This window comes from Zalophus californianus, chromosome 7 (genome assembly GCF_009762305.2).
Source record: "Zalophus californianus isolate mZalCal1 chromosome 7, mZalCal1.pri.v2, whole genome shotgun sequence".
NCBI classification, from domain to species: domain Eukaryota; kingdom Metazoa; phylum Chordata; class Mammalia; order Carnivora; family Otariidae; genus Zalophus; species Zalophus californianus.
In genome coordinates this window covers 119,807,575-120,384,290 of record NC_045601.1, presented here as the reverse complement: position 1 = coordinate 120,384,290, position 576,716 = coordinate 119,807,575, and the positions used below count along the sequence as shown (strand labels likewise).

Sequence of the window (576,716 nt, the reverse complement as noted above, 5' to 3'; positions counted from 1 at the left end):
ACATCAGAATACCATCAGAACTATCCACAGAGACCTGGCAAGCCAGAAAGGGCTGGCAAGACATATTCAGGGTACTAAATGAGAAGAACATGCAGCCAAGAATACATTATCTGGCAAGGCTGTCATTTAGAATGGATGGAGAGATGCAGAGCTTCCAGACTGGCAGAAACTGAAAGAATATGTAACCACTAAGCCGGCCCCACAAGAAATATTAAGGGGGATTCTATAAAAGGAGAAACACCCCAAGAGTGATATAGAACAGAAATTTATGGAGACAATCTATAGAAACATGGACTTCACAAGCAACATGATGACAACAAAATCACATCTTTCAATAATCACTCTCAACATGAACAGCCTAAATGCTCCCATAAAATGGCACAGGGTTGCAGATTGGATAAAAAGACAGGACCCATCCATATGCTGTCTACAAGAGACTCATTCTGAACCCAAAGATACATCAGACTGAAAGTGAAGCAATTGAGAACCATCTTTCATACCAACGGACCTCAAAAGAAGGCTAGGGTAGCAATTATTACATCAGACAATTTAGATTTTAGGTTAAAGACTGTAGTAAGAGATACAGAAGGACGCTATATGATTCTTAAAGGGTCTATCCAACAAGATCTATTAATTGTAAATATCTATGCCCCCAACATGGGAGCAGCCAACTACATAAGCTAACTGTTAATCAAAATAAAGAGACATATTGATAATAATACATTAATAGTAGGAGACCTCAACACTCCACTCTCAGCAATAGACAGATCATCTAAGCAGAAAATCAACAAAGAAACAAGAACTTTGAAAGACACACTGGGCCAGATGGACCTCATAGATACATACAGAACATTCCACCCTAAAACAACAGAATACTCATTCTTCGAGAACTCACATGGAACTTTCTCCAGGATAGATCACATACTGGGTCACAAATCAGGTCTCAACAGCTACCAAAAGATTGAGATTATTCCCTGCATATTCTCAGACTATAATGCTTTGAAACTTGAATTCAATCACAAGAAAAAATTTGGAAGAAATTCAAACACTTGGAAGCTAAAGACCACTCTGCTTAAGAATGTTTGGGTCAGATACCTAGCAAGATGGCAGAGCAGTAGGAGACCTAAATTTCATCTGGTACCAGCAATTCAGCTAGATAGGGATTGAATCATTCTGAACACCCACGAACTCAACAGGAGATCGAAGGAAAGAATAGCAGCAACTCTCTGAACAGAAAAGCCACCACTTTCTGGAAGGTAGGATGAGAGGAGAAGTGAATCCGAGGCGATATTTGGGGAGACAGACCGCAGTGGGGAGGGAGCCTCTGTCAGCTGCTACTGGCAAGTGATAGAGCTATGGAGCACAAAATCAGAAATTTTAGAAGTCTGCTCCTCTGAGGGATGTCACTCCAGTGGCTAAGCAGGGGGTAGAACCCTCGCAGGGACAGGGTGGTCTCAGGACCCTCGGGGTCACAGAAAGACTGGGGGTGCCTGAATGTGGCAGAGCTCTCAGAACAGGGAAGCTGGCTGCAAAGACAGAGCCTAGGAGCAGACTCTCAGCTTGGGGTTGCCATAAATTGTGATCCACAGCACAGTCGGGCCACTGCTCTTCGAGCAGAGACTCAAAAAGTGGCAAATCCAGGGAGATTCCCCTTCCTCCCCCGGGAGGAGTGGTGTGGGAGTGCACTGCAGGAATCTGCTGGGTATGGAGACTCAAAACGGGGTCAGGTGCCAGAGATAGAAATACTCAGTCACAGGCCAGGTGAGCACGGAGTGGGGCCGGAGACCAGGGAGACAGGAGTGATTGACTGTTTTTCTCTGGGGACTCACTGAGGAGTGGGGCCCCAAGTTCTTGGCTCCTCCAGGGCCAGAGACTGTGAGGCCGCCACTTTCACTCTTGTCCTCCAAAGCTGTACGGAAAGCTTGCAGGGAACAAAAGTTACTGAGAGCAAACCCAAGCAGATTACTTAGCATGGCCCCTGGCAAGAATGGGGCAATTCCACCTCCAGCAAAGACATTTGAGAACCACTGTAACAGGCCCCTCCCCCAGAAGATCAGCAAAAACAGCCAACCAAGAACAAGTTTACTGATCAATGAGAATGGCAGAACTCCAGGACTAGGGGAATTCAGCACATAGAATTCATGGCTTTTTTCCCCCTGATTCTCTAGTGTTTCATAGTTAAATTTTTATTTTTGTTTTATTTTTTTTTAATTTTTCTTTTTCCCTTTTTTAACATCTTATCAATCTTTTTTTAAAAATCTTTTTTATTTTTAATTTTTAGAGTCATATTCTGTCCCTTCATACTACTTAAAACTTATTTTTGGTATATATATATATTGTTCTCTAAAATTTTGGGATAGAGTTTCTTCTAACAGACCAAAATATACCCTGAATCTCTAGTGTATGGCTTTGTTTTACTCTCCTGCCTGATCACATTCTCTCCTTTTTTTTTTAATTTCTCTTCTGTCTTTTTATAACCAACTTATCTTATCAATTTCTGTTATAAAATCTTTTATAATATTCATCTTTAAACTCATATTCATTACCTTCATATTTGCCCTTATTTTTGTACAAATATTTTTCTTTCTTTAAAATTTGGGGAGGCAGTGTCTTCTAACAGACCAAAATACGCCCAAAATCTAGTGTGTGGCTCTGATCTATTCACCAGCCTGATAATATTTGATCATATCCTTTTTTTTCACTTTCTCTTTCTTTTTCTTTTTGTTTTTTTTCTTTCTATCCCTTTCTTCTCCCCTGGTTTGAGGTCTCTTCTGATTTGTTTAGCATATATTTTTCTGGGGTCGTTGTTACTCTGTTAGCACTTTGTTCTCTCATTCATCTATTCTCCTCTGGACAAAATGACAAGATGGAAAAAAATCACCTCAAAAAAAGAACAAGACATAGTACTGACTGCCAGGGACCTAATCAATACAGACATTAGTAAGATGTCAGAACTAGAGTTCAGAATGACGATTTTAAAGATACTAGGTGGGCTTGAATAAAGCATGGAAGATACTAGAGAAACCCTTTCTGGAGAAATAAAAGAACTAAAATCTAACCAAGTTGAAGTCGAAAAGGCTATTAATGAGGTGCAATAAAAAATGGAGGCTCTAACAGCTACGATAAATGAGGCAGAAGAGAGAATTAGTGATATAGAAGACCAGGTGATGGAAAATAAAGAAGCTGAGAAAAAGAGAGATAAACAACTACTGGATCACGTAGGCAGAATTCGAGAGATAAATGATACCATAAAATGAAACAATATTAGAATAATTGAGTCCCAGAAGAAGAAGAAAGAGAGAAGGGCAGAAGGTATATTGGAGCAAACTATAGCAAGGAACTTACCTAATTTGGGGAAAGAAACAGGCATCAAAACCCAGGAGGCACAGAGAACCCCCCTCAAAATCAATAAAAATAGGTCAACACCCCGACATCTAATAGTAAAACTTATGAGTCTCAGAGACAAAGAGAAAATCCTGAAAGCAGCTCAGGAGAAGAAATCTGTAACCTAAAAGCAACATACACCAGAAAGGAACACAGACAATATAGAGTAACAGTCACCTTACTGTAAATACAATGGCACTAAATTCATATCCTTCAATAGTTACTCTGCCTGTAAATGGGCTAAATGCCTCAATTAAAAGACACAGTGTATCAGACTGGATAAAAAAAAAAAAAGACCCATCAATACGCTGCCTCCAAGAGACTCATTTTAGACCCAAAGACACCCCCAGATTGAAAGGGAGGAGGTGGAAAACAATTTACCATGCTAATGAACACCAAAAGAAAGCTGGGGTGGCAATCCTTATATCAGACAAATTAGATTTTAAACCAAAGACTATAATAAGAGATGAGGAAGGACACTATATCATACTTAAAGGGTCTATCCAACAAGAAGATCTAAAAATTGTAAATATCTATGCCCCTAACATGGGAGCAGCCACATATGTAAACCAATTACTAACAAAAGCAAAGACACACATTGAAAACAATACAATAATAGTAGGGGACTTTAACAGCCCCTCACTGAAATGGACAGATCATCTAAGCAAAAGATCAACAAGGAAATAAAGACTTTAAAGGACACACTGGACCAAATGGACTTCACAGATATATTCAGAACATTCCATCCCAAAGCAAAAGAATGCACATTCTTCTCTAGTGCCCAGGGAACAGTCTCCAGAATAAATCACATTCTAGGTCACAAATCAGGTCTCAACTGGTACCAAAAGATTGGGATCATTCCCTGCATATTTTTGGGTCACTATGCTTTGAAACTAGAACTCAATCACAATAGGAAAATTGGAAAGAACTCAAATACATAGAGGCTAAAGAGCATCCTACTAAAGAATGAAGGGGTCAACCGGGAAATTAAAGAAGAATTTTAAAAAATTCATGGAAACAAAAGAAAATGAAACCACAACTGTTCAAAATCTTTGGGATACAACAAAGGCAGTCCTAAGAGGAAAGTATATAGAAATACAAACCTTTCTCAAGAAACAAGAAAGGTCTCAAATACACAACCTAAACCTATACCTAAACAGCTAGAGAAAGAAGAGCAAATAAAGCCTAATTCCAGCAGGAGAAGAGAAAAAGTAAAGATCAGAGCAGAAATGAAAGAAATAGAAACCAAAAGAACAGTAGAACACATCAACAAAACTAGGAACTGGTTTGTTGAAAGAATCAATAAGATTGATAACCCCTGGCCAGACTTATCAAAAAGAAAAGAGAAATGACCCAAATAAAAAAAAATCATGAATGAAAAAGGAAAGATCACAAACAACACCAAAGAAACACAAACAATTGTAAGAACATATTATAAGCAACTATATGCCAGAAAATTAAATAATCTGGAAGAAATGGATGCATTACTAGAATTGTATCAATTAAAAAATACTAAACCAGGAAGAAATAGAAAACATGAACAGACTTATAACCACTAAGGAAATTGAAGCAGTCATCAAAAATCTCCCAACAAACAAAAGCCCAGGGCCAGATGACATCCCAGGTGAATTCTACCAAATATTTAAAGAAGAATTAATACCTATTCTTCTGAAACTGTTCCAAGGAATAAAAATGGAAGGAAAACCTCCAAACTCATTTACTGAGGCCAGCATTACCTTGATCCCCCAATCAGACAAAGACCCCATCAAAAAGGAGAATTACAGACCAATATCCCTGATGACTATGGATGCAAAAATTCCCACCAAAATACTAGCCAATGGGATACAACAGTATATTAAAAAGATTATTCACCACGACCAAGTGGGATTGATCCCTGGGCTGCAAGGTTGGTTCAACATCTGTAAATCAATCAATGTGATAAAATACATTAATTAAAAAAAAAGAACAAGAACCATATGATCCTCTCAATAGATGCAGAAAAAGCATTTGACAAAGTACAGCATCCTTTCTTGAGCAAAACTCCTCAGAGTATAGGGAAGAGGGTACATACCTCAATATCATAAAAGCCATCTATGAAAAATGCACAGCGAATATCATTCTCAAAGGGGAAAAACTATGAGCTTTCCCCCTAAGGTCAGGAACATGGCAGGGATGTCCAGTATCACCACTGCTATTCAACAAGTACTAGAAGTCCTAGCCACAGCAATCAGACAACAAAAAGAAATAAAAGGCATCCGAATCAGCAAAGAAGAAGTCAAACTCTCACTCTTTGCAGATGATATGATACTTTAGGTGGAAAACCCAAAAGACTCCCCCGCAAAACTGCTAGAACTCATACAGGAGTTCAGTAAAGTGGCAGGATATAAAATCAATGCACAGAAATCAGTGGCATTCCTATACACCAACAACAAGACAGAAGAAAGAGGAATTAAGGAGTCAATCCCATTTACAATTGCACCCAAAACCATAAGATACCTAGGAATAAATCTAACCAAAGAGGCAAAGAATCTGTACTCAGAAAATTATAAAATACTCATGAAAGAAATTGAGGAAGGCACAAAAAAATGGAAAAACGTTCCATGCTCATGGATGGAAGAACAAATATTATGAAGATGTCAATGCTACTTAGAGCAATCTACACATTTAATGCAATCCCTATCAAAATACCATCCACTTTTTTCAAAGAAATGGAACAAATAATCCTAAAATTTTATGGAACCAGAAAAGACCCCAAATAGCAAGAGGAATGTTGAAAAAGAAAAGCAAAGCTGGTGGCATCACAATTCCAGACTTCAAGCTCTATTACAAAGCTGTCATCATCAAGACAGTATGGTACTGGCACAAAAACAGACACATCGATCAATGGAACAGAATAGAGAGCCCAGAAATGGACCCTAAACTCTGTGGTCAACTAATCTTCGACAAAGCAGGAAAGAATGACTAATGGAAAAAAAACAGTCTCTTCAACAAATGGTGTTGAGAAAACTGGACAGTCACATGCAGAAGAATGAAACTGGATCATTTCCTTACACCACACAAAAAAATAGACTCAAAATGGATGAAAGACCTAAATGTGAGACAGGAGTCCATCAAAATCCTAAAGGAGAACAAAGGCAGTAACCTCTTTGACCTCAGCTGCAGCAACTTCTTCCTAGAAACATTGCCAAAGGAAATGGAAGCAAGGGCAAAAATGAACTATTGGGACTTCATCAAGATAAAAACATTTCACAGCAAAGGAAACAGTCAACGAAACCAAAAGACAACCAACAGAATGGAGAAGATATTTGCAAATGACATATCAGATAAAGGGCTAGTATCCAAAATCTATAAAGTACTTATCAAACTCAACACCCTAAGAACAAATAATCCAATCAAGAAATGGGCAGAAGGCATGAACAGATATTTTTCCAAAGAAGACATCCAAATGGCCAACAGAAATAAGAAAAAGTGCTCAACATTGCTCGACATCAGGGAAATCCAAATCAAAACCTCAATGAGATACCACCTCACTCCAGTCAGAATGACTAAAATTAACAAGTCAAGAAATGACAGATGTTGGCAAGGATGCAGAAAAAGGGGAACCCTCCTACACTGTTGGTGGGAATACAAGCTGGTGCAGCCACTCTGGAAAACGGTATGGAGGCTCCTCAAAAAGTTGAAAGTAGACCTACCCTATGACCCAGCAATTGCACTACTAGGTATTTACCCCAGAGATACAAATTTTAGGATCCGAAGGATACGTGTACCCCAATGTTTATAGCAGCAATGTCCACAATAGCCAAACTATGGAACGAGCCAAAATGTCCATCAACAGATGAATGGATAAAGAAGATGTGGTATATATATACAATGGAATATTATGCAGCCATCACAAAAACACGAAATCTTGCCATTTTCAATGATGTGGTTGGAACTAGAGAGTATTATGCTAAGCGAAATAAGTCAATCAGAGAAAAACATGTGTCATATGATCTCACTGATATGAGGAATTCTTAATAATTATCTGTTAATATAACATTTAATAATTGTACGTTAAAATAAAAGAAGAAGATAGTAGGAAAAATGAAGGGGGGGAAAATCAGAGAAGGAAATGAACCATGAAAGGCTATGGACTCTGAGAAACAGAGAGTTCTAGAGGGGAGGGGTGTGGGGGATAGGTTAGACTGGTGATGGGTATTAAAGCAGGCATGTATTGAATGGAGCACTAGGTGTTTTAAGCAAGCAACAAATCATGGAACACTACGTCAAAAACTAAAGATGTGATGTTTGGTGATTAATATAACATAATAAAATAAAATTAAAAAAAAAGAATGGGTCAGCCAGGAAATCAAAGAAGAACTTAAACAATTCATGGAAACCAGTGAGAATGAAAACACATTGTTTTAAAACCTATGGGATACTGCAAATGTTGTCCTAAGGGGGAAATACATAGCCATTCAAGCCTCACTCAAAAAAAAATAGAAAAATCCTGAATTCACCAATTAAATTTACACCTTAAAGAACTGGAGAATGTTCTCCATGTCTAATGCATGACTTGGGCATCTCCAAACGATGCCCAAGTCATGCATTAGAAGAGAAATAATTAAGATTAGAGCCAAGATCAATGAATTAGAAACCAGAAATACAGTAGATCAGCTCAACGAAACTAGAAGTTCGTTCTTTGAGAGAATTAATAAGATCGATAAACCACTGGCCAGACCTATCCAAAGGAAAAGAGAAAAGAACAAAATTAATAAAATTATGAATGAAAGGGGAGAGATCACGACTAACACCAAGGAAATAGATACAATTATTAGAAATTATTTCAACAACTATATACCAATAAATTAAGGAAACTGGAAGAAATGGATGCCTTCCTGGAAACCTATAAACTACCCAAGATTGAAACAGGAAGAAATTGACAACCTGAAGGCCAATAACCAGTAACGAAATTGAAGCAGTGATCAAAAACCTCCGAAAAAACAAGAGTCCAGGGCCTGATGGATTCCCTGAAGAATTCTACCAGCCATTCAAAGAAGAAATAATGCCTATTCTCCTGAAGCTCTTTGAAAAAGTAGAAACAGAAGGAAAACTGCCAGACTCATTCTATGAGGCCAGCATTACCTTAATCCCCAAACCAGGCAAAGACCCCATCAAAAAGGAGAATTTCAGACTGATATCCCTGATGAATATGGATTCCAAATTCTCAGCAAGATCCTAGCTAATAGGATCCAACAGTACTTTAAAAGGATCATCCACCATAACCAAGTGGGATTTATCCCTGGAATGCAAGGTGGTTCAACATTTGCAAATCAAGCAGTGTGATAGAACACATTAATAAGAGGAGGGAGAGGAACCATAGGGTCTTCTCAATTGATACAGAAAAAGCATTTGACAAAATACCGCACCCTTTCCTAATTGAAACTCTTCAGAGTATATGGATAGAGGGAACATTCCTCAATTTCATAAAATTCATCTATGAAAAACCCACAGCAAATATCATTATCAACGGGGAAACCCTGAGAGCCTTTCCCTTAAGATCAGGAACACAGCAAGGATTCCCAGTCTCCCCATTATTTTTCAACATAGTACTAGAATTCCTAGCAACAGCAATCAGACAACAAAAGGAAATAAAAGGTATTCAAACTGGCAAAGAAAACATCAAACTCTATTCGCAGATGACATGATACTTTATGTGGAAAACCCAAAAGACCCCACCCCCAAATTACTAAAACTCACACAGCAATTCAGTAATGTGGTAGGATACAAAATCAATGCACAGGAATCAGTTGTTTTCTTATACACTAACAATGTAACTGTAGAATGAGAAATTAGATAATCAATTCCATTTACAATAGCCCCCAAAACCATGATACCTCAGAATAAATCTAACCAAAGAAGTAAAGGATCTATACTCTAGGAACTACAGAACACTCATGAAAGAAATGGAAGAAGACAAAAAGATGGAAAAATATTCCATGCTCATGGATTGGAAGAATAAACATTGTTAAAATGTTTATGCTACCCAGAGCAATCTACACATTCAATGCCATCCTGATCAAAATTCCAATGACATTTTCCAAAGTGCTGGAACAAATAATCCTAAAATTTGTATGGAATCAGAAAAGATCCCGAATCACCAAGGAAAATTTGAAAAAGAAAACCAAAGTGGGGACATTATGTTGCCTGATTTCAAGCTATATTACAAAGCTGTGATTACCTAGACAGCATGGTATTGGCACAAAACAGACACATAAACCAATGGAACAGAATAGAGAGCCCAGATATGGACCCTCAACTTTGTGGTCAAATAATCTTCGACAAAGCAGGAAAAAATATGCAATGGAAAAAAGTCTCTTCAATAAATGGTGCTGGGAAAATTGAACAGCTATATACAGAAGAATGAAACTCAACCATTCTCTTACCGTACACAAAGATAAACAAGGTGGATGAAAGACCTCAATGTGAGACAGGAATCCATCAAAATCCTAGAGAAGAACATAGGCAGTAACCTCTTCAACATCGGCCACAGCAACTTCTTTCAAGATACATCTCCAAAGGCTAGTGAAACAAAAGCAAAAATGAACTTTTGGGACTTTATCAAGATAAAAAGCTTTTGCATAGCAAAGGAAATAGTCAACAAAACAAAGAGGCAACCCACAGAATGGGAGAAGATATTTGCAAATGACACTACAGATAAAGGGCTGGTATCCAAGTTCTACTTCTCAAACTCAACACCCAAAAAACAAATAATCAAGTCAAAAAATGGGCAGAATACATGAACAGACACTTCTCCAAAGAGATATACAAATGGCTAACAGACACATGAAAAAATGTTCAACATCTTTAACCATCAGGGAAATTCAAATCAAAACCACATTGAGATACCACCTTACACCAGTTAAAATGGCAAAAATTGACAAGAAAAGAAACAACAAATGTTGGAGAGGTTGTGGAGAAAGGGGAACCCTCTTAACACTGTTGGTGGGAATGCAAGTTGGTACAGCCACTCTGGAAAACAGTGTGGAGGTTCCTCAAAAAATTAAAAATAGAGCTTCTCTATGACCCAGGAATTGCACTCCTGGATTTACCCCAAAGGTACAGATGTAGTGAAAAGAATGGCCATATGCACCCCAATGTTCATAGCAGCAAAGTTTGCAATAGCCGAACTGCAGAAAGAGCCAAGATGTCCTCCATCAGACGAATGGATAAAGAAGATATGGTCCATATATACAATGGAATATTAGCCATCAGAAAGGATGAATACCCAACTTTTACATCAACATGGATGGGACTGGAGGAGATTGTGCTAAGTGAAATAAGTCAAGCAGAGAAAGTCAATTATCATATGTTTCACTTATTTGTGGAACATAAAGGTTAGCATGGAAGTCATTAGGAGAAGGAAGGGAAAAATGAAGGGGGGGGAATCAGAGGGGGAGATGAACCATGAGAGACTATGGACTCTGAGAAAAAAACTGAGGGTTTTAGAGGGGAGGGGGATGGGTTAGCCCCCATGATGGGCATTAAGGAGGGCACGTATTGCATGGAGCACTGGGTGTTATAAGCAAACAATGAATCATGGAACACTACATCAAAAACTAATGATGTACTGTATGGTGACTAACATAACATAATAAAAAAATAAAAAGAAAAAAAGGATGTGGAGGAAGGGGAACCCTAGTGCACTGTTGGTGGGAATGTAAACTGGTGCAGTCAGTATGTAAAATAGTATGTAGATTTCTCAGGAAACTAAAAGTAGAACTGCCATATGATCCAGCAATTCCACTTCTTTGTATATATCCAATGGAAACAAAATCACTCTCTCAAAGAAGTATCTATATCTCCATATTCATTGCAGCTTTATTTTCAACAGCCAAGACATGGAAACAACCTAATTGTCCATCAACAGGTGAATAGATAAAGAAGATGTGGTATATATACACAATAGAATATTACTCATCCATCAAAAAATATGAAATCTTACCATTTGCAACAATGTGGATGGAACCAGAGGGTATTATGCTAAGTGAAATGAGTCAATCAGAGAAAGACAATTATCATATGATTTCACTCATATGTGGAAATTAAGAAACAAAACAGAGGATCATAGGGGAAGGGAGGGAAAATAAAATAAGACAAAATCAGAGAGGGAGACAAACCATGAGAGACTCTTAACTACAGGAAACAAAGTGAGGGGAGGTGGGCAGGGTCATGGGGTAACTGGGTGATGGGCATTAAGGAGGGCATGTGATGTGATGGACCCTGGGTGTTATATGCAATGGATGAATAGCTGAACTCTACATCTTAAACTCTTGATACACTATATGTTAATTAATTGAATTTAAATATAATAAAATTTTTAAAAAGCAAAAGAAGGTATGGTATATAAATACAATGGAATATTATTCAGCCATAAAAAAGGGAGGAATTCTGCCATTTGTGGCAATGTGGATAGACCTTGAGGGCACCATGCTAAGTGATATAAGTCAGGCAGAAGAAGACAAATACTGTATGATCTCACTTATATGTGGAATCTAAAAAACCCAAACTCACAGAAACAGAACAGATTTCTAACTGCCAGAGACAGGGATTAGAGAGAATTGGGTAAAGGTGGTCAAAAGTTACAAACTCCCAGTTATAAGGTAAATACATTCTGGGGATGTAATGTCCAGCATAATGGCTATAATTAGTACTACTGTGTTGTATATTTGAATGTTGTTAAGAGAGTAAATCTTAGAAGTTCTAATCACAAGAAAAAAATACGTAACTATGTGAGTTGATGAATGTTAACTAAACTCATTGTGGTAGCTGATATATACATATATCAAATCATTATATTCTACACCTTAAATTTATGCAATGTTTTATGTCAATTTATCTTAATAAACTGGAAAACAATAAAAAAATAAAATGGAGGAAAAGTAAAAATAAAAAATAAAACAGCAATGATTTGTTACACAGCAATAGATTTTTAATACAATTAATGTCAGTCTTCTAATTGTTTCAGGCAATTTATCACCATATCATATTATCACTTAACGTTACCATTAATAAGTCATTTCCTATCTTATCTGTCCAAACAGATCAGCACAATTCTTAACCACAAATCAGATGGATATACCACACAACATGAATGCTGATAAATATTTGTGCATTGGTTGCTTTGCAAAATCACATATAAAACCATGGTGTGAATTCAGAATGCTTAATAAACCAGTATGCTAATAAGCCAGTAGTGGATATCTGGTGGTATCTCCTCACTTCCTTCCCTTTCCTCCTACCAAAGCTGTTCTTTTCCCATTTCAGCCATGTCTCCTGGTAGGCCCTAATGAGCTTAACCAGCCCCTTGCTACAATGGCACATGCGCTTGATTCACTTACTGAAGTTAAATTTAAGCTAGTGAGAGAGAGAACTTGTTTGGGAGGTTTTATGAAAATCCTTTCCCTTCTTCTGGACCCAGAAAGCAAGACATTGAGGCTGGAGGCTGCTGAAAACTGGAAGTGTGAAGAGGAAGACAGAACAAAGACAGAGCAACCAAGATGACAGTTTTTGAGGTCCTAGATTAAACCTCACTTAGAGCCAAAACTCTGCCCATTTTAGTTCCTCTGCCTGTGAAGTTTCTCTCTCTCTCTCTCCCTCTTTCCCTCTTTCCCCCTCTATTTTGCTATCTTCCTTTCCCTCTGTCTCCTGTCTTTCTCCAAAATCTGTTTTTGATCAAGCTTTTCTATAACTTGATACTGAAATAAACCTGATACATCACCTAAAATGTTAATGCTATATATACTGCTGTCTTACATGAAATAGACTATTCTACATCTTTCTAAACATTTTAACCTAGAGCAATTTTATGAATTCAACATGACAGTGTCCTTTTCATAATTGATGACTAAGAAATATAGCAGTATTAAAACTATTTATGTTTTATTCATCACACCGGTGTCTTTACCCAAGTAGAAAATACTAATGCATCCAAATGGAAAATTATATTTGTTTAGCCTAGAAACAATTCTTAGAACTCATGAGATTTTTAGTATTTGCAATTGTTTTCTGGCTTTATCCCTCCAGAAATGTAAGACAAAAGGAAACAACGTGGGTCCAGACTAGGATAGGCAAAAGTGAGGTTGAAATAGAGAGTCTGAGGAAAGAAAGACCTGAAAAGACATCCTGGGTTGCTAAAGTATGGCCACAAGTGCTTCTCAAAGGAACTGCAGACCTGAGGTATTCATGGAGTGATCCAGCAGGATTTCACAATTCTCCATGGATATAACTCTCAGTGCAGACAAGATTGTGCATAGACTCAGGCGCCTGGGTGGCTCAGTTGGTTAAGCGACTGCCTATGGCTCAGGTCATGATTCTGGAGTCCCGGGATCGAGTCCCGTATCGGGCTCCCTGCTCGGCGAGGAGCCTGCTTCTCCCTCTGGCCCTCTCCCCTCTCATTCTCACTCTCTCAAATAAATAAATCTTTAAAAAAAAAAAAAAAGATTGTGCATAGACTTGAAGATTGAGGGAATGGAGCCTGGCTGAAGATAAAAGTCATCTGAACTTTGAATTCTGTCTCATATTATATTTATATGTATATGTATATGCATATGCACCAGGAACTTAAATCTTGTTTTATTTCTTAATCAGCAGAATGCTAATGAAGAGAGATGTCACATATCAGATTGCTTAATTAGATATTTAAGAACAAAAATAATCAAACCATTGTGTTCTTCAGAAAATAACCATCTTTACTGTGCATTTGTCCATCTTGGTTGCTTTCAGGTTTGGACAATTATGAATAATGCTGCTACAAACCTCTTTTTATCTTATTTGGATAAATACAAAAGAACATATAGTGCTATGGACTGAATTGTGTTCCTAAAATTCACATCTTGAAACTGTAATACCCAATATAACCGTACTTAACTATAGGTCCTTTAGGGAGGTAAGTAAGATTTAATGAGATCATAAGGGTGTGGCCCTAATCCAATAGTCCTGGTGTCCTTATAAGAAGAGAAAGAGACTACCAGAGCTCTCCCTCAGTCTACAAGTAGTGCAGAGAAATAAAGACCATAGGAGGACACAGTGAGAAGTCTGTAAACTAAAGAGAGAAATCTCACAAGAAAAACCTGCTGGCACCTTAATCACAGACTTGGTGGCTCCAGAACTGAGAAAATAAATTTCTGTTTAATCCACCTAGGCTGTGCTATTTTGTTATGAATCCTGCAAGTAATACATATGGAACTATCATTTACTTACTTTACTGAACTATTTTGCATTCCTGCCAGCAGTGAATGAAAGTTTTTGCTGTTCTACATCTTCACCAGCATTTGGTATTCTCAGTGTTTGGATTTTTGCCATTTTAATACAGATATAGTGGTATCTTATTGCTGTTTTAATTTGCAACTCCCTAATGACATATGATGTTAAACATCTTTTCACTTGTTTATTTGCCATCTGTATATCTTCTTGGGTGAAGTGTCTATTCCAATCCCTTGCTCATTTTAAAAATCTAGCTGTTATCATTAGGCATCAGGGAAATACAAATCAAAACCTCACACCAGTCAGATGGCTAAAATTAACAAGTCAGGAAATGACAGATGTTGGGGAGGATGCTGAGAAAGGGGAGCCCTCCTACACTGTTGGTGGGAATGCAAGCTGGTGCAGCCACTCTGGAAAACAGTAAGGAGTTTCCTCAAAAAGTTAAAATAGAGCTACCCTATGACCCAGCAACTGCTCTACTGGGTATTTACCCCAAAGATACAAATGTAGTGATCCGAAGGGGTACGTGCACCCCAGTGTTTATAGCAGCAATGTCCACAATAGCCAAACTATGGAAAGAGCCAAGATGTCCATCAACAGATGAATGAATAAAGAAGATGTGGTATATATATACAATGGAATATTATGCAGCCATCAAAAAAACACAAACTCTTGCCATTTGCAGCGATGTGGATGGAACTAGAGGTTATTATGCTAAGTGAAATAAATTAATCAGAGAAAGGCAAATATCATATGATCCCACTGATATGAAGAATTTGAGAAACAAGACAGAGGATCAAAGGGGAAGGGAGGGAAAAATGAAACAAGATGAAACCAGAGAGGGAAACAAACTATAAGAGACTCTTAATCTCAGGAAACAAACTGAGGGTTGCTGGAGTGGTGGGGGGGTGGGACGGGTGGGGGTGGCTGGGTGATAGACACTGGGGAGGGTATCTGCTATGGTGAGCTCTGTGAATTGTGTTCAGACAGTTGAATCACAGAACTGTACCTCTGAAACAAATAATACATTATATGTTTAAAAAAAAAGAAGAAGATAGTAGGAAGGGAAAAATGAAGGGGGGTGGAATTGGAGGGGGAGATAAACCATGAGCAACTATGGACTCTGAGAAACAAACTGAGGGTTTTTGAGGGGACAGGGATGAGGGGAGAGATTAGCCCAGTGATGGGTATTAAGGAGGGCATGTACTGCATGGAGCACTGTGTGTTATATGCAAACAATGAATCATGGAACACTACATCAAAAACTAATGATGCAATGTATGGTGACTAACATAACATAGTAAAATAAAATTTAAAAAAGAAAAAGAAAAAATCTAGTTGTTTGGTTTTTTGTTGTTGTTGAGTTTTGTAAAAAAAAAAAACAACAAATCGGAACAAAACAAAAATCTTTCATCAGATGTCTTTTGCAACTATTTTCTCTGAATCTGTGGCTTAAGGGGGTACTTTTACAATTTTTTACTCCCTTCATATAGGTTTTTTTTTAATTGAAATATAATTCACATAGCATAAAAGTCACCCTTATAAAATACACAATTTCAATTGTTTTTAGAATATTCACAAACTTATGCAACATCACTATTAATTCCAGAATATTTTCATCACTCCAAAACAAACCCCATATGCATTAGCAGTCACTCCTCATTTCCCTCTCCCCTAATCCTCTGACAATTACTCACCTACTTTCTAACTTTATAGATTTGTTCTCTGGACAGTTCTTATAGGTGGAATCACACAGTGTGTGACCTTTTGTGACTGACCTCTTTCACTTAGCATATATATTCAAGGTACATCCATGTTGTAGCATATATTAGTACTTTATCCCTTTCTTATAGCTGAATAATATTTTATTGTATGGATATATCACATTTTATTTATCTATTCATCAGATGATGGACATTTAGGTTGTTTCCACTTTTTAGCTATTATGAATAATGTTCCTATGATCATTTATGTACAAGTGTTTGCGTGGGCCTATGTTTTCAAATCTCATGTATCTATCTACCTAAGTAAGAGTGGAATTGCTATTATTGTTCACCTTTGTAATTATGACCATCCCAGTGGGTGGGAAGTAATATCTTACTGTGGTTTTGATTTGTATTCCCTAATGGTTAATATATGGAACATCATTATCTTTTCATGTGCTTATTGGTGTTTTTTATATCACTCTTGAAGAACTGTATATACTTTTCCTGATTTAACTGGGTTACCTTGTGAACATTGACCTGCAGAATGTCTTTATATATTTTAGATACATGTCTCTTATCACATACATGATTTGAAAATATTTGGTCCCATTTTGTGGGTTGTCTGTTCACTTTCTTTATGGTGTCCTTTGCAAGCACAAACTTTTAATTTGATGAAGTTTATCTTTTTTTTTTCTTTTGTCACTTGTGCTCTTTTTTTAAGTGATATTACTTTTTTTCTTAATTTTCCTAATCTTCAGATCTTTTTCTTTTTTTCTTCTTTTCTTCTTTTACATCACAGGTGTTATGAGTTGCTTAATGTTTCTGCCCATCTTACTCACCAAGTCCATGTACCATTGGAACTGTAGTTTTTAATCAAACAATTAGTTTCAACTTCAGTGAAAATAAATACTTTAAGGCATTTCTTTCTTTGACAGTAGTCGAAATTTCCAAGCTGTGGAGTTACTTAGGTCCTTACAGTGTGGAAGCTACATCTGTGAGAAACTATGTCCTCCTGTCACTGGCATTTGTAGAAGGGGTATGTTTCCTGTCTAGTGAAGCTCTCGTCAAGTTTCAGTCCAAATAAAGCTGCGAGTTTGCAGATTGGGAGGATGAAGGGCAGGGAACTTTCAGTGAGAGTTGCTCCATACATTTGTTTTTACTAGTACTAGGCTTGCCAATCAAAGGAATAAGTAAGCCCATGCTTAACCCGATATAGACTAAACAGCCAGGGGACTGCGAATGGGAATTTGCTTACAAAGGGATTTCCTGCATGGTTTGGAGGTCAGGGGCAGTGAAAAAAAGTTAGTTGAGGGGCTTAATCTATGACTCAGCATATGTTCATGAATGTAAAGCCCACCTTTGCATCTAAAGATTGCAAGCAGGATGACAAGAGAGGGGAGATTTCACTCAACTCCCCCTTGTAAAAGGCAGATCCCCAACAAACTACCTCTCTACATGGAATAACTTGCTCCAGTCTTCCTGCAAATCAATGAAACTAGGTCATATTTTTCAAAATTGAACTGTTTTGCAGCAGAACTATTTAACTAGAATCATGATTACTTTGTCAGGGAATATTATCAGTGGTCCAAAAATCATTTCTCATAGTGTGAAAATAAACTGCTACAGAAAATAGTCCAAAATTACCAAAGGTATTCTAATTTAAAGCATATAAAACATTGGGAGAACAAACACTGAAAATTGGAGTTCTAGCTTTGAGAGATGTCCGATAAATGGAAAGTTCCAGTTAGTAGTGGTAACTCCCAAGAGTAATTAATTAGAACATATCATTGTACTTTATCAATATTAGAATCAAAGAGAGTGATGTTTAAATAACCCTAGGAATTTTCAAGTATTATGAAACCAATATGCTACAATAAGGTAAACAGAAGTTTCCACAAAGAAAAATGAAAGTTTAGGTTATGCAGCTATAATAATGAATATCAAAAGAAAGTAGAGTAAAACACATCAACTGGTAGGGGGATAGGCTGCCATACCAACTCTTGGACTTCTGTTTTTCCCACTATCCCAGCCCTTCACCTTCCCTAGGTTCAAATTTTCCACTTGAGTCATATTGCATGTCTTTAAAACATCTTTCTCTGGAAAGCCTTTCCCAGCCCTTCCAAGCTAAGGTAGTTATTTCCCTCTCTAAACTGGGAGCATCCTGGGCATATTCATAATGGAGGTTTGACACACTATATGACTGTTGGGCATCTGCCTCCCCTATAATAGGCTGAGCTCCTAAAAGGCAAGATCAGTGATTTTTTCATCTCTGTATCCCAATGACTTAGCAAGGAACCTAGTTTAAATACATAAATATAGCTCCACAATTAATATTATAACTACATTTTTCCTTAATTAATCCAGAAAATCCCATGCTGTCTCGTATATGACTAAAATATTTAAAGCAATTTCTTTTATCATAGTTTAGTAAAATTTTTCTATGTTGAACTAATCAGAGAGAAATAGTGAATTAAAGTGAATATATCATAGAACGTAATGTGAGATGTTAAAAATTTCTTTTTTACTCTAAACATTTTAATAAATGGTACAGTTTTTACTATAAACATTTTGATAAATAGTACAGTTACTATGTACAGGTTCTACATGGTCTGTGCTGAGTGATTTGTAATTAATTCTATTTGTATAGAAGATCTTGGGGGGGAATGCATTTTTTCACCAAAGCTCTTTGTTACTGATCTGCTAAGCAAATAGTTTGCTAGTAAGTAATTCAGAGGCAAATTTCAATCTTGTTCTAATAAAATTATCACAAATTAAGGTGGGCTAAATTAAGCATTTAGTATTACTTAGCAAATACTAGAAAGAGCTGGTTTGTAAGAAATCATTCATGGCAGGAACTAATTTGATTGACATAAATAATTCTCTAGTATACCTTTGTGTATTGATTTATTTCACTGATTTATGTTTGGTTTGCTTTACTTTGAAAAAAGACAAACACATTCATGTAACATATCTTTTATCTTTTTAAACAACATATAGCCTTCTTTGGAAAAAACACTTTTAACTGAGTCAGCTGTCTCTGAATTCATAAAGTCAAATTCCAACAGATTCAGTTTAGCTTGATTTGCTCTCAACACTTTTCAGTGACTACCTTAAAACTAGGGACATCTGAAGTAGTGCAACCTACAAAAAATGAAGTCCAATAAAGAAAAGTTAATTCCAAAAAAAAAGTTAATTCCCAAGTCCTAACATAAATCATAATCAGATCTTACCATTTTAATGTCTGTCATTCAGTCTATAATGTAATGGAACACAGAAACTTTGGATTCAAGGCCAGGTCATTCCATTGCTAATGATGTGCTCTTATGTAAGTGATTCTCTGTGAGATTTAACTTAATCTGTAAAATGTACGTAATCATCACCATCTTCTTCTTCATCATCATTATGCTTATCTTGCATAGTATAGATGGAAGTATTTGTTTACTGCCTACTATCCAGTAATATTCTAAGTGCTCTGTGTTTCCCAAATTAGCCTGACCATAAGAAATGCCTGGAACACTTATTTTTTAAGAAGTAGCCATGGCCTTTCTTCAGACAGACTAAATGAATTAGAATTTCCAGGGAAGAGCCCTTATAATCTGTTTAATAAACAATCACCCTGATTGATTCTTATGGTGGTAGTTTGGGAAACTATGCTAAAGGATCCCAAAGTAGCTTCTACATATATAAATATAATTATAATTATAATCTTATAATATATATTATATGGTTATATTAATATATATATATATATCATGAGCCTATCAAGGAGTGAATACTGACCAAAAAGGGCACATAAAAATGTATAGAATCTCACAGATCAGATTCTAAGTCTGTATAAGGAAAAGGTCAATGTCATTCCAATTTGTTATTACAAATCACATTGTTTTAATTTCCCAACCTCCATATTGACTTAACTACTGCAATAAAACCAGCAGATCTAATCCCAATGCAATAGCCAAGGAGCCTGGGTAAAAAATCCCTACAACAGGAAGATACTGTTATTTCTGCCACAGAAATTCTTATGGACATAGGGCAGTGAGGGTATAAGGCAGAACAAGGATTCTGGAAATACTTTCTGTTATCTAAGTGGCATGTGTCACCACATAACAATTGAACCCCAAATCCCAAGTAACAGTAGGTGAATGCCCATTCAGTCAAGTTGCCACATAGCCCAGGCAGCTCTTGATTACTTGTAATCTCTTGTCATCTTCAGCCTCCTGTTTCATACTCCAGGCTCTTCTCTTGGCCAGAGATGCTGTTTCTTACCCTCATTTTGCAGAACCACTGTGACGTTTAAAATGCAATTCACATGTCACCTCCTCCATTAAATTTTCCTGAACTTTTTAAAATTTTTATTCAAATTCCATTTCATTAACATACAGTGTAATATTAGTTTCATGTGTACAATATAGTGAGTCAACACTTCCATCACAAGTGCCCTCCTTAATCCCCATCAACCATTTAACCCTCCCCTCTGGTAACTATCAGTTTGTTCTCTATAGTTAAGAGTCTGTGTCTTGGTTTGCCTTTCTCTTTTTTTTCTTTTGCTCATTTGTTTTGTTTCTTTAATTTCACATATGTGTGAAATCATATGGTATTTGTCTTTCTCTGACTGACTTATTTCACTTAACATTATATTCTCTAGCTCTGTCCATGTCGTTGCAAATGGTAAGATTTCATTCTTTTTATGGCTAAATAATAGTCCATTGTATATGTATATGCCACATCTTCTTTATCCATTCATCAATCAATAACCATGGGCTCTTTCTATAGTCTGGCTATTGTAGATAATACTGCTGTAAACATCAGGGTGCATGTGTCCCTTTGAATTAGTGTTTTTGTATTCTTTGGGTAAATACTGAGTAGTGCAATTGCTGGACTGTAGGGTAGTTCTATTTTTAACTTTTTGAAGAACTATCCATGCTGTTATTCAGAGTGGCTGCACAAGTTTGCATTCTCACCAACAGTGCAAAGGGTTCCCCTTTCTCCACATCCTCACCAACACCTGTTGTTTCTTGTGTTGTTGACCCTGAGATAAGGGAAACAAAAGTGAAAATTAATTATTGGGATTTCATCAAAATAAAAAGCTTCTGCACAGTGAAGGAAATAATCAATGAAAGTAAAAGGCAATCTATGGAATGGGAGAAGATATTTGCAAATGACATATCTGATAAAGGGTTAGTATCCAAAATACATAAAGAACTTATATAACCCAACACCTAAAAAATGAATAATCAATTAAAAATGGTCAGAGATGTGAATAGACATTTTCACAAAAGATACATACAGATGGCCAACAGACACGTGAAATTTTCTTGAAATTTTGCAATCCACTGTAGTTGCTCCTCCTCCCCTGTCTTGCTCCAAAAGCATTGTATGCAGGCTCCACCATAGCCTGTGTTGTGTTATGATGCATATTTCTCTATATCCACTGCTCTTGCTCTTTAAGTCAGGAACAGTTTTTCCTCTTGGGGTTTCTTCCAAAAGCTTATCAGAGAGCACCTGGCAGAAATAAACAGCCAATATGTGAAGGCAGGGAGGGAAGAAGGGACAGAAAAAGGGGAGGAGAAGAAAGCAAATGTTGGATGAATTAATATGAATTAGCAATATTATTAACAACCTTGGAAGTCCAGGAAAAGTTCACAAAACTTCCTCATGAATATGTTAAAATGGGATGTGTCACCACATAAAAACCTAGCCCTTCCCCACCAAGCCCAACCAACCCATTTTTGGTCAACTCACATTGCCAGAATAAAAATACTTCCCCCTTCATGAAATTTTCATAATGACCATGGGCTTCTCTTGGTATCTCCTACATGTGTGTCTCTCCTCTTTTCTAAAATTGTTTTACCTTCCAAATGGGTACTGTCTACCATTTCACCCATATGAAGAGGTATAACTAGAAACATAAATCAAAGTTGTAGACTTCTTCCATGTCATAAAAAGTATCAAGTATTGAGGTCATATATTTTAACAACCAACTTATGAAGGTATATACAAAGAGCTGGTAATGACATTAGGCATAGATGGGATTCACAAACTAATTTAACGTTTGAAAAGCAAAAACAAATGGGTCATTGGTCAGCATGGTTCAGGTCAGCCTGTGCTAGGATACAAGGCAGAATCTCTCAAATCTGTCTGTCTTCATTACCACACTATGAAAATTAAAGCGAAACCGATATCTGAGTATGAAAGATTGTTCATTAAATCAGCTAAAAAAATCTATGCTTTTGTTTTGTTTTGCTTTGTATCATACAACTGCAAGGGATCTTTAAAATGAAGCTACAGTAGTCAAGTAGCCAGACGTTTAAAGGAAAATAAAAATACTGCTATTTTCAGATCTATAAACTGCTCAAATAATAACTGAGCTCAGATTTCTAAATGTAGTCAACAGAAGCTCAGAGATTAGAGCTCTTGAGTTGCTTCTGCTTATGTCTAGCAATTTCTGAGTGATGAACATGGCTCCCCTTGGTATCTCCTTCATGTGTGTCTCTCCTCTCTTCTATAATAATTTGTTTTACCTTCACATTATTTCTCCAGAATCTTCCCATGAAAATTGGACTTGCTTTTTCTGTCTATCTAGTAAATTTTCTAAATACTACTATGAGTCTTAAATTGATGCGAATATTGGGCAGTTATCTACTTTGCTCTATTTTTATCTTTTTACCGGCACTACACATCTTTTTGTGGCTTTTTTTATACTTTAATGTTATTTAATGCAAATTCTTTGCCCTTGCAATTTTCTTTAATGGTGCGAATTTCCTTAAATTTGGAATAAATACAGCTTTAGGGGACGGGGCAGTCCTCAAACATCCAGGCTGTGTGCACACAGAACCAACCGACAAGCTACACATAGATTTTCTCAGTTGGATCTAGACCAAAAAACAAAACAAAACAAAAAAAGCCTAATACAACAAATTTTCTTTTGAAGTCTTGATTTAGCAGTAGTCACATTCAAATGTTTACTGGTCTAAAGATTTCCTCTGAGTGAAAATCATCCTGGGATTTTGCAACAGATAAAAGATTTTGTAAATATAGTAACATGCATAACCAAAAGCAGCTATAAAACCCTAGAATTAGGCAAGAAGAGCCACTGGAACATTCATCATGTGTATAATATCACTGTAAAATCCTTCAAATGAAACCTTATACTTAAAGATCTTAAAGCAATTAATAAATGAAGATTATTTCTGCTTTATGTGGTGATAAAGAATAAAATTTAGTCCTTTTGATAAGAGTCTTTTTCAGACACCCAGAATCCAAACGTCTTCCAATAATAGAGTCTTCTGAGGGATGGGGGATGTGTAATTATAGAACGAATTCCATGTAAATCCCAATTGAAACATAGTTTTGAAGACAAATACGTGAACATTAAGCTAATTCATTTTAAATTAATGGGAAGTATGGAGACCAGTCTTCCTGGAATTCCATGAGAACCAAAGGCCCTTAAATCTGTCCAGTGTCACTGCTTCTTGTACTGAGAAAAATCAGAACCGGGGCATCATAGTCATTGTTACTTTGCTTAAGGCCTCACTTGCAATCTTCCCTGTGAAGAAAGAAAGAAAAAGAAAGGAAGAAAGGAAGAAAGGAAGAAAGGAAGAAAGGAAGAAAGAAAGAAAGAAAGAAAGAAAGGAAGAAAGAAAGAAAGAAAGAAAGAAAGAAAGAAAGAAAGAAAGAAAGAAAGAAAGAAAGAAAGAAAAAAAAAAAAGAAAAAAAAGAAAAGAAAAAAAGAAAGAAAGAAAAGAAAAAGAAAGAAAAGAAAGAAAAAAGAAAGAAAGAAAGAAAGAAAGAAAGAAAGAAAAAGAAAGAAAGAAAGAAAGAATTTATTAGGAAACCAATTTGAATTTAAAATTTCCTGAATATAGATGGTCTTCTCAGGCTGTTAAAATCCTATCCTATTTTGAGGGACTCTGAACATTTAGAAAAATTGTTTCTAGGTCTAGGGGAGAAGTATTGGCAAATCTCATTTTATTGTGTTTCACTTTATTATACTTTGCCAATATTGCATTTTTTTTTACAAATTGAAAGTTTGTGGCAACCTGGGTCCAATAAATCTATCTGCAAGATTTTTCCAAGAGCACTTTCTCTGTTTGTGTCTCTGTGTCACATTTTGGTAATTTTCACAATATTTCAAATTTTTTCATTATTGTTATATTTGTAATGGTAATCTGTGCATGGTGATCTTGGATGTTACTATTGTAATTATTTGGGGACACCACAAATCATACCTGTATGACAACAAGCTTAATAGATAAATGTTGTATGTGTTCTAACTGCTCCACTGAATAGTAGTTGCTCTGTCTCTCTCCTTCTCCTTATTCCTCCCTATTACCTGTGACACAACAGTATTCAAATCAGGTCAATACAATAGCTTGTAAGTATTCAAGTAAAAGGAAGAGTCACATGTCTTTCACTTTAAATCAAAAGCTAGAAATGATTAAGTTTAATGAGGAAGACATGTCAGAAGCTGAAATCAACTGAAAGCTGGGCCTCTTCCACCAAACAGCCAAGTTGTGAATGCAAATAAAATGTTCTTGAAGGAAATTAAAAGTGCTACCCCAGTAATCACATGAATTACAAGAATGTGAAACAGCCTTATTGCTAATGTAGAGAAAGTTTTACTGGCTTTGATAGAAGATCAAACCAGTCACATTCCCTTAAGCCAAAGCCTACACCAGAGAAAAGCCTTAAACTTCTTCAATTCTGTGAAGGCTGAAAGAGGTGAAGAAGCTATAGAAGACAAGGTGGAACTTACCAGAGTTTGTTCATGAGATTTGTTCTCACCATAACATCAAAGTGCAAGGAAGCAGCAAGTACTGACATAGAAGCTTCAGCAAACTATCCAGAAGATCTGGCTAAAATAATTCATGAAAGTGACTATGCTGAACAACAGGTTTCCACTGTAGATGAAACAGCCTTCTATTGGAAAAACATGCCATCTAGGACTTCCATAGCTAGAGAGGAGAAGTCAATGCCTGGCTTCAAAGCTTCAAAGGACAGGCTGACTCTCTCCTTAGGGGCTAATGCAGCTGGTGACTTGAGGTTGAAGTCAATGCTCATTTGCATTCCTAAAATCCTAGGGCCCTTAAGGATTATGCTAAATCTACTAAGCCTGTGCTCTATAAAAGGAACAACAAAGCCTGGATGACGGGATGTCTATTTATAACATGGTTTACTGAATATTTTAAGCTCACTGTTGAGACCTACTACTCAGAAAAAAAAAAAAGACTTCTTTCAAAATGTTACTGCTCTTTGACAAGGCACCTAGTCACCCAAGAGGTCTGATGGAGATGTACAATGAGATTAACATTATTTTCATGCCTGCTAATACAACATCCATTCTGCAGCCCATGGATCAAGGAGTCTTTTCAACTTTCAAGTCTTATTATTTAAGAAATACGTTCTGTCGGGCACCTGGGTGGCTCAGTCGTTAAGTGTCTGCTTTTGGCCCAGGTCATGATCCCACAGTCCTGGGATCAAGCCCCACATCGGGCTCCCTGCTCTGCAGGAAGCCTGCTTCTCCCTCTCCCACTCCCCCTGTGCGTGTCTCTCTCTGTCAAGTAAATAAATAAAATCTTAAAAAAAAAAAAAAAGAAATACATTCTGTGAGGCTGTAGCTGCCAAAGATAGTGATTGCTCTGATGGATCTGGGCAGAGTAAACTGAAAACCTTCTGGAAAGGATTCACCATCAGATGCCAGTAAGAACATTCATGACTCATGTGAAGAGGTCAAAATGCCAACATTAGCAAGAGTTTGGAACAAGTTGATTCCAGCTCTCATGGATGACTCTGAGAGGGTCAAGACTTTGGTGGGGAAAGTAACTGCAGATGTGGTGGAAATAGCAAGATAACTAGAATTAAAAGTGAAGTCTGAAGATGGGATGGAATTGCTGCAATCTCATGATTAAAAAATGGGTGAGGGTTTGCTGCTTATGGATGAGCAAAGATATTTTTTTGAGATGGCACCTATTCCTGGTGAAGATGCTATGAAGATGGATGAAATGACAGCAAAGGATTTGGAATACTATCTAAACTTAGTTGATAAAGCAGTGGCAAGATTTGAGAGGACTGACTCCAATTTTGGAAGAAGTTCCACCCTGGGTAAAATCTTATCAAAAGACATTGCATGTTACAGATAAATCGTTAATGAAAAGAAGAGTCATTTGATGTGACAAACTTCATTGTTGTCTTATTTTAAGAAATTGCCACAGGCACCCTAGCCTTCAGCAACCACCTCCCTGATCATTCAGCAGCCATCAACATGGAGACAAGACCCTCCACCAGCAAAAATATTATGACTCTTTGAAAGCTCAGATGATGGTTAGCACTTTTTTAGCAATGAATTGTCTTTTCATAAGGCATGTACATTGTTTTTTAGACATAATGCTATTTCACAATAGACTACAGTACAGTGTAAATATAACTTTTACATGCACTGGGAAACAAACAAAAAAAATTGACTGGCTTTATTGTGATATTCACCCTTTATTACAATGGTTTGGAATCAAACCAACAGTATGGTTGAAGTATGCCTGTAATTGTGGTGAATGCATCAAACTAAAACACAGGCATAAATCCCCCATATTTAAATATATTGGAATGATACCACTTACATTTTTCAGTAATATGTATATAGAGAAGACAGCCCATATTCAAATGACAATAAATTTTCAAATTCCATTCCAACTCTCCATTTATCTTCCAATATGTGTCCATTCAGAAAAATCAGTTCAAAAAATAATATGAACAGGGCACCTGGGTAGCTCAGTCAGTTGGGCATCTGCTTTAGGGTCCTAGGATCAGCCCGGGTCAAGCTCCCTGCTTAGCAGGGGAGTCTGCTTCTCCCTCTCCCTTTGCCCCTCCCCTCTTCGTGCTCTCTCTCTCTCAAATAAACTGTTTTAAAAAACAATAATATGAATTATTGAAAATTTACTAAGTGGTTGGTGTTATGTTAATTACTCTGAATATGTTCATTGACATAATCCTCACAACAATTTTATGAAGCAAGTTCTATTATTATCCCAATTTTATGAATGCAATAACTGAAACTGAAAGATGTTAAGTAACTTAGCCAAGGCACCAAACTAGCAAGTAAGAAATGAGTTAAACTCATAGAATATGATTCTAGAATCCATATTCTTAAATACTTCACAATTGTTTTTGAGAAATTATCATCACAGTACTGAAGTAAAAAGCTGTATGTGAGTATGTGGAAGATCCTTATTGGATTCACCTATATTCCGTTCCCCTGAATTATAAGTTCCCGTTCACAGGCAAGTACATGTCACTAGTACACGTCAAAGAGTTGTGAGTGGAAGTGATATGTGCATTGAATTGTTAGTGTGAAATCCCCCATGAATCTCTTCTTCTACTTCAGTAGTTGAGAGGGAAGTCTTACACTACAATGATGAAGTCACAAGATAAAAGCAGTTTCAGACACTACTATCTGAGAAGAGTGTCCAGTGCCTCTTCCCCGGACCTACTTGTCCTAATCTTACCACTTTGTTCTTTCCACATCTCTCACCAACCCGCCAACCTATTATCCACTACACAAAAATTTGATCCTTGAGTAAATAGAAAATCAGATGTATCACTCAAAATCTGACCCAGTTAAATTCACAACATATTTTCAGGACCACTTGAGTCGGATTGTGATACAGTTGCTCTTACTACTTCTTGCTGGTGCTGTGCTCATCCTGAAGGCTTCTGTTATCCATTCTTTATCTCTCAGATCTGCTGTCTGCTTTACTCCATGTTCAAGGGGCCAGACCTCCATAAAACGCATTGAATAGACCCCCTAGCTCTCTGGCTTCCAATTAAATTTGGCCATCTTGGGGCTGTTACCTAAATAGTCAAAAATGGCCTCTGTCTATTTGCTCCTAGGTTGTTTATTTCTTCACTGCAGGCTGAGATCCATAAGCTCAAAAACCCACAGGTGCCAAATTATAATTTTTGCAAATCCAGTTATTTAAAAAATAACCTAAGCACATTTTTGTCTATTTAGAGTCTGCCTGTTTTGAATCAGTGAGGAAACCTCACCCCACATCTGCTTACCATTGATAAGATAAGACCACCATGCTGCTAGGGCCTGTCAGAGCTCTCGAAACAGACAAACAGACTCCTCATCCTACTGCTGAGCAATATCTCCTAGAAATGTGAGCTCCTTCTCCCCAGGAGTTCCCTTGCCCTCCTCTCCTTCTGGATGGTGACCCCATCTCAATGGGCTTCTGGACAGACCCCTGCTGAGAGGGACTTTCCCTCTCATACAACCCAATAAAGCCTGTTGAGTGTTACAGACTCTCGTGGTCATATCTTTTCCCTAGATAAGCCTTAAATCCCTTGAACTCCTTATAGAGGCATCAGAAGGGAATTTGAGTTTGGAAGATGAGAGAGGTCAAGGCATTTATTCTCTGAATCTTCTCTCTCCAGGATTACAGTATAGTGGTGATAGTAACTTCACCCAAATCCACAGATTTTTTGGGAGGCAGCCTTCTCTGTCAACATCGGATCTCTTCAGATTCACATAGCCATCCCTTCTCTTCTCCTTTCAGGCCTAGAATATTATCAGCTTCCCCTCATTGTTAGTCCTGGGGTACTAACTTATTTCCCTTAACTCTGCCTATCCACCTGTAAACACATACTACTTACAGAGAGCGTCTATTTCGTGCCAAAACCTTGTTTCATGCTGAAGTCTATACTATTTTTTACAAGCAGCATCCATTAACCAGGTATCTGCTTTTTCCTACTTTATTAATTTCAAATGGGGAACTTCCAATGAAGCCATAGGTTCAGCTTACACGAGAGATAGTGAGGCAGTAAGAAAAAGTATCATAGGTATCTGTACACCGATCCACGTATACCTTTTACAATGCCTTTTAGACTTGCTCAAATCCAGGCTCATATATACCAATTCATTTAATAATTGAATTAAATACTGTGCAACTTAACTTTATGATTCAATTAATAATGTAATACCCACTTCACAATGGGCACCTTGGGTCTATCACATTATCACTTGGTTTCTCATGGTTAGGTGTTTGGTGTCCACAAAAACCTACTTGTCCTACTTGTCAGTAGCAAGTCAGTTGATGCTTTTCAAAGTGAAAATAACTTTAGCTAGAAGAGGTCAAAGCCTAAGACCTTAAGCATCTACTCCATATTCTTCTATTGTTGTTTTCCAGGCCTTCAGTTAGCATTCCTATCTGTCACAGAGTAACTTGTATTTACTGGTTTATAAGACTTAAGAACCAAGACAGCTTGTATAGAAGCCAAAGTCATACACAATTTTTTTCTTTTTTTGGAGATCCAGTGGCACAATTGGATAGCTCACGGTACTTATAAAATTTTTTTCTTCTTTTAAAATTTTTGATTGTTATGTTAATCACCGTACATTACATCATTAGTTTTTGATGTAGTGTTCCATGATTCATTCTTTATGTATAACACCCAGTGCTCCATGCAGAATATGCCCTCTTTATTACCCATCACCAGGCTAACGCATCCTCCCACCGCCCTCCCCTCCAGAACCCTCAGTTTGTTTTTCAGAGACCATCGTCTCTCATGGTTCATCTCCCCCTCAGATTCCGCCCCTTCATTCTTCCCCTCCTGCTATCTTGTTCTACTTTTCTTTTTTACCTATATTGTATTATTTGATTCAGAGGTACAGATCTGTGATTCAACAGTCTTGCACAATTCACAGTGCTCACCATAGCACCGACCCTGCCCAATGTCTATCACCCAGCCACCCCATCCCTCCCACCGCCCCAACTCCAGCAACCCTCAGTTTGTTTCCTGAGATTAAGAATTCCTCATATCAGTGAGGTCATATGATACATGTCTTTCTCTATTTGACTTATTTCGCTCATCATACCACCCTCCAGTTCCATCCACGTTGATGCAAATGGCAAGATCCCATTCCTTTAGATGGCTGCATAATATTCCATTGTGTATATATACCACCTCTTCTTTATCCATTCATCTGTCGGTGGACATCTTGGTTCCTTCTACAATTTGGCTAAAGTGGACATTGGTGCAATAAACATCGGGGTGAGCATACCCCTTTGGATCCCTACATTTGTATCTTGGGGTAAATACCCAGTAGTGCAATTGCTAGGTCATAGGGTAGGTCTATTTTCTACTTTGTGAGGAGCCTCCATACTTTTTCCAGAGTGGCTACATCAGCTTGCATTCCCACCAACAGTGTAGGAGGCTTCCCCTTTCTCCAGATCCCCACCAACATCTGTTGTTTCCCAACTTGTTAATTTTAGCCATTCTGACAGGTGTGAGGTGATATCTCATTGAGGTTTTGATTTGGATTTCCCTGATGCCAAGTGAAATTGAGCACTTTTTCATGTGTCTGTTGGCCATTTGGAAGTTTTCTTTGGAAAAATGTCTGTGCATGTATTCTGCCCATTTCTTGATTGGATCATTTGTTCTTTGGGTGTTGAATTTGTTAAGTTCTTTATAGATTTTGGATACTAGCCCTTTATCTGATATGTCATTTGCAAATATCTTCTCCCATTCTGTCGGTTGTCTTTTGGTTTTGTTGACTGTTTCTTTCGCTGTGCAAAAGTTTTTTATCTTGATGAAGTCCTAATAGTTCATTTTTGCCCTTGCTTCCCTTGCCTTTGGCAATGTTTCTAGGAAGAAGTTGCTGCAGCTGAGGTCGAAGAAGTTGCTGCCTGTGTTCTCCTTTAAGATTTTGATGGACTCCTGTCTCACATTTAGGTCTTTCAAACATTTGGAGTCTATTTTTTTGTGTGGTGTAAGGAAATGGTCCAGTTTCATTCTTCTGCATGTGGCTGTCCCATTTTCCCAACACCATTTGTTGAAGAGACTGTCTTTTTTCCATTGGACATTCTTTCCTGCTTTGTCGAAGATCAGTTGACCATAGAGTTGAGGGTCCATTTCTGGGCTCTCTATTCTGCTCCATTGACCTATGTGTCTGTTTTTGTGCCAGTACCATACTGTCTTGATGATGACAGCTTTGTAATAGAGCTTGAAGTCCGGAATTGTGATGCCGCCAGCTTTGCTTTTCTTTTTCAACATTCCTCTGGCTATTGGGGGTTTTCTGGTTCCATGCAAATTTTAGGATTATTTTTTCCATTTCTTTGAAAAAACTGGATGGTCTTTTGATGGGGATCGCACTGAATGTGTAGATTGCTCTAGGTACCATCGACATCTTCATAGTATTTATTCTTCCATTCCATGAGCATGGAACGTTTTTCCATTTCTTTGTGCCTTCCTCAATTTCTTTCATGAGTATTTTATACTTTTCTGAGTACAGATACTTAGCCTCTATGATTAGATTTATTCCTAGGTATCTTATGGTTTTGGGTGCAATTGTAAATGGGATCAACTCTTTGAAATCTCTTTCTTCCATCTTGTTGTTGGTGTATAGGAATGACACTGATTTCTGTACCTTGATTTTATATGCCGCCACTTTACTGAATGCCTGTATGAGTTCTAGAAGTTTTGGGGTGGGGTTTTTTGAGTTTTCCACATAAAGTATCTTATCATCTGCAAAGAGTGAGAGTTTGAACTTGGTCACAGGCCAGGTGATCACGGAGTGCCACCGGAGACAGGGGAGACGGGAGTGACTGCTTTACACTGGGGGTGCACTGAGGAGAGGGGCCCCAAGTTGTCCGCTCCTCTGGGCAGAGATTGGGAGGCCACCATTTTCACTCTCATCCTCCAAAGCTGTACCAAGGACTTGCAGGGAACAAAAGCTCCCAAGAGCAAACCCGAGCAGATTGCTTAACCTGGACCGACAAGGGCACGGCAATTCCGCCTCCAGCAAAGACATTTGGGAACCACGGCAACAGGCCCCTCCCCCAGAAGATCAGCACAAACATCCAGCCAAGACCAAGATTACTGATCAAGGAAAATGGGAGAACTACAGTGCTGGGGAACACTGCACATAGAATTCATGGCTTTTTGACCATGATTCATTAGTTTTTCAAAGTTAATTTTTTTAACTGTTTTTTTTTAATTTTTCCTTTTCCCTTTTTTAACCAAAATGTTATCAATCCCTCTTTAAAAAAAATTTATTTTTCATTTTTAAAGTCATATTCTATCCCTTCATAGTAGTTAGCCTTATTTTTGGCATATATATATATATATAAGTTGTCCTCTTTAAAATTTTGAGATACAGTTTCTTCTAACAGATCAAAATATACCCTAAATCACAAGTGTATGGCTTTGTTCTACTCTCCTGCCTGATCACATTCTCTAACTTTTTTTTCTTTTTTTCTTAAATCTTCTTCTTCCATTTTTCAAACACTTCTTATCTTATCAATTCCTCTTATAAAATCTTTTATAATTTTCATCTTTACAGTCATCTTCCATCCCTTCATTGTATCAACCCTAATTTTGTACATTATATCTCTTTCCTTCTTTACAAATTTAAGAGGTACTTTCTTCTAACAGACCAAAATCCTCCCAAAAGCTAGTGTGTGGCATTGATCTATGCAGTAGCCTGATCACAATGATCATATTCTGTTTTATCTTCTTTTGTTCTGTTTTTGTTTCTTTTTATCTTTCTTTTTCTTTTTTTTCTCTTTCTTTTTTCTTTCTTTCCCTTTCTTTTCCCATGGGTTCAGGTCTTTCTGATTTGTTCAGAGTATATTTGCTGGGGATGTTGTTAACCTGTTAGCATTTTGTTCTCTCATTCATCTTTTCACCGCTGGACAAAAAGACAACACAAAAAAAATCACATCAGCAAAAAGAACAAGAGGTAGTACTGTCTGCCAGAGACCTACTCAATACAGATATTAGTGTAACTCTGACCTAGAGTTCAGAATCATGATTTTAAAGATACTAGCTGGGCTTGAAAAAAGCATGGAAGGTATTAGAGACACCCTTCCTGGAGAAATAAAAGAACTAAAATCTAACCAAAACAAAATCAAAAAGGCTATTAATGAGGTGCAATTAAAAATGGAGGCTCTAACTGCTAGGATAAATGAGGCAGAAGAGAGAATTAGTGATATAGACGACCAAATGATGGAAAATAAGGAAGCTGAGAAAAAGAGAGATAAACAGCTACTGGATCCCGAGGGCAGAATTCGAGAGATAAGCGATACAATAAGATGAAACAACATTAGAATAATTGGGATCCCAGAAGAAGAAGAAAGAGAGAGAGGGGCAGAAGGTATATTGGAGCAAACTATAGCAGAGAACTTCCCTAATGTGGGGAAAGAAACAGGCATCAAAATCCAGGAGACACAGAGAACCACTCTCAAAATCAATAAAAATAGGTCAACACCCCGACATTTAATAATAAAACTTACGAGTCTCAGAGACAAAGAGAAAATCTTGAAAGCAGCTCGGGAGAAGAGATATGTAACCTATAAAGGTAGAAACATTAGATTGGCAACAGACCTATCCACAGAGACCTGGCAGGCCAGACAGGACTGGCTTGATATCTTCAGAGCACTAAACGAGAAAAATATGCAGCCAAGAAGACTATATGCAGCTAGGCTCTCATTGAAAATTGAAGGAGACATAAAAAGCTTCCAGAACAAACAAAAACTAAAGGAATTTGCAAACACGAAACCAGCCCTCAAAGAAATATTGAAAGGGGTCCTATAAGCCAAGAGAGAGCCTAAAAGCAGCATAGAACAGAAAGGAACACAGACAATATACAGTAACAGTTACCTTACAGGCAATACAATGGAACTAAATTCATACCTTTCAATAGTTACCCTGAATGTAAATGGGCTAAATGTCCCAATCAAAGGACACAGGCTATCAGATTGGATTAAAAAACAAGACCCATCAATATGCTGTCTGCAAAGGACTCATTTTAGACCCAAAGACACCCCCACATTGAAAGTGAGGAGGTGGAAAACCATTTACCAGGCTAATGGAGACTAAAAGAAAGCTGGGGTGGCAATCCTTGTATCAGACAAATTAGATTTTAAACCAAAGACTGTAATAAGAGATGTGGAAGGACAGTATATCCTACTGAAAGGTTCTATCCAACAAGAAGATCTAACAATTGTAAATATCTATGCCCCTAACAAGGGAGCAGCGGATTACATAAGGCAATTAATAACAAAAGCAAAGAAACACATTGACAACAATACAATAATAGTGGGGGGATTTAACACCCCCTTGACTGAAATGGACAGATCATCTAAGCAAAAGATCAACAAGGAAATAAAGACTTTAAATGACACACTGGACCAAATGGACTTTACAGACATATTCAGAACATTCCATCCCAAAGCAACGGAATACACACTCTTCTCTAGTGCCCATGGAACATTCTCCAGAATAGATCACATCCTAGGTCACAAATCAGGTCTCAACCGGTACCAAAAGATTGGGATTATTCCCTGAATATTTTCACACCACAGTGCTTTGAAATTAGAACTCAACCACAAGAGGAAAGTCGGAAAGAACTCAAATATATGGAAGCTAAATAACATCCTACTAAAGAATGAATGGGTAAACCAGGAAATTAAAGAAGAAGTAAAAAATTTCATGGAAACAAATGAAAATGAAAACACAACTGTTCAAAATCTTTGGGATACAGCAAAGGCAGACCTAAGAGGAAAGTATATAGCAATACAAGCCTTTCTCAAGAAACAAGAGGTCTCAAATACACCACCTAACCCTACACCTAAAGGAGCTAGAGGAAAAAACAGCAAATAAAGCCTAAACCCAGCAGGAGAAGAGAAATAATAAAGATCAGAGCAGAAATCAATGAAAGAGAAACCAAAAGAACAGTAGAACAGATCAACGAAACTAGGAGCTCGTTCTTTCAAAGAATTAACAAGAGTGATAAACCCCTGGCCAGACTTATCAAAAAGAAAAGAGAAATGACCCAAATCAACAAAATCATGAAAGAAAGAGGAGAGATCACAACCAACACCAAAGAAATACAAACAATTCTGAGAACATATTATGAGCAACTCTATGCCAGGAAATTAGATAACCTGAAAGAAATTGATGCATTTCTAGAGATGTATCAACTACCAAAATTGAACCAGGAAGAAATAGAAAACCTGAACAAACCTATAACCACTCAGGAAATTGAAGCAGTCATCAAAAATCTCCCAACAAACAAAAGCTTCCCAGGGGAATTCTACCAAACATTTAAAGAAGAATTAATACCTATTCTCCTGAAACTGTTCCAAAAAATAGAAATGTAAGGAAAACCTCCAAACTCCTTTTATGAGGTCACCATTACCTTGATGCCAAAACAGGCAAAGACCCCATCAAAAAGGAGAATTACAGACCAATATCCTTGATGAACATGGATGCAAAAATTCTCACCAAAATATTACCCAATAGGATCCAACAGTACATTAAGAGGATTATTCACCATGACCAGTGGGATTTATACCTGGGCTGCAAGGTTGGTTCAACATCCGCAAATCAATCAACGTGATACAATACATTAACAAAAGAAAGAACAAGAATCATTGATCCTCTCAATAAATGCAGAAAAAGCTTTTGACGAAATACAGCATCCTTTCTTGAGCAAAACTCTTCAGAGTATAGGGATAGAGGGTACATACCTCAATATCATAAAAGCCATCTATGAAAAACCTTCAGCGAATAACATTCTCACTGGGGGAAAGCTGAGAACTTTCCCCCTAAGGTCAGGAACGCAGCAGGAATGACCACTCTCACCACTGCTATTCAACATAGTATTAGAAGTCCTAGCCACAGCAATCAGACAACAAAAAGAAATCAAAGGTATCCAAATAAGCAAGGAGGAAGTCAAACTCTCACTCTTTGCAGATGATATGATACTTTATGTGGAAAACCCAAAAGACTCCACGCCAAAACTGCTAGAACACATACAGGAATTCAGTAAAGTGGCAGCATATAAAATCAATGCACAGATCAGTGGCACTCCTATACTAACAACAAGAGAGAAGAGAGACAAATTAAGGAGTTGATCCCATTTACAATTGAACCCAAAACCATAAGATAGCTAGGAATAAATTTAAACAAAGAGGCAAAGGATCTGTACTCAGAAAACTATAAAATACTCATGAAAGAAATTGAGGAAGACACAAAGAAATGGAAAAATGTTCCATGCTGATGGATTGGAAGAACAAATATTGTGAAGATGTCAGTGCTACCTGGAACAATTGACACATTCAATACAATCCCCATCAAAATACCATCCACTTTTTTCAAAGAAATGGAACAAATAATCCTAAAATTTGTATGGAATGAGAAGAGACCCCAAATAGCTAGAGGAATGTTGAAAAAGAAAAGCAAAGCTTGTGGCATCACAATTCCGGACTTCCAGCTCTATTACAAAGCTGTCATCATCAAGACAATATGATACTGGCACAAAAACAGACACATAGGTCAATGGAACAGAATAGAGAGCCCAGAAATGGACCTCAACTCTATGGTCAACTAATCTTCGACAAAGCAGGAAAGAATGTCCAATGGAAAAAAGACAGTCTCTTCAACAAATGGTGTTGGGAAAATGGGACAGCCACATGCAGAAGAATGAAACTGGACCATTTCCTTACACCACACACGAAAATAGACTCCAAATTGTTGAAAGACCTTAATGTGAGACAGGAGTCCATCAAAATCCTAAAGGAGAACACAGGCAGCAACTTCTTCGACCTCAGCTGCAGCAACTTCTTCCTAGAAACATTGCCAAAGGCAAGGGAAGCAAGGGCAAAAATGAACTATTGGGATTTCTTCAAGATAAAAAACTTTTGCCCAGCAAAAGAAACAGTCAACAAAACCAAAAGACAACCGACAGAATGGGAGAAGATATTTGCAAATGACATATCAGATAAAGGGCTAGTATCCAAAATCTATAAAGAACTTATCAAACTCAACACCCAAAGAACAAATGATCCAATCAAGAAATGGGCAGAAGACATGAACAGACATTTTCCAAAGAAGATATCCAAATGGCCAACAGACACATGAAAAAGTGTTCAACATCGTTTGGCATCAGGGAAATCCAAATCAAAACCTCAATGAGATACCACCTCACACCAGTCAGAATGGCTAAAATTAACAGGTCAGGAAACGACACATGTTGGCGGGGATGTGGAAAAAGGGGAAGCCTCCTACACTGTTGGTGGGAATGCAATGGTGTAGCCACTCTGGAAAAAGTATGGAGGTTCCTCAAACAGTTGAAAATAGAGCTGCCATATGATCCAGCAATTGCACTACTGGGTATTTACCACAAAGATGCAAATGTAGGGATCCGAAGGGGTATGTGCACCCCAATGTTTATAGCAGCAATGTCTGCAATAGCCAAACTGTGGAAAGAACCAAGATGTCCATCGACAGATGAATGGGTAAAGAAGAATTGGTATATATACACAATGGAATATTATGCAGCCGTCAAAATGAATGAGATCTTGCCATTTGCATCAACGTGGATGGAACTGGAGGGTGTTATGCTGAGTGAAGTAAGTCAATCAGAGAAAGACATGTATCATATGACCTCACTTATATGAGGAATTCTTAATCTCAGGAAACAAACTGAGGTTTGCTGGAGTGGTGGGGGGGTGGGACGGATGGGGTCGCTGGGTGACAAACACTGGGGAGAGTATGTGCTATGGTGAATGCTGTGAATGTGCAAGACTGTTGAATCACAGATCTGTACCTCTGAAACAAATAATGCACTATATGTTAAAGAAAAAAAAAGAAGCAGAAGATAGCAGGAGGGGAGGAATGAAGGGGAGTAAATCGGAGGGGGAGAGGAACCATGAGAGACGATGGACTCTGAAAAACAAACTGAGGGTTCTAGAGGGGAGGGGGGTGTAGGATGCGTTAGCCTGGTGATGGGTATTACGGAGGGCACGTTCTTCATCGAGCATGGGGTGTTATGCACAAACAATGAATCATGGAACACTACATCAAAAACTAATGATGTAATGTATGGTGATTAACATAACAATAAAAAATTTTAAAAAATAGAGTGAGAGTTTGACTTCTTTGCCGATTTGGATGCCTTTTATTTCTTTTTGTTGTCTGATTACTGTGGCTAGGACTTCTAATACTATGTTGAATAGCAGTGGTGACAGTGGACATCCCTGCCATGTTCCTCACCTTAGGAGGAAAGATCTCAGTTTTTCCCCATTGAGAATGATATTCGCTGTGGATTTTTCATAGATGGCTTTTAGGATATTAAGGTATGTACCTTCTATCCCTATACTGTCAAGAGTTTTGATCAAGAATGGATGTTGTACTTTGTCAAATGCTTTTTCTGCATCTATTGAGAGCATCGTATGATTCTTGTTCTTTCTTTTTTTAATGTATTGTATCACGTTGATTGATCTGGGGATGTTGAGCCAAACTTGCAGCCCAGGCATAAATCCAACTTGGTCGTGGTGAATAATACTTTTAATGTACTGTTGGATCCTATTGGGTAGTATTTTGGTGAGAATTTTTGCATCCATATTCATCAAGGATATTGATCTGTCATTCTCCTTTTTGATGGGGTCTTTGGTTTGGGGATCAAGGTAATGCTGGCCTCATAAAACGAGTTTGGAAATTTTCCTTCCATTTCTATTTTTTGGAATAGTTTCAGAAGAATAGGTATTAATTCTTCCTTAAATGTTTGGTAAAATTCCCCTGGGAAGCCATCTGGCCCTGGGCTTTTGTTTCTTGGGAGATTTTTGATGACTGCTTCAATTTCCTTAGTGGCTATATGTCTGTTCAGGTTTTCTATTTCTTCCTGGTTCAATTTTGGTGGTTGATACATCTCTAGGAATGCATCCATTTCTTTCAGGTTATGTAATTTGCGGGCATAGAGTTGCTCATAATATGTTCTTAGAATTGTTTGTATTTCTTTGGTGTTGGTTGTGATCTCTCCTCTTTCTTTCATGATTTTGTTGATTTGGGTCATTTCTCTTTTCTATTTGATAAGTCTGGCCAGGGGTTTATCACTCTTGTTAATTCTTTGAAAGAATGAGCTCCTACTTTCGTTGACCTGATCTACTGTTCTTTTGGTTTCTCTTTCATTGATTTCTGCTCTGATCTTTCTGAGTTCTCTTTTCCTGCTGGGTTTAGGCTTTATTTCCTGTTCTTTTTCCAGCTCCTTTAGGTGTAGGGTTAGGTTGTGTATTGGAGACCTTTCTTCTTTCTTGAGAAAGGCTTGTATTGTTATATACTTTCCTCATAGGACCGCCTTTGCTGCATCCCAAATATTTTGAACGATTGTGATTTCATTTTCATTTGTTTCCATGAAATTTTTTAATTCTTGTTTAATTTCCTGGTTGAACCATTCATCCTTTAGAAGGATGTTCTTTAACTTCCATGTATTTGAGTTCTTTCCAACTTTCCTACTGTGATTGAGTTTGTTTTCCAAAGCATTGTGGTCTGAAAATATGCGGGGATGATCCCAATCTTTTGAGACCTGATTTGTGACTTAGGATGTGATCTATTCTGGAGAATGTTCCATGGGCACTAGAGAAGAATGTGTTTTCTGTTGCTTTGGGATGGAATGTTCTGAATATATCTGTGAAGTCCATTTGGTCCAGTGTGTCCTTTAAAGTCTTTATTTCCTTGTTGATCTTTTGCTTAAATGATCTGTCCATTTCAGTCAGGGGGGTGTTAACCACTCCTACTATTATGGTATTGTTGTTGATGTGTTTCTTTGCTTTTGATATTAATGGCTTATATAATCGTCTGGTCCCTTGTTAGGGGCATAGATATTTACAATTGTTAGATATTCTTGTTGGATAGAACCTTTAAGTAAGATATAGTGTCCTTCCACATCTCTTATTACAGTCTTTGGTTTAAACTCTAATTTGTCTGATATAAGGATTGCCCTCCCAGCTTTCTTTTGGTGTCCATTAGCTTGGTAAATGGTTTTCCACCCCTTCACTTTCAATGTGGGGATGTTTTGGGGTCTAAAATGAGTCTCTTGCAGACAGCATATGGATGGGTCTTGTTTTTTAATCCAGTATAAAAGCCTGTGTCTTTTGATTGGGGCATTTAGTCCATTTACATTCAGGGTAACTATTGAAAGATATGAATTTAGTGCCATTGTATTGCCTGTAGGCAACTGTTACTGTATATTGTCTGTGTTCTGTTCTGGTCTATTCTGCTTTTAGGCTCTCTCTTGGCTTAGAGGACCCCTTTCAATATTTCTTGGAGGGATGATTTTGTGTTTGCAATTCCTTTAGCTTTTGTTTGTCCTGGAAGCTTTTTATCTCTCCTTCTATTTTCAATGACAGCCTAGCTGGATATAGCATTCTTGGCTGCATATTTTTCTCGTTTAGTGCTCTGAATATATCATGCCAGTCCTTTCTGGCCTGCAAGGTCTCTGTGGATAGGGCTGTTGCCAATCTAATATTTCTACCATTGTAGGTTATATCTCTTCTCCTGAGCTGCTTTCAGGATTTTCTCTTTGTCACTGAGACTAATAAGTTTTACTATTAGATGTTGGGGTGTTGACCTATTTTTATTGATTTTGAGAGGGGTTCTCTGTGCCTCCTGGATTTTGTTGACTGTTTCCTCCCCCACATTGGGGAAGTTCTCTGCTATAATTTGCTCCTATATACCTTCTGCCCCCTCTCTCTTTCTTCTTTTTCTGGGATCCCAATTGTTGTAATGTTGTTTCATCTTATGGTATCGCTTATCCCTCGAATTCTGCCCTCAGGATCCAGTAGTTGTTTATCTCTCTTTTTCTCAGCTTCTTTATTTTCCATCATTTGGTCGTCTATATCACTAATTCTCTCTTCTGCCTCATTTATCCTAGCAGGTAGCGCTCCCATTTTTTATTGCACCTCATTAATAACCTTTTTGATTTCAACTTGGTTAGACTTAGTTCTTTTATTTCTCCAGAAAGGGTGTCTCTAATAACTTCCATGCTTTTTTCAAGCCCAGCTAGTATCTTTAAAATCATGATTCTGAACTCTAGGTCCGACATCGTACTAATGTCCATAAAGAATAGGACCCTGGCAGTCGGTACTGTCTCTTGTTCTTTTTGTTTCGGTGATGTTTTCCTTCTTGTCATTTTGTTCAGAGGAGAATAGATGAATGAGAGAACAAAATGTTAACAGTGTAACAACATCCCTAGAAATATACTCTAAACAAATCCGAAAAGACCTGAAACTGAGGGAAAAGAAAGGGAAAGAAAGAAAGAAGAAAAAGATAAAGATAAAAACAAACAAGAACAGAACAAAACAACGACAACAAAAACCAGAATATGATCAAATATGTTCAGGCTGGTGCATAGATCAGTGCCACACACTAGATTTGGGGCATATTTTGGTCTGTTAGAAGAAAGTGCCTCCCAAATTTTTAAAGAATGAAAAACTTATATATGTACAAAAATAAGGGTTAATAAGATGAAGGGATGGAATATGACTGTAAAGGTGAAAATTATAAAAAATTTTAATAAAGGAATTGATAAGAACTTGTGTGAAAAGAGAAAGAAGAGGATTTAAAAAGAAAAAAAGGGGGGGGAAGGGAGATATTGTGATCAGGCAGGAGACTAGAACAAAGCCATACACTAGAGATTTAGGGTCTATTTTGATCTGTTAGAAGAATCTGTGTCTCAAAATTTTAAAGAGAGAACAACTTATTAATATATATATATATATATATATATATATATATATATATGCCAAAAATAAGGGTAACTTCTATGAAGGGATAGAATATGACTCTAAAATTTACAAATATAAATGTTTTTTAATCCCTAATAAAAAGGGATTCATAAGATGTTGGTTGAAAAAGGGAAAAAGAAAAATTCAAAAAAAAAGACAATTAAAAAAATTAACTTTGAAAGACTAAGGAATCATGGGGAAAAAACCCATGAATTCTATGTGCAATATTCCCCTAGTGCTGGAGTTCTGCCGTTCTCATTGATTGGTAAACTTGGTCTTGGCTGGATGTTCTTGCTGATCTTCTGGGGGAGGGGCCTGTTGCCATGGTTCCCAAATGTCTTTGCCAGAGGTGGCATTGCCCCACCCTTGCCCAACCGGGCTAAGTAATCTGCTCGGGTTTGCTCTTAGGAGCTTTTGTTCCCTGCAAGCTTTCGTTACAGATTTGGAGGATGAGAGTGAAAATGGCGGCCTCCCAATCTATGCCCCAGAGGAGCTGAGAACTGAGGGCCCCACTCCTCAGTGAGACCCAGAGAAAAGCAGTCAATCACTCCTGTCTCCCTGGTCTCCGCCGCACTCCATGCTCACCCGGCCCGTGACCGTGCATTTCAGTCTCTGACACAGGACCCCGTGTGGAGTCTCCAAGGCCAGCAGATCCCTGTGGTGCGCTCCCTTGCCGCTCCTCCTGGGGGAGGAAGGGGAGTCTCCCCGGATCTGCCTCTTGTTGGGTCCCTGCTGAAGAAGCAGTGGCCTGACTGTGTCACCGATCACAGTTTATGGCCACCCCGAGCTAAGAGCCCACTCCTTGGCTCCATCTCTGCAGCCAGCTTCCCTGCTCTGATATCCAGAAGCTCTGCTGCACTTGGGCACCCCTGGTCTTTCTGTGACCCCGAGGGTCCTGAGACCACACTGTCCCAGCGAGGTTCCACCCCCCACTTAGCCACTGTTGCGATGTCCCTCAGCAGAACTGACTTCTAAAAGTTCCAATTTTGTGCTCCGTTGCTCTATCACTTGCCAGAAGCAGTGGATGGAAGTCCTCTCCCCCGCGGTCTATCCTCCCAAATATTGCCTCAGATTCACTTGCCCACATATCCTACCTTCCAGAAAGTGGTCACTTTTCTGTTCAGAGAGTTGTTGCTATTCTTTTCTTCAATCTTCTGTTGAGTTCATAGGTGTTCAGAATGGTTGATCCCTATCCAGGTGAATTCCTGAGACCAGAAGAAATCCAGGTCTCCTACTCCTCCATCTTGCTCCACCCCCCCATACACAATTTTTTCTTAAGATGAGCTCCACTCCAGATTTACAGACAAGCATGCTCAAATATAATATATGTTGCCTATAAGATTCAGAGGCCTATTCTTCGTTGTGTGTCTTACTTCATGATAAACAGAACAAGATTTAGTGATCTGTCATGTCTACCATTTTACTATTTGTGTTCTATTATGTCATGTTTTTTTTTTGTTCTTCAGTTACTCCATTACTGCTTTTTTTATGTTTAATTAATTTTTGTAGTGCGTTATTTTGATTCTTTTCTTATTTCCTTTTTTAATACATTTTTTGATGAGTATTTTTCAATTTTACTAAAACTCTTTTGTTCAGAAATAGATTTCTTCCAACAATACTTTAACGAACACTTTATAATGCTTTACAACTAGGAAAAATGCTTTCACATTGTAAGCATATGCAATTTCATTTAAATAATCTCTAACCTGCATTCCAAATTAGGAGCCACCAGAGTAGAATGAGTATGGCTCTCCCCACTTAAAAAAGGACAGCTTCATTTTTGTCCATAGTGTTTTAATTTTGTATTACTCATAATATTTTATTTGCAAAAAGTACATTTTTTATCATTTTCTTTTGTTAAGTTCAATTAGCCAACATATAGTACATATATGGTTTTTGATGTAGTGTTCAATGATTCATTAGTTCCATATAACACCCAGTGCTCATCACAACATGTGCCCTCCTTAATGTCCACAATCCAGTTACCCCATCGCCCCATCCCCCTCCCTTCTGCAACCCTAAATTTGTTTCCTGGAGTCCAAAATCTCTCATGGTTTGTCTCCCTCTCTGATTTCTTCCCATTCAGTTTTCCCCCCCTTCCCCTATGGTCCTCTGCACTACTCCTTACATTCCACATGAGTGAAACCATATGACAACTGCCTTTCTCTGCTTGACTTATTTCACTTAGCATAATCCCCTCCAGTTCCATCCATGCCAAAGCAAATTGTATGGACTCATCCTTTCTGATAGCTGAGTAATTGTCCATCGGATATATGAACCACATCTTCCTTCTTAGTGGTTACCTTGGGGATTACAATTAACATCTTAAAACTTATAACAACCTAGTTTGAATTAATATCAACCTTGTCTCAAAAGTATACAAAATTCTACTTCTATACAGCTGTCCCTCTTCTTTTACATTGCTATTGTCACAGATTACATCTTTATACATTATATGCCCATTAAAATAGATAAATAATTATCATTTTATGCATTTTTCCTTTAAATCCTATATAAAAAAAGTTAAAAACCAGAAATGCAATAATACTGGCTTGTATATTTACCTATGTAATTATTTTTACCAATGTTTTTTGTTTCTTCCTATGGCTTCAAGCTACTGCCTAGTGTCCTTTCATTTCCACCTAAAGGAGTTTCTTTAGCATTTTTTGTAGAGCAAGTATACTAGAAATGATCTCCCTCAGCTTTTGATTACCTTGAGAGGGATTGAGTTCTTAAAGTCTAGTTTTACTGAATATAGAATTCTTTTTTTTTTTTTTTGATTTTATTTATTTGTCAAAGAGAGAGAGAACGAGAGAGCAAAAGCAGGGGGAGTGGCAGGCAGAGGGAGAAGCAGGCTCCCTGCTGAGCAAGAAGTCTGATGAGGGACCCCATCCCAGGATCCTGGGATCATGACCTGAGCCGAGGGCAGATGCTTAACTGACTGAGCCACCCAGATATCCCTGAATATAGAATTCTTGACTGAACTCTTTTTTTTTTTTTTTTGCCTTTTAGCACATTAAATATATCATCTCACTACATTCTGATCTTGATGGTTTCTGTTGGGTTGTTAATCTAATTGAGGATCTCTTGTACATAAGGAGTCAATACTCTTTTTGCTTTCAAAATTCTCCTTTTATCCTTGGCTTTTGACTGATTATAGTGGTACTCAGTGCAGATGTCTTTAATCAATTTGATACTCTCAAGCTTCTTGGAAGTTTCATGTATTTTATGAAATTGTTAAGTTTTCAACCGTCAGTTCTTCTAATATTTTCTCTGCTTCTGTATCTCTCTATCAATTTCTGGAACTCCCATTATGCATATGTTGGTATTTGTTATGTGTCCTATGGACTTCTTAGGCTCTGTTTATTTTTCTTCATTATTTTTCTTTTTTGTTCCTCAGGCTAATTTCATTTGACCTGTCTTCAAATTCACCAATTCTTTTGTCTGCTCAAATCTGCTTTTGAACCCCTCTAGTCAATTTTTCATTTCAAAAGGACTGTATTTTTCAGTCCTATGATTTCAATTTAATTCCTTTCATAATTTCTATTTTTTTAATATTCTCTACTTGTTGAGACATTGTTCTCCTGGTTTCCTTTGTTCCTTGCCCATGGTTTTCTTTAGCTCCTTGAGCATATTCAGGACAGTAAATTTAAAGGTGTCTTAAATCTTTGGCTAAAGTTGCTCACATTTTTAATCATTAGAGAAATGTCAATTAAAATCACAATGAGATATCACTTCACATTTGTTATAGTGACTATCATTAAAAAGATAAGAGATAACAAATGTTGGAGGGGATGTGGACAAAAGGGAACACTGGTGCCCTGTTGGGAATATAAATGGTGCAGCCATTATGGAAAACAGAAAGGAAATTGCCCCAAAAAATAAAAATAAAGCTATCATATGATCCACCAATTCCACTTCTGTTTATCTGAAAGAAACAAAAACACTAACTCAAAAACATATCTACTTTTCCATGTTTATCACAGCATTATTTATAATAATCAAGACATGAAAGCAACCTAAGTGTCCATTGATAAATGAATAAAGAAAATGTGCTATTTATATGTATATAATGGAATATTATCCAGCCATAGAAAGAAGGAAATCTTGCCATTGCAGCAACATGGATAGACCTTGAGGGTGTTACACTAAAAAAATCAGACAAAGAAAGAAATATACCATATGATCTCACTCATATGTGGAAACTAATTTTAAAAACTGAACTCAGAAGATGGCGGAGGAATAGGGGACCCTAGTTTCATCTGGTGCCTTCAATTCAGCTACATAAGTGATCAAATCATTCTGAACACCTGCGAACTCAACCAGAGATCTAAGAAAAGAATTGATGCAATTCTACAAACAGAAAAGGAACCACTTTTTGCAAGAATGGCAAGACTGAGGAACTCACCCACCAAAAAAGAGCAAGAGACCGTATTGACTCCCAGGAACCTAAGCAGTATGGATATAAGTAAGATGTCAGAACCAGAATTCAAAATAATGACTAATGAAAAAAGCATAGAAGAGCCTAGAGAATCTCTTTCTTAAGAAATAAAAGAACTAAAATCTAATCAGATTGAAATAAAAAAGGTTATTAGTGAGATGCAATAAAAATGGAGGTTGCAACTTTTGGATAAATGAAGCAGAAGAGAGAATTAGTGATATAGAAGACAAAATGATGGAGAATAAAGAAACTGAAAAAAAACAGAGGTAAACAATTACTGGATCATGAAGGGAGAATTCGAGAGATTAAGTGATAGCATTTGGTGAAACAATTTTAGAATCATTGGGGTCCCAGAGGAAGAGGAAAGAAGGGTGGGGGCAGAAGGTGTATTTGAGCAAATTATGTCAGAACTTCCCTAATATGGGGAAGTAAACAGGCATTCGTGTCGAGGAGGCACAGAGAAACCCCCTCAAAATCAATAAAAATAGGTCAACACCTCAACCTATAAGAGTGAAGCTTGCAAACTTCAGAGACAAAGAGAAACTCCTGAAGCAGCTCAGGAGAAGAGGTCCTTAACCTACAAAGGTATAAACACAAGGCTGGCAGCAGACCTATCCACAGAGACCTGGCAGGCCAGAAAGGACTGAAATGATATATTCAGGGTGCTAAATGAGAAAAATATGCACCCTAGAAGACTTTATACAACAAGACTGTCATTCAGAGTAGTAGGAGAAATAAAGAGCTTCCAGGATAAACAGAAACTAAAGGAATTTGTGATCACTAAACCGGTCTTGCAAGAAATATTAAACGGGATCCTTTAAGTGAAGATAGAGCCCAAAAGTAACATAGACCAGAGAGTAACCGAGAAAATATACAGAAACAATGACTTTACAGGCAATACAGTGGCACTAAATTTATATCTTTCAGTAGTTACTCTGAATGTAAATGGGCTAAATGCTCCAATCAAAAGACACAGGGTATCAGATTGGATAAAAAAAGAACACTCATTGATATTCTGTCAACAAGAGACTCATTTTAGACCCAAAGACACCTCCAGATTGAAAGTGAGGGAGTGGAGAAGCATTCATCATGCTAATGGACATCAAAGAAAGCTGGGGTAGCAATCCTTATATCACACAAATTAGATTTTAAACCAAAGACTGTAATAAGAGATGAGGAAGGACACTATATCATAATTAAAGGGTATATCCAACAAGAAGATCTAACAATTATAAATATATATGGTCCCCAAATGGGAGCAGCCAATTATATAAACAAATTAATGACAAAATTACAGAAACATATTGATAATAACACAATAATACCAGGGGACTTTAACATCACACGCACAGTAATAGGCAGATCCTCTAAGCAGAAGATCACCAAGAAAACAAGGGCTTTGAATGACACACTGGATCAAATGGACTTCACAGTTATGTGCAGAGCATTCCATCCTAAAGCGACAGAATACACATTCTTCTCAAGTGCACGTGGAACTTTTTCCAGAATAGATCACATACTGGATCACAAATCAGGTCTCAGCTGGTACCAAAAGACTGGGATCATTCCCTGCATATTTTCAGACGACAATGCTTTGAAACTTGAACTCAATCAAAATTTGGAAGGACCACAAATATATGGAGGTTAAAGAACATCCTACTAAAAAATGAATGAGTCAAACAGGAAATTAAAGAAGAATTTAAAAAATTCATGGAAACAAATGAAAATGAAAACACAACTGTTCAAAACCTTTGGAATGCAGCAACAGCAGTCTTAAGAGGGAAGTATATAGCAACACAAGCCTTTCTCAAGAAACAGAAAAAGTCTCAAATACACACGCTAACCTTATCCCTAAAGGAGGTGGAGAAAGAACAGAAAATAAAGCCTAAACCCAGCAGGAGGAGAGAATTAATAAAGATTAGAGCAGAAATCAGTGAAATAGAAACCAAAAGAACAGTAGAACAGATCAAAGAAACTAGGAACTTGTTCTTCAAAAGAATTAATAAGATTGATAAACCCCTAACCAGATTTATCAAAAAGAAAAGATACAAATAAATAAAATCATGAATGAAAGAGGAGAGATCACAGCCAACAGTGAAGAAATCCAAACAATTATAAGAACATATTTTGATCAACTATTTGCCAACAGATTAGGCAATCTGGAAGAAATGGATGCATTCCTAGGAATATATAAACTAACAAAACTGAACCAGGAAGAAATAGAAAACCTGAACAGACCCATAACCAGAAAGAAAATTGAAGCAGTAATCAAAAGTCTCCCAAAAAACAAGAGTCCAGGGCTGGATGGATTACCAGGGGAATTTTACCAAACATTTATAGAAGAATTAATACCTATTCTTCTGAAGCTGTTTCAAAAAATCAAAATGGAAGAAAAACTTCCAAACTCTTTCTATGAGGCCAGCATTACCTTGATACCAAAAGTCGACAAAGACCCCACCAAAAAGGAGAATTACAGACCAATATCCCTGACGAACATGGATGCAAAATTTCTCACCAAAATACTAGCCAATAGAATCCAACAGTACATGAAAAGGATTATTCACCACGACCAAGTGGGATTTATTCCTGGGCTGCAAGCATCATTCAACATCCACAAATCAATCAATGTGATACACTACGTTAATAGAAGAAAGGGCAAGAACCAGATGATCCTCTCAATTAATGTGGAAAACACATTTGACAAAATACAGCATCCTTTCTTAATAAAAACTCTCCACAGTGTAGGCATAGAGGGAACATACCTCAATATAAAAGCCATGTAAAAAAAGCCCACAGCAAATTTCATTCCCAATTGGGAAAAACAGAGCTTTTCGCCTAAGATCAAGAACATGACAGGGATATCCATTTTCACCACTGTTGTTCAACATAGTACTAGAAGTCTTAGCCTCAGCAATCAGACAACAAAAAGAAATAAAAGGCATCCAAATCAGCAAAGAAGTCAAACTCTCACTCTTTGAAGACGACATGAATATTTATGTGGAAAACCTAAAAGACTCCACCCCAAAATTGCTAAAACTCATACAGGAATTCAGCTAAGTGGCAGGATATGAAATCAATGCACAGAAAACAGTTGCATTTCTATACACTAACAGTAAGACAGAAGAAAAAGAAATTAAGGAGTTGATCCCATTTACAATTGTACCCAAAACCAGGGCGCCTGGATGGCTCAGTTGTTAAGCATCTGCCTTTGGCTCAGGTCATGATCCCAGGGTCCTGGGATCAAGCCCCACATTGGGCTCCCTGCTCAGTGGGAAGCCTGCTTCTCCGTCTTTCTCTGTTTCTCCCCCTGCTTGTGTTCCCTCTCTTACTGTGTCTCTCTCTGTCAAATAAATAAATAAAATCTTAAGAAAAAAAAAAGTCATTCATTTAAAAGAAAATTGTACCCAAAACCATAAGATACCTAGTAATAAATCTAACCAAAGGGACAAAGGATCTGTACTTTGAAAACTATAGAACACTTATGTAAGAAATTGAGGAACACATAAAGAAATGGAAAAATACTCCATGCTCATGGATTAGAAGAACAAATAACGTTAAAATGTCTGTGCTACCTAGAGCAATCTATACATTCAGCGCAATCCCTATCAAAATACAATCAACATTTTTCACAGACCTGGAACAAATAATCGTAAATTTGTATGGAACCAGAAAAGATGCCAAATAGCCAAAGGAATGTTGAAAAAGAAAACCAAAGCTGGTAGCATCACAATTCCCAACTTCAAGCTGTATTTCAAAGCTGTAATAATCAAAACTCAACACCCAAAAAACAAATAATCCAGTCAGGAAATGGGTGGAAGGCATGAACAGACATTTCTCCAAAGAAGACATCCAAATTGCCAATAGACACGTGAAAAAATGCTCAACATCACTTAGCATCAGGGAAATACAAATCAAAACCACAATGAGATACCACTTCACACCAGACAGAATGGCTAAAATTAACAAGTCAGGAAACAAGAAATGTTGGCGAGGATGCGGAGAAAGGGGAACCCTCTTACATTGCTGGTGGGAATGCAAGCTGATACAGCCACTCTGAGAAACAGTATGGAGGTTCCTCAAAAAGTTAAAAATAGAGGTACCCTACAACCCAGCAATTACACTATTAGGTATTTACCCCAAAGACACAAATGTAGTGATCTGAAGGGGCACCTGCACCCCAAAGTTTATAGCAGCAATGTCCACAATAGCCAAACTATGGAAAGAGCCCAGATGTCCATCAACAGATGAATGGATAAAGATGTGGTATTTATATATACAACGGAGTATTACTCAGCCATTAAAAAAAAAAAATGAAATCTTACCATGTGTAACAACGTGGATGGAACTAGAGTGTATTATTTTAAGTGAAATAAGTCATTCAGAGAATGACAATTATATGGTTTTACTCACTCATATGTGGAATTTAAGAAACAAAACATAGGATCCTAGGGGAAGGGAAGGAAAAATAAAACAAGATGAAATCAGAGAGGGAGACAAACCATATGAGACTCTTAATCATAGGAAACAATCTAAAGATTACTGGAGGAGAGGAGGGTGAGGGGTTGGGTAACTCGGTGACAGGCATTAAAGAGGACACATGATGTAATGAGCAGTGGGTGTTATATACAACTGATGAATCACTGAACTATACCTCTGAAACTAATATTACATTATGTTAATTAATTTAATTTAAAATTTTAAATAAGAAAAACTAAGGCTGTCTTAGAAACCCCCCAAAAAAGAAAAAAAAAAAAACTGGTGCTCATCAGGACAAGTGTACTCCTTAATCCCAACACCTATTTATCCCATCCCCCCACCCACTTCCCCTCTGGTAACCATCAGTTTATTCTCTGTAGTTAAGAGGCTCTTTCTTGTTTGCCTCTCTCTCTTTTTCCCCCCTTTGCTCATTTGTTCTGTTTCTTAAATTCTACACAAGAGTGAAATCATGTGGTATTTGTCTTTCTCTGACTTATTTCACTTATTACACTTATTTCACTTAGCTCCATCCATGTGACTGTTTCCATAGTTTGGCTATTGTAAATAATGTTGCTATAAATATCAGGGTGTATGTAATCCTTTGAATTAGTGTTTTTGCACTCTTTGGTAAATACCTAGTAATGCAATTACTGGTTCATAGAGTAGTTCTATTTTTAACTTTTTGAGGAATCACCATACTGTTTTCCACAGTGGTTGTACCAGTATGCATTCCTACCAACAGTGCAAGATGGTTCCCCTTTCCCCACATTCTCATCAACACCTGTTGTTTCTTGTGTTGTTGATTTTTACCCATTCTGACAGGTGTGAGGTGATGTCTTATTATGTTTTTGATTTGTAGTTCCCTGATGATCAGTGATATTGAGCATCTTTTCATGTGTCTGTTAGCCATCTGTATGTCTTCTTTGAAAAAAAAAAAGTCTATTCATCTCTTCTGTCCATTTTTAATTGGATTATTTGTTTTTTGGGTGTTGAGTTTTATAAGTTCTTTATGTATTTTGGATACAAATCCATTATCAGATACGTCATTTGCAAATATCTTCTCCCATTCTGTAGGCTGTCTTTTAGTTTTGTTGATTGTTTCTTTCATTGTGCAGAAGCTTTTTATTTTGATAAGTTCCAATAATTTATTTTTGCTTTTGTTTCCCTTGCCTCAAGAGGCATATCTAGAAATAAGTTGCTACTGCTGATGTTAAAGAGGTTACTGCCTGTGTTCTCCACTAGCATTTTTATGGTTTCATGTCTCATATTTAGGTCTTTTATCCATTTTGGATTTATTTTTGTGTTTGGTGTAGGAAGGTGCTCCAGTTTCATTCTTTTGCATGTTGTTATCCAGTTTTCCCAACACTGTTTCTTAAAGAGCCTGTCTTTTTCCCATTGGATATTCTTTTCTGCTTTGTTGAAGATTATTTGATCATATAGTTGTGTGTTTATTTCTGGGTTTTCTACTCTGTTCCATTGATCAGTGTGTCTGTTTTTGTGCCAGTACCATACTGATTTGATCACTACAGCTTTGTAATATAACTTGAAGTCTGGAATTGTGATGCCTCCAGCTTTGTTTTTTTCTTTTTCAAGGTTGCTTTGGCTATTTGGAGTCTTGCTATTCTATATAAATTTTAGGATTGCTTATTCTAGCTCTGTGAAAAATCCTGGTGGTATTTTGATAGGGATTGCATTAAATGTGTAGATTGCTTTGGGTAAGATAAACATTTTAACAATATTTGTTTTTCTAATCAATGAGCCATGGAATGTCTTCCATTTCTTTGCATCATCTTCAATTTCTTTCATAAATATTTTATAGTTTTCAGAGTACTGGTCTTTCACCTCCTTGGTTAGGTTTATTCCTACATATCTTATTGTTTGGATACAATTGTAAATGGGATTGATTCCTTAATTTCTCTTTCTGCTGCTTGAAGTGTATAGAAATGCGATAAGGTGCCTGGGTGGCTCAGTCAGTTAAGCATCTGATTATGATGCCAGGGTCATGATCCCAGGGTCCTGGGATGGAGTTCCACTTTGGGTTCCCTGCTCAGTGGGGAGTCTGCTTCTCCCTCTCCCTCTACCCCTCCTTCTGGCTTGTCCTCTCTCTCTCTCCACTGCTCTCTCTCTCTCTCAAATAATAAACAAAATCTTTTCAAAAAAAGAAAAATGCAATAGATTTCTGTACATTGATTTTTACTGAATTCATTTATCAGTTTAGCAGTTTTTTTTGGTGGTGTCTTTTGGGTTTTCTATATAGAGTATCAAGTCATCTGCAAATAGTGAAAGTTTTACTTTCTCTTCATTGCCAATTTGGATGCCTTTTATTTCTTTTTGTTGTCTGATTGCTGTGGCTAGGATTTCCAGTACTGTATCAAATAACAGTAATCAAAGTGTACATCCTTGTCTTGTTCATGGCCAGAAAAAGCTCTGTTTTTCCCAATTGAGGAAAATACTACCTGTGGGTTTTCCATATATGGGTATTATGTTGAGGTATATTCCCTCTAATCCTACTTTGTTGAGTGTTTTTTATCACAAGTGGATGTTGTACTTTCAAATATTTTTTTGCATCTATTGAAATGATCATATGGTTCTTATCCTTTCTTTTATTAACATGGTGTATCATGTTGATTGATTTATGAATATTGAACCACCCCTGCAACCCTGGGATAAATCACACTTGATCATGGAAAATGAATCTTTTAATGTATTGTTGGATTCAGTTTGTTAGTATTGTATTGAGAATTTTTGCATCCCTGTTCATCAGGAATATTGGCCTGTAGTTCTCTTTTTTAGTGGAGTCTTTATCTGGTTTTTGTATCAGTAATACTGGCCTCATAAGATGAATTGGGAAGTTTTTCTTCCTTTTCTATTTTTTGGAATAGTTTGAGAATAGTTATTAACTCTTCTTTAAATGTTTGGTAGAATTTTCCTGTGAAATCATTTGGCCATAGACTTTTGTTTGTTTGGAGTTTTTTGATTCCTGATTCAATTTCTTTGATGGTTATCAGTCTGTTCAAATTTTCTACTTCTTCCTGTTTTAGTTTTGGTAGTTTATATGTTTTTAAGAATTTATCCACTTCTTCCAGGTTATCCAATTTGTTGGCATATATTTTTTCATAATATTCTCTTATAATTTTATGTCTGTGGTGTTGGTTGTTATTTCTCCTCTCTCATTTGTGATTTTATTTATTTGGGTCCTTCTTCTTTCTGGCTGGAGGTTTATCAAAGTGGAAAAAATAATCAAAATCCCTCTCAGGGAGAATTTTATTCTTTCATTTGTTTTGTTTTTGTGTGTGTGTTTTATAAGGACTGTTTTGAGAAGCTACATCTTGTGGTTGGCTGCCCAAAGAGTTTCCACAGGAAGGATGGAGTGCTGAGAATGTCAGAGAAAGAAATAAGGATCTGGAGTTTAGAGGGAGGTGGAAGATTGGTTAGCAATTTGGGTTAGAGTGTATTGAAGGGAGACACAGGAGGAAAAGGAGAGAGAGGGCTCCTAGGAGACAGAGTAGATGGTTCTTCTCCTATGTAGACCTTTATCAGTCATACCAGAACTCATTCATGCTTGGTGTGAGCAGATTTCCCGAAGAAACCTGTACAAGGGAAAAGCTATATTCATAGGACATGTCATTGTTGCTAAAATCTTACAAGCCTCAGAAGATATGAGTTACAAAATTAAAGATAAAATACCTCCAGCATTCCAGGGACTCTTAGAGGGAACACAGAAGTACTTCCACAGCTAGTTGATTAGAGCTACTTATCAGCAGTACAAGAAAGCAGAGCATGCATTCTTCCTGGCTTCTGGAAAGAAGACTATCACATATTTGTAAGCAATAATTCTGTAAATGTGTACAGTTTTCCTAACATAGATAGAGATAGAGCAACAGAAAGAGAGAGAGATTAAAAAAAAAACTGTCAACTGGCATTGGGAAGAACATGACTTGTTGGGAGGAACAGCTATTAATGTCCCATAGGACATAAATCTACTGCATCATCCTAAGGGTCCAGCTTCCCACCAGGAAATATTCTAGGAATGGAGGAAAAGAGTTCTGGTAAAAGAATTAAAAGAATGATGTAAATTGAGAAAAACAAAACATTGTATTTCCTGCATGCTGTAGAACTTTACTTCAAAGACAACTATGATACTGTATCACAGTTCACACATATCACAGCTATGGAATTTGAAAAATAAAGCCCAAAACAGTGAGTCAAGAATGATTAGAAAATATTGGTTCTTTAACTGATGAAACATACATGAGCTTGCCCTTGTCCAGAGAATATGGTCAGATACTTGGAACCATTAAGTACTTCTTTCTGCCATTATATGTGTAATGTAATCTATATTCTTACTAGGTAATTCTATTCTCTCTAAAACAAGATAAATACAAAACAGCACCAGTTTATTGTTGGCAGCCAACCCTATTAATTTACATATTTACTCAGAAATATATATTGAGCATCTAAGAAGTTCAAAACTGGAAATGCAAGTGATACTCACACAAGGTTTGACTGCATTACAAAATAAGCCACCCATTGTGACTTCATACTGATGGAAAGGTGATTTTCAGAAGTTGCAGAAAATGCAAAGACTTGCACCTAAGTAAAGAAACTTCAAAAGCATATCAAATTAGCAGATTGATAATGATTTAAAACAATTTTACTTTTAAATTTATTTGTCCTGAATTTTGAGAAACAAACCAAGGTGTATGGTATATATGCCAAATAATAAATTGATTTTGAAAATACAAAGTCTTACCAATTATCATTACTTCCATTTCAATGTTCATAAAACTTTTCCTTTTTTATAATATTTTGCCTGTTTTTAATTTTCTAGAAATCAGAGCTCTACGAATGTCATTCAAATCTGTAATAATGTTCTATGGCAATTATTGTAAAAGTTTATCCCGATTTTCAACAAAGTGTCTCCCTTACACTAAGGTACCCAAAAGGCAAACAAGCTAGTTACTCAGAATTTTTGTTTTATTTAATGCATAATACTACTCTAAGCTTCAGTACATTCTTTCATATTCGATGCTCTGAGGTATGTACCAACCTAGTATAGAACATAATATTAGCTCTTCAAAAAACAAGTTTGCAAGATTTTCTGTTCCTTAGTTAAATATACCCTCCCTGCTATGTGCATATTTACACTATCTTTATAGAGAGCACTGGAGAACTGTTGCCACACTTTCTCTGATGAGAGTCATATGGTTATAGTTGAGGATTATAAAGACAGAGAGGTGACAACTCTCTCTTTTCTTAATCAGTATATGACTTACTACTTTTTCAAAAATGTCCTGTGCCTCAGAGTTTCAGAGCATAGCCTCAGTGAGAATTTGAGAAAGGATATACATCCCCTCTGACAGTGTTACCAGTGCTTAAGGAGCAGAAACCTTATGATCTTAGTCGGTGTGCTAGATGACATTATAGAGGCTGTTTTTTCTTTTCATGAACCCTACCAGCAGGCCAGTATGTAGTATTGCAGCGTTTTGGAAACAAACTCATTCATTGATCTATTTATCTATAGTGAAGCCCCTTCCAACAGCATAGAAATAACAGAAAGGATTCTATCTAAGCAAACTTTGTATGCCTTTCCCTGGACTTCAGTCCTAGGTAAAGCCAGGTTAGGATCTTTGAAAGACAGGCTTAGAAAGGGATCACAGTACTGCAGACTTCTCAGGGAAGGAGGACTCCACTCCTATCTATTCATTAATTCAGCCATACCTTCCTTCACTCACATTTATGAACCATCTGTCATGTATTCAATTATTCTCACATCAGCCTGTGCTTCCCTCTACTCAGTCCCCCAGGGTCCCAGAGTCAGACTGTGTACTTACTTTGGGTCCTATTGATTTGTACAAGGAAGCTTTTTCCCAAACAGACTATAGATCTAGAAGTAACCTAAGAGAGCATCCATCCTTACCTCCCCCAGAGAGGCTGATGGAGGCTAAGCAGTTGCCAAGTTCGTGCTTGTTCTGCCTCAGAGCCAGGTGATCTGGGTCCATCAACAGTGTCACCATGCTTCCATCTGAGACATCCATCTTCAGAAATTTCAAGATGTCCAGTTTCACCATCAGGCTCCTCTGGTCTCTATGTTGTTTCCTGACCCTGTATGTTTCAAGGTGGAAACAGACGTAGAAGAGGCTTTCCCTAAGAGGCAATGTCACCTAGTACAGGTTCTCCAAACCTGTCTGATCATCAAAATCACTGGGGAAAATTTATAAATCAGATTCCTTGTACAATGCGCACCCCCAGAGTGATCATGCTGCACAACAGAGACTGCAAACCCAGAAGAAGGCCTTCAATTTCCCTCTAACCTATGGCTAATAGAACCAGGGTGTTCAGATGGTGATATTTCAGCCTAGGGCATTCTGTCCTCATTCAGAGGTAGGCCTGGTTGGAATTCCAATAAATCTGAATTTCCAAAATTTCTAGGATGATGGCTCTAAATGCATAAGCATTCTTTTTTTGGTACTTGGCTGAATATAAATAAGACATATTAAGCACTGGTCTACAATAAAGGCAAACTTTTAGCCTGAAGAGAGGATGTGTGTGGCTTCTGCCTCAACTTCATCAAGTCTAATTAATATCTTAATTGAGTTGTAAGTCCAATCCTATGCAGGTCCAGCTAATTCTTTCTTGAGTAGTTGATAATGAATAATCTAGTATGTCTGCCAGCTATAAGTGGCTTGTACCAGAACAGTCTCAGCACCCGGCCCCTGGAAAGACAGGATTCTGGGAATTAAATATTACCAGGAAAAGGGCCTGGCCCAGAAAAAATGGCAGGCAGCTGAGGGAGCTATATTTGATTCTCTATAACTTCAACTCTAGTTGGGGGGCAGAGCTGACTCACACCTATATGTCTAAATAATTTATATAACTTTTTATCAGGCTGTGTAAACAGAAGTGATCACATTAATCTTTTCAACACTAGAGATAAATTTAATAGCTTCATATAGGGAAGGGGAAATGAAGCAAAGAGAAAATGAGTAATTATCCCAAGGAATGAAGCACAAAGAAAATCATTATTTTGAGGTTAAAGAAGAATTTGTACTCTGATTTTAGAAAAGGTTTCTTCCTTTAAAGTGACCAAAGACACTTGTAGGAACAGAGGGATGTCACAGCAGACATGGAAGAATAAGAATAAAACTGTTAATAGTGACAAGTTTGAGGAAATAATTGTGGAGTCTTGGTGACTAATATAGATGACAAATGTATGTTTAAAAAAAAAGCTGGAAACAACCCAGATGTCCTTCAATGGTTATATGATTAACCAAACTTTTTTACATCCACACCATTAAATACTACTAAGCAATAAAAAGGAACAAAATACTTATATACACAACAGTTTGGATGGATCTCAAGGGAAATATGTTGAATAAAAAAAACTCAAAAGGTCAAATACTGTATTATTCCATTTATACAATATCTTGAAATAACAAAATTATAGAGATGGAGAATGGGTTAGTAGTTGCCAAGAGTTGATGTACGAAAGATGATGTTAGGGTTTGAAGCTGACGGCCAAGAAAGAATTCTTGAGACTTCTTTGGTGCAAAATGGTGGTTTATTAAAGCACGGGACAGAACCCATGGGCAGAAAGAGCTGCTGCACCAGGGTTGTGAGGGTTGGCTGATTATATACTATGGAGTCGGGGGAGGTAAGGAAAAAGGGAGGTTTCAAAATAACTTTCATATGCTAAAGAGGACCTACAAGATACCTGAGGCCTTGCCATTGTCAAGTTAAGGTTGTTTTTCCCCTCTAGCAAGGCATTAACATGAAGATAGTTGGGAGATTCCTAGAAGAATGTCAAACATGTCCCACCCAGGAGTGGGGGTGAAGGGAGGTTGCAGGATGTCAGCTTATGCTTTGTCTTCAGCCAGCCTTCTGCTCCCTCATCAGAGTTAGGGAAGGGAGTGGGGTGTAAGTAGGTTGGGGCTCCAAAATAGTAACACAAAGGACCCTTATGATAGAACTGTTCTCTGCTCTGTACCCTGATTTTGGTGCTGGTCACAGAAATCCACATGCATGATGGAACTAAAATGTACACAGACAAAAGAGTACAGGTAAAACAGTGAAATCTGAGTAAGATCTGTAGATTATACCAGTGTTAATTTCCTGGTTGTGATATTATGCCATAATTTTTTGAAATGTTATCACTGGGGGAATTTGGGTGATGAGTGCATGGACTCCATCTGCATTATTTCTTACAACTCCATGTGAATTTACAATTGTCTCAAAATAAAAAAGTAACTGAAAAAAATTGGGTATATTTAAGATGTTAAACAGGAAAGTCTATAAAAGAAAGAAAGGTAGGTGATGTATAAATATCAAGTCTATCTAAAATACTTTAGAATACCCTAACCTTCACTTTCAATACAACAGAAATCTTGCTAGTAAAAAAAATACACTTAAACACTAACCCTGATGCATACAAACTGTGTTCTAAGGCAGAGGGAGAAGGATGTGTTTTTAAATGTAGGTTTTATTATCATTCAGGTATAGTGAGGCCAAAGTTCAAGAGATGATGGCCACTATTACTCACAGTTCCTAAGAGTAGGGGGCATGCCCTGCCATGCAGGGCCACACAGGTCAGCAGCAAGATAGGTCAGCAGACAGAAGGCGCAAAGGGGAAACATGGGCAAGAGACTCTAGTGGGTTTCCACAGGGAACGAATGTATGAGGCAGGGTACATAGGCTTTGTATTCTCTAGGGTGAATAATTTCAGTGAGCTGTGAGACACAGCTGGCAGAGGTTAGGCTCTGGATTGGTTGTTTCTCATTTGAAAGGCACACTCCCCAGAAAAATTGTTTACTATCTCTAAGCATTAGCTAACCCTAGGAAAGGCAGTCCCTTTTTATTCAGATGTCAAATCATCTGAAAAAAAGACAGATAATACAGAACATTGTTGACCATCACTTATGAAAGAACAGACCTCTTTCACAGCTCTCTTTCAAACTTAATCAGGCAGGAAAAAATGTTTGAGTGAAAAGACCTCCTGAGGTATCTGGTGATCATTTCTTCTACACTACAGAACTTACCTCTTGTTAATTCCTAATTTTTTTCAAAAGTAAGATCAGACCCAGACATTTAAATTTTCGTGTGTGTGTGTGTGTGTGTGTGTGTGTGTGTGTGTGTGTGTGTGTGTTATCTGTCTGAACAGCTCCTGTTTCAGGGGTCAGAAAGTTTCTGTTAACTTTGCTATTTGTATTATTTATGTCTGTACTAACCCCACAATCATGACTCACTAACTAATTGCAGGATTATTGATGACCTACTATCATTAGCATAGATTCTTTGAAATACTTTTCCTTTTCCCAGAAGTAGCACCTGATCAACATAGATGTTCTCTGCCCCAGCCCTCACTCACTCCTGCCCTTGAGACAGAAGCTGAATTACCAGATTAGTGAGTTTGGGAGAAAAAATTGAGCCAGCTCAGCTCAGCTGTCCCTTATGTCTTTCAGATCTCTCTGCCTGCACATGAAGGGAGCTGTGGCCATGTGGTAAGTTGAAGGGAACTGCAGCTCTCTAGCTGTGCCTGGAAGTGAGTAGGTACATTTACAGTCAAGCCCATTTGGCCATAGACCTAAAGCCCTGTCTCCAGTTGGCTCCTTCAGCAACATATCTGGCATTCTAATTTCCACCCGGATGTTTCCTGTGCCTTATCTCTGTCTTGATTCCAAACACAGAAGGAGGGGAAAAGGTGCTATTTCTGGCCCTCCCCAAAATGCTAATCGTTATAACTAAGTCAAGAAAAACAGTCACCACCTGACTCCCAGCATTTGCCTTTGTAAGACTGAACGGCTACAGTAATAACTACATTATCTTATGATACTTTGAAATAAAAATCCTAGACTGGTCCAATATAAATAAATGCTTTTTTTTCTAAAAAGTTAATTTTAGAACTTGCCAATTCTTCACCATTTGAAGTAAAGACACCTGGAGTAACAAAGTTAACATTAAACCCCCTATTTAAGTTTTTAAATTCCTATAACTATTGCTATTACACAAAATAGGTCAAGATTTTTATGCAAGGTTAGGGCACAACATTGCAGTTTCCAACTTGCCCTCTCTTGGATCCCTCACTCTGGAGGAAGCCTGCCCCAATGTCATGAAGACACTCAAATAGCCCTGTGGAGAGAGGTCCATGTGGGGAAGGACTAATGCCACCTCCCAACAACTAGCACTAACTTGCAAGGCATGTGGATGAACCACCTTGGGAGTGAATCCTGCAGTCCCACTGAAGCATTCAGAGAACTGCTGCATCAGTCACCATCTTGACTGCAGCCTTATGATAAATTCCAAGACAGAATCATCCAACTAAGCCACTCCTAAATTCTTGACCCTCAGAAACTGTGTGAGATAATACACATACATTGCTTTAAACCACAAAGTTTTGGGACAATTTGTTATGTTGTAGTAGATATTAAATTGTAAACAACTACATAAAAAAAATTTTAAGCTAAGTGAAAAATTAAGTCATTATGCCTAGAAGTCTCCTGGTAAAACCTATCCTATAATCCTTAAGCACTGAGGGCCACCAGCTTCGAGCTAGATGAATGGCCACAGTACCCTGCAGTTGGTCCAAGAGCAGTCATAGTACCCTGGACTCTACCCTTGAGGAAGAGGAAAATATTCATCTGTGAACTCATACACAAAGTCAGTGGTGGATATCAAAATACACCTCTTTTTCAGAGTCCCTTTTCAGCTCCCTTATGTGACCCTAGAAAAGTTACTTCACTGTTTCAGCTTTTAGTGTTCTTCTCAATTCATTGGAAATCAGTCTTCATCACCAATGAGTCAAACACATTTATAGAGTTCTTGAAAAAACTATAGTTGCTTTGTGAAATAAAAGGTATTTAGCCTGGTGTGTCAAGTTTAGTGCAAGCAACAGAAACCTACTTAAATGAGTTCAGGTAAATGACAGTTTATTTCATGGATACAAATCCCAAGATATAAGGGGAATAAAAGTGAGGTAACAGATCAAGAAACTTCCAGAAATCTCAGTTTCAAACAATTCATGGAGTTTAGGTGTTGAGGGGCCCAACAAGTACATCTCATCGGCTCTATAAATTTTTACTCAATCAAAAATTTTAACACATCTGCAGGTTCAGAACCAACTGAGAGAGAGATGAAAGCATAAAATGACTATGTTCATACTGATAAAAACTGGACCAAAGAATATTGCTTGCAGGGGAAACTGGGTGGCTCGGTTCATTAAGCATCTGCCTTCAGCTCAGGTCAGGATCCTGGAGTCCTGGGATTTAGCCCCACATCAGGCTTCCTGCTCGGCAGGGAGCCTGCTTCCCCCCCTCCCCTCACCCCACTCATGCTCTTAATCTGTCTCACTCTCTCTCTTTCTCAAATAAATAAATAAATTTTTTAAAAAAGAATATTGCTTGCATCAGAGGCCAATGGCCTCTGTACAATAATCATTAATTATTAAAGAATTTTACTTGTGCAATTATAAATATGCATTTATACTTTAGCTGACCATTATAATTTCAATCTATAAAGCACATAAGGATATTGTTTTACTCTAACTTACAACTTTGAATATCACTTTATCTAAACGGAAACATTCAGATATTAACAATAAACACGAATGCCTCATTTGTGACATAGACATTATAAAGCCTATTAAGTATGATGAGCAATAATAATATCATTGATCATACAAGTCAGGAATGTCAGAAATGACACTAAATAGGCATTTTCTATTTAGTCTTCTAAAAGCTGAGACTCAAGCTAAAACCGAAGACAAATTGTGTTGGAATTTTGATGTCTACTCTGAAGTTCAGTGCCTCCCTAAATAGAGATAAAAAGGTAGAGACTAGATTGATATATAGACCAATAGATAGAAACTTTAATAATGTAGAGCCTCTGAATTATCAAGGAGCCTCCTCCTTCAGACCACTGAAATTTGGTCATTTCATCATGGGTTATAAATAGAAGGTATGAAAGGTCAAAGAAAAAAATATAAAATCCATCAAATTCTGGTTCATTGATATTCAATAGTTCTTGCAAAATATTGGAAAGTAAGATAATTATATAAAAACTAAAATTAGGGATTTTATGGACAACTATGAATTTCAGTGGTTCTTATTTCCCTTCATTGTAATAAAAAAAATTGGTTGTATAAATGTACACCTGGGTTTAGTCATAAGATTTTAAAACTTTCCCATTTGGAAGCACTTCACAACAATCTTTTTAAAAATATTACTAATATGTTTTGCTTGAAACTCTTGGCATTAGTTCCTGGAGAAAAAAAAAGAAACTATTCTGGCTCATATACTAAGAAGTAGCAGAGCACTCTTAATGTGTAGCCTAAAGAACTGAAGAAGTATGAACTGAAATATCTTAATTCTCTACTTTCAGTGCTAGGTTTTTTCTAAGTTCCTACACACTCAGAGAAGGGAAAGATTTCAATACAAATGGTTGTTTTGATGTAATTTATTTCAAATCACATTAATAGGTGTTTTGAAATTCTCCCCTAAAATCAAATGTTTTGTGCATTTTTTATGCATCTATTCATGTAGATATCTCAAACCCTTCTCTATTAGTAGACTTGACTCTTGACCCTAGCCCCATATATCCTTTATCAACATCTGATCAAACATAGGCTCTCATGCCAACCATAGAGTAAAACAAGTGCTTCTTTTCCCAAAGGTCAACATGACTAAAGGGTACTTTGCAAGCAGTGTCCAATAGACCAGTATACATATTATACACCTTCACATCTTTTCAGATTCAAAATCCATGACAGGCTCCAAGATGGTTTTATATTTAATATTCATATTAACGATTCTAAGCTATTCTGCATGTGTTGTTATCAAAATCACATGATGACGGTTTCCAAAATAACAATGAGATCCCTCCAAACAAAACAAATTCTGTGTGGAATAGTGTGAAGTCTTCATGAAATTTCTCTAATGGACACTTCCTCTATTTTAATTTGGGCTTATTTACAGCATCAAGAAGTTAATAGTATAATTTGACTGAAGAAGTTGCAGAATAGTTGGGGGGCATAACACAATACAATCTGATATCTTCAGATTGTATAGGAAAAGATTTACAAATTAGGCCTATCCTTACTCTAAAACTTTAATGCCACAGAGGTATTGATGAATTTCTTGGCTACCAAAAGAGAGACTTTATCAATTTACACGAAACCTGTTCAGTAGATTTTACTATTACAGATTAATGTTTAAGAATTATATTCAATGGAGATGAATGTTAGATGTTTATATTCTCTAACATGTACTGACATGACAAATTTGGAAGCCAGTCAATGTCCAAGATTTTAAAGAGAGCCATTTAATGCCTGAATTCATTACAGTGAATTGTATTTTTCCAGAAAACTCAAAATGACTGACTGTAGGGAGAAAAGTTACACTAGAAATTGAGCAGATCCTGAAAGAATGCAATTATTACTATGCTTTGGGAATTGGCATAAATAAACTTTAAAGGAATTTAGGCAATAAATAATAACTATTTCTTTGTTTTTTGTGTTTTCTTAGAAATTTGTTGTATTGAAATCATATTGTATTCCCTGACACCTTTTTTGAGAAACATTTGGTTTGTGTTTGTTTTTTATTGAAGTATACATACAACGTTATATTAGTTTCAGCTGTACAGCATATTGGTTCCACAATTCTATACATTACTGAATGTTCACCATAAGTATAGTCACCATCTGTCACCATACAAAATTATTACAATATTATTGAGTATATTCCTTATGCTGTACTTTTTATCTCCTTGACTTATTTTATAACTGGAAGTTTGTACCTCTTAACTCTCTTTATCTATTACACCCATCTCCCCTCCCAGCTCCCCTCTGGCAACTATCAGTTTGTCTCTGTATTTAAGAATCTGATATACTAATGAGAATAGCATCAAACTATGACACTATTCATCCATGCATTGCAAACACATATTGCTCCTTGACATGAAGAAGTAGAGAGAGAAATTTTGCCCCTTATTCCAATTCCCATCCCTCTCGGGAAAGGTAATATTGTGCAGAAATTCTGCAATCCTAAAAGGTGTGGTAGGTTATAATAATGTACCCAATTATTTGTGTTTTCCTATTAGAGGATAACATATTCCTGCTGATTGCCATGGAACGTTTAGTGTCCCCTATGGGAGGACACATATCCACTCTTAAATGCTCAGATGTGGACACATGACTTGTTTTGGATAATGGAACATGTCACGTGCCATATCCAATGTGAGATTTAAGATCCGGTTCTGGGGCACCTGGGTGGCTCAGTCGGGTTAAGCAACCGCCTTCAGCTCAGGTCATGATCCAAGCAAGGGTCCTGGGATCAGGTCCTGGATCCAGCTCCTTGCTCAGTGGGGAGTCTGCTTCTCCCTCTGCCCCTCCTCCCACTTGTGCTCTCTCTCTCTCTCTCTCTCAAAAATAAATAAATAAAATTTAAAAAAAGAGAGAGGCAGTTTTATGATTCAATTCTGACTCTTTTTTCTTCTTTCATAAGAATAGTATGTTCTACATGAAGGCTGTTCCTCAAATTTATATCCTGGAATGAAAACACGAAGACAATATAATATGAGTAAGAAATAAAACTTTGTTGTCTTAAGCCACTAAAATTAGGACATTGTTGGTAACTGCAGACAAACTTAAGAAGATGAATACACAAAACAATGAGGCTAAAGATGAGAAGCCCACACAATAAGGATGGCAGTTTAGAAAAAAAGGAGTGTTAAATTCCTTTTTCCAACCTCTGAATGACCTACCCTTAGAACTTTCAATATATGAGACAATTAAATGTCATTAGTGCTTAAATCTTGTTAGTTAAGCTTATCTTAATTGAGCTGAGAGCTTTCCTGATATGATGTTTATCCTTTCCTCCTGCCTCCTACAGTGTAAGTCTTTCTCCTGCTCTATGTGCTGGGCCCTTTCTTCCTCCATTCTCAGGGCTGTTTCTCCATCATTTGTAATTTCTCTCTATAATGGTTCCTTCCATTTACATTTGTGTATGATCAGGTACCTTCTCTTTCTGGAAGTCTATATTTACCTATCACCATTTGCCTCATTACCAATCTGCATTTGGCTCCCTATGTATAATCATCTCCAATGTGCTATGCTTAACCCTGTCCTAATACCTAACTTTTAGGTATCCTAACACCTATACTTTATCCTAATCATCTGTTTTCTTTCCTGTTTTCAGTATTATGTGTAGGTTTTTAACTATTTTCTCATGATTATTAAAGTGACACATGTTCAGAGAAAATTTGGACTATTTAGGAAAGTATACATTTTTTACTCATAACACTTACCAAATTATTAGAAACAAAACAGGAACTCAATAAATGTTTATTGCACAAATTAATGAAGGAAGAAGGGAAGGAAATATTTAGTACTAGTAAAGAGTGGTTGTAGAATGTGTGAGTACTAGAAATTAGGTTGGAATTATAGGTTGTGGTTTGATCATAGAGAGCTTTGAAATTCACATTAAAGTTAGTTCTTGGGGTGCCTGGGTGGCTCAGTTGGTTAAGTGTCCGACTCTTGATTTCAGCTCAGGTCATGATATCAGGGTCCTGAGATGGAGCCCTGCATCAGGCTCTGCACTGGGTATTGAGCCTGCTTAAGATTCTCTTTCTCCTCGCTCCCTCTGTCTCTCCTCCCACTCACTCGTGCATGTGCATGCATGTGCACTCTCTCTCTCTCTAAAATAAATGAATGAGGGAGCTGGCAAGATGGCAGGGGAATAGGGGACCCTGTTTCACCTGGTCCCCTGAATTTAGCTGGATATCTGCCAAACCATTTTGAACACCCATGAAATCAGCCTGAGATGTAAAAATATATATCTGGATCTCTACAAGCTAAAAAGCGACTGCTTTTTGCAAGGTAAGATAAGCAGAGTCATGAATCCATGGGGAGATATCAAAAGATAAACAGAAGGGGGAGGGAGCCTCTATAAGCTGACTTCTGGAAAGTGATAGAATTCAAGAGCACAAAATCAGAACCCTTTGAAATCTGCTCTAGGGAGAGACATCCCTCTTTGAAAGGGGGTCTGCAAATGAAAAGGCCGAATTCTAGGTAGGGCATTGTAGTCTCAGGAGAGAGGAACAACAGGGCAAAAGGGGGTTCCTGAACCAGTACAGTGTCCAAGCAGTGGAGCCAGGAAGCAGGTTATGGTCAGGGATCCTAGGAAAGGAGTCTCAGCTCAGATCACCATAAACCAAGAGCTGGGTAAGTCGATAATAACTCTTCTCTTGGGCAGCCAGAAAAAATCTGGAATCCATGTCTGTGACTAGGCAAAATCTCGCAGAGAGGTAGCAGCCTGGAAGGGGGTTCAGAGCGGCACCCAGACATGATCCAGGAGCTTTGGGTGTGCAAAAAAGCCCGTGGCTGCTCAGGGTTTTAGAATCACAAAGGGCAGTGGCACTCCCAGGCCCCTGGAACTACCTGACAGAGTTGTTGTGGGCACACACAGCAAGAGGCTGTGGTTTTCTGTGGCAACTCTTTGTCCTGGAGAGTTTATTAAAGGGCAAACTGTGCATTTTCTGCTCTGGGCCAGAGGTTTGGATACAGGTATTTTTGCTCTGATCCTCTGAAAAGGTGAGGAAAGTACCCCAGGGAAAAAAACCCCGACAGAAGACCAGTTTCCACTGAGCTCATCCCCCTGACATGGGGCAGGACAATTCTGCTCAGGCAGGATTACTTGAGAAACAGCACTGCAGGCCCTTCCTCCAGAAGACAGACTGGAAGAACAGGTGAATGACAATCCTATGGATCCCATAAGACTGTGAAATACCAACACCAGGGGAAAATTATATATTGAGCTCCAGGTGTGGCCTCATGACTGTGGCTGCACAGCTTTTTTATTTTTCAAATAAAATTCTCCTTTTCTTTTTTTTCTTTTTCTTATGCTTTTCCCCTGCTTTTTTCCTTTTTACCTTCTCATTTAAACTAAATGTTTATTATATCAACTTATATTTCATAGTAACTTTTTAAATTGTATTTTTTCACACCTATATTTTTATACATATATGCTTTATTACAATAAATATTTCTCTCTATTCAGTTTTACCTTTATAAATATACAAGTTTTACTTGCCTTGTAATTTTAGGAAGTAGTATCCTCTAACACACAGACCAAAATACACCCAGGAAAAACTGAAACACCCTGCTGTGTCCACAATGAGAGATCATAACCCCCTCCTCCTCCCCGCCATTTTTAAAATTTTTTTAATTTTATTCTTGTGTTTCATTTTGGCTTTGTTTTTTTGGGTGGTGGTTTCTGACCACTCTGGGTTTTGCTAGGGGGCATCCTGCTTGGGTTGTGGTTGATATTTTGGACTCTGCTCATTCACTCACCACCCCCTGACAAGAAGACTAGGAGGAGGAACTCTCAACAAAGAAAAGAAACTGTCGCAATGTCCTCTGCCACAGAACTAATGGATATGGATATAAGCAAGATGTCAGAGATAGAATTCAGGATAGCAATCATAAAGTCAATAGCTAGGCTTGAAAAAAGCATTAGTGACAATATAGAATCTCTAAGAGCAGAAATGAGATCTAATCAGGCTGAACTAAAAAATGCTATGAATGAGATCCAGCCTAAACTGCATACTCTAACAGCCAGGATAAATGAGGCAGGTGAGAGAATTAGTGATCTAGAAGATAAATTGTTGGAAAGGAAGGAAGTTGAGGAAAGCAGAAATAGGATGCTAGTAGCACGTGAGAAAAGGATTGGAGAGATTAATGATACCATGAAATGTTCCAATATCAGAATTAGCTCTCTAAGAGGTTGGGGGGGTGCTCGAAGGTATATTTCAGCAAATCATAGCTGAGAACTTCCTTAATCTGGGGAAGAAAAACAAGCATGAGTCCAAGAGGAAAAGAGGACCCCTCCCAAAATCAATAAAAAGAGATCAACACACTGACATATAATGTGAAGCTTGCAAATTTTACAGCCAAAAAACTATCCTGAGAATAACCAGGGAGAAGAGGTTCCTTACACATGGAAGGAAGAACATTGGAATAACATCAGACCTATCCACAGAGACCTGGCAAACCAGAAAGGGCTGGCAAGACATATTCAGGGTACTAAACGAGAAGAACATGCAGCCAAGAATACTTTATCCAGAAAGGCTGTCATTCAGAATGGATGGAGAGATAAAGAGCTTTCAGGACAGGCAGAAACTGAAAGAATATGTAACCATCAAGCCAGCCCTGCAAGAAATATTAAGGGGGAATCTGTAAGTAAAGAGAGACCCCAACAGTCACATAGGCCAGAAAGAAACAGAGAAAATCCAGAGAAACAAGAACTTTACAGGCAATACAAGAGCACCTAATTCATAACTTTCAATAGTTACTCTGAATGTAAATGTGCTGAATGCTCCCATGTGGGCACCTGGGAGGGTCAGTTGGTTAAGCATCCGAATGCTCCCATGAAAAGACACAGGGTTTTAGATTGGATAAAAAAATAAGACCCATCCATACACTGTCTACAAGAGACTCATTTTGAACCTAAAGACAACTCCAGATTGAGAGTGAGGGGATAGAGAACCATTTACCATGCTAATGGACCTCAAAAGAAAGCTGAGGTAGCAATCTTCATATCAGAGAAATTAGATTTTAAACCAAAGACCATAGTAAGAGATGTAGCTCTTATTCATGATATCAGACTTAAGGGGTCTATCCAACGAGAAAATCTAACAATTGTAAATATCTATGCCCCCAACATGGAGTAGCCAACTATATAAACCAATTAATAACCAAAATAAAGAAACATATTGATAGTAACACATTAATAGTAGGAGACCTCAACACTCTACTTTCAACAATGGACAGATCATCTAAGCAGAAAATCAACAAAGAAACAAGAACTTTGAATGACACACTGGACCGGATGGACCTTGTAGATATGTGCAGAACATTCCATCCTAAAACAACAGAATACTCATCCTTCTCAAGCACACATGGAACTTTCTCTAGAAGAGACAACAAATGGTTGATTTGGGTCACAAATCAGTTCTCAACCATTTGATTAGGTTTATTCCGAGGTATCTTATGGTTTTTGGTGCTGTTGTAAATGGAATTGATTCCTTGATTTCTCTTTCTTCAGTTACATTGTTAGTGTATAGAAATGCAACTGATTTCTGTGCATTGATTTTGTATCCTGCCAGGATGCTGAATAAAAGATTATTCCTTGCATGTTCTCAGACCATAATGCTTTAAAACTGGAACTCAATCACAAGAAAAAATTTGGCAGAAATTCAAACACTTCGAAGCTAAAGACCACTCTGCTCAAGAATGTTTGGGTCAATCAGAAAATCAAAGAACTTAAACAACTCATGGAAACCAATGAGAATGAAAACACATCAGTCCTAAACCTATGGGATATTGCAAAGGCGGTCCTAAGGGGGAAATACATAGCCATCCAGGCCTCACTCAAAAAAATAGAAAAATCCCGAATTCACCAACTAACTCTACACCTTAAAGAACTAGAGAAAAAGCAACAAACGATGCCTAAGCCATGCATTAGAAAAGAAATAATTAAGATTAGAGCAGAGATCAATGAATTAGAAACCAGAAACACAGTAGATCAGATCAATGAAACCAGAAGCTGGTTCTTTGAAAGAATTAATAATATCGATAAACCACTGGCCAGACTTATCCAAAAGAAAAGAGAAAGGACCCAAATTATCAATGAATGGGGAGAGATCATGACTAACACTAAGGAAATAGGAACAATTATTAGAAATTATTATCAACAATTATATGCCAATAAATTAAGCAACCTGGAAGAAATGGATGCCAATATCTCCGATGAACATGGATGCCAAAATACTCAACAAGACCCTAGCCAATAGGATCCAACAGTACATTAAAAGGATTATCCACCACGACCAGGTGGGATTTATTCCTGGGATACAAGGGTGGTTCAACATTTGGAAATCAATCAACATGATAGAACCACATTAATAAAAGAAAAAACAAGAACCATATGATCCTCTCAATTGATGTGGAAAAAGGATTGACAAAATACAGTTCCTTTCCTGATTAAAACTCTTCAAAGTATGGGGATAGAGGGAACATACCTCAATATCATAAAAGCCATCTATGAAAAGACATGGCAAATATTCTCAATGGGGAAAAACTGAGAGCTTTCCCCTTAAGGTCAGGAACATGACAGGGATGCCCACTCTCACCATTATTGTTCAACATAGTACTAGATGTCTTAGCCTCAGCGATCAGACAACAAAAGGAAATAAATGGCATTCAAATTGGCAAAGAAGAAATTAAACTCTCTCTCTTAACAAATGACAGAATACTTTATGTGGAAAACCCAAAAGACTCCACCCCCAAATTACTAGAACACATACAACAATTCAGCATCCTGGCAGGATACAAAATCAATGCACAGAAATCAGTTGCATTTCTATACACTAACAATGTAACTGAAGAAAGAGAAATCAAGGAATCAATTCCATTTACAATAGCACCAAAAACCATAAGATACCTCGGAATAAACCTAACCAAAGAGGTAAAGGATCTATACTCTAGAAATTACAGAACACTTATGAAAGAAATTGAGGAAAACACGAAGAGATGGAAAAAATTGCATGCTCATAGATTAGAAGAATAAACATTGTTAAAAAAAAAGAATAAACATTGTTAAAATGTCTATGTTGCCCAGAGCAATCTACACTTTCAATCCCATCCCTATCAAAATACCATTGACATTTTTCACAGAGCTGGAACAAACAATCCTAAAATTTGGATGGAACCAGAAAAGACCCCAAATCACCAATGGAATGTTGAAAAAGAAAAACAAAGCTGGAGGCATCACAATGTCTGACTTCAAGCTATATTACAAACCTGTGATCACCAAGACATTATAGTATTGGCACAAAAAACAAAGACCAGTGGAACAGAATAGAGACCCCAGAAATGGACCCTCAACTCTATGGTCAACTAATCTTTGACAAATCAGGAAAAAATATCCAATGGAAAAAAGACAGTCTCTTTAATAAGTGGTGCTGGGAAAATTAGACAGCCACATGCAGAAAAATGAAACTGGGCCATTCTCTTACACCATACAAAATGATAAACTCAAAATGGATGAAAGACCTCAATGTAAGACAGGAATCCATCAAAATCTTAGAGGAGAAATTAGACAGCCACAGCAAATTCTCTCAAGACACGTCTCTAAAGGCAAGAGAAACAAAAGCAAAAATGAACTTTGGGGACTTTATCAAAATAAAAAGCTTCTGTACAGCAAAAGAAATAGTCAACAAAACTAAGAGGTAACCCTAGTACTGGGAGAAGATATTTGCAAACGTTTTATCAGATGAAGGACTAGTACCCAAAATCTATAAAGAACTTCTCAAACTCAACACCCAAAAAACAAATAATCAAGTCAAAAAATGGACAGAAGACATGAACAGACACTTCTCCAAAGAAGACATACAAATGGCTAACAGGCACATGAAAAAATGTTCGACATCACTCGACATCAGGGAAATACAAATCAAACCACAATGAGATACCACCTTACACCAGTTAGAATGGCAAAAATTAACAAAGCAGGAAACAACAAATGTTGGCGAGGATGTGGAGAAAGGGGAACCCTCTTCCACTGTTGGTGGGAGTGCAAACTGGTACAGCCACTCTGGAAAACAGTATGGAGATTCCTCAAGACATTAAAAATAGAACTACCTTATGACCCAGCAATTGCACTACTAGGTTTTTACCCCAAAGATATTGATGTAGTGAAAAGAAGAGGCACATGCACCCCAATGTTCATAGCAACAATGTCCACAATAGCGAAACTGTGGAAGGAGTCAAGACGTCCTTCAACAAATGAATGGATAAAGATGTGGTCCATATATACAATGGAATATTACTCAGCCATCAGAAAGGATGAATACCCACCATTTGCAGAGACATGGATGGAACTGGAGGGGATTATGCTAAGTGAAGTAAGTCAAACAGAGAATGTCAATTATCATATGGTTTCACTCATATGTGGAACATAAGGAATAGCATGGAGGACCACAGGGGAAGGGAGGGAAAACTGAATAGAAAGAAATCAGAGCGGGAGACAAACCTTGAGAGACTGGACTCCAGGAAACAAACTGAGAGTTACAGAAGCGAGGGCAGTGTGGGGTGGGGTAGCAAGGTCATGGGAATTTAGGAGGGCACATGTGGTGATGAGCACTGGGTGTTATACGCAACTAATGAATCGTTGAACATTACATCAAAAACTATTGAAATAGCATATATTGGCTAACAGCATAATAAAAAAAGAATTCCTATAAAAAACAAAATAAATAAATAAAAAATAATAAATAAATGTAAGTTCTTCCCTTTGTTAGGCAATGGAGTAAAATTGGCCTTTGAACTATGTAGGGGTTGAGACGTTGAACCCCTTTGCAGTCCAAAATCTATGTCTAAGTTTTGACTCCCCAAAAACTTAATTATTAATAGCTGCAACTATAAAGTTGACTAGAAGCATTCCTGATAACATAAACAGTAAATATATATTTTGTATGTTATGCTTATTATGTATTGTTTTCTTATAATAAGGTAAGTTAGAAAAAAGAAAATGTTATTAAGAAAACCATAATTTTTGTACTGTATGTATCCAAAAAACACCCATGTATAAGTGCACCCACATAGTTCAAACCTATCATTCAAGGGTCAACTGTACTATTAAAATATTTAAAAGCATAATTCAACCTGAATTTTAGAAAGAATGTTGGTGACTTAAAGAATATGAACTGGGAAAGGATAGACTAAATACTGTGATTATAGCAAACCTAATTAAGATCAGGCTGAGACGTTAATTACCCAAACTAATGAAGCAATACTATAGGTTAAAAAGATATGATATAAGGTGTGTTTAGGAAGTAGAGTTGATATAAGTCAAGCAGTGACTAGTATTACAAGAGAAGAGGGACAAATTGAAGATGATGCAAAGGTTTCGAGATTGAAGTGTTGGCAAGTTTCAATACAGCAGTATTTAAGCTTAGCAAATATTGGGGCTAGACATGAAGATCTGTCAGTTAATGCAGAGAATTAATTAGGAGAAGTTCGGTTACAAAAGAGAATCCAGTTAAAAACACAAGCCTACAAAAGTCTCTATTTCAGAACATCTTTAAAAGAGGCACCAATTGAAACACTTATTAGAAGTGTTCAGAAATGAAGAAGGATCAAGAAAACATGCCTCACAGAATTTAAAGCAGAAAGAGCTCAGAAAGGAAGGACGGTGCCTTCAAAAGTTGCAAAGAAAGAATCATTGGCCCAGAACCAAAGAACTCTCTGGCATACATCATTTTTAAAAAGTAATGTCCACTATTCCCAGAGTCAGAAAAACTGATGATGAGATAAAGGATAAAATGGGAAAAATAAATTAAGGGTCAGATATAAAGGTTATTTATGAACAGAAGATATAAAGGTTGCTTGTGATAAAGATATAAGGTTGTTTGTGAACAGAAGAACCTGGTTTCTAGTTATGATGTTTTTATTGAATACATAACCTTATAGAAATCATATAGTCCCTCCAGGGTCTCTGTTTATCCACTGTAAAGTGAACTAATTACATTGAATAATCATTTGACAATCATGTCTACCTCTCTGAGTCTGTGTACATCATGTTAAATTAAAGTTGTAAATAAATCTGCTTTCATGAATTTAAAATACAATATTCAATGTATATAACTCTCTCCATTGTCTCCTTCATAACTTTATTCTGTAGAAATGAGGAGGATTATTGGTATTAGTCATTAATTTTCTTAAGACATTTCCAGCTCTCAAGCAATAGACAAATCAAAGCTTTAAAAGCTCAAAAGTTTCAATTCAATAAATAAAAGCTCAAAAAGTTTAAAAACTATAATAAGATGAGTATGTCTTTTAAAAATTGTGAAATGCTTATGAACGTCCTTTCAAAGCCTCACCCTAACTCACAAAAGTATTTTTGCAAAGAAGGGTGTGGTGTGATATTTATTCACCACATTTAAGTATCATTTCTTCCAACACTTAGCAGTAATGTATCCCAAATCCTCAATTATAGTAGGTAAAATATTTCCATAAAGAACATCTGTCTTTTTACAAAAACTTAGGTGGTTTCACTGAGAGTTATTCCATTTCTCTGAGATGCTTCATGCTCTGATGGTGCAAATACACTATTCTTGGAATGCTGAATGTTTTTCCCTTTAACCTAGAAAGCACTTCTTTTTTATTTGTTTTCTCATTATTATTCTGATTCTTTTCCAAGCTTAATGGCAGTGCCAGACTTGAGATGTAGCTTTTCACTTTTTCACTCACATGTTTTCATCTATACATTTTCTTTATTCCCTGAGCTTTATCTTATGCATGCATAGTCTAAAAGTACAATATATCAATTAACATCTATTATTTCTAGGCCCTGGTTCTGTTCAACCATTGTCTTGTGTCTCCAGATAGTTTACGGTTTGTTCTTGGGGTCAAGATGGCAGGTAGAGCACATATGGAAATCCTTCTACTACTCTCTAGGCAAATAAAAATACCGAGTAGAATATAAAATATTTAGACCTAATCTCTAAAGCATTAAATGAAGCCTTAATGGAAGCAGGAACACCTAGCAGTAAGTAGGATGTGAAGATGTAGTGCTCAGATCATAGGAGTTAAGGATTTAACACTTGCTCAAATGAACAAGAGTCAAAATAGCATGTCCCAAATCTAAACAAATTCAAAATCTGGCTGTCTGCAAGAAGTTAAAATCCCATAATGTTCTGCCTCTCTGTTAACACAAATCTGAATATTTCTGTCTACCAACAGGGGCTACTAAATCGCCACCATGGCACTGATGGACAGCTTGTTTTTGGCTTCTAATTTAGTGAATGGAAAATACATTGCAAAATCTCCCAAATTTTGTACCTACATAAAAATTCCTCTGCAATCTAATATCCATGTACAAATAAATGGATAAAGAAAATGTGGTACTCAAGGAACTGGCTGGCACCATTTCCCTCCCCTGTCCCTCAGCATAAACTCAGAGCCACCTGTGGGAAGCAGGGCAGCACCAAACTGGCTGCCTAACTTCCTTACACCAAGCCCCACCCTCTTGTGCTCTGTCAGGACGGCCTTTCTCAGTCAAATGTGCTTCAGTCCCAGTCCCGCTGCAGAGATGGAGCCGAGGAGTGGGCTCTCAGCTCAAGGTCATCATAAACCATGATCTGCCGCACAGTCGGGCCACTTCTCTTCCAGCAGGGACCCAACAAGCAGCAGATCTGGGGAGACTCCCCTTCCTCCCTCCGGGAGGAGCGGTGCGGGAGTGCACCACAGGGATCTGCTGGGTTTGGAGACTCCAAAGGGAGTCATGTGCCAGAGATAAAAACGCTGGGTCACAGGCCAGGTGAGCACAGAGTGCGGCCGGAGACCAGGGAGAGAGGAGTGATTGTCTGCTTTTCTCTGGGGACTCACTGAGGAGTGGGGCCCCAAGTTCTTGGCTGCTCCAGGGCCAGAGACTGGGAGGCCACCATTATCACTCTTGTCCTCCAAAGCTGTACAGAAAGCTTACAGGGAACAAAAGCTACCAAGACCAAACCCAAGCAGATTACTTAGCCCAGCCGCTGGCAAGGGTGGGGCAATTCCACCTCTGGCAAAGACAGTTGAGAACCACAGCAACAGCCTCTTCCCCCAGAAGATCGGCAAGAACAACCAGCCAAGACCAAGTTTACTGATTAATGAGAAGGGCAGAACGCCAGCACTAGGGGAATATAGCACATAGAATTCATGGCTTTTTTCCCCTTGATTCTTTAGTCTTTCAAAGTTAATTATTTAATTTTCTTTTTTTTCTTTTTCTATTTTTTTAATTTTTCTTTTTCCCTTTTTCAATCAAAATCTTATCAATCCCTTTTTTAAAAATCTTTTTTATTTTTCATTTTTAGAGTCATATTCTCTCCCTTCATAAAAATTAACCTTATTTTTGGTATATATATCGAAGTTGTTCTCTCTTTAAAATTTTGGGGCACAATTTCTTCTAACAGACCAAAATACACCCTAAATCTCTAGTGTATGGCTTTGTTCTAGTCTCCTGCCTGAACATATTCTCTCCCATTTTTTTTTAAATTTCTCTTCTTTCTTTTTTCAACCACTTCTTATGTTATCAATTCCTTTTATAAAATTTTTTATAATTTTCATCTTTACAGTCATATTCCATCCATTCATTGTATTTACCCTTTTTTTGTGTACATATATAAGTTTTTCTTTCTTTAAAATTTTGGGGGCAGTTTCTTCTAACAGACCAAATATGCCAAAATCTAGTGTGTGGCACTGATCTATTCACCAGCCTGATCACATTTGACCATATTCTTTTTTTTAAATCTTTTTTTCTTTTTTTCTTTTCTCTTTTTTCTTTCTTTCTCTTTCTTTTCACCCGGTTTCAGGTCTCTTCTGATTTGTTTAGTGTATAATTTTCTGGGGTCATTGTTACCCTGTTAGCATTTCATTCTCTCATTCATCTAGTCTCCGCTGGACAAAATGACAAGATGGAAAAACTCACCTCAAAAAAAAGAACAAGACTCAGTACCGACTGAAAGGGACCTAATCAATACAGACATTAGTAAGATGTCGGAACAAGAGTTCAGAATGATGATTTTAAAGATACTAGCTGGGCTTGAAAAAAGCATGGAACATACTAGAGAAACCATTTCTGGAGAAATAAAAGAACTAAAATCTAACCAAGTCAAAATCAAAAAGCTATTAATGAGGTGCAATCAAAAATGGAGGCTCTTACTGCTAGCATAAATGAGGCAGAAGAGAGAATTAGTGATATAGAGACCAAATGATGAAAAATAAAGAAGCTGAGAAAAAGAGAGACAAACAACTACTGGATCACAAGGGCAGAATTCAAGAGATAAGTGATACCATAAGATGAAACAATATTAGAATAATTGAAATCCCAGAAGAAGAAGAACAAGAGAAAGAAACAGAACGTATATTGGAACAAATCATAATGGGGAACTTCCCTAATTTGGGGAATGAAAAGGGCATCAAAATCCAGGAGGCACAGACAACCTCCCTCAAAATCAATAAAAATAAGTCAACACCCCAACATCTAATAGTAAAACTTACAAGTCTCAGAGACAAACAGAAAATCCTGAAAGCAGATTGGGACAAGAGGTCTGTAACCTACAATGGTAGAAACATTAGATTGGCAACAGACCTAACCACAGAGACCTGGGAGACCAGAAAGGACTGGCATGATATATTCAGAACACTAAACAAGAAAAATATGCAGCAAACAATACTATATCCAGCTAGGCTGTCAGTGAAAATAGAAGGAGAGATAAAAAGCTTCCAGGACAAACAAAAACTAAAGGAATTGGCAAATTTCCCAAACAGGAAACCAGCCCTACAAGAAATATTGAAAGGGGTCCTCTAAGCCAAGAGAGAGCCTAAAATTAACATAGACCAGAAAGGAACACAGACAATATACAGTAACAGTCACCTTACAAGCAATACAATGGCACTAAATTCATATCTTTATGAATTTTCAATAGTTACCCTGAATGTAAATGGGCTAAATGCCCCAATCAAAAGACACAGGCTATCAGATTGGATAAAAAACCAAGACCCATCGATATGCTGTCTGCAAGAGACTCATTTTAGGCCCAAAGACACCCCCAGATTGAAAGTGAGGGGGTGGAAAACCATTTACCATGCTAATGGACGCCAAAGGAAAGCTGGGTGGCAATCCTTATATCAGACAAGTTAGATTTTAAAACAAAGACTCTAATAAGAGATGAGGAAGGACACTATATCCTACTTAAAGGGTCTATCCAACAAGAAGATCTAACAATTGTAAATATCTATGCCCCTAACATGGAAACAGCCAATTATATAAGGTAATTAATAACAAAAGCAAAGAAACACATTGACAACAACACAATAATAGTAGGGGACTTTAACACCCCCCTGACTGAAATGGACAGATCATCTAAGCAAAAGATCAACAAGGAAATAAAGACTTTAAAGGACACACTGGGCCAAATGGACTTCACAGATATATTCAGAACATTCTATCCCAAAGCAACAGAATACACATTCTTCTCTAGTGCCCATGGAACAGTCTCCAGAAAAGATCATATCCTGGGTCACAAATCAGGTCTCAACCAGTACCAAAAGATTGGGATCATTCCATGCATATTTTTGGACCACAGTGCTTTGAAACAAGAACCCAATCACAAGAGGCAAGTCGGAAAGAACTCAAATACATGGAGGCTAAAGAGCATCCTACTAAAGAATGAATAGGTCAACCAGGAAATTAAAGAAGAATTAAAAAATTTCATGGAAACAAATGAAAATGAAAACACAACTGTTCAAAATCTTTGGGATGCAGCAAAGGCGGTAGTAGGAGGAAAGTATATAGCAATACAAGCCTTTCTCAAGAAACAAGAAAGGTCTCAAATACACAACCTAACCCTACACCTAAAGGAGCTAGAGAAAGAACAGCAAATAAAGCCTAAACCCAGCAGGAGAAGAGAAATAATAAAGATCAGAGCAGAAATCAATGAAATAGGAACCTAAAGAACAGTAGAACAGATCAACGAAACTGGGAGGTGGTTCTTTGAAAGAATTAACAAGATTGATAAGCCCCAGCCAGACTTAACAAAAAGAAAAGAGAAATGACCCAAATAAATAAAGTCATGAATGAAAGAGGAGAGATCACAACCAACACCAAAGAAATAAAAAACAATTATAAGAACATATTATGAGCAACTCTATGCCAGCAAATTAGATAACCTGGAAGAAATGGGTGCATTCCTAGAGATGTATCAACCACCAAAATTGAACCAGGAAGAAATAGAAAACCTGAACAGAGCTATAACCACTAAGGAAATTGAAGCAGTCATCAAAAATCTCCCAACAAACAAAAGCTCAGGGCCAGATGGCTTCCCAGGGGAATTCTATCAAACATTTAAAGAATTAATATCTATTCTCCTGAAACTGTTCCAAAAAATAGAAATGGAAGGAAAACTTCCAAACTCATTTAATGAGGCCACCATTACCTTGATCCCAAAACCAAAGACCCCATCAAAAAGGAGAATTACCGACCAATATCCCAGAAGAACATGGATACCAAAATTCTCACCATAACACTAGCAATAGGATCCAACAGTACATTAAAAGGATTATTCACCACGACCACGTGGGATTTACTCCTGGGCTGCAAGATTGATTCAACATCTGCAAATCAATCATTGTGATACAATACATTAATAAAAGAAAGACCAAAAACCATATGATCCTCTCAATAGATGCAGAAAAAGCATTTGACAAAGTAGAGCATACTTTTTTTAAAGATTTTATTTATTTATTTGAGAGAAAGAATGAGAGAGAGAGAGCACATGAGAGGGGCGAGGGTCAGAGGGAGAAGCAGAGTCCCTGCCGAGCACGGAGCCTGATGCAGGACTCAATCCCAGGACTCCAGGATCATGACCTGAGCCAAAGGCAGTCACTTAAACAACTGAGCCACCAAGGCATCCACAGCATCCTTTTTTTATTAAAACTCTTCAGAGTATAGGGATAGAGGGTACATACCTCAATATCATAAAAGCCATCTGTGAAAAACCCACAGCGAATATCATTCTCAATGGGGAAAAACTGAGAGCTTTCCCCTAAGGTCAGGAACATTGCAGGGATGTCCACTATCACCACTGCTATTCAACATAGTACTAGAAGTCCTAGCCACAGCAATCAGACAACAAAAAGAGATAAAAAGCATCTGAATCAGCAAAGAAGAAGTCAAACTCTCACTCTTTGCAGATGATATGATACTTTATATGGAAAACCCAAAGATGCCACCCCAAAACTGCTAGAACTCATACAGGAATTCAGTAAAGTAGCAGGATATAAAATCAATGCACAGAAATCAGTGGCATTCCTGTACACCAACAAGACAAAAGAAAGAGAAATTAAGGAGTCGATCCCATTTACAATTGCGCCCAAAACCATAAGATACCTAGGAGTAAATCTAACCAAAGAGGCAAAGAATCTGTACTCAGAAAACTATAAAATACTCATGAAAGAAATTGAGGAAGGCACAAAGAAATGGAAAAACGTTCCATTGCTCATGGATTGGAAGAACAAATATTGTGAAGATGTCAATGCTACCTGGAGCAATCTACACATTCAATGCAATCCGCATCAAAATACCATCCACTTTTTTCAAAGAAATGGAACAAATAATCCTAAAATTTGTATGGAACCAGAAAAGACCCCGAATAGCCAGAGGAATGTTGAAAAAGAAAAGCAAAGCTGGCGGCATCACAATTCCGGACTTCAAGCTCTATTACAAAGCTGTCATCATCAAGACAATATGGTACTGGCACAAAAACAGACACATAGATTAATGGAACAGAATTGAGAGCCCAGAAATGGACCCTCAACTCTATGGTCAACTCATCTTTGACAAAGCAGGAAAGAATGTCCAATGGAAAAAAGACAGTCTCTTCAACAAATGGTGTTGGGAAAATGGGACAGCCACATGCAGAAGAATGAAACTGGACCATTTCCTTACACCACACATGAAAATAGACTCCAAATGGTTGAAAGACCTAAATGTGAGACAGGAGTCCATCAAAATCCTAAAGGAGAACACAGGCAGCAACCTTTTTGACCTCAGCTGCAGCAACTTCTTCCTAGAAACATCTCCAAAGGAAAGGGAAACAAGGGCAAAAATGAACTATTGGGACTTTGTCAACATAAAAAGCTTTTGCCCAGCAAAAGGAACAGTCAACAAAACCAAAAGACAACCAACCGAATGGGAGAAGATATTTGCAAATGACATATCAGATAAAGGGCTAGTATCCAAAATCTATAAAGAAATTCTTAAACTCAACACCCAAAGAACAAATGATCCAATCAAGAAATGGGCAGAAGACATGAACAGACATTTTTCCAAAGAAGACATCCAAATGGCCAACAGACACATGAAAAAGTGCTCAACATTGCTCGGCATCAGGTAAATCCAAATCAAAACCTCAGTGAGATACCACCTCACACCAGTCAGAATGGCTAAAATCAACAAGTCAGGAAATGACAGGTGTTGGCGGGGATGCAGAGAAAGGAACCCTCCTACACTGTTGGTGGGAATGCAAGCTGGTGCAACCACTCTGGAAAACAGTATGGAGGTTCCTCAAAAAGTTGAAAGTAGGGCGCCTGGGTGGCTCAGTCATTAAGCATTTGCCTTTGGCTCAGGTCATGATCTCAGGGTCCTGGGATCGAACCCCACATTGGACTCCCTGCTAGGCAGGACACCTGCTTCTCCTCCCACTCCCCCTGCTTGTGCTCCTTCTCTCACTGTGTCTCTCTCTGTCAAATAAATAAATTAAATCTTCAAAAAAAAAAGTTGAAAATAGAGCTACCCTATGACCCAGCAATTGCACTACTGGATATTTATCCCAAAGTTACAAATGCAGGATCCAAAGGGTTATGTGCACCCCAATGTTTATAACAGTAATGTCCATAATAGCAAAACCATGGAAAGAGCCAAGATGTCCATCGACAGATGAATGGATGAAGAAGATAAGATTCCATATATATATATATATGGAATATTATGCAGCCATCAAAAAAACCCACGAAATCTTGCCATTTGCAACGACGTGGATGGAACTAGAGAGTATTATGGTAAGCGAAATAAGTCAGAGAAAGATGTTTCATATGATCTCACTGATATGAGGAATTCTTAATCTTGGGAAACAAACTGAGGGTTGCTTGAGTGGAGGGCGCTGGGAGGGATGGGGTTGCTGGGTGATAGACATTGGGGAGGGTATGTCCTATGGTTAGCACTGTGAATTGTGCAAGACTGTTGAATCACAGACCTGTACCTCTGAAACAAATAATACATTATATGTTAAAAAAAAGAAGAAGAAGAAGAAGATAGTAGGAAGGGAAAAATGAAAGGGGGAATCGGAGGGGGAGATGAACCATGAGAGACTATGGAATCTGAGAAACAAACTGAGGGTTCTAGAAGGAAGGGGTGGTGGGGGATGGGTCAGCCTGGTGATGGGTATTAAGGAGGGCACGTATTGAATGGAGCACTGGGTGTATACGCAAACAATGAATCATGGAACACTACATCAAAAACTAATGATGTAATGTATGGTGATTAACATAATAAAATAAAATTTTTTTTAAAAAGTGCAGGAAAAAAAAGACAACTTAAAGTGTGCATTGAATATCAGCCAAGCTATAGGACTAAGGCTGAGTAACTGTATTAATTATAGTTGTGGAAATGAAGCTAAGTGTTAACAAAACATTGACATTGTAAAAATAATAATGCTACTAACAAAAATTGGACACTGAAGATCACAAATGTGAGAAGTGCAGTTGGGCCAGTTTTCTTATATTACAAAGTGGTTCCCTATTAACCAAATTTCGAAAAAAGTAGAGAAGGAAGGAAGGAGCAGGATGCAAGGAGAGGAGGGGGAGGAAAGCAATCTATATCTGTAGGCACAAAAGAATAACAATTATATATAGTATAATTTTGTGTTTGAGAGTTAGTGTTAGGGTTAGAATAGTGTGTGTGAGAGAGAGAAAAAACAAAGTGTAAAACAGTGGGCATAGCATGACCCTATTTTTGTAAAAACAAAATTAGATTTTGTTTATGCACAGAAATGAGGCTGAAACAAACTGTTTCAAACTGCTAACAATTGCTACCTCTAGAAGTTGGAACTGGGCCAGGGTAAACAAAGCATTTTCATATTTAGCTTTATGTACTTAAATCTTTATGAATTGTTGTATTTTTTAAACCTAAGGTTCAGAGCATTAAGCATCCTCCATTTATAGCATATTTTCATTAGTCTCTTCAAGGCTTGTCTCTCATTTTATGGATGTGCATATTTATGAGTTTCTCTCTTCTACCCCTATTCATCCCCCCCATTTGCCTTTCCCTATGGGCAGCCATATTCATGACTTTAATATGCATCATTCTTTGTATGTGTTTTGTATTAATATACTTTAATTTATATAAATGATATTGTTTTACATGTTCTGACCCTCATGTTTTAAAGTAGCACTATAATTTTACTATTGTCCATATTGCAGCTTGTGTGCAACTTGTCCATTGCTTTTAATTGCTCCGTGGCATGCCTTCCCTGTGCTTAATCAATCCTTCCTCCCAAGAATGAACATTTAGGCTGCCCTAACTCCCTGCCTCCTCAAATAATGCCTCATGAAGCTAGGTGTGATTTCTTTGGTGTATAAGTCCAGGAGCAGAATTGCTGTGTAAATGAGTATATGTATATTTAATTTAATTAAGCACTGCCAGACATTTTACTTTTACGAGAAAATACTGAAAGGAACACTAATATTTTTTTAAATTAAAGAAAACACTTTAAACTCTGACAAAAAAGAAAGAAAGATTTGTTGTATGGTAATCAGCATGTTTTTTAAACAAAGCTATCAGGCATTCTTTACCCACAAAACAATATTGCTACATACAAGAAAAACAAAAACTTTCTCTAATGAATCACAATTTTAGAATGAGAACACACTTCTTTTTCATGAGGTTGCCTGTTTCCTGGCAGGGAAAGCAGTGTAAATTTAAATCCAGGTTACACCAGTGTGGCCCAGGTGCTAGGAGGATTTGACTCTGTGTCCTGGGGCCAGTCGCCAAGAACTTCAAGAGAGTGAGCAGATCTAGTTATGTCATGTAATGATGAAGGTGATTTAATTAGAATATATTTTCCATAACTACATGTACAGTTTTCTTAATTTGTTTGTAGTATAAAAACTCAAATACCAGACAGCCTGATTTAAAACTGGACATCTGGCAACTCTAAAAAAATTCAGTTGTCTTTTACCAGAGGGAAAATTGTGCATATCTCTTGGTGTGAAAAATATAATTTCTGAAATCGGGTTAAATTATAGCAAATTGTGGGATATAGAATTGATAAATAAAATATAACAGATTATACTGCATTGGCTGAATGTGGCTGTTGGGTGGGAACATTATGAATGATTAGATATTGTTAAAAGTTATAATTATTTTATAATGTATTACATAAATTACCTTAGAGCATACTGAAGAAAATTTACTTCTGTCATTTTATTTCATGGATTTATTTTAGTGTTAACTTTAAAAGCTACTACAAATATTTATGTAAAATTTGTTTACATAGATAGTGACATCAAAACGGTGGCATAGGTCATTCCTGACTTTGCTCCCTCATAGGAAGAACAACTAACATCTATTCAAGAACCAGAAACCACGGAGAGAATCCTAGAACACAGGGGTGAGGCTGAAGCACCTTCCTGCCACTCAGAGACCAAGACAGACTGCATTAGAAGCACAAGAGAAATGGCTACACATTGACCACATTGCTCCTTCCCTGTGACAGTGTAGCAACACACAGAGGCTCCACTAAGCTTCCACATTCTCTAGTGAGAAAAAACTTGGAGTGGAGGACAGCCAGTGCCATCTCCTACTCCAGCATTGTGGGTAACTTTATGGGAGGTCCTACTCTGATCTTGCACCATGGGGATTGCAGGGGAATCTGGGTGGCCCAACCACTGGGAATCTGACTGTTACAGAGAAGTAGGGAGGGTTTTGCAACAATCAGCACATGAATCTTGGCAGACCAAGTTAATACCTGCAGCACATAAGTAGTAATTCCAACCATAGGTTTTGCTCATCTGCAGAAACAAGTCAAGGATGTATTCTGACCATGGAATTCAGTAAAGTGTAGATCTGCCTGGTTGGATCCTCAAGTGAGGAGTTTTACCAGCCCTAGAGCCCAGTTTGCCCACACCCAGGCAAGGTGCTGAGTCACAGCCCAGCCCACTGTAGAGAATGACTTCCAACCTCATCTGACCAGAAGACCTGGTGACAACTGCTAGTAGTTGTGCAGCCCAGCAGCAATTGAGCTGAAAGTTGGGCAGGCAGAGCTGATCGCCCCAGAGCAAAGCCAGTACCAAGTATGGAGTCTTCCCATGCTATACGGGGGGGGGGGGGGGGGGGGGGGGAGGGGATTAATTCACAGAGAAGCATGAGAGTAGCTCCTGGCCCCTCCAGCTGGATATCCCGTTTTGGAAATTGAGAGTTGCCAGGAATGGCCTGTCTGTTTCCCACCTAGGCTGGGACATAGCCCCATCCATGGTAGAGAATGTCTTCTGGCCACATCTGACCAGATGGGCTGGTAAAAACATCAAAAAGCTGTACAGCCCAGTGGAGCTGGAGTCAAGAAAGGGGCAGATAGAGCCAACAGTTTGCAGAACAAAACCAGTGGCCCTATTCAGCCAAGGAAATTGGAGTGCAGATCAGCTTGAGTTAAGACAACAAAGAGTTTTACCAGCCCTAGAGCTGCTTTTCCCACTACACTGGAGCAGGGAATCTAATTCATAGCCCCACACATCTCTGAATGTAGTCTTCAGCCTGTCCAACCAGGGAATCTAACCAGAGCACATGGAAAGCTGCATAGACATTCAACACCCCTATGTACAGTGAAACTTGAAAAGAAAGCGCAGGTTTTTGGCTTCCCCATCTGCAGAGAAACACTGGTGATACCATATATTTAAAAGTATATTTAAAGGACTAATGGTTGAAGACTTTTTTAACTGACCAGGGAATTCCATGCATACTCAGGCCTGATTTGGACCCCCAAACAATGAGTTGTATAGGCTTTAGGTCCTGGCATGATGTACTGCCTGTCAAAAAAGCTAATTCATAGCCCTCAACTATGACTGAATATGGTTCCCAGTCTCAACCCTCCAATAAGCCTGACCAGAGAATTCAGGCAACTGTGGAGCCCATCCTACCAAGCCAGTGGTCCTATGCAACTGCTCTTAGCCAGTGGCACAACACCTTCCACCTCTGTCCTTGGAGTTTGAACAGTTACCTCATCAGAGCAGGCCTCACCTGCCAAACACATTACTAGCAAACACATCCAGAAACCCAAACTGAGCTGACTGGTGACAGACTATCTCTGTCAAAGCAAATCTGTAAACTCTAGAAGAACCTTGTTACTCAAATGTACAGATACTAACATCAGAAATCAAGTATTACAAAACATCAGGTAAATATGACACCACCAAAGGAGAGTAATAAAGCTCCAATAACTGACCCTAAAGAAATGGAGATCCATGAACTATCAAACAAAAATATGAAAGCAATGTATGAACAAAAGGAGAAATTTCACATGGAAATAGCAATCACCAAAAAAAGAAAGAAATCTTAGAGTTTAAAAATATAATAATTGAACTGAAGAATTCAATAAAGAGTTTCAAAAGTGGACTTGACCATGCAAGAGAAAGAATCAGTGACCTGGAGGATAGGAAATTGGAAATTACCTAGTCAAAGGAGCAAAAAGAGAAAAAAATGAAGAAAACCCATAGGGATTATAGAACACAATGAAAGGAAAGTATATTTGTTTTATGGGAATCCCAGAAGGAAAAGAAAAAGAGAAGACAGAAAGTATATTTAAAGAACTATGACTGATCAGGGAAATACAAATCAAAACCACAATGAGATACCACCTTACAACAGTTACAATGGCTAAAATTACCAAGACAGGAAACAACAAGTGTTGGTGAAGATGTGGAGAAAAGGTACACTTTTACACTGTTGGTGGGAATACAAGCTGGTACAACCACTCTGGAGAACAGTATGGAGGTTCCTCAAGAAGTTAAAAATAGAGTTAGCCTATGACCCAGCAATTGCACTCCTGGGTATTTACCCCAAAGATACAGATGTAGTGAAAAGAAGGGGCACATACACCCCAGTGTTCACAGCAGCAATGTCCACAATAGCAAAACTCTGGAAGGAGCTGAGATGCCCTTCAACAGATGAATGGGTAAAGAAGATGTGGTTCATATATACAATGGAATATTACTCAACCATCAGAAAGGAAAAATACCTACCATTTACATTGACATGGATGGAACTGGAGGGGATTATACTAAGTGAAATGAGTCAATCTGAGAAAAACAATTATCATATGGTTTCACTCATATGTGGAATATAAGGAATAGCACAGAGGAACATAGGGGAAGAGACGGAAAACTGAATGGGAAGAAATCAAAGAGGGAGGCAAGCCATATGAGACTCTTGACTCCAGGAAACAGATTGAGGGTTGCAGAAAGGGGCGTGGGTGGGGGGATGGTGTAACTGAGTGATGGGCAATAAGGAGGGCACATGATATGATGAGCACTGGGTGTTATACATAACTAATGAACATTACATTAAAAAAACTAATGATTTACTATATGTTGGCTAATTGAATTTAAATTTTAAAAAATGAAAATAAATAAATAAAGCAAGCAAGCAAGCAAGCAAGCAAGCAACCAATATGGCTGAAAACCTTCCAAACCTGGAAAGAGAAATGGACATCTAAATCCATGAGTCCCAAAGAACCCCAAATAGGTGGAACCTGAATAGGGCTACACTATGAAACATTACAATTCAATTTCAAAAGTCAAAGACAGAGAAAGAATTTTAAGAGCAGCAAGAGAAAAGAGAGAAGTTACATACAAGGAAATACCCATTACTGATAGATTTCTCAGCAGAAATTTTCCAGGCCAGGAGAGAATGGGATTATATACTCCAAAGATTGAAAGAAAATAAGTCAACCAAGAATTCTATACCTGATAAAACTTTTCTTCAGAAATGAAGGAGGGATAAAGACTTTCCTGAACAAACAAAACTGAGAGTTCATTACCATTAGACCTGCCTTACAATAAATACGAAAGAGAGATCTAGGAGTAGAAGTAAAGCAACACCTAATTAACATCATAAAAACACAAAAAGGTAGCATAAATATCATTGGTAATGGTGAATATATAGCAATAGATTACAATAATTTAAAAGTTTAATAAACAAGTGTAGCAAAAATAAAAGTACAATAATCTGCCATTAGTTATACAATTTAAAAAAATGTGAACTGTAATAGTAATGACCTAAAATGTGAAGGAGAGATGTAAAAGTATAAAGCAAACAAATTCTATTGAAGTTAAGTTGTTATTAGTTTAAAATAGGGTGTTATAAATTTAAGATATTTTATGTAAGCCTCATGGTAACCATATGGTAAAATCTTGTAGTAATTACACAAAAGAACACAATAAAGAAGGCAAACCATGCTGATATCAGAACACACCAAAAAAGACAGCAGGTTAAGAAACAAGGAGCAATGGATCTACAAGATAACCAGAAAATAATTAACAAAATGGCCACAGTAAGTCCTTATCTATCAATAATTACTGTAAACATACCCAAACTAATGGGCCAATCAAAAGACATAAGATGGATGGCTGAATGGATAAAAATTAATTAATTAAATTATGAAAAAAAAGATCCAACAATACGCTACCTACAAAAGACTCACTTCTGCCTTAAAGACATACATAGACTGAGAGTGAAAAAATGGAAAAACACATTTTGAGGAAATGTTAACCAAAAAAAAGGCAAGAGTACCTATATTTATATCAAGCAAAATAGACTTTAAAAATGATAAAAAGAGGCAAAGTTATTATATAATGATAAAGGGGTCAATTCATCAAGAAGATATAAGAATTGTAGATATTTATGTGCCCAATATAAGAGTACCTAAATATATGAAGTAAAAATTAATAGAACTAAGAGGAAGTTAAACAGTAATACAAAAATTGTTGGGGACTTTAACCCCACTTTCAACAAGTGATAGGTCATCCAGATAGAGAATCAATAAGGAAACAGCATATTTGAACAATACTATAGACCAAAGGGAACTAATAGACATATACAAAACATTCTATCCAACCACAGCAGAATACACATCTTCTCAAGTGCACATGGAACATTTTCTAGAATAAACCATATATTAAACCATAAAACAAGTCTTAGCAAATTCAAAAAGACTGAAATCATACCAAGCATCTTCTCTGGCCACAGTGGTATAAAACTAGAAATCAATAACAAGAGGAAAACTAGAAAATTCACAAACACATGAAAATTAAACAACACTTTCCTGAACAACCAGTGGATCAAAGAGGAAATTAAAGGGAAAATTTAAAAGTTTCTTGAGAGAAACAAAAACACACCAGAACTTATGGGATGTAGCAAAAGCAGTTCTAAGAGGGAAGTTCCTAACACTAAAATGCCTACAGTAAGAAACAAGAAAGATTCCAAATAAACAACCTAACTCAGTGCCTTAAGGAACTAGAGAAAGAAGAACAAACTGAACACAAACTAACAGAAGAAAGGAAATAATTAAGATTAGAGCAAAAATAAATGAAATAAAGAGCTGAAAAACAATAGAAAGGATTAAATAAATTGAGTCGGTTCTTTGAAAAGATAAATAAAATTGACAAACCCTTACCTAAACTAGCCAAGGATAAAAGAGAAAGGACCCAAATCAAAAAAATTATAAATGTAAAAGGAGACATTGTAACTGATATCACAGAAATTCAAAGGATCATAAGAGGCTATATATGCCATCAAACTAGAAAACCTAGAAAAAAATGGAAAAAATTCTTAAAAACATACAACTCACCAAGACTGAATCAGGAAAAGATTTTTAAAAAATCTGAATAGACAAATTACTAGTAAGGCAATTGAATCAGTAATCAAAAATCTCCCAACACAGAAAAGCCCAGGACCAGATGGCTTCACTGATGAATTTTATCAAACATTTAAAGAATTAACACCAATCCTTCTCAAACTTTCCCAAAAATTTGAAAAGTAGGGAACAGTCCCATACTCATTTTTTGAGGTATCTGGATACCAAAACCAGACAAGGACATTACTAGAAAAGAAAACTACAAGCCAATATCTCTTATGAGTATAGATGCAAAAATTCTCAATAAAACACTAGCAAACTGATTTCAGCATCACATTAAAAGGACTCTTCACAATGGTCAATCAAGTGGGATTTATCTCTAGGATGCTAAATTGGTTCAACATATGCAAATCAATCAATATGATACATCACATTCATAGAATGAAAAAAAAGAATCATATGATCATCTCAGTAGATACAGAAAAAGCATTTGACAAAATTCAACATCCATTCATTATAAAAACACAACAAATTAGGCATGGAAAACATATATCAACATAATAAAGACAATGTATGACAAGCTCACAGTGAACATCATACTCAATGGTGAAAGGTTGGAAGATTTTCCTCTAAGATCAAGAACAAAATAAGGGTGCCCACTCTCACCATTCTTATTCAACATAGAACTGGAAGTCCTAGCTGGAGCAAGTAGGCAAGAAAAATAAATAAAAGGTATCAGAATTGGAAACAAAGGAGCACAACTGTCTCTTTTTGCAGATGACATGATTTTATATGTAGAAAATCCTTAAGAGTCAACCAAAAAATTATTAATCAGTGGATTCAGTAAAGTCACAGGATACAAAATTAACATACAAAAATCAGTAGTGTTTCTATATACTAATAATGAAATTTCTGAAAAGAAATAAAGAAACAAATTCTATTTACAATAGCATCAAAAACAATAAAATACTTTAAAATAAGGAAAGAGCTCTATGCTGAAAAGTATAAGACACTGATGAGAGAAATTGAAGAAGACACAAATAAATGGAAAGGTATCCTGTGTTCATGTATTGGAAGAATTAATATTGTTAAAATACTAAAAACCATCTATAGATTCAATGTGGTCCTTATCAAGATTCCACTGCATTTTCTTAAGAAATAGAAAAAACACTCTTAAAATTTATATAGAACCACAAAAGACCCCAAATAGTCGAGGAAATCCTGAGAAAGGAAAAATAAGCAGGAATTGTCACACTTTCTGATTTCAAGCTATACTATAAAGTGAGAGTCATCAAAACAGTATGCTATTAACATGAAAACAGACAACTAGACCAATGGAACAGAATCAAGAGCCCAGAAACAAACCTAAGCATACACAGTCAACTAATATTTGACAAGGGAGCCAAGAATACTCAATAGAGAAAAGACAGTCTCTTCAATAAATGGTGCTGAAATAATTGGATATTCAAATGTGTGAATGAAACTGGACCCATATTTTATACCTCTCACAAAAATTGACAGGAAATGAATTAAAATCTTAAATTTAATACTTGAACCATGAAACTCCCAGAAATAAAAATAGGAAGAAAGCTCCTTGACATGGGTCTAGGTAATGAGTTTTTGGATATGACACCTACACAAGCAACAACAAAAAATAAACAAGTGGGACTACATCAAACTACAAAGCTTCTGCACACCAAAAGAATCCATCAATAACCATGAAAAGACTACCAATGGAATGAAAAAAAATATTTGCAAACCGTATTTCTGATAGAGGGTTAATACCCGAAACATATAAAGAACTCCTACAACTCAATAGCAAAAAGACAAATAACCTAATTAAAAAATGGGCAAAGGACCTGAATAGACATTTCTCCAAAAATATACAAAAGGCCAACAGGTATGTGAAAAGATGATCAACATCACTAATCATTAGGGAAATACAAAATTAAAATCACAATGAAATATCACCTCATGCCTGTAGAATGGCCATCATCAGAAAGACAAGATACAACAAATGCTGGCCTGGATGTGGAAAAAAGGAAGCCCTTGTGCACCATTGGTGGTATTGTAAAACTGGTACATCCACTATGGAAAACAGAATGGAGAATCCTCAAAAAATTAAAATAGAACCACCATATGATTCAGCAATTTCACTTCTGGGAATATATCTAAAGGTAACAAAATTACGAATTCGAGAAGAAATCTGTATCCCCATGTTCACAGCAGCATGAGTAAATCATGCTTTATTGTAAAAATAAAGACATGAAAACAACCTAAGTGTTCATTTATGGATGGTAAGAAGTTATGGTGTGTGTGTGGGGGGGGGGAATATAATTGAATATTTTTCAGCCATTTTTGACAACATGAGTGGATTTTAAAGGCATTATGCTAAGTGAAATAAGTCAGATAAATACTATATGATCTCATATGTGGAAACAGAGAAATAAAAAGAAAGAAAACGTGAATTTTCTGTGAATATAGAAAAATTAGACTTGTGGTTCCCAGAGGCAGGGTGTGGGGATGGGGAATTGGAGAAAGATGGTCAAAAGGTGTAAACTTCCAGTTACAAGGTAAGTAATTACTAGTGATGTAACGTTCAACATGAGGACTATAGCTAACACTGCTATGTGATATACAGGAAAGTTAAGAGAATATATCCTAAAAGTTCTCTTCACAGTAAGAAATGTTTTCCTCTTTACTCCTTTCTTCTTTGTTTTCTTTTTATATCTATATGAGATGGATGTTAGCTGAACCTATTGTAGTAATCATTTTACAATATATGTAAATCAAACCATCATGCTGTACACCTTAATCTTACACAGTGATGAATGCCAATTATTTTTCAATAAAACTGGGAGGGGGAGTATGTTTTAAAGCAATATGAAGTAAGATCTAATGTTCTTAAAATAGTAAAACAAAATTGTTTACATAATTATACTATCTCTACTTCTCAAAATTTCTCCTAATCCTGATTTTAAAATGTCAGGTGCTCATTACTTTTGCTCTCTCTGAGCATAGGTTCTATCTATGTCCTCTAGGACATGTAAATGAATAGTAGTAAAGAAAATGAAGCTCTAACATCCGGATGCTCACATTGAAATCTGAATATATATACACTTAAATGTTGAAATACTTAGACTAATGCCTTAATCACTTTGTTTTTCCTGTCACTCTTCAACATTAGGTTCCATGTGTTGAGCTTCTTGGTCTACTTCAGGGTCAAGGAAATGTGCCCCTGTAGCTCATATTGCATGGGTATCAGGAAGGCAGGGTGTTTATGTCTGTCTGCCCATATATATGTATGTATACAGTGTGACTTTTCATTCATTTATTCTGTCACTAATTCATTCATTCTATGATTTACCCTCCATACACTTCAAAAAACCTGGAAGGCAGAATAGAAAGAGAAAAGAATGCAATCATCATCTTTGACTGCTTTAGACTGGTAAGATGATTTTTACATAAATACCCAACATGATTTTCACACAAACATTTAACTAATCATACACAACTGTGATGAGCTCTGGGTGTTATACACAACTAATGAATCATTGAACACTACATCAAAAACGAATGATGTACTATATGTTGGCTAACTGAACATAATAAAAAAAAGAAAAAAAGAAAATGTTATTTTGCCATCTCTGAATCATTACAATATAATTCCAAATCTCCTTACTGTATAAATTATAAGCAACCAGAGGATAGAACTTAAATCTAAGCAATATTCTTTGTATTTTAACCATAGAGTATCATAGATCCTTTAACTGCAAATGAGTGCTTTTTGATTGTGACAAAGAAACTTCTTAAATCAACTTTTCCTGATAAAAGTATACTGGAATTGCATGCAGCAAGTGCCTAATGCATTTGTGCTCATAATCCTAAAGTAAGAAGATATATTTAACATGCTAGTAGGGTTGGCCTTATTAATAAGCATTATATATTATACTATAAGTACTATATGTAAATAGAAGACCACTGCTCAGATGAGAAGTTTTGTACCTGGACAGGCAACAAGGATCTTCAGTGGTGACCTTCTCCTCCAGTCTAAGACACCATAGTCTGGCTCTGAAATAGTGGGACACTCCAGTGGGAGAGTTAAACGCCCTGAGCACTGGATGAGCAGACTGGACAATTAGAGAGTCACACCTGTGTTATGAGAGAGGTCTAGCTATAATTACACAAAAGCAGTTCATCGCTCTAAAGCAGTGTAGTGGCCACTTATTCCTAGAAAAAAAAAGCCATATCCTTAAGGCAGAACGAGTTTAATAAAAGCACTTGTCTTATTGGATGGAAGGTTGACCAGGTAGCTTCAAATTACTTTGCCAGTTCTAAGATTCTAGATTCTCCCTATAAATGAGAGGTGCTCTACACATTCAAAGAGTTGAAATGTTTAACATCAAAGAAATAAGCCTCAAGAGAGATGGGACAGACATGGCCACTACCACCAGACTGTATGAACTAAAGAAAAGCAAACTAACACGTATGTAATAAACACATGAGCGAGGAAGGCTGTTTCCTCAAGGCTTTGTACCTTTTCTACTTTGACGCTTTTGGTGGTTTTCAACCTTCTTTTGGCATTCTGGATGCTGTTGGTAAGCAATAAAACAAAGAAAGGAAATAATTTGAGGAGCTGGGTTAAAACTGGCAAAGTAAAAATTGTCAGGGCATACTTCACCTACTTTATCATCTTATCTCCAGTTTGCTAGGAGAGCTAGACATTACTGTGACATTGTACATATTTGGGAGAGCCAGACAGATAACTTTTTGTTCTAATGTCTTTAAAGAATTATCCTTAAGAGAGAGAGAGAGAAAAAGCTAGTATGTTACAATTACTGGCTGTGTAAAGATCCAGTGAAATGAGAGAATTCAAGAGTGAGCCACAAGAGATCTTTCTTCAAAAAGAAATACAGAATAAAAAGTTAATCAATGGGCGCCTGGGTGGCTCAGTTGGTTGGGCAACTGCCTTCGGCTCAGGTCATGATCCTGGAGTCCCTGGATCGAGTCCCGCATCGGGCTCTGCTCTCTCTCTCTCTCATTCTCTCTGTCTCAAATAAATAAATAAAATCTTTAAAAAAAAAAAAAAAAAAAAGAATAAAAAGTTAATCAATTTGGAATTTTTTTCTATGATTCAAAACACATTTCTCTGAAAATGTTCCTATATCTGAAAAATACATATCACCACTTCTCTAAATTTAAAAATGCTGAGTTAAAAAGTCAAGGGGCATAATTAGACTATAATTTATTAAATACATATATGAATATGACTGCCTGCTATATCATTTATTACACATAAAATTCCAGTTTTGGAAATTCTTATAATTTTAATTAAGTATTTTTAATAAAAAGCTAATTTTATTAAAACCTTAAAACATAAGTAATGTTTTATTCAGACGTCCAAATCCAAGTAATTTAGCAAGGTTCAAACATCTGCTTCCAAAGCAGGCTTAGCAAATGTTAGACAATAAAATTGTTTCTCCATCCTCACTCAAATAATGTATAAATGTTATACAGAGTTTGCTGGAAATTAACAGACAAGCTTCTAAGTTTCCACTAAGTCACAAATAAGCAAATGGACTAAGATTCTATGTCATCTGTAGAGCTTAAAATGACACCTGAAGGATAAAACTCAACCAGTCATTTTACAAATAAGAAAAATAAATCCAGAAAGGTGAAGCAAATTACCCAAAGCCACCCAGTGAGCTCATGCAAAAGTCAGGCTCAAAACCTGAAGCTCTGCTCTCCTCTCTCCAGGGAGTTTCTCCCGCCTGACGTTCTCTCCCAGGGCTCCTGATAAACTATTTTGGGTTCACGTGAAATAACATAAATTAATCTACATTTGTTTGAAATGGAATCACTGACAGAAATTTAAATCATTAATTCATATTATAATTGATTATCCAAAAATCCATTAATACTCATTAGAAAATAAATTTGGAGTTTTCCACATTAAGATTTTGAAAGTACCATATGTTTAAAGCCAACAGCTTTATTGATCATAGTTTTTATACCATATAATTCATTCATTTGAAGTGTACAATACAATGGCTTTTTAATAAATTCACAGAGTAGTAAATCCATCACCACAATTTTAGAATGTTCTTTTACCCCAAAGAACCCCTACTCCCCTGAGCCATCACCCTCAAACCTCCATTCCACCACACACCTCAGCAGTAAGCAACCATCTACTTCCTCCTGTCTCTACAGATTGCCTACTTGAGATATTTCATATAAATGTAATCAAACAATATATGGTCCTTTATAACTAAAGTCATTTTCTAAAGACCTAAAAAAAAAAAAAAAAAAAAAAATATCCAGAAGCATTTCTTCAAATTTCTATTGTTTCTCTTTTTCAATAATCTAGGGGACTTTGTGAATATAGTTCAAACTTCACTTTTCCCAGTTCTGAAAATGTAGTTTTATTTTTATCATCAAGAGCATGAACAATGTTTGCCATACCGGAGCTCTTAAGAAAAAGAAACTATTCCAGTCATTGCGTATTCTTTTGTGACCCCTGCTGGCCAAATGTAATAATGTATTTTCAAAATCAGTCTCTTGGAACTCTTCCTCTCCTTAAATCTTAAAATACTGAACAGAGAACATAATTATTATTTATTATAAAATGCAATTTGAATCTCTTTGCTGGGTTCAAGTATCCTAATCTTTTCCTAGAAATTATAAATCTTTGAATTAGTCCTAATCAAAAGGTTGTCCAAAATCGTTGCCTTCCTAATACTTTTTATTTTTCCCAAGGAAAATGCTTAATCCTAAAGAATTTCATTTCAATCCCAATAAAAACATAAAATCTGAAAGACAGTTTAAAATAATAAAATATACAAGTGATAAAGACTTTATTAAAGCAATGTGTGAGGAGTAATAAAAATGAAAAAATAAATATAAAAATTCAAAACATGTATAAATAACAATAAAGTCCCTCTAAGTTTAGAAACATGTGAAAATTATTTTTAGTAGAGTTATTTAACATATATATTGCTCTTTGATTATTACTCAATTTTTATGTGGCTTTCAAATTGAAATTTTAAGATTTACTGAATATTTCCCCTAACCTGTTTCCTTTTTTTTTAATTTAAAATAGAGAGATGGTGAAAGTAAAATTCATAAAAATTTTTCTATGGTCTTCATAATATAATAGTTTAGTGCTCCAACTTCACAAATATTAAAATTATTTTTAAATTGTCAATAAAATGCCATAAACCTGAGACCAGTGCTTCAAAATCTGTTTAAAATTCTTCTTAGTAGGCATTTAGTCATTTTTTAAACCATCATCTCTAACCATACAGAAAGTTTTAGAAATTTTCAGAAGTGAATATTTGATTTAATATACATTACTGCAAATTTCTCTCCTGGTTTAAAAAAAGGAGAAATAACATAAAAATTTCATTTGGGACAGATGAATGAGTATATTGTATTAGACTTTCAGTTATTTTGCTATTATTTATATGTCCTGGGTAAGTTTACAGGAAGTACTTTATTCTCTTTTCTGGAGATTTCAAAACATATTCATGTATCACATAGGGCAAAACATTTTTGTAATCAGTTTGTGCATAAATAAATAAACATTTTGAGTTAAAGAATGCAAATAGGATTACTGCATTTAACTTTTTAATAAAATATTTTAAAAGGAAATGTATAAAGAAGATATGGAAAATAAATTATGTCTTTTGGGACATTTTATACATACGCAAAGTACAATGAAAAAAGGAATGTTGCATTAAATCTGCATTTAGATAAAAAGCTTTGGTTTCTGAAGGTTAACAAAGTATGATCAGGCTCAGAAAACCCATCACAGGGCTTTGAACATAGGAATCTCATCATCTATTAGGAGTGAGAAGGAAGGGAGAGGACAGTTGGTCTTCATCCATCATTACAAAGGAGAATATATCATTTTCAGGATTATCAGCAGGACTTATATGTAAAAGAAAAACTGGATGAGGGGAACATGTTTACGTCGATTATTATTGCCATATTTAAAGTATGTTTTGGGGCGCCTGGGTGGCTCAGTCGTTAAGCGTCTGCCTTACGCTCAGGTCATGATCCCAGGGTCCTGGAATCGATCCCCGCATCGGGCTCCCTGCTCCGCGGGAAGCCTGCCCTCCCTCTCCCTCTCCCTCTCCTTGTGTCCCTTCTCTCACTGTCTCTCTGTCAAATAAATTTAAAAAAAATTTTTTTTAAGTATGTTCTTATATTCACTACTGCAGGTGCCTCTTTAGAATGGTAAAGTTTACACATTTTAATAACAAAAGCAATGCTGGGTAGACTTTCCTCTCCTTCTTTATTATATATCATTGCCTGCAAGATTGATCCAAGCTATTGATTTTTAAATAAAAGTCTTAATTTCTCATATATTTCAAACCCATACAAAGAATATTAACGTTCCTCATTTCTTGTCGGGTTTCTTTTAACATTTATTTAATTGTAGGTGACCTTTATTTTTGCACTATAGGATCTTTTACCTTTACTTTGTCAAAAAATCAAAGAGAAACTTAAAATGGCAGCAAAGTGTTTTTTAAGTTTGTTTTACATTTTATAAGAGGCTAGTTCAACCCATCTTTCTTATCCAAAGAAAAGAAAAAAATTAGAGAATGATTTATTCTCTTGGCCTTGTTGATGCTAGAAGGTGATCTCTAGTCTTCCTTGAGAATGGAAGGCTTTGTCTTAAAGGAGTTTTACCTTTTCTCAGAAAATAGCCAGTTACTGTTTACAGCTCCAGCACTCTTTGATACTGATCACTGAATTCATCTCCTGGCCCTCAGAGATACTGGTGTTTACTCTATTAAGCAGTGCACATTTCAGTACAGTGAAACACATGTTCAACTGAAATCTGATCCCTCTGCTCTTCAGCTCCCATCATGCAGAGGTTAGAGAAAAAAGACAAAAAAGACTGTTAGTGACAAAAGCAGACAAATTAAGAGCAGTCTCCAAGTGCCTTTTCTTAAAGCAATGGAGATGTTAGAAATCAGTAGGGTAGAGGCTTTGGGTAAGACAAGTTGACAGGAGACAGACTTCTTGGGCAGGGACACCTGACTAAAACATGAATGCCTAAGCCCTGCCTTGTCTCTGTGGTGGCTGTGTTCTCCAGTGATAGCCCCATATAATTTCATTACAGCAGGAAACCTGGAGCCGCATCCTGACTCTGACAAGGTAATGAGGACTGCCAGACACAGCGAGAGGCTTTTGTTTCTGTGCTGGGGTTTTATAGTTAGGGCTTCCATTTCTTACCAGTCTGGATTTGTTACCTGCTTCTATGTCTTGGACAGGAATTCATCACCAGAAGCATCCAAATGGGGACATTGAAACAGATGGCAGTAACAGGCACATCTCCAGTCTGGGAGGCAGTGTTCCCAGGGGCAACTGGGGAGATTTCTAACATGGTTATTACGATTAAATATTTTATTTTATACAACAGACATTTTTGCATTTTGTTGTGAACTGAAGAAATGTGTGAATGTGATATTTTGTAAAAACCTCCATGAACATTTTAAATTCATCTTATATAGATAAAAACCCTCTATGCCATTATGCCTATTAAGAAATCTATTTTTCTAATATCCTGACAAAATTATTATTACCCTCAAAGGTTTTTTCACATTTAATTGTAGGTGACCTTTATTTCTGCAGTGTTGGATTCTTTACATTTACTTTGTCAAAAAATCAAAGAGAAACTTAAAATGTCAGCTATGAGATATATATATATACATATTCTCCAAAGTTTTATTCTGTTACTCTTTACTATCTCTAATACCAGAGGATTGGGGATTGGGGCCAGACAATATCTAAGGTTCATTGGGAAATGCTCAGCTAGAGGAAGAATAGGAAACTTTTCTTCCCTGCCTCCCCCTTAACAGATAAATAATGTGGGAAGGAAGGTAGAAAGGATCTCTAAGGAAGAAAACTCCTCAGAGCGGGTGTGTGTGAGTGTGACGCAGTTGTTCCCATTAAGATGTCCTTCTCCAACAGATTTAACCACTGTCTCCTAAAATAAGACATGCAGTCATCTAAACTCACTAGACTATCAGAGTCATCTCAGCCTCCCTCCTCACAGCCCGCCACAGTGCTCTCTCTCCCCCTATTCAACAGAGCTGGCCAAGTCAAGGAATAGAAGTGAAGTCACTATCACAAAAATCATGCCGCCACTTTCAGCATTAAGTGGGCATCTAACCAAATTCACTACGTATTTGTGAAAAAGTCTGGTTATTGGATTTAAACTAGAAACTTACCATAACTTTTCCTACAAATTCCAGATCACAGGTGCACTTACAAACTTATGCTGATTTTGAACACTAAATGCTTTCTACATATATGACAAAGAATTATATGTATGTATGTATTTATATACATTTATGAAAAATAATACAATTAACTCATTTAAACTTTGTTAAAAGTATCAACATAGTTTATAAATATCATTTTAAAAGAAAATAATTTTTTTCCAAGCAACATATAGCCAGATGACAGGATCTTAAGATATTCTAAAATAAATTCTGATGAAATATGTTGAATAAATTATTTCTATTAAAAAGTTTATGAATGAAAAACAGAATATGAATAATAAGGAAAATATTTTAGTAAATGTTACCCACAAAAATCTTTCAAACTGCTTTTTAATTCCTAGATTCTATGATCTAAGAAAACCTCATTTTCAGTGGTAAAACTTACAAATAAAATACAAAAAACTGAGTTGGAAAATAAATTGCATTTGTTACATTTAATGCCATTTTAAAAGCTGAGTCGAAATTGAATGTCAGAGCTAACGTTTATTATACACGTGTTGGAGCTCGTTAAAGCTTTCGTGGAGTACTAAAATGCCCCATAGGGATCCTCAAATAGTGATGGAGTGGTCAGAAAATGAAATGTAAGTTTCCAATAGCCAATAGTCCTGTGACATATCTACTACATCTATCACAAAATACCTGGAGCGAATCTTGCTTTTCAGTTTTTAGTCACAGCATCATTCCTGTTTACATTAGCCCTTTGTTTGCATCTCAGTCTGTTTATTCTTCCTCCTTCCCTCTGAAGCGGAGGTGGGATGTTTGAGAGAGAAGAGAGGGAGAACAGGCAGTTCTGCTTGGCTAGCTTCAGTCTGAAAGAAGATGTTGTCTATTTCAAAGTTGGCTGAGAGGCCAGGGAGCATCTGGACCGAGGCTGACAGAGAAGTTGAACAGCTTCTAAGCCTGTCCTGTTCTTCTCCAGCTTTACGGGGGAGAAGAGGGACTTCTTTATTTCATAAAAAGTGAAATTTCAGACAGAACTTCAGGCACATATAAAATATAAGACCAAAAAACAAATCCCAAAGCAAATATAAATACTTTTTGGATTGCCATTATGTTGAATTATTACTGTGATTTTTTTTCCCTTAGTTAAGAAACGAAGAGATAAATTTATTGCAGTGAAGGAAAATGAATAGATTTTCTTATAATTTATTTTCCTATCCAAGAAAATAAGTGGGTCCATTGCTCATTAACATAGCAACCCATTTCCTTCTCAAGATGAAAACAAGCCCTGTCAAGAATTTTAAGGATTTGTCTTATTTCCAAAGAAAGCCTGTTGCTTAAATCAATGTTTCAAATACTGCCATATATCTGGTTGCCTCAAGCAAGGTTGTGATTGATTTCTTCATAACCTCAGTCTTTCTGGTTGTGGCTAACTTGCTGAGAGAAGCTGCAATGATCTGAAACTTCCACGCTAGCCCTCAGTTAACAAAAGTCAGCTCATCCATTGTGAGCCACACAGAATGACAAAACGTTACAAGGTAAGTTAAGAACAGCATGACAATATTTTGGCAATAGTGTAATTCTCAAGGAAACAGTGCAAAACCTGAAGGAAAAATAGATCTCCTCAATAGGTCCAATTTGTAGGAAACAAGCAAACATGGAAAGTGAAGAACAGTACAACTTTGTAGACTTAGGCAAAGACTTAATGGATCTGGGGATTTATAGTCCCCCCATGGGTTTCCACCACACAGCTGTACATCTTTCCATGCCTACTTTGTATTACTATATGCATAATAGCAGTAATAGCTCCCATTCTAATTTTCACCATAATAAGCATGTCATTGTGCCCATTTTACAGATAAACAATTATACAACAAACTCAAGGTCACCCTTGAGTTGTATGTAACTGTGCCAGTTCTTATTCTGAGCTTATGTATTGTAACTATAACACATTATCAAATGGTAAACTTGGAGGAAGTACCCAAATGGATTACTAGCATAAACTATGTTCAAATCTACAGCACAGAAACCAAAATTCCAGATGGTAGAGAATATGCCCTACTGTACAACCTATTAAGTTGAGTAGGAGTCATTTTGAATGTTGAAGGAAGTCTCTCTTTGGGCTGTTGTCTCTAAAATTCTTATGAATCTGCTAAATAATATGCACTTTCAGGCTATTGTGAAGAGTAAATGAGCTAAGTCATGTGACCCTCCTGACAGTGCCGCTCTTCTCTTCTGCCCATGAGGACCAGTCTTTAAGGCTATATTAATGATAAGAAAAGTTGATGAAAAATGCATGAAGACACACATAGTATTCTCTTACAAGACCTACATAAAAGACATCTCCATGGGCATAGGGACATTCTAGAATTAGCAAGCAGCACAAACTGTTTTTCTATCATTGGGTATTCAGCCAATGCTATTTTCATCCCCAAGAGTATTTTGAAGGCTGTCCATGACATCCGGGAAGTTTGGCTCTGTTAACCATTTAATCACCAATATTCACTTGGAAAAAGATATTTTATATCCAAGGATTTCTTCCTGCTGTTTTACACAACTTCTTTTAGAACTTAAGTCCTATTAGGAGTTCCCGGGTGGCTCAGCGATTAATCGACTGACTCTTAATTTTGGCTCAGGTAGTGATCTTTCCTGGGATCCAGCCCCACGTCACACTTCACACAGCATGGAACCTGCTTGTCCCTCTCCCTCTGCTCCTCCCCTCATGCTGTCTCTAAAATAAATAAATAAAATATTTTTTTAAAAAAGAACTTAAGTCCTATTAGACAGTAGACAAATTAAGGCAGTTCTTCAGTTTCCCCTCCACTCTAAATCTGGTATAAGAAATATGATCTTGAAACTTCCTGAATTTTAAAATTGCTGGCTCTGGTTCAAATTGATTAGAAAACAGCTGAATTAATTGGGAGAAGGAAAAGGGGTCATATGGACTCAGGCTTTACTTATTCACCAATTAGCCATGTGTCCTGAAGACGTTTCTTCTACTCTCTGGGCCTTCGTTTCCTCAACTGTAAAATGAAGATGATTTGCCATCTAATCCCATGACTTGAATTTGCAAATCCTATGATTCTGATAAATAGCATTTCAAGCCCAGTGCTCTCTGAAATCCACTTGGGACTATGGGAGGCTCTTGAATAAATCTAAAAGGAGAGAGTGAGAGGCAAAATGGTCTGGATCCAAATTATGTAGACTCCAAAGTTGAAGCATCTTGGGTTTTAGATCGCCCCAACCCTCACTTATTTCTTTTTGGCTGTTGTGTTTTTTCTTCCCCCCCTCACAAAAGTCTGCAAAATCAACGTGGAGATGACAGGAGTGCAGTTTCTAACACAACCAAATTCTACAGTGCCTTCAATGCTTCCACTTGGGAGCAGGAGAAGCAAACAGCAGGTAGGTTCTCCATCCATCATTTTTCTTCTCCAATTATAAAGTTAGTCAAGAAGGGATACAAAAGAGACTTTGACCTTACCTATACACTTATTTATTTGAGAGAGAGAGAGAGCATGATCAGGGTGAGGAGCAGAGGGAGAAGCAGACTCCCTGACAAGCAGGAAGCCTGATGTGGGGCTCAATCCTAGGACTCTGGGATCATGACCTGAGCCCAAGATATATGCTTCACCGACTGAGCCACCCACGTGCCCCTATGCTTTATTTATTTCATATAAAGAATGAACTGAAACAAATAATTTAACATTAGCATTCTTGAAAGGTGAACATCTGAGTTTTTGTTACATTATTTTCAGTATTTGTATTTTTAAAATTTAAAAACATTAAACACAAAATAGCAAGACAAAAAATTTAAGATTTCCTGAGAAATTTTAACAAACTTACTTAGAAAATTTGAAATCAGACATGCATTTTATTTTTCTAATCCCTAAATTTGTTAATAAATTGAATATTTCTTTCCTGGAAAAAAGAAAGAAGAATTCAGAAATGACAAAGTAATGCTTGCTACTGAATTAATACTTTGGTTCTCTACAATATCTATAATAGATGCAAAATGTCCATAAGTTTTCAAATTCTCTATTACCAGTCTTTTATTGTCAAACCAACTATATCAAGATTAAAATTACATTACGATAAATATAATTCAATGTGCATATGCTTGTGTTGATTGGACAATTTTAGGTTGCAGGAAAATTGATACTTAGGTTACCTAGCTATTAATTGCTTGCTATAAACATCATATTTACTTTAATATAAAATGTACAGATATATAAGATGCATCTCAATTTTTTAAGAAAATTTTTTGAAAAAGCTTAAAGTGATTTTAAAGTTCTGGATATATAATATAACCTATTAATTCTGAAAGGAAAATATTAAATCACAATGCTAAAGAAAATGTATAGTGATTAAAATGGACATATGCTAGGTGACAATACAGAGCGTATTTGCTGGAAAAATAATTTTCATACTATACAGGGGTACTGCAAGAGCAAATTAGTGTATTCTAGTGAATATTGGGGACTAAAAAGCAGGCCACATTATAAAATAACTTTGACTTCTAAATAGAAATAAAAGGCAAATATAGCAGTAAAAATTTATATAAACATGCAGCAAAATAAAACTCTGAATGATAATGTTTTAGTATATATAGACAAATCATTAAAGTTACAAAAATATAGAAAAATAATTTCGAAGACTACTGTGCCAAGATTTTGCCTTTGTTTGAAAATACCCATGTTTGTGAACAGTTATTTTGTTATGAAACTGAATAAAAACTAAATTTTATTCTTAAAAAAAAGAAAAGTAATTTTGAAGAAAATATGACCGTATGACTGAAAATAAATCTAGCCTTAACATTAATGCAAATAGGAAAATAGAATAATAAATAATGTATTATAATAGAAACTTGTATTTAAATAACTATCTTTTGTATATATGTAATAAGCAGATTAAGTGTGAAAAAAAAGTACCAAAAGTTTCAATCTTCATCCTCAAAGACTAGAAAACCCTCATCTTCAAAAGCAGGGAAACCACCCTCCTGGAAATCCATTCTTGCTGCTAGAATCTAGATAATTCTCTTTCATCATCGTTGGTTTCTCTCTCCTGGATACTGAACCATCACTATCTTCAAACAATAATCATTGTCCATAGAGGTGGAGACATTGCTAATTCCATACGTTTAAGGGATTTTACCACTACCTCTTGATATTCAGCATTCCACAATGTCGTAATTCATTCACACACTTGTCAAAGAGGGCCACTTCCTTCCTCCTGTCAGGGTTACTTCAGAAGCCCTGGCTTGTACCCACCTGTTCCACTCCTTCTTCCTGAATCCTTTAAATCACACAAGGACACTCACATCTGAAGCTTATGACTGGCCTTAGTCTGTTCAGAATTAACAGCTAAGTAAGTGTATCCTCCAAACACTTAGCACAGACTAATAAAGCTGAGATTTTAAAAAGCCCAACAGGTTGCCTGGACCTGTCTCTGTCTATTAACAATTTTATTCCATCCTTGTTCATCCACCATTTGCATGGGCACACATATAAATTTCATTTGAGAGTCTTTCTTTTGATACAATATTTACTATTATAAATGGCCTTTCATGAAATTGGCACATGCTAACACAACTCTGTGGTGTTCCTTCTCATGTCCAAAAGTTTTAACAAGCACATATTGTACATTTTAAAAGAGTCCACATCTTTCTTTTTTTCTTTTGGTTTGCACAATAAATATCAAAAGAACTTTGGCCGTATATCTGATCTATGAAAGACAAAACTTAGCTCTTCTCCTAGCATTGTAATGTATTTAAGTTGATGATTTTAACTTACTATGGACTGGGTATATTTTGTGCTCAATATAACTCAATTCTCCTCATTAGTCTGTAGCAACAAAAGAGCTAATCCCTCTGTATATTGTTACTAATAGTTGGTACATTTTCAATAGTTACTAAATTCTGTGAGTTTCTTTTATCTAATATTCAAGTTTATAAGATGTTGTGGATGTGGCCACTGTGGAGATTGTTTTGTTTGTTCTTGTTATATTGTTACATCTACCAGCTTCTCCCCTCTTTTCTTGATTTCTAGAATCTTCATGATTTATTCAGGTTTCAGTAAACAAATGCCAGTAACCAAATTTTTCCTAATTTATTTTACTAAATCATTAATAGGGAGCATCTACCTAATATTGTAGCAATGTCTCCATTGATTTTGAGCCATGGGTTATGGTACCAATAAATATAAAACTAAAATGTGAAAGGAATAACCAAAAATCTACCAATGACAAAGTGCTTTGCTACTTTTCTTTAAAAAAAAAAAAAAGGATGTGAAATCCCAGTCTTGACTGAGTTACTTTGTGATATCATCCCACCACTAGGAGGTCACAGCATGGCCACTGGTCCTTCGTGCACTCTACCAATAGTAGACTTATGGATTAGACTTTCTATCAACATTTCCCTAACATTTGTAGGTACACTTTTCATTCATAATGTGCATAAGTGTTTATCAGAGTTAACAGGGTAATTAAGTAATTTAAGAAATTATTTTGATGTGAGCTATGTATACTGTTAAGTAGAGACAGTGGGGTGATATGAACTTCCTTCTGCCTTTGGGCCAATCCATTATTTTATATCTTCAATTTTTAACATTCCATTCATAACATAGGCACTGTTATAATTCTTTGGGGGGTAAATAATGCATCTTTTGTATTATCAAATACAGCATATGTAAGAAAATAAGAGACAAAAAGAAACCTCAGAAGTCACAGAGACTAAAATATCATTCAAAATACACAATTGCTCTGTGGTTTAACATTAGCTTCCCTGACTCCCCAGTGTGTCCAGAAGTGTCCCTCCCCAGAGTGCAAATGCTTGTTCCTCCTGTAGTGGGTGGACTATTCAGATGGCACAGCTATTCCCTGTCTGTATTCCTTCTCCTCCTTCTGCCACAACCAACTCTTCTTTCTCTATCCTTTCTGCTCCCAGTCATGGAATCTGCAGCTTCAACTAACACAAAGCTTTTTTTGCTTACCCTCTCATTTCTGCTGATCTCTTCCCTTTAGCACAAATCTATCATTTACACAATTATTCAAAAATTATTTTTTGAGTACCTAAAATGTAGCAGGCACTCCTCTAGGCATTGGACATATAGTATTAAACAAAACTATAGCCCATATGCCCTCCTCTAGGTATTGGACATATAGTATTAAACAAAACTACAGCCCACATTCTAGTGAGGGCAATAAACAAAATAAGTACAAAAATAGTGTGTAAGTGATGAAAATTACTACAGGAAAAAGGAAAGTAAGGAGTTCTAGTGCAGGAAGTTTGCAGTTTTAGAAAGGGTGATCAGGCAAGTGACATTTGAGCAAAGATTTGATGGAGAGGAGGGAATGAGATATGAGGTTGTCTGGAAGAAGAGAGTTCCAGACAGAGGACACACAAGTGCAAAGGTCCCAAGGCAGTGGTGTGCCTGGAATGTTTGAAGAACAAGGAAGCCAAGGTGGAGCAAAATGAGTGAGTGGTGGAATGGTAGGAGAAGGTCAGAGAGGCAATAAGATGCCAATTTGTATAGGGCACTGTCAGACACTTAAACTTTCCTTTTGAGAGATAGGAAGCCTTGGAAGGTTTTGAGCCAACAAGAAACATAATTTGATTTACATGTTTAAAGAGTGAGTCTAGCTATTCTATTGAGAAAGCACCGTGGTGAGCAGTGGAGGATATAGGAGCAGGGGTTGGAAGAACATAAGCAAGAAAGTAAGTTAGGAAGCTACTTCAAGCCCTCAAATGAAAGAGCATGGTGAGAAGGTGAGAGCTATGATTTAAGGTATGTTTTAAAGGTAGAGCCAACATGATTTATTCATGGATTCGGTGTGAAGTATAAGATAAAGAGAAAAGTTAAAAAAAAAAAAAAGACTCTAAGGATGCTGGTATGAAAAACTAGGACAAATTTGCAACTTGCTGACATGATCAGAAATTTGCTTTGCTTTTAAAGTTGGTATATTTTAAGTGCTTATTATATATCCAAGTGGAGATGTCAAAGAGATGGCAGGGTATCTGAATCTGGATTCTAAGAGAAGGATCTGAGCTAGAGACATAAATTTGGAAAGCTTTTAGGATATCAAATGATATTAAAAGCTACAATACTGAGTGAGAAATTCAAGATGTAAGCATATTTACACAAGAAAAAAGATCCAAACATTTAGCTCAGGAGAAACTTGAATTAGAGATCAGAAAGATGATAAAGCCCAGCACAGGAGACTGAGAAGGAGAAGCATGTGAAATTAGAGGAAACCAAGGAAATGTCATCTTCTGGAAGCTTAGCAAAGCAAATGTTTCAATGAAGAAGGAATGACTGACTTTGTCAAGTGTCACTCACCATAGAAGTATGATAAAGTCTTAGATCTGACTGCTGGATTAGCAACATTTGTCTCTGGTGACCTTAGTAAGTACAGTGTAAAATGCTTGACTAGAGTGGATTTGAAAGATCATAAGAGGAGAAGAATCACAGCAAATATGGACAATTTGGGGGGAGATTTTCTGTAGCGGCGAACTTAAAAATGACAGCCTGGAAGACACAAATCAAAAAGTTTGTACACTGCCAGGAATGATCCAGTAAAGAGAGGAGATCAAAGGTACAGAGACAGAAGAGAGATTACTGGAGAGTTATCTACTAGTAAATTAAAGAGGATGGATTTCTGTGCATTCAGTCAGTGAAGGGAAAATGTAACCCATGGTCACCAAAAGAAGGTATCCAAGAAAGGAGTAGACACAGGCAAATAAATACATTGCTGGAGGGAGCATATAGAAAATATTTTCTTTGTGAAATGCAAAGTAGCTGAGAGTGAGGATGGAGGAAGAGGTGTTGGATGCTTGAGGAAAGTAGAGAAGCTATGAAAGAGTTGAATAAAGCAAGTGAGTGAAGGAACAGTTCAGCAGCATAAGGGCCCACAGGACATGAGCAGTCATAAAGTTGAATGAGACTTGCCAACATGGTTGAATGTTCTCCAGCTACTTTGAGCTACATGATGCATGTTAAGCCTTGAGCTGACTTTAGCCAAATGATTCTGAATTTAAAAAAAGAGAAGGCGAGGGCAGTTTGAGGGTCTATGTGAGGGATGGATTATAATGGTGGAGCACAGACTCCACAGTAGATAAAGAGGAACATGGGTAGGTGAGGTGGTGTGACGTAGTGAAAGTGGTGGGGTTAGTGGGGTCTGGGTAAGGTCCAAGCTTTGTAGGAGCTTGGACAGAAAGCAAATGCATCACAAAGATCAGTCAAGTTGGGGATGTGCTTGAACTGAGACGATGGAGTTGTTCCCCTTATCAATAATGACAAGGTCTGAAGGGGCCATCTAGGGAATGAGTGACCGAGGTTGAGTGAAGGAAACTGTCTTTGAAGAAGAGACTAGCAAGGAAGTGAGAAGCCAGGAAATTAGAGAAATTACATCCATAGGTATTAAAATCAAGTTTAAGATCGGAATAGCGTTGACGTGAATAAGAAGACAGTAGCTGAAAACTTCAAGGAATACTCTGGAATAAATACAGGTTTTGTCAGGACAAAGCTATACAATTTGGAGAACCTCTTTTATAAAATGAGTACAAAATTACAAGTAAACATCATAAAACCCAGAACAAAAAAAAAATTACTGTTAGTAGCATTAACTGCCTGACACACTTTTATCAATTGCCTGAATCGTCTTTAGTTATCTTTTCATATGACAGTGATTTGTAATATTTTCTATAGAGGGAATAGCAAAATAATTTTGTCTTTTTTCAAGCATGGTTGATGGAAATTTGGGTTCCATCAGCCACATAACATGCATTTTATTCTTGTAGAGTGTGGATATTCAAGATGTCTGCAGGAGCAGATTGTCTCCATGTATAGGTGGTGAGAGCCCTCTCCAGGGCATAGATGGAGACCCCCAGGTGGGTAGCACTCCAGGCCTTCAACACCAGACTGTCACTGTGGCTTTCTTTCCCTTGCCCTGGTAGAGAAAAAGCCTAGCCTAGGAAGGGACATGTAATGTGAGGGGCCCTGAAACCTAAACTTCATTGGCATCATGGTAAATCCATTTCTAGTTTTAGGAGCTGAAGAGGGAAGGAAAGAGTCAGAAAAAAGGATGTATAAAGCCATGTGGGGATGGTGGTGGTGACCTCAGAGACCTGGGCTTCCAGTGGAGATTATGTGGATGGGATGAAGAGCCTGGTGGTCTAGGCACATGTCAGTGATAACATGTGGCTATCACCATTTGGATGGGAGTGACAGAGGCAGCGAGTGGTAACAACCCAGAGTCCTGGCCACCTCTTCATCCCACAGTGGTGATATAGGGACCAGAAGAAGAGCAGTCTTAGCCATAGGTTCTTAGGGCTCTGTTCTAAATTCTGAAATGCTGATTCCTATGGCTCTACCTTGACTCCTGCCAAGTGAGATGTAGAGGCCAAGGAGGAGGATGGTCTCACCCTGCAGTACACAGAACTTTTGATCTTTCTGCAGAAGCTGAGGAGCAACCTGGAATGCAACATGGAAATGGGGCTGGCTTAGCAGATCTAGTTTCATACAGCCCAGAAATTTATGGCATCAGTGCCTTTAGCAACCACGAGAGCATTCTCCAGGAGAGCCTTGGCTTTTTCCTCTAGTGTTCAGTGTTCAGGCTAAAAACCAAGTGCAGAAAGTAACAGAGAATCCAGAACTTCCAGCTGGCTAGAGCTGAAGCGGATTGGGCAACATCTCATATTCCTCCTGGTGCTGAGTCTCTACTTTGCTCCACATTTTGCATTCAAACTCCACCCAAGAATATCTGATGGTATTAGCCAGGTATCATTTACTAGAGCTAACTGAAACCAAGAGGTGAAGGTTAGAGCAAACCCCTTTTTAGCTGAGTGTAAGGAAGAACACTGGCACAAAGCTGACATAGAATGAGCTCCACTGTAAGGTAGTGGGTTTTCACGACTGAAAATATTTTAGCAAAGACTTCAGGATCACTAGCAAGAAATAATGTAGAGAGGATTCATTCATAAAATAGGGAGGTTGGAGAGGATAAGTTCTAAGTTTCCTTGTAACTAATAATTTTAGAATCCTTTCAGGCTTCTATGAATTTCTACTACTTTCAGTCTCTTCCTATTTAACACGGGCTTCATGTAAGTTAGTATGTCTCTCCACCTACACTATAAGCTTCTTGGGAAGAAGTACCATATTTCATTTTCTTTTTGTATCCTCAGAATCTTGACACAAAGTTGAAACTAAGTATTAATTGGCTGATTGGTGGTTTGGTAGACTCATATTGTTAGTGTGGTTGCCTAGTAAGGAAAATTACTATGACCTCTTCTTTCAATAATGCCACATTGATAACAATAAAACAAATAGGGCAAAATATTAAGAAATGATGCAACTAGTTTTAGGGTTATGGAAGAAGACTGCACTATTTCTGCTTTTTTTTTCCAAAATAAAATAGTTTTAAAGACAAAACTTTTTAAAAAAAGACAATGAGAATGTCTGACAGTAGGGGTTTGATTAAATCAATGTAGTGTAGTCATACTATGGTTGTGATTAAACATGGGGAAATGTCCAAGAAATTTTGCTTTAAAAAGAAAAAACATTTTATCACTTTCACTGAACCAAAATCACTGCACTCTCTCTACAGGAAAATGCTCATGTGGCTTCTTTCTGCTCCTTTTCCCCCTCATTGTTAAATTGAAACAACATAAAGAAATTTTATGTTCACATGCTCATTCTTTCTTCATCTTGATCTCCTGAGGTCCCAGAATTATTTTCTCCCAATAAGAAAAGGCTAGCAACAACATTTCTTCTCATTCTCTCCAGCCAACTTACTTCCTAATTGCTCCTCATTGGAAACTTATAATTAAAACCACCCAAACACTACATAGCATGGCAAGAGGCAAAGGGTGGAAACTGAAATCTGGGTTGACTCTGACCAGTGTTCAGCACCAGTGATCCTTCCAGAGCTGATGTTGTCTCGATTACATTATTTCACTTGCCAAGTCAACTCCATGAAAATGATTGCTGCAGACAAATAGAGCTAAGTAATAGAGACAATTCTACTTCCTTGGGAATCTGTTTGACCTTTGTTTACTGTTATCTTAAACAATAGACCTCTATTCTGATCTTTTCCCTGCCACTCAAAAATCCCCACTGGTATCTCGCTATAGACTGAGGATACCAGCCCTGACATACATCTGAAATATATGGCACTGAACAGCAGGCAAGGAAACTAATATAGAAGGCAGGAAAGGAATCCAATCAAGAAATGGGCAGAAGACATGAACAGATATTTTTCCAAAGAAGACATCCAAATGGCCAACAGACACATGAAAAAGTGCTCAACATCGCTCAGCATCAGGGAAATCCAAATCAAAACCTCAACGAGATACCACCTCACATCAGTCAGAATGGCTAAAATTAACAAGTCAGGAAACAAGAGATGTTGGCAGGGATGTGGAGAAAGAGGAAACCTCCTACACTGTTGGTGGGAATGCAAGCTGGTGCAACCACTCTGGAAAACAGTATGGAGGTTCCTCAAAAAGTTGAAAATAGAGCTACCATACGATCCAGCAATTGCACTACTGGGTATTTACCCCAAAGATACAAATGTAGGGATCCAAAGGGGTACGTGCACCCCAATGTTTATAGCAGCAATGTCCACAATAGCCAAACTGTGGAAAGAGCCAAGATGTCCATCGACAGATGAATGGATAAAGAAGAGGTGATATACACACACACACACACACACACACACACACACACACACACACACACACAATGGAATATTATGCAGCCATTAAAAGGAATGAGATCTTGCCATTTGCAACGACGTGGATGGAACTGGAGGGTGTTATGCTGAGTAAAATAAGTCAATCAGAGAAAGACATGTATCATATGACCTCACTGATATGAGGAATTCTTTTTTTTTTTATTTTTTATTGTTATGTTAATCACCATATATTACATCATTAGTTTTTGGTGCAGTGTTCCATGATTCATTGTTTGTTCATAACACCCAGTGCTCCATGCAGAACGTGCCCTCCTCAATACCCATCACCAGGCTAACCCATCCCCCTACCCCCCTCCCCTCTAGAACCCTCAGTTTGTTTTTCAGAGTCCATCATCTCTCATGGTTCGTCTCCCCCTCTGACATACTCCCCTTTTCTTCCTCTCCTGTTATCTTCTTCTTTTTCTTTTTTCTTAAAATATGTTGCGTTATTTGTTTCAGAAGTACAGAACTGTGATTCAACAGTCTTGCACAATTCACAGCGCTCACCGTAGCACATACCCTCCCCAATGTCTATCACCCAGCCACCCCATCCCTCCCACCCCCAACCACTCCAGTAACACTCAGTTTCTTTCCTGAGATTAAGAAACTGATATGAGGAATTCTTAATCTCAGGAAACAAACTGAGGGTTGCTGGAGTGGTGGGGGGGTGGGAGGGATGGGGTGGCTGGGTGATAGACATTGGGGAGAGTATGTGCTACGGTGAGTGCTGTGAATTGTGCAAGACTGTTGAATCACAGATCTGTACCTCTGAAACAAATAATGCAATATATATTAAGAAAAAAAAAAAAGAAGAAGAATATAGCAGGAGGGGAAGAATGAAGGGGGGGAAATCGGAGGGGGAGACGAACCATGAGAGACGATGGACTCTGAAAAACAAACTGAGGGTTCTAGAAGGGAGGGCGGTGGGGGGATGGGTTAGCCTGGTGTTGGGTATTAAGGAGGGCACGTTCTGCATGGAGAACTGGGTATTATGCACAAACGATGAATCATGGAACACTACATCAAAAACTAATGATGTAATGTATGGTGATTAACATAACAATAAAAAATTTAAAGAAGGAAAAAAAAAAAGAAGGCAGGAAAGGTAGAGCTTCATGTTACCCAGCAGCAAGGTGTTTGGGAGAGCTATTGTCTGTAATGACACAGGGGGCAGGCCAATGCCTACATCTTGTAGCTGGAGGGAAAGATGTGGGAAAAATGAAGATGGGTGCTATGTGTGGTTGTATTGGCTCCAGTCATCAAGGTGTGTCAAGAAATAAATGGTCTCAGGAATGATTCATCCAGTGTGCAACAAGCAGATATAAAAGTGAACAGAGGAAGTCCAGAAATTCAGAGCCTTAAAGGACTGGAAAAACCAAATACTTCTGAATCTCAAGCATTAACAGGTGGTACTAAAAGAGACTTTGAGAGCAAAGGTCCATAAAACCTTTCAATTTGGTAAAATGACTAGGGGCAAAGAACACATGGAAGGGATGGCCTCCACAGTTATTGCAGCAAGCCCCAGGGATGAAAGAGGGAGAGAGAGCACAAGAGCCACAGTGAGATTGAGAGGGGGTGGGAGGAGCTAGAGAGGCAAGAAAGTAAAGAAATTAAGTAAATTTGAGAATTATTCTTAAAATATCTTTTGAGTGTGGTTAATGGCATATGGAACTGACTGGAAGCATATAGGACAGAAACCTACTAAGGTTTTTTTTTTTACTCTTTTTTTATTAACATATAATGTATTATTTGTTTCAGGGGTACAGGTCTGTGATTCATCGGTCTTACACAATTCACAGTGCTCGAGCTTTTTAAAGATAAAATTTACATAATATAGAAATTTCCCATTTCAATAGCTTTTAGTACATTCATAGAAGTGCACAATCATCACCACAATCAATTTTGAACACTTGACTCACCACAGAAAGAAACCCCATACCCATCCCCCCACCCCAACCCTCTTCCAGGCAACCACGATCTATTTAATGTCTATAGATTTGCTTATTCTGGAAATTTCATATGCATGAAATCATATAATATGTCCTTTGTGTCTGATTTCATTCATGAAGGCTAATATTTTCAAGATTCATCCATGTTGCAACATTCTTTCTTATGGAGCATTCTTTTTTATCGATGAATAACATTTCAGTCTATGGCTATACCACATCATGTGTATCCAGTCATCAGTTGATAGATATTTGTGTTTTTCCTACTTTTTTCCAATTGTGTATAATGCTGATTCATGTACAAGTTTTGGTGTGTACATATGTTTTCAATTTTGTTAAGTATATACCTAGGAGTGGAATTGCTGGATCATATGGCAACTCTATATTTAATTTTGAGTAACTGCCAGACTGTTTTCAAAAGTGGCTGCACCATTTTGCAATACCACCAGTAATGCTAGGGATTCCAATATCTCTGCATCTTCTGCAACACTTGCTATTTGTCTTTTTAAATTATAGTGTCTGTGAAATAGTATCTCACTGTGGCTTGGATTTTCATTTGCCTAGTGACTATGTTGAGTACCTTTTCATATACGCCTTCTTTGAAAAAAAAGTCTCATCAAATCCTTAAAAGTGTGTTGTCTTTTTATTGTTGAATTTTAAGAGTTCTTTATATATTCTGGATACTAGACCCTTATCATATATATCATTTACAAATCTCTCTTCCATTCTATGAGTTGTCTTTCACTTTCATGAAGGTGTCCTTTGAAGCGCAGGAGTTTTTAACTTTGGTCAAGTTTATCTGTTTTTTCTTTTACTGCTAGTGCTTTTGGTATCATAACTAAGAAACCAATTCCAGCCTATCATAATATTCCACTCTGAATACCTCTAGCAACTCTTCACAGTTATAGAGGACTAGGACTAGCCCACAAAATTCAGTTGTGTTTTAAAAAATCAGAGATACAATACAATACAAAAATTATTCTGAAATGAGTGAAGTACTGAATTTGCAGGTGAAAACAGCACACCTTCATTCAGAAAAGAGATTAGTCATCAAGACACATCCTGGTTATTGAATTTCAGTTAAGTTGTAATATTATGAACATTTTCTCCTGATATCCAAGCAGAGAAAAGAAAGTCACCTACAAAGGGGAAAATTCCTTTTAGGCTCCGAGTTTTCCAACAACTAATGCTAGAAGAAAATGGAAGAAAGTCTATGAAACTCTGTAGGAAAGAAAGTGTGACTATGAATATTTATGCAGTCAACTTGTGATTGAAGTTTAAGAACCATATTAAAGTTTTTAAAACAGTCTCTGTAATATCACCCATGTTACCAGAAAACCACTCATAAATGTGTAAACTTAAATGTGTAATTATTTATACATAATTCTATATGGCTTACTGATCTCTAATTTTTCTGTATGTTCCCAGTTAGGACTATAAATTCCTTGAAGGCAGGAATATTTCTCTCTTGCTTTTCATAGAACTGGGCCATAGAACATTCTCCACACTGTACTACTGATTGGTTGTTTAATATTTATGTCCTAAAAAAAAAAATTATGTCTCCAGATACTTCTGTACCCAGCCTCTCTTCTGGTAGACTTTTGGAAAGTTAATTTCTCTAATATAGCTGTTCTCAAACTTTAGTCCACATCAGGATGACCCGGAGGTTTTGTTAACACAGAATGTTGGGCACCACTCCCAGAATTCCTGATTCCACAGGCCTAGGATAAGACTGGCAAGTTCGCATCTCCAACAATTCCTAGGTGATGCTGATGCTGCTGGCCCAGGGAGCACATGTGGAGAACCACTGTTCCAATGCATCGGTCCCCAACTTTGGGAGTACATTGAAATCTGAACTCACCTGGCATGATTGTTACTGATACCTGGGTCTCACACCCAGACATAATGATTCAGTCTATCAGAGAGGGGCCTAAGCACTCAAATGATTATAATGTGCATCCAAGGTTGAAAACTACTACTACAGTGCCTTAAGCAGGCCTTCCCTTCTCCTTTAGCATCCTGTGTCTTCATTTGCATCAAGATATGGATATACAAGGATATCTTTACTTGAATATGATGACTAATTAAGGCAGGGACTTTGGCAGTTTTATGTACTACTTCACTTCCCACCATCTCTAAAGTTGATCACTAATGGGTGGTCCAAAATGGTTTGTTGTTGTTGTTTTTTTGTTTTTTTGTTTTTTTGTTTTTTTTGAAAGGAAAAAAGGAATGACAAAAGGAATTGGGACAGATCAGAAAAGGAATTATAGTATATTGCCTTAGTGGGAATTCCCTCCCACATCCTCCCATAAACCCCAGCCTTGTGTGTAAGACAGAATCTCACTCCCCTGAAAGTACATTCCTGCTCCAAATTATCTTAATCTATATCACCTCGTCTCCTAAACATCTCAGAGTTTTGATCCAGGATTTGGTGATGCTCCTTGATAGCTAAGTCCCACAAGGGCAGGTAGTTGGAAAGGGGAGCCAGAGATCCTGTCCCACGGTATGGAAGGAACTTGGAGGCCACATCAGATTTTTTCCCCTAAATTTCTCATCATCGCAAACAATGACTATGCCTATTTTTAGAATAATTCAACTTTTTTATGTTAATTCTGTCACATGGAGTTTTCACTCCACTATTCACGGAAATTACTCTTGTCAAGTTCAGCAATGGCCTCCCTCTTCTCGAACATAGTGGTTACTTTTCTGACTTCATCTTACTCAACTTCTCGACAGTTTTGACAGCAATTACCACCGAAGATGTTTTCATCTCTTACTTTATGCTGTATCCCACTCTCCACTTTCCTTCTATCTTATGGCTGCTGCTAAAAGCTCCTTTGCTAGTTCTTCCTCTTGCCTCAGCTTCCAAATTTTGGAAGCTCCTTACATTCTTTCCTAAAGTTGCCCTTCATTGTAATAATCCTCACGAGGGATAGTCTTCAGAACTCTTGAGAGGGAACTGGAGAGAAGAAGGAGGGGAGGGGAAAATGGTAGTAAATTCTTCCCATTATGCTATATGTATATATATGTAACATATAGTATATAATTCATAGGTAATATTCTTGTTCTGTTTTAGAGACACCTTCTAAATTACCAACAATTTTACTTATTCAAAATACATGGGGACAAGGAAGATTCCTCATTCAGAATCTCCCAGGCCTTCATGATGGATTCAGTCGGAAATAGGACAACTCAATCATTTCTTGGAACTTCCATTTCACTTGGCCCGCTCTATGGGAGGTCCTTCTCTTTGGTCTTACATGTACTGCTAATTAAAATTCTGACTGGGTTTAGGATCAAAGAACCCTGTCCCATTGCATTTCCACATTCTTCCTTCTTCTTTCAATGTCTTCCAAGATCTATTTTAAACTGGAAGTGTTGCATACTTTTCAAAGGCCCTTTGACCTGTTCCCATTAAATCAAAAGGGGGAAATAGGTCTCAGCCATTCACCTAACAGCCAATCAGGATAAGTCTGAGGTTTGAACAAGTTTCTCTTACTCCGATGCTTCCACCAGGAAAGTGGTTATTTCCAAATGCTTCCCAGCCAATTGGTCTATTGTTAATCTGAATCCATGTTAGTGGGTAATTTTGGAATTCAGTTCTTTGGGGGTAGGAGGGCAAGTGTGCAAAGGATGAAAGTACTAGAGAACTTTTACAAACCTTAGGAGACTGACACAAGAGGTTTGCAATGAGCTGGAAAGGAGTGGAGAGAACTAATATGGCCCTGGATCTTTTCCAAATCCCACCCCAGTGTGCTTGGCAGCTCACATGATACCTTGACTTTTCCAAATATTGGGAAGAAAAAGCAGCCAAGGTTTTATGCAAGAATGAAAAGGCCTGAAGCACTTCAATTTCCGGGTGGTTAAACAAAAGAGGACACACACCAAGAAAAGCCACTTTAAGAGCGTGCAGAAGAGCTGGACAAAAGAGAATAGGCATTTAATTGGAGAAAAAATTAAAATGATCTCATTATTTGGGTATAGAAGAATTGCCATATAGGTGTGTTTTCATAAATTCCTTCAGCTTCTCCCAGTGATGGAGAATGTAATGTTAACAGTTACTCAAAATTTAACTAGAACGTAGACTGTAAACGAGAGTATACAAAGGATGAAAGTCCCAGAGAAATTTTACAAACCTTAAGTATGGATACAAGAAGTTGGCAATAAGCTGGAAAGGAGTGCAAAGAAGGAGTGTGGCCCTGGATTGAGTTGAAGTGATATTAATCATGAAACACAATTACCACATAGGTAGAGCTATTCTTATCACAAACTCGGCACACCTACTTCCTGGATGGTACGGTTGCTAATGCCAGGGGGATCCCAATTTCACAGTTAGTACACCTGATACCCAGAGACATTACTTAAGTGATTTCTCCACAGGCACACACTCTCCAGGGAGCAGTGACCTGGAGCAGAGCTTGCCTGACCAGGACAAATCTTCTGTTAGTAGTTACCATAAAACTATCCATCAAAAAAGTAAGCAGAGTGGGAAGGCATGAAAAGGAGTTACAAATTGATTCCAGACTCCTCTTCTTTTAGACCATTATGAAAATAGTTACTGAATGTATTGAAAAATTCCTACCAGGGTGTGACTCCTCCAATAATAATTCCTTTCCCCTGGTCCCCTCAGTAACAAGCTGAAGGAATGCCCAGGCATAGAGCTCTGTGCCTTACCTGTGCCATGAAGGTCTTCTATAGGGAAGGTAAGCATGGAGAGGTGTAACTTCAAGAACCCTGCTGTGGTCATTGTCCTCTTTCATGTTCTTAGATACCTGAAAATCCTTTACTTAGGGACATTTTATTGAGCTATCAGATATAATCCCCCTCTGGAAATTTTAAACTGACCACTTTGAGTAATACCTGAAGAATCGTGCGGAACAAAGAGAGGTATGGAGATAGACAAATGGGCTAATTTTCTGTAAGAAAGAACAAGAAGATTAATTTTAGGGTTCTAACCTGGTATATTTGATTCAGATACCTGAAAAACTATTATGGAATAGTCAATTTATTGACAGCTTCATTATACTTAAAAAGGAATAAAGAATGCATCCAGCCAAATGACTTGATTTAAATTTTTGATGGTGTCAGTAGGCATGTAAATCAGAAGAGCTTAAGCAGTGTGATTCCTTCGAAGTGTTTGACTTGTTGGAGAAGTGAAGGCTGAATAAAGTGTTATTAGACATGTTTGTATTTGATGTAATAACAGTGGTGTTGACACCAAAGAGTGTTGACACATCAATTAATGTTAGCCTGGAAGAAAGTCTCATAAAATCAAGCTGGTAGGAATAGCTGATAATGCTAAGTAACAGAATCTATATCCAAGATGATTTCCAGGCCTAGAATGAAGAGTCCAAAAACAAATAGATAAAATGTATTATAAATAAAAGTAAGAAAAATGTGAAATTCTGATTTCAGATATTCACAAATAATTATACAATTCCAATGTAGAGAACATCTAGCTCAGGAGTGATTTTTGAGGGAAAGGCCTGAGGATGAATTATAATTGCTTTAAAAAGGGGGAGGGGTGATCTGGGTGGCTCAGTCAATTAAGGGTCTGCCTTCGGCTCAGGTCACACTCTCAGGGTCCTGGGATCAAGCCCCACACCGGACTCCCTGTTCAGTGAGGAGCCTGCTTCTCCCTCTCCCTCTGCAACTCCCCCTGCCTGTGCTCTCTCTCTCTGTCAAATAAATAAATAAAATCTTAAAAAAAAAAAAAAAAAGGCCAGGCTTAAGCTTCACTTATAGAAGCATGGAGTCCACACCAACGCTGGTAATAGGACACACAGATATTCCCCCAGGACCCTCCCAGCTCTCTTCATACATGTGTCAGAACAGACCATTGGCCACCTGTCCTGCAGTTTCTCCTTCCCACACTCTTTTTCTTTGCTTGCCATGCTTTCCCAGGAGTTTCATTTTTTCTTCCTGTCAATCTGCCCAGATGCTAGTCAATCATTGCTTACCTTTAACATAGTGTTTCTCACATTTCATCTATTGAAAATAAAACGACCCTACTCATTTTGAAAACCTAGCTCAAATCCTGCCTACTCTGCATGAGTCTCCTTTCATCAACAGAAATAATCTTGCTAACCTCTGTGTGTTTATGGACTTAGTGGTACTTGGTCCTTATGGCTCTCATAGGTCTTATCAGATAGTGTCTGGTATAAGCCTTGTTTGTTACATATCATGTTTACATCCTAAACAATCTTGTAGGCCACTGAGGATATAGACTACATTTTAAAATATAGTTTGCATTTGTAATATAAGCATATTTGTGTCGTGCACAAGAAAGGAAGAGAAGGAGGGAAAAACAGAAGGAGAGATTAAAGATACTAATGGCCAGAATGGGTATGGGATCCTAACTACCTAACTACTAGGGAGGAAGAGTTACAATCAGTCATGTCAAATGTTACACTGAATATGATACTGGTTAGCCAATTATAAAGCTCCACATCAATGTGAAGAGTTAATCTACACACACCTTGGAATAATCAGGCTTTGTATTTGTAGACTTACATTTCTCAGGCTATATGAATCAGTCCCTTAAAACACACCATTGCTGTCATGGCCCTACCACTCCTACATGTTGGCAGGTGTCTCAGATAACATACACAAAGAGAATTTATTCACAACCCAACATCTCAATACATAAGACAGGACGACTGGGTGCAGAGAAAAATGTGTTTCTAAGGCCCGCAATAATTTATAAAAAGGTCAGGAGGATATATAAGCATTTTCCCCCTGAGGCTTATGTAGACAAAACTAGAGGAAAATGCAAGTATAAGATATATTACATTTCAAGCCAGTAAAGCCTGGTCCAAAAACTTTTAAAAAGGTTCTGGCTGCACAACTAAAACTTGTAAGCAAGTCTGCCTCAAGAGAAAGAAAAATGCTCCCCAAAAATGGAAAGAAAGTGGTTCAGGAGGAGGATTAACTGTGCCAGCAGGTTTTTACATTAACCAACCTATTTTGTTTTGGAAGCAAATTTCTTCTAGAATTTTCTAATGGGTTATTACTTTTTCTATTGATTTTCTCTAATCTCCACTTTTTTCTGAAATCTGAAATTCACCAATCCTGGTAATTTTCAAGAATATGGCTAATGATCATGAACTCTATCAGCATATCCCCACTAAGACTGATACATCTATGATAGGTTTACATATTCAAAGGCAAATTTTTATCTTAAAGGGGCTCCCAGACAAAGATTCTAACCCTGAACCATCATCACTATATAGATAGCATAGTAGCTAGAGGCAGAGGCTCTGCCTCATGCCCATTCATAATGGAATGAAGAAGTAAATGTGCAAAGTTTCTCATATAATCCTTGAACTTGGACATAAATACATCAAAGGTTTGGAAGAGATTTTGGTAAGCCATGAGAACAAAACTCAGATTTGTTTATGACACCAACCCAAACTGAAGATCTGAAGGGTGCTTTCATTTCAAATTCAGGGTCATTTGACACAGGCTGATGGTGAAATGTGCCAAAGTATTCAAAACCAAGATGGTTTCACTCAAACAGTGAAGGGCGTCAGCCTGTGAAAACTGCATCAGTTAAAAAAAAAAAATCTCATTTAACTTGCTGCAAATCCAACCCATTAAGTTCCCCTGTAAAGTGGGTTTATTGAGCATATGGAACTTGCTGGCTTCTTGGGATATTGCAAAGACAGATTTGTTGATGGAGAATATTATGCATTTTTCCCTATTTCCTACTTCAAATTTATTATTCTCTCCTTTTAAAATATTTTTTGCAGAGAGTAAAGTTTGGATCAAGCCAAAACCTCAATCTTTATATTTTATTTTTGAATATATTGTAGGTAGACACTTGAAAATAAATGTTTTGAAACACTTGTTCTCTTTTAACTAATCTATAACAAAGAACTTAAACTTTCCAAGATGCTTATCAATTATATGTACAAAAATTCTGCAAAATCATGAAAATCTTACTTTTAAACAGCATATATTTGCATTATCAGAAGAAGATATATTCAGTGTTTTTCTTCAACCTTCAGATACCTTTTCAGATGAAGTACCTCTAAATTTAAAGCAATGATTCTATGGTTAATCTGAAACAAAATTACAATAAGTACACTCCAGAGTGCACAAATATTCTGGAAACATGGGGGAAATAGTATATTTATTGTACTTTTTTCAGAGTAAGGATCAGACCTATTGCTTTAAATTTAGTTACTTTACCTAAAAAGGTGTCTGGAGGTTGAGGGAAAGTATATTAAGTATGCTATTTGAAAATGTAACTAATAAACTATTTGAAATAAGTTTATCCTCTGTTACCAGACTTTTCAGACAGCCTATATATTATTTTGGCTCAAATAGCCTAGAATTTTACATACTAATGAATTACATATGAGTTGCAAAATTGCTGCCCAATGAAAGCTAAAAATATGAATGTACATATTGATCTACAGAAAAAGGCTGATTAGGGCAAGGAACAGGGCATAGAATCTCACAGAGAAAAAACTTGAACAAAAGTAAGGGATTGACATTCCCCCTGGGGAACCAAGTTTCTAATAAGCACATGATTACTAAGTTGTGGGATGCTCAACAATTTATCACACAGGTATTGATGGTTGGCGCGAAGTCTATGGTCAATTATTTTGTTCATTTATTCCACACACATTTACTTAAGTACCTACCCTGTACCAGGGATCATAATCCCTGGGAAGATTTTTGTTATTATGCACAAAATTCCTAAAAGACACAAGACTCAAAATGTAGCTCAATTCACAGCATTGACACCCCTTCTCTGAACACTCCAAGAAAGCTTGCCTAAGGAGTACAATTCATAAGGTGTATGGAGGAGGTTTGGTTCCTCTGTGAAACATAATTTCTAAGTTTTTGGACAGTGCCTTCTGTAGCAACCCCCTGCTGTTCCTTGGCCTGGGACCATCCTTAGGATAAAGGTAGATGATCTATTTTGTTGCCTCTGGACAAGAATTGAGCCCTAAACACAGCATCACAAAGCTACCAAACATAAATACACATCCAATTTTAATCTTTGATTGGCAATATTACACAAATTTGGACTACTTTATTTGATTAGATTGTAAATGAGCAGTATACAATTTATTAATGGTCAGATATCAGCTTAATCATGATTGCTACTGTAACTCTAAACAAGACATCCCAACTCAATTCATTTCCTCAACCAGATACCTCTACTCTACATTCAAACTGACATTCAAATATAAGCGTTCACATATCGAGAAATACGCTTAGAGTCACACTCATTGAAATTTCTCCTTTAATATTTTCCCAAGATGTTATTTCAAGTGTCTTTCCCTTATTCAAGTCACACCTACCCAAGACCTTCCATTAACATTCTCTCCACTTTGTCAGGCTATCAGTCCTTATGTTCCCTCCAATATTATAGGAACTCTTGTCACCATAATATTAGTTTGTAAATATGAAAACTGATGTCTAAAAGAAGTAACAATCTAAGAGTAAGCATCAGACCATGAAAAAGCTCAGCACAACAGAGAACAACAACCACAGAATCATGATAAATGTGCAACACACATAGTCCATGTCCCTCCGAATTATACTCTTAATATTACTGCCAGATTAATTTCCCTAATCTACTAATTAGAATATAGGTTTAGCCTTGCTGACAAAGACTCAAAATAATGTTATGTGCTTCTACTCCATAAAGTTTCTATGGGCTCAGGCTCCATCTGCCTTGATATTCTGCTCTCCCAAAAGTGCTGTCTTTATCCATATGACCTTCTCCACCAAGCTCACTTTCAAGCCACTACGAAGGAAAGAAGTGAAAGGGGAGACCATGTCCAGTTTTTACTGCCTTTGCAAAGCATGGGCATGACATATGTTATTTCTGCTCACATCCCCCCAGTCAGACTTAGTCATATGGCCACACCTGCCTCCAAGAGAGTCCAGGAATTAAATCTGTATTTTGTTCAGCTTTTAAAAACTAAAACTTCTATTGCTATGAGAGATGAAAGAACAGACATTGAGGGACAAGTAGGAGACTGCCATACCAAAATACTTCACATGTCTCTGCTCAAAATTTCACATTGAGTATCTACAGTCCTATAACTATAGTAGATTATGGACTATTCAGCTTGCATTGCAGGGTATTCCTGAACAGATTCTTCTCACTCTTTCATTAGCAGCTCAGGCTTTCAAAAGCCCCTAAAATTACTCACTTTACCACCCTGGTTCACTGTGCTCCCTCCCACCTTACAGAACCTGGATCAATTCCCTAATCCCTTTCATAAATTTCTCCCTTCTTGCTATACCCCACAATACCCTCTTTCTCCTCTGAACTCCTTGTGTATTTATTGCCAGACCACTCTTTACCCACTTGATTATTATAGCAGATGCTCTAGATGCCTCATGCCGGTATCCTCCAGTACCCGCTGAGGCCATCTTACTGCAAGAAACTGCAACTCTCCAACTGAAGGCTTTCTCCTGATTGTACAGGAAAAACCAGAAGTGCTAGGGAGTATATGCTCTTAGGAGCAGCCCTTAGCTGATGATCACTGGGAATTAAAGGATAACTACCCATCTCCCTTACTTTTGGGTAGACTAATATCAGGTTGTGTTCTATACCATTTCCCAGCAGAATTACCAGTTTCTTACAGTGGTGGCTATCTTTAGTTGTCTTCCTTGCCTTCCCTGTCTCACTTTTTTCACTTTCCCACCCAGGTTTCCTGGAATCACTTCTGAATAAACTAGTAGTCCTCAAATCCTGGTCTGTGTCTGCTTCTGGGGAAACTCAAATGAGATAATCATGGACTATCTTTCCCACATTCTGTGGAGTTCTAGGTAATTCAAGTGCCTCCTTTTCATTATCATTATTTCATACCCTCAAGTACCTGGAACACAGTAGGTGCTTAATAGATGTTGGGGGTTTGTCAGAATTCATTGTGTACTTTTTTCTTTGTCTGTTCCAAAGCCAGTGTAGTAATTGTTAGTTCAACACCCAAGTTGCTAAGGAGTAGTTGCTACAAATTTAGAAACCTTTGGTCCAAGCAGTTACCAGCCTGTCACTGACCACACAGTGATTAAACACAGAAGTATTTTACCTTGTGCTTATAAAGCATAAAGCTGTTTGTCTTGGCTTTATCACCATCACTTCATTAAGCAGTGGAAAAGTGAGGTTATACACTGAATCCATTTTGCACTAAGATTTGTTTACTTTCTGTTAAATGAACATGCTAATTCACTGTTATAAAATTTATAGTTTACACGAAGATCCATTGTCCACTATTCTCCCAAACGTTAGCAATTCAAAATGTATAGCAATGGTTATATTTATAGAGCAATGCCAGTGACTATTTAGAGAAGCCATGATAACCCCTATAGTATGGTTCTCTTCCTCCTTCATTTTCTCCCTGCCTTACATGCCCATCATTCTCGATTTCCCTTTCACAGAGAAAAGCTTATAGAAGAAATAACTATTGCCATCGGACACAACCATGCATAAGCTGTATACTGTTTGGATTGGCATCTATCATCTTTGTTATCTCCCCAGGTCATTTATAAATTTTTTGCAGTTGAAATTGAACAATGGGCATGTATGTAGAAATTTTTCAAACATTTTGAATTCTGTAAAATTGAGAAGAAACTTTGCCAAACCTATTCCCTTCTTGCTTTTTAAACCTATATACATTTAAAGGGATATTCAATACTTTTGTTTTTGAACTAGTTATCCATAGGCAATTGAAGTGTTGTCTTTTAAAAGCTATTTGCTATTCAAGGAGCCTTAGGATCCCATTTAAAAAGCCTTTTTAAATCCTTTTCTCTGAAACAGGAAGTTGCATTTTGCCAGGAACAAACACACTGACCAGAGTGAGAAATGACCAGGTTCTATGGGTGGCCAAGTGTGCTACCCCACAGCTCATATATATAAATCCACAAGATTAAAAATGTGATAAAAGCAATTGGAGTTAGAAAATAATAAAATGAAAATTAGAAACCTAAATACCAGCAAAGAACTTGTTTTTCTTCTGGTCTGAAAGTACAGATGGTTGGAGAAGACATGCGTTCCTCAAAATCTAGAGAGTTCTCAGGTTTGCAGTGTGCTACCATACCATTCCAAGCTACTTTGTCTGGACAAACTAGCAAATGAGTCACATATCATGTAGCTACCAATTACCCTATAAATGTTCTCAATATCTCATTTCATTTTTTAGAAATTACTTCCTTCTTAATTAAAAAATTTTTAATTGAAATATAGTTGACATACAATATTATATTAGTTTTGGTATACAACATAGTGATTCAAAAATTATATACATTACAAAATGCTCACCGTGATAAGTGTACTCATTTCACTTTTAATTGACACTGCAGTGACTGAAGAAGCTATCCAACATGTAGTGGTTATATATGTGAGAAAATATGCCTTCCAGGCTAGGAAAAGCAACCTGAGCTTCCCCTCTCTCTCTCACTGCTCCCTATCCATTTGCCAAGATATGAACCTAAAATGCATAACCATTCTGGATTAGATTCCTAGGGATACTGTAACAAACTACCACAAACTGGGTAATTTAAAATAATGGCAATTTATCCCCTCACAATTCTGGAAGCTAGAAGTCTGAAATCATGGTGTCAGTGGGGCTCTGATCCTTCTAAAGACTTGAGGGAAGAATCCTTCCTTGCCTCTTCTAGCTTCTGGTATTTGCCAACAATCCTTGCTATTTCTTGGCTTGCAGATCAATCACTCCAGTCTCTGCCTCTGTGGTCATATGGCTATCTTCTTTTTGTGTGTCTCTGACACCAGTCATTTTGGATATACGGTCCACTCTACTCAGGTATGAACACAACTAAGGACATCTGCAAAGATCCTATTTCCAAATAAGATCACATTCTGAGATTCCAGGTGGACATGAATTTTGGAGGTGCACTATTTAACTCTCAAGAGTCTACCTACTAGGCTCCAAAATGTATGTTCATCCCATGTGCAAAGTACAGTCACTCCATTTCAACTTCCCCAGAAGTCTCAACTCATTTCAACTCTAAGTCCAAAAATCTCAAATAAATATCATCAACACAAAAAGTCCCAAATCTCATCATTTAAATCATATATGGATGAGAACCTGGATATAAGCCATCCTGGGACAATATAACTATCTGTGGATCTATGAACTAGAAAACAAATTAACTGCCTCTAAAATGCAATGGGGGTCCTGCCAACAGTGTAAAAAGTTCTCGTTCCTCCACATCCTCGCCAACACTTGCTATTTCTTGTCTTTTAGATTCTAGTCATTCTGACAAGTGTGAGGTGATATCTCATTGTGGTTTTGATTTGTAGTGCCCTGAGAATAGTGATGTTGAGCATCTTTTCATGTCCTTTGGCCATTTGAATGTCTTCTTTGGAAAAATGTCTATTCAGGTCCTCCTGCCCGTTTTTAATCAGATTGTAGTTTTGGTGTTGAGTTGTTTAAGTTCTTTATATATTTTGGATATTAACTCCTTATCAAATATATCATTTGCAAATATCTTCTCCCATTCAGTAGTTTCCCTTTTTGTGTTGTTGATGATCTCCTTTGTTGTGCAAATGGTTTTCATTTTTATATAGCCCCAATAATTTATTTTGCTTTTGTTTCCCTTGCCTTAGGAGACATATCTAGAAAACTGTTGGTATGACCGATCTCAAAGAAATTACCGCCTGTGCTCTCTTCTAGCACTTTTATGGTTTCAGGTCTCACATTTAGGTCTTTCATCTATTTTGAGTTTATTTTCATGTATGATGTTAGAAAGTGGACCTAGAGGCTATTGTGCTTGGTGAAATAAGTCAGACTAAAAAAAGATAAATACGAAATGATTTCACTCAGGTGGAATCTAAAAAAAAAACAAATGAGGACACTTGCCTATGGCTCAGTTGGTAGAAGATGTGACTTTTGATCTCAGGGTTGTAAGTTCAAGTCCCACATTGGGTGTAGAGATTACTTAAAAAAAAAACACAAAAAACAAATGAGGGGCACCTGGGTGGCTCAGTCATTAAGCATCTGCCTTTGGCTCAGGCCATGATCCTACAGTCTCAGGATCGAGTCCCGCATCAGGCTCCCTGTTCAGTGGGGAGACTTTCTCCCTAACCCTGCTGCTCCCCACACTTGTGCTCTCTCTCTCTCTCTCTGTCAAATAAATAAATAAAGTCTTTAAAAAATGAATAAACAAACAAAAAGCATAACTGGACCTATAAATACAGAGAACAAATTGATGTTTGTGGTGGAGGCGGGGAGTGCGGGCAAAATGGGGGAAAGGAAGTGGGAGATAACAGGCTTCTAGTTAAGGAATAAATAAGTAACATGAATAAAAAGCACAGCATAAGGAATATAGTCAGTGATACTGTAATAATGTTGTATGGTGACAGATGGTAGCTCCACTTGTGGTGAACATAACATATTAACTTGTAAAATAGCTATATTGGACATCTGAAATTAACAACATTGTGTGTTAACTATACTCAAATTTAAAAATTTATAAAAAATCAATCAATAAATTTTAAAATGGTGTGACAGGCATAGATAAGCATTCCCTTTCCAAAATGAGGAAAATGGAAGGAATAAAAGGGTCACTTGTCTCAAGCAAGTTCAAAACTCAACAGGGCAAATTCCAATAGGTTTCAAGGCCTATGGACACCTTTCAAGGGAATAAGGCTCTGTGTCCATGCTTTGTCCTTCAGGCCTGTGGAGGCCCCACGCAAAGTCCAGTCCGCTTTGCCATCAGGGCAGTTTGTCTTCTGTTTGCGGTGTCCCACAAGCCTACCAACTTGCCTTCATTTCATCCTATCTCAGTCCCCTCCAATCCAAACCGGCAGAGTGTCTGCTGGCATAGCTTTCTCAAAAACCTGGTTAGTACCCACAGATATAGTGGGTACTCATGCCACTAGACACAGGGTCCTTCATAAACTTTTCCTGGATAACTCCATCCCTATTTCTAGCTTCTTTTGAAGTGGTTAAGTGGATCCATAAGTCATATACCTAATCTATTGAAAAAGATTGTTCAGCTTCACCTGGGCCTTTTCTCCAGAGCACACCTTGGCATCTGTGGCAATACGCACAGGCTGAGAATTTTTCAGATCCTCAAATCCTTGTCCTTTTTTGTTTACCAGTTCCATCCTCAATCTTTCTTTTTCTCCCTACATTTTACTATAGACAGCAAGGAGAAACCAGGCCATACCTTCCACACTTTGCTTGGAAATCCCCTCAACTAAATATCCAAGTTCATCACTTTATATGTTCTATTTTCCATCCAACAGTAGAACATAATCTGGCTAAATTTTCTGCCATTTTATAAGTCACAATAACATTTTCCCACTTTTTTCTAAGGTCTTACCAGAAGCACTTTTAATGTTCACATCTCTGGCAACACTTAGGTCATGATAATACATGTATTTTCTTAGACAATGGAAACTTTCTCTACCATCATACTCTAGAGAAACAGAATCAATCAATAAAAGAGACAGATAGATGATGGATAGATAAATAGAGATTTAGAGGAGTTAGTTCACATAATTATGGGGTTTGGCAAGTCCAAAATGTATAAGGTTGGCAGGCATAAGTTGATGCTATAGTCTTTTTTTTTTAAGATTATTTATTTATTTATTTGAGAGAGAGAGAGAGAGTACAAGCGGGGTGGGGAAGTCAGAGGGAGAGGGAGAAGCAGACTCCCCTCTGAGCAGGAAGCTGGACATGGGGCTCAATCCCAGGACCCTGGGATCATGACCTGAGCCAAAGGCAGACACTTAACCAACCGAGCCACCCAGGCACCCTGATGCTATAGTCTTGATGCATAAATTCTCTGGAAAACATGAGTTTTGCTCTTAAGACCTTCAACTGATTGGATGAGGCCCACCTACATTATCCAGGGTCATGTCCTTTACTTTTTCAAGTCAACTGATTATAGATGTTAACCAAAATATCTTCATGGAAATATATAGATTAGTGTTTAATTAAATAACTGGGTACTATAGCCTAGCTAAACTGACACAGAAAACTAACAATCACACAGTCCTAATCTTACAAAACAAGAATTAAAACAATTTGTCTATATTTTATTGGTCACTATTTTACTTATTTTTAAGACTCAACTGGCCTAAAATGAAATTATCATGTGACTTTCAGGGGCAACATTATCATACTTTCCTATCAAAGTTCAGAGATAAATACAGTGAAAACAAAGAGAATAGTAATGGATAACTAACTGACTTATCCTGATTTATACAGCTTTAATAGATAAATGGGTTCAAGAAATGTAAGACAAAGGCACTTCTGTCCAATATGCAAATGTAGAATGTTTGTCTTGAGTACAAAAAAAGAACATGCACCATATAGCATAGGAAAACATACTTGATTTGTTTTATTTAATTTTTTAAAAGAATCTTTATTTCTCCTGGTTACAAAAATAATACATATTTACTTTAGATAATGTGTAAAATGCAAAGAAGAAAAGAAGAAAAATCATTTATAATTCCACTTCAAAGAGAGCTTCTCTTAACATTTTAGTATATTTCTTTCAAGTATGCCTTGCTCTACATAACTACATATATTTACACATATACATATATAATACAGAAATATATGTGTGTATACATAGATACACACATGCACATAGACACTCACATGCATACAGACCTATATAGAAAGAGATATCATTATGACATGTCACATTTCTTGTTCATAAAAACATTTTTCCTCTCCCACAATTATCTCTATTAATTAGATCCTTCAAAAAAATTCAGTGTGTATCAAAACACATATTCTAGAACAGATGTCAGGAGACTACTAAATAAAAACCTATTTTCAAAAGAAAAAACAACTATTTTCCCTCCAAAGCAGCAAGATGTTAGTACAATCAGCAGATTTAGACACAAAAAGCCTTCCTAGCCATGTAACCTGAATATGTCTTCGTAAGACTCTAGTCTCTTACTTGTGATGTGGGCACATTTCCTGCGCTTCTGACATTGCAACTTTGATATGAGAATGAAAATATGTACAGAAATATATCTCATGCAACTTAGGTTTTGGTGAGAAACTCCTTAGTTTTTACCAGTGAGGTAATTTCCTCCTTTAAATATTTCATATTTCTATTCCAGCCATCAAGTTTTGAGATAGTCTTGTTTTGCTTAGTGATTATATAAAGCATTAATATGACTAAACTAAAATGATAGATTACAAAATAATCTGATAAAAACTTACTAGTGATTATGAAATAATATGTAAAATAAGATTTCATATTTAATTTTAAGAGATTGCAGCTATGGCAGACCCACCACAAATTTATCTGGGTTTTGCCAGACAGGTATTTACATTTGCATATATCTTCTGGTTTCTTCCCTCATACCCTGCTCTGCCAGAGCCAGAACCTATACTGGCACGAACACCTGGCAAATGAAGCTGCACAAGTGCAAGACTAGTCCTCTAGCCCAGACTAGTCCCCTGTAGCTATCCCACAACAATAAGCACATGAATGGGGCTAGCCCTTCCAGCTGTGCACCTGCAGAGAGCCTAAAATCGTCATAGGTTTTCACTGCCATCGGGAGTTCTATGGGGAGACAGTGTAGCCATAGGAGTGCATACTTAGAGCCAAAGATCCTGCAGTTGCTTGGGGACCTGAATCAGGCCCTGTCTGATGTCACTGGTTGGCACCATAGCATTCACCTGCAGGTAGCCCCTTCAGTTGTGCAACTGCATGTACCTGGCCTGAGTCCCAACACTGACCTACACTATATGCCTATGGTGAGACCCAGCAGCCACAGCAGAATATACCAACAGTCAAGACGCCCTAGGCTGCATTTGTTGTGCCCAGAGTTGGACCTGGCCCTTGCTGCTTACTCTGGCTTCCACCATTACATGTGTGTCAGCAACTGGCCCCTACCACCACACAGAACCCACAGTTCCCACAGCCAAGTATGCATACCACTGGCTCTAGTCACCACCACTGCCTGTACTGGTCCCTAGTTATTATGCACCTCTGAGGACACCATTAACCCTACCAGATATTAAGAACTCCCATAGTGTTAGCAAAGAACTAAGAGTTGTAAATGCTGTGGACCCCAGTGCCTTGAGCCAAAGACACATCATGCTCTCCTGAAGCTGGAGCCACCACACACCCGCACACTTAACACTCTGCACAACTAAACCAGGGGTTACAGCATGCTCCAGTGTGCCCCCATCCATAGATGCAGTTCTTTCCATTCCAAAGTTAGTCTATCTATAAATTCTGGAAGAGGCAACTGCTTCTTCAAATATGACACCTACACAAGGTTATAAGGATTATGAAGAATCAAGGAAACACCACCAAGGAAACACATTAAACTTCCAGTAAATGACCTCCAAAGAAAAGGATATCCAGGAATTGCTTGACATAGAATTCAAAATAATTGCCATAAAGATTCTCAGAGGGTGACAGTCTCTTCAACAAATGGTGTTGGGGGGCGCCTGGGTGGCTCAGTTGGTTAAGTGACTGCCTTCAGCTCAGGTCATGATCCTGGAGTCCCAGGATCGAGTCCTGCATCGGGCTCCCTGCTCGGTGAGGAGCCTGCTTCTCCCTCTAACCCTCCCCCCTCTCATGTACTCTCTCTCTCTATCTCATTCTCTCTCTCAAATAAATAAATAAATAAATAAATCTTAAAAAAAAAAAAAAACAAATGGTGTTGGGAAAATTGGGCAGCCACATGCAGAAGAATGAAACTAGACCACCATACACAAGAATAAACTCACAATGGATGAGATACCTAAATGTGAGACAGGAATCCATCAAAATCCTAGAGGAGAACACAGGCAGCAACCTCTTTGACCTTGGCCACAGCAACTTCTTGCTACACATGTCTCTGCTACACATTCTCTACACAAGGCAAGGGAAACAAAAGCAAAAATGAACTATTGGGAGTTCATCAGGATAAAAAGCTTTTGCATAGGAAAGGAAACAATCAACAAAACTAAAAGGCAACCTACAGAATGGGATAAGATATTTGCAAATGACATTTTAGATAAAGGGCTAGTATCCAAAACCTATAAAAAAATGTATCAAACTCCACACCCAGAAAACAAAAAATCCCGTCAAGAAATGGGAAGAAGACATGACAGACATTTCTCCAAAGAAGACATACAAATGGCTAACAGACACATGAAAAAAATGCTCAACATCACTCAGCATTAGGGAAACACAAATCAAAACCACAATGAGATATCAGCTCACACCAGTCACAATGGCTAAAATTAACAACTTAGGAAACAACAGATGATGGCAAGGATGTGGAGAAAAGGGAACCCTCTTAAACTGTTGGGAATGCAAACTGGTGCAGCCACTCCAGGAAACAGTATGGAGGTTCCTCAAAAAGTTAAAATAGAAATATCCTACAACCCAGCAATTGCACTACTAGGTATTTATCCAAAGGATTACACACAGTGATTAAATGGGCACATGCACCCCAAAGTTTATAGCAGCAATGTCCACAATAGCCAAACTATGAAAAGAGCCCAGATGTCCACTGACAGATGAATGGATAAGGAAGATGTGGTGTATATATACAATGGAATATTACTCAGCCATCAAAAAGAATGAAATCTTACCATTTGCAACAACATGGATGGAACTAGAGGGCATTATGCTAACCAAAATAAGTCAGTCAGAGAAAGACAAATACCATAATATTTAACTCATGTGTGGAATTTAAGAAACAAAACAAATGAACATAGGGAAAGGGAAGGAAAAATAAAATAAGATGAAAACAGAGAGGGAGCAAACCATAAGAGACTCTTAACTACAGGGAACAAACTGAAGGTTGCTGGAGGGGAAGTGGGTGGAAGGATAAGGTAATGGGTAATGAACATTAAGGAGGGCATTTGATGTAATGAGCTCTGGGTGCTATATGCAACTGATGAATCACTAAATTCTACCCCTGAAACTAATAATACAGTACATGTTACCTAAATTGAATTTAAATAAAAAATTAAAAAATAAATGAATCTCAGAGAGCTACAAGAAAACACAGGCAAACAATGTAATGAAATCAGAAAATCAATACAAGAACAAAATGAGAAGTTCAATAAAGAAATGGAAAAGAGAAAAAGAACCAAAAGGAAAGTTTGGAGTTTAATACAGTAGTTGAATTGAAGAATTCAATAGAGAGTTTCAACTGCAGACTTGACCAAGTAGAAAAGAATCAGTGAGCTCAATGAAAGAGCAATTGAAATTATCCAGAGGAACAAAAAGAAAAAAAAAAGAATGAAAAAAACAAAGAAAGCCTTTGAGACTTATGGAACACTATTAACAGAAACAATGTATGCATCACTGAAGTTCAAGAAGGTGGAAAGATGGAAACAGTGGTAGAAAGCTTATTTAAAGAAATAAAGGCTGAGAGCTTCCCAAACCTTAGGAGATATTTGGACTTTCAAGGCCATGAAGCCAATAGGTCACCCCAAAATTAAATCCAAAATAATCTTCTTTAAAGCACATTATAATAAAACTGTCTAAAATCAAAGGCAAAAAGGTAATGGGAATAGGCAGAGAAAAATAGCAAGAGAAAAAAATTCTCTCATACAAGAGAAACTTCATAGGGCTGTCAGCAGATTTCTCAGCAGGAATCTTGCAGGTTCAAAGACAATGGGATGACACATTCAAAGTAATGAAAGAAAAAACTGCCAACAAAAATACTGTAACCAACAAAGTTGTCCTTCAGAAAGGAAGGTGAGATAAAGACTTTCCCCCCAAAAAAAACAAAAATGAGGAAATGTATTACCACTAAACCTGCCTTATAACAAATGCTGAAATGATTTCTTAAAGCTGAAACAAGAGAATGATAATTAGTAACATGAAAACATATGACAATATACAACAAACCAGTAAAGGTAAGGATACAGTCAGCTTCAAAACACTCTAATATTGTATTATGTGGTATGTTAACCACTAAACTCTAGTACAAAGGTTAAAAGACAAAAATATTAAAAACAATTATAACAGGATGCCTGGGTGGCTCAATTGGTTAAATGGCTGCCTTCAGCTCAGGTCATGATCCCAGGGTCCTGGGATCAAGTCCTGCATCAGGCTCCCTGCTCCGCGGGGAGCTTGCTTCTCCCTCTGCCTGCTGCTCCCCCTGCTAGTGCTCTCTCTCTCTGTGTCAAATAAATAAAATATTTAAAAAAAAATAAAAACTATAGCTACAATGTTAATAAATAATATAAAAAGTTGACAACTAGATGGTGCTGAGAAGCTTTTGAATAAAACACTTTGCTAAATGAAAAATAAATAAATAAATAAATAATATAAAAAGTTATAAATTGTTACATGAAAAACAAAATGTAGCAGAGGAGGTAAAAGGGTAAAGTTTTCATAGCAATCAAAGATAAGTTGTTTCAGCCTAAAATAGACTCAGTTGTCTATAAGGTGTTTCAAGGAAACCTCCAGATAACCATAAAAACTAATAGTACATTCAAACAAGATAAAGATAAGACAATCAAAATATACCACTACAGAAAATCATCAATTCAAAAAAGAAGACAATAAGAGAGGAAAAAAGGAACAAAAGAAACACAAAACAGCCAGAAAATAATTAACAAGATGGCAGTACCGTCTTCACCTCAATAAATACTTTAAATATAGGATCGAATTCTTAAGTCAAAGGGTGTAGAATGGCTGGAGTGAGTTTTATGTATGTATGTATGTATATATGTATGTACGTATGTATGTATGTATGTATTATTTATTTATTTATTTACTTTTGGCTGAACTGATTTAAAAAAAAATGAGACCCAAATATATGTTACCTATAAAGTCACACATAGGATCCAGGTGGAGATGGAGAAAGATATTCCATTCAAACAGAAACCAAAAGAGAACAGGGTTAGCCATACTTATATCAGACAAAATATGCTTTAAGTAAAAAACTGTGACCAGAGACAAAGGCCATTATATAATGATAAAGGAGTCAAGAGGATATAAAATCATAATATTTACACACACCATCAGAGCATCTAAATAGAAACACAAACACAAAGAGAGCTGAAGGAGTAACAGTAGGGGACTTAAATACCTCACTTTCAACAACAAATAGACAATTGAGACAGAAAATCAATAAAGAAACATTTGACCTGAAATATATTTTAGACCAAATGAAACTAAGAGACATATACAGAACATTCCATCTGACAGCAGTAGAATACAAATTCATCTCAAGTGCATATGGAATATTTTCCAGAATCCATCATATGTTAGGTCACAAAACAAGTCTCAGGAAATTTTTAAAAATTGAATTATACCAAGTATATTTTCCAACCACAATGGTATGAAAGTAGAATTCAATAACAGGAAGAAGTCTAGAAAATTTATAAATATGTGGGAACCACACAACACATTCATGAACAACAAATAAGCCAATGATGAAATCAAATATCTTTCAAATAAAATCAAATATCTTGAAACAAATAAAAATGGAAGCACAACATACCAAAATTTATTGTATCTAGCAAAAGCAGTGTTAAGATGGAAGTTTATAGCAAAAAAATGCTTATGTTAAGTAAATAGAAAGAGCTCAAATAAACAACCTAACTTTATGCCTCTATTAACAAGAAAACCAAGAACAAACAAGCTCCCAAATTAGCAGAGGAAAGGGAAAAAAATAATGATCAGAACAGAAATAATTGAAATAGAGAACAGAAAAAAATAGAAAAGATAGAACTAAGAGCTGGGTTTTTCAAAAAGATAAGAAAGGTAAACTTTTATTTTTAAATAAATTTATAAAAACAGTGAGAGAAAGAGAGAGGGAGGGGACTCAAAATAAATTAGAAATAAAAAAGCAGATATTACAATTGCTACCACAGACATTCAAAGGATCATGAGACTGATATGAACCATTATAGCCCCAAAAATGGACAACCTAGAATAAGTGGATAAATTTCTAGAAACATACAATCTGAATCTGAAGTCTGAATCATGAAGAAATAAAAAATCTGAACCCACCAATAAAAAGGACATTAATCAATGGTTAAAAACTCCCAACAAAGAAAACCCAGGACCAGATGGCGTCACAGGTGAATTCTACCAAACAAAGAAAAATTAACATCTGAACACAGTGACAGTTTTCCTTCTTCAAAATAAAAACTTCTGCACAGCAAAGGAAATAGTCAACAAAACTAAAAGACAACCTACTGAATAGGAGAAGATATTTGCAAATGACATCTCTAATAAAAGGTTAGTATCCAAAATATATAAAGAACTTATATAACTCAATACCCAAAAGACAAATAGTCCAATTTAAAAGAAAGCAGAAGACACAAGCAAACATTTCTCCAAAGAAGACATTCAGATGGTCAACGGACACATGCAAAGATGCTCAACATCACTCACCATCAGGGAAATGCAAATCAAAACTATAATGAGATATCACTTCACACATGTTGGAATGGCTAAAATCAAGAACACAAGTAACAAAAAGTGTTGACAGGGATAAACAAATTCAGTAGAGTTGCAGAATACAAAATCAACATACAAAAATCAGTCGTATTTCTACACAACAATAATGAATTATTGGAAAAAGAAGTAAAAAAAACAATCCCACTTACAATTGCATGAAAAACAATAAAATACTTAGGAATAAATTTAACCAAGGAAGTAAAAGTCCTATATACCAAAAACTATAAGACATTGATGAAAAAATTGAAGGCACAAATAAATGGAAAGATAACCTATGTTTATGGATTATAAGATTAAACATTATTAAAATATCCATGCTGGGCGCCTGGGTGGCTCAGATGGTTAAGCATCTGCCTTCGGCTCGGGTCATGATCCCAGGGTCCTGGGATCGAGTCCCGCATCGGGCCTCCTGCTCCTTGGGAGCCTGCTTCTCTCTCTCTCTCTCTCCCTCTCTCTCTCATGAATAAATAAAGAAAATCTTTAAAAAAAAAAATAAAATAAAAAAAAAATAAAAAATAAAATATCCATGCTACCCAAAGCTGTTTATAAATACAAAGCAATTCTTATCAAAATTCCAATCCAATAGCATTTTTCATAGCAATAGGGAAAAAATTCTAAAATTCATATGGAGCCACAAAAGACCCCAACAGCCGAGGCAAACAAGAAAGAACAAACTGGACAAGCTGGAGCTATCATGGTTCCTGATTTAAAACTACGTAACAGAGATATAATAATCAAAAAAGTATAGTATTGGCATAATAACAGACACATAGACTAATGGAATAGAACTGAGAGCTCAGAAATAAATCCACACATATATGGTGAGCTAATACTTGACAAGGGAATCAAGAATATTCAGTGGGGAAAGGATAGTATCTTCAACAAACGATTCTGGGAAAACTGGATAGACATATGCAAAAGAATAAAATTGTACCCCTATCTTACACCACTCACAAAAATTAACTCAAAATAGATTAAGAACTTAAACATAAAACGTGAAACTCTAAAACTCCTAGAAGGAGATATAGCGAATAAACTCCTTGACATTGGTCCTGGCAATGATTTTTTTGATATGACACTAAAAGCACATAGCCACAAAAGCAAAAATCAACAAATGGGACTACATCAAACTAAAAAGCATCTGCATAGCAAAAGAAATGATCAACAAAATGAAAACGCAGCCTAACCAAGGGAGAAAACATTTGCAGACCATGTATCTGATAAGAAGTTAATATCCAAAAACATAAAACACTTATACAGCTTAGTTGCAAAAAAAAAAAAAAAAAGGAATCAGATTAAAACGTGAGCAGAGGATTGAATAACTTTTCAAAGAGTACATGAGAAGTATTCTTATGTACTACAAGTACATGATAAGATGCACATCACTAATCATCACAGAAATGTAAATCAAAACCACAAAGAGATCCCCTGACACCTGTTAGAATGGCTATTACCAAAACAATAAGAAATAGCAAATGTTGTTGGGCATGTGGAAAAATGGGAACAATGATGCTTTGCTTGTAGGAATGTATATATTAAAGCCACTATCAACAACATTATGAAGATTCCTCAAAAAAATGTTTTTAAAATAACCACATGAGGTGCCTGGGTGGCACAGTCTGTTAGGTGTACAACTCTTGATTTTGGCACAGGTCATGATCTCAGAGTCATGAGATCAAGCCCCAGGTCAGCCTCTGCACTCAGTGCAAAGTCTGCTTAAAGTTTCTCTCTCCCTCTCCCTCTGTTCCTCCCCCCACTGTCTCTCTCTCAAATAAATAAATAAATCTTTTTTAAAAAATAAAATAAAAACACCATATGATCAGAAATCTCACATCTGGGAATATATTTGAAGGAAATAAAATCACTATCTTAAAGAGATATCTGCACTCCCATCATTATTGCACCATTTTTCAAATAGCTAAAACATGGAAACCACCTAAGTGTCTATAAATGGACAGATGGATAAAGAAAAGGTTGTGTGCATATATACAATGTAATGTTATTAGCCATATAAAAGAAGAAAATCATGCCATTGTGACATTGATGGACCTTGAGGGCATTATGTTAAGTGAAAAAAGTTAGAGTAAGACATATACTGCATGGTATCATTTATATGTGAAATCTAAAAATTTCAAATATTTTCTCAGACAAACAAAAATTGAAGGACTTTGTTGCCAGTAGACCTGCCTTGCAGGAAATTTTTAAAAATGTTCTTTAGAGAGAAGGAAAATAATATAGAACAGAAATCCAGGTCTACATAAAGAAAAGAAAATCATCATTGAAGGAATAAGTAAAGGTAAAATTAAAACTTTTATTTTTCATATTCTTAATTTATCTAACAGATAAGTTTGTTCAAAATAATAGCAATAATGTATTTATTAAATATCCTTATGTAAATATATATGTTTATGTATGCTTATGTAGAAGTGAAATAAATAACAGCAATAATACAAAGGACAGGAGGGAAGAAATGAGATTATTTTGTTATTTTTACTTTTGTAATTATACTTGTACTACTGATGAATTGGTATATTATTTAAAAGTGGATTTGGCTTAGCTTTAAATATATACTGTAAATTCTAGGGCAACCACTAAAAAAAAGTTTTGGTTTTTTTTAATTTATTTTTTAAAAGATTTTATTTGTTTATTTGAGAGAAAGACAGAGATAGCAACAGAGAGCACAAGCAGAGTGGAGAGGGAGACACAGGCTCCCCACCGAGGATGGAGCCCAATGTGGGGCTTGATCCCAGGACCCTGGGATCACGACCTGAGCCGAAGGCAGACACTTAACTGACTGAGCCACCCAGGCTCCCCAAAAAAATTTTTTTAGAAGTGTAACTGATGTGCTAAGAAAGGAAAGAAAATTTGTATTAGTCTGTTTGGGTTGCTATAGCAAATTATCATAGACTGGGTGGCTTAAACAACAAACATTTATTTCTCACAGTTCTGGAGGCTAAGAAGTCCAAAATCAATGTGCCAGCAGATCCAGCACCTGGTAAAGAGCCTTTTTCCTTGTATGCAGACAGCTGTCTTCTTGTATCCTCACATGGTGGGGAGAGATAAATATCTCATCTCTCTTCCTCTTTTATAAGGGCATTAATCCCAGAATGAGGGCTCTACCCTCACCTAATTAAAACTCCATTTTCTAATACCATTATTTGGTGGTTAGGATGTCAACACATGAATTTTGAGGTGAAACAAACTCTAGGTATATAACAAAAGAGAATCATAAAATGCTCATTTAAAACCACACAAAGCATAAAAAAAGACTGGAAGGCAAAAATAGGAACAAAGAAGATCAGTGATTAGAGAACAATAACAATTGTACCTCATATATATCTAACTATATATATAATACCAATTATATCCAACTATGTTAAAAGACAGATTGTCAGGGTGGATTAAAAAACAAAACCTAGGGGTACCTGGGGGACTCATACAGTTACACGTCCAACTCTTGGTTTGGGGTCAGGTCTAGATCTCAGTGTCATGAGTTCAAGCACTGCATTGTGCTCCATGCTGGGCGTGAAATCTTTAAAAAAAAATACTAACTGTAGGTTGTCTACAAGAAATTCACTTCAAATACCAAGATACACACAGATTAAGAGTAAATGGATGGGGCACCTGGGTGGCTCAGTTGTTTGGGCGACTGCCTTCGGCTCAGGTAATGATCCTGGAGTCCTGGGATCGAGTCCCACATGGGGCTCACAGCTCAGCAGGGAGCCTGCTTCTTCCTCTGACCCTCTCCCCTCTCCGGCTGTTTCTCTCTCTCTCTAATAAATAAATAAAAACCTTTAAAAAAAAGAGTAAATGGATGAAGAAAGATAAACCATACTAACATTAATCAAAAGAAAGTAGCTACATTAATTTCAAATGGAGGAGATTATAGAGGAAGTTATAAGGGATAAAGAGGGGCATTACATAATAATAAAGGGGTAAATTTTCCATAAAGACAAAACAAGACTTTATGTGTATGTGCCTAACAACAAAGAATCAACCTAAGTAAGGCAAAAAACGGATACAACTGCAAGAAATAAATAAATCCAGGTTTTGTATTTTGGCTGCTGCAGGCACAATTTTAGGTCTCTTCCAATTTGTTTAGTGTGTATTTTTCTGGAGACGTTGTTACCCTATTAGCATTTTGTTCTCTCATTCATCTATTCTCCTCTGGACAAAATGACAAGACGAAAAAAATACCCTCAAAAAAAAAAAAAGAGGCAGTACCAACTGCCAGGGACCTAATCAATACGGACATTAGTAAGATGTCAGAACTAGAGTTCAGAATGATGATTTTAAAGATACTAACTGGGCTTGAAAAAAGCATGGAAGATATTAGAGAAATCTTTTCTGGAGAAATAAAAGAACTAAAATCTAACCAAGTCGAAATCAAAAAGGCTATTAATGAGGTGCAATCAGAAATGGAGGCACTAACCACTAGGATAAATGAGGCAGAAGAGAGAATCAGCGATATAGAAGAACAATTGATGGAAAATAAAGAAGCTGAGAAAAAGAGAGATGAACAACTACTGGATCACGAGGGCAGAATTCGAGAGATAAGCGATACCATAAGATGAAACAATATTAGAATAATTGGGATCCCAGAAGGAGAAGAAAGAGAGAGGGGGGTAGAAGGTATATTGGAGCAAATTATAGCAGAGAACTTGCCTAATTTGGGGAAGGAAACAGGCATCAAAATCCAGGAGGCACAGAGAACCCCCCCATCAACACCCCGGGATCTAACAGTAAAACTTACAGGTTTCAGAGACAAAGAGAAAATCCTGAGAGTGGCTCGGGATAAGAGATTTGTAAACTACAATGGTAGAAATATTAGATTGGCAACAGACCTATCCACAGAGACTGGCAGGCCAGAAAGGACTGGCATGATATATTCAGAGCACTAAATGAGAAAAATATGTAGCCAAGAATACTATATCCAGCTAGGCTGTCATTGAAATAGAAGGAGAGATAAAAAGCTTCCAGGACAAGCAAAAACTAAAGGAATTTGTGAACATGAAGCCAGCCCTACAAGAAATATTGAAAGGGGTCCTCTAAGCCAAGAGAGAGCCTAAAAGCAACATAGACCAGAAAGGAACACAGACAATATACAGTAACAGTCACCTTACAGGCAATACAATGGCATTAAATTCATATCGTTCAATAGTTACCATGACTGTAAATGGGCTAAATGCCCCAATCAAAAGACACAGGCTATCGGATTGGATTAAAAAACAAGACACATCGATATGCTGTCTGCAAGAGACTCATTTTTGACCCAAAGACACCCCAGATTGAAAGTGAGGGGGTGGAAAACAATTTACCATGCTAATGGACACCAAAAGAAAGCTGGGGTGCCAATCCTTATATCAGACAAATTAGATTTCAAACCAAAGACTGTAGAGATGAGGAAGAATACTATATCCTACTTAAAGGGTCGACCCAACAAGAAGATCTAACAATTGTAAATATCTATGCCCCTAACTTGAGAGCAGCCAACTAATAACAAAAGCAAAGAAGCACATCAACAGCAACAAAATAATAGTGGCGGACTTTAACACCCCCCTCACTGAAATGGACAGATCATCTAAGCAAAAGATCAACAAGGAAATAAAGACTTTAAAGGACACACTGGACCAAATGGACTTCACAGATATATTCAGGACATTCTATCCCAAAGCAACAGATTACACATTCTTCTCTAGTGCCCATGGAACATTCTCTAGAAGAGATCACATATGAGGTCACAAATCAGGTCTCAACTGGTACCAAAAGATTGGGATCATTCCCTGCATATTTTGAGACCACAATGCTTTGAAACTAGAACTCAATCACAAGAGGAAAGCCACAAAGAACTCAAATATGTGGAGGCTAAAGAGCATCCTACTAAAGAGTGAATGGGTCAACCAGGAAATTAAAGAAGAATTTTAAAAATTCATAGAAACCAATGAAAATGAAAACACAACTGTTCAAAATCTTTGGGATAAAGCAAAGCAGTCCTAAGAGGAAAGTAAATAGCAATACAAGCCTTTCTCAAGAAACAAGAAAGGTCTCAAATATACAACAACCTAACCCTACACCTAAAGGAGCTGGAGAAAGAAGAGCAAATAAAGCCTAAACCCAGCAGGAGAAGAGAAATAATAAAGATCAGAGCAGAAATCAATGAAATAGAAATCAAAAGAACAGTAGAACAGGTCAACGAAACTAGCAGCTGGTTCTTTGAGAGAATTAACAAAATTGATAAACCCCTGGCCAGACTTATCAAAAAGAAAAGAGAAATGACCCAAATGAATGAAATCATGAATGAAAGAGGAGAGATCACAACCAACACCAAAGAAATACAAACAAATCTAAGAACATATTATGAGTAACTATATGCCAGCAAATTAAATAATCTGGAAGAAATGGATCCATTTCTAGAGATGTATCAACCACCAAAACTGAACCAGGAAGAAATAGAAAACCTGAACAGACCTATAACCACTAAGGATATTGCAGCAGTCATCAAAAATCTCCCAAAAAAAAAAAAGCCCAGGACCAGATGGCTTCCCAGGGGAATTCTACCAAACATTTAAAGAGGAATTAATACCTATTCTTCTGAAACTGTTCCAAAAAATAGAAATGAAAGCAAAACTTCCACACCCATTTTATGAGGCCACCATTAGCTTGATCCCCAAACCAGACAAAGACCCCATCAAAAAGGAGAATTACAGACCAGTATCCTTGATGAACATGGATGCAAAAATTCTCACCAAAATACTAGCCAATAGGATCCAACAATACATTAAAAGGATTATTCACCACGACCAAGTGGGATTTATTCCTGGGCTGCAAGGTTGGTTGAATATCCACAAATCAATCAACGTGATACAATACATTAACAAAAGAAAGAACAAGAATCATATGATCCTCTCCATAGATGCAGAAAAAGCATTTGACAAAGTACAGCATCCTTTCTTGATCAAAACTCTTCAGAGTATAGGGATAGAGGGTACATACCTCAATATCATAAAAACCATCTATGAAAAACCCACAGCGAATATCATTCTCAATGGGGAAAAACTGAGAGCTTTCCCCCTAAGGTCAGGAACACGGCAAGGATGTCCATTACCACCACCGCTATTCATCATGGTATTAGAAGTCCTAGCCACAGCAATCAGACAACAAAAGAAATCAAAGGCATTCAAATTGGCAAAGAAGAAGTCAAACTCTCACTCTTTACAGATGATATGATACTTTATGTGGAAAACCCAAAAGACTACCCCCCAAAACTGCTAGAACTCATACAGGAATTCAGTAAAGTGGCAGGATATAAAATCAATGGACAGAAATCAGTGGCCTCCCATACACCAACCAAAAGACAGAAGAAAGAGAAACTAAGGAGTCAATCCCATTTACAATTGTACCCAAAACCATAAGATACCTAAGAATAAATCTAACCAAAGAGGCAAAGGATCTGTACTCAGAAAATTATAAAATACTCATGAAAGAAATTGAGGAAGACACAAAGAAATGGAAAAATGTTCCATGCCCATGGATTGGAAGAAAAAATAATGTGAAGGTGTCAGTGCTACCTAGAGCAATCTACACATTCAATGCAATCCCCATCAAAATACCAACCACTTTTTTCAAAGAAATGGAACAAATAATCCTAAAATTTGTATGGAACCAAAAGAGACCCCGAATAGTCAGAGGAATGTTGAAAAAGAAAAGCAAAGCTGGTGGCATCACAATTCCGGACTTCAAACCCTATTACAAAGCTGTCATCATCAAGACAGTATGGTACTGGCACAAAACAGACAAATCGATCAATGGAACAGACTAGAGAGCCCAGAAATGGACCATCAACTCTATGGTCAACTAATCTTTGACAAAGCAGGAAAGAATGTCCAGTGGAAAAAGACAGTCTCTTCAACAAATGGTGTTGGGAAAATTGAACACATGCAGGAGAATGAAACTGGACCATTTCCTTACACCACACACATAATAGACTCAAAATGGTTGAAAGACCTAAATGTGAGACAGGAGTCCATCAAAATCCTAAAGGAGAACACAGGCAGCAACCTCTGCGACCTCAGCCACAGCAACTTCTTCCTAGAAACATCACCAAAAGGCAAGGGAAGCAAGTGCAAAAATGAACTATTGGGAGTTCGTCAACATAAAAAGCTTCTGCACAGCAAATAAACAGTCAACAATACCAAAAGACAAGTGACACAATGGAAGAAAATATTTGCAAATGACATATCAGATAAAGGGCTAGTATCCAAAATGTATAAAGAACTTCTTAAACTCAACACCCAAAGAACAAATGATCCAATCAAGAAATGGGCAGAATACATGAACAGACATTTTTCCAAAGAAGACATCCAAATGGCCAACAGACACATGAAAAAGTGCTCAACATCGCTTGGCGTCAGGGAAATCCAAATCAAAACCTCAATGAGATACCACCTCACACCAGTCAGAATGGCTGAAATTAATAAGTCAGGGAATGACAGATGTTGGCAGGAATGTGGAGAAAGGGAAAACCTCCTACACTGTTGGTGGGAATGCAAACTGGTGCAGCCACTCTGGAAACAGTATGGAGGTTCCTCAAAACGTTGAAAATAGAGCTATCCTTTGACCCAGGAATTGCACTACTGGGTATTTACCCCAAAGATACAAATGTAGGGATCCAAAGGGGTATGTGCACCCCGATGTTTATAGTAGCAATGTCCACAATAGCTAAACTGTGGAAAGAGCAAAGATGTCCATCGACAGATGAATGGATAAAGAAGATGTGGTATATATCCACAATGGAATATTATGCAGCCATCAAAAGGAATGAAATCTTGCCATTTGCAACGACATGAATGGAACTGGAGGGTATTACACTGAGCGAAATAAGTCAATCAGAGAAAGACATGTATCATATGATCTCACTGATATGAGGAATTCTTAATCTCAGGAAACAAACTGAAGGTTGCTGGAGTGGGGGTGGGATGGGAGGTATGGGGTGGCTGGGTGATAGACACTGGGGAGGGTATGTGCAATGGTGAGTGCTGTGAATTGTGCAAGACTGTTGAATCACAGACTTGTACCTCTGAAACAAATAATACATTATATGTTTAAAAAAAAGAAGAAGAAGATAGCAGGAAGGGAAGAATGAAGGGTGGGTAATTGGAAGGGGAGATGAACCATGAGAGACTATGGACTCTGAGAAACAATTGAGGGTTCTAGAGCCCCGGGGGGGATGGGGGATGGGTTAGCCTGGTGATGGGTATTAAAGAGGGCATGTACTGCATGGAGCCCTGGGTGTTATACGCAAACAATGAATCATGGAACACTACATCAAGAACTAATGATATGGTGATTAACATAATAAAAAAAGAAAGAAAGAAAAATATCCACTGTTACATTTGGAGACTTCACCCCCTCCATCAGAAATGGACAACTCTAGTACGGAGAAAACCAGTAATGATATAGTTGAAATCAGCACACCATAAATTAAGTGAATATAATTGATAATTGATATCTATTGACACTGTCATTGAACAACTGCAGAATGCACATTCTTCTCATGCTCACATAGAATATTCAACAAAATAGATCACATCTGACCATAAAACACACCTTAACAAATTTTAAAAAATAGAAATCATGCAATGTCTGCTCTCAGACCATAGTGAAATTAAACTAGAAACCAGCAAAGAAAGAGTAAATTAACTCCAAAGTAAGCAGGGGGAAAAAAAAAGAAAGAAAAATTAGAGCAAAAATCAATGAAATTGAAAACAGGAACTCGATAGAGAATGTTAACAAACCTCAAATCTTGTTCTTTGAAAAAATCAGTGAATAGATAAACCTCTACCCCGGCTAAAAAAAAAAAAAAATAGAAGACACAAATCCTAATATCAGAAATGAAAGAGAAGGCATCACTACAGATCCTATGTACATTAAAAAACTAATAAAGAAATTTTATGAATAACTCCATGCCCACAAATTTGATCACCTAGGTAAAATAGAGCAATTCCTTGATAGATACAATCTACCAAAACTCACCCAAGAATAGACAATTTAAATAGGCCTACGTACCTTAAAGAAATTGAAACGATAATTAATAATCTCCCAAAAAAGAAAGTTCCAGGCTCAGATGGGTACCTTCCACTCAATATTGCTGTGAATCCAAAAATATTCTATTTATAAATTAATTAGCTAATTAATTAACTAAAAACTATCTGTATTAGCAGACAGGAAACAGCAAGAAACCAAATACTCACTGGGTAGGGAGGATTTAATGAAGAGGCAATTATAAATGTGTGGGCAGTGTTTAGGAATGTCAACAAGGGGTGATGCACTATCTCAGTGTTAATGACAGCAGGAAGTTCTCACTACTCTTTGACCTGAAGAGAAAGGAGGTGGGAGGAATTACTGGAATTTAGAGAATGATATAACACAGAAGGTGCAGACAGAGAGAGGGACTTCATTCTCCTCATTGTCTCCAATTTCCTGGTTATGCTTCCCATTGGTTCAAAAGAAATAGAAGAAACAAAAAATATGGGTAAATTATAAGTCAGTGAAAGAAAACAAACACAAAAGAGAAATTTAGTGAAAACAAAAGTTGATTTGAGAGGATCAACAAAATTGATAAACCTCTAGCCAGACTGATTAGAAAAAAAGAGAAGACACAAATTACTGACAACATAAATGAGAGAGTACTTTTCTATAAATCCTACAGATATTGAAAGGATGATATAGGAATATTTTGAATAACTTTATGCTAATAAATTTTAAAATTTTAGAAGAATGTGCAAGGAAATGCCTTTCCTTGAAAGACAAACTAATAAAACACACTTGAGAGAATATACAGGCCCAGATATCACCATTAATAAATTCAACCAAACATTTAGGGAATGAGTAACACCAATTCTACATAATCTCTTCCAGAAAATAGAAGAGGGAACACTTCCCACCTTATTTTATAAGGCCAATATTACCTAATGCTAAAATCAAAGACATTATGAGAAAAGAAAAATATAGACCTATATATTTTACAAACATAGATGAAAAATCTTTAACAAAATATCAATAAATTTGAATCAAGCAACACTTTTTTAAAAATTATACAACATGACTAATTGGTGGTTGTCTCAAGAATGCAAGTTTCAACATTCACAAATCAATCAATGTAACTTAACCCTTGGCAGATTAAAGAGGAAAATCAGAATTATCTGAATGGATGAAGAAAAGCTATTTAATAAGATTCAACTTTCATTCACAATAAAAACTTAACAAATAAGGAATAGAAGGAAACATCCTGAATGTGATAAAGAGAATCAATGTTAAACCTACACCTAACATAATACTTAATGGACAAAGACTGAATGTTTTCCTTCTAAGAACAGGAACAACATAAAAATGGCTTCTTTCATTGGTCTCATTCAACATTGTACTGGAAGTCCTAGCCAATGTGTGGGCAAGGAAAAGAAACAAAAGACAATCAGATTGGAAAGGAAGAAATAAACTCTCCCTATTTGCAGCCAACATGATTGTCTACATAGAAAATTCCATGAAATGTTCTAAAATGCTTCTAGACTTATTAAATGAATTAAGCAAAGTCACAGAATATAAGGTCAATATACAAAACTCAATTGTGTTTCTATATACTAATTATAAGCAATTGGATATTGAAAATTTAAAATATTTTGTAATAGCATCAAAATTTATAAAATACTTAAGAATAACTTTAACAAAAATGTGCAAGGTCTATATATTAAAACTATAAAACCAAACATTACTGACATAATTTGAAGATCACCTGAATGGGGGCACCTGGGCTGCTTAGTCCATTAAGCATCTTCCTTTGGCTCAGGTCATTATCTCATGGTCCTAGGATTGAGTCCCACATCAGGCTCCCTGCTCAGCGAAGAGTTTGCTTCTCCCTCTCCTTCTGCTCCTTCCCGCAGCCTGTGCTCTCTCTCTCACTTTCAAATAAATAAACAAAATCTTTTAAAAAATCACCTGAATGAATAGAAAGCTATACCATGCTCATGGATCCAAAGACTCAAAATGGCTATAATATCATTTCTTCCCAAAATGGTATATATATTTGGGGGCATCTGGCTGCCTCAGCCAGTAGAGCATGTGACTCTTGATCTCAAGGTTATGAGTTCAAGCCCCACATTGGGCATGGAGCCTACTTAAAAATAAGTAAATAAATAATATACATATTCAATATAACACTAATCTAAATCACAGCAGGATCTTTTGTAGGTATAGACAAGCTAATCTTAAAGTTTACAGGGAAAGGCAAAGGAAGAACGATGACCAAAACAATTTTGAAAAGTAATAACAAATTTCAAGAACTCACACCACCTCATTTCAAGGCTTATTGTAAAGCTACAAGAATCATGCCAGTGTGAAATTAGTGAAAGGGTAAACAAATATGTCAGTGGATCCAAATAGCATCTAAAAATAGTACACAAGTATGGTCAATAGGTAATTGATAAAAGTGCAAAAGCCATTCAGTGGAGAATGAATCTTGAACAAATTGTGCTGCAACAAATGGAGCATCTATATACAAAAAAACAAAAATGAAACTTGACCTATACTTCACACCTGTATATATAAAAAATTAACTCAAAATATATTATAGACCTAAATGTAAAACCTTTAAAAGAAAACAGAGGAACAATATCATCATGAAAGGGGGTTAGGAAAAGACTTTTTAAACATGACACCAAAAGCACAATCTATAGAAGAAAAAATTCATAAATTAGGCTTCATCAAAATTTTAAATTTCACTATGCAAAAGACTGTCAAGAGAATGAAAAGACAAGCCATAGACTGGGAGAAAATATTTGCAAAACATGTATTTAACAAAGGATGTTTAGTCAGAATATTTAACAAACTCTCAAAATTCAACAATAAGAAAACTAGCAGATACAAAAATTGAACAGACATTTCACCAAAGAAGGTATAAAGATGGTAAAGATATTCAACATCTTTAGTTATTATGGAAATGTAAATAAATACCAAAATGTGATACTACTGCACATCTTTGAGAATAACTGAAATTTTAAAAAATAATAATAATAAACTAACAATACCATAGTCTAGTGGGAAAGTAGAGCACCTAGAACTGCTGCTATACATTGTTAGTGAGAATTCATTGTACTACAATCATGTTGAAAATCACCTTGTCAGTTTCTTATAAACTGTACTTATAAACAGTTTCTTAGAAGCATACACTTACCATATGACTCAGCAATTACATTTTTTAAATTTTTATTTAAATTCTAGTTAGTTATGACAGCAATTTCAAAAACCAATGTTCACACAAAAGTCTATAATTATTTTTAGCATCTTTATTCATAATCATCCAAAACTGTAAATAATACAAATATTTATCCACTGAGGACTAGACAAAAACCTCTGGCATATCCATACAATGGAATACTAAGCAATAAAAAAGGAATATGCTACAATATTTATGAATCTCAAATTCATTATGCCAAGAAAAATAAGTCATATTTAAAAGACTAACATTCTGTATGATTTCATTATTTGGAATTTTAGGAAAAGCAAAACCATAGTGATAGAAAACAAGTGAGGGATTAGTAGGTGGGGTAGAGGGATTGACTGCAATCCCACGGGAACAGTTTAGGATGATGGGAAAAGTTCTATACTATGATTTTGGTTGTCTGGTGGTTGTTAACATAATTGAAAGCATTTATCAAAATTTATCAACTTAATTAATTTTACTTTGTTCAAATTATACATCAACCAAGCTGAAAACACAAAAGGTTTATTTATGGACTACCCACTAACTGGGTCACACCCACACCCCTAAATATGATATACACAGTTTCCAGAGTCCCACTAGCACCATAATTCTTTTTTCATGGTGGGCAGTAAAAGATATAGCAATTTATCTCTTATTCTAGTGGTTGTATTCCAACATATCCCAGACCACAACTCCTCTAGACACATCACTTCTTTATTAGGTTCCCAAAAGATATTTTGCGGAGTTTATCTCCTACTCTCTGCCATGCATATGTGCCATCAAGGTATCAAGAATGCTTGATATTTCCTGCCCTCTAGGTCTATTAGCATAGTATCATCAATATAGTGGGCCACCCTGATGGTCTATAGGGTACCAGAATAATGAGTTTCCCTCCAGTTTACATTATGACAGTGAACAGAAGCATGAGAGAAAGCATATACTGCCTCATGAAGCATATATTGCCCTTTTGTTTTCAAGAATGGAGAAAAATATTTTTATCTAGTTCAATGCTGTATATCAGATGGCGGGAAATATAGGTTAATTTTTTCCAGAAAATATACTATATCCAGAAGAGCAGCTGAAATTAGCATCTCCATCTTACTAAATTTAGATATCTTTGACAAAAGTTCTCAAGGAGTGGTTTCAGGACCAGCAAGATTACTATCACCTGAAACCTATAAGAAAGGCAAATTCTCAGGTTTTACCCAAGACCTGCTAAATCAGAAATTCTAGGAATGGGACCCAGCAATCTGTGTTTTAATGACCCTGCAGGTGATCCTGATGCTCACTAAAGTTCAAGAACAACTCATCTACAGGTATCCATGAATCATCTGGATTTTGCAGTAGCAGAGTTAAGATTAAGAACTAATTAAATTGGGATGTAATCGAAAATCACTATCCTACATCTTTCATGTCTTTGAAATCTCTGAAAATCACCCAGGGCTCCATTATTGCTTTTGGTTTTTATATTTATTCTGGGAATTAACACGAAAAGAACAAAAATGAGGATTCTGCAAAATAATAATCATATCTATAATTAAGTGTATTTTTCTCTACGTACATTCTTGGCCTGGGGGAATAATTGTGGTCCTACTGGCCCCCTGGGATAGACTTGGGCCAAGATTTTTCAATCACCTGATTTCCTTAAGCTTCTATTCTAACTGGTGGACCATGGTGGAGTTTCAGATCAGTTTGAAGCCAGTATCAAATAATTCACAAGAGATCTCAGTATCTCCCTTTCCTCAGTATGCAGTCACCCTGATGAATACACAGGTCTCTTTAGGGAAGTCTAAGGGTAGAATGACAATATATGTCTAGGGCCACTTTGCAGGGTCCTTTCTTTAAGAAAATTTCCTTGCCTTCAGTCTAGGAGCTCTGGGTCTGCAAACTGCCTTAGGTACAGGCACTGGTATTAGGACATGAATCCCCACCACAATGATTTAGGTTAGATTTCTGCCCACCAAAATTAGAATTTTTCCTGACCTACATCAAGCATCTCCTTGGTATGCTTCCCATCGATTTCATTTGTAGCAATGATATCAATTAACCATCATTGTAAATCCATGATTACTATTCTCCCTGTGGCTTATTATGGTAATTCTGCCCACCTTGCCACCACCACTTAAACACCATCAACTGACATCTGCCACTTCTAGGTGCAACATCTTCCATCATCATCTCTGGCCTATAGATGTCAGACACATAGAGCTTTTCAAAGATGCTGTTGGTCCTTTGCTGGCAGAATACTTCCTTAAGGGAATGTCCTCTAGGCCCTGCCAGGGAAGGAGGGGGGAGAAGGAGTAGGAAAGGGAACTGATTAGAAGCTAGCTAGTAAAGTGGTACTTAATAGGTGCATTCAACTTTTCTATTTTCCTGAGCCATTAGGGAAGTATTTGAACCTCCCAGACTCTAGGTCACCATTGAGTCCAGGCTTCAATTAGTCAACCTAGTAGACTCAAGCCAACACATTAAATTCCAAATCATGAATGTATACCTCTATTACAATAAATACAGCCCAGTCAACCATTATATTTCATTTTGATTGGTCTAACACTCTTAGAATACATTACCACATATGCTCCCCAAGCTCCAGCAGATAAAAACTGGCAAGATCATGTCACTCTTTTGGTGGATCTCCTACAAAAATAGGTTTTGTGTTCCTCCGTCTGGGTTCTATTGGATCTAACTCTCATATGGGCCCAGGTTGATAGGAATGTACAGCTGAGGAGAATCAGTATCCTTTTATTGGCAAATCCCCTGGGTACATTCATGGAAGATATGAATGCATGGGAAGGGATTACCTAATGGCAAGGGCTCAGGGGGATTTGGAAGTTTAAACTTCTTAGTCTTTTCTTTGTCTGCTCAGATGGCCCCATTCCTTATCTTGGGGTCTCACTCCTGCCCCACCAGTACCATTACCTTAGAGTAAGAGCCATAGGTCTATACATAAACTGGTGCTGCAACTCGGCAACCCTTACATCATCAGCCTCCCAGGGTTGGTACCTCAGCCATATCTACTATGTGACTGCAGGATGTGAACTTCTATAAAGCCTCCAAGCTTTCTGTCCGAGTGTGTTCTGAGTAAACAGTAATAATAATCACAATCTTCAATTTCTCCTTGTCTCTTTTTACATTTTCTAGTCCCAACAGAAACAGCGAGCTGACCTTAGTATCACTATTGCCATAGTGACCAGAGCCAGTTGATCTTCCCATTGCTAGTCCTCCACCTGTACTTCATCTCATGCCACTACTGGGAATTTGAATAACTGTGATGTCACAACATGCTACAACTTACCAGTGTCTTATTTCCTCCCAGCAAAGTTACTGTATACCTCTCTAATGTATGAGCAAATCAATGCCAGAATTCCATTTTGAGGGTTTTTTTTCCCCCAGGGTCATTTCTGGTACCAATTACTATGTCAGTTAGATGTTATAGATTTTACACTCAAATGGAGTAATTGAGGATGGTTTAATAAAGGAACTGTTTCAAAATCTCTGAATAAAAACAGGGATAAATAGATGATTAGATAGATGATTGATAGATAATTGATAAATAGATAAATAGACAGATGAATGGCATGGGAAGGGTTCAGAGAAACCCATTAGGGAAAATGAAGTATCTCATTTCAACATTACAACAGCAGGGAGCCATTACCACTCTTAGACTTGAAGGAGCAAGTTCTATGACAGGAAGGCAGAGAGACTAGCTTTATGGAGAGAATCACATGGAGTTGTGGCCTTGAGAGAGTGATGCAGCCGAGTCATGTGGTCCTGAAAGGAGGCAGAGGATTAACAGCCCAACCTCACTCTTCTGGTATTTTCATGGCAATCCCCTTTACACAGAGCAGATGGGTTGCCCTCTTAAGAGCAGGGCAGCAGGGAGATGTGTAGATAGAGGACCTGGAGGCCCAAAAAAAGATACCCAGAACACTGGGAAAAAGAAAACTTTCCTTCACAGATCACTAGAAAATCACCACCCAGAGCCAGACAAGGTGAAGCAGGTCAAGGGGGTGGGGGGCTGCAGCCCCTGCTGCTTCACTTTCACTCCTCTTCACTTCTCTCCATCAAGACCCCCAGAGTGCTCAAATGCTCTGACAAAAACAACCAAAGGGTGATTCAATATTCTCATACTTTTCATTGCAAACATGTCCTATTAGTGAAGCATGTTGACCACTTCTATGTGTTTCCCTAGAAGAATTATTGCTGTCAGTGACTGGCTAATCTGATCAATTCATGTGTGTTTATGAGCTAACTCATGCTATTGACACCATGCATTTTTTTTATGTTGTACAAGTGCATAAAGGAGATAGTATTCACTGGGTGGTGCTAACCACCATAGAGGGATTTTTTTTCAGTGCCATCTCCTTGGGAATAGAACAATTTTCTGGCCTTGAAATGGCCATAGAGTGGTTTTAAAGTTAAAGAGATAAAATAATTCAAAGCATTTTATTTAGAAAAGAAGAACCAAAAATTTCAGTGAAATGAAAACAGTACCCTTATCTTTTCAGTAGGAAGCTCATCTAAAAAATTTCAGTATTACATTCCTTTTAAAAATCTTCTAAATGGGGGGGCGGAGCAAGATGGCGGAGGAGTAGGAGACCTAGATTTTGTCTGGTCTCAGGAATTCAGCTGAATAGGGATCAAACCATTCTGAACACCTACGAACTCAACAGGAGATCGAACAGGAGAGTAGCAACAACTCTCTGAACAGAGAAGCGACCACTTACTGGAAGGTAGGACGTGCGGAGAAGTGAATCCGAGGCGATATTCGGGAGGATAGACGGCGGGGGAGGGGTCTCCGCCGGCCGCTTCTGGCAAGTGCTAGAGCCGCGGAGCACAAAATCGGACCTTTTAAAAGTTGGCTCGGCGGAGGGACGTCGCTGCAGTGGCTAAGCGGGGGGTGGAATCCTCCCGGGACAGTGTGGTCTCAGGACCCTTGGGGTCACAGAGAGACTGGGGGTGCCTGAGTGCGGCAGAGCTCCCAGGTGTCGGGGCGGGGAAGCCGGCTGCAGATACGGAGCAGAGTCGCGGGCTCTCAGCTCGGGGTTGCCATAAACTGTGATCTGCGGCCCAGTCGGGGCACGGCTCCCCCAGCAAGGACCCAACAAGCAGCAGATCCGGGGAGACTCCCCTTCCTTCCCGGGGAGGAGCGGTGCGGGAACGCACTGCAGGGATCTGCTGGGTTTGGAGACTCCGAGCGGGGTCGGGTGCCAGAGATACAAACGCTCGATCACAGGCCGGGTGAGCACGGAGTGCGGCCAGAGACCGGGGACACGGGAGTGACTGCTTTTCTCTGGGGGCGCACTGAGGAGTGGGGCCCCGAGTTCTCGGCTCCTCCGGGCGGAGACTGGGAGGCCGCCATTTTCGCCCTGGTCCTCCAAAGCTGTACCGAGAGCTTGCAGGGAACAAAAGCTCCTGAGAGCAAACTGGAGCAGCTTCCTTAGCCCGGACCGACAAGGGCGGGGCAATTCCGCCTCCGGCAAAGACATTTGGAAACCACAGCAACAGGCCCCTCCCCCAGAAGATCAACACAAACAGCCAGCAAGCCAAGACCAAGTTGATCGATCAAGGAGAATAGGAGAACTCCAGCGCTAGGGGAATACTGCACATAGATTCATGGCTTCTTTTTTTTTTTTTTTTTTTTTTACCATGATTCATTATTTCATCAAAGTTAATTTTTGTTGACTTTTTTTTATTTTTCTTTTTCCCTTTTTCAACCAACATCTTATAAATCCCTTTTCTAAAAAAAAAAAAAACATTTTTTTTTTCATTTTTAGAGTCATATTTTATCCCTTTATAGTAGTTATCCTTGTTTTTGGCATATATATATAAGTTGTTCTCTCTTTAAAATTTTGAGGTACAGTTTCTTCTAACAGATCAAAATATACCCTAAACCACTAGTGTATGGCTTTGTTCTAGTCTCCTGCCTGATCACATTCTCTCCCTTTTTCCTTTTTTTTTTTTTCCTTAAATCGTCTTTCTTTTTTCAAACAACTTATCTTACCAAGTCCTTTTATAAAATCTTTTATAATTTTCATCTTTACAGTCATCTTCCATCCCTTCATTGTATCAACCCTTATTTTGTACATATATGTCTTTCTTCCTTTAAAATTTTAGGAGGCACTTTTTTCTAACAGACCAAAATACGCCCAAAATCTAGTGTGTGGCACTGATCTATGCACTAGCCTGATCATATTTGATCATATTCTGCCTTTTTTGAATTGTTTTGTTTTTGTTTTTATCTTTTTTTTCTTTTTTTTTCTTTTTCTCTTTCTTTTTTCTTTCTTTCCCTTTCTTTTCCCCTGGTTTCAGGTCTTTTCTGATTTGTATACAGTATATTTGCTGGGGACGTTGTAAACCTGTTAGCCTTTTGTTCTCTCATTCATCTATTCTCCTCTGGACAAAATGACAAGATGAAAGAAATCACCTCAGCAAAAAGAACAAGAGGTAGTACCGTCAGCCAGGGACCTACTCAATACGGACATTAGTACGATGTCGGACCTAGAGTTCAGAATCATGACTTTAAAGATACTAGCTGGGCTTGAAAAAAGCGTGGAAGTTATTAGAGAAACCGTTTCTGGAGAAATAAAAGAACTAAAATCTAACCAAATCGAAATAAAAAAGGCTATTGATGAGGTGCAATCAAAAATGGGGGCACTAAATGCTAGGATAAATGAGGCAGAAGAGAGAATCAGCGATATAGAAGACCAAATGATGGAAAATAAAGAGGCTGAGAAAAAGAGAGAGAAACAACTACAGGATCACGAGGGCAGAATTCGAGAGATAAGTGATACGATAAGACGAAACAACATTAGAATAATTGGGATCCCAGAAGAAGAAGAGAGAGAGAGAGGGGCAGAAGGTATATTGGAGCAAATTATAGCAGAGAACTTCCCTAATGTGAGGAAGGAAACAGGCATTAAAATCCAGGAGGCACAGAGAACCCCTCTCAAAATCAATAAAAATAGGTCAACACCCCGACATCTAATAGTAAAACTTACGAGTCTCAGAGACAAAGAGAAAATCCTGAAAGCAGCTCGGGAGAAGAGATATGTAACCTACAATGGTAGAAACATTAGATTGGCAACAGACCTATCCACAGAGACCTGGCAGGCCAGAAAGGACTGGCAAGATATCTTCAGAGCACTAAACGAGAAAAATATGCAGCCAAGAATACTATATCCAGCTAGGCTATCATTGAAAATAGAAGGAGAGATCAAAAGCTTCCAGAACAAACAAAAACTAAAGGAATTTGCAAACACGAAACCAGCCCTCCAAGAAATATTGAGAGGGGTCCTCTAAGCAAAGAGAGAACCTAAAAGCAGCAAAGAGCAGAAACGAACACAGACAACAGACAGTTAACAGTCACCTTACAGGTAATACAATGGCACTAAATTCATACCTTTCAATAGTTACCCTGAATGTAAATGGGCTAAATGCCCCAATCAAAAGACACAGGCTATCAGATTGGATTAAAAAACAAGACCCATCAATATGCTGTCTGCAAGAGACTCATTTTACACCCAAAGACACCCCCAGATTGAAAGTGAGGGGGTGGAAAAACATTTACCATGCTAATGGACACCAAAAGAAAGCTGGGGTGGCAATCCTTATATCAGACAAACTAGATTTTAAAACAAAGACTGTAATAAGAGATGAGGAAGGACACTATATCCTACTTAAAGGGTCTATCCAACAAGAAGATCTAACAATTGTAAATATCTATGCCCCGAACATGGGAGCAGCCAATTATATAAGGCAATTAATAACAAAAGCAAAGAAACACATTGACAACAATACAATAATAGTGGGGGACTTTAACACCCCCCTGACTGAAATGGACAGATCATCTAAGCAAAAGATCAACAAGGAAATAAAGACTTTAAAGGACACACTGGACCAAATGGACTTCACAGACATATTCAGAACATTCCATCCCAAAGCAATGGAATACACATTCTTCTCCAGTGCCCATGGAACATTCTCCAGAACAGATCACATCCTAGGTCACAAATCAGGTCTCAATCGGTACCAAAAGATTGGGATCATTCCCTGCATATTTTCAGACCACAATGCTTTGAAACTAGAACTCAACCACAAGAGGAAAGTCGGAAAGAACTCAAATACATGGAGGCTAAAGAGCATCCTACTAAAGAATGAATGGGTCAACCAAGAAATTAAAGAAGAATTAAAAAAATTCATGGAAACCAATGAAAATGAAAACACAACTGTTCAAAATCTTTGGGATACAGCAAAGGCAGTCCTGAGAGGAAAGTATATAGCAATACAAGCCTTTCTCAAGAAACAAGAAAGGTCTCAAATACACAACCTAACCCTACACCTAAAGGAGCTGGAGAAAGAACAGCAAAGAAAGCCTAAACCCAGCAGGAGAAGAGAAATCATAAAGATCAGAGCAGAAATCAATGAACTAGAAACCAAAAGAACAGTAGAACAGATCAACGAAACTAGGAGCTGGTTCTTTGAAAGAATTAACAAGATTGATAAACCCCTGGCCAGACTGATCAAAAAGAAAAGAGAAATGACCCAAATCAACAAAATCATGAATGAAAGAGGAGAGATCACAAGCAACACCAAAGAAATACAAACAATTATAAGAACATATTATGAGCAACTCTATGCCAGCAAATTAGATAACCTGGAAGAAATGGGTGCATTCCTAGAGATGTATCAACTACCAAAATGGAACCAGGAAGAAATAGAAAACCTGAACAGACCTATAACCACTAAGGAAATTGAAACAGTCATCAAAAATCTCCCAAGAAACAAAAGCCCAGGGCCAGATGGCTTCCCAGGGGAATTCTATCAGACATTTCAAGAAGAATTAATACCTATTCTCCTGAAACTGTTCCAAAAAATAGAAATGGAAGGGAAACTTCCAAACTCATTTTATGAGGCCAGCATTACCTTGATCCCAAAACCAGACAAAGACCCCATCAAAAAAGAGAACTACAGACCAATATCCTTGATGAACATGGATGCAAAAATTCTCACTAAAATACTAGCCAATAGGATCCAACAGTACATTAAAAGGATTATTCACCACGACCAAGTGGGATTTATTCCTGGGCTGCAAGGCTGGTTCAACATCCACAAATCAATCAACGTGATACAATACATTAACAAAAGAAAGAACAAGAATCATATGATCCTCTCAATAGATGCAGAAAAAGCATTTGACAAAGTACAACATCCTTTCTTGATCAAAACTCTTCAGAGTATAGGGATAGAGGGTACATACCTCAATATCATAAAAGCCATCTACGAAAAACCTACAGCGAATATCATTCTAAATGGGGAAAGGCTGAGAGCTTTTCCCCTAAGGTCAGGAACGCGGCAGGGATGTCCACTCTCACCACTGCTATTCAACATAGTATTAGAAGTCCTAGCCACAGCAATCAGACAACAAAAAGAAATCAAAGGCATCCAAATCGGCAAAGAGGAAGTCAAACTCTCACTCTTTGCAGATGATATGATACTGTATGTGGAAAACCCAAAAGACTCCACCCCAAAACTGCTAGAACTCATACAGGAATTCAGTAAAGTGGCAGGATATAAAATCAATGCACAGAAATCAGTGGCATTCCTATACACCAACAACAAGACAGAAGAGAGACAAATCAAGGAGTCTATCCCATTTACAATTGCACCCAAAACCATTAGATACCTAGGAATAAATCTAACCAAAGAGGCAAAGGATCTGTACTCAGAAAACTATAAAATACTCAGGAAGGAAATTGAAGAAGACACAAAGAAATGGAAAAACGTTCCATGCTCATGGATTGGGAGAATCAACATTGTGAAGATGTCAATGCTACCTAGAGCAATCTACACATTCAATGCAATCCCCATCAAAATACCATCCACTTTTTTCAAAGAAATGGAACAAATAATCCTAAAATTTGTATGGAACCAGAAGAGACCCAGAATAGCCAGAGGAATACTGAAAAAGAAAAGCAAAGCTGGCGGCATCACAATTCCGGACTTCCAGCTCTATTACAAAGCTGTCATCATCAAGACAGTATGGTACTGGCACAAAAACAGACACATAGATCAATGGAACAGAATTGAGAGCCCAGAAATGGACCCTCAACTCTATGGTCAACTTATTTTTGACAAAGCAGGAAAGAATGTCCAATGGCAAAAAGACAGTCTCTTCAACAAATGGTGTTGGGAAAATTGGACAGCCACATGCAGAAGAATGAAACTGGACCATTTCCTTACACCACACACAAAAATAGACTCCAAATGGTTGAAAGACCTAAACGTGAGACAGGAGTCCATCCAAATCCTAAAGGAGAACACAGGGAGCAACCTTTTCGACCTTAGCCGCAGCAACTTCTTCCTAGAAACATCGCCAAAGGCACGGGAAGCCAGGGCAAAAATGAACTATTGGGATTTCATCAAGATAAAAAGCTTCTGCACAGCAAAAGAAACAGTCCACAAAACCAAAAGACAACCGACAGAATGGGAGAAAATATTTGCAAATGACATATCAGATAAAGGGCTAGTATCCAAAATCTATAAAGAACTTATCAAACTCAACACCCAAAGAACAAATAATCCAATCAAGAAATGGGCAGAAGACATGAACAGACATTTCTCCAAAGAAGACATCCAAATGGCCAACAGGCACATGAAAAAGTGCTCAACATCGCTCGGCATCAGGGAAATCCAAATCAAAACCTCAATGAGATACCACCTCACACCCGTCAGAATGGCTAAAATTAACAAGTCAGGGAACGACAGATGTTGGCGGGGATGTGGAGAAAGGGGAACCCTCCTACACTGTTGGTGGGAATGCAAGCTGGTGCAACCCCTCTGGAAAACAGTATGGAGGTTCCTCAAACAGTTGAAATTAGAGCTACCGTTCGATCCAGCAATTGCACTACTGGGTATTTACCACAAAGATACAAATGTAGGGACCCGAAGGGGTACGTGTACCCCAATGTTTATAGCAGCAATGTCCACCATAGCCAAACTGTGGAAAGAGCCAAGATGCCCATCGACAGATGAATGGATAAAGAAGATGTGGTATATATACACAATGGAATATTATGCAGCCATCCAAAGGAATGAGATCTTGCCATTTGCAACGACGTGGTTGGAACTGGAGGGTGTTATGCTGAGTGAAATAAGTCAATCAGAGAAAGACATGTATCACATGACCTCACTGATATGAGGAATTCTTAATCTCAGGAAAGAAACTGAGTGTTACTGGAGTGGTTGGGGGTGGGAGGGATGGGGTGGCTGGGTGATAGATATTGGGGAGGGTATGTGCTACGGTGAGCGCTGTGAATTGTGCAAGACTGTTGAATCACAGATCTGTACTTCTGAAACAAATAATGCAACATATTTTAAGAAAAAAGAAAAAGAAGAAGATAACAGGAGAGGAAGAAAAGGGGAGTATGTCAGAGGGGGAGATGAACCATGAGAGATGATGGACTCTGAAAAACAAACTGAGGGTTCTAGAGGGGAGGGGGGTAGGGGGATGGGTTAGCCTGGTGATGGGTATTGAGGAGGGCACGTTCTGCATGGAGCACTGGGTGTTATGAACAAACAATGAATCATGGAACACTGCACCAAAAACTAATGATGTAATATATGGTGATTAACATAACAATAAAAAAATTAAAAAAAGAAAATCTTCTAAATGAAGGTAAAATTTCATTGTGAATTATAATAATTTGGCTTTAAAAAGTCATGTTCTGAGGGGCACCTGGGTGGTTCAGTTGGTTAAGCGTCTGCCTTCAGGTCAGGTCATATCCCAGAGTCTTGGGATCAAGCCCTGCGTCAGGCTCCCTGTTTAGCAGGGAGTCTGCTTCTCCCTCTCCCTCTGCCCTTCCCCCAAGCTCATGTGCACTCTCTCTCACTCTGCATTCTCTCTCAAATAAATAAAATCTTAAAAAAAAAAAGTCATGTTCTGGTAAGTTAAGTAGTCTGCCTAAAATGGAGAAGGAAGGGGAAAATGCTTAGTCAAGAAGTAATGTGGTTTTGGAATATAGGTGAGGGTCGGTGGGGTGAGGTCCAGAGGTGACAACTAAGAAAGAATTCTTAAGACATCTTTGGTGCAAAATGGTGGTTTATTAAAGCATGGGGACAGGACCAATGGGCAGAAAATGCTGCTGCCCTGGGGTTGTGAGGGGTAGCTGATTATATACTATGGGTTTGGAGGAGGTAAGGGAAAAGGGAGGTTTCAAAAGAACTTTCATATGCTAAAGAGGACCTACAAGATACTGGAGACCTTGCCATTGTCAGGTTAAGGTGGTTTTTCCTTCTAGTAAGGCATTAATAATAGTAAGATAGTTGGGAGCTTCCTGGAGGAACATTACACTTTGCCTACTTCAGGTATCTGTCAGTGGGCTGCAGATTATAAAGACATTTAAATCCTATCTACATTCCCTTCTGGAAGCTAGGCCATTGACAGAAATGCTTTGTTCTTATAAATTGCTAAGACTTTTGTAAACTGAGGGAGACTCATATCTTGCAGGATTGTAATCTCTATAAATTAACTATTTGTTTTTCCTTTAGAGCAGCCAGGAGTGCCTGCCTGTCACATATATCCCATGTGGGGGGAAGGGTTGTGGGGTGTCAGCTTCTGCCTGTCCTCAGCTTGCCTTCTGTTCCCTCATCAGAAGCACAGAATGAAGGAGATTTTTCTATAGTAACAGAGGCAGGAAGTTTAGAAAAACCAAATGGCTGAAATGGAATATGCCAGGAAAAATATTTGCCTTACCTAATGGAGAAATCCAGTGCCATGTAGCATTAGGATCAACTCTGGGTAAAACTGTGAAATAAACAAAGTTGGTATTTTATTTCATTTCTGTGTTCTTTCTCCACTTGTTAGTGAACCTTCCTTGACCCCATACACCCTGTGTTTCCTTCTCTTCCTTTTTCCCTCCTCCTCCTTCTTTCTCCCCTACATCTCTTTCCCACCCCCATTTCTTTTAAAATGGCTGCTATTATAACCTATCCCTTTCACACTCCATTTGAATTCTAACTTCAAAAATTAGGAACGTATCTAAGCAATTCATTCACAATGAGAGTAAAAATGACTAACAAGGCTTATTATGTTATAACTTTATGAACTGTTATCATTTCACAGCGGACAATGGTTTTTTTAAAAATTTAGATCAAAGTGATATAATTGTTGAATTTTAGGCAATAATAAGTGTCAGGAAGGATGTTCCTGTGCCTGAAGGTGGGTCACTAACATTCTAATCAAACAAACATGGTATGTATCTAGTACCTACTATGAGATGGTTAACCCATTAAGAGTTAGAAATGCATATATGGGTAAGATGCAAACTCAATTGAGAAAGCTCTCAAAAAGCAATCTCCTCATAAATGAAGCAGGTCCAAACCATTTTACCACTAAATCATTTCAAATCTTATTCAAAGTGCATATACTTCTAATTCTATTTAAACTCTCACAGAACTAGAAAGAAAAGTTTTACATTACTTTTATCATTCTAATGAATGCTGATATCAAAATCTGACAAAAATAGCACAAATAAGGAAAAACTGTAGGAATTTCCTGTAAAATCACTGTCCACAGAAATCACATAAAAGCAGTTAAGAAGAAACATAAGTGCAAGTTCCATCTTTGACAAAACAAGGATACATCTCTAACACCTAATCACAATATTTGAGAATGGGCTGCCATATTTCCACCTTGAAAGATATTCATTAATTTCATTGATGAATACAGATGAAAAAAATCCTAAATAAATCAAATTGAACAGTATTTATCAAAAACAACCAAGTAGAGTTTATCCCAGGAATAAAAAGAAAACAAATATAAATGTATTTATATTATTTATTTTATATTAATACATTATATTAGCTGTTTAAAGAAAAACTATCTTATCTTAATGATGGAGAGAAAAGAAAACACTCACTAAAACTGAACTTCCACATATGATTAGAAATAAAAAGTACTATTTGCAACTAGTAATAGAAGAGATATCTTTTAATTTAATAAAAAATAGTTATCAAAGTAGAGCTAACATCATATATCATGATGAAAATGTAGAAGCATTTCTATTAAAATCAGAAATAAGGCAAAGATTCCCTTTATCACTACTTCTGTTGGACATTAAATTGAATGCCCTAACTATACATTATAGCAAAAAAAAAAAAAAGAATAGGTGTAAGAGTTACAAAAGAAGGAGTAAAACATTTTCTTTTGCATGTGATACATTGTCTCATAGAAAACCTAAAAGAAGCCACAGAAATATTATTAAAACTAATAGGAAACTTCAGCAAATTGTGGAATAAACAAGCAATTTCATAAAATATTTTAATATGCCATACAAAATTCAAAAGTGGAAAGAAAAACGATATCCCATTTCTAATAGCAATGACAACCATAACTGACATATTTACTGTTACTGACATATTACGAAGTTGTAAAAGTTGTTTTTGTCAAACATTAAAAAGCAAGAAGGGGGTGCCTGGGTGGCTCAGTCAGTTAAGTGTCTGCTTTCGGCTCAGGTCATGATCCCAGGGCCCTGGGATGGAGCCCCACATTGTGGGGGTGGGGGTCCCTGCTCGGCGGGAAGCCTGTTTCTCCCTCTCCCTCTGCGTGCTGCTCCCCCTGCTTGTGCTCTCTCTCTCTCTCTGCCAAATAAATAAATTAAATTAAAAAAAAAAGAAAGCAAGAAGAATTGCATAAATAAACATTTGAACTATATTCATGGTGGGAAACTATAAAATCATAAAGTTATCAATTCTCCTTTATTTGAAATATAAATTTAAAACAATAAAAATAACAATTTTAACAATTTTATGGAATTGGCAAGCTGATTCTGAAATGAATATGGAAAAAATTAAGGACTGAGAAGAGCTAAGGAGTTTTGAAAAACAAGGAAGAGGAAATTTCATGAACAGATAGCAAAACTTATGAAGCCGTTGCAATTAGCATAGTGTTTTATTGACATCTGGATTGTGTATTATACAAATGAAGCAGAATCCAGAAATAGAAATGAAAATTTATGAAGTTGATATATAACAGCATTTTTATTAAGTATATGGTGGCTAGGATTTTCTTCAAAAATAATATGAGATCAGAGGAAATGAATAAACACTTGAATAAGATAGAATTGGCCAAAGGTAATGGTTATTGGGTGGGGAGATAGGTACATGGATGTTCATTATTATTTTGCCTACTTTAAACAAAATTTCCACTATAAAAAGTATTCAAATACCTCATAAATATAGTAATAAACTCTTATATAAGATTAAATATATATATACTAAGCAAAAAAAAGTGAAATAAGGGATTATTTAATGAATAGTTCTGGAACAATGGGTTATCACATGGAAAAATAAAACAAAATTATATTCCTACTTTATCACACACATACACACACACACATACTCAAGATGAATTAAAGACTTCTCTGTGAAAAGCAAATTTTTTGAAGAAAATAAAGGGGAATATTTTCTTAATCCTGGGGTAGTATGATTTTTTTCAACATAACACAAAAATATACATGAGTCATAAAGGAGAAGAAGGATTAAGTTTAAGTATATCCAAATTTAAAACTTTTCTATAACTACACTTTTTTTAAAATTTTTTTTAAAGCCACAAACTGGAAAGAGATGTTTGCAATAAATAAAACAAAGGGTTATTATCCATAATACAAAGAGAACTCCTAGGAATTGCTTAGAAAATGACAAACAATTAAAAAAAAACTGGAAATGTTTATGAACATGCAATTCACAAAAGAGAAAACCCAAATGAACATTAGCAATGAAAAAAGTCTCACCTTTGCTAGAAATCTGGGCAATGCAAATTACAACACGAGATACAATTAATTTCACACTCAACAGCTGGGGAAAAAATTTGAAATTTGGCAATCATAAGCATTGGCAAATATATGAAATACTAAAATACACATATAATGCTGGTGGAAATATAAAATATTAAATTGCTTTGAGAGAAACTTGACACTATTAAATAAAGAGGATGTGTATATCCTAAACCCCAACAATTCCATTTCTAGCTAAAGCCAAGAAAAAAAGTTCACATGTTTATAAGGACACTGCAAGAATGTTCATTATAGCATTTTTTTATTCTAGTATTTTTTAAAGATTTTTATTTATTTATTTGAGAGAGAGAATGAGAGATAGAGAGCACGAGAGGGAAGAGGGTCAGAGGGAGAAGCAGACTCACTGCTGAGCAAGGAGCCCGATGTGGGACTCGATTCGGGGGCTCCAGGATCATGACCTGAGCCAAAGGCAGTCGTTGAACCAACTGAGCCACCCAGGTGCCCTCATTCTAGTATTTTTAATGGAAAAAATGATAAAATAAATTGTGGCATATACAGTACATGTATTGATGTGAACAAATCTAAAACAAAGTAATGTTGAAAGAAAACAAGATATAGAATAATATGTGTCCTATGATAATACTAAATAAACTTTGAGGGGCACCTGGGTGGCTCAGTCCTTAAGCATCTGCCTTCGGCTCAGGTCATGGTCCCAGGGCCCTGGGATCGAGCCCCGCATCCAGCTCCCAGCTCAGCGGGAAGCCTGCTTCTCCCTCTCCCACTGCTTGTGTTCCCTCTCTCACTGTCTGTCTCTCTCTCTCTCTGTCAAAATAAATAAATAAAATATTTTTTAAAAAAATAAAAAAATAAAGTTTGATAACATGCAAAATACTACATATGTATTATTGACACACATGTTGATTAAAATGTTCAAGGGAATGAAAAATACAAAATTGTGAATAATAACTACTCCTGAGGCGGTAAGAGGGAATGGAATTAGGAGTTTTGGGGGCTTCAACTGTATTTCCAAAAACATAAAATGAAATTTAAAATAAAATAATAAAATAAAATAAAACTAAGGCAAATACGGTAAAACTATATGATTTGGTAAAGTTGGGTGATAGATATGGAGAAGTTTGTTTTATTATTCTCTATATTTTTATGTTTGTTTAGATTATTTTATAATTAAAAACATATAATTCAAAAAAGCTTACAAGAAATAAAATTAGATTTTAATTTACCAACTGAAAAGTCCCAGGAAAAGCTCACAAAGAATGATAAACATTAAGGAATATCCTGGTAAAGTAAATGGACTTTAGGGAGACTCTTTTGAACAGCCAGAAAAAACACTAGATGAAGCCTTCTAAAAAGAAACTATCAGGCAGTCCTCAGGTTTTCCCATACATTTTATACTAGGAGACAGGGAATGATACCTACAACATCTTCAAAGACATGAAAGGTAGTCTAAGAATTTTACAGTCAACTGAATTCTCATTTACATAAAAAGGACAATGGCAAATTTTCATGAACACGTACAAACTCAGTTTCCATGACCTCTGACTAAGAAAATTATTAATGGATGGATTTTGGCCAAAATCTAGCAGGGAACACTAAATCTATCAAACTGCAGAAACAGAATTAAAACAAATATGGGTTGAATACAGTAAACTTGATAAATCTTATCTATATAGAAGTAATACCACAAAAGATGTGAGAAGAGAAAAAAGAGAAGATGCAAAAAAAGTAAAAATATGCTAATTTCATCCTTAACTTTTTACCCTTGGATATACAATTATGCCACTTGGAGCTGATGAATCAAATAACAAAGGTATAAATATATTTAAAGATATGATAATAAGATCAGGAAGAATCAAATAATTAAAATTGAATAGTGGAGGGAAACAAGGTGAAGGTAAGATGGGAAAACATTAATTATAATATTGCTCATAGAAGGAAATCAAAGGATATTGTCTAAAGAAATATAAAATTTATAAGATTAACCATTAGAACAAAAATGTAAACCACACAAGTTATCAGAAGAAATGAGATAAAGAAAATATAAGCCATATTATAAAAAAATTAAAATCAAAGATATAGTGTTAAATATAGTGGCACATAGGAATTGGCAAAGGGTTGTGTCAACAAATAGAAATAAGCAAAACATTCTTAATACAACAGAAACAGACTTACAAAGTATACAACAAAGAAAAATCCAACATTATGCCATACATAATCTAAGGATTAAAAATAAAATGTTGGCAAAAGGATATTAGGCAAATACAAACAGAAAAGAAGTTGTTAATTTAATATTATTTAAGATTGATTTCAGAACAAAAGTATTCAATTAGACAAAGATAAATTTATTAAATTCTATACATCAAATAATATAGCATCTACTTTCATAAATCAAATTATGTAATTACTTTAAAAAGAAATATACAGAAATGCATTTGTTACAGAAAACTTTATTTTACATGCCTCAATTCAGTACAGATGAAGTGATAAAAAACATAGAAAGATCTAATTAATATAATGAGATGTATATATATGGATATTTGGTGCATTTTATGCCCTGAAAGAAACAATGTGTCTTATTTTCACAGATACATGGAACATTCATAAAATTGACTATATACTAGGTCATAAAAATACATCAAAAAAATTTTAAAATATAAATAATAGAGACACCATTCTCTTACTAAAATGAAATAAAACTATACATTAATAACAATACATGAAATAAAAAAATCCCTGTCACCAAAAAGTGTAGAACTCTAAAAAGTTCTTTGTTCACAGAGAAATAAAAATTGAAATTGAAGAATAGCTATTAACTTTTCATGAAATTATAGAAAATATTAGAAATTATCATAGAAACACTCTGAACTTATGGAATACAAATGAAGCAGTGCTCAGAGAAAAAGTCATAGCCCTAAATATATATGTGAGAATAAGAAAGATGAAAATCTTTAAATTAAGAATCTAATTTAAAATTTTATTTATTTTTTTTAAAGATTTTATTGATTTATTTGAGAGAGAGAGATAGCAAGAGAGCAAGAGTGGGAAGGAGAGGGAAAAGCAGGCTCCCTGCTGAGCAAGGAACTCAATGCCAGACACTGGGATCACAACCCAAGCAGAAGGCAGAGCTTAATGACTAAGCCACTTAGGTGCCCCTCTAATTTAAAATTTTAGAAGAAGATGGAGTTCCTGCCTGGCTTAGTCAGTAGAGCATGTGACTCTTGATCTCAGTCATGAGTTCAAGCCCCATGTTGGGCATAGAGATTACTTTTTTAAAAAACTTAGAACATTATAATAAACCTAAGAAAAGCAAAGAAAATTAAAAATAAGGGCATTAATTAATAATTACTAAAATTTTCAAATGTGCTTTTCCTTTTAAATAAATAAGTAAACTGATAGTGGCAAATACTTGGTTTGACTCTCTCAACCTCCTTTTAAGCCCCTTCTTATTTGGACAAGATATAAAATAAAGAACAATTTTTCCCATACTCCCTTGAAGTTGGGGTACTGGTATATGTATTAGAGTCTACCAGTTAGATGCACTTGCAGAATACTTAGTTTCAACAACTTGAAGGGAATTGTAGGTGGATCAGGTAGAGGGAAAATATGAGGGATTCAATTCTAGACATGCTGAGTTTTACTTGTCTATTAAAAATCAACCCGATACATGTAGTAGACAACTGAATATATAAATGTGAATTTCAAAACGAGCTTATAGCCAGAAGTATAAATTCGGGGGTTATCAGCATATAGATGGTATTCAGTCAGGAAATTAGATGAGATACTCAAGAGAGTAAGTGTAGATAGAAAAAAGAAAAAAAACAAATTGTGAGCCCTGGGGTACTCCAACATTCATTCAGTGATAATAGGGAGAACCAGCAAAGACTGCAAAAGAGTGACCAGTGAAATAGAAAAGCTGGAAAAGAGTGATTCTTTTGAAACCAAGGAGTTATCAACTGCTCATAGATTAAATAAGATGAGAACTGAGAATTAGAGTTAGCAAATGGAGAAATCATTGTTGACCTTGGAAAGACCAGTATTGGTTGAATAAAAACAAGTTATTTAACGTTTCTCTGTCTGTTTTTTGCTTATAAAATAAGAATAATAATAGCATTGACTTCAAAAGTAGTATTGTGAGGGTTGAAACCACAAATATATGTAGATTATATGCTTAGCACATAATGACCAGTGAACAGATTTTATTTTTGCATAGCATATTTCATTCATAAAATAAGGAAAACCAAATAATCCCCAAGCTGCTATATGTATGTGTGTATGTAGAAAATTATGTGGAATAATATGCATTATATCATTTTTGAGATGATAACTGTGATTTGGAGCAGGGATCAAGGATGTAGAAAAAGTAAAAGAAACATTTTATCATATATAGTTCTTTATTGAGAGGTTTGAACTTAGCATGTGCTCATGTATATTATCTGTATGATTTTTTTCTAATTAAAAATTTATATAGGGGAACATTCTCAACTTGATAAAGATCATCTATAAAAAATCCACAGCTAACATCATACTTAGTGGTGAGAAACTAGATGCTTTCCTCTTAAGAATGGGAACACTCAAGGACATATCCTCTCACCACACTTATTGAACATTCTATTGGAAGTCCTCACTAATGCAATAAGATAAGAAAGGAAATGAAAGCTTTACAAGTTGGGAAGGAAGAAACAAACTATTTTTGTTTGCAGATAATATCATTGTCTATGTAGAAAATCCCAAGAATTGACCAAAAACAAAAAACAAAACAAACAAAAAAACCTCTTGGAACTACTATGCATTTATATTAAGGTTGCAGAATACAATGTTAATACACAAAATTCAATTGCTTTCCTTTCTACCAGCAATGAATATTTGAATTTAATATTAAAAACATCATTTACATTAGCACCTAAAAAATTAAAATCTAGGTATAAACGTAATAAAATATATACAAGATCTATACATGAGAAACCACAAAACTGATGAAAGAAATCAAAGAAAATCTAAATAAACTGAGAGATATTTCATCTTCATTGATAAGAAGACTTGCATAATTAAAGTGTCAGTTCTTCCCAAATTGACCTATGGATATTGACAATTGTATTATAAAATTCTATGCAGAAAGACAAAAATAGCCAACAGAATACTGAAGAACAAATTTGGAGGACTGACACCACTTAAAAGCTTACTATAAAGCTACAGTAATCAAGAGAGTGTGGTATTGGTGGAGGAATAGATAACTAGATCAATGGAACAGAATAGAGAGCCCATAAATAGACCTATGCAGTCAATTGATAGTTGACAAAGGTGCAAAGACATTTCAATAAAGGAAGGATAATCTTTTCAAAAATGGTGCAAGACCTGGTGATGGGTATTAAAGAGGGCACGTTCTGCATGGAGCACTGGGTGTTACACACAAACAATGAATCATCAAACACTACATCAAAAACTAATGATGTAATGTATGGTGATTAATATAACAATAAAAAATTTTTTTAAAATGGTGCTAGAAAATACAGACATCTGCATGCAAAAAAAATGAATCTAGATCCAGGCTTTATACCTCTCACAACAATTAACTCAAAATAGATCATAGACCTAAATGCAAAATGCAAAACTATAAAATTCATAGAAGACAACATGGGAGAAAATCTAGGTAGCCTTGAGCTCGGCAATGACTTTTTAGATACAACACCAAAAGCACTATCATGAAAGAATAAGTTGACAAACGGGACTTTGTTAAAATTAAAAAATTCTGCTTAGCAAAAGACACTCTTAAGAGAATGAAGAGACAAACCAGAAACTCGGAGAAAATGTTTGTAAAACACATTATCTGATATATGACTGGTATCAGTTATCTTAAAACTCAATTATAAGAAAACAAACATCAGAGGGGGCGGAGCAAGATGGCGGAGGAGTAGGAGACCTAGATTTTGTCTGGTCTCAGGAATTCAGCTGAATAGGGATCAAACCATTCTGAACACCTACGAACTCAACAGGAGATCGAACAGGAGAGTAGCAACAACTCTCTGAACAGAGAAGCGACCACTTACTGGAAGGTAGGGCGTGCGGAGAAGTGAATCCGAGGCGATATTCGGGAGGATAGACGGCGGGGGAGGGGCCTCCGCCGGCCGCTTCTGGCAGGTGCTAGAGCCGCGGAGCACAAAATCGGACCTTTTAAAAGTTGGCTCGGCGGAGGGACGTCGCTGCAGTGGCTAAGCGGGGGGTGGAATCCTCCCGGGACAGTGTGGTCTCAGGACCCTTGGGATCACAGAGAGACCGGGGGTGCCTGAGTGCGCCAGAGCTCCCAGGTATCGGAGAGGGGAAGCCGGCTGCAGAGACGGAGCAGAGTCGCGGGCTCTCAGCTCGGGGTTGCCACAAACTGTGATCTGCGGCCCAGTCGGGGCACGGCTCCCCCAGCAGGGACCCAACAAGGAGCAGATCCGGGGAGACTCCCCTTCCTTCCCGGGGAGGAGCGGTGCGGGAACGCACTGCAGGGATCTGCTGGGTTTGGAGACTCCGAGCGGGGTCGGGTGCCAGAGATAGCAACGCTTGATCACAGGCCGGGTGAGCACGGAGTGCGGCCAGAGACCGGGGACACGGGAGTGACTGCTTTTCTCTGGGGGCGCACTGAGGAGTGGGGCCCCGAGTTCTCGGCTCCTCCCGGCGGAGACTGGGAGGCCGCCATTTTCGCCCTGGTCCTCCAAAGCTGTACTGAGAGCTTGCAGGGAACAGAAGCTCCTGAGAGCAAACTGGAGCAGCTTCCTTAGCCCGGACCGACAAGGGCGGGGCAATTCCGCCTCCGGCAAAGACATTTGGAAACCACAGCAACAGGCCCCTCCCCCAGAAGATCAGCACAAACAGCCAGCAAGCCAAGACCAAGTTGATCGATCAAGGAGAATAGGAGAACTCCAGCGCTAGGGGAATACTGCACATAGATTCATGGCTTCTTTTTTTTTTTTTTTTTTTACCATGATTCATTATTTCATCAAAGTTAATTTTTGTTGACTTTTTTTATTTTTCTTTTTCCCTTTTTCAACCAACATCTTATAACTCCCTTTTTTTAAAAAAAAACATTTTTTATTTTTTTTTCATTTTTAGAGTCATATTTTATCCCTTCATAGTAGTTATCCTTGTTTTTGGCATATATATATAAGTTGTTCTCTCTTTAAAATTTTGAGGTACAGTTTCTTCTAACAGATCAAAATATACCCTAAACCACTAGTGTATGGCTTTGTTCTAGTCTCCTGCCTGATCACATTCTCTCCCTTTTTCCTTTTTTTTTTTTCCTTAAATCTTCTTTCTTTTTTCAAACAACTTATCTTACCAAGTCCTTTTATAAAATCTTTTATAATTTTCATCTTTACAGTCATCTTCCATCCCTTCATTGTATCAACCCTTATTTTGTACATATATGTCTTTCTTCCTTTAAAATTTTAGGAGGCACTTTTTTCTAACAGACCAAAATACGCCCAAAATCTAGTGTGTGGCACTGATCTATGCACTAGCCTGATCATATTTGATCATATTCTGCCGTTTTTGAATTGTTTTGTTTTTGTTTTTATCTTTTTTTCTTTTTTTTTTCTTTTTCTCTTTCTTTTTTCTTTCTTTCCCTTTCTTTTCCCCTGGTTTCAGGTCTTTTCTGATTTGTATACAGTATATTTGCTGGGGACGTTGTAAACCTGTTAGCCTTTTGTTCTCTCATTCATCTATTCTCCTCTGGACAAAATGACAAGACGAAAGAAATCACCTCAGCAAAAAGAACAAGAGGTAGTACCGTCAGCCAGGGACCTACTCAATACGGACATTAGTACGATGTCGGACCTAGAGTTCAGAATCATGACTTTAAAGATACTAGCTGGGCTTGAAAAAAGCGTGGAAGTTATTAGAGAAACCGTTTCTGGAGAAATAAAAGAACTAAAATCTAACCAAATCGAAATAAAAAAGGCTATTGATGAGGTGCAATCAAAAATGGGGGCACTAAATGCTAGGATAAATGAGGCAGAAGAGAGAATCAGCGATATAGAAGACCAAATGATGGAAAATAAAGAGGCTGAGAAAAAGAGAGAGAAACAACTACAGGATCACGAGGGCAGAATTCGAGAGATAAGTGATACGATAAGACGAAACAACATTAGAATAATTGGGATCCCAGAAGAAGAAGAGAGAGAGAGAGGGGCAGAAGGTATATTGGAGCAAATTATAGCAGAGAACTTCCCTAATGTGAGGAAGGAAACAGGCATTAAAATCCAGGAGGCACAGAGAACCCCTCTCAAAATCAATAAAAATAGGTCAACACCCCGACATCTAATAGTAAAACTTACGAGTCTCAGAGACAAAGAGAAAATCCTGAAAGCAGCTCAGGAGAAGAGATATGTAACCTACAATGGTAGAAACATTAGATTGGCAACAGACCTATCCACAGAGACCTGGCAGGCCAGAAAGGACTGGCAAGATATCTTCAGAGCACTAAACGAGAAAAATATGCAGCCAAGAATACTATATCCAGCTAGGCTATCATTGAAAATAGAAGGAGAGATCAAAAGCTTCCAGAACAAACAAAAACTAAAGGAATTTGCAAACACGAAACCAGCCCTCCAAGAAATATTGAGAGGGGTCCTCTAAGCAAAGAGAGAACCTAAAAGCAGCAAAGAGCAGAAACGAACACAGACAACAGACAGTTAACAGTCACCTTACAGGTAATACAATGGCACTAAATTCATACCTTTCAATAGTTACCCTGAATGTAAATGGGCTAAATGCCCCAATCAAAAGACACAGGCTATCAGATTGGATTAAAAAACAAGACCCATCAATATGCTGTCTGCAAGAGACTCATTTTACACCCAAAGACACCCCCAGATTGAAAGTGAGGGGGTGGAAAAACATTTACCATGCTAATGGACACCAAAAGAAAGCTGGGGTGGCAATCCTTATATCAGACAAACTAGATTTTAAAACAAAGACTGTAATAAGAGATGAGGAAGGACACTATATCTTACTTAAAGGGTCTATCCAACAAGAAGATCTAACAATTGTAAATATCTATGCCCCGAACATGGGAGCAGCCAATTATATAAAGCAATTAATAACAAAAGCAAAGAAACACATTGACAACAATACAATAATAGTGGGGGACTTTAACACCCCCCTGACTGAAATGGACAGATCATCTAAGCAAAAGATCAACAAGGAAATAAAGACTTTAAAGGACACACTGGACCAAATGGACTTCACAGACATATTCAGAACATTCCATCCCAAAGCAACGGAATACACATTCTTCTCTAGTGCCCATGGAACATTCTCCAGAATTGATCACATCCTAGGTCACAAATCAGGTCTCAATCGGTACCAAAAGATTGGGATCATTCCCTGCATATTTTCAGACCACAGTGCTTTGAAACTAGAACTCAACCACAAGAGGAAAGTCGGAAAGAACTCAAATACATGGAGGCTAAAGAGCATCCTACTAAAGAATGAATGGGTCAACCAAGAAATTAAAGAAGAATTAAAAAAATTCATGGAAACCAATGAAAATGAAAACACAACTGTTCAAAATCTTTGGGATACAGCAAAGGCAGTCCTGAGAGGAAAGTATATAGCAATACAAGCCTTTCTCAAGAAACAAGAAAGGTCTCAAATACACAACCTAACCCTACACCTAAAGGATCTGGAGACAGAACAGCAAAGAAAGCCTAAACCCAACAGGAGAAGAGAAATCATAAAGATCAGAGCAGAAATCAATGAACTAGAAACCAAAAGAACAGTAGAACAGATCAACGAAACTAGGAGCTGGTTCTTTGAAAGAATTAACAAGATTGATAAACCCCTGGCCAGACTGATCAAAAAGAAAAGAGAAATGACCCAAATCAACAAAATCATGAATGAAAGAGGAGAGATCACAAGCAACACCAAAGAAATACAAACAATTATAAGAACATATTATGAGCAACTCTATGCCAGCAAATTAGATAACCTGGAAGAAATGGGTGCATTCCTAGAGATGTATCAACTACCAAAATGGAACCAGGAAGAAATAGAAAACCTGAACAGACCTATAACCACTAAGGAAATTGAAACAGTCATCAAAAATCTCCCAAGAAACAAAAGCCCAGGGCCAGATGGCTTCCCAGGGGAATTCTATCAGACATTTCAAGAAGAATTAATACCTATTCTCCTGAAACTGTTCCAAAAAATAGAAATGGAAGGGAAACTTCCAAACTCATTTTATGAGGCCAGCATTACCTTGATCCCAAAACCAGACAAAGACCCCATCAAAAAAGAGAACTACAGACCAATATCCTTGATGAACATGGATGCAAAAATTCTCACTAAAATACTAGCCAATAGGATCCAACAGTACATTAAAAGGATTATTCACCACGACCAAGTGGGATTTATTCCTGGGCTGCAAGGCTGGTTCAACATCCACAAATCAATCAACGTGATACAATACATTAACAAAAGAAAGAACAAGAATCATATGATCCTCTCAATAGATGCAGAAAAAGCATTTGACAAAGTACAACATCCTTTCTTGATCAAAACTCTTCAGAGTATAGGGATAGAGGGTACATACCTCAATATCATAAAAGCCATCTACGAAAAACCTACAGCGAATATCATTCTAAATGGGGAAAGGCTGAGAGCTTTTCCCCTAAGGTCAGGAACGCGGCAGGGATGTCCACTCTCACCACTGCTATTCAACATAGTATTAGAAGTCCTAGCCACAGCAATCAGACAACAAAAAGAAATCAAAGGCATCCAAATTGGCAAAGAGGAAGTCAAACTCTCACTCTTTGCAGATGATAGGATACTGTATGTGGAAAACCCAAAAGACTCCACCCCAAAACTGCTAGAACTCATACAGGAATTCAGTAAAGTAGCAGGATATAAAATCAATGCACAGAAATCAGTGGCATTCCTATACACCAACAACAAGACAGAAGAGAGACAAATCAAGGAGTCGATCCCATTTACAATTGTACCCAAAACCATTAGATACCTAGGAATAAATCTAACCAAAGAGGCAAAGGATCTGTACTCAGAAAACTATAAAATACTCAGGAAAGAAATTGAAGAAGACACAAAGAAATGGAAAAACGTTCCATGCTCATGGATTGGGAGAATCAACATTGTGAAGATGTCAATGCTACCTAGAGCAATCTACACATTCAGTGCAATCCCCATCAAAATACCATCCACTTTTTTCAAAGAAATGGAACAAATAATCCTAAAATTTGTATGGAACCAGAAGAGACCCAGAATAGCCAGAGGAATACTGAAAAAGAAAAGCAAAGCTGGCGGCATCACAATTCCGGACTTCCAGCTCTATTACAAAGCTGTCATCATCAAGACAGTATGGTACTGGCACAAAAACAGACACATAGATCAATGGAACAGAATTGAGAGCCCAGAAATGGACCCTCAACTCTATGGTCAACTTATTTTTGACAAAGCAGGAAAGAATGTCCAATGGCAAAAAGACAGTCTCTTCAACAAATGGTGTTGGGAAAATTGGACAGCCACATGCAGAAGAATGAAACTGGACCATTTCCTTACACCACACACAAAAATAGACTCCAAATGGTTGAAAGACCTAAACGTGAGACAGGAGTCCATCCAAATCCTAAAGGAGAACACAGGGAGCAACCTTTTCGACCTTAGCCGCAGCAACTTCTTCCTAGAAACATCGCCAAAGGCACGGGAAGCCAGGGCAAAAATGAACTATTGGGATTTCATCAAGATAAAAAGCTTCTGCACAGCAAAAGAAACAGTCCACAAAACCAAAAGACAACCGACAGAATGGGAGAAAATATTTGCAAATGACATATCAGATAAAGGGCTAGTATCCAAAATCTATAAAGAACTTATCAAACTCAACACCCAAAGAACAAATAATCCAATCAAGAAATGGGCAGAAGACATGAACAGACATTTCTCCAAAGAAGACATCCAAATGGCCAACAGGCACATGAAAAAGTGCTCAACATCGCTCGGCATCAGGGAAATCCAAATCAAAACCTCAATGAGATACCACCTCACACCCGTCAGAATGGCTAAAATTAACAAGTCAGGGAACGACAGATGTTGGCGGGGATGTGGAGAAAGGGGAACCCTCCTACACTGTTGGTGGGAATGCAAGCTGGTGCAACCCCTCTGGAAAACAGTATGGAGGTTCCTCAAACAGTTGAAATTAGAGCTACCGTTCGATCCAGCAATTGCACTACTGGGTATTTACCACAAAGATACAAATGTAGGGACCCGAAGGGGTACGTGTACCCCAATGTTTATAGCAGCAATGTCCACCATAGCCAAACTGTGGAAAGAGCCAAGATGCCCATCGACAGATGAATGGATAAAGAAGATGTGGTATATATACACAATGGAATATTATGCAGCCATCCAAAGGAATGAGATCTTGCCATTTGCAACGACGTGGATGGAACTGGAGGGTGTTATGCTGAGTGAAATAAGTCAATCAGAGAAAGACATGTATCACATGACCTCACTGATATGAGGAATTCTTAATCTCAGGAAAGAAACTGAGTGTTACTGGAGTGGTTGGGGGTGGGAGGGATGGGGTGGCTGGGTGATAGATATTGGGGAGGGTATGTGCTACGGTGAGCGCTGTGAATTGTGCAAGACTGTTGAATCACAGATCTGTACTTCTGAAACAAATAACGCAACATATTTTAAGAAAAAAGAAAAAGAAGAAGATAACAGGAGAGGAAGAAAAGGGGAGTATGTCGGAGGGGGAGACGAACCATGAGAGATGATGGACTCTGAAAAACAAACTGAGGGTTCTAGAGGGGAGGGGGGTAGGGGGATGGGTGAGCCTGGTGATGGGTATTGAGGAGGGCACGTTCTGCATGGAGCACTGGGTGTTATGAACAAACAATGAATCATGGAACACTGCACCAAAAACTAATGATGTAATATATGGTGATTAACATAACAATAAAAAAATTAAAAAAAAAAAAGAAAGAAAGAAAACAAACATCAAACTCATAGAAATAGATAGTAGAATGGTGGTTACCAGAGATGAGGAGGTGGGGGAAATGGGGAGATATTGGTCAAAGGGCACAGAGTTGCAGTTATACAGGATGAATAAGTCTAGACATGTATGGTACAGCATGATGACTATACTTAATAATACTATATAGAACACCGAAAATAAACAGATGACTCAATTACAAAATGGGCAATCTGAACAGGCACCTCATCAAAGGAGATGGTAAATAAACAAAAGATTCTCAACATCATATGGGATTAGGGAATTGCTAATTAAAATAACAATGACATACCAACACACACCTATGAGGATGTAACAGAATCGTAGCACAGAAAAATTCTATCTTTTACCCATGGAATAAACATGGATTTGCCCTTTGATAAGATGATTCAAAAAAAGCATGATTTTTTTGCCAACAGCCAGGGGGAGTGATTTCTGATGTCTACAGAAATACAATCTGAACTAACTAGAAAATGGGCTAACCAATCAGACCATTGGCAAGATAAAGAAAAAGCAGTGAGCCTTAAATGAGCACTAAACAGAGAAAATAAAATATTATCCAAACCTAACACTGTCATATTAAATATAATCAGTGGCCCATCCTCCAACCATCACTATCATAATGAAAATATTTCAGAAGTAGAACTCTTATCAGTTTCTTATATATTTTTTTCTTTCTCTTCTTGCTTCTTAATAAAAAATCCAATTGTAGATCTACTGAAGGCAGTGGTTCTCCACTTCCACTGCACATTAAAACACTTGGAAGCTCTAAAATGTCCAGGCCAATGAAATCAGAATTCTTAGGTGATTTTGTTTATTTTACGTAAGAGATAAATTCTTTATAATTGGAAGATGCCTTTCTCTTATTTCATATTTTTGACAAGATAGTCCTTGATATAATTATAATAGCTAACACTTATATAGTGCTTACTATGTAAGGGAAGCTATAATAAAACCTCAGGTTCTATATAAATCATATATAACTATGTTCTCAGCTTCTACATGCATTACTATCTTCTCTTGCTCTTTAAAGTAAAGTCCATTTACTAAGTTATATTTAAACTAGAGGACAAAAGTAAAGACTGCATTTGTCCACACACTAAAAGAGGATGCATCTGAAAGAAAGGCTGTCTATTTCATTTGCTACCCATGCATAAAACTTAAATTATGAAGAACTTAAATACATGATGGAAATATTTTAAAAGTCATCTTTCATTTCACTGCAACAATAGGACACTCCTTGTAGCTAATCTTGCTATCTTTAGGTTGTGTAATAAAAAATGTCCTCCCTCTGACTTATTTAAAACATTTAAACAAGCCTCCAGTGGGCAACATAGCCAAAACTCCACGCCATCTTAAGACCACACTTCATAGCAGTCCAACTGGACAATATGTAGATAAGAACTGGATTGTTCACTCAGAACCTGTGGAAATATGTATAAAAAGCTAAGTTGTACACTGTCCAAAGGAAGGAATTCAAAAATCCCCATCATCAGTGTTGTTCCTTTCCTCAAAGTTTGTCTTCCCTGCCAACTAACTCAACTCTCCTCTTCTTTCTTTATAGGACCTATAAAAATTCTTTCTGCCAAATCTACATATTAAACTCTTGTCCTTATTTTCAGAACCCAGTCAGCAGAACAAAACCCTAGCCTTAAAGTGACAATCTATGTTTCCTCAAGCAGTCCCTTTAGGGACCTCATCTCCCAGGATAAGCAGCCTATCAGAGTGTACCTTCAACAAAAACAAGGCCGAATTCTGTTTTCTTAGAAGACTTTTCCCCATTAAGTGTGTATGCAATTATACTTTTCAAAGAATTTTATACAAAATACATAACTACATACTCACCCCAACTCTGAATCTACATGCAGTTCTGAAAACACAAAAATGAATTTCACTTCCACTTACAGATAGAGAAGAGGTATTGAAAGAATTGGTAGAGGAAGGAAAAAGATGGCAGGTGAATAGGAGACCCTATTCCAATGGGTCACCTGAATTACCTGGATATCTACCAGACCACTCTGAACATCCAGGAAATCAGCCTGAGATATAAAAAGATATATCTGGATCTCTACAAACAGAATATCGCAAGTGGTTGGTTTCAAGGTATGAAGTGGGGAGCTGTGATTCTGTGAGCAGAAATTGGAAGAGAAATGGAAGGTGGAGGGAGCTGCCATAAGCGCTTTAGCTGGGAAGGTGAAATAACACAGGAGTCCAAAAGCCTCCCATGCAGGGAATGGGGCACAGACTCACAGACTGCAGAGCAGTAGCAGTGGGGAAAGATATTAGTGCAGCCCCCTGGACTGAAACCTGGAATAGAAGGGCTGCACATATGAACTGGGGGCAGCTGGTGGTATCAGAAGCACAAAGGGCAGAGACATGCTTGGACCCGGAAGTGAGGGCTGGGAATGCTGCTGAGAGGTGCACAACCCAGGATATTGTGGTTTTTAGGAGCACAGACAGAAATGAAGATAGTGTTGCCTAGAGAGCTCACTGAAGAACAGACTGCAATCTCTCTGTTCTGAGGCAGAGGTTCAGAAACAGTCACTTCTGCTCTGACACTCAGAAGATATGCAGAAAGCCACCAGGGAAAGCCACCAGAGAAGAAAAGCCCCCCAAAAATGGTTTTTACTGAGCCCAGCACCCCCACACACAAGTGGCAGGGCAACTCTGCCCACACAGGGTTTCCTGAGTACCAGCGCAGCAGGTCCCTGCACCCAGAAGACAGGATGGGAGAATGAGAGGCCAAGAACCATAAGATCCCTATAAAACAAGTGCATCTTGCTCGTGTTGTGGTCAAAATTTGGACTCTGTACACTCCCTCAACCACCCCTCAATAGAATGACTAGGAGGAAGAACACCCATAAAAGGAAAGACTCAGAGACTCTGACATCTGCCACAGATTTACAAATGGATACAGATATAAGCAAGATGTCAAAAATAGATTTCAGGGTAACAGATATGAAGATGATAACTAGAATGGAGAAATCAATTAATGGCAACATAGAGTCTCTAAAGACAGAAATGAGAGCTGAACTGGCAGAACTTAAAAATGCTATCAATGACATCCTTGCCATGTTCCTGACCTTGCAGGGAAAGCTCTCAGCTTTTCCCCACTGAGAATGATATTAACTGGGTTTTTCATAGATGACTTTTATGATATTGAGGTAAGTACCCTCTATCCCTATACTCTGAAGAGTTTTGATCAAGAAAGGATGCTGTACTTTGTCAAATGCTTTTTCTGCATCTATTGAGAGGATCATGTGGTTCTTGTTCTTTCTTTTATTAATATATTGTATCACATTGATCAATTTGCAGATGTTGAATCAACCTTGCAGCCCAGGGATAAATCCCACTTGGTCATGATGAATAATCCTTTTAATGTACTGTTGGATCCGATTGGCTAGTATTTTGGTGAGAATTTTTGCATCCAGTTCATCAAGGATATTGGTCTGTCGTTCTCCTTTTTGATGGGGTCTTTGTCTGATTTGGGGATCAAGGTAACGGTGGCCTCATAAAATGAGTTTGAAAGTTTTCCTACCATTTCCATTTTTTGGAACAGTTTCATGAGAATAGGTATTAATTCTTCTTGAAATGTTTGATAGAATTCCCCTGGGAAGCCGTCTGGCCCTGGGCTCTTGTTTGTTGGGAGACTTTTGATGACTGCTTCAATTTCTTTCGTGGTTATAGGTCTGTTCAGGTTTTCTATTTCTTCCTGACTCAGTTTTGTTGGTGATACATCCCTAGGAATGCATCCATTTCTTCCAGGCTATCTAATTTGCTGGCATACGAGCATTGCTCATAATATGTTCTTATAATTGTTTCTATTTCTTCGGTGTTGGTTGTGATCTCTGCTCTTTCATTCATGATTTTATTTATTTGGGTCATTTCTCTTTTCTTTTTGATAAGTCTGGCCAGGGGTTTATCAATCTTGTTAATTCCTTCAAAGAATCAGCTCCTAGTCTCATTGATCTGTTCTACTGTTATTTGGTTTCTACTTCATTGATTTCTGCTCTGATCTTTATTATTTCTCTTCTCCTGCTGGGTTTAGGCTTTATTTGCTGTTCTTTCTACACCTCCTTTAGGTGTAGGATTAGGTTGTGTATTGGAGACCTTTCTTGTTTCTTGAGAAAGGCTTCTATTACTATATACCTCTTAGGATTGCCTTTACTGCATCCCAAAGATTTTGAACAGTTGTGTTTTCATTTTCATTGGTTTCCATGAATTTTTTTAATTCTTCTTTAATTTCTTGGTTGACCCATTCACTCTTTAGTAGGATGCTCCTTAGCCTCCATGTATTTGAGTTCTTTCCGACCTTCCTCTTGTGATTGAGTTCTAGTTTCAAAGCACTGTGGTCTGAAAATATGCAGGGAATGATCTCAATCTTTTGGTACCAGTTGAGACCTGATTTGTGACCTAGAGGCAAAGAATCTGTACTCAGAAACTTTAAAATACTCATGAAAGAAATTGAGGAAGACATAAAGAAATGGGAAATCGTTCCATGCTCATGGACTGGAAGAACAAATATTGTGAAAATGTCTATGCTACCTAGAGCAATCTACACATTCAAAGCAATCCCTATCAAAAGACCATCCACTTTTTTCAAAGAAATGGAACAAATAATCCTAAAATTTGTATGGAAACAGAAAAGACCCTGAATAGCCAGAGGAATATTGAAAAAGAAAAGCAAAGCTGGTGGCATCACAACTCTGGACTTTAAGCTCTATTACAAAGCTGTCATCATCAAGACAGTATGGTACTGGCACAAAAACAGACACATAGATCAATGGAACAGAATAGAGAGTCCAGAAATGGACCTTCAACTCTATCGTCAACTAATCTTAGACAAAGCAGGAAAGAATGTCCAATGGAAAAAAGACAGTCTCTTCAACGAATGGTGCTGGGAAAATTGGACAGTCACATGCAGAAGAATGAAACTGGACCATTTCCTTACACCACACACAAAAATAGACTCCAAATGGTTGAAAGACCTAAATGTGAGACAGGAGTCCATCAAAATCCTAAAGGAGAACACAGGCAGCAACCTCTTCGACCTCATCCGCAGCCACTTCTTCCTAGAAACATCGCCAAAGGCAAGGGAAGCAAGGGCAAAAATGAACTATTAGGTGTTCTTCAAGATAAGAAGCTTTTGCACAGCAAAAGAAACAGTCAACAAAACCAAAAGACAATCAACAGAATGGGAGAAGATATTTGCAACTGACATATCAGATAAAGAGCTAGTATCAAAAATCTATAAAGAACTTCTTAAACTCAACTCTCAAAGAAGAAATGATCCAGTCAAGAAATGGGCAGAAGACATGAACAGACATTTTTCCAAAGAAGACATCCAAATGGCCAACAGACATATGAAAAACATTGCTCAACATCAGGGAAATCCAAATCAAAACGTCAATGAGATACCATCTCACACTAGTCAGAATGGCTAAAATTAACAAGTCAGGAAATGACAGATGTTGGCGGGGATACAGAGAAAGAGGAAGCCTCCTACACCGTTGGTGGGAATGCAAGCTGGTACAGCCACTCTGGAAAACAGTATGGAGGTTCCTCAAAAAGTTGAAAACACAGCTACAATACGACCCAGAAATTGGACTACTGGGTATTTACCCAAAGATACAAAAGTAGGGATCCGAAGGGGTATGTGCACCCCGATCTTTATAGCAGCAATGTCCACAGTAGCCAAACTATGGAAAGAGCCAAGATATCCATCAACAGATGAATGGATAAAGAAGATGTAGTATATATATATATATATATATATATATATATATACACAATGGAATATTATGCAGCCATCAAAAAAATGAAATCTTGCCATTTGCAATGATGTGGATGGAACTGGAAGGCATTATGACAAGAGAAATAAGTCAATCAGAGAAAGACATGTATCATATAACCTCACTTATATGAGGAATTCTTAATCTCAGGAAACAAACAGGGTTGCTGGGGTGGTGGGAGGTGGGAAGCATGGTGTGGCTGGGTGATAGACACTGGGGAGGGTATATGCTATGATGAGCGCTATGAATTGTGTAAGACTGTTGAATCACAGAACTCTACCTCAGAAACAAATAATACATTATATGATAAAAAAAAAAAGAATAAGATAGCAGGAAGGGTACAATGAAGGGGGGAAAATTGGAGGGGGAGATGAACATGAGAGACCATGGACTCTGAGAAACAAACTGAGGGTTCTAGAGGGGAGGGGGTTTGGGGGATGGGTTAGCATGGTGATGGGTATTAAAGAGGGCACATACTGCATGGAGCACTGGGTGTTATACCCAAACAATGATCATAGAACATTATATCAAAAACTAATGATGTAATGTATGGTGATTAACATAACATAATAAAAAAAATGCTGTCAATGAGATCCAGTCTAATCTAGACACTCTAACAGCTAGGGTAAATGAGGCAGAATAATGAATTAGTGATCTAGAAGACGAATTGATAGAAAAGAAGGAAAAAGAGTAGGCCTGGGAGAAACAGCAAAAAATCCATGAAAACATAATTAGAGAAATAATTGATGCCATAAAATGTTCCAACGTCAGAATTATTGGGATCCCTGAGGGGGTGGAGAGAGAGAGAGAGGACTAGAAGATATATTTGAGCAAATCATAGCTGAGAATATCCCTAACCTGGGGAATGAAAGTAACATTCATGTCCTAGAGGCAGAGAGGACCCTTCCCCAAATCAAGGAAAACAAACAAATGCCCCAGCATGTAATAGTGAACCTTGCAAATCTTAGAACCAAGGAAATCATCCTAAGGGCAGTTAGTGGGAAGAGACTGCTTATGTACAGAGGGAGGAACATCAGAATAGTATCAGACCTATCCACAGAGATCTGGCAAACCAGAAAAGGCTGATAAGAAATATTTAGTGTACTAAATGAGAAGAACATGCAGACAAGAATACTTTACCTGGCAAGGCTGTCATTTAGAATGGATGGAGAGATGCAGAGCTTCGAAGACAGACAGAAACTTAAAGAACACGTGACCACTAAGCCGGCCTTGCAAGAAATATGAAGGGGGGTTCTATAAAAGGAGAAAGGCCCCAAGAGTGATATAGAACAGAAATTTACAGAGACAATCTATAGAAACACGGACTTCACAGGCAACATGATGACAATAAATTCATATCTTTCAATAATCACTCTCAAAGTGAATGGGCCAAAATGATCCCATAAAATGGCACAGGGTTGCAGCTTGGATAAAAAGACAGGATCCATCCATATGCTGCCTACAAAAGACTCATTTTGAACATAAAGATACATCCAGACTGAAAGTGAAGGGATGGAGATCCATCTTCCATGCCAGCGGACCTCAAAAGAAAGCTGGGGTAGCAATTCTTATATCAGACAAATTATATTTTAAGCTAAAGACTGTAGTTAGAGACACACAAGGACACTATATCATTCTTAAAGGGTCTATCCAACAAGAAGATCTAACAACTGTAAATATCTATGCCACCAACAAGGGAGCAGCCAACTACATAAGCCAACTGTTAACCAAAATAAAGAGACACATTGATAATAATATGTTTATAGTAGGATACCTCAACATTCCACTCTCAGAAAAGACAGATCATCTAAGCAGAAAATCAACAAAGAAACTAGAGCTTTGAATGACACACTGGACCAGATGGACCTTATACATTCCACCCTAAAACAACAGAATACTCATTCTTCTCAAATGTACATGGAACTTTCTCCAGGATAGACCACATACTGGGTCACAAATAAGGTTTCAACCGATACCAAAAGACTGAGATTATTCCCTGCATATTCTCAGACCATAATGCATTGAAACTGGAACTCAATCACAAGAAAAAATTAGAAGAAATTCAAACACTTGGAAGCTAAAGACCACTCTGCTCAAGAACGCTTGGGTCAACCAGGAAATCAAAGAAGAACTTGAACAATTCATGGAAACCAATGGGAACAAAAACACATTGGTCCAAAACCTATGGGATACTGCAAAGGCAGTCCTAAGGGGGAAATACATAGCCATCCAAGCCTCACTCAAAAAAATAGAAAAATCCTAAATTCACCAACTAACTTTACACCTTAAAGAACTAGAGAAAAAGCAACCAACAATGCCTAAGCCATGCACTAGAAGAGAAATAGTTAAGATTAGAGCAGAGATCAATGAATTAGAAACCAGAAACACAGTAGATCAGATCAATGAAACTAGAAGCTGGTTCTCTGAAAGAATTAATAAGATTGATAAACCACTGGCCAGAATTATCAAAAGAAAAGAGAAAGGACCCAAATTAATAAAATTATGAATGAAAGGGGAGAGATCATGACTAACCTCAAAGAAATAGAAACAATTATTAGATATTATTATCAACAACTATATGCCAATAAATTAAGCAACCTGGAAGAAATGGATGCCTTCCTGGAAACTTATATACTACCAAGACTGAAACAGGAAGAAATTGACAACCTGAATAGACCAATAACCAGTAACGAGATTGAAGCAGTGATCAAAAACCTCCCAAAAAACAAGAGTCCAGGGCCTGATGGATTCCCTGAAGAATTCTACCAAACATTCAAAGAAGAAATAATACCTATTCTCCTGAGGCTGTTTCAAAAAATAAAACAGAAGGAAAGCTTCCAGACTCATTCTATGAGGCTAGCATTTCCTTAATCCTCAAACCAAGCAAAGACCCCATCAAAAGGAGAATTTCAGACCGATATCCCTGATGAATATGGATGCCAAAATTCTCAACAATAGGATCCAACAATATATTAAGAGGATCATCCACCACAACCAAGTGGAATTTATCCCTGGGATGCAAGGGTGGTTCAATATTCACAAATCAATCAATGTGATAGAACACATTAATAAGAGGAGAGAGAAGAACCATGGGGTCCTTCAGTTGATGCAGAAAAAGAATTTGACAAAACACAGCATCCTTTCCTGATTAAAACCCTTCAGAGTATAGGGATAGAGGGAACATTCTCAAGTTCATAAAATCCATCTATGAAAAACTCACAGCGAATATCATACTTATTGGGGAATAGATGAGAGCCTTTCCCTTAAGATCAGGAACACAACAAGGATGCCCACTCTCACCACTATTGTTCAACATAGTACTAGAAGTCCTAGCAACAGCAATCAGACAACAAAAAGAAATAAAAGGTATTCAAGTTGGAAAAGAAGGAGTCAAACTCTCTCTTTTTGCAGACGACATGATACTTTATGTGGAAAACCCAAAAGACTCCACCCCCAAATTACTAGAACTCATACAGCAATTCAGTAATGTGGCAGGATACAAAATCAATGCACATAAATCAGTTGCTTTCTTATACACTAACAATGCAACTAAAGAAAGAGAAATTAGAGACTCGATTCCATTTACAATAGTACCAAAACCATAAGATACCTCGGAACAAACCTTATCAAAGAGGTAAAGGATCTATACTCTAGTAACTATAGAACACTCATGAAAGAAATTGAAGAAGACACAAAAAAATGGAAAAACATTCCATGCTCATGGATCGGAAGAATAAACATTGTTAAAATGTCTATGCTCCGCAGAGCAATCTAGACCTTTAAAACCATCCCGATCAAAATTCCAATGACACTTTTCAAAGTGCTGGAACAAACAATCCTAAAATATGTATGGAATCAGAAAAGACCCCGAATCACCAAGGAAATGTTGAAAAAGAAAAACGAAGCTAGGGGCATCACGTTGCCTGATTTCAAGCTATATTACAAAGCCGTTATCACCAGGACAGCATGGTACTGGCATAAAAACAGACATATAGACCAATGGAACAGAATAGAGAGCCCAGACATGGACCCTCAACTCTGGTCAAATAATCTTCAACAAAGTAGGAAAAAACATGCAATGGAAAAAAGACAGTCTCTTCAATAAATGGTACTGGGAAAATTGGACAGCTATATACAGAAGAATGAAATTTGACCATTCTCTAACACCATACACAAAGATAAACTCAAAATGGATGAAAGACCTCAATGTGAGACAGGAATCCATCAAAATCCTAGAGGATAACATAAGCAGTAACCTCTTCAACAACAGCCACAGCAACTTCTTTCAAGATACATCTCCAAAGGCAAGTGAAAGAAAAGCAAAAATGAACTTTTTGGACTTCATCAATATAAAAAGCTTTGGCACAGCAAAGGAAACAATCGATAAAACAAAGAGGCAACCCACAGAATGGGAGAAGATATTTGCAAATGACAGTACAGATAAAGGGCTGGTATCCAAGATCTATAAAGAACTTCTCAAACTCAACACCCAAAAAACAAATAATCAAGTCAAAAAATGAGCAGAAGACATGAACAGACACTTCTCCAAAGAAGACATATAAATGGCTAACAGACACATGAAAAAATATTCATCATCATTAGCCATCAGGGAAATTCAAATCAAAGTCACATTGAGATACCACCTTAAACCAGTCAGAATGGCAAAAATTGACACGGCAAGAAACGACAAATGTTGGAAAGGTTGTGGTGAAAGGGGAACCCTCTTACACCGTTGGTGGGAATGCAAGTTGGTACAGACACTTTGGAAAACAGTGTGGGGGTGCCTCCAAAAATTAAAAAATAGAGCTACCCTATGACCCAGCAATTGCATTCCGGGGTATTTACCCCAAACACAGATGTAGTAAAAAGAAGGGCCATATGCACCCCAATGTTCATAGCAGCAATGTCCACAATAGCCAAACTGTGGAAAGAGCTGAGATACCCTTCAGTAGATGAATGGATAAAGAAGATGTGGTCCATATATACAATGGAATATTACTCAGCCATCAGGAAGGATGAATACCCAACTTTTGCATCAACATGGATGGGACTGGAGGGGATTATGTTAAGTGAAATAAGTCAAGCAGAGAAAGTCAATTATCATAGGGTTTCACTTACTTGTGGAACATAAGGAATAGCATGGAGGACATTAGGAGAAGGAAGGGGAAAATGAAGGGGGGGAATCGGAAGGGGAGATGAACCATGAGAGACTATGGACTCTGAGAAACAAACTGAGAGTTTTAGAGGGGAGGAGGTTGGGGGGATGGGTTTGCCCGGTGATGGGTATTAAGGACGGCACATATTGCATGGAGCACTAGGTGTTATATGCAAACAATGAATCATGGAACATTACATCAAGAACTAATGATGTAATGTATGGTGATTAACATAACATAATAAAAAAAAAGAACGAATGATGTACTTTATGGTGACTAACATAACATAATAAAATAAAATAAAATAAAATTTTAAAAAATAGAAAAGAACAAATAGGTGATTTGTCCAACTTATCATAGCTAATGGCAAAATTGAAACTCTAACTCTCGTCCTTTGACTTACAGACCAACTTTCTTCCCACTAAAGAAAGAGATCTGCTTTTCTGCTTGAACTAGGTCCTTAATCTTTATTTTCTCATCCATAAACTGAAGCTACACATCCATAAACTACATGGAGTTTTAAAACATGAAGCTACACCTATTCAAAGATAATTCAAATTATCTTTGAAAATCCAGGTGGTTTCTATGAGAATATGTATTGTGAATGTGCACATACTTTGTGTTTCTTAAAAGAAATATATCTAATCAATACAGGGTGTTGCTCCAACAAAGACTCAAGTGTTGACCTCTGATATATGTCACTGACTGATGTCATACATTTCAAAGCAAAATGTAGCCTGATATTGTCTGGGTAAACCAGGCATGTAAATTAACTCAGCCATAAAACCTTTTTTAAAAATTTAAGAGAGAGCCTTGACAAGTAGATGAAAATACAGGGTAATATAAGTATTTCAGGCTGTTGGTACTACTCACTGCCATCCTGTACATTATGATGACATTGATGAGCATGGGAAGGAATAGTGATTCTTCTGGGTCGGTAGATATTTTTAAACCTGTTCCTATGATCATTCATATGAATGTCTCAAACTGTCCCAGCACAGGGAAGAAGGGAAAATTGAAACTGCCAGCTGAAATAAAACAGATAATCCAGTCCCACCTTCTGCTCTCCCTTCCCCCAGTGCACTATAAATTGAAGTGAAAGTTGAGCCATTAAATCATTTTTCTTTAAAATGTGGCTGATTTTACTATGCTGAGAGGATGATGACATCTTAAAACATAGATGACAGCTGGTAAACTGAATAGCATTAACTTCATGCCTGGAAATCTGAAGTTGCTAGTTTTTTGTTTTGTTTTGTTTTTTAATGCAGAAAACACATTTGAAATATATGTGTCTGATAGGGGTATAAGATTGGCATAAAGATAAACAACTGGCAAGTTGTTCATAGCAATGAGTTTGTGCAGTGGCTTTTCACTCTAAAACCAGAAATTAGAGACTGTTCACCAGATGTTGTAAAAAAAAAAAAAAAAGAAAAAGCAGGAGAGTTTCCTAATTTAACTACTAAATTGCTAAAAGGTACACTCTGGTAAGTCCTCTTCTGACTGAAAATGTCTGTGTCTTGTTAAATGTTTATTGAATACTGTAATTATATTGCTTTTGCTGTTAAATGATATTGACATTTTTGAATACAGATTTTTATTTGGGCAAGATGAAATGTGAACATCTGGCAGTAACCTAGTGTGTAACATTAGAAACAAACAAACAAAAAGCTTGACCAGTGTGTTCTTTTTTCTTTTTTCTCTAAGTTATCTGGATGTGACTATCATAATATACTTAGACATGAGGACTTTGTCACTTATCATTGAAATGTTCAAAGTAAATCCCTAGTAAGCTGGTGGCTGCTGAAGTTGGGATCAATTTAGCCACAAAATAACTGTTTCTCAAACAACAAGGTAGCTGCTTGTTTCACTTCAAATTATTGTTGTAGTAAAAAGGGAAAAAATGTTTTAAAAATAGACATAATATAATGGCCATTTGTTATAACATTGCCAGAAGCATAATATTTTGTATAAGTTTATTGGGACTCCAAGACAACACAAATAAATAAATAAATTCCCATATGGTACTATCAGTTCGCTTTTTTCTCTACACAAAATGTTTTGGTTTAAGAATCTCTTAATTTTATCTATTATATGATTGACCCTCCACAAAGTGGTCATAATTAGGCCACAGGAAGAGGATCAGTAGAGTGGCTGGCTTACTGTGTTCCCAGCACATTGCTTTCTTCTCTTTCCCATTTCCTATTGTGTAATGGAGGATGACAGAAACTTGGCTCTCCTGAACCTTGAGAACTTTTTATTAATTTAAAGGCAAAATTTTGATTTATGTGGAAGAAAGAAGCTGCATATAGCTCTAAGTGCTTCACAAGGAATCTTCAAAGCAGATTTTTTTTCTTTTAGGTATCCCCGTCAAAAAATAGATTTAGACATTGGAGTAAGTCAAATATTATCAAATGCAAATGTCTAACACCAGCTGTATCTACACAGCAAAGCAACAGTTGACAAGCCAATTCCCTAATCCAAGCCCAAGTCTGAAGGCATTCATTCATCTTAAATATGCAGAATGGTTATCAAGAATGTCCCCAGTTAGCCAAATTGCTCAGCATCCTGTTTGCTTTAGTTACTTGAAAACATATACATACAGCCATGGCATAACAAAATGTAGCCAAAAGATCAAGTCCCTGATCTTCTGCTCATCCACACAACTGCTTTTAGAGTGTGTTAGAATGACCCTAAATAAATGGAAAGATCAAAATTCTACAGTCCCAGAACAGATTCTCAATCTGAATTATCTCACCTGGCTATTAAAATAGCTTCAAATATGGCAGACCTGGAAACTTAAAGAGAACTTATAAGGACATTCAAATTGGGGGAAATCATATCAACACAATGTAGCTGTTGAAAACCATAGGGCATATTTGGTAAAAAAAATAAGTGGGTTAACCTTATTAGAGTTACTAGAGTAGGAGGTTACTTTTAGTCTTGAAAGATGCATAGACGGATGATGACAGATGGAATGAAAGAACATTAAAAAGAACAACATGTACAACAGATCAAATTAGTCTGGCAGGTAAAGATAATTGCAAGAAGCTTGGCACAACTGGGTATAGCTAGGTACACAGGAGTCAGGTAACCAAGTCCCCAGGCATGCAAAGAAGTTTGAATTTAATCTAAGAGGCAATAATATTTTGGGCAAGGATTAATATGATGAGCTTTATGTTTTAGAAAGATCACCCCTATGACTTTATGGAGGATCAATTGGAGGGATAGTAATGTAGGAATGAAGAGATGAAGTGGATAGGAGACATTCTAAAAGGGTAAGACAGGCATGCCTCCTTGTTTGGTAGAATGTGGAAGGTGATGGAGATGATACCCCAGTTGATAGTTTGGGTCACTGTCTCCATGAAGGTGTTAGTCTTAAAGACAGGGAAGATATGCATTTTGATTTGAGATATGATAAACTGGAGACTTGCTTATTAAACCTTATAGCTGAATCTTTAAGAGATGGGTATGGAATTCAGGAAGGGTAACTGGACTAAATAAATATATACATTAATATAATATAATATAAATAATATTTTATTTAATATATATTTTATTATATATATTTTATATATTTATTTATATATATTTATATATAAATATATATTTTATTATATAATTTATATAATATATAAAATTATATATAACTATAGTAAATTATATAATATATAATTATTCTTCCGATTAAAAAGTAACACATGTTCATTTTAGAAAATTTAGGAAAATCAGAAAAGCATAAAACAGATATACAGCTTGGCTAGCTTATAGATTTAATAGTTAAATATCCTGAATAATAATTATTACCTAGCTCATATGTGAAGCACACATTTTCAAAGACTTATCGAATAATAAAGTGCATTTAAAAGTAAAATCAAACTGTATACATGAGATAGTTTGATTGCCATGTATAAGGAATGACTTTAACAAACTGAATGACCATAAGAAAGAAAACTCCATATTAACTATGTCAAAATCTCAATTACATTCATATCAACCAAATTAATTCTTCTACTTCATGGAAATACCTTTGCAGCAAGCTCATCTTGGCATGCTCATTAGAAAATGGTACTACAGAAAATCAGGCTCCACAAGAGACCTAGCCTCAGGTTTATCTACAGTTGAGACAGGTAACTGTTAACACCTGCTCCTATAGTTTTCTATTTTCTATGTCTTAAAGTCTAAGACTTTATTTAAGATCTTAATTCTAAGATCTCAAATAAGTGCCCAAATACATGAGCAAATCCAAAACTTTGAGAAATAGCCTCTGTCTTTGGTCATCTCTATTGCCAATTTTCATTAGGAGGTGGAATGGAACCTCTTTGAGACAAAAATAAAAGTCAGTATTTATCATTTTCATAAGGGATTGTAAACTTTTAGGTTCATATATTCAGTGTCTCTCTCACCCATGTAGATCATATACCCTCTAGGCACTTAACAAAACAACTAGATCTTTTCTTGTTTAGTGAGGTGTAACTTGCATACAGTGCACAAATCTTAAGTGTACAGCTAGATGAATTCTTACATGTGCTGTTATAGACCGATGTAATCACCACCAAGATCAAGATAGAGAATATTTTCAGCACCTAAGGAAGACCACTTGTGTATCTACCCAGTAACTACTGCCCTGAACCCCCATAGATAAACGCTATTCTGAACTCCAGCATCATAAATTAGCTTTTCCTATTCTTGAAATACAAATGGAATCATTTAGTATCTTTAACATCTAGTTTCTTTTGTTCAACATATTGTTTTTGAGACTTATCTATAATGTTACATGTTTCAGTATTTTAGTCTCTTATTGCTGCTTAGTATTCCATTGTATAAATACACCATAGTTTGTTTATTCACTTTCCTATGATGGACATTAGGACTGATTCCATTTTGTGTCTATTATGAATAACACCAACATAAACACTCAGTACACATGTTTTGGGGGACATAGGCATTCATTTCTCTTAGATATTACTCAAGAGTGTGTATATGTATGTTCAACTCTTTTAGAATATACTATAAAACAATCTTCCAAAGTTATTTACAGGTTTGTACTTTCAGCAGAAAATTTAATCTTCACTTAGACAGTTTCTTTCAACACGGTGAGCAGAATTCATATTATAGCAGAATAATATGAGAAACATAAAAACTTCTTATTATACTAGATTATTACTCTCAGACCTTGTTTCAAGGTAGATCACCAGAAATACATGCCTTTACTATACTATCTTACATACCCTAAAGAAATGTCTAATTGAATTTTATCAAGAATCTGCATTAGAGGGGTGCCTGGGTGGCTCAGTCATTAAGCGTCTGCCTTCAGCTCAGGTCATAAGCCCGCATTGGGCTCCCTGCTCAGCGGGAAACCTGCTTCTCCCTCTCCCACTGCCCCTGCTTGTGTTCCCTCTCTTGCTCTGTCTCTCTCTGTTAAATAAATAAATAAAATCTTAAAAAAAAGAATCTATATTAGAAACAGAAACAAAAATTAGAAGTGTTTAGAACTTCTAATCACTATGACAGACAGATGAAGATTTCTCCAACTTACTCAAAGCCAAAGAAATGTTAGATTTGATATTTTAGAAAATTTTAATACATAGTCAATCTCAAAAGTAAGAAAAGGAAAATTCCCAGGTGCCCTAAATATAAAAGGGAATTACGGTCAGAGTAAAATGTTGAGGTCGACATCAAATGGCCTGCCCAAGTATCAGAATGTGATATGTGCCTAAGGAACAGGAATTGAAACACTCACACAAGAATCAAGAGTCAAATATTTTTCTGGATTCACATCAATACCTCAAATTCAACTTCTCCCAAGGTAAACTACTTATCTTGTGGATTTCCAAACTCAGTTCATTTCATTCATCCAGTTAACTAAACCAGATTCAGGGCTTGGCAAAGATCTACAGAGTCATATAGTAAATATTTAGGCTCTGCAGACCAGATGTTCTCTGTCACAGCTACTCAACTCCACTTGCTATAGTGCAAAAGCAGCCATCCATGATACATAAATGAGCAGCCATGGCTCTGTTCCAATAAAACTTTATTTGCAAGAATAGGCAGCAGACCAGATTTGGGCCAAGGGTATGGTTTTCTTACATCCGCTTATTAGGGCAGCAAGTTAGGATCCTCTAACATACTTCACTTCAACATCTAATCAATCATCTAATCCTTTCTTAAATTGCAGGGCAATCTGTTCCCACTTCTTTGTTGACTACCCACATTCATTATATTTCTGTGAGTCTTTCATGTTCTTATGTACACTTCATTGACTTTCAAGTGTTGTAGAATAAATAATTCATTGTGCCAATATTTAAAAAATATTTTATCCCTTCTCTTGTCATTGAATATTTGGGCTATTTCTACTTTTGTGCCTCAGTTTCCTCATTTGTATAATATATCTACTTCATATGATTTTTCATGGATTAAATAAATAAATGCATGTAAATTGCTTGAAAAATGCCTGATGTGATAGAGCCCGTAAGAGTTTTCTACTATTGCTATATTGTAGTTGTATCTGGATGCCTACCTCCCTACTAGACTGCAAGTTTGTGGAGTTCAAAAGTTATGTTCCTTCACTTTTCTTATGCCCAGGACCTACCATAGTGACTCAATGAATGTTTCTTAAATAAATGAATGAATGAAAAACTAAAGAAAGAATTGATTTGATACATAGATTCTAAGCAATTCCAACCAAAAGCCCAGCAGAGCTTCCATGGAATTTAATAAGATAATTCTTAAATTTATTTTGACGAACAAAGGAGAAAAGATAAAATACTCCTGAAGAAAAAGAAAACAGTGAAAGAACTTAACACACCAGATATTGAATATAAATATAAATATTTTTAAAATTAGAATAGAGATTCAAAAATTGACAAAAAATAACAGAGAAGAAAACCTGAAAGATAGCTGTGCATTTGTGGAATTCTGATAATTGGCAGAGGTGGTATTGTCAGTGGGAAAACTGGGGACTAATCAATAAATGGTGATAGGGCAATTAGTTAACAATATGGGTAAAAAAAATGGATCCCTACCTCACACCATACACAAAAGTCAATAACAGATCAAAGACATAAATATGCAATTGCAATTCTCCAAAAAATTTTGAACTATAACCATAAAAGAAAACATAATGTGTGCTAAAACAAATACTTCTTTTAATCAAATGGCATCACTTTAATAGGGAAAATGTAGTTCCTAAACTAGAAGAAATTATTTGTAACACATTTAACTGAAAAAAGATTCATATCCAAAATACATGAAGAAATTTTAAAAATCAAACAAGATAAAAACAAACAATGCAATGGAAATATAGCTAAAAGACTCAAACAGATGTGTCACAGAAGAGGAAACATGTATGGTAATACCCTCCATGTCAGTAATCACAGAAATGTAAATTAAGAGCACATAAGATGCCAAAAATTGGCAAGAATTAAGAAATCTGATAATATAAAATGTTGTAGAGAAGTGAACCAAGGGGAATTCTTACAGATTGCCAGTGGAAGTATAAAATGGCACAGACACTTTGGGGAAAAAGTGTGGCATCATCTTATAAAACCTAACATTTACCCAATGACCCCTTATAGCTATCCACCCTAGAAAACTTTAAAACATATGTATCATGAGATGTGTACAAAAATGTTCATAGCAGCACTATTCCTAGTACCAAAAAAACTAGAAACACCCCAAATGTCCAATGATAGGTAATAGATAAATTGACTTTTTCTATTTACACAATAGACTATATTATATAACAGTTGAAAATGAATGAATCGTACACAATGACATGAAAGACTCATGGAAACCTCATGTTGAATGTAAAAGGAAAGTCCCACACCACTTAAAATTAAAAGATATAATTGTCAAGCTCAAAAAAGTTAAACAATATATTGTTTAGAAATGTAGACAAAGGGGCACCTGGGTGGCTCAGTCAGCTAAGCATCTGCCTTCAGCTCAGATCATGGTCCCAGGGTCCTGGGATGGAGCCCTACAGGCTCCCTGCTCAGCTGGGAGTCTGCTTCTCCGTTTACCTCTGCCTCTCCCCTGCTCATGCTCTCTCTCTCCCTCTCTCTCTCTCAAATAAATAAATAAAATCTTTTTAAAAAACAAGAAATGTAGACAAATATGAAAATATTACTTTTTTTAAGATTTTATTTATTTATTTGACAGAAAGAGACACAGTGAGAGAGGGAACACAAGCAGGGGGCATGGGAGAGGAAGAAGCAGGCTATCTGCGGAGCAGGGAGCCCGATGCGGGGCTCAATCCCAGGACCCTGGGATCATGACTTGAGCTGAAGGCAGACGCTTAACTGACTAAGCCATGCAGGCACCCCGAAAATATTACTTTTTAAAGTAAGAAAATGATGAAAATAAAAATTGAGATAGTGCTCTCTTCTGGCCCGTAAGTGGGGAAGTGGCAGTTAGTGGGAATGGCATGTTTCAGAATAGTTTATACTCTACCATCATGGTTCATAGTCTCCATATGTTTCATATATTTTATATCAAATATTATATTAAATTATCATAAAAATACAGAATAAATGAATAAATCTTGTTAATGAAATGCCAGGTAAGACTATTATCTGTATCAAATAGCTTGATTTAAAAATCAAGTGAAATCTTTCAAAAAATGTTTACCAACATTACATCCATTTTAATTTACTGAATGAAAATAATTTTATATTGAAAAGGGTAAGAATCCAATTATATCTTTGAGAAAAAGGAAACGAGGGGGTTTTTACAGTTCTTACCAAAACTGTCATCTTATTTGTTTTCCTTCAGGCTTAGAAGGAAAAGACAATACGTATATTCTCCAACATAACAGAGTAGATTAATCTCTCTCTACACTCATCTTGGAGTGATCAGATTTCTCCTGGATATTCTCAAGAAGTCACCTTATTAGTTTCATATGCCTAATGCATTTAGAAATCAGTCCTGGAGTTCTACAGGGCAGCCTAGAAGCATCAAGCAAAGGTCAGTATCTAATTACTTTCCTTGCTCTGCTACTTGCTGCCATTTTCAGGATGAACTAGAACACTAGCTCCATTTCCTCCATAAAGATGATCCTGGAGATAGCATGTTGTTTAACTCCATGTATTTATTTGTCTCTTCAACTCAAAGGCTTAAATGGGTGGAAATGTTTGACATTTTAAGTGAACTAAAGGATTTTGTTATGAGGAGCCATAGGGACAAAAAAACAGACCCTGAAGAGATTTTGTATAGAACAGATGCATTTGGGGGAGGGGAGTGGATTGAAGAAGGAGGTAGATCTGGAAGCATGAGTGGGAGGCCATTCCACTCCTTAAGACAGACCACTGAATTGGGGGAATTTAAGAGTATAGGTAGCATCTAAATGTTGTGCTCAGGTAAGAAAGTGGAAGGGAAAGGAAAAGGGGTAAGGAGAGGTCATAAAGATTAGCAGATGTAATAAATACAACAAAAAGAAATTTTGCCTATGGCTTGTGTAGTCACACCCTCAAAAGAACAAAGAGGCAACTGTAAGGCAATGTGGACACAGATAGCTAAGAATCCACTCTCTCCGACATGGGAGGCTCATGTATATTTTAGAAATATTTCAAAATAATATTGCAAGGCTAGACAGTTTTTCTATGCACACATGTTCAAAGCAAGTGAAATCTTTCAAATAATACAAAATGATCTTAATGTATTTTCCTTAATAAATCCCAAATACTCAGGCAGTGCTTCCTGTCCCCAAGTATAAGTAATCTGCAGAATATAAAAAATTTTAAGAAAATAAATTAAGTATGTCAATCCTATTTTGGTCTCAGTAGCTTTTGACATTAAGAACAAATGTGAACTTACTGATGGTTTGGAGCACTTCATTCATTCATTCATTCAGTCATTCAACTTCTCCTTTCTCTGAATAACCTATTAACTTCAAAGTGATTTAGAAAGTGTCATACATCTGGATAATTACTGGGAAAAAGAACCTAAATGTAACATCTACCTACTAATGACAATAAATAAATGACATTCCCCTGTGACATATACTAACAGGGTAGAATTCTCTTTTTATACTTCCAGAATATAATAATATAGTCAAATACTCATTGAAAATGAATTTTGTAGATGTGTACTACAAAACATTCATCTTCCTTCATCAGTTAGTCTAAAATATTGTCCTAGATTCTATTCATAGTTGGATCTATTAAAATCTTCCTTAATATATATGGTTAATATTTTTGGATATCAATCATCATCATAATCATAAAGAAAAATACTCTTTATTTGGTTAAATTACCCCATAAATAGTAGTGTTAAAATTACCTCATTAACTGGAGAAATTAAACAGTTGGTAACCCAAGCTGAAAGGCTTAAGCTATTAACCTTACGTAAGTAAGCACCAAACTATGGAAGAGAAACACTATTGTATGGCACTGCTAAGGAATGAATTTCAACAACAGAGTCTAAGTAGTAGAAAACACCTTTTTCTACTCATGAATGTACATCTATATTTTGCACATGGATAGAACACCCATGCAGAATGAATGTGGCCACAGAACTTGTTTTGAGCTGTCTTCAAATTTCAGCTGTTACCAATAAAGTTCAATTCTCTAACTCTTTTCATGTTATCATTATTTTCTTATATTAATATATACTTAATTTTTTACTTATAACACAGTTCACAAGCCAGTGATTTACCCTCAGGAGATTTTGATTTGGCATAAGTAGTGATGTTTTTAAAGTTTGCATTACTATAAAAATCAGTTTTCCAACTTGAAAACTCAGAAGATTGGCCAGTTTGGGACCTGTTTGATAATTACTTCCCTTCAATTACAACAAACACACCCTAGTTTGCCAGAGTCCCTAACCAACTTACTTTTACCTGCACCCGAGAAATGTGAGCTTTCAATTCTTTAGAACGTGTCTACTGACACAAAGACTAAAGATGGCAAATGTTATTATTTAATCGTATAAAGAGCCACCTCAATATAAGAAAAGATAAATTGTGTTTTTTCACATGTGTTTTTATTTAGAATTTCCTGCAAGAAGATATACCTGAATAGTGACAAAAATTCTTAGAAATAAAAATTCTGATTATTTTGATCATATTTGGTTCATAAAGCCCCTTATAAATAGTATCTCATTAGAAAGCAAAGGCAGAGACTGATTTATTTTACTCAGATGATCTTCATTCTCCTGTTAATGAGGACTAGACAAGTAGGAAATGTTAGAAGGTGCTAGAGGGGAATTCCAAGGTTCACAGGGTCAGGGTGAAAAGTTCAAAGAGAATATAAGGTCGTGTCTATGGAGCAAAGTGCAGCACAGATGAAAACTGTGGCTTAAAAGGTTGAGAAATGGGAAGATGAATCTATGGCCATACCACCCTGAACGTGCCCGATCTGGTCTGATGTCAGAATCTAAGCAGGGTCAGGCCTGGTTAGTACTTGGATAGGAGAAATGGGAAGATGCCTCAGTGTGGATGAATTGTGATAGCAGAAAAATCAGAGAGGAAAACTAGTTGCCTAAATCATCAAGGAAAGTGTCTAAAATATCAGTTCTGGTAGTATGAACTTTGGAGAAGTTGTAAATGATGTATATATGAAAGGAGAGATATGTATAGCATTTACTGATATAAGTTCTACACCAGGTGAATCTAGTAGTGCATAATTTTTTTAACGAAAGGAAGGAAGGAAGGAAGGAAGGAAGGAAGGAGGGAGGGAGGGAGGGAGGGAAGGAAGGAAGGAAGGAAGGGAAGGAGGGAGGGTGGGAGGGTGGAATGAGAGATGCCTGGTACAGTCACTTGATATGAATGCAAACAGGAGAAATCTAGAGAAAGAATGAGCCTGGAAGAAGACATGGAATGGCTTCCTTTTGGAAGCATTTATGGGGAAAGAGTGGAGAGAAAATCAAACTTCGTTCAGATGAAGAAGTAGGAAAAATTGTTGAAAAAATGTTCAGAATATGGAAGAATTTGCTCAGAATTAAACAAAGGATTCACAGGTGTAGTCCAGCTTCTGTTTAGAAAGGAATTAATGAAAGCAAAAACCCAAATGACCCATGTTAGAGAAACAAAGCATTTCTCCATTTCCAAATACTCATGATTAATAGGCTCTTCTCTAATTACAATTTTAAATTGTTAAGATCTTAGCTTGACTGTCCTATAAATTGTCAGATGAATTCTAGTCAAAGCCAGTATTTAATACATTTCTGCCAGAACTTCAAACACAAAGGTAGAATTGTGTGAATTGACTCCCTTTTCTAGATTAAGTCTCCTCAAAAGTAAAAAGAATGTTCTTCATCAGCTAAATTTCATATGCTTGTGATACATTTTAAAACTACAAAGTTACTAGAGTTCTAACATGAAGTGGAAAATTGACTTAAAAGTATAGGATTTCTTTTTTCCACCAGAAACTTTCCTGGACTCTTTCTAATTTGGTGCATCAAGAAAACCAAATAATTAAATATCTTGCTTTGATGCTTTCATTAAATTCACCCTAGAAAGAAACCTATTAGTTTTAAAATTATTTGGACTTAGCAGCACTTAAATTCTCCTTACTCATTTCCCTTGCCACATTCTAGCATTTAAAAGCAAAAATTAAAATGCATAAACGCATAAAAAACGCTTATTTTTCCTTACTATAGAACATTCAGTTGATACTGGTGCTCTGAAGCTTTTTCTTTCCCCCTTGTCATGAAATTATTGGATTCATGTAATACAAAAAAGTGTACACTGAATAAAAAGAAGCCAAAGCTATTACAAGATTTTCTTTTTGGAACTAGTTATTTTTCTTAAAGTGTGTTATTTGAAAGTGTAATATAAGATATAATATACTAGATGTTCACAGAAGCCACTCTTAATAGAACACAAATAAAAATGCAGGAAGTATGGGGGGTATGGAAAAAATCTATCATGACACATGATTGGACCGGCAGAAAGTAAAGGAATTCCTCAGAAGCCTGAGCAAGAAAGTTCTTATCCACAGGAGTAAGCAGCACTGGAGCCAAGAGGTTGCATTCCAATCTATGCTCAATCCTGATGGCCTACGTTCCGGATTTTAATGGACCACCCCTTGGGAGGGAGAAGACAAAGCCAGGACCAAAAATTAGCAACTCAAGAAACAACAGATGTTGGTGAGGATGCAGAGAAAGGGGACCCCTCTTACACTGTTGGTGGGAATGCAAACTGGTGCACCCACTCTGGAAAACAGTATGAAGTTTCCTCAAAAAGTTAAAAATAGAGCTACCCTATGATCCAGCAATTGCACTAAGAGGTATTTACCCAAAGGATACAAAAACACTGATTCTAAGGGATGCATGCACCTGATGTTCATAGCAGCATTATCAACAATAGCCAAACTATGGAGAGAAACCAAATATCCATCGACTGATGAATGGTTAAAGAGGTGGTATATATGCACCATGGAATATTACTCAGCCATCAAAACGAATGAAAGCTTGCCATTGGCAAGGATGTGGACGAACCTAGAGATGCTAAGCAAAATAAGTCAGAGAAAGACAAATACTATATGATTTCACTCATATGTGGAATTTAAGAAACAATACAGATGAACATATGGAAGGGGGAAAAAGAGAGAGAGAAGAAAACAAACCATAAGAGACTCTTAAAGATAGAGCACAAAATGAAGGTTGATGGAGGGATGTGGGTGGGGGATTGGCTAGATGGGTGATGGGTAGTAAGGAGGGCACTTGTCATGTTGAGCACTGGGTGTTGTATGTAAGTGATGAATCACTGAATTACACTCCTGAATCCAATATTGCACTGTATGTTAACTAACTAGAATTTAAATAAAAATTTGAAGAATAAATTTTTTTTAAAACTAAGTGTACATTGTGGTAATTTGATATACATTGTGAAAAGACTTGCCCCACTTAGTTAATTAACACACCCATCACCTCACTTTTTTTTCATAAGAACATTTAAGATCTACTCTTCTTAGCAAATTTCAGTTATACCATACAGTGTTGTCGACTATAGTCACCATGTTTTACATTAGATGCTAAGATCTTATTTACCTTTTAGCTGAAAGTTTGTACCCTTTTACCAAACCCCCTATTCCTCCCACCCCCTAGTTACTGGCAACAATTTTTCTATTCTCTGTTTCTGAGTTGGATCTTTCTATTTTTTTAGATTCTGCCTCTAAGGGATACCATGCAGTATTTGATTTTCTCTGTCTGGCTTATCTCACATAGCATAATACCCTTGAGGTCCATCTATGTTGTATCAAATAACAGATTTGCTTTCTTTCTCATGGCTGAACAATATTCCCTTGTATATATACACATCTGTATCTATGAATCCATTGATGAACATTTAGTTGTTTCCATATCTTGGCATTTGTGAATAACGTGGTCATGAACATAGGAGTATAGATATTGCTTCAATATCTTATTTTTTATTTTCTTTAATATATACCCAGAAATGGGATTACTGGATCATACGGTGATTTGGGTTTTTGTTTTTGCTTTTGTTTCTTTTTTTGAGGAACATTCTACAATGTTTTCCATACTGTCTGCACCGATTTACATTCTGCCAACAGTGCACAAGGATTCTTTTCTCCACATCTTCAACAATACTTGTTATCTCTTGTCCTTTTGATGATAGCCATTCCAACAGGTATGAGGTCATATCTCATTGAGGATTAAATTTGCATTTCTCTAAATATTAGTGATTTTTAAAAAAATATTAGTGATGTTGACAACCTGCTCATATACCTTTTAGCTATCTGTATGTCTTCTTTAGAAAAAATATCTATTCAGGGGAGGGATGCCTGGGTGGCTCAGTTGGTTAAGCATCTGCCTTTGGCTCAGGTCATAATCCCAGGATCCTGGGATCAAGTCCTGCCACAAGCTCCCTGCTCAGCGGGGATTCTGCTAGTCCCTCTGCCTGCTGCTTCCCTTGCTTGTGCTCCTGCACGCTCTCTCTCTCTGACAAATAAATAAATAAAATCTTTAGAGGAAAAAAAAAAGCAGAAATCTTTAGAGGAAAACAAAAAAAAAGAAAGAAAGAAAAATGTCTGTTCAGGGGCACCTGGGTGACTCAGTTAAGTAGCCGGCTCTTGATTTTTGGGTCAGGTCATGATCTCATGATCTCAGGGATTAAGCCCTGAGTTGGGCTCCATACTCAGCAGGGAGTCTGCTTGAGGATTCTTTCTCCCTCTCCTTCTGCCCCTCCCTCCACTCACATGTGCATGCGCATGCTCTCTCTCTCTCTCTCCAAAATAAATAGAGAAATCTTAAAAAAAAAAAGCCAAATATCTATTCAGTTCCTCTGCCCATGTTATAATCAGATTTTGTTTTTGCTATGAGTTCTATGAACTCTTTAAACATTTTGGATAGTAGCCCCTTGTCAGATATATGATTAGTAAATATTTTCTCACATTCTATAGGTTGCCTTTTCATTTTGTTGATGGTTTCCTTTCCTGTACAGAGCCTTATTTTTTTTTAAGATTTTATTATGTTTTATTTGTAATGTAATCTCTACCCCCAATGTGGGACTCAACCTCACAACCCAAGATCAAGAGTTGTATCCTCCACTGACTGAGCCATACAGGCGCCCCACCACCCCATACAGAAGTTTTTGGTTTGATGTAGTTTCACTTGTTTATTTTTGCTTTTGTTCCCTTTGCCTTTGGCGTCGAATCCAAAAAATCATTACCAAGACCGATGTTAAGGAGTTTACCTCCTATGTTTCTATGTTTTCTTCTAGGAGTTTTATGGTTTCAGGTGTTATGTTCAAATTTTTAATCTATTTGGAGTTGTTTTTATGTATGGTGTAAGATAAGGGTCCCAGTCTCATTCTTTTGCATATAGCTGTCCAGTTTTCCCAGCACCATTTACTGAAAAGACTATGCTTTTCCTATTTATATTCTTGTCTCCTTTGTCATAAATTAACTGGCCATATATGCATAGATTTATTTCTGGGCTTTTTATTCTGTCCATTGATCTGTGTACCTGTTTTTATGGCAATACCATATTGTTTTGATTCCTATAGCTTCATGATATAGCTTAAAATCAGGAAGTGTGATGTCTCCAGCTTTGTTCTTCTTTCTCAAGATTGCTTTGGCTATTTGGGGTCTTTTGTAGTTCCATGTAAAGTTTAGGATTGTTCTATTTCTGTGAGAAATGCCATTGGAATTTTGATAAGGATTGCATCAAATCTGTAGTTTGCTTTGAGTAGTATGGACACTTTAACAATATTGATTCTTCTAATCTATGAGCACAGAATCTTTCCATTTATTTGTGTCTTCTTCAATTTATTTCATTAATGTCCTACAGTTTTTAGTGGACAGATCTTTTACCTCATTGGTTAACTTGGTATTTTATTCTTTTGCAATTAGGAATATTTTCTTGATTTCTCTGATAGTTCATTGTTAGTGTATAGAAACGTTATATCCTTCAACTTGTTTATTGCTCTAACAATCTTTTGGTGGAATCTTTAGAGTTTTTTGTACATAATGCCATTTCATCTACAAATAGACAGTTCTACTTTTTTCTTTCCAATTTGGATGCCATTTATTTCCTTTTCTTACCCAATTGCTCTGGCTTGGACCAGTCTTGGACCTCCAGTCTTATGTTGAATAAAAGGGGTGAGAGTAGATATCCTTGTCTCATTCTGTATCTTAGAGGAAAAGCTTTCATCTTTTCACCATTGAGTATGTTAGCTGTGGGATTGTCATATATGGCCTTTATTATGTTGAGGTACTGTTCCTCTATATCCAGTTTGTTGAGAATTTTTATTGTGAATTGTTGTTGAATTTTGTCAAATGCTTTTTCTGCATCTATTGAGGTGATCATATAATTTTTATCCTTCATTTTGTTAGTGTGGTATATAAACTGATTTGCAGATGTTGAACCATCCTTGCATCCATGGAATAAATCTCACTTGATCATAGTGTATGATCCTTCTAATGTATTGTTGAATTCAGCTTGTCAATGTTTTGTTGATGATTTTTGCAACTATATTCATGAGAGATATTGGCCTGTAATTTTCTTTTTTTGTAGTGTCCTAGTTAGTTTGGTATCAGGGTAGTGCTGCCCTCATAAGATGAGGTTGAAAGTGTGTCCTCGTCTTCTAGTTTTTGGAAGAGTTTGAGAAATATTGGTATTAATTCTTCTTTAAATGCTTGGTAGAATTCACCAGTGAGGCCATCTGGTCCTGGACTTTTATTTATTGAAAATTTTTTTTTGTTCCTGATTCATTCTCCTTTCTAGTAATTGCTCTGTTCAGATTTTCTTTTTCTTTGTAATTCAGTTTTGTTTGATTGTATGTTTGTAGGTATTTACCTATTTATTTTAGGTTGCCCAGTTTTTTTATCTATAATTGTTCATAGTAGTCTCTTATGTTCCTTTGTACTTATGTGCTATCAGTTGTAATTTCTCCTCTTTTATTTACAATTTAATTTATTTGAGTTCTCTTTTTTTCTTGTTATGTCTAGCTAAAGATTTCTCTATTTTCTTTTTTCTTTTCAAAAACAACTCAATTTTATTGATCTCTTCTATTGTCTTTTTAGTCTCTGTTTCGTTTATTTTTGCTCTAATCTTTGTTATTTCCTTCCTTCTACTAAACTTGGGCTTACTTTGTTCTTCTTTTCCTAGTTCCTTGAAATGTAAAGTCAGGTGGCTTATTGAGCACTTTCTTTTTTCCTAATGTAGGCATTTATCATTATCACTTTGTTCTTAGAACTGTTTTTGCTACAGCCTATAAGTTTTGATATGTTATGTTCCCATTTTCATTTTTCTCAAGATATTTTTTTATTTCCTTTTGGATTTTTTTCTTTGACTCATAGGTTGTTCAGTAATATATTAAGTCTCCATGTGTTAGTGAATTTTCTAGTTTTCTTCTTGTGTTGATTCCTAGTTTCATACCATTATGGTCAGAAAAGATGTTTGATATGACTTTTTAAAATTTACTAAGACTTGTTTTGTGACCTAATATACAATCAATCCTGAAGAATGTTCCATAAGCATTAAGCTCTAGCTTAAACTCCCTATTCCTTCTTTATTTCTCCATAGTATTTGTCACAGCTAACATACCACAAATTTTTTAATGTTTTCATTATTTATCTTCCCCACTAGAATGTAAGCTGTGTAGGTGCAAGGATTTTTGTCATTTCATTTCTGCTGTGTCTCTAGCACTTAGAAGAGTGCCCAGGACATAATAGATATGTGCTAAATATTCTTGAATGAATGAATGAATGAATGAATGAAGGCCCTCTATGTTCAACAATTTTGAACAATGATGAGAGGAAAAATATATCAAAGAACCCTTGAGAGTGGGTCAAGACTTTGAGTTACTGTAGTTATTAGAGTCTGCCAATGCAGTCATTTAGGAGCATTGCCAGCAGCCCTCAGTCTTGTGTTCCTCACTGCCAAATCAGAATTATAGAGCACAGTACACTCACTCAAAGATTTTTCTCCCTTTAGCCACTTTTGAATCAAATAAACATTATCGAAACATCCCTTATTTCCAATAGATCTTGCCAAAACCCTCCAAACAATGTTTCAACACACTTCCCAAAGAAACCCAATTCTGGGACTGAGTCAAGCAATCAGTTAGCTGCTGTCATTCTTAGGTTACTTTCCACACCCTGTTTTTTCTCTCCATTTAAAATTCTTAAAACTTCAAGTTCTCTCCATTTCTTCTGGTGAGAGATTTAATTATGGGTATTTTTAATGGTACATGTTCACTACAGGAATGATGAAAGGCAATTAGAATCATGACTGAGAGAGGCAAAAGTATGCTGTGGCAATGATGAAAGTGAGCAGTGAACGAACAGTGAGTGATGGCAACAGACCCTACTGGTTTGAAACACCCATCAAGACAGGAGACTTCAACCTTTTACAGCTACTACAGATTTATAACAAACTCCATATTCACAAAGCAGCTCAAAATTCCCAAAAGAGTCAGACAATTTAATTTTCAGCATATTTTCTTTATATGTGCAATTATAAAATCTTAGTGCAATCTCAGCATCGGAAAGTAAACTGTAATTTGTATGTTTTTCCTCTATGTGCTACCTTTCTAGAAACAGTTATATGAACTAAAAAATCTCTCCTTGTGTTCTGATCTTGTTTCAGAATAATTTCCTTGGCTGGTTCAACAGTAAAATAATCAATATATTCTCTTTTATCACATCGGTTTCTTACTGGTTTCATCCAGCTATTTATTCAACACAATTTACCTAATTTTTAGAAGCTGATAATATACAGGTGTTGGGTGGTATTCACATACAGTGAAATGAAAACAAAAGGATATTACTAACTAGCTAGTGCTGTTTCTGAATCAGATAGAAATTTATTTATTTATCTGCAGATCAGGTAATGTCATTTGTCCAAGAGAATTCAGAAGGGGGTATAACAAAATTTCTCAATTTATTTAATTATGTTAGTTACTCAAATTCTAGATGCAATCCTAACCTTCTACAAAGATTTACTAGTCTACACAGGCCGGTACATATTTTAACCAACGGGCTTATTTTATGCATGTATCTTATTCATTACTTAGAGTTTACAGAAAATGCAATAACCTCACTTTTAACTAATTACATGGAATATAACATAAACAGTGTTGTCCAAACTTCAGTATTCTTATTTTACTTTCATGATTTTTGTCATGTCCATCGTACTGTCACTTTTTTTTTTTTTAAGTAGGCTCCACACCTAGCGTGGAGCTCAACTCAGCACTTGAACTCAAGACCCTGGGATCATGACCTAAGCTGAGATCAAGAGTCAGACACTTAGACTGAGCCACCCAGGCACCCCTGTATTATCACTTCTTAATAGCTCTCTTTAAATTCCCTTAATATTTTCCTTTACAAACCAACCTTTATCTTCATTCCAAGCAATCATAGCTATGAAATCATCAGTTTGATTCATGAATTAATTTAACAAATACGTATTGAGCACATGCTTTGTGACACATTTTGGGGAGCCAAAAGTATAGCTGTAACTAAGAGAGAGAAACACCCTCTCTCATAGGGATTACATTCTAATGAAGAAGATATTCAATCAATCAATAAATCAATCAATACAGGGCATTCTACAAATACAGTGTCAGCTAAGTGTTATGAAGAAAACTAAAGGAAAGTAAAGAGAAGACAAGAAAATGGAGGAGGGTAAGCAATCCTCTAAAGAAGTGATATATTTGGGTGGAAGCTTGACTGCAAGCCCAGCCCGGAAGTCCTCAGCAATGGAAAACAGAAGGGTAAATGCCCCAGTGTGAGAATGAGCCCACTATACTCAAGGAATAGCAAGAAGGCTGGTGTGGATGAGACAAAGAAAGGAAGACAGAGAGGCCTGGAGGTGAGACTTCAGAGTCAAGTAAGAACCAGATAGGACCTCATAAGTCCTGGGAAGAAGTTTGGATTTTCTATTGAATATTATGAGAAATCACTGGAGAGTTTTTAGCAGGCAAATGTCATGAAGTGTTATTCGCTCATAATCATTACTTGGGCTTCTGTGTTAAGAACTGCCCTTAGAGTAGAAATTTTGGAAACCACTTAAGAGTTTTCTGCATTGAAGGGGCCACAGGGACAGTAACAATGGTGGAGGTGGGGAGAGAAGGGGGATTGGCTAGTTTTATTTTTTTCTCTGATACATAACAAAAATAAATAAACCTTTTCAGATAGTTCTGTAAGTTTGCTCCATGTATTATCTGAAAGTATTTCACAGGGTGCCTGGGTGGCTCAGTCAGTTAAGCATCCACCTTTGGCTCAGGTCACGATCTCAGGGTCCTGGGATCAAGCCTTGTGTCAGGTTCCCTGCTCAGTGGGGAGCCTGCTTCTCCCTCTCCCTCTGCTGCTCCCCCTGCTTGTGCTCTCTCTCTGCCAAATAAATAAATAAAATCTTTAAAAAAAGAAATTATTTCACATCCAGTGTTCTGGCTCCCACCCTTTGTGAGACTCTGGTGAAATAGTTCGACTTGAGGCTCTGAAATCAGACTACTTGAGTTTGAGTACATTATCTGACTTATTGCCTGGCCAACATTTTGCCAGTTACTTTACCTTTTAAAGTTTCTATTTCTTTGTCTAGATAATGAGGATGCTGATAGCTCTCTCATAGGGTTATTAGAAGTATTCAGCTGGATAATGCATGTGCAGTCCTTAGCATAGTACCTGGTAGATAAAAATAATGACCATTGTAGATCTGTAAATAACATAAATCATGAAGACATCCAGTTATTATTTTGTCTTCTCACAATAACCACAATCAGCACTATATTAACCTTACAAATATGATTGCTTATCTTCAGTCATTGCTATTATTACCCTTAAGAAGACCAATTTTTTTAATTGGGCATTTAATAAACAGAATTAACATATTGCAAATGAGGTGGTAATTTCCAAATAATTTTAGCGCTTCAGATTCAAAGTTCTAGGAGATTTTTGCTTTTGTGCTCCCACAGGTGAAAAAACAGCTGGAACTTACCAGAATTCTCCTCGTCAAAGAATCTGCATGCAGTGGCATAAAACTAACACAGGTGCCCCAGCATGCTGACAAAGAATAAATAGAAGCACATGTTCTGAAAGGTACATAATACTTCACTTCTTAAAATGCTACTTATAAAATGTGGTCAGCTTTGTTCTGCAAATTGGCTGACACCTAACATATAGAGGAACTGCTGTTGGTGCCCACATTGCCATGCCACCTGGATTCCCTTATCTCGTTTATTATTATTAACTGTTTCAAAAACACTTTGGAGATTTTAAAGAAAGGGATAGATTGTGATCTCTGCTCTGAGTGTGGTCCTGCTAGGAGGCCAAATGACTTTTTAAAGGTCCCTTTAGTGACATGGTATGTCTTAACTGATACTTTCCTTTTAAAAACAACTGTCCTTTTGGGGAGCTCCCAGAAAGGATATTAGGGATTATGTTTGAATAAAAACACTGGAACTTGCTTTCCTATCCCCCCTTTTTGTCCAAGGAAGAAATCCTCCTGGAATGTGGAAAAGAAACGAGTTTGAGCATACTAAATCCAAATAATGCAACACTGATCTCTCTTAGCCACAAGTCAATACAATAGCAAAAGCCCCAATAACGTTCAACTCACTTTTGGGAGACAGGACCCATGACATGCTCTGCCTACGTGAGACAGACGGGTGGTCTGAAGGACATGATTCTCCTGTAAAAACAAGGGCATACACACACACACACACACACACACACACACACACACACACACACACACACACACACATAAAAACTCCTTGGAGGAGGCCTTCTAAGGAATCTCTGTGTCGCCACCCCCAATCCTTCCAACTTAAATTGAAGAGCCTTCTAAGTTTTCAAGCTTTCCCTAAGTAACACCAAATGTCAGACTTTGCAGTGCTTTCCTGATTTGATTCTTACGTGACTGGCCTAATCAACCATCATCTGAGAATAACCTCCCCAGCTTAATCCTTAATTTTCTACCAACTATGATTGCCAGGGAAGGTTTGCTTATCACTCAATTGCCTCTCCTCACCCATCCTCCAAAATGAATGTGAAGGAATAAATTTCAAGACAGAGCCACACCCAGGCTCACTGAAACACAGGATTGGGTTTCCAACAAGATCTTTTGATTCAGACCAAATTTACCTAAGAGTTTTTACTAAGTGCTCACTTAGTTTTACAATTCGTTGATCCGTAGAGCTGGGCCAAAGTTAACCGAGACTAGTGGTAGAAACAATATGAGACAAATACTAGGGATGGTGTGTTCTAACACTGTCTTCCTTATACATTCCTCTAAGTCTGAATGACACATGGGCATTAGCAATGCTCTTGGGAACTGGTAAAAAGCTAGATTTCTCTACCTGGAGTAAACATTTCTTCTTCTGGACTCTTGTACTAACTGAATCATTCCACATATTAAAAAAATGTAATAAGTGCTCTATTTATGGAGAACTTTGCAGCTAAAATGTAGAAATACCATGGTCAGAATATTTTATGAAAGCACCAAAACACATAGTAAATTAAGATTGATTTGCATGAAATTTTACAGACACCCAGATGATAATATGAAAAAAGGAAACAAACTTTGTTTGAACTCTATTGCTGCTACATTAGGTTATCCCCTTCTCTCTACCCCTGTTCCTAATTTAACACCTGTAAATTGCCGTGGAAATTGTATATAAAATCTCATTTCATATTGCAAAGGTAGGGAGGTCAAATTGTATGAGAGTCAGAATTTTATTAGAATTTCTTCAGCTCATGCCTTTCTCCAGCCTTGAATATGGGGGCAATTCATTTTCTATCATTTTTTGTATCTTGTAGCGTTTGGCAATGGTTAGCAAAAGTGGTCAGGAGAGCCAGGAGGCATCGCTAGGACTATAAACCATGGCAAAGAGATGAAACACATTGGGTCTGAACTTAAAAGTCTTCTAATTCACTTTTAAAATTAATTTCTTGAACAAACGGAGGAAATGGAGAAGGCACTGGTGGTTCCAATGATACTGAACACTTGAGTTAAAGGGCCGGGCAAGTGCAAGTGTGCGGGTCTGGCTGTGTGTCTCTGAAGTAATGAGGTGAGTCCTTCTGGAGTTGTGCTTTTACTGCTCATTACATTAGCTTTCTTCTTTCTACAAATGGAACTTGTTGATTCACTGCTAAAATGGTCTGAAAGCTAAGGCATCAGAGAAATTCTTTCCCAGGTGCACTTATATACTAATCCTTCTGAAATGTTTCATCAGCTCAAGTTTTCTAGCAAGAATGGTAGGTCATGCTTGTCTTTGGCAAAATGTCTTTCATCTTTTTTGGTCAATGTACCTTTGATCTTTTCTAATTTCTTGCTTGGCCTCTCTCTCTCTGCCTCTCCCCCTGCCACCCCCCTCTCTTTCTCATTTTTGAGAGCCAAGAGTATGGTGTCCAATTCCCATAATGTACTGAGTTGTGCTCAGGAGGACTGTTCTAGTCTTAAAGAGCTTGCCAGGAGAGCGGCAGAGTGCAAAGCCTTGGAAGGGGCTTCTGTCCAGGTGCTGTCTGCTCCTCCTGTCTCAGACTCAGTGAAGCACGGAGCAGCTTCTAAGAGGACTTTCACTGCCAGACTCTAAGATACACTGCCCTTGTTTTTATAAATGCAAGCAATTAACCATGATTTTCAATTAGTACCATAGTGAGAGAGCATTTCCTAAGCTTATGTGCCGAGTATGATAGGCCATTTTTCCACAGTGGACAGAGCACTTCAACTTCCTTAGCTCCCAAATCCTGGATCTCTCTCCAATTCTGCACTTACTGTTATGTTCTGTGTCTACTATATTAGCTTATAGCAGGTTAATGGGAAGCACATGAATATGCTTTGAAAACTAAGTGTCATAGAAAGTATTGTTATTATTGTCGTTGTTATTATCATTATGCAATGTTCTTGTAGCAAAAATTATAGTATCTATTTTCCAAATCTATTGTGGATCTATCTCTGAGCTAGAGCTAGAATCTAGACTTTCTTCTTAAAAAACTCCATTTGCAGTGCTTGAAGTTACTTCATACACTTCCTTTGATATGAAAGCACTTAAGTTTTCTTTTCTCCTGAGTGCCCCCAGGCAGTCAACAGGTGTGCCAAGACCTCAACAGGCAGGTGGGCATCAAAGACTCGGGATAGTGTGACTCCAGATGGCTAAGCCTTGATGATGCTTCCCCCACCCCCATAAGTGTAAATTTCCCATTCTTTCTTTTTTTTTTTTAGTGTATGTGCTGCTAAAGCTGGCACCCATTCTTTCTTAACTAAAGCAGCAAAACCTAAAGTTTAACCATTATTTTAAAATAATTTTTAAAAAATAACTCAAATGAAAGAAGAAATTCTAACTAGTTGTTATCTCTCCCCAGTTTTTCTGCCATTTGAATGTATACCTTCAGTTCAAGGCTCTCTTTCGCTGGCAATTTGTTCCAAATGTTTGAGCTTCCTGGTACCACCATGCATTGATCAATTCCACTCTGTCTTAGCAGCTACAGGCTGGTCAGAGGTTATTTGTGGCTTATGCTGTTCACTGGGAAGAAGTTCTTAGGTGAATGAGCATTGATTTACAACTTCACATGCGGGGAGAAAGTGGGAAAGAAGAAACTGACAAAGAGATCCTGCTGAAAGAGTCCTCCTTTTCCCCATTAAAAAGTGACCATTTTCACTCTTTGAGTTTCCACCACCTGCTAGTTACTTAACTTTGTTAGGTAGTCCTTGGTGCAGCCTAATTTGTGTATTATACTCATTTATTCGTGCCTTTAGTACTGGCAGCAACCTGAACTCACAAACTGCTTAAAAAAGAAAAGTCCAAACAAAATGTAAGCAACTCCTTAAGACTGGTTTTTATACTCAGTTAATTATACCATCCATTAACTGATGCTGATTTCCAACTGACAATCACCTGATCTCCCAGGGTAGGTTCCTGTAATACAGTATAGTTTTGGCATAACTACAGGACGAGAACTCCCAGGAGATCATAGCTATCCACTTATAAATTATAATTTTCCTCTTTGTGGAAGAAAATATTCAAGACCTATATAATTCACATACTTAGAAATGAAAACAACTTATTTTTTGTCCTACTTTCTCGAATTGCTTTTAGGCAAAAAAATGTTAAACGGATAATATCTTTCAACACTGAATTGATTACTCTGCTTAATTTAAGCATAGAAATTATGTGCCAGATGGCATAATCAACATGTTCTGTTGAAAGATTGCAATTTTATTCTTATAAGAAAAAATAAAATAAGCGTTTTTCCACGTGGTCTACTCAGTGGGAAGGAAAGTTTATGTATGCTTACTCCAACAATGCCATCTTTGACCAGGAAAATGACAATACCGCTGAATGTATTAACTGAGCTCTTTTGAAAGCACCTTTCCTGCTCTTGCTTTGTTTCACCCTGCGATAGGCTTCACATAAGATCCATGGTGAATAACCGGAAAGAGAAATAGTAGAAGGAATAATCATGAATATAGTAAAATTTATCTTAGCACCATTGGACATTTAAAGACTTTCCAAAATGCATTTCATTTTTAATCATGTCATAACAATATTTCATTCAATATCCTGAAGTTTATGCTATAAAATCAGGATATGCCCTTGGCTCTCTCCTCCCAGGGAGGTCATTCAAAGATTTGCCTATGTTGGGAGAGATGGGAACTGCCTGTTTTCACAACTCATTCCATTTTTATGTGACATTTCTATTCCCAACACTTCCATAAAGCAGTTGGCCAAGGAACTTAGTCATGAGCTAAAGAGAAAAGCACCATGTTTATAAAGATGGAAGAGTACAGTTAACTGATACAAAATTTGAGCACTTGGAATGTCAAGAAGAGAAAGTGAAAGGAGAAAAAGGAAGGAGAGGGAAGTAAAAAAGAAGGGGGAGCAGAGGAGAGGAGATGGGGTAATCAATTAATATAGAAAAACAAACACATATAAAATAAGTAATTAGTGACTTTGTTTCTGAAAAATGAAGAATGCCCTTCCTACAACAGGTAAATTATTGCTAGAGAAGATGGGACACTTCTGATTACTTTGAACAAAAATTTTAAATGATTATTGGCACACCTGGGTGGCTCAGCCTGTTGAGCAACTGACTCTTGATTTCAGCTCAGGTTATGATCTCAGGGTCCTGAGGTGGAGCCCCCGGGTCCGGCTCTGCACCCACCGTGGAGCCTGCTTAAGATTCTCTCTCCCCCTCTGCCCTTCCCCCACTCCTTCTGGGGATGGGAGAAATTTAAATGATTATTAAAATAGATACTTAGAATAAAATAAGTATTCTGATGAAATAATAACCTCTCAATCTACACGTTTTGAAAACAACAAGGGTAATAATCATGCCACTGTGGCAAATTTTTTTTCACCTCCAGGTTAAGATTGTTCCCTCTTAAACACATGTATTTGGGGGTGCCTGGGTGGCTCAGTGGGTTAAGCATCTACCTTCGTTTCAGGTCATGATCCCGGGGTCCTGGGATCGAGCCCCACATTAGGCTCCCTGCTCAGTGAGTCTTCTTCTCCCTCTCCCTCTGTGCTCTCTCTCAAGTGAATAGCTAAAATCTTAAAAAAAAAAAACTATATTTTGATACCTAGTCAACTCTAGGCATTTCTGCCCTGAAAATGATAGCCTGCTTAGCATTATTATACTAAAATATATTTTTCAAACTTCTCATATAAAGATGATTGAATCTTTATTCATCATTATTGAAGATGTATTTGCTTATAATATTGGATATATTTCAGGAGAACCAATTACAATTTTTTTAAAACAACTAAATCTCATTTCTTGAGTGTCAAATATTTTTCCCATCATTATTCTGAGAATTAAATACACTGTACTATAATCTATTACACAGATTATACCTATATACAAATAATCACCTATTAAATTTACTAGGTATCAAGCAGGTCACCGTTTATACATGGTTCAAAAATGACAAATCATATCACTTGACACGTTAGTCTACTTACTCTGCACTTGGAGTCCTATGAGAAATACGACATGTCTGGGGTCAAGTGTGATTTTTCTACGTGTTTCAATCCTATTTCTATTCTGATACAAATGTAAACAATATGAACTAAGGAAATCTATTTTTAAATAGTTTGCCTTTTAATTTTTATTCTAAAATAAGCCAACTGAAAATAAATAGCCCAAATAAGTGCAACATGAAAAAAAAGCAGCATTCATAAGATAAAGTGAGCAGAAAAGCTACACATCGGTGGATTTAAGCAAGAAAAGGAAGAATGGAAAAGGATGTAGAGAGAGACCACAAAGTTTACATCCAACAGAACAAGGGGAGACAATTTCAAGAAGGAGACAGCAAGCATTGCTTTCAGAAGCAGTACAGAGGTCTAGGAAGAGAACTCAAAACTGTCCATGGGTTTGGCTGATCAGAAGTTAACAAATTAGGAGTTTCAGTGGAGAAGTGGGGTCTGAAGCCAAGGTGCAGGAGTTTGAGGTGTGAATGGGCAGTAAGAAAAGCAGCAGCAAATAAATAATCTGTAGAATTTAGAGTTATTGTCCACTATTGTTTACCCCATGGACAGAAAAGCAAATGCATAGTACCTCAGTACAGCTCCATCCTTAATTCTTTAAATGCTATTGTGTATCTTACAATTTTGTGTAAATTTTACAATCTACTTATTTTGTATTTGAGTAATATTGAGTATTGTGCATCCTAGTTTCAAATTTTCCCCATGCAAATGAGAAAGAAGAGGGAAGGAGACAGAGAAGGAAAAGAAGCCATGAAGAGTATACTGTTGTGCTGATTGCTACTGTGGGTAAATGGAGTTGAATTTCATTACAATCCTTTGAGAAACTACACAAAGTGTACCTCAGAGAATCATCCTTTTGAAGAACTGGAAGCTGGGGAATATATGCACTGATTCCTGCCCTTATTGACTAAGAGTTGCTCCCATGGGCATTAACTTCTTTGGCATTTCCCAGATGTCTAACTGCTGGGTGAGGAAGAACTTCAATTTAGTGAAAGCCTATGGTAGAGGAGCTGAGAGAGGTAGTGAGTCTGGGGCAGTAGGGAAGCAGGCACAAAGAAAGTGTCCACCACCCTGAAGCAGAGGTCAGTGGGATGGTGGTGGGGCACAGAGCAGAGACAGCATCAGGAATCCTCCTGATTCCACCAAAAGTCTCCAATAGAATTACCACTCCAGCAAGTGCCATGTTGATCCTGTATGTTCTCATATTCCTGAGCACATGGCAGGGAGCACATATATCTGTTTGAGAAGCATGAACTTAGAAGTTGTGTATATAGGTGTCTTTAAAGAAATGGACAAACAGATGGAAAAAGTCCAGGCTGCCCATGAAATCTGATTCAGCCAGGTCAGCTATCACAAGCCCAGGCTGAGTGAGGGAGTTGTCAGGCAGACTCCACTGAGAGGCAAAGAGCCCAAGTTGCTGCCAAGAAAGAGACACATGAGGATAGGGACCAAAGATCAGTTCTCCTACCAGTCCCTGCTTGCTATTTCAAAGCCAGGGTCAAACCCACATTTCACAAAAAATGAATGAGGAAGGGGCGGAGCAAGACAGCAGAGGAGTGGGAGACCTGGATTTTGTCTGGTCCCAGGAATTCAGCTGGATAGGTATCAAACCATTCTGAACACCTACGAACTCAACAGGAAATCGAAGAAAAGAATAGCAACAACTCTCTGAACAGAAAAGCAACCACGTTCTGGAAGGTAGGACGTGCAGAGAAGTGAATCCGAGGCAATATTTGGGAGGATAGACAGTGGGGGAGGGGGCCTCCATTGGCTGCTTCTGGCAAGTGATAGAGCCTCAGCACACAAAATCGGAACTTTTAGAAGTCGGCTCCGCTGAGGGACGTCGCTCCAGTGGCTAAGCTGGGGGTGGAACCCTCGCGGGACAGTGTGGTCTCAGGACCCTCGGGGTCACAAAAAGACCGGGGGTGCCTGAGTGCGGCAGAGCTCCCAGGTATCGGAGCGGGGAAGCCGGCTGCAGAGACGGAGCCGAGGAGCAGGCTCTCAGCTTGGGGTTGCCATAAACTGTGATCTGTGGCACTGTCAGGCCACTGCACCTCCAGCAGGGACCCAACAAGCAGCAGATCCAGGGAGATTCACCTTCCTCCCCCGGGAGGAGCGGCGCAGGAGCACACCGCGGGGATCAGCTGGGTTTGGAGACTCCACACGGGGTTGGGTGCCAGAGATAGAAACACTCGGTCACAGGCCGGGTGAGCACAGAGTTCGTTGGAGACCGGGAGATGGGAGTGATTGACTGCTTTTCTCTGGGGACGCACTGAGTGGTGGGGCTCCGAGTTCTCGGCTCCTCCCAGGCGGAGATTGGGAGTCCGCCATTTTCACTCTCCTCCCCCAAGGCTGTAGGGAGAGCTTGCAGAGAACAAAAGCTCCCGAGAGCAAACCCGAGGAAATTACTTAGCCCAGACCTACAAGAGCGGGAGAATTCCACCTCCAGCAAAGACATTTGGGAACCACAGCAACACGCCCCTCCCCCACAAGATACCAATAACAGCCAGCCAAGACCAAGTTTAACGATCAATGAGAATGGCAGAACTCCAGCGCTAGGGGAACACTGCACATAGAATCCATGGCATTTTTCCCATGATTCTTTAGTCTTTCAAAGTTAATTTTTTTAACTGTCTTTTTTTTAATTATTCTTTTTCCCTTTTTCAAGCAACATCTTATCAATCCCGTTTTTAAAAAACATTTTTATTTTTCATTTTTAGAGTCACATTCTACCCCTTCATAGTAGTTACCCTTATTTTTGGCATATATATATAAGTTGTTCTCTCTTTAAAATTTTAACATACAGTTTCTTCTAACAGATCAAAATATACCATAAATATCTAGTATATGGCTTTGTTCTATTCTCCTGCCTGATAACATTCTCTCCCTGTTTTTTTCTTTTTTTTTTAAATCTCTTCTTTCTTTTTTCAACCAACTTCTTATCTTATCAATTCCTTTTATAAAATTTTTATAATTTTCATTTTTACAGTCATATTCCATCCTTTCATTGTAACAACCCTTATTTCTGTACATATATAAGTTTTTCTTTCTTTAAAATTTTGGGAGGAACTTTCTTCTAACAGACCAAAATACACCCAAAATCTAGTGTGTGGCACTGATCCATGCACCAGCCTGATCATGTATGATCATATTGTTTTTTTGGTTTTGTTTTGTTTTGTTCTGTTTTTGTTTGTTTTTATCTTTTTCTTTTTCCTTTTCTTTATCTTTTTTCTTTCCTTCCCTTTCTTTTTCCAAGGTTTCAGGTCTTTTCTGATTTGTTTAGAGTATATTATCTGGGGATATTGTTACACTGTTAGCATTTTGTTCTCTCATTTATCTATTTGCCTCTGGACAAAATGACAAGATGGAAAAAATCACCTCAATGAAAAGAACAAGACTCAGTACCGACTGCCAGGGACCTACTCAATATGGACATTAGTATGATGTCGGACCTAGACTTAGGTACCATGATTTTAAAGATACTAGCTGGACTTGAAAAAAACATGGAAATTATTAGAGAAACACTTTCTGGAGAAATAAAGAACTAAAATCTAACCAAATCGAAATCAAAAAGGCTATTAATGAGATGTAATCAAAAATGGGGGCACTAACTGCTAGGATAAATGAGGCAGAAGAGAGAATCAGTGATATAGAAGACCAAATGATGGAAAGTAAAGAAGCTGAGAAAAAGAGAGATGAACAACTACTGGATCACAAGGGCAGAATTCGAGAGATAAGCAATACCATAAGATGAAACAATATTGGAATAACTGGATTCCCAGAAGAAGAAGAAAGAGAGAGAGGGGCAGAAGGTATACTGGAGCAAAATATAACGGAGAACTTGCCTAATTTGGGGAAGGAAACAGACATCAAAATCCAGGAGGCACAGAGAACCCCTCTCAAAATCAATAAAAATAGGTAACACCCCGACATCTAATAGTAAAATTTACGAGTCTCAGAAACAAAGAGAAAATCCTAAAAGCAGCTCAGGAGAAGAAATCTGTAATCTACAATGGTAGAAACATTAGATTGGCAACAGACCTATCCACAGAGACTTGGCAGGCCAGAAAGGACTGGCATGATATATTCAGAGCACTAAACGAAAAAAATATGCAGCCAAGAATACTATATCCAGCTAGGCTGTCATTGAAAATAGGAGAGATAAAAAGCTTCCAGGACAAACAAAAACTAAAGGAATTTGCGAACACAAAGCCAGCCCTACAATATTGAAAGGGGTCCTCTAAGCCAAGAGAGAGCCTAAAAGCAACATAGACCAGAAAGGAACACAGACAATATACAGCAACAGTCACCTTACAAGCAATACAATGGCACTAAATTCCTTTCTTTCAATAGTTACACTGAATGTAAATGGGCTAAATGCCCCAATCAAAAGACACAGGCTATCAGATGGGATTAAAAAACCAAGACCCATCGATATGCTGTTTGCAAGAGACTCATTTTAAACCCAAAGACAGCCCCAGATTGAAAGTGAGGGGGTGGAAAACCATTTACCATGCTAATGGACACCAAAAGAAAGCTGGGGTGGCAATCCTTATCACGGAAAATTAGATTTTAAACCAAAGACTGTAATAAGAGATGAGGAAGGACACTATATCCTACTTAAAGGGTCTACCCAACAAGAAGATCTAAAAATTGTAAATATCTATGCCCCTAACATGGGAACAACCAATTATATAATGCAATTAATAAGAAAAGCAAAAAAACACATCAACAACAATACAATAATAGTGGCAGACTTTAACACCCCACTCACTGAATGGACAGATCATCTAAGCAAAAGATCAGCAAGGAAATAAAGACTTTAAAGGACACACTGGACCAAATGGACTTCACAGACATATTCAGAACACTCCATCCCAAAGCAATGGAACACACATTCTTCTCTAGTGCCAATGGAACATTCTCCAGAATAGATCACATCCTAGGTCAAAAATCAGGTCTCAACCAGTACTAAAGCCTGGGATTATTCCCTGCATATTTTCAGACCACAATGCTTTGAAACTAGACCTCAGTCACAAGAGGAAAGTTGGAAAGAACTCAAATACATGGAAACTAAAGAGCATACTACTAAAGAATGAATGGGTCAACCAGGAAGTTAAAGAAAAATTACAAAAATTCATGGAAACCAATGAAAATGAAAACACAACTGTTCAAAATCTTTGGGATGCAGCAAAGGCAGTCCTGAGAGGAAAGTATATAGCAATACAAGCCTTTCTCAAGAAACAAGAAAGGTCTCAAATATACAACCTAACCCTACACCTAAAGGAACTAGAGAAAGAACAGCAAATAAAGCCTAAACCCAACAGGAGAAGAGAAATAATAAAGATCAGAGCAGAAATCAATGAACTAGAAACCAAAAGAACAGTAGAACAGATCAACGAAACTAGGAGCTGGTTCTTTGAAAGAATTAACAAGATTGATAAACCCCTGGCCAGACTTATCCACAAGAAAAGAGAAATGACCCAAATCAACAAAATCATGAATGAAAGAGGAGAGATCACAACCAACACCAAAGAAATACAATTATAAGAACATATTATGAGCAATTATATGCCAGCAAATTAGATAATCTGGAAGAAATGGGTGCATTCCTAGAGATGTATCAACTACCAAAACTGAACCAGGAAGAAATTGAAAACTTGAACAGAACAATAACCACTAAGGAAATTGAAGCAGTTATCAAAAGTCTCCCAAAAAACAAAAGCCCAGGGCCAGATGGCTTCCCAGGGGAATTCTGCCAAATATTTGAAGAAGAATTGATACCTATTCTTCTGAAACTGTTCCAAAAAATAGAAATGGAAGGAAAATTTCCAAACTCGTTTTATGAGGCCACCATTACCTTGATCCCCAAATGAGACAAAGACCCCATCAAAAAGGAGAATTTCAGACCAATATCCTTGATGAACATGGATGCAAAAATTCTCACCAAAATACTAGCCAATAGGATCCAACAGTACATTAAAAGGATTATTCACCACGACCAAGTGGGATTTATCCCTGGGCTTCAAGGTTGGTTCAACATCCGCAAATCAATCAACGTGATACAATACATTAACAAAAGAAAGAACAAGAATCATACGATCCTCTCCATAGATGCAGAAAAAGCATTTGACAAAGTACAGCATCTTTTCTTGATTAAAACTCTTCAGAGTATAGGGATAGAGGGTACATACCTCAATATCCTAAAAGCCATCTATGAAAAACCCACAGCGAATATTATTCTCAATGGGGAAAAACTGAGAGCTTTCCCCCTAAGGTCAGGAACACGGCAGGGATGTCCATTATCACCACTGCTAATCAACATAGTACTAGAAGTCCTAGCCACAGCAATCAGACAACAAAAAGAAATAAAATGCATCCAAATCAGCAAAAAAGAAGTCAAACTCTCATTCTTTGCAGATGATATGATACTTTATATGGAAAACCCAAAAGACTCCTCCCCAAAACTGCTAGAACTCATAGACGAATTCAGTAAAGTGGCAGGATATAAAATCAATGCACAGATCTATGGCATTCCTATACACCAACAACAAGACAGAAGAGAGAGAAATTAAGGAGTTGATCCCATTTACATTTGCACCCAAAACATAAGATACCTAGGAATAAATCTAACCAAGAGGCAAAGAATCTGTACTCAGAAAACTATAAAATACTCATGAAAGAAATTGAGGAAGACACAAAGAAATAGAAAAATATTCCATGCTCACGGATTGGAAGAAAAAATACTGTGAAGATGTCAATGCTACCTAGAGCAATGTACACATTCAATGCAATCCATATCAAAATACAATCTACTTTTTTCAAAGAAATGGAACAAATAATCCTAAAATTTGTATGGAACCAGAAAAGACCCCAAATAGCCAGAGGAATGTTGAAAAAGAAAAGCAAAGCTGGCAGCATTCTGGACTTCCAGCCCTATTACAAAGCTGTCATCATCAAGACAATATGATACTGGCACAAAAACAGACACATCGATCAATGGAACAGAATAGAGAGCTCAGAAATGGACCCTCAACTCTATGGCCAACTAATCTTCAGCAAAGCAGGAAGGAATGTCCAATGGAAAAAAGACAGTCTCTTCAACAAATGGTGTTGGGAAAATTGGACAGCCACATGGAGAAGAATGAAACTGGACCATTTCCTTACAGCACACATAAGAATAGACTCAAAAGGTTGAAAGACTGAAATATGAGACAGGAGTCCATCAGAATCCTAAAGGAGAACACAGGCAGCAACCTCTTCGACCTCAGCCGCAGCATCTTCTTCCAGAAACATGGCCAAAGGTAAGGGAATCAAGGGCAAAAATGAACTATTGGGACTTCATCAAGATAAAAAGCTTTTGCACAGCAAAAAAACAGTCAACAAAACCAAAAGACAACCGACAATGGGAGAAGATATTTGCAAATGACATATCGGATAAAGGGCTAGTACATGCAGAAGAATGAAACTGGACCATTTCCTTACACCACACACAAGAATAGCCTCAAAATGGTTGAAAGACCTAGATGTGAGACAGGAGTCCATCAAAATCCTAAAGGAGAACACAGGCAGCAACCTCTTCGACCTCAGCCATAGCAACTTCCTCCTAGAATCATGGCCAAAGGCAAGGGAAGCAAGGGCAAAAATGAACTATTGGGACTTCATCAAGATAAAAAGCTTTTGCACAGCAAAAGAAACAATCCACAAAACCAAAAGACAACCAACAGATGGGAGAAGATATTTGCAAATGACATATCAGATAAAGGGCTAGTATCCAAAATGTATAAAGAACTTACACACTCAACACCCAAAGTACCAATAATCCAATCAAGAAATGGGCAGAAGACATGAACAGACATTTTTCCAAAGAAGACATCCAAATGGCCAACAGACACATGAAAAAGTGCTCAACATCACTCGACATCAGGGAAACCCAAATCAAAACGTCAATGAGATACCACCTCACACCAGTCAGAACGGCTAAAATTAACAAGTCAGGATATGAGAGTTGTTGGCAGGGATGCGGTGAAAGGGTAACCCTCCTACACTGTTGGTGGGAATGCAAGCTGGTACAACCACTCTGGAAAACAGTATGGAGGTTCCTCAAAAAGTTGTAATTGAGCTACCATACGATCCAGCAATTGCACTACTAGGTATTTACCCCAAAGATACCAATGTAGGGATCCGAAGGGGTGTGTGCACCCCGATCTTTATAGCAGCAATGTCCACAATAGCTAAACTGTGTAAAGAGCCAATATGTCCATCAACAGATGAATGGATAAAGAAGATGTGGTATATATATATATATATATATATATATATATATATATATATATATATATATATATATACAATGGCATATTATGTAGCCATCAAAAGAAATGAGATCTTGCCATTTGCAACGACCTGGATGGAACTGGAAGGTATTATGCTGAGTGAAATAAGTCAATCAGGGAAAGACATGTATCATATGACCTCACTGATATGAGGAATTCTTAATCTCAGGAAACAAACTGAGGGTTGCTGGAGTGGTGGGGGGTGGGAGGGATGGGGTGGCTGGGTGATAGACATTGGGGAGGGTATGTGCTATGGTGAGTGCTGTGAATTGTCAGACTGTTGAATCACAGATCTGTACCTCTGAAACAAATAATGCAATATATGTTAAGAAAAAAAAAAGAAGAAGAAGATAGCAGGAGGGGAAGAATGAAGGTGGGGAAATCAGAGGGGCAGACGGACCATGAGCGACGATGGACTCTGAAAAACAAACTGTGGGTTCTAGAGGGGAGGGGGGTGGGGGGATTGGTTAGCCTGGTGATGGGTATTAAAGAAGACACATTCTGCATGGAGCACTGGGTGTTATGCACAATGAATCATGGAACACTAAATCAAAAACGAATGATGTAATCTATGGTGATTAACATAACAATAAAAAGATTTTTTTAAAAATGAATGAGGAAATTAACACTTTCCCTGACCACATTATTCAGACAAACATTATTGTTAAATAAAATAAGCAGTTAATAATTCACACCGTCACACTACTAATAACACAAGTACTCAGTGAGAAATAACTGTACACTCTCTTCCAAACTAACAATCTGACTGTCTCCGTGCCATTCGCTCTCTCTGCTCATGCCTCCCATTGTATTCACAAGTATCATATGTCTTACTCAGCTGGAAGCTAAATGATATCTGTAACAAAGTCTCTTTCCACAAGTAGATCAGCCAAAAGATGAAACAGCAATTCCAGCTCTTTCAGCCTGGATTGGACTCTGCAACAACACGTGTGTTTTCTTATTCCTGATGAAATTCATAATGTTCTAAACCTGTGGGTCTCAAAACTTGGTTCCCAGACCAAGAGCATCAGCATCATCTGGAAACATTTTAGGAATACAAATTCTTACCCCCTGACAGATTCTTTCCTTGACAAACTTGAGTCAGTCCTTCCAAACTTTCTTCTCAGCTAGACCCTGACTTCTGGGCTTCTGTGTTCTTCTCTGCATTGTCCAGTTTTAGCAAGAATCCTGCTAAGTTGGTTTAGCCAGATTTGCCCTCCTCACCCTTTACTATCTAATCAGGTTCCTCATGTCCCAGCACTGAGCCCCTCCTATATCTCATCACTCTGGCCTGCCTTCAGGAAGACTCCTGTCAGCTTGGTTAGTCAGAATCCTCCTTCATCCCTGATATTTGCTTTTAGTAATTTTCCTTCCACTGACCAACTCCTACTCTGCTCCTGGCTGTAAATCCCCACTTTTCCTTGTATTCAGAATTGAGCCCAATCTCTTTCTTCTACTACAAAACACTGCTAAAGTAGCCCCTTTGAATAAAGTCTTCCCTACCACCTTTAACAAGTGTCATGAACTATTTCTTCTTTAATGCTCCCTCCCAGACCTACTGAATCAGTAACTCTGGGGGTAGGACCCAGGAATCTATATTTTATTAAGCTCATTAACAGAGTCTGGTGCTTACTAAAGTTTGAGACTCACTGCTCAAAATCAGACCCTTAGGAAAGGTGCATTCATGCCACAGAGACAACGTAGTAAGTAATGGGGACTGGTGAAAGAACACAAAAGACCAAATCCTCATTCTCATAGATCTCACATCTAGTGAGGATATTTGTGAGAGCTCCATTTAGAGATGGGTGCACCTTAATGTTCAATAAGATAAAGAAAGACTTACCTAGGACCCCTGGAGAAACCAGGATTATTTCAGGCATCAGATGGTTTACTTTAAGGATCTGGATATAAAGTATGGAGTCAGCTGTGGCTCTGAAAACCCCGCAGGACAGTGGCTAAAATTCTAATTGTCAGAATCAGTTCTGTGGTTCTGTACTGACCTGTGGTTTCACTTGAGAAATACCCACAGCTGTAGAGGAAACCACAAAGATCTGGAAACTGCAGGAAGAGGTAAATAGAACCACAGTATATTCTACAAACGATAATAAGGAACCACAGAAAAGCATCAAAAGTGAAAAAAAATTGCATTTCTTGGCTGGAGACTTATTGAATGTTTAAAATCAGGGAACAGACTGGTAAGAAAGGGAGGGAATCTCCTTGGCTTTAATTCCACAAAGAAATAGCAATGAAATCCTATATTTTTATTTCCCTCCATTAAGGCTGGTTAAGTACAGAATACAACAGAGAGGTTTATTTCAGAATATAGCATTATTTCACTTTGTATTTTTTTAAGTAAGCTCTACACCCAACATGGGTCTTGAACTCATGACCCTGAGATCATTTTTAATTTCTATAGACATTAGGAACTTATATGTCTCTGCCAAAGTTTAAAAATTTTGAACGTTTTTTTAGCAGACATGCTTTTATAAGAGAAATATTCAAATAAGGGGAAAACTTTAATTCTCCGACTTTAGCTTTTTGACCATTACTATTAAATCTGCTCCCTAGGAAATTCTAGGTAGCAATGAGTAAGCAATAACTGCTAGGATGCAAAAGATGTTTAAATTTTGTTGAAGTTTCATTCCAGAGAGCACGTTTCAGAGTCCTTGACCATTCATTCAAAGGCCTTTCATACTCCCTCTAGTGGTGACACCTTTGGAGCCCGAGAGCAACAGGGCATTTCCAAAGTCTGTACAACAGAACCTAATGTGAATTTTCAAACCCCAAAATTGCTCTATTACTGTTGCTGTCCCCCCTCTCCAAAAAAACATACATTTTTCTTAATCTGCTAGAAATAAACTGACACGGTTTTACTTTGTGGTAAAACCCTAGTGTAATATTTGAATATCATTGCATTCTTTAAATTATTCCTTAAAATTATAACTTTAATGTTAATACTTATAGTATAAGTCATTTATATAGTACTATCAAAGAGAGTATTTAATATTCACAAGAGAGAACAGATTACTCAGCCATCAAAAAGAATGAAATCTTGTCATTTGCAACAATGTGGATGGAACTGAAGGGTATTATGCTAAGCGAAATAAGTCAGAGAAAGACAAATACCATAGGATTTCACTCATATGTGGAATTTAAGAAACAAAACAGATGGGCATAGGGGAAAGGAAGGAAAAATAAAATAAGATGAAAACAGAAAAGGAGACAAACCATAAGAGACTCTTAACTATAGAGAACTGAGGATTGATGGAGGGGAGGTGAGCAGGGGATGGGCTAAAAGGGTGATGGGGATTAAGGAGAGTACTCATTGTGATAAGCACTGGGTGTTGTATGTAAGTGATGAATCACTAACTTCTACTCATGAAACCAATATTACCCTGTATGCACACTAAAAGAATTTAAATAAAAACTTGGTGGGGGGGGAGCTAATGCTTTAATTATGAATTGTCTGTTCTCCAAAAAGTAGTAGATTGTCTACAGACTTAGAAAGGTATATATCTTTGCAAAGGTTTAAGTATATTCTGCTTTTTAAACAGTCAAGATCAGGATGCCTGGGTGGCTCAGTCAGTTAAGTGTCTGCCTTCAGCTCAGGTCATGCCCCAGGCTCCTGGGATGGAGTTCTGCGTCGAGCTCCATGCTCAGTGGGGGACCTGCTTCTCCCTCTGCCTGCCACTCCCCCTATTTGTGCTTGCATGCTCTCTCTGATGAATGAATAAATAAAGTCTTTAAGAAAATAAACAGTCAAGCTCTTTAGAATAGCAATATTCAATTCTGAAGAAAACTTCAATTCTCCAACGTTAGCTTTTTCAGCATTATTTTTTTAATTTTATTTTATTATGTTATGTTAATCACCATACATTACATCATTAGTTTTTGTTGTAGTGTTCCATGATTCATTATTTGCATATAATACCCAGTGCTCCATGCAGTAAGTGCCCTCTTTAATACCCATCACCAGGCTAACCCATCTCCCCACCCCCCTCCCCTCTAGAACCCTCAGTTCCTTTCTCAGGGTCCATGGTCTCTCATGGTATGTCTCCCCTTCTAATTGTGGTCCCCCTTCATTTTTCCCTTCCTACTATCTTCTTCTTTTTTTAACATATAATGTATTATTTGTTTCAGAGGTACCTGTCTGTGATTCAACAGTCCTACACAATTCACAGCACTCACCATAGCACATACCCTCCCCAATGTCCACCACCTGGGCACCCCATCCCTCCCATCCCCCACCATTCTAGCAACCCTGTTTGATTCCTGAGATTAAGAATTCCTCATATCAGTGAGATCATATGATACATGTCGTTCTCTGATTGACTTATTTTGCTTAGCATAATAACCTCTAGTTCCATCCATGTCATTGCAAATGGCAAGATTTCAGGGGTTTTTTGATGACTGCATAATATTCCGTTGTCTATATATACCACCTCTTCTTACCCCATTCCTCTGTTGATGAACATCTTGGCTCTTTCCACAGTTTGGCTATTGTGGACAAGGCTGCTATAAACATTGGGGAGCACGTACCCCTCAGATCACTACATTTGTATCTTTGGGGTAAATACCCAGTAGAGCAGTTGCTGGGTCGTAAGGTAGCTCTATTCTAACTTTTTGAGGAACCTCCTTACTGTTTTCCAGAGAGGCTGCACGAGCTTGTATTCCCACCAACAGTGTAGGACGGTTCCCCTTTCTCCACATCCTCGCCAACATCTGTCATTTCCTGACATGTTAATTTTAACCATTCTGACTGGTGTGAGGTGGTATCTCATTGAGGTTTTGATTTGGATTTCCCTGACGCCGAGCGATGTTGAGCACTTTTTCATGTGTCTGTTGGTCATTTGGATGTCTTCTTTGGAAAAATGTCTGTTCAGGTCTTCTGCCCATTTCTTGATTGGATCATTTGTACTTTGGGTGTTGAGTGTGTAAGTTCTTTATACATTTTGGATACTAACCCGTTATCTGATATGTCATTTGCAAACGTCTTCTCCCATTCTGTTGGTTGTCTTTTGGTTTTGTGGACTGTTTCTTTTGCTGTACAAAAGCTTTTTATCTTGATGAGGTCCCAGTAGTTCATTTTTGCCCTTGCTTCCCTTGCCTTTGGCCATGATTCTAGGAAGAAGTTGCTGCGACTGAGGTCGAAGAGGTTGCTGCCTGTGTTCTCCTTTAGGATTTTGATGGACTCCTGTCTCAGATCTAGGTCTTTCAACCATTTTGAGGCTATTCTTGTGTGTGGTGTAAGGAAATGGTCCAGTTTCAATCTTCTGCATGTAGCTGTCCAATTTTCCCAACACCATTTGTTGAAGAGACTGTCTTTTTTCCATTGGACGTTCTTTCCTGCTTTGTCGAAGATTAGTTGACCGTAGAGTTGGTTGTCCATTTCTGGGCTCTCTATTCTGTTCCATTGATCTCTGTGTCTGTTTTTGTGCCAGTATCATATTATCTTGATGATGACAGCTTTGTAATAGAGCTAGAAGTCCGGAATTGTGATGCCACCAGCTTTGCTTTTCTTTTCAACATTCCTCCGGCTATTTGGGGTCTTTTCTGGTTCCATACAAATTTTAGGATTATTTGTTCCATTTCTTTGAAAAAAGTGAATGGTCTTTTGATGGGGATTGCTTTGAATGTGTAGATTGCTCTAGGTAGCATTGACATCTTCACAATATTTGTTCTTCCAATCCATGAGCATGGAACGTTTTCCATTACTTTGTGTCATCCTCAATTTCTTTCATGAGTATTTTATAGTTTTCTGAGTACAGATTCTTTGCCTCTTTGGTTAGATTTATTCCTAGGTATCTTATGGTTTTGGGTACAATTGTAAATGGGATCGACTCCTTAATTTCTCTCTCCTGTCTTGTTGGCGTATAGGAATGCCACTGATTTCTGTCCATTGATTTTATATCCTGCCACTTTACTGAATTCCTGTATGAGTTCTGGCAGTTTTGGGGTGGAGTCTTTGGGTTTTCCACATAAAGTATCATATCATCTGCAAAGAGTGAGAGTTTGACTTCTTTGCCGATTCGGATGCATTTTATTTCTTTTTGTTGTCTGATTGCTGTGGCTAGGACTTCTAATACAATGTTGAATAGCAGTGGTGATAGTGGACATCCTTGCCGTGTTTCTGACCTTAGGGGGAAAGCTCTCAGTTTTTCCCCATTGTGAATGATATTCGCTGTGGCTTTTTCATAGATGGCTTTTAGGATATTGAGGTATGTACCCTCTATCCCTATACTCTGAAGAGTTTTAATCAAGAAAAGATGCTGTACTTTGTCAAATGCTTTTTCTGCATCTATTGAGAGGATCATATGGTTCTTTTCTTTCATTAATGTATTGTATCACATTGATTGATTTGAGGATTTTGAACCAACCTTGCAGCCCAGGCATAAATCCCACTTGGTCGTGGTGAATAATCCTTTTAATGTACTGTTGGATCCTATTGGCTAGTATTTTGGTGAGAATTTTTGCATCCATGTTCATCAAGGATATTGTTCAGGATGGAATGATCTGAATATGTCTGTGAAGTCTTGGTCCAGTGTGTCATGTAAAGTCTTTATTTCCTTGCTGATCTTTTGCTTAGATGATCTGTCCTTTCAGTGAGGGGGGTGTTAAAGTCCGCCACTATTATTATATTGTTGTTGATGTGTTTCTTTGCTTTTCTTATTAATTGCATTATATAATTGGCTGCTCCCATGTTAGGGGCATAGATATTTACAATTGTTAGATCTTCTTGTTGGATAGACCCTTTAAGTAGAATATAGTGTCCTTCCTCCTCTCTTATTGCAGTCTTTGGTTTAAAATCTAATTTTTCCAATATAAGGATTGCCACTCCAGCTTTCTTTTGGTGTCCATTAGCATGGTAAATGGTTTTCCACCCCCTCACTTTCAATCTGGGGGTGTCTTTGGGCCTAAAATGAGTCTCTTGCAGACAGCATATCGATGGGTCTTGGTTTTTTATCCAATCTGAAAGCCTGTGTCTTTTGATTGGGGCATTTAGCCCATTTACAGTAAGGGTAACTTTTGAAAGATAGGAATTTAGTGCCATTGTATTGCTTGTAAGGTGACTGTTGCTGTATATTGTCTGTGTTCCTTTCTGGTCTATGTTGCTTTTAGGCTCTCTCTTGGCTTAGAGGACCCTTTTCAATATTTCTTGTAGGACTGGCTTCATGTTTGCAAATTCCTTTAGTTTTTGTTTGTCCTGGAAGCTTTTTATCTCTCCTTCTATTTTCAATGACAGCCTAGCTGGATATAGTATTCTTGGCTGCCTATTTTTCTCATTTAGTGCTCTGAATATATCATGCCAGTCCTTTCTGGCCTGCCAGGTCTCTGTGGATAGGTCTGTTACCAATCTAATGTTTCTACCATTGTAGGTTACAGATCTCTTCTCCCGAGCTGCTTTCAGGATTTTCTCTTTGTCTCTGAGACTCATAAGTTTTACTATTAGATGTCGGGGTTTAGACCTATTTTTATTGATTTTGAGGGAGGTTCTCTGTGCTGCCTGGATTTTGATGCCTGTTTCCTTCCCCAAATTTGTGAAATTCTCTGCTATAATTTGCTCCAATATACCTTCTGCCCCTTTTGATTGCATCTCATTAATATCCTTTTTGATTTTGACTTGGTTAGGTTTTAATTCTTTTATTTCTCCAGAAAGGATTTCTATAGTATCTTCCATGCTTTTTTCAAGTGCAGCTAGTATCTTTAAAATCATCATTCTGAACTCTAGTTCCAACATCTTGCTAATGTCCTAATGTCCGTATTGATTAGATCCCTGGCAGTCGATAGTGTCTCTTGTTCTTTTTTTTGAGGAGATTTTTTCAGTCTTGTCATTTTGTCCAGAGTAGAATAGATGAATGAGAGAAGAAAATGCAAACAGGGTAAAAATGACCCCAGAAAAAAATACACTAAACAAATCAGAATAGACCTGAGACCAGGGGAAAAGGAAGGGAAAGAAAAAAAAAAAGAAAAAAAAAGAATATGATCAAATATGATCAGGCTGGTGAATAGATCAGTGCCACACACTAGATTTTGGGAGTATTTTGGTATGTTAGAAGAAAGTGCCTCGCAAAATTTTAAAGAAAGAAAAACTTATATATTTACAAAAATAAGGATAAATACAATGAAGGGATGGAATATGACTGTAAAGATGAAAATTATAAAAGATTTTATAAAAGGAATTGATAAGGTAAGAAGTTGGTTGAAAAAAGAAAGAGAAATTTTAAAAAAAAGGGAGAGAATGTGATCAGGCAGGAGACTAGAACAAAGCCATACAGTAGAAATTTAGGGTATATTTTGGTCTGTTAGAAGAAACTGTATCCCAAAATTTTAAACAGAGAACAACTTATATATATACCAAAAATAAGGATAGCTGCTATGAAGGGATAGTATATGACTCTAAAAATGAAAAATAAAAAAAGATTTTTTAAAAAAGGACTAAGATGTTGGTTGAAAAGGGAAAAAAGAAAAATTCAAAAAAAACAGAAAAAGAAAATTTTAAAAATTAACTTTGAAAGACTAAAGAATTAGGAGGAAAAAAGCCATGAATTCTATGTGCTGTATTCCCCAGTGCTGGCGTTCTGCCATTCTCATTGATCAGTAAACTTGGTCTTGGCTGGCTGTTCTTGCTGATCTTCTGGGGGATGGGCCTGTTGCAGTGGTTCCCAAATGTCTTTGCCAGAGGCAGAATTGCCCCACCCTTGCCGGGGGCTGGACTAAGTAATCTGCTTGGGTTTGCTCTCTGTATCTTTTGTTCCCTGCAAGCTTTCCATACAGCTTTGGAGGACAAGAGTGAAAATGGCAGCCTCCCAATCTCTGCTCTGGAGGAGCGGAGGACTCGGGGGCCCCACTCCTCAGTGTGCCTCCAGAGAAAAGCAGTCAATCACTCCCGCCTCCCCGGTCTCCGGCCGCACTCCCTGCTCACCTGGCCTGTGACCGAGTGTTTCTATCTCTGGCACACGACCCCATTTGGAGTCTCCAAACCCAGTAGATCTCTGCGGTGCGCTCCAGCGCCACTCCTCCTGGGGGTGGAAGGGGAGTCTCCCTGGATCTGCTGCTTGTTGGGTCCTGGCTCAAAGAGAAGTGGCCCAGCTGTGCCACAGATCACAGTTTATGGCAACCCCCAGCTGAGAGCCCACTCCTTGGCTCTGTCTTTGCAGCTGTCTTCCCCACTCCAAATCGTGGGAGTTCTGCTGCATTCAGGCACCCCCGGTCTTTCTGTGACCCTGAGGGTCCTGAGACCACACTGTCCCAGCGAGGGTTCCATCCCCCTGCTTAGCCACTGGAGCGACATCCTCAGCGGAGCCAACTTCTAAAAGTTCCGATTTTGTGCTCCGCTACTCTATCACTTTCCAGTAGCGGCTGACAGAGGCTCCCTCCCCTGCCGTCTATCTTCCCGAATATCGCCTCAGAGTCAATTCTCCATATGTCGTACCTTCCAGAACATGGTCGCTTTTCTGTTTGGAGAGTTGCTGCTATTCTTTTCTTCAATATCCTGTTGAGCTTGTACGTGTTCAGAATGGTTTGGTACCTATCTAGCTGAATTCCTGGGACCAGACGAAATTTAGGTCTCCTACTGCTCCGCCATCTTGCTCCTCCTCCCTCAGCATTATTATTTATGCTCCAAGTCCCTTCTCATTGTACTTAGGAACCTAGCCCCTTCAGATAGTCCCATCCCTCTGAACACACCTTTCCCAACAGCATATACACCATCTCTTTACTCCACATGTCCTCCAGCTACCCTACCACCATTTCTCTATTTTCCTTCCCAGCTAAACTTTCACATTCTCACCTCACATTCTCTCTTTATTTAACGCACTCTGGTTTAAAGCAGTTTCCATCCCCATGTCTCAGCTAAACTGACCTTTATCAAAAGCACCAACTGTTTTCCTCTAGCCAAATCCAGAGATCCCTCCTGGGTTCTTTTCTTACTTCCCAAGTGATATTTGACATATTTGACCAACCTCCCTTTCTTTAATATCTAATAAAGTACCTCACACTTAAAGCCAAACCATAGCTTTAGATCTGTTTCCCCAATCCTGCTTATACTTCTCAGTTCATTGCACTGCCATCCACAAAATCCTAGGAGTCAGATTCAGCTTCTTCTCTCTTTTCTTCACAGGCCTATCCCATCCAATAGCAAATCCTGGCCACTTTTTTTAAAAAAGCTTTTGTTATTTATTTGAGAGAGAGAGACAGAGGGCATGCATGACCGGGGGGTGGGGGGCGGGTAGAGGGAGAAGCAGACTCCCTGCTGAGCAGGGAGCCCAACTCAGGGCTCAGTCCCAGGACCCTGAGATCATGACCTGAGCTAAAGGCAGATGTTTAATTGACTGAGCCACCCAAGCACCCCAAATCCTGGCAACTTTACCACCAGAATAAATTCTGAAACTTCCATCTCCCCACTCTTCTACTGCCAGCACCGTGGTACATGTCACCATCACCTCCAACCCAAACCCCTGCAACACCCTGTAAACCTACCTCCCCTTGGGTTGCCTTCCATAGTTCATCTCCACAGAAGCCAGAATAACCTTTTAAAAATATAGACTCTTATCTCCCAGTTTCAACCCTCCAGTGGCTGCCCACTCAAATTAGAAGAAAATACAACTCCCTCCACCTCCCTCCCCTCCCCCCTGCCCACGGCCGGCAAGACACTACATCACCTAGCTCTTGCCAAACGTCTACATCTACTTTTCCTCTACTCCTGCCCTTATGTTTCATCTGTCTTATCTACTTTTTCAGTAGCTGTTTCCTGTGCTTGGCATGCGATTCTCTATTCATCGGTAGGTCCTTCTCATCTTTCATATCCCAAGTGCACTGTCACTTCCTCTGTCTACTTCTCTGACCATTCTGTAAAAAGTAGCCCCTTCCACCATCTCACTACCCTTTTTCATAATCTTCATACCACCTTTCCTTGTTTTAAACCATCTCATTGATTCATGTATGTGTTGTGTCCCCATGCACCAGAATGTAAGCTCAACAAAGTCAGGGATCTCTTCTTTCTTTTTCACCACTGGATTCTGCGCATCAGGTGCTCATTACATAGCCCACTTATTAAACAAGTCAACAAATGAATAAATTCCTTGGCCTGTGACTGGCAACATGCCCAACCCATATGCCATGACTGCTGTGAATTGCCCCTTCCCCAACATGTCTCTGGGTATATGGCTTGTTTCTTGCTCCTTGCTATACTTGTGGTGTTTCAGAGCCTGTGCCCCAGTGAATATCCTCTTCAGCTTTCCTCCAGGTTCTAAGACCAGCAGTGCCTTAAAGGGAAACTCTGACTCCAATTCTATACTCCTGGTTCTGATCCCTGAAGCTAATGAATAGGACAGAATATGAAGGATGAGTTGATTAGAACAGACACAAGACCAATACAAAGACCATTTTAACTGTCCAGGAAAGAGATAATAAGCACCTGAACCAAGGCCCCGGCAGTGGGCTTGGTGAAGACTGAATACATTTAAGAGATATTGTAACACTAGAATTAGTTGGCTTGATAAATGGAGATGGGAGTGTCTTAGTCTGCCAGTGCTGCCATAACAAAATACCACAGACCAGGCTTCTTAAACAACAGACATTTATTTTTCATAGTTCTGGAAGATGGAATTCCAAGACAAAGGTATTGGCAGGGCTGGTTTCTCCTTGACTTGCAGATGGCCGTCTTCTCTGTCCTCTTACTGTGCATGTGTGTGTTTCTCTCTCTTCTTTAAGGACATTGTTCCTCCTGGATTAGGACTCTGCCCTTATGACCTCATTTAATTTGAATTACCTCCTAAAGGCTTTATGTCCAAATACGGTCATATTGGGGGTTAGGGCTTCCAATATATAAATTTGTGGGGGACACAATTCAGTCCACAACAGGAAAGAAGACTGGTTTAGGTTAAGAAGCATCTTCCATAATTACATGATTTGTCTAATTCTTCTTCATTGCTATTATAGACGTCTTATTTATTTTACGTATTAAGCTCATTACAATCATTTTAGAGGACAGGAAATTTTCTCTTTACTTGAAAAGCATAATCCATATTGGTTTTAGTGTTCAGGATCTAGATTGGTTTTAGGACACTGTATCCCATAACTTCCAAATCCCTTGACTTCCAAATTATACCCACAAATCTTTTCGTGCCAATCTGTGCATAATTTAGATGAGTATGTCAGTTGGCCTCACTATTTTTAAGCAACAGAACCATCCCTGCTGCTCCTGGATCCTTCTTGAAGAATTGGGAAGGAACTGAAAATACCATGGGCCTCACAGAAACGCCAATCTGGAAGAACTCAAGCTTGCACAGACCCAGACGGTATGGATAGGAAGGGTCTGGAGCCTGTGCCTGGATGCTGTCTTTCACTGAGCCGTCTGTACTTCCTCGCTTCCCTGTTTTCCATGGTTCACTCCATGTGGGATTCTGACCTGACATTGAAGCCCTTCCTGTCCAAGTCACCAGTTACCTGCACTTACCACATTCAGTGTCAAGCCTCGAAACCCACTGTACTTGAGTTCTCAGTGAGAACTAACAGAGCTGACCACACTTTTTTTCTTGAAGCACCAGTTCCCATAGAAAATGCATTATTATTTCCCTCCAACATCACTGGCTTCTTCTTTTTACTCCTCTTCCTGGCTCTTCCTCCTTTCCCCAACCCCTCCACATTCACAATCTCATTCAGGACCCTTGCTTTAAAGACGAAATCTACCTCTCAGGTTCTGGCCTCTTCCCTGCAACTCCAGATTCTTATGTCTAGCTCAACACCTCTGCTTAAAAATCTAATGAACATCTTAAACTTAACACTTCCAGAATAGAATTCCTGATATTTTCCCCAAAACCTGCTCCTCCTCTCATCTTCTCCGTCACAGTAAATGACACCAAATTCACCTAGTTGCTTAATTCACAAATAACAATTATAATAATACTTACTGACTTAGACCAAATTCTGTTCTAAACAGAAAACCTGCTTATTTTTAAGGTTTCATACTTTCTGTGTTGGGCTTCCTTTTGCCTTAGCTTAGGAAGGTTTCTTTTGTACATTGAAGGAGCACACTCAAGGGACATGTTCACTAGCTCTTCTCTCACTCCAGACTCCCACCAATTCCGAGGTTAGACTACGGATGCTGTAAGTTTGCCATGTCTTGTTGACTCCTGAGTAACTTTCTCTTCCCAGGCAAATGCCAATCCCTTTTGTGTGGTAAGAATTAGCTAATGATAATAATTACCATGGCCATTTTACAACTAGAATAAAGAGATTTCATGCAGAAGATGTTGCCTCTCAAAATTATAATAGGATAAACTATTAAAAAGCACAAGCACAAGAAAATGCTTTGGCCAAAAATTGAATCACAAGGTAACAATAGTACAAATAGTGCTTTACAATACTTTGAACTACTGTTTTATGTCACCTTTTACCCATGAAAAGCATACCATGAAAGAAGCTACGTTCCTGAGCCAGTCAAGGCGTACAATAATTACTGGGAACATACACCCTTTGCCTCAGATTTTGGTGACCATCTCTCATTGAAGGGCTCAGTGAGTGCGGTTCAGTTTCATAAGCAATCATGGGTATGGGTAAACATGCTTGACTGATTAATGATAACAGCTCTTAAAACACCACAGACATTTCCAGTGCCCAGAAATGTTTATTTTTTATACTAAATTAAATTCATTTTCTCTCTCATTCCCTCTAAGGAAAATGGTGACAAATTTAAATTCAGAGTGGACTGCTACATTGAAGATGGCCATGTGCCCACAACCTCTAAATAGACTATGGTTTGGGTTTGCATTTCAGCTGAAGGATCGTGGGAGGGAGGAGGTTTAAGGGCAGGGAAAGGAAAAGGAAAACCCTCAATGAGCACTGTACCAGTGTACAATAGTACTGAGACAATTGCTTTACACACAGAAAGACCTTGATAAATATTTTGTATTTACTAAAAACAGTAATAATTTATCATATTATAGTATATGGTAAATACTTATGATGGAAAAAGAGAAGGAAACAAATAATTAAGGAACATCTGCTTTGTGCCAGGTACTACAATGCTGGAAATTAGGACTCTGCCCTTATGATTTCATTTAATTTACATTCCCTCCTTAAAGATTCTAAGTTCAAATACAGCCATATTGGGGGTTACATTATCTCCATTAGGCACATTAGAAAACTGAAGGTTAGAGTGGTCCATTTGCCCAAGGCAAAAAAGGGAAAAACCAGGATATAAGCATGAGTGTTTTGGATTCCAAAGCCCACTTTCCATCTATTTATGCTTATCCACACTAACTCCAATGCCAAGAGCAACAATAGACACTTATTTCTATAGTGTCTATTATTTTGTTTATATTAATAATTCTGGCCATTTTTATGCTAATAAATTTGTTACCTCTTAAAAATCTATACTACACTAGACATCCTCATCTTGGTGTCCTAACTGTTGTGGTTTTTTCTTGTTACTATGACTCTGGTAATTCCTACCACCTTGGCCAGCATGGAGATGTCCTCAAAGAGCACATCCTTCCAACAGATAGCTTTCCAGGCATCTAAGGATCATAGCTCTATAACTTAGAAATGTACTAAGACTCTAGCATAACTGAAGCAGGAGGCGAAATTTAGATTGTTGTGACTATCATTTTAAGATGATAGTCACAGAAATAAAGCTGTGGTCTGTAAATCAATTTCAAAGAACAACTAGACATTGTGGTGTTTTTCCAAGTTTTAAAAATTTTAGTCACAAATGAATTTATAAAGGCACACTTGTTTACATATAATAGGAAGATATGTGGCATAGCTGTGAATTATAATCTTCAAGAAAACAAGATATTTGACTCACTGTTCAGGAAAAGTCACTGTAAACGTTGGGCAAATCATGACAATGATTCTGCTTTTTTTTCCTATATGTTAAAAACAGGCATATAGTTACTTCATTTCATAAAGTGTGCATATATTCCACATATAAGTAAGCATAAGGGAGGCCAACAATGTTTATTTATTTATTCTTCAACAAATATTTGTTACATGCTCCTTTGTATCAAGAACTGTGCAAGGATTCAGGATAACAGCTCAGAAAAACACTACCGATGCCCTTAAGCAGTTCAATCAATGTTTAGGGTAGAGAACACAGAAATGAAAGCAAAGAAATAAAATTAATACATGATTTAGTGCCAAAATATCAGCAAAATGCTGTAAGAGATCAAATTTCAGAACCTCCTCTCCCATTTAAGCAAAAGGACAAAACAAACAAAAAAACCGCTTGTTCAAACCTACTAAATATTTTTTGAGTTAAAGATTTGTTCTGGAAGAGGCAAGAAACTTTCTGAAACATTCAGGCCTTTCTACCATAGTGTTTCTAATCATGATAAACCTGTGGGGCAAATGGCCATGTCCTGCTATCTCTGAATGTTCTTCAAAATCTACCTGAAAAGCTATCTTCTCCAAGAAGATTTTATTGAGCCCCTTATCTGAATATGCTCTGTGCTTGCTTTCCTACAATCTTCAAAATACATCACACTTTTTAACCTATGTCATGGCAATTTTTTCTGATTTTTGCCTTCAAGAACACATGGCTCAGGTCAAGGTCATCTGGAGTTACCAAAGAGAAAAAAGTTCACCTTCCTCCCTTTTCCTGGAGAATTTCTCCCTCTCTTGGCAGCTAAACTGATGTTTCTGAAATTCAGTCAAATAAATGTACCTCAAGGTGTATATTAACCCAGGTACCAACCTAAACAGTAGGATCCATAATTTTCTGGGTGTGCCCTTCTCATCCAGGGCTGGCTTCTAAAGAGATGAGACCATCTGTGGAATCCTGGAGCAGAGCACTGGGCGTCTGCCCTCCATGAACCCATTTTTTGATCGTAGTACAAAAAGCTAGCATTGTGACATATATAATGATCTTGATCAAGGTTAAACTATACAGAATGGAATGGGTAATGACCAGCCAAGCAATCTCTGTTTTGACAGCAATAGAATGTATCAGTTGGCTGAGGCTGTGTTTTGCTGCAATAACAAACATCTCTGAAATCTCAGTCTTAAGACAGAGATTTCTCTCTTGCTCCTATTACATCTTTCTTGGCTGTGGCTCTGCTCCAACCATTCTCTCTCCCAGGACATAGGCTAAAGAATTAGCCTTTATTCAGAACAAAGCAGATGTCCCAAAAGAAGGGAAAAAAGATGACAGACCATGTGATGGTTTTTTCAGCTTCCTCTTGGACATGGCACAGGTCACGTTGCTTCTGTTGCATTGTCAAAACAAATCTGTGGCCCAGACTGACATTAATGGGTTGAGAGCGTATAATTCCTTCAGAGGAAGAAACTTGTAGGAGGAGCAGTGAATATTTTAAACAATAATTTCATCTACCACAACATAAGAGAAAGATTTGGATATTGAAGCAATCCAGAAAGGACACTAGACCAGCAGGTTCCTATTGAGTTTCAGTGGAAAAGTGACTACATCAATTGTCTGACTCGAGGCTTTAACTTCCTCATCTATAAAATCAGAGGTTTCATCAACATGGTTTCAAGATCCCTTCCAAATCTGCCATTAAGCCAAAAGCCTTGCATTATGGTTATTTGTTTGGTTGTCTTAACCAAAGGACAATTGCCAGTATCATTTCTATATTTTTCAGAGACCTCACCGAGTATGGTGCTTGGAAACATTTGTTAAATAAATAAGTTAAACCCTTTGAATAACTTACACATTTGTATAAATTCGCTAGATAATTTTCTGGAGGCAGGTTCCAATGACAGAATGTGGAGAGCACTGAGAGCCTCAGGCAGTGGTGAAGGGAGAGAAAAAAAGAGAAGAAATGAAAAACAAAGCACCTGAGAGCAGGGAGGAAGGCAAGTCGGGAAACCAAGACTGGGAATGCTCCAGTTCTGGGTAGTTCCTCCTAGAACAGCTCTGTGACTGAAAGCATATTTTATGATAGGACACAGTTCTGCATTTCCCTATGGCTGAAAATTGCTTACCTTACTAAATTTAAAGACAAATATACTTTTAAACTATTGCAAAAAGAAAGAAGTTTGGGTTTTTTTATGTTCCTTATTTTTTCTATAGGAAAACTAGGTAAAGAGCACACTCCCAAACTGTTAGAATTCAATTATAGGAAATGCTGCAGTATTGTATAAAAATGAAATTCCTGATTTTACTGTGAAAAGGAAATGATAGCCTTTCAAAACTAACAAAATAGTTGATTTGCCAAGAAAATCCTCTCAAGTCAAGGGAATCAGCTAAGAAGAAAAATAGTGCTTTTTTTGTTCCCATTTACTCTGTTTTTGTGAGGTAATGAATAATCATTTTTAAAAAAGCTATCCTAAATTAAGCACAAATACACAGCATTTTTATTTAAATAACTACAAAGCATAATTTGAATTTCACATTTAATCTTCAGCTGGAGTGATGGATATTTGTCTTCTACTTACCCATATCATTCTTCCTGCCCACATAATTGTAGCTTGGTGAGATCACTTGTGTTTTATTCCTTCTTTTAATAATTGTAGTCCATAGTAGCTCCTCAATTATTTCACTTCTTGGTTGTAAGAATAAATCAAATGTGTAGATTTACTTTTTACCAATGCGGTATGAAGGTGATCAAAGAGTTTAGTGCGGTATGAAGGTGATCAAAGAGTTTAGTGCGGCTTGAAATTTACAATCAGATCCACAACACAGATAAAATCCATCCAAAATGATAGGGGCTGTTTTGTAAGCTCAACCAACACCATGCTGCTGAAAAACTAACCCCTTTTTTCTTTTTTCCTTAACTAACTTCAACATGATGAGCTGTAAAACTCCAAATGCTGTAGTGAAGATCTGAGAAATGAAACAGAAAGCAAGTAAGAGAATGACAAAGCAGGAGTCTGCATGTACATGATCCCTGAAGAATCCATTGTTTTCTATCATTCCTTTTCAGCCTGTCAAGTATTACCTTCAAACGAGTGACTTGAGAATTTCAGAAAAACACATTCAAGGAAAGGGGCTTCTAAACCATAACTTTTTACCTCTCTTAGAAATCCGTATTCTTACATGTCTCGCTGACTCAGGAGAGAAAAGACATCTTTGCCTCTTAACCAGTTGTCGCCGCCCCCTCACGGGTCCCCACTGGCTCTGGTATGTTAGCAAGCAATGCCACCAAGTGGGAAATAATCCATCCTTATGGCTAACACTTTAAATCAAAAAGCATTTTATAATTTTCACCAACTGTCCAAAATATTGCTGCTTCCCGTGGTTAAAACTCTGTTTCTGGGGGATACTGAGATTGTTTAATAAGCCTATGACATAAAATATGTAATGCCACTAGAACTTTCAAGTGTTACTTCACCATTAAAGTTCCAAATATTGAAGCTGAGCAGTACCCTTGGTCAGGATGTAATACCCACTGGTCTGCTTTAGGAAGCCAGTACTGGCCTATTAGCAGGCAGTTTTCCTTGGAGACGAGCCATTTTCACACTGGGCCTGCCTTCCCCTTTCCAGCCTTCCTGTCACTGCTCCGTGTCCACGACCCGGCCTAGGGCGCCTTGGACGGATCTCTTGCCATTTCCTGCATTCAGCACGAGCACTAATTGAAAATTTGGGTGGCCTTGCTTATTTATTTTCCTGGAATGCAGTGGGTTATATTTTCATGGCATTTTCTCAGCAGTGCAGCGTTTCAATTTCAAACTAGGACAATGAGAAGAAAAGCCAGTCCCCATCAGCACGCAGACCTACAACAAAAGAAGACTGTAGCCCGGGGTTGAATTTGCAGTACTGCCTTTATAAATTGTAACTAAATGGAAGCGATCAGAAATGCCTGTTTTTTCATGCAACTGAAAAGACAAGTTTACTCCCCTTGAAAAGGAGAAAACATGGTAATGTGCTCAATTACTGGGGAAAATAAAAGATAAATAGGAGGTAACATTAAAAATCACTTGGTAAAATTCAACAACTGACTGCCCATGCCTAAATCTTCACAAAATACACTGGCTCAAATTTTCTGTCAGATTAATACATTAAAAAAAAAAAAAAAACCTTCCTTCACCATCCTGTAGCACTGCAGTTTCGTACCGATTACAGCCCGCATGTGCTGCATGAGCATTTTTCTTTAGGAATATGAAGGCTAACAGTGAAATTTTTAATTTTATCAAGATGTTATACCATGTTGTTCTAATAATCGACCACTGCTGTAAATTTCGTATTGCCTAACATTCAAAGAGGACTGTACTTCAGTGAATTTGTATAAAAACACAATTTTGGCAAAAATTAAATTTATACAATGGCTTATAGAATTTACACCTTAAAATTGACTTTTGATTTCACCATGGTTGTGGACAGCTTTCATTTCTGAACTAAGAGTATATAGAGGGGTGAATTTTTAACATCTGATACATTTTGAATGAGATATATTAAAAGAAAGATTTAGGATGGTTGAAATACACACACATGTTAAATAGAGTTATTTACTAAAGACAGTTACTTTAATTCAACTCTGAAAGTGTGCCAATTGAGGAAAAAATACATTTCCAGTTTTGTATCTTTAAAATAGGACTAAGTCTAGGTTATTTTCTTAATCTTGAGAGCTAACTTGCCTTGGTTTATAGCATTTCTGCCATTGGTATAACGGATGGGCACACTAATTGTACATCAATTAACCTCAAAATAGGAAAATGGTAAGACATTTCTGTAGAGCAAAGATTGTCAAGGCTGTGAGCTGAAAGTAAGATCTTAAAAGCCATTTGTCCTATGTAGTGTGAGCAACTGATTTGGGAAATAAAAAATGACATCTGTTCATTTTAATCAAGCAATTAATGGTATTAAATAGCTATTCCAAGTCACTTTTTATAAATTGGAAATAGCACTAAAATTGTCAAAAAATCAATGACAATCACACTTAAGTCATGTCTTCACATAAAGAATAAGTACATACAGGTACCTGACTTCTCAGTTGAACAAACTTATTAATGCTTTACTACACTTCATCAATAGGATTTCTTTTCCTTACACATTTTGTCTTAAAAGTAAAGGTAATATGTAATGTATGGTGATTAATATAACATAATTTAAAAAAAAAGTAAAGGTAGTAAAGAGGAAACAATTCTGCTTAGACTATGCAAATATTGCTTAGTTGAAGTTCTTATTTTGAATTTATATATGTGAGCTGAATAACATAATTATAGTTTTCTATGTGATACTGATTAATGTATTTGAAACTCATTATATAAGATATGCTGTGCAATTAATAATGGTCATTTTGCATTTATATAGCTCTTCATAAGCTGTAAAAATATTTTCCATATATATAATTAAGGTTCATAATAATTCTCTGAGGCTCACTTGTTAAAAAAGTACATTAAATTCAATAAGAAAAGATATTAAAGGTAAATGGGTTTATGTTTATTAAAAATACGGACATACTAATAGAATCAAGTATGAAAAATAGGAAAAATATGGCAGTTTAAGTAAAGAAGATACTTAACCTTAGATGGCTGTGCTTAATATTTAATCCCGTGCAGAATAGGACTATTGCAGCTCCTTCACTCTTCTGAATGGTTTAGAAAGCAGGATAGCAGACATTAATGTGGTAAATTCAAATATATTTTGTTTAGTGGTTTTTCTTCCCATTTGACTTTCTAAAATAAAATGGTAAAAGCAAATCACATTTTCACAACCATTATCATTTTTCTCGTAGTAGTGGGGCTCTTAGTGTGTCTGTCTTGTTATGTTAAATTATACCTTAAGAAAATAAATGCCATCTGGGAAATAGTTCATTTGCAGGCTTGCCTTTTGTAGTTAAATCTGAACAGATATGGGGAAAGACATGTTTTATTATTTGTACAGAAAGTTTCAAAAAATAAAAATGATACATTTCTAAGATTTCCCTCTATCATTTTCACTTTGCTAGAGTTAAATAATTTTAGCATGGCTGATGATTTCTCCCCTAGATGTCAAAGAGCAAAATTAAAGTATTTTTTTAAAAGAAATGTACTTCATAGAATAAGCAAGAACAAAATCTACTTCTTGTGACTTACCTTTCCTGCATATAGCAAAGAGCTGCCATTTCTTTTCAGTAGAGATGGGTGACTCCAGAGTATATTTTACAACTTGTTCATAGACATAATTCATAATTGAATTTAGGTATTGCCCGAAAGAAATTAATTCCTAAAATTTCAAAACTATTCCTAATAGAAATGTAAAGTCTGGGCTAGAAGATTTATTTAACAGAGGGTGGGACATTATGTGCAGTGCAAGCTGAAGAGGAACAAGGTTACCAAATGGGTGCATACACACCAAAAAAAACCCAAAAATGAAAGCGTAAGTATGAACTATCTTCTCATCTTTGCTTGCTCTTAAAACTTAACTTAGAAAATTGGGGTATATGTACAATGTTGGATAATAGAATTATTGGATCTGTGTATCCGTTTTCTACATCTGACATTCAGCTGTAAACAACTGACAACTCACCTGATTTGGGTTAGTTTATCCAAAGCACAAGACAAAATAAACCAGGTTCCTGATTTCTCTTTCTTGAAAAAATAAGCTGGTTCTTCTGAACACTTTGTGACAGAGGCAAAAGAGGCAATATGACTAAGACAACAAGGTAAGACCTCCAGGCCTAAAGATCTGCCAGTGTAGACTGACTACTCACTTCAAGATTGGGGGAGAAGAAGCCTTGTGGCCAGGAAGCCCAAATTCTCCCAAACACAATTCTCCTGTTACATAGGCCACGAATGATCTTAAGAGCTGTTGAAAGCAAAGTACCAGTTTACAATCTTCCTATGATGAGTAGGTCAGCCACAAAAGAGGAATGTGTTAATCAGAGAAATTTTAAAAAATTAGAATGCTGCTGTCAGCATTCTTCTTACATTGAATTCTGCTGAAAACCTCAATTTACAGAAAAGATGAAAGAGATGTAGGGAAAATAAATATTTAAACTGTGATTGATGAGACAGGCTGATACAAGGTGGGTGAAAACGGGGCTAAGACAAAATGGAATCTAAACATTCAGAAGGCCTGGAGTCCCTGCAGCTGCTCCCCACCCCCAGTTCCTTACACCTACCATGCGGAACGTGATTTCCAGAGGGACTGCCCCGACTCACCCCATTCCAACGTTTCTCAGTAGCTGCTACCTCCAAGTTCAGTTTAAGTTCTCCGTCTTTTTTTAAGTGTGTGTGAGTGTGTGCATGTATGTGTGTGCGTGTGGTTGGCAGTGGTGGGCTGTGACCCACCATGTTCACTCCTGGCCTGACCACACTGCAAGCCTTTGGACAACCTGCCAGGCGAGGTTTGCCCAGAGAATCTAGGAGACCCCTTGAGTTTGAGTAAGGGATATTGTTGGGCAGTTTTGGGAGGCCTGCCTTAATCTGCCACTGCCTTTAGCTTAAACAAGAGGGAAAGCTAAAATGATGTCACTGAAGTTCCTTGTTTAAAAAAAAGGACTTCTAATTTTCTCAGAACCATTTGTTCTGTTCAAAAATGAAAATGGAAGGAAGGAATGAGGAAGGGAGGGAGGAAGAGAAGGAAGGAGAAAAGAAGAAACTGTAGTCAGTCTGTCTTAACTCAACTTTCTCCTCTACTTCCACTTAATTTTCTTCTCTTAAATTTTGACTAGTTAGCTAATTATTCTCACTTGCCTGCTGCTGGCCATTTCTGGTTTTGTAACATCTTTTTCTTCTCACTATGAAAGTGTGATTTTCAGGAAATGAAAAGTCATGGGATATAATCCATCCCTATGATTCTAAGATGAATTATTTATGCAAAGGGAATAAGAAGTTGACATCTGCTGTTACCATTACTCGAAAAACAACTGCTTGCTTCCATCTTCTGGAATGTTCCTGTGGCCACCATCTACTGACTGCCCCTGGAGCATGGGTACTCCCTGGACTGGCCATTAGGATCTCTGTGTGTGTTATGTTTACAATGGCCTGAAAAGAACGTGGGATGTGTCAGTAACCAAAACTGGGTGAAGATTTTGAGACCTCAGACTCCCATAGATTTTATACATTAAAGAAGGTTTTTGTTTCCAAGTGTTTTTCAGCAGTTGAAGACTATTATTAATTATAAATATTATTAGCAATATTAATTGTATTAATAATTATTACAGATATGCTGAAAAGATAATAAGTCAGCATAAATTCATACATCAGAGTTGCTAAATTTTCAAATATTTCATATTTAAATAAAGTGCTTACTTAGACATCTTGGAATAGTGGTTCATTAAAATACTCCTGCAATGAGAAATATTCTAACTTCCACTTTAAAAAATATAAAGTCCCTCAAGTTTATGGAAGTTAATTTGCTGTTGTTGTTAATTTGCTGTTGCATAGGACTATAGTCTATAATTATACCTTATAAAGGTCAATATTCGAAATTAGTTATTTAAGTTCATTAATTGTCATGCAATATATAACATTTCTGGTAATTTAAAACTGTTTAGTGTGTAGTTATTTGATTCCTAATCAGGATGTACATATAGTTTTAAAACATATTTGCATGATTTGTCATTATCATTTTTCAAAAATAGCAGTAATGATGTATATTTAATTGTGTACTTATTCTCATATGAAGCTTACAAATGCCTATATTTCTATATTTCCAAAAGAGATCACACTAATGTAAATGTATGCAGATATTGTGAATTACAATATATATTTCTTCCAGTATGTATAAGTTCACATTAAAAAATTCAAAGATTAATGGTGTCTGGGTCACTCACATTTTTAAAGTAGTGAGTTTATTCATGCTCGTGTTGTAAAAAGATTAGTTGTGTCAATAGCCTTGTGCCTGGGATGATTTCCACCTCCAAATATTGCTTATATAATTGTGTTTACTCATAAACCTAACCAATAGAACAGTCCTTTATTTGGTTCTACTCAAAATTTGCCAATTTAAATGTGTTAGATTATGCTTGAAAAGCCATCAGGAAAGATGGATTCTTCAGAGTTTTAGCTGCTATTTTCTTACTTGTTAAAGGTTTTTTTCCCTCCAACAGATTTTTTTAGGCAGTCGATTTGTATCAGCCCTAGTTGTAAATATTTATCAAATAAGACCTGGGCACAAAAATTAAAAGAAGACAAAATAGGATCTTTCATTTATTCTCATAACTTCCCACCATTCAAATATGATTTTCTTATTTTGTTTTTGGAAAATAAGTATTGCAAAAAAAATAATTATAATGTCTTTACCTTAATGTCAGGTTAGCTAAATTTGCAGAAACCAAGAAAGGACATGTAGAAAAAAACAGCAGTGCCTGGAGTATAAGAGGCATTGTGTCAATATCTGTTGATTGGAAAAACAAGCTGACTTGCTGCAGTATGCATGTACAGACGATCTCTCTGAATTAGTGGTTAGCAATTAGTTTCATGTAGAAAACAGACCTTTTTTGAATATGCTTTCTAGAATTGCACTGCCTCTAGGATGCAACACAGATTTCTGAGACATTTAAAAAATTAATGCCTCTATTGAGGTATAATTGATATACAAAAATGCACGTGTATATGATTTGGTGACTTTGGAACTCTGACATCTTTAAAGGAAAAAAGTTACTGTGTTATAAACCAAGAAAAGAAAGCAATGTGCAAATTCTATAAATATAGAAGATTAACTAAAAATGTAGAAAGCTCTTCTCTCTGTTTGATTTGGAAAGCTGACTCGTCTTGTTCAGGAAGAACACTCAAAATTTTTTGAGAATTAATTTATCTTTTATTTCTCTTAAAGCATGCCAAAACCCATTGGGGGGTGGGGAGGAAGGACAAGGGCTGGTATAGCAATGCATTTCATTCCCCTTTTCCTTTGAATGCTATTCTACTTTACATTACAGTTTCTGGCTTGAAATTATTTTTACCAGAAAAAATTGCTGCCAAATTTACAGTCAGCAGTTACCAGCATATTTATGCAAAGCATTAGAAAACTAGATGGTGTTTAATATTTTTTCCTGGATATTAATCAACATTGTGCCTTGTCACACCATAGCTGGTCATTTTTCCACTGGACAGTAGAAGAGGACTGACACTTCAAAGTGAGCCAGGATAACCAAGGAAAACATGGTCTATAAATTCTGGTTCAAAACTGATTTTCCTAGGGAATGAAAACTTCCTACTAAATGTGTTTTAACAAATAAATGCTTACAAACAGGAGGCCACTTAACAGCAATAGCAATCATGTTTAAACATATCCCAAAACACAAAACGACGTGAAAGGAACAACAATCACTGAAATTTTCTTTCACAATTTGAAATCAGGAGAGTATATAAATTTCTAGGATAAAATTATAGTTACAAATTAGAGAGACATTCGCCATTTGTTCTTAAAACTTTGTTAGGAATCCTCATAAGTCTACAGTCCCAAAAAGCTGTTTTTTGTTTTTTGTTTTTAATCAGAGAGAAAGCATATGCATGGCTAAAATCTATCACTCATGTGTGGCATTCGTTTGACCTTCTAATCTATGTGAGTGGGATGAATATGCATCATGTTAAATATATGCAAAACATACTAATAAAGCAAATCAACACAGACCCACACATCCAGGATCTGAAAAAAAAAAAATGTGGCCACGTTTAGAAGGAAGTACTTCATGGAAAAGTAGGAATTCAATAAAAACACAAAATTGAAAATTCAACCCACATATTTAACATTATATTATTTTCCTCTTTATTACTTTACTTCACAGCTAGCCCACTATGGTTTGGCTTTGTACTACAATAACCTAGCCAGGAACAAAGAAGCAAAGCAATTAGTTCACAGGGCAAGGGCTGAGGAGGTGTGGAAGTCATTCAGGACATAGGAGCAAAAAGTTACAGAAACAGAAAAGGACCAACAATCTGCCTCAGGGTCTGAGAAAACAACCAAGAGGTTCTCAGTGTGAAAATGGATTGCCTTATATGTAACAAATTCAAAGAATAAAGTATCTAGGAAGAAAAAAAAAGTTCCTTTAATTGGATAGCAAGAACAATTAGTATGATCCCCTACCATGGCGTATAGAGTTATTTGGAAAAACTCCGCTAACACCACCCATATGTCCTGTCCTATGCAGATGGCCAGATAAAGTTGCCAGAGAGAAGGCCCTGCAGTTCAGCCAAAACTCACTGCAGAATAGTTGTTTGTTGAAAAGCACAGTCATGGGATTTTTGAGCTTAAAGGGACTTTGAAATTTCTCCCACCCAACCACCTTATTTTAAAAATGACATAACTGGAACTCTCAAGAGGTCAAAGAACACATCTAATTAGGGTCAGTATCAGACTTGGCCCAAGAGATGGGATGCTGGACTCTCAGCGTAATTAATCTATATTTAATAATCTATCTCTCTATCTCTCTATCATCTATCATCAACCAACAGCTCTATTCTATATTTTGTTAGATGCTAAAAACTATATTCATCCCACTAACATAGATTAGAAAGTCAACTGTTGATTTTTCAGGAACCATGGATATTTTTGTTTCTTCTAGTTTTTTACTGCTTAAACTCTAGCAGGGGTGGAAAAATAAGTTCACACTCAAATAAACTGGCTATATTCTATGTTATTACTTTTGTTAGAAGAGTTCAGTAAGAAAGAACAAACGTTCTGACTGTTGTCTAAAGTATGAACTGGAAATGGGACGCCTGGGTGGCTCGTTCGGTTAAGTGTCTGCCTTCGGCTCAGGTCATGGTCCCAGGGTCCTGGGGTCAAGTCCCTCAGAGGGGAGCATGCTTCTCCCTCTGCCTGCCACTCCCCCTGCTTGCTCAGTCTCTCTCTCTCTCTCTCTCTCTCTCTGACAAATAAATAAATATAATCTTTAAAAAAGGTATGAACTGGAAATTATCTTTGGCTTTTAGATTTTTGTGTATTTCTCATCCCTTCATACCACGGAAAGTATAAAGAGAGCTCAGAAAGCCCTGCCCTGTTGGGGAACAGGCCCGGGATACTGGCCAGCAGTAGAATACCAGCAGCTGCTTGGAGATGAGCTCATGGAAGGCAGCTAGGTGCAGGTGGGCAGGAGAAGTCCTCCAGGACACGCAGTTGTGAGCAGCCGGGAGACAGCCGCAGTGGGCACGCTGAGTGGGTGTCCTGCACACTGAGCTTGTAATCACCTTCAGGAACCACATTCAATACCTATAAGGGGAGTGCAGCTGAGCTAACAGTGTAAACTACTGAAGTAGTTTTCAGTGAAATCTACTGAACACAGAGAAAACTGCCTTTAGGGAATTTAACATCTTTTATTGGGTTTGTGGGAAACCAATGCGTTATCTGAGTAATGAAGGGACTCAGATAAAAATTGTCATCTTAGAACAAAAAGAAATGAGATGTGAAGCCAGGCACTCGAATATTATGCAAGGCATTTCTGAAACTCCTGGGAGAAGGGAAGCCTTCGTGAAGGAGTGTCGATAGGTTTCCAATCCTATACAAAAGTCCAGAAGCCAGCAACATGGTTCTCTACCTGTAAGTGAAACTGTAACTGGTGCACCTGCTCCCAATGGGGTGATGTTTCTTGACAGCAAACCAGCTGGCCTGCTGCCTTAAGCCCCAGACTAATAGGGGAAATTCCATGTCAGTGGAATACACTGGGAATATGGTACCATTTTCTGTGTTTTTTCTATGACTGCAGACACTAATGATAAAATGCAAATTGACCTTGCTCCCACTGAAGTATATAGGAACCTCAAGTGGAAAACGTTAAAAGATAAAACACCTCTACAAACACACACACAAAACCCAAAACAAAAAATGCCAACCATCTAGCAATTTAAAATAAGTGAAAATGTTATGTTGTTATAAATTCTTCATTCAGAACATAAAGAGGTCTAAATTCCTATTCACAGAAAATCATAGAACTCAGATTACCCCTGCCCACTCTGCAGCAGCAGGGTAGGCCTGTCAGGGAAGGGAGACCCCCTGGCCACTGAAATGAGTCATTTCACATTCTAACCCAGATCCCTCTCTGTAGGTTCATTATCTCTCATATTTCTCTGGTGGTGATTGACTTTCCTCGATTTCTGTGTTCTCCTCCAGACCACCTACAGATACAACCTACTGCCAGAGGCACCCCAGTATAAACACAGGTGGTAAACACAGCTGCATCATTGTGCTGGGCGGCAGTGATGTGGCCGTATGGTTGGAGTAACACTATTGAAACATCATATCCCTATGTAGTCCAGTTTTATTTATAGTTTTCTTAATAAAATATGCAAATAGCAAGTAAACAGAAAAGCACAGAGCTCTACTTTGCTGTAAAATTGAGTGGAGACATTTGACTGTTTTGAGGACTTTGCACATATGGCGCTCTAGAGCTGACAAGAAATACAGATGTTAAAATCTACCTAAAGGTATTTGCTAGAATTATGCAATAGCAAGATTAAGGTAAAAACAAAATGATGCAAGGGGCTTCCTTAACCAATAGGCCCAATCCGGGAACTGCTACAACAGAGTCGTAATTATTACCACCTTGAAAGATGTAAAATTGTCCTCGCGATCTTAAACCGTAAAAGACACCAGCAAAAGATGACAAAGTTCGGTGGTATTGGGTGAAATATCTCCCATGTTCATATAGTCAAGACTTACATATCAAATTTTGCTCATCTTTTGTGCCTTTAAGTGATCATTAAGACTATTTTAGAATAGATAGCTGGAAACAGGCATCTCTCCAACTCCGCTACTGTAATAAGGTATTGTTATTTTTAGTTTTAGTTTTTCATTAAACATTCATTGAGCACCTACTATGTGTGAGGCAGGGGTGCACAATATAAAGTCCCTTCCCTCAAGGAGCTTATATCCTAGTGGAAGGCGACAAAAAAGTAAACAAATAGACAATAATATATTTATAGGCTATGGTAAGGCTCTGTGGGACCCAGCACACTAAGACAGAAATCTGCCAGCAAAGGGCTTAGAATCTATGAGAAAAGAGACCAAACAATTGTCAGTCTTTGGTAAAAAGCATCACTAAGATGTGGCAAATTACAGTTGTTTTGAGGATTAGATTCTATAAAGTATGGTCCATTACAAACTGATAGGCCATGCAGTATGAAACACTTCAGGTATTCTTTTAATGTAAAAAAAAAAAAAATCTAAAAAACAGGGACTCTGTCTGTCATAGTTATATGATGATGTTGAATTGCCTCAACAGCAACTATTGCAATTTTAGGTTTACTGATATTATTTGCTGCTTGCTTCTTCATATACTCACTAACATTTGTCAGCTGGCTTCAGAACACGGACCAGAAATTGAAGTAAAAAAGAAAGAAGATACCACCAGTAATTTTTATATCAGCAGAAGATTCTCTCCTCTTTTGAGTGTTTGTTTCAGGAATACAGTATTGTCATTCTTTTGATCCAGGAAAGATCTGTGAATCCTCAAGAGCCATTCATACCAGCTTAATGGCAGCATTGCCTTGTTTGAGAAACAGTGTCACTGAGACCCAAAAGGGAGACAAGTGAAGGGTTTAGTTTCATTTTAAGCAGGGTATCACTGCCAGGGACACAGAAGACTTAATTTCCTTTCAACCTCTGCTGCCAGGTCTCTGACTCATGTTTTCTGTGTGTTTTCACAAGGATGATCCTGGGACAGCTGAGTTATTGCACACTGGAGCAACACTTTGACATGTCTTCTGTTGTAAAGGGAAGAATAATGAGTCATGCTAAATCCCACAACTCAAAGCATATGTACAGAATATTACCTTTTCTTAGGATATATTTCCCTAATAGGTTTGTAACTCAGCACATACAGATATTTGAGTTGTAATAAATATAAGTTGTTTTTGGTCTATGATAATGACTATCTTGGCTGGTTTCCCCCAGAAGCCGACTCTGAGATATGGTTTCAAGGGCTAGTATTTAATTTGGGAGATGATACCAGGAAACACAGAAAGGAAGTGGGGAAGTCAGGAGGGAAAGGGAAGGAAGCCAATAAAAGGTGTGTTGTGAAGGCATTCCTAAGGGCATGGGCGCTCTGTCTCAAGGTTGGTTCTGGAATATGCTGGATAACATGCCTTTGAGCTAACCTAGGATTGAGGCAGCTGGATACACCAACTTCTTGCCTATCTTTGGCTGAAGCCTGCATCTGAGCCAATGAATTTTCCAGTATTTCCAGGATGCCCTGTGTCCAGGAAGAAAGCCCTGAGGCAAAAAGGGTACGCGTTCCAGGAAAGTAGGCTTCAGAGAGCAAAGCGGACAGCAGAGAGCTATGGGTAGAGCCTCTGCTACTGTCTACCCCCTGCATGCTGTGTTGTATTCACTTTGTTCTGTCACCAATTCCTCATGCTGATATCAAGTCATACCCACACCAGAAGTACTGAGAGGTTGAGCTATGGGCTCCTGTTACAGTTGGTCCTGAGGCCATAGTGATTTCATTATCTTCCTCCTTTATCACCTATTCTAGAATCCCCTCAGCCTCATCTAGCACTTCTGCTGGCCTATGTTGCTTGCTTGATGAAGTGATCCAGACCTCTGTACCTGCAGGGTCTGAGCCCATTGCCATGCCCTTGTTAGGCCAAAGTTGCCACGTTGCCCATTTACTGTTATCACCATGCATGGAAAAGATGCCCAGTGAGCGCCCTGAGTTCTAGAAAAAATACTCCCTGTTCCTATTTCCTCCTGATCATAAGGATCATTTTTTGTTGCCTAAATGAAGAACCCAAATGAGGAGAGGCCTTTAGATTTAATGAAACCATCTATCCCCTGGCAGAGTATCCTCTCCCACCACAGGAGCCAGGACTCTATTAGACACGCAGCACCATATGTTGGTATTAGGTTCAAAATGAGCATTCCATAGCACAGCATCTCAGCCCTGAAAAATGTTCTCTCCAAGATGGAGCCTTAGCTTGCCTTTAAGAGGCCATTCTAATGTTCTCTCAGGGTGGCAGCTTCTGGGTATGTGATGTATGGTAGAATTAGTAGATCTTGTATTGTCCTCTTTGTCATACCTCTTTCACTCTTAAGGGTGTTCCTGGTCCCAGGTGTTACAATGGGAAATCCCATTATAAATAAGACACTGTGAGTAACTGGATAGTGATGCTTGTCAGGGCTCTGCAGGCAGGGAAGACAAACCAAAACCCAGGATATGTACCTGGGTCTGAATAAATCAACTTGCCTAGTGATTGCACTGGCCTCTGCAGCTGGAGAGAGTGGATACACTATCTGGATCTTTCAACACCTTGTTGAAAGGTGTCTGTGTAGCTCCCTCCCTGCTACCATGGCTATACCACTCATAGGCCCACTATATAAACACTGGGGTGGCCCAGGACAGAGGGTGGTCAAATCATCCTGGATATTCTGAGCCCCTCTGCTGTGGATGCTCTCTTGTGGGCATTCACGTGAGACATACAAATCGGCCAAAGATGAAGTTTGTGTGAGGCACATGTCTGAGTTCTTAGAGTGAGAGATGGCCAAAAGCTTCTCCATGGTTGTGCCTCTGCCTTACAACTACCCTCTTTTCCATTTAACTGTAACTGGTTACTTAAACAGGTCTCATACTTTCGAGAATTTCTAGACCAAAAGCAGACAGCATGCTCATTATCATGTATAGTCCCAATGGCAGGCCACCTCTTTCAAGAACTTTGTCCCTATGCTCAGCTCCACTCTGATAGCAAACAGGCTCCTGTATGCCTCAGGTCAGCAGAGAGCCTGCCTGCTTAGAGCCACTTGGGAGAATCCCTTCTAAGCTTTGAAGAGGTGTCTGATCTCAATTGTTTGGGGGCTCTCTTTATAATGTGGAGTGACTTTAGTGTGACTACATATTGTCCAAACAGGGACATTTGGGCAGGGGCACTCTTGTTAGGTCAGGATAACAGAAAAAAAAAAAAAAAAAAAAAAAACAACCAGAGTTCTCTCATGCAGAGTGGGACATATGATCACTTACCTGACACCTTTTATAGTCTAAGTGGCCAATTCCAGGACAGCCAGAACAATCCCTCTAAATACCCTGTCACATGAGTTTAAGCTCCATGGTCCTCCATAATAACATTTCTTTGTAGAGAATTTCAACTCCTTTGTTCCCTGCTCCTTCTGCCGTGTAAGACTGAATCCTCACTTACAACTAATTTCCTAATTCTCTACCTACACCAGGGCAGCCAAAACATACCCAAGTATGCTGACTGCTTTCATTTTAAATTGAGGACTACACATCCCAAGAGGGCTTTCAGCCCTGCCTGTAAATCTTGCCACATTTTCCTAATAATTTTTTTCACAATATCCAAGACAAAGATTTCACCATTTCTCCTCAAACCTCCCATGCCTCCCATCCTCCATCTTCACGGATGACCTTAATGCATCTTTTGCTAATAAAGCAGAAGACACCACTTTCCCTCCATCTCCACCACTGTCTCTTCAGGGCAGGCCAGTCATTTCTTGTCTAGACTGTGGCATTCTCTCCCTAAGTGACATTGTTTTTCCTCTTACCATGCCACATTTTATCCTCAGCCCAGCGAGATCCTGAAAGGAAGTGACTGCCTTTAGTCACCTTTGTAATATCTAATGCCCTGCACAGCGCTTAGCCGAGGGAGGTGTTCCCTAAGTAAATCATCAACTCTTCAGTCTCCAGATTGTAGCCCGGCATTCTCCTACACAATTTCTAAGGTCCTGTGACTTTCGAGCGTCACCTGGCCTCCCAGGGCCTAGGTAGGAGCGACATCGACCTGACCCGGTGCAGAGTCCACCAGAAACGGACCAAGTGTCATCCTGCGTCCTCCTTGAGGTGATCCGACGGCACCGCACAGACGCCGCAGGCGGCGCTCCCCTTGGGGTCGCATCCTCCTCGCCCCCCGCCACCTTAGCCCCACCCCACAACCCTCCAGCCAGCTCCACCAGCCCCAGTTCCAGCCCTACAGGAAGCCGGCCCCGCCCCTCCCAGAGCGGCTTGGCCCATCTAGGACTCGGTGCTCGACTACCCGGAGGATCGACGCCCTCGGCGCTCTCAGCGGGCGGAAGTGAAGGCGCCGGCGGTTGGGGCCGCAGCTGCCCGGGATCTCTTCGCGAGAGTCGCTGGGAGCTTTGTCGTTGCGGGCCGTAGGGGGCGGCAGGCAGGCCTGAGGTATGTTTTGGAGCTTGGAGGCCCTGGCTGAGGGCCAGACTGGGGAGGCATGGACAGGCAGGACGGCGGGCGCCGGCGGCTGGCCTCGCTCCCGGAGAGGCGGGTGGAAGTGGTCCGTCAGCGCCGGTGTCCACCTCCTGCACCGCTCTCCAGTCCCTGGAGGAGGAAGGCGCGGCGCGGTTCCTGTCCCCACTTCCGCGCCCTCCCTGGGCACCTGCTAGAGGCCCAGAGTACCCCATCCCTGCGCCGGGCGTGGGCCTCCAGAGCACTGACCCTCGACGGGTTGGTTGTAGTCGGCCTCCCACGGCCCCTTGCGCCCTGCGTAGTTGTCACTGTGCCAGGTGTAAGAATTTATTCGCGAAGAGCGAATGTGAGTCATGTTTTGCTTAGGTTTGCATCAAATTAGAGTTATACTGAGCATTGCCTACGTGCCTTTATTCACTCTTCTAAGCGTTTACATTTACTGACTGGTTCACTCCTTACAAGAGGTAGATGCTCTATATTATCACCATTTTACAGATGGGGAAACGGAAGCCCAGAGTGGTTATGTAACTAGCCTGTAGTTACTCAGTTTTTTAACTTCTCTGAGACCATGCACTGAAGCTCTACAGCCTGCCCTACCCAAACACGGTGTCATCTCTCATTTAAGCCTGGTGATGTTTAACTTGGTATCACAAGATTTTGTAAATAGACACTTCCTAAATTTCCAAGAAACTGATCTTGAAAAGCTTGTCTTTAAATGGAAATAAGCTATTCTTAATCGGTAAAGGTCAGTCATAATAATAAGTATGAGAAAGTTTCTTTTTTTAAGAATCTGAGTGAACTGACAAAACTTTTAAAAATACTTAAGAATCAGCCACACCTTAAAAAAAAAAAAGAATCAGCCACACCTTAATAAAATCGTTTGGATGCACTATATTGAAAAGCTAGTTCTAACTAAGGTTATGTGGCTCAGTCTCCTAATACATAATAATATTTTATTTATAAAAGTCAGTATATTCTGGCCAGGCTTTGTGTAACTGACTGTACTAACAAAGAAACTGAAAGTCAAAAGTTTCCTGAGGATCATCTGTGTGTTAAAAGATGTTGACTCAAAGGGTGATAATAGAAAGAGGATGATGTGTGCTTACTACTCAAATGTTCTCTTCTGTTTATGTGGGAACTTAATTTAAGCAGAGAAGCAGAGGATTTCCCAGTGTAATTTGGAATAACTCTTGGAAGTTTCAGAAATTTCTTTTTTTCATGTCAAACATTTAATTTTCTGACTGAATATAATTTTGAACTATCACCTTTTGAAAAGATGATTATTAACCTGCTTAGTTAAGTTTTCATTCATTCCTCTAATATTTGAGAGCCTGTTATGTATGAATCTTATGGGAAATGAAATTGGTACTCAAAAAGTTTTGCAAAGGCAGTCTTCTAATAAAGGACTTGGGATAATTTCTAGTGTCAGGGAATGGCAGGATTAGGCCATGGTATATTAGAAATGCTAGTTACTTAGTCTTTTAATTACTTTTTCACGCATTCTCCAATTTATTCATGTTTATGTAGCCAGGATCCTAGTACAGTACCTACCACATTGCAGGAGCATAAATGTTTATTGAAAAGATAAGTTTTAGACCAATGTTGAGTAGAGAGGATTTTGAAATTGACTGGTATGGGAAATAACATTGATCACTCTGCTAAGCAGTATGCTAGAATGTTTGATTGTTCTCAGTTGGTGAGGAATATGTTCATGGATCTCCTGGAGTGCCTGGTGAAATTGCATGGTGGCATGGTTCAGTGTATGTTTATGTTAATTTAAAATAATTATTCTTGATACACAAAAACTTAAAGTAATTGTAGAGAAATAGGACTCTTGAAGCTGTGGACACACCCATAGTCATCTTTGGCTCTCAGTTTGAAAATTAGGGAGTCAAAAGGTTTTTTGGCTTAGGAGTGAAAGCAATCACATACTGGTCTGTGAGCTACCACTCACCTGTTTCCTAGCATGGGCTTAGCCTCTTTGGTCTTCAGTTTCCTTTTTCTTGTAGTCAGGGAATATATAAAACTAGAGTATCTGTAAGAGCTCTTCCTGGTTTGAAATTTTCCAGCTTAGTGAATCCTATAACCAGTTAGCACTGTCCTATCCCTGTATTGTCTTAAGGACTATAGGTATTATTGGTATTTATATAATCTGTCAAAAGGCTAAGTTCTGGCTGGACAGAGGTTAGTCTTGGTCATTTTTGTATCTCCCAATTTTAGCGTATGACTGACACATTAGAAATAAAATATTAGGCTAGATTCAGAAGGGGCATTTTTGCTCTCTCAATTAAAGAATAGCTAAGAACTAAACTATAATATTGAGTGTAAGTACAGCAAGAATTCAGAGAAGGGAAGGATTTGGTGGGGTTAGACAGAGGTCAGACCTTGATGGGGAGGATGTGGCCCTTCATAGGGAAGGCACAGGAATATCTGGGTGGTACACCGAAAACAAAGGCCCGTAGGCTGGTAAGTAAGTGCGTTTTGGATTATGGAGTGCCTTGAAGGTAAGGCAGAGGAGTTTGGAACTGATTTATCATGCATTTTTCCCCCCCAGGTAAATTGTATTAGACTTGTTCAAAAGCTTCATGAACATTCTTTAACTTAATACTGTTGGTAATATTTAAGACTGGGGTACATCCCAGTCTTAATTTCTGGTTTTGATTTTAATAATTCCTTCTACTTACTGTATCCTTCTTAAAATAAGTCTTGATGCCAGTAGTGGAAAGAAGAGTGGACACTGGGATTTGGGAAACCTGGAATTTAGTTAATTAGAGTGTAAGCTGCATAAGGTGGATTCAAGTGAGCACCTAGAGTGGTGCCTGGCACAAAGTTAGCATTCAGTAATCATTGTGCAACGATGAATGAATTCTCCCTTTGCTACTTGCTGGCTGTGCTGTTCTTGGCAAGGTTGGCTCATAGTTTCATCTGTAAGATTTGATGATTTTTAAAGACCTTTTCCACTTATAAAGTTATGTGATATTGGAGGGTAGATGATTTTAAATTTCACTGTATTATAATTTTACCGAAAGACAAAACAAGACTAAAAGCCAGGAGTATTTGGTTTTAGTTTAATTTTAATGAAAGCCCCATGTGATTGACATGATGTGTATCTGAATAAATGAGGGTCTCAGCAGGAATCAGAATTCATGCCAGATGGTTCAAATAAGGAGGTTTTAATAAAGAGACTACTTGCAGAGGTGTGGGCAGGGTTAGGGAACAAATAAGGGGTAGTGAGGCCCAAAGAGAAACTTGACAAGTAAAAGGAACAAAACGACAAACTACAGCCTGCTGAGAGCTGGAGCCACAGCAGAGAGGTATGGCTATTGCCAGAGATGTGCTTGGGAGTTGGGGGGCAGGACTGAAGTGCCCCCACCTGAAACTGGTCCGCTTCTGAAATCCAAAACTCAGATCTCTGATCTCCCACTCCTTGCTTAGTGTCTTATTCAATTACCTCCATTACACCTACTCTTTTACCTCATCTTTGGTCACTCTCATATCGGAATGGTCAATTGTATCATTATCCTTCTGTAGCATTTGGCGGCAAATTCTCAGCCCTTGACCATTTCAGCTCTTTACCTTCTCTAGTGCTTGAACTGAGCTGCTGAAACCAGCAGGGGAAAATCTAGCATCTAGATTTGTACTCCTGTAGATCCATGATCACCATTCTCAACTGGCCATCAAAGAATTTTCTAGAGTTTTCCATGTCAGTTCATGCTTCTGTTCTCTGCAGAATCTATTTTAAGCATTTCCTATTCTCAAAGCTCTCATCCTTTCACATAATCTATACTCTTAGCAGATAATCTTGCCACCTAATTCACAACGAATAGAACTATCAGTGGAGAATCCCATGCTCTTTCTTCCAAAAAACCTTCCCTCTTTCTCCAGTTACAGTGAAAGAGATTGCATTTACCCTAAGACAGATCTCTGTACCCCATCCACTCTTGCCTTTGAGAGTACTTGCCAAAGGCTCATTCTTGTCAGCCTTTAAACATGCCTAGAGACAGACAACAATAAAGCAAAATAGAAAAATAACAGTACAAAAGTAGCATTCTCCTTTGATTTCACATTCCTCTGTTAAAGTTTCTCTTTCTTTCCCAGGCAGATTTCTTAAATAGTTATTTATACTCAATTTCTCACTTATCCCACTGCTTTCTGGTTTTAGTACCCATCACTCTCCTGAAGGTCAGGGTAATCCCTGACCTTCTTGTCACAAAATCTTGTTCCTGTCATTTCCCTAGTATAGTGCTTGGGACATAGCAAGTCCTTAATAAATATTTGTTTTGACTGAACAATCTGAAGGTTACCTATTCCAAATTCTAATTTATCTCTTTAACGAGGAATCCAGCAGTGTCACCTTTTGAGGTGCTGGGTGACCAATCTCTGTATATATCCCAAACCTTCTTGATGGACTAAACAAAGATAGAAATAAATTTTATTTGATAATGACTTCGTCAGTATTGTCGACATGATCTTTCTGAAAAAACAAACAAACAAAAACACACCAGGACACTTTTTTTTTCTTTTCTGAAAAAAATTATGTTTTATAAAATATCAAGAACTAAAGTTTTGCTCACCCAATGTAGATATAATAAAGAGGGAATGGTAAGGGACATGGGTACAGTTGGCAATAGACTGATGAATGAATGATGCTATGCTTTTACATGAACTACTGTTCCTTGTTCCATTAAGTAGTGTTTCTTCTTTGAATTTTTTGTTTTTGTTTGTGTTTTTGGAGGGTGGTAGAAGAGGGAGTGGATTTGCATTAGCCTATTTCATTTTCAGTATGTCATCAATGTCTAGTGGCATGAGTTAGAGAACCAGCATGAAGCTTTGGCTTGAATTGTAGTGAAGGTCATTGTCCTCTAGGAAGACTTAGCCTGCTAAGGCAGGAGATTTTATAGTTTCTGGGAAATAAAGGAGGAGACTTTTAATTAAGTCTTCCAATTAAGATGAAATCCAGTGCTCGTTTTAGGAGATTAGCTGGGAACTCAAGTATTTATGTAACAGGTCAGTTATGTGGGAGCTCTAGAGAGCCAAATCGTCAGGCTTTTCCCCTGTATACTATCTTGCTTCTAGTATTTTTCCTAGTCACTTCATGTACATCCCCTTCCCTTTAATCCCAAACATTATAGCAGGAGTGAAGGTATTTTTCGTGTGTGTGTGTGTGTGTGTGTGTGTGTGTGTGTGTGTGTGTATGTATGTATATATGTGCCATTTATCTGTTGTATTTTTTAAATTGCTCTTTATTCCCAGATGAATTAAAGCATAAAAACTTATGTTTTCACTTAAAAACATAGTATATTTAAATTATATTTTGTTTGTAGGAGTGATGAAGGAAAGAAGTCTAAAGCGAGAGCTGGGAAAATAGGGATGCTTTATCTGTTCGTTCAGTCCTTCCTTTCTGCAGATGTTCCTTCTGAGACCAGTGATTCTTAGCACAATTTATACCCTATACATCCTTTCAGATTCATGCATGATTATATTTTTTTGACCATGGTTTTGAGATGCAGGAGAGAGATGATTAATTTAGAAAGCTAGATGGAAGAGTTCATGACCCTGTCTCTGAGACTTGTCCCACCCTGTGCCCTTAGATGGTAAAGTGTGTCGCTGTGCTGAGATAGCTTGACCTTGACCCTGCACAGGAAAAGTAGAGTCTGAGTTTACAGAAAACTGAAGGAAATAAATTACCATTCTTTAAAACCCTTTTCCAATATCTCTAGGAGATCCCTCTGGGGTTAGCCCAGCCCAGCCCGAAGAGGCCAGTCTATTCTAGGATAGGTTGAACATGACTCAAGGAGGATGTGGTGAATTCTACGTTTGCTTCTGTTGCTGGGTGGCCTGAGAGTCTAGTTGAGTGTAATTTTATTGTTGAAACTCTCTAGGCATCTCTGCAATGAGATTTTTCTGGGATCCTTTGGATCCATGATGGCTCTGGACAGGATAAGTCTATCTAGTGCTTCTCAAATGTTAATGTGCACAGAATTGGCTCAAATGTAGGTGGGGTTGGGTTGGGGTCTTGAGATTCTGTATTTCTGATTTGTTCCCTGGTGATGCTAACTTGAGTAGCATGGGGAGGGGTGGAGTTTGGGAGGTTTTTTTTTTTTTTAATTGTTGCTATTATTTTTTTGTGGACTGATCTAAGAAAATAGTGCTTTAACATCAGGCTTTCCTTGGCCTATTTGGTGAAGGTTCTCCAAGTCTTCAGTGAATCAGAATTTATGTTATTCCAACTCCTGGTCTTATCCCTTTAGCTGACCTGACAGGATAAGATTACTTGGTTTCTTCACATTTCTTGTTAGCTCTTAAAATCAGCAAAATTCGTCTTTAATAAGTAGTAAAAAAAAATCTTGTTAATCATTCTAAGGCTACTTTTGTGTTTCCATTTTTCTGTTTCTTTTTTCCTAATATCACTGCTACTAGTTATTTCTTAATGTATTTTTAGTCTGAAGCTTTGTAAAAAATAATTTTCCATCTTTTATTCTACCAGTAAGTATTTGGGAAAATTAACGATTGCGTCACAATGAAATATGGGAAAATTATAAAATTAAAATTTTCTGACCTCTGTTGCAAAAACACTGTAAATTCATTTCTTGTGCTTCATTAAAGGAAAAGAGGCAGACGGGTTAAAACTAATATAATATAAATCTAAAAGAAAATGCACTTATTTAAGTATATATTATAAATTATAAAAAATGTGGCCTTTCCTCTTTATTTTAATGAAATGCTTTTATAATGGTAATTTTCTCTTTTGACCTGTGATGGATAGGAGGTTAATTGATGTTAAATGCCTGCTTTGTTAATCCTTCATCAGCTACTAAATTGATATGGGGGAGTATAGGTCAGGGATACACAAGGCCACGGCCAGCTTGTTTTCTCAGGGAGGTTTTTCCCTTTCTCCAAACCACGTATCAAGCAGTCCAGCTGTATGTAAAGGAGATTTGCCACTCTCCCCTCCCCCTCTTTCCTTCTCTCTTTTCTCACCCCCCTCAACCCTCTCCCCCCTCCTTTTCCCCTCTGTGCTGCAGAGTGACAGCTTGTAGATGTTGCGTGCGAGGAGTTCAGCTGGCGCTGTGTGGTCTGAGTGTGTGGTCTCCACTCAGTCGAGAGGCTGCTAACAGGGTGGATGAGAGAGAGCAAGACTGTTTACTTTAATTTATTTCGGATGCCGGAATTGTGCCCAGAGTTTCTCCTAAGCTTGATTCCATAGCTAGCAGCTTCAATCCCTCCCAGCTGTGGTGCAGTCTCAACTCTGCGCCTGTCCTCTCCCAACAGGCACTTTCCATAGCATCTGCCTATTTAATCCCTTGTGGCTCAGAAATGTTAATAGCACTGCTGAGTGCTGTGATTATATTGCTTTCACTATGTCAAGATATATGGCCTTGTAGAAGTTTCTTTTGAGGTCGAGCTAGAGAAGTAAAGCAGAAATTTTAAGATAAGTGACAAAGTTAATGTACTTTTAGAAATTGGGAAAGCTATTATACAAAATTTGGGTCAAAGTAGTCCACTGTGCTCATGTAAAAGAATCTGGGAGTTTTGTGACAGCCTGTCATGTTTAACCATTTTAATAAAATTAACCAATTTAAGCTGACGGTTGATACCTTGACCCTTTTTGAAAATCTACATTGATTTTGGCATGCCTGTTTACTGTAGTTATTATATTTGTCAGCAGTGATACTGGTTTATTTCATAATAAAGATTTGACAGGTTGAGACAAGTGAAACTTTTTATGCAATAGTGTAAATTTAGGACAATTTTTTTTCTAATTCTTTCATTGTAAATAAATTAGCAGTAGTGTCTTGATTTTATTCCTCTCTTCTGAACATTATTGTTGAGGTGGTCAAGTATTTTGTCATTTAGTAAACACTAGACTATTAATATCACTTGGGATTTTGCATTGTTTAGCTTCTTTATTTCCCCATCTTCCCCACAGTCCTGCTGGAATGGAGCTGGTGTTACTGATGTATTGTCCAGGACTAGAAAGTCTAGGCCACTGATATTTTCCAGAGGGGTTAATATATGTAGCTTATTGTTCAACAACTTTCCTTGTTATTTTTAACCCTGAATTTCAGTAAATGAACTCAGTTTCCATCACTGGGAGGGTAAAGTCTTCCCTACTCCCTGACACCCTTTCAGTCCTGACCAAGGCCAAGGTCTTCCTTTAGTCTCCTTTGGTCTTAAATCAGAAGACTTTAGGAAATTAGGTAGTGTCAAATGCTTTTTTTTTCTTTTTAATGCTATCATCTTGTATTTCCTCTTGTGTCCATTTTTGGGGGGTTCTATTCTATGTTTGCAGTGAAAATGATAACCTAATGCCCCCAAGAATTCTGAAGCAAAATTACTGTATTTACAAAGTTGTGCAGTCATCACTTCTATCTAATCCTGGAACATTTTCCTCCAAAAAGAAACCTTGAGCCCACTATCAATCCTTTTCCATTACCCCTCCTCTAGCTATCACTTATCTACTTTGTCTTTATGGGTTTACTTATTCTGAATTTTTATATAAATACAATCATATTATGTAACTTTTTATGTTGATTATGGCAAAATATGTGCATAGTGTCAGTCATTACCCTATGTCTTTTACCTAACGAGAAAATTCTATATATACAGAAAGAAAACATTGGTAAGTAATGGGTATAGTCAAGTAAACATTATAAATAGAATTGAACTTATGTTTCAGAAACTCAGAAATTTTTAACAGAAGCTGTGAAATGCTCTAGGCTTATATTTGATAGAAATGCCTTGTGTGTGTATTGTCTGTCAGTCACCCAGCCATTCTTTGTAGCAGTCAGTCATGCAGGGACCTATTCCCAACCTGTCTTGAATTGACCAGTGTCATTGCTAACTGGCTTTTGAAATTTGATCTAGAACTCTAAAAGGATAAATCCTGATTGAGCCAAATCCCTCTATTCCTGTCTTTGCTTTTATCGGGCTAAATCCTCCAGGAATGAACACTGAACAGGGAAAGGAGTAGGGTTTTGCTCTATGTAACTGAAGTGGCAATTGGCCTCAGCACCAGTTGATTCTCTTTCAAGGGCAGAGAAACAGTGTCTTTCGAGCTACAATACTTTGGCAGCATTTTTAAAATAGCATTTTTAAATGCATCTTTGTTGAATATAAGTTCATCTTTTTTTTTTTTTTTTAAAGATTTTATTTATTTATTTGACAGAGCACAAGCAAAGGGAGCGGCAGGGAGAGGGAGAAGCAGGCCCCCCCCCCCCCCCCCCCCCGAGCAGGGAGCTCGATGCTCGCTTTGACCCCAGGACCCTGGAATCATGACCTGAGCTGAAGGCAGACGCTTGATCGACTGAGTCACCCAGGCTCCCCCAAGTTCATCTTTAAATCTAAGACAAAAATTGCTCTTTGGATTGTTCATTATTTAGAATCGAAAAGTGGAATCTTTTTATATATTTTCAGTTCTGCCCTTCTTACTTATGTGTGGATTTTGACAATTGAAAAATCAAACTTAAGTCAGTTTTGACCTGGTTTTTATAGAAATAAAAGATGGTTGAAAAATAAGTATTTTTTCGGGGCGCCTGGGTGGCTCAGTTTGTTAAGCGTCTGCCTTCGGCTCAGGTCATGATCCCAGGGTCCTGGGATTGAGCCTCACATCGGGCTCCCTGCTCCGCGGGAAACCTGCTTCTCCCTCTTCCATTCCCCCTGCTTGTGTTCCCTCTCTTGCTGTGTCTCTCTCTGTCAAATAAATAAATAACATCTTTAAAAAAAATAAGTTTTTTTTTCTAATGCAAAGAATTATGAAAGGTCCAACTAATTTTGATTTAGACGTTAAAAATATTTTTCGGAAAAGGACACATATTAAAGATTTCGCCCTACATATTAGAATTTCTGATTTTCAGGTAATTCTTTATGGAAGAGGTAATAGAATATCAAGCTTTTCACCTCTGGGGCCTTACAATTAGAGGCCATGTTTGAACTGGTGTCTATTCATTTCAGCCTTTCTCCATATTCATACAAGCAAATATACTTGTACAAAGGTAGGCTTTGTCTTTCTTTTTTTTTCTAATAGCATTGGTTAGATCAAGATTCTAACACATCAACTCTAACAGTTTTTTTAAGGGTGGGGGGCAGAGAAAGAGAGAGTCTTAAGCAGTCCACACTATGGGTGGACACAAGGCTTGATCCCATGATCCTGAGATCACGACCTGAGCTGAAATTAAGAGTCAGAAGCGTAACTGTCTGAGCCACCCAGGTGCCTCTCAACTGTAACAATTTTTGAGACAACATAGAAAAAATGATTTCAGGTGGGGTAAAAAGTCCATCGTAGAGATACAAACTAAAATATTTAGGATGTTACGATATGTTTGGGGTTTGCTTTAAAATACTGGCTCAAAAACAACATAAAAATGTGTTGGGAACATGGAGGTTCATTATGCTAACCTCTTATGTATGTTTAAAATTTTCATAATAATCGGTTAAAAAAATCACATGGAGAGTTAGATTAGCATAGAGCTAAGGCCTGGTTTTGAATCTCAACTTTACTACTTACCAGCTGTGACTTTGGACAAACTGTTTAATCTCTGATGATACTACCACTATTAATAAAACCATTTAGCATTTTAGAATACTTTCAGAAACTTTTTCTGTATATTTTAAAATCATAATTTATATAAAAATTATATAATACATATTTATAAGTGTAACGTATATTTAAAAATAATTACATATTTTTATTTGCAAAAGCTGAAAATGTTCATATAAATATCCAGCTGAGAGTGGATTTCCACTGGATACATTACATGAAACAAGAGCCTGTCACTTCTTGCCAGATTGGGGGGCCTTTTCTCAGCCTTGGATGTATTTTCAATGAAGCTGATACTTTTTGAGCAACAGCCAGCTGAGATAGTCGACCTGGTTTCCCTAAATTTTGACCTGTAGGTTGTCCTTGGCTTTCGGGGAAGGAGTGATGGTAGTGTTAGTCTGGCGTTGTGCTGGAGGATGGCAGCCACCAAATATGGGTCCAGACCATAGACCTCCAGGTTTTGGATCACAGTTGCCTTTCTAATAGAAGCTCTCTGTGCTAGAGTGATGTCCCTTGGGTCGATTTTCCCTTCACAATAAGCTCTTGTCCAGGAAAGGTCACTTGATAAGCAGGCTGAAATTTTTCCAAACATCTGGTCAGGAGACTGTCCCAAGGAGGGTTCATAATATATTATATACACATATGTACACAAAATGATTTTAAAATGTACAGAAAAAGTTCCTAGAAATAAGTATTCTAAGATGCTAAATGGTTCCCTAAATACATACAGATTTATATATTTACATATATACATGTATATGTCTCTTTTTAAAAACTGATTTGTTATAAGTATTCTCTTGCTCTGACATGCTTTTCATATTTCACTTGCTGCATAATATTTCCTTGGATGGACCGTCACATTTTAGATACATCATTTTCTAGTTGTTTGGAATGTTTCTATATTTTTTCCCTTTGTGGAAATAAATCATTGTAATTATGGAAGTCTTCATGCCTAATAATCCCCATGGTTTGGATTATTTTATTCATTGGTCACATTTCAAGAATATGTTTTAAGTTTCAACGAAATATTAGCAAACCACATTCAACAGTACATTAAAAGGATCATTAACCATGATCAAGTGGGATTTATTCCAGGATGTAAGGATAGCTCAGTATTCCCAAATCAATCAACATGTTACCCCACATTAACAAAATGAAGGATAAAAAAACATGTATTTATCTAAATCAAATGCAGAAAAAATATTTGACAAAATCCAACATCTGTTCATGATAAAAACTCTCAACAAAGTTGGATTAGAGGGAATATACTTCAATATAATAAAGCCCTTATATGACAGTTCCATAGCTCACATTATACTCAATGGTGAAAAATTGAGAGCTTTTCCCCTAAGATCAGGAATGAGACAAGGATATCCACCTCACCACTTTTATTCAGCACAGTACTGGAAGTCTTAGCTACAGCAGTCAGACAAGAAAAAGAAATAAAAGGCATTCAGATTGGTAAGGAAGAAGTTAATCCATCACTATTCGCAGATGACATGATACTATAAAAAAAAATCGCTGAAGATGCCACCAAAAAACTGTTAGAATTAATAAATGAATTCAGTAAAGTTACAGGATACAAAATTAATATACAGAAATCTGTTGTTTCTATACACTAATAAGAAAGTAGCCAAAAGAGATATTAAGAAAACAATTCCATTTACAATTGTACCAAAAAGAATAAAATATCTAGGAATAAACTTAACAAAGGAAGTGAGAGACTTTACTCTCAACACTAGAAAATATTGATGAAAGAAATTGAAGACCGCACAGACATATTTAAAGACATACCATGCTCACAGATTGGAAGACTTAATGTTGTAAAAATGTCCATACTACCTAAAACAACCTACAGATTCAATGCAAGCCTATCAAAATACCAACAACATTTTTCACAGAACTGGAAAAAGTAACAGTAAAATTTATATGGAACTACAAAAGACCCCAAATAGTCAAAGCAATCTTGAGAAAGAAGCTGGAGGTATCACAACCCCAGTTTTCAAGACATTCTATAAAACTATAATAATCAAAACAGTACAGTATTGGCACAAAAATAAACACATAAATTAATGGAACAGAATTGAGAGCCCAGAAATAAACCCACATTTATATGGTCAATTAATCTATGACCAAGGAGGCAAGAATATACAACGGGGAAAAGAGTCTCTTCAATAAATGGTGCTGAGAAAACTGGACAGCTACATGCAAAAGAAAGAATGCTTTCTTACACCATACAAGGATAAACTCAAAATGGATTAAAGACCTAAATGTGAAACCTAAAGCCATAAAACTCCTAGAAGAAAACATAGGCAGTAATCTCTTTGACATTGGCCTTAGGAACATTTTTCTAGATGTGTCTCCTCAGGCAAGGGAAACAAAGGCAAAAATAAACTACTGGTACTACATCAAATATAAAGCTTGTACACAGTAAAGGAAACCTTAAACATAATGAAAAGGCAACTTCGTGGGAGAAGATATTTGCAAATGATAAGGTGTTAATATCCAAAATATATAAAGAACTTCTATAACTCAACACCAAAAACCCAATTAATGCAATTAAAAAATGGGCAGAGGACGTGAACAGACATTTTTCCAAAGAAGACATACTTATGGCCAACAGACTCATGAAAAGATGTTCAACATCGCTAATTGTCAGGTGAATACAAATCAAAACCACAGAGATAGCACCTTTTACCTGTGAGAATGACTAAAATAAAAAGGTTAAGAAATAAGTGTTGCTGAGGATGTGGAGAAAAAGAAACTCTTGTGCACTGTTTGTAGGATTGTAAGTTGGTATAGCAATTGTAGAAAACAGTATGGAGGTTCTTCAAAACATAGAAATACAGAAAGAAAAAAGTAGAAATCCATATGATCCAGGAATTCCACTGCTGGGTATTTACCCAAAGAAAATGAAAACACTAATTTGAGAAGATATTTGCACTGCTATGTTTATTGCATGATTATTTACAATAGCTAAGATATGTGAGCAACCTAAATGTTCACCATTGGATGAATGGATAAAGAAGTAGTATATTTATTCAATGGAATATTATTCAGCCATAAGAAGGATGAGATCTTGCCATTTGTGACAACATGGATGGGCCTAGAGGTATTATGCTAAGTGAAATAAGTCAGAGAAAAAAATAGAATATGATTCCACTTATGTATGGAATCTAAAAAACAAAACAAATGAACAAACAAAAAGCAGAAACAGACGCATAAATACAGAGAACAAACTGATGGGTGCCAGAGGGGAGGGGGAAGGGAAGGATGGGTAAACCTGGTGAAGGGGAGTGAAAAGTACAGAATTCTAGTTGTAGAATGAATAAGTCACAGCATGAATGGTAGAGTATAGGGAATATAGTCAATGGTATTGTAATAGTGTTGTATGGCAAAAGATGGTAGCTACACCTGTGGTGATCATAGCATAAAGTGTAGAGTTGTTGAATTAATATGTTGGGGAAAAAAAGAATATGGGGTGCCTAGGTGGCTCAGTTGTTAAGCGTCTGCCTTCAGCTCAGGTCATGTCCCAGGGTTCTGGGATCCAGCCCCACATCAGGTTCCCTGCTAAGCGGGAAGCCTGCTTCTCCCTCTCCCACTCCCCCCCTGCTTGTGTTCCCTCTCTCCCTGTGTCTCTCTCTGTCAAATAAAATCTAAAAAAAAAAAAAAAATGTTACAAGTCAAAAGAAGCATTTGTAAGACTTTGACACATTTTACCAAATTGTTTTCCAATGGTTTATATTGGAATGTTTGTATTTTTGTTGGAATGGTTTGTATTGCTGCCGGCGGCAGTGCGTAGGAGCACTACACAGATTCAGTGGACAATCATGACTTAAATATTTTTCATTAATAGTCCAACAGTGGAATCTCTTGTAATTTGCATTTCTGTGAGGTTGAATTTTTTTCCATATATTTGTTTATTGGTTGCATTTCCTCCATTGTGAATTTTCTTTCTTATGCCTTTCTCTATTTTTTTGAGTCTTAATGTTTTCTTGATTTTGTGAGATGTGTTTATAATAAAGCTATTCATGTTTTATTTTGAATATTTTCTCTAATTTACTGTTTGGCTTTTAAATTTGGTTGTCTCATTTATTAACCTATAGAAGGTGTACATTTCTATGTGGTGTGTTCACTGTTGGGATTCTTCCATCAGCTCCAAACTTAGTCTTCCTATGCCCAGAGCTGTAATATACATGTACTTTTATGTTATTTTAGGTTTATTGGCTTAATCAGAATTATATTCAACTCTCTAAATAACCAAAATTCTTTAACTCCAGAGATGTTTGAAATAATGTGAGCAAGAAAATTATGCTTTGGACTATATTTATGGGGATTGGAATTAATATGTTAAAAATAAAGAGGCCTAACATCGCTTGGCATCAGGGAAATCCAAATCAAAACCTCAATGAGATACCACCTCACACCCGTCAGAATGGCTAAAATTAACAAGTCAGGGAACGACAGATGTTGGCGGGGATGTGGAGAAAGGGGAACCCTCCTACACTGTTGGTGGGAATGCAAGCTGGTGCAACCCCTCTGGAAAACAGTATGGAGATTCCTCAAACAGTTGAAATTAGAGCTACCGTTCGATCCAGCAATTGCACTACTGGGTATTTACCACAAAGATACAAATGTAGGGACCCGAAGGGGTACGTGTACCCCAATGTTTATAGCAGCAATGTCCACCATAGCCAAACTGTGGAAAGAGCCAAGATGCCCATCGACAGATGAATGGATAAAGAAGATGTGGTATATATACACAATGGAATATTATGCAGCCATCCAAAGGAATGAGATCTTGCCATTTGCAATGACGTGGATGGAACTGGAGGGTGTTATGCTGAGTGAAATAAGTCAATCAGAGAAAGACATGTATCACATGACCTCACTGATATGAGGAATTCTTAATCTCAGGAAAGAAACTGAGTGTTACTGGAGTGGTTGGGGGTGGGAGGGATGGGGTGGCTGGGTGATAGATATTGGGGAGGGTATGTGCTATGGTGAGCGCTGTGAATTGTGCAAGACTGTTGAATCACAGATCTGTACTTCTGAAACAAATAACGCAACATATTTTAAGAAAAAAGAAAAAGAAGAAGATAACAGGAGAGGAAGAAAAGGGGAGTATGTCAGAGGGGGAGACGAACCATGAGAGATGATGGACTCTGAAAAACAAACTGAGGGTTCTAGAGGGGAGGGGGGTAGGGGGATGGGTTAGCCGGGTGATGGGTATTGAGGAGGGCACGTTCTGCGTGGAGCACTGGGTGTTATGAACAAACAATGAATCATGGAACACTGCACCAAAAACTAATGATGTAATATATGGTGATTAACATAACAATAAAAAAATTAAAAAAAAAATAAAGAGGCCAGAAAATATAGTAATTGTTTAGAATATTAAGCTTGGTATTTGGCTATCCTGAGTATATATCATAAACAGTATTTGGAATTTTTTCATCAGCTTGTGAGGTACAGGGCTGTGGCTTTAAAGAAATAGTTTACCCATTTGCTGTGGAGTTGATACACCCTGGTTCTTGAGACTTAATCTTTGTTGACAGTTGCATTATTGTATTTAGCCCTCTCCTTCCTGCATCTTGTGTCTTTCTTACCCAAATTATGTGGCAAGACTCTATAATAACTCTTTTCTCTGTTAATAACATCTTCAGTCTTAGATTAAAGTCATCCTCTTGTAAAGTTTCACATCCAGTCTTCAACATGGCAACACATTTAATGACTTACCCAGCCTCCAAATTCAATTAAAGTTGGTTTTTTACCTATGCAGAGGAGCAATACTGTGTTACTTTTATATTGGGCTTTAATGTTTGCAGAGATTTTTGACATACTTGGTTTCATTTAATCCTCTCAGTGTACCTGTGAAGTTAGCTATTATTCCCGTTTTATAGATGAGAAAACTAGGAGTTTAAAGGGACCTGAATAAATATAGTTAGGATTTGAATATATATCTTTTGACTCCTAGTTAGGTGGCTTTTCTACTGATTTTGTATCTTTCCCAGATGAACAAATTGGTTTGTCTGGTTAAAGTGTGGTCTGATGACACCAGTGTTGTTTACCCTGTAAAAGTCAATTTGCTTTGTATTGATGAAAACTTTTGGTATCCTTAATGCCAGTCAGCATCTCTTGGTGCGTATCTACACTGCAGAACTGGGCTGAGAGGTCAGCTTGTTAGCATTTGTGAAAAGTATTCTTTTTGGTGCCTTTTTCTTTTTTTTTTTAGTAGGCTCCATGCTGGGAGCTTGAACTCACGACCCTGAGATTAAGACGTGAGCTGATAGCAAGAGTCAGACACTTATCAGACTGCACCACCCAGGCACCCTGGTGCCATTTTCATATACGAAGGATATCAGTGTGTGTGTGTGTGTGTGTGTGTGTGTGTGTGTGTGTGTGTGTGAGATACAGACACAGTTGCTAGAGCCAATTGCCTAGGTGTGAATCCTGCTCTTTCAGTTATTAGTTGCTGGATTTTAGACAAAGTATTAATGGGGTATCCTCACAGGGGAGTTGTAAGGATTAAAAGCTATTACATGGAAAGAACAGAATCGTTCAATAGATGTAACTGTTGTTACTATTATTAATTGATGTTTGCTTCTTATCTAAGACATGTTGTGTTATCTGTTAATTAATGGCTAGCTACATCCTTTACTGATGTTGTGTTGTTTCTTATGTTGTAAAAATACCTTAAAGGCAAAAGCCATATTTGTTCCTAAATGTACACCTTAAATGCTAACCGTCTATTACACGTGAAAACTTCAACCCACTAATTAAGTAGTTAAGATCCCCATAAAGCGTAATGTGGGAAATTGCAGAACCTTTCCTCCTCAGGGTCACCAGGAGAACCTGTCCTCTCCAAAGAGTCAGTTTGGAAGCAGGGGGTGATAATGGCACCCATCTCTGTTAGAATGAATAAAGCATCTTTTCATGTACTCTGCAAGAGTCAGAGGTCAGTAATGTTGGATTCTCCTGTCACTAATCTGTCTTGGATAAATGACATGAAAGCATTACTATGGCCAGATTCCCTTTAGCGCTTAGAGTTAAGGAATTTCTAAATATTCTTTGCTTCCTTTCCTCCTTCCTGCTAGCCTGAGACTCTTGGGTGAAAGGGACGATTGGCATTTACTCATAGTGGCCCAGAAAAGATTGAAAATGTAGATTTTATTGTTATTGAGGTATGGTGAGGCCAACATGAGAAAAGGTAGCTCTTGAAAAGACAGGGTTGCCTGAGTAGCTCAGTTGGTGAAGCATACTACTCTTGACTTAGCTCAGGTCTTGATCCTTGGGGGTCATGAGTTTGAGCCCCACATTGGGCTCCACACTGGGAGCCTACATTAAAAGAAAGGGAAAAAAAGACAGTTTGTTATTCACAGTCCCTAAGAGGAGGGGGCAGGGTAAGGGAAGCTAGGGTTGAGGAAAGTACTAGGGTTGGTCAGAAGGCAGAACATGTAAGAATGGGCCAGAGCCTTTATTATGGTTTTCTCTGGAAGGAACAGGCAAGGCACGGTAGGCAAGCTGAGCAAGTTTAGGATTGGATTGATTTTGGGAGGCTCTGCTTTATGCAGTGGTCCTTAGTTGTCTGGTGTCTGGCCTTGGGGTGTTTAGGACAGGGGTGTGTTGTCCTGGACTGCAGGAGCTTGATGAAGGGTGGGTATGGACTCTGGATCGGTTGGCTTGTGTAGCAGGGGTATGCTCCTGGCAAGTTGTTGGCTATCTCTAGGAATTAGTTAACCCTCAGAGGGGCAGTTCCTTTCCTGGTCTGCAACACCCCAAAATACTGAAGCATTATAAAATACAGAAAGTAAAAAAAAAAAAAAACATGATTAATTCATGGACTAGGACTTTGTATCACAGCTTCAGGATTTAGTAGCAGAGGAGAGCAGAGATCAGTAGAGCAGTGGTCCTTATCACCGATGAGAAGAGGCATAAATTTGACCTAGAAAAGAGTATTAGAGAAAGCATTTGATATCTAACCCCCTTCTCTTCCCAGTCATTTTTGAAGGTATTATTGTGTTTTGGAGACACTCTTTCTTCTGTTTACCACAGTCCAAATTCATTTTCACTGTTAAGCTTTGAGAAGTGTTCACAGTCCACATTTTGTACAAGATAATTTTTTTACAGGGTATGTGAACTCTTAAGAGGAAAATGGCCCATAGGCTAGCTAACTGAAAGAATAAATAAATAAATCACTTTTAAGGCTAAACAAATTCCTTATATATATATTTTTTTCTTTTTTTACCAAATTATATGAAGAAAGGAAGTAATCATGTTTGCAGTCTTTGTCGTTCAGTTAGGATCACCTGTTCTGTAATTATTGTGGCAATAAAAAACTCATTTTGATCTTAGAATTACTGATTTAGGTATAATGACTCAAATTTGGCTGATTGCATGTGAATTATGACCAATTTGGCATTTTTGCATAATTTCTAGTTTGGAGTTTGATAGTTCTGTTAGTCTTTGAACCTAGCATAGCAATATAAAATTTGATTAGAAACAAATGACAGTTTGGGGTGTCTGGCTGGCTCATTTGAAAGAGCATGTGACTTTTGATCTTGGGGTCTTGAGTTAGGAGCCCCACGTTGGGTGTGGAGATTACTAAAAAAACAAAAAACAAAAAACGATAGTTCTGTTTCCTATTTTTGGGTCAAGGAGGTAGCAGATAACCACTCATGAGCTTTTGTATATATACTTTTTGGTCATTATTTGACATCAGCACTTGTCTGGAATCTAGAGGGCTACCACAGATATCCAAGTGAAAACCTGTCACAATTAACTCTTCCCTCTGAGTTGGTTTGTTAGTATTTTAGTAGATAGGGATCCAGAAGGGGAGAGTCAGAATAAATAGGGATTAGAGCCTGAGGATGTGGGGTGATCAGTAGTCAGGGTTTCTTCCTGTGGCTCAGGTAAGTGTAAATAAGACATAATGTTAAGGAAGATCATGGTGGTGAGCCTGGGAGTTTGAGGGGCAGGAGGAGTGGGAATCTTGTCAGGGTATGCTGAGATCCAGCCCTCTTGCTCTTCCAAGGTGATACAGAGGCTCTGGAAGAGGGGTCTTATCCTGAGCACCCAGATCTCTGGCCTCCAGTCTGATCCCTGGAGCAGTGATTCTCAACTGGGGGTGACCCTCTCCCCTTCCCTGGGGACATTTGGCATTGTCTGGAGATATATTTTAATCATTGCAATTGGGGTTGTGCTGTTGTTATGTAGTGCAAAGAGCCCAGATATGCTGTTAAGCATCCTGCTCTGTACAGGACCTCCATCATTACAAAGAATGACCCTGTCCAAAGCATGACTAGTGCCACAGTTAAGAAATCCTGCCTGGAGGATCACAAGAAACTCTGGGTTGTTCCTGACCTAGTGGAGATGTGGAGGGCAGCTAGGACACATGGAGCTTCTGGACACCATTCTGACTTCTTTTATGGAGGAATGCTAAAGAACTGAAGTGAACAAAAACTAGGACAGCAGTAGAATAGGAGAGAGTGATTGTCATCCAGGAGCAGTGCAGCAGATTAGAAGCAACAAATTAGAAGGAAAGGAAATAGATTCTTCAGAGACTGGCACCCTGATTTTAATAATCAGAGTCTGACATCAATTGAGATGACTATACAGAGCAAGCTCATAAAACACTGCAGCTTGAAATAATAACCCAAGAACATGTACAAAACAATCTTTAATGATCATGATAATGGCTGTGAATGATTCCTTAAGTTAAATTATGTTCCATATGCTATTATAAGACAAATTTAGACAAGTTTAGAAAGATTCCTGCCAAAATAGTTACAAGTTATATATATATTTCCATCTCAGAATTGAGTTAACAGCAAACTGTTGCTCCCCAAATTGGAGAGGTATAGGCAGGTACAGAGAATCACAACTTAACCAGAGCAGAAGTCCGGGAGCAGACATCTCGGTGGGAACCAGTACCAGTTGCTGATGGACATCCTGTCCATCTTTCCACAAAAACTAACGAGACATACTTAGACAAAAAACACAGTTCTTTTGCATCAGAACCAAACTAAGCATCAGAACCAAACTAAGATATGGTAGGGATGTTGGAATTATTGAACCAGGAATTTGAAACAACTGTCATTAAAATGCTAAGGGCTATAAATGGAAAAAGTGGGTAACATGCAAGAACAGATGAGACATGTAAGCAGAAAGAAACTTTAAGAAAGTATCAAAAGGAAATAGAAATAAAACACGCTGTAACAGAAATGAAGAATCCCTTTGATGGGCTTATCAGTAAACTGAATATAGGTGAGAAAAGAATCAGTGAGCTTAAAGAAATGTCAATAACTGAAATAACAAAGAGAAAAAACTGAATAAAATTGAATGTCCAAGAAATGTGGGACAGTTACAAAAGGTATAACACATAATGGAAATATCAGAAGGAGAAGAAGAGAAAGGAACAGAAAAAATATTTGAAGTAATACCTGAGAATTTCCTAAAAGTAATGATAGATCCCAAACCACAGATCAGAAAATTCAGAAAATAGTAAGCAGACAAATAACACAAAATCTACACTTATATATATTCAAACTGCAGAAAAATCAAAGAGAAAATAGTGAAGGAAGCCGGGGGTAGGGGAAATTACCTAGAAAGGAACAAAGATAAATATTACATGGTACTTCTCTTCAGAAACCATGCAAGCAAGCAAGGAAAAACTATCAACCTAGAGTTCTGTATGCAGTGAAGTTAACCTTCAGAAGTGAAGGAGAAATAAAGACTTTCTCAGACAAACAAAATTGAGGAAATTTTTCACCAGATTATGTTAAATGTTAAAAGAAGTTAAAATGTTAAAGAAGTTTTTTTTCAGAGAGAAGGGAAATGATATACATCAGAAACTCAGATGTACATAAAGGAAAAATGTTAGAGAAGGAGTAAATGAAGGGGCTTCTCCTGAGGTACTGTGCCATGTCCAACACCCAGAACCTCTATCCATGCTGAATAATGCAGGTATAGAGCATGGTGGATTGTTGGCTTAATAAAGAAAGAGTAGAAGACTTGCTTTCTTGTCCCACAGCTGCAGCTTCTGCATTTGAAAATACCAGAGTAGATAATAGTGGGTTCTCTGATTTATGGAAAGGAAGAATCTATTCCAAAGACTTTAGGCAAAACTGGGTGGCTCAGTCGTTGAGCGTCTGCCTTCGGCTCAGGTTGTGGTCCCGGGGTCCTGGGATCAAGCCCCACTTTGGGCTCCCTGCTTGGCGGGAAGCCTGCTTCTCCCTCTCCCACTCCCTTTGCTTGTGTTCCCTCTCTTGCTGTGTCTCTCTCTGTCAAATAAATAAATAAAATCTTTAAAAAAAACTATAAATAAGAAATGAAAATATGATGAAAACCATCTTCCTCTCAGCTTTATAAATGTTAACATACCATATGTCTTATGCAACAGAACAAATATAGTATTGTAATGCCACTTAAGTTGTGGCTTCTTGAGACCAATCATTCAGAGATTAAAGAAAAAGGAATTATATTAAGTGTAGACAGAATGAGCTTTCCAGAAGCCAAAATTATTACAGCTTTTCATACTAGAAATGGAAGAGCCACTGAAGCATCCTATAAGTTTTTCTAATAAAGTAAATATTAATGATATTAACCTAAAAAATAAAACTAACAGTTATTTTACCAGCAGAAATAGGTCTATTCAGGAATAGTAAGAGAATTGCAAGCATATCTGTGCCCAGAGAACATGGACAAGGAAAGGAACTCTCTTTTATAGAGGAAAAGGGAGAGTTGGTAGGCTGTTATAAACAAAAAGTCCATTCGGAGTAAACTGGGAGTGGAAGTATAGTAGCTTTTCATTGGCTGTCTCTCTGGGCTGTTGCTGGAAGAGAAGGAAACATTTTCTTACTCCTGCTAGGATAGTAAAATAGGCCTTTTTTTCCTGTTGGGTCTGCAATTGATAGGAGTGGTAGGGCTTGAGAGCTCACCGTCAGCCTCCTGAGTCCATTCTAAATGAGGTTTTCCTATTCTTAATGTTAATAATGGCTATAATCCACATAAGTAAAGTCTTTTGGTATCTGTCCCCCTGCCCTCCTTTTTTTTTTTAAGTTCTTTAGATCAAAAAGTGAGAAAAATCACTGTGGGTTATACCTAGCTGTGATTGGTTCATTTCTTGCTAGGATCTCATGAAGAGCCCTTGGTAGGGAATTCGAAGCACTTGTTTAAGTCCCTGGTTGGGCCTGGGTTTGGGCTGTGGGGGACAAGGTGGGTGAGTCTCCATTTGTGCTGTGCATGAGGGCCTGTCTATGGAATGACTTGGAGCAATGACTGATAATTGCCTAATAATAGGCAACAAACCACAGACTCAGGAAGCTCAGAGAATACTCAAGCAGGACTTACACTAAAAAATCTATATTTAGTTATATTCAAACTGCGGAAAATTAAAAACAGTCTTGAAGTAGGCCAGAGGAAAAACACCTTACTTATGGGAAATCAAGGATAAGAATTATATTGAATTTCTTTTCAGACACCATATAAGCAAGAAAAGAATGAATAAGAAGAGTGTAATATTTAAAGTGCTGGAAAAAAATATCAACATAGAATTCTGTGTACAAGCAAAATTATCAAATTATCCTTCAAAAGTGAATGAGATATACTTAAAAATTGGAGGAATTTGTCTCCAGTAAGCCTACTTCGCAAGAAACATTAAAAGAAATTCCTCAGAAAGAAAGATGATAAAGGTCAGAAACTAGGATCTACATAAAGGAAGAAGAAATGAAGATAAAATACATTTTTTCTTATTCTTAATTGATCAATTTGTTCAATAACAGGAACAAAATATTTGGTGATGATAGCTTATAGAGAACAGAAATTAATGACAACATGTTACAAAGCATAGGAAGGAGAAGTTGGGAATACTGTATTATAAAGTCCTTCCACTAGCCATGAAGTACAGTGTTATTTGAAAGTCAACTTGGTTTAGTTGTACATGTGTAATGCAAACTGTAGGGCAACCACTGAAAAACATTGAAGAAGTATGATTGATAAGCTAAGGGAGGAGAAAAAAAGGATTTTAAGGCATTGAAACTCTTCTCTATGATACTGTAATTGTGAATACATGTAATTATACATTTGTCAAAACTCAAATGTACAACACAAAAAGTGAACCCTAATAGCAAACTATGGCATTTAGTTAACATATCAATTTTGACTTACCAATTTTAACAAATATACCATACTAATGTAAGATATTAGTTATAGATGAAACTGTATGTGGGGCTTGTGAAGGGGTATGTAACCTTCAAAATAAAATGGCTACTTATTTTACCAGCAAAATAGTGTATTTGGGGATAGTAGAGGAATTGCAATTCAGGACATGCAGGCTATGGAAAACCATAGGCAAGTCTGGAGAATGAGAGGAACGTTACTTTATAGAGAAAAAGAAGAGGAGAGTCAGCTTTGAAGCAAAGTCTGTTGGAGGAAAGCAAGAGTTCAAGGTGGCGATGTTACTGAGAGTTATATGGAAAAGGAACGAAGCCTCAGTTCTTTTCACTGCCATAGTACAGAATTACAGGATAGCAAGATGAAAGTAAAGTGAGCAAAGTTTTATTAAAATACGCTCCAAGGGAGGAGTGGGCCAGTCATGAGACAACGGCCCTGGAAACGTTGGGCTGTGGGTTTATATCAATAAAAATTGATATTTTGCATGAGTCGTAAGGTGGCAACATATGAATGATAGGCCTAGATTTATACAATAATTAGCCAACTATGCATGTCCTTTCCCAAAATGTTTTCAAAATGCTGCTTGGGGTAGCAAACCACATTATTTCTATTCTAGAGACATAGGTCAAAGAAGGGACAAGGGGTTGCTTTTGGCAGGAGCACAACAAGCACAATAAACTTCACCAAACCACCTGCTAGATGGGTGGCATGGGGTTGTCCCCCGGTGGTCCTCTGTTGGGCCTTTCCATCAGGATGTCTAAGGTCCATCCTTCTTGTCACTCATGCCTAGCTTCCTGCCTAACAGTGATGGTTTGTCATCATCTGAATCGTGATAGTTTCTTATTGGCTGGGCTGTTGCTCGGCAAGGAGAAAATCTTCTTCCTTGTTGGGGTAGTAAATTGAATTTCTTCCTGTCCAGGAATGTGAAGTAAGCTGTGATGGAAAGTCCCATCAGGGCTTCCTGAATCCATCCTAAATGAGGTTTCCCTCAATTAATATCCACAGCTATATGGGAATTCTCTGTACTTTCTACTTAATTTTTCTGTAAACAAGAAACTATTAAAAAAAGACTATTAAGAAAAAAACCCAACTTGTCAAGTCTTTAAAGAAATAAAGCACCTAATTTCTCAGTTCTGTGCAATAACTGATTCAATAGACCTTGATTTCTAAAAGGGATGCTAAAACAGTTTTTGAAATTCTTTTTGTAAGCATAAGATAATATTTGGAGTATTTATTCAGTTTTTTATCAGTAGGACTTACAGGATGAAGATGCTATCACATATACCAGTATTTTTTATTTTTTCTCTTAGTTTCTTATATGTTCTAATCACTGTGAGGAAAATCCTGGTGCTAGAAACAGGAAAGGAACCTTAACATATATCTGGGAATTCGAAGAGTTTCAGCTTTAAATGTTTCAGATTAGAATGGTGTTGAGACAGGGGATGCTGACCTGCCATCATCTAATAGGGGTTGGCACACTTTTTCTGAAAGGGTGAGATAGTAAATGCTTTAGGCGTTTTTGGCCTTAAAGTCTCTATTGCAACTACTCAGTTCTGCTATTGCAGTGAGAAAGCAGTCATAGACAACATGGAAATGAATTCGTGTGTTCCAATAAAATTTTATTTACAAAAACAGGTGTATTTCTTGGTTGCTATCGTTCACTGACTCCTGATCTAAAACAAGCACCAGGGAAGCTCAGTGAATAAGTAAATGAAGGGATTCCACAAAAGAAACCTCAGTAAATTCCCCAATTAGGACATTTATGCACTACATTCTCTGACCAAAACAAGTAAACAAACTTGGAGTAAGAATAAAGTAAATGCGGAAATAATAACAATAATAATAATAATAAAAAGCTCCACAACAAACTTAACTGTGGAATTCTTTAAAGCTTTCTAAAGTTAATCTTGGGTCAAAGAAGAAATCAAAACTGCAACTACAGATCATTTATAAATGAATAGTGAAACCACTGCATGTCAAAATCAGTGGTATGACCAGCATAGCAGGAAAAGTAGTGGCTTTAAAGGTTATTATTAAAGGAAGACTGAAACAAATGAACTAAGTATTCAATATAGGTAGGAAAAACAAAGCAAAATAAAACACAAGAGGAATTGACAAATGTTGAAGCTGCAGGTTGAAGCTGTAGGTAATAAACACCTCTCCTGAAAAAAGAAGGTAGAATTTACAGCTTATATCAAGGTCTGTTATTATAAAAGATCATTAAAACAGAAAGCATTCACAAGTCTAACCATGAAGAGAGAGATATTTACAAATACTCAAGACAATGACAAAGGTGATAAAACCACAGCTATGGAAGAAGTATGATGTTAAATTTGAAAATCAGAATGAAATATCTGACTTTCTGAAACATATATTAAAATTATCTAAAGATTTATAGAATATGGTCCTATTACCATGAAGGAAATTCTCAAATAATCATACCTAATGATGTAGTAGATATAGATGGTTTTACAAGCGAGCAACAGGAAACATACAAGGAATAGGACATTTCTATATAAACAACTACAAGATAGCAAATATGGAAAACTAAATTCTTTCGTAAGGCTAGAACAGCACTCTGGATACAGTAAATGCTCAGTAATATTTGTGAACTGCTGAATGCTTCTTGTTATTAAAAAATGAGCAAAGAAATACAAGAAAAGATAATTTCTGACTAATTGAAAGTTAGATTTAAGTTGTAAAACTCTTAAAGTAGTAGGGAATCAAATCCAGGAATGTTTAAAGAACTAATAAAATGGAACCAAGTGGGGCGCCTGGGTGGCTCAGTCAGTTAAGCATCTGCCTTTGGCTCAGGTCATGATCCCAGGGTCCTGGGATTGAGTCCCACATTGGGCTCCCTACAAAGCGGGAGCCTGCTTCTTCCTCTAGCTGCCATTCCCCCTGCTTGTGTTCACTCTCTCTCTCTCACTCTCTTTCTCAAATAAATAAATGAATAAATAAATATCTTTAAAAAATGGAACCAGGGGCGCCTGGGTGGCTCAGTTGGTTGAGCGACTGCCTTTGGCTCAGGTCATGATGCTGGAGTCCCAGGATCGAGTCCCGCATCGGACTCCCTGCTCAGCAGGGAGTCTGCTTCTCCCTCTGACCCTCCCCCCTCTCATGCTCTCTCTATCTCATTCTCTCTCTCAAATAAATAAATAAAATCTTTAAAAAAATAAAAAATGGAACCAAGTAATGTTTATTCCTAGAATATAAGCTAATTCATTAATAGGAAATTTATTATTTTAATTCATTATATTAATAGGTTAAAAAAGTTATCTTCAAAGATGTTGAGAAAATATTTGGTAGATTTCACTGCCCATTTCTAATTTTAAAAATAGACTTTCAATAAACTAAGGATAGAAAGCTATTTTCTGTAACATAATTATTAGCTATGTAATATCAATAGTAAACATCCTACTTAATGGTACAGTGCTAGAGCATGTATTCTCAACAGGAACAATAACTGAAAATTAGCCTTTCAGGGGACAAAAAATATCTTAATTTTTATGTCTAAAGTACAGATATACATACAGTACGTTATATAGATACTCAGTATATTCATGATACTAAAATTTCTTTAGGGCAGTTAGGCTAAAAAGCCTCCTCACAGAGGCAGTAATGAAAAACAGGTTGAGAAACTGTTCTAGAGGATTGCCTTTATTTAAATTAAAAATTTTTTTTTTTAATTTTAATTCAGTTAATATATAATGTATTATTGGTTTCAGAGGTACAGGTCTGTGATTCATCGGTCTTATATAATGCCCGGTGCTCTTTATATCTTATGCCCCCCTTAATGTCCATCACCCAGTTACCCCATCCCTCCACCCCTGTCTCCTCCAGCAACCCTCGATTTGTTTCCTAGATTTAAGAGTCACGTATGGTTTGTATCCCTCTCTGGTTTCGTCCTGTTTTATTTTTTCTTTTCTTCCCTTCGGTTCCTGTTTTGTTTCTTAAGTTTCACATATCAGTGAGATCATGATAATTGTCTTTCTCTGACTGACTTATTTCACTTAGCATAATACTGTCTAGTTCCATCCATCCACATCCTTGCAAATGGCAAGATTTCATTTTATGATGGCTGCATAATATTCCATTACACACACACACCACATCTTCTTTATCCATTCATCTGTCGATGGACATCTGGTCTCTTTCCATAGTTTGGCTGTTGTGGACATTGCTGCTATAAACTTTGGGGTGCAGGTGCCCCTTCAGATCACTACATTTGTCATCTTTAGGGTAAATACCCCAGTAGTGCAATTGCTGGGTCATAGGGTAGCTCGATTTTCAACTTTTTGAGGAACCTCCATACTCTTTTCCAGAGTGGCTGCACCAGCTTGCATTCCCACCAACAGTGTAGGAAGGTTCCCCTTTCTCCGCATCCTCGCCAACATCTGTCGTTTCCTGACTTGTTTTAGCCATTCTGACTGGTGTGAGGTGGTATCTCATTGTGGTTTTGATTTGTATTTCCCTGATGCCGAGTGATGTGGGGTACTTTTTCATGTGTCTTTTGGCGATTTGTATGTCTGTTCATGTCTTCTGCCCATTTCTTGATTGGATTATTCTTTGGGGTTGAGTTTGATAAGTTCTTTATAGATTTTAGATACCAACCCTTTATCTGATATGTCATTTGCAAATATCTTCTCCCATCTGTTGGTTGTCTTTTGGTTTTGTTGACTGTTTCCTTTGCTGTGCAAAAGCTTTTTATCTTGATGAAATCCCAGTAGTTCACTTTTTTAAATTTTATTATGTTACGTTAGTTACCATACAATATATCATTAGTTTTTGATGTGGTGATCCACGATCCATTGTTTTCATATAACACCCAGTGCTCCATGCAGTACGTGCCTGCCTTAATACCCATCACTGGGCTAACCAATCCCCCCTCCCCCCTCCCCCCTAAAACCCTGTTTGTTTCTCAGAGTCCATAGTCTCTCATGGTTCATCTCTCCCTCTGAATTCCGGCCCCCTTCATTTTTCCCTTCCTTCTCCTAATGTCCTCCATGCTATTCCTTATGTTCCACAAATAAGTGAAACCTGATATGGTAATTGACTTTCTCTGCTTGACTTATTTCACTTAGCATAATCTCCTCCAGTCCCATCCATGTTGGTATCAAAGTTGGGTATTCATCCTTCCTGATGGCTGAGTAATATTCCATTGTATATATGGACCACATCTTCTTTATCCATTCATCTGTTGAAGGGCATCTTGGCTCTTTCCACAGTTTGGCTATTGCGGACATTGCTGCTATGAACATTGCGGTGCACATGGCCCTTCTTTTCACTGCATCTGTGTCTTTGGGGTAAATACCCAGGAGTAGAATTGCTGGGTCATAGGGTAGCTCTATTTTTAAAATTCTGAGGCACCTCCACACTGTTTTCCAAAGTGGCTGTACCAACTTGCATTACCACCAACAGTGTAAGAGGGTTCCCCTTTCTCCACAGCCTCTCCAACATTTGTTGTTTCTTTCCCTGTCCATTTTTGCCATTCTAACTGGTGTAAGGTGGTATCTCAGTGTGGTTTGGATTTGAATTTCCCTGATGGCTAATGATGATGAACATTTTTTCATGTGTCTGTTAGCCTTTGTATGTCTTCTTCAGAGAAGTGTCTTTTCATATCTTCTGCCCATTTTTTGACTTGATTATTTGTTTTGGGTGTTGAGTTTGAGAAGTTCTTTATAGATCTTGGATACCAGCCCTTTATCTGTAGTGTCATTTGCAAATATCTTCTCCCATTCCGTGGGTTGCCTCTTTGTTTTGTTGACTGTTTCCTTTGCCATGCAGAAGCTTTTTATCTTGATGAAGTCCAAAAAGTTCATTTTTGATTTTGTTTCATTAGCTTTTAGAGATGTATCTTGAAAGAAGTTGCTGTGGGCAGTGTCAAAGAGGTTACTGCCCATGTTCTCCTCTAGGATTTTGATGGATTCCTGTCTCACATTGAGGTCTTTCATCCATTTTGAGTTTATCTTTGTGTAGGGTGTTAGAGAATGGTCGAGTTTCATTCTTCTGCATGTGGCTGTCCAATTTTCCCAGCACCATTTATTGAAGAGACTGTCTTTTTTTCCATTGCATGTTTTTTCCTGCTTTGTCGAAGATTATTTGACCATAGAGTTGAGGGTCCATATCTGCGTACTCTGTTCTGTTCCATTCATCTATATGTCTGTTTTTGTGCCAGTACCCTGCTGTCTTGGTGATCACAGCTGTGTAATATAGCTTGATTCAGGCAACGTGATGCCCCCACCTTTGTTTTTCTTTTTTAACACGTCCTTGGTGATTCGGGGTCTTTTCTGATTCCGTACAAATTTTAGGATTGTTTGTTCCAGCACTTCGAAAAATGTTATTGGAATTTTGATCGGGATGGCATTGAAGGTATAGATTGCTCTGGGGAGCATAGACATTTTAACAATGTTTATTCTTCCGATCCATGAGCATGGAATATTTTTCCATCTTTTTGTGTCTTCTTCCATTTCTTTCATGAGTGTTTTGTAGTTCCTAGAGTATAGATCCTTTACCTCTTTGGTTAGGTTTATTGCGAGGTATCTTATGGTTTTTGGTGCTATTGTAAATGGAACCATTTCTCTAATTTCTCTTTCTACAGTTGCATTGTTAGTGTATAAGAAAGCAACTGATTGCTGTGCATTGATTTTGTATCCTGCCACATTACTGAAATGCTGTATGAGTTGTAGGAATTTGGGGGTGGAGTCTTTTGGGTTTTCCACATAAAGTATCATGTCATCTGCGAAAAGAGAGAGTTTGACTTCTTCTTTGCCAATTTGAATATCTTTTATTTCTTTTTGTTGTCTGATTGCTGTTGCTAGGACTTCTAGTACTATGTTGAACAATAGTGGCGAGAGTGTGCATCCTTGACATGTTCCTGATCTTAAGGGAAAGGCTCTCAGCTTTTCCCCATTGAGGATGATACTTGCTGTGGGTTTTTCATAGATGGATTTTATGAACTTGAGGAATGTTCCCTCTATCCCTATACTCTGAAGAGTTTTAATCAGGAAAGGATGTTGTATTTTGTCAAATGCTTTTTCTGCATCAATTGAGAGGACCATATGGTTCTTCTCTCTCCTATTAATGTGTTCTGTCACATTGATTGTTGTGATAGAACATGTTGAATGTTGAACCACCCTTGCATCCCGGGGATAAATCCCACTTGGTTGTGGTGGATGATCCTTTTAATATATTATTGGATCCTATTAGCTAGGATTTTGTTGAGGATTTTGGAATCCATATTCATCAGGGATATCGTTCTGAAATTCTCCTTTTTGATGGGGTCTTTGTCTCGTTTGGGGATTAAGGTAATACTGGCCTCATAGAATGAGTTTGGAAGCTTTCCTTCTGTTTCTATTTTTTGAAACAGCTTTAATAGAATAGGTATTATTTGTTCTTTGAATGTTTGGTAGAATTCCCTAGGGAATCCATCAGGTCCTGGACTCTTGTTTTTTGGGAGGTTTTTGATCACTGCTTCAATCTCGTTACTGGTTATTGGCCTATTCAGGTTGTCATTTTCTTCCTATTTCAGTCTTGACAGCTTATAGGTTTCCAGGAAGGCCTCCATTTCATCCAGATTGCTCAGTTTATTGGCATATAGTTGATAATAATTTCTAATAATTGTTTCTATTTCCTTGGTGTTCATTGTGATCTCTCCCCTTTCATTAATAATTTTATTAATTTGGGTCCTTTCTCTTTTCTTTTGGATAAGTCTGGCCAGTGGTTTATCGATCTTATTAATTCTTTCACAGAACGAACTTCTAGTTTCGTTGATGTAATCTGTGTTTCTGGTTTCTAATTCATTGATCTCTGCTCTAGTCTTAATTATTTCTCTTCTAATGTGTGGCTTAGGCATCGTTTGTTGCTTTTTCTCTAGTTCTTTAAGGTGTAGAATTAGTTGGTGAATTCTGGAATTTTCTATTTTTTGGAGTGAGGTTTGGATGGCTTTGTATTTCCCCCTTGGGACCACCTTTGCAGTATCCCATAGGTTTTGGACCGAGTGTTTTCGTTCTCATTGATTTCCATGAATTGTTTAAGTTCTTCTTTGATTTCCTGGTTGACCCAAACATTCTTGAGCAGAGTGGTCTTTAGCTTCCAGGTGTTTGAATTTCTGCCAAATTTTTTCTTGTGATTGAGTTCCAGTTTTAAAGCATTGTGGTCTGAGAATATGCAGGGAATAATCTCAGTCTTTTGGTATCGGTTGAGACCTGATTTGTGACCCAGTATGTGGTCTGTTCTAGAGACTTCCATGTGTGCTCGAGAAGAATGAGTATGCTGTTGTTTTAGGGTGGAATGTTCTGTATATATCTATGAAGTCCATCTGGTCCAGTGTATCATTCAAAGTTCTTGTTTCTTTGTTGATTTTCTTAGATGATCTGTCTATTGCTTGAGAGTGGAGTATTGAGGTCTCCTACAATTAATGTATTGTTATCAATATGACTCTTTATTTTGGTTAACAGTTGGCTTATGTAGATGGCTGTTTCCATGTTGGGGGCATAGATATTTACAATTGTTAGATCTTCTTGTTGGATAGACCCTTTAAGAATGATATAGTGTCCTTCTATGTCTCTAACTGCAGTCCTTAGCTTAAAATCTAATTTGTCTGATGTAAGAATTGCTACCCCAGCTTTCTTTTGAGGTCCTCTGGCATGGAAGATGGATCTCCATTCCTTCACTTTCAGTCTGGATGTATCTTTAGGTTCAAAATGAGTCTTTTGTAGGCAGCATATGGATGGATCCTGTCTTTTTATCCAAGCTGCAACCCTGTGCCGTTTTATGGGAGCATTTAGGCCCGTTCACGTTGAGAGTGATTATTGAAAGATATAAATTAATTGTCATCATGTTGCCTGTGAAGACGTTGTTTTTATAGATTGTCTCTGTAAATTTCTGTTGTATATCACTCTTGGGGTCTTTCTCCTTTTATAGAACCCCCCTTAATATTTCTTGCGGGGCCGGTTTAGTGGTCACATATTCTTTCAGTTTCTCCCGGTCTCGAAGCTCTGCATCTCTCCATCCATTCTAAATGACAGCCTTGCTGGATAAAGTATTCTTGGCTGCATGTTCTTCTCGTTTAGTACCCTGAATATGTCTTCCCAGGCCTTTGTGGCTTGCCTGGTCTCTGTGGATAGGTCTGACGTTATTCTGTTGTTCCTCCCTCTGTACATTAGGAATCTCTTTCCCCTAATTGCCCTTAAGATGGTTTCCTTGGTTCTAAGATTTGTGAGTTTTACTATTACATGCTGGGGTGTTGGCCTGTTTTCCTTGATCTTGGGAGGAGTCCTCTCTGCCTCTAGGACACGAATGTTTGTTTCATTCCCCAGATTAGGGAAGTTCTCAGCTACGATTTGCTCAGATATTATTTTCTAGTCCTCTCTCTCCACTCCCTCCGGGATTCCAATAATTTTGACATTGGAACACTTCATCGTGTCAGTTATTTCTCTGATTCGATTTTCATGGATTCTGAGTTGTTTTTCCCTGGCCTCCTCTTTTCCCTTTTTATCTATTAAATTGTCTTCCAGGTCACTTATTCGTTCTTCTGCCTCACTTACGCTAGCTGTTAGATTATCTAGATTAGATTGGATCTCACTGATAGCATTTTTAAGTTCTGCCAATTCAGCTTTCAGTTCTGCCCTTAGAGACTCTGTGTTGCCATTAATTGATTTCACAATTGGTAGCCTGAATTCCCTCTCCGACATCTTGGTTATATCTGCATCCATTTGTAAATCTGCTGTATAAGACATCATCTCTGAGTCTTTTCTGTTTTGGGGGTTCCTTCTCCTAGTCATTCTGTTGATGGGTGGTTGAGGGAATGTATAGAGTCCAAATTATTGACCAGAATCCAAGCAAGATGCACCTGTTTTCTAGGGATCTTAGGGTTGCTGGCCTCTTGTTTTCCCAGCCTGTCTTCTGGGGGAGGGGCCTGCCACGCTGTTACTCAGGCAACCCTGTTTGGGTAGAGTTGCCCTGCCCCCCTGTGGTGGGGGATGGGCTCTGTGGGAACCAGTTTTTTGGGGCTTTTGTTCTCTGGTGGCTTTCCCTGGCAGCTTTCCGCATCTCTTCTGGGAGTTAGAGCAGAAGAGACCCTTTCCAACCCTCTACCTCAGAGCAGAGGGGTCGCAGTTTGTTCTTCAGTGAGCTCTCCAGCCACAGTCTCTCCGTTTCTGTCTGTGGTGCTATAAAGTGCAGGGTCCTGGGTTGTGTGCCCCTCCGCAGCGCTCCCAGTCCTGCCTCCAGGTGGGGATACGTCTCTGCCCTTTGTGCCTCTAAAACCGCCAGCCACTCCCAGTTCACACGCCTGACCCCGCCGCTCCGGGTTTCCATCCCGGGGTCTGCCCTAAAGTCCTTTCCCCGCCGCTACCGGTCTGCAAGTCTGTGGCCGATCCCCAGCGCGGGAGGCTGTCGCTCACCGGCGGTGTAGGATCCCCACAGCCAGCCTCCCTCCCGCTGCCATTTATCCTCTGATATCTGCCCGCGCAATCACGGCTCCCTGCTTCGTACCTCAAAACCAACAGCCTGGGGCGCCTGGGTGGCTCAGTTGGTTAAGCGACTGCCTTCGGCTCAGGTCATGATCCTGGAGTCCCGGGATCGAGTCCCGCATCGGGCTCCCCGCTCAGCGGGGAGTCTGCTTCTCCCTCTGACCCTCTCCCCTCTCATGCTCTCTCTCTATCTCATTCTCTCTCTCAAATAAATAAATAAATAAATAAATCTTTAAAAAAAAAAAAACCAACAGCCTGCGATATTCTGTTTGTAGAGATCCGGATCTATTTTCTTAAATCTCCGGCTGATTTTGTAGGTGCTCAGAGTGGTTTGGTAGATATCCAGCTCAATTCCGGGGACCAGTTGGAATAGGATCCCCTACTCCTCCATCATCTTTTCTCTCCTCCACAGTAGTTCACTTTTGCCTTTGTTTCCCTTGCCTTTGGAGACGTGTCTAGGAAGGTGTTGCTGTGGCCAGTGTCAGAGAGGTTGCTGCCCGTGTTCTCCTCTAGGATTTTGATGAATTCCTGTCTCACATTTAGGTCTTTTATCCATTTTGAGTCTATTTTTGTGTATGGTGTAAGGAAATGGTCCAGTTTCATCCTTCTGCATGTGGCTGTCCAATTTTCCCAACACCATTTGTTGAAGAGACTGTCTTTTTTCCATTGGACATTCTTTCCTGCTTTGTCGAAGATTAATTGACCATAGAGTTGAGGGTCCATTTCTGAGTTCTCTGTTGTGTTCCATTGATCTATGTACCACCTTGATGATTACAGCTTGCCTTTTATAGTTAGAAATAAGACAAAGATACTTGCTAATACTATAGTTCTCAGTATTGTTTTGGAAGTTATAGCAAATGTAGTAAGGCCGTTAAAATAAATAACATAAATATTGAAGAGTAAAAGCCAAAATTATTATAGTATTTTAAGGTAATAAGGTTTTCTACAGAGAAAACCTAAAAGATCACTTGGAAAATGATTTCAGTTGAGAGAGACTCAGTGCTCAGTAAGTTGACTAGCTTCAAGATAAGTTACCTGGGCTCTCTGAACAGAGCTGAATAGTTTATTAACATTTATAAATGATTTGAATAAATGGGAAGATTCAGTATTGTAGATAATTTAAATATCCTGAGATTATCTAAATAGTTAATGTAATCGATACATTTGTTCATTTAACAAATATGTGTTGAGCGTCAGTATATCCAGATGAATGTTCTAAGTGCTGGGTATATAGCTATACATGGAAATATAAGAATCCCTTCTCTCCTGGAACTTACAATCTAATCAGTGGACATAGAGAAAGAAGCAGGAATATAGTATGTCAGGGTGTTGATAATCCCATCAAAATTTTCATAGGATTATCTTTAGAATCTTACTCAATATTTTTTTTAAGATTTTATTTATTTATTTTTTAGCAATAACGAGTTGGGGGAGGGGGAGAGGAAGACAGTGACACAGAATCCCAAGCAGACTCCATGCTGAGCGTAGAGCCTGACAGAACCCTGAGATCATGCATGATCTGAGTGGAAATCAAGAGTTAGAGTCTTAACCGACTGAGCCACCCAGGTTCCCCACACAATAAAGTTCATCTATACCAATACCTGTGACAAGATGGCTAAAATAACTTGTTAAAAATTAATTGTCCTATTGGATATTTAATTAAAATATAGAAATTAAATCATTATGTTATAGTTGCAAAATAGATCAATGGGACAAAATATAGAGGGTCCAGAAACATATATCTATATCTATATAGCTATTATATGTCCTGATTGATGAAGACAGTAATTTTTTTTAATTTAAAACATTTATTTATGAGGGAGAGTGGGGGGGTGCCGGGGGGGGGTGGGGAGGAGCAGAGTGAGAGGGACAAGCAGACTCTGAGTGGAGCAGGGATCCTGACTTGGGGCTTGATCTCATGACCCTGAGATCATGACCTGAGCTGAAACCAAGAGTCGGATGCTTAACCGACTGAGTCACACAGGCACCCCCTGATTAAGACAGTATTAATGTATATACCAACAAGGTTGAAAGTGGTTCTAGGAGTGATGGTTTCAATTTTCTTCTTACAGTTTAGAAAGAATATTTAGACATTTCTGAGGTGGAGTACCTATCCTTTTAATAATCAGAGTGGTAACAGTGAAGCTCTTTTTAAGGGAGGAGGTGGAGGGAAGAAGATTGGAACAGAGGCCATGGTTTTAGGGGCCCTAGGTCTGCCATAACTTGTGGCCCTTCTCGGGGGGCCTGAAAGTAAGTGGAACCTGAGTGTTGGCTCTCTTGGGATCTGCCACACTTGGGGTCCCCTCCAACCAAACTCTGGATGCAGTTTTCATGGCATCATGAAGTTTTGTGCCACCATCACTGGCGAGGACTTTATAGAGCTCTTTATTCATCTCAGTGGCACCATATCAAAGCTGGTGAGAGTCTGTGCTCCACATGTTCCAAGACAAGCCTGTGCTTTAGGCCTGATGACTCCAGGGTCATCTGCGATGCGAGAGTGTGGTATGAGGTGAGGCAGGGAGACTTCTTCCACCACTTTCACATGGAAGAGTTTCAGAAGAGTTAAAGGAGATTTATTTAGAGCTGACGTCTGAGCATTTGTTCGGAATAGCAAGAAGCACAAGGAATGCCTCTTACCCTGAAGCCCCAGTTGACCAGCAAGTGGCATCCCCACCTCACTGTGTCTGTGGAGCTGTCATTGCCCACAAGTTGAACTTCTGTGGTGGTACTTGATCCATTTGATGGGCCTGTAAGGGTACTTCCCCCAAGGGCTTGGGAATATTTCCCAGAGCCTGGTGTGAAAGCCTGTGATGTTAGTGTTTATCTTCTGGCTTTGAAGACTCAAGAGCAGTGTAGAAAGGATAGCACTTGGGCGATAAAGTGCTGGTTGAAACAAATCTAAATGGCAAAATGAACTTCAGTGTAGAAACTGATGTCTTGTCTATTTAAAAGTTTGTGTTTTTTTTTTTTTGAAATCTTCCAAAGTCTGCTCAGGATATGCCTCAAGACAGTAACCTGGAGAACATGGTGCAAGTGCTAGTAGAGAGTAGGAAGCTTCTGCAGTTTTTCGAGGGACAGCAAATAAATCCTGTAACAGTCTTATGCAATGTTTTGAGCAATACTCTTCTTCATCTTGTTTTAGTTCGTGAAGATGTCTCTCTTCAGTGTTTCATTCCTGCTTCATAAAAATTCAAGCAGCTTGTGTATGTGTGTATATATACATATATATATATATATATTTTTTTTTTGGTAAAGCTTATGGTCTTTTCAAAACTGAAACAGACCCCAAGTTAATTGGCTTGCAAGTCTGCACCCTCACTAGCCTATATGGAATGTACATTTTGCTGAGCTCTTCTTCCTTTGCAAAGATCTTATTAAAAAAATCATTGGTGAAAGAATTGGATAGTTCATTTGCATGTTTATTGACTTTGTCAGTTTTTTTCATACTTTTTAAGATGGCAACAAGAAAAAGACTTTCTACTTTTAACTTTTTTGGGGAAAAAGGATTGTAACAAAATAAAAACGTTGAATTTCTGAAACAGTGGATCAGTTTTTATTATAAAATGCTACTGTGTGAAATGGGAACTTCATTCTTTTAAAACAAGTATAATTTTGTGAGGGACTTTTCTTATTTTAGAGAGCTTAATATGCTATCTGAAAGATATAAGGTATTTAGCATTTGTGCATATTGCATAGTTTTTGTTAAGCTGTGTTTTGTCAAAGTATATATTCATGGTTTTAGATTTATCATCTACAGAGCTTGAATTGGTTGTTTATTAGGTTCACTGATAATGCATCTTATTCACAAGGATTCAAGGAAATAGTCAATTCATGTGGACTAAGATTTTTCTTACAGGTAACTTTTATGTAAACCAAGTTTCCATTTTTTCCCTGTACTATTATGTTATTCTGTTTAGGAAATGATTCTTAATGTTTCATTATTTTGAGAAGAGGAAGGAGGGGTTATAAAGGACTGGTACAGTGATTAGAGGGAAGGTTCATATTCTTTCATATTAAATTTTAGTTTTTTTAATGGCTTATGCAATAAGAGCCATTAACCTGACAGCCTTCATTTTTTGCAGACTCAGTAAATTCTCATGACTACATTTTAATCAGTAATGAATAATTTCCTACTGGATTTGGTGATAAAATGCTTCAATTTGCTAATTTATTTTGTTTTGCTGATTTCTAAATTCCATTCATGGTGTTGTGGAAAGAACACAGAAACATGAGACCTAGGCAAGTCACTTGAACTCTGGCTCTTTAAGATCTCTTTCAGTTTGAATAGATTACATTTCAGTACTCTGAGGGTTTCAATATAGGAAGATTAAACAGTTGTTTTCAGAAGTATTTCAAACATATTTTAAAATTATTAGCACATAACTCTTTCAGAATTATAGCTTAAGTTTTTTTTCTAACTTCTGAGTTATACACAGTTGCTTTGTGAATATTTTCAAAGCTGTTTGTAAAGATTGTTTTTTTAAAAGTGATTTTTAAATGTTTTAAAAATCCCCCACCCTCAGCATTTTTGTACACTTTAAATGAAAGATGAAAATGCAAAACAAATACTTTAACTCATTGAGAAAATTGTAAGATATGCATACTTTTTTTTTCTGTGCATAACACAAAAATGACTTACCATGCTTGTTTATAGTATCCTTTCCAATTTTTTCTTTGGTTTATTAATTATACGAGAATTTTCAAGCTGTAGTAAAAGTCTGCCTTTTTACCTATTTCATCACCTCTCCTCGCCTTCCTTCCCTCAGTCTCTCTCTTCCTCTGTCTCTGCCTTTGTTTCTCTTTCTATTCCCTATATTAAGTAAAACCAGGGAAATGAAGAAAACCTGTTGTTTGTTTTGGAAAATAAATAATTGTGCATTTTAATCTATGGTGAGTTATTATAATGGTTAACTTTTAATAATTCATTAACAGAAAGTATCTATAAAAGTTTTGTAGCCTGGTCTTTGAAATGTAACTTTTGAAAATGAGAGGGGTTATTTACTCCTCTACTTAACCTACAGATATGTTGCTATTAAAAAAAAATTATTAGGCCATCTCATACTGTAACATCTAAATGTAAGATCTTAAAAATTCAGATTCTTTTAATCTAGTAAAGATTGTTTATAATGAATACAAAAAATTTATAATAATTATATTAATTATTATATTTATGTAATATTTAATTATATAATTATATAATATATTTATATTTGTTTATATTTAATTATATAATTAGTTATTAATAATATATAATTATATATAAATAATTAAATAATAACGTGTTCTCATTATAGTTTAGTTTAATTGTGAAAAGCTATGGTCTGCCAGTTTCTAGTCTTACATTAGTAATTGAATTTAAAAGCCTGGTCTTATAAGTAAGATTTTCATAGAATCAAGAATTAAAAGGGCTTTAGGGATGATCTCATCTAAACATCTTATTTATAGATGAGAAAACACTTTCAGAGAGCATAAAAGTAACTAAGGGTTTTTAATTGTTAATGCCAGAACCCATTTTAGAACCCAGATCTCCAAACTATTTATAGACGTTAAATTTTTGAGCTTGGTCTCTCAAGACTTAATTCAGAGACTTACAGCTTGGATATACTTTTGTTTATTAAAATATATCTAGATCACCATGCGAATCTATTCCTTACCTAAAAAGATAAAATTTAAATGAAAAAAGTCCAAAACATGTTATAAGCCATTGTCATATCATCCTTGTGTGAAGATATCCTTTGTTCTTGCATGTAGGAAGGAATTTCTTTGCCACAAAAGAATTCCCTGGAAGACCAAAACCTCACATTTAAAAATCAAAGCATCAAGTTTAGAAATTATTTCAGCTTCTTTTTCTTTTTTTTTAGAGAAACACTACTAAGCAAGAAAACATGCCTTTATGTTTCATTGTATCTTCAGAAAATAAATCAGTGATGAAATGTATTTAAAGTGATTACTTATACCCATAAATGTGTAGTTTTTATCGTCTCCCTAAATATCATTTGCTAAAAACTATACTGGCTTATTTATATGACACACTTGTACTATTTCTTTTTATTCCACTACTAAAAATGTCCGTCATGAGTATACTATGAATGATACATACTTACTTATGTATAAGTCTACTATACCAATATCACAAGAGATCAGGCAAGTATTTATTAGTGGTTAATTTCTATAAAGGTCTCCTAGTTTTGTTTTTCCCCATACAGGTCTAGGTAGTAGAAATTAATTTGAGTCTGGAGACACATCAGAATTAGGATTCCTTTTTAAGCAAACTTGTAACCCTGTTTGGTAACTGACAGGATATGGTATATACAGTTCTTAGGCTAAGAGTCAGTATATCATAATTTGCAGTCCATTTACATATACCTGTGAATATATGTGAAATTCCAAATAGATACTCCAGTACTGTCAACCTTTATCATTTGCCCATTTGTGTCATTTAATCCTGTATTTATTATTAGTGTACTTGTGCAAGGATATTGCCTAATAAAAATGGCTTATTTTGTATCTGCAATTATTTTCCTTATGTGAGTAATAATAGCTACTTCTTGTTTCTATCATTTTGCTTTCAAAAGATAAAATTAGCTTGTGGTGTGTGTACTTTTAGGGTAGGTTTATTCACTTTATTCCTTAACCTCTTTCATGATCTTAAATGGCTGTGTAATATAAAGACTATATTTTAATTAAATAAGGTTTATGACAGGCAAAGTCAAACTTTTGTTAACCTCTGCTTAGTATATTTACATAAGAAAGACCTTAGGACAAATTTTCGTAGACTATTAGTTAATATTGCACTTGGAAAATCTTGGTGAGGCAAATTTGTAGGCACTTAGTGACAACTATAGATGAGAATTTTCCTTTAAAAATATCTCTGTTAGCATGGGTTGTGAAACTGAAAATGTTCAGAAACAAATTGTTTTCTTAAGGCTTAGACTCTTTCCTGAGAGTGATAAGAGATTATTTGTGATGCTAAACATAACAGAAAGTAGGGTATTTCTAATTAGAGGTGGGTTGAAAAGAGACATCTCTTTCCATAATTCACTCCACAAATAATTACTGAGTACATACTATGTGGTAGGCACTGTTGTATGTGTTTTGGACATTGTAGTGTAAAAAGTAGATATTCTTATATTTCTAAATTAAATGGCTTAATGGTCTTCCTGAGATAATGGTTTGCCTATGTTTTGGGACATACCACTAATTTTTATATATGAACTGATATAATGAATGCTGGGTTTTCAGCTGCCTCTGATTTCTATGTCTGGAACACAGCTGTATTCCTCAATCATAAATAAGAAAATAGATCATACTTTTTTGATTCATGACTATCAGCTGTGGCCCAGACATTACCTCTTGTTACCAAACTTTGAGGGTAACGTAGTTAAGATTATGATCATGCTCTCCAAATGGATTTGAAATACTGGGAGTAGATTAGAAATGCCCTGTCCTAGGTTTGTTTTTTTTTTAAAACTAAAGGTATTCTAATTTCAATTCTGTTTCACACCAGGATGAGCACACATACCTCAGTCATATAGGAAACAACTAAGGTTCTCAGAATGTGGGCTATCAGATACAAAAATGACCTCATAGTATGTAGGGTGGTGTAAAGAGTGATAATTAGACTCCTGTGTGTCAGGAAACCAAGGATCTGGTCTGTTTTATAAATAATTAGGTGTGTGACCTTGAAAAAATCATTTAACATCTCTGGGTTACAGTTTCTTCAGATGAGGAATCTAGACATTATTAGATCAAGTCTCTTGGCTTTGATTCTGTGGAATACTGGCATGTCCCTCTACTGATAATCAGCACCACCATGTGAAGGGTAGCTGACAGTTTAATATTTTATTAATCACCTTTTCGGTAATATTTTTTTAAGATTTTATTTATTTGACAGAGAGACAGCGAGAGAGGGAACACAAGCAGGGGGAGTGGGAGAGGGAGAAGCAGGCTTCCCGCCGAGCAGAGAGCCTGATGTGGGGCTCGATCCCAAGACCACGGGATCATGACCTGAGCCGAAGGCAGACGCTTAACGACTGAGCCACCCAGGCGCCCTCCTTTTCAGTAATATTAATGTCATTGGTAATTTCTTATGTCTTCACCCTACTCTTTTTCTGGAAGTGAGGATTGTAGAGTATTTCTGCTTAAAAATTTATTCTTTATGTGAACTAGACCAGATTCTGAAATAAGTTGAAGCTACATGCTTATCTGTTTCATAAGTCTAATACTGCGGACAGGGATTAATATATATTATTAAATCACCACTCAGTGGTGGTCTGATTTTCCATGCCAATTGAATGAAGCATTTTCCTTTGTCAAGAACTGTAGACATTAATCAATGAGGCAGCTTAATTACCCATTCTTAGTGTTTGTTTTCCGTGCAGTGTTATGGTATCTTTGGGGCAATATAATTCTATTAAAGCAGTTGTCAAAACTTTGTGTTGAAATATGTCTTTGCTCTCTTGAAAGTTTTTATTAATATGTGTTACCTTACCAGATTTCAGGCTTATCAATTGATAATAGTTTTCAAGCACATTCTCAAAACAAGCTTTTTAGTTTTTTGTATGTATTTAGAAACATGTTTAAAGAAATAGTAATAGTATGACCCATTAAAAGAATACTTCTGAAATTTCTGTAATTTTAGTCTATTTATTAAATGTAGCTAAATATATGGGACTTGGTTTACCATTCTTTTTTTTTTAACCGAACACTAGTTTTAACACATCTGTTGTTTAATAACTGTTTATTCATTGCTCATTTGTGTATTTTGCTAATGTGAATGTGAAAATAAATATCTTTTGACTAACAGTGGGCCTTATATATTGATTAGCAGGAGAATATAATTTGATTTAATTTTGCTTTATTTTAAAATATTGCCAAAACATTATTTTTGATAACTTTTTATTTTGATACAGCTTCAAACTTAAAGAAAACTTTCAAAAATAGTAAAAGGAACTCACTCCTATAAAGTTTTTTTAAAAAATTGTGGTAAATGACAACTGTAAACTCTTAACTAGACTCGCCAATTGTTTTCTTTTTTATGCTTTTTTTCACCTCAAGTTTTTATTTAAATTCTAGTTAACAATATAGTGTAATATTAATTTCAGGTGAAGAATTTAGCGATTCAGCATTTCCATACAACACCTGGTGCTCATTACAAGTGCCCTCCTTAATCCCCATCATCTATTTAACCCACCCCCCAACCCACCTACATTCTCGTATTTTTTCCCCATTTATTTTTATTCTGTCAATCTATCAGTGTATATTTGTTTGAATCATTTGAAAATATGGTGCAAACATCATTCTTCTCTAAATTTTTCAGTATGTAGTTATTAAGAAAAAGGGCATTCTCTTATGTTACCACAGTATGCTTATCAAAGTCAGAATTTAATATTAATACCGTACCATCTAATCCACAATTCAAATTCACATGGTGAAAATTTGTCCAATTATCTACTTTACAGAAAGTATTTTTTTCTACTTCTAGAATCTATCCAGTATCATACAGTACATTTAGTTGTAATGCCTCTTTAGTGTCCTTTAATATAGAACAGTTCTTCAGCCTTTGTTTTTCTTGACCTTGACATTTTCAAAGAATACAGACCAATTATTTCGTAGACTATCTGTGAATTTAAGTAGTCTGATGATGAGTTTTGGGTTATGCATTTTTGGCAGGAACATCACAGAAGTGATGTTCGATTCTTGTCAAGATGGACATGATGTCTGGTTTTTTTTTTAAAGCCAAATCTTAATCTTTTTTTTTAAGATTTTATTTGAGAGAGTGTGTGCGAGAGAGAGAGAGAGAGAGAGAGAGAGCGCTTGAGTGAGAGAGCACAAGCAGGGGGAGCAGCAGAGGCAGAGGGAGAAGCAGACTCTCCGCTGAGCAGGGAGCCCGATGCGGGACTCCATCCCATTATCCATTCATCTGTCAGTGGACATCTGCGCTCTTTCCATAGTTTGGCTGTTGTGGACATTGCTGCTATAAACATTGGGGTGCAGGTTCCTCTTCAAATCACTATGTTTATATCCTTTGGATAAATACCTAGTAGTATAATTGCTGGGTTGTAGGATAGTTCTATTTCTAACTTTTTGAGGAACCTTATACTGTTTTCCAGAGTGGCTGCTCCAGTTTGCATTCCCACCAACAGTGCAAGAGGGTTTCCCTTTCTCTGACCTGAACCAGTCTTGTGTTCCCAATCAGCTTTATCATGAGGCTTAGCTTCCGAGCCCAGGTAGGGTAGTTCTATTTTTAATGTCCTGAGGAACCTCCATACTGTTTTCCAGAATGGCTGTACCAGTTTGCATTCCCACCAACAGTGTAAGAGGGTTCCCCTTTCTTTGCATCCTTGCCAACTTGATGAGAGTGTTTTAATTTTGATGAAGTCTAAATATATCAGGTTTTTCATTGTATGGTTATTGTTGCCATGTTGAAAAAAATCTCCAGGTATGGAGGTATTCTCTTCTTTATTGTTTATAATTTTAACTTTTATGTTTAAATCTGTGATCCATCTTGAATTAATTTTTGTAAGTGGTGTGAAGCTGTATTTAGGTTCCCTTTTTCCCCCTATGTGGATACCTAGTTATTTCAACACCATTTGATTAAAGTACTTTTTATTTCCCTTGAATTTTGTTGTGTTGTCAAGAATCAGCTGGTTATTTAAGTGTGGCTCCATTTCTGAACTCTGTTCTGCTCATTCATTAGGTTATTCTTATGCCAACAACTCACTGTCTTGATTACTGTAGTTTTATAATAAGTCTTTAAATCATATTCTCTAAGAGTTGTAACTTTTTTTCCCCTTAAAATTGTTTTGGCTATTGTAGGTTCTTTAAATATCTATAGGAATTTTGTCATCAGCTTGCCAGTTTCTTTACATGAGCTTGCAACTTATACTTCAGTTTGGGGAGAATTGATATTTCAGTAACACTGAATCTTCTGGCCTGTAGAAATTATATAGATCTTCACTTATTTAGGTCTTTTTTTTCCCTCTCTGCTATATTTTAAGGTTTTCAAGAAATCTTGTACATTGTTTTTATTAATGTGTTTTTAAGTATTTTGGTTTTTATAATGATATTCTTAAATAGAACTTTAAAAATTTTGTTTCTAATTATTTCCCACTAGAATTTTAAAAGAACTACATGAATAATAAGGTCTTCCTAAATTCAATTATTAGTACTATTAGTTGCTTAGCAGATTCCTTAAGATTTTCTTTGTAAACAATCACATCATCTATAAGTGGAAAATAGTTCTTTCTTTGAGATCTTTTTTTTTTAATTTTATTTATTTATTTCAGAGAGAGAGAGCGTGAGTGAGCAGGGGGGAGGGGCAGAGAGAAAAGCCGGCTCCCGGCTGAAGCTCCATGACCTGAGCTGAAGGCAGACGCTTAACGACTGAGCCACCCAGGCGCCCCTGTGTTTCTTTTTTTTAAAGAGAATTTTGCTAGGGTTTATTGGTTAATTTTTGCAGAAAGACTTCTGGCTTTACAATTTTTTCTTGATTTTTTTTTTTTTTTACCAGTATGTTATTTTCCTTATTCTACTTCCTTTGTTCTTCCTCCCTACCCCTTTGTGTTTAATTATTAGCTTTGCCTTTTCTAATTTCTTAAGATAGAAACATTTATCCTTAATTTTAATCTTTCTCCTCTTATTATAAACTTTTAAAGCACTGCTTTGGCTACATCTCACAAATTTTGATTATATTTTCATTAACATTCAGTTCAAAATTTTTTTTGTTTGTTTCCCTCTTCATTATTTTTTTTGACTGTTGGATTATTTAAGTTTGTTATTTAATTTCCAAATACTTGGACACTTTTCTCAGTATTGTATTGCTGTAGCTTTCTAATTTAATTCCTTTGTAGCCTTTGGAATTTCAGTCTTTGGAAATCAGTATGACTTACTTTAGGCCCAGCATATAGTCTATCTTGGTGAACATTCTGTAGACATTTGAAGAGGAGCTTTGGTAAATGTCAGGTCAAGATGATCAGTAGTGTTGTTCATATATTCTATAGCCTTACAAATTTTTGTATTTTTGTTTAAGTTATTCCTATTTATTTATTTATTTAGAGAGAGCATATGGGCATGTGAGTGGGGGAAGGGGCTGGGGTGGGGCATTGGGAGAGGGAAAGAGAGAATCCTAAGCAGTTTCCATACCCAGTGCAGAGTCCGACATAGGGCTTGATCTCATGACCCTGAAGCTGAAATCAAGACTTAGACGCTTAACTGACTGAGCTACCCAGGTGCCCCTATGTAAAGAGTATATTAAAATCTCTAACCATGGGACACTTGGGTGGCTCAGTCGTTAAGCATCTGCCTCCAGCCCAGGTCATGATCCCAGGGTCCTGGGATCGAGCCCCACATCAGGCTCCCTGCTCAGCGGGAAGCCTGCTTCTCCCTCTCCCACCCCCCCCCCCCCGCTTGTGTTCCCTCTCTCACTGTGTCTCTCTCTGTCAAATAAATAAATAAAATCTGAAAAAAAAAATCTCTAACCATAATTGTGGATTTAGCTCTTTCACCCTTTCACTTAGCATTTGCTTCATGTATTTTGAAGCTGTATTAGTAGGTGTATACACAGTTTACATGCTTATGTCCTGATGAATTCATCCTTTCTCATTATAAAATCTTCCAAGTTACTGTGTGGTGTCATTTCTCCTTCAGATTGAAGAAATTCCTTCAGCATTTCTTGTCATACAGATTTGTTCCCAGTGAGGTTCCTTTATTTGAAAATAACCAATCTTATTCCTGTTTTTGCCAGCTTTATTGAGGTATATAACTCACAAATAAAATTATAATATACTTAAAGTGTATAACCTGATGATTTGGTATTATATACATTGTGATATTATATACATTCCACAATTAGGTTGACCTACACATCTATCACCTTACCTATTTTACTCTTTTTTTATTTTTTTGGTGAAAACACGTTCTTTTCTCCCAGCAAATTTCCATAATACATTATAGTGTTATCAACTGTAGTCACCATTAGATCCTTAGACCTTACTTGTAACTGAAAGTTTGTATCCTTTTCTGTCATTTCCCCTGTCGCACAACCCCTCACAACTATCATTTTACTCTGTTTTTATGAGTTAGCCTTTTTTAAAAAGATGTATTTTTTAGGTTCCACATGTGAGTGATACCATGTGATATTTGACTCTCTCTCTGCCTTATTTCACTTAGCATATGTTCTCCAGTTTTATCCATGTTGTCACAAATGGCAAGATTCCCTTCTTTTCTAAATAATCATTGTATGTATATGTTACATTTTCTTTATCCATTCATCCATTGATGGACACATAGGTTGTTTCCATATCTTGGCTATTGTGAATAATGAATGCTGCAATGAACATGAGAGTACACATGTCTCTTTGAGATAATGATTTCATTTCTTTGGGATATATATCCAGAAGTGGATTGCTGCATCATAAGAAAGTTTCTTTAAAAATTGTTAATTTTTAATTTTATTGTTTTAATTTTAATTTTAATGTTAAATTTTAATTTTAATAAAACATTGTTTTATTTTTAATTTTTTTATTTTTAAAGATTTATTTATTTGAGAGAGAGAGAGTGTGTGCATGAGGAGGGAGAGGAGCAGAGGGAGGAGCAAAGGGAGAGGGAGAAGCAGACTCCCTGATAAGGAGGGAGCCCAATGCCAGAGGATTGGGACCTGAACCCAAAGCACATGCTTAACTGACCGAACCACCCAGGCGCCCCCATTAAACGTTGTTTTCATGGGTCTCAAAATTCTGTGACAGATTTTTGGTAAAGCTGTTTCCATTAAAAAGTACTGAATTTAAAATTAATAACTTAAAACTGTTGCGTGTATGTGCGCGCACGCACACACCCACACCAAATAGTTCACAAATTATTCTTCTTTCCTTCCTAAGGTTTTATCTGCATTATTATTGTTAACTAGTCTTTTAAACTTAAATGTCTGATTGAGACAACAGTCCTGAGACTATTCTAGCACTGATTAAGACTTGGGTGGTAGGTATTAGGGATAATACCCATTTCGATTTCTGAGCTTTCTGAGCAGACTTGGTGACCTTGGCTGCTTCAGCAGCCGTCTTGTCCACTGCTTTGATGATACTCACAGCAACTGTCTGTCTCATGTCATGAACAGCAAAATGACCCCTAAGAGGGTGGTCAAGAGAAGCTCTCAACACATACGGACTTGCTAGGAACCATATCAACAATGGCAACATCCCCGTTTCAAGAATTTCTTCCAGCTTCTTCTCAAAATTATGATTAGTCTTTTAGCACAGTAGACTTGTGAGCAACATGAAGCTGTGTGACAGTCCAGCACAGGCACACAGCCAGCACTGATTTGGCCTGGTTGGCTCAGGATATCACGTGAGCCATAAAGCCAGTTGCTTCTGTTGGTGGGTCATTTTTGCTGTCACCAGCGGTGTTACCTTAATCAACATCTTTGACAGACATATTCTTGATTGAAGCTCATATTGGCCCTAGGAAGAGCTTCACTCAAGCTTAAGTTGTAATGTTGACTGGAACAAAGGTGACCATCATGCTGGGTTTGACAGTTTTCACTCAGCCTATAGGGATAGAACCAATACCAGCAATTTCTTAGATGTCTTGATGGGGAGGAACAGATGCAGGGGTTTTTTAGTTGGATGAGTTGATTGTAGGATACAATTCAGAGCTTCAAGCAGTGTGGTTCCACTGGCATTGCCATATTTAAGGATTGTTTTCCATCCTTTGAACTAAGGCGTGTTGTCACCATTCCAACCAGAAATTGGCACAAATGTTACTGAATGTCAGGGTTGTAGCCAGTTTTCTTAATATATGTGCTAACTTAATTTCCTCATATCTCTTCTGTCTGTAGGGTGGCTCAGTGGAATCCATTTTGTTAATACTAATAATTACTTGTTTCACACCCAGTGTGTAAGCCAGAAGGGCACACTCATGGATCTTCCTGTTGTGGGATTGTTGAGTGTGATGGTCAAGATGTTTCACAGTGCAACTTAGTAAGTATTCAGGTAGCACAGGGACAGGACCCGTGGACAGAAAGAGCTGCACATTTGCTGTATGAAGCTGGTGGTTATATGCTTAGTGCTCAAGGGGGAGGGGATGTATATGGAGTATTAGATCATAAATGTTTTCTCCGAATTTCTACGTAAAACTACTTTCACAAGATTTCTTTGGTGCTTGACTATTGTGAGATTTACAGGCAGTCATGAGACCCCTCAAGAATGTAGCAACCAGCATGTATTTGATCCTTATCAGAACTATGCAGGCTATAGGGCTAAAGGTGAACATTTTTCTGCTTCTGTCCTTTATCATTCCCATTCTTGCTTCAAGTTCATTAACACCAGCAACAACAACCAGGACAGCATGGTTACCCTGACATATGCCTCTAATCACTTTTTTTTTGATAAAAATCTCTGTGTGTTAAGGCATCAGTGATGGTCACTAACACTTGCTAGTCTCACATTTCCACAGAGAGATATCAATGGTGATACCATGCTCACATTCAACTTTCAGTTCATCCAAGATCCAGGCATACTTGAAGAAGCTCTTTCTCATCTCAGCAGGCTTCTTCTCAAATATTGTTATGGTTCTTATGTTGATCCTACCACATTTGTAGATCTGATGGCTAGTGGTAGTAGACTTGCCCAAATCTATGTGTCTGATGACAATGGAAAAGGATTGAATTTTTTCTTTATGCATTTTGGCTTGGATTTAGCAGTGGTTTCATGACACCTCTGTTCTGGTGGCAAACCCATTGTGAAAAACTATTTTTAATTTCTTGAGGAACTTCCAAGCTGTTTTCCATAGTGGCTATACCAGTTTACACTCCCACCAGCAATGTATAAATACTCCCTTTTCTCTACAACCATCATTTGTTATCTCTTGTCTTTTTGATAATAGACATCTTAACAGGTGTGGGGTGATCCTGTCATTGTGGTTTTGATTTGCATTTCCCTGATGATTAGTCACTTTGAGTACCTTTTCATGTTCTTGTTGGTCATTTCTATGTCTTCTTTGGAAAAGTGTCTATTCAGATCTTCAGCTCATTTTTTTATTTGGATTGTTTTTTTGCTTTTGAGGTGTACGAGTTCCTTCTAAATTTTGGATGTTAACCCCTTGTTGGATATATGGTTTACAAATATTTTCTCCCATCCATAATTGCCCTTGATTTTGTTGGTTTCCTTTGGAGTGCAGAAGCTTTTTAGTTTGATGTAGTTCTACTTGTTTATTTTTGCTCTTGTTACCTTTATTTTTGGTGTGAAATCCAAAAAAAATCATTGCCAAGACCAGTGTCAAGAATCTTACATCCAGGGGCACCTGGGTGGCTCAGTAGGTTAAGCGTCTGCCTTTGGCTTGGGTCATGATCCCAGGGTCCTGGGATTGAGCCCCATGTCGGGCTCCCTGCTCAACGGGGAGTCCGCTTCTCCCTCTTACTTTTCGTCTCTGTTCTCCCCCTCTCTCTCTCAAGTAAATAAATAAAATCTTAAAAAAAAAAAAAAGAATCTTACATCCCGTGTTTCCTTATATGAGTTTTACAGTTTCAGGTCTTATGTTCAAATCTTGAATCCGCTTTAAGTTGATTTTTATTATAGTGTAAGATAAGGATGCAGTTTTCACTCTTTTGAATGTGACTATTCAGTTTTCCCAGCAGCATAAAATTCATTTTTAAAAACCTTCATTTATCACTTTTTAAAAAATTCTTTTCAGCACTTTAGGATGTTCCATTTGTCTTCTGGCCTTTAATTTTTCTCATTAGAAGTTATCATCATACTGTCATTCTTATTTATATAATGTGTAACTGTTTTTCCTCTGCCTGCTTTTAAGATTTTTTTATCTTTGATTTTTAGCAGTTTGACTTCAGTGTGTCTAGGTGTGATTTTCTTTGTCTTTATCTTGCCTGGTGATTGCTGAACTTGTTGGGTATCTAGAAAATAATAGATTTCTTTTTTTATTATTATTTATTTATTTGATGGAGAGACAGTGAGAGAGGGGACACAAGCAGGGGGAGTGGGAGAAGGAGAAGCAGGTCTCCCACTGAGCAGGGAGTCCGATGTGGGGCTCGATCCCAGGACTGGGATCATGACCTGAGCTGAAGGCAGACTGAGCCACCCAGGCGTCCCAGAAAATAATAGTTTTCAATAAATTTGGGAAAATTTCACCCTTTTTTTTCTTCAAGTATTATTTTCTACTCCATTCTCTCTACTCTCTCCTTCTGAGATTCCACTTGTACCAGAGTGTTTGATATTTTCCATAGGTCAATAAACCTCTGTTCTTTTTCTTTTTCCTGTTCTTTATATTATATAGTTTCTTGATCTGTGTTCATGTTCACTGTTTCTTCAACTATTTTCTGTTTAACTCAATCAGTGTATTTTTCATTTCAGATATTGTACCTTCCTATTCTAGAATTTCCATTTTATATTTTTATTTTTATAATCTCAGTTCTGCTATTTTGAGTAGCCATATAGCCATTCATTATCATTATATATTTCTTTAATAGCTTATTTTATACTCTTTCAGATACTTGTTTACTAATTTGGATTTGGCTCATCTTGTTTCTATTGTCTACTTTGTTACTTGACTAGGGGCTTCATATTTTTCACATTTTTTAATGGGTCCAATCATTTTTATTGTGTCCTAGGTATGTGGATATTACATTTTAGAGACTTTGGAATCTGCTCTGTTCTTCTGAAGAGTGTTGGCTTTGTTTGTTTTTTAGCAGGCATTGTTAATTTGACTGGATTCAAATTTCAAACTCTTGTCTCCCCTGTGGTAGGCAGCAACTGAAATCACTGCTTACTTCTTTCATTATTTAAGCTATTGCTCTCTACTGTGCAACTTGGAGTCTCTCCTGTGCATCCTATGAATGTATAGTTCAGGGATCAGCCAGGGGTTTCAATAATACTTTTTCTGCATCTGTGGCTCCCTCTACTCCAGGACTTTGTTCTTTTCTCTTCCTTCCTTCCTTCCTTTCTTCTTTTTCTTTCTTTCTTTCTTTCTTTCTTTCTTTCTTTCTTTCTTTCTTTCTTTCTTTCTTTCTTTCTTTCTTTTTCTTTCTTTCTTTCTTTCTTTCTTTCCTTCCTTCCTTCCTTCCTTCCTTCCTTCCTTCCTTCCTTCTTTCTTTCTTTCCTTCTTTTTCTTTCTTTCTTTCTTTTTCTTTTTTCTTTCTTTCTTTTTTTCTTTTTCTTTCTTTCTTTCTTCCCTCTTCTTTTTTTTGTTTTTTGAAAGATGTATTTATTTTAGAGAGAAAGTGAGAGAGTATGTGTACACAAGCGGGAAGGGCAGAGGAAGAAGGAGAGAGAATCTCAAGCAGGCTCCGTGCCCAGCTCAGAGCCTGACTGATGCGGGGCTCGATCTCACGACCCTGAGATCATGACCAGAGCCAAAACCAAGAGTTGGACGCTTAACCCACTGTGCCACCCCTGTTCCTCTCTAGCTACTCTGTTAGCTTAAAATTTCATCCTCCTATTCCTTAGGCCATAAGACTGTGGCTTTATGATTGTGTTTGGCTGCTCTGTGCTAACTAGACTGGAATGTTCTCTCAGATGAAAACTGAGTTTCCAGTATCTGTGTGTATTGAGTGAGTGATTTTGAAATTCTCGGAAATATCCTAACAAAAATAGTAACCATTGTATTCCTGTCTAAACTAACTACCTGAAGAATTTTTTCAGTTGTCTTTTTAAAATAGATTTATTCATATTCTAAATTCAGTGATTTTCAGCATAGTCATATAGTTGTGCACCATTACCACGATCAGCTTTAGAATTTTCTCCACTACTGAAAAGGCCATATTTACTGGCAAGTCACTCCAGTTCCTCCCAATCTCCCCTCTCCAGCCCTAGGCAGTTACTTTGTGTCTCTGTAGATTTGCCTATTTCAGACATTTGTATATAAATGGGATTATTCAGAGTGTGGTTCTTTGTGACTGGCTTCTTTAACTTAGTGTAACGTTTTCAAGGCTGATCCATTTTGAAGCACATGACAGTACTTCATTTCTTTTTTCTTTCATGCCAAATGATATTCCATTGTATGGATATACCACATTTTACTTTCTCATTCATCCATTTATAGACTATTGAGTTGATTCCACTCTTTGACTTTTATTAATGCTACTGTGAACATTCATGAACATGTTTTTATGTGGACATATATTTTCATTTCTCTTGGGTAGCTACTTAGGAGTGAAATCAATGAATTTTATATTAACTCTGTGTTTAACCTCTTAGGGAACTGCCAAACTTTTCCACAGTAGCTATATCTTTTATATTCCCACCAGCAATGCACGGTGGTTCTAATTTCTCCACATCGTTGACAACACATTATTATTTTTTTAATTTTATTTTTATTATGTTATGTTAGTCACCATACAGTACATCTTTAGTTTCTGATGTAGTGATCCATGATTCATTGTTTTCGTATAACACCTGGTGCTCTATGCACTACGTGCCCTCCTTCATACCCATCACCAGGCTAACCCATCCCCCCACCCCCCTCCCCTCTAAAACCCTGTTTGTTTCTCAGAGTCCATAGTCTCTCCTGGTTCATCTCTCCCTCTGATTCCCCCCTTCATTTTTCCCTTCCTTCTCCTAATGTCCTCCATGCTGTTCCTTATGTTCCACAAATAAGTGAAACCATGTGATAATTGACTTTCTCTGCTTGACTTTTTCACTTAGCATCATCTCCTCCAGTCCCATCCATGTTGATGTAAAAGTTGGGTGTTCATCCTTTCTGATGGCTGAGTAATATTCCATCGTATATATGGACCACATCTTCTTCATCCATTCATCTGCTGAAGGGCATCTCGGCTCTTTCCACAGTTTGGCTATTGTGACATTGCTGCTATGAACATTGGGGCGCATATGGCCCTTCTTTTCACTACATCTGTGTCTTTGCGGTAAATACCCAGGAGTGCAATTGCTGGGTCATAGGGTAGCTCTATTTTTAATTTTTTGAGGAACCTCCACACGAAGACAACACATTGTTTTTTTTTTTTTTTTTTTTTTGCTGTTTTGATTATAGCCTTCTAGTGGGTATGAAGTGATATTTCATTGTGGGTTTGATTTACATTTCCTTGGCTAATGACATTGAGCATCTTTTTATGTCTTGGACATTTTTGTATCTTTTTTGCAGAAATGTCTATTCAGATTCTTTCCCATTTTTTAATTGTATTATTTGCTTTTACTATGAGTTGTAATTGCTCTTTATATATTCTAGGTAGAAGTCTCTTATCAGATACACTATTTGCAAATATTTTCTCCTATGGGTTGTCTTTTTCGCTTTTTTTAATGGTGTCCTTTGAAGCACAAAAGTTTTTAATTTTGACCAAGTCCAGTTTATCTCTTTTTCTCCTTTTGTTGCTTGTGGTGTTATATCTAAGAAGGGTGTGCCTACCCCAAGATCACAAAGACTTACTCCTGCGTTTTCTTCAATTTTATAGTTTTGTCTTGTACATTTAGGTCTATAGTATATTTGGAGTAAATTTTTTTGTGTGTTATAAGAAAGGGGTCCAACTGCAGTTTTTTGCATATGGATGTCAAGTTGTCCCAGCACTATTTGTTCAAAAACATATTTTTTTCTATTGTTAAAAATCAATTGACTGTGTATTTAGGGTTTATTTCTGGATTCGCAAGTCTATTCCATTGATCTATGTCTTTCCTTAGGCCAGTACCACACTGTCTTGATTATTAGCCTTGTAGTAAGTTTTGAAATCAGGAAATGTGAGTCCTCCAACCTTGTTCCTCTTTTTAAAGATTGCTCTGGCTATTCTGGGTCCTTCCCATTTCCATAGAATTTAATGATCGATCAGTTTCTGCAAAAAAGCCAGCCAAGAATTTGATAGGGATTGAGTTTTATTTATAGATGAACTTGAGGAGTATTCTCATCTTATGAATATTAAGTCTTCCTATCCATGTCTTTCCATTTATTTAGGTTTTTAATTTTTTTCAACAGTGTCTTGTGGTTTTCAAAGTACTAGTTTTGCACTTCTTTTGTAAAATTTGTTCCTGAGTATTTTGTTCTTTTTGATGCCGTTATATACAAATATCTTTTAAACTTTTTTTTTACATGTATATACCTACTAGCTCCCTGTCTCTCTCTATTCGCTGCTCCATGTATTTCTTCTCTTTATCCTATTTTAATTCCAGTGTTGCACTGATCTCATGAAACATTCAGAAAACATCTATGTGACTCCTTTCAGCAGTCATATGGCATGTGTATTTTGTGTCAGGTACTGTACTGACGGGGTATGGAGTTGATTAAACATCTTGTGTTTTCAAAGAGAGGACATAAACATGGTATCTAAGATTTATCACAGTGAGTATTAGAATATCAGAAGCATTATAGAAGGAGGGATCAGGGAGACTCTTTTAGAGAAGGTAACATTTAAGACTGACCTTGAAATACTGATAAGGATTTAACAAACTTTGAAAAACTTGCTATTTAATCAAAACAAGGTAAATGAAATCATGAAGGCATGAAAGTACTTGATGGTTCATTAAAGATGAATGGGCTTATATGGTCAGTATCGGATGAATGAGGGAAATGATTGAGGGCAAAGTAAGAAATACCGAATAGTCAATCTAGTTGTGACAGGTTTTAATAAAATAGTAAGAATTTTGTGGGCACCGGAGACTTCTGAGTAGTGGGGGTGTCATGAGATTTTTTTTTTTTTAATCTGGGAAGATGTTGATTAGATTTTAGAGAATTAACTGGTGTTTGCTGAGAGTGGATTGCAATGGAGAGAATATAGGGACAGAGTACCAGTTTGAAGTCTGTTTCAATATCCAGGGAGAGAAGATGAAGGTCTTAACTGGGAAAGCAACAATAGAATTGAGAGGGATAGTTGACTTTGCATTCTGACAGAAAGATTTTGATTGTTTGATTCAAGAGGTGAGATAGGGAAGGAGATAAGTTTATGATAAATTGAGTTGTCTCATTTGGTTTATTGGATGAATGGTAATGTCTGTCTGGTCCTTTGTTTTTTGTTGTCATTTTGCTATTTTAGTTGTATTAAATAAGTAATGTAGACATGGACTCATTAGCCATGAGATTGAACTCAAGTCTCTTACCCCATTCCTCTTTTCCAGAAGAGGCCAAACTGATGTCATTGGCTCAAAACCCCCAACATGGTTGCTCTTTCTGGTTTGGCCAGGCTTGATATTGAGTTGTCATGAATATTATGTACATATGATATTGAAGGCTTATGAATAACAAAGATACTTCTTGGATTTTGAATCTCCCAGAAACCAGGGACAAAGGTCAGTAACATTATTATATAACATACCCCAAACTCCTTTAACTCTCTCTTAGAGCATCTACTTCCACATTTCCAGATTCTGTGTCTAATCTGACATTATCTTGATAGTCAATTTTAGATAAAATGTGTAACCCCCTTTCCTCTTTATCCCCCTCCCCCACTTCTCAAACATCTGCTATTTGCTGCTTTAGGACTACCTTTGGTTAAACCAGTGCCAGTTCTTGCATTAATAGGACAATGTAAATCTTGTTTCTTTTGCCTCTTTTGAAAGTTTCAAGAGCTTTTATTCTTGGATTGATTCCTTTTCATGATATCTTATTCTTTGAGATAAAAATCTTCTCCCTCTGCAGATATTAATTTGGGGAATCAAAGCTTACGATACTTTTGAAGGTTTTTCTTGTTGTTTTTCTTCTGTGTTAGTTTGCTAGGATTGTGATAATCTGTGATGACAGATTGAGTGGTTGAAACAACAGAAATTTATTGTCTCATGATTCCAGAGGCTGGAGTTTCAAGATCATGGGGTAAGCAGGGTTGGTCCTTCTGAGGCCTTTCTCGTTGGCTTGTAGATAGCTGACCTCTCCCTGTGTCCTCACATGGTCTTCCTTGTGTGTGTCTGGGTCCTAATCTCCTCTTCTTATAAAGACATCCATCATATTGGATTAGGTTCCACCTATATGAGCTCATTTTACTTTAATTACTTCTTTAAAGGCCTGATCTCTAAATACTATCACACTCTGAGGTATTTAGGCATAGAACTGCAACATGGTATTTTTTAGGGGACACAATTTAGCCTATTACACCTGCCTTATTTCTGTGTCCTCTGGCTTTTTTTGTTTATGTGACTTCCATCTCTCTCTTAACGTATTTTCCTTGACTATGTTATAGTCTTTGGCTGTCCTTGTATATTTTAGTCTGGGAATAGCTGATTTGTTTAGTTTGTTTATAGGCAGCTTGTTTGTAAGTGGCTTTTCTATTGGGTGATATGACTGCAAGTAGACCTTTTTTGGGGGGAGGACCCTTATATGTCAAGATCTTTGGTTCTTTTTTCCTTTTTTCCCTTTTAATTTCAGAGAATAATATTCTACTTACCCAGACACGGTGGGGTTGGGCAGGGTGGACTTACAGACCTTGCTGACAGGTGTAAGAGCAGGGCAGGAAGAGACATAGTAGTCCCACAGTCTGCTGTGCAGGTTGACACTTACTCACCCTCCTGTGCCTGGCATTCCTGATTCCTGGTCGTCTTCTGTTTGGCTTCCTCAGAGACTGAACTTCTGATCTCCTGCTGACTGCAAGGGGAAGGCAGAGGCCAGGGTGTCCAACTTCTCAGTATGTAAAGATATAGATAGCCAGCAAGTTCTTGCTGTTTTGCTCTGAACCTCACTGTCATCTTCTGGGGCATCTGAAACCTTGATCAATTGAGGGGTTCTGTGGCAGTTTATTAGTGAGGTTTTATTATTTATTTGTTGCCTGCTATATGCTAGGTACTGTGCTTTCCTTAGGATTATCCTTTGTAACCTTAATTGTAACCTTTGAAAGGTTCTACTGCTAGGTCCATTTTACCTATACAAAAACAGCGGGTTTAGAACAGAATTAGTAAATTAGAGCACCAGACCTTGAATACAGGTGTATTTGATCTCAGAAACTGCACTTTTACCAACGTTACTATACTCAGAAGAGTTGGCAAATTCATGTTTTTGCCTTAGGTCTACATTCTGGGTTTTGTAAAAATGTCAATATATTGATTTGACCACATTAAAAAAGTTGCTGGACTAAGTATAACACAAAAATAAAGTGAAGTTCAGTACACCTGTAGGGATATAAATGTATTTTAATTTTTATGAACATGATTAATCAGAACATCTTCCTTTAACAAGTTGGAGAGTAGAACAGTTTCTAGCATATTTTTGGGATTCAGCAGGTGTAGGCATGGAGCTAAATGGTGACAATAGGTTCTATCTATCATTATATTTAACGTTCCAGAACCAAGGGCTTAGTTGTCTGTTATTTTTCTGACATTTCCCTCACAATACCAGCTACAATGTCTTTGGTAAATTTAATGTTCAGTAGATGTTGGCAGATAGGCTAAATGACAGCTACAAAATTCAGAACTTTAAGAATACTTTTTATGTTTTGGTATTGAATGTCTAGCATTCTTGTATTTTTAGTCAGTGCTTATTTCAGTTGTCACTAATACTTTCCTTCCTTTTTTGACAGATTACTTCTGTAACTAGATCTCTGGTTTGCTCAACAAAGCACGATGTCCCGATCCCGACAACCCCCTCTTGTGACAGGCATCTCTCCAAATGAAGGAATACCATGGACAAAGGTCACAATTAGAGGAGAAAACCTGGGGACTGGCCCAACTGACCTCATAGGTAAGAGCAAAGAACTGTGTTTCAATGGTAAATGCATTTTTATAGTGGGCATTTGAGACAAGCTGATAGAACAACAACATTGTGATCGGTACAGAATGATCTGAATAAAGATGAAAGAATTATTTGGTTTTCTGGCTTTTCTGTTTAAAATCATTATTTTATCAGATCTTGTCTAAATTGCTTTTCACCAAGTCCTTCAGAAAGTTTCCTGCAGCTGCGATTTGCCTCCAATTCCTGAGCCTTGCTCTCTCCTGCTTTGATTGCCCAGACAGCCTCCCTAGCTATTTTTACTCTCTTTAGTTTTTCCTCCATTATACAACTGTCTGTATTTGTTCTGTAGCGCTCTGTAAATGATACCTCTTCTGTACCTTATCCCTTCAAATCAAATCTAAACTCTATCTCCTGGTGATATCAGTACCACTTGGCTGTTATCCTCACTTCACCTAGAAGAAACTATCCACTCTCACCAGGTGCATATCCTTACTGGGACCTATGAATGTTATTTATTTCCTTTCCTCTGCCACATTGATGCTTAATTGTGGTTGAAAGCCCCACCATGAATCTGAAATATGAATAGTCTCTGCCAAAACTTGAGACTGGAAAAAAAAAAAAAGCTCTTCAAACTAATTCCCACCCATGTTAATCTGTCTTTTTATTTAGGCTCCCCTAATACTTATATATTTATGGTAAGCTAAACTGTAGTTTTTAGGATCTGTTTATGTCTTTTTTTTTAATCTTTCAAGTTCAAGGACATGCACGCTCTATACCCAGTTGGCACTGTATAAATTTGTTAGTTTGTATAGTGTCTGTCCCCCCAATTCCCACCCTATAACATGGAGACCTTTTACTGCTGATTATTTAAGCATTCATCTTTGTCAGTAGTTCTCATCCCTGGCTTGTCTTTTCTTTTTTTTAAGTTTTTTGTTATGTTTTGTTTTTATTTTTTTAATTCCACTTAGTTAAAATACAGTATAATATTTATTTCAGGCGAACAGTTTAGTGATTCAGCACTTTCCGTACAATACCTGGTGCTCATCACAAGTGCACTTCTTACTCCACATCACCTTTTTAATCCATCCCCCCCACTTACCTCCCCTCTGGTAACCATCAGTTTGTTCTCTATAGTTAAGAGTCTGTTGCTTGGTTTGCCTCTCTCTCTTTTTTTCCTATGCTTGTTTTGTTTCTTAAGTTCCACGTATGAGTGAAACCATATGGTATTTGTCTTTCTCTGACTGACTTATTTCACTTAGCTTGATACTACAGCTCCATTCATGTCATTGCAAATGGCAAAATTTCATTCTTTTTTAATGGCTGAGTAATATTCCATTATATATAAATAAATTATAATTGGTCAGTTAGGATTATTTTCTTGTGAACTCTGAGATGCATTTAGAATAGAGATGCATTCAGAATGAGGAAGGGAGAGACTTCAGTATATGCTACTGAACATATATGCTGATTACCGTATAAACTTATCTGGATTCAGACATTCTCTTGACTCTTCTTAATTTCTGAGGGACCTTAGGGGCGCCTGGGTGGCTCAGTCGGTTAAGCATCTGTCTTCAGCTCAGGTCATGATTCCGGAGTCCTGGGATCAAGCCCTGAGTCGAGGTCCCTGCCCAGCGGGGAGTCTGCCTCTCTCTATCCCTCTGCTCCTCCCCCACTTGTGCTCTCTCTCGCACATGCTCACACTCTCTCAAGTAAATAAATAAAATCCTTTAAGAAAATTTATGAGGGACCCATTGGTAAAGTATTGGAGATTATGAGTTGGAACTTATTTTTCTTGCATTATTGGTGCAGCTTGACAGATTGTTTTTTGGCCATCTGGAAAACCCTTGGAAAAGAGAAAGTGAATTAGAGCTCGGCACTATGTTTAATAAATGAGTTTTGCACTTCCCAGCTAATTCTTTTCACTAGTGTTATTTCATTATGTCTTATTTTATGTTGTTTTCTCTAGCCATAGTTTTTGATTCTTCAGTAAACAAAAATTAATTATTCTTATGTAGATAGTTTAATCCTGTGTCTTGGTTTTTTGACATAGATCATTCTAGATTTCTCTTTATCCAAAGTGGAAAAGTCCGTAGAATGCGTGGTAATAAACCATACAGATGGAGGTTATGTCCAACATTTTAACTGGAGCTCCTAACATGACAGTTACTAGTCTATGTAAATTTTAATCTTGCTTTAGCTTCAGGCAATGCTATTCTTATTTGACTAAATGTGTATACTTCTATAAACTTTGCTAGTTCAGCTTTCAACCTGCCTATCTATTGCCAGGAAACCATTTTTTAAAAAAGCAAACTCAACCTGCTAAATAATTTAAATGTTTTTAGCTCAGATGATATCTACACTAGCCAAGTGAAACATTATAAAAATAGTTTATTTTGAAATTCTACAAGTTACTTTAAAAAAAAAAGATGTTATATTTTATGAAGCAGATTTCTTGGTTCGCAGTAACTTAGCAAAAATGTGCTTTAGAAATTAAGAAATCAGTCTTATGATCTTATTTAATTTTTATGACATTTAAAATGATCTGTTTGAATCTATGTTTAAAAATAAATGGTGATTATTAATTTTTTTTTTTAGTTAAAATGCAGAGCAGATATTAAATCAGAGAAACCCTGATAGCAGCTACAATAGATGAATAAACTATTGTTCTGGGTAGTTTTTTCCCAGCTTGTACTGTCATAGATAAAATTTATATGTTTGCTCTTCTGAGTATGTTTTTAAGGCTTGCTGTCTATATATTGGAAGTCTCCCATTCCTCAGTTTTAATCATAAGGTTGTTCTCTAGCAGGGAACCTGTATTAGGAATAACTTTATATTAAGTCCTGACATTTACTATTGAGTTGTTTTCTTTTCTGAAATGAGTTAATATTTAAAATCACAAGAATTTTTTGATACTATAAAATTTTAAAATATTAAGTTGATATATTAACCTAGAGTGATATCAAAATACCTACCATCTATAACACTAAAACTGTTGAGTTTATTAATTAAAGCCTTTTGTATCATTTAAAAAATACATAGACTGATTTATGTATGCATAAACATTATTTGAGCAAATATTCATTGAAGTGTTTCACAGTGTTTCTCTTTGGAGAGGAGTTCCAGGGGTGCCATCAGTCTCTTAAATTGTTTACATTTTTCAAAACAAAATTGATTTTCAGGAAAGATATCAAAGACATTCCCATTTTGAAAAAATAATTTTGAATTATGAATGCATTTAAAAATGTATAAATGTCATTATACATTTAAAAAAAAATCAAAGAAAACTTAGTCCTGAAGAATCCTTTAAGTGCTTTTATTAGAAAGAATCCCAGGGGTGCCTGGGTGGCTCAGTTGGTTAAGTATCTACCTTGGGCTCAAGTCATGATCCCCATGCCCTGGGATTGAGCCCCACATCGGGCTTCCTGTTCATTGCAGAGCCTGCTTCTCCCTCTCCCTCTGCCCCTCTCTCCCCACTCCCTGCTAGTGCTCATGCTCTCTGTCTCTCTCTCAAATAAATAAATAAAATCTTTTTAAAAAAAGGCAGAATTCCATACATGTATAAATCATGGCTGTTTTAGGGAAATCTCTAAAATTCATTATTTCAATAAATGTATCTTTAAAAGGTGGTTGTTTTTATTACTCTATGGTTAATATAACATTCTTACTAAATAGTGCATTAAGTTGTAACACAAGATGACTTGAATCCCTTCCTACATTTTTTCAACCATATTTGGCATCAGTTGAGATGTTCCTGGTATCTGAAAAAAAAAATTGTTAATTGCCAAACTTGACTGCTAGGCAGTATAAAAAGTTAAATAATGAGAAAAGAAAAGCGTGAAGTGTCTGTTCTTTGCCACATACATTTTGGTTTATTTTTTCCAAAAATATTTATGAGGTTGTTCTGTTTTGTGGAAATGGAAAATACAAGAAAATAACTTAGTAGAAGAGCTGGCAGTTTGTGCACATGGTGATATATTGGTGTTCTATCTGGAGTCACATCTTCCTCACTGTCATCTTTCAGTGCCTCCCTGTTTGGTTACTGCCTAAATTATAATAATTTACTTGATATCAGGGCCTGAGATTCCAGGCATGAGTTGACATTTTGGGAGTACTGGCTTTCTCTAAGAGCAGAATGTAGTATAGTGACAGTGTCATTAGGGAAACACTAAGGCAACATGAGCTACCATTTAGGATACAGATATAAAAAATGAAATAGTAATCCAGTAAGGCCCAAGAATATTAGCTGGATTTACCAGACTCCAGGCTGTGCTTGAAATAAAGTATATACTATGTATACCATATATAATTTAAATGCTAGGAAAAGTAAGTGCATTTTCAGGAAGTGTATTTTCAGGAAGATGGATAAATATGTTTTTAGGCAATGGTATATGCGCTTAGTATACTTTAGGATTTTATATCAATAACTTAGATTTCTAATAATAGCAATAATTTCCTTTCTAAAACCTATGAAAGCAATTTAAGATTCCATAGTCTGAGTAATCTGGAATGCATACACATAATTATTATGGTCATTATTTTTTAATTTCATTGATGTTTGAAGAAACTTAAATATAATCTAAGGAAGTCTTAAATATTAGAGAAAAAAGATTAGACAAAAATCAGTAGAGACTGTATATTTGCAAGTAACACTGGATATATTCAATAATAGAAATAACTATTGAACAGGAAATGTTATTTCTAGATTTATTTTTCACTTCATGGAAAAAGCCTGGTAATACTGACAGAAGAATTGTCTTTTTATGTAATAGACATGTTTAAGATCTTCCCTTTGTTCTTTTGAACTTTGTTACATGCGTGCTTTTATTTTTAGGTTTGACAATTTGTGGACATAATTGCCTCCTGACGGCAGAATGGATGTCTGCAAGTAAAATAGTATGTCGAGTGGGACAAGCTAAAAATGACAAAGGAGACATTATTGTCACAACCAAGTCAGGTGGCAAAGGAACCTCAACAGTGTCTTTCAAGCTACTTAAACCTGAAAAAATAGGTATCATCTTACTTTCTATTTTTAAAGAGGAAAATGAAAATGGGTTTTGCCTTTCAAAATCTAAAACTGGTAGATTTGTATAAAATTTACCTGCTCTCACATCTCATTAACTTAGATTATGTTTATTTGGACAAGAATGGGATATTGGTTAAAATTTGCATTACTTTTGGAAAGGCAGTTTGCTGGGTAACAGTGAAACCTAAGGATGATGATCATGAGAGAACTATCCTAAATTCTTTATAAATCTTATTTCTTTAACAATTTGCTTTGCCAATTTTAGTTCCTTGATCTTGAACAGAGTAATTGCATTTCTTTCTATTATGCAGTCGAGATTTGAGATAAAATATCCTCCTCATTTGGCCAAATTAGCAATAGTATTATCTAAATAATGTTCTTGTTTCCTTCATTTTCTCCATCCTTTGAGGCCAGGACAAAATGTTGCCTGGCCAAAATGTGCTTTTAGCCCTCCAAACAAGAAATAAGCCCTCTTTTTTGTATACTGTAGCACTTTAAGTGTTACTTTTTGTGCACTTAACACTTGCTTCCTCATATTGGGGGTAGTTAAGAACTTGATCCGAGGAGGTGGACTCAATACTAATCTGGGCTCTAGCACTACAAACTGTGGAACTTCAATGCTAGATTTTTTGTGGGTAAAAGTGGAACAACAATATTAGCTACCTTGTAGGATTAAATGAGTTAGAGCATGCATGTAAAGTACTTAGTATAGACCCTTACACAAAGTTAATGTCAGATTCATCTTTATGGTCCTAGAATGTCTTGTACATGGTTAGTACTTGATAAATATCTGTATAATGTAGGACTATCACAAACATAATTAAGCCCAGGTCATACTTCTCTCTTATATTGAAAAGTAAATAATTTTGCAAATTGTTTTTGTTTTCTATCTTAAGAGTGTAGAGCCTTTCTATAGCATTATCTTCCTTAAATTCCTAGATTTTTTTTTCCATAAATAAAAATTCAGGTAAGGAATTTAAGGGAGAATACAAAATGGAATTTTATATATAAATATATGCATTATATATGTGTACATATGCAGACACATGTCTATGCATATATACACATATATAATATCCTTGTTTTTGTTTACTCATTTTTAACATCTTCAAAAACTGAAAATTAAAGCAGGAACTTGTTATCAGTTTTCTGGAGGAACTTAAAACATTTTGGCAGAATCCAGCAATGTCTTATATTTATATAGCAGATAAAGACAACTTATTTGAACGTTTTAATTTTATTCTGAAGCATCCTGCCCAGGACTTAGCACAATATAAACTCAATAAAGGTTTATTGAGCCTAACTTAGGAGTATCTAGACTTGAGAATAACCTCTAGCAAAGCCTCTTGTTGCATTCTGGCAGAAGTGTGGGTGCTGATAGAATTTGTGGGTTCACAAAGGGTCATATAGCTAGAAGTTGCCTGGGATCAAATACCTTCCTTCATGAAGCATTCACAGCCCCCAGCTGTTCTTCTGCTCATTGGCCCTTTGCCCATTTTCTGTTTCAACTCAAGTTTAGAGATAGTAAGCCTGTGAGTCCTATGCCAAAGTGATTGACAAAGAACTCAGTCACATAAAAGAGGGTACCATAATTCAGAGATTATAATTTGTTCACAGGTTCACCCATTTTTCCTGACTATCCATCCCAGTCATTTCCATTACACAAGCCATGCATTTCTTGGAAATGTTTTCTTTATATACAGAATTGTTGGATATTTTTTGAGTTAACCAAATTAATTTTACTATTTATTGTTTGTAAAATACATTTGTTTTAGCAGAAATTTTTCTCAGAGGCTTAGTGTGCCTTCTCTGTTGAATAATGTACAGTGAAACCATGAACCAGGAGGTGTTATATTTACCTTTTTATAGATTCTTAGTGTTTTTAGTCAAGCCACCAGCCATTAAAAAAAAAAACAAAAACCAAATGAAAAAATCAGAGCTTTTGTGCTCTCAAATTTCTCAAAAATTACCTTAGCATGCATTTTGTATTAGGTCTTTAAAAAGTGAAACAATAGGGAAAGGCTTAGTCTGTATCTCCTCATTTTGGTAGGTCTTTTGGATCAGTCTGCTGTGTGGGTTGATGAAATGAATTATTATGATATGCGTACTGACAGGAATAAAGGAATTCCCCCCTTGTCTCTGCGTCCTGCTAATCCGCTTGGCATTGAGATTGAAAAGTGAGTACCATCTTGCCTTCAGTTTTCTTTATTGCTGAAAAGTTGTATATACTTACGAGTAAAGAGAGTTAAACTCCAGAAACATCCAGGGAAGCACAGTTGAAGATATTTCTCTTGTTGGGATACAAGTGTTATTTCTGAAGCCTGGTCAGCTTTGCTGCCTTGTGACTGTTCCAATTAGTTAAAAATTTTGGTGAAAACTACTTACCTCTTTAGTTTTTTGAGTTTACATTTTGTGAAGAAGAAAAGTATCTTGAAGTTTGTAATAACTAATACTTTTAATGTTAGGAGAATTAATTCATTATCCGGGGCTGGTGAGTTTAAATATTTAGATGGTACTTGAAATCAAAACAGAGTTTTCCATGTGCTTGATGTTTTTGGGAAATATTTTAGAATGATTAGGCCCACTGTAGTCTTTTATTTTGTTTACAACCTCTGCCTATAATTCGTATTTAATCTAGACTTACTGTCTCAGAATTGTGGCAGGTAAATGAGAGTTTTCAAGATGTAAACAAATCTGTAATTTTCTATTCTTAATTGCTAGGATAGTGTTTTAGCAACTTTTATAATTAGTACCTTTATCCTTGCATCTTACTTAATTCATCTAACGCATTAATTGTGTCAAATTTATTTTCTAGCCTTGGTGATTCTGCTCATGGAATTACATACTGAATGTTGCTCTGTAAACACTTACTGAAGGTGACAAATTAGTTCTGTTAACACTTTAACCGTAGTTTTAAGTTTTTCTAGGAATGGGGAAAATTGTCTCCTAATCTTTATATATTTAACCTTCAAGCCTACACTTGAAACCATTAGTAATTCAAATAACAAGCTTCTTTTTCACCTAGTGGGGTTTTACCTCTGGCTAAGAGGAAGGGAGCAAGTGTTTGTCTTGGGAATTCACCATGTGTTGAAAAATCCTGGGGCTTAGCAGCTTTTAGTGAGCTTGGACTGTCCTAGGTCACATCTTTAAAGCTCTTTGGCAGTATGGGTCATTCTGGAGCTGTTTTAAGGATTTCAGTGCTCTATAAATTAGGAGTTTGAGGATCAAGAAAGTCCAGAAAAGAATGGTAATTGCTAGCTATTTAGTTGAGCACAGTTTCAAGCATGAATAGACTGCAGTTGATACGAAGCCTTTTAACAGCCTGCTTCAATACTCTTGAAAGCCAGCTTCTTTCCAAGGCCTGCCACAAAAGAAGTATAGAGCAGGAGCTCCTTTTTGATTGTTCTTTCATAAGGAAAATACAGTTTTTATATATGGGCACAGGGAGTATAGGAATATTGTATGAATTTTATATGAGCTTTAGACAAAACTATCAAAGTTAGGATTAAATTGAATGTTTACTATCATAAAATGGATTTTCTTAATTTTCAGTTGGCATATAACACACCCCCTTTTTGACTTCTTTACCCTCCTTCCACCTTTTAATTGTCTTTATTATTTCTGTTTTTGCTGCTACCCAGAAAAGGGGTAGGCTTGGACTCTCTCTAATAGCACTTTTTCTTAATATGTGTCGGTATTATTCTTAGGGAACATTGGTAACAACAGCCAGGAATAATGGCACTAAAAGTGCTTGGCTCTTTAGAAGTCGTCTTTTTTTCTTCTCTGAGAGGTAGTATAATTTAGTCTAGACCCAAACTCAGTTTGAGCCATAGCTCTCCAGCTTACTAGCAATAGGACTTTTGAGTGAGCTGCTTAACTACTCTTTGCCTCCGCTTCCTCAGGTGCAGCATGCCTGTGTCATAGGGTGTTTGTGAGGATTCAGTGAGTGAATGCTTTAGAAGAGTGTCGCTCATAGCAAGTGCTTAGTAAATGTTAGTCATTATTACAGTGATGCTTTGCCCTTCTTGCATAATATACTGTTCATGCTCTGCTCAGTCACTTAGGAAGAGAATCTCTTTTTAATAACTTAAGATTTCAGGGTAACAGATTTATTAAAATCTTTTTTTAATATTTTATTTACTTATTTGACAGAGAGTACAAGCAGGGGGAGCGGCAGGCAGAGGGAAAGGGAGAAGCAGGCTCCCTAAGGAGTAGGGAGTCCGATGCGGGGCTCAATCCTGGGACCCCGGGACCATGACCTTGGCCAAAGGCAGTCGCTTAGCCAACTGAGCCACCCAGGAGCTCCAAATTGTATTAAAATCTTAAATAGTATTATGTACATTAATTTAAGAAGTGCTTAAATGGCTATAAAATTAACAGTATTTCTTTCAAGCTGTTACTTAAGTTTCAAATAATAATTTGCTCAGCCATGCGATAAAAAGTAGTCTTTTGAAAAGGTAAAGTCATGACTCTCACACAAATATAAAATGAACACACGTTAAGAGCTTTTATTTAATTCATTAATTCATAGGAAAACCAGTAAAATGTTAAAACCAGTTCAGAGGAAATTCCAGAGGGTAGACATAATAGGCAGTGAGGAATGCTAAAAGATGTAGACTGGTCACATCTGCATGGTAATTAGTTGCATCTTCACCTGACAGGTATTTCTCTGGCGAAGGATCTCTGGTCCCTATCAGCCCTCCACAAGTTAACTTCTGTTTCTACAACTGAGTTGCGAGATAAGGACAGAGAAAGGCACAGGTCCCTATAGAATCGGAAAACACTGGGAAGGCCCTCCAGACCGTGAAAGGACATCCAATAGTCCTTTTGCACATTTAAAGTCTTGAAATGTTTCCAGTAAAAGAAAGACAGGCTAGAGATACTAGAAAGCAAGAAAATGAAAGGTGGAAATAGGAAGAGTTATAGAAAACAAGAGAAGAGAATGTTTTTGGCCAGAAAAATGCTTTTCAAGGTTCCTTTTTATTTTTTAAAGATACTTTCAGGAAAATAGCATTTATTTTACTGAATTCTCTGACCTCAGATAGAGAAATCTTATTTTAGAAAAAGAGAAAAGGAAAGGAAAAGCAGATGTTAAAATATCGATGTTTTATTTCCATGACTCAATTTATTTTATTTTATTTTATTTTTATTTTTATTTTTATTTTTTTAAGTAGGCTCCACACCCAGCTTGGGGCTTAAACTCACATCACTGAGATCAGGAGTCACATGTTCTACCAACTGAGCCAGCCGGGTGCCCTTCTGTCTATTAATGTCATTTGGGGGATTCTTTTATTTAATAGGTTGGGAGAGGATCTAATTTTAATTTTTAAAAAAATGTCATTAGGGAAGGAATAGTAGGGTTTTAATATTACTTGTTGAAATATATTAATTGAGAAGGTTTGAAGAATTATGATTGCTTATTATAAAATACTGTGGTCCTGATGAATTAACATTAAAGTTGTGATGTCACTTTGGAAGATGAATCAGCTGCTGGTAATTGCATTGTGAATGTTTATGAAATTCTCTTCAGCTGACAGTCAAATGTACAATGTGGAACAGTGAGAGGTCCTATAGTGTTGTGGCCAGTTCATCTGAATAAGAAAAAGCAAGTAAGAGTAGCAGAATATACTTTTCTTGTAGCTTTTTGGTGTGAGTCAGAGCTTAATAAACATTTTATTGGTGTGCCCAGCATGCATACTGTTGTCTTTCAGTTACAGTTTTAACAACTGGCATTTATTAGCCTTCTTCGACTGCTTAAGTCCTTCATATTCCTAAATTTTTCACTGAGGTTGTGTGCACATGGTGCCTGGATACTTATAAAAATGTTACTAATTGCTTGGAAAAATACAAACTTCACTTTGAACTGAGACTAGGATTTAGTTATAAAAAGTCTGTATTTCTGATTTATTATACTGATTGTCACAGATGTATGTGTTCTTTGCACAGCTTAAATTGTAAGGGAGACAAACCATTTAAATTGAAAAGGAAGGTAAAACAGGTTCATGTTAAGTAAAAGCTGTCCTGGGTTATATTCCTTTTTTCTCTAGAGAGAGGGAAAGAGAGAAAACGCACACGCATGTGCGCATGCACGAGCGGTCAGGGGGAGGCAGGAGAAGAGGGAGAGAGAGAATCTCAAGTACGCATGGAGCCCAACGGGGGCCCAGTGTCACAACCCTGAGATCATGACCTGAGCCAGAATCAAAAGTCAGATGCTTAACAGACTGACACCCAAGCATCCTGCTAGGTTATATTTCTTCAAAGAAATATTGTCTTACTTGAGAATATTAAGTTATGTTTTTGGAGATCGTACATATATGGGAGTGAGGACATAAAAATGGAGCTTTGCCCTTTTTATATTATCTACAACTTTTTTTGGTGAAATAATTACATAGAATTGGCTGTCTAGTCATATGATGCACCACTAATACTTGTTTTATTTCTACATGAATTTATGGGCAATGCAAATCTGATTTTCTTCTCATCAATTTGGTTTTTCAATAGAAAGGAAAGGTGACCAATTCCCCACTACATTTAGAAACCAGAGACAGGTGGCAAAATAATTCTCAGTGTGAGTGTAGAAGAGAAGAGTCTTGGATAAATTTGCCTTTTAGAAATTTTTTAAAAACAGGCTTGTGGGCTGTGATACAGTGCCTAAGTCCAGAACCTGTCAGACCCCCCCCCAAAAAAAAGAAAGAAAGAAAACAACATCATGCACAACCAAAAGCAAGCTCATAATATTTAATACAACAGAGTGAAAACAATGATGCTAGAAATCGAAAGCTAAAAGAATTGAGTGTAATATACAAACACTCAAAAGAACTATATAAGCCCACTTTTACTGTGTTAGCCTCCCCATCTTTCATCTTTCCATCTGCCAAATCAAGAAAACATGTTCTCTTTAATGCAGTAACACAACTATAACCTGGCTTTACTCTGTGGGGTGGTTAGAATTTTTCTCAAAATGATTTTTGTTTTGCTCATTCACAGGTCATTACTGTAGATTGTTCTCATACTTGAAAGCAAATTCTGATATGTTAAAAACATTCCTGTTTTATATCTGATGACTCAACCCATGTACGTGGGTTTTTCCATGGCATGGGCTAAGCCTTTCCAGAAGATTTAAATCTGAACTTACACTGCCATCTAATGGAAAGCATATATTTGAGGGTTGGCAAGAATTGTCAGCTACTGAAATTGTGTTTTGATTTCTTAAAGAAAACATTTCATGAGTGTACATAGTAGAATATGTGTTGCTCTCACTCTCCAATTCCATGGTAGTATAAAGTGTAGATTTAGTTTAAATTACTCAGAATGTACCTTGCTTTTACCGACTTGTGAAGCCATCACTTTACTTGGTGTGTTACAGCCTAAATTCCAGTTACTGTGAACAAACATTTCAGTTTTAACTCTCAAACTTCGTCAGCGCCATTGACAGAGTGCTTCTTCCTTTGCTAATACTGTTTAGGACCTTTAGCAATTCTCTGCATTGTAAATCAATTCTCCCTTCACTCTTCTTAAATTTCTGTCTTTCTAGATGTGTAGTTGTGGTTTCATTTTATACCTAAGAGTCACTGGTTCTTTATTTGACAGTAGAAGGACCAGGTTCAAATCTTGATTATTTACATGCCACCTCTCTGAGGCTGTTTCCTCACTGTAATATGGGAATATATAACTCACTATGTTTTTATGACAATCAAATGGAATGATACTTATGAAAATAGTGTGTGAAATATAAAGAACTAAGTATTAAGAATAGAAATAACAGCAGATAACATTTTTGAGCATCTATTGTGTGTTAGAAACTGCTAAGCCTTCTACATGCATTATTTATTTTAATTCTCAGAACATTCCTGGGAGGAAGATATGATCCTATTATCCAATAACTGGGAACTTAGGTTAAATAACTTCCCAAAGGTTATACAGACAAATCTAGCAAGCTTCTGAAATTGAACCCAGAGCCTGTGCTCTTAACCACTACTTACTATTATTGCTTCCCAATTATATAATGCAATGAGTCAGCTCTGCTTTTGCAGATATGTTCCCTGTGGAGCTTCACTGCTTCTAGACATTGTCATTCATTGTCTGTTTTTTTCTATTTCACATTTTGAGGTGTTTGTGTAAAAGATCAGTATATTTAAGCATACATTTTGGGACTCAGGATGCCTTCAGCTATAAGCAACAGAAAATGAAAATTAATTTAAGCTTAAAAAATGTATTTATTTTTTCTCATAATATACAAAGTCCAAAGGTGGTGGACTCCATTATTGGTTGAGTCAGTGACCTCGTAATGTCACCAAGGTGTAAGGAACCTTGGTGCTCTGGTCTTTGCACTTAGCAAAGCCCTGATTTTCTTCGTAATTGCAAATTGGCTAAAGCAATTTCTGGTATTGAAGCAATAATAACACTAAGGAATAATATAAAAATCAAATATTGAAACAATAATAATACATAATAAGGAATAAAATAAAAATCAAATATTGAAGCAATAATACACAATAATTAATAAAATCCAATAATGTCTAGATGCAAAAAGACACTATCTCTTCTTGAGTCTCCCTACAAGTATGGAGACCTTTCCCAGAAATGCTCCAGTAGATCTTTCCTCAGACATTATGGGTCAAAACAAGATCACTCAGTAGATATAGCAAAGCAAATATGATAAGCATGATTTGCTTAGGATAATTGATATTTACTCAAGGAAGGTACAGTTGTGCTATAGTGTGGGATTGTTTGGTGTGAGGGTGGAGAATGCATGTTGGATTACTAGCCAGAAGTGGACTTAATTGTGTGATTTGAGGCAAATTATTTGACCTTGCTCTTAGAATTTTGTCATTTTTTTAAAAAGATTATTTGAGAGAGATCGTGTACGCGTGTGAGTTGTAGGGGAGGGGCAGAGGGAGAGAATCTTCAGGCAACCTCCCTGCTGACCAGGGAGCCCTACCCGGGGGCTTTATTCTAGGACCCATGAGATCATGACCTGAGCCAAAACCAAGAGCTGGGCACTCAACCGACTGAACCACTCAGGAACCCCAAATTTTGTCATCTTTAATATAATTTCTGTCTTATTCTTGTAACTGATTCTTAATATAGGTCTCAGTACTCTTCTTCCAATTTAAATTTATATAGATTGGTAAAAGAGTTTTAATGTCTTCAGTAGGAAATCACTGTAAAGTAAAACTCAGTCTTAGGGGTAAATATGAAGAGATATGAGGAGATAGTGTTTTGATCAAGAGATCCAATACTTTTCAAACTCCACTTGACTCATTTAGGTGCCTGAAGGAGCTATATGTATAAGAAATAATAGTACATGGGAAATGAGATACTGGTAGGTGGATTAATGCTTCACATCTCAGCCTACTAGAGCTCTCTGGTAGAAGGACATGGCCTATGCCAAATGTCTGAAGTGGATCTTCACCACTCACACTTAATGCCAAAGCTCAATTTCAAGATCTTCTGCCCTTTCTTCCTCTCACCCTTGCCCTGCCAGTGCATGGTGTGCCCATGATTGAAGAGATGAGGGTGCAAAGCCTATGGAGGCCTGGCCGTGCCCCATGTGCTTCTCTTTATCACCAGGAGACTCCATGAATAGTAATGTGGCCAGGCCCATTTCTGCTCCCTCTTCAGGAGGAGGGAGATGGGGAGGGACTCCTGGGGTAGGAGAGTTTAAGAGCTCATCTCCTAGAGTGTTACCAGACATCAGGTCTTTATCTTGTGATAAGACAGTTCTGCTTACATTTGTAAAAATAACATTTTGGTACATTGTTAATGAGATGTTTCTAAAGTATAAGAATTAGATGAATTTTAAATTTGGGTAGTTCTAGACGGCTGTATATTTGCATTGTTCAGTCTCACCAGTTTAAGCATTTTTACTGTTTAGGATATGTATGACCTTTTTCATATGTGCTGTGTATATCCAGGTTTTTTTGTTTTGTTTTGAGTGTGTGTGTTTTACATATTTTCAACTTCCTTGAGGCATAATTGACAGATAAATTTGTAAGATACTTAAAGTATACATCTTGGTGATTTGATAAATGTATACACTGTGAAAGGGTTCCTACCATCTAGTTAACTAACACATCTAACACCTCCAGTACCTCACGTATTCCTTTCCTTTCCTTTCTTTTCCTTTCCTTTCCTCTTGCTTTTTTGTGAGGACATTTAAGTTCTACTCTTTTAGCAAATTTCAGTGATATAATACTGTGTTACCAACTATAGTTATGTTTTACATTTGGTCCTTCAAGACTTTATTCATCTTATGGCTGAAAGTTTGTACCCTTTTACCAACCTCTTCTTATTTCCTCCACCCTCTAGCCCCTTCAACCACTTTTCTGCTGTTTCTAGGAGTTTGACTTTTTTTATATTTCACACATTTATGCAAACCTGATAAAGGGTTTATATTCCTTATATCTGATAAAGGGCTAATGTAAATCTGCAAATTTTTTTTAAAGATTTTACTTATTTATTTGAGAGGGAATGAGATAGAGAGAGCATGAGAGGGGGGAGGGTCAGAAGGAGAAACAGACTCCCTGCTGAGCAGGGAGCCCGATGCGGGACTCGATCCCGGAACTCCAGGATCATGACCTGAGCCGAAGGTAGTCGCCCAACCAGCTGAGCCACCCAGGCGCCCTAAATTTGCAAATTTGATAAGGAGTTAATATCCAAAATACACAAAGAATGCATACAACTCAACAGCAAAAAAAGAAAAACAAAACCAATTGATTAAAAAATGGGCAGAGGAGCTGAATAGACATTTTCCAAAAAGATATGTAAATGGCCAGGCATATGAAAAGGTAAAGTCACTAATCAGGAAAATGCAAATGAGAACCACGCTGAGATATCATCTCACAACTGTGTTAGAATGACAGTTATCAAAAGGTCAAGAGATAATAGATGTTGGCGAAGATGTGGAGAAAAGGGAACCCTGGTACCCTGTTGAGAGGAGTGTAAACTGGTGCAGTCATTATGGAAAACAGTATGGAGATTCCTCAAAAAGTTAAAAATAGAACTACCATAGGATCCAGCAATTCTACTTCTGGGTGTATATCCAAAGGAAATGAAAACAGGATATTGAGATATTTGCACTCCCATGTTCATTGCAGCTTTATTCACAATAGCTAAGGTGTGGAAACAGCCTAACTGTTCATTAATGGATGAATGAAGGTGCATATATGTATAATGGAATATTATTCAACCATGAGAAAGAAGGATATCCTGTCACTTTGCAACAACATGGATGCGCCTTGATTGCATTATATCACACAGAGAAAGACAAATACAGTTTTGTTTTGTTTTGTTTTTTAAATAAACACGTTGAACAGGATTTAACGGTTAAACCCATGGAGGCTGTGTAGTCTCAACCATTTCACCAACACATACAACTGCTGTATTTGGTTTTGTATCTGCATTTGGTACTTGTTTCTTTTACTTGCTATTATTGTATCATAGATCCTTTCTTGATGCTGTTAATCCCTCTTCACACTTCTCCCATTATGGGTAGGGAACCACCTAACTGTAATAAAACTACAGGGCTTGAGTGAAGGATAAAGAAGCTCAGTTTGGCTTCTCAGAGTCCCTTTTTATTGCTTTTTTGTCAGCTGTGTCTTTAATCTGTGAGACTGATCCCTGTCAGAAGAGGATTTCACATAGTTGAGTAAGTCATCAAGACTGTTGATAGTAGGGATTTAGTTGATATCAGATGATTCTGTAGTGCTTTTTGATTTTGTTGAGACAATTTAACTTTCTGAACAAGCGAAGTATTAGGACCACATAGAATGCCAGTTTAAGTATCGAATAAAAGTAAGGTTGACAAAAAAGTGGTAGGTATTTCTCCATGTACTTTTCCCTCACACCATTGACAGACCCCCACTAATTCATCTTGCTGTTCTTTCCAGTTTAGACACATGATCCTTGACATAGCACTCTAGACAGACATTGCCCACCAATTAAGGTAGAACTGTGGGGTATGGCCTATGCATATCAGAAGGAGGTGTTTCTGGTTACTTATTAGGGCTCAGCCCTTTACACTCAATCATTATATTCCCCAAAAGTTCTAACTTGGAGGCATGATATACAAATAAATAAAATGAGAAAAACTTCCAAAGGTGACAGAATTTTATTACTAAGAAAGTATCAAACCAGCAAGAAGAATACAAACCAAAATAAACTTCTAAAAATGCAGAGTTCTCCAGCTCCCTCTCAGAGATCCTGTCTGGTAAAAATGACCATTAAGGTTATGGAACACACACACCCCAAGAATATTCAGACTGTAGTCTTTTAACTTTTGACCCAGTGAGGAATGATGTGAGATTGACTTAGTCTTTGAGTTGCTAACACTGAGGAGGCCAGCTGGATGTCCTTGACTCTCCTAAAATCTCATTTTACCTTGTCTGTTACTGTAGTGCTAAGCAGGGCTTTCTTTCCCTCTAATTAATAAAAAGAAAACATCATAGTGAGAAAGGTAAGTGATAGGAAATAAAGTGGATCTCTTGCTCTCGACTGAGGTACTGGCACAATAGATGTTGGATTCTAAATTAAAGTGCAGGGTTTACGGAGGAAATCAGCTGGTTTTGTTGTTTGCATCCCTTGCTCTTTTAGGGAGTATGAAGCAATGAAGGGAGCCAGTAGTAATAGGAGAGAGTTTGTGAGATTCTTTGGTGAAAGCTGTGCTAGGCTGTGAAGGGGAGGTATGGTGAACATGTACTCTTCTTCACTCATAACTGGTGAGTGTGGCTTCCATGGAGCCACCAGGTAAAAGTGTTCCTTGCATTTGTGCACTGGAGAGCACTGGAATGGTGCACATGGACAGTAGAGGTGTCTGCCCTAGGAAAGATGTTTCCTGGGACCAGATGAGTACCTCACTGGAGAGAGCAGGCTCCAGGCTATTTTAAGTTGTATGTCAGGTGACTGGTCACCTGCAAGTCAAAGAGCTCCATTAGAGATCAGAGAGTATTTTTGAAAAAGATGGAGCATTGATCTGGGACCACACTGCTTAGTTTCTTTTTTATTTTTTTATTGTTATATTTCTTTCTTTTTTAAAAAAATTTAAATTCAAGTTAGTTAACATATAGTGTAGTATTAGTTTAAGGAGTAAAATTTAGTGATTCATCACTTATATGTAACTCCCAGTGTTGATCACAAGTGCCCTCCTTAGTGCCCATCACCCATTTAGCCCATCCCTCCACCCCCCCCTCCTCCAGCAACCCTGTTTGTTCTCTATAGTTAAGAGTCTTTTATGGTTTGCTTCCCTCTCTCTTTTTATATTATTTTATTTTTCCTTCCCTTCCTCTATGTTTATCTGTTTTGTTTCTTAAATTTCACATATAAGTGAAATCATGGTATTTGTCTTTCCCTGACTTACTTCGCTTAGCATAACATTCTCTAGCTCCATGTCATTGCAAATGGTAAGATTTCATCTTTTTGAAGGCTGAGTAATAATCCATTGTGTATATATACCGCATCTTCTTTATCCATTCCTCAGTTGATGGATATTTGGGCTCTCTCTATAGTTTGGCTACTCTTGATAATGCTGCTATAAACATTGGGATGCATGTGCCCCTTCTATCAGCATTTTTGTATCCGTTGGGTAAATACCTAGTAGTGGAGTTGCTGCGTCATAGGTAGTTCTATTTTTAACTTTTTGAGAAACCTCCATACTGTTTTCCAGAGTGGCTGTTCCAGTTTGCATTCCCACCATCCTCACTGCTTAATATCTGAATTGAGGCTGTGTTTGTAGTAATGTGACATCAACTCTCTCTCAGATGAGAGTGAGTAGAAGTCATTGGACCTGCCCACATTTTCTTTCTGGGTGGTGATAATCCCCACTCCCCCCAACCTTACCCCAAATACACTGGGCTATAAAACAGTGCTGTGTCCTGTCCATACCCCATGAGTTTGGGTTATCCAGTGTATGGGACTGGGGAACACATTTCAGTCAGAGGGGACAACAAGATCAGAGGAATGAAGTAAAAATTAACATGATGTGTGCAGGAAAGTATAATCCCTTTGAAGTTGCTAAAGCTTTAGTTTTAAGGATTAGAGTAGCAGGAACGAGTCCTGAGAGATAAACAGGTTCGAATCACGGAGAGACTTGACTACAGAACTTGGACTTCATGCTGCACAGATGGAGATAGGGATATGGTGAGGGCTGCTAGCTCATAAGCCCATAACAGGGTTTGCCCATGTTACTTTTGCTCTTAGACACAGCTGTCTAACTTCCATCATGGAGCTTGAACTGTAGTAGTATTTAATTATTATTTGAACAAAGAAATAAATGAAATGATCCACAAGTTGGTCATAAAAATGTAGGCAAGAAAGTGAGCTGCTGGTAAGGTATTGCCTGTTACAAGCTTTTCTTAAAATTATTCTAGATATAGACAGGTAAATATGAGTATTTTATAGTTAGCTCTAATTTTTATCAGTAGGTATTAGTATTTTTAAAACAACTTTCATGTAAGTCTTTAAGAAAAACCATTTTAACAAACTAATGTTCTTAAATTTCAGTGTATACAAATTTTGGGTTTTATCCATTGAATAGAGAATGATTGTATATTTGGATAGATATCATAAACTTTAAACTCTATATTGGTATAATTCCTGTGTTTTAATTTCTTATATATACAAAGTTTATATGATAAATCAGCTGCAGTGTAGGAAATATCTTTTGTCTACACATGGAAACATAGACTCTATAATGTTTGATGTATAATTGTAATGGTTTGTAGTCATGCTTATTATCCTCTGTACTCCAGGATGTCTGTTGCATTATTGTAGTAATAGCATTTGAAGTATATTTTAAACCTTTTTTCTCCCTTAGAAGTAAGTTTCCCCAGAAGAACTTAGAAACGCTGTTTCCTGGAATGAGTGCTGATTTTACAAGTGAGAATTTTTCAGCTGCCTGGTATCTTATAGAAAACCACTCAACCACCAGGTCAGTGGATGTTGGACTACTGACTGTGCATGGTTTCATGTGGATGTACCTAATAGGCTTATATAATAATGTGGGTTTTAGGTCTGCCTCTGCCACTTAGTCAGGAGTCCTTTGACTTTGGGTGAGATCATGAATATCTCAGAGTGTCTTTTCCTTTATTTATGAAATGGTATTATTAATTAGCAGACTCTTATTTCCTGCTATCTTATTGTTTCTATATGATTCATATTTGTGCAACACATTAAAACTTTGTGGAGTCTCAGCTGGGTGCCTAAACCGATGTGTCTAAACATGACCTCTCTCTTTTCAAATAATAGAACTTTCAGGTCCTGGTGTAAATTGGCAACATACCTCCTTCCCTAGAACGAAGGGAGATGAGTTGATTTCTCATTTTGCAAAAGCTTGCCTTAAAATTAACCAAAAAATAGTCAAGGTCATATATCCAAATTGAAGTGCTCCCTTTTGTCTGCTCTTCTTCAGTGCCATGATAGCCCTACACCTACATTTAGTAACAGTGTTTGAGTAAAGGAATGGTTTATTGCTTAAAATTTACATTCTTAAAAAGTCAACTTGTTAAAATCTACCTTAGAAATTTTTCCTTCAACTGTTAGAATGAAAACCATTAGAAAACACGAAGAAGAGTCTTTGAGAGAGAGAGAAAATCCTGATAAATTTTTAAGATTGATTTATTTTTAGAGCGCGCACACGTGTGTGTGCATGCGCGGGGGAGGGGCATGGGGTGGGGGTGGGGCAGAGGGAGAAGAGAGGGAATCTTGAGCAGACTCCCCGCTGAACGTGGAGTCTGAGGCAGGGTTCTATCTTACAACCCTGAGATCTTGACCTTAGCCGAAATCAGGAGTCGGACACTTCAGTGACTGAGCCACCCAGGTGTCCTAATCCTAATAAATTTTTTAAATAAATGTCAAATCTTTCATTGTAGAAGATGGTTCTAATTTTTACATTATGAATATGCTTTTTCTATTACTATAAGTCAGAATTGATCTCTGGTTTCTGTGTAGGGCTATCATAGCACTGAAGAAGAGCATATATGAAGAATATATTCAAAGTTTTATAGCCAGATTTTCTTAGCCTACCTGGAAATAAAACTTCTGAAATATAGAGGCCTACCTGTTTTTCTCTGCTTGAGATGTAGAGATGAAATATTTTGGTCTTTTTAGTTATTTAAGTTGTGAGTTGACCCCCAAGTTGTTTGTTTTTTTTAAAGATTTTATTTATTTGAGAGAGAGCGAGTGAGAGAGAGCAGTAGCAAGGGGAGGGGTAGAGGAAGAGGGAGAAGCAGATTCCCCGCTGAGCCGGAAGCCTGATGTGGGGCTCGACCCCGGGACTCCAGGATCATGACCTGAGCTGAAGACAGATGCTTAACCAACTGAGCCACCCAAGTGCCCCTTGACCCCCAAGTTTTTCTGTAATTTCACTGTTAATGACAGAGGACTGGATATTGATGTGATGAATAATGGTATGCTTAATTTATATACAGAATACAGAAATAAACTTACAGAGGAGTTCTGCGTTAGATAACTTGATAACCACTGCATTGATCTAGTTCTGCCCATCAGGGAGTTGATATTCAAGACTCCTTACCTGGCATATCAACACATAATATATATTGCTTATAGAAATACCCACATGTATATTTACTTCTTAGGGGTCTGACATATTTGGAATGACCATATGAGGGCTACAAATCTGTTCTATAGTTGCTATAATTTTGTCATTTGTAATAAATAAAAGGTTTAGATGTAGGTAAGAATTTGAAAGTTTTTTGTTTTCATCTGGCTACATATTATATTAATCTTTCTTTCTTAACTTAGGCTTCAGTATTTTACATTTAATGCATTATCTTAATTCTTTTTTGCTTTTTAGGAGTCTCAAACTTTGGTTTCTTAATTTCATTTCAGTTTTGAACAGCTCAAGATGGCAGTTACCAACCTGAAGAGACAGGCTAACAAGAAAAGTGAAGGCAGCCTGGCATATGTGAAAGGAGGTCTGAGTACTTTCTTTGAAGCCCAGGATGCCCTCTCAGGTAAGGTGACCCTCACAGCCATTTGCTGGGGCTTCCCAATGGAAATCTGACACTGTGCTTGCAAAGTGTTTACAGGGTGGGACATTCAGTCTGTATTTATAAAAGTAGAGATCTAAAATGTGCCATAAATATTTGTTGCAGACCAGGCTGGAATTTCTTTGAAGGCTTGGTACTTTAAATATTTGTCTGTGAAGCTTTTGTTGACCCATTGTACCAAATGTGAAATAGGAGACTACTTTGCCTTTCCATGATGCCCAATCTCCAGGGCTGATAAGAAACTAAATCCCAATAGGTGTAATATTCTAAAATTTTAAAAATCCTTTTATAGCCATCAATATCTTACACATGTGACTAATTCTGTATATGTGACTCATTGTGTGTTTGGTTTGGAAAGGACTGATGATAATGTGTCGTTCTTTTTAGGTATCACCCCATGGGCCCCATATACAGTAGTTAAAAGTCCACCATCCATGTTGTCATCTTTATATGGGAGAGAAATTATGTTAAATAGAAATAGCATAGCTTTAGACATTTCAGGGAAAGATGTTGGGTATGTTTTTTTCCCCCTAAAATCCCCTTTAATTAATAGAAATCAAATTAATGTTTAGTAAAAAGTAAAATATACTAATAAAAGCCTAATTCTTTTTAAAAACAGAGATACCTATAACTAAGTACCTATATGTAAGTACCTGTAACTTTAAGTATAGACTAAGAGGCCACACTTTCTTCACTTCAATAAGACTTTTTTTTTTTATTAATTTGTATCCTCAAAGTATAGACATCCTTTTATTGTTTTTAAAACCCCTCTCCTCCTGGGTCAAACAAGCATGGTTGACTTCTGTCAAGTAAAATGTGCACCTAATACAGCTCTTTTCTTGCCAGTAGAACTTAGGTTTTTGAAGGAGTAAAATGTGAATGTCTAGGAGGGAACGGAGAAGTTAGGTAATTTTCTTTGATAAAGACTATGTGCTCTATATTTTTTGAAGGGATGCTTTTCTTTCTTTCTTTGTGCTTATTATCAGTGTTACTATGTTAACAATAGAAACCTGAGCATATATGAACAGAGTTTAGCATTATCAAATAGAATTAAGTTAATTTCCTAGTAGCTATGCAAATGATAATTGGCCATATGTGATTAGCATTTCTCAGAAATTATTGTAATTAAAATTATTTCACTTAACAGAAATGTATCTTTGACTTTTTTCTCCATTCTTTTTTTAACATATGTATTTGTATACACATGTATATTTATTTATGGTTTTAGTTTTATAAATGGCTTCAATCTTGGCAGATTTTAAGAAGTTTTATTTGGTGCATTAAACTTATATGGTCTCATTTATCTATCACATTTGCCTTAAAAGTATATTGGTAACTTAATGTTTAACAAAGATCATTCTGACCAGCTGCTTAATCACATGAGCAGGTGGCTGTATGCATATAGAAAGTGATTTTAATAATAAATTCAAAAAGTTTAGACACATATCTCACTTTTCTGTTTTGATGTAAATGAAATGTATATTACAAAAAACAGTAAATAAACAATAAGCAAAGACTACTTGTAATCACATTGTAGAGATAATGACATTAACATTTTGATGTATTTCCTTTTGGTCTTTTTGTTAGCTTATATGAGTACATATTACAAAATTGTAGTTATAGTGTATATACAGTTGTGTATGCTAGAAACCTTTATTCTTTAGAGTGCTCCTCTGGGTGATTATTTTAATATACTATAGCATTTGATTTATTAGTAGTTCTTCAGAAATTTTTCTGCCTATTTTCTTAAGCAAAATTTATCCATAGTTTTTTAAAATGCTTTTCTGGTCAGGTTTTGGTGTTAATGTTCCACAGAAGCACATGGATCTGTATGTGTATATATGTAGGTACCGTGTGATGGGTTTTGTAGATTAGGAATTACAGTTTGGAAATCTGAAAAAGCTAATATGTTGAAAGAACCAATAAATTATTTGCTCAGATAATTTGTTTTACTTTTCTGTTATGAAAAATTTCAGACATGTTAAAAGTAGAATAGTATAGTCATGCCTATATAACTGTCAGCTAGAATTAAGTTATTAATATCTTTTCATACTTGCTTCATTGATACTTTTTGAGATTGGTTGGTTTGTGTTTTACTGATCTCAAGCAGTGAGTCTAAAGCAGCATGACATTGCCCTCCTACGTACTAAAGTATGATTCCTTCTAAACAAGGACGTTTACCTGTATAGCCACAATGCCATTATCACAACCAAAAATGTTTCAGTAATTCTTCAATATCATCTAATTCCTATTTAATAGTCAAATTTCCCCCGATTACCCTCCAACTTTCTTAATTGTTGGTTTGTCCAAGTCAAGATTCAGATAGGGTCAAGGCATTTCATTTTTTTTTTTTAAGTCTCTTAAGCCTCTTTTAAACTAGAACAATCCCCTTACCTTTGCTGCCTAGGCTTCCCCCCCCCCCATGCAATTGATTTGTTGAAGAAATGAAGCTCTTTGTCCTATAGGATATCCCATACACTGCATTTGACTGATTACTTCCTCATGGTGTCATTTAATTTATTTTACTCTCCATTTTATTACTTGGACTTAACTATCTGGACATTAGATTTGGTTTTCAACATTTTTTAAAAATTTTTTTATTGTTATGTTAATCACCATACATTACATCATTAGTTTTTGATGTAGTGTTCCATGATTCAGCGTTTGTGCATAACACCCAGTGCTCCGCGCAGAACGTGCCCTCTTTAATACCCATCACCAGGCTAACCCATCCCCCCATCCCCCTCCCCTCTAGAACCCTCAGTTTGTTTTTCAGAGTCCATCACTCTCATGGTTCGTCTCCCTCTCCGAATTACTCCCCTTCATTCTTCCCCTCCTGCTATCTTCTTCTTTTTTTTTCTTAACATATATTGCATTATTTGTTTCAGAAGTACAGATCTGTGATTCAACAGTCTTGCACAATTCACAGCGCTCACCATAGCACATACCCTCCCAAATGTCTATCACCAGGCACCCCACCCCTCCTACCCCCCACCACTCCAGCAACCCTCAGTTTGTTTCCTAAGATTAAGAATTCCTCATATCACTGAGGTCATATGATACATGTCTTTCTCTGATTGACTTATTTCACTCAGCATAACACCCTCCAGTTCCATCCACGTCCCTGCAAATGGCAAGATCTCATTCCTTTTGATGGCTGCATAATATTCCGTTGTGTATATATACCACATCTTCTTTATCCATTCATCTGTCGATGCACATCTTGGCTCTTAACACAGTTTGGCTATTGTGGACATTGCTGCTGTAAACATTGGGGTTCACGTACCCCTTCGGATCCCTACATTTGTATCTTTGGGGTAAATACCCAGTAGTGCAATTGCTGGATCGTATGGTAGCTCTATTTTCAACTGTTTGAGGAACCTCCATACTGTTTTCCAGAGGGGTTGCACCAGCTTGCATTGCCACCAACAGTGTAGGAGGGTTCCCCTTTCTCCGCATCCCCACCAACATCTGTCGTTCCCTGACTTGTTAATTTTAGCCATTCTGACGGGTGTGAGGTGGTATCTCATTGAGGTTTTGATTTGGATTTCCCTGATGCCGAGCGATGTTGAGCACTTTTTCATGTGTCTGTTGGCCATTTGGATGTCTTCTTTGGAAAAACGTCTGTTCATGTCTTCTGCCCATTTCTTGATTGGATTATTTGTTTTTTGGGTGTTGAGTTTGATAAGTTCTTTATAGATTTTGGATACCAGGCCTTTATCTGATATGTAATTTGCAAATATCTTCTCCCATTCTGTCGGTTGTCTTTTGGTTTTGTGGACTGTTTCTTTTGCTGTGCAAAAGCTTTTTATCTTGATGAGGTCCCAATAGTTCATTTTTGCCCTTGCTTCCCTTGCCTTTGGCGACGTTTCTAGGAAGAAGTTGCTGCGGCTTGGGTGGAAGAGGTTGCTACCTGTGTTCTCCTTGAGGATTTTGATGGACTCCTGTCTCACGTTTAGGTCTTTCAACCACTTGGAGTCTATTTTTGTGTTTGGTGTAAGGAAATGGTCCAGTTTCATGCTTCTGCATGTAGCTGTCCAACTTTCCCAACACCATTTGTTGAAGAGACTTTTTTCCATTGGGCATTCTTTCCTGCTTTGTCAAAGATGAGTTGACCATAGAGTTGAGGTGGAGTCCATTTCTGGGCTCTAGATCCTGTTCCATTGATCTATGTGTCTATTTTTGTGCCAGTACCATACTGTCTTGATGATGACGGCTTTGTAATAGAGCTGGAAGTCCGGAATTGTGATGCCGCCAGCTTTGCTTTTCTTTTTCAATATTCCTCTGGCTATTCGGGGTCTCTTCTGGTTCCATACAAATTTTAGGATTATTTGTTCCATTTCTTTGAAAAAAGTGGATGGTATTTTGATGGGGATTGCATAGAATGTGTAGATTGCTCTAGGTAGCTTTGACATCTTCACAATGTTGGTTCTTCCAATCCATGAGCATGGAACGTTTTTCCATTTCTTTGTGTCTTCTTCAGTTTCTTTCATGAGTATTTTATAGTTTTCTGAGTATAGATCCTTTGCCTCTTTGGTTAAATTTATTCCTAGGTATCTTATGGTTTTGGGTGCAATTGTAAATGGGATCGACTCCTTGATTTTTCTCTCTTCAGTCTTGTTGTTGGTGTATAGGAATGCCACTGATTTCTGGGCATTGATTTTATATCCTGCTACTTGACTGACTTCCTGTATGAGTTCTAGCAGTTTTGGGGTAGAGTCTTTTGGGTTTTCCACATACAGTATCATATCATGTGCAAAGAGTGAGAGTTTGACTTCTTCTTTGCCGATTTGGATGCCTTTGATTTCTTTTTGTTGTCTGATTGCTGTGGCTAGGACTTCTAATACTATGTTGAATAGCAGTGGTGACAGTGGACATCCTTGCCGTGTTCCTGACCTTAGGGGAAAAGCTGTGAGCTTTTCCCCATTGAGAATGTTATTCCCTGTAGGTTTTTCATAGATGGCTTTTATGATATTGAGGTATGTACCCTCTATCCCTATACTCTGAAGAATTTTGATCAAGAAAGGATGCTGTACTTTGTCAAATGCTTTTTCTGCATCTATTGAGAGGATCATATGATTTTTTTTTTTACCAATGCTTCATTTCCATTTTATTTATTTATTTATTTTTAATTTTTTATTATGTTAATCACCATACATTACATCATTAGTTCTTGATGTAGTGTTCCATGATTCATTGTTTGTGCATAACAGGGGATCATATGATTCTTGTTCTTTTCTTTTGTTAATATATTGTATCACGTTGATTGATTTATAGATGTTGAACCAACCTTGCAGCCAAGAGATAAATCCCACTTGGTCGTGGTGAATAATCCTTTTAATGTACTATTGGATCCTATTGGCTGGTATTTTGGTGAGAATTTTTGCATCCATGTTCATCAAGCATATTGGTCTGTAATTCTCCTTTTTGATGGGGTCTTTGTCTGATTTGGGGATCAAGTTAATGGTGGCCTCATAAAATGAATTTGGAAGTTTTCCTTCCATTTCTATTTTTTGGAACAGTTTCAGGAGAATAGGTATTAATTCTTCTTTAAATGTTTGGTAGAATTCCCCTGGGAAGCCATCTGGCCCTGGGCTTTTGTTTCTTGGGAGATTTTTGATGACTGCTTCAATTTCGTTAGTGGTTATGGCTCTGTTCAGGTGTTCTATTTCTTCCTGGTTCAGTTTTGGTAGTTGATACATCTCTAGGAATGCACCCATTTCTTCCAGGTTATCTAATATGCTGGCATAGAGTTGCTCATAATATGTTCTTATAATTGTTTGTATTTCTTTGGTGTTGGTTGTGATCTCTCCTCTTTCATTCATGATTTTGTTGATTTGGGTCATTTCTCTTTTCTTTTTGATAAGTCTGGCCAGGGGTTTATCAATCTTGTTAATTCTTTCAAAGAACCAGCTCCTAGTTTCGTTGATCTATTCTACTGTTCTTTAGGTTCCTCTTTCATTGATTTCTGCTCTGATCTTTATTATTTCTCTTCTCCTGCTGGGTTTAGGCTTTATTTGCTGTTCTTTCTCTAGCTCCTTTAGGTGTAGGGTTAGGTTGTGTATTTGAGACCTTTCTTGTTTCTTGAGACAGGCTTGTATTGCTATATACTTTCCTCTTAGGACTGCCTTTGCTGTATCCCAAAAATTTTGAACAGCTGTGTTTTCATTTCCATTGGTTTCCATGAATTTTTTTAATTCTTCTTTAATTTCCTGGTTGACCCATTCATTCTTTAGTAGGATGCTCTTTAGCCTCCATGTATTTGAATTCTTTCCGACTTTCCTCTTGTGATTGAGTTCTAGTTTCACCCAAAGCATTGTGGTCTGAAAATATGCAGGGAATAATCCCAATCTTTTGGTACGGGTTGACACCTGATTTGTGACCTAGGATGTGATCAATTCTGGAGAATGTTCCATGGGCACTAGAAAAGAATGTGTATTCCGTTGCTTTGGGATGGAATGTTCTGAATATGTCTGTGAAGTCCATTTGGTCCAGTGTGTCATTTAAAGTCTTTATTTCCTTGTTGATCTTTTGCTTAGATGATCTGTCCATTTTAGTGAGGGGGGTGTTAAAGTCCCCCACTATTACTGTATTGTTGTCAATGTGTTTCTTTTCTTTTGTTATTAATTGTCTTATATAATTGGCTGCTCCCATGTTAGGGGCATAGATATTTACAATTGTTAGATCTTCTTGTTGGATAGACCCTTTAAGTAGGATATAGTGTCCTTCCTCATCTATTACAGTCTTTGTTTTATAATCTAATTTTTCTGATATAAGGATTGCCACCCCAGCTTTCTTTTGGTGTCCATTAGCAAGGTAAATGGTTTTCCACCACCTCACTTTCAATTTGGTGGTGTCTTTGGGTCTAAAATGAGTCTCTTGCAGACAGCATATTGATGGGTCTTGTTTTTTATTCCAGTCTGATAGCCTGTGTCTTTTGATTGGGGCATTTAGCCCATTTACATTCAGAGTACCTATTGAAAGATATGAATTTAATGCCAATGTATTGCCTGTAGGGTGACTGTTAGTGTATATTGTCTGTGTTCCTTTCTGATCTATGCTGCTTTTAGGCTCTCTTTGCTTAGAGGACCCCTTTCAGTATTTCTTGTAGGACTGGTTTCGTGTTTGCAAATTCCTTTAGTTTTTGTTTGTCCTGGAAGCTTTTTATCTCTCCTTCTATTTTCAATGACAGCCTAGCTGGATATAGTATTCTTGGCTGCATATTTTTCTCATTTAGTACGCTGAATATATCATGCCAGTCCTTTCTGGCCTGCCAGGTCTCTGTGGATAGGCCTGTTGCCAGTCTAATGTTTCTACCATTGTAGGTTACATATCTCTTCTCCTGAGCTGCTCTCAGGATTTTCTCTTTGTCTCTGAGACTCGTAAGTTTTACTATTAGATGTCGGGGTGTTGACCTATTATTGATTTTGAGAGGGGTTCTCTGTGCCTCCTGGATTTTGATGCCTGTTTCCTTCCCCACATTAGGGAAGTTCTCTGCTATAATTTGCTCCAATATACCTTCTGCCCCTCTCTCTCTTTCTTCTTCTTCTGGGATCCCAATTATTCTAATGTTGTTTCGTCTTACCATATCGCTTATCTCTCAAATTCTGCCCTCGTGATCCTGTAGTTGTTTCTCTCTCTTTTTCTCAGCCTCTTTGTTTTCCATCATTTGGTCTTCTATATCACTGATTCTCCCTTCTGCCTCATTTATCCTAGCAGTTAGTGCCCCCATTTTTGATTGCACCTCATCAATAGCCTTTTTGATTTCGACTTGGTTAGATTTTAGTTCTTTTATTTCTCCAGAAAGGGTGTCTCTAATAACTTCCACGCTTTTTTCAAGCCCAGCTAGTATCTTTAAAGTCATGATTCTGAACTCTAGGTCTGACATCGTACTAATGTCCATATTGAGTAGGTCCCTGGCAGATGATACTACCTGTTGTTCTTTTTGCTGAGGTGAATTTTTTCGTCTTGTCACTTTGTCCAGAGGAGAATAGATGAATGAGAGAGCAAAATGCTAACAGGTTAACAACGTCCCCAGCAAATATACTCTATACAAATTAGAAAAGACCTGAAACCAGGGGAAAAGAAAGGGAAAGAAAGAGAAAGGAAAGAGGAAAAAAAAAAGAAAGATAAAAAGAAACAAAACAGAACAAAACAAAAAGAAACAGAATATGATCAAATATGATCAGAGTAGTGTGTAGATCAGTGCCACACACTAGATTTTGGGCGTATTTCGGTCTGTTAGAAGAAAGTTCCTCCTAAAATTTTAAAGGAGGAAAGACTTATATATGTACAAAGTAAGGGTTGATACAATGAAGGGATGGAAGATGATTGTAAAGATGAAAAGTATAAAAGTTTTTATAAAAGGAATTGATAAGAAATTTGAAATAGAAAGAAGATTGAAAGAAAAGAAGAAAAGAAAAAAAGAAAGGGAGAGAATGTGATCAGGCAGGAGACTAGAATAAAGCCATACACTAGTGAGTTAGGGTATATTTTGATCTGTTAGAAGAAACTGTATCTCAAAATTTTAAAGACAGAACAACTTATATATATATGCCAAAAATAAGGGTAACTACTATGAAGGGATAAAATATGACTCTAAAAATGAAAAATAAAAAAAATTTTTTTTTAAAAAGGGATTGATAAGATGGTTGAAAAAGGGAAAAAGAAAAATTCAATAAAAGAAAAAAGTTAAAAAAATTAACTTTGAAAAACTAATGAATCCTGGTAAAAAAGCCATGAATTCTATGTGCAGTATTGTCCTAGCGCTGGAGTTCTCCCGTTCTCCTTGATCCGTAAACTTGGTCTTGGCTTGCTGACTCTTCTTGCTGATCTTCTGGGGGAAGGGCCTGTTGCCGTGGTTCCCAAATGTCTTTGCGGAGGCTGAATTGCTCCGCCCTTGTCCGTCCGGGCTAAGCAATCTGCTCGGGTTTGCTTTCAGGAGCTTTTGTTCCCTGCAAGCTCTCGGTACAGCTTTGGAGGACGAGAGTGAAAATGGTGGCCTCCCAATCTCCGCCCGGAGGAGCTGAGAACTCGGGGCCCCGCTCCTCAGTGCACTCCCAGAGAAAAGCAGTCACTCCCGTGTCCCCGGTCTCCAGCCGCAGTCCGTGCTCACCGGGCCTTTGACCTAGTGTTTCTATCTCTGGCACCCAACCCGGTGCGGAGTCTCCAAACCCAGCAGATCCCTGCGGTGCATTCCTGCACCGCTCCTCCCAGGGGAGGAAGGGGAGTCTCCCCGGCTCTGCCGCTTGTTGGGTCCCTGCTGGAGGAGCAGTGGCCTGACTGGGCCGCGGATCACAGTTTATGGAACCCTGAGCTGAGAGCCCACGCCTCGGCTCCGTGTCTGCAGCCAGCTTCCCTGCTCCGATACCTCGGAGCTCTGCCGCACTCAGGCACCCCCCCCCCCCCCCCGTCTTTCTGTGACCCTGAGGGTCCTGAGGCCACACTGTCCCGCGAGGGTTCCACCCCCTGCTTAGCCACTGGAGCGACGTCCCTCAGCGGATCCGACTTCTAAAAGTTCTGATTTTGTGCTCTGCGGCTCTAGCACGTGCCAGAAGCAGCCGACGGAGGCTCCCTCCCCCGCCGTCTATCCTCCCGAATATCGCCTCGGATTCACTTCTCCGCACGTCCTACTTTCTAGTAAGTGGTCGCTTTTCTGTTCAGAGAGCTGTTGCTACTCTCTCCTTCGATCTCCTGTTGAGTTCGTAGGTGTTCAGAATGGTTTGATCTCTATTCAGCTGAATTCCTGAGACCAGGCGGAACCTAGGTCTCCTACTCCTCCACCACCTTGCTCCGCCCTCGGTTTTCAACATTTTTGATCATACCTGGTACTGTGTACTTTCTGTTTTATTATATCAGGAGGCCTTTAGTGTCTGTGTGTTACTCCTGTAGAGACACTATGATGGATCAAGTGGGTTCCAGTGGGATTGGTACTGGTAGTTGCATGTGTATGTGTGTATATATTTTTTGAAAACACACTTTTTAAACTTTTGAAATTTCTGCTCTCTGTGTTCTTCCCCCAAAATTCTCTATTTCATCAAGATTTCCATTTTTAGCATTGTGTTATAATCTTTAAATCATTTAAAGTCCATGTTATAGGGGCACCTGGGTGGCTCAGATGGTTAAGCATCTGCCTTTGGCTCAGGTCATGATCCCAGGGTTCTGGGATTGAGACCCGCGTCGGGCTCCCTGCTCTGCAGGAAGCCTGCTTCTCCCTCTCCCACTACCCCTGCTTGTATTCTTCCTCTGTCAAATAAATAAAATCTTAAAAAAAAATCCATGTTATATGCCCTGCTCATTATCAATTCAATTTGTGTTCTATTTCCTTTATTTACATTAATTCTTTAGTGATGCTTTTTCTTGTGTTTTTAATTTTGGAAAATTTCATTTTCCTCTTAGATCTAGTAGTTTGTAGTGGATTTGTTTTTTAAAGTTAGTGTCTAGTGTAACATTATGAAAAGAAAATGTATTTCTTAATATGTCAATCTTCTGTAACTGTGCCAAGATAAAAATGGGAACGGAGGGCATGTTCTCATCATGGCACACTGATATATTTCAATGCCTGTTTACATTATTTAAATCTAGATTATTTATAATAAACATGTCAGAAATCTCTCACTTTAATTTTGATTCTACCAGTTTCTATTTGTATGTAAAACATGTTTCCTTTGTAACTTTTGGTGGCTTCGATTCTCTTGATGTTATTATGGTATTACAACGTAATGATGATAGCTGTGAAATTAGGGGCAATTCCCGAGACCACCTACAAGTTTGATAATTTGCTAGAAGGACTCACAGAACTCACTGAAGGCTGTTTTTCTCACGGTGATGGTTTACTATAGTGAAAAGATATAGATTAGAATCAGCCAAAGGAAAAGATGCATAGGGCACAGTCCAGGAAAGTTCTGTGCATGGAGTGAAAGTTGCCCTCTCATGGTTGAATCATGGATGGCATTGATTTTCCTGGTATGATGTGAGATAGTGTATGTGGAGTATTGCCATCCAGGGAATCTCATCTAAGCCTTGGTGTCCATAGTTTTTACTGGAGCTCTGTCACACAGACATAATTGACTCTTCCAATGGCTGACCTCCAACTCTAGTCCCTCTGGAAAGGTCGAGCTGATGCTGAGTGACCCAGAGTCCTCACCATAAATCACATTGTTAGACTATTTGATGTGGCCCAAGGCCCCTAAGTAAACAAAGATACTTTTATCAGGTAAGAATTCAGAGAGCTTAGAGGTAACCTCTCAGGAGCTGAGGGCAAAGGGCAGACCTCTTTTGGGGCAAGATTAAATTCTTTACTACACGATAACAATATTTCATACCCTTCCTTTTGTATGCATTTACCTAATATATTATACATCATATTCTTTTTAACCTTTAGAAATTTGATTCTGGCATCTCTTGTAAGCAGTTTGTGATAGGAGTTTGATAGTTTATGCCATTTTGAGATTGAGAGTCTTTGCCTTTTAGTAGAAGAATTTAAGTTATGTACATTTATCATAACTGACATTTTTATCCTTTTGTTTTATTGTATCATATTTTTTGGTTTTCATTTTTCCCTTTGTGTCATATAGGTTGCAAATCTTCCAGATTTGGAAGAAATGTTTTTAAATTCTATCACAGGTTGTCTTTTGACTCCTGTTGTGTATGACAACAGTTTAGGACATCTTTATTTCTTATGCTCTTTCCTTTTCCCTGATCTTAATTTACCTGAAGTTAGCTACCTTTTTATTTTACCTTTTCTTTTTCATTTTATTATTATGTTTTTAGATTTATTTTTGTCTTTTGCATTTAATTTTATAGCATATTTACCATAGTTAATTAAAATTTACCATATATTCATATAAATTTAATTTGCTTTAATTTTTATTGCAAGTCATTTTGTATTTCATCTTTTCTATATTTGAATTTTTTGTTTTGAACAGTGGGATATATGTTTTGTGCTAGAGCTTTTTAATTCTTGCATGTCTGGAAATGTCTCTTGCTGACATACATGAACAACCTCTTGGCTATAAGAGAATTGTTTTCTGAATTGATCCCGGTGTCTTTTAGTGTTACAGAGAAATATCCTGAGCCAATGTAATTCTTTATTACTCATAAAGGAATTGATTGTTTTTCTCTCTCCCTAAATGCTTAAAAGATACATTGTTTTGACTTGAATTAAAAAAAAAACACACACCTTTTCAGGATATATCAGAATGTAGGTCTTATCTTCATTCATTTTTCCCAGTGCTTGATAAGCTTTTAGAATCTGTAGACTCATATCTTCAGTTTTTACCACTTCCTTTGTTAATGACAGATATCATTTGTGGTTTCTGAATAACCTTGTATAAAAATATTACTTCTTTATTTCTGCTGTCCTGTATGGTACCCAGCACTTTTTCTGTTTTTCAGTACACTGCTAAGTTGCCCAGTAGTCATATGCCTCAACTAGTTTCCTTCTGTTTCCTGCTATTCTGGGTGTTGGGAGATGTGGTCTCTAAATGGTTGTAAAGGGAAAGGAGTTGTTAGAGGTAAGAAAAATGGGGGAGCACAGAGTTAGAGTCCTGAAGATAGTTATGAAAAAATTAGATGTTTCTTGTCAGAACTAGGCTCAATAGAGATGACAGAGTATAAATAAACACCTTTCTCTGCTCTTTTTGATATCTCTGTGTTCTCTTTGATTGAGTGGACTGTTTCATATGCATCCAGGGGTGTTTTTCCATCCCTCCTGGTCAGGTAGACAGTATGGCTTTTATGTATCTTTAAGTTTTTATGCTGTTGTCAGTTTGCTTTTTCCCTGTGTATATCCATAAATATTTTAATTAGGACTTGACAGGTATGTCTGGTATAACTTATCTGCCAGTGTTAACCTCAGTGTGTTTATTGTAGTTTTTACTTTACTATATCCTGCAAAAATATTCCCAGCAACTTGTGTTACTTTTCCATGGCGGTCATGCTGCCATTCTCTTCATTCCTTGAAGTCTTGAGCCATAGTTTCTTGCCAACTCTGTTCACATGAGTTCTCGCAGGCCATGGTGATTGTTTGTGGAGCTTTTCATATCATTAAAGGCCTTCTTCAGTTCCTCAGTGCCTTCTGATCATCACCTTTGTTTTGGTGACCATTTCCCTGACTGCTCCTTGAGCTTGTCACCTGTCTAATCTCTTGGTTTTTTACTGGCAAGTCCAGCATTATCACTTGCTTCTTTTAAGAAAATTATGGACCAAAAGTTATGTTATACTAAAGAATAGCTGAGCAAAGACGCCAAAGCAGAGTAAATAACACAGGTTACACAATTGACCTTTCCTCTCATGTTACTTTTATTGTTGCTACTTAAGGCAGCGTAAGCCATAATTGATTTTTTGGCACATTCTGTTGTAAGTGTCTATTGATATATGAAGGTTATAGGCAGTAATGGTTATCAAGGATCCAATTCTCTAAGTGAGAATCCTTTATACCTTTTAGCCATCTATGTAATAGTTGTAATTATTTTATTATTTTTTTTCCAGTATAACTGAGGAAAGAAAGGATTCATAGATTACCTAACCTATTTAAATGTAATTTATAAAGTTTTGTCATTTTCATAAAAATTTGGTAGAATAAGAAGTAGGAACTAAATGTTTGAAAAGCTCTCTACAAATTTAAATTTTTAAGACACTTCGTTCTAACTCGTCTTAGTCTTCTATTTTAATAAGTATTATCCTCAGAGGTTGGCATGTGGGCCAAATTAGGCTATGGTCCCTCTTTGTACAGGCCAGGAGCTAAAGATGGCTGTATTTTTCAAGGTTTGTTTGTGGAAAAAAAAAAGAAAAAAGGAAGTAGAATATGTGATAGAGGTCCTATGTGGCCCACAAAGACTAAAATACTTACTATGTGGTTCTTTTTAGAAACAGTTTGCTAGTCTCTGACCTAGTTTGAATATTCCTGTCTCATAGGTTAGTAGTAATATATAGTGGTTAGAGTCTGTGGATCACAGTGTACCTGACATAAATCCTTATAGACACTGCCTATACACACATGTCATTTCTTAGTGCCTCATTTAATAATGGCGTTGTATAAATGCGTAGACAAATACTTTGAATTTTTTAATTGAAATCTGCAAATTTGATGTCCACATTTAATTAGAGTTAAAACAATTTCAATCAATAGGCTGTCTTTCTATAACTCTGATTTTTCTTTGAATATAACTTTTATATACATACTTTTTTTGTTTCCCAAATACAGTTTTATGGTGTTCAGCTGCTTCACATATTTAAGTTTTAATAGATTAGAAACAATAACAAACCTGTGATCATGTACCAAGTTGCTTATTGAGTTATACTATTTAAAAAATGTTTTTAGAGAAAATAAAAGGTCAAGTGAACCAGACATTGGGTTATTTGGTTTAATTTTCTGGAAAATAGGATTGCCTTTATCAGATCCCAGTGTCTCTTGGTCCTCATGCTTGGCTGACAGCTTGACAGTGGCTCTGCTGTGGTGGAGATGGGCGGCAGGAAGCTGCTTTGTCAGCAGAAAAGGGCTGTAAACTGAGCTGAGGGGAGCCAGGCTTACCTCGTTTTGACCTGCTGATCAGTGATGGGTTTTGTCAGCAGCAGAAATGTGACTGCATGATTTCCTTTAATGGTTTTGACTTAGAAAGCAACATTTGAAGCAGGGCTACTATAAGATGCAATGTCATATTGCCATTGAAGAACCTTATGCAATGCCCCTTTAATAAAATAGAATGTGTGCCACATGTTCTTTTGCAACAAGATTGTCAGAACATTACACCAGCATTTAAATGAATAGTGTGAGCAGTGTTTTCAGTTTAGCTTTTTTCTATTTGGGCATTTTTATCTCATTTCTTTAAAGATAGGGAAGTTATTTTCCATTTAATTTTACAAGTTCAGGTTAAGTTTAGGTTTTGATTTTATGTCACTATCACCACATAATCCAAATTTGAAGCATTAAATAAAGAACTTTCTTTTCACTCGTGAATCAACCAAGACAAGAATATACTGGCTGATTTTTTTTTTCCCAAATGTTTTTCTTTTTCTTTCTTTGAATGTGTTTCTCTGATAGAGAAGCAGTCTGTTTATAAATTTCAAACAAAATTTGAAATTACTCTAAAAAAAGGTATTAAAAAAGGGCAGGACCAAAATTAGAAAGTAATTAAAAGAAGCAGAAAAGTAGATGCTATTATGCATTGAGAATATTTTTATAGTGCATTTGAGCACTGGATTTTACCCAGAATTTTCTAATCAATGAGTCAAAGGAAACAAATAAAATAGTGATTGATTAAAGCAAAACATTTCTTTTTTCTTGCCTAAGTAGACCACAACCCCCTCTCCTCCCCCACCCCCCCAGAATAAATCTACCATTCATGACTGATGGGTTGATGCAGAACCTGTAAAATCCTTTTAAGAAGGGTTTGACATTCTCTTTGAATGTTGGAGAATAGCTACTATCAAGAGTGATGTTAATTCCATTGTACAGGCTGTGAAGCCCATGGAGTTACACATCTTATATTTGAAATTTTGCTAAAGGAAGTTATGTGAAAGAATAAAATCCTGGGTATTTAGCAGTTATTATTTATTTTGGAGAGAGGTCTCATTTATTTGCAACTTTTTCATTCTATAGATGTGAGGTTAAGTTGCTTGCCTATGCAATACAGGCAATATGGGGTGAAGTTTTTTGTTCTGGGATTAGACAGCGTGAGTTCAAATTTGGGGTTTGGCTTTGTGACGTTGATCAACTTATTTAATTTCCCTGAGCAATGGATTTCTCCTCTGTGAAATAGAAATAATATTAGAACATAGAACATTGACTTCTTTCCAGATGAGCAAAATGCATTAGAAATTTATTATTGTGATTAATATATGATCATGGCTCAATTAATGTTTGTTTTGCTAGTTTTATTATGTCAGAAGTTTGAATTTGAAATTATATTTGGTCATTTCATTTTGAAAATTTTCTTAGTGCTTCACCTAGGTAAGCCTGATTTGCTCTGTTTAAAACCTGCCCTACAGTAGGTAAAACAATTTTTAAATATAAATTTTTAAGTGATTTTTTAATAATGTTTATCAGAACCATGCAGACATATCAATAATAGCAAAAATACTCCTATATAATTTGTATATTCACAAATTGATATATTGGTAGATGTTACCGGATAGTTCTTGAGAAATTCCAGGGAAATAATAATAGAAATGAAGAAAACATGAATAATACGTATTTTGCCATGTTATATCCATGGCTGAAATGAAATATTTTGAGGTTGGTATACTTCAAATACTAGTATTTCTATTTTGCAGATGGTGAAACTGAGAAATAAAAGTGACTTTCCTATGGCCAATATCAAAGATATTAGTTACTTAAGTCTCACTTTTCTTTTTTAATTTAACTGTTTTTACCACTCAACCTTGATGATCAGATAATTGAGTATATGTATTATTGTACTATTTTAATAGTATTAAATTATGAGTAACATAGACTGGTGTCTGCTGGTTACTTTGCAGAGTTTTTGCATGTTTGTGCTTCTTTCCAGCAGTGAAAATAATATGACCATTTTTTAAAGTTGTTTAAAAATGTTATTTTGATATAATGTCTTCCCACCCACTGAAATAGCCCACACTTTAACTAGATGTTTTTTCTAGCTATCCATCAAAAACTAGAAGCGGATGGAACGGAAAAAGTAGAAGGATCCATGACGCAAAAACTGGAGAATGTTCTGAACAGTAAGTTTTATCCTACTACCCAAAACTGTTTATGGACTTTATAACAAGCTTTAATATAGTTCTTGGACCTGGCTTCACAGAACAGGCGGTGAGTTGCATTTTAATATTTATTTCTAAATAGTAATGATTTAATACATATAAAGGAATAAAAACATGGAAAATGAACGTTCTGTTTTGTTTGCAATTTATTTATAAGAATTCATAATTTGAAAATAAGCCAGTATGCTTCCAAGAAGTGAAACTTGCTACCATAAAAGAGACCAGTATATAAATGACATTATCAAAGAGAGATAAGTGCTGAAGCAATAGCCAGGATTGCCATTGACCAGAACCCTGAAACACATCTGCATATATCTAACAGTGTTACAGCAAATAATATCAGCTCCTAGAGTGACAAACACTTACATGTCATTGATTTATCTATACCATCACTTTTTCCAAAGTGAATTTAAGGCAGCTTCATATTTAAGAGTGTTTCTAACTCTGAGACATTTTGTAAAAGTTGTGTGCCAAAAGAACCTGATATATACAAAGTTTTGGGTCCCACCCACTTTCCTTATATCTCCCCCGCCTCCCCCCCCCCCCCCCCCCCCCCCCGCTGACATTGTAGTTACCAGCTACTGATCCTAATGATCTGGAAGAAACTCATCAGATGAATCAATTCCTATTATAATATTAGCAGCTTAAAAGTACATTCTCCTCTTTCACTCATATAGTAAACATTTGACAAAGAACAATAGTGCCCAGGGGAATCTCCTTTGTTTTTTAAATATAAGTATAGCAAATGATTTCCCCATGAAATAGGGTTAAGAATAGCTAAAACATTTAAGAACCCTTACATCAGATCTTTAGTGATTCCGTGAATGCAGGATTATGATATTGAATTAGTTTTGGACTTCTAGCTTAATTTATTCCTGTGATAACTTTCTGAACATTTTTTTGATCAATGTCTGTTTTTAAAACCCCAGGATCCCTGATAAAATATTTTCTGGAAAGAAGCTTTAATTTGATGTAGGCTTTCCTTGGTAGAACTTGAGTACTTTGATTTCATCCTAAATTTATGAGTTTAGCAGCACTTTAAATATTTCCCTCTGGTAGTTGTTGTTGTTGTTATTTTGCTTTGAGATTTTGCCTTGTTTTTGTCTGAGAACCAAGTCACCTGCTTAGTTGAAATTAATAATATTCTGAATTCAACTCAAACATTTACTAAAGCTATTTCTGTATTAATATAGTCAGACATTTTAAGATCTTAGAAAGGTATTTCTACTCAGGGATGCTGTTTTCACTGAAGAATTTGTCATCAAACCATGATATCTGTAAAAAAATGATATTATTTCAGTAACTTTAAAAAAGTGATTTATAGGAACAAGCTGATATTGTAATTATATTGTATCAGTAAAAGAAAATAGATACTTATTAAGGTTTGGAAAAAATTAAGATCTGTTTCATGTGGTAGGTTTAGCATAGTGTGTTAACATAATTTTTTCTTTCAAAGAGTAGTTTAGGAAATCCTCCCTAGGGACTTGTGATATAAAATTTGTAAGGGAAATTATTTTACTTCTATTCCTTTATAACCACAAACTTTATCTAGAAATGTGTCATATTAACTTTATTGAAGTTTACTCTTCTTCGATAAAGTTGGGCTTAACTAGTCATTTCTTTATGAGACTCTCCTTCAGGGCTTTCTGGTGTAAAAATTTTTCTTTGAATATATTCCTTTTTATAACACTTTCTTTTTTCTGGAAACATTTTTTATGAACTTGATGTTGATGTTTGCTATCTTAGGATAAGGTTTTGCCAATTCAGGTCAACATGACAAACATTAATATTTAAGACTGGTTGTGTAAAAGTACCATGTTTGGTTCAGTGTGAGATACAAAGATGGAAGACATATGGCCCCTGCCCTGTACACATGTCCTTTGTCCCAGTGGGTATATCATAGTTTGGAAGTTGGAGAATCAGAAAAAAAAAAAAAATTATAGAGGGGCACCTGGTGTCTCATTTTTTTAAGTGTCAGACTCTTGGTTTCAGCTCAGGTCATGATCTCAGGATCTTGAGATTGAGCCCCACGTCAGGCTCTGTGCTGAGCATGGAGCCTGCTTAAGATTCTCTCTCTTCTCCCTCTGCCCCTCCCCTGCCAGCTCATGCACATGCTGTCTCCCAAAAATAATTATAGAAGTACTATGGAAAATTTAATTTCTTTTCTTTTGGAAAGGAAGGAAAGAATAGATGAGTATGAATATAGCTTAGTTTGCTTAGGTTATTATTAATGTTTTAATCTTATGTATAATTATATACCAATTTGTATGTGTTTTTCCTGAGTTATTTTAAATGAAAGTTTTCAAAATTCAAAAGGGCAACCTCTTTCACTTTAAGTTTCTAAAGAGTAATGTTGACTCTAAGAAACTTAGTCCATTTTATTCAGAATATATCAATATTGATGCCTTTCATTGAAATTTTTTTATTTTCCTTGACATGTGTTTTTTATATTTGCCTTTGAACCTAATAATTCCTTCTTGATTTCAAGCCAGGGATGAAGGGATGACTATTAATTTATATCAAATTCACATATCCAACTCTATGTCCTTACCTATTCCAAGAGTATAGAGTACTGCTCTCCAATAGAACTTTTGCACTTATAGTTATTGAGCACTTAAAATGTAGCTGTATTGCTGAGGAATTAATTTTTTAATTTTTATTTAATTTTAATAAATTTAACTTTAAATTCAAATAGCCCTATGTGGCTAGTAGCTACATATTAGTGCAGGTATAGACAATATTATATAAGTATTTATAGTAGCACTGTGGTGGTTAATAGTTAAAACTTTTACAGTGCTCACTAAGGGTCAGGTATTGCTTTAAACATTCTCTATGTATTTAGTTCTCTATGAGGCATGTACTGTTATACCTATTTTTTTTTTGAGTAGACTCCTTACCCAGCGCAGAGTCTAATGGGGGTCCTGAACTCACGAGACTGAGATCAAGACCTGAGCTAAAATCATAGGCAAACACTTAACCGACTGAGCCACCTAGGCACCCCTGTTATTTCCATTTTATTGACGAAAAACTGAAGCCCAGGAAGATTAAATGAGTTATCTAAAGTCATATAAGCAATAAGTGGCAGAGCTGGGATTTATATCTAGAAATCTGGCTTCAAATCTGTACTTTACCAACAGAGCTTGCTGTGCATGGTTTTGATAGGCATGAATTTCAGTCACCACAGTTTGGTTAAATACACCTGTCCTCCAGCAACATGGCTCAGATTCCCATTATCACAGTATATTTGTCATAATTGCATAAAGTACAGAAGTGGTTGCTAGTTGTTCAGTCCACAGATCACTCCATAAATAAGAGATGTGAGAGATGATCAGTGAGCAGCTACCTCTTTTCTTCAGAATCTGTCTGTGACTGGTCACCATACATATATTCATGCACAAACAACAAAACATATAGTTGTGTGGACTCCTTGTCCCCCAGACATAAACTCATATGGCTTTTTATAGAAATGGATAATCAAAGAGGGGATTGAGCCACAGAGATGAAAGTGCATTAAAAAAAAGTGGTAACAGTGTAAGTGAAATTCAAATCTACCATGACTGGAGGAGTTACAGAGGAAGCAGCTGACAGTGGGGATGTAGGCACTGCCACTGTTCAAGAGACTCGAGCTGTGCAGCCAGAGGAACTGGATAAAGGTGAATCTATCAGTGGAAATGAGGAAAGTATGATGAAAAGGATGAAAACATCCTAGGGGAAGTGATGCTTAAAGGAGTGCTCAGAGACAATCACTGATATTCAGAGTACAAAGGATAAATTTAGAAAGGAGTAAGGTAATTTATCAAACTATAGAAAAGATGCTTGATACGTATTATAAATTTTATGATGAATAAAAGCAAGCAGGCTTGATAATTTTTTTACAAAGAAATAGAACACTAGTATCGTCAATGTTTCTAATGTTTTAAATCATCATAGAGTACTAACTAAATATTGGTTTTACTTTTTTTTCATTTTCTTATTCATTTATGACCAACAGTAAGCACGTTTTTAATGTTGCAACAAAAATTTTTAAAAGTCACAGAACAATCATAATTTTCCCATTAATAAGATTTTTTGCGTGGTTTCATCTTGCATAGCCATTTATGCGGTTCTGCACACTGTGCCAAAAGGGGCTTGTACTGCACTGCACCACCTCTCTAAGTAGAAAGAATACTGTACTTGATCTTAGCCAAAAGGCCGAGAAGCAATAAGTAGAAAGAATACTGGATACTGATTCAGAGGCTTATTTTTAGTCCTTACTCTGTAAGCGTTTATTGAGCACATGTTAGTTCTATCCCAGGGATATGAAGATAGTACTTACGAGTTAGTACTAAGAGTTTATAGTCTAATGGAGAACACGGATAAGCAGGTGGTTAAATTATGGTATGATAATTGTCTGCTGGTGGTAATCCTGAGGTACATCTGGAGTCTGCACAAGATGTACCTCATTGAAAAGTGGAGTGAGAAAATCTCAGGAGAGGGTCATGTGAGCCTTCAAAGATGAGTAGTAAGTATCCAGGCAAGCAGAGGTTGGCATGTGGGCAGCCAAATGGATACAGGTGTCCCAGACAGGGCAAGCCACATAAGGAGGAAGTCCCTGTCTTCAGGGAGGAGACCTCCTGCAGTCCAGGAACCAGGATCCAGTATGGTAATGTGCAGATGTCAGATGTGGCCTGCAAGGTAGATGGGGGTCTGCTCAGGATAAGCTTTCTATGTAGTGTAGTAGAATTTGTCTTTATCCTGAAGATTGTTGGTAAGCCATTGAAAGATTTTAAATAAAGAAGTGACATTATGAACTTTTTAAAGAATATTCTGCCATCCGCATAGAGAATTGATTAGGAGAGAGCTAGAGACAAGAAGAGGCATCAGATAGAAGTGCACAGTTGTCATGTAAGAATGAAGTGCAGAGGACTTTTAACCAAAACGTGCTGAAGGTAGAGCAAATGGCAAGATGAGAGATGTTAAGGAGATGAGAAAGGCTACCGGTTTGCGGTGGGAAGGAGGAAGAAAAGTAGTAGTCAGTGATGACTTTCAGATTTCTGGCCTCAACGAGAGCAAGAAGGAACAGGTTTGGGGCATGAGGAGAAGAGTAAAGAGGTAAATATTCAGTTCGACTTATAACTTGTTGGGTTTGAGATTCCTGAGGGTTATACCCATAAATACCTTTCTACCTCTTACTATATCCTGACTGTGTCACATTGAGCAGATTGAATAACCTCTCTGTTTCAGTTACTTGCACTATAAAATGGGGATAAGAATAGTTCCTGTTTTAGGGACATAAACAAGTTTAAGTGAATTAAGAATTGATACATATTTTTAGAATAATTAAGAAGAATTTAGAAGACTTACTAAGTTTTTAGGATAGCACCTAGCATAGAGTAAGCACTCCATATTGTGTATGTGTAGTATGTCTTTATGCTACCCACCAAAGCTCCCCAAAACTCTTTTTAGGTTATAAGGGATCCATAGAGGCTAAAAGGTTTTTTCTTTCTCCACGGCATCTTCATTCTTTCTCCTATCTTACATTGAGGAAAATTTTTACAGCTCTTGTTGACCTGACTATGATAGTGGCAGCCCAGTGCCTGTATTATAGTGGCCTTGTTCTTGGTGCTTGCAGTGCATCTGTAACTGAGACTGTGATTGTCACAGTCCAGTGAGCTGGTGTTGTGACATCCCTTGGAGGAGAAACAACCAACTTTCAGGCCTAGAGTTGCTCAAGGCTAAGATTGGTTCTGCAACCTGTAAGACCTAAGTCATGTTTTTCACTCTCACGTAGCTCCATTCGATTTGTTCTGTGAGTACACACTGTTTGTTCCAACCCCTGCCAGCTGCCTTAAAACTGGGTGTTCTCAGTGTGAGAAGGTGGAGTAAAAATGTGGTTGGATGGGTACATGGGGGAAATTGTTCCTGGGAGACATGGCAGATGTCTGACTGGTGGTTTATCTGCAGTGTCACTTGGTGTGTGAACACCACCACTGAGTTTAGTGGTTTTGTTTTTCTTATTAGTTAGCCCTAGAGAATAAAGACATAAAATGCATTTTGTGAGCTGTTGGTGACTTTTATCCACTTAGTTTCACTGCTTTCATTTGTTTTATTACTGATATAATCATCCAGTTATCAAAGAGTTATAAACTCCCAAAATTTTATTGTGAATGTGGCAAAATTCATAACACAATAACAATTTATGGATAGAAATTACTTATAAATTAAAATTATGATTTCATAGCTTATTTCTCTATGTGCATATTTTAAAATTCTCCATGTGTACATTTCTGTATAAATAAGTTATATTTTATAGTTTATAATTTCTTCCTATAAATTTTTCTCTATGAAATGTTTATTTTATTTAATGATAAGTGAATTTTCTACTCGTACTTGCTTTCATACTTTCTAGAGGAGTTAAAATTATTAGTTGGTATTTCTTTCTTACCTTTAAAATACAGTGAGCAAAGTCTAATTTTGAACACTTATACTTTTGACCCAAATTCTTTCATTGTGCAAAAAAAAAGTACTTGTGAATTTAACATCTACAGGCCACATATAAGTAATCAACCTTTTAGAAATATTTAGTGGTATTTATGTATCTTTTCACTTATGAAGCCTCAAATCATGAAGTTTATATTTTTGAATGATAAACAAATACTTTTCTTCCAAGAAAAATGTTTTAACCCTAATCAGATTTCAAATACTTCATTTAGCCACCATTATGTAGTTTGGTGGGAAGAAGGGAATATATTTTTTTCTCATCTTACAGAAATTTAGTATTCTGCATTTGAAAGCATGTGGTGAAAACAGCTATCTTGACAAAGTTTTTCTATTAGGCCTTTAAAATTTCAACAGAATTTAAACATTATTTAGATAAAACAATTATGTTACAAAGACAACTTTTAACGCGATCAGGCCACCCACAGTGAGACTAGAGAATATGGCATGCAAGCCACCCAGTGAGACTGAGGTAACTTTTTCATCTTTGCTTAAAGTATAGTCAGTAGACCAGATAATGTAGAAACTTTTTATGAGCATCAATCAAACAGCCAAAAACAGTTATCCTTTTTCTCCCCTTTTCTTGTGGCTAATTAAAAGTATTTCACAAGTTGAAAAAGTTAAACTGTCTTTGTACACAGTAAATTTTGCTTTCGATAAAGCAGTTCTTTCATTATAGTGATTTGTATAGTTTGAAGTCTTTTAGGTTAAAAAAAAAATATATATATATATATAAAATATCCTGTTTGTGTATAAATTGACTTAGCTGATTTAAGAAGTATTCATTAGTGATATGTTAAAATTTGTCATTTAAGTTGCTTATGTAATTATTTGTGCCTGCTGCATAAACAGATAACTTTACCAAGAAATAGAATTAGTTCTGAAATATTTCTTTTGAACAACTTTTCTGAAAAATAAATATTTTTCTTGTTTTATTACCGTATAGTACAGATATTAAATCCAGAGAATTTAACTCGTGTAGTTGTGTGTGCCTGTGTGTATATGTGTGTTTTAACCTATTATCTGAACTAATGAAATAATCTAAGGACCCATAATTGCTATAAAATTTAGAAGAGTAGCTAAAATAAATGTAAGTTCAATTAGTGATTTTATTTGGGCCTGGTAGATATGGTTATTTTTAATTGGATACTATTTTTAACATATAAAAAGACTTAGTGCGCAAGGTGGAAATGTATTTTAGCAAACCATAAAAGATCTCCAAAATAGCTAACTTTTAAAAAAGTCTGTTGAGTTTTAATGTAAAGCTATAATAGCAGCCTATCATTTTGTTTTATTTAAGCTTCTTTTGGTCTTTTTAAAATAGGAGCAAGTACTACTGCGGACACATTATTTCAAGAAGTATTAGGTCGAAAGGACAAGGCAGATTCCACGAGAAATGCACTCAATGTGCTTCAGCGATTTAAGTTTCTCTTCAACCTTCCTCTAAATATTGAAAGGAATATTCAAAAGGTAGAGTACATATTTATGTACCCATGGTTATGATGTCATAAATTGTAAAGAGTTACTGAGATTTTTTTTTTTCTTAACCAAATGTGTTCATGATACTTTACTGACAGTCTCCAAAATGTTCCTTTATTTTAAAGGGTGATTATGATGTGGTTATTAATGACTATGAAAAGGCCAAGTCACTCTTTGGGAAAACGGAGGTGCAAGTTTTCAAAAAATGTAAGATTTGTTTATTACTTTTAGAGCTCCTATTTCTTTTTACAGGAAGAATGTAGAATGTATTCTGCAAAGAAACTTATGTGCATTTTAGTTTTTGTTTATATGGTGCTCTGTTAAAAATGTAAAACAATTACTTCAAAAATAACATGGCTTTTCTTACCAAGATGTAGCGAAAATGAAAAACCATGGCTAGATAGGTTTAGGATAGGTTAGTCTTGGACATTCTTTGCCATTTGTTAACCATGATGCCATTAAAAAATCTTTTTTACTGGAAAGAATCAATTATGGATATTTTATAGAGATGGAAACCTATATTTTAATCTCTCTTCAGAAAAGCCATTTTTAGTGAATTCTAACCTTATTATTACTTTAAGTAAACTAAACAATTTTTGACATTATCTCGAATGCAGGAGTTATAGAAAATAAGAAAAGCCTAAAATGTCCTGTGGTAATGCCTTATCAACTAGGAGAAATAGCACAGGGCTTTAATAAATTCCTAAATGAAATCCATAAGGACTCAGTAAACTTAATTTTTTTGTTGTAGTAAATTTACATGCAGTGAAATGCACAGTCCTTACATATTATAGGTCACTGAGTTTGACAAATGTGCACACCCATGTAACCCACACCCTGGACAGAATGTTTTCGTCACTCCAGAAAGTTCCCTTGTGCCTCTTCTTAGTCAACCCCTGTCCCCCAAGGCAGTCACCGTTCTGCTTTCCATAATTTGATTTTAAGTTTCCATTCTGTAAATCTTCTATATTCTTTCCTTTTTAAATAGATTATGCTGAAGTAGAAACACGGATTGAAGCTTTAAGAGAATTACTTCTGGCTAAATTGCTTGAGACACCATCGACTTTACATGACCAAAAACGTTATATAAGGTAAACCTTCTGCAAGAATTTTGACAAATCACATGTATCTGTATAGTACCAGATACATCATCTAACCCTTAAAACTAATTTGGGGGAAATTAGGAGATTGATGAAATGGTGAGAGGGAAGACAAATAGCAGAAATTTACAGGTATCTACTATAGGACACCAAAGTTCTTTTGTATACTAATAAATTTGGGAGTACTCAGGGCAAGAAAAGTCTGCTTATTTGGGGAAAGGGAAAGTAACCTCATTGCTTGGTCATTTCTTCCTCCTGCTCAATGATGGCTTACCTAACCTAGCAGGACAGTGTGTGTGTGTTGCACTCTGTGGGCACCCACAGGCCACAAGGCAGGGGCTTCCTGTATGGTTTAGAATACAACACTGTCATTCTGGGTGAAAAATTCTTCAGGCCACAAAAGTGGGCCATGGCTCAATGGTGGAGAAAATTTTGAAAGGCTTTGGTATTGAAAAGAAAAAATAGAAATAAACTTAAAAAGTTGCAATAATGTAAAAAGTGACGGATACCACAGGATATGATGAGAAGGCCTTAGAAGGAAGCAGTATAGCATAATGGAAACTAGGAAACTAGCTATTCCCTTTGGGTGACTTGCATTCTCTTTTCAGTTTCTTCATCTGTGAAATGATATGATAACACAATCTGCATCTCGGAGTAGTTGCAAACATAATCAAGAATACATTTAAGGATTTAATATAGCACCTGGCATATAAGTAGTCAATAAATTACATATATATGATGTTTATACCAGGATTTGGAGACAAAGCATATAAGTTACAAGCTTTTTATATCTGTGATTTATAAAAATAAAAATATTAACATTTTCTGCTGGCATATTTTGAATGTGGCTTTTATTCTCAGAATAAGCTGTTATTTTCCAAACTTAATGCCCTCTCTAATTAGTGAAGTTTATTGAATATTCAGTACTTACAAAATAATAGACTGTGTATATTTATGCATTTAGCTGTCATCACCCTATGACCATTGAAAATAATTTCCAGGTATGAAAAGAGGGTCTAGCCTGAAAGCTGCAGTGCTTGCCGTGGGGGAGGGGACAATGGTCCACACTCAGACCTGTGTTCTTGTGACTTAGGAGAGTAGTAGCAGCATGAGCCATTGTCATTGTCGGCACATTTGTGTTACCGAAGAGGAAAGGGACAAGAGGCTTTAGAACGGGAGTAGAGAGCACTAACAGTGATTGCTGCCACTACCGGGAGTCTGTACTACCCTCGGGCATTGTCTCCGACGCACTGTGTATACCACTTCTAAACCTCCCAGCTGCCTTGCAGGGGCGTATGTCCAATACCCATTACATAGGTGAGGAAATTGAACCTCAGACTTCACTCTTGCTCAGTGCACATAGCTAGAAGTAGGACTCATGTTTGTCTGCTCTCAGAGCCTATCTTTGCTTTCCTGTAAGCTCTCTCCGTAGGAAAGAATGTATTTGGGGGATTTTTCTGGCTTAGAATCGTGGAAATTTAAAGCTAGAAATAACCTACATGTTAGTTATCCATCTGCTTTTTCTTTTCTTCCTTTTTTTTTTTTCCAAACATACAAAGAAACAAGAGTTCCAGGGAGGTTAATCTCTTGTCCAGGGATACACAGCTGGTTAGCGTCTTATTGTCTGTGTTCCACTGTGCTACTTAACTGTGCTTTGTATTTATTTACCTGTTTATATTTATGCTATTAAACTTACCAGTAGTAATATGCTGATGCTTATTGAATGTATGATTTCTTTATTTAGTGAATTACCATTTATGTAGATAACTACTGTGTAGTTCTTGTGACTAGTTAAGATGTTAAAAAGATTTTTTGAATGACCGATTTAGGTGCTTTTTTCCTGTCATTTTAAAGGGAAAAGAACAAGAATGTCAACAAGAATACAAGTAGTTTACTTATTTTGTAATCATTATTTTATTTTTGATGCTTGAGAAGACACTGAGCGATTAATTTTATTATCCTTTTTAAATTACTTTTTGGTTATTAATAAGAAAAACAACATCACAACCAGGTCAGATATCTGTTGGACTTTGGAATCTATGACAATAGGTACTATGAGCATCAAGTAGGGATGGATACCGCCTTACCATAAGCAACGTGTATCTTTATTGGTTCTCTTCCATAACTGAAGTTATGCATGGTGTGATTGAAAATCAAATTACTACTGTATTGTTTCACTTTGGTTTATTGTCTTGTCTAATTAAAAACTTTTGATTATTTTCATTCTCCTTATTGTAGCTTTAGTGAGAGGTGAAGTTATGTTATATGCTTCTTTCCATATGAGTGTGATCCTATCCCTAGTAATTGTTAAAAATCATAGAATATGGCTAAAAAGTATAATGCTTAAATTTTAAAGTATTGAGCATGTGCTCATCATAGCCATAAATAGCATTTCTTACATTTCCCCTCTAAAAAAGCTGTCAGATTTCTTTGATACACAGTTTTAGAAGAAATAGTAACATGTACCATATTTTAAACAAAAATCTTTGAAATGAAACTACAGTTGACTGTTGAACAGTGTGGGGGTTGGGGCACCAACCATCTGCCCAGTCACAAATCCACATATAACTTGATTCCCCTGAAACTTAACTAATAGCCTAATGCTGACTGGAAGACTTACCGATAATGTAAATAGCCCATTAACACATTTTGTATGTTGTATGTGTTATATACTCTATTCTTACAATAAAATAAGCCAGAGAAAAGAAAATGTTATTAAGAGAATCATAAAGAAGAGAAAATACATTTATGGTACAGTACTCTAAAAAATCTACATATAAGTGGACCTGCACAGTTCAAACCCATGTTGTTCAAGGGTCAATTATACTTTGTTAAACTACATACTAAAAGAAAAGAAGAAATTTATTGGATTAACTCATTTAACCAAAGCCTCCCCACAGGTTGTACTTTTGAATTGCAACACTGTAGAATTTCCAAGAGAACACATCTATCATTCCTCATAAAACTCTTTTAATGTAATACCTATTAATATGATATAAGGGATTATTATTAAATTTTACAGGGACCTAGTCACCATACTAAAGAAATGTATGATTTTAAAAGTCATTAAAAGAGTTTATTGATTTCTCTTGCTGTATTGAGTTCTTGTAATGGACCATTTGTATTCCTATTTTCAGTAGCTTAAAAATTAAAAGGAAGCAGCTTTCCTAAGAGTATTCCTGTACTTTACTACTAACACTAAATCTGAGGATGTTATATGAGTGAAAGTGTTAGGAGAAAGTATTGTAGAAGTATTTGGAGGCGAAATAAACCTATCTGAGGAGAATGCTAAGGCAAATTATCCCCAACAAGAAAGAATAAAATCACGTTTTTGCAAACAAATGACACAGTCTACTATTTGTCATATTTATATTCCAGATGAAAAAAGCCTTCTGTGAGAGGAAGAATCATAGTGGGTTGCAGTATTTATGCCAGGTTAAATGTATTTTGTTAGACTGTAGTTTTATTCTTGGGGTGCTGTTAATTGATTTGTCCCTTTCTCAACACAGATACAGCCTATTTGCAGCCTGTAAATAGACAGTCGGGGCGGGGGGTAAAAAGGCCAGCTCTTGGGCTGACTTTGAGGCATCTTTGTTTGTACAGTGTGAACCCCCCACTGTTTAAGGGGCCCTTTTGCAGGATGATCAGATGCCCAGCTCTGCTTAGAGCCTAGGCTGTCTGCATTAGCTTGTAAAGGTCAAGGTGGATAGTTCCTAAATGTGATGTCAGATGTCTCAACAGTTTATTTATTGCTAGCTCATTACAAAATGTTTCTCCTCTAATTAGCTGCTAATTGAGATGTCTTTGAGTAAGGAAATACCTAGTACTGGAGGAACGTGGGAGAGAAGCATCTGGTGTATCCCTCAGTGATTAGAATTTGGCTAGAGGTCACAGCTTGTGGCCATTAATTAAAATTTATCATTGAACAAAAATCTTTAACCCCAAGACAACAGCTTATGGTTTAAAAATAATGTCAAGACAATAAATTCAACTTTTGGAGTTGATTTAATTGGATTTAACTTACTGTAGTAGTCCCTCCTCTGTGGGTTCATTTGCGTGGTTTCAGTTACCTTTGGTGAACTGAAGCAGATGATCCCCCTTCTGAAGTACAGTCAGAAGGTCAGTAGTAGCTTAGTGCTACATATCAGTGCCTCCATCATTCCCCTCACTTCTTGTCACTAGGTATTTTATCATCTCACATCCTCACAAGAAGAAGGGTGAGTACAGTACAGTAAGATATTTTGAGAGGGAAGACCACATTCACATCACATAACTTTTACTACCATATATTATAATTGTTCTGTTTTTTTATTAGGTATTGTTGTTAATCTCTTATGTGCCAAATTATAAATTAAACTTTATCATAGGTATGTATGTATAGGAAAAAACAGTATATGTAGGGTTCAGTACTATCTGTGGTTTCAGACATCCACTGAAGATCTTGGATCATATTCCCTGTGGATGAGGGGGGACTACTGTATGTTTATATATTTTGTGATGGCTGAGGGCCAAATCTTGAATAATATTTGTCAAAAATTTTTCAACTGAAATATATTTCAATTTTCAATCGGGTTTGAATATTTTATGTACAAAGAAGACTTTGAATATTTCAACAGCTATTTAAAAAACTAAGAAAAATGCCCATATGTACTGTATTTTCTAGAGAAATGTTTTCTTAGTCATGAAAATAGAGTTCAGATGTTAGAGGTAAGTGCTTATTTGTCACCAAATCTCTTTATGAAATAAAATAGCCTGATTAGGTTGCATAGAAAAATAATGTCACACTGCCATCTAGTGGCCATTTTTCAGACCAGAAAGGAATTAAAAAACAATTGAAATCAAAAAAATATTCACTAGGTGTCCTCTGCTGGCTTCCACTTGTGTTTTCTGTAATGACTGAGAACTAAGTATGGAAATACTCTGTGAACTAAATGTAGATATAAAGATAAATTCACACCAAGTATTTAGGATCGTTACAAGTTGTCTTTGTCTTCTTGGTTATCTTTTTAAAAAATCCTTATTTTTTAAAAATATAGTTTTATTTTTAATCGCATAAAAAGAAATTTGAATATATTTCATTTAGAATTAAGTATTGAAGACTGATGTTGACAAGTGCTTTACTAATTGATAAAATTTTAGGTTTTCTTAAAAAAAAGGTAATGACTTAAAAGTATGCTGGCTTTCCTTTTGTCCTTATTCATGGCTCTACAGAAGCCTACTTCATCAGTCTTGGCCTTGCTTTTTCAGGTACCTGTCTGACCTTCACGCTCTGGGCGATCCTGCTTGGCAGTGTATTGGCGCCCAACACAGGTGGATCCTTCAGCTCATGCACGGCTGCAAAGAGGGATATGTACAAGATTTGAAAGGCAAGGCTGCTTCTCTTCTAGTCATTATGCCATTTTTTATTGTCGATTTAATACACTTTGGAAATGCTTAATAATTAAGGGAATGATTAGTTAATTTTCTTGTTTCTGTACTTGTTTTTTATTTATTTTGTTTTTGTTTTTGCTGCTGGTCAGCATTATACCTGTGAGTGAATAACAGGTAAGGGAGAAAACTCTCTTGATATCTGTATTTTTATGGTTGACAGCCAGTATTGACGAAGGTTTGATTTAAGGAATAGTTAAATTTTTATGGGAAGTAACATGATGTTGTAGAAATATTAGTCTTTAATAAATGGTAGTAGTCTACTCACTATTCATCAAATATATGTTGAGCCCCACCATGTGCCAGGTATTGTGCCAAGTACAGATGGACAGTGGTGAATAAAACAGACATGGTCCCTGCCCTTATGGTGTTAAACACTTACCTGACTACATACAAAGTTGTTGACAAGTGATATATAGAAAAATCACAATATTTTGAGGGAGGAGAACTGAGGAGAATGCTTTAGATGGTCCATTTGGGAAGGTGTCTCAGAGAAGGCTCCATGTTCTCTAAGAGCTAGAAGAATGAGAAAGCCTGCTGGGCCGACTTTAGTCTGAAAAAAGGAACAACCTTTGCAAAGGCTGTAAAGTAAGTTTAAAGGAAGAAGTCACAGCTGCATTCACCTGCAGGTTTATCAGCATTTATTTGTAAAATTCTGTCATCCCACAGATATTGAATGTATTCAGTGCCTGCTGTGTGCTGGCCACTATTGCGTGCTAAGGATTCAGTGGTCAGTATGGCAGATGGGCCTGGCTCACACGAGACTTATAAAATAGCGGGGGGTAGGGGTGGGGAGGAGATGGACAAGAAAAGTAGAATGGACTAGTAGAATACAGTGTTACTTTCTAAGCCTGGGAAGTTCCTCCTGCCGTGGTAGCACTTAGGAACAGCATCTGATTCAGAGTTCTAAGGTCACAGAAGTGACATTCCAAGATCTGAAGGATATCTGTATCGGCCAGTTGAAATAGAGGAGGGGGAAAAGGAAAGAGATAAAGACCATTCCAGGAAGAGAAAATAGAATGTGCACAGGGCTTCAAGCAAGAGATGGCTACTGAATTCTCTGTGGCTGGAGTTCAGTACACAAAGTGGCGAGAGTGGAGGCTAGAGTTAGGCGGTCCCAGGTCTTGCATGGACTTTGTTAGTCCCTTCAAGGGCTTTGGACTTGATCCAGAGGACATTGGGCTGACCATTAAGGGTCTGAAGCAGGGGAAAGACCCATTGAGACTTATTTTTTAATCCATGTAGTGAATGGATGAGTGGGAGCAAGACTGGAACAGTAAAGCTGGTTAGGAGGCTGCTATGGTGATTCAGGCATCTCATCTCCCATAGCCATGGTGGATGTGGAGAAAGAGATGGATTCAAGAGCTATTCAGAAGTTGGAGTTGATAGGACTTGGTGATTGAAGGAGGAAAAAGGGGTCAAGGGTGATTCCCAGATACCTGACCTCAGCAACTAGTTAGGATGATGGCACCATTGAGTTAGGGAGCATAGAGGAGAAAAACATTTTTTTTCCTTTTGTTTGGACCGATTGATTTGGCATTGTCTGACATACAAGGGAAGATACCCAATAGGTAGTTTGGATTTAAAGAGCAAGAGATTTGGATGTGATCTGTATGTAGATGGTCAAATGGTAGATCTGTATGCAGATGATCTGTATGTAGAAGTTGAAAAAAGGGGAAAATTTAGGATGAATCCTGGGGATCGATATTTACAGGGCTAGTAGAAGGGAAGCCTACAAAAGAGACAAAGAAGGATTGGTCTCCTGGGCTAGGAGGAAAACAGCGGTATAATGTCACAAAACCACTGAGGAGAAGAGTGATCAGCAAACGTTTTAAGATGAAGAATAAGATGAAGAGATGTTCTTTAGATTTAGCACTGAGGCTGTTGTTGGTGACCTTGTTAAGTGCAGTTTCAGTGGCATGAGATGCCAAATAGAGTATATAAAATAAGGCGCAGGGATGCTTACAAGACAAAGTTGCCAGGAGGAATAAGTGAGGTAACATAAGAACAGTCCTGGAATGGAAGGAAGTACAGTGGAGAGATTACAATTATTTATTTATAACATAGTTTTGTCATGAATTACTTGGCTTGCTTTTGAGTACTTTCCAGCTGTGATTTTGTTCTTTCCTATTCTTGATATTTAGGAAAATCCAAATATCTCTTTATTAATGCCACATCAAAATTCCTATTAATGTCATTAATTACTTTATAGTTTTAGCAGGTGAAAATGACCTCAAATGACATACATAGTCTGTAGTCTTTAGGGATATTTAGAGGGCCTTACATATTTGTTTATTGAGTGTACATTATTAGCCAGGACTTCCAACCTTAACTGCCCATTAGATTCCCCTGGGTGTTTTTAAAGACTGTCAGTTCCCGGCCTCCACTTGATTCCTACCGATTATTTTAGAATCTCTAACTCCAGGCATCAGTATTTGTGAAAGCTCTCAGGTGATTTAGGAACAGTCTCTGGGTTCACAATCTGTGTACCACATGCTGTGCTAGGAACTGGAAGTACAGTGGTGAGCAGGACAGACATGGTCTTTGACCTCTTGGAGCTTGTAGTCTAGTGGGAGAAACATTTAAGAGTCACATAGGTATAATTATGAAAAGTATCATGAAGTAGAGCATATAGAATTCTACTCCAGTCTATTTAGAGGGAGGTCCAAGGAAGTTTTCTAGAGGAGATGATATTTCCATTGAACCTACATGATAAATATCAGTTATCCAGATAAAGAGGCATGGAGTAGCCCAGATTTCTAGACGGTGTGCTCAGTAAATGTCACCCTATTCCCCACTTCACTAAGTAGGTTAATAAGTACAGTAATGATATTCTCCAGATACAAAGAGTATACATCGTCTAACAAAGGATCTTCCTACTTCTGCTAAGAAGAGACCATCTGACTATGTAATTTGGTTATGAAAATATTTGAATTTTGGGGATGTATGTAATTTATGAAGACAACATATAGACTACTTGAAATTGGAAAAGTATCATGAAATTTCATATATCCTAAGGGCGCCTGGGTGGCTCAGTTGGTTTTAGCGACTGCCTTCGGCTCAGGTCATGATACCAGGGTCCTGGGATCGAGCCCCGCATCGGGCTCCTTGCTTGGCAGGAAGCCTGCTTCTCCTTTTCGCACTCCCCCTGCTTGTGCTCACTCTCTTGCTGTCTCTCTCTCTCTGTCAAATAAATAAATAAAATCTTTAAAAAAAAAAGAGAGATTTCATATATCTTAGCGTCACATCAATACCTGAAATATAACCAATACTCCATTGCCAAAGGTCTGAATCTTTCTTGAAGATAAATGGACACATGCTTTTACCTGATGGACCTTCCCTGCCATCTTGATGTTATGTATTGCTATATGTATCCATCCAGAACTGTCTGGGAAAAAAATGATGAAAGCTTATATGTAACTGGAGCCCTATCTTTTTAATTCACTGACAACGCTTGTTGAAGAACTTGCTCATCACTTATTAAATAATGAAAAGAATGTACATTTGTTAGTGATGAACTTTACTTAAAAGTTATTTTCATAAGTTGGTCTTTTTGATTAGGAAGTAAAAAAATAGTTTACAGCTCTTTGAATTTACTCCACAGATTTCATAAACAGTACAATGTAAATTTCCTAAATATATTAGTTACATATTCATAGTTATATTTTAATTTTTCTTCCAACATTCAGAAGAACATGCTCTTTTTTTATTGTCAGCAAATACTACTATCATAAACAGCATAGATAATCCTAACATAGCCTTTTAATTGGAAAATTGGTGTGTTCTTTGAGCTCATATCAGAATTTTTTATGATTTTATTTGGGAGAATTCCAAATAAACATGATAAGATAACCTCCCTTGTGCCTAACCTAGTTTCAACAGTTATCAGTTCATAGCTCATCTTATTTTATCTGTACCCTTACCTGCTTCTTACCCTCCCTCACCCTGAATGACTTTTGAAGCAGGTCACATTATTTCATTCATAATTATTTCAGTATGTAATCTTCAGAGATAAACATGCTTTTTAAAGACTGTAACCAAAACATCATCATTACCTAAAAGTTATTTTTTTTTAATTTTATTTATTTATTTGACAGCACAAGTAGGCAGAGAGGCAGGCAGAGGGAGAGGGGCAGAGGGAGAGGGAGAAGCAGGCTCTCCGCTGAGCAGAGAGCCAGACGTGGGGCTCGATCCCAGGACCCTGGGACCATGACCTGAGCCGAAGGCAGACGCTTAATGACTGAGCCACCCAGGCGCCCCTACCTAAAAGTTATTAATAATTTCTTAAATATTCAGTTAGTTTTCAGAGTTCAGGAACTGTTTATCATATCCAAGAATCTCTAAGTGCATTGATAACCATGGCTTTTTAACTTATACTCAGTGCAAAGGCAAATGACATGAAATGTGGCACGAATATAGACTGAACTGAACATGTGTGTCCTAGAATGGAAAAATTAGACACTAGTAAAATATGGCCCACTGTGCCCAGTTCGCACTTACTCTTCTGGTTATTTTCTTTAATGCATGTATATAGGTTATTGGACATATGTTAGCTCTTTAATATACACTTGCTACATTTACACAGGTAACGTAATCATATATAGTATTGGTCTTAATGAGAAGTTTGCTGAGTATAAGCCAGTTGTTCATGATGGACTCTTAGTTGATATTTGAGTGTCTATATATACTGTAAGTGTAAGGTAATATGGGGTAGGGCTCCTAAATATTATTTGGATTTTTTATTGGATATCTTCTTATGTCATTTTAGAAATGGAAAAAAACCTGGGATATTGTCTAGTTCAGTTGATGACTTTAGATCTATTGTGCATGTGAAGAAGGTATCTTAGAGAGTGATAACCAGCTTCCTCTTGACCTAAATAGGGGCAGAAGTAGTGAGTGGCAGGGTCACCTGGGTGGCTCAGCCATTTAGCGTTTGCCTTCAGCTCGGGTTGTGATGCCAGGGTCCTGGGATCAAGCCCCACATCGGGCTCCTTGCTCAGCAGGCAGGCCTGCTTCTCCTTCTCCCACTCCCCCTGCTTGTGTTCCCTCTCTCGCTGTCTCTCTCTCTGTGTCAAAAAATAAATAAAAATCTTAAAAAAAAAAATAGTGAGTGGTTCAGATTTTTCCCAATTCCACCAGACTGTACTCCTTCTGGACCAGTGAGGTAGGATAGCAGGTTTTCTGTGTTCTATTGTAGCAGCGAATATTTCATGAAACAGGATTGATGAACATGATGAGGACAGTGCCTATATTTCATCTGGCCCTTCATTATGAAGTTTCATTGTTTTTATTCAGGTAGTCTCAGGATCCTATTTTCTTTTCTTTTCTTTTTTTTTTAAGCTTTTCTTTTTGAAAAAAATATTTGTCAGAGAGAAAGAGAGAGAGAGCATAAGCAGGGGGAGCAACAGAGGGAGAGGGAGAAGCAGGTTCCCTGCTGAGCCAATGGAGCCAGATGCTGGACTCAATCCCAGTTTCCTGGGATCCTGACCTGAGCCAAAGGCAGACCTTTAACCAACTGAGCCACCCAAGCGTCCCCAGGATCTTATTTTCAAAATGAAACCTTGTTGCATTCTAAACCTAAAGAATGAATTAAGTTCCTCTATTAGATTATCTGCACTTGGACTTTTAACACTGGTTATAATTGTTTAAGTAAACCCCCAGGCAGCAGAACAATGGTTAAGAACTGAGACAGTCCTGTGAAATAAAATACAGTTTTAAATAGATAGACTGTAAATATTTCAGACAGGAAAAGGTTTCTTGATGTCTTTTTAAGTAAAGTTGGTTGGTCTTTTTGCATGGAATTTAAGAAATCTAATTAACATATAAATGTTTTTTTAAAGTCTTAAAGCCTTTACACAGTTGTTTAAGGGAAAAAATGTTAATTGTATTTAGTCTTGTGGTCTTCAGAGAAAATTTCATAAGCAAAGATGGTGATAGATTTTCAGAGACAGCAATCCTACATTAAAAAATCCACCTTTTTTCCAAGAAAGATTCTTTTGTATATGAAGCATTTGTTAGCAGATCTAGGTCATAAGGTTAATATTCTTATGAACATTGCATTAGATCTTCCTCTGGATTCCCATTTTTATAGTAATAACAGATCCTGGACCTAGTAGAATGGTGCCTTCCAGATTATAAACACTAGGGCACAGAACAAGAGATTACCATTGTACCTTCAACATGCTTTGACGTTTATCCCTAAATATTCCTTTCTACTCTTCCGTGACCTACCTCTATAGCCCAAATGTGATCTTTTGGTTTTTCTAAGGGGAGACAAAGATGGGGGAAGAAACAGGACTAAAGACTAACATTCAAAAACGCATCCTAGTTTTAAATACTAAAGGAAGGCTTTGTTTTTGTCCCCCCCCCCCCGCCCCCCCCCGCCCTAACTTGTTAACCATTTTGCTGCTCTTCCCCTATATTCACAGCAGCCCTGTGTCCTGAGTTGTTACACACAGAAAACTTTTACCACCATATAAGAAATGTCATTCGTCTCTTAAAATTCCTGTGAAACTGGTCTAAAATTAGTCTAAGTTTTCAGGTTTCCTGTCAGGAAAAGCCTTTGGTTAGCCCCCTACTGATACTCTCAAACAGGATTTTTAAAGGTAGCCTTCAAAGGTGTTTTTTGTTGTTCTGAAAATGAGTTTAACTCTTAAAATACATACTGGCTGTATCTAATAACTCAAGGGAAAAGGCAGCAGCCTGCTCGTAGAGTAATTATTCCCTTCTTTCAGATACATACTTAATCAGGACTTCCCAAATGGACATATTACAGTAGGGGCACAATAGGAGACATTTCGAATAGGAGCAATAGCTTAAGTAAGCAATAGATTCTTTAAAAGAGTCACACAACAGAAGAAAATACATTTATATGTGGCTCAGGTTCTCTCTGGAAAACTCAGAGATATGTTACACCAGAGAGGTTTATTCTGAATTATCACAGTATGGACCTATTATGGAAGAAAAAATATTAAGAACAGAGGCACTGTGCTAAATATCTGCTCTTTCAATTTTTTCACACACTGAGCAGATTATTAATTACATGCTGAAATAAAAATATTTATCTGATGATCTTAAGATATAAAAGGCTATATTTTCAACTCAAGCTTATAAAATACATGCATAAGATACATTTTATAAGTTATATTCAATTTTCTGAATTTACACAGTATAAACTGTTTTGTCTTGATATTTAAAAACTATACCTATGATCTTTGTGTACATAATATTTGTGTGTGTACACTTTTAATTAGTGGAGTTAATAAATATAATTGTGGTATTTTCATAATGTAGGATTAAGTAAACTTCCTGGACTGTAGATTTTAAAGTACAGCCTCTGTAGGAAATCGGCAGCAGATTCATCAAATTTTTTATGGAACTACAAAAATATTTCTGTGGTTAAAAAGACAGTAAAAATGTGTTGTTATACCTATATTAAATGTTTTAATAAAATTATAATTTTTAAAGTTGTTAAAATGAGGTTGAAGATTGTTCTTTTATGAAATTTATTTTCTGGAGATTTAAAACATGCTTTCTCTCCTGAATGTTGATCATAACAGTATGAATCCAGAATAATAGAAGTTTATTTAAAAAAGAAAAAAGGAAAGGCACAACTGCACCAACTACAGATAGGAGATATTACTTTGATTTCCACCTGCTCTTCCTAAGCCCCTTCCGATGTAGATTACACAACCCCAGCCTTATCTGCACCCTTGTTTTTTTGTTGTGACTAGAGAACTTTTTTAATTGACTTTAGACAATAAAATGCTTCTAATGGGATTTTATTCACTTGCTTTGAGATTTATAAGCTGCAAGGGATGTATAGAAGAAAGCAGATTCAAGAGAGAGAAATAGAAGTATCAGTTTATGACTGCTATGAAAAAAAAAATCTCTTCAGCAAAGTGGTGGTCTGATTTTCCTTTCCCCTTTGTCCTTTTTTCAGAAAGAGAAAAAACTCAGGTCATGTTCAGAATGCCATGAATTAGATTTACAATGCATACCATTAGAAATCATCACTGTTGTTTGTAAATAGTATAGGTTTATATAAGAAGTGTTAATTACCTGAATGCAGATCAGCAGGCTTTTATATGATTGTAGATTTGTTTTTTAATATAATTTGAAAAGACAATTTTAGCTACCAAATTAAAATTATGACTAGTAATTAATACTAGTAATTTAAGTAGTGTTTTAAAGTCAGTGACCTAGGACTTATGAATAACATAGCATTCATTTGTAGATCTGTATAGTAAAATAACAGCTGTTAAACATCATAAGAGTTGATTAAGTTCTTGTTTCTTCTGTTTTATACTAGATTCAGTTCACCTTACAATGAATGAATGGTCTATCTTTGTTAAATCGGACAGACCAACAAGGCTTATGTCAAAAGGACCTTTTTTTTTCCCCAATTTTTTTTTTATCCTAGCAGCTGGTTCTTTTCTACTGTCTTGGCTTACTGTACATCTGGAAGAAGACTTCTTACAGCTGGGAGCCATTTCATGTCTAATTCATGTCCCCTGTCCTTAAGAGAGAAAAAATTTTTGGCAGTGCATGTCAAGCACACATTGAATGCTAGCATCAACTGGTAATTTTAAAATATTCATTATAAATATTTTAATTTTGTATTCTATCATTTTGTAATAATTCTATTGCTTACATATTCTAAGCATGTTTTCTCTAAGATCTATATAGAATTACAAAAAAAATACAGTACTTTAATAAAAACATAAATAATTTTATTTTGGTATTCACCTATCCAGCTTATTATAAATATCTGGTTCTTGCTTATATAGCCAATGTTAGCTAATAAATACTTCCTCATAGTTCACACCTATGGTTTTGCTTTAAAATATATTTCCTCTTTTACTTTGCTTTAAAATATATTTCCTATATTTTCCTTCTCTGTTTTGAATGATGTTAAAATACACCAGAATTTCTGCCTGGAACCTGCTTAGGACAGATCTGACACCCTAAAAAGTGAAGTGAGGTTAACAGGAGTATGTTAAATATGTCTCCCTTAGTTTAATTTAGATTAAGTGATCCTCTTTAAATTGAGGAAATGCCCCTGTAGGAACTTTAAATATAGAGAGAAGAATAAGATCAAAAAGAACATTTTTATCTGTTGACACAGGTCTAATTTGTGAGGAATTTGTAATTCGGTCTTGATACGTCCGCCCCCACCCCCCACCTTTGGCATTGAAATTCTTCTGTGTGGTGTGCTTGAAAGGAATCCCATCCTGCCTGTGTGTCTGTGGAGACTCCTGGCCCCGTGTGTTTGGTCAACAAGCAACAGTGGGTGGTCGGGCTGCAGTGCAGGACAAGGGCCCGCTGTGCGCAGGAAAATGTGTTCAAAGGTGTTTAAGGGCAGTAAGGAAGTCGGCCGCCCTTCTGAGAGTCCGGGGGCTATAGATCAGTGTTCTCCACACTATTGTAGACTGTGAGAAAACTTGCTGCAAGAGGCACGAAGGACGAGAAAATATAGTAAACTTACTCACCTGGTTCCACATCTGCAGGCTTCCCTTAAGAAAGGTCTCTTCTGCCCTTTATGTTGCAGAGTCTGTTAAACAAATGTTGACTACTATTTGCATTTAAAATAGGGAAAACTTGCACAGGTTGAGTTGAAAGGATTTGACTGATACATGTATTAAGGTTTCCTGGAAGTCTTAGGAGTACTAGGTATAATCAGCATTTTCTATAAAGTCTAAACTTCATTATCAGTTTTTGTTTTGTTTTTGTAGGAATCATTGTTTTAATGTAAACTGTTAAGTTTTTGAGCTTTGGGGAAGATGTCTTCAGATCCATAGGTTAACATAAAGCTGAAAACTTATTTAGTAGAAACCTCACAGTTGGAAAAAAAATAGCAAGTGTTTCAATTTGTTAAGAGCAAATTGTGAAAGATTGATAGTTTATTTTCTTTTAGAAAAGTAATACATTTTAAACTTTTGATTATTTCTACACTGCAGCTTTTATTCTCTTAGTGAAGTCACTAGGATTGCTTTATTGATGTTCTGTAGAAGGTAACTTAAGCAACTTTTGAAAGTAAATTTTCTTTTTCTCTTAATTAAAACAAATTTTCTGTTCTGTTTATAGAGTGTTCCAGAAATGGTTTTTCTAATTTTATGTTTGTTTACAATCTGTTAAGTTTCTCCTACATCCTCATAATTAGAAGAATTCCTTTTGAGAATGCTGGTAGCATATTACAGAAGCGTTAGCTGGAGAAACAAAACACGGATTCTTATTTGTCAGTATTATTTGTCAGTAATTAAGAAGCTTAGTCGTTATTTTTTTTTAAATTTTAAGTGTTTGAAGGTTTTTTTTTCCCCCAAGATACTTCTTCCAAGCATCTGTAGATAAGCTATGTATCTTTTCTTATGATATATTGGTAAAATCATAACTCGAACACTAGTTTGTAGAATTGAGAAGACATGGCTACACCCTTTTAGTTCTAGGATTTTGTTTGTATCATTTTTCCTGCAAACACCACATAGCATTTTTAGAACTAGAAGTACTATAGTGATGGTTCTCATTCTATGGGAGGTGTCCCTATATGGAATTTTCTCTCCCGAGTAATCTTTACCCTGTAATTATTCCCCAGATTTCCCCAGATATCTCTGTTTATAGCCAAATAATTTTGATCTCATAAGCGTTTATTCATTTGAGTTTATTTATTGGTTACCCTGCTTAGCGTCATTAAAATAACCAAGCTGTAAGGTCCCATAATAACAAGTATTTTGAAATTCTGATGAAGTTTTCACTGTTACTTTTTTTTGTCTTTATTATTTTCCTTATATAATTTCTATTTAAACCTTAATTTTCACATTTGCTTCTCTATGTAGAGGCAGACTTTTTAGATAACACCACTAATCAGTGTTCTAAATTGTGGGAATAGTGAGCAAAATAAACATGTTTTCCATTTTGTTCTCAGTGGTGATTTAAAGATTCCAATTCCGACTTCATACCATAGAATCACTATTTTACACCCAAAAAAGACTTTAAAAATTTTATTGTGTCAAGCCCTGATTTTTACAGGTCATGAAGCATTGGCCTATTATGATTGCTTAAGCTAGCTGCAGAACCCCCTTCCAATTGTATAACCATGAGAATCTTGGGTTAATCCCTGCCCCAATTTCAAATATAGCAAACAATTTGTTAGTATTAACATAAATGAAGCCAAAAAGTTATAACCTTTCTTCAAGCCGTAACCTTATTTAATAAAAGGCTTTGAAAAAATTCATCTAGAAAAAATTATAGGAACTCTTCATTTCTAGAGAACATTTACTGTCAAGAAAACAAATGACCTCTCAGAACCTAATGCAGTATTGAGAAAGATAAAGACAAACACAATTTTACAAAAACTTTAATCTCTGTCACCAGCAAAATGTCCCATGATAAGCTAAAATTGTAATGAAAAAACTAAAGTTGTGTGTATTCAGTTGAGTACCATCCTCAGCTGGATATCAAGGGGCAGATAATTTAGGTTGTTAGGGAAAACACACCAACACCGATTTCAGTTGCACATAAGTTAGAGCATGATAATATGAAACTTCCTAATTATTCTCATTAAATAACCATATGTTTTATATAATGTATATATGTCTCTTAAACACATCAACAGATGTTGCTATCATACTGTGAGGTAAAACAATCAGAAAATACACTGATTTCTTGTAAGATATTTTAAAGCCTTTTGTTGATTTGATGTTACAGAAATAGTTTGTCTCATCTTTTTCTGTTTTCTTTTCATAGTAATGCTTATTTATCATCAAAACTGCTTCATATTTGTAATAATTTTATAGAGTAGGAATGCCATGTCATATAATTTAAGTTTAAAAGGAGGGTATGAGTCCTCAAGGGTTTTTTTTGACTCTTGATAATAGTTTCTGACAACTGAAATTTAAAATGTTTTCTTTAATTCTCTCTCTAAAGGATAATCTTCCTAATTTCCCTATATAATAACTGATCTTAAGACCCCTTTTTTTTTTAACAACAACAAAAAAAGAGCAACGTGTTAGAGAAGCTCATTTCTGAGTTTAATGCCCACTGTTGAGTTTGTAGGGCTTATGCATGTATGTGGTGCTGAAGCGCTCTCTTCTGGTCACTCTGCAAAAATGCGTCTTGCACATGTGTTCCAGATGCTGGTCAGTCCTGAGGGTGTGTATATGCTGTTTTAGCTCCCTGGTGCTGTGCTATACTTGATGGTAATTCAACACTACCAATTAGGAAATTAGTTCATGTTAAATTTTCTTTTCCTGATGTTATAGAAAATGATGATATAGTTTCTAAAAGAAGAAAAGCATATTCTTAATACAGTTTCTGTTATTAAAGGGAAGATAAATCAGTCCTTTAACAGTTTCAAAATTCAAGATTTACTTAAACTACATAAATGACTTAAAATCAAACCATTTATATTAAAGTTATAAACACATCAGTTATAGGGAAAATCTTTTTCTGAGGATCTACTTGAATAATGATAATTATATTTTTTGTAGGAATGGTACATAATGTATTTTTAGGAAACCAGCAAGTGCTTTCCTTCTTAATAAAAATGTAGTTTTGGGGCAGCTGGGTGGCTTAATCGGTTGACTGTCCCAACTCTTGGTTTCGGCTTAGGTCGTAATCTCATGGGTCGTGAAATCAAGCCCTGTTTGGGCTCCACACTCAGCAGAGAGTCTGCTTGTAGATTTTCTCCCTTTGCCCCTCCCCCCACTCATGCTTGCACTCTGTCTCTCAAATAAATAAATAAATCTTTTAAAAAATGTATAGTTCTGAAACCTTCAAGAGTAACATGTAACTTTTTATGGTAGGAGCCACACCCAGTGTGGGGCTTGAACTCATGACCCTGAGATCAAGTCAGGTGCTCTACCTGCTGAGCTCTCCAAGTGCCCCACATGTAACATTTTAACTTAAAGCATTCTTTTTTTGTACCTTTTTATATGAAATTTTATATATATTATAATTTTTATGTAAATATTGTGATGCTAAGTTTGGGCTCCTTTATATTTCCTTTTAAAGTATGTCAGAAATAATATTTCGATATTATTTTCCAGAATTCTGCAATCAATAGTAGTGGCAATTATATAAACTGCAAAAGAAAATGTCATAAGTCATTAAAAGCTTCCACACACTTGGCCTTTAATATAGAAAAAAATCAATTATAAAAATATTATTTCTTCATTGTATTTTCTTACTCTATCACATATCATTTATTTTGTTGTTTTAGCAAATAAATTGTTTTAAAATATGGAATTACACAAGTCGTATCTTAGTGTTTAGAAATGCATGTAAATGAAGCATTTAGCACATAGTATGTCTTCAGTAAAATTCTATTCCACTAAAAAATCTGTCCGATTTAATTTCTATTTCTACAAACCCTACCTTAGTAGAATTTGTCAGAATACAAGGAGATAGCTCATATTGTATCATGTTAAGTGGCTCATGATAGGAGGAGCTCCTGAAAAGAAGTTCTCCATGGCATATTTTTACTGTATTTTATTTATTTATTGCTTTATTTTTTGCCTCTACTACCAGAATGTAAATACTTTGGAGCGGGGCATTATCTATTATTCATCACCTTATCTTCAGGGCCTATAGTTCCTGGCACATAGGAGGTACTCAATAAATCCTCGTTCAGTGTTATTAAATAACTAATATTATCAGTGGCATGGATATGTTTTATCTTTTGCATCTGAAAACAAATCTATATGCTTTTATTATTCTATTAAATTATAAAAGAAGGAACAGAGTTCTTATTGAGTAATTTAGTATCAGTCACTCAGTATATATTGAGGGAGTTATTTGCAGAAGGTCCAGTGATTGTGGACAGAGATATAATATTTAACTCTTAAACCTGAGAAGATAATATTTTGACTTGGAGATAGGAGAAAATTGTTAATGAACAATAGAAGGCAAAATGTCAAACTGCATCAATAGAGAGTCAGAACTCTGACTTCCAAGTGTGAAGTTGTTTTTCAAAAAAGGATTTCTCAGCCTGATTTTTAGGTTTGTAGACCTTCCCCCACTCTTGCCCCTGCCAGTTTTGCTGAACATTCATTCTAAAATGATACATAAGTTTCTCTCACAGTTTGTTACATCTCTGTAGTAAACCAGAATAATGGATTGAATCCTATCTGAATCTGTCATGGTGGGAATGACTTTTCAAAGCTATTTAGAGAAAATATTTTTTATTTTGCTTGGCAAGTGTTTTATTTAAAAGAATGAACAATTGAGGAAGAAATAACTCAGAGAAGCAGCCCATAGAGACTATGGACTCTGAGAAACAAACAGGGTTTTGGCGGGGGGGGGATTGGTTAGCCCGGTGATAGGTATTAGGGAGGGCACATACTGCATGGAGCACTGGGTGTTATACGAAAACAATGGATCGTGGATCACCACATCAAAAACTAATGGATCACCACATCAAAAACTAATGATGTATTGTATGGTGACTAACATAACATAATAAAATTTAAAAAAATAAATCAACAAGTAAGAAAATATGGAATATATGGAAATGTCACCTCTCTTCTAGGTACTCCAGGCCTTCACAGTCCCATGTTGGATCTGGATAATGATACCCGTCCCTTGGTGTTGGGTCATCTTAGTCAGACGGCATCACTGAAGAGGGGCAGCAGCTTTCAATCTGGTCGAGATGACTGTAAGTATCTCTCTCTGTCCCCCACTTTGTCTTTTAAATTTGTACTTGTGCAGTTTCAGGCATTTATCACTTGGATTTTCCTAATTAGTTGTGTTACTGCTGCTAAATATTACCAACCTTCTTCATAGGTGAATGTTTATTCAACATACATAGTTAAAGTCTAGTTTTATTTTTCCTGTGATTGACTTTTTAAAAATATGCCACAGAAAATATTTTCTGAGAATTTCTTTAAGATGAAATTTGTAACAAAAGTAGTCTCTATAGTCAGTACAAAGAAACACCTCTTCTATGCACTTTAAAATTTGCTTTGGAAAGAGGGTTAATAATATATTAATTGCTAATCATTTTTCCTCAGAATAAAGCATCTCATTTTAACTATGTTACCTTTCTTAACTTTCTGAAGTTGATATTTACCTATTGTTTATTTACCTGTGGGAGATACAAAATTATTGTTTATAATGCATTTGGGTACCAATTAAATGCTATTAAGTCACTAGTTATTTATAACCTCAATAACAGATCGAAGAAATACAAATAGGGTGGGATGCCTGGATGGCTCAGTTGGTAGAGCATTCAACTCTTGATCTTGGGGTTGTGAGTTCAAGCCCCATATTGGGTGTGGAGATCACTTAAAAATAAAATCTTAAAAAAAAGAAAGAAATCCAAATACGGTAATAAAAATATCTTACTTTATATTAAATACCTCTAAAGTTTATTTTAAAATATTTTATTACAAGTATTGGAGTAGGGCTTTTCTAAGGTTTCATTAATAAATATGAGTGAATATCCATCATAAGAACACCTTAAAATTAGATGATTCATTTGTACTAAATGGAGGGCTCAGTGTTCCTTCTTGTCCTGTTCCCATTTCCTACCAAGCCCATCAAACTAATATAAACAGTGAAAGAACAGAATAACTTGCTTCTGTATACTGTGGTGTATTGTAGCCCTCTAAGCAAATAAAGCCCTCTCAGCAAATATGGCCTCCAGGATCTGACTCTGGGGTGCAGTCCACCTGAGTTTTTAAACAATACTTCCTTCTTTTAATTAGTAGGAAATTATGGCAGGTCTAAACACCCTCCACCTCACTCCTTAAGTAATTTACTACCATCAGTTGACATGCTAACAGGCTTAAATCAATTAGAAACTATTATTGAATCTTGACTTTAAATGAGTTATATCATCTTGAACATTCAAATTTATCCTGCCTGGGTTTTGCCAAATTTCTTGGATCTATTTTATGAGATTCTGGAAATTTTCATCAAATTTAGAAAATTTGGGGCCTTAGTTTTCTCAGGTATTTTCTGTTCTATTTCCTTTTCTAGGACTTCAATTACATGTATGGTAGGCCAGTAGATTATCTCATAGATCACTGAGGCTCTTTCCCTGTTCCTCCTCCCCCCCGGTTTTTCCACTCTGCTTCATTATAGAGTCAATTGCTATGCCTTCAACTTCTCTGATCTTTTATCTGCAGTGTCTAAACCTGAAAATTCCAGATACTGTATTTTTCATCTCTAGAAATTCTACTTCGTTCTTATAAATATCTTACCTTCCTGCCCTCATTATTTTCATGTTTTCCTTTAAATATTTGAACATTGTCATTGGTTAATTTGGGCGTCTCTGTCATTTTTGGATTTGTTACTATTGACAATTTTTCTCTTAGTTTCTGGTTATTATGCATATTTCCCTGCTCATCATGTGAATGTTCAGTGTTGAGTATGAGTTCTGTTGTCTTCCTTTAAGGAATGCTAGACTGTTTTATCAGTTCCTTACAGGGAAGTTTGAGCCGTTCAAGGCTTTTACTAGTTTGCTAGAGCAGGTCTAGAGTAGCCTTCATTCTGGGGATACTTTAACCCAACCACTGAGGTGTGATCTTTTGGGTCTGTACTGAGTGGCCCAGGTAATTGATGAGGACTGTTCCCTCTGGCTGTTCAGAGCTAGAAGGTCTCCCTGCCCTGTATTATTTCTGGGAACTGTTTACCTTACAATTCCCTGGTTGTTCTTTGCCTGGTTTTGTGAAGTTTGACTCCATAGATGCAGAACTAGTTCTCAGCAAAGACTTAGGAGGACTCTTATGCAGATTTTTGGAGCTTTTTCTATGTAGGTTCCTTCTGGAACTCTTTCCTACATTTTCTAGTCACCTCCACCTCTTTCTTTCCAGCTCAGAAAGGCCATTGAGCTTTGTTTAGGTTATGCTTCCTTTTGTCTGTGTTGTCTAGAACGTGTCTGTAGACAGAGCCATGGCACTTGTGGGTTCATCATGCACTTCCCTCCCCTTGGGAATCAGTGCTGTGCTGCCTATTGCCCAGTGTCTGAAACAGTTTATAGTATCTACCTCCTGCCCCCAGGTTTCTAGTTGTTTATAACTGAAGGTTGAATCTAATCTTTATTACTCCAGTATGGCTGGAAGTAGAAGTAAAATACATGTTTAATTTCCTTAAAATTACTACTTGAAACTGAAACAATTGAGGAAGATTGCTTATAGTAAATAGTTCTTTTCATCAGTCTTAGGAAATAACTCTTGAAGTTATTCTGTAACTGATAATAGCATATGGGAATTTAACTAAGACATGTTGGATTCAGTAAGAAAATAAAACCCAAAATCATTTTCAAATAATCAGAATTTGGATGAAGTAGATATAGAAGGAATGGGTAAATAGGACTCTCATTACATACGTATATACATAGGTATAAAGAATCCATTAGTAATAAAAAGATCAAACATGAGACTAAAAATTATTCCCTGTCACTGGGCAGGAGGCTGCAGGGACCTGTCTGTTTTCCAAGAACCTTGATTGAGTGCCAGCACATTGAGGAATTGCAGAACTCTCAGCTCAGTATGATTATTTGGTACTATTATTTAGCTGCACTATTATCACTCTGTACTATAGTGAACTTAGGCAAAATAATTTTACCAATTACTCTGTCATAAAAAGATTCAGCTGAAGAAATCTTTTTGGAAGCCTTATGGGATTGTTTTGTAATGTTTTTATTTATATTTGTCCAACTGTTTTTCCTATCATAAAATCACTTCAATTAGAATACTTATTAATTAATGGATTTAACAAGAGAGAAGCTGAGTTTAATTTCTGTTTGTGTTTTTTAAAATGATATTTTCCTTTACATTGGTGAAAAAGCAATGTTCCTTATTTTTCTTTGGAGTGGAGGCAGTTCCCCATGACAGACTGGTCTTTGAGACCTGGTGCCCTCTGTATATAGAATATCTGTATCTGTGTAGAATACATGGATATGCAATAAGCCAGGCCACTCAAAGTGCTTGTCCAGCATCAGATCCAGTAGAGACTTGGTTCATCATAGGGTGTTTTCACTTTTGATTTCCCAGCAAAAAAGCTTTGCAAAGAATATATAAGATAAGGTTATTAGATGAGTTTCTCCCAACAGGGTTATATAAATAGTTGTAATATAGCTGCATGGAGGAGCTCAGACCTTTGAAACACTAATTTAGGGGAAGAGGTCATGTATGAGTCTACTTGCTACCCCATGAGGCAGGTCTGCCAAAGCTTCAGTTTTTAGATTTTCTTATCCTATTTCTTACTTTGTCATTGGCCCATCATACACTGGGCTGTGGCCTCTGCTATGTAGGGTACTGCATGCCGTTTGGAAAACAGTGCTTCCCTGTGTTTGGTTTGTCTGCTTTAGCTCTGTCTCCAGATGAAAAATACCTCTAATCTCATTAGACTCATGTCACATTATCATTAGGACTCCTTTCATTGATTGTTCAATTGTAGGCTCTGTGAAGGCAGAGACCTTCCCTGTTCATTCAGTATTAGTGGTGAGCATCTTAGACAGACATTAAGGCATAGCCATAGGATTAGCACACAGTGGACACTTAATAAATATTGGCCAAATAGACAAGTACAGTTTACAGTGTACCCCTAAATAAAGAACCATGCCTTTCACATATGTGGCAACTGAATTTAAAGCCTTCTCCCACAACTCATAGACAGAGGGCTAATACACCTAATAGGTAAAGAGGTCTATAGTCCCCAGATTGGAAGTCTGAATGCTCTTAAGTATATGAAGGTAGGCACTCAGCCTCACTTACAATAAAAATTTAAAAGACCATGTAACACTACAATGAGATACCAGTTGGCAAAATCCCCAGATTTTGATTGTTTGGAATTTTGTGTGTGGTTTGTTCATTGGTGAGATTATAAGGAAGTTTCTGTGTGTTTCTGTGTGTTGCTGGTGGGTATGTAAAGAATCCCCATGGAGATCAATTTAATAATATTTACTAAAAATCACAACTCTGTGTACTTTTAGACCCAGCAATTCTTGTTCTGAGAATTTATTCTACACTGATACTTGTACATGTGCTAAATGTGGTAGGCACAGAGTTATTGATTAAAGCAGTTATTTTAGTTTATTTTTTTAATTTATTTTAAAGCACTAATTTTAACCACAAAACATTGAAAACAGTCTTATCCATTATAAAGGGATTTTTTAAAAATTATGATACATACAAAATATGAACTACGGTTGGCCCTTGAACCGCACTGGTTTGAACTGTGCAGGTCTACTTATGCATGGATTTTGTTCAATAAATATATTGGAAAGTTTTTTGGAGATCTGTGACAATTTGAAAAAACTCTCAGATGAACCATGTAGCCTAGAAATACTGAAAAAATTAGAAAGGTATTGTTGTAAGAGTATAGTATATAATACATATATAAAATATTAATCGACTGCATTATATAATTGGAAAGTTTCCTGGTCAACAGTAAGCTATTAGTTCAGTTTTGGGGGAGTCAGAAGTTATTCATGGATTTTTGACTGTGCAGGGGGTCATTGTTCCTAACCTGTATTGTTCAAGGGTCAGTTGTACTGTGTAACTGGGGGGAAAAATATTTTATGTACAAATAGGGAAAAACTTCAGGATCCGTTATTAAATGAAAAAAGGCCCAAGTGTCAAAACGGTGTGTTTAATATGCTTTCATTTGTGTAAAAGAACATTTGGGTGGGGAGAGAATATGTATTTGTATTTGCTTGTGTATATAAAAGACATGTTAGAAAGAATCACAAGCAACAAATAACAGCAGTTTCTTATGGCTGCAGCTGGGAACTAGGCAAATGGGGAATGTAGGTGGGAGGTAGATTTTGTTCTATATACCTTTTAAGTTTTCTTTTCTAACCACGTATTGTCTTTTTAGATTATTATGAAACATTTTAAAATTAAATAAAATCCACCCTTCCCCACTAGAATAACAACAGTAATGATAGCAACAGAACTTTTTGCCTAGGAGTATTTTGAAAAGAAACTGGTAGTTGATGAAGGAGTTAATGCAAGTTCCCTTATCTGACCTTTCTTTGAAGTTGCTGAATAGAAGTTGGCAGTTGACCCCAGAGGTTCTCCTGATCATTGCTGTGAATTGGACAGTAGGAATACCTCTGCCCTGCTCCTGCTGGAGGCTGTGAAACAGAACAGCAGAGCTGGGAAGCAGGGCATGGAGGAAGGAGGAAACAGGAAAGAATGTGATAAGAAGGGAAGAAATTGGAAGTGATTAATGCTCACTGAATTACTAATTTGTTTTTATTCCTATGAACTTATTCCCATAAAAAATCTATAAGACCTTATTTCCCACTTACAGTAATTGCATTAAATGATATGTAATCCAAGAGGCTTCAATATTTTTATTTTTTCTTAAATTTCTTTGTTATGGGAAGAGTTATTCATTATACGATTATACTTGAATATGTTCCTTTATGATAACTTGAGTTGTTATTGAACTTTCAAGTGCATATATAGTGGCATTTTTAACTGGTTGATATTTGCCTCCAATTTAAGGCTAATTGGCCTTGCCCTGTCTTTGCCTTACTTTGCTGTTTGAAGACATGACTTTTGAAGAGAAATAGAACATCCTGAAGACAAGGTTGAAAACCCAAAATATCCTCCTTGCTTCTCCTTCTGTGTCCTCCTGACCAGTCTGCCACTCCCCCATCTGCCACGCCCCTTTGAGAACAGCAGGGTATTTATTCTCTGTGTATTATTAAAAGTGTATTCTCTGTGTCGGCAGTCTTTGGTAATGTGATGTGGAAAAGGAAATATTGGTCTATCAGCAAATTAAAGCTCTACAGCCAAAGTGGGATGAAGTGTGACACATTTTTAGGTGGGGGAGCAGTTATATGTTCAACCGATTTTTATTCTTGATTCAAAGTATATTCATAGTATTTTCCCCCCCTTAGCATGGAGATACAAAACTCCTCACCGGGTGGCATTTGTTGAAAAGTTGACCAAGCTTGTTTTAAGTCAGCTGCCTAACTTCTGGAAACTCTGGATTTCATATGTTAATGGAAGCCTTTTCAGTGAGGTATGTATACAAATTTGACTGTAGATGTAGCTAAGTCATTGTGTATTCTAGTCTTAAAATTTTGATTTTGAAGTGACTTTTTTAAAACTTCAGAGGCCCACATGGCAAGGACAGCAGCCCATAGGAGCATATGACAAGAGGAACCAGAAACAACTAGCTCCCTCTGCAGAGGATAGTGAGAACAGAGGGAATTCTTTGTACTAAATGTCCTACTCCCAATGCCAGGATGATACATAAACCCTCTGAGAATTTAGATCACTCCCAGGAGAAAGAGGGAATAAAGAAGTGAGAGAATTTTGAACTGATTTGGAATTCTGAATGGGCCATGTTTAAAACTGAGTTCCCTTGGGGCATCTGGCTGGTGCAGTCTGTAGAGGATCTGACTCTTGACCCTGGGATTGTGAGTTCAAAGCCCCACCACACTGGGTGTTGAGATTACTTTTTTAAAAAGGGATAACAAAATTAAAAAACAGAATAATAAGGGCGCCTGGCTGGCTCAGTCATTAAGCATCTGCCTTCAGCTCAGTCATGATCCCAGGGTCTTGGGATCGAGCCCCGCATCGGGCTCCCTGCTGGGCAGGAAGACTGCTTCTCCCTCTCCCACTCCTCCTGCTTGTGTTCCTGCTCTCGCTGTCTCTCTCTCTGTCAAATAAATAAATAAAATCTTTAAAAAAAAACAGAATAATAAAATATAACAAATTTAAAAAAAAAAAAAAACTTCGGAGGCCCAAAGCCCAAATTACCCATGTAATTATGGAATTTCCTAGTTGGAAAGGATTTAAAGATCTCGTTTTCTAGTCCCCTGTGATCAGCCTGTAGAAGTTGTTATGAGCAGTTACATTTTCACAAGTAGCACATTCACTTGGTGTTTTAATCATAGAAATTATGGACAGAAAGTAATGACTCTGATTTTTGTAACTCAGACTCATCACTCTAGTGTCTCACTTCAAGTGCCCCACGAAAGGCCCCCAGATCCTGGAGTATAGACTCTAATGCCCTTTGTCTTGAGCTGCGAAGGAGCTCCCCACCCTGTAACATGGAGAAGACCTCTCTGGTTTTGTGTCCTTATGTAGAACTCTTTACAGCTCTGGGAGATGGGAGAGGTAGAAATCTTGATGGTGAAAGCTATTTCCTGCTTTCTTGCACTTGCCAAAATAGAAAGTGGATATGGAAAAGGGCTAACTGGTTTTGGTTTTTGCACAAAAGCACACCTTTGTGGTTCAAGACCTTTCTTCCTTCGCAGAAAGTGGTTGGGTGTCCAGGGGTCCATCCAGTCTCTCTTGATCCATGGACATTTATTCATGCTACTTTTAAAAGAAATATAATTGTCCTCTAGAATTGATTTTTTTTCCTTTGTATATTTAATTCTTATTTGCCCACTTTCTCTTTTCTTTTAAACCTAGTAGATTCCTAAATCCTTGTTCATATGAATGGTTAGTATTCTAAACCATAAAATTTACTTAGTGTAAGAAAAATGGAAAAACTATAGCACATGAAAAAACTGTTACTACATAAAAATCAATTTCTTATTCATGAGTTATCACTGTATTTTTCTTCCTTTTCAGCAGTGTATCAGTTACTGTATAAGTAAACACTAAAATATAGTAACACATAATATATGTCTTTTGTCCTTTTTGTATTACTTGGTTATTATACAGAAACGCTATTGAAAAGTTAACTATACAGAGAAAGTCAGTCTTCCACAAAATAGATGTAGAGTTTGGCTGGCCTTCATAAATGCAAAGTTAATTGTTGCTGCTGAGAATGAGAATGCTTCATTTTTTTTTCTCCTACCAATTTTTATTTAAATTCCAGTTACTTTACAGTGTAATATTGGTTTCTGGTGTAGAATTTAGTGATTCATCATTACATACAACACCTAGTGCTCAACTCCTTAATCCCCATCACCTATTTAACCCCCACCCCTGCCTCCAGTAACCATCAATTTGTTCTCTATAATTAAGAGTCTGTTTCTGGATTGACCTTTCTCCCCCCCCCCCAACCCCCTGTGTTCATTTGTTGCAAAAATTCCACGTATGAGTGAAGCCATATGCTATTTGTCTTTCTCCAACTGACTTATTTCACTTAGCATAATACTCCCTAGATCCATCCACATGCTTGCAAATGGCAAGATTTAATTGCTTTTTTCACTAATATTCCACATCGTCTTTTTTGTTTGTTTCAAATTTTTATTTAAATTCTAGTTAGCTAATATATAGTGTAATATTGGTTTTAGGAGTCAAATGTAGTGATTCATCACTTACATACAAGACCCAGTGCTCATCACAACAGCAGCCTTCCTTAATACCCATCACCCATTTAGCCCATCCCCGGCCCACCTCCCCTCCAGTTGACCCTCAGTTTGTTCTCTCTACTCGCTTATAGTTTGTCTCCCTCTTTTTTTTTTCTTCCCTTCCTCTATGTTCATCTGTTTTCTTTCTTAAATTCCACATATGAGTGAAATCATATGGTATTTGTCTTTCTCTGACTGACTTATTTTGTTTGCACGATACACCCTAGCTCTATCCACATTGTTGCAAATGGCAAGATTTCCTTCTTTTTGGTGACTAAGTAATATTCCATTGTCTGTAAATACACTACATCTTCTTTATCCATTCATCAGTTGATGGACATAGTTTGCTATTGTTGATAATACTGCTGTAACCATCACAATGCAGGTGCCCCTTCAAGTCAGTATGTTTGTATCCATTGGGTAAATACCTAGTAGTGCAACTGGTGGGTCATAGGTAGTTCTAGTTTTAACTTTTTGAGGAAACTTCATACTGTTTTCCAGAGTGGTTGCACCAGTTTGCATTCCCACCAACAGTGCAAGAGGGTTCCCCTTTCTCTGCATCCTCATCAATACCTCTTGTTGCCTGTGTTGTCAATTTTAGCCATTCTGACAGGTGTGAGATGGTATCTCATTGTGTCTTTGATTTGCATTTCCTTGATGATGAGTGATGATGAGCAACTTTTCATGTGTCTGTGAGCCATCTATATGTATTCTTTGGAAAAATGTCTATTCATGTCTTCTGCCCATTTTTTAAATGAATTATTAATTTTTGGGGGGAGGTGTTGACTTTTATAAGTGCTTTGTATATTTTGGATAGTAACTCTTTATCAGATATGTCATTTGCAAATATCTTCTCCATTTCCATAGGTTGCCTTTTAGTTTTGTTGATTGTTTCCTTCGTTGTGCAGAAGCTTGTTATCTAAGTGTTTTATGTTTTTAGAGCATAGATCCTTTACCTCTTTGGGTAGGTTTATTCCTAAGTATTTTATGGTTTTTAGTACGATTGTAAATGGGATTGATTCCTTGATTTCTCTTTCTGCTACTTCATTGTTGGTGTATAGGAATGCAACAGATTTCTGTATATCCATTTTGTATCCTGCAATTTTACTGAGTTAATGTATCAGTTCTAGCAAGTTTTTGGTGGAATCTTTTGGGTTTTCTCTATAGAGTATCCTGTCACCTGCAGATAACGAATGTTTGACCTCTTCCTTACCAATTTAGATGCCTTTTATTTCTTTTTATTGTCTGATTGCTGAGGCTGGGACTTCCAGTACCATGTTAAGTAACAGTGGTGAGAGTGGATATCCCTGTCTTGTTCCTGACCATAGAGGAAAAGCTCTCAGTTTTTCCCCATTGAGGATTATATTAGCAGTGGGTTTTCCATATATGGGCTTTATAATGTTGAGGTATGTTCCTTCTAAACCTGTTTTTTTTGAGGGCTTTTATTATGAATGGATGTTGTACTTTGTCAAATGCTTTTTCTGCATCTATTGAAAGGATCATATGGTTCTTATCTTTTTTTTTATTAATGTGGTTTATCACATTGATTGATTTGTGAATATTGAACCAACTTACAGCCTAGGAATAAATCCCACTTGATTGTGGTGAAGGATTCTTTTAATGTATTGTTGGATTCAATTTGCTAGTATTTTGTTTAGAATTTTTGCATCCATGTTCATCAGGGATTTTGGCCTGTAATTCTTTTTTTTTTTTTTTAAGATTTTATTTATTTGACAGAGAGAGCACGTGAGCACAAGCAGGGGGAGCATCAGGCAGAGGGAGAGCAGGCTCCCACTGAGCAAGGAGCCTGATGCGGGACTCGATCCCAGGACTCTGGGATCATGACCTGAGCCAAAGGCAGCCACTTAACCGACTGAACCACCCAGGCGTCCTGTACTGCTCTTTTTTATTTATCTGGCTCTGGAACAGGGTAATGCTGGCCTCTTAGAATGAGTTTCGAAGTTTTCCTTCCATTTCTATTTTCTGGAATAATTTGAGAAGAATAGGTATTAATTGGTATTAAATGTTTGGTAGAATTCCACTGGGAAGCCATCTGGCCCTGGACTTTTGTTTGTTGGGAGATTTTTCATTACTGATTCAATTTCTTTGCTGGTTATCAGTCTGTTCAAGTATTCTCTTTCTTCCTATTTCAGTTTTGGTAGTTTATATGTGTCTAGGAATTTATCAATTTCTTCTAAGTTGTCCGATTTGTTGACGTGTAATTTTTCATAATGTTCTCTTACAACTGTTTGTATTTCTTGGTGTTATTTCTCCTCTCTCATTTGTGATTTTATTTATGGGTCCTTTCTCTTTTCTTTTTGATAGGTCTGGCTAGGGGTTTATCAACTTTATTAATTTTTTCAAAGAACCAGCTTCCGGTTTCATTAATCTGTTCCATTGTTTTTTAGTCTCTATATCATTTATTTCTGCTATAATCTTTATTATTTCCCTTTTTCTGCTGGCTTTCAGCTTCATTTGTTTTCTTTTTCTAGCTCCTTCAGGTGTAAACTTAAGTTGTTTATTTTTAGACTTTTCTTGCTTCTTGAGGTAGCCCTGTACTGCCATATACTTCCCTCTTAGGACCACGTTTGCTGCATCCCAAAGGTTTTGGACCCTTGTGTTTTCATTTCTCTTGGTTTCCATATATTTTTTAAATTTCTTCTCTGATTTCCTGGTTGACCCATTCATTCTTTAGTAGTATGTTATTTAACCAACATGTATTTGTGGTCTTTCCAAATTTTTTTCTTGTGGCTGACTTCAAGTTTCATGGTGTTGTGGTCTGAAAATATGCATGGTATGATCTCACCTTTTTTGTACTTGTTGAGGCCTGATTTGTGACCTAGTATGTAATCTGTTCTGGAGAATGCCCCAAGTGCACTTGAAAAGAATGTATATTCTGTTGCTTTAGGATGAAAAGTTCTGAATATATCTGTTAAGTCCATCTGGTCCAGTGTGTCTTTCAAAGCCATTCCTTCCTTTTGATTTTCTGCTTAGATGATCTATCCATTGGTGTAAGTGGGGTGTTAACATCCCCTACTATTATTGTATTATTATCAAAGAGTTCCTTTATGGTTGCTATTGTTTTATGTATTTGGATGCTCCCATGTTGGGCATATAAATTTTTACAGTTGTTAGATCTTGTTGGATAGACCTCTTTCTTATGAAATAGTGCTGTTCTTCATCCCTTATTAGTGTTTGGTTTAAAATCTAGTATATCTGATATAAGTATGTCTGCTCAGGCTTTCTTTCTTTTGGTGTCCATTAGCCTGATAAATGCTTTTCCATCCCCTCACTTGTTCTCTTTTCTTTTCTTTCTTTTCTCTTTCTTTCTTTCTCTCTCTCTTTCCTTCCTTCCTTCCTTCCTTCCTTCCTTCCTTCCTTCCTTGTTTCAGAGGTAGAATTTAGTGATTCATCAGTTGCATATAACACCCAGTGCTCATTACATCAACTGCCCTTCTTAATGCCCATCACTGAGTTGTCCCTTCCCCCCACCCACCTCGACTCCAGCAACCCTCTGTTTGTTTCCTGAATGTCTCTTATCGTTTGCCTCCCTCTAAATTTTCAACTTATTTTATTTTCCTTCCTTTCCCCTATGTCCATGTTTTATTTCTTAAATTCCACATATGAGTGAAATCATATGGTATTTGCTGTTCTCTGACTGACATATTTCACTTAGCATAATACCCTCAGTTGCATCCATGTTGTTGCAAATGGAAAGAATTCATTCTTTTTGATGGCTGAGTAATATTGCATTTTGTATATGTACCACATCTTTTTTATCTATTCATCTGTAGATGGACATATGGGCTCTTTCCATATTTTGGCTGTTGTGCATATTGCTGCTATAAACATTGGGATGCAGGTGCCCCTTTGGATAAATACCTAGTAGTGTAATTGCTGGGTCATAGGGTAGTTTTGTTTTTAACTTTTTGAGGAACCTCCACACTGTTTTCCAGAGTGGCTGCACCAGTTTTCATTCCCACCAACAGTGTAAGAGGTTCCCCTTTTTCCAAATCCTTGCCAACATCTGTCATTTCCTGACTTGTTAATTTTAGCCATTCTGACTGGTATGAGGTGGTATCTCATTGTAGTTTTGATTTCTATTTGCCTGATGCTGAGTGATATTGAACATTTTTTCATGTGTCTCTTGGCCATTTTATTTCTTTGGAGAGATGTCTATTCATGTCTTCTGCCCATTCCTTCAGTGGATTTTTTGGTTTTTTTGGGTGGTGAGTTTGATAAGTTCTTTTTTTTTTTTAACAATTTTTTATTGTTATGTTAATCACCATACATTACATCATTAGTTTTTGATGTAGTGTTCCATGATTCATTGTTTGTGCATAACACCCAGTGCTCCATGCAGAATATGCCCTCTTTAATACCCATCACCTGGCTAACCCATCCACCAACCCCCCTCCCCTCTAGAACCCTCAGTTTGTTTTTCAGAGTCCATCGTCTCTAATTGTTCGTCTCCCCCTCCGACTTACTCCCCTTCATTCTTCCCCTCCTGCTATCTTCTTTTTTTTTTCTTAACATATATTGCATTATTTGTTTCAGAACTATAGATCCGTGATTCATCAGTCTTGTACAATTCACAGTGCTCAACATAGCACATACCCTCCCCAATGTCTATCACCCAGCCACCCAATCCCTCTCACCCCCACCACTCCAGCAACCCTCACTTTGTTTCCTGAGATTAAGAATTCTCATCTCAGTGAGGTCATATGATACATGTCTTTCTCTGATTGACTTATTTCACTCAGCATAACACCCTCCAGTTCCATCCACGTCGTTGCAAATGGCGAGATCTCATTCCTTTTGTTGGCTGCATAATATTCCATTGTGTATATATACCACATCTTCTTTATCCATTCATCTGTCGATGCACATCTTGGCTCTTTCCACAGTTTGGCTATTGTTGACATTGCTGCTATAAACATCGGGGTGCACGTACCCCTTCGGGTCCCTACATTTGTATCTTTGGGGTAAATACCCAGTAGTGCAATTGCTGGATCGTATGGTAGCTCTATTTTCAACTGTTTGAGGAACCACCATACTGTTTTCCAGAGTGCTTGCACCAGCTTGCATTCCCAGCAACAGTGTAGGAGGGTTCCCCTTTCTCCACATCCCTGCCAACATCTGTCGTTTCCTGACTTGTTAATTTTAGCCATTCTGACTGGTGTGAGGTGGTATCTCATTGAGGTTTTGATTTGGATTTCCCTGATGCCGAGCGATGTTGAGCACTTTTTCATGTGTCTGTTGGCCATTTGGATGTCTTCTTTGGGAAAATGTCTGTTCATGTCTTCTGCCCATTTCTTGATTGGATTATTTGTTCTTTGGGTGTTCAGTTTCATAAGTTCATTATACATTTTGGATACTAGCCCTTTATCTGATATGTCATTTGCAAATATTTTCTCCCATTCTGTCGGTTGTCTTTTGGTTTTGTGGACTGTTTCTTTTGCTGTGCAAAAGCTTTTTATCTTGATGAAATCCCAATAGTTCATTTTTGCCCTTGCTTCCCTTGCCTTTGGCGACGTTTCTAGGAAGAAGTTGCTGCGGCTGAGGTCGAAGAGGTTGCTGCCTGTGTTCTCCTTTAGGATTTTGATGGACTCCTGTCTCACGTTTAGGTCTTTCAACCATTTGGAGTCTATTTTTGTGTGTGGTGTAAGGAAATGGTCAACTTTCTGCATGTAGCTGTCCAATTTTCCCAACACCATTTGTTGAAGAGACTGTCTTTTTTCCATTGGAGATTCTTTCCTGCTTTGTCAAAGATTAGTTGACCATAGAGTTGAGGGTCCATTTCTGGGCTCTCGATTCTGTTCCTTTGATCGATGTGTCTGTTTTTGTGCCAGTACCATAGTGTCTTGATAATGACAGCTTTGTAATAGAGCTGGAAGTCCGGAATTGTGATGTCGCCAGCTTTGCTTTTCTTTTTCATTATTCCTCTGGCTATTCGGGGTCTCTTCTGGTTCCATACAAATTTTAGAATTATTTGTTCCATTTCTTTTAAAAAGGTGCATGATATTTTGATGGGGATTGCATTGAATGTGTAGATTGCTCTAGGTAGCACTGACATCTTCACAATGTTGGTTCTCCCACTCCATGAGCATGGAACGTTTTTCCATTTCTTTGTGTCTTCTTCAGTTTCTTTCATGAGTATTTTATAGTTATCTGAGTACAGATCCTTTGCCTCTTTGGTTAAATTTATTCCTAGGTATCTTATGGTTTTGGGTGCAATTGTAAATGGGATCGACTGCTTGATTTGTCTCTCTTCTGTCTTGCTGTTGTTGTATAGGAATGCCACTGATTTCTGTGCATTGATTTTATAGCCTGCTACTTGACTGAATTCCTGTATCAGTTCTAGCAGTTTTGGGGTGGAGTCTTTTGAGTTTTCCACATACAGTATCATATCATCTGCAAAGAGTGAGAGTTTGACTTCCTCTTTGCTGATTTGGATGTCTTTTTGTTGTCTGATTGCTGTGCCTAGGACTTCTAATACTATGTTGAATAGCAGTGGTGAGAGTGGACATCCCTGCCACATTCCTGACCTTAGGGGAAAAGCTCTCAGCTTTTCCCCATTGAGAATGATATTCGCTGTAGTTTTTCATAGATGGCTTTTATGATATTGAGGTATGTACCCTCTATCCCTATACTCTGAAGAGTTTTGATCAAGGAAGGATGCTGTACTTCGTCAAATGCTTTTTCTGCATCTATGGAGAGGATCATATGATTCTTGTTCTTTCTTTTGTTAATGTATTGTATCACGTTGATTGATTTGCGGATGTTGAACCAGCCTTGCAGCCCGGGGATAAATCCCACTTGGTCATGGTGAATAATCCTTTTAATGTACTGTTGGATCCTATTGGCTAGTATTTTGGTGAGAATTTTTGCATCCATGTTCATCAAGGATATTGGTCTGTAATTCTCCTTTTTGATGGGGTCTTTGTCTGGTTTGGGGATCAAGGTAATGGTGGCCTCATAAAATGAGTTTGGAAGCTTTCCTTCCATTTCTATTTTTTGGAACAGTTTCAGGAGAATAGCTATTAATTCTTATTTAAATGTGTGATAGAATTCCCCTGGGAAGCCATCTGGCCCTGGGCTTTTGTTTGTTGGGAGATTTTTGATGACTGCTTCAATTTCCTTAGTGGTTATAGGTCTGTTCAGATTTTCTATTTCTTCCTGGTTCAATTTTGGTGGTTGATACATCTCTAGGAATGCACCCATTTCTTCCACGTTATCTAATTTGCTGGCATAGAGTTGCTCATAATATGTTATCATTGTTTGTATTTCTTTGGTGTTGGTTGTGATCTCTCCTCTTTCATTCATGATTTTGTTGATTTGGGTCATTTCTCTTTTCTTTTTGATAAGTCTGGCCAGGGGTTTATCAATCTTGTTAATTCTTTCAAAGAACCAGCTCCTAGTTTCGTTGATCTGTTCTACTGTTCTTTTGGTTTCTACTTCATTGATTTCTGCTCTGATCTTTCTTATTTCTCTTCTCCTGCTGGGTTTAGGCTTTTTTTGCTGTTCTTTCTCTAGCTCCTTTAGGTGTAGGGTTAGGTTGTGTATTTCAGACTTTTCTTGTTTCTTGAGAAAGTCTTGTATTGCTATACACTTTCCTCTCAGGACTGCCTTTGCTGTATCCCAAAGATTTTGGACAGTTGTGTTTTCATTTTCATTGGTTTCCATGAATTTTTTTAATTCTTCTTTAATTTCCTGGTTGACCCATTCATTCTTTAGTAGGATGCTCTTTAGCCTCCATGTATTTGAGTTCTTTCCGACTTGCCTCTTGTGATTGAGTTCTAGTTTCAAAGCATTGTGGTCTGAAAATATTCAGGGAATAATCCCAATCTTTTGGTATCGGTTGAGACCTGATATGTGACCTAGGATGTGATCAATTCTGGAGAATGTTCCATGGGCACTAGAGAAGAATGTGTATTCTGTTGCTTTGGGATGGAATGTTCTGAATATGTCTGTGAAGTCCATTTGGTCCAATGTGTTATTTAAAGTCTTTATTTCCTTGTTGATCTTTTGCTTAGATGATCTGTCCATTTCAGTGAGGGGGGGTGTTAAAGTCCCCCACTATTATTGTATTGTTGTCAATGTGTTTCTTTGCTTTTGTTATTAATTGCCTTATATCTTGGCTGCTCCCACGTTAGCGGCATAGATATTTACAATTTTTAGATCTTCTTGTTGGATAGACCCTTTAAGTAGGATATAGTGTCCTTCCTCATCTCTTATTACAGTCTTTGTTTTAAAATCTAATTTGTCCGATAAAGAATTGCCACCCCAGCTTTCTTTTGGTGTCCATTAGCATGGTAAATGGTTTTCCACCCCCTCACTTTCAATCTGGGGGTGTCTTTGGGTCTAAAATGAGTCTCTTGCAGACAGCCTATCGATGGGTCTTGTTTTTTATCCAGTCTGATAGCCTGTGTCTTTTGATTGGGGCATTTAGCCCATTTACATTCAGGGTTAAGTATTGAAAGGTATGAATTTAGTGCCATTGTATTGCCTAAGGTGACTGTTACTGTATATTGTCTGTGTTCCTTTCTGATCTATGCTGCTTTTAGGCTCTCTTTTTGCTTAGAGGACCTCTTTCAATATTTCTTGGAGGGCTGGTTTTGTGTTTGCAAATTCCTTTAGTTTTTGTTTGTCCTGGAAGCTTTTTATCTCTCCTTCTATTTTCAATGATAGCCTAGCTGGATATAGTATTCTTGGCTGCATATTTTTCTCGTTTAGTGCTCTGAAGATATCATGCCAGTCCTTTCTGGCCTGCCAGGTCTCTGTGGATAGGTCTGTTGCCAGTCTAATGTTTCTACCATTGTAGGTTACATATGTCTTCTCCCGAGTTGCTTTCAGGATTTTCTCTTTGTCTCTGAGACTCGTAAGTTTTACTATTAGATGTCGGGGTGTTGACCTATTTTTATTGATTTTGAGAGGGGTTCTCTGTGCCTCCTGGATTTTGATGCCTGTTTCCTTCCCCACATTAGGGAAGTTCTCTGCTATTATTTGCTCCAGTATACCTTCTGCCCCTCTCTCTCTTTCTTCTTCTTCTGGGATCCCAATTATTCTAATGTTGTTTCGTCTTATCGTATCGCTTATCTCTCGAATTCTGCCCCTGTGATCCTATAGTTGTTTATCTCTCTTTTTCTCAGCCTCTTTATTTTCCATCTTTTGGTTTTCTATATTGCTGATTCTTTCTTCTGCCTCATTTATCCTAGCAGTTAGTGCCCCCATTTTTGATTGCACCTCATTAATAGCCTTTTTGAGTTCAACTTGGTTAGATTTTAGGTCTTTTCTTTCTCCAGAAAGGGTTTCTCTAATAACTTCCACACTTTATTCAAGCCCAGCTAGTATCTTTAAAGTCATGATTCTGAACTGTAGTTCCGACATCGTACTAATATCAGTATTGAGTAGGTCCCTGGCTGACGGTACTACCTCTTGTTCTTTTTGCTGAGGGGATTTTTTTCGTCTTGTCATTTTGTCCAGAGGAGAACAGATGAATGAGAGAACAGAATGCTAACAGGTTAACAGTGTCTCCAGCAAATATACTCTATACAAATCAGAAAAGACCTGAAACCAGGGGACAAGAAAGGGAAAGAAAGAAGAGAGAAAAAAAAAGGAAAAAGAAAAAGATAAAAACAAACAAAAACAGAACAAAAGAAAAAAAAACAGAATATGATCAAATATGATCAGGCTAGTGCATAGATCAGTGCCACACACTAGCTTTTGGGCATTTTTGGTCTGTTAGAAGAAAGTGCCTGCTAAAATTTTAAAGGAAGAAAGACTTATTTATGTACAAAATAAGGGTTGATACGATGAAGGGATGGCAGATGACTGTAAAGATGAAAATTATAAAAGATTTTATAAAAGGAACTGATAAGATAAAAAGTTGTTTTTTAAAAAGAAAGAAGAATATTTAAAAAGAAAAAGAAAAAAAGGGAGAGAATGTGATCAGGCAGGAGAATAGAACAAAGCCATACACTAGTGGTTTAGGGTATATTTTGATCTGTTAGAAGAAATTGTATCTCAAAATTTTAAAGAGAGAAGAACTTATATATATATGCCAAAAATAAGGGTAACTACTATGAAGGGATAAAAATATGACTCTAAAAATGAAAAATAAAAAAATTTTTTTTTAAAAAAGGGATGGATAAGATGTTTGAAAAAGGGAAAAAGAAAAATTCAAAAAAAACAGTTAAAAAAATTAACTTTGAAAAACTAATGAATTATGGTAAAAAAGCCATGAATTCTATGTGCAGTATTCCCCTAGCGCTGGAGTTCTCCCGTTCTTTTTGATAGATAAACTTGGTCTTGGCTTGCTGGCTGTTCATGCTGATCTTCTGGGGGAGGGGCCTGTTGCCGTGGTTCCCAAATGTCTCTGCGGGAGGCGGAATTGCCCAGCTCTTGTGAGTCCGAGCTAAGCAAGCTGCTCGGGTTTGCTCTCAGGAGCTTTTGTTCCCTGCAAGCTCTCAGTACAGCTTTGGAGGACCAGGGTGAAAATGGTGGCCTCCCAATCTCCGCCCAGAGGACCTGAGAACTCGGGGCCCCGCTCCTCAGTGTGCCCCCAGAGAAAAGCAGTCACTCCCATCTCCCCGGTCTCCGGCCGCACTCCATGCTCACCCAGCCTGTGACCGACTGTTTCTATGTCTGGCACCGGACCCCGTGTGGAGTCTCCAAATCCAGCAGATCCCTGCGGTGCGCTCCCATGCCGCTCCTCCTGGGGGAGGAAGGGGAGTCTCCCCGGCTCTGCCGCTTTTTGGGTCCCTGCTGGAGGAGCAGTGGCCCGACTGGGCTGCAGATCACAGTTCATGGCGACCCCAAGCTGAGAGCCCGGGCCCCGGCTCCGTCTCTGCAGCCGGCTTCCCCGCTCCCATACCTGGGAGCTCTGCCGCACTCAGGCACCCCTGGTCTTTCTGTGACCCCGAGAGTCCTGAGTCCACACTGTTCCACGAGGTTTCCACCCCCCCGCTTAGCCACTGGAGCGACGTCCCTCAGTGGAACCCACTTCTAAAAGTTCCGATTTTGTGCTCCCGGCTCCGCCACTCGCCAGAAGCGGCCGACGGAGGCCCCCTCCCCCGCCGTCTATCCTCCCGATCGCCTCGGATTCACTTCTCCGCACCTCCTACCTTCCAGAAAGTGGTCGCTTTTCTGTTCAGAGTGTTGTTACTATTCTTATCTTTGATCTCCTGTTGAGTTCGTAGGTTTTCAGAATGGTTTGATCCCTATTCAGCTGAATTCCTGAGACCAGATGAAATCCAGGTTTCCTACTCCTCCGCCATCTTGCCACACACACACACCCCCCCCCCCCCGACTTTGATAAGTTCCTAATAGATTTTGGATACTAGCCCATATCTGACAAGATATTTGCAAATATCTTTTCCCATTCTGTAGGTTGCCTTTTAGTTTTGTTGACTGTTTCCTTTGCTGTGCAAATCTTTTTATCCTGATGAAGTCCCGATAGTTCATTTTTGCCTTTGTTTCCCTTGCCTTTGGAGATGTGTCTAGCAAGAAGTTCCTACAGCTGAGATAAAAGATGTTGCTGCCTGTGTTCTCCTCTAGGATTTTGACGGATTCCTCTCTCACATTTAGGTCTTTCATCCATTTTGAGTTTATTTTAGTGTATGGTGTAAGAAAGTGGTCCAGTTTCATTCTTCTGCATGTGGCTGTCCAATTTTCCCAACCCCATTTGTTGAAGAGACTGTCCTTTTTTCCCTTGGATATTCTTTCTTGCTTTGTCAAAGATTAGTTGACCATAGAATTGAGGTTCTGTTTCTGGGTTCTCTGTTGTGTTCCATTGATCTGTGTGTCTCTTTTTGTGCCATTAACATACTGTCTTGATAATGACAGCTTTGTAATACAGCTTGACATTGTGATGCCTCTAGCTTTGGTTTTCATTTTCAACATTTTCAACATTCCTTTGGCTACTCGGGGTCTTTTCTGGTTCCATGCAAATTTTAGGATTGTTTGTTCTAGCTCTGTGAAAAATGTCAGTGGTATTTTGATAGGGATTGCATTGAATGTGTAGATTGCTCTGGGCAGCATAGACATTTTAACAATATTTATTTGACCAACCCATGAGCATGCAATGCTTTTCCATTTCTTTGTGTCTTCCTCAATTTCATAAGTGTTCTGTAGATTTTAGAGAACAGATCCTTTACCTCTTTAGTCCTAGGTATCTTACAGTTTTTGTGCAATTGTAAATTAGATCGATTCCTTGATTTCTCTTTCTTCTGCTTCATTGTTAGTGTGTAGTAATACAACAATATGCAACTGTACAATAATGCAACTGGTTTCTGTGCATTGATTTTATATCCTGCGACTTTGCTGAATTTTTGTATCATTTATAGCAATTTTTGGGTGGAGTCTTTTGGGTTTTCTACATAGAGTATCATGTCGTCTGCAAAGAGTGAGAGTTTGACTTCTTTGCTGATTTGGGTGCCTTTTATTTCTTTTTGTTGTCTGATAGCCGAGGCTAGGACTTCCAGTACTACGTTGAACAACAGTGATGAGAGTGGACATCCCTCTCATGTTCCTGATCTTAGGGCAGTAGCTCTCAGTTTTTCCCTGTTGTGGATGATATTCACTGTGGGTTTTTCTCTTTTTTTTTTTAAAGATTTATTTATTTATCATTTGAGAGAGAGAAAAAAAGATAGTAAGAGAGAGCATGAGCAGAAGGGGGAGAGGGAGAAACAGGCTCCCTGCTGAACAGGGAGCCTGACATGAGGCTTGGTCCCAGGACCTTGGGATTATGACGTGAGCCGAAGGCAGACACTTAACTGACTGAGCCACCCAGGCGCCCCTCGCTGTGGGTTTTTTTTGTGTCTTTTATGATACTGAGTTGTGTTCCTTCTATCCCTACACTGCAGAGAGTTTTTGTCAAGAAAAGATGATGTATTTTGTCAAATGCTTTTTCTGCATCTATTGAGAGGATCATATGGTTCTTGTCCTTTCTTTTATTAATGTGGTGTATCACCTTAGTTGATTTGCGAATGTTGAACCGGCATTGTAGCCCAGGAATAAATCCAACTTGGTCATGGTGAATAATCCTTTTAATTTGCTTTGGATCCTATCAGCTAGTATCTTGTTGGGAATTTTGGAATCTATATTCATCAGGGATATTGGTCTATAATTCTCCTTTGTCTGGTTTTGGGATCAGTGTACTGCTGGCCTCATAGAATAAGTTTGGGAGTTTTCCTTCCATTTTCTATTTTTCGAAAGTTTCAGAAGAATAGGTATTAATTCTTTAAAAGTTTGATAGAATTCCACTGACCATCCCCTCACTTTCAATCTGCAGGTGTCATTGGGTCTAAATAAGTCTCTTGTAGGCAGCATGTAGATGAGACCTTTTTTTTTTTTTGTATATTCTGACATCCTATGTCTTTTGATTGGCGCATTTAGTCCATTTATATTCAGAATTATTATTGATAGATACATATATAGTGCCATTTTATTGCCTGTTTTGTCATCTTTTCTGGAGATTTTCTCTGTTCCTTTCTAGTCATTGTCACTTTTGGTCTTTCCTTCCCACTCAGCAAGTCCCCTTTAATATTTCTTGCAGGGCTGGTTTAGTGGTCATTAAGTCCTTTAGTTTTTGTTTGTCTGGGAAACTCTTTATCTCTCCTTCTTTCTAAATGATAACCCTTTTGGGTAGAGTATTCTTGGCTGCAGATTTTTCCCATTCAGCACATTGAATATATCATGCCACTCTCTTCTGGCTTGCCAAGTTTCTGTGGAGAGATCTGCAGCTACCCTTTTAGGGGTCTTCCCATGTAAGTTAGGGACTTCTTTTGTCTTGCTGCCTTCAGGAATTTTTCTCTATCAACGGTATCGTACAAATTTAACTACAGTATATCTTGGTGTTGGCCTGCTTTTGTTGATTTTTATGGAGAGTTCTCTCTGTCTCCTGAATTTGGATGTCTGTATCCTTCCCTAGATTAGGGAAGTTTTCAGCTATTATTTCCTCATATAAACCTTCTGCCCACTTTTCTCTCTTTTCTTCTTCTGGGATTCCTATGATATGAATGTTTTTATGTTTGATTAGTTTCACTGAGTTCCCTAAATCTATTCTTGTGATCCATAATTCTCTCTTTTGTTTGGCTTCATTATTTTCCATTGTACTATTTTCTATATCACTTATTCGTTCCTCTGTTTCTTCTATCCTTGTGGTCATTATATCCAGTCTGTTTTGAATCTCAGTTATTGCAGTTTTCATTTCTGTTTTTTTTTTAACTCTTTTATATCTGTGGTAAGAGTCTCCCTGATATCTTCCATGCTTTTCTCAAGCCCAGCAATTATCCTTATGACTGTTGCTTTAAATTCTGCATCAGGCATATACTTATATCTCTTTTGATTTGATTTCTGCCTGTAACCTTTTTTTGTTCTTTCTTTTGAGATGAATTCCTCTGTCTTTGTGTCTTGTGTAGATCTCTTTTTTTGTATTAGAGAATCTTGTTATATTTCCTGATCCTGAGAGCCTTATGAAGAAGAGGTCATACAATGTCCAGAACGTGCTTCAGGGAGTGTCTCTGGTATATGCTGCATGCATTCTGCTATTGCGTTTGGGAGTGTTTGGACATTGGCCAGAGTATGGTAAGTTTTAACTAGGTGTGCTCTGGTCTGCTTGTTAAATGAGACCTGATGCTATTTCCATTACAAGTGAAGTTGTCAGAACTCTATGGTTAATAGACATGGTGTGTGCAGGGGGTTGTACTGGTTTTCTGGGAAGGGGCCTGCTGCACTGGTCTTTAGGCACATTTGCCTGAGAAAAGCAGTACCAGCAGAATGCAAGGGAATGGGACTTGGTGTAAGCAGGTTAGGCAGCCAGTGTTGGCATTGTGCTGTTGACTGAAGTTGGTTTATGCTGAGGGATGGGGAGATAAATGGTGCCCACCAGCTCCTTTGTCCCTAGAGAGGGGTCTCTGTGCTTGCCGCTCTCAGGGAAGCACTCCCATAAGAGTGAATAATTTCCTCTTGTGCATCTCAGGTGTTTTTCAGATCGCTGTTTTCTCTCTGTCTCCAAGTTGCTTGCCTGCCTGGAGCAGCACAGTGCATTTTGGGTAATATCCCAGCCAAGCCTGCTGACTTTTAAAACTCCAAACTTTAAGGTCATGCTGTAGTGGGACCTGAGCTAGTCCTCTGGGGGAGGATCTCACTGCTCTGGGACGGATGCAGGTTTGACTGAGAAGGGCAATCATGCTAGAGTGCAGGGGCATGGGATTTGGAGCAAAGCAGGCTAAACAGCCAGTGTCCAGGTTTTCTGCCCTCAGCAGGTGTCTCTGTGCCTATGCTGAGAGGTGGGGGAAAGAAATGGCACTCTCCAGCTCTTCTGTCCCCCAAGAAGTGTCTCTGTGAATGCCACCTCTCACAGATGTGCTCCAAGAAGAGTGAACAGTCTCTCCCCCATGTACTTTATGTGATCCTCGGATTGTGCTGTCTGCCCTTGTCTGCTTGCCTGCCTTCTCTCAGGGAGTAGGATCTCTATCTCATCCAAGCCTGCTGACCTTTGAACTCCAGTCTCTGAGCCCTGGTTGCAGAAACTCACAAAAATCAGCCCCTCCAGCCCCTCTCATTTTCTCAGCTAATGGCTTTGGGGAAGTGATCTCCTTGTGCATTTCCCTGGTGTGCTTTTCTCTCTCTCTCTCTCTCTCTCTCTCTCTCTCTCTCTCTCTCTCTCTCTCTCTCTCTGTCTCCCTCTCTCTCTCCTTTCTGTGTGAGTAGGGCTCCTTCTCCTCTGCAGCACCCGTGATCCTTTTCTCCCCCAAATCACACCTCCACAGTTCTTATCTTCCTCAACTTGGCCTCTTTTCTCCCTCTAATTGAGAAGTTTGTTCTGTCAGTCCTTGGGTTGATTTCTTGGGTATTCAGAATGATCTGATAGTTATCTAGTTGTGTTTGAGGGACCAGACAAGCCTAGGGTCCTCCTAGTATGCTACCATCTTAGCTCCTCCCAATCCAAGGAAGTGAATGCTTTAATTTCAGTTTTTCTGGTGTCCTGAAAAAGGTTTTCTCAACATTTTGCTTTCAAACATGTCTCCATCCATTTGCATTTTCTTCCTCTCAGATGCATGAGAGTTGTGTGGCTCTCTATGCTGAGGACAGGTTTGGGTTTCTTGCCCTCTGCCATGGTGTAGAGCAGCCACACAACCAATAACGTGTCATAACTTCCTCTTCCTATCTGCTCTGTCTCTAATCCTGAGGGCTCATGAGGACTGGAAAGGTTAGATGCTTCCATATCAGTGCCTTGACTGAATGTGTTCACAGCCCTCTTACAGAACACTAATTTTAGTGTTTTAATAGAAATGTCCAATATATATCACTTAGCTGCGACCTGAGGCAAATAACTTGACTATGCCTGGTTGCACGGGTCAGGTTTGGGAATTAAGTTAATGTCAGTGAAGTGCTTATAACAGTGTCCAGCAGATAAGTGAAAATTTACTCTTATTATTTGGAATAAATGTTTATTCTAGTATTTAAAATTTCATTGGCCTGGCACATAATAGGTGTTCAGGGAATAAAGTTTAGTAGCATTAAGAAATAGTGGACTGTTGGGGCTCCTGGGTAGTGGCTCAGTCGGTTAAGCGTCTGCCTTTGGCTCAGGTCATGATCCCAGGGTCCTGAGATCAAGCCCTGCATCAGGCTCCCTGCTCAGTGCAAAACCTACTTCTCGCTCTCCCTCTGCGGCTCCCCCTGTTGTGTGCTCTCTCTCTCTCTCTGTCAAATAAATAAATAAAATCTTAAAAAAAAAGAAATAGTGGACTGTTGAACTACTACAGTCATATTGAATAATGTCTAGACGGATATACTCATCAAAAGAATTAGTACCTTAGGAAATGGATTTTAAACCTAGTTATTTGTTTCCAGTCAAGTGTTTCTTCCTTCCAGATTGGTTGCTGTAGGTGGCCTATCACATAAGGATAGTAGTTGCCTTATCTTGAGTCTTTTTAGAGTTCATAAAATTCCTAAGTTTTTTTTCTGGGATATTTTAGTGAAACATTAGTTGTACTGAGTTGGATATGCATATGGTATTTCTACCTATCTGTATTTGTAAGCTTTTAAGAATTTATAGTAATAATTATTAATAGAGTGTAATTCACTATATAGATTTGGACATGTTTTTAAACTAGTTATCCTCTATTGAAAAGCTAGAAAGACACTGAAGGGTAGTAGAAGGGAATGGAGGATTTAGGAATGTGTGCCCACCATATCAAGCTACTTGTGAAATCCAGAAACTTAATTAAATTAAAGTTGGGAAGAGTTCCAAGGCTTTGATAGTTGGTATTTAAACTCATATAAGAGAGCTCTGTAATATTTAAACAAAATTTACTTGTAAGTTTTTTTCAAGTTATAGAATTATTTTGCTTTATTAAGAGCCCATCCGTTAGAGATTTAGATGGAGTTTCCAACAGTTTAAAAAATAGTTCTTCAAACCAGTCATGCCCATGTGAAGTAACATACATGAATCAAAACAGTGAAATCTAGCCGTTGGTCTTACCACAAAGTAGTTTTGGTCTGTGTGTGCAGGAAAGAGTTAAGGTTTTTACTTAACGAAATGGTTAATAGTAGGTTGAGATCTCACCTTTAGATATATTTTAAAATATTGTATAATTTGGAGTGAAAAATGTTAAAGCATCCACATGATTTTTAAACATTAGTAATCAACATTTTTAAAAGTTGTATAACTCATAGTATGTAAATTAAAATGCACTTTATGTTCCAAAATTAGATATTCTTTTAAAAACAGGGCAACTCATATAGTTCAATATGTTGATAAGTAACTGCTTTTTAATTAACAATTTCAAGAGTTATGCCTTAAAACTCATTCCTGCCCTCTCCAATTTCTATATATTTGGAGACCAGTCCTTGAAGTTTATAAATTATTTTGTCTAGTAGATGTCATCATGCATTCATTAGCACCTGTTTAATGGGCGCAAAATTTGGTTTTAATTTTGATATGATGTTTTTAAAAAATTGATCTTCACTCTTGTCTTTGATTTAAAAATATTTAGAACAAAAAGCTATGAAATAACTAGCCCATTAAACAAGGCTACTATACAAAAAGTTCAGTATTAGGTACTGTGACAGATAGAATTAGAAAAGCACCATCTGATATTGGTATACTTACAGTTTTATCCTGGCTTGCCTCTTTATTGAGACAAATTATGCCTTTATTTCAGAGCTCCATCCCTTTGTCCACAGCACACTAAACCAGCACTATGTTAGTCAGGGTTCAGAGAAATGGAACCAAGAGGATGTTGATTCTGCTTCCAACTGTGTATATAAAGAGAAAAGATTTATGAAAGGAATTTGGCTTACATGATTATAGAGGTTAACAAGTCCCAAGATCTGCAGTCATCAGGTTGGAGGCCCAAGAATGCCCATGGTGTAGTTCCAATCTGAAAGCCAAGAGGCTCAAGACCCAGGAAGTACCAGTGTTTCAGTTCAGTGTCCTCATTCAAAGCAGTTAAGCAGGAGGAGTTCCCCCTTACTAGAAGGAGGGTCAGCCTTTTTTTGTTCTATTCAGGCCTTCCACTGATTGGATGGGTTCCACCCTCCTTAATGGGGGCAATCTGCTTCCCTTCGCCTACCAATTCAAATATTAATCTCATCCAAAAACACTCTCACAGACATACCCAGAATAATGTTAAATGAATATCTGAGCACCCTGTGGCCCACTCAAGTTAACACGTAGAATTAACCATCACAATGTCCTTAACTTAGATTTTGCAGTGTAGAATTCCAGTGTCATTCTGTGCCTCTTCACATCACAGTGGATGCTGGGTTCCTCAGGAACATTTGAATTCTACACCTACAGGAGTCCTCCCAACTCCCAGTATTCACAGGAAATTCTTAAATCTCTTCTTACCCCTTCTGTTATCTTAAATCTGCGGGAGAAGCAGTGAGTCTGTTGGACTTCTCAGGAATGTATCATAGGATTATGCCTGGCAGATCTCCTTCAAAGGGTCAGTTAGCCATGTGGAGACCCAGGATTTCAAGTTTTTTAAAGACCTTGAAATTAACCTAGTAGTATTCAGGGCCATCATGCTTTCTGAAATATATCCCAGGAGGTCCTGAAGAACTCTAACCATGGGTGATCCCTTCATTCACCAAATATTTATTGAATATCCTGAACACACTATGTGACAGGTACTGATACATATGTATATACACACACACACACGCATATACATGTATGTACATGTAACACATACATACATAAATTTAAAAATATATAAATATATAAAATAGTGACCAAGATAAATATGACCTCTCCCCTCCTGGAGAGACAGAACCAAAATCAATTTTTAAACACTTTATCTTAAATTTTGCTAACAGCTATAAAAGAAACAAATAGGGTTCTAAGATGGGATGGAGGTCAGGGAAGATCTCTCTGAGGAGATGACATTGAAACCAAAACTTGAAGCATGAGAAGGAAACAGCCACACAAGGAATCGGGGAGAAGAATGTATTAGGAAGAGACAACAGCACATTGCAAAACCAAGGAAAGGAGCTTGGCATATTTGAAAAACAGAAAGAAGGTCAAAACATTCAGAGTATACTGAGCAGTGGGCTTAGGGTATCAGGAGGAGCAGGAGATGAGGCTAGAGGAGGAAGCAGGGACCAGCTGACAGGGCTTCATTACAGACCATGGTAAGGAATGTGTATTCCAAGTATGGTGGGAAGCCACAAATAGACTGTAACTGGTGGAGTAATCTGATCAGAGTTTTGGTTTTAAAAAAAGACCACTCTGGTTACCTGTTCAAGAATGAATTGGCAGGGAACAAAAGTCAGAGTGGGTAAACTATTAAAACCATCTGGGAAGGAAATGATGGTGTTTGGGTTAAGGTTTTGTTAGTGGAGTTGGAGAGAACATGATAGATTTTGTTTGTATTTTGGAAGCAGTGTTGACCAGACTTACTGATGGATTGATCAGATGAGTCGGATGAAGACAAGAATTAACATAGAGCTACCAAATGGACTCTCAAATGAGTAGATGTGCCATTTACAAAGTCAGATAGACTTTTGAAGAACATGCTTGGAGGAAGATACCAGTTTTCTACTTTTAATGTATTGAGTTGAGATTACTGTGAGTTATTCAAGAAGAGACATGAAGTAGACAATCCGAAATTCAAATCTGGGCTTCAAAGGAAAGATCAGGGCTGGAGATACAAATTTGGAAGTGTGACATTGTGATTTATAATAAGAAATATATATAGTCTTCTTCTGGTTTTAGGCACAGAGCTCCTAAAACCCTGGGAATTTCTTCAAGTGAGGAGTGGGAAAGGTCTTTTTTTATGTTAATGATGTGACTTTTGTCGCCACCTCAGGATGAGGGTGCTAATTGCTTGGATCACCAACCAGGTGATTAGAAGGTTGGAATTTACAGTCTAACCCTCAGACCTCTAGGGAGGGGAATGGAGCTGGATGTTGAATCAGTTGCCAGTGGCCAGTGATTTAATCAATCATGCCCATGTAATGAAGCTTCCATAAAAAGCCAAAGGACAGGGTTCAGAGAACTTCCAGATTGATGAATGTGTGGAGATTCAGGGAGAGTGGCTTGCCTGGAGAGGGCATGGAAGCTCTGCACCCTTTTCTCATACTTTGCCTTATGCATCTCTTCCACCTGGCCATTTCTGAGTTTTATCCTTTTATAATAAACTGGTAATCTAGTGGGTAAATACATTTCCTAGTTCTGTGAGCTGTTGTAACAAATTACTTGAACCCATGCAGGGAATTTTAGGAACCTCCAACATGTAGCCAATAGGCCAGAAGCATAGGTGATAACTTGGTCTTGAGATTGGCATCTACATGTGTGTTGGGAGGGAGGTGCAAATCTTGTAGGAATGAGCCTTTAGCTTGTGGGATCTGACGTTATCTCCAGGTAGACTGTGTTAGAATTGAGTTGAATTGTTGGACCACCCAACTGGTGTCTGGAGAATTTTATACTCAATTCCAACATGAATTGAGTGCAGAATCCAAAATAGGAAGGCACTCGATAGAAATGATATTTGAAGTCTTGAGAATAAATTAGTGAGAGTGTATAGAGAAAAAAAGTGCCTAAGACTAAGACCTGACAAACTGCATTACTTAGAGAATAGCTAATTAATTTATCACCTCAGTAAACCTGGGGCCATTCATTTGCTTTTCTACACATAGGCCACTGTATTATGTTCAAAGTGTTACTTTGAATCAGAGCATCACACTTTGACAGAAACAGAAAGTAGGCTAATAGACATTCAGGGCCAGTTGGACTTACCTGAGTGGTCATGATTCAGATGGGAGTCACTCTTGACATCTCTCCTGTCTCACTGAAACACCCAGTAGAATTGCCAGGTTCAGTCACCTCTGCCTTGAAAGCCTGTAGCTAAGCCATCTGCATGAGTTCATGCTCCACCTCCTTTTGTCTAATGCGCTGTGATTGCTCACCTAGGTGAATGTAGTATCCTCCTAACTGGCTGTGCTCCTAATGTCAGTGCCTCTAGTCACTTCTCACTGTTGCTTTAAAACACTTCAGTTACTTCTCATTTGTCTTAAAAAATAGAGGGACAGAAACCTCAGCTTCTAAGTGAAATCCTCATGTACAAAGAATTTTGGGTGTTGTTGCCTAATGGATTTAGGAATTTGCTTATTGACTTATTACTGAGGTGAATTTTAGGTTTAGTTTTTTCAACAATTAAACTTCAATTCTTTAAAAGCAAAAGTGCGTTTCTACAAAGAAAAAAATGATAAAAGCAATATAGTTCAATATAAAATTATAAAATAAATGTAAATTAGAGCCTGAAGAGGTATGTATGCATGTGTGTGTTGACCACTTTTTATCAGGTATGTCTTATGTTTTTGTTCTTACCCTTCTTTTGCTCATTCATGTTAGTAATGCTCATCATAATAATGAACTCTATACACTGTTTCTCTAGCTTATACCAAAAATATATATAACATTATTTGTATTTTAAAATTAACTTGAAGTCAATTGTTGTTAGCTTGAAAGTTCTCTTGACACGTCTCTATCCAATAATTTCATAAGCATTTTAACTTTAAAGGATAATTTCATATTATGTTAGTGAACTATCAGAATTTTCTTTTTCATCATACCATTTTTTTATTATTTTTTTATTTGGAAAGTTTTCTAAGCTTATTCTTCTTAGGCATTTTATGTGGTAATATTTAGTTTTAGAAAATTTGGGAGTAAAAAGTTAACTGAAATCCAATTGAATAGATTTCTCTTTTAATCAGTGTAGTCTTCCACATATTACCTTAAGGAGAAAGAAGTATCAAAGGAAAATATGGCTAGCAGTAAACAGATAAAAATTTAATTCTAGAATATATTCTCTCCTAAATTAGACTATAGAATCCCTGAAAGAATAGTGATTTATAATTCTTTAAAAATAAAATGCCAAATATAATGGTTATTTATAAATGTTTAAGGGAAGGGAATGGATATCCTAAGATTCCTAGACATTAATCCAGAGTTTATTCTTCTTTTTGTTTCTCTACTAGCTAATGAGAAATAGTATTAAGAAGGTTATCGTGGGTAAGATTTAGATTTAACCATATACAATTATTGATGAACATGGCACATGAAATTCACCTACAAAAAAGGCAATTTCAACTTAATTCTTAGGTTTATTTATGGAATGGAAATTGTACTTAAAGGTTTTAAGGAAATGAATAACTTCCTTTTGGAATAAAAAAGTTTTTCTAATTAAGTCTGTTTTTAAATCAGAAACTTAGATTATGTCTTAAACATTCCTTTCAGTCAAGTTACAACCATATCTTATGCTCTCTTTATATACAACTGCTAAGGCATTTCTTCTTTTTATCTGAAGACAACTAATATATTTGATTTTGCTTTTTTAATTTTTAAGACTGCAGAGAAATCAGGCCAGATTGAAAGATCAAAGAATGTAAGGCAAAGACAAAATGATTTTAAGGTAAGTTAAGGATAAGTATGTAGACTTTTTCACAGGATAAGGTTTTCTTAACCAAAGTTAATAGAAAACTATCTACATTCAAACTATTCATCACTGTTCAGGCTGATTCCTTTAGTTGATTTAATCAAATTAATGACTTTTAATGAGGTTTTACTTTGACCATTGTCTAGAAAATGATTCAAGAAGTAATGCAGTGTCTTGTGAAGTTGATCCGTGGAGCCCTCCTCCCACTCAGCATCCCAGAGTGTGGAGTGAGGCAGTATGGAGGCTGGGAGGTGAAGTCTGAGCTCTCAGGACAGTGGCTTGCTCATGTCATCCAGACCATAAGGTAAATATGGACACATTCTTCTGAAAACGGGTAAAAATTTTTTTGTCTTTTTGAAAAAAAACCCACAACGCATTCAGTTTGAGATATGATTTTTTAACATAGTCAACAAAGAATTTTACTATGTCTTCTTGCCTCTAGTATTTCCTCTCTATCATATAGCACCTAAACTCCTAAACCTTCCTATGCTTATGTTTGATGAGAATGTTGTACTGAATGTGCATCTTTTTTATTGTTTAATTCAGTGTTACTGCTGTATTGTAATTCCTGTTACGGTTTTACTTTCCCCTTGCTTTCCATATAATATTGTAGCTTACAACCTCCATAGGCTGGCCAAACTGATGACAGGAATTGCTTCAAGATTCCACTCTGCTCACTTGTGTTTTGTTGTGGCTCTTTCACAGGCTTACTTATGAATCGTTGACTGCCCTTGAAATTCCTAATGACATGTTACAGACTATCCAGGATCTCATTTTGGATCTCCGAGTACGTTGTGTGATGGTCACATTGCAACACACAGCAGAAGGTATGTTAAGAAAATTGATGACATTTGCTAGACAACGATTATCTGAATATGCCACCTCTTTCTAGCTTCTAGTCCTTGAAAATGAGAAAATTGCTTTTTATGGAAATTTGAGTATTTTAAATCACAAATAGCTGCTCAATAGAATTTTTTTCCTTTTTTGAATAGCTTTCCAAATCTGTTTACCTGAGATGCTAGACCATGTGTAAATTAAAATGGTTATACTTAAAAATATTTCAGGATATAAGAACATCCTTATGGCACATGTTAAGTAGAAAAAGTATAGTATAAAATATAAAGTATGAATCCAGTTTTGAAAATATGTATGTATATTTTATTTTATTTATTTATTTTTTAAAGATTTTATTTACTTATTGTCGGAGAGGGAGACAGTAGCAGGCAGAGAGAGAAGCAGGCTCCCACTGAGTAAGGAGCCTGATGTGAGACTCGATCCCAGAACCCTGGGATCATGACCTGAGCCGAAGGCAGACGCATAACTGACTGAGCCATCCATACAGGCGTCCCTGTATGTATATTTTAAATATTTAGAAATAATCAGTGTAAAATCAGAAGAAAGACTAACAGTGGTTTTCTGTATAGTAGAAATTTTAAGTGATGCTTGTTTTCTTTATATCTTTTAGAATTTTCAGGATTTTGTACATACAGTCATAAAAAGCAGGGTTATCTTTACAAAGCAGCCTTTTAGATATTAAATATTTTCAAAGACAATCAAGAACATCATTTTAAATGACATAAGCCATAACTATCTGTCACCAGGACTTTTTAAGTAAGAAGGTCACATCTTGGGGCACCTAGGTGGCTCAGTCGGTTAAGCATCCAACTCTTGGTTGCGGCTCAGGTCATGATCTCGTGGTTGTGGGATCGAGTCTAACATTGGCTCTGTGCTCAGTGTGGAGTCTCCTTCAGCTTCTCTCTCCTCCCTTTCACCTGTGCTCTCTCTCTCAAATACATAAATAAAATCTTTAAAAAAAAAGGTCACATCTCTACAGAATTGGTGACTAAGTCTACTGTGTCAACAGAAAGGGAATAGAATCCAGGTGAAAAACAGCAGTGTCCTCTGAAGTCACCTGCTCCCCCCAGGGACCTGACACAGCCTGAAATGCTAAAGGTTTGGATGAATAGCATTCCTTTGCCAATCATCAGAAGTGTCTAGGATTAAAACAGAGTATAAATTTTAATCAGATATTTTAGGGAAAAAAATTTTGTAGTTTATTTTGTACATATTTTTTTAAGATTTTATTTATTTATTTGAGAGAGAGAGCATGAGAGGGGGGAGGGTCAGAGGGAGAAGCAGACTCCCCGCCGAGCAGGGAGCCCGATGCGGGACTCGATCCCAGGACTCCAGGATCATGACCTGAGCCGAAGGCAGTCGCTTAACCAACTGAGCCACCCAAGCGCCCTGTTTTGTACATGTTGAATATTTTCAAGAGTGCTTTGAATAAGTAATAAACAATTATCTAAAGTTGTCATTAAGCCTAGCCTAGCAATCTCCAAATTGAGCTAAATTTATTTACATTAATGTTTTATGAAAACAGTCCAGAAAACAATACACATTTAAACTTGATCTACCAGAATTATATTTTATACTTATTACCTATTTTTCATTTTTTTACAAACTCAAATAAGACAATGAAAAACCATAACCTTTATAGATTTTTATCTCTTTAAAGTTCAATGAGATAATTATAATAAAAAGTACGTGTGTGCTTATTTTCTCTGTAGAAATAAAGAGGTTAGCTGAAAAGGAAGACTGGATTGTCGATAATGAAGGACTGACTTCTCTTGTAAGTTTAAATTCTTTTCAGTGGTTAATCATTAGTGTATATTATATTCAAAAATAATGATTTGTTTTATTAATAAACATATATTCTTTGCATTGTAATTCTAAATTTCTGAAAATAGAAAAATAAACTTCTTAAAGTTTTCCTTTTCAGAGTCATTTTTGCTTAACACAACATTTAAAAATTAATACAAGCCGTATTTCTTTTAGAGTGCTCTTTTTTCATCATGTGTCACTACTGTTTGTTTGCATTACATTTTAAAATAGATTGTGCTTCATTCTAAGTTACCCAGTAACTTGAATTTTTTAGAAAAACAGAATAGAAAGAAATGCTAATGTTGGCCCCTAAGCCAAAACAAAACAAAACAAACAATAACAGCAAACCTCTCCAGATATATACATAGGTCAAGCAGGCAATTATAACATGACATATTCATTTTAGAATATCCTCTGTTCAGATGGGACTTTGAGATTTTCAAAATACTTTTGAAAATAGTTTTCATGATATACCATGTTGTCACATCTGTTTCATGGATTCCCACAGTGATCCTGTAGGTGGGTGTATCAGTTAAATTGACATTCAGATGCTAAAACATCGAGGGCCTTTAGACAAGATGGGCATTTTTTTTTCTCTAACATTAAAGAAATTAGGACTTGTGTGGCAGCTTAGTCATTCAGTCAATACGTAGGGCTCCTTCTGACTTTCTCTTTGTGATCCTTATTGTGGCTTCTGTCTCAGGATGGCCTCATGATCACAAGAAGGCCACTGTAGTCCCAAGCACCATGGCCTTATTCCTGTCATATCCAGCACTTTCTCAGGAGCCACAGCTGACCTTTCCTCCTACATCTAATTGACTAGAATTTATTCACATGCCCATCCCTGTCTACTATGGAGGCTGGAAAAATGCAGTTTTTTTAGCAGAGCACATTGTTAATCCCAACAGTTTCTGTTTTACCTTAGTAAGAAAAATGGAGAAAATACATCTGGGGGAGGCAGTTAGGTTTCTGCCTATTTAGTAGATGAGGAAACTAGAATAAAATCATTTTTGACTTGTCAGAATTTACAAAATAGTGGTGAATGAGGTTGTTGAGAGGCAATGATCTCATGTAATGATATTCATTTCCTCAAATTGCTAGTTTTTTTTTTTTAATTGCTGTACTTCTTATTGATAGTCTTTCTTTGGGAGTTGGGGAATTTTTGACAAGTTGAATTCTTTTCTCCTATTCCTCTTGAAGTATACTAAAATGTACCTTACTTTATATAACAGTATGGTTTAGAATAGCAGTGCTTGGGTGCCTGGGTGGCTCAGTTGGTTAAGCGACTGCCTTCAGCTCAGGTCATGATCCTGGAGTCCCAGGATCGAGTCCCGCACTGGGCTCCCTGCTCAGCGGGGGGGTCTGCTTCTCCCTCTGACCCTCCCCCCTCTCATGTTCTCTCTCTCATTCTTTCTCTCAAATAACTAAATAAAATCTTAAAAAAAATTAAAAAATTAAAAAATAAAAAGAATAGCAGTGCTTACTTACAAATTTTTGTAAATTAAATCATATTTGACCTTAGGGAAATTTATTATTTTAATAAATCTATAATTATATTTTAAAGGATTTGTTTTTAATAAAAGTTAGCTTTAGTTTATTTGACTTATTCTACTTTTCATAATTATTTGTGCTTAAATACAAACTATCCTATAACTAATTCTGTTGTACTCTAAATACTTAGAGAAAGGAGATGTGGAGTAGACCTTCATGGTTCAATACAGCAGTCATTTGAGACATAGCTTGTATAAAATACATACCAGATTTCAAAGACTCAGTACACAAAGAATGTAAACTATCTCAACTTTTTATATTGATCACATGTTGAAATAATATTTTGTCATATTGCATTGCATGAATTATATTAAAATTAATTTTTTCTTTTAATTTTCTTAATGTGTTTACTAGAAACTCTAAAATTATATATGTGACTTATGTTTGTGGCTCACATTATACTTCTTTTCAACAGTGCTGTTGTAAAGGAAAATGTGCTGCACTGGGTTTAGAATCATAATCTGGTTTAATCCTTAGTTCTGTCACATAATAGGCAATCTTTTTTTTTTTTAAGTTTATTTATTTGATCTCTACACCTACCTAACATGGGGCTTGAACTCACAATCCTGAGATCAAAGAGTTGCATGCTCTTCTGACTGAGCCAGCCAGGCGACCCAATAGCCATGCACTCTTAAAGAAGCCACTTTACCTCTCTGGGTCCCAGTTAGTGCTTATATGATAGCAGCCGCCTCTGGGTCCCAGTGAGTGTTACATGATAGCTGCCACATCCAGGTCCCAGTGTGTGCTTAAGTGGTAGCTGTCATATCTCAGTTTGGTTGTTTGATTATAGTAGTTAAACGTCTTTGAAAATATTTTGAAATGGTCACTATAAACTTGTTTGTAGTCAATTTAAAGTTTAACTATAATATTAAGAAACTATAACCATAGAATAATTTCATGTTTGTCACACATTCAAGCTAGAAGACTAAACTTTGTAGATGAATGACCCACAGAAAGTTACACTTCTGGTGTCAGCCATTGTATCTTCTAGCCAGATGTTGGTAAAGAAATATACTAAAATAATGGTGTTGATAAAGCTGAGCATGTTTTAAGCTATTCAGCATGGACCTCACTTCAGAAAAAAAGGTGAAATCAGTGTGTAGAGTAAAAGTTGAAGATCCAGCTTTGAGTATTTTAACCTGACGTGTAAAATTCTTAAGACTTTGAATAATGACTTAAATTGTCTCAAATTCTATTACATACTACTAATTTATATTTTCTTAACATTTCCATAGTACCAATCACATTTTTTGGAATAGGAATACATTTTTCTTTACCTGAAATTTTTAATTTTTAAATTTTTTAAAATTTTCAATTCTGAGAGAACTTTCTTCTTTCATAAGAACTGGAATGATTGGTGATAACTCCTATAGTCAGCTAAATTGGGTGGCTCACTGACAATATGCAGAGATAGTACTGTTTCTTTTTAGAAAAAAGAAATAGATGTTTACACTATCATTTACTCCCCGTTTAACTGAAACTACTAGAGTTCTCTGGTATTCCCTCTCCATTTATTGTATTAATATAGATATGAAAAGAAATTAAGAAAATCTCGTTCAGATAGTAATGCAAGAAATCTAAGTAACTACATAGGAACATCAACATTTAATTGCCCACAGTTGAATTTTGGATTTAATTATCACTATTATTATTTTAATATCTTAGATTTTCTTAACTTTTGAGGCAGGTAGGTTGGAGGGATAAGGTCAGGTATCTAACAAACGTTTTGACTCTTGAAATACTTAATTGCAGTTGGTATTTCATACTATATGCTTTTATTTTTATTTATTGGGTACTTAGAAGTTTTTTTTTATGGTGCCCTCTTGTGGCTTCAAAGTGCAGTACTAGATTGACAGTAAGGTTGAAGCAATATTTTAGCTTTCATTAAGTCTGGGTTCCTTTTTGTAAAAAAAATAATCTTCTCTGTATACAGGTATCCCTTCTCTTCAGTATTTTCCCCCAATCTCTTTTAAAAATTGAAGCATGTAATAATGAGAGATTCTGACTCCAGATTTTTGTACAGGCTTTTAGTTGAACTATGAGCCTTACGTAGCCTTGTGCCCCTGAGTGAAACCCAGAACCTTAACCTCATCTTCTACTGCCAACCTCTCCCTTAGTGGTTGTGATGCACTGCTGTTCTTGTGCTTCCACAACCCCTTTGGCCTCTGCCCACCCTGGCCTGTGCACATGTCGTCCTGCCTCCTTGAGCTCACCACCCCCTTCCCTTATCTTTTAAGGGACTGACTCCTCTTGCCCCTTAAGTGTCAGCTTAAATGTTTTCACAGTCTGAGGAGGGGCCTTCTTTGTCCTAGTTGGAGCACATTCCCCCATCATCATCATTTTTCTCTGAATTCCCATTTGTTCTTTTCATGGCACTTATTCTAGTTTTTTTTTTCTTTTTTCTTTTTTTTTTCTAGTTTGCAATTGACTTATTTTATTTCTAGTTATTTTTTTGTTTGTTTTTGGTTTTTTGGTTTTTGTTTTGTAAAAAAGTAATAGTTCTGTTGACTGTGACTTTTATGGTTGTGTCTTCTAACCTAACATATACACTTAAAGAGAACTCTGTCTGTCTGACTCCTGTATCTCCGTCACCTAGAGTATGCCTGGCACACAGTGAAACCTTAAATACAATAGGAGCTAAGATGTTATGATTCATTCAGATTTATCTTGAATGCCATTTGTTGGACATATCTTCAAGTTTTATTTTCTGACTTAATGTATATAAAAAATAATTGTAATGACTTTTGAATTAAAGATCATGGACCTCCTATGAATAATTATTAGTAACATTAAATTTTGAACAGTACCAGACATGTAGAAGATCTAGGAGATTGAGCTCAGAATATATCCTGGAAGTAGTGTTTAAAATATGAACTTGTAGGGCACCTCTCTTTTTAAAAATTTTCCTATTGGCCTTATCTTTAAACTGCTTAAAAATAATATTTCCTTGGGCACCTGGGTGGCTCAGTCAGTTAAGCGTCTGACTCCTGATTTTGGCTCAGGTCATGATCTCAGGGTATCGAGATGGAGCCTCACATTGGGCTCCCTGCTGAGTGTGGCATCTGCTTAAGATTCTGTCTCTCCCTCTGCCCCTCCCCCCCTCACACTTGAACATGCTTTCTCTCTCTCTCTCTCAAAATAATAATAATAAAATATAAACTTGCTATATCTGTTCTTTATCAGGTCATTTGCTTCTCAGAAGGATAGAATTTTGAAGAAAATTTTAGTTATACCTAATTTCTGTTCTAGTTGAAGTAGATGTATTTTAGAATCTCAAGATTGACCCATTTTTAAATATCAAGTGCAAAACATGCCAAATGTAAATCTTGGTGACTAGGAGATTATCTTTCAAATTGTTGGCATCTGGTTTTCCTTTCAATAAATATGTAAAATTGAGAGTTTGGGGCCATAATTTGCTTCTGTTAAATGTCTTAATAACCCATGCTTATATTTGAATTTTAAGATAATGCATTTTTTTTTCGTCAGCCATGTCAGTTTGAACAGTGCATTGTACATTCTCTGCAATCACTTAAAGGAGTTCTAGAGTGCAAGCCTGGAGAAGCCAGTGTAAGTTTTCTGTTCTGTAAATTCAACTTCTGTTTCAAACTTTCCCAGGAACCCGTGGGAATCACAGTTGTAAATGAATCATTTCAGCACAAGAGAGCTTTTCCCTCAGCTACTTGTTTTATTTCATTTAACTGCATAGGCTGTCAATTTCTTGGTTCCATGATAGGCTGATGGAAGTTAAAATGTGAATGTAAGTATTGTAGGTAGAGTAATTGGAGTAATCGACATTTGTATACAGAGAGAATGACTGATCTGAATATTGTCAGGCAGCTCCATGACAGTGTATTCTCAGGCCAAAAACACTGTCTGGAGGGCAGCTATTTATTCCTGTCCTTTTAGAGTAAGGTTACCCACAGTGGGAAGCAGTTCACCATGTGTGAATTTTTTTATATCGAGCTTCATAAACACAAAGTTTTGTTTTCTTAGCGAAGTCCAAAAACTTACCAAATTCTTCTTTATAGGTCTTTCAACAACCTAAAACACAGGAGGAGGTTTGTCAACTAAGCATCAATATCATGCAGGTAATATGTGAAAGCACTGATGCCCTGAAACCTGAAATAAAGCAAATTATAGTAAACTCCCTCCTATTAATACTATATGTATAACATTCTTTTTTCATCTTGTCTAAGTACGTAATAGTTTATGGCTAGTAAGGGAACAGAGTTCAAGGTAAGATTAATTCCAGCTTGTTCTAGCAATACCCCTTTATATTATACTTCCCTTTTTTTGTGTTTTCTTCCTACCTTACATATATTTCTGTTACAACACAAATTAAATGACATGATAGTTGTTTACATTGTATCTAGAACATGAAGTTCTTTGGGACTAGTGCTTTGTGAGAACATAACAAAGCTGAGCATGTGATTGAGTGGATGAAAGGAAGGAAAAGGACTCTTTCCTAAAATATATTCAGGAATTTACAGTTGGATCAAAACATAGATGCTTTTAATCTTTTATCACTTATGTTATATATATTGGCATATAAATTCCCAATGCATACATATAGTGTATGTATGGGATATATATTCTGTCACTTCTGGGAGATATACATACATACACACATACATACATACCTATCACTTATAGTATATATAAGTATATATTTGTATATATTAGTATATATTTGTTTTTTTATTTACATTGGATTATTGGGGCACTTGGGTGGGTCACTTGGTTAAGCATCTGACTCTTGATTTCAGCTCAGGTCATGCTCTCAGGGTCGTGAGATCGAGCCCTGCATCAGGCTCCTGTGCTGGGCATGGAGCCTGCTTAAGATTCTCTCTCTCACTCTGCCTCTTCCCCCCTCCACCTGTGAGTGTACATGCACACACTCTCTTAAAAAAAAGGAGTTTATTTACAGAAAAAATATTTACATTATTTTTAATGTTCAAATAGATTAGTATCTAAGAATTCATGTTATTGAAACTTCTTATTTTTGACTTAGATTTTTATATACTGTCTGGAACAGTTGAGCACTAAGCCTGATGCAGATGTAGATACTACACAGTAAGTAAACTGAAACTAATCTCACTGATGCATTAAAAATACAGACTAATGTTTTATATGTAGTCTTATATCCTAAGACAATAAGAGAGATAGTGTATATTTAAAATTACATTTTTATATATTTGACCTATATTTTTGTATAATTTCTTTATCTTCTGAACTCCTCTTAGCATTCCTAGAGACGTGTTGAGCAAACTGAACACCTGATTAGCTTACTAATTATTGAAAGCAAAAAGTTTTATAAATAATAAGAATGAAAACTAAAATATATAATTCCTAGTTGATAATCTTTACAATTCTGATGTTACAGAGAATTAGCAATACTCTTGTTAAAGATTAATTTGGGGGGGGCGGAGCAAGATGGTGGAAGAGTAGGAGACCTGGATTTCGTCTGGTCTCAGGAATTCAGCTGAATAGGGATAAAACCATTCTGAACACCTACAAACTCAACAGGAGATTGAAGAAGAGAGTAGCAACAACTCTCTGAACAGAGAAGGGACCACTTACTGGAAGGTAGGTTGTGCGGAGAAGTGAATCCGAGGCGATATTCGGGAGGATAGACGGCGGGGGCGGGGGACTCTGTCGGCCGCTTCTGGCAGGTGCTAGAGCCACAGAGCACAAAATTGGAACTTTTAGAAGTCAGTTCTGCTGAGGGACATCACTCCAGTGGCTAAGCGGGAGGTGGAAACCTCGCGGGACAGTGTGGACTCAGGACCCTCAGGGTCACAGAAAGACGGGGGATGCCTGAGTGCGGCAGAGCTCCCAGGTATCGGAGCGGGGAACCCTACTGCAGAGACGGAGCCAAAGCGTGGGCTCTCAGGTCGGGGTGGCCATAAACTGTGATCCGCGGCCCTCTTGGGCCACTGCGCCTCCAGCAGGGACCCAACAAGCGGCAGAGCCAGGGAGACTCCCCTTCCTCCCCAAGGAGGAGCGGCGCAGGAGTGCACCACAGGGATCTGCTGGGTTTGGATACTCCACACGGGGTCCGGTGCCAGACATAGAAACGCTCGGTCACAGGCCGGGTGAGCACGGAGTGCGGCCGGAGACCAGGGAGACGGGAGTGACTGACTGCTTTTCTCTGGGGGCGCACTGAGGAGCGGGGCCCCGAGTTCTCAGCTCCTCTGGGCAGAGAGTGGGAGGCCACCATTTTCACCCTGGTCCTCCAAAGCTGTACCGAGAGCTTGCAGGGAACAAAACCTCCTGAGACCAAACCCGAGGAGCTTGCTTAGCCCAGACCGACAAGGGCGGGGCAATTTTGCCTCCTGCAAAGACATTTGGGAACCACGGCAACAGGCCCCTCCCCCAGAAGATCAGCACGAACAGCCGGCAAGCCAAGACCAAGTTTACCAATCAAGAAGAACGGGGGACTAGGGGAATACTGCACATGGAATTCATGGCTTTTAGACCATGATTCATTAGTTTTTCAAAGTTAATTTTTTAACTGTTTTTTGGGGTTTTTTTTTAATTTTTCTTTTTCCCTTTTTCAACCAACATCTTATCAATCCCTTTTTTAAAAAAGGGATTTTTTTATTTTTCATTTTTAGAGTCATATTTTTATCCGTTCATAGTAGTTACCCTTATTTTTGGCATATATATATAAGTTCTTCTCTCTTTAAAATTTTGAGATACAGTTTCTTCTAACAGATCAAAATATACCCTAAATCACTAGTGTATGGCTTTGTTCTAGTCTCCTGCCTGATCACATTCTCTCCCTTTTTTTTTTTAAATCTTCTTTCTTTCTTCAAACAACTTCTTATCAATTTCTTTTATAAAATCTTTTATAATTTTGATCTTTATAGTCATCTTCCATCCCTTCATTGTATCAACCCTTATTTTGTACATATATAAGTCTTTCTTCCTTTAAAATTTTAGGAGGCACTTTTTTCTAACAGACCAAAATACGCCCAAAATCTAGTGTGTGGCACTGATCTATGCACTAGCCTGATCTAATTTGATCATATTCTGGTTTTTTTTGTATTGTTCTGTTTTTGTTTTTATGTTTTTCTTTTTGTTTTTTTTTTCTTCCTCTTTCTTTTTTCTTTCTTTCCCTTTCTTTTCCCCTGGTTTCAGGTCTTTTCTGATTTGTATACAGTATATTTGCTGGGGACGTTGTTAACCTGTTAGCATTTTGTTCTCTCATTCATCTATTCTTCTCTGGACAAAATGACAAGATGAAAAAAATCACCTCAGCAAAAAGAACAAACCGCAGTACCATCTGCCAGGGACCTACTCAATACGGACATTAGTACGATGTCGGACCTAGAGTTCAGAATCATGACTTTAAGGATACTAGCTGGGCTTCAAAAAAGAATGGAAGTTATTAGAGACACCCTTTCTGGAGAAATAAAAAACTAAAATCTAACCAAGTCGAAATCAAAAAGGCTATTAATGAGGTGCAATCAGAAATGGGGGCACTAACTGCTAGGATAAATGAGGCGGAAGAAAGAATCAGCGATATAGAAGACCAAATGATGGAAAATAAAGAGGCTGAGAAAAAGAGAGAGAAACAACTACAGGATCACGAGGGCAGAATTCGAGAGATAAGCGATACGATAAGAGGAAGAAACATTAGAATAATTGGGATCCCAGAAGAAGAAGAAAGAGAGAGAGGGGCAGAAGGTATATTGGAGCAAGTTATAGCAGAGAGCTTCCATAATGGGGGAAGGAAACAGGCATCAAAATCGAGGAGGCACAGAGAAACCCTTGCAAAATCAATAAAAATAGGTCAACACCCTGACATCTAATAGTAAAACTTACGAGACTCAAAGACAGAGAGAAAATCCTGAAAGCAGCTCGGGAGAAGACATCTGTAACCTACAATGGTAGAAACATTAGATTAGCAATGGACCTATCCACAGAGACCTGGCAGGCCAGAAAGGACTGGCATGATATCTTCAGAGCATTAAACAAGAAAAATATGCAGCCAAGAATACTATATCCAGCTAGCCTGTCATTGAAAATAGAAGGAGAGGTAAAAAGCTTCCAGGACTAACAAAAACTAAAGGAATTTGCAAACACGAAGCCAGCCCTACAAGAAATATTGAAAGGGGACCTCTAAGCACAGACAGAGCCTAAAAGCAGCATAGATCAGAAAGGAACACAGGCAATATAAAGTAACAGTCACCTTACAGGCAATACAATGGCACTAAATTCATACCTTTCAGTAGTTACCCTGAATGTAAATGGGCTAAATGCCCCAAACAAAAGACACAGGCTATCAGATTGAATTAAAAAACAGGACCCATCAATATGCTGTCTGCAAGAGACTCATTTTAAACCCAAAGACACCCCCAGATTGAAAGTGAGGGGGTGGAAAACCATTTACCATGCTAATGGACACCAAAAGAAAGCTGGGGTGGTAATTCTTTTATCAGACAAATTAGATTTTAAAACAAAGACTGTAATAGATGAAGAAGGACACTATATCCTACTTAAAGGGTCTATCCAACAAGAAGATCTAACAATTGTAAATATCTATGCCCCTAACATGGGAGCAGCCAATTATATAAGGCAATTAATAACAAAAGCAAAGAAACACATTGACAACAATACAATAATGGGAATTTTAAAACCCCCCTCACTGAAATGGACAGATCATCTAAGCAAAAGATCAGCAAGGAAATAAAGACTTTAAATGACACACTGGACCAAATGGACTTCACAGACATATTCAGAACATTCCATCCCAAAGCAACAGAATACACATTCTTCTCTAGTGCCCATGGAACATTCTCCAGAATTGATCACATCCTAGGTCACAAATCAGGTCTCAACCGATACCAAAAGATTGGGATCATTCCCTGAATATTTTCAGACCACAATGCATTGAAACTAGAACTCGATCACAAGAGGAAAGTCGGAAAGAACTCAAATACATGGAGGCTAAAGAGCATCCTACTAAAGAATGAATGGGTCAACCAGGAAATTAAGAAGAATTAAATTCATGGAAACCAATGAAAATGAAAACACAACTGTTCAAATTCTTTAGGATACAGCAAAGGCAGTCCTAAGAGGAAAGTATATAGCAATACAAGCCTTTCTCAAGAAACAAGAAAGGTCTCAAATATACAACCTTACCCTACACCTAAAGGAGCTAGAGAAAGAACAGCAAATAAAGCCTAAACCCAGCAGGAGAAGAGAAATCAGAAAGATCAGAGCAGAAATCAATGCACTAGAAACCAAAAGAACAGTAGAACAGATCAACGAAACTAGGAGCTGGTTCTTTGAAGGTCTAACAATATTGATAAACCCCTGGCCAGACTTATCAAAAAGAAAAGAGAAATGACCCAAATCAACAAATCATGAATGAAAAAGGAGAATTCACAACCAACACCAAAGAAATACAAACAATGATAAGAACATATTATGAGCAACTCTATGCCAGCATATTAAATAACCTGGAGGAAATGGGTGCATTCCTAGAGATGTATCAACTACCCAAATTGAACCAGGAAGAAATAGAAAACCTGAACAGACCTATAACCACTAAGGAAATTGAAGCAGTCATCAAAAATCTCCCCACAAACAAAAGCTCAGAGCCAGCTGGCTTCCCAGGGGAATTCTATCACATTTAAAGAAGAATTAATACCTATTCTGAAACTGTTCCAAAAAATAGAAATGGAAGGAAAACTTCCAAACTCATTTTGTGAGGCAACCGTTACCTTGATCCCCAAACCAGACAAGGACCCCATCAAAAAGGAGAATGACAGACCAATATCCTTGATGAACATGGATGCAAAAATTCTCACCAAAATACTAGCCAGTAGGATCCAACAGTACATTAAAAGGATTATTCACCATGACCAAGTGGGATTTATCCCTGGGCTGCAAGATTGGTTCAACATTCGCAAATCAATCAATGTGATAAAATACATTAACAAAAGAAAGAACAAGAATCATATGATCCTCTCCATAGATGCAGAAAAAGCATTTGACAAAGTACAGCATCCTTTCTTGATCAAAACTCTTCAGAGTATAGGGTTGGAGGGTACGTACCTCAATATTATAAAAGCCATTTATGAAAAACCTACAGCGAATATCATTCTCAATGGGGAAAAGCTGAGAGCTTTTCCCCTAAGTTCAGGAACACGGCAGGGATGTCCACTCTCACCACTACTATTCACCATAGTAATAGAAGTCCTAGCCACAGCAGTCAGACAACAAAAAGAAATCAAAGGCATCCAAATCGGCAAAGAAGAAGTCAAACTCTCACTCTTTGCAGATGATATGATACTGTATGTGGAAAACCCAAAAGACTCCACCCCAAAACTGCTGAACTCACAGGAATTCAGTAAAGTAGCAGGATATAAAATCAATGCACAGAAATCAGTGGCATTCCTATACACCAACAACAAGACAGAAGAGAGACAAATCAAGCAGCTGATCCCATTTACAATTGCACCCAAAACCATAAGATACCTAGGAATAAATTTAACCAAAGAGGCAGAGGATATGTACTCAGAAAAGTATAAAATACTCATGAAAGAAATTGAGGAAGACACAAAGAATTGGAAAAACGTTCCTTGCTCATGGATTGGAAGAACCAACATTGTGAAGATGTCAATGCTACCTAGAGCAATCTACACATTCAATGCAATCCCCATCAAAATACCATCCACTTTTTTCAAAGAAATGGGACAAATAATCCTAAAATTTGTATGGAACAAGAAGAGACCCCGAATAGCCAGAGGAATATTGAAAAAGAAAAGCAAAGCTGGCGGCATCACAATTCCGGACTTCCAGCTCTATTACAAAGCTGTCATCATCAAGACAGTATGGTACTGGCACAAAAACAGACACATCGATCAATGGAACAGAATAGAGAGCCCAGAAATGGACCCTCAACTCTATGGTCAACTAATCTTTGACAAAGCAGGAAAGAATCTCCAATGGAATAAAGACAGCCTCTTCCACAAATGGTGTTGGGAAAATTGACCAGCCACATGCAGAAGAATGAAACTGGACCATTTCCTTACACCACACACAAAAATAGACTCCAAATGGTTGAAAGACCTAAACGTGAGACAGGAGTCCATCCAAATCCTCAAGGAGAACACAGGCAGCAACCTCTTCGACCTCAGCTGCAGCAACTTCTTCCTAGAAACGTCGCCAAAGGCAAGGGAAGCAAGGGCAAAAATGAACTATTGGAATTTCATCAAGATAAGCTTTTGCACAGCAAAAGAAACAGTCCACAAAACCAAAAGACAACCGACAGAATGGGAGAAGATATTTGCAAATGACATATCAGATAAAGGGCTACTGTCCAAAATCTATAAAGAACTTATCAAACTCAACACCCAAAGAACAAATAATCCAGTCAAGAAATGGGCAGAAGACATGAACAGACATTTTCCCAAAGAAGACATCCAAATGGCCAACAGACACATGAAAAAGTGCTCAACATCGCTTGGCATTAGGGAAATCCAAATCAAAACCTCAATGAGATACCACCTCACACCCGTCAGAATGGCTAGAATTAACAAGTCAGGAAACGACAGATGTTGGCAGGGATGTGGAGAAAGGGGAACCCTTCTACACTGTTGGTGGGAATGCAAGCTGGTGCAACCACTCAGGAAAACAGTATGGTGGTTCCTCAAACAGTTGAAAATAGAGCTACCATACAATCCAGCAATTGCACTACTGGGTATTTACCCCAAAGATACAAATGTAGGGACCCGAAGGGGTACATGCACCCCAATGTTTATAGCAGCAATGTCCACAATAGCCAAACTGTGGAAAGAGCCAAGATGTCCATCGACAGATGAATGTATAAAGAAGAAGTGGTATATATACGGAATGGAATATTATGCAGCCATCAAAAGGAATGAGATCTTGCCATTTGCAACGATGTGGATGGAACTGGAGGGTGTTATGCTGAGTGAAATAAGTCAATCAGAGAAAGACATGTATCCTATGACCTCGCTGATAGGAGGCATTTTTAACCTCAAGAAACAAACTGAGGGTTACTGGACTGGTGGGTGGTGGGAGGGATGGGGTGGCTGGGTGATAGATATGGGGGAGGCTATGTGCTATCGTGAGGGCTGTGAATTTTGCAAGACTGTTGAATCACATATCTGTACTTCTGAAACAAATAATGCAATATATGTTAAGAAAAATAAGAAGATGATAGCAGGAGGGGAAGAATGAAGGGGAGTAAGTTGGAAGGGGAGACGAACCATGAGAGACGATGGACTCTGAAAAACAAACTGAGGGTTCTGGGGGTGGGGGGATGGGTTAGCCTGGTGATGGGTATTAAAGAGGGCACATTCTGCGTGGAGAAAAAAAAGACTAATTTTTCTGGTAGAGTTAAGTCTGGGTCAGGCTAGTTATTTGAGCTCCAGAGGATACATGTTGATTCTTAATGTTTACAAATTCTGGTAATTCTTTTATTATATTCTTCTATAGGATCTTTTAGTAATGTAATTTATCTGAATGATATTGAATGATATTTGGCATGTGTAACTTCTCTGCTAAGGTTAATGCTCTGACACAGAAAATATCGAAATAAATGCCTCTTAAGTCTATAATTGGTAATTTGAGAGGTTTTACATGTTTGTGATTTTCTTGGTACTGGTTTTTGCCTTTCAGTATATACTACTACTACCTCTTTGAGACTTAGTAAATATTGAACTATAGTTTTCCTATGATTCAATTTTATATGTTTAACACAATCCACCAGGTATTTGTGTTGTTAATCCATTTGCTGATATTGTTAATTAAATGTCTTTCCTTCCATATTGTTTTGTTACAATTCCTGTTTCAGACACTATTGAATTCTAATATATAGTGCTATGTATTTCTGAACTTTTCTTTTTTTTAAATTTAATTTCATTTTATTTTCAACTCCACATACAGTGTTATATTAGTTTCAGTTGTACAGTATAGTGATTTGACAGTTGTATACATCACTCATGCTTATCACAAGTGTCCTCCTTAATCCCCATTACCTATTTTACCCATCCCCTGCTCCCTCCCCTTTGGTAACCATCAGTTCTCTAAAATTAAGAGTCTTTTTCTTGGTTTGTTTCTCTCTCTTTTTCCCTTTGTCCATTCATTTTCTTTCTTAAATTCCACATATGAGTAAAATCATATGGTATTTGTCTTTTCTCTGACCGACTTATTTCACTTAGCATAATACTCTTTAGCTTTAGTCAGGTCATTGAAAATGGCAAGATTTCATTCTTTTTTTGGCTGAGTAATAATCCATTATATACGTTTTATATTTAGTTTTATATCTTACACCACATCTTCTTTATCCATTCATCAGTCGATGGACACTTGGGCTCTTTCCATAATTTGAGTATTGTTGAAAATGTGCTATGAACATCACGATGCATGTATCCCTTTGAATAAGTATTTTTGTATCCTTTGGGGAAAGACCTTAGAGGCACAATTGCTGCATCACAGAGTAGTTCTATTTTTAACTGGTTTTTTTTTTTTTTGCATTGTTAGTCTTTTTATTTTTTTATTTTTTTAAATTTTAATTATGTTAATCACCATACATTACATTATTAGTTTTTGATGTAGTGTTCCATAATTGTTTGTGTATAACACCCAGTGCTCCATTCAGTATGTGCATTCTTTAATACCCATCACCAGGCTAACCCATCCCCTCACCCCCCTCCCCTCTACAACCCTCAGTTTGTTTCTCAGAGTCCATAGTCTCTCATGGTTCATCTCCCCTCCGATTTCCCCCCCCTTCATTTTTCCCTTCCTGCTATCTTACTCTTTTTTTTTTAACATACACTGTATTATTTGTTTCAGAGGTACAGGTCTGTGAATCAACAGTGTTACACAATTCACAGCACTCACCATAGCACATACCCTCCCCAATGACTATCACCCAGCTACCCATCCCTCCAACCCCCCAGCCACTCCAGCAACCTTCAGTTTGTTTCCTGAGATTAAGAATTCCTCATATCAGTGAGATCATATGATACGTCTTTCTCTGACTTATTTTGCTCAGCATAATACACTCCAGTTCTATCCACGTCATTGCAAATGCCAAGATTTCATTCCTCTTGATGTCTGCATTATATTCCCATATATATATATATATATATATATATATATATATATATATATACGTATATGTATATATATATATATATCACATCTTCTTTATCCATTCATCTGTTGATGGACATCTTGGCTCTTCCCATAGGTTGGCTATTGTGGACACTGCTGCTATAAACATAGGGGTGAATGTACCCTTTGGGTCCCTACATTTGTATCTTTGGGGTAAATACCCAGTAGTGCAATTGCTGGATCATATCGTAGCTGTATTTTCAACTTTTTGAGGAACCTTCGTACCAGAGTGGCTGCACCAGCTTGCATTTCCACCAACAGTGTAGGAAGATTACCCTTTCTCCACAACCCGCCAACATCTGTCGTCTCCTGACATGTTAATTTTAGCCATTCTGACAGGTGTGAGGTGGTATTTCATTGAGGTTTTGATTTGAATTTCCCTGATGCAGAGTGATGTTGAGTACTTTTTCGTGTGTCTGTTGGCCATTTGGATGTCTTTGGAAAAAAATCTTTTCGTGTCTTCTGCCAATTTCTTGATTGGATCATTTGTTCTTTGGGTGTTGACTTTGATAAATTCTTTATACATTTTGGATACTAGCCCTTTATCTGTTATGTCATTTGCAAATATCTATCCCATTCTCTCAGTTGTCTTTTAGTTTTGTTTTCCATTTCCTTTGCTGTGCAAAAGCTTTTTATCTTGATGATGTCCCAGTAGTTCATTTTTGCCCTTGCTTCCAAAGGCCTTTGGCAATGTTTCTAGAAAGAAGTTGTTGCGGCTGAGTTCAAAAAGGTTGCAGCCTGTGTTCTCCTTTAGGATTTTGATGGACTCCTGTCTCACATTTAGGTCTTTCAACCATTTTATTTTTGTGTGTGGTGTAAGGAAATGGTCCAGTTTCATTCTTCTGCATGTGGCTGTCCAATTTTCCCAACACCATTTGTTGAAGAGACTGTCTTTTTTCCATTAGACATTCTTTCCTACTTTGTCAAGGGGATTAGTTGACCATAGAGTTGAGGGTCCATTTCTGGGCTCTCCATTCTGTTCCACTGATCGATGTGTCTGTTTTTGTGCCAGTACCATACTGTCTTGATGATGACAGCTTTGTAATAGAGCTGGAAGTCCGGAATTGTGATGCCGCCAGCTTTGCTTTTCTTTTTCAACATTCCTCTGGCTATTCAGGGTCTTTTCTGGTGCCATACATATTTTAGATTTATTTGTTCCATTTCTTTAAGAAAAGTTGATGGTCTTTTGATAGGGATTGCATTCAATGTGTAGATTGCTTTAGGTAGCATTGACATCTTCACAATAATTGTTCTTCCAATCCATGAGCATGGAACGTTCTTCCATTTCTTTATGTCTTCCTCAATTTCTTTCATGAGTATTTTGTAGTTTTCTGAGTATAGATTCTTTGCCTCTTTGGTTAGATTTATTCCTAGGAATCTTATGGTTTTGGGTGCAATGGTAAATGGGATCGACTCCTTAATTTCTCTTTCTTCTGTATTGTTGTTGGTGTATAGGAATGCCACTGATTTCTGTGCATTGATTTTATATCCTGCCGCTTTACTGAATTCCTGTATGTGTTCTAGCAGTTTTGGGGTGGAGTCTTTTGGGTTTTCCACATAGAGTATCATATCATCTTCAATGAGTGAGAGTTTGACTTCTTCTTTGCCGACTCGGATGCCTTTATTTCTTTTTGTTGTCTGATTGCTGTGGCTATGACTTCTAATACTATGTTGAATAGCAGTGGTGAGAGTGGACATCCCTGCCGTGTTCCTGACCTTAGGGGGAAAGCTCTCAGTTTTTCCCCATTCAGAATGATATTTGCTGTGCATTTTTCATAGATGGCTTTTATGATTTTGAGTTATGTGCCCTCTATCCCTATACTCTGAAGAGTTTTAATCAAGAAAGGATGCTGTACTTTGTCAAACGCTTTTTCTGCATCTATTGAGAGGATTATAGGATTCTTGTTCTTTCCTTTGTTAATGTATTGTATCACATTGATTGATTTGCAGATGTTGAACCAACCTTGCAGCCCAGGGATAAATCCCACTTGGTCGTGGTGAATAATCCTTTTAATGTACTGTTGGATCCTATAGGCTAGTGTTTTGGTGAGAATTTTTGCATCCATGTTCATCAAGGATATTGGTCTGTAATTCTCCTTTTTGGTGGGGTCTTTGTCTGGTTTGGGGATCAAGGTAATGGTGGCCTCATAAAACGAGTTTGGAAGTTTTCCTTCCATTTCTATTTTTTGGAACAGTTTCAGAAGGATAGGTATTAATTCTTTTTTAAATGTTTGGTAGAATTCCCCTGGGAAGCCATCTCGCCCAGGGCTTTTGTTGGGAGATTTTTGATGACTGCTTCAATTTCCTTAGTGGTTATAGGTCTGTTCAGGTTTTCTATTTCTTCCTGGTTCAATTTTGGTAGTTGATACATCTCTAGGAATGCATCCATTTCTTCCAGATTATCTAATTTGATGGCATAGCATTGCTCAAAATATGTTCTTAGAATTGTCTGTATTTCTTTGGTGTTGGTTGTGATCTCTCCTCTTTCATTCATGATTTTATTTACTTGGGTCATTTCTCTTTTCTTTTTGATAAGTCTGGCCAGGGGCTTATCAATCTTGTTAATTCTTTGAAAGAACCAGCTCCTAGTTTCGTTGATCTGTTCTACTGTTCTTTTGATTTCTATTTCATGATTTCTGCTCTGATCTTTATTATTTCTCTTCTCCTCCTGGGTTTAGGCTTTATTTGTTGTTCTTTCTCCACGTCCTTTAGTTGTAGGGTTAGGTTGTGTATTGGAGACCTTTCTTGTTTCTTGAGAAAGGCTTGTATTGCTAAATACTTTCCTCTTAGAACTGCCTTTGCTGCATCCCAAAGATTTTGAACAGTTGTGTTTTCATTTTCATTGGTTTCCATGTATTTTTTAAATTCTTTAATTTCCTGGTTGACCCATTCATTCTTTAGTAGGATGCTCTTTAGCCTCCATGTATTTGAGTTCTTTCCGACTTTCCTCTTGTGATCGAGTTCTAGTTTCAACGCATTGTGGTCTGAAAATATGCAGGGAATGATCCCAATCTTTGGTACTGGTTGAGATCTGATTTGTGACCTAGGATGGGATCTATTCTGGAGAATGTTCCACGGGCACTAGAGAAGAATGTGTCTTCTGTTACTTTGGGATGGAATGTTCCGAATACATCTGTGCAGTCCAATTGTTCCAGTGTGTCATTTTAAGTCTTTATTTCCTTGTTGATCTTTTGCTTAGATGATCTGTCCATTTCAGTGAGGGGGGTGTTAAAGTTCCCTACTATTATTGTATATTTGTCAATGTGTTTCTTTGCTTTTGTTATTAATTGCATTATATAATTGACTGCTCCCAAATAGGGGTATAGATATTTACAATTGTTAGATCTTCTTGTTGGGGACGCCTGGGTGGCTCAGATGGTTAAGCGTCTGCCTTCGGCTCAGGTCATGATCCCAGGGTCCTGGGATCGAGTCCCACATCGGGCTCCCTGCTCCTTGGGAGCCTGCTTCTCCCTCTGCTTCTCTCTCTCTCCCTCTGTCTCTCATGAATGAATAAATAAAATCTTAAAAAAAAAAAAAAAAGATCTTCTTGTTGGATAGACCCTTTAAGTAGGATATAGTGTCCTTCCTCATCTCTTATTAGAGTCTTTGGTTTAAAATCTAATTTGTCCAATATAAGGATTACCACCCCAGCTTTCTTTTGGTGTCCATTAGCATGGTAAATGGTTTTCCAACCCCTATTTTCAATCTGGAGGTGTCTTTGGGTGTAAAGTGAGTCCCTTGCAGACAGCATATTGATGGGTCTTGTTTTTTTATCCAATCTGATAGCCTGTGTCTTTTGATTGGGGCATTTAGCCCATTTACATTCAGGGTAACTATTGAAACATATGAATTTAGTGCCATTGTATTGTCTGTAAGGTGACTGTTACTGTATATTGTCTGTGTTCCTTTCTGGTCTTCATTACTTTTAGGCTCTCTGTTGGCTTAGAGCACCCCTTTCAATATTTCTTGTAGGGCTGGTTTCGTGTTTGCAAATTCCTTTAGTTTTTGTTTGTCCTGGAAGCTTTTTATCTCTCCTTCTATTTTCAGTGACGGCCTAGCTGGATATAGTATTCTTGGCTGCATATTTTTCTCGTTTAGTGCTCTGAATAATATATCATGCCAGTCCTTTCTGGCCTGCCAGGTCTCTGGGGATAGGTCTGTTGCCAATCTAATGTTTCTACCATTGTAGGTTACATATCTCCTCTCCCGAGCTGCTTTCAGCATTTTCTCTTTGTCTCTGAGACTCGTAAGTTTTACTATTAGTTGTCGGGGTGTTGACCTATTTTTATTGATTTTGCGAGGGGTTCTCTGTGCCCCCTGGATTTTGATGCCTGTTTCCTTCCCCACATTAGGGAAGTTCTCTGCTATAGTTTGCTCCAGTAAACCTTCTGCCCCTCTCTCTCTTTCTTCTTCTTCTGGGATCCCAATTATTCTAATATTGTTTTGTCTCATGGTATCGCTTATCTCTTGAATTCTGCCCTTGCGATCCAGTAGTTGTTTACCTCTCTTTTTGTCAGCTTCTTTATTTTCCATCATTTGTTCTTCTATATCACTAATTCTCTCTTCTGCCTCATTTATCCTAGCAGTTATAGCCCCCATTTTTTATTGCACCACTTTAATAGCCTTTTTGATTTCCACTTGGTTAGATTTTAGTTCTTTTATTTCTCTAGAAGGGCTTTGTCTATAATCTTCCATGCTTTTTTCAAGCCTAGTTAGTATCTTTAAAATTGTCATTCTGAACTCTAGTTCTCACTCTACTAATGTCCATATTATCAGGTCCCTGGCAGTCAGTACTGCCTCTTGTTCTTTTTGTAGAGGTGATTTTTTCCATGTTGTCATTTTGTCTAGAGGAGAGTAGATGAATGAGAGAACAAAATGCTAGCAGGGTAACAACGACCCCAGAAAATTATACACTAAAAAAATCAGAAGAGACCTTCCAGAAAGTGGTTGCTTTTCTGTTCAGAGAGTTGCCGCTATTCTTTTCTTTGATCTCCTATTGAGTTCGTAGATGTTAAGAATTGTTTGATCCCTATCTAGCTGAATTCCTGGGACCAGATGAAATTTAGGTCTCCTACTCCTCCGCCATCTTGCACCTCCCCTCTATTTTTAACTTTTTGAGCAACCTCCATAACTGTTTTCCAGACTGGCTGTACCAATTTGCATTCCCAATAACAGTGCATGAGTGTTCCTTTTTCTCCACATCCTTGCCAACACCTGATGTTTCTTTTATTGTTGATTTTAGCCATTCTAACAGGTTTGAGATCGTATCTCATTGTATCTTTGAAATGCACTTCCCTGATGATGAGTGATGATGAACATCTTTTCATGTGTCTGGTGGCCATCTGGATGTCTTTTTTGGAGAAATGCCTGTTCATGTGTTCTGCTTATTTTTAAATTGGATTATTTGTTCTTTGGTTGCTGAATTTTTAAGTTCTTTATATGTTTTGGGTACTAACCCTTTATTGGATATGTCATTTGTAAATATCTTCTCCCATTTCTTAGGTTGCCTTTTAGTTTTGCTCATTATTTTCTTCGCCGTGCTGAAGCTTTTTATCTTGATGTAGTCCCAGTGGTTGATTTTTGCTTTTGTTTCCCTTGCATCAGGGAGGGTATCTAGAAAAAGTTGCTCTGGCCGGTGTCAAAGAGGTTACTGACTGTGTTCTGTTCTGTTATTCTTATGGTTTCAGGTCTCACATTTAGGTCTTTAATCCATTTTGAATTTATTTTTGTGTATGGTGTAATAAAGTGGTCCAGTTTCTTTCTTTTGAATGTTTCTGTCCAGTTTTCCCAACACAATTTGTTGAAGAGACTGTCCTTTTCAAATTGCATATTCTTTCCTGCTTTGTCAGAGATTAAGTGACCAGGTCCACCTGGGTGGCTCGGTTGTTAAGTGTCTGCTTCCGGTTCAAGTCATGATCCTGCGGTCCTGGGATCAAGCCCCACATCAGGCTCCCTGCTCAGCGGGAAGCGTGCTTCTCCCTCTCCCACTGTCCCTGCTTGTGTTCCCTCTCTCTCTCTGTCAAATAAATAAAATCTTTGAAAAAAAATTAAGTGACCATTTGATAATCAGTTTATTCTTGGTTTTCTCTTCTGTTCCGTTGATCCATGTGTCCATTTTTGTGCCAGTACCATACTGTCTTGGATCACTACAGTTTTGTAATATAACTTGAAGTCTAGAATTGTGATATCCCCAGCTTTGCTCTTCAAGATTGCTTTGGCTATTTGTGGTCTTTTGTGCTTCCATACAAATTTTAGGATTGCTTGCTCTAATTCTGTGAAAAATGCCATTGGTATTTTGATGGGGATTGTATTAAAGGTGTAGATTGTTCTGGTTGATATAGACATTTTAATATTTTTTCTTCCAATCCATGAGATGGAATGTCTTTCCATTTTTTTGTCTGTCTTCAATTTCTTTTGTCAGTGTTTTATACTTTTCAACATATAGATCTTTCACCTGTTTGGTTAGGTTTATTCCTAGGTATTGTATTATTTTTGGTGCAATTGTACATGGGATTTTTTTCTTAATTTCTCTTTCTGCTCTTCATTATTGGCATGTAGAAATGCAACAGATTTCTGTACATTGATTTTCTATCCTGCAACTTTACTGAATTCATTTATTAGTTCTAGTAGTTTTTTGGTGGAGTCTTTGGGGTTTTCTCTATATATATTTCTGGACTTTATTATTCTGTTCTATTCATTCATACCTGTTTTATATCTTTTTTTGTTATTTTAATGTTCATTAGTTGTTTTTTGTTAAGATTGGTATCTTTATTGCTTCTATTTTAAAATATTATTTGATATTTCATCTATTTAGTGTTCCATATGAATTCTAAAATCCATTGGTTAGGTTTAAGGAAAAGAATTCCTGCTAAAGTGTTTATTATCATTCTGTTATATCAATTAATCAGTAGATTATAGAATTTCCTCCCCTGCAATTTTGTATCTTTGGTCACTTGTTGGTTATTAGCTAATTTCCTAACTCAGCTCACCTGTAAGTGGTTTATTATGAAAATGAGCTTGAAAAAGCCCTCTGGAAATTCTGATAGTCAAAAACATTTCAGTCAATTTGAGTCTACCTAAAAATTACATTATTAGGTATTTTCCCTTTTGGTGATTTTAATTGAGTATTGAGAAGACCCAAAGCAAATGTCATATGATCTGTATTAATAGATAGCCTATAGTGTCTACTTTGAGCTGTTAATTGTTAAATATAAAAAAAAAGAGTTATGCAGTTTTTGACCAAAAGATTTTCAAGTCAAGTTTACATAAAGTTCCTTGCATTTTTTATTGAGTTTTAATAGATATACAACATTATAGTAACATTGTTAATTTTAGTGCTTTAATTGTCACTGTTCTCTTACTTGCTTCTATATTTAGTCTTTCCGTTGATGTTTCTTCTCCTGATTTGTTTGGAAGTATCCATGAAGACTTCAGTTTGACTTCTGTAAGTAAGATGATAAGTAGAAAGCTAAACATATTTTAAAATTATATAATGACTTATAAATCAGTCTGAATTACTTTGACTGCTATTGTATTCCTGCTGTAATATACTATCCTATAATTTGGAGCTATGTTTTGTTTTGTGAAAATTTTAGTAAAAATACAATTTTATATGTATTCCACAACTTAAAAACTTTTTATAACTTAAGCAGTTCCATCTACTCCCAGCATTGTGCAAGTTGGTGAGTGTGAAATAGGTGCCCTAGTGCTTCCCTGGTGTTTGAAAGTTGGAGAGGTAGCAGAAGACAGGGGCCCATCTCCCCATATTTTTCCTCTTTAACTAGAAAAGCTCTGCTTTTCTGTTTTATTTCTGTAAGTTCCCTAATAGCATTTCATTTGAACATAAAGTTCTGGCAAAAACAAAGCCATACCACTTCTTGTATATATACACTTACATCTTTTTTTTAGCATATACATGTATTTAAGGATGATTCACACACATATTCTATTATATGTATAAATTCAGCTCTTGAAATCCAAACCCATCTGTCTTAAAAAAAATAACCCTCTCTGGTTTGTCATTTGCTTTAAGGGTGTGTGTGTGTGTGTGTGTGTGTGTGTGTTTGTGTTTGTGTGTATGAGTGTGTACATGTGTATATGTATATATGTATGTGTATCTCTCAAGAAAGAAAGCATATGACCAAAATTTCCTGCCTCTATCATTCCCACAGATATTATAAGTGTGAGTTCCTAAATAAGGAATTTGTTATATTAGGAAAGATTAAACATTCAGTTTGGGACCAGATGTATTAAATGAGTGACATTCAAGCAGAGATATTTAGTGGGTGATTAGACATACTTATCTGGACCCCAAGAGAGAAATCTAGATACAGATTTGTGAATCAGGAATATACAGTTGACCCTTGAGCAATGAGGGAGTTAGGGGCATCGATGCCCTTTTCAGTTGAAAAATCCATGTATAACTTTTGACTTCTCTAAAACTTTACCAGTAGTCTACTGTTGAGCAAAAGTCTTACCAATAACAGGCAATTAACACATTTTGTATTTTATTATTATATGCTGTATTACAGTAAAGTAAGTTAGAGAAAAGAAAATGTTACCAAAATCATAAGGAAGAGAAAATACATTTACAATACTGTGTGTATCAAAAATTTACATAACAATAAAAAATTTAAAAAAATGTTATTTAAAAAAAATAAATAAATTGGCAAATGATAAAAAAAAAAAAAATTTACATATAAGTGGACCAGTGCATTTCAAACCTGTGTTGTTCAGGGGTAAACTGTATAAGCAATATAAGGCCTGGGAGTGGATGAGTATACTAGGAAAAATACTAGTAGAATGAGAGGAGGGCCAAATATATAAAAATAACATTGGGGGTACCAGTATTTAAGGGATGGCCGGAAGCAGAGAGCCTCAAAGTTCCCAAAAAAGAATAAACAGAGAGAAAGAGAAGAAAATCCAGATGGAACAGTGTTCCTGAGAGAGATGGAAAAGATCATTTAAACAAAGGACTATTTAACAGTATTACAGACTGGTAGAAGAGCAGGTGGGGTCAGATGAAAACTGGAGCGTTGTGAGCTTGGCAGTTAGGTGGTCATTTGTGATTGTAGGAGAAGCATATCAGTGGATTGCTAATGGGCTATCTGTATGCACTGGGTCAACATCAGATAGGAGCTGAGGAAGTTGATGTAGTGAGTTTAGACCATTTGCACTGTGAACATAGTAGACTAGAGAAAGACACAGGCTGGAGGAAAGAGCCTTCTAAATTGAGAAAGGCCTTATGTGCTATTGGACCAACTGTGCTGTTTTCCTCTGTCCTTTAGAACAAGCCTAATTTCTACATGACAGTCTTTTCAGTATTTGAAAACATTCGTTGTGTGGGCTTGGAATCTTCCTTTCTCTTAGCTAGTATCCTAAATCTTTTAGGCATTTCCTAGTCGATATGGCAGTGGTTCTCCTCTTAGTCTACTTCTGTCCTTTTTCAAGGGTGGAGTACAGGACTCTGATGTGGCCCTGGCAACTGGGAAGCAGCCAGAACTACACATTAGGTTACATCTCTATTGACTTACATTGAGCTTACCGTCACCCACACCCTAGGTGTTTCATACTTGCTTCTCCCAGTCATAGGACATTATCTCTCCCATTTTACTCCATAAAATTGTTCATTTGGTACCAAATTCAGTTCCTGTGTTTCTCTGCATTTGGATGATATCTCATTAGATTTGACCCAGATTATTGAGATCTTCTTAGGGCCTTGTTCTGTTACTCAGCAGAGAGGTAGTTATGGTAAGATAGAGGCCCAGGTTTGGAGTCAGAAGATAACTACTTTGCTTCCTGGTCTTCTTACTAACTGAATAATCTTGGGCATGTCATCGAGGGTGTCCAGTTTTTTCCTGGACAGAATTGGGGTGGTAATGCCTACATCTCAGATGGTCTGTGAGAAATAATTGAAATAATACATAATTGGCAAAGGGGAGTATGTCAGAGGGGGAGACGAACCATGAGAGATGATGGACTCTGAAAAACAAACTGAGGGTTCTAGAGGGGAGGGGGGTAGGGGGATGGGTTAGCCTGGTGATGGGTATTGAGGAGGGCACGTTCTGCATGGAGCACTGGGTGTTATGAACAAACAATGAATCATGGAACACTGCACCAAAAACTAATGATGTAATATATGATGATTAACATAACAATAAAAAAATTTTTTAAAAAAAGAAAACTTTAAAAAAAAAATAAATCAAGTATGGAGTGTTATGATGAGAGACTGTTCTACATGAGAAAGAGAGAGGGAGAGAACCTTACCCCTAGTCTCTAGGCACTTACGAATCAGATTCCTGGGCCTGCAGAATAGAGAGCAAGACCCTAGACTAGGGTGAATTCATGAAATTAACACCTAGAATGGTCTGTCCATCTGTGTGGCCAACTGGGAATTCTGACAAAGCAATCCTGTCTTGTCATGTCATTCAAACTTCTACATTAACGGCTAAGCAAAACAGAAACCCTCTAAATAGTAGTCTTTGAATTAGAAAACCAAATAGAAATCCATGAATTTGCTAATTGCCCTATATTTCCTGTTATTGTTAGCAATTTCAAAGGTTTTATTGAGTATACAGTATACCCGATTCTTAATTATGCCACAAGGAATATAGATGATGTATTAAATAATGTTTTTCAAATTCAGGATTTATTTTAAGGAAAAAATTATCATGCAATCTGAGTTAACTTAAATTATATCAATTTATACTATTACTTGGCCAGATGGAATTATTAATGCTTAGAGTCCTTACACAACTATAAAAGAAAAATACATTTAAAAATCAAATGCAAATAAGACTGAAAATCCAATAAAATTCAAAGTAACAAAACAAAATATAATCAATGATACTACTTTTTTGAAAGCAAAACCATTTGTAACTAAAATATGGAAGTCATTGCTAAGAAAATTTTTTTTTGCTTTTTTGACATGCATATACTGTTATGTTTATGAAATGTAAGCTCATGGAGAAAGACAATGTGAATAAGAGAGAAGAGGGGCAGAGGGAGAGAGAGATGACTTGTCTATTTTTTTAATTGCTCTATCCTTGATGTAAGGTGCCGGCACATTGTAAGTACTTGATAAAAACTTGTACAATTAATAAAGAAATACATTTCCTGAAATAATACATAATTGGCAAGTACTGCCTTTGATAGGTTGAGCTGTTATTTTCAAACATACATACTCATCTAAGTTGCTAATAAGCTTTTAATTATTCAAGTTTAAGAATTTGATTATTGTGTTCAATTATTCTTCCCACTTTCAGTTCTTCTGATTGGTTAGATTTGAGAAGAGATATACAGTTATAAGAGTAAGACTTCAAATCACTCAAATTATTTTTCCATTTTGGGGGAAGAACAATGCAGATTACAGGGAGAAAAATCAAAGAGAGTTAATTAACAGGGCAAAGAAGATGCAGCAGGCTCAGGGGGTCTGTTAGACTATAAGGTTAATATTTGGAGGAAAAGGTAATTGAGAATTGATCTTATAACTGAAAAACCACTTGAGATTTTTGCAGAGTGCAGCATGTTTAGAGTGGTTGATGACACCTTATGCTTACTTTATTTCATGTTCTTTATGAGGACCACATAATGGTAATACCAGGTATGGGGCAAGAGGGAATATACCCCTTCCCCAGACTGGCCTGTGTGTCTATACAGTGCTGTTTACTGCTTTCTTTGTTCTCACTTGCCATTTAGTCACAAAATGTGGAGGAGTGGTATGCATAACAGAGCCCTATTTTCCTTGTTTTATAGTTTATTTCCCATCCATAGATTAATTCAAGGCCATTCATAACCTTTCATTTGTTTGAAGGTACTTTAATAACTCTTTGCCCTTTAATTATATTTGTTGATGACCAAAAAGGACATTGAATAGGCCACACTGTGCCAGCAATAAAGATATTTTAAATAAAGAAATTTAGAAAGTTTTAAAATTTTTGATGGAGCTAAATGAAATTATTGGGAGATACAAGCTGTACTTGGCAACTGAGTTCAGAGTGTACCTCAAGATAGGGATCTGTTTATTTTTCTCATTTATTATATTGACTTTAACAACAGTAAGCAAAATATGGCTGAAAGTTTTTCCTGGAAAGTAGTTTTGCCTTAGTGTTTAGTCAAAGGATCTTGAATCAAAGCTCTGAATTAGTCACTGTTGTTCTAGAGAATGCTCTCACACTGAGGGAGCATGGAAAGGTGTTCTTGGTGAGCCACAACAGTGGTGATAACTGCCATTCCTGGAATTTTGTTTACAAATATAGTTCTTCTGAACTGTAAAATGATGTTTATTCGTCAGCTTTGGGGTCTGGTAATTTTAATAAGAAATTACCTTAAAGTGGCTAGAACCTGGAAAACGTAGAATATGAGGCTCTGGCCCTCTTCATAACTGATAGTATGGGAGACTTCCCTAGCCTCTGTCCCATCACTCCCCATAAGAGGGGGAAACTATTCTATATAAATGCATCTGTGAAGGCCCAGTTTTTGGGAGGAGCCCATCATATGGATGGCATTATAATTCTCTTTCAAGTTATGAAAAATTTACAAATTATTTTCTATGAATTTTTGCATTTTTTGTAATTATTTTAAAATATCCATTTTATAGCTTTTTTTGCTGCAAAAAATATTAGATAGAATAACCAGTAAAGTAAACCGCTTTCACAGAACAGCTGAACCTACCTTACTTGTTAGCTGTTTTTCCATATAGCTATTAAATTTCGAAGGCAGCACTATTTGACTCTTTAGTGCATTACATAATAACAAACAGTTATAGAGTATAGAATTATAGAATTATATTGTTTCTCTCTATATTATTACTGGGAAAAAAGGGACCAAAAGAAACAAAACATTGAATATTGATATTAAACATGAAGAGATTATAATTAAATTTAATAAATGATAACTGTTACCCAGTTTGTTACTATAAATGTAATTTTCTAAACATTTGTTTTGCTTTTAGGAACAGAGACTTTTGATAGTCCTAAGTAACTGCTGCTACCTAGAACGTCACACCTTCCTAAATATAGCAGAACATTTTGAAAAGCACAACTTCCAGGGAATAGAGAAAATAACACAGGTAAATGAATTATGTTAAATGAACAAGTTGGTTGTTTTTTCAATTTAGTTTCCAAACTATTTTCTTAGTACCCTCTCTTTTGCTTTTCCTATACTTTTCTCTCCTTACCCTCCCCACACCCATATACCTTCTCCATCTTCACCCCACCTTGACTTTGAATGATTCCTGCCCTTCTTGTAACTAACCTTGAATCATTAATTTAATATTCTCTTCTTTTCTCTAGATCAAAGCTTTCTCAAGGCAAAAGCTGATTTATTCCCCACCTAAGCTGCCCAAAGTGAGGGAAGGAAATAGGAAAGAAAGGCATCAAACCCAAATCTTTAAGAATCATCTCAAATTTGGCTCCTTTTAGTTTACTTTTACTTTAGAGCCAACAGCAAATTCCCTGAGCCTGCAGATAAACCTCTTCCTGCTTATTCACACCTCTTCATCCTCTCCCCCTTTCCAAATGACCAGTTGGCAGTGTTTCTCCATAAATGCAAGAAAGATATTTTACTTGGTTGGCATCATGAAATTAACGGATTCACTCATAATAAATAAAATCAGCATGAATGCTATCATCTAAATCTAGTTTACTAATTCATTTACTATACAACTAAATGATTTCAAAATATTTAATGTCAAGTATTAAAAAATCCTAATTCTGAGTGTGAAAAATAGTCCACCCTCTGAGAAATAAACTGAGGGTTTTCGAGGGGAGAGGGGTGGGGGGATGGGTTAGCCCACTGATGGGTATTAAGGAGGGCACGTACTGCATGGAGCACTGGGTATTATACGAAAACAATGAATCATGGAACACTACATCAAAAACTAATGATGCTTTTGCTTTTTACTACTTAAGCATGGGCATAAGTGCTCAAGCACAGAGACACAAAGACTCACGTACACGAGAGTGGCTTACAACAGCTATAGGAGGCTTAATAACTTACCTGAAAAATACATGCTCTACACTCTCTAATCCATGGATGCAGCAAAATTGGACAAAAATGAGTGCTGTGTAAATCAATGGAGTAGGTTTTTCTTTAGATGTTATACTTTTTATTTTTTCAAGTAAGCAGAAAAGGAAAAAATGAAGCAACCTTCTTATTAAAGGTTGGTTGGTTCTTGGGCAAAGGTTTATCAGATTTCTAAGTAAAACTAAACTAGAACCACTTTTACAGTTTTCTTAGTGCAAAAAATAAGAAAGATAATGATCTCGTTAATCTTATAATCAAAAAGTACTCTTGTTGGATTGCATACTTTTTACAAATGATAGTTACGGTTTGTGAACTAGAAATGGATTTTTTTTTCAAAGAATGAAAATGTCACAGTGGGTGGCTCTGTCTTGTTTTCCTGCCTTTTCGTAAAGATTAATCATCCTGATGAGAAATGTGACTTAAGGCTGTAGGGTCAAATGTTGAGTTTATTTCCAGAAATTTTTGTGTTGAGAATTGCAGAGTGCTCCCTTGCAGTAAAGAATTAGTATTTGTAGAAAGTGAGCATTCTGTTTTCATGCAGTAACTATAGTGGCACAAATATATTTATTGAACAGTTTTTTTAGTCACTTAAAAATTTATGAAATGATTAGGAATTGCATATAATAGAAGCACTAAGTTTGGTTCTCTTTAGGTTTTTACAAAGTTATGAGTAGTAACTGTTGCTTCAGTTACATCATAAAGAAATAGAATGAAGTTGACATACAGGTAGGCTTTGATAACCTTCCTAGTCTTGTTGATATTATTTTTTCCATGAATCATGGAACACTACATCAAAAACTAATGATGCTTTTGCTTTTTACTACTTAAGCATGGGCATAAGTGCTCAAGCACAGAGACACAAAGACTCACGCACACGAGAGTGGCTTACAACAGCTATAGGAGGCTTAATAACTTACCTGAAAAATACATGCTCTCCACTCTCTAATCCATGGATGCAGCAAAGTTGGACAAAAATGAGTGCTGTGTAAATTGCCCACTTTTTTTTTCCCCAGAAAGAAATCCCCTTTCTCCGCATTCCCGCCATCTGGCCCTGGGTTTTTGTTGGGAGATTTTTGATGACTGCTTCAAGAAAGGAGAGAGAGAGAGTAGGGGGAAGGTCAGAGGGAGAGAAAGTCTCAACCAGACTCTGCTCTGAGCAGAGCCTGAGCTAGGGCTTGATCCTATGACCCGAGATCATGACCTGGGCCAAAGCCAAGAGTTGGACTCCTAACTGTGCCACCCAAGCGCCCCCCCTTTAAAAAAAGATTTATTTATTTTAGAGAGAGATATAGAGAGAGTTGTTGATACCATTTTGAAACCAAGGTAATATATTGGATCTGGAGGTACAACGTAGAATAAATGGTGGACTATTTTTTTTTTTTTGACAATGATATCTGCCTTATTTTATTTTATTTTATTTTATTTTATTTTATTTTATTATGTTACTCACCATACATTACATCATTAGCTTTTTCTTTACCATGTTATGTTAATCACCATACATTACATCATTAGTTTTTGATATAGTGTTCCAGGATTCATTGTTTGCGTATAACACCCAGTGCTCCATGCAGTACATGCCTCTTTAATACCAATCACCAGGCTAACCCATCCCCCGACCCCCTCCCCTCTAGAACCCTCAGTTTATTTCTCAGAGTCCATAGTCTATCATGGTTCGAATCCCCCTCTGTTCCCCCCCTTCATTCTTCCCTTCCTGCTATCTTTTTTTTTCTTTTTAACATATAATGTATTATTTGTTTCAGAGGTACAGATCTGTGATTCAACAGTCTTACACAATTCACAGAGCTCACCATAGCACATACCCTCCCCCATGTCTGTCACCCAGCCACCCCATCCCTCCCACCCCCCACCACTCCAGCAACCCTCAGTTTGTTTCCTGAGATTCCTCATATCAGTGAGGTCATATGATACTTCTTTCTCTGATTCACTAATTTCACTCAGCATAATACCCTCCAGTTCTATCCACATCATTGCAAATGGCAAGATTTCATTCCATTTGATGGCTGCATAATATTCCATTATATATATATATATATATACACACCACATCTTCTTTATCCATTCATCTGTCGATGGACATCTTGGCTCTTTACACAGTTTGGCTATTGTGGACATTGCTGCTATAAACATCGGGGTGCACATACCCTTCAGGTCCCTACATTTATATCTTTGGGTTAAATACCCAGTAGTGCAATTGCTGGGTCATAGGGTAACTCTATTTTCAACTTTTGGAGGAACCTCCATACTGTTTTCCAGAGTGGCTGCACCAGCTTCCATTCCCACCAACAGTGTAGGAGGGTTCCCCTTTCTCCACATTCCCGCCAACATCTGTCGTTTCCTGACATGTTAATTTTAGCCATTCTGCCTGGTGTGAGGTGATATCTCATTGAGGTTTTGATTAGGATTTCCCTGATGCCGAGCGATGTTGAGCAATTTTCATGTGTCTGTTGGCCAATTGGATGTCTTCTTTGGAAACAAATCTCTTCGTGTCTTCTGCCCATTTCTTGATTGGATCATTTGTTCTTTGGGTGTTGAGTTTGATAAGTTCTTTATAGATTTTGGATACTAGCCCTTTATCTGATATGTCATTTGCAAGTATCTTCTCCCATTCTGTCAGTTGTCTTCTCTTTCCTTTGCTATGCAAAAGCTTTTTATCTTGATGATGTCCCAGTAGTTCATTTTTGCCCTTGCTTCCCTTACCTTTGGCGATATTTCTAGAAAGAAGTTGCTGTGGCTGAGGTCGAAGGGGTTGCGGCCTGTGTTCTCCTTTAGGATTTTGATGGACTCCTAGCTCACATTTAGGTCTTTCAACCATTTTATTTTTGTGTGTGGTGTAAGGAAATAGTCCAGTTTCATTCTCCTGCATGTGGCAGAACACCATTTGTTGAAGAGACTGTTTTTTCCATTGGACATTCTTTCCTACTTTGTCAAAGATTAGTTGACCATAGAGTTGAAGGTCCATTTCTGGGCTCTGTATTCTGTTTCATTGATCGATGTGTCTGTTTTTGTGCCAGTACCATACTGTCTTGATGATGACAGCTTTGTAACAGAGCTTGAAGTCTGGAATTGTGATGCCACCAGCTTTGCTTTTCTTTTTCAACATTCCTCTGGCTATTCAGGGTCTTTTCTGTTTCCATTCAAATTTTAGATTTATTTGTTCCATTTCTTTGAGAAAAGTTGATGGTCTTTTGATAGGGATTGCATCAAATGTGTAGATTGCTCTAGGTAGCATTGACATCTTCACAATATTTGTTCTTCCAATCCATGAGCATGGAACGTTCTTCCATTTCTTTGTGTCTTCCTCAATTTTTTTCATGAATATTTTGTAGTTTTCTGAGTACAAATTCTTTGCCTCTTTGGTTAGATTTATTCCTAGGTATCTTATGGTTTTGGGTACAATTGTAAATGGGATCGACTCCTTAATTTCTCTTTGTTCTGTATTGTTGGTGTATTGGAATGCTACTGATTTCTGTGCATTGATTTTATATCTTGCCTTTACTGAATTCCTGTATGAGTTCTAGCAGTTTTGAGGTGGAGTCTTTCGGGTTTTCCACATACAGTATCATATCATCTTCAATGAGTGAGAGTTTGACTTCTTCTTTGCCGATTTGGATGTCTTTGATTTCTTTTTGTTGTCTGATTGCTGTGGCTGGGATTTTTAGTACTTCATTAAATAGCAGTGGTGATAGTGGACATCCCTGCCTTGTTCCTGACCTTAGGGGGAAAGCTCTCAGTTTTTCCCCATTGAGAATGCTATTTGTGGTGGGTTTTCATAGATGGCTTTTATGATATTGAGATATGTACCCTCTTTCCCTATACTCTGAAGAGTTTTGATCAAGAAAAGATGCTGTACTTCATCAAATGCTTTTTCTGCATCTTTTGAGAGGGTCATATGGTTCTTGTTCTTTTTTATTAATGTACTGTATCACATTGATTTATTTGCGGATGTTGAACCAACCTTGCAGCCCAGGGATAAGTCCCACTTGCCATGGTGAATAATCCTTTTAATGTACTGTTGGATCCTATTGGCTAATATTTTGGCGAGAATTTTTGCATCTATGTTCATCAAGGATATTGGTCTGTAATTCTCCTTTTTGGTGGGGTCTTTGTCTGGTTTGGGGATCAACTCATAAAATGAGTTTGGAAGTTTTCCTTCCATTTCTATTTTTTGGAACAGTTTCAGAAGACTAGGTATTAATTCCTCTTTAAATGTTTGGTAGAATTCCCCTGGGACGCCATCTGGCCCTCAGCTTTTATTGGGAGATTTTTGATGACTGCTTCAATTTCCTTAGTGGTTGTGGGTCTTTTGGGTTTCCTTTTTCTTCCTGGTTCAGTTTTGGTAGTTGATACATCTCTAGGAATGCATCTATTTCTTCCAGATTATCTAATTTGCTGGCATAGCGTTGCTCAAAATATGTTCTTAGAATTATCTGTATTTCTTTGGTGTTGGTTGTGATCTCTCCTCTTTCATTCATGATTTTATTTATTTGGGTCATTTCTCTTTTCTTTTAGATAAGTCCGGCCAGGGGTTTATCAATCTTGTTAATTCTTTCAAAGAAACAGCTCCTAGTCTTGTTGATCTGTTCTACTGTTCTTTTGATTTCTATTTCATGATTTCCGCTCTGATCTTTATTATTTCTCTTCTCCTGCTGGGTTTAGGCTTTATTTGCTGTTCTTTCTCCAGCTCCTTTAAGTGTAGGGTTAGGTTGTGTATTTCAGACCTTTCTTGTTTCTTGAGAAAGTCTTGTATTGCTAAATACTTTCCTCTTAGGACTGCCTTTGCTGCATTCCAAAGATTTTGAACAGTTGTGTTTTCATTTTCATTGGTTTCCATGAATTTTTTTAATTCTTCTTAATTTCCTGGTTGACCCATTCATTCTTTAGTAGGATGCTCTTTAGCCTCCATGTATTTGAGTTCTTTCCGACATTCCTCTTGTGATTGAGTTCTAGTTTCAACGCATTGTGGTCTGAAAATATGCAGGGAATGATCCCAGTCTTTTGGTACCGGTTGGGACCTGATTTGTGACTTAGGATGTGATCTATTCTGCAGAATGTTCCATGGGCACTAGAGAAGAATGTGTATTCTGTTGCTTTGGGATGGAATGTTCTGAATATATCTGTGCAGTCCATCTGGTCCAGTGTGTCATTTAAAGTCTTTATTTCCTTGTTGATCTTTTGCTTAGATGATTGTCCATTTCAGTCAGGGTGGTGTTAAAGTCCCCCACTATTATTGTATTTTTGTCAATATATTTTTTTGCTTTTGTTATTAATTTGCTTATATAATTCGCTGCTCCTGTGTTAGGGGTATAGATATTTAAAATTTTTAGCTCTTCTTGTTGGATAGACCCTTTCAGTAGGATATAGTGTCCTTCCTCATCTCTTATTAGTCCCCCACCGTCTTTCTTCACTTCTACGCACGTCCTACCTTTCAGAAAGTGGTCGCTTTTCTGTTCAGAGAGTTGCTGCTATTGTTTTCTTCAGTCTCCTGTTGAGTTCATATGTGTTCAGAATGGTTTGATCCCCATCTAGCTGAATTCCTGGGACCAGACGAAATTTAGGTCGCCTACTCCTCTACCATCTTGCTCCTCCTTCTCTATTTTCTAATTTTAATTGTGAGTTTTTCTTTGACTCACAGCTATATAGGAGTGTGCTTTTAAATTTCCAAATTGTAGGTGGGTGGGTAGGTAGCAATTAGTTTCCATGTTGGGAATTAGTTTTCTCTTTGTTAGAGATTTCTAATTTATTTATGCTGAGGTCAAGGAATGTCATGTTTTTGACTTTGTTGAGACTTGCTTTGCAGGCTGATACATGATGAGTTTCTTAAATGTTCTCCCTTGCTTGAAGATATTACGTCCTTCAGTTTTGAATACCGTATTCCATATATGATAGATGAAGTTTGTGAATTTTTTCGTTCAGTCTTCTATATCCATTATTTTTGTGTGTTTTGGTCTTTAATTTGTCAATTACTGAAAGGTTATATTAAAGTCTTTCTTTGACTGCTTTTTAGATATTTTTTATTTTCTTTGTCTCTAATATTTCATAGTTCCACCATAATGTGTCTCTTGGTGTATTTTGTTGGCCTTTTTTCCCCTGATTGATACCTTTAATCAGGTCTAGAAAATCTCAGCTCTTACCTTTTTCAATATTTATTCTTTTCTATTCACTCTTTTCTCTCCTTCAGGACCTCCTTTGGGATATACCTTAGACCTTCTCACTCTGTTCTCCATGTCTCTTACATTTTTCGTTCATGTTTCCCCTACCCATCTTTAATTCTCTGTAATGATTCAGAATAATTCATTCAGCTCTTTCTTCTCATTGACTTTTTCTTCATTTGTATCTTCTCTTGTTGAAATTTGCTCTTTTGCCATTTTATTCCAGTTCTTTTTCATTTCCAGAAACTTTGGTTTTTGTTACTAAGTAAAGGAAAATGATTAACTTACTCTGGAATGGTATAATTTCAAACATCAGCGTAGGAGGTAGTGGCAGTAAAGTTATTTTTCATGTCCCTTAGATCGTTCTATGTAGGTGGCCAAATCACATACAGTCTATAGTCAAATAAAAGACTATCCCTATTAAGAAGAGGAAGATTGGAGCAGTTATGAGAAGCCTCAATAATAAGATGTGAGACAGTTAACTTGATTATAAAAAAATTCACAGAAAAAGAAAACTTTGGGGAATGATAAAGATTAGTAATAAGTCACCAGGTTAGAATCACAGTGGAAGGTGAGGGAAGTGAGGAATGACGGCTCTCACTAAGTGCTAGAGACATTGTCTGTCTTTCTATTTCAGGGTGACAGTATCCTGTTTTATACTGTTTTTGTTTTGTTTTGTTTTAATAGTACCACCTCTACTAGGAATTAAGAGTTTATTTTTAAAAAGTAATTATTTACTTGGCATTTATTCTGTCCACATTTAACAAGTTATGTTTCAGTAACACAAAGTAATGTCAGTTTGCCATTTGTCTGGCCATCCATTTGTAAAAAATTTTAAAAAGTATATTAATTTGACTGAATCTGTATTCACTTGGATAGATGTTCTAATTATAGTTTGATGATTTTGTTTCCATAGAGGTCACTCAGTTCAGTGTACTCTTTCTGTCATCTATGAAATGAAATTAATTTTTTTAATTATTTTTTTCTTTCTCAGAAACATACTTTTTAAGAAGCATTTTTAACAAAAAGTTTTTAAAATAGTAAATTAGAAAATATAAATTTGGAACATTAAAATTAATTAATGATTTTTTTTAACTGTTTTGAGTGAGTTGAAGACAACTGTCTCGAAATTGAGGAAATGAGACATCTACTTAGGTGTGTGTTTTTTAGCACCTGTCTGGCATGCACACTTGCTGCTATACAGGTCAGGCTGTATGTTGTCAGAATATCTTTTGATATGTATATTGCTGCCTAAGAAGATATAATGATAGATTATCATCAGTATTATTTGCTCCTGCATCTGAAATGCTACCTCCTAATGTATTCTGTATTTCTGTAAATTATTACCAGCTACTTGAAGTACTTTAAAAGGTGCTCCTCAGTTTTCATATGTAGGAATTTAGTGAGTACATCTATTTCTGATTGCATAATTATTGAATTAGCACCTTTTTTTTCTTTAAGAAAGCCTTTCTCAGTGCCCTTAGAAGTACCCCATAAGCACTCCCTCTCTACCTCAACAGCTATGTTCTTTTAACATTTTATCAATGTTTCCTTGCCTTTCTTCCCTATTAGACTGTGATTTCCTTTAAGTATTTTTTTTTCATTTAACTTTCATTCATCACTATTAGATAGTGCTTTATTGAACAGACCTTACCTTGCATAGTAGTAGGGGTCAAGCAAACTTAGCTAACATCTGTATTCATTAGCTAGTGTGAACAGGGCTTTAGTGAAAATTGGGCATGTTGAAATAAATAATAATAATATAATAATGATACCTTAGAGAATTTATGATGTACTTTAAATGTACTACATAAGTTTCATAAATTATCTTTTTTAATTCTTAGAACAAAATTTATGAGGTACTGTTCACCTTCATTCCGCTTTGTCAGACGTTAATACTGCCACTCCACTGTTTCATTTGCCTAGTATCTATCTGCCCATTCATTTATTTTCAACCATTTTTTTAAAAAATTACAGAATGAATTATATACAGTGAAACACAAAATATTACAGAATGAATTATATACAGTAAAACACAAATCTTTGGTAAAACACAAAAGTCACCTACAAATAGGTGACTTTTAATGCATATATACATCCCAGTATCCACCACCTTCCTCAAGATATATTTCCCTCATGCCCCATTCCAGTCAGTAGGCACCCTTCTCACCACTCTTGATTTCTGTCAGCATACATTAGTTTTGCCTGTTCTTTAACTTCATGTAAAATGGAACCATACAGTTAGTAATCTTTTGTGTCTAGCTGCTTTTTGCTTCAACTTAATAATTTTTGAGATTCATCCAAGTTGTGTCTATAAGCAATTTATTTTCTTTTATTGCTGAGTTTGGATAACTCGTTTAATCAATCTCATGGTAACAGACATTGGGTTTTTTCCAGTTTAAGGTTGTTGTTTTGTTTTAAGATTTTATTTATTTATTTGGCAGAGAAAGAGCACAAGCAGGGAGAGTGGCAGGCAGAGGGAGAGGGAGAAGCAGGCTCCCCACTGAGCAGGGAACCCAATGCAGGGCTCAGTCTCAAGACTCTGAGATCGTGACCTGAGCCAAAGGCAGATGCTCAACCCACTAAGCCACCCAGGCACCCCAGTTTAAGGTTTTTATGAATAAACTTTTTGTGAACATTGCTGTGAAAGTCTTTTGTGGACATTTGTACTTTCTCATCTTGGAATTGCTGGTCAATGGAATAAGTTAATTAGGAATTCTGAATAGTTTTCCAGAGTGGGTACCTCATTTTATTTCTCATTTTATACCAGTGTATGAGTATTCCAGTTGCTCCATGTTGTCCTTATGAACACTTAGTATTATCATTCTTTTTTATTTTAGCTAATTCTGTTGCTTTCATTGGCTTACTCTGATATAATGATGTTAAGCCCTTTTTCTTACACATTTAGTTACTCATATTCGGATATTTTCTTTTTGGAAGTACCTCTTCAATTCATTTGCCTATGTTTTAATTGGATTGTTTACCTTTCTATTAGTGATTTTTGGAAATCTGTATATAAGTTCTTTGTCAGATATATATTTTTCCTCCCAGTCTCTGGCTGCTGTTTTGTTTTTACAATGCTGTCTTTTGAGTAGAAATTTTTAAATCTGATGAGATATAATTTATCATTTTTAAAAATGTTTGATGCCTTTTCTGTTCTGTCAAAATCTTTTCTGCTCCAGTATCCTGAATATTTTTTTCCCAGAGGCTTTGTAGTTTTAGCTGTTACATTTAGGTCTGTGATCTGTCTTTTATTAAGTATTGTGTTAATTTGTGCTATTAGTATACATATATTATTACAGCTTTAGAGTATGTCTTGAAAAGACAGTTTTACTTATTTCATGGTATCTTTTCTTACTAGATTGCATGGACTGGGATCTCTAGTACAGTCTTAAATTAAGTGGTGGGAGGTGATATTTATCAAGTCCTTTTTTTGTCACCTATTAAAAGAATTCCACTTCTTTATAACATATTCTTTTTATTTACTTGTAGATTCAATTTGCCAATAGTTTAAGATTTTTATGTTTTTGTTCATGAGTGCTATTAGTTTATAATTTTCTTTTATTGCAGTATTCTCGTCAGGTTTTGACATCAGGTTTTGCTTATCTCATTAAACAAAGTAGGAAATGTTCTTTCTCAGGCTGTGTTCTTTCTTTCTTTCTCTCTTTCTTTCTTTCTTTCTTTCTTTTTCTTTTTCTTTCTCTTTCTTTCTCTCTCTCTCTTTCTTTCTCTTCTTTCTTTCCTTTTTATTATGTTAGTCACCATACAGTACAACATTAGTTTTTGATGTAGTGATCCATAATTCATTTTTTGCGTATAACATCCAGTGCTCCATGTAGTACGTGCCCTCCTTAATACCCATCACTGGGCTAACCCATCCCCCCACCCCCCTCCCCTCTAAAACGCTGTTTGTTTCTCAGAGTCCATAGTCTCTCATGGTTCATCTCCCCCTCCGACTTCCCCCCCTTCATTTTTCCCTTCCTTCTCCTAATGTCCTCCATGCTATTCCTTATGTTCTACAAATAAGTGAAACCATATGATAATTGACTTTCTCTACTTGACTTATTTCAGTTAACATAATCTCCTCCAGTTCCATCCACGTTGATGTAAAAGTTGGGTATTCATCCTTTCTGGTGGCTGAGTAATATTCCATTGTATATATGGACCACATCTTTATCCATTCATCTGCTGAAGGGCATCTCGGCTCTTTCCACAGTTTGGCTATTGTGACATTGCTGCTATGAACATTGGGGTGCATATGGCCTTTCTTTTCACTACATCTGTGTCTTTGGGGTAAATACCCAGGAGTGTAATTGCTGGGTCATAGGGTAGCTCTATTTTTAAAATTTTGAGGCACCTCCACACTGTTTTCCAAAGTGGCTGTACCAACTTGCATTCCCACCAACAGTGTAAGAGGGTTCCCCTTTCTCCACAACCTCTCCAACATTTGTTGTTTCTTGCCTTGTCAATTTTTGCCATTCTAACTGGTGTAAGGTGGTATCTCAGTGTAGTTTTGATTTGAATTTCCCTGATGGCTAGTGATGGGGAACATTTTTTCATGTGTCTGTTAGCCATTTGTATGTCTTCTTCAGAGAAGTGTCTGTTTATGTCTTCTACCCATTTTTCGACTTGATTGTTTGTTTTTTGGGTGTTGAGTTTGAGAAGTTCTTTATAGATCCTGGATATCAGCCCTTCTTTATCTGTAGTGTCATTTGCAAATATCTTCTCCCATTCCGTGGATTGCCTCTTTGTTTTGTTGACTGTTTCCTTTGCTGTGCAGAAGCTTTTTATCTTGATGAAGTCCCAAAAGTTCATTTTCGCTTTTGTTTCCCTTGCCTTTGGAGACGTGTTCTCAGGCTCTGTTCTATGAAAAAGTTTGGGTGAAATTTCTTCCTTAAATGCTTGTGTAAAAGCATTAGAGAATATGTGTGCCATTTTTAGAAATTGTGTTTTTGTTTCCTCTATATTATAAAACTTGCTGACATAAAGCTGTAATTACCCCTTAAACAACCCACTTTTGGCATTGGTGATTTTCTTTGAGTTTAATTTTCTCTTTTTCTAGTAGTACTATTTCATTTTTGGATGCCTCCTCTCTTTCAAGTATTAGTATTTTATTTCACATGTCTAGAGTATCTCTAATCATCTAAGTTTATGTTTCTAAATATTAAAGAAAGAGAGGGATGAAGGAGAATTCAAAAGTTCATTGCCTGCCACTCTTATCCTCAGTTGTTCATCCTTTTCAGTCTGATGTATTTACTTTTAGGATACAGCCCTTTGTCAAGTACATGAGTGATAAATATTCTTTGAATCCTTGTATAACCAAAAATATGTTTCTTAGACTCTCTTAAGTGAATGACATCTTGGCTCAATATAGGATTCTTGGGTTGAATTCCTTTTATTCCAGTGAATATTATTTCAGTGACTTTAAGTTCCAGTGCTGCATCTGAGAAATCTGATGTCAGACTGATTCTTCTTTGTAATTCATTTTTTTATTTTTTTTATTTTTTTTTAAAGATTTTATTTATTTATTTGAGAGAGAGAATGAGATAGAGATAGAGAGCACGAGAGGGGAGAGGGTCAGAGGGAGAAGCAGACTCCCCGCTGAGCAGGGAGCCCGATGCGGGACTCGATCCCGGGACTCCAGGATCATGACCTGAGCCGAAGGCAGTCGCTCAACCGACTGAGCCACCCAGGCGCCCTGTAATTCACTTTTTTTAAACTGGAAGCTTAAAAATTTTCTCTCTCTCTTTTTTAATTATTTAGAAATTAGGCACTTTAACAGTTTTTGCAGTGTCTCATAAATCTAGCCTAGAACTCAGCAAACCTGTTCAAATTGCAAAGTCAGTCTTTAGATCCAGAAATTTTATTCCTATTCTGTTGCTTGTTTAATTATTATCTCTTCTGTGGCAGTTCATATTCTTCTACTTGAATTTCTGTTTCCTTTCATATAAGAGTTCCTGGATCTATCTTCTAAGTCTCTTCCTTCATAATTTACACTTCTTTACATTTTTACTATGTCTTGAAGTACTTACTACACTTAATTTCAGTCTCTGTAGTGACCATTGATTCCTCCAATTAAACTACTCAGTTAGCTTTGAAAATCATGTGTGTTCTCTCCATGAAGTCTTGGTTTGTATTGTACACTAGTCTCCTTAGAGGTTTTCATTGTTTTTCTAAGTTCAAGTTGCTTGTCTTTTCTACAGCTGAATTTCACTGCATGACATATATTCTTGTTTATAGATCCTAGACTATATGGTATAGAAGCAGACACATCACCAGTAGTCCACTGCAGAGGCCCCTGTGCTCACACTCTTTATTCCCAAATTTAGGACTCTGCCCAACTACGCTGCAACTTCTTGGCCTCTTGAGTGCCAGTGAGACCAGGCATAGACTTGTAGGACTGAGGCTACCTTCCTCATCCTGTTCTACTTCCATTACCAGCAGGAACTCACGGTTCATGTGGGCTGAGCTTTCTATGTGTTGTCCATACATGGGGATTAATTCCTATTAAATACACCGTTTTAAGAGAATGGTCTTCATTACTGAAAAATAAATAAAATAAAAATCATTTTTTTCTGTAGGAAAATTGATAGGTACTTTTAAAATATGCTGAAGTATTTATATTATTTTACTTTTTCCCTCATGCGCAAATAAAAAACTCATAGTTATTCTTTATTATGTGTTTATAGGTTAGCATGGCCTCATTGAAAGAATTAGACCAAAGACTCTTTGAAAATTACATTGAGTTGAAAGCAGATCCTATCGTGGGCTCCTTGGAACCTGGAATTTATGCAGGCTATTTTGATTGGAAAGACTGCCTGCCTCCAACAGGTAAATGGTTTCAAGTTACTGAAGTTCTCTAAAAGTAGTCCAGTGCATCTGGAGTAATAAATATGGATTTTATCAATTAGTGTATTCTTAAAATCCTTTTTTTAATTCATATTTTTCCCATTAGTTTGATTTTAACTTTTTACTGGCTTAAACCCATTTTTGATAGTTTGGAATTTAGTGTACCTTTGATTATTCATACTTAAGGCTTAAAATTATTCTTAAATTCCCGAAAATAATTAGTTATATCTTAAAATATTTGATTATTTTAGTAATGCATATCTGCTTCCCAGGATATGTCTTTATTGCATAGATAGAATAGACTATGAGTGACAGTTTTATACAATGACTTTGTGACTGTCATCAAAAAATTTACATAAGAAATTTGGTCACTTCTGTATAAGACCTAATTATTAATGCTGACAAGGTGAAGGATAGAAGAAAAATGTGTAGGAGTATGATTATTACAGTAAATTAGCAAAGAAAATTGAACCACAGAAGGATGACCGACACAGTTCCAGTATTATCTCGTGACATCAAATGAAAGTCACTTAAATTACTTCATAATATATATTTTAAAAACTATTGCTTGCTGAATCAAATAAACTTTTTGATGGATCAGATAGTTATTCATTTGTATGAAATAGTGTGGAATACATAGAACCAAGGTCCCTAGTAACATTTTTATCTAGAAGTAGTCTTACATAGAAATGGTCATGTTTGTATTAGAAATAAATTCTTTTTTTTTTTTTAAGATTTTCATTTATTTGACAGAGAGAAAAACAGCCAGAGAGGGAACACAAGCAGGGGGAGTGGGTAGAGGGAGAAGCAGGCTTACCACAGAGCAGGGAGCCCAATGTGGCGCTCGATCCCAGGACTCTGGGATCATAACCTGAGCTGAAGGCAGACGCTTAATGACTGAGCCACCCAGGCGCCCCTAGACATAGATTCTTTTGGGATGTATATGTAGATGTACAGTGAATTGTTAACAGGCTTGAGTTAATCTTCACTGTTTTACCTAATTGCTTTAAATACTTTTTTTTAATTGTGTAATGCTTTTATTAGATGGTGATAAAATTGTTTAATCTTTAAACACCTTTGGGTTTTTATTGTGTAGTGTTCACTTTAGGTGAACAATATAGTGATGCCATAAATCAAAACTAAAAACCAGAATCATGAAATTAAAGTTATTTTATGTGACCACAGGTATTTTATTTTCTGAAATCATAGCCATTATAGTCATCTGAGGCTTTCTACCTACATGTGGCCATAATTAATCTTTTTTCCTTAAATTCTGTTACTTTCCTATATACATACTTACCGTGTCCAAACTGGGTTATAGTTCATATTCCAAATATATCCTTTTAAAGTTTCAGTCAGATCCTATTTGTATCTTAAGATCCTTGCAATATCTTCCTATTAAACTTAAGTAAAATGTGCAATGCCATGCAGGGTAGGCTCCGGCCTGGTGCCCTGGCACTTTGCCCGCCACTCACGAGTACACCCCATGGCCTCTCTCCAGCTACACTTTAGCACAATGAGCCTTTTTCTTGCGCATACTTTCTAAGTTCTTCCACCTTACCTCTTCAAGCCTGTTTTTTCCTTTGCTTAGGCAGTAATTCTCCTTTATCTTCATAGGACTGACTCCCTTTTGTCATTTAGGTCTTAAACTTAAATATCACCATACCAGCCACCAACCTGAAGAAATGACATGGCCAATGGACAATTGGCATGATGTTTTAAATTTTAACCTGTGAAAAGTACTCATTTTATTTGTAAAGTAATTACTTACAAGAGAGAATGCTATACATGTGGTTCTAGCCTGGCCTTTATACTGGTTGAACTTATTAAAGCTAAATCCATGAGGGTATAGTTAGTGACTTGATTACCTCTTTAAGTGAACAAACATGACATTTAACAATAAATTATCATTCTCAAGATCAGTCCATAGCATCTGGAGCTTTTGATCTATAATCCCTTTTTCAAAACTCTTGGGCCCAGATGACTTTTGGAATTTCAGTATTTTTGGATTTTAGAAAGATATATGGCCATATATGGCATGTGCCATATATTATGTTATATTCCCAGCAAGGATTTCTGCAGGGAAATATGAATTCTTAGACTAGGAGTGATAATCAGTATCCTTAATCAGGTCAGGTGAGAAAATGCCACCAGAAGAGTTCATCACAAATTTGCAAATTCATGAACAGAAAATTTTGCCTCTTTGAATTCTGTATCATCAATATCTAAACTACTGCTTGGACGTAATGCCTGCTCAGTAAATACTTGTTCAGTAACTGCACCAATGACCCCTTTATAGCTCCCACAGGTGCCTCTGCTAGTGTCTTCGCTGCCCGGTCATCACTTCCCTGGCTGGCCTGCTCATGCTTCAGGGCCCATCTCTGAAAGGGGTGCTTTGTCTGCCAAGTCTTCCTCCCATCAACCCTGACAGGATTGGTTGTTTTGTTTTTTTTTTCCTGAATCCCATTACACCTTTTAACCTCTCTTATAATTCTTAAGTACATATACATAATATTACATATTTTTTGTTACCTGTCTTTTATTGCCCCATTTTGGGAGCATTTTTAAACAAAGATGTGTGGAGATTTCTTTTCACATTCATAGACTTCAATTATTTATTTTTATAGAGCAGTGACTGGAAGTTTCAGAATTCCAAAGGATAGATATCAAAAGGGTTTTTCTTTTTATTTTTTTTAAAGATTTTATTTATTTGAGAGACAGAGACAGTGACAGAGATAGAGCACAGGTGGGGAGGAGAGGGAGAAGCAGGAGCCTGACGTGGGGCTCAATTCCAGGACCCTGGGATCATGACCTGATCTGAAAGCAGCCGCTTAACTGAGCCATCCAGGTGCTCCTCAGAAGGGTTTTTCAATAAAATCTCTTTATTTTCTACTCAAGGTAATAATGCACAATACTCCAGTATTGCCCCTACTGTTCTTAGACCAGTGCTGGTGAACTAAATGTCACTGCCCTATCCTTTCTCCCCAGTCATAGAAGAACTAGACAGAAAGAGCTGAGCTCTCTGGACCAGCCTGATTCCTGCTTCTCCCTTGACTGGCCTGCCTCCACCCTCTGTCTAAAATGGCTGAGAGGGATGGCATCCAGTGACCACTACTCCTTATTTGGGGCCCTTCCCCTTGTGTATATGTATAAAATTATACATATACACATGTATATGGGAAAAGAAAAGCCTTAGTTTTGCTGTACATATACACATGTATGTGGGAAAAGAAAAGCCTTAGTTTTGCTGTACCAAGCTTTGGTGGAAATAATTTAGCAATCCCAGATATTCAGAAATAAAGGAGTTGTTAACGTGGCAGACCATGCAGGTGCAAACACATACATACACCACACATATGCACACATTTATGTACACCCTAAGTTTTAAGTGTCTTATAGACAGATGGTTTCAGTTATTTGTGTCCTCATAACTTCTGACTCAGTGCCTTGCATATAATTATCACTTACTACTTGTGGTTCTCATTTTCTAGATTTCAACCATCTTAAGATAGCTAAATTATTTATAATCTCTTGAGAGTTTGGGGGTAAGGCTAAAACATTAGGCGCTAAACCAGCAGTGTGGTCACTGTAACTCTAAATCACAATCCCCACAGTAACTCCCCATCACTCTTCTCTTTGCAACCCAGCTCTTAAAAAGTTGTCTTCCCTCAAAGATTCCATGCTAGGTAGCTCTGTGTTATTGTGTCACTTGATCTCTCATCCTGAGAAGTCTGCTGTCACCCCCCCATTGAGACTATTCTCACTGAAGCCACTTCTGATGCTACACATTTGACCCTTGAACAACATGGGTTTGAACTGTGCAGTTCCACTTATATGTGGATTTTGTTAATACAGCACAGCACTGTAAATGTATTTCCTTTTCCTTATTTCCTTAATAACATTTTCTTTTCTCTAGGTTACTTTATTGCAAGAATACAGTATATAATACATAGAACATGCAAAATATGTGTTAATCGACTGTCTGTTATTGGTAAGGCTTCTGGTCAGCAGTAGGCTATTAGTAGTTAACTTTTGGGGGAGTCAGAGTTACATGTGGATTTGCAGTTGTGCAGGGGTCAGCACCCCAATCCCCACATTGTTCAAGGGTCAGCTGTAGTTGGGAATCTGTGATGCATTCACTCCATTTTATATTCCATGTTTCTGTAGTACTTCCATTGTTGAACCCTCTTCCTGAGACTTTCTGTGGCATCTCTGATCCCACTACTCTTTGGTAGCCCTTGGTTTCCTTTGTGGATTGGCTTCTCTTCCTCTGCAAAGCCTTGCACTGCTGATAGCCCCAGGACTCTGTCTTTCTCTATTCTTGCCAGACTGTCTTCAGACTCTCTCTGAGCAATTTCGTTAGACTGAGTGGTGCCTCCAGCATCTACGTCTGCAGCCTAATCTCTCTACTCTGAGCTCAAGGTCTTTTTATCAACCTTCCTAGTAGACATCTCCATTGGAACATTCCAGAGACCTCTTCAGCTTACCAAGTCCGAAAGCAAGCTCATCACTTCCACTTTCTCATCATCTCTAGATCAGCGCTTTCTGCTGCTGGACCTCTTAACAGTGGGAAGAGGTGAAGACATCAACCAAGGCCCTCCTTCCCCTCCAGCAAACAGTTAGTTGCAGGTCCCCTCTTTTCCATTTCTGAGTTCTGCCCTTCATCATTTTTCATTGTTTCTTCTCAGAATACCTGAGGGTTCTCTTCTTGGTCCCAGCACCCAGTGTTGCCTGTTTCAAGTTCACCTCTAACTTTTTGAAAAACTCAACTTTCTAAAATATAAATGGGATCTGTCACTCCTCTGCTTAAAACCCTTCTGGAGGGGCGCCTGGGTGGCTCAGTCGTTCAGCATCTGCCTTCGGCTCAGGTCATGATCCCAGGGTTCTGGGATCGAGCCCTGCATAGGGCTCCCTGCTCAGCGGGGAGCCTCCTTCTCCGTTTCGTACTCCCTCTGCTTGTGTTCCCTCTCTCGCTGTGTTTCTCTCTGTCAAATAAATAAAATCTTAAAAAAAAAAAAAAAAACCCTTCTGGATGGCCCATTCTCCCTCTGGCTAAAACCTAAAATTCCTAGGCATTGCTAATACTTCACTTGGCTTACGGTGGCTATCTGTTACCTGCTTCACACTCCTTCCCTGTACCTCTCAGGCGTCCCTTCTCTAGGCAGCAGGCAGTCAGAGCCACTTCAGTCCTGACAGCCCCATGCCCGTTCTGCTCCTGCTCTTTCCTGATAATTAGGCACTGCCTCCTCTGGGAAGCTTTCTTTTCTGCCTCCTTGCACACCTCCAGGTTGGGTTGATCGTCCCCATCCCCCTGCTCCTGAAGCTGTTTTCTGTTCCTTGTAGCACTCTTATACATAGGAACTATCATCATCTGCTTGAGGCTGTTCTGTGCTGGGACGACTCAGCACAGTGGCGGATTTTTTCATATCTACACTCTCAGTGTTTAGCACAGTCTCAGCATAACAGAAGATGCTCTGTATATGTGACGTGAATGAAGACGGGTACTTTATTACTATACAGTTTTACTAAATGTGCAGGTCACTCCTTGGTTTGTTATCTTTCAAGTGTTTGCTATATGGTTTTTTTTTATTATGTTATATTAAACACCATACATTACACCATTAGTTTTTGATGTAGTGTTCCATGATTCATTGTTTGCAGATAACACCCAGTGCTCCATTCAATACGTGCCCTCTTTAATACCCATCACCAGGCTAACCCATCTCCCCACCCCCTCCCCTCTAGAACCCTCAGTTTCTTTCTCAGAGTCCATAGTCTCTCATGGTTCATCTCCCCCTCCGATTCCCCCCCTCCATTTTTCCCTTCCTACTATCTTTTTTTTAAACATATAATGTATTATTTGTTTCAGAGGTACAGATCTGTGATTCAACAGTCTTACACAATTCATAGTGCTTACCATAGCACATACCCTCCCCAATGTCTATCACCCGGCCACCCCATCCCTCCCACCCCACCACTCTGGCACCCTCAGTTTGTTTCCTGAGATTAAGAATTCCTCCTATCAGTGAGGTCATATGATACATGTCTTTCCCTGATTGACTTAATTTGCTCACCATAATACCCTCCAGGTCCAGCCACATCAGTGCAAATGGCAAGATTTCATTCCTTTTGATGGCTGCATAATATTCCATTGTGTGTGTGTGTGTGTGTGTGTGTGTGTATATATATATATATATATATATATATATATATATATATATATACACATACAACGTATCTTTTTCCATTCATCTGTTGATGGACATCTTGGCTCTTTCCACAGTTTGGCTATTGTGGACATTGCTGCTATAAACATCGGGTGCACGTACCCCTTCAGATCCCTACATTTGTATCTATGGGGTAAATACCCAGTAGTGCAATTGCTGGATCTTATCATAGCTCTATTTTCAACTTTTTGAGAAACCTCCATACTGTTCTCCACAGTGGCTGCACCAGCTTGCATTCCCACCAACAGTGTAAGAGGGTTCCCCTTTCTCCGCATCCCTGCCAACATCTGTCGTTTCCTGACTTGTTAATTTTAGCCATTCTGACTGGTGTGAGGTGGTATCTCATTGAGGTTTTGATTTGGATTTCCCTGATGCCGAGCGATGTTGAGCACTTTTTCATGTGTCTGTTGGCCATTTGGATGTCTTCTTTGGAAAAATGTCTGTTCATGTCTTCTGCCCATTTCTTGATTGGATTATTGGTAATTTGGGTGTTGAGTGTGATAAGTTCTTTATACATTTTGGATACTAGCCCTTTATCTGATATGTCATTTGCAAATATCTTCTCCCATTCTGTCGGTTGTCTTTTGGTTTTGTTTTCTGTTTCCTTTACTGTGCAAAAGGTTTTTATCTTGATGAAGTACCAATAGTTCATGTTTGCCCTTGCTTCCAAAGGCCTTTGGCGATGTTTCTAGAAAGAAGTTGCTGCAGATGAGGTCGAAGAGGTTTCTGCCTATGTTCTCCTTTAGGGTTTTGATGGACTCCTGTCTCACATTTAGGTCTTTCAACCATTTTGAGTCTGTTTTTGTGTGTGGTGTAAGGAAATGGTCCAGTTTCATTCTTCTGCATGTGGCTGTCCAATTTTCCCAACACCATTTGTTGAAGAGACATTGGACATTCTTTCCTTCTTTGTCGAAGATTAGTTGACCATAGAGTTGAGGGTCCATTTCTGGGCTCTCCATTCTGTTCCATTGATCGATGTGTCTGTTTTTGTGCCAGTACCATACTGTCTTGATGATGACAGCTTTGTAATAGAGCTTGAAGTCTGGAATTGTGATGCCACCAGCTTTGCTTTTCTTTTTCAACATTCCTCTGGCTATTTGGGGTCTTTTCTGGTTCCATACAAATTTTAGGATTATTTGCTCCATTTCTTTGAAAAAAGTTTATGGTATTTTGATAGGGATTGCATTGAATGTGTAGATTGCTTTAGGTAGCATTGACATCTTCACAATATTTGTTCTTCCAATCCATGAGCATGGAACGTTTTTCCATTTCTTTGTGTCTTCCTCAATTTCTTTCCTGAGTATTTTATAGTTTTTGGAGTACGGATCCTTTACCTCTTTGGTTAGATTTATTCCTAGGAATCTTATGGTTTTGGGTACAATTGTAAATGGGATCGACTCCTTAATTTCTCTCTCTTCCGTCTTGGTGTTGGTGTATAGGAATGCCACTGATTTCTGTGCATTTTATATCTTGCCTTTACTGAATTCCTGTATGAGTTCTAGCAGTTTTGGGGTGGAGTCTTTTGGGTTTTCCACATAAAGTATCATATCATCTGCAAAGAGTGAGAGTTTGACTTCTCTTTGCCGATTCGGATGCCTTTTACTTCTTTTTGTTGTCTGATTGCTGTGACTAGGACTTCTAGTACTCTGTTGAATAGCTGTGGTGATAGTGGACATCCCTGCCGTGTTCCTGACCTTAGGGGGAGAGCTCTCAGCTTTTCCCCATTGAGAATGATATTCACTGTGGGTTTTTCATAGATGGCTTTTATGATATTGAGGTATCTACCCTCTATCCCTATACTCTGAAGAGTTTTGATCAAGAAAGGATGCTGTACTTTATCAAATGCTTTTTCTGCATCTATTGAGAGGATCATATGGTTCTTGTTCTTTCTTTTATTAATGTATCACATTGATTGATTGCAGATGTTGAACCACTCTTGCAGCCCAGGGGTAAATCCCACTTGGTCGTGGTGAATAATCCTTTTAATGTACTGTTGGAACCTATTGGCTAGTATTTGGGTGAGAATTTTTGCATCCATGTTCATCAAGGATATTGATCTGTAATTCTCCTTTTTGATGGGGTCTTTGTCTGGTTTGGGAATCAAGGTAATGGTGGCCTCATAAAATGAGTTTGGAAGTTTTCCTTGCATTTCTATTTTTTGGAACAGTTTCAGAAGAATAGGTATTAATTCTACTTTAAATGTTTGGTAGAATCCCCCTGGGAAGCTATCTGGCCCTGGGCTTTTGTTTGTTCGCAGATTTTTGATGGCTGCTTCAATTTCCTTAGTGGTTATAGCTCTGTTCAGGTTTTCTATTTCTTCCTGGTTCAATTTTGGTAGTTGATACATCTCTTGGAATGCCTCCATTTCTTCCAGATTATCTAATTTGCTGGCCTATAGTTGCTCATAATATGTTCTTATTATTGTTTGTATTTCTTTGGTGTTGGTTGTGATTTCTCCTCTTTCATTCATGACTTTATTTATTTGGGTCATTTCTCTTTTGTTTTTCGTAAGTCTGGCTGGGGCTTATCAATCTTGTTAATTCTTTCAAAGAACCAGCTCCCAGTTTCATTGATCTGTTCTACCATTCTTTAGGTTTCTATTTCATTGATTTCTGCTCTGATCTTTATTATTTCTCTTCTCCTGCTGGGTTTAGGCTTTATTTGCTGTTCTTTCTCCAGCTCCTCTGGGTGTACGGTTAGGTTGTGTATTTCAGACCTTTCTTGTTTCTTGAGAAAGGCTTGTATTGCTATATACTTTCCTCTTAGGACTACCATTGCTGCATCCCAGAGTTTTTGAACAGTTGTGTTTTCATTTTCATTTGTTTCCATGAATTTTTTTAATTCTTCTTTAATTTCCTGGTTGACCCATTCATTCTTTAGTAGGATGCTCTTTAGCCTCCATACATTTGAGTTCTTTCCGACTTTCCTCTTGTGATTGAGTTCTAGTTTAAAAGCCCTGTCATCTGAAAATATGCAGGGAATGATCCCAATCTTTTGGTACCGGTTGAGACTTGATTTGTGACCTAGGATGTGATCTGTTCTGGAGAATGTTCCATGGGCACTAGAGAAGAATGTGTTTTGGGGATGGAATGTTCTGAATATGTCCGTGAAGTGCATTTGGTCCAGTGTGTCATTTAAAATCCTTATTTCCTTGTTGATCTTTTGCTTAGATGATCTGTCCATTTCAGTGAGGGGGGTGTTAAAGTCCCCCACTATTATTGTATTGTTGTCAATGTGTTTCCTTGCTTTTGTTATTAATTGCCTTATATAATTGGCTGCTCCCGTATTAGGGGCATAGATATTTACAATTGTTAGCTCTCCTTGTTGGATAGACCCTTTAAGTAGGATATAGTGTCCTTCCTCATCTCTTATGATAGTCTTTGGTTTAAAATCTAATTTTTCCAATATAAGGATTGCCACCCCAGCTTTCTTTTGGTGTCCATTAGCATGGTAAATGGTTTTCCACCCCCTCACTTTCAATCTGGAGTTGTCTTTGGGTGTAAAATGTGTCTCTTGCAGACATCACATCGATGGGCCTTGTTTTTTATCCAATCTGATAGTCTGTGTCTTTTGATTGGGGCATTTAGCCCATTTACATTCAGGGTAACTTTTGAAAGATAAGAATTTAGTGCCATTGTATTGCCTGTAGGGTGACTGTTACTGTATATTGTCTGTGTTTCTTTCTGGTCTTCGTTACTTTTAGGCTCTCTCTTTGCTTAGAGGACCCCTTTCAATATTTCTTGTAGGGCTGGTTTCGTGTTTGCAAATTCCTTTAGTTTTTGTTTGTCCTGGAAGCTTTTTATCTCTCCTATTTTCAATGACAGCCTAGCTGGAAATAGTATTTTTGGCTGCATATTTTTCTCGTTTAGTGCTCTGAAGATATCATGCCAGTCCTTTCTGGCCTGCCAGGTCTCTGTGGATAGGTCTGTTGCCAGTCAAATGTTTCTACCATTGTAGGTTACAGATCTCTTCTCCTGAGCTGCTTTCAGGATTTTCTCTTTGTCTCTGAGACTCGTAAGTTTTACTATTAGATGTCGGGGTGTTGACCTATTTTTATTAATTTTGAGAGGGGTTCTCTGTGCCTCCTGGATTTTGATGCCTGTTTCTTTCCCCAAATTAGGGAAGTTCTCTGCTATAATTTGCTCGAATATACCTTCTGCCCCTCTCTCTCTCTTTCTTCTTCTTCTGGGATCCCAATTATTCTAATGTTGTTTCATCTATGGTATCACTTATCTCTCGAATTCTGCCCTCGTGATCCAGTAGTTGTTTATCTCTCTTTTTCTCAGCTTTCTCAGCTTTTCTCTTTATTTTCCATCATTTGGTCTTCTATATCACTAATTCCATCTTCTGCCTCATTTGTCCTAGCAGGTAAAGCCTCCATTTTTTATTGCACCTCATTAATAGCCTTTTTGATTTCGACTTGGTTAGATTTTAGTTCATTTCTCCAGAAAGAGTTTTTCTCACATTTTCCATGCTTTATTCAAGCCCAGCTAGTATCGTTATAATCATAATTCTGAACTTTAGTTCTGACATCTTACTAATGTCTCCGTATTTTTAGGTCCCTGGCAGTCAATACTGCCTCTTGTTCTTTTTTTTTGAGGTGATTTTTTCCATATTGTCCATTTGTCCAGAGGAGACTAGATGAACGAGAGAACAAAATGTAAACAGGGTAACAACGACCCCAGAAAAATATATGCTAAACAAACCGGAAGAGACCTTCCAGAACGTGGTCACTTTTCTCTTCAGAGAGTTGCCGCTATTCTTTTCTTCGATCTCCTGTTGAGTTTGTGGGTGTTCAGAATGGTTTGATCCCTATTTAGCTGAATTCCTGGGACCAGATGAAATTTAGGTCTCCTACTCATCCACCATCATGCTCCTCCCCCTGCTATATGGTTTTGTAGTGATTTTTCTTAATTTTCTTTTCATTAGGAGGCTCTATCATATAATCTAGTTTCCATTATTATTCTTATTCACTTTTTTAAGGTGGTACACGTAGATACTGATATTTGTTGAATTGAATTAAAGTAAGCCTTTTGGCATTAATTTTCTTATGTGAAGATAAGATGCTAGCTTTATGCACTCCCTACATTTTGAACAATTTTATTTGAGTTATAATGTTGAGTATAAAGTGTATGCAACATATCACCAGTTCTGTATGACATTGCCTTGTTTAAATGAATTTAGCTAAATGTAATATTTTCTCCAATGATTAGCATTTATTGGACATAATTGTTAGCACTGACATTATTCTTAAATAATTTGGTTTATGTTCAAGGTTATAAAATCACTTGTGGTGTTTCTGTGAGAATAGGAAAAACCATATGTAACCACTCGATGTTTCCTGCATGTTCAGTGATTACTGCAACAAGACTTGGTCACTAAGGTTCAGTGTCCACATACAGTTGCTCATATCTATCTCCATTGAAACTCTAGTTCTTAATGTGAGAAACATAACTTACTTGTGAGTGATTGCAGAGGAAAGCTGTCTTTCCACCTCCTTCCCCAACGCCAGACTTGGAGCTTCTCCTAATAAGCAGGTGCCTTTAGCATGCTGAAGACCAGAAATAGCAATCACAGAATTCCTGATGAGGTAGGATGCAGGTCTTTCTCTTCAGCTCACCCCTTTAAGGGGTGTCTTTGGAAAAGAGTAATTCAGGGAGTTTTCTCATCTCTAAAGGGGCACGGTCATATCAGTACTTCAGAGGCTGTGTTTTCTGGTCATTGTTTTTCCATGGTGGATCCTAGGACATGGCCTCAGTGAGGAGTCACAAGAGGGCAAGGAGTGTGGGAATGCCAGTGCCAGGTATTAGGGATTTTTGGTTTCTGCTTCATCTAATTAGGTGATTCAGTGATTCAGAGTTTCCAGGTCCTCCCTTTGTAATATTTATTTAAGTTACTCAGTTTCTTCTCTATTATCTTCATATTTTCTCAGCCATGAATTTGAACTAGTACAAGCCATTGATGTGAATAATAATGGTTTGTGGCCTCTGGATAATTTTTTAATAGAAAATTAAGATTCTCCTGGCCATGTGACATTAAATGATAAGGCTTTTTACCTCTTATTATTATTTTTTTAAAGAAAAACATCCTTTCAAGAACAGAGGGCACATGGCACTGCAATGTCAGCAATTTATTTACTCTTTCTCAGATTCCAAAAACACTTAGAAATCGTCAGTGTTCGTTTCACTTTTATGAACTGTTTTTAGTTATGTTCTTTGTGTAGTTTTGATTTCATGATCACTAACCGAACCTCAGTCTTGCATAGTCATATAGTGATTTTTAGTTTGTTTAAAGTTGACTTAAGTTGAGACCTCATGTAAAGTGAACAACCAAAATAGTTTGACTATTAATCTTCCAAAATAATTTCAATTAACAACTTTAGTATTATCTTTAGAGTTTTCATCTTGAAAAACTGAATTTTGCAAATCATATAGGTAACTGATTACTTATTACTGTAGTTAGCAATAAATTTAGTTTCCAATACTGTATGTAGTAATTTAAAAAAAAAAATCCAGTTGATTAATTTCATGATTCAAGAGGACATATCCGTTAGAGCCATAGCTACGCTTTTTATAACCTGACAGTTGGCTATTTAAATTGCTGTCACCTCTTTATTTGTGTATATGTCAGGAAAGATTATTCTGGTTAGTTCTGAGTCACCTAACTGATTGTTTAATTGTTCTAATATCCATAGTTATTAAGAGCTTTGAGTATTTGCATTTGATAAATTTTAGCTGAATTAGGAATATTATTGTTCTCCATTTGCAAAAATACACGTGGAAATTCACATCTTCAAAATAGATTAATAAGAAAAATTTTTTTTAAATTTTACTTAAATTTGATTTTAATGATTTTTTCTAAAAGGCATATTTATATATATTCCTTATACATACTTAACAAATGAATTTAAACAACCATTTTTATATACATAAAGTAATTGACTGATTTTTAATTATTAATTTCTATTGAAGTATAGTTGTCATATAATATATTAGTTTCAGGTGTACAACATAGTTATTCAGCAATTCTATACATTATGAAATGTTCACATAGTAAGTTTAGTTACCATCTACCACCAAAGTTATTAAAATATTATTGACTATATTCCCTATCCCATACTTTTCATCACTATGACATACTTATTTTATTACTGGAAGTTTGTACCTCTTAATCCCCTTCATCTATTTCAGCCATGCCCCCCACCCATATCCCCTTTGATAACCACCAGTTTGTTCTGGGTATTTATGAGTCTGTTTTTATTTGTTTTGTTTCTTAGATTGCACATGTAAGTGAAATAATATGATATTTGTTTTTTTCTGTCTGACCTGTTTCACTTAGCATAATACCCTTTAGGTTCATCCATGTTGTTGCAAATGGCAAGATCTTGTTCTTTTTATGTCTGAGTAATATTCCATTTTATCTATGTACGATATCTTCTTTATCCATTCATCTCTTGATGGACACTTAGGATACTTCCATATCTTGGCTATTGTAAATAATGCTTCAATAAACATAGGGGTGCATATATCTTTTCATGTTTTTGTTTCATGTTCAGTATTTTTGTTTTCTTCAGGTGAATACCCAGAAATGGAATTACTGGGTCATGGTGTATTTCTATGTTTAATATTTTGAGGAACCTTCATACGGTTTTTTGTAGTGGCTGTACCAATTTACGTTCCCGCTAACAGTGCACAAATGTTCCCTTTCTCCACATCCTCACCAGCACTTATTTCTTTTATTTTTGAACTACCCATTCTGACAGGTGTGAGGTGATACTCATTGTGGTTTTGATTTGCATTTCCCTGATGATAAGTGATGAACATCTTTTCATGTGTGTGTGTCTTGGCCATCTCTGTGGCTTCTTTGGAGAAATGTCTATTGAGGTCCTCTGCCCTTTTAATTGGATTATTTGTGGGTTTGTTTTTGTTTGTTTGTTTTTTGGTGTTGAGTGGAACGAGTTCTTTATATAGCTTGGATATAACCCTTTAATGGATGTTAACATTTGCAAGTATCTTCTCACATTCGGTAAGTTAGTTGCCTTTTCCTTTTGTTGATGGTTTCCTTTGTTGTAAAAAAGCTTTTTGGTTTGATGTAGTCCCAATTGTTTATTTTTGCTTTTGTTACCCTTCCCTGAGGAGACAGATGCAGAAAAATTCTGCTAAGGCTGATGTCCAAGAGGTTACTGCCTATGCTTTCTTTTAAAGATTTTATTTATTTATTTATTTATTTATTTATTTATTTATTTATTTATTTATTTATTTGAGAGAGAGAGCATGAGCAGGGGGCCAGAGGGAGAAGCAGGCTCCCCACTGAGCAGGGAGTCCAACATGGGGCTCAATCCCAGATTCTGGGATCATGACCTGAGCCAAAGGCAGACGCTTAACCAACTGAGCCACCCAGGAGCCCTCTGCTTATGTTTTCTTTTAGGAGTTTTATGGTTTCAGGTCTCACATTTAGGTCTTTAATCCATTTTTTTAAAGATTTATTTATTTGAGAGAGAGAGAGGAAGAGAGAGAGCATGCACAAGTGGAGAGGGAGAGAATCTCAAGTAGACTCCCTGCTGAGTGCGTGGAACCTGACATGGGGCTCAGTCCCATGACCCTGAGATCATGACCTGCACCAAAATCAAGAGGTGGACACTTAACTGACTGAGCCACCTAGGTACCCTGGCCTTTAATCCATTTTGAGTTTATTTTGTGTATGGTAGAAGAAAGTGATCCAGTTTCATTCTTGTGCATGCAATTGTCCAGTTTTCCCAAGACCATTTGTTGAAGAGACTGATATTTCTTTTTTGCATTGTATATTTTTGCCTCCTTTGTCATAGATTAAGAGACCATATAAGGATGGGTTTATTTCTGGTCTCTCTAAATTCTGTTCCCTTGATCTAGGTGGCTATTTCTGTGGCAGGACCATATTGTTTTGATTATTGTAGCTTTATAATGTATCTTGAAATCTGGGGTTGTGATATCTATAGCTTGTTCTTCTTTCTCAAGATGGCTTTGGCTATTTGGGGTCTTTTGTATGGAACATACAAATTTTAGGATTATTTGTTCTAGTTCTGTGAAAAATGCTATTGATATTTTGATAGGGATTACGTTGAGTCTGTAGCTTGCTTTGAATAGTATGGACGTTTTAACTCTTCTAATCCATGAGCGTTTCCATTTGTTTGTGTTGTCTTCAATTTCTTTCATCAGTGTTTTATAGTTTTCAGAGTACAGGTCTTTCACCTCCTTGTTAGGTTTATTCCTCCGTATTTTATTATTTTTGGTGCAATTATAAATGGGATTTTTAAAAAAGTTTCTGCCACTTTATTATTTGTGTGTAGAAGTGCCACAGATTTCTGTATATTAATTTTGTATTCTGCAACTTCACTGAATTCATTTCTAATTTTTTTTTTGGTGGAGTCTTGAGGGTTTTCTATGTTTAGTATCATGTCATCTGCAAATAGTGACAGTTTTACTTTTTCCTTAACAAAAGTTGTATGTCTTTTTTTTTCTTCTTGTGATTGCTGTAGCTAGGACTTAGTTCTATGTTGAGTAAAGGTGGTGAGCGTAGACATCCTTCTGTAATTCCTTATCTTAGAGGAAAAGTTTTCAGCTTTTTATCATGAGTGAGATATTAGCTATGGGTTTTTTTATATGTGGCCTTTTGATGTTGAGATATGTTCCCTCTAAACCCATTTTGCTGATTTTTCATCATGAACAGATGTAATTTTTGTTTGATAGTCTCTTACTGGTCTCATAGAATGAATTTGGAAGAATTCTTCCTTCATCATTTTTTGGGGAGAATAGTTTGAGTAGATTAGTAATTCTTCCAAAATTTGGTAGAATTCACCTATGACACCATCTAGTCCTAGACTTTTGCTTGCTGGGAGTTTTTGGATTACTGGTTCAGTTGCATTACAAGTAATCATTCTGTTCAAATTATTTATTTCTTCCTGATTCTGTCTTGGAAGATTTATGTTTCTAGGAAGTTATTTCTTTCTTGTAGATTGTTCATTTATTTCACTTGGAATTTTTTGTAGTAGTTTCTTATAATCCTTTGTATTTCTGTATGTCAGTTTTAATTTCTCTTTCTGATTTCATTTATTTGAGTCCTCTCTGTTTTCTTGATGAGACCCTGATAAGGGGTTCTCCATTTTGTTTATCTTTTTAAAGAACCTGCTCTTAGTTTCATTGATCTTTTCTATTCTTTTTTTTAGTCTTCATTTCGTATTTTCCACTCTGATCTTTATTATCACTCTTCTACTAAAATTAGGCTTCATTTGTTCTTTTGTTTTGTAATTCCTATAGTTGTAAGGTTAGATTGTTTATTTTGAAGTTTTTCTTGCTGTAAACGTCCTTCTTAGAACTACTTTTGCTGTGTCCCAAAGATTTAGAACCATTATGTTTTCATTTATCTTTACATACTATTTTTTTGTTTTCTCTTTGATTTATTCACTGACCCATGCTCTTTTAGTAGCATGTTGTGTTTGTGTTTTTACCATTTTTTTTTAATTGATTTCTACTTTCAGAGCATTATGGTCAAAAAAGATGCTTACTATGATTTCAATCTTCTTAAAATTATTGAGACTTGTTTTGTGGCTTAAACATGTGATTTATGCAGGAGAATGTCCCATGTGCATTTGGAGGGAATGTATATTCTGTTTTCGGATGAAATGTTCTGTATAAATCTAAGTCTGTCTGGTCTTACGTGTCGTTCAAAGCTGTTTCCTTATGATTTTCTGTCTGGTTGAGCTATCCATTGATGTAAATGAGGTATTAAAGTCCCTATTATTATTGTGTTACTGTGAGTTTCTCTCCTTATGTCTGTTAATACTTGCTTTATACATTTAGGTGCTCCTATGTTCAGTGCAGAGATGTTTACAATTGTTATATCCCTGTGTTGGATTGATAACCTATATCATTATATGATACCCTTCTTTATCTACTGTTCTCCTTTCTGTCCTTTTTTGTCTGATGTAAATATTGCTACCTCAGCTTTTTTTTTTTAATTGGCTACCATTTGCATGGAATATATTTTTTTCATCCCTTTACTTCCAGTCTGTATGTGTTTTTAGGTCTGAACGGAGTTTCTTGTAGGCTGCATATAGATAGTTCTTAGATTTTTTTATCCATTCATTCACGCTTTGTCTTTTGATAGGAGCATTTAGACTATTTACATTTATTTATGTATTTTTAAAAATTACATTTAAAAAATTTTAAGTCTAGTATAATTAACATACAGTGTTATATTAGTTTCAGGTGTACGATATAGTGATTCTGCAATTCTGTACATTACTCAGGGCTCATCATAAGTATTCTCTTAATCATCCCCTTCATGTATTTCACCCATCCCCCAACAACCCCCCCCCGCCCCACCCTGGTAACCATCAGTTTATTCTCTATAATTAAGAGTCTGTTTTTCATTTTTCTCTTCTTTCCTTTGTTCATTTGTTTTGTTTCATAAATTCCACATATGAGTTAAATCATGTGGTATTTGTCTTTCTCTGACTTATTTCACTTGCCCTTATACACTCTAGATCCATCCATACTGTTGCAAATGGCAAGATTTCATTCCTTTTTATGTTGAGTAATATTCCATTGTGTATGTGTATATATGTACACACCACATCTTCTTTATCCATTCATCTATTAGTGGATACCTGGGTTGCTTCCATAATTTGGCTATTATAGATAATGCTGTTAGAAACATAAGGGTGCATATATCTTTTCAAATTAGTGTTTTTGTTTTCATTGGGTAAATACCCAGTAGTGGGATTACTGGATCATATGGTAATTCTATTTTCAGTTTTTTGAGGAACTTCCATACTGTCTTCCACATTGGCTGCACCAGTTTGCATTCCCACCAACAGTGCATGAGGGGTTCTTTTTCTCCACATCCTCACCAACATTTGTTGTTTCTTATGTTTTTGATATAGCCATTCTGATAAGTGTGAGATGATATCTCATTGTGGTTTTGATTTCATTTTCCTAATGATTTAGTGATATTGAGCATCTTTTTCATGTGTCTGTTGGCCATCTGTGTGTTTTCTCCAGAGAAAAGTCTGTTCATGTCTCCTGCCCTTTTCTTGACTGGATTATTTGTTTTTTGGGTGTTGAGTTTGATAAGTTCTTTATAAATTTTGGATACTAACCCTTTATGAGAAATGTCTGAATTCCTTTCTCAGTTCTAGTAGTTTTTTGGTAGAGTCCTTAGGGTTTTCTGTATATAGTATCACATCATCTGCAAATAGTGAAAGTCTTACTTCATTCTAACCAATTTGGATGCCTTTTACTTCCTTTTGATTTCTGATTGCTGTGACTAGGACTTAGAATACTATGATGAATAAAAGAGGTGAGAGTAGATACTCTTGTCTTATTCCCGACCTTAAGGGAAAAGCTCTCAATTTTCACCGTTGAGTATGATGTTAGCTGTGGGTTTGTCATACATAGTCTTTATTATATTGAGGTATGTTCACTCTAAACCTACTCTGTTGAGGGTTTTTATCATGAAGGGATATTGTACATTGTCAAATGTTTTTGCTGCATCTACTTAAATGATCATATGACTTTTATACTTTCTCTTGTTGATGTGATGTCACACTGATTGATTTGAGAACATTGAACCCCCTTGCATCCCAAGAATAAATCCCACTTGATTGTGGTGAATGATTTTTTAATGTATTGTTGTATTGATTTTGCTAGCATTTTGTTGAGGATTTTTGCATCCTAAAACAGTAGAATATAAATATTTTAAGATCTCTACCTTTTAGAATCTTTCAGACATTTTCACTGCCTGAACTCTATAAGAGCCACTGCATAGTTATGTTATTTTTTGCATTTTTAACTTTAAATAATTCAAAGGTGAGGCCAGTTTAGCATTTCTAAAGAATAGATGTAAGAAGGATGGAGATGGGGCTCCTGGGTGGCTCAGTCTCATGGGTTGTGAGATCAAGCCCCCCATCAGGCTAAGTACTCAGTGAGGACTCTGCTTGAGGATCCTGTCCTTCTACCAGTCCCCCCATACAATCTCTCTCTCTCTTTTAAAATGGATAAAAGATACTATTTTCTTTAACTCCATCCTTTTTTTCTTCGAAGATTTATTTATCCACTTTGAATGAATATGAAATTTAAATTCAGTTATTTAATATATAGTATATTACTGTTTTCAGAGGAAGAGTTCAGTGATTCATCAGCCTTATACCCAATGCTCATTACATCACATGCCCTCCTTAATGCCCAGCACCCAGTTACCCTATCCCCCCACCCTCCACCCCTCCAGCAACCCTCAGTTTGTTTCCTATGATTAAGATTCTCTTATGCTTTGTCCCCCTCTCTGATTTTGTCTTATTTTTCCCTCTTCAAATTGATTGATTGATTGATTTTTTTAACTTAATTTTATTTTATTATGTTAGTCACCATACAGTACATCATTAGTTTTCGATGTACTGTTCCATGATTCATTGTTTGCAAATAACATCCAGTGCTTCATGCCATATATGCCCTCCTTAATACCCATCACTGGGTAAACCCATCCCCCTCAACCCCCTCCCCTCTCAAACCCTCAGTTTGTTTCCTGGAGTCCATAGGCTCTCATGGTTCGTCTCCCCCTTTGATTCCCCCCCCCTTTATTTTTCCCTTCCTTCATTTAATGTCCTCAATACTATTCCTTCTGTTCCACAAATAAGTGAAACCATATGATAATTGACTTTCTCTGCTTGACTTACTTCACTTAGCATATTCTCCTCCAGTTCCATCCATGCTGATGTAAAACTTGGGTATTCATCCTTTCTGATGGCTGAGTAATATTCTGTTGTATATATGGACCACATCTTCTTTATCCATTTGTCTGTTGAAGGGCATCTCAGCTCTTTCCAGTCTGGCTATTGTGGACATTGCTGATGTGAACATTGGGATTCATATAGCCCTCCTTTTCACTACATCTGTGTCTTTGGGGTAAATACCCAGTCGTGCAATTGCTGAGTCAGAGGGTAGCTCTATTTTTAATTTTCTGAGGCACCTCCACACTGTTTTCCAAAGTGGCCATACACCAACTTGCATTCCCACCAACAGTATAAGAGGGTTCCCCTTTCTCCACAACCTCTCAGACAACATTTATTGTTTCTTGCCTTGTCAATTTTTGCCATTCTAACTGGTGTAAGGTGGTATCTCAGTATGGTTTTGATTTGAATTTCCCTGATGGCTAGTGATGGGGAACATTTTTTCATGTGTCTGTTAGCCATTTGTATGTCTTCTTCGGAGAAGTGTCTGTTCATGTCTTCTGCCCATTTTTTGACTTGATTATTTGTTTTTGGGTGTTGAGTTTGAGAAGTTCTTTATAGATCCTGGATATCAGCCCTTTATCTATAGTGTCGTTTGCAAATATCTTCTCCCATTCTGTGGGTTGCCTCTTTGTTTTGTTGACTGTATCCTTTGCTGCGCAAAAACATTTTATCTTGGTGAAGTTCCAAAAGTTCTTTTTTGCTTTTGTTTCACTTGCCTTTGGAGATGTATCTTGAAAGAAGTCGCTGTGCCTATGTCAAAGAGGTTACTGCCTATGCTCTCCTCAAAGATTTTGATGGATTCCTGTCTCACATTGAGGTCTTTCATCTATTTTGAGTTTATCTTTGTGTATGGTGTTAGAGAATGGTCAAGGTTCATTCTTCTGTATATAGTTGCCCAATTTCCCCAGCACCAATTATTGAAGAGACTGTCTTTTTTCCTGCTTTATCAAAGATTATTTGACCATAGAGTTGAGGGTCCATATCTGGGCTCTCTATTCTGTTCCATTGATCTATGTGTCTGCTTTTATGCCTATGCCAGTACCATGCTGTCTTAGTGATCGCAGCTTTGTAATATAGCTTGAAATCCAGCAACATGATGCCCCCAGCTTTGTTTTTCTTTTTCAACATTTCCTTGGTGATTCAGGGTCTTTTCTGATTCCATACAAATTTTAGGATTGTTTATTCCAGCACTTTGAAAAATGTCATTGGAATTTTGATCAGGATGGTGTTGAAGGTACAGTACGATTGCTCTGGATGGCACAGAAATTTTAACAGTGTTTATTCTTTCAATCTATGAGCATGGAATGTTTTTCCATCTTTTTGTATCTTCTTCAATTTCTTTCATGATTGTTCCGTAGTTCCTAGAGTATAGATCCCTTGCCTCTTTGGTTAGGTTTATTCTAAGGTATCTTACGGTTTTTGGTGCTATTGTAAATGGAATTGATTCTCTTAATTTCTCTTTCTACAGTTTCGTGGTTAGTGTATAAGAAAGCAACTGATTTCTGTGCATTGATTTTGTATCCTGCCACATTACTGAATTGCTGTATGAGTTCTACTAATTGGATGGAGTCTTTTGGGTTTTCCACATAAAGTATCATGTCATATGCAAAGAGAGAGAGTGTTTGACTTCTTTGCCAATTTGAATAACTTTTATTTCTTTTTGTTGTCTGATTGCTGTTGCTAGGACTTCTATATTGAACAGTAGTGGTGAGAGTGGGCATCCTTGTCATGCGTCTGATCTCAAGGGAAAGGCTCTCAGGTTTTCCGCATTGAGGATGATATTTGCTGTGGGTTTTTCATAGATGGATTTTATGAACTTGAGTTATATTCCCTCTATTCCCATACTCTGAAGAGTTTTAATCAGGAAAGGATGTTGTATTTTGTCAAATACCTTTTCTGCATCAATTGAGAGGACTCTGTGGTTCTTCTCTCTCCTCTAATTAATGTGTTCTATCACATTGATTGATTTGTGAGTGTTGAACCTCCCTTGCATCCCAGGGATAAATAGCACTTGGTCGTGGTGGGTGATCCTTTTAATGTACTGTTGGGTCCTATTAGCTCGGATTTTGTTGAGAATTTTGGAATCCATATTCATCAGGGATATCGGTCTGAAATTTTCCTCTTTGATAGGGTCTTTGCCTGGTTTGGGGATCAAGGTAATGCTGACCTCATAGAATGAGTCTGGAAGCTTTCCTTCTTTTTCTATTTTCTGAAACAGCATCAGGAGAATAGGTATTATTTCTTCTTTGAATGTCTGGTAGAATTCCCCAGGGAATCCATCAGGCCCTGGACTCTTATTTTTTGGGAGGTTTTTGATCACTGCTTCAATCTTGTTACTGGTTATTGGCCTATTCAGGTTGTCACTGTCTTCCTGTTTCAGTTTTGGTAGTTTATAGGTTTCGAGGAACACATCCATTTCTTCCAGGTTGCTTAATTTATTGGCATATAGTTGATAATAATTTCTAATAATTATTTCTATTTCCTTGTGTTAGTCGTGATCTCTCCCCTTTCATTCATAATTTTATTAATTTGCGTCCTTTCTCTTTTCTTTTGGATAAGTCTGGCCAGTGGTTTATCGATCTTATTAATTCTTTCAGAGAACGAGCTTCTAGTTTCGTTGATCTGATCTACTATATTTCTGGTTTCTAATTCATTGATCTTAGCTCTAATCTTAATTATTTCTCTTCTAATGCATGGCTTACGCATCGTTTGTTGCTTTTTCTCCGGTTCTTTAAAGTGTAGAGTTAGTTGGTGAATTCCAGGTTTTTCTGTTGGTTTTTTTGTTTTGTTTTGTTTTGTTTTGTTTTTTTGAGTGAGGCTTGGATGGCTATGTATTTCCCCCTCAGGACCGCCTTTGCAGTATCCCATAGATTTTGGACCAATGTCTTTTCGTTCTCATTGGTTTCCATGAATTCTTTAAGTTCTTTGATTTCCTGGTGGACCCAAACATTCTTGAGCAGAGTGGTCTTTAGCTTCCAAGTGTTTGAATCTCTTCCAAATCTTTTCTTGTGATTGAGTTCCAGTTTCAAAGCATTATGGTCTGAGAATATGCAGGGAATAATCTCAGTCTTTTGGTATCGGTTAAGACCTGATTTGTGACCCAGTATGTGGTCTATTCTGGAGAACGTTCCATGTGCACTCGAGAAGAATGAGTATTCTCTTGGTTTAGGATGGAATGTTCTGTATATATCTATGAGGTCCATCCGGTCCAGTGTGTAATTCAACGCTCTTGTTTCTTTGTTGATTTTCTTCTTAGATGATCTGTCTATTGCTGAAAGTGGAGTATTGAGGTGTCCTACAATTAACATATTATTATCAATATGACTCTTTATTTTGGTTAACAGTTGGCTTATGTAGATGGCTTCTCCCATGTTGGGGTTGTAGATATTTACAATTGTTAGATCTTCTTTTTGGATAGACCCTTTAAGAATGATATAGTATCCTTCTATGTCTCTAACTACAGTCTTTAGCTTAAAATCTAATTTGTCTGATGTAAGAATTGCTACGCCAGCTTTCTTTTGAGGTCCGTTATCATGGAAGATGGATCTCCATCCCTTCACTTTCAGTCTGGATGTATCTTTAGGTTCAAAATGAGTGTCTTGTAGATGGCATATGGATGGGTCCTGTCTTTTTATGCAATCTGCAACCTTGTGCCGTTTTATGGGAGCATTTAGGCCATTCACTTTGAGAGTGATTATTGAAAGATACGAATTTATTGTCATGTTGCTTGTGATGTCCTTGTTTCTGTACATTGTTTCTGTAAATTTCTGTTGTATATCACTCTTGGGGTCTTTCTCCTTTTATAGAACCCCCCTTAATATTTCTTGCAGGGCCGGCTTAGTGGTCACATATTCTTTCAGGTTCTGCCGGTCTTAGAAGCTCTGCATCTCTCCATCAATTCTAAATGACAGCCTTGTTGTATAAAGTATTCTTGGTTGCATGTTCTTCTCATTTTGTACCCTGAATATGTCTTGCCAGCCCTTCCTGGCTTCTCTCTGGTTAGGTCTGACATTATTCTGACGTTCGTCCCTCTGTACATAAGGAATCTCTTCCCCCTAACTGCCCTTAATATGGTTTCCTTGGTTCTAAAATTTGCGAGTTTTACTATTACATGCCGGGGCATTGATCTGTTTTCCTTGATCTTAGGAGGGGTCCTCTCTGCCTCTAGGATATGAATGTTTGTATCATTCCCCAGATTAGAGTTCTCAGCTACGATTTGCTCAAATATATCTTCTAGTCCTCCCTCTCTCTCCACCCACTCAGGGATCCCAGTAATTCTGATATTGGAATGTTTCATGCCATCACTTATTTCTCTAATTCTATTTTCATGGATTTTGAGCTGTTTCTCCCAGGCCTCCTCTTTTTCCTTTTCTATCAATTGGTCTTCTAGATCACTAATTCGTTTTTCTGCCTCACTTCCCCTAGTTGTTAGAGCTCTAGATTAGATTGGATCTCATTGATAGCATTTTTAACTTCTGCCAAATCAGCTCTCATTTCTGCCCTTGAAGTCTCTATGTTGCCATTAATTGATTTCTCCATTCTAGCTTTCATCTTCATAACTTTTACCCTGAAGTCTATTTCCAACATCTTGCTTATATCTGTATCCACTTGTAGATCTGTGGCAGAAGTCACAGTCTCTAAGTCTTTTCTATTTTGGGGGTTCTTCCTTTTAGTCATTCTGTTGAGGGGTGGTTGAAGGAATGTACAGAGTTCAAATTATTGACCACAACCAAGATGAACCTGTTTTATAGGGATCTTAGGGTTTTTGGCCTCTTGTTCTCACAGCCTGTCTTCTGGGGGGAGGGACCTGTTGCGCTGTTACTCATGAAACCCTGTTTGGGCGAGTTGCCCTGCCCCCCGTGTGTGTAGGGAAGATGGGCTCAGTGAAAACTAGTTTTGGGGGCCTTTTGTTCTCTGGCGGCTTTCCACATCTCTTCCAAGTGTCAGAGCAGAAGAGACTGTTTCCAACCCTCTGCCTCTGAACAGAGATCGCAGTCTGTTCTTCAGTTAGCTCTCCAGGTCACACTGTCTTTGTTTCTGTCTGTGCTGCTGCAGTGTCCTCGGTTTTGCGCCCCACAGCCGCACTCCCACCCCTCACTTCCAGGTCCAGGCTCGTCTTTGCCCTTTGTGCTTCTAAAACTGCCAGCCACCCCCAGTACACACATGCAGTCCTGCCGCTCCAGGTTTCAGTCCAGGGGACTGCCCTAAAGTCCTTTTCCCACCACTACCGGTCTGCGATTCTGTGCCTCATCCCCAGCGCGGGAGGCTATTGTGTTTGGACAGTGAGTGATCCCAAAGGCTCCCTCCCCCTTATGGTTATCTTCTGATACCTGTGCACAGAATCACGACTCCCCACTTCATACCTCGAAACCAACCACCTGTGATATTCTGTTTCTAGATATCCAGATACATCTTTTTACATCTCAGTCTGATTTCGTGGGTATTCAGATTGGTCTGATAGATATCCGCCCCAATTCAGGGGACCGGTTGGAATAGGGTCCCCTACTCCACCATCTTTGCCCCCTCCTTTCCAATTGATGTAAAAAAAACAGACAAAAAAAACAAATCAGTTCTGGGTAGCCGAGGAATTAGAATTAAAATCAAATAGGTAGCAGTTGTAATTAAACTTTTCTAAAAGTGATTGGCCTTGTAAGAAATACATTTTCTATAAATGCCAGTGTTCACATCAATGATGAGTACACAACATCTAGATATACTGTTTACTAGGGACTCTTGGTTGATCTGAATGACCTCAAAGACTTTCAGACTGAGACCCTGCTACTTTTAGCTGGGATGATCAGATTTGGCATATAGTAGGTGTCTTGAGGAACAAATAGGATTTGGAAAATTAAAAAATTAAGATGGCAGGAAATTCCAAACCCCTGAAAGTTTCTCAAGAAATAACTAAGGTGTTTGAAGTGATGTTTTAAGGGAAATTATTAATGTGGTGATAGCAAGATGGCATAGTTGTGGTTTAGGAGGTGAAACAGAGAGGCTATTTTGGAAGTCTTGGAGTGAAATGAGTGGATGTGAGCTTGGGTGGGGTCAGAGGATGGATAAACTGGATTTCATTTATAATGAGCTGTGGGTAGATTAGTTCGCATTATTAAATATATTAAATATATTTACAACTTGGGGTGAACTGTCAGACAAGCATTTTTACATTAAACAGCACAGTATCTGTTTTTTTGCTAGAAAAAAATAATTAAATTTAAAAGTAAGTATGTGCGGGCAAGAGTAGGGGAATTCGTTTCACCTGGTCCCTCGAAGTTTGCTGGATATCTATCAAACCATTCTGAACACACATGAACTCAACCTGAGATGTAGGAAGATTTATCTGGATCTCTACAAGCAGAAAAACCACTACTTTTTGCAAGGTAGGAGGTGCGGAACCTTGAATCTTCAGGGGAAATATTGGAAGATAAACAGAGGAGGGAGCCTCCATAAGCCAGCCACCAGAAAATGATATAACACCAGAGCAAAAAATCAGAACCCTTAGAAGTCTGCTCCACAGACCTTTCTGAAAAGGGCACAGGGGATGAATGGGGCAGAATTCTAGATGGGTCATTGTGATCTCAGGATTCCAGGAGACTCAGAAGGAATGGGGGAGCCTGAACCGATACAGTGCCCAAGCAGTGGAGCGGGGAGACTGGTTATGGTCAGTGAGCCCAGAAGGGACTCTCAGCTCTGGTTACCATAAACCATGAACTGGCTCATTTAGGAATCCACTCTCTGCTTGACCACCCTGAGAACCACTAGAAAGTGCAGGCTGTTTGACATCCCAGAGGAGATATAAAATGGCTTGAGCCCACAACAGGGCATCAGCTCTCAGGGCGGTGTGACCCCCAGAATGACACTGGGGCAGCACCAGCATGACCTCGTTGCTGCGGAAGAGGATGCATGCGTGAGCCCACAGCTGCTAGCAATTGCAAAGTCACAAAACGCAGAGACTCTCGAGGGTCCCTTAAGTTCCCCCAGGAGAGTTGCAGCAGGCACCAGTGGCACAAGTCTGTGGAGTTTGGTACACACAGAAATGGAGATGGTTTGATCTGGAGGGTTTATTAAAGAAAGAGGACCAAGACCTTGTGGTTCTGGGCCAGGAATTCCCACACAGCCATATTTGCTCTGACCCTCTATAGAGAAGCGGAAAGTCGCCAGGGAAGAAAAGCCACACAGGACCAGCTCACATTAAGCCCATTCCCCTGACATGGGGTGGGGCAGCTCCACCTAGGCAAAGATACCTGAGAAGCCTAGCAGCAGGCCCCTCCCCAAGAAGACAAACTGGAAGAACAGCTGAATGATAAGCTCATTTTCCACAGGACTGTAAAACTCCAGTGCCAGGGGAAAATAATATAGGGAGCTCCAGGTGTTCCCTCATGACTTGTTTATACTTCAGGCTAAAATTTTGCATTTCTTTTTTCTTTTTCTTTCTTTCTTTTTTTTTAACCCTGTTCTCTTCAAATAGACTCTTGTTTCCCAACTTCTGTTTTTTTTGTTTTGATTTTAGATTTTATTTATTTGAGAGACAGAGAGAGCACAAGAGCATGAGCTGGGAGAGGAGCAGAGGGAGAGGGAGAAGCAGACTCCCCACTGAGCAGGGAGCCCGACATGGGAATCGATCCCAGGACTCCAGAAGCCGAGGGCACACACTTAACTGACTGAGCCACCCAGGCGCCCCCCAACTTATGTTTTTAAGTCACTTTTTAACTTTTATTTTTTCACATCTATGTTTTATAAATTTATGCAGCATACTAGCCCGTTTTTCATTCTATTCAATTATATCTTGATATTATGTATATAAGTTCTGATTTCTTTGAAATTTGGGGATACAGAGTCATCCTAACACACAGACCAAAAATCAATCAAGAACAGACAGATCACCCTGCTTTGTCCACCCTGAGAGATTATAATCTCTCCCCCCGCCCTTCTTATTGTTTTGGATCATCTTGGCTTTGCTTGCATATCTGTGGTAGCTTCCAACTATTTCGGATATTTTCTAGGGTGCATTTTCCTTAGGTCATGGTTGATATTTTGGACTCTGTTCATTCCTTCAACCATCCCTTGACAGAATGACTAGGAGGAGGAACTCTCAAAAAAACAAAAGAACCTGAGATAATGTCCTCTGCCACAGAATTAATGGATATTGATATAAGCAAGATGTCAGAGATAGAATTCAGGATAGCAATCATAAAGTCAACAGCTAGGCTTGAAAAAAGCATTAGTGACAATATAGAATCTCTAAGGACAGAAATGAGATCTAATTAGGCCAAACTTAAAAATGCTATGAATGAGATGCAGTCTAAACTGGATACTCTAACAGCCAGGGTAAATGAGGCAGAAGAGCGAACCACTGATCTGCAAGATAAGCTGATGGAAAGGAAGTTGAGGAAAACAAAGATAGGCTGCTAGTAGCCCATGGAAATATATTAGTGATGCCATGAAACATTCCAAAGTCAAAATTATTGGGATCCCTGAGGGGGTGGAGAGAAAGAGAGGACTAGAAGGTATATTTGAGCAAATTATAGCTGAGAACATCCCTAATCTGGGGAAGGAAACAAGCATTGGTGTCCAAGAGGCAGAGAGGACCCCCTCCTAAAAATCAATAACAACACCCTGACATATAACAGTGAAGCTTGCAAATCTTACAGCCAAAGAATCTATCCTGAGAATAGCTGGGGAGAGGAGATTCCTTACATATGGAGGGAAGAACATTAGAATAACATCAGACCTATCCACAGAGCCCTGGCAAGCCAGAAAGTGCTGGCAAGACATATTCATGGTACTAAATGAGAAGAACATGCAGCCAAGAATACTTTATCCAGCAAAGCTATCATTCAGAACGGATGGAGAGATAAAGAGCTTCCAGAACAGGCAGAAACTGAAAGAATATATGACCACCAAACCAGCCCTGCAGGAAATATTAAGTGGGATTCTGTAGGCAATGAGAGACCCCGAGAATAATATAGGCCAGAAATTAACAGAGACAGTCTACAGAACCAGGGACTTTACAGGCAATACAATGGCACTAAATTCATATCCTTCAATAGTTACTCTCAATGTAAATGGGCTGAATGCTCCCATCAAAAGACATGGGGTTTCAGATTGGATTAAAAATCAGGACCCATCCATATGCTGTTTACAAGAAACTCATTTGGAACCTAAACACACCTCCAGATTTTAAGTGAGGGGATGGGGAACCATCTACCACGCTAATGGACCTCAAAAGAAAGCTGGAGTAGCAATCTTCATGTCAGACAAATTAGATTTTAAACCAAAGACTATAGTAAAGAATGTAGAGGGACACTATATCATACTTAAAGGGTCTATCCAACAAGAAAATCTAACAGTTGTAAATATCTATGCCCCAAATAGGAACCTCCAATTATATCAACCAATAAATAACCAAAATAAAGAAACAATAATACATTAATAGTATATACAACACAATAGTATATAAAAACAATGGTATACAATAGTATATAAACGCAATAATACATTAATAGTAGGAGACTTCAACACTCACAGCAATGGACAGATCATGTAAAAAGTTCAACAAAGAAACAAGAACGTAGAATGACACATTGGATCAGATGGACTTCGTAGATATTTACAGAACATTTCATCCTAAAACAGAAGAATACTCATTCTTCTCAAGTGCATATGGAACTTTCTCCAGAATAGATCACATACTGGGTCACAAATCAGATCTCAACCAATACCAAAATACTGAGATTATTCCATGCGTATTTTCAGGTCACAATGCTTTGAAACTGGAACTCACCCACAGAAGGAAATTTGGAAGGAACTTAAACACTTGGAAGTTAAAGAGCATCCTGATAAAGAATGAATAGGTCAACCAGGAAATTAAAGAAGAATTAAAAAAATTCATAGAAACAAATGAAAATGAAAACACAACTGTTCAAAATCTTTGGGATACAGCAAAGGCAGTCCTAAGAGGAAAGTATATACTAATACAAGCCTTTCTCAAGAAACAAGAAAAGTCTCAAATACAAAACCTAACCCTACACCTAAAGGAGCTGGAGAAAGAACAGCAAATAAAGCCTAAACCCAGCAGGAGAAGAGAAATAATAAAGATCAGAGCAGAAATCAATGAAATAGAAACCAAAAGAACATTAGAACAGATCAATGCAACTAGGAGCTGGTTCTTTGAAAGAATTAAAAGATCAATAAACCTCTGGCCAGACTTATCCAAAAGAAAAGAGAAAGGGCCCAAATTAATAAAATCATGAATGAAGGGGGAGAGATCATGATTAATACCAAGGAAATAGAGACCAATTATTAAAACTTATTATCAGCAGCTATATGCCAACAAACTAGGCAATCTGGAAGAAATGGATGCATTCCTGGAAACTTACAAACTATCAAGACTGAAACAGGAAGAAATAGACAATCTGAATACACCAATAACCAGTAAGGAAATTGAATCTGTAATCAAAAACCTCCCAAAAAACAAGAGTCCAGGGCCAGATGGCTTTCCACTGAAATTCTACCAAACATTTAAAGAAGAAATAATACCTATTCTACCGAAGCTGTTCCAAAAAATAGAAATGGAAGGAAAACTCCAAACTCGTTTTATGAGGTCAGCATTACCTTGATCTCAAAACCAAAGACCCCATCAGAAACGACAATTACAGACCAATATCCCTGATGAACATGTATGTCAAAATACTCACCAGGATACTCTCCAGTGGGATCCAACAGTACATTAAAAGGATTATTCACCACGACCAGGTGGGATTTATTCCTTGGATGCAAGGGTGGTTCAACATTCACCAATGTGATAGATCCCATTAATAAAAGAAAGGACAAGAACCATATGATTCTCTCAATTGATGCATAAAAAGCATTTGGCAAAATACAGCATCCTTTTCTGATTAAAACTCTGAAAAGTATAGGGTTAGAGGCAACATACCTCAATATCATAAAAGGCATCTATGAAAAGCCCACAGCAAATATCATTCTCAATGGGGAAAAACTGAGACCTTTTCCCTTAAGGTCAGGAACACAACAGGGATGCTCACTCTCTCCACTTTTGTTCAACATAGTACTAGAAGTCATAGCCTCAGCAAGCAGACAACAAAAAGAAATACAAGGCATTCAAATTGGCAAAGAAAAAGTCAAACTCTCTCTCTTCCCAGATGACATGATACTTTATGTGGAAAACCCAAAAGACTCTATTTGCAAATTAGTAGAACACATACAGCAGTTCAGCAGTGTAGCAGGATACAAAATCAATGCACAGAAATCAGTTGCATTTCTATACACTAACAATGTAACTGAAGAAAGAGAAGTTAAGGAACCAATTCCTTTTACAATTGTCCCAAAAACCATAAGATACCTAAGAATAAACCTAACCAAAGAGGAGAAGGATCTATACTCTAGAAACTACAGAATACTTATAAAAGAAATTGAGGAAGACACAAAGAGATGGAAAAACATTCCATGCTCATGGATTGGACGAATAAACATTGTTAAAATGTCTATGCTGCCCAGAGCAATCTATACTTTCAGTGCAGTCCCTATCAAAACACCATCGACATTTTTCAGAGCTGGAACGAACAAACCTAAAATTTGTGTGGAACCAGAAAAGACTCCAAATTGCCAGGGGAATGTTGAAAAAGAAAACCAAAGCTGGGGGCATCACAATGCCTGACCTCAAGCTATATTACAAAGCTGTGATCACTAAGACAGCATGGTAATGGCACAAAAACAGACACATAGATCAGTTGGACAGAATAGAGACCCCAGAAATGGACCCTCAACTCCATGGTCAACTAATCTTCGACAAATCAGGAAAGAATATTAAATGGAAAAAAGATAGTCTCTTCAATAAATGGTGCTGGGAAAACTGGACAGCCACATGCAGAAGAATGGAACTGGACCATTCTCTTACACCATACTCAAAGATAAACTCAAAATGGATGAAAGACCTCAATGGGAGACCAAACCCATCAAAATCCTTGAGGAGAACATAGGCAGCAACCTTTTTGACATTGGCCACAGCAACTTCTTTCAAGACATGTCTCTAAAGGCACAGGAAACAAAAGCAAAAATGAACTTTTGGGATTTCATCAAGATAAAAGCTTCTGCACAGCAAAGAAAACCATCAACAAAATTAAGAGACAACCCACAGAATAGGGAAGACATTTGCAAATGACATTACAGATAAAGGGCTGGCATCCCAGATCTATAAAGAACTTCTCAAACTCAATACCCAAAAAATAAATAATCCAGTCAAGAAATGGGCAGAAGACATGAACAGACACTTCTCCAAAGAAGACATACAGATGGCTAACAGACACATGAAAAAATGTTCCCCATCACTAGCCATCAGGGAAATACAAATCAAAAGCACAATGAGATACTTCCTCACACCAGTCAGAATGGCAAAAATTAACAGGACAAGAAACAACAAATGTTGGAGAGGTTGTGGAGAAAGGGGAACCCACTTACACTGTTGCTGGGAATGGAAGCTGGTACAGCCACTCTGAAAAACAGTATGGAGGTTCCTCAAGACATTAAAAGACCTGCCCTCACAAACACACCACCAACCAACCAACCAATAACAAACAAACAAAAAGAGAAGCATGTACCACAGTTAAAGATACTAAGATTAAGAAAGTTTCAGGAGTCTCCTTAAGCAAATACTTTTATTTTAAGGATAGTCGAGGCTATGAAGAACATTAGGTGGGCACACTGAAGTTTACTATCGTTGTTCCCCATATATTTTTTTAATTTTCAAAGCTGGACACAGGATATTGAAGGACTATATGAGTGCTTCTAACTTACTTAAGAATCACAATAATTTCATCTCGTATTACCATCAGCTTCTCTATTTGAATTTTAAACTTGGAAATCAGGAACTTCTATCTTGAACAACTTGGAAAACTAATATTTGCTGAATTTGTGAATGAAAAGCAAATGTATTTTCCATCTGTACATGAGGGAAATATTTTACAGGCTTTGAGCAGAGAGATTTACAGGCTGATGTCACATTTTTATTCTAGCTACAGTGTTCCAAATGCATGTATTTCTGTATCTGTAAATTCAACTTAGACTAACTTTAAACAGGGCAACAAATGTATAGTTTTCTTTGGCCAGTGTGTAAAGTATAATTAGGTCCTTTAAAATCTTGGAAACAGGGGCGCCTGGGTGACTCAGTTGGTTAAGTGACTGCTTTCGGCTCAGGTCATGATCCTGGAGTCCTGGGATTGAGTCCCACATCGGGCTCCCTGCTCAGCGGGGAGTCCGCTTCTCCCTCTGACCCTCCCCCCTCTCATGCTCTCTCTCTGTCTCATTCTCTCTCTCAAATAAATAAATAAAATCTTTAGAAAAATAAAATAAAATAAAATAAAATCTTGGAAACAGATGCTAGCCTGTATGACTGAAATGCAGCATTCTAAATTCCCATAGAAGAATGTACTATTTAGAATGGAAAAACACCTAGGGACATCTGGGTGGCTCAGTCAGTTAAGCATCTGCCTTCAGCTCACGTCATGATCCTGAGGTCCTGGGATCGAACCCGGCGTCAGGCACCCTGCTCAGCAGGGAGCCTGCTTCTCCCTCTCACACTCCCCCTGCTTGTGTTCCCTCTCTCCCTGTGTGTCTCTGTCAAATAAATAAATATTAAAAAAAAGAATGGAAAAACACCTATATTTTCCACTGAATTGATATCTTTAATAAAATACTATTATATGAGGGTAATGTTTGGTGGCAGTATGGCGTGGGCATGCAGAGCTGGTCAGAAATGACATTGCAGTAAAAGTACATTTAAATGCTTTAACAAAAAATTCAAAATGAAGCTAAGGGAAGAGAACTTGAAGTTTAAGTTAAACTGAGGGGATACCTTTGCTTATGGATTTTTTTATCGATAGAAAAGCAGTATATGCTCAGTGAAAAGAAAAACTTGTAATACTGATTCAGATGTTTGTTAGGACACTGCAGTACAGGGAGAGAACTTTTAGACTTACTGCGGTCTGTAATGATGTGGAGTGTCATCTTGTAAAATATTAGTTTGGCTCCTTCCTCCTTCCTCACAGACAGCCAGCAGAATCATGCAATAACTGATTGTCAATGCAGGAGCAACTAGGCAACTTACAGTCGTTAGAGTGCCAGGAAAATGTTTCTAAAGTGATAATTTGCTTCTTTAGTTTAAAATCCCAGCAATGTCTCTCATACACATAATTTAGTAGTGATGTACACCAAAGTACTTGAACTGAAATAACTGTTTTTCCCTTATTTTTTAAACATATATAAGAGACTCGATTCCTACTCTGGAAAGCAGTTTTACATACTTACTTTTTTTATGTTATTTTGTTTTTTATTTTTTAAATAATTATTATTATGTTCAATTAGCTATATAGCACATTATTAGTTTTTGATGTAGTGTTCAATGATCTTTTAAATGCAATTTTACCTTTTTAAAATCATTCTGAAGATTCTTTGAGCCTTGTAGAATTTTAAGGGCACCATTATTAACATCACATTCCTTTTGCTATTTGTTGGACATTTTAAAAAATCTGTCCCCTTCTCTGAATTTGAAACATTAGTGGTTCTCTTATCTTTCTCTTATGACCCATCTTCCACAACTTTCCTGCTTTCTAGTCATGGAGTGGTTTGACACTTTATTATACTTCTGCTTTTGATCAAAGCAAATGCTAATTGAGTGAACTTCCTCTTTGAAGAGAGAAGTCTAAGTCAATAATCTTTTCCCTTACTGAACTCTGAAAGATTAGTTTTACTCATATCTTGGACTGTTTTTCTTAATTTCATTTAAAAGTATTATGAAGTAGATTTAATAAACTTGTATTTGATCTACTTCTGAGAAAAGCAATTTTACATTTCCTAAGAAGGATAATCCTAGTCAGTCATTTTTTTTTAATCAGTTTCATTATTTCACCTTACCTTTTTTTTTTCAGACACTTTTCTCCTTTTTTATATGCAGTTTAGTGTATTAGAGTCAGTTCCGTAAAACCATTTGTACAATGCTTTGAACATTTGGTTATAATTTTTCTGTCTGCCAAGCATTTTTCAATGTGAAATTTATTAACCTTGAGATGACCTGTGGCCTACATATTTTCTTCATTACATGCAGCATTTATTGTATTATGTATTAAATTGATAGCTGCAAACTATGCTGTTTGTCATCAGGGTAAACTAAAGTACTTTTGTGCAAATAAACAGTGTAAGTCATTTTTTAAACTTCATTTTGGACATTTCAGGCATCTGTCAAGACAGAATAGTAAAACAAATCTTGATTGACCTGTTGGCCAGCTTCAACAGTTATGAGCTCATGGCCAATTTTCTTTTATCTGTACCCCTCAATTCCCTACTACCCTGGGATATATTATTTTGAAATGAATCCCAGACATGAAATCATTTCATCCATACACAGATCAGATAAGGACTGATCTAAAAAAAAACAAAACAAAACAAAACAAAAAAAACAAACCCCAAAACAAAACCACAATAACCTCATCAGATCTGGAAAAAAATTAACAATAATTTCTCAATTTCATCAAATATCTAGTCAATGTTCAGAAATCGTAAAAGCTTTTTAGGCAATTTGTTCCAATCAGGATTCAGCCAACTCTATATATTGCATTTGGTTGATATGTCTCTTAATTTTTTCTTTTCTTCCTCTAGGAATCCTTCTTCATTTTATTTGTTGAATAAATGAGATTGTTCTATAGGTATTCTCACTTTCTGGATTTTTCAGATTGCTTCCTCATGGTGTCATTTACCATGTTCCTCTGTTCCTTGTGCTTCCTATAAATTTGTGATTAATAAAATAGCTCTATCTGTTTCAGGCTTCATTTTGTTTTAATTTTGTTTGCTGCCACCAGGAGGTACATAGGGTTTGGTTGTCTCTCTTTTTATGATCTTAAGATTGAAAATTGGATTCAAGTGTTATCAGATTGATCCACTCTTTAAAAGTTTATCATAACTTTTATCATAACAAAAGTTTATCATAAACTTTTCATCTGATGGTTTTAGCATCTTTGGGAATTATTGCACTGACCTGTTATTTCCTTAAGGATTACAAATTCATGATTGTTAGCTGAAACACTAAAAAAAAAAAAAAGTTTGGTTACTCTGAGAGTATAGTTCCTACAGGAAAGGCAGGATAAATTCTTGATTCTTTATCTTTTTTATTTTTTCAGAATGAGTTGGTTCCCTCACATTTTGAAAAAGTGATCAAGGGGCGCCTGGGTGGCTCAGGCATTAAGCGTCTGCCTTCGGCTCAGGTCATGATCCCGGGGTCCTGGGATCGAGCCCCGTGTTGGGCTCCCTGCTCAGCAGGGAGCCTGCTTCTCCCTCTCCCACTCCCCCTGCTTGTGTTCCCTCTCTTGCTGTGTCTTTGTCAAATAAATAAATAAAATCTTAAAAAAAAAAGTGATCAATAAGATTTAAAATTTTTTTAAATTTTTATTGGTTTGAGCATATTTTATGACTTTCAACTCAGTATAGTAGTTACTATTTTTTTAATAATCAGTTTGTGCCCTGTTTGGCTGGGGAGTCTCTTCAGATGGTCTGAAGTATTGTCTGATAGTATAGATGGTCTGAAGCAGTATTACTGAAAATACTGCTTCATGATTCTCCTTTGCTCTCTGGTATGTTGAGGTGTTGCATGCTTACCCTGTGCTTTCTTATCCCAGATGTGGAGTCAGTCATTGGAAGGGAATGAAATAAATCAAATATTGAAATAATGTAAAATTTGAAGAAACTTTTTTTTTACTCTTTCCATACTTTGTTCCTGTCCTCCCTATGTGCCCCTGGCTTTTTTTGTGGTTTCTCTGTCTCATTAACTATTCAGAAGTTCATTCTATCATTGGATAAGCAGTGTAAGCAGCAGTCACATTACCTGGTGGCTTCTTATGTTCCAACAATACTATTGCTTCTGTTCAAGTTAGCACAAGGTAAGCCAATTCCCTAACATCACAAATCTTACCAGTCAGGTAGGGAAAGGTGTCTTTAAAGAATCCTCTAAAGAGGTGTCTCCTAGTCAGGAAGACATTAGAAGGACTATGTATGTATGTTCTGTAATTATGAATCTGTGAAACTTCTGTTTCTTTTTGTTTTTGTTTTTTTATTTTATTATGTTAATCACCATACATTATATCGTTAGTTTTTGATTTAGTGTTCCATGATTCATTGTTTGCGTATAACACCCAGTGCTCCATTCAGTATGTGCCCTCTTTAACACCCATCACCAGGCTAACGCATCCCCTCACCCCCCCCCCAGAACCCTCAGTTTCTTTCTCAGAGTCCATAGTCTCTCATGGTTCATCTCCCCCTCCAATTCCCCCCCCTTCATTTTTCCCTTCCTAGTATCTTTTTTTTTTTAACATATAATGTTTGTTTCAGAGGTACAGGTCTGTGATTCAACAGTCTTACACAATTCACAGCGCTTACCATAGCAGATACCCTCCCCAATGTCTATCACCCAGCCACCCCATCCCTCCCAGCCCACACCACTCCAGCAACCCTCAGTATGTTTCCTGAGATTAAGAATTCCTCCTATCAGTGAGGTCATATGATACATCTTTCTCTGATTGACTTATTTTGCTCAGCATAATACCCTCCATTTCCATCCACGTCATTGCAAATGGCAAGATTTCATTCCTTTTGATGGCTGCATAATATTCCATTGTGTGTGTGTGTGTGTGTGTGTGTGTATACCACATCTTTATCCATTCATCTGGACATCTTGGCTCTTTCCACAGTTTGGCTATTGTGGACATTGTGCTATAAACATTGGGGTGCACGTACCCCTTCGGATTCCTACATTTGTATCTTTGGGGTAAATACCCAGTAGTGTGGTTGCTGGGTCATAGGGTAGCTCTATTTTCAATTTTTTGAGGAACCTCCATACTGTTTTCCAGAGTGGCCACACCAGCTTGCATTCCCACCAACAGTGAAAGAGGGTTCCCCTTTCTCCACATCCCCGCCAACATCTGTAGTTTTCTGACTTTGTTAATTTTAGCCATTCTGACTGGTGTGAGGTGGTATCTCATTGAGGTTTTGATTTGGCTTTCCCTGATGCCGAGCGATGTTGAGCACATTTTCATGTATCTGTTGGCCATTTGGCTGTCTTCTTTGGAAAAATGTCTGTTCATGTCTTCTGCCCATTTCTTGATTGGATCGTTTGTTCTTTGGGTGTTGAGTTTGATAAGTTCTTTATAGATTTTGGATACTAGCCCTTTATCTGATATGTCATATGCAAATGTCTTCTCCCATTCTGTCGGTTGTCTTTTGGCTTTGTTGACTGTTTCTTTTGCTGTGCAAAAGCTTTTTATCTTGATAAAGTCCCACTAGTTCATTTTTGCCCTTGCTTCCCTTTCCTTTGACAATGTTTCTAGGAAGAAGTTGCTGTGGCTGAGGTCGAAGAGGTTGCTCCCTCTGTTCTCCTTTAGGATTTTGATGGACTCCTAGCTCACATTTAGGTCTTTCAACCATTTTGTTTTTGTGTGTGGTGTAAGGAAATGGTCCAGTTTCATTCTTTTGCATGTGGCTGTCCCATTTTCCCAACACCAATTGTTGAAGAGACTGTCTTTTTTCCATTAGACATTCTTTCCTGCTTTGTCAAAGATTAGTTGACTATAGAGTTGAGGGTCCATTTCTGGGCTCTGTATTCTGTTCCATTGATCGATGTGTCTGTTTTTGTGCCAGTACCATACTGTCTTGATGATGACAGCTTTGTAATAGAGCTGGAAGTCCGGAATTGTGATTCCACCAGCTTTGCTTTTCTTTTTCAACGTTCCTCTGGCTATCAGGGTCTTTTCTGTTTCCATTCAAATTTTAGATTTATTTGTTCCATTTTGTTGAGAAAAGTTGATGGTCTTTTGATAGGGATTGCATCAAATGTGTAGATTGCTCTAGGTAGCATTGACATCTTCACAATATTTGTTCTTCCAATCCATGAGCATGGAACGTTCTTCCATTTCTTTGTGTCTTCCTCAATTTTTTTCATGAGTATTTTGTAGTTTTCTAAGTACAGATTCTTTGCCTCTTTGGTTAGATTTATTCCTAGGTATCTTATGGTTTTGGGTACAATTGTAAATGGGATCGACTCCTTAATTTCTCTTTCTTCTGTATTGTTGTTGGTGTATAGGAATGCCACTGATTTCTGTGTATTGATTTTATATCCTGCCTTTACTGAATTCCTGTATGAGTTCTAGCAGTTTTGGGGTGGAGTCTTTTGGGTTTTCCACATAAAGTATCATATCATCTGCAAAGAGTGAGAGTTTGACTTCCTCTTTGCCGATTTTGATGCCTTTGATTTCTTTTTGTTGTCTGATTGCTGTGGCTAGGACTTTTAGTACTTCATTAAATAGCAGTGGTGATAGTGGACATCCCTGCTGTGTTCCTGACCTTAGGGGGTAGCTCTCAGTTTTTCCCCATTGAGAATCTCTTTGCGGTGGGTTTTCATAGATGGCTTTTATGATATTGAGATATGTACCCTCTATCCCTATACTCTGAAGAGTTTTCATCAAGAAAGGATGCTGTACTTTGTCAAATGCTTTTTCTGCATCTATTTGGAGGATCATATAGTTCTTGTTCTTTCTTTTATTAATATATTGTATCACATTGATTGATTTGCAGATGTTGAACCAACCTTGCAGCCCAGGGATAAATCATCCCACTTGGTCGTGGTGAATAATCCTTTTAATGTACTGTTGGATCCTATTGGGTAGTGTTTTGGTGAGAATTTTTGCATCCATATTCATCAGGGATATTGGTCTGTAATTCTCCTTTTTGATGGGGTCTTTGTCTGGTTTGGGGATCAAGGTAATGGTGGCCTCATAAAACGAGTTTGGAAGTTTTCCTTCTATTTCTATTTTTGGAACAGTTTCAGAAGATTAGGTATTAATTCTTCTTTAAGTACTTGGTAGAATTCCTCTGGGAAGCCATCTGGCCCTGGACTTTTGTTTGTTGGGAAATTTTTGATGACTGCTTCAATATCCTTAGTGGTTATAGGTCTGTTCAGGTTTTCTCTTTCTTCCTGTTTCAGTTTTGGTAGTTGATACATCTCTAGGAATGCATCCATTTCTTCCAGGTTATCTAATTTGCTGGCATATGAGCATTGCTCATAATATGTTCTTAGAATTGTTTGTATTTCTTTGGTGTTGGTTGTGATCTCTCCTCTTTCATTCATTTTTTTATTTGGGTCATTTCTTTTTTCTTTTTGGTAAGTCTGGCGAGGGGTTTATCAATCTTATTAATTCTTTCAGAGAACCAGCTCCTAGGTTCATTGATCTTTTCTACTGTTCTTTTGGTTTCTATTTCATTGATTTCTGCTCTGGTCTTTCTTATTTATCTTCTCCTGCTGGGCTTAGGCTTTATTTGCTGTTCTTTCTCCAAGTCCTTTAGGTGTAGGGTTAGGTTGTGTATTTGAGACCTTTCTTGTTTCTTGAGAAAGGCTTGTATTGCTAAATACTTTCCTCTTAGGACTGCCTTTGCTGCATCCCAAAGATTTTGAACAGTTGTGGTTTCCTTTTCATTGGTTTCCATGAATTTTTTTAATTCTTCTTTAATTTACTGGTTGACCCATTCATTCTTTAGTAGAATGCTCTTTAACCTCCATGTATTTGAGTTCTTTCCAACTTTCCTCTTGTGATTGAATTTTAGTTTCAAAGCATTGTGGTCTGAAAATAAGCAGGGAATGATGCTAGTCTTTTGGTACCGGTTGAGACCTGATTTGTGACCTGGGATGTGATCTATTCTGGAGAATATTCCACAGGCACTAGAGAAGAATGTGTATTCCGTTGCTTTGGGATAGAATGTTGTGAATATATCTGTGCAGTCCTTTTGGTCCAGTGTGTCATTTAAAGTCTTTATTTCCTTGTTGATCTTTTGCTTAGATGTCCATTTCAGTGAGGGAGTGTTAAAGTCCCCTACTATTATTGTATTGTTGTCAATGTGTTTCTTTGCTTTTGTTATTAATTGGCTTATATAATTGGCTGCTCCCATGTTAGGGGCATAGATATTTACAATTGTTAGCTCTTCTTGTTGGATAGACCCTTTAAGTAGGATATAGTGTCCTTCCTCATCTCTTATTAGAGTCTTTGGTTTAAAATCTAATTTGTCCGATATAAGGATTGCCACCCCAGCTTTCTTTTGGTGTCCATTAGCATGGTAAATGGTTTTCCACCCCCTCACTTCCAGTCTGGAGGTGTCTTTGGGTCTAAAATGAGCCTCTTGCAGACAGCATATCAGTGGGTCTTGTTTTTTTTTTTTTATCCAATCTGTTACCCTGTGTCTTTTGATTGAGGCATTTAGCCCATTTACATTTAGGGTAACTATTGAAAAATATGAATTTAGTGCCATTGTATTACCTGTCAGGTGACTGTTACTGTGTATTGTCTGTGTTCCTTTCTGGTCTATGTTACTTTTAGGCTCTCTCTTTGCTTAGAGGACCCCTTTCAATATTTCTTGTAGGGCTGGTTTCGTGTTTGCAAATTCCTTTAGTTTTTGTTTGTCCTGGAAGTTTTTTTTATCTCTCCTTCTATTTTCAATGACAGCCTAGCTGGATATAGTATTCTTGGCTGCATGTTTTTATCATTTAATGCTCTGAATATATCATTCCAGTCCTTTCTGGCCTGCCAGGTCTCTGTGGATAGGTCTGTTGCCAGTCTAATGTTTCTGCCATTGTAGGTTACAGATCTCTTCTCCTGAGCCGCTTTCAGGATTTTCTCTCTGTCTTTGAGTCTCGTAAGTTTTACTATTAGATGTCGGGATGTTGACCTATTTTTAATGATTTTAAGGGGGATTCTCTGTGCCTCCTGGATTTTGATGCCTGTTTCCTTCCCCAAATTAGGAAGTTCTCTGCTATAATTTGTTCCAGTATACCTTCTACCCCTCTCTCTCTTTCTTCTTCTTCTGGGATCCCAATTATTCTAATATTGTTTCGTCTTATGGTATCACTTATCTCTCGAATTCTGCCCGCGTGATCCAGTAGTTGTTTATCTCTCTTTTTCTCAGCTTCTTTATTTTCCATCATTTGGTCTTCTATATCACTATTTCTTTCTTCTGCCTCATTTATCCTAGCAGTTAGAGCCTCCATTTTTTATTGCACCTCATTAATAGCCTTTTTGATTTTGGCTTGGTTAGAATTTTAGTTCTTTTATTTCTCCCGAAGGGTTTTCTCTAATATCTTCCATGCTTTTTTCAAACCCAGCTAGTATCTTTGATATTGTCATTCTGAACTCTAGTTCCGACATCTTAACTAATGTCCGCGTTGATTAGGTCCCTGGCAGTCGGTACTGCCTCTTGTTCTTTTGTTGAGGTGATTTTTTCAGATTTGTCATTTTGTCCAGAGGAAAATAGATGAATGAGAGATCAAAATGCTAATAGGGTAACAACGACCCCAGACAAATAGACACTAAAAAAATCAAAAGAGACCTGAAACTGGGGGAAAAGAAAGGGAAAGAAATGCCATCTCTGTGTCTCTCCCCCAGTACTAGGAGAAAACTTCAGAAATAAAGAGTTTAGTAAATATTTGTTGGATTAATTACATGCAACTTCCTTAACCATTTTGTCTTAAACGGCAAAAGCCCACCCCAAAATACTTTAGTACAGCTTAATAATAAGCCATTTTGAAAACTGTTGAATATCACAGTGGAAAACTTTTGAGTATGGGTTTTTAAAACAACGTCATCTTGAACATTTTCTGGGAATCTCCATTAGAAGGGAGACTGACAGGCCTGGGAGGGGCTCAGACACCTGACATACCCTCCCCTCCAGAGCTGAGGAAACCCAGCCCAGGTGAAGGGTTATTGAAGGTCCTGGAGCACCATGTGATTGACCTAACTGGGGCTTTTCTCTTTCTGCCTCAATTTATCATTTATCAGCAAGCTAATTAATGTGGTAAACTCTGTATTGTATAGACAGTCCAACAGTGATACTGTTTGAATCCAAAACTCAGTTTGCCCCTAAGTTTTAAGTGATTGGAACAATAGACATCAACAAAGCAGTTTGTGTCTATAGGAGTGAGTTAAACATAGTGTTAATAAAATCTTTATATCATCTGAAATATTTATTTGGGATATGGATTTTGTATCAATTTACTTCAATTTTGTGATAATGTATAATACTGATAAAAATGTTTGAGTGACAACCAAAGTAAATTCATAAATATATATTTGAAAACCCTTTTTTCATTTTTGAAATTGCTGTCATTTCTGATTGCAAATGGTGTAACAACCTATGATTATCGTTACAAGAACTTTAAGAATTATATGTAGAATGCATATCACCTTTAGCAAGTTTGTGTATTGAAGGAGCTTAATAGGTTTTATGAAATCACAAAAAGCCACCTTCAGGGAGTTTAATATGGTGGATATGAAAAAGATTAACATTCTTGTACTCTACAGTAAAGCTGGGTTGTATTAATGAAAAGAAAAATTGGTGTATATTCTTGGACTTTTTTCTCTTTTTTGATTTGTGCTGTGGCTTTTTTTTTTTTTTTTGCTAAGGAAAACTGATAAATTCCCCCCTTTTTTTTTAAACTAGAGCAAGTGCTACTTTTAGACATGTATGCCCATATCCAACAAGACTATACTTAATGTTAAGTGAAGTGCTTTTGGTGGGGCACACAGTCTTTCACCATTGGAAAACTGGCAGTGCCCACTAAAGATAAATTTGCATTTCTGCAATGACCCAGTTCTGTTACCTAAGAGAAATGAGTGTTTATGCTTACCAAAGACAACAACAATATTCATAGCAGCTTTATTTAAAATAGCTAAAAATTGAGACGCCTCAGTCGGTTAAGCATCTGCCTTCAGCTCAGGTCATGATCCCAGGGTCCTGGGATCCATCCCTGCATTGGGCTCCTTGTTCAGCAGGAAGCTTGCTTCCCCTCTGCCTGCTGCTCCCCCTGGTTGTGCTTTCTCTCTCTCTCTGACAGATAAATAAATAAATAAAATATTTTTAAAAATTTAAAAAATAGCTAAAAATTGGAAACAATTCGGATGTCTGTCAGCAGTTAGAATGGATACATAAATCATGGTGTGGTCATTCAGTGAGATTTGTATAGCAACGAGAATGACCATACTCTCTTATATGCAACAACACTAATGGTTCTTACAGATACACTGTTGAGGGAAGGAAGCCAGATTCGAAAGAGTACTGTCTGTTTCTTTATGAGTCCATTATTTCATTTATATGAAAGCCAACACATGGATCAATGGAGAGAGAGAGATCTGAATAATGATTTCGTTTTAGACAGGGATATTGTCTGGGAAGGACTACCAAGAAAGCCTGCTGGGATGCTGGATATAAATATTCTCTTGATGTGGATGGTGGTTCTATGTGTGTATACAAATGTAAAAACTCATCAGGTTATACACTTAAGATTTATGTATTTACTATAAATTATACCTATTTTTTTCACTTCATTTTGTTTTTATTATAGCATGTTTGCTTAATTTACAGCAAGCAGAAAATAAGCTGGGTCTTGTTTTGATCCAAACATTGATGTTTTAAAGTTTGTACACAGTATTTGTTTTTTTTTCTTTTTTCTTAAATTTTATTTTATTTTGTTGTGTTAGTCACCGTACAATACATCATTAGTTTTTGATGTAGTGATCCACAATTTGTTTAAAAGAACATATTAAAAATTCCTTTTTAGAAGCTTCTGAATTAAAATACAAAGTTTAACCCCACAACTTTCCTCTTTTGTAGAACTGCAAACTACTGCTACAGTTTAAATAGACTTTTTGTCTATTTAACTCTCTACAGTTTAAACTGTACATCTAGGAAAATCTAAAAAATTTAGACATTTAGTTTGCTTCCATATCTTGACTATTGTATATAATGTTACAATAAATATAGGGATGCATATTATCTTTTTGAATTAGTGTTTTTATTTTCTTTGGGTAAATACCCAGTAGTGGAATTACTAGATTGTATGTTATTGCTATTTTTAATTTTTTGAGGAATCTCCATACTGTTTTGCACAGTGATTTTACCAATTTACATTCCCACCAACAGTGCACAAGGGTTCCCTTTTCTTCAAATCCTGACCAACACTTTTTATTTCTTGTCCTTTTGATACTAATTGTTCTGACTAGTGTGAGGTGATAACACAGATGGACCTAAAGGATATTATGCTAAGTAAAATAAGTTAGACACAAAAAGACAAATACCCTAACGATTTCACCTATATGTGGAATCTAAAAACAAACAACCAGAAACAGACCCTATATAAATAAAAAGAACAAACTGTTGTTTGCCAGAAGGGAGAGGGATGGGAGGATAGACAAAATGAGTGAAGGGGAGTGGGAGGCTCAGACTTCCAGTTATGGAATGAATAAGTCACAGGGATGAAAGGTATAGCATGGGGAATGTAGTCAATGGTATTCTGAGAGTGTTGTATGTTAACAGATGGTAAGTACACTTATGAGCATAGCATAATAGAATTGTTAAATCACTATGTTGTACACCTCAAACTGATGTGACATTTTTTATCAACTGTACATCAATTAAAAAAAATTTCTTAAATTGGACTTTAAAATCCAAGTTACCTATTGGCTTTTCTCTGCCTTCAATTTTATTACAACTTCATTGTTTTTAATTTCAACACTTTTTTTAGTTTAATGGCTAAAACAGATTTTATTTCTTAAGTTGTATACGGAGCCATATGTTGAGAGTAGGCACTTTACCTTATTATTTGTTTGCTGTGCTCCACAGTGGTGATTCCAGTTATAGGGATGCAACAGCCGCTCCATAACATTGACAGTACCATCTGTCATGGGTCAGACAGTGGTAGAGCACTTTCTGTGTGTTTGTTCAGTGAATCACAGAGGCCCACACAGCCAACTAGGGGAGCCAGGATTCTAATTCAGTCAGGCTCTTGTGCCATGTTCTTCAGCCTGGCTTCTCTCATAAGCATTTATTAATTTTGATTTAATCAATGTCATTTTATTAAAAAAAAACCCTGAGATTTTGAAATTGAACAGTTACTACAGACCTGTTTATGAAATGTTATATACAAATGTAATAAAACATTGCAAGTGTAAAACAAAATGCATCCATTTGCATAGATAGAATGAATTTTATTTTCTTGTCTCTTTCACTTTGCTAATTGAAGTTGCCTTCTAATGAAACAAATTTTTTCTGCCAAAAGACTAAATTGAAACAAATGAGTTCGATTTATTAGCTGATGTTAAATGATTAAATGGCTACCTTTAGGTCTGAAATTCAGTGTATCATGTTTCAAATGATGAAACTGATATTCTATGCTAAATATATAAAGTGTTTTGTAATATTCTATGTTAGTGTAATTCATAATCTGTTTTACCAATCAGACTTTAACTTTGAAATGGGAGATGTTGTGATATCTTTGCTCATTTTTGAGACTTGAAAGCTATTTATCTATGATGTATATGAATTCTAAACTGTTATGAATATAAATCCTTTCTTACAAATGGAAAACATAAGCCATGAAATAATTTTACTGTTATTTTCACTACTGGCCATATGTTCTCTTTTCATAGGACAGAGTTTTCCTATTCATATTTAAAAACTAGGAGATCATATCCCGAGAAAGAAAATAGAGAACTGTAAAGGTTGAGATTATTCATTCATATACTACATATGAAGGGCATCCTCTCCTCAAGTGTTCATTTTAAAAATCTCTGATATGGCAAAAGACATTTATCTGTTTAGGAAAAGAGATCAATTTAGGAATGAACAAACTAAAACATGAAGACCTGGAACTTAAAACCCTTTCTCTATTCCAACAAAAGCTAATTTTGTTGCAAAATATTTAGGCCTTTCTGTCTGTCTGCCAATATTGATAGTTTCTGGTTGCCTTCTTTTAATAGGCAGTAATTTCAATAATGTGTCTTCAGAGTGTAATTGAATAGACAATTTATTTAGAAAAAAATACCCCAAAGTTCTTTCATGTAGTGTTTCAGTTTGACCCAAAAAAAAGTACATTGTGGGATATTTATAGTATTTTTCAATCTATTTTTATCTGTAGACTAGGACTGATAACTGATTTAGGTCATGGGGGTTAAAAACAGGAAATGTGGTTTATAAAGTAGGTAGTATCTCCAGAGTTTCCAAAGTTTGATTTCTTATAGTATTGACTGAAGAGTATCATGTTTCAAAACAACATTAGGCAGGATACCTTGAAATCAGTCTGTGTTTAAAGGAGTTGTCTGTCCAATTATGACAGGAAATGCTTCATGGAAAAGTTTGCATTCTTGGTATAGGTTCGAACAGTACAGCAGTTGTTTTCTGTAATTGCACAGTGCTCTTTCTCCCTAGCTCTTTTTTAGCTGGTTTTTTTACAGTTAGATTGAGTATAAGTCTTGTGTAAATTTTAATAAATTTTCTTTGATCTTTGTGTTTTGGTTAAAATTTTATTTTAGTGCTTAGTTTTGTCATTATCATAATTGAGGAGGAGCACATATTATAGTTATTAACTATAGTAATTAGAGAATCCAAGTTAAGAAAATAAAAAGGCATGAAGAAACAGAGTTATAATTTTGTATGGCTTTGAATGACAGCTTGGCAAAACTGATCAAAACAAAACCTTTGACTCAGCAATCCCACTTCTAGGAAGATACCTTACATAAATTATTCTATGAGAACACAAGGATTGATATTCATTGCAGCATTATTTATAGTAGTATGTACTGAAAGGCAATGTAATTGTCTAATAGTAGGAGAATAAATTATGAATAGAATAAAATTAATAAATTAGAATAAATAGCAATAAATAAATTGTGGTACATCTATAACATAGAATACCAGGCAACCATTGAAAATGATAAGGTAGATATGTATACACTGGCATGGGAAAATGTTTGTGACATATTACAAAATGAAGTAAGCAAGTTTGAAGAAGGAACGTGTAGTGTAATCTCATTCCTGAGGGGTAAAAATTTATATTCATAGGAAGAGATTTGGAAAATACATACCAAACTAGGGCGAAGGATGAAGGAGTTTATTGGACTTTTATTTGTTATTATGAAAACATATACTTCGGTGTTGTTTTAATTATTTTTGATGAGCATTTAATTTTTTTTTCAAAATAAAAAATCAAGAAGAAAGATTGATAAATCCAAAATGTTCACTGTTCTGTTTTTTAATATGGACATTCTTTAGAGAATCTAGCAGTTTGTCCAAATTTTTAATTATAAGAAGAATGAAATGTGCTTATGTAACACTGTTTAATGTATAAAACATTTTCCCATATTTCAAAGAAAACTTGAAGCTCCACGAATTAGCTGATTTTCCAGCTAAGATGTAAATCCAGTTCATTCCATACACACCTGTATATTATCTACTATAGCTTATTGCTAGGCATTATTCCATGAGATTGGCACAAAAACAACACTAGGATCCTTTCAACATGTCAGGGGACCGTTTTTCTCATAAACGGTGCTGAGGATTTCATCAAACAGCCCTCTGTTTACCAATGTGGGTTTTAGTGTTTGCCGGACTTTTTTCCTTCATGCAATTTCTTGTGGTGTTTTAGAGACAGTGTAAGGCTCTCTCGCATGTGCAAAATGGTCATGTTTTCTTAAATCTGGTAGTGTCCCCATTAGAATGTATGCCCTGTGAGGAGAGGGGCTTTATTTCTTATGAATGTGTTTTTTGTTTTTTGTGTTTTTTTTGGTCTCTGCTATATCCCCAGCACCTGGGAAAGAGTCTGGCATGTAATAGTAATAGGCACTCGGTAAATATTTTTAGTAGTATGCCTATTCCAAAACCAAGGCCCCCTTATTTGATTAAAAGGAGAAACTGACAAGTATAGCAAGAAAAAAGATTTCTTTTCCACTTTCATGTATGAAAATCAAGACCTTCATTATTGGAGAAGATGGTACGAGGTCCAGACCCAATTACAGGAAGCCCACCCTGCGAGAAGAAGCCTACAGGTTCTTGCTCAGAGCAGAGATGAGCTTTGTTTTCTCCATGGGGAATTTCCACACTGGGCTACTAGATTAATTGCTAAGTGATAGTCTAGATTGATACTGTGTGGGTGGGGACACTTTTTTGGTCAAATATCATGACACATTCTAATTTTATATTCAGAGAGTAGAGGAGATACATATTGTAAATACTTAGAAGTTGTTCTCATTCCCTTGGAAAGTTGGGGGGGTTTATCTAAGGTTAACATTTTTAAAAACAATACTTATTACTACATCATAATAATGTAACATTTGTAACTCCAAGAAATAAGTCAGTTTGCTTTATTTTTTCTTTGTGCACTGTTCACATGGACAGCTCACATCCTAGTAGTACTGTAAATGTGGCATTTATGGCCCACTTAATGTTGGAGCTAAAGCTAAAACCCTGGTTTCCTAACACATTTACTAAGTGTTCATTATGTTCTAAGATATCTGAGCTTCTTCCTGAGTATCTAGCATATAGTGAGCATTCAGTAAATGTAAAGTTTGATTATTTGAAATAAGCTATTTGCTAAGTAACCAGAAAAACAAAGCATATTTGGAAAACATGTATTTAGACTCAGTATCCCATTCTCCTATACTTAGTTTATTCAAATTATATTTTTCAAATGGATCCTGTAAAATTATTTCAACAGGACTGTTCTGTTTTCTTAAATCCTATGAGAAATAAGAGATGCATGCTTTAGCAGAGAGCATCTCCTTTACACATAAACTGAGGCATTTACATTTTTAGTGGATGATGGCTCAAGTACAAAATTATATATTATAGAATGCTAAATACATTGAAAATTTTCTCTGATATATTTGTTCACTCATTCATTCCCTTATCACTTTATTTAAGAGGGTCAAGGGAACTTACTAGTGAGCAAGACATGCATAGTGTTTGCCTTTTTTCTTCATTCATAAATATTTTTGAACTTGTGCCTCAGACCAGCCACTGTAATAGGTAGTCAGGATACAAAGATGTGGTAAGTGAAGGGGGATGCCTATGCCTGTGGAGTTAACAATCTAGCAGGGTAGATAGTTATTAATTAAGTAGTCATATAAATCAATGGAAAGCTGCTACAGTGGGAGGAGAGGGAGTTGGCGCTGAGAGGACGTAAGAGGGGATCTAGGGGTACCACCTCTGAAATACAAGGGAGAGTCAGTGGGTTGTAACCGGTAATACTGCCTCCCATTTGCTGACTCCCTGCTCTCTGACAGATGTACTGTTAGCCTCTTAGAAATGTTATTTCAATTAATAAATGGTATCTCTATTTTATAAATGAGAAAGCTACACGGTTAGAGCTGAAACTTGCCCCCAAGGTGACTGGTTAGTAAGTAACATGAGTATTTGAGGTCAGCACCTGCATCTGCCTTCTGTTCACATGTATAATTCTGATTTACTCAGGCCATTTCTCAGGTGTCCCCATAGAAGCCAGGTCTTCCCTAACCATTGCTGTATGTTATGTTCAGCCGTTCTTTCCAAACCACTGCAAAGTGTGACAAAACGGTTCCACTAAAATTCTAACTTCTAGAGAATTCTGTGTAAACTAGCAAAATAAGTGTATAGTCAAAGACAAATCTCCAGTTATTGCACATCCCAGTAACATTTGATATTGTGCCTGGGCTGTCATGCTCTAATGTGCACATTCAGCTCTTCAGAGATTGTTGGTGCCACTCAAAAGAACTTTACCTACAGTTGGGGTATGCTGCAGCCAGGGGACAATCATGATGGGTTACAATATCCAAACTTCTAAACTGTGTGTTTCAGAGAAAGAAATTGGTGCTCTTCTGCTAGTTTTCATACCTTTTACCCAACTATTTATGTCTTTCTTTAAAAAGCACCTAAAATATGTGTACTGTTTTGTAATCTACAAAATGCCCTCTACCACCAAGATAAGCTCTCTTAGAGTGGGGCCATATCTGTTTTGCTCACTTTTGTACACCACCACCTGGCAGTGCCTAGCACATAATTGATGCACAACAAATATTTAAAGAATAAGGGAATAAATATATATGACATTTCTGTAACAGTTTTGATAGCAAAACAGACATTGTAATCTCTACGTTTTGTAAACTAGGCTGTTGTCTAAAAGGTGAACTGATTTTTGTCTAGGGCCATATCATTAGTATATAAATAAGCCAGAACCTCAATCCCAAGTCTTCTGGCTTTACCTTGAGTGTTCTTTCTGTCACCTCAATGAACTTAAAAGTCATCATCAACCATTAATGTTAATAACATTAAACTAGAATAAAATGTAGTGGGAAGAAAACATAAACTACCAAAATTAACTACAAAATCGTCCCTTTGTCATAGTCATCACAGACCTTTTGAAAATAGTACCATAACCAAAAATCAAATCCTGGTCCTGCCCCCATGGACCATGGTCCCTTTAAACTCTGGCATCCGCTTCAAGGCCTCAGGCACTTTAATAACAAAATTTATCTACAGCTCTTCTCTGACAGCTATAGGATCTTTCTTGGCATTCTTACTACCTCTTTCTTGCTTTCCAAATCTAACCCATTCCATTCAAGGAAGTTAGCCAGCTGTCAGTGAAATCATAGGGAAGACCAAAACTTTACATTTTACAAAACCCAAATCTGTTTCTTTCAACTCTGAGTAATTGAATTTCTGTCCTTTTGGCATGATTTCCATGTACTTTCCTCTTCCAGGTCAGTAAAGAGCAAATTTGTCACTCTAGCCACTAAAAAGAAGATTGCTACCTTCTGTCAGCTGTGTTTTGAAGGGATCCTTTGACACCAGTACCACATGAGCAAGCAAGGCAAGCCCTGGCATCCTACCATTGTTACAGGCTTTTTGGGGTACACATTTTTAAAAGAATTGACATTTGGATTTGGAGCAACATTTTAAAACAGAAAACTCACCAGGCACTTAAACCCAAGGGGTTAATCTGTGTTTAGTTTTTTAGAAACACATCTGAAGGTCTCAGTGTGGACCCCTGAGTGGAGTAGGGTAGGTGCTAGGGAGGGTAGACTAGTGAGTAGGGTGTGATACTGGTTTGTTTCTCCTTCAGCTGATAACAGGCTGTAGAGTGGAGTAAAGAGAAAGGAATTGAAATTCTTAACTAGGAAGACCACAAAGATCTTATCTGTCTGATGTTTATGAACCTTCAGACCTCAGTCCCTAGACACGGACGCTGTCTGGTCTCTAGGTCCAGTGACCTTTCTCTACCCTTCCCCAGTACTATTCTTTAACTTTTCAAGAACTTAAAAAAAAAAATAGAAATTGTAAGTAAATGTTTCACAAATTAGTATAAATTGCAAAGTTTTTGTTTTGTTTTTTACAATATAAAACCCTTTCATATCACGTATTTGCTACATGCAACTTAGACACATATGTGAATACCAGTACCTTAGGATAAAATTCAAAACTGTGACTTTGGGGTCTTAACACATATTGAGGATATACACATACTCTTCTTGAAGGACCTAATGTCTCACTACCTCTGATGTATGCCTTTCAGGGTCCACCATAGAGTAGAATCTCAACAAATTGATGTTAAATGAATTAATGAGAACGTCAGCCATTCCCTTAGAACTAATAACAATTTCAGCCCAATATGTAATAAAAAATAATTATCTCTGTATTTAACACAGTGGGTAACTTTAGAGAGAGGCAACCAATGATTTATTTTTTATTTAAAAATTTTTATTGTTATTAACATCAGCATATGCATTGCTTTGGAAGGTTATAATAATAATTCATAAATCTCTGTCTCAAACTAAGCATGCATTTTTCAGACGTGTTCAATTTATTGCTGTCTTTTTGAACCTTTACTGACCTGACATGTGGTTTGACCAGGAGCTCTCTTTCTGTTCGTCCCTAGGGCCACAGATTTTTTTCCTTCTTTTTTTCCAGTATTACCACTTATCTCTTGAAGTGGTGGTGGTGGTTTTTTTGAAGGGGGATACAATTATTTCATTTTGTCCTGTTCATAAAAATTAAGTCTCCAAGAGATAGAAATTTTTTTTCTTCAATTTGTTCAGGTTGAAGCTATGTGTTCCTTCTAACATATTATCCTTGTGAAACCTGTGGTCAACTTAAAACAGGAAGCTTGATTTTGTTTTCATATTTTTTTATCAACAGCAATATAGTTCTAATGGCTGAAAGTATCTTGTGCTTTTATTCTTACTATTCACAGCTTTGTCTTAAGAATTATATTGAGTAATTTAGATGTATCTCTTTTACAGGGTGTTTTTATTAGTAATGCTCAGTCTGATGGGTTCTTGCCAGGAAATGTTTTTCCTATCAGGGTCAGAGTGGGAGTTGAGTTGATAGCATGTGACACTGGCTTGCTTTATTCTAAGTTTAATTTTCTGCTTTTTAGTCAGCACTCTGGCCCCACTCTTCTCTTTTACACTGAAGAATTTTAGAAGTTAAAACTGCCCTCACATTTCAAATCATCATTGTTAGAACATTGCTAGCACCCAAACTCCTGACATTTCACACGTTCAAATAGTAGCATTGACAGAACCCTGGTTTTCATGAACAGCTGAGACTATTGAATTTCTTACTCTTAAGTTCCTTACATCATCACTGGCCTAAGATTGTGCATATATTTTTAGTAACTATATACATGGTATGTATGTATGTATGTATGTATGGGCTAGTCTTTCACAGTATTGCAATTTAAAAATTCTTGACCTGAGTACAGTGGTTATGAACTCTTGAACTGGAGAGCCCTTCCCTGGTTTCCTCCACTCACCCTAGGAGAACTGCCCAGAGAACAAGGGACAAGAGGAAACTTTTCACTGGGGTGATCATAGTCATCAGAAACAGATGTTACAGCCAGGTCTCCCTGTTGCCCTGACTATATATAGCAGGTGAACAATCCAAGGGAAAAACTCTGTGGTATGACTTTCCTCTTAGAGGAAGAAAGCTTTTCTGGTCTTGAGCACAAGGTAGTCTATTTCACTTTCACTTACAATAGGTTCCTGATATTTTTCTCTCCTACCTCCCAGATAAGACTTGTTGTACCTTACAATTAGTTGATTTCAACTAATTTCTGAATTATATTTGTTTGCTCATCAACAGTTTTCTCAATTTTTCCACCAGAAAAACAGAATTAATAACACCTGAACCTCCATATCCCAAAGTATATATAAATTGCCTCCTCAAAAGAAAAATAGTGTACCTATTTATATACCATAGCATATGACAGAACCAAAAGCTAGTTATATATTTAGAATCTGAAAATGTCAGTTCAGAAAGTTGATTATAGTTCTTGGCCTTTAATCTCAACTTTTCTAAATAATCAGCTTAGATAACATTATAGAAAAAGATTCTCCTTAATATTGTTACTGTTAACATCCATGATTTTACAATACAGTAAAATTTTCTGTTCTGTAGAAAAGGAATTCTCAGTATTTGCAATTAATTCTAGAAGGCATTCTGAAGTAATATTCTACTCCAAGTAAAAGTAATTTCTTTAGAGTTACAGTAAAGCAGCATTTTGTTTTAAAATTTTTTTCTTACAAAATAATGATAATAAAAGTTCTTACTGAGCCCTGTGGATATTAGGACTAATCACATGCATTATCTCCTATAATCCTCACTATAAGCCTGCAAGATAGGTACTGCTCTTATACTCTGATAGAATACTGGGCTCTCAGTCTTATTGCCAGAAGTCATAGCTTGTAGGTGATGAAACTGGGGTTTGATCCAAGATAATCTGACTTCAGACTCCTGTACTGTTAAATCTCCTATACTGTCCTGAAATCTTGTATTTTGTCCAATCTTTAACTTACTTTACAGAATCAGATTTGATTTTGTCAGAAGTTTCTCCCAGAAGTAATTTTTTAAGATCAAAATGGTCATTCTGTATAACTTAACTTTTACCTTTGGAGATAAAATGTTATAATAGATATTTAGCTTTTATAAGCTTTGGTAAATATCTTCCTTCTATCTTTTTCTTTTTTTTTTTTTTGGTCTGCTAATGTGAGTGTGTGTACACACACAGACACATACACGTGAAGAAACTGAAGGAGAGTTTTAAATTTCAATTTTGAAAGACTGACCATCAGTTTCAGAGAAATAATGACAGAAATGGAAAAACAATGAAAGAAAATGCCTAATTTAACTTTTTTTTCTTTTTAACCTGTACGAAAATAGTCCTTTTACCATTTGGCCCTCAGAAGGAAATAGACAGTGGTAGTGTTACTTTCTGTTTCTCCTTAGAAAACTCTAAGGCAGTAGTACAAAGCACAGTAATGCCGTCAAGGGAGATGGTAGCTTCTTTCCATTAACTGCCTGTTTTTCCCTCCCTCATCTTGATTTCAGGTGTCAGAAACTATTTAAAAGAAGCATTGGTGAATATAATTGCTGTGCATGCAGAGGTAAGCTATCATTAGATGTTCCTGAGAAATATGGGTAACTAGAAAAAAGAAAAAGAGGCAAATTTGATGGTTTTTATGGTAGTCTTTTTTCCCTTCAGAATATATCTTGAGTATAAATAAAACACAACTCTGTCTTCATGCATGCACACACACACGTGTGCTTTTTAACTATGAGAGTTTTTTTTCTGAAATTGTGTGTGTTTAAAACTAAATTCATTAATGTTCAAAAGGTAAGGAGAAGAGAGATTTGAAAAGATGTTTTTTCCTTATCTTGAATTGAAAGGTATATTAAATCCCTTATCTTGGAAAATTCATTAACCTTTTTTTAACCAGGATACAAATAAGCACTGGTGTCTTATTCATGTAGCAATGTGTTCTTACATAGAGCCTGGGATTCCAGAAAACTAGACTTGTTAGAAAGATAGGCTGAAAGGGCAGCCTGAGGTTAGGAAGCAGGTGCATGGTTTCCTATCAGCAGCTGACTAGGTACATGTAGATGTTGATGCCTCTGGTTCTTGCTAAAGCTTGCCCTCACTTGGAGCATTATCATCTTAAGCCTTACATTAACCTCCTTTGTTAACATCCTTCTTAGAAGGACTCTTCTAAGGAACATCAAAAGAGGTGCGGCTATCACTATTATCACCACTATGAGTACCTATTCTATAATTTCACAATCCATTACTCACTGCTTTGCCAGTACTTTCAGAGTTGTTATAGCTCATAGACTGATGGGTGACCAGATAAAACGGGGCCCACCAAAGAGGTTATCATTAGATAATTTCCACTGTTGCTTGAGTGCCTTTTAAGCTGTATGGAGCTGATGTAGGTGTATTTAGTTTATACCACTGTCTTCATCCAAAATTATCAGAGGTTGTCAAGGTAAACTGGAAAAACATGGATAATCCAGGCTAAAACAAAAGAGTAACCAAAGGAAACAGAGAATGCTATCTTGTTCCTAAATTTGGCTCTAAGTTTGAAGCAACTAGAGCAGAAAGAGAAATATAGTATGTTATAGTTTTCATTTCTTAATAAAGGAAAACACATACATTCCTTTATAAATATAGTTTATATATGATTTAACTCTGCAAGAATTTATCACATACATTTTAAAATTATTTTTATCATGATTTTATCAAAGATATACAAATGCTTTCTTATTATGTTACCTTCCAATAAAATTAGAGGATAAAATTAAATCATCAGTCAGTGAAAGCATTTCTGTGGTAGATGGACAGGTGGTAGAGGAATTGCAAAATATGTAAGCATTTTTAGTGATGATGGTGATTCTTAAAGAGGCAGCTTTTATTAATGTTCACTATCAATAACCATGATTTGTATTAGGTTTTTCAAACCCCCCTTTTAATTTTTCTCAATGACTGAAAGTAGAATTTCATTCATAATGTTTATTATTTAGTATTTCCTACATGATCTTAACTTGACAAATTTATAAATCAGCATAGTAAATTGTTTCACCACATTTTCAAATATAATAGCTCTTAGCCTGAAAATATCAAAATTCAAAGTTTGAAAATGTTTTATGTCCAATGAAAGGAAATACATATTAAATTCAGCAAATAGTAAAACCGGGGACTTTGTTGTCCAGTGCACAGTAAAGTGCCCAGTATGACATGGTGTTTGTTTTAATCTAAGAAGAGTCTGACCCAGTATGTTTTTCTTTTAATTGTGGTAAAAAACTGACACAGTATATTTTTATTTCTATAATTTCCTCTTTAAATATTTCTTTTTGTGAAAAGGGCAAGAGGAAGAAGAAATCTTTGAAACTATTTTTAGTTTGTCAATATCAACAATACCTTTCAGATTATATTTGCCAATATATTTTAAGAGGATTAGTTTTGGCATGAATCACTTAATACAACTTAAGTATAAGTCTATATCTTCCTTTCATTCATAATTATGATCCTTTAAAAATATGACTTAGAAGACCTGTGAGTTACTTCGTTTTGTGCATTTCTTTGTTTTTAACAAATTCAAGTCAGGAATGTTCCCATAATGCATCATTTCTTCTTACTTTAAACCCTTCCATCAGGTGTTCACTATTTCCAAAGAATTGGTACCTCGAGTTCTATCCAAGGTGGTGGAAGCAGTTTCTGAAGAGCTAAGTCGACTAATGCAGTGTGTTTCATCCTTCAGTAAAAATGGAGCATTACAGGTACCAAAATAATTCAGTTCCATGTTGAACTTTTATTTCATTTAAAACATATAAATGTATTTTTAATCATCAGTCTTACATGATATACAGACAGGTTTTGGGGTGGTTTTTTTTTTTTATGTATCCGCTGATTTGTCATCTACTATCATATCTTTTTTATAAGCCATACCCATGTCTACAAGTTTTAGAGTTTCTGTTTCTTTGGAGTAGAGCAAGACCTTAATGACTTGTGAAATTATCTGAATGCAGATTCCTTCTAAAGTTGTGTGATTTTTTTTTTTTTAGTTTACAACTGTCTTCACTAAATTCAGTTTCACGAGAAATTTCTAGTGACTTTTAATAAATCTTTTCAAACCATTCAGTGCAGTTTTCATAGAAATGACAACAGTCCCTTTGTTCTCATAATCCATTGGTTTATGTTGTAGTTTTTTAAATTACATAATTATAATAACAAATATAATTTCTATAAACCAGATACTTCTTGGTATGTATATAATCAAACTGATAGCAGCCTGGGTATGCACGCATATGGGAGAGTTACTTGCTACCTGTGAACTGCAGTGATCTAGAGCATCGCAAATTTGTTTTTTTAAAAGTACTGGCAGTTTTGCTTCCAGTAGTGGCTGAGGAAGTTTCTATCAGGCCAACTCCGTACAGATAACAACTATAATCTTGAATAATGTAGAAAAATAAAAAGTATAAAAACACAAACCTGAAGATACTGGAGAATGACCATCAGTGAATGATTCTGGAAGAAATGGCACTTAAGGAATTTTTCACTTTTTACAGATTTTAGCCTCAAGGCAGGCCAAGGGATGCCTACAACTTCACAAAACCTGCTATAGTTTTGGCTTGAAGAATAGGCTTCAGGGCATCCACAGTTACAGGAAAGTGAGGTATCCCAAAGAGCAGAAAGAAAAAGCCATAAATTTTGTGTATACACTGCCTAAATCACTAGTTGACCTCTGAGCTACATGTGTGTGGTCAGTCTCTACTTCAGCCAGCCCAGTTAGGCTAGAAGAACTGAAGTAAGAATTGAAGTGCTGCCCAAGAGCCAAGAGTTTTCAGTTTGAGTCCTAAGTTAATTCCTTCCTAAAACAAACAAAACAAAGATCAGTCCTCTTCAGGGGCATATTCTAGAATCCAGAGTCTCCACATATAATATTGACAGTGTCCAGGAAACAATCCAAATTTACATGAAATGCACAAACAGAATATGACCCATTCTCAATAAAAAAGCAATCTGAGACCACTATTGAGATAACACAGATGTTGGATTTTGAAGACAAGGACTTTAAAGCAGCTGCGTACAGTGATGTAAAGGAGACTACTCATGCTCATAATGAATAAAATAGTTAGGAAATCTCAGCAGAAAAATAGAAACCCCACAAAAGGAACTAAATGGAAATTCTGGAATGAAAAAATACAATATATGAATTTTTTGAAGTTTGCTGGATGCGAATAACAGATTAGACAGGACAAAAGAGAAAGTCAGTGAATTTGTAAGTCAACAGAAATTACCCAATATGAAGAACAGAGAAAAGGATCATTGGGAAAAAAATAAATAGAACTTCAGAGACCTCTGGGACAGCATCAAAAAGTCTAGCATACATGTAATTTTATTTCTAAAAGAATCAGAATGGCTAATCAGTACATGAAAGGATGGTCAGCATCATTAGTTATCAGAGAAATGAAAATTAGCACTACAGTAATATACCATTACACATCCACCAGAATGAAGAAAATTAAAGACTCAAATACCAAGTGTTGGCAAGTCTGAAGAGAAACTAGAGGTCTTGCGCATTGTTGGGAGTGTAAAATAGTACAGTGACAAGAAAAGCTCTTGCTTTAAAAAAAAAGAAAAAGAAAGAAACTAAACATACCCTATGACCCAGCCATTCCAATCCTATGTATTTAACCAAGAGGACTAAAAACATAATGGCCAAAAGCTGGAAACAGCCCAGGTATCGATCAGTAAAATAAACAAACTGTGATATGTTCATATAACCAAATACAATTCGGCACTAAAGAGGACAGATTACTGGTACCACCTGGGTAAATCTCAGGAGCATTCATCTGAGTGAAGGAAGGCTTACACCAAAGCTCACATACTGTATGGGTTTCACTCACATGAAATTCTCAAAAGATAAAACTATCTATGGTGGGAAAAGTCTCAGGATAGTGCTTTCCTCTGGGTGGTTGAGATTACTAGGGAGGGGCCTGATGGCTAAATTCTCTCAAAGCTAGCAGGGAAGGGTTAGGAAGAGATATCAGATTTAGCTGGAGGACTTTTTTGATACATGTGTGTCCATGAGACTACTGGCCTCCTAGGAACTGGGCAGTTATTTCTATATTGGAAAGTTCAAATATATCTAACCCCTGCCCCATTTCACCCTCTCCCATTGGGAATCACTGTGTTAGGCTGTTTTCTTTTGAGCAGATAACTCAGAGGGATTACACATTAACCTGTAATAGTCAGTTACATAAGGGCCAATGCATCGGGACACCTGGGTGGTTCAGTCGGTTAAGCTCTGTCTTTGGCTCAGGTCATCATCCCAGGGTCCTGGGATCGAGGCCCATATCCGGCTCCTTGCTCAGTGGGAAGTCTGCTTTTCCCTCTGTCTGCCGCCCCCCGCCCCCAGCTTGTGTTCTCTCTCTCTGACAAATAAAATATATAAAATCTTAAAAAAAAATAAGGGCCAATGCATCAGTCTTCTCAGAACCTTCCTGAGAGCCAGTTTAGAGAGGAGTGCAATGATAGTTTGGTGATTTTAGCTCATCTTTTAACATGTCATTTTCTGGTGTACAGTTCTATGTGTATTTTATAAATAACCACAGCTTTTATAGTTGGCATAATTCATAGATTAATTAAAACACCTATCACTTTGAATAAAATTTGGGCACAAAGATTAATTTTACAGTGATTTAATCCTTCTACAATATTCAGTTAAAAGTTCTACCTTATTCTTTGTTTTTGATACTCTTTGTAGATCTGTTTCTATATATACTACAGTATAAATAATAGAGACAAACTGCCATATATTTGCTTTCTAGTTACAAACTCTTTTCTAGGCTTCTAAGACACTGAAAAATGAAACCAACAACTGCTTTCCAAACAGAAAAAGTTTCGGTAGATTGGTTACAGAATTTCTAATTAACTCTTAAGTAAAAGACAAGCCATGTCTCTTATCATTGTTTTCTGTTTTATGCATTGCTGGAGAAGAAAGGCTGTCTCTTTTAAATAGTCTCCTGAGCATCACACATATGGTAGGTACCTGAGTCAAAGGTAGAGAGTGTATGCTGTGGGCTTCCTCATTCAGAGCCTCTTCAGAAGCTCTGAAGACAATTGATCTGTATGTAAAATCTCACTTTTTCAAGCTTACAAAGTTTAAGCTTTAGGTTACCTTTTTTTATTCTTAAAAGTTTTATGCAGCTATAGCTTACCTGCCATACAGTTTTGGCGACAAGGTAAAAAGTGTACACAATTCAGTGATTTTTTTTTTTCTATGTTGACAGAGTTGTGCAGCCATCAACACAATCACCTTTAGAATATTGCACCCTAGAAAAACCTTGGACCCATTAGCAGCCACTCTCCATTGTCCTTCCAGCCTCCCTTCCCAGCCACAGACAAGCACTATTCTGCATTCTATCTCCATGATTTTTTCCTTTTTCTTTTCCCTTCCCTTCCCTCCCTCCCCTCTTCTTCCCTTCCCTTCCTTTTTAAAAGATTTAATTTATTTATTAGAGAGCATGAACAGAGGGAGAGGGACAAGTAGACTCCCCGTTGAGCAGAGTCCAATGTGGGGCACAATCCCAGGACCCTGAGATCATGACCTGAACCGAAGTCAGATGCTTAACTAACTGAGCCACCCACATGCCTCTCCATGATTTTCTATCCCTCTGATTGGCCTATTCTGAAACTTTCATATAAATGGAACCATATGAATATGGCTTTTTGTGACTGGCTGCTTTTACTTACTAGCATAATATTTGCAAGGTTCATATAGGTTGTAGCATGTACCAGTACTTCATTTCTTTGGATGATTGGATAATATTTCATTGTATAAATATACCACATTTTCTTTATCTGCTCTTCATTTGATGGACATTCATGTTTCTGCTTTTTATGTAATAAGATCATTCACATACAAGTTTTTATATATTTTAATTTCTCTTGGGTATATACTTAGAAGGGGAATTGCTAGATCAAATGGTTTCCTTCTGTTTAATCTTTTGATGAACTGCCAGAGTGTTTTTAAACTGACTTCCATTTTACTTTCCTAACAGCGATGTATAAAGATCCCAATTTCTCCACATCCTCGCCAATACTTGTTACTATCTATCTCACTGATTCTAGCCATCTTAGGTGCGTGTGAAGTGGTATCTCATTCTGTGGGTTTTTACTTTCTTTCTTTTTTTTTTTTTTAAAGATTTTATTGATTTATCTGACAGAGAGAGAGAGACAGCGAAAGAGGGAACACAAGCAGGGGGAATGGGAGAGGGAGAAGCAGGCTTCCCGCAGAGCAGGGAGCCCAATGCAGGGCTCGATCCCAGCACTCTGGGATCATGACCTGAGCCAAAGGCAGACGCTTAACGACTGAGCCACCCAGGCATCCCTGTTTTTTACTTTCTTGAAGCTATAGGTTGCAGCACATAAGTTTTTAATTTTGATGAAGTCTAATTTATCAATTTTTTCTTTTGTTGCTTTTACTTTTTTTTTTAATTTTTATTTTAATTCCGGTATAGTAACATGCAGTGTTATATTAGTTTCAGGTGTACAATGTAGTGATTCAACACTTCCCTACAATACCCAGTGCTCATGATGACAAGTGTACTCTTTAATCCCCATCACCTGTTTAACCTTCCCTCACCTCCTCCCCTCTGGTAACCAGCAGTCTGTTCTCTATGTGTAAGAGTCTATTTCTTGGTTTTTCTCTCTCTCTTTTTTTATCCTTTGCTCCTTTGTTTTGTTTCTTAAATTCACATATGAGTGAAATCGTATGGTATTTCTCTTTCTCGTATTTCACTTTGCATAATTCTCTGTAGCTCTATCCATGTCATTGCAAATGGTAAGATATCATTCATTTTTATGGCTGAATAATATTCCTGTGTGTGTGTGTGTGTGTGTGTGTGTGTGTGTACCACATCTTTTTTACCCATTCATCAATTGATGGACACTCGGGCTACTTCTATAATTTGTCTATTTTAAATAATGCCACAATAAACATAGGGGTGCACCTATCCCTTTATTAGTGCTCTTGTATTCTTTGGGTAAATACCCAGTAGTGCAATTGCTGGATCATAGGGTAGTTCTATTTTTAACTTTTTGAAGAACCTCCATACTGTTTTCATATTGGCTGCACCAGTTAACAACATTCTTACCAGCAGTGCAAGAGAGTTCCTTTTTCTGTATCTGTTGTTTCTTGTGTTATTTTAGCCATTCTGACAGGTGTGAGGTGATATCTCGTTGTGAGGTTTTAATTTCTACTTCCCTGATGATGAGTGATGTTAAGCATCTTTTCATGTGCCTATTAGCCGTATCTGTGTCTTCTTTGGGAAAATGTCTGTTCATGTTTTCTGCCCATTTTTTAATTAGATTATTTGGTATTTGGGTGTTGAGTTGTATAAGTTCTTTATAGATTTTGGATACTAACCCTTTATCAAATATGTCATTGCAAATATCTTCTCCCATCCTGTAGGTTGCATTTTAATTTTCTTGATTGTTTCCTTTGCTGTGTAGAAGCTTTTTATTTTGGTGTAGTTTATTTTGCTCTTGTTTCCCTTGCCTCAGGAGACCTATGTAGAAAAAGTGTACTACCGCTGATGTCAGTGAAGTTATTAACTGTGTTCTCTTCTAGGATTTTTATGGTTTTAGGTCTCACATTTAGGTGTTTAATCCATTTTTTATTTATTCTTGGGTATGGTATAAGAAAGAGGTCCAGTTTCATTCTTTTGCATGTTGCTGTCCAGTTTCCCTAACAACCATTTGCTGAAGAGACTTTTTCCTACTGGATATTCTTTTTTGCTTTGTTGAAGATTAACTGACCATGTAGATGTGGGTTTTTTCCTGGGTTTTCTATTCTGTTCTGTGATCTATACATCTGTTTTTATGCCAGTATCATACTGTTTTGATCACTACAGCTTTGTAATATAACTTGAAGTCTGGAATTGTGACGCCTCCAGCTTTGCTTTTCTTTTTCAAGATTGCTTTGACTTTTTGAGGTGTTTTGTGATTCCATACAAATCTTAGGATTGTTTGTTCTAGCTCTGTGAAAAATGCTATTGGCATTTTGATAGGGATTGCATTAAATGTGTAGATTGCTTTGGATAGTATAAATGTTTTAACAGTATTTGTTCTTTCAGTTCATGAACATGGAATGTATTTCCATTTCTTTGTGTCATCTTCAATCTCTTATATCATTGTTTTATAGTTTTAAGAGTACAGGTCTTTCACTTCTTTGGTTAGGTTTATTCCTAGGTATTTTATTATTTTGGGTGCAGTTGTAAATGGTATCAATTCCTTAATTTCTTTCTGCTGCTTCATTATCAGTATATAGAACTGCAACAGATTTCTGTACCTTGATTTTGTACCCTGCCACTTTACTGAATTTGTGTATCAGTTCTAGCAGTTTTGTGGTGAAGTCTTTCAGGTTTTCTATATGTAGTATCATCTGCAAATAGTGAAATTTTTACTTCTTCCTTATGGATTTGGGTGACTTTTATTTCTTTTTGTTTTCTGATTGCTGTGGCTCGAACTTCCAGTAATATGTTGAATGAAAGTGGTGAGAATCGACATCCTTGTCTTGTTCCTGACCTTAGAGGAAAAGTTCTCAGTTTTTCCCCCTTGAAGATGATCTTAGCTGTGGGTTTTTCATATATGGCCTTTATTATGTTGAGATATGTTCCTTCTAAACCTACTTTGTTGAGGGTTTTTATCGTGAATGGAAATTGCACTTTGTCACAGTTCCTTTCTCTTATTGATGTTATGTATCATGTTAATTGATTTGCAAATATTGAACCACCCTGGCAACCCAAGAATAAATCTCAGTTGATCATCATGAATGACTTTTTTAATGTATTGTTGGATTCTGTTTGCCAGTATTTTGTTGTGGATTTTTGCATGTATGTTCATCAGAGATACTGGCCTATAGTTCTCTTTAGTCATGTCTTTATCTGGTTTGGTTTAAAGGAAATGCTGGGCTCGTAAATGAATTTGGAAGCTTTCTTTCCTTTTCTATTCTTTGGAATAGTCTGAGAAGAGTAGGTATTAACTCTTCTTTAAATGTTTGGTAGAATTCATCTGTGAAGCCATCTGGTACTGGGCTTTTGCTTTGTGGGAGTTGTTTCGGTTTTGGTAGCTTATATGTTTCTAGGAATTTATCCATTTCTTCCAGGTTGTCCAATTTGTTGGCATATCCATTTTTCATAATATTCTCTTATAATTGCATTTCTGTGCTGTTGGTTATTTCTCTTCTCATTTGTGATTTTATTTATTTGAGTCCTTTCTCTTTTTTTGTTGATAAATCTGTTTTACTCAGTTTTTCAAAGAACCAGCTCCTGGTGTCATTGATCTGGTCTATTGTTTTTTTTAGTTTCTATATCATTCATTTCTGCTCTGGTCTTTATTATTTCCTTCCTTTTGCTGGTTTTAGGTTTTGTTTGTTGTTCTTTTTCTAGCTCCTTTAGTGTAGGTAGGTTGTTTGTTTTGAGATTTTTCTTCTTGAGGTAGGCCTGTATTGCTGTATACTTCCCTCTTAGGACCACTTTTGCTGCATTCCAGAGATTTTGTCTCATTGTGTTTTCATTTTCATTTGTTTCTGTGTACTTTTTTACTTCTTTGATTTCCTGGTTGACCCATTCATTGTTTAGTCACATATTATTTAACCCCATATATTTGTGTTATTTCCAGATTTTTTTCTTGTGGTTGATTTCTAGTTTCATTGTATTGTGGTCAGAAAAGATATGACTTCAGTCTTTTTGAATTTGTTGAGGCTTGTTTTGTGGGCTAATATGTGATCTATTCTGGAGAATGTTCCGTGTGCACTTGAAAAGAATGTCTACTCTGCTGTTAAATCCATCTGGTCCAGTGTGTCATTCAAAGCCATTGTTTCCTGTTGATTTTCTATTTAGATGGTCTGCCCATTGATGTAACTGGGGGGTGTTAAAGTCCCCTACTGTTACTGTATCATTATCAATTAGTTCTTTATGTTTGTTATTAACTGTTTTATGTATTTGGGTGCTCCCATGTTGGGTGCATAGATATATAGAATTATTATATCTTCTTGTTGGGTTATCTCCTCTATTATGATACAGTGTCCTTCTTTGTCTCTTGTTACAGTCTTTGTCTTAAAGTCTGTTTTTGTCTGAAATAAGTATTGCTATACTGGCTTTTTTTTGACATCCATATGCATGATAGATGTTTCTCCATCCCCTCACTTTCGATTTGCAGGTGTCTTTAGGTCTTAGTCTCTTTTAGGCAGCATATAAGTGGGTCTTGTTTTTTTTATCCATTTTGTCACCCTGTGTCTTTTGATTGGAGCATTTAGTCCATTTATACTCAAAGTAATTATTGATAGATATGTATTTATTGACATTTTATTGTTTTGTGGTTGGTTCTGAAGATTTTGTCTGACCCTTTCTTGTCTTTCTTTCATAGTTTGCTGGTTTTCTTTAGTTATATAATTGGATTTCTTTCTCTTTATTCTTTGCATATTTATTAGTGCTTTTTGATTTGTGGTTACCATTAGGTTTTATATAACATCTTGTGCATATAGCAGTTTATATTGAGTTGATGGTCCTTTAAGTTTGAACCCATTCTTTACTCCTCCCCTCCCCACATTTTAGGTATATGGTGTCATATGTCACATCCTTTTTTTTTTTAAATGAATTCGTTGACTGATTTTTTACAGAATTATTCATTTTTATTGCTTTTGTGTTTCCTACCTTCATACTGTCACTTTTGGTCTCCACTCAGAGTGTCCTTAACTATTTCTTGCATGGCTGGTTTAGTGGTCATGAACTCCTTCAGTTTTTCTTTGTGTGGGAAACTGCTTATCTCTCCTTCTATTCTGAATGATAGCCCTGCTGGATAGAATATTGTTGGCTGCAGATTTTTCCCATTTCGCACTTTGAATATATCATGCCACTGCCTTCTGGCCTGCTACATTTCTTTTCTTTTTGTTTTTTTAAAATATTTTATTTATTTATTTGAGAGAGAGAAAGAGAGCATGAGTATAGGTGGAGAGCAGAAGGAGAAGCAGATTCCCTGCAGAGCAGGAAGCCCAACATGGGCCTCGATCCCAGGACCTGGGAGATCATGACCTGGACAGAAGGCAGACACTTAACTGACTGAGCCATCCAGGTGCCCCTGGCCTGCCACATTTCTGCTGAAAAATCCCCTGCTAGCCTTATGGGGTTTCCCTTGTGTGTTACTGTCTTCTTTTGTCTTGATGCTTTTAATTTTTTTTCTTTGTCACTCTATTTTGCCAATTTAATTACAACATATCTTGGCATGGGTGTGCTTTTGTTGATTTTGTTTTGGGTTCTCTGTGCCTCCTGGATCCAGATATCTGTTTCCTTCCCCAGATTAAGGAATTTTTTTTTTAATGTTTTATTTATTTATTCTTGAGAGTCAGAGAGAGAGAGGCAGAGGCAGAGGGAGAAGCAGGCTCCCCGCCTAGCAGGGAGCCTGATGCGGGGCCCGATCCCATGACCCCAGGACCATGACCTGAGCCAAAGGCAGATGCTTAACCATCTGAGCCACCCAGGCGCCCCCAGATTAAGGAAGTTTTCAGCTACTATTTCTTCAAATAAATTTTCTGCTCCCTTTTCTCTGTTTTCTTGGTCTCCTATAATACAAATGTTATTATGTTTGATGAAGTCACTGAGTTCCCTAAGTCTATTCTCATTTTGCATAATTCCCTTTCTCTTTCAGCTTGATTACTTTCCATTACTCTGTCTTCTAGGTCATTATTCATTCCTCTTCTTCTTCCAGCCTACTGTTCATTCCATCAGACATGTTTCTAATCTCATCTATTGCAGGATTTGTTTTCCTCATATGTGCTAGTCTCTCACCCTTCTCCATAACTGCAGCTCCTTCCCCACCCCGGCAGCATGATGTGTCTCCAAAACCACATCTGATTAGTTCTTTTTTATCTTTGTGTTAAGGGTCTCACTGGTACCTTCCACTCTCTTCTCAAGTCCAGTGAGTACCCTTACGATCATTGCTTTAAATACTCAATCAGGCATGTTACTTATGTCTGTTTTGCTTAGACCTCTGGCCGTGGCCTTGTCCTATTCTTTCATTTGTGACAAATTTCTCAGTGTTGTAATTTTTTCTAAGTCTCTGCCTGTTTCTCTCTTTTAGGAAAGTCAGCTATGTCTCCTTTTCTTGAGGGTAATGGCCTAATGTAGAAGAGGACCTGTAGTGCCCTGCTTTGTAGTGTCTACTGTTCCAGGGCCTGGCACTTCCAGGAGTGTCTCCTGGATATGCTGCATGTGATCTGCTGTTTTGTCTTGGCTGCTTTATCCTTCAGGCCAGTTGTCTGCAGTGGCTCCTTTTTGGGCAGGGTGTGGTCCCTGGCCTGAATGTGGTACATTTTAACTAGGTATGCTCTTGTCTGCTTATGAACGGAGACCTGTTGCCACCACTGCCAGAACTGAGGTTGTGCAAAACTCCCAGGTGGGGAGACATGGTGTTGGCAGGGATTTGAGCCAGTGCTCTTAGGGAGGAGACCCACCACACTGGGACTAAGGCAAGCATGATTGGGAAGAGTGGTTATCACAGGAACTTGGGGGAGAGGGCTTGGTGTAAGCAAGTTAGGTAGTGAGTGTGGTGCTATGCTTGTTCCCACAGGCAGCCCTGTGTTTATGGTGACGGGCAGGGGAGGGAAATGGCACATGCCAGTTCCTTTGTTCCCTTGAGGGGTGTATTTTGAACACCCTCTCTCTGGGACGTACTCCAAGTGAGCAGATAGCCTCCCCACTGTGTGCCCCAGGTGCTCTTCAGATCACTGTTCCCAGGCTGTATCCAGGTTGTTTGCCAGCCTTCTCTCCAAGAGCAGCATAATGCCCTGCAGAGTCTATCTCAGCCAAGTCCGCTGACCTTTGAAACTCTAGGCTTCCCACCCTGCTGGTTGCAAAAACTTAAAAAATTTGGCCCCTCTTGCTTTCCAAGCCAATTGCTATGGGGATTCATTGTCCTCATATGTACTAGTCTGTCTCTCGTCCTTCCTATTCTACTGATCTGTATTTCTGTCCATATAGCAGTGCCACACTATCTTGATTATTATAGATTTATAGAAAGTTTTGATATCAGAAAGTGTTTCTCTATCTGTGTTACTCTTTCTCAAGATGGTTTTGTCTGTTTGGGTCAACTTGTCAATTTTTATAAAAAACAATCACCAAACAAAGCCAGCTGTGATTTTAATAGACATTGCATTAAATCTGCAGAGCTTTATTTTAACTTTTGAGATTAAAGTCAGTATGCCCAAAAGGGCATAGGTATAAGGAAGTAAGCCAATCCATTTTTTCTTAAATCTGTTGTGTGGGGCAATAATCTAGGGACAGTGTTTCAAATTTTGCTTCTCCTCACAAACAGACGAAAGGAAAAATTACTGGTTAGGTAGTAAATACAGCTTTCTGGAAAATCCTTGCATAGGTTGAACCTTTTTATAACAAGATATCTGACTGCCTGCCTTCACACAGTCATACTTGACTCTAAGTTAATTTTCAATAAAAGAATATTTTGTCATAGCTGATTTCTTTAGAGTGTTTTAGAAAGTCTGTTTATAATTAATAGTCACCATGGTAGGTGGGGGATAACTACATGCCAATGGTCTTCTGTCAACCTTGTCCCTGCAGTAAGCAGGCTGGAAACTGTCCGCTTGTTTCAATAATAATTGATGCAGTTCCCCGTGGTCACTTTGTCCTTTTCTCATGTTTAGGCACGGCTTGAAATCTGTGCTTTGAGGGATACTGTGGCTGTTCACCTGACGCCTGAAAGCAAGTGAGATGCTAAATATTTTTGTTCTGAGTGCTTCATTAAAAATAAAGTTATATGCAACTAATGAATCATTGAACACTACATCAAAAACTTATGATATGCTGGCTAACTGAACATAAAAAAATAAAATAAAATAAAGCTTATTAGTATATAAAATCCTTTGTAAAGATAACTGATTAGACTGAGTGCTCATGATTGTGAAGTGATAAAGTTTATATTTGATTAATTTTTAGCTAAAAAGCATAAAAAGCCAAAGCCTCCTAATACTGGTTCTTTGTAGCATAATATAAAGGAAAAAAGACTTAATATGATTTTATGTTTTCATTCAGTAAGATAAATCTTAATCTCATAATGATATATCAGAGCATTACATACTTTTTGAAAAAAGGAGAAAATAAGAATTGAATTTTAATCTATTCATAGCAGACTCTGAGGGACAGTTTAAGCATTGTAAATATCAGCATAAGAGGAAGCCTTGTGGTTTCTCTACAAAATTTTGTAGTGGAAATTTGATGATAATTTTTAGCTGTTTTGAATGAAAGTCAGGATTTCCTATCACTGAAATATCAGTAGGTGAACTGAAACATCACTAACTACTTGCCTATACAAAATTGTTTACTCCATTGTCATTAGTACCTAGGAAATATACTGGGTTGTATTGGTAATGTGCCTGAGAATCCAAGTAGTATACAAGTAAAATGTTTCAGGACACTTTGTGTGATATACTTATTCACTTCCAAGCTTTTGATGACATGGCTTATGCCATCAATTTTACTGTGTTTATTACAACTGAAAAGACTTTTAAAAGTTTTTCCTAATGAATGAAGTTAGCTTCTTATTCCTGTTCATGATGGCTGACCAGAAGCCATTTCTAGATGGTTCCCATGTTAGTTATTTAGCCACACCTTTTCCCAGCCATCATTTTTCTAAAGTATTAAATAATAGTTGATGGAGGGCCCTCCACTCCGTCCCTATCTGATGTGGGTGCATGATTTGTGTAAGTACCTAGGTTTTATTCCTATTAATTTAACCTTTCAGAGCCTAAGTTCCTCATCTATGAAAGAAAAATAATAAATACTTTCTAGGCAAAGTTTTGGGGGAATTAAATTAAAAATATGCAAATTTACCTTCTAGACTCTTGGTCTGCAAATAATCAGTGGTATCATCTTCATGATCATCATTATTGTCATAATGTAAAAATAAAGAATAATAGCATTACATTTCTTTTGATTAATTGAGAAGAGGTTTAAGATGATGGTAGAGATAACAGTGGAGACTCCTCTCTACATCAGGAAAGAGGAAAGTCAATTTCATATTGGAAAGGGAGCTAAGTGTGCCCACAAGCTTTAACCTATCCCTTGCCCTAATGAGGAACAACTGAAGCTTTCCGCTACCAGTTTTTATACTCCTCTTGGGACTTTGTAGTCTGTTTGTTGCTGCGATATTTGCCACTAGTTTGAGAAACATTGCCCAAAATATGTTTGCTCGTACAGTGATGAGGATCCGTTTTTCTAATATAAAGTCAAAGACTATCTTAAAGGCAAGAATAATTACATTTATTTCTTTACCCTTAGACAACAAGTTATAAAAGAAGAAGTTAAAAATTATTCCTTAGTGACCACTATAAGTTATTACCAAATAATTTCCCCTAAAAGGCTTTTTATTTGATTCAGTAGCTTTTCTGGTACTTTCTATTTTAAAAAGTTAAGCATACCAAATTGGTGGGCCTTTTTAATTCTCACCTTTTTAGGTTTTCATGAAAAGAAAGGATGTTGAATTAAAATCAATCAGTCAAGGGGCGCCTGGGTGGCTCAGTCATTAAGCGTCTGCCTTCGGCTCAGGTCGTGATCCCAGGGTCCTGGGATTGGGCCCCGCATCGGGCTCCCTGCTTGGCGGGAGGCCTGCTTCTCCCTCTCTGACTCCCCCTGCTTGTGTTCCTGTTCTCGCTATCTCTCTCTCTCTGTCAAATAAACAAATAAAATCTTTAAAAAAATAAAAATAAAAAAATAAAATAAAATCAAACAGTCAATCTCCACTTATCCTACAAATTTTAGATATAATAATAACTAAATCCTATAGACTATATTTAATTAATGGAAGATATTGGCTGTAAATCAGGCCCTGTACATGTCAATACTATAAATGTCCCCATTTGCATAATCTGTCACAAGATCATCCCTATTTCTAATTCATTTCCTTCCTTTCTTACCAGTTGCTTTAATAGTTCAGTTTTGTTTTTGAAAAGACTGTTTAAAAATTGAACATGTCCACATATAAGCTCTCATGTACCATGAGTAGCATCCTTTTGTCAAAATCAGTCTCTCTTTTAGCTTTTTTTTTTTTTTTAAAGATTTTATTTATTCATTCATGAGAGACAGAGGGAGAGAGAGAGAGAGAGAGAAGCAGAGGGAGAAGCAGGCTCCCAAGGAGCAGGGAGCCTGATGTGGGACTCGATCCCAGGACCCTGGGATCATGACCTGAGCCGAAGGCAGACGCTTAACCATCTGAGCCACCCAGGCGCCCTCTCTTTTAGCTTTTCAAGTTCTGTTTCATTTCCTAGTTGAGTTTTTTCTGACCCTACTCCTACAAGGCTTCTGCCTGGGAACTAGACACTATACCCTCACTTTTACTTTTACTTTTTCTATTGTTTTTTCACTTTTACTTTTTCTCATATTTCTACATGCTTCATTGGCTTATACTGGTTTCTTTATATTTAAAATATGCTTAAGAATTTTTAATGATGCTCTTAATTTCTCTTAGAAATATGAAATGTCTCAACTTAAATGTTGCTTGTCTGTGTTCCAGGTCTAGTTTTAAACAGGCTTTAGAAGCCCTGCCTCAGCTTTCAAGCGGAGCAGATAAAAAGTAAGTTCTGTATGCTGTTTTTGAGGGCCAGTTAAGATGTGTTGAACAAGGTTTTGTTACCTAAAAGTACTTTTTGAATAGATAATGATTTGGATTTAAGGAAAAGCACTACTTAATAGCCCTTGAATAGTATGCATTATGTTGGCTGTACCTGGCTTGTCTTCAAAGTGACAGAATAAGGTAAAACCTTTCCTCTGGGTTTATGGCAGTTTAGAAATTAGTTCTTTTCTTGTTTTAAGTGACTGATATTAAAAAACATTTTAAGAAAGTTTATTTTGACTCAGTAAACTATTATTGTCCTACATTTTTAAGAAGATAATACTAAGAGCAATATAAAAAGACCAGTAAAAGGCAGGACTTGATGATTTTTTCCTTTGAGTGATCCAGCAATGTATGCTTTTTGCTTTATATAACATAAAGTAATAAAAAAAGTAAATTTATACACATGACATAATGAAATTGTATGTTTCACTAACACTATGTTAATGGTCTTGGCCAGAGTTTAAACTTTGCTACTCATAAAACAGGAAATTCTGACCTGAGACAAAATGTAGGCCAGACAAATTTCATAAATGTTCAACCTACCCTCAACTGAGGTAGCGGAAACATTGTAGGTCTTTGCTCCTTTACTAACCATAACTGAAGTCCACCTGCCTTTGCATTTGGCTGCTCAGTCTATAGACATGAAAACCGTGGTGTAGGCTCTGTGATTTTGCATAGATGAGTGTTATGGAAACTCAGAGGGCAGAGAGAACACGTGAGGCTGGGAAAATGTCACATGGAGATGGTGTTCTAATTTTGGGCATTGTTAAACCCATAAAATAATCTTTTGACCCTAGTATCATTAAGCCCACTTCTTGGTTGCTTCATCTGAACCAAATGAACTCTAAGATCCTTTCTGGCCCTAAAATTATACATCAAACCAGTTAAAGAAAGCAGTTGAGTTATCAAATACTAGTATAATTTGCCCACTGAGTTAGAACTGACCTTGAGTCTTCTAGTGCTTAATTCACCACTTCAGTTTACCACTCTCCAATACGTGTTCAAAACAAAAATGCAAAATAGGAGGAGCCAGACAGTAGAGCAGTAGTTGCCAAGGGGTGAGGGTAAGGAGAAAGGTGGCTACAAAGGGGCAACACAAGAGGACTTGGAGGGTAATGGAACTATTCTGTGTCCTGATTATGGGGGTTATTAGGTTGCTAATGTGTGTTTATCGGTGTTCATAGAACTGTATGCCAAAAAGAGTACATTTTAGTATTTTTGAAATTTTTAAAAAGTGAATTAAAAAAAGTACAGGCCCAAGCATTAATGTGTTTAGGAAGAAATGTAATTAATCTAGGGAAAGGAGACAGGAGGGAGATTTTTATATATAAAATAAATATATATATATAAATATATATTCCTTTTGACTAGCTTCTTTGACTAATTTACTTCTGTTATTGAGTTAAGAATCAACAAGTAAATAACTTCAATAAGCAGAAGCTAAAGCTGGGCAGTTGGCTCCTCTGCATGTTTTCTTATGTTGCTAGGCAACCTTCACTCTGCCAGGTTGTAAAATAGCTTCTCCTCCCTTCAGGTTACTGGAAGAGCTGCTGAACAAGTTCAAGAGTAGCATGCACTTGCAGCTCACCTGTTTCCAAGCTGCTTCTTCAACTATGATGAAGACATAAATACCACCAAAAAAAGGGCATTCTAAAGATAACAAGTAATAAATTGTTACCACTTTATTAAGTGCCCTAAAGGTATTAGCATATAAAGCATTAGGTTTGCACTCTCTCTCTTTTCCCCAAATTGGTAGCTTAGAAAGATGTTTGTATATGTTTTATTTCAACCAAAATGACCTTGCTTGAAATGCCCAAGCAATAACTCTTGTCATTTTTATTACATTAGGCGCTATATGTCTTTAAGATACCTTTAAATATATATATTTTTAGCTAGATGTTGCATGATGAATGCTGCAGGAAGAGCTGCTTTTACAGGGAGTGCTTTGAGATGGCATGTGATGTAACTAAGGCATTTTTCAGTGTCTTATATTGGACTTTTAGTGTCTGGAGCTTCAAAGACACATGGAGATATTGTTAAGATTTGGAAAGTTATATTTAGACATCTTTGGAACTTTAAGTGTCCTAAATTGCACATCTGTACTTAAAAACTTTATTTCATACAGATACCTCTAACTCTCCTAATTCAAGTGGAGTTTTAGAAAATTTTGCAGTTTGCCTAAGAAAATGTTATATTTGGGGTACATTATTTGTGGTCCACATGTCCATGAGTTAACTTTGTGTCTTGCTGCCTACTTTTTATTTCTCACCAAGCTACTAAACATTAAGCACCTTTCGGTGTAGCTTTTCTTTGTCCCACTCACTCTTAATTTAATGTGTCTTTTCGTTTCAATGCATTGCCTGTCTCTGAGGATCGATTTGTTACTGTGGTGGAGCTTGGATACCCCAGTAGATGCTGGTGGGAATAGCTACAGTCTTCACTGCCTCCCAAAGAACAAGCCGGGCCCTCTGGTGATAGCTGGCCCTCCTGCCCACCCCTGTTCACTCCTGCCCCTCTGGCAATGTCATTTCTCTCCACTGCTCCTTACCCTTTGAAGTGTCTTGCTCAGTAGCTAAAAGAACATTGCTCTGGCAGAGTCTGTGTTTTCTGAAGATTCAAAGACACTCCTCTGTTACTAAGCAGTAGGAACTGCTGATGAACCTCATGCCATTTGTCCTACATTTGCTGAGGACTTCGTTTACCAGAATAGGGGCAGGGCACCGTGATCTCTTTCAAAGGCAGCTTCCCCTACCTAACTTTATCATACTATTCACTCAGAAAACTGAGTAATTCCCTTATCCATTGGCTCTGTGTCAGGGTTCGCAAATGTTTCTATGGATCTCACAGAATCCCCCTTTTTAAGCCTGAAATTAATATCTTTACTAATGTAAGTAATTTTAGAGTACAGTAGAGCCAAATACAGTATCCATTATTTAAAATTGACTTGTGTTGTTATGTTTGTTCATTTGGTGTATGGGGAAAATCATAATAACTAAAAGTGAAATTTTAATTTTTACAAATGTGCTTGATAAAGCTTATTGAGGAACATACAGAATATTGTCTCTCCTAAGCATGTTAACTATTGTATCTAACAGGATGATGAACTAAATTACAAATCTACAGTCCTGAATGTTTGTGTTATTTTAAATATCCACTGCGGAGCATTTGTCCAATAAAGAATGTGTCTTTAATACAAGATATAATTGTCATTTTCTCCCTAAGTGTCTTTATTTCTACATTTTCATTAGCTATATAACTTTTTATGCCTAGTTTTAATGTGCAAAATAAATTCTGGTTTACCTTATATTTGTCTAATCATTGTCAGAAAGCATTTATTAGCTGTTCTGCTAATTCTCTACTTGTTGGGGGCTTACCGTATGCTAGGCATTACACCAAATTATCTCACTTAGCCTCCCAATAGCCTTTTGACAACCTTATAAGCTAGGAGGTATTATGTCCATTTCACAGATGAGTAAACCAGGGCTTAAGAGAGAGGTTAGTGACTTTAAGACCACCAGGGCAGGATGTGTCACTCAGAGTTGTCTGGCTTCATCACTCCTTAAATTAACCATGGCCAGTTCTTCCTCCCAGCTAAACATGCTTTCTGCTGTCCCTCCATCAGTGACACAGCTCAGGGAAGCACATAAGTGCCAGAGGATAATAAAACTTAAGCAAAATAGGGACAAGTAAGTGCTTTTATGGCTCAGAGAATGAAGGGTAGGCACATAAAAACCCCATACCCAAATGAGGTGGTTCAAGGACTACTATTCCAACAAGTCAAGGGGGACTTCTTGGAAGAAAGGGGGATTTCAAAACCTTCTTGAGGTACAGAAGAAGAATTCAGTGGTTAGGAGGAGAAAGCTGAATATAATGTAAGAGGAAAGTTGAGAGATAAACCAGGACTTGGAGCAAATTTACAAAAACATAGCCAAGAAAAAGAATTAAGATACTCAAAGGTGCTTTCACACGCAGGTAGCATTGGGTTTAGCACATTCACATTAATGTGGTCAGCCTGGCTTCACATCAGTTAGCAAAGTCGGCCTCACCTTCAGTGCTAAAAATGTATTGGAATAATTTGGTTTTACTAAGACTTTCTATATCAGTATGCCATGAAAGTGGCATGCTCTAGAAATGATTCTGACATTGCAAGACAAGCATTGTTGCTGTAGGCAAGCTTTCCGAGGCACTCTCCTGTCTCTGCAATCCTTGCATGTAGCTTTCTTAGAGGGGATAAATAGAAAAGGTTACACTTTTAATTCTGGATTTGATACAAGATGGTGATGTATTTCTGTTTTGATCATGTGCTGTAGGATATTCTATTAGTTGTGTAAGAGTGTTATGTGTTTTCTGAAATGTTATCATAAATTTCAACAAGCTTTTAAACCAAGATTGGGTTTCTAAAGTAAAGTTAGCTGTATTTTACTTTTTTTTTTAACTCTTTTTTAAAATTTTTTTACTTATTTGAGAGCGAGAAAAAGAACACGAGCGGGGTTGAGGGGGGAGGGGCAGAGGCAGAGGGAGAAGCATGTTCCCTGCTGTGCAGGGAGCCCGATGTGGGGCTCCATCCCAGGACCCTGGGATCATGACCTGAGCCGAAGGCAGATGCTTAACCAACTGAGCCACCCAGGCGCCCCATAGCTGTATTTTACTTAATATATGCTTAAAATAATTGTGCTTAACTATAAGCTGAAACTAGCATACATTTTTGTCATTAAACATTTTTTAGCAGTACTCTCATAAAGGTTTTCATATGGGTATATAAAAATGCTCTGAAAATATAAAAGATATTGAATATTTGATATACATACCTCAATTGTAATAGCTATTTTAATGATTTGAGCTTTGCATTGAATGCATATTCTTATATATTAGAGTCATGTTTTTGGTGTGTTGACGTCATCTTATATTTTGTTCACTAGCATTTTGAATTCAGTTTTATCATATGTATCACTGGAAAGCCTTTTTGTACCTGGCCAGGTTATAAATATGTAACAATAAATATTTTATAAACAGGATCTGGGTCTTTGGGTTACCTGTTGGTAATTTGGCTAATAAAAGCCAGCAGGATGCCAAAATACCTTTTTCCTGTCTAGCCCATAAACTCTTAAGACACAGTTAACATTGCAGCTGGTCACATTGTCTTCATCAGCATCATAACCATGACTGGTGTCCCACTGGCTGTGTTGCTGTAGTCATTGTTCATAGTGATGTGGTTGTTCTCGTTATTTTTGTCACATTTTTCTTGAATATTCTGTCCCATCTGCCTGCAAACTCTTCAGCCAGGCACACATCCTTGAGAAGACAACTAGCTGACCACTACTGCCGAAGAAGGCCCATGGAAGGACTCATCACAGAGGCAGGAGGAGAACCAGGGAAGAATGGAGTCATGAGGTGGGGGGGCATGTCACAAAAATCAAGGGAAGAACAAGAATCATGTTGGAATTAAAGAGATTGTTGGCGAGGTCAAATGTTGCAAATGTGTGCAATGGATGAATACTGAGAAATGATTGTTAGACTTGACATTTAGAAAATCATAAGTGACCAGAGAATGATAAGGAAGGAATCAGAGAAACTTCCTCTTAACTCACCCACAAGGGCTATCAAGAAAGCCATCTCCTCCTTGAAGATCACAAAGTATCCTGACCAGAGCACAAAAGTGAAATTCCTTTAAAACTTCTTTTTAGCTTCCTTTTCTTTTTAAATTCTCTTCCTGGATGTCTAATCAATTCCTGCTGCCCCTGCTTCTTTTCCTATTAGAATGACTTACAAATATTTATCCCCATCTCTTTCTTTTTTCCAAAGTTTTCCCTTTCAAAATGCTTATTAAATTTCTCTAGCTAAATGGTAGGGGCTCCTAGAACCAGGCCTCACCTGGGTATGCACCAAATATCAGATGGCCATGGAGTTGTCTTCCATCCTACTCTGTGCCCTGCCCTCAGCTAACCCCCAGAACCCTTGGATGGCATAAGGAGCTCCATGTGCTGCAGCCAGTAGCCATTGGGCTGCCTCTGGGTGGTGACTGCAGGTTCTCGCCCAGCAGTTGGTACCAAATAGGCCCTTGGGAAATATTTATTCAATGTTATCGATGAAGTTATAGTAGCAAATGTGTCAGATTACCTTTTTATATTTTTAAGCTATATACATAAAGGGTCAAGTGGTTCCACAGAGCTGGTTGTGAAAATGAACAGTCCTCTCTATACCCTCCCTCCCCCTTTGCCTGCTTCCTAAAACCATTCACTTTCAACTCTTTTACCTGATCTGATTCTTTTGGTATTTACCTCAATGTCAATATAAATAGGTTTATATTGTTACTTTTTATTCTGCTTAGTCTCTATTGTCTTGCTTAAAGCGGAAGATGAGAATTTAGCTCTCTTTCATCGCCTCTACCATAGAAGCACACTGCCCTAGCCTTTCCTCCCAGTATGTTTGCTTTGGTTACATCATTATTCATTGTTCAAGTTATTATACTTAATGTAAATGCCTTCAGTGGTAAGCCAGTAACATACAAACATCCTTTTCCTTTTTGTATTTTTATGTATTCTATGTAGTTTTCTCTCATCCCAAAACTTCCTCCATCCAAGTTATGCAAAATGTCCTTGTATTATATTCAGACACATAGATATTTCATCAAGTTTATCTTCTTGAACAATCTCACCCACAGCTTCTCAGCCTCCTCTCATCCAGACTGGGTGCCCTCTAGGTCAGCCTCACACCTGTCATCTTAGGGTCTCCCATCATCATCGTCATCCTAGAATTTTTCTCTGCCCTTCTTTAGTATTGGATCACTGCTTTTGTATCCCATAACATCCTCTCTCTTGATTTGCTCCCTCACTTGATAGAACTCAACCTCCAGTAACTTCCTGGGAAAAGAGTATATGGGGAGGTAACTTTTTTGAGACCTTGAATATATGACGAAAATCTTCATGATAGTTTGGCTGGATATAGAATTCTAGGTTGGAAATCCTATTTCCCCAGAATTCTGAAGCCTTTTCACTGTTGTCTTCCAGTGTCTGTCAATATCTGCTTATAGAATCTTTTGTAGAATCTCCTTTTCCCAGTTTTTTGAAAGTTCATGATGTTGTTTTGGGTATGATGCCCTTTTTTTCATCATGGTAAGTCTAATGTCTTTAGATTTGGGGAATTTTTCTTAAATTATTTATTGGAATCCCTTTTGTCCCCATTTTTAACTTTATCTTTAGTATTTGGATCTCCTTTCCTGATTGTTTTAAGAAATTTTTAAATCTTTTGACTTTTATTCTACTTTCTGAGAAATTTCCTCACATTTATCATCAAACCCCACCCCCTTTTTTTAATTCCAGTGTAGCTAACATACAGTGTTATATTAGCTTTGGGTTGTCCAACCTTTTTATTGGTTTTTCATTTCTGCTATGTTGTTTTTCATTTATAAGAAGTTTTTTTCTCTGAATATTCTTTTTTATAGCTCTGTTGATTTCGTATTTCTCTCGAGATAATTATACTATTTTAGAAGTTGTTTTTTTTTTCTTTTTGTATAGTCTCCAAATTTCTTTATTCTTCTCATATATTAGAATAAATGTCATAAGTTTTTCTCAAACTTCTAGCAAGCTTTGGATATTTATTCATATTTATCAGTAGAGCACTAAAAAGCTGAATTGGATTATAAATTCCATGGACTGGGTGGGGCTTTTCAGCCATTAGCTTCATAGGGTAGTATGGATGGATGGGCCTTTTCATTGGGGAATTCCTAATATTATTATATTTAGGTCATTTTTCTGGGACTCGTCAGATTTTCTAGAGAGAATTGTTCTTGTCTCCTGCCAAGAGCATATAAACTGCTCTCAGTATCCTGAAAATCAAAAGAAAGAAGTCTTGGAGGTAAGGACAGTGCCTGCTCTCAATTGGATATACAGCCTTCTGCATTTACCCTCCAGAGAAAACAGCTCTAATCTGCTGGAGTGAGAAGGTAGAGGGCATGTTCCCAGCTATGTGGGGAGGAAGAGAAGACCTGGGAACATGTAGCTATTTCTTAAACAGCCTTTAAACTGATCATTTGGTTTTAACCCCAACTTGATCCCCACTTCCAGAAGTTCCCATAACACAAATTCTTGAGCCTTTGTGGAATTTTGCAGTGTAAAGTAGGTTGCATCTTTTTCTTTCATACTACCAGTTTAGGATCTGACTTCTTTAGATCTGCTAAATCAGTTTCCACTTACCCATATACTTGGCAGCTCTCAAACTCTTCTAGCTATTATTTCCTCTCCTTTTTTACTTTGTGGATTTATGCTTTGTATGTATGTTTAACATATTATTAGCTATCATAACACATGGTTGTATGCAGTATACATATGGTGTATATATACCTATATACAGCATATACTATATGCATATACACATGCATGCACACACACACATATATAAAAGGACAATAAAGTTCTTTATATGAACTTTATAAGAGAGAGAGGGTTTTGGTTAGAGCTGAAGTTAATGATGTGTGGTTTCAATCTCCCATCTATAGCTGAAACTTCAGATTAATTTTTTATTTGTTTTATTTGACCTTTAACACCAAACTGTTTATATCTGCATGGGCTTTGGATTTGTTGCTCATAAGATATGGTTTACTACAACTTTTAAACATTGAAAAGAGCTTTCTAACCTGATGACCCCATTCCCCATCCCTGGGTGCTTAAAGGTACCAAATCAAGCTTATCATGCGGAAGCTATCTTTTATTCCATACTTAGAAACAAGTCTTAGAGTACACCAATGATGTATTCTTGCCAACAAGTCAAACTTAAATGTCTAGATCTACTTAACAATTTATAGAAAATACAGGGGATAGAAGAACATAATCAATGGATAATCAGCAAAATCAATATTGCTGGAAATTAAAGCAAACAACCCCATTTCTTCAGTAGCAAAATTTCAGAGAAAATTAGAGGGAGAATCCGGAGGGCATTCTACATAATAAAAGATACTTCAGAGATGTATCTAATTGCATTGTAAGGATGTTATTTGTATCCCGATTTGAACCAACAAATTGTTTTTAGAAAATTAGACATTTGGAAAAATTTTAAACATTATTGTTCTAACAATATTTAAACAGTATTGATTATATTAAGGAATTATCGTTGCTATTTTATGTGTTGTAATGATACATGGTTATAATTTTCAAAAGTCATTATCCTTTAACTTTTTATAAATGACATGATAACATGTCATATGTCACTGTAAAGCAACAGTAACCAAAATTGGTATTGCCAAAAGAATATACAAATAGATAATGGAACAGAATACATAGCCCAGAACTAGACCCAGACAAATATAGTCAACTGACCTTTGACAGAGGAGCAAAGGTAATACAATGGAGAGAAGATAGGCTTTTCAACAAATGGTGCTGGAACAACTGGGCACATGGAAAGTAATGAATCTAGACTTACTAATAATTTTACGAAAATTAACTCAAAATGGATCATGGACCTAAATATAAAATGCAAAACTATAAAACTCCTAGTAATATAAGAAAAATCTAGATGACCTTGAGTTTGGCAATGACTTCAGATACAATAATTATTTCTAATTGCCAACACTTGGAAGCAGCCAAGATGTCTTTCAGTAGGTATATGGATAAATAAGCTATGGTATATTCGTTCAGGAAAACATTATTCAGTGCTAAAAAAAAAGTACACATCAAGCTATGGAGGAAGCTTAGATGCATATTACTAATAGAAGTCAATGTGAAAAGGCTACATTCTGTACAATTTCAACTATGCGACATTGTGGAGAAGGGAAAACTATAGAGACAGTAAAAATATCGGGTTGGAGAGAGGAGTGAGGGGATGAATAGGCAGAGCACAGAGGGTTTTTAAGGCAGTGAAACTATTCTGTGTGATACTATACTGGGGGAAACATAGCTTTATATATTTGTTCAAAACCATACAACACCAAGAGTGAACCCTAGTGTAAACTCTGGACTTTGATATGGCAATGCAGTTTCATGGGTTGTGACAGATGCACCACATGGTGTGGATGTTGACAATGCAGGGGGCTATGCGTGTGTGGGGGCAGGGAATATATGGGAAATCTGTACTTTCTGCTTAGTTTTGCTGTGAACCAAAACTGTTCTAAAATATAGTCTATTCATGTGTGTGATTATCCACTCTTTACAAATAATATGATTAAATGTCTGGAATTTGCTACAGAAAGATCCCGGTTTAAGTGTCAATGGAGAACAGTGGTAGAGAGTAGGCTATAGATTAAATAAGAGTGGCCATGAGTTGATAATTGTTGATTCTGGGTTATAGTAAATGATGCTTTATTATACTGTTCTCCATTTTTTATATATTTGAAATTTTCCATAATAAAAACTTTGAATATTGAATAGCTCAGCTAGGTTATACTGAAGTATAATCAGTTGAACAAGTACAGGTAACTAATAGCAAACCCTTTTTATAACTAGAAAGAGATGACTGAGAGTGAATAAGCATTAGACACCTACTAGAGGCCAAGGGGCACAGTAAGTACCATCTGTTTGTCTTCATGTCCTGCTGGAGCAAGAAAAATATAGGCTGGGGCATCTCTGTGAAGGATGAGTGCTCACAGATCACGTTATGAGAAATCATAGCTGCAGTTTTGTCCTGACATAAATAATGGTGAATGATGGTTGCTACTATGATAGCTACTGTTCCAGCCGAACATTTATTGCCTTCCATATTATTCTTAAATTGTGGAAGTAAATCTTGGAAAAAAAGATTGTCTCCATAAAAGATAAATCTCTATATAGAAAAAGTTATTTCCCTTTAATGATGCATACTGGGAATATTAGTATTTTAAGAGATAATTTTTATAGTCAGAGTAAAGTTTAATGTTTCAAACTGTACTGTGTTCTAATTCTTATCCTTACTGGGTAAAATCCTATCAGACTGACAGTCCTGCAGAAAGCAACCATAAGCTCTGGCCATAATTCATAAAGCAACAACCTTAAGGCACTGAGGAATGGACAGAAGCAGGCAGAATCCACATTTATATTATCAGAGGTACATAAAGTGATTTCCTATTATTTTTGCAGGTTTTTGTCAGGAACCAGGTACAATTGGTAGTGTGGAAATGTGAGGGGCATAAGTGGAAAAACTGATGTCTTTCTGCTCTCAGAATCAGAAGATTGCATTCAGAAAATTGCACCTACTGGGAAGAGAAGGAGAATTTTAGAAAAGAAGAACCAAAGAGGCCCCCAAGTTCTGTCAGTCTAAATCTCTGGCTGACACCTTTGAGCAACACGTGAATAAAGCAGACTCAGTTCAGCCTAAAGACAAAGATTTGAATCAAGATTAAAGCTACCACTCAAGGAACACTTAAGAAACTGAGTTTGCAGTTCAACTACAAGATTGCTAAACCAAAAGAAACAGAATCAAGATTATTCACAATTTATTATTCAGAATGTCTAGAATAAAATCCAAAATTACCCAACATATGAAGAACAAGGAAAGTGGAACACAGTTAAGATCTATAAAGAACTTCTCAAACTCAACACCCATAAAACAAATAATCAAGTCAAAAAATGGGCAGAAGACATGAACAGACACTTCTCCAAAGAAGACATACAAATGGCTAACAGACACATGAAAAAATGTTCAACATCTTTAGCCATCAGGGAATTCAAAGCAAAACCACACTGAGTTACCACCTTACACCAGTTGGAATGGCAAAAAATTGACAAGGCAAGAAACAAATGTTGGAGAGGTTGTGGAGAAAGGGGAACACTCTTACACTGTTGGTGGGAATGCAAGTTGGTACAGCCACTTCAGAAAACAGTGTGGAGGTTCCTCAAAATTTAAAAATAGAGCTAACCTATGACCCAGCAATTGCGCTCCTGGGTATTTACCCCAAAGACACAGATGTAGTGAAAAGAAGGGCCACATGCACCCCAATGTTCACAGCAGCAATGTCCGCAATAGCCAAACTGTGGAAAGAGCCGAGATGCCCTTCAACAGATGAATGGATAAAGATGTGGTCCATATATACAATGGAATATTACTCAGCCACCAGAAAGGATGAATACCCAACTTTTACATCAACATGGATGGAACTGGAGGAGATTATGCTAAGTGAAATAAGTCAAGCAGAGAAAGTCAATTATCATATGGTTTCACTTATTTGTGGAACATCAGGAATAGCATGGAGGACATTAGGAGAAGGAAGGGAACAATGAAGGGGGGAAATCAGAGGGAGAGATGAACCATGAGAGACTATGGGCTCTGGGAAACAAACTGAGGGTTCTAGAGGGGAGGGGTTGGGGGAGGGGTTAGCCTGGTGATGGGTATTAAGGAGGGCATGTGCTACATGGAGCACTGGGTGTTATTCGAAAACAATGAATCATGGAACACTACATCAAAAATTAATGATGTACTGTATGGGGACTAACATAACATAATAAAATTAAATTTAAAAAAATAAAAGTACAGAAAAGATGCACTTTATGTTTAAAGGCATAAATAAGTTGAAAGTAGCTGTATGGAAGAGAACGTACAAGGCAAACAGCAAGCATCAAGAGGGCTGGAGTGGCTGTATTACTGTGAGATAAAGTAGATTGTAAGAAAAAATTGTAAGAGATAAGAAAGAAGTTTTCATAACCATAAAATGGTGAGTCAGGAAGACATAATCACACATGGCCTATGATTACGTAAAATGGCCACAACCAGCAAGGTACAGAATTAAAATATAAGGAAGCAATAGCTACAATGGGTGAAATAGGTGAAGGGGACTAGAAGTACAAACTTCTAGAAAAAAAAACAATGAATTGATACGATTAAAAGGAAAGGTAGGTAATTCCATCATTCTTATATTTGGAGAGTTTTAAACTCCACAGCAATTGCTAGAACAATTAGACAAATCAGCAGAGACATGGGTTCCGAGCAACACTACCTTGACCTGGTTGATATTTATAAAACACTACACCCAACAAATGCAAGTGTTTTTTTAAGTTGCACAGCACATTCATCAACATAGACCATACGCTGGGCCATAAAATAAATCTCAAAAAAAGTATTCAAATCACACAATTTACTCCCTGATCACAGAGGAATCAAATTAGGAATCAATAACAATAAAATATCTCAAAAACCCCTAAATATTTGGAAGTTAACACACTTCTAGATAACCCGTGAGTCAGTAAATCACCAGGGAATTTAGAAATAGTTTGAACTGAATGAAAAGTAAATTAGCTGAACAAAACATACATCATCAAAATTTGAGGAGTGCAACTAAAGGAGTGCTTAGAGGGGAATTTATAAACCTTAAATGCTTATATTAGATAAGAAAACAGATATAAATTTAAGAAGAGCAGATTAAACCCCAAGCAAGTAGAATGAAGGAAATAATGAAGGGCACAAATCAATGAAATAGAAAATTCATAAGCAATAGAGAAAATGAAATCAAAATGTTCTGAGCTGGTTTCTCCTTCAGCTCTGTCATCAACTCTGCACAACACTGGGAAATGCATCACCTTTCAATTCATCTGTTTACTCATCTATATAATAAGGGAGGTTGGACTTAGATGACACACAAAGTGCTCTAAATTTTTAGGTGCTCACAGAGGCAGAAGAGCAATAATAATGGAATTCTAAAAATAAGCATGTGCTAACAGTTGCTCAGTAAATATGCTGAATAAATGAACCCTCAGGATATGACCACTTTTCCAAGGATCTATTTTTACAATCTATAAAATTGATTAATTTGTATTTTAATACTCAAAGGAATATATACCATGGACACATGGCACACAAATACAATGTTTTTCTGTATCAAGCATTAGACTCTCAGCTAAAAGTGAACATGTGCAAGTAGTTGGACTGCAAACCAGAGATTAGAGATCCCAGGCTTGATTTCTGTTTGACTTGCTCCTGAGGCCCTTGGAAAATCATTGTCTTTGTTCTGTGGGTCTATTTCCCCATATGAGTTGTCTGCATTATTTGTAAGATTTAATCAGACATTCAGCAAAGCCAAATGTTTTCTGCCTCAAAATAAATTCTGGTAAGACTGCTACAAAGTATCATCCCTGATTTTCCTCTTAGCTCTCATTAAGTGAGATTTCTTTCCTTAAAATTACTGGATTCTTAAAATAATTTAGAATATGACTTTAATTAATGTCCAGAAGGAAGCATACCACTGAAATCTTAAGACTTTAAAGGGAACAAACTACTGTACCTCCTAAGTAGTATTGGACACAGTCTCAAATTACATGTTCTTCAGACCAGTTCCCAAGAGTCCTCACATTCAGCTATACCAGCAACTGTTAAAGGGGTCTTCCTTTTGGCTTGTTGCCAGTTACGGCCCAGGACTATGTTTTGAAGTTTAGTGGGCTGCGTGGATCTGAATATTTTCCTGTCTGTGAAGTAGGGGCTTTGAGATAGAAAAATAGGATGTAATGAGCATAATAACTGGAGGAACAACCACATTGGCACTGGACACCTCCAATTTGCCAACAGGGAGCATTAATAATACATTTCTAGCAAAAATAGCAGAGAAGTGATGCTTGTAACTGAAATTTAATCATAAGGACACATTAAACAAGCACAACTAAGGGACGTTCTACAAAATACCTAATACTCTTCAGAAGTATCAAGTCATGGAAGACAAAGACTGAGGCCCTGTCCCAGATTGGAGATGTTAATGCAATGTGTGATCCTGGATTGGATCCTGAACCAGAATAAAAGGACATCAGTGAGACAATTGGTGAAGTTTGAGTAAGATCTGTAGATCAGTTAATAAATAATAAGTTGTATTAATGTTAACTTGCTGGTTGTGGCCATTGTACTATGTCTATGTAAGATATTGATATTTGGAGAACCTAGGTGAAGAGAAAGAATACAGAATGCTTTATACTATTTTTTAAACTGTTTTTGTAAGTCTTAAATTATTTTGCAACAAAAAGTTATGTTTTGATTTTTTTAAAAGTAAAGATATAGAATAGAAACCTTCAAATCAGTGTATGTTGGTGAGGAATTTTTAAGAAAACTAAACCAATGGAAGTAACGAAATATGGGGGATTGAAGCACAAAGAGAGTGAATAGAAAATGCAAATGGCTAAGGTAAAAATATTTTTAAATTAACACAATGTCAAGAACTAATTTTTTGATAAAATATATCTTCAGATTAGAACAAAAAATCCATTATATTGGTATGGTACTTTTGGTACCATTATATGGTACTTTATATGGTACTTTAAAATATATGTTATTTCTGGGTCCTGAAATATAAAGACTCATAAAGATTAAAAGCAAAAGAATAGCAGGCTAAAAAAAATATATATGTCAGGAAAATATTCATGGAAAGAAAGCTAGTAGTGCTGATTTGATATCAAATAAAGCATATTTTAAAGCAAAATGTATTTAAGAATAAAAATGACTCCCATATGGTGATAAAAGTAATAATTTTCCAGGAAGTGTAGGTACCTAAGTTTAGGTACACTTAATGATAAAACCTCAATATGTAATTTTAAAATTGCTGAAATTCACAACTCACAACTTGGTGTTTTAAAGACATTTTTTTCTCAGTATAATGGATTAAGCCTACAGAATAATTATCAAATTTGAAGAAAATATAAAAAGCACAAAAAGAAAACAATCTGTCAGAAATATATAGAACCCTACAGTCATTAGAGAACTGACTACATACTAGTCACAAAGCAAGGATCAAGAAATAATAAAGATCTCTCTCTCTGTATCTCTGTGTCTCAAATGAATAAATAAAATCTTTAAAAAAATAAATAATAAAGAACCACTATCAAGTTCTCTGACCACAATAAAATTCTGTTAGAAATCAGTAACAAGAAGATAATTTTTAAACCCCCATATATGTTTGGAAATTTTAGAACAGATTTCTGAAGAACATGTTGGTCGAGAAAGAAACCATCACAAAAATGAGAAAAATTCAGAGCTGAACAGTAGTGAAAAATTTCACATCAAAATGTGGGCTACAGCTAAAGAAATACTTCAAGAGCAAGGGAAATTGAACATGAGGTAAGCCTCAAACTCAAAAGTTTTTTTAAAAAAGGAAGGAAATAATAAAAAAACAGAAATGAAAGAAGTACTAAACAAAGATACACTTAGAGACGATCGAACCAACAAAGCTGAAAGTTGGTTCTCTGAGAAAATGTAAAAGGGACTGGAGACAAAACCTGGCAAGATTGATTAAAAAAAAGAAGAGGTAGCATAAATATTAGGAGGAAATAACAAAATATTATATAAAATAAAATACTACTTTTAAAAAGTAAGATAATTCTGCAATCACACTGAATTCCTGAACATAGCAAGCTGAGGGCCTGGCCCCCAGTTTGGTGATCAGTGGGAAGTGCAAGGATCCAGGAAGACAGCCTTTCCTCACCACCTCCTAAGAACAATGCTTAGGATCCTAACCAGACAGGAAAAGCTTCTCAAGTCTGAGTGAGCCCTTCCCCCATCCTATCTCAGTCTTGTCAATCACTTGATACAGAACTTAAAACATATCCTCATCAGAAGAGATTCTTTTGAGAAGGAGTAAACTAACATATACAATTTTTAAAGGTTTATTATCCTATATTTGACAGTACCAAGTCACAACATGAAATCCTATTATGTATAAGCTGATGGGAGATATATTATCCACAGTGACATTTTCAATGACAAATGGGTTTTGAAGCTGCAGATTCCCAATCACAACCTTTGAAAACTGCCCCTATTTTTAAGAATACAACTGTTATTCCCTCCGATTTCCCCCTAGACAAGCAAACTGAGGGTTTTAGAGCGAGGGGGTGGGGGGATGGGTTAGCCTGGTGATGGGTATTAAGGAGGGCACATACTGAATGGAGCACTGGGTGTCATACAAAAACAATGAGTCGTGGATCACTACATCAAAAACTAATGATGTAATGTATGGTGATTAACATAACATAATAAAACAAATTTTAAAAAAAGAATACAACTTACTTTGCCACCTGTTAATGACATACAAATGATGATGTTCACAGCTGTACTGCAGTCCCTGCCTGCATTACTTCCTACACTGCTCTTGTAGGAAGTCAGCCTTCATTGTTGAACACTCCTCCAACTAGCTTACACTAATTAAAATAATTTAGGGGCAAAGAAGTGCCTTGGTTACCTTACTTTTGCTTTGCTTTTCAAAGTTCTTCTTTTGTGAAAGGGAATAATCCAGTTTTGTCTATAGATGGTTTTTTTTTCAAATTTTTAAATTCTAGTTAGTTAACATACAGTGCAATATTGGTTTCTGGAGTAGAATTCAGTGATTCATCACTTACATACAAAACCCAGTGCTCATTACAAAGTGCCCTCCTTGATACCCATCGCTCATCTGCCCATCCCTCACCCATCTCCCTCCATCAGCGCTCAGTTCATTCTCTATCTTCAAGAGTCTCTCTTTTTTTTTAAGATTTTATTTATTTATTTGAGAGACAGAATGAGAGAGAGAGAGAGCACATGATGGGGGAGGGTCAGAGGGAGAAGCAGACGACTCCCCGCTGAGCAGGGAGCCTGATGCAGGACTCGATCCTGGGACTCCAGGATCATGACCTGAGACAAAGGCAGTCGCTTAACCAACTGAGCCACCCAGGCGCCCTCTTCAAGAGTCTCTTATAGTTTATTTCCCTCTCTCCTTTTTTTCTTTTCACCCTTCCCATATGTTCATGTTTTCTTTCTTAAATTCCACATGAGTGAGATCATATGGTATTTGTCTTTCTCTGCCTGACTTACTTCGCTTACCATAATACACTCTAGCTCCATCCACATCATTGCAAATGATAAGATTCCATTCTTTTTGATGGCTGAGTAATATTCTATTGTATATATACACTACATCTTCTTTATCCATTCATCAGTCGATGTACATTTGGGCTTTCTCCATAGTTTACAGAAGAAATTCTTTTCCATTCATCAGTCGATGTACATTTGGGCTTTCTCCATAGTTTGGCTATTATTGATAATGCTGCTATAAACATCAGGGTGCACGTACCCCTTGAATCAGTATTTTTGTATCCTTTGGGTAAATACCTAGTAGTGCAATTGTGGAACCATAGGGTAGTTATGGTAGTTCTATTTTTAACTCTTTGGGGAAACTCCATACTGTTCTCCAGAGTGGCTGTACCAGTTTGCATCCCCAACAGTACAAGAGGGTTCCCCTTTCTCCACATTCTCGCCAACACCTGTTGTTTCTTGTGTTAATTTTAGCCATTCTGACAGGTGTGAGGTGATATCTCATCCAATTTTGAACAATTTTTTCATGTGTCTGTTAGCCATCTGGATGTTTTCTTTGGAAAAATATCTATTCATGTCTTCTGCCCATTTCTTGACTGGATTATTTGTTTTTTGGGGTGTTGAGTTTGATAAGTCCTTTAGAGATTTTTATATTAACCTTTTATCTTTGCAAATATCTCCTCCCATTCCATAGGCTACCTTTTCGTTTTGTTGATTGTTTCCTACAAAGTGGTTCTCAAACTTTGGTTGCATTGGGATCAATCAGGGTGGGATGGGGTTGGGGCAGGGGACCCAGGCGTCTGTATTTTTACCTAACTCCCTGGTGATTCTGAGGTACATCAATGTTTGAACAACACAGTTTAGGGTTTTAGCATCTGCACATTCTAGATTCTGTACATGACCTCTATAGCATGTCACATCCCTAGGCACCTTGATAATATTGAGCACTTACTATTTGTTAGGCATTGTTCTAATATGTAGAACTTGTACTAGCATTTATTTACATGTATAGCATTTATTTGCACAGCAGCCTTTTCAGATCTATACTATTATCCCCATTATACACAAGAGGAAACTGAAATACAAAGAGGTCAAATAATGCCCAAAGCCACATAACTAATTAGGAACAGTCTAAGATTTGAACTCAAAGAGTCTGGCTCTAGAGCTTGTGCCCTTAACCACCATCTGTACTGCCTGATAAACACCGGCCTTGTGACAGCAAATATTGCTGAATGAGGGTCCTCTTTAAAGTAACAAAATCACAGAGCAAAAATACAAACTCATCTGTCAGATGTCACAATAAAGAGTCGTTACCCTAGATAGGTTAGTAATTCTCAGGATCCATGAGGTTTCAGAGATGAATCACATTTAGTTCTGCTCTCAAGGAGTGCAGAACTAGTTGGAGAAATGAAAAGACAGGTGACCCCAATCTGTGATCCACATAAGGAGAGGTATAAGCACAAAATAACAAAAAGTTCTGTTTTTGGTCTTCTTATTGCTTGCCTTTGGCAAATCTGTGATCACACACACACAAAAAAAGGAGGGACACATTTAACCCATGAAAAGTAGACTGACAGAAGTTCTAGATGAGTTTGATTATTTTCCCCAACTCTTTGATATTTCTGTTTTGAAGAAGTTAGGATGTACCATTCCAGATTCCTATGGCCATGAGCACAAGAAGTCACTGTCAGCTCATAGAGGCTAACTGAAGCCATGGAATAAATTAGAAGATAGATATGTCCAGGTCAAAGCTCCAAAGTACACCATGTCTGAGAGGCAAATCTCTGAAGACATGTTTGTAGAAGACACCAGAGTGGCCTAAGATGAAGGAAGGGAGTTAGAAGTGCACAGAGGCTCAGGGCTGAAAGCAAAGAAACCAATTACATAAAAGTTTACTTTTTAGAAAATTGTGTTCAAACTTAGTCGTTTAATTGATGAGTGTCCTAATATTTTTAGGGGAAATTCCATAAGCCAACTTCATCTCCTAATGCCACTTTATTTTATACTATATCTCCTAAGGTTTTTGGAAGAAATACTGTTACACTTAATGAACACCAGTGACATGAAGTCTATTTGCCATTATATAACAAGCTAATTATTCATCTGTGCAAATAACAAAATATAGATATCATCATGCATACTCATATGCTAAGAGACCAGCTCATGAGCCACATGTCTATACAGGCATGCCCATATTTAACCATCATTTCTGTTCACAGCATTGCCTTTCATGGGTGTAGCACACTGCTTTTCCAAGAACCTTTATGCACAAGATGTTTTACTCCCTGTCAAGTAAGCAGAAACAATATTTACATGTGGATTTTACCAAGTAGAAAACTGAGGCTAAAAGAAATTAGTGCCTTCCTATGATCACAAAAACTAGCTTGAGAAAGAGATAAGCCTATAACCAAGACCCACTGAGTCTCACTTTGTGCAAACCCTTTTGCATTAAAGCTCCCTGGTGAGGGGATGAAGCCATCAGTGTGTAACCTCAAAAAATGAAGGATAGTTTCTTCTATCCTTCTCTAGAAATATCTCTTCTGATCAACTTCTTGCTCCAGAGCACTAAATGATTGTACTGGAAATTTGAGGTCCTTCCCTAAGAAAAGGGACTGTGTTTTTTGTTTGTTGCTTGTTTGTTTGTTTGTTTGTTTTGTTTTGTTTTGGGGTTTTTTTTCAGGGAGACTGGTACTTACAGGAAATGGTTTCAAACCCACATCAGAGCTTATAGATCCAAACAAATTCTGCCTGCCTTCAAAGTAATTTGTAATATATTATTTCAGTATAATAGTTGGTAAACCAAGTATACAAAAACATTTTAGGGATAATCAGAGGAATTAAGTATGGTTTGGTTTGGATGATATTTAGAAGTTAGTTTTGGTAGGTGTGATGATGAATTACACCTGTATGAGAAAATGGCCTTTTAAGCCTCATGCTGATATTCATGGATGGAAAATGGCCTGGGATTTAGGCTCTGCTTCAACAACAATATAGTAGTGTTAAGTTTATGCAGATAAATTATACAGCCTGGATACAGGATAGACAACATGTCTGCCTGAATGTTTTGTTCTTCCTTTTGTTTTTTAATTTTCAGAAATGCTCTCAGAATCAGTTTATGAACCACAAAGACACTGAGTCACACTACTTTAGAGTTTTACCTCACTTGGATTTAAAATGAAATTACCTGGCTGGGTCACTGAACCCATTCTCCAGTGTTGGCTCTGAACAACTATACTATTTCCACATATTTATTACCTTAAAGAGCTTCCTTCTAGTTCATATCTCTCTGTGAAAGAACCTTAAATTGTTTTATTAAATTTCATGGCCAACCTTGGGCTCAAATGTTGATGAAACCAAATGACTCCAACCAGCCTTCTGGCATAAACTTTACGGAGAATGGAGGTGATTCGAAATCTTCCCTCCAACCACCACACTGCCTAGAGTTTGCTGTGTGAGACAACCATGGGTGGGGATAAGAACGGCTGAACTTCTCATGGAAGATAAGATCTACCATAGGTAGGGAGCAAGTCCTTGCCTCTGACATGAAGGCTTATCTTCTTAGACACACATGGCAGTGAACAAGATGTTAGTGGAGGGTGCCTGGAAAGAGGCAGGAAAATGAGATGTCTTAAAGAGCACCACCACAGCATCTAACTATCCTGAAATTAAAGAGTCTGATCCTATGTTGACAAGAAGCATGAAGGGGGACAACTGCCCTTCTCCCTATCTCCACCTCATCCCCAGTGTTTGTTTGTTGTTTGTTTGTTTGTTTGTTTTTTAAAGAGGGGGGAATTTGCTAAGATATAGATTTTATTTTTTCACTTTTCAAGGAGTTACTGTCTACTAAAAAGTTTCTTTTTTGCAAGTAGTGTCTGCTCAATTAGCAGTTCAAATCAGCCCTATTGAAAGAAGATGGAAGCAGCTTCAAGCAAGTGTGAGAGACCAGCGTGGGAGCCTCAAGCCAACCCAGATGGACTCTCTCCTACTAGGGTGAAAGTCTGCTTAAAAACATTATGGTTCAATGAAAACCTCCTAATCTGCCTTTGTATACAGTACTTTCTCCAATTAAACCCTCTAGAGTGAAGGGTCATCCACTGGCCAAACATCAGTCACTGAGGTTGTTGACATCTAATGACCCCAGTGACCTCATGCATAGAGGGCCCTACACCTGTTTCCCTTCTTTCCTATGAGCACAGGTATGTATCTCTTTCCCAGTCTGTGTTCCCTGATGGGGGGCAGAGAGGGTTGGGAGATGTGTTGTTAGGGACCCACAGAAACTAGTCAAAACTCTTCTAAAGACCCCAAACTTCCCCATGTATCACAGGCAGATGCTGTGAGAGAAGTCTCTACAAAGGCCATATTGTCACTTTTGAGAGAGAGAAAGAGGCTCCCATGCATGCTTCATGAAGGCCAGACAGAGTGAGACCTTGTTCCACTTCATTTCAGGAAACCTCAGTGCTGTTTCATTTATAAGAAAATCCCATAAATACTTTCATTCAGTAAAACAACAACAACAAATGTTTCTTTACAAAAATAGACAATACGTTTGATAACTCACCTCACAAATGAAACTCAAGTACTTTGGGATATTTTTAAAACATAAAGATACTCATTTAAAGAACATGAAAAAAACAATGAGTGACCTGAAAGTCGTTAGGCATGAAAATTTCCAATGGAAGTTCAGGGTTTTAGAAAACACTCTACGTCAGCTTCTCTGAGCACATGGCCTTAGAATAATGTAAAAGAGTTAAAATTCCACATTCCCAAGCCAGCAATTTCCTGACTCTTCCTCCCTGACTCAAGAAAGAATTTCCTCTTCTCTTTGGCATCTGCTTTGAATGATCTCCTTGATGTAAAGTCTCTGATTTTCTGATCCTAACTGAAGAGACTATCAAGAATAAGTCATGCCATTTCTGTTTTCTTACTGGTGAGTTTTACTACCCAACTTGTGTATTCTGGAGTATTAAGTGAAAACATCTGGTAAACTAAAAGGGGATGGGAAATCAGAAGCTGGGCTGTCCTTCCTCAGTTGTGACACAGCAGAAGCAGCTCATATTAGCTCTGGGCCCGAGTGCCTTTTCTCTAACTATTGGGTTGGGCTAGATCCTTTCTGAAGCTTTTCACAGCTCTAAGACTAACCTGTGGTTAGTCAAACTCAGATTCTGGACATTCATTAGTCATTTTATGAAAAAGTTTGTAAACTGTAAAGAGTTCCACAACCATTATCTCTCTCTCATCAGGTAGCTTGTCTCTTCCCACAATAACTTACCACAGAATTGGCCTGCTGGTACTTTCACCCTTTCAGATAGGGAGGTGAGTGAGGCAAGGGAGCCAAGATGTCTAGTGCTAGAAGACCATCTTCACCACCACTCCCTGAACCTGCCTCCTTCAGGGTCCCAGCTTTGCAGCTGCCTCTTTCAACCAGTTGCCACACTTTCTCAGAACTCCATTAAAGCTTTGTTCCCTGTGGTAAACACAAGACCTCCCATCTTCTCTCTCCATCCCACTTATCTGCAAACAGAACTTTTAAGAGTTGAAAACTGCATTGTCACTTGGAAATAGTTGTGTGTTAGATGAGCTCTTGCTATTGGCCGTGATAGAAATTGACTCCCTGCAAATGGTGCATAATTGCATTAATTGAGAAAGTCAAATCTGAATAAAAATCTGTCTTTTTACAGTAATAATGTCTTAGTTCTCATAATTGTACTATATTTAGGTATATTTACGTAGTATAACTGTACTATATTTAGGCCTGAAATGTCATTCCTCCCTCTGTACACCTTATTCCTACTTTCCTATAAGTATCATAATTGTGCTATATTTATATAATTTACTATTTTAGGGGAAACTAGGTGAATAGTTATATGGACACTGTACTATCTTTGCAACTCTTCCATAATTCTAAAATTATTTCAAAATAACTTCCCTCAGTTGGGAAAAAAACTGAGGACTCCTTTCTAAACCTACTAAAGGTTTAAGTGAATAATGGCCAGCAGCTCTTCCCCTTGCCACCTGAAGAGATTTAGAGGGAGTGGGTCTGTTGTCTAAAACAAGCCTTATGAGCAAGGGAAGTGGTTTGGAAAAGTAGTCAGTTCAAAACATTTGCACATACTGCTCCCAATCAGCTCTAGGAACTTCACAAAAAGAATGCACCCCTATTCAAGTTCTCCACTATCCACTCTCTGACTTTACAAACCTTCATTTTCCTCTTGTTTTCACTGCTTTGATGGTCTCCAAACAGAACTGGGGTCAGGACATTCCCGACTCCATGACACGTTATAAACAGGCTCTTCCCATGTACACACACTGTGCCCTGAGTCATAATTTTACCAGAAAGTATACCTCCAAAACTTTTAGAGGATTCATTTTTATTCCTTCTTTTATTCATTTTCTCCAATGACTATTTTCAGTACCCGCTCTATGTAAAGTGTCAGGCTAGTCAGAAGTAAAAGCCCAATCCAGAACTAATCAAAGTGGACCAACCGATTTCTCATAGATTTCTAACTGCTTGGGGAGATTTCAGTGCTCATTCTGATGTCTTTCCCACCACCTGCTGACCACAGGCACTTCCCTGTGACTCAGAGAATTTGGGTCCTTCAGTGAACTCATTGTCCTCAACAAGCAAGTGAACGAATGCTAGATTAAGTTATCCTCTTACCTTCTTTTCTCCAGGTGCTTCCTGGCATCTTCAGTGCCAACCAGAACTTAACATTTTGAATTTCAAAGCCAGGCTCTTCAAACCCAGATCGGTTTTGCTCCTCTCCTCTTCTTTCTCCTTTTGCTGTCAATGTCATCATTTTTCAAAGATTTACCAGTCTTATCTTGAAATTGTCTTTAATTTCCTCTCACCTTCATTCTCTTCCTCCTTTCTTGGTTAGTACTTGTCTACCCATCTTTGCTACACAGTGTCTCTTGTATTCTACTCACTCATCACCATCACATTAGCCTAACCCAGGAGGAATGACATTTTTTTTTAATTTTATTATGTTATGTTAGTCACCATACATCATTAGTTTTTGATGTAGTGATCCACAATTCATTGTTTTTGTATAACACCCAGTGCTCCATGCAGTATGTGCCCTCCTTAATACCCATCACCAGGCTAACCCATCCCCCCACCCCCTTCCCTCTAGAACCCTCAGTTTGTTTTTCAGAGTCCATAGTCTCTCATGGTTTGTCTCCCCTTCCGATTTTCCCCCCTTCATTTTTCCCTTCCTTCTCCTAATGTCCTCCATGCTAGAGGAATGACATTCTAAAGGAAAGTCTATTCTACCAGCATGAAAATTTTGGTGACTCAACACAATAAAAGATTTTTTTTATGCTCACAGAGAAGTCCAATGTGATTTTCTGGTCAGGTGACTTCTCTGGGGGCAAACAGGAGACAGATTTGTTTATAGTGATTTCAGAGCATGTTGAGGGACTTCAAAAATGAAGGAGCTGGCAGGTGCCATTTTCCTCCCCTGCCCACCCCCCAGCATAAACACAAAGCTAACTGCAGGAGGCGGCACTGTGCAGACACTTGCTACCTAACTGGCTAGCAATGTGCAAACCCATGAGTTCTCCTGAGAACTCACCCACTTCAAGCATTGGCCCTGGCCTCAGGACAAAATTTGTTAGAGTGCATGACCTGCCGGGTGCACAGATGACCCTCCATGCCATACACAGCTGCCACTCTCTGCCGTACCCGGTTATGGCCCCACACCCCATGTACCACCAGCCACCTTTGCATGCTGGTTCCAGTTGTGCCTGTGAACGTTGCATTTCATGCCCAGCCTTGTGCCCCCACCCATCACAGCTCGCAGTCCCCAGCCACTGCAGTGCTTGAGGGGATCTAGCATAGGCCTAGAAGCCATAGTGCAAATTTTGCTAACACCCACCCCTCTCTGGCTCCCAAGTTCCCTGGTGAGCACATCCTCTCAGACCTGGCCTGCCTGGGTCCCACTAACACAACAGAGAGCAAGCACAGCCCACAACAGGCAGAGAGTCAGTGCAAACAACTGCACTAAAAGGAAAATTGACTCTGACACAACAGCACAGCATAAGCAACTCACAGGATACTCTCATGAAGTGCCCAGTTCTGATGAACAGGGGACACTGCCCTGCAAGGCACTCCAGAACCTCTTCTTCATACAGTCACTACTTTAAACAGAAGAAGACATAGCTGACTTTCTTAACACAGAGAAACAGAGAGAGGCAGACAAAATGAGGAGACAGAGAAATTTATCCCAAAGGGAAGAACAGGAAGATGCCATGGCCAGAGATCTAAGATATAAGTCACATGCCTAACAGAGAATTTAAAGCAATGATCATAAAGATACTCACTGGACTTGAGAAAAGAGAGGAAGGTATCAGTGAGACCCTTAACACAGAGATAAAGAATAACATAACAGAGATAAAGAGCTCAAAATGAAATGAGAAACATGTATGATGGAAAGAATAACAGGGTGGAAAAAGCAGAGGAACAAATTAGTGACCTATAATACAGAGTAATGGAGAGTAATCAAGCTGAACAAAAGGGAGAAAGGAATTATGAAAATGAGAATAGACTTAGGGAATGAAGTGACTCCATCAAACATAATAACACTTGTATCATAGGAGTCCAAGAAGAACAAGAGAGAGAAAAGGGGGCAAAAATTTACTTGAAGAAATAATGGGTGAAAACTTCTGTAATCTGAAGAAGGAAACAGATATACTCAGGTCCAGGAGACTCAGAGAACTCCATCAAAATCAACAAAAGCAGACCCACACCAAGACATATTGTAATTAAATTGGCAAAATGTACACTGTTGGTGGGAATGCAAGCTGGTACAGCCACTCTGGAAAACAGTATGGAAGTTCCTCAAGATGTTAAAAATAAAGCTACCCTACAACCCAGCAATTGCCCTACTAAGTATTTACCCCAAAGATACAAATGTAATGATCCAAAGGGGCACATGCACCCCAATGTTTATAGCAGCAACGTCCACAATAGCCAAATCATGGAAGGAGCTGAGACGTCCATCAACAGAGAATGGATAAAGAAGATGTGATTCATATATACAATGGAATATTACTCAACCATCAGAAAGGATGAATACCCACCATTTGCATCGACATGTATGGAACTGGGGGGGATTAGGCTAAGTGAAGTAAATCAAGCAGAGAAAGAAAATTATCATATGGTTTCACTCATATGTGGAACATAAGCAATAGCACAGAGGACCATAGGGGAAGGGAGGGAAATCTGAAGGGGGAGAAGTCAGAAAGGGAGATAAACCATGAGAGACTATGGACCCTGGGAAACAAACTAAGGGCTTCAGAGGGGAGGGGTGGGGCATGGGGGTAACAGGGTGATGGGTATTAAGGAGGGCACATGTTGTGATGTGTACTGGGTGTTATACGTAACTAGTGAACCACTGAACACTACATTAAAAACTAATGATGTACTTATACAGTGGCTAACTGAACATAATTTTAAAAAGTCAGTAAAAAATATATGTATATACATATATAAATATATATATAATGATACAAAAAAGTAAAGCAGCAAGACAAAAGTGGTAACTTATAAGGGAAAACCCATAAGGCTAAAAGAATATTTTTCAACAGAAACTTTGACAGCCCGAAGGGCATGATATATTCAAAGTGCTGAATAGGAAAAATCTGCAGCCACAAGTACTCTATATAGCAAAGCTTTCATTCATAATAAAAGAAGAGATAAAAAGTTTCCCAAAGAAAAACCAAAGACGTTCATGACCACTAAACCAGCCATGCAAGAAATATTAAAGAGGGATGCTGTAAATGGAAAGGAGAGATCAAAAGTGAATGTATGAAGGTAGGAAACACAAAAGCAGTAAAAATGAATATTTCTGTAAAAACTAGTCAAGGAACTCACACACAAAACGTATAAAATATAATAACATATACCTAAAATGTGAAGAGGTGAGGAGAAAAGAATAGGTTCAAACTTAAATGACCAGCAACTTAATATAAACTGCTACATGCATAAGATGTTATACATAAATCTAATGGTAACAATATATCAGAATCCACTTAGGAATATGCAAAAAACAAAGAGAAAGAGATACAAATAAGTCACTGAAGAAAATCAGCAAAACATGAAGGAGAGAAAAAGAGAAAAGATCAGAAAAAATCTTCAGAAGCAACCACAAAACAAGTAGCAAAATGTCAATAAAATGCATACCTATCAATAATTACTTTCAGTGTAAATATACTAAAGCTCCAATAAAAAGATATAAGGTGACAGAATGGAATAAAAAACAAGACCCATCTATATGCTGCCTACAAGAGACATATTTTAGACCTAAAGACACTTGCACATTGAAAGTGAGGGGATGGAGAGGGAGGGACAAGATGGCAGAGGAGTAGGAGACCTGGATTTTGTCTGGTCCCAGGAATTCAGCTGGATAGGGAATCAAACCATTCTGAACACATACGAACTCAACAGGAGATCAAAGAAAAGAATAGCAACAACTCTCTGAAGAGAAAAGCCACTTTCTGGAAGGTAGGACGTGCGGAGAAGTGAATCACAGGCGATATTCAGGAGGATAGATGGTGGGGAAGGGGGGCCTCCATCAGCCACTTCTGGCAAGTAATAAAGCAGCGGAGCACAAAATCGGAACTTTTAGAATTTGGCTCCACTGAGGGACGTCGCTCCAGTGACTAAGCAGCGGGGGGTGGGGGGGGGAGTTGGGAGGGTAGAACTCTCTCTGGGACAGTGTGGTCTCAGGACCCCGGGATTACAGGAAGACTGGGGGTGACTGAGTGCGGCAGAGCTCCCAGGGGAAGTCGGCTGTAGAGACAGAGCCAAGGAGTGGGCTCTCAGCTTGGGGTTGCCATAAACTGTGATCGGTGACACAGTGGGGCCACTGCTCCTCCAGCAGGGACCCAACAAGTGGCAGATCCGAGGAGACTCCCCTTCCTCCCCTGGGAGAAGCAGCACTAGGGCACACTGCAGGGATCTGCTGCGTTTGGAGACTCCACACGGGGTCATGCGCCAGAGAGAGAAATGCTTGGTCACAGACCGGGTGAGCATGGAGTGCGGCTGGAGACCAGGAAGATGGGAGTGACTGACTGCTTTTCTCTAGGGGCGCACTGAGGAGCAGGGCCCCGAGTTCTCAGCTTCTCCTGGGTGGAGATAGGGAGGCCACCATTTTCAACTCATCCTCCAACGCTGCACAGAAAGCTTGCAGGGAACAAAAGCTCCCAAGAGCAAACCCGAGCAGATTACTTAGCCCGGACAGGCAAGGGTGGGGCAATTCTGCCTCCGGCAAAGACATTTGGGAACCAAGACAACACACCCCTCCCCCAGAAGGTCAGCAAGAACAGCCAGCCAAGACCAAGGTTACCAATCAATGAGAACCGCAGAACTCCAACCCTGGGGGAATACAGCACAGAGAATCCATGGCTTTTTTACCATGATTCTTTAGTCTTTCAAAGTTAATTTTTTTTTAACTGTCTTTCTTTTTTTTTGAATTTTTCTTTTTCCCTTTATCAACAAACATCTTATCAGTCCTTTTTAAAAATACTTTTTATTTTTCAATTTTAGAGTCATTTTCTATCCCTTCATAGTAGTTAACCTTATTTTTGGTATATATATATAAGTTGTTATCTCTTTAAAATTTTGGGATACAGTTTCTTCTAACAGATCAAAATATACCCTAAATCTCTAGTGTATGGCTTTGTTCTAGTCTTCTGCCTGGTCACATTCTCTCCCCCCTTTCTGTTTTAAATCCTCTTGTTTCTTTTTTCAACCAAATTCTTATCAATCCTTTTATAAAATCTTTTATAATTTTCATCCTTACAGTCATATTCCATCCCTTCATTGTATTAATCATTATTTCTGTACAAATATAAGTTTTTCTTTCCTTAAAATTTTGGGAGGCACTTTCTTCTAACAGACCAAAATACGCCCAAAATCTTGTGTGTGGCACTGATCTATAAAATAGCCTGATCATATTTGATCATATTCTGTTTTCTTTGTTATTATCTTTTTCTGTTTCTTTTTTTATTCTTTTTTCTTTCTTTCCCTTTCTTTTCCATCGTTTCAGGTCTTTTCTGATTTGTTTAGTGGATATTTTCTGGGGACATTGGTACCTTGTTAGCATTATGTTCTCTCATTCATTTATTCTCCTCTGGGCAAAATGAAAAGACGGAAAAAATCACATCAAAAAAAGAGCAAGAGGCAGTACCAACTGCCAGGGACCTAATCAATATGGACATTAGTAAGATGTCAGAACTAGAGTTCAGAATGATCATTTTAAAAGCGCCTGGGTGGCTCAGTCATTAAGCATCTGCCTTCCACTCAGGTCATGATCCCGGGTGTTGGAATCGAGCCCCCCATCAGGCTCCCTGCTCCGCAGGAAGCCTGATTCTCCTTCTCCCACTCCCCCTGCTTGTGTTCCTGCTCTCACTATCTCTCTCTCTGTGTCAAATAAATAAATAAAATCTCTAAAAAAAAAAAATGATGATTTTAAAGATACTAGCTGGGCTTGAAAAAACCATGGAAGTTATTAGAGAAACCCTTCTGGAGAAATAAAAGAACTAAAAACTAACCAAATCGAAATAAAAAAGGCTATTAATGAGGTGCAATAAAAAATGGAGGCTCCAACAGCTAGGATAAATGAGGCAAAAGAGAGAATTAGTGATATAGAAGACCAATGATGGAAAATAAAGAAGCTGAGAAAAAGAGAGATAAACAACTACTGGATTACGAGGGCAGAATTTGAGAGATAAGTGATATCATGAGAGGAACAAAATTAGAAAAACTGGGATTCCAGAAGAAGAAGAAAGAGAGGGGCAGTAGGTATATTGGAGCAAATTATAGCAGAGAACTTCCCTAATTTGGGGAAGGAAACACACATCAAAATCCAGGAGGCACAGAGAAACACTCTCAAAATCAATAAAAATAGGTCAACACCCCGACATCTAATAATAAAATTTGCGAGTCTCAGAGACAAAGAGAAAATCCTGAAAGCAGCTCAGGACAAGAGATCTGTAACCTACAATGGTAGAAATATTAGATTGGCAACAGACTTATCCACAGAGACCTGGCAGGCCAGAAAGGACTGGCATGATATATTCAGAGCATTAAAGGATAAAAACATTCAGCCAAGAATACTATTTCCAGCTAGGCTATCACTGGAAATAGAAGAAGAGATAAAAAGCTTCCAGGACAAACAAAAACTATAGGAATTTGAAAACATGAAACCAGCCCTACAGGAAATATTGAAAAGGGTCCTCTAAGCAAGAGAGAGTCTAAAAGCAACATAGACCAGAAAGGAACACAGACAATATACAGTAACAGTCACTTTACAAGCAGTACAATGGCACTAAATTCATACCTTTCGATAGCTACCCTGAATGTAAATGGCCTAAATGCCCCAATCAAAAGACACAGGGTAACAGATTGGACAAAAAAAAAAAAAAGACCCATCGATATGCTGTCTGCAAAAGACTCATTTTACACGCAAAGACACCTCCAGATTGAAAGTGAGGGGTGGAAAACAATTTACCATACTAATGGACACCAAAAGAAAGCTGGAGTGGCAATCCTTCTATCAGACAAATTAGATGTTAAACCAAAGACACTAATTGGAGATGAGGAAGGACACTATATCCTACTTAAAGGGTCTATCCAACAAGAAGATCTAACAATTGTAAATATCTATGCCCCAAACATGGGAGCAGCCAATTATATAAGCCAATTAATAACAAAAGCAAAGAAACACATGGACAACAATTCAATAATAGTGGGGGACTTTAACACCCCCTCACTGAAATAGACAGATCATTTAAGCAAAAGATCAACAAGCAAATAAAGACTTTAAATGACACACTGGACCAAATGGACTGCACAGATATATTGAGACATTCCATCCCAAAGCAACGGAATACACATTCTGCTCTAGTGCCCATGGTACATTCTCCAGAATAGATCCCATCCGAGGTCACAAACGAGGTCTCAGCAGGTACCAAAAGATTGGGATCATTCCCTGTGTATTTTCGGACCACAATGCTTTCAAACTAGACCTAAATCACAAGAGGAAAGTCGGAAAGAACTCAAATACATGGAGGCTAAGGAGCATCCTACTAAAGAATGAATGGGTCAACCAGGAAATTAAAGACGAATTTAAAAAAATTCATGGAAACCAATAAAAATGAAAACACAACTGTTCAAAATCTTTGGGATGCAGCAAAGGCAGTCCTAAGAGGAAAGTAGATAGTGTACAAGCCTTTCTCAAGAAACAAGAAGGGTCTCAAATACACAACCTAACCCTACAACTAAAGGAGCTGGAGAAAGAACAGCAAACAAAGCCTAAACCTAGCAGAAGAGAAATAAAGATCAGAGCAGAAATCAATGAAATAGAAACCAAAAGAACAGTAGAACAGATCAATGAAACTAGGAGCTGATTCTTTGAAAGAATTAACAAGATTGAAAACTTCTGGCCAGACTTATCAAAAAGAAAAGAAAAGAAAAATGACCCAAATGAATAAAATCACGAATGAAAGAGGAGGGATCACAACCAACACCAAAGACATACAAACAATTATAAGAAGATATTATGAGCAACTATATGGCAGCATTAGATAATCTGGAAGAAATGGATGCATTCCTAGAGATGTATCAACTACCAAAACTGAACCAGGAAGAAATAGAAAACCTGAACAGACCTATAACCACTAAGGAAATTGAAGGAGTCATCAAAAATCTCCCAAAAAACAAAAGCCCAGGGCCAGATGGCTTCCCAGGGGAATTCTACCAAACATTTAAAGAAGAATACCTATCCTTCTGAAACTGTTCCAAAAAATAGAAATGGAAGGAAAGCTTCCAAACTCGTTTTATGAGGCCAGCATTACCTTGATCGCCAAACCAGAGAAAGACCCCTTCAAAAAGGAGAATGACAGACCAATATCCTTGATGACATGGATGCAAAAATTCTCACCAAAATATTAGCCAATAGGATACAACAGTACATTAAGAAGATTATTCACCATGACCAAGTAGGATTTATCCCTGGGCTGCAAGGTTGGTTCAACATCTGCAAATCAATCAGTGTGATACAATACATTAATAAAAGAAAGAACAAGAACCATATGATCCTCTCAATAGATGCAGAAAAAGCATTTGACAAAGTACAGCATCCTTTCTTGATCAAAACTCTTCAGAGTATAGGGATAGAGGGTACATACCTCAATATCATAAAAACCATCTATGAAAAACCCACAGCAAATATCATTCTCAATGGGGAAAAACAGAGCTTTCTCCCTAAGGTCAGGAACACGGCAGGGATGTCCACTGTCACCACTGCTATTCAACAGAGTATTAGAAGTCCTAGCCACAGCAATCAGACAACAAAAAGAAATCAAAGGCATCCGAGTCGGCAAAGAGGAAGTCAAACTCTCACTGTTTGCAGATGATATGATACTGTATGTGGAAAACCCAAAAGACTCCACCCCAAAACTGCTAGAACTCATACAGGAATTCAGTAAAGCGGCAGGATATAAAATCAATGCACAGAAATCAGTGGCATTCCTATACACCAACAACAAGACAGAAGAAAGAGAAATTAAGGAGTTAATCCCATTTATAATTGCACCCAAAACCATAAGATACCTAGGAATAAATCTAACCAAAGAGGCAAAGGATCTGTACTCAGAAAACTATAAAATACTCATGAAAGAAATTAAAGAAGACACAAAGAAATTGAAGAATTTCCACGCTCATAGATTGGAAGAACAAACATTATGAAGATGTCAATTGCTACCTAGAGCAATCTACACATTCAATGCAATCCCTATCAAAATACCACCCACATTTTTCAAAGAAATGGAACAAATAATCCTAAAATTTGTATGGAACCAGAAAAGACCCGAATAGCCAGAAGAATGTTAAAAAAGAAAAGCAAAGCTGGCGGCATCCCAATTCTAGACTTAGAGCTTTATTACAAAGCTGTCATCATCAAGACAGTATGGTACTGGCACAAAAACAGACACATAGATCAACAGAACAGACTAAAGAGCCCAGAAATGGACTCTCAACTCTATGGTCAACTAATCTTCGACCAAGCAGGAAAGAATGTCCAATGGAATAAAGACAGTCTCTTCAACAAATGATGTTGGGAAATTGGACAGCCACATGCAGAAGAAGAAACTGGACCATTTCCTTACACCACACACAAAAATAGACTCAAAATGGTTGAAAGACCTCAATGTGAGACAGGAGTCCATCAGAATCCTAAAGGAGAACACAGGCAGCCACCTCTTCGACCTCAGTCGCAGCAACTTCTTCCTAGATACGTCGCCAAGGGCAAAAATGAACTATTGGGACTTTATCAAGATAAAAAGCTTTTGCACAGCAAAAGAAACAGTCTACAAAACCAAAAGACAACCGACAGAATGGGAGAAGGTATTTGCAAATGACATATCAGATAAAGGGATAGTATCCAAAATCTATAAAGAACGTCTTAAAGTCAACACCCAAAGAACAAATGATCCAATCAAGAAATGGGCAGAAGACATGAACAGACATTTCTCCAAAGAAGACATCCAAATGGCCAACAGACATATGAAAAAGTGCTCAATATCTCTCAGCATCAGGGAAATCCAAATCAAAACCTCAGTGAGGTATCACCTCATACTAGTCAGAATGGGTAAAATTAACAAGTCAGGATACAACAGATGTTGGCAAGGATGCGGAGAAAGGGGAACCATCCTACACGGTGGGTGGGAATGCAAGCTGGTGCAGCCACTCTGGAAAACAGAATGGATGTTCCCCAAAAGGTGAAAATAGAGCTATCCTATGACCCAGCAATTGTAGTACTGGGTATTTACCCCATAGATACAAATGTAGTGATCCGAAGGGGTACGTGTACCCCGATGTTTATAGCAGCAATGTCCACAGTAGCCAAACTATGGAAAGAACCAAGACGTCCATCGACAGATGAATGGATAAAGAAGATGTGGTATATATATACAATGGAATATTATGCAGCCATCAAAAGGAATGAACTCTTGCCATTTGCAATGACGTGGATGGAACTGGAGGGTATTATGCTGAGCGAAATAAGTCAATCAGAGAAAAACATGTGTCATATGACCTCACTGATATGAGGAATTCTTAATCTCAGGAAACAAACTGAGTGTTGTTGGAGTGATGGGTGTAGAAGGGATGGGGTGGCTGGGTGATAGACATTGGGGAGGGTATGTGCTATGGTGAGTGCTGTGAATTGTGTAAGACTGTTGAATCACAGACCTGTACCTCTGAAACAAATAATACATTATATATTAAAAAAAAGAAGAAGAAGATAGCAGAGGGGAAGAATGAAGGGGGGGAAATCAGAGGGGGAGAGGAACCATGAGAGACTATGGACTCTGAAAAGCAAACTTAGGGTTCTAGAGTGGAGGGGGTTGGGGGAATGGGTTAGCCTGGTGAAGGGTGTTAAGGAGGGCACGTTCTGCATGGAGTACTGGGTGTTATATGCAAACAATGAATCATGGAACACTACATCAAAAACTAATGATGTAATGTATGGTGATTAAAATAATAAAAAAATAATAATAGAGACTCAAAAAAAAAAAAAGAAAGTGAGAGGATGGAGATATATCTGTCATGCATATGGATATCAAAAGAAAGCCAGAGTAGTAACACTTATATTGGATAAAATAGACTTTAAAACAAAGACTATAACAACAGACAAAGAAGGATATTAGATGATAATAGAAAGATAAACTCAAAATGGATGAAAGACCTTAATGTGAGACAGGAATCCATTAAAATCCTAGAGGAGAACATAGGCAGTAACTTCTTCGACATCAGCCACAGCAACTTCTTTCAAGATACTTCCAAAGGCAAGTGAAACAAAAGCAAAAATGAACTTTTGGGACTTCATCAAGATAAAAATCTTCTCTACAGCAAAGGAAACAGTCAACAAAACAAAAAGGTAACCCACAGAATGGGAAAACATATTTGCAAATGACACTACAGATAAAGGACTGATATCCCTGATCTATAAAGATCTTCTCAAACTCAACACCCAAAAAACAAATAATCAAGTCAAAAAATGGGCAGAAGACATGAACAGACACTTCCCCAAAGAAGACATACAAATGGCTAACAGACACATGAAAAAATGTTCCACATCACTAGCCATCAGGGAAATTCAAATCAAAACCACACTGAGATACCACCTTACACCAGTTAGAATGGCAAAAATTGACAAGGCAAGAAGCAACAAATGTTGGAGAGGTTGTGGAGAAAAGGGAACCCTCTTACACTGTTGGTGGGAATGCAAGTTGGTACAGCCACTTTGGAAAACAGTGTGGAGGTGCCTCAAAAAATTAAAAATAGAGCTACTCTATGACCCAGCAATTGCACTCCTGGGTATTTACCCCAAAGACACAGATGTAGTGAAAAGAAGGGCCATATGCATCCCAATGTTCATAGCAGCAATGTCCTCAATAGCCAAACTGTGGAAAGAGCCGAGATGCCCTTCAACAGATGAATGGATAAAGAAGATGTGGTCCATATATACAATGGACTATTACTCATCCATCAGAAAGGATGAATACCCAACTTTTACACCAACATGGATGGAACTGGAGGAGATTATGCTAAGTGAAATAAGTCAAGCAGAGGAAATCAATTATCATATGGTTTCACTTACTTGTGGAACATAAGGAATAGCATGGAGGACATTAGGAGAAGGAAGGGAAAAATGAAGGGGGGGAATCAGAGGGGGAGCGATCCATGAGAGATTATGGACTCCAGGAAACAAACTGAGGGTTTTAGAGGGGAGGGGGTAGGCGGATGGGTTAGCCTGGTGATGGGTATTGAGGAGGGCACATATTGTATGGAGCACTGGATGTTATACACAATGAATCATGGAACACTACATCAAAAACTAAAGATGTACTATATCGTGACTAACATAACATAATAAAATTAAATTAAATTAAAAAGATAATAGAAGAGTCAATCCAACAAAAGGATATAATAATTCTATATATTTATGCACCCAACATGGGAGCACCCAAATACATAAAATGGTTAATAACAAACATAAAGCAATTAATTGATAATAGTACAATAACGGTAGGGGACTTTAACATCCTACTTACATCAATGTACAGATCATCCAAATAGAAAATCAAAAAAGAAACAATGGCTTTGAATGACACACGGGACCAGATAGATTTAATAGATATATTCAGAGGATTCCATCCTGAAGCTGAAGGATACACATTATTTTTGAGAGCACATGAATAATTCTCCAGAATAAATCACATATTACCCCATAAAACAAGTCTCAACAAATTCAAGAAGATCAAAGTCATACCATGCATCTTTTCTAACCACACTGTGAAACTAGAAGTCAACAAAAAGAAAAAATCTGGAAGGCCAACAAATACATAGGGTAGATAATATATTACTAAACAATGACTAGGTCAACCAGGAAATAGAAGAAATAGAAAAGTACTGGGAAACAAACGAAATGACAACAAATGAGCCAAAATCTTTGGGATGCAGCAAAAGTGGTTCTAAGAGAGAAGCTTATAGCAATACAAGCCTACTTCAAGAAGCAAGAAAAGTCTCAAATAAACAACTAAAGCTTACACCTAAAGGAGCTAGAAAAAGAACAACAAACAAACCCAAAACCAGCAGAAGGAAGGAAATAAGAAAGTTTAGAGCAGAAATAAATGATAAATGAAAAAAAAAACAAACAATAGAACAGATCATGAAACCAGAATCTGGGTTCACTGAAAAAAAAATTTAAGGAAATTGATCAACTTCTAGCCAGACTTATCAACAACAAAAAAAGAAATTACTTAAATGAATAAAATCACAAACAAGAGAGGAGAAATAACAACCAACAGCACAGTAATACAAATGATTATAACAGAATATTATGAAAAACTATATGCCAACAAATTGGACAATCTGGGAGAAATGGATGAATTCCTAGAAACATATAAACTACCAAAACTGAAACAGGAAGAAATAGAAAATTTGAACACACCGAAAACCAGCAAATAAATTTTATCAATAATCAAAAAACTCCCAACAAACAAAAGCCCAGGACAGATTGCTTCACAGGTGAATTCTACCAAACATTTAAAGAAGAGTTAAGACTTATTTTTCTGAAACTATTCAAGAAAATAGAAAATAAAACTTCCAAATTCATTCTACGAAGCCAGCATTATCCTGATACCAAAACCAGATAAAGGCTCCACAAAAAAGAGACCTACAGGCTAATATCCTGACGAATATAGATGCAAAAATCCTCAATAAAATACTAGCAGACAGAATCCAACAATATATTTTAAAAATCATTCACCACAATCAAATGGAATTTATTCCTTTGTTGCAACTATGGTTCAATATTCACTAATCAATCAATGTGATACATCACATCAATAAGAGAAAGGATAAGAATGATATGATCATTTCAACAGATGCAGGAAAAAAAAACATTTGACAATGTATAACATCCATTCATGATAAAAGCCCTCAACTAAGTAGGTTTAGAAGGAACATGTCTCAACATAATAAAGGCCATATATGGAAAAACTCACAGTTAACATGATCCTTAAGGGGGAAAAACTGAGAGGTTTCCCCCTAAAAACACAAGGATGTGCACTCTCACCACTTTTATTCAACATGGTACTGGAAGTCCTAGCAACAGCAATCAGAAAAGAAAAAGAAAGAAAAGGCATCTAAATCAGTAAGGAAGAAGTCAAAATTTCTTTGCAGATGACAAAATACTCTATACAGAAAACTCCATTTAAAAAAAAACTGCTAGGAATAGTAAACACATTTAGTTAAATCACAGGATATGAAATCAATGTACAGAAATCTGTTGCATTTCTATACACCAATAATGCAGCAGCAGAAAGAGAAATTAAGAAAAAATTCCACTTACAATTGCCCCAAAAAGATTAAGATACCTTGGAATAAACCTAACCAAAGAGGTGAAAGACCTATACTCTGAACACTATAAAACAGTGATAAAAGAAATTGAAAATGACAGACAGGAATGAAAAGACATCCCATGCTCATGGATTGGAAGAACAAATATTGTGAAAATGTCTATACTACCCAAAGCAATCTACACATTTAATGCAATCCTTATCAAAATACCAACAGCATTTTTCACAGAGCTAGAACAAACAACCCTAAAATTTGTATGGAACCATAAAAGACCTTGAATAGCCAAAGCAATATTGAAAAAGAAAAGCAAAGCTGGAGACATCATAATTCTGGACTTCATGTTATATTTCAAAGCTGTAATGATCAAAACAGTATAGTACTGGCACAAAATAGACACATAGATCAATGGAACAGAATAAAACCCAGAAATAAACCCATACTATATGGTCAATTAATCTTTGACAAAGCAGGAAATAATATCCAATGGGAAAAGGACAGTCTCTTCAAGAAATGGCATTGGGAAAACTGGGCAGCAGCATGCAAAAGAATGAAACAGGACAGCTTTCATACACTATTCACAAAAATAAACTCAAAATGGATGAAAGACCTAAATGTGAGAGAGGAATCCATCAAAATCCTAAAGGGGAACACAGGCAGTAACCTCTTTGACATCAGCCTTAGCAATTTCTTACTAGATATGTCTCCTGAGGCAAGGGAAACAAAAGCAAAAATAAACTACTAGGACTTCACCAAAATAAAAAGCTTCTGCACAGCAAAGGAAACAACAAAACTAAAAGGCAACCTATGGAATGGGAGAAGATATTTGCAAATGACATACCCAGTAAAGGGTTAGTATCTAAAATATATAAAAATAGAACTACCTTATGATCCAGCAGTCACACTACTGGGTATTTACCCAAAAAACACAAATCACTAATTCAAAGGGATACATGCACCCCTACGCTTATAGCATTATTTACAATAACCAAGATTTGGAAGCAACCCAAATATCCATCCATTGATGCCATTGATGAATGGAATATATATATATATGCATATATATCCCAAGATATATATTGCATATGTTTGTGTATATATATCATGTATATATACTTATATATGTCATAAAAAAGAGTGAACTCTTTTCCATTTACAACGACATAGATGGAGCTGGAGAGAATAACGTTAAGTGAAAGAAGTCAGAGAAAGACAAATACCATATGATTTCACTCCTACATGAAATTTAAGAAACAAAACAAAGGAACAAAGGAAAAGAGAGAGAGAAAGGGAGAGAAATCAAGCCAATAGACTCTTAATTATAAAGTGATGATTACCAGAGGGGAGGGAAATGGGGGGAATGGGTGAAATAAGTGATGAGGATTAAGAAGTGCACTTGTCATGATGAGCACTGGATGACATATGGAATTGTTGAATCAGTATATTGTACACCTGAAACTAATATAACACTGTATGTTAAGTAACTGGAATCAAACTAAAAACTTTATTAAAATTTCAAAAAAAGAAAAAGAAAAAGAAATACTATATATACAATTACAAAGACTTCTTATCCAAAACTATGCCCAACAAAGACAATGGATAAACATCTTTAGCCCTGAAAGAAAAAAATTGCCTATCCAGAATTCTATACCATTCTTCATGATGGCTGAGTAATATTCTTCATCGTCTTTATCCATTCATCAGTCAATTGACATTT

At 37.2% G+C, this 576,716-nt stretch overlaps 1 protein-coding gene and 1 long non-coding RNA gene across 5 annotated transcripts; one reads left to right on the top strand and one right to left on the bottom strand.

The window, feature by feature from the left end:
- The first annotated feature begins 260,168 nt into the window (after window positions 1-260,168).
- On the top strand, window positions 260,169-539,641 carry EXOC2 (exocyst complex component 2). 4 transcript variants are annotated; one of them, XM_027603386.2, is made up of 29 exons: window positions 260,186-260,299; window positions 316,573-316,743; window positions 318,957-319,117; window positions 323,940-324,116; window positions 326,182-326,308; window positions 338,944-339,057; window positions 340,977-341,101; window positions 357,755-357,835; window positions 365,676-365,821; window positions 365,956-366,037; window positions 366,819-366,921; window positions 372,178-372,296; window positions 386,882-387,007; window positions 393,212-393,336; window positions 418,492-418,557; window positions 418,728-418,885; window positions 419,287-419,408; window positions 421,149-421,210; window positions 426,280-426,360; window positions 426,822-426,881; window positions 427,805-427,866; window positions 444,331-444,397; window positions 449,906-450,022; window positions 463,841-463,982; window positions 519,222-519,277; window positions 521,325-521,447; window positions 533,393-533,454; window positions 536,257-536,316; window positions 537,893-539,640. In XM_027603386.2, the coding sequence occupies exons 3-29, from the start codon at window positions 319,000-319,002 to the stop codon at window positions 537,984-537,986; spliced, it is 2,775 nt and encodes a 924-aa protein (XP_027459187.1). In that variant the 5' UTR covers window positions 260,186-260,299; window positions 316,573-316,743; window positions 318,957-318,999; the 3' UTR covers window positions 537,987-539,640. The 4 variants fall into 4 exon arrangements, with proteins under 4 accessions (XP_027459186.1, XP_027459188.1, XP_027459189.1 ...); XM_027603385.2 differs by lacking the exon at window positions 316,573-316,743 and having other exon boundaries at window positions 260,169-260,299; XM_027603387.2 differs by lacking the exons at window positions 316,573-316,743; window positions 418,492-418,557 and having other exon boundaries at window positions 260,169-260,299; window positions 537,893-539,641.
- On the bottom strand, window positions 384,402-414,368 carry LOC113927512. The gene is made up of 4 exons (XR_003521645.1): window positions 414,259-414,368; window positions 413,751-413,896; window positions 392,330-392,458; window positions 384,402-384,632 (listed from the first exon to the last, which is right to left on the bottom strand). It is a non-coding gene; the product is annotated as an uncharacterized LOC113927512 (long non-coding RNA).
- Window positions 539,642-576,716: the final 37,075 nt, after the last annotated feature.

Bases quoted from the DNA above. Each gene is read 5' to 3' on its own strand.
- EXOC2 (XM_027603385.2), top strand. From the start codon at position 319,000: ATGTCCCGATCCCGACAACCCCCTCTTGTGACAGGCATCTCTCCAAAT. The intron at 419,409-421,148 runs GTATGTTAAGAA...TTTTCTCTGTAG, and splicing joins ATTGCAACACACAGCAGAAG to AAATAAAGAGGTTAGCTGAA. The intron at 426,882-427,804 runs GTAATATGTGAA...TTTTTGACTTAG, and splicing joins TAAGCATCAATATCATGCAG to ATTTTTATATACTGTCTGGA.